We start from the raw sequence: 463,838 nt of genomic DNA, 5'->3' as shown, positions 1-463,838 counted from the left end.
AATGTTTTTAAGCGCATAAAATAAAATACATCAGATTACAAAGGAAACTACTTTGAAATGTATTTTCAGAATGTTTTGTTGTTTTTTAAACCTGAGTTCGTCAATCTCAGGTTAAGAACTGTCTGACCAAGGGAAATATTGTCCCATATTCTTTTACTCAGTTCAAAGGGGAGGAAGTGAGTTTGAGGATTCCATTCAGTGTGCAATGCCAAGTATTGCGCTAAGTTTAGAGATACAAAGACAACAGTAAAACTAGTCTTGTCCTCAAGCAGATCAAAGGATGTCAGGAGACATCCAATAAAATGCAAACTGAGCAGCAGCAAGAAAGTTTCAGCCATTTCCAGGCTTCTGGTGCAGAATGCAGTTTATTGCCTTCAGATTTCATCATTATTTACTGTTCTGGGAACCTGATTTTGAGGTCATTAAATTCCTAGAAGTTGTGATAAATTATTAAATTATCAGGGCTTCCAGAGTAAAAAACGATGTAAATGAAAAGGAACTGGGCGGTTTAGGCTTGTAAACTCTGTCATACTAAAGTAAGTATAACAAGTAGCTTTTTTTTTAGAGGGGGAAATATTTATCCTTTTTTTTTTAATTGGCATCCCTGTCTTGTTAATATCCAATCTATATTTCAGGTCTTCTGTATACACAGCTGCAACACAATGTGTTCGAAATCATTCTTATCCTCATCTGTAAAATACATACAAAATTCCTAATGTTCAATGTATATATCTTTAGGTCTCCAGTAACAAGTCATCATTGGCAGACCTTTATACAAACATCTGAAAGCTTTGGCCAAACCTCTGCTTTTACAAAATGGTACTTATTGCTGTTCATTGTGAATTTAGAAACATTGGTTTTTAACTTTTTTTCCCTCAGTTCTTTCAGTTTAAGGAAAGAGTTTTAACTCTTGAGACAAAAATACAAATCAGTGAGGAAAAGGGGACCAAGGCAATTCTTAACAGGCAATTTTCCAAATTGTGGGGCACAAAATCCCACAGGGATAAAATTTAGTGGCCAAGATTATTAGACATTTTTTAGTATAGCTCTCTCATATATAAGTCCACTTTTTTCAGTGAAAACAAATTTAAAATTTAAAATTGGCAAAAGGGATATTGGTACTGACAATAAATTCCAGTTCAAATAGATGTCTCTAAGCTTTTTTCCTGCTATTGATCTATGATCCTAGGAAAAACCATCTATACTCTTTTACCTTACTCCTAACATCTGGATTTCAACTCAACCACTTTTTCTCCCTGAATGGGCTGTGATTTTTGAACTATACAACCATGATGATGAACATCTTATTTAGAGTTAGCCAGGTTGAAAGGGATTCACTGTCACCTTACAGAAAAAGACAATGTCTTCCCTCAAGATAATGGCCACCATGTAACCAGGAGGGCACCCAAACTATTCTTTTGATGTAGAAGAATTTATCATTTTTAATGGATAAATGGAATGACTCTTTCTTAGTTTTCATCCTTCTTGATGTTTCAATGATTTGATACTATTTGCCGTATCTTCCTCCAAAATAATAATATCTTTCTGGGTTTTCTTGACATTTCTTCTTCCTCATTCTCCTCCTTCGTATGTGACAGTTCCTTGTTAGTCTCTTCTGCAAGGTTATCATTCATTTTCCATTCCTTAAGGATAGGTGTATACTAGGGCTGTGTCCTGAGACAACTGCCCTTCTCTCTCTACATTTTCTCTCTTGGTGATCTTAACAACTCCCATGAGTGTGATGATTATCTCTATACAGATGACTTCCAAATGTACATACATAGTCCTCTCCTAAGTTCCAATTCCATGTCACCAAATGCCTGTTGAACATCTCCACTTGGATGTTCCATAGGTATGTCAAATCTATAAAAACAAAAGGATAAGATGTCTGCTAACTATTTTGTCTGTGCCATACCCCAAGCTACATTCATACTTTTCAAAATACTAATGGGTTATTATAGAACTGGTCAAAAACAAACTGCTACCTAGATTCTTACCTCTGGTGGCACTAAACAAGATACAGCATTACTGTAGAAAGAAAGAAAATTGCAAGATAAAGCTATATAAACTATAACAGGAATAGCTGATCCCTCTCCATGTAATTACTAAGTTAATTCCTCCTCATTTTACCTCCCAATTTATTTTATTATGAATTCAAGCAATTTTACAGAAAAAATAATCTTATAAGCACTAAACTAAATTGTCAAAATTATTTTTTAATCTTTATAAATAGTTCTAATATTTCTCATTTAAATTGCAAATTGTTCCTAATATTTGTAAATGGATGTATATTTATGTAAAATATTTACTTAATTGTAATCAGCTTGTTCTAGACTTAGAGTCTAGGACAGGTGCAGTCTTTTGACTGAATCCAAACTTCATAGAACAAATCCCCTTAATAAAAGGATTTGTTGTGTAAAACTTGGAGTCAGTCAAAAGGCCACACCCAAGGACCTAGAAGGTCACTTGTAGCCTAGAGGCCATAGGTTCCCCCCCTTTCCTGTTTTTTCTACTTAACAGTGTCTTAAAGTAACATGGCCACATATCTATTATTGTTTGTTGTTATTTAGTTATTTCAGTCATATCTGACTCTTCATGACCCCATTTGGGAGTTTTCTTGACAAAGACACTGGAGCAGTTTGTCATTTCCTTCTCCACCTCACTTTGCAGATAAACTGAGACAAACAGGATTAAGTGACTTGCTCGGGGTCACACAGCTAGTAAGCTGTGATTTGAACTCATGAAGATGGGTTTTCTTGATTCCAAGCCCAATGTACCACCTAGCTGCCCCTATTAGAGTACTGTAAACTCCATGAGGTCAAGGACTGTATTTTATTTTGTATTCCCTAAAGCTGCTAGCATAATGCCTTACACTTAGTGCTTAATATTTGGTGAATAAATGAATATATTCCACATAATTGTAATTTTAATTGTGACATAGTATATTATTATTTATATAACTATTCACATATTATTAATTACTTAGGTTTTTTTTCTTCCAATTTTGATGCAGCAAATTGAGTACCGGGACTGGAGTCAGTAAGACCTGAGTTCAAATGAGACCTCAGACACTTACTAGCTGTGTGACTCTGGGCAAGTCACTTCAACTCTGTCTGTTTCCTCATCTGTAGAATGAGGATGATAATAATAGCCGCTATCTCCCAGGGTTGTGAGGATCAAATGAGATAATAATTATAAAACACTTAGCATAGTGCCTGGCACATAGCAAATATTAGCTATATGAATATTAGCTGTTATTATTATTAATATTGTCATATCATTCATAATTTCTTTTTGGTGAGGTTCATATAGAAACAGTCCTGGGACAGGCTGCTAATTGCTATCTTGTTATTTTATGTTTAACATTTTGTGGATTATTATACAGGTGGGTTTTTTTTAATTGAATGAAGATATAGGGATGTAATCACATCTTCTGTAGGCTTCCTGAAAGAATCTTCAGGACAATGCCAGTAAAAGGATGAGAGGAATGATGTGTGCTTCATATTATTTATACATGGTTTTGAATTTTTTTTCTGGCAGTCCCTATATTTTTAAAGAATTTCATTTTATGTAGCTTGGAGATTTTGATTATTTGGTATGGTGATAGCTACTTAAAATGTTGTTCTTAATTTTATATATATCAATATTGTGTCCAGGCATTTGCCTTCCCCAAATACAAAAATTGCTAGTTGTAACTGGCAGTTTCTACCTACTGGTCCTTATTCTGTCTTCTTCAGGTCAAACAGAACATGTTTAATTCCTCATCCATGTCAAAGTCTATCAAATAGTTAAATGCAGCTATCTTACCTCCTTCTGCTTTCCCTCTACCCCCCCCCTTTTTCCCTAGTTAAATATTCTCACTTCCATCAACTGATTCTCACACTGGTTAGTCTCTAGTCCCCTTAACATTCAAGTCACCTTTTCCCACATCTTAACACTCAGAAGTGTTGCATGCAATCCAAATGAAGCCCTGCCATGATGATAAAATAAAAATATTAAGTAGCCCCTTTCAAGAATAAAAAATAGTGCCCTCTGTATGGAAGATGTCATTCTATACTAATTTTTCCCTGTGTTAATTTAAATTGTTCTTTTACCTTTTCATTGTCTGGTGACTTAACAGATTAAAGAGAAGGCCCACTTTGAGAAATTTCTAATTCTTTGACAGTGAAATCCCAAGTCTCAAATCAAGGTCAGTATAGTAGTAGTATCTGAGACACGGTGGGAATGGAAGAAATGGTATTTCATGTTCAAACCTGTTAAATGACTGCTAGGGTCAGCCTAGTAATAATCAGTGCTTCTGTAGCTTAGAGACAGCAGTTCAATCTCTTTTGGTGCTATGGTGACAGAGTAGTCAATCCCCATGAAGAAGGCAATGCTTTGTGTGGATTGTAGATTAATCCTCTTTGCCCTGTCTTTCTGCTCACTGCTTTCCCAGCCTACCTAACTTTGGAACTGCATTCAGATTACCTTTCCTATGATCCTTCCTCTTCTACCTGAATCACAAGCAGATGTCAAAGCTAAATGTGGTGAAATTGAAATATGGTGAGAGAATATGGGGAGGGGTAATTTGCTAGGGGAGTGCTCACCACAATTTTATCCACTAGGGAGCAATGATGGGAACTGATTATATGTTAGTTTTCATTTTTAAGTGTGTACAGGTGAAGGGACTGAAGTTTCTATTCTGGTAGCATCAATTACTTGACCACAATGAATGTTTGTAGTGCAGTAGAACCTCATACTAAGAGGGCTTTATCGTTCGTGGATTTAGAAGTTCAGGAAATCTCAGTGTGAGCACGTTGTATGTAAAACATTCAAATTCTGTATTATAACTCTTTGTAAAAGTAACTACTTTCCCTGTTATGTTTTCATGCACAGAATTCAAAAACATAAGAGAAATCTGTAGCCAGTAGTTTAAAAAAGTAGAAACTTCCCCAAACAGATTTGAAATGAAAATATTTTCTCTACTTTAAAGCTCTATCAAATATCTCAGGTCTAAGTTTTGAATGAAACCTAACGATGTAATCTTCAAAATGAGGAAACTCTATCTTTAACACACACAGTTAATAAAGGGCTCATATTAGTAGAAAAGGGGAAACCACAAAACCACAGAAAGACAGCATTTCTAAACCAAGTAGTCACAGCAAAATGGAATATTGTAATTCCTCATTTAGTGTTCTACACATCTTCTGAAGGTTATCTGTAGCTAAATTGATAATATGTGAATGTATATGTAATATATAAAAGTAAATGTTTTCTCAAAGAATATTATTGTATAGGACTAACAGCTCTCTAGGTTCCTTTTTTTTTCCTTCACAGAATCAAATAAAGCTGAAATACTGGAGATTTATGTTATATTTATGTTTATCCCTCCCAGAAAAAAAATGATCAGGGAAGGAGGGGAAGTGTTTTAAGTCCATCTGAGTAGAAAAACGCATATGAAATACACTAAATCCTGGTAGAGACTAGTGCTGGAGTCTGGTTTGGAAGGAGCTAAAGGGACTCTTTTTCCTTCTACTTCCCCAACAGACAGCCCCCCTATTCTAGAGCAAAATTCTGGCTGGCTGTTGCCCCTGTGCCTGCCAGGGGTGTCTTCAGATAGACATTGAAGGCAGTCTTGATCCCAGGGGAAAGTGACAGTATGAGAACAGGTAACACTTGCCAGATTAGGGGGTTACTAAATTGGGGAGCTCAGTAGCCTATAAGAACATTTGTAGTTACCCCTTGTAACTACAAGAATTAGCTAGATGAAGCAAATCTTGGGAGATCTGTACTTATTAAAGAAGTGGGAAGTGGCCCAAGACTGGATATTGCTAGACCTGCAGTGAAAAAACAAAACAAAACAAAAGATAAACATTGGGTATGAAATTAGAGGACTTGGGTTCAAATTCTGCCTATGCTACTTCAGTCAATCAATCGATTAACATTTATTAAATGCCTAGTATGTACTAGACACTATGCTAAGTACTAGAGATACAAAAAGTGGCAAGAGACAATCCCTTCCCTCAAGGAGCTTACAGTCTAACAGAGGAGACAACAAGCAAAAAAAACCCCAACAGGCTATATACAAGATAAAAAGGAAATAAGAGACAGAAAACACTAGAATTAAGAAGAGTTGGGAAAGGCTTCTTGTAGAAGATAGTATTTTAGTTGGACTTAAAGCAAACCAGAGAAGTCAGTAGGCAGAGATGAGGAAGGAGAGTATTCCAGATATGGGGGACAAGCAGAGAAAATGCTTGGAGCTGAGAGATGAAGTGTCTTGTTCTGGAACCACTAGGAGGCCAGGGTCACTGAATCAGAATATGTGTCAGGAAGTAAGGTATAAGAAGACTGGAAAAAGTAGGAGGGGGCTAGGTTATGAAGGATTTTGCATACCAAGAAGATTTTACATATTATACTTTCATCCTAAAAGTGATAAAAACCACTGGAGTTTATTGAGTAAGAGAGTGACATGGTCAGACTTGTGCTGTAGGAAAATCATTTCAGTGGTTGAATGGGGGTGGATTGGAGTGGGGAGTGACTTGTGAGGCAGGCAGACTCACCAGCGACTTTTGCAGTTGTCCAGGTATAAGGTACACCAAGGTGGTGGCAGTATCAGAAGAAAGAAGGGGAAATATTCAAGAGTTGTTACAGAGATGGAATTGATAAGCCTTAGCAATAGATTGGATGTGGAGAGTTAGAGATGGTGAGGAGTCAAGGATGACTCCTAGCAACCTTAAAAGACTGGGAGGGTAGTGTTGCCCTCTGAAGTAATTAAGAGGATGGGGGGAGAATTTAGGGAGAAACATAATGAATTAGGTTTTGGACATGTTGAGTTTAAAATGTGTACTGGACATCCAGCTTAAGATGTCTGAAAGATAGTTGGAGATGCAACATTGGAGGTCAGGTATGGGAAGATTTGAGAATCATCAACAGAGATAGATTGTAATTAAAGTCATGGGAGCTGATGAGATCATCAAATGAAATAGTGTAGAGAGAGAAGAGAAGATAATCCATGAAAGAACCTTGAGGAATACCTATAGTTAGAGAGTGGGATATGGATGAGGATCCAGTAAAGGAGACAGAGAAGGAGCCATCAGATACTTAGGAAAGGAACCAGGAGGGAGTAGCATCCTGAAAACCTAGAGAGAAGAGAGTATCAAGGGAAAGGTGCTCAGCAATGTCAAAGGCTGCAGACAGATCAAAGAGCATAAAGACAGCAGTTTCAGTGGAATGATAAGATTGGAAGACATTGTAAGGGGCTAAGAAGAGAGTACGAGGAAAGAGGAGGTACCTGTTTTTGGTGGCCTTTTCAAGGAGTTTAACCACAAAAGAAGAAGAGACATAGGAAGATAGTGAAGATGGAAGGATCGAGTAAGGGTTTTTTGTCAGGATAGAAGAGACATGGGCATGTTTGTAGGCAGAAGAGAATGAGTCAGTAGAAAGGGAGAGATTAAAAATTGGTGAAAGAGTGTGGATGACAAAGGGGGCAATCTGTGGCAGGGGACAGGATAGGATGGGATCTTTTGAACAAGTAGAGGTGTTAGCCTAAGAAGTATGAAAGGCAAAGGCATCACATGAAACAAGGCTGAAGGAATAGATAGTAGCAGAAGGCACCTGAGTGATAGAAGATGAGGTAGAGGAGAAAAGAAGGAGTTCGTGGAGAATGGCCTCAATTATTTCTGTAAAATATGAGGCAAGGTTCTCACGTTAGAGGGTGGGATGAAGGGGAGCCATGGAAAGTTTGAAGAGGGATGAAAAGGTTTGGAAGAGCTGCTGTGGAGAATGGGATAGTGAGCTGATAAGAGAAATATCGTAAGATTACCTAGCAGCAGTGAAAGTCCAGTTGATGTTGTGTAACATAAATTTGTAGTGAACCTAATCAGAATAGTTGCATGATTTTCTCCACCTTTGTCCAGCAGCATATCTGTAAGAGGGAAGGCAGCAAATGGTGGGGATGGTCCAAGGCTAAGGCTTGGCTGGGTGTAATTGGTGAAATAATAAGGGGCCTATGGATTCAAGAAAGGAGGACAGTGTAGAGATGAATTGGTTTACCAAGGATTCAAGATGGAGAGAAAAGGAGAGAGTGGATAGGACATGGGAGATGATGTAAGAGAGAATTTAAGGGTCAAAGGACTAGAGGTCGCAATGTGGATGAAGAATAGGGTTTGGTAAAGTAAGGCAGAGGAAGAGGTGAAAAACCAATAGATTATGGTTAGATAAGGGGATTTCAGATTCTTGAATGTGGATGTGGTATTTTTGTGGGTGATGGCAAGATCCAAGGTATGACCATCTTTGGGTATAGCTAAGGTGGGATAAAAGAGTAGCTCATGGGAAGTGAGTAGGCTGAGGAACTGAGTGATTAGGGTTACTTGCTACCTGTGTGACTTTGGGCAAATCACTTAACTTCTCTGGGCTTCAGTTTCCTCATCCATTAAATGAACCGGTTGGACAAGATGATCTGTAAGGCGCTGCCCAGCTCCTAGTCCATGATCCAGATCAGATAAGAGAATTCATTAGAGCCCACTTCCACTTGGTGAAGTTACTAACTGGATGGATATAACTAGTGCAAAGAGGAGGCTTCTAATAAAAGCACAAATGAGAACTCTGGGGATATCTGGAGTTCCCTGAGAAAAATTCACCTTTGCACTTTTGAGCTAAGAATCAGATTTCAATTTGCTTCCAAGTTCTCTTCAGTTTCCTAATCAAAAAGATGAGAGATATATCATCCACAAGGAGAGATATATCAATTAGCCAGTAGCCCTAAAAAAGAAAGCAATGAACATTGACCTGGTACTGCTGTGCCTCTTTTTTTTTTTTTTATTAAAGGCACTTGGTAACCAAAAAATGCAAGTTACTGCCAAGCTTAGAATTAGAACCCATATATACCCACTGATAAATACGTGGTCTATAGAAGGAAATAGTGAAGGTGAAGATAAGCCATGATTCCCTCACACTACAGCAAAGGTACCCTGGAAAGTAACATAACATAATGGTTGACTATTTCCCCAATGTCATTTCCCCTAGCCTTAGCAGGCGTGTTTCCTGTAGGCTCAGTTCTGACCAATCCTGGACAGGCAGGATAAAATTAGAAGACTTAAAGCAATTCACTGGTTAAAGGTTGACTAAGAGGTTAAAGGTTAAAGATTAATCTTGCTCTATGGGTCCTTCTTCAACTTTGATGAACCTGGTCTGTGAGGTCCTGTCTTAGTGTCCCATTGACTGAGTTCTCTGTTTGGATTTTAAGCATCTAGGCAGCACTGGGATTGGAGTCAGGAAAGAATATCTGAGTTCAAATCCAGCCTCAGACACTTACTAGCTATGTGACCATGGGCAAGTCACTTCTCTTCTGTCTACCGCAGTTTCTTCAACTGTAAAATGTGGATAACAATGAAACCTACCTCCCAGGGTTGTTGTGGGGATCAAAGAAGATGATATTTGTAATGAACTTAGCACAACACCTGGCACCAAGTAAGCACTATATAAATGCTATCAATGATGATGATAATGATGACTTGCCAGTCTTCTGTTACCAGGAGTAGCAGCAGCCACCTCCGCTGAGGTATTAACAAGATGACAGCACTCTAAACTGCTGTTACACATGTCCAAATGTATCCTACATGTCCCAAAAGTCTTCCTATAGTTTTAAGCTTTAATACCTTAAAAACCATTTAAGCTTTTCTCAAATATGTAGAGAAGTGAGTCAAATTTATAAGAATACAAGTCATTCTCCAATTGATAAGTGGTCAAAGGATATGAACAAGTAGTTTTCAGATGAAATCAAAGCTATGTATGGCAATATGAAAAAATGCTCTAAATCACTATTAATCAGAGCAAAGCAAATTAAAACAACTCTGAGGTACCACTTCATACCTATCGGATTGACTAATATGACAGAAAAGAAAAATGACAAATGCTGGAGGGCTTGTGGAAAAATTGTGACACCAATAAACTCTTGATGGAGTTGTGAACTGATCCAACCATTCTAGAGAACAATTGGGAACTATTCCCAAAGGACTATAAAAACATGCATACCCTTTGACTCAGCAATGCCACTATTATGTCTGTATATCAAAGAGATTTTTTTTAAAAAAAGGAAAGGGATCTATATATATGAAAATATTTATAGCAGCTCTTTTTGTGGTGGCAAAGAATTGAGAATAGAGGGGATGCCCATCAATTGGGGAATGGCTGAACAAGTTGTATTATGTGATTGTGGTGGAATACTATTGTACTATAAGATATGATGAGGGGAATGGTTTCAGAAAAACTTGGGAAGACTTATGTGAACTGATGCAAAAAAAGTGAGCAGCACAAGGAGAACGCTGTACATAGTAATATCAATATTGTAATGATTATCAGCTATGAAAAACTTGGCTACTCTGATCAAGACAGTGACCCAAGACAATTCCAAAGGACCCATGATGAAAAATGCTATCCACCTCTAGAGAAAGAACTCATGGTGTCTGAATACAAATCAAAGCATGCTTTTTTTATTTTGGGGGGTTCTTATTTTTTTTGGGGGGGTCTGTGTTTTCTTTCACACAAGGCTAATATGGAAATATGTTTTGTATGACTTCACTTGTATAAACTATATCAAATTGCTTGCCTTCTCAAAAAGGGGGGAAAGGAGGGAAGGAAGGAAAGAATTTAGAATTCAAAATTTTTGAAGATGAATGTTAAAATTGTTTTTACATGTAATTGAAAAAAATGAAATGTAAAGATAAACTCAAAAATTAAGAAAAACCATTTAAGCTTTAATAACAAATCTGCACTTAGACTTTTGGGACATGCTGTATGATAAATGACATTTATAAGGCTTTTAAAGTTTGGATGGTATTTTACATACACTGTTATTTAATTTGGGCCTCGCAACAACCTCATGAAGCGTCATTAGGACTACGAGTTTTATTATCCCCATTTTACAGATGAGGAAGCTGACATTCAGAGAATGAGTTTTTTTTTAATTTTTAATTTTAAAATTTTATTTTCAATTCCAAATTCCCTTTATCCCTCTATCCCCTCCCCTACCCATTGAGAAGACAAGGAATATGATACTCATTATACATATGAAGTCATGCAAAACACAGAGAATGAGTTTCAAAAGTAGGATTTGAATCCAGGTCTTTCAGACTCCAAGTCCAGTAGTACTATAGTTAAGAGCCAGTGTCTCTGTTCACCTAGGATTCTTTCTAGAAATGGTCAACAGGATGAAATAAACAGGGGGAGAGGATAGTTTTTAATAGCTCAGAACAAAATTACTTTTGCAATTTCATACTTTTTTAAAATTTAATTTATTATTTTTTGTTTTCAACATTCACTTCCATAAGATTTTGAGTTTTAAATTTTCTCCCCCATGCATTTCTTCCTCACCCCCATCTGACAGCATACAATCTGATGTAGATTCTACATGTACATTCATGTTAAGCATATTTTCCCATTAGTCATGTTGTAAAGAACAATTCGAACTAATAGGAGGAACCACAAGAATGAAGCAATAAAACAAAACAACAAAGGAAAAGGAGAACAAATAGTGCGCTTCCATCTGCATTCAGACTGCATATTTCTTTCTCTGGGTGTGGATAGCAATGTCCATCATGAATCTTTTGGAGTTGTCTTAGATTCTTACACTGCTGTGAAGAGTCAGGTCTATCAAAGTCAGTCATCCCATAATGTAGCTGGTGCTGTGTACAATGTTCTCCTGGTTCTGCTCATTTCACTCTGAATCAGTTCATGTAAGTCTTTCCAAATTTTTTTGAAGTCTTCCTGCTCATCATTTCTTATAGCACAATAGTATTCCATTACATTCATATACCACAGCTTGTTCAGCCATTCCCCAATTGATGGGCATCCCCTCAATTTCCAATTCTTTGCCACCACAAAAAGAGCTGCTATAAATATTTTTGTACATGTGGGTCCTTTTCCCATTTACAGCCCTAGAAGTGGTATTGCTGGGTCAAAGAGCATGCACAACATTATAGCCCTTTGGGCATAGTTCCAAATTGCTCTCCAAAATGGTTGGATCATTTCACAACTCCACCAACAATGTATTAGTGTTCCAATTTTCACACATCTTCTCCAACATTTATCCTTGTCCTGTTTTGTCATGTTAGCCAATCTGATAGGTGTGACGTGGTACTTCAGAGTTGTTTTAATTTGCATTTCTCTAATCAATAGTGATTTAGAACATTTTTCATATGTCTGTAGGTAACTTTAGTTTCTTCCTCTGAGAACTACCTGTTCATATCCTTTGGCCATTTATCAATTGGGGAATGACTTGCATTCTTATAAATTTGAATTAATTCTCTCTATATTTTAGAAATGAGGCCATTATCAGAGACATTGGTTATAAAAATTCTTTCCCAGTTTTCTGCTTCCCTCCTAATCTTGGATGCATTGGTTTTATTTGTGCAAAAACTTTTTAATTTAATGCAATCAAAATTGTCTATTTTGCATTTCATGATGTTCTCTATCTCTTGTTTGGTCATAAATTCTTCCCTTCTCCATAAATCTGAAAGGGAAACTATTCCTTGATCTTCTAGTTTGCTTATAGTATCAGTCTTTCTATCTAAATCATACATCCATTTTGACTTTACCTTGGTATAGGGTGTAAGATGTTGGTCTATGCCCAGTTTCTGCCATACATTTTTCCAGTTTTCCCAGCAGTTTTTGCTAAATAGTGATTTCTTATTCCAGAATCTAGAATCTTTGGATTTATCAAATAGTAGATTAGTATAGTCATTGACTGTTGTGTCTTGCATACCCAACCTGATCCACCAGTCTATTTCTTAGCCAGTACCGAGTAGTTTTGATGATTGCTGCTTTACAATACATTTTAAGATCAGGTACAGCTAGGCCACCTTCGCTTGCATTTCTTTTCATTAGTTACTTTGATATTCTGGACTTTTTGTTCTTCCAGATGAATTTTGTTATTGTTTTTTTTTAGCTCTATAAAATAATTTTTGGTAGTTTGATTGGTATGATACTGACTAGAAAATTAATTTAGGTAGAATTGTCATTTTTATTATATTAGCTCATCCTACCCATGAACAACTGATATTTTTCCAAGTATTTAGATCTGACTTTATTTGTGTGAAAAGCATTTTGTAATTGTGTTCATATAGTTTCTGGTTTTGTTTTGGCAGGTAGACTCCCAAATATTTTATAGTGTCTCCAGTAATTTTAAATGGAATTTCTCTTTCTATCTCTTGTTGCTGGGCTTTGTTAGTAATATATAGAAATGACAATGATTTGTGTGGGTTTATCTTATATCCTGCAACTTTGCTAAATTTGTTTGTTATTTCAAGTAATTTTTTACTCAATTCTCTAGGATTCTCTAGATATACCATCATATCATCTGCAAAGAGTGATAGCTGTGTTTCTTCTTTGCCTGTCTAATTCCTTCAATTTCTTTTTTTTCTCTAATTGCTGTAGCTAGCATTTCTAGCACAATATTGAATAATAGTGGGGATAATGGATATTCTTGTTTCACCCTTGATCTTACTGGAAATGCTTCTAGTTTATCCCTATTGCACATAATGCTTGCTGATGGTTTTTGATAGATGCTATTATCATTTTAAGGAAGACTCCATTTATTCCTATGCTCTCTAGCGTTTTTAATAAGAGTGGGTGTTGTATTTTATCAAATGCTTTTTCTACATCTATTGAGATAATCATATGATTTCTGTTAGTTTTGTTGTTGACATGGTCAACTATGCTGATAGTTTTCCTAATATTGAAACAGCCCTGAATTCCTGATATAAATCTTACCTGGTCATAGTGTATTATCCTCGAGATAAGTGGTTGTAATCTCCTTGCTAATATTTTATTTAGAATTTTCGCATCTATATTCATTAGGGAAATTGGTCTATAATTTTCTTTCTTTGTTTTGGTTCTTCCTGGTTTCAGTATCAGCACCATATTTGTATCATAAAAAGAATTTGATAGGACTCTTTGTTCATCTATTTTCCCAAATAGTTTATATGGTATTGGAATTAGTTGTTCTTTAAATGTTTGGTAGAATTCACTTGTAAATCCATCGGGCCCTGGAGATTTTTTTCTCAGGGTGTTCATTGATGGTTTGTTCAATTTCTTTTTCGGAAATGGTGTTGTTTAAGTATTTTATTTCCTCTTCTATTAATCTGGGCAATTTATATTTTTGTAGATATTCATCCATTTCATTAAGATTGTCAAATTTGTTGACATACAGTTGGGCAAAATAGCTCCTAATTATTGTTTTGATTTCCTCTTCATTGGTGGTGAATTCACCCTTTTCATTTTTGATGCTGGTAATTTGGTTTTCTTCTTTCTCTTTTTAAAAATCAAATTAACCAAAGGTTTATCTATTTAATTGGCTATTTTCCACAAAACCGGCTCTTAGTTTGATTTATTAGCTCAATAGTTTTCTTAATTTCAATTCTATTAATCTCTCTTTTGCATTTCAGAATTTCTAATTTGGTGTTTAATTGGGGATTTTCAATTTGTTCTTTTTCTAGCTTTTTAGTTGTATGCCCAATTCATTGATCTCTTCTTTCTCTATTTTATTCATATGAGCATTTAGAAATATAAAACTACCCCTAAGGACCACTTTTGCTGCATCCCATAAGTTTTGGTATGTTGTCTCATTATCATTCTCTTCAATAAAGTTATTGATTGTTTCTATGCTTTGTTGTTCTACCCACTCATTCTTTGGGATTAGATTATTTAATTTCCAATTAATTTTTAGTCTATCTTTCCATGGCCCTTTGTTACATGTAATTTTTATTGCATCATGATCTGAAAAGGATGTGTTTAATATTTCTGCCTTTCTGCATTGAATTGTGAGGTTTTTATGCCCTAGTACATAGTCAGTTTTTGTGTAGGTGCCATGTACCACTAGGAAAAAGGTATATTCCTTTCTGTCCCCATTCAGTTTTCTCCAGAGGCCAACCATATTTAACTTTTCCAAGATTCTATTGATCTCCTTAACTTCTTTCTTGTTTATTTTGTGGTTAGATTTATCTAGTTCAGAGAGGGGGAGGTTGAGGTCCCCCACTAGTATAGTTTTGCTGTCTATTTCTTCCTGTAACTCACTTAGCTTTTCCTTTAAGAATTTGGCTGCTTTACCACTTGGTGTATATGTGGTTAGTAATGATATTACTTCATTATCTATGGTACCTTTTAGCAGGATGTAATTCCCTTCCTTATCTGTTTAATTAAATCTATTTTTGCTTTTGCTTCATCTATGATCAGGATTGCTATCCCTCCTTTTTTTTTACTTCAGCTGAAGCATAATATATTCTGCTCCAGCCTTTTACCTTTACTCTGGGTGTATCCCTCTGCATCAAATGTGTTTGCTATAGAAAACATATTGTAGGTTTATGGTTCTTAATCCACTCTGCTATCCATTTCTATTTTATGGGAGAGTTCATCCCATTCACATTCACAGTTATGATTACTGTGTCTATTCCCCTTCCCTCTCCTTTATGCTTTTTTCTTTCATTTTTCCCTTTCCCTCCTCAGTGGAGTTTTGCTTTCTACCACTGCCTCCCTCAGTCTGCCCTTCCTTCTATTAGTCCCTTCCCTTTTCTTTTCCCTTTACCCTTTCTACTTCCTATAGGGTAAGTTAGATTTCTATACCTGATTATGCTATTCCCTCTTTGAACCAAATATGTTGAAAATAAGGTTCAAACAATGCTCATCTCCTTCCCTTCTTTCACTCTACTGTATTTGTTTTTTGTGCCTTTTCATGTGATGTAATTTATCCTTGTCTGCCTCCTCCTTTCTTCACCATTTAATTAGTTTTTTTTTTTAGGCAATTGGGGTTAAGTGACTTGCGTAGGGTCACACAGCTAGTGAGTGTCAAGTGTTTGGTCTGAGGCCAGATGTGAACTCAGGTCCTCCTGACTTCAGGGCGAGTGCTCTATCCACTGTGCCACCTTGCTGCCCCTTTATTAGATTTTTTACCATCAAATCAAAGTCAACTTAAACCCACGACCTCTGTCTAAGTATACCCCCTTTTAAATGTCATAATAACATTACAATTCTTAAGAGTTACAAGTGTCAGGGTAGCTAGGTGGTGTGGGGTAGCTAGGTGGTACAGTGGATAGAGTACCAGCCCTGGAGTCAGCAACCTGAGTTCAAATCTGGCCTTAGCCACATAATACTAGCTACGTGTATGACTCTGGGCAAGTCACTTAACCCCAATTGACTCACCCAAAAAAAAAAAGTTACAAGTTTTATCTTGCCTTGTAGGTATGTAAACAGTTTGCCCTTATTAATAGTTTTTTTTTTCCTTTCCTGTTTACCTTTTTATGCTTCTCTTGAGTCTTGTATTTGAAGGTCAAAATTTCTGTTGAGCTCTGGTCTTTTCACCAGGAAGGTTTGGAAGTCCTCTATTTGTTGAATGTCCATCTCCTCCCCTGAAAGATTATGCTCAGTTTCACTGGGTAGTTGATCCTTGGTTGTCATCCAAGCTCCTTTGCCTTACAGAATATCATATTCTATACCCTCTGATCTTTTAATGCAGAACCTGCAAGGTCCTGCATAATTCTGACTGTGGTTCCATGATATTTAAATTGTTTCCTTCTGGCTCCTTGAAGCATTTTCTCTTTGATTTGGTGGTTTTGGAATTTAGCTACTACATTCCTGGGTGTTTTCAATTTGGTATCTGTTTCAGGAGGTGATTGGTGGATTCTTTCAAAGTGTAATTTACCTTCTGTTCCTAGGACCTTGGGCCAGTTTTCTTTGATGATTTGCTGAAGGATGTTGCCCAGGCTCTTTTTTTCATCATAATTTTCAGGTAGACCAATAATTTTTAAATTGTCTCTCCTGGATATATTTTCTAGGTCAGTTGTGTTACCAATAAGGTATTTTACATTTTCTTGTATTTTTTCATTCTTTTGTTTCTGTTTGACTGATTCTTGCTCTCTTGTAGAGTCATTAGCTTCTACTTGCCCCATTCTAATTTTTAAGGAGTTGTTTTCTTCTATTACATTTTATACCTCCTTTTCCATTTGGCTCACTTTACTTTTTAAGGAGTTCTTCCCTTCAGTGAGTTTTTGTGCCTCCTTTTCCATTTGGCCAATTCTACTTTTTAGGGATTTGTTTTCTACAGTTAATTTTTGTCCTTCCTTTTCCAAGCCATTGACTCTCTCTTGCATACCTCTCATTTCTTTTCCCAATTTTTCTTCTACTTCTCTTATTTGACTTTTTAACTCTTTGTTGAGCTCTTCCAAGGAGACATTTTGAACTTGAGACCAGTTCATATTCCCCTTTGAGATTTCATACATGGGTATAGTAACAATGTTGTCCTCTTCTAATTTGTGCCTTGATCTTCTCTTTCCCCAAAATAGGAATATACGTCATTTTCTGTTTCTGCTTTTTGTTTATGGTGTTTGCCTATTCTGACTTTTTACAAAAAACAAACAAACTGCTGAGTTCTCCTGCTGGAGCAAAGGGGGCACTTACCCAAGCTTCTTTTCCTGTTCACTAGGGCTTTGCACTTGAATGTTTGGCTCCTAGTCACCTGAGCCTTGCAGAGATGTTTTGCTACTGCTGGATTTCTGTTAGCCTGGAGCTTTCCTTCTACAGTCACCTCTGTTTTATGAGCTGGTGTCTACTAGTTCCCCTTCCTGTATTGAGGTTCTCGGGGGTTCTGGTGTTGGCACTTACCTGTTCCACCAACCTGGGTCTCAGGATCTACTTGTGGTATGCTGAGGTGGGGCTTGCTGCTGGCTTGCTGGGTCGCCTCCGATCCTGGACTAATTCCCCCTCCCCCAGAATGAGAGGGGCCTTTCTGGTTGATCCCCCCAAGCTTTCTGGGGTACAAGATTGCTGTGCCCTGTCTTTTTGCTAGCTCAGGGTTTTTCCTGGGTCGATATTTTCTAGGCTTTCAGAGGTCAATGAGGGAAGGTGAGAGGGACTTCTTACTCCATCATCTTGGCTCCCTTTGCAATTTCATCCTTAACCATACCCTTAAAGATACAAGACACCCAAGTATTTCTGACAGAAGATAGAAATAGAAGACGAATCAATACTCATCAAAAGCCCCCTTTTTAGATGGGCCTCCTATGCAGCCACCAGAGCCAAGCTGAAAGGAAAAGAAGCTAATGCTCAGAATGAAATTCCTCAAAAGACTTATGTTTAAATTCTGCCCTCTCCTAATTTAGTCAGTTCCTATGCTAATCTCTATGCTTGATCTTTAGCTCCTGTCCCCTAACATCTGATAACAACTCTGTACCTTCACCATTCTTCACCAACTCTGAGGGCCACTGTAGTTGTCTATTCAATAAACAAGTTATTTTTGAATCAAGAAGGTCCTGATAGAGCAACCAACAGAAAGCCATTTTCTCAATCCAATCACAGGCCTTGAGCTGAGGACCAGTCCTCTAAGATCCTTTGTTCTGGATGGAGCCAAAGTAGGAGAAAAGAGAGTTATTTTATCTGCTTCCCTCCCCACATTCCTATCCCCCAGAAGATAACCTGGTATTGTTTGTGTAATGGGCAGATACACTGACCATGGAGGATCTCAAGCCGTTCAGGGTATTTCTAGAACCCTGAGGATCAGATGTAGCTAGCCTGGCTTTGAGAAAGTGAGCCGGAGCATACTAGGTTGTATTTCTGTGAACATAAAATGCTTCATAATGTTAAAACTGAATATTTCTTGGAAAAACAGCACTTCATCTTCCATTTGAACAAATTCTATAGTCTGTTTTCCCTTTATTTTTCATTGATGTGTATGAGAAAGTAAAAAATAAATAATCCCTTTTGTTAATATAAATCTCATTAAGTATTGCAACAATGAAGAGTTATTCATCTTTAATTAATAAATTATTTTAAAATGCTATCTTCCCAACTTCTTTTTCTTCTCTTGGCTGTCCTCTCAATATGATATTTTGGTCCCTTAATTTTTGAACATTGCTTGCTCAAGTTTGGGATGGCCCCAGGATAATGGTAATAATGAGTAATTTCTGAAATGTGACCAGGAATATTTTTAGTTGGCAGGTGATTATAAAATGGAGCAATTAAAAAGACAAAGGATTAAACTACAGGAAATTATTATGAAATACCCCTGAAAACACATGAAATCTTTGGCATTCATATGTTTCTACCAGACATATGTATCCTGCCTTGTGTCCATTTGTTCTACAGAAAATGATGCCATATTTTACCGCATAATCGTTGGGGGGTAAGGGAAGTGTTTTCAGTCCAGAAATTGGTTTATAACCTTTCATAGAGTGAATGTCTCATGGTATAATTCTATTGGTCATGCTGCTTAAAAGGTAAACAGAGCAACAATGTGTTCACTAGTGGCATATGTATACACACATTTCAAGCCCTGAGCTTAGAAATCTCAGCTCATGAGCGTTGTCATTATTATTTCTGAAAGCTGACTTGCGTGGTTTGTTTTAGAGCACTGCAGTATTAACAGTACTAACCATATTGTCACTTAACCCAACAAAGAGCCATAGGTGCAAGGTGGCAGGCTTTCGCAGCTGTCATAAGTGAGTCACATGATATGGTAAGACTTGTGTCTTCCCAATTTTAATGTATATTCGAGAATATTCTGTGCATCCGAATCTTGCATCAAAGACAGTTTAGTAATAAATGATTTTTAAGTAATGCCAACACAATTAAAAAAAGCTTCACTTAATGGTTGCACCCCACTTTTTTTCCTTTTTTTAAAATTAATTAATTTTTAAAAAATAATTTATTTTGAATTATCAACAATCACTTCCATAAGCTTTTAGGTTTTAAATTTTTCTCCCCCTCTCTCCCTACCTCCCTCCCCAAGACGGCACACAGTCTGATATACGCTATACATATACATTCCTATTAAACATATTTTCACATTAGTGATGTTGTAAGTAAGAATTAGAACCAATAGGAGGAATCACCAGAAAGAAGAAACAAAACAGAACAGAAGAAAAAAAATAGCAAACAGTATGCTTCTGTCTGCATTCAAACTCCATAGTTCTTTCTTTTTCATGGATAGAATTTTCTATCACGAAGCCTTTGGAGATGTCTCAGATCCTCGTATTGCTGAGAAGGGTTAAGACTATTCATATTAGTCATCATACAATGTGGCTGTCACTGTACAACGTTTTCCTGGTTCTGCTTACTTCACTCAGCATCAGACCAGTCTTTCCAGGTTTTTCTGAAGTCAGTCTGTTCATCATTTCATATAGCACAATAGTATGCCATTACATTCATATACCACAACTTGTTCAGCCATTCCCCAATTGATGGGCATCCTCTCAATTTCCAATTCTTTGCCACCACAAAAAGAGCTGCTATAAATATTTTTCTACATGTGGGTCCTTTTCCCATTCATCTGATCTCTCTGGGATATAGCCCTAGAAATGCTATTGCTGGGTCAGAAGGTATGCACATTTTTATAGCCCTTTGGGCATAGTTCCAAATTGTTCCCCAAAACAGTTGGATCATTTCACAGCTCCACCAACAATGCATTAGTGTTCCAATTTCCCCATATCTTCTCCAACATTTATCATTTTCCTTTTTTGTCATGTTAGCCAATCTGATAGGTGTGATGCAGTACCTCAGAGTTGTTTTGATTTGCGTTTCTCTAATCAGTAGTGATTTAGAGCATTTTGTCATATGACTATAGATGGCTTTAATTTCTTCATCTGAGAACTTCCTGTTCATATCCTTTGACCATTTATCAGTTGGAGAATGACTTTTATTCTTATAAATTTGACTTAATTCTCTATATATTTTAGAAATAAGGCCCTTATCAGAAAGACTGGTTGTAAAAATTCTTTTCCAATTTTCTATTTTCCTTCTAATCTTGGTTGCATTGGCTTTGTTTCTGTGCACCTGACTTTTTTGCAAAAAAAAAATTGGCATAAAATCTGCGACAGTTACGTGGTGAAATACGATAACTAGGAAATAATTAACCTAGGAAAGGCACTGAGATTAAGAGGGATTGGGAAAGATACATCAACTTCAACACCTTCCAGATCTTTGCGCTCCAGTTATGCAGTGACAGATGAAAGAGTAGCAATGACTCTGATGCCTGGTGTTCTCCAGCCTCTTCCTTTGATTGTCTCCACCTCATTCCAGCCATTGCTGCTGGGAAAAAAACCAGTGAAACTACACCTTCTCCAGGACTTCACCAATGGCTCTTTTTCCAATCTTGTTTTCATAAAAAGCCTTCCAATGAAATGGAGCCTCGGCTTCAACCTAATTAAGTGGTTAGACTAGCAATTTGAGAAACAAGAGTTCTTATGATCCAAGTCTTTGCTCTATGACCCAACCCATGTGTGTTATGAGGTTGATGAGATAATGTCTCTAATGAGCTTGACATTGTAACATGAAAGGAGCTCTTAAGGATAAGAATGTTGTTATTATATTCATGAATCCAGAATGATATGACTGTAGAACTATGTAGTAGATTAGTAATTGTTAATAGTGAATGTGCCAAGATATCTGATTCATGCTGTTCTCTAGAAAAATCTCACTTAAAATTCAATTGCACGTAACATGCATCTTCTCTTTATTAATGAACCTTACGCCTGCTATGTAATGGCAGTGTCTGCTGCTTTTGCCTTAATTTTAATTCATGTCTGAAAACTTGTCCAACTAGTCTTTGCATTTGAAGAAAAGTTACATAAAAGTCTTGGCATTCTTTTCTGGATGACTCTACAGGTGACTAATTGAGTGACATGCAAATTCCTGTTGGATTCTCTCTCTCTCCAATATTCTGAAAACAACATTTAACTTTTTAGAGATTTTTTGTTTTTCTTCTTTATTTTCTATGCTTTGATTTCTTCAGGTGTGTGTGTGTGTGTGTGTGTGTGCACTCACATGTTTCTCCTCTTTTCCCTATCACTTAGGACTTTTCCATTTGGCAAACACCACCTTTCCAAGGGTGCTGAAATATGGCTTGATTAGTTTTCATTTACTGTTTCTGAGTTTATTTACCAACATAATTAATGATATCAAAAGTGTTCTTGGAACAGGGCTTGATCACTCAGTCTTTGTTCGTGAAGCGTGGATGATTAGCTTGGGAAAAACAAAACAGAATTAATTGTATGCCAGCGCCACACAATGACTGCTACAGTATTCCTCCAACCACCCTTACTTCTGCCTGCTTTTGTTTATATACATGGCTGTAAACAAGATGTCTCATAGTGAACCATTGTCTTTCTGACCAAGTAATGCTAGATGCTACTTTCCTCCTGGGATTCACTCTAAGAACCTCCTCTTTAGGGATCATGGGGATCACAAGTGACACAAGATCCTTCCTCTTTGTCTATCAATCAACAAGCATTCATGAGCATCCTACTATATTCCCGGAGCTGTACTAGGCACTGAGGATACCAAAGTGGGGAAAATAATGCCTGCCTTTAAGGAGTTTACATTCTAACAGAAGATATAACATGTATACATTTAAGCGTATTTTAAATATGTACAAAGTAAATGGAAGATGCTTTTGAGTGAGAAGGTACTAGCAAGTGTAGGCATCAGGAAAGACCTCACGAAGAATGTAATGCTTGATCTGAACTTTGAAAGAGGTTAGGGAAGCTAGGTGGCACAGTGGATAGAGTTTCAGGCCTGGAGTCAGGAAGACCTGAGTTCAAATCTGGTCTCAGATGCTTACTAGCTGTGTGACCCTGGAAAAATCACTTAATTCTGTTTGCCTCAGTTTCCTCATCTGTCAAATGAGCTGGAGAAGGAAATGTCAAACCACTCCAGTATCTTTGCCAAGAAAACCTCAAATGGAGTCACAAAGAGTCAGACATGACTGAAACAACTGGACAATAATAACAACAAAAAGAGATTCTACCACGGGGATGTGAAGGGGTCTGTGTCTTCTAGGCAGGAGGAAGAAGAAGTGCAAATAACAGAGACTGGAATGAATGTTGTTTGTGAGGATTGCAAATAGGTCTGTGGTTATACCACAGAGTACCTGAAGGTGAGTAGTGTAAAACGTCTGGAAAGGTAGGCTGGAGATATGTGGTGAAGCCTTCCGAAAACCAAAGAGAAGAGTTTGTATTTAATCCTAGAGTCAGCAGGGAGCCCCTGGAGCTCATTGAGCAGGGGGCCAACAAGATTAGACCACTTTGACACAGTGTGAAGTAAAGACTGGAGGAAAGGACACCAATTAGGAGACTATGAGAAACATTGAGAACCTGAATGTGTGTCTAAGGTAGGTGTGCATAGATCATTAGAAGGCTTTGTTGGCTGATACTCTGTTCATGCCTGTGGTGTCTAAATTCACATAAAGGAGGTCAAGGGAAAAAAAAATTAAGCTTGGCCCTAATTAACTTTAATTTCTCCATGATAGAAAGTTGGTATACTAACAAAAGTGAAACTTCTACAGAAATAAAATTCAAGCAAGAGTTTTGGGTCCATATTTCATTCTTTTTTCCCCCATTATCAGATGTCTTTCATATTCATCTCTTAAAAAGGAGAGCCTTTTGTCATTTCCCACAAGTTGTCTTGACTAAGTGAACTGCGTGATATTGAGCAAGCATGACATCAAAGGCTATGGAAATAGAGAGGAGCCTTAGAGATCATCTAGTCCAATCTTGTTATTTTATGGATTAAGAAGCTGATGTGTAGAGAAGTGAAGTCACTTGCTCAAAATCACACAACTAGTTATTGGGACTTGAGCTCAGAGCAACTCAATAATTGTCGAGTGCCCTTTCCATTATACTAGGCTGTCTCTACACATCTGTGATCTTCCTTCAGTTTCCTCAACAATAAAATAACTGGGTTGGGATTTTCAGTCATTTTTTCAGTCTTGTCCAACTCTTCCATGACCCCATTTGGGGTTTTCTTGGAAAAGATACTAGGGTAGTTTGCCATTGCTTCCCTCATTTGAAAGATGAGGAAATAGAAGCAAACGGAGTTCAGTGACTTTCCCACACAACTAGGAAGTATCTGAGGAGTGTCTGGGTTGGGATAGATTATCTCTAATTTTTGACAAACGCTTTTGTTTTATTTTCACTGCTTTAGGTCCCCCTGTGACTCTCTAGTTGATTAGAAAAGGAATAGGAAGGGGCAGCTAGATGGTGCAGTAGATGGAGCACTGGCCCTGAAGTCAGGAGGACCTGAGTTCAAATCTGACCTCAGACCAAAACAATTGACACTTATTACCTGTGTGACCCTGGGCAAGTCACTTAACCCCAATTGCCAAAAATTAAAAAAAAAAAAAAAGAAAAGGAATAGGAGAACAGAAGAAAGCTAGCTGCAAAGAGTGAGAAGTGAGAGCATAGAGTTGTTGAGGAAGTGATACAGCTGCTGAGTGGATGGAGATGCAATGGAAATGTAGCTGTCACCATCTCCTCAGCTACCTCTTCTTCCTAAGTGAACTATAAAGCTGACGGAAGCAGCCTAGCTTCTATAAATCACTAGAACACTGTCTTATCTCCAAGGCAGACTTCCCATGTGGAGAGTTGGACATTCTGCCTCCTGGCCAATGGGCTGATATTACTGTTCTGTTTCTTCCCATGAGAAAAGTTTTCCATACTTGATTCTGCCACCTTGCTGGTGAACTGACATCATGAAAAATTGCCCAGCCTACTTTGGTGGCAGAAGATCAACTCAATGTATCTTACTTTCCTACTTTATTGCAATCAAGGAGAATTCTGGAGGAGGAAGAGACTGAAGGAATAAACACCCTTGCTGCTATATACTTCTGAAAATTAATTTCCCTTTTGAAATTCATTCAGTAGGGAAAACAACATTATTAAAGTGTCATTTTCTGTTCCTGGCATAACAATTTAAACAGAGCTGTTTTCCCTGCATTATTTGGAAAGGCTTTCCAGTCTTGCATAATACACATGCCTGTCTTTGTGGGCAGCATGGAGCACACAGATATCTGGGTGTCTCTGCAGTGTTCTTTTATTTAAACAGTAGTTCAGGAAATTAGTGATGGATTTTGAACCTCTAGGATTCAGTTGTCTCACAAATAACTTTGGGCTTTACAGCTCCTGCTAACTTTAATAGCTGGGATACTATTGCTCAAGGAAGCTGGGCTTCAACCCTTCAGAACAGATGATAGGACTTACTCAATCCTTTGGAACTCATTTCACTTGGAAAGCATTGACTGTGTGGATGACACAAAGCTGGGAGAGATACCAAATGTGGTAGGTGACAGGATCAGGGTCCAAAAAAAGATCGTGGCAGACTAGAAGAGTGGGACAAACTGACAAGATGAAGTTTGACAGGGATAAATGTAAGAACCTGCATTTAGGTTCAAAAACCTGTTGTTTGAATAGAGGATGGGAGACTCTTGGCTTGTTTCCAGACTAAAAGTCCTTTCTCTGGTCATCTGTTTGCTGCATGTATTCTCTCCCCCTGTTAGAATATGAATTCCTTGAAGGCAAGGACTCTTTTATTTTTTTCTTTGCATTCCAAGCATAGTAGTAACTTAACATCCATTCATTTATTCATTCATTTAGCAGTTATTCAGCAATGAAAGTCCTAGAGCAGGGGTGGGGAAGCTGCGCCTCAAGGCTACACGTGTACCTCTAGGTCCTCGAGTGTGGCCCTTTGACAGAATCCAAACTTCACAGGACAAATCCTCTTAATAAAAGGATTTGTCCTGTAAAACTTGGACTCAGTCAAAAGGCCACACCCAAGGACGTAGAAAGCCACATGTGGCCTCGAAGCCATGGTTTCCTACCCCTATCCTAGAAGTTTTAAGTGATTGAAAACTCAAATTGAACTTAGTGGGATGATGTGACTACCTGAGAAGCTAATTGATTTGTGAACATAGAAGAAGGCAACAATGAAGATTTAGGGTCTGGAAATCATGTTATTTTGTCTAGAAAAAAAAGACGTGGTGGAGAAGCAGGAGAAAAGGAAACGTGATAACAGACTTAAAATACTTGAAGACTGTCATCTGGAAGAGGAATTACTTTAAAATGACCACCAGATTGATGCTTAACATAATGAGCTATTTGTAATTTGTTTTCAGAACTGAAGTAAAATATTGTGAAAATTCATCCTTAATGGTGACCACCCAAGTTCAAGCCCTCAGCACCTCCTGCCTAAATTATTGTGACAGCCTCCTAATTAGATGCTTGACTTTTATTCTTTCCGCTCTCCAGTCTACCACCAGTCAGGTGCCAAAATTATTTTTTTTTTTTTGAGGCAATTGAGGTTAAGTGACTTGCCCAGGGTAACACAGCTAATAAGTGTCTGAGGCTGGATTTTGAACTCAGGTCCTCCCAACTCCAGTGCTAGTGCTCTATCCGCTGTGCCACCTAGCTGCCCCCAAAATTATTTTTCTAAAACACAAATCTCACCTTGTTCCTCTCTTGCTCAAAAACCTTCAGGCTCTCTGCTCTCTCTAGGATAAAATATTGGCTCATCAACTCAATATTTAAAACTCATCATGACCTGGTGCACTCCTACTTTTCAAGGTTTATTGCATATCACCCACTGCATATACTCTAGGTTCCATAAAACTGGCCTACTTCTTGTTCCCAAAAGTCAGAATTCTATCTGCCGTGTATCTGCCTTTGGACATGGGCAGATACCCACGGCTCACTACGTATTCCCTTTTCACCGCTATCTCTTTGAATCCTGAGCTTTCTTCGGGCTCTGCTCAGGTATTTTTTCCTGGAAGCCTCTCCTGATATCCCTAGTTATTCCTGCATTGTCCTTTCTCAAGTGATCAAGCATTTGAGAGAAAACATTTTTCTTTTTGTGTTTGCGTGTCTCGCCCTAGCAAAATGACTTGCATTATAAATCCTGAGTAAATATGTGGTAGACTGATTTAAAAAAAAAAAGATGAAAAATTCTAATGACTTACATAGTTCCAGAGAATAGCACTAGAACTAAGAAAGGCAAGTTACAAGGAAGCATGTTTCAGCTCACTTTAAGGAAGCACTTTGTTACAATTACTGCTGTGAAGAAAAAAGAGAGATGACTTAATAGGTAGTGAATTCCCCATCACAGGAAGTGTTCAAGCAAAAGGAGGCTGACCACCTATAAATAATGCTATAGAAGTGATGGGGGCGAAGAAGAGGGGAGGCTGGACTGTATTATTTCTAAGCTCCCTTGTCCTCTAAGAGTCTGGTTTTAGACTAGAATTTCTTGGTTTTTTGAGCATAGTACAAACTACTTCCCTGAATGTTCAACTTTCGTTTCAGTTCTCTGTTGGTATTTTGGTTTTTATTATCTGAATCATTCAGCAGCTAGAGTGAGTCTTTGTAGTTTGTATAATCCTTGGACTGTACCTTATGTTGTAGTGGTTAATTTGGCGTAGTACCTGCAATTTGTAATAATTGGTGCTGAGGAAATCAACATACAAACACACAAAATAGTGTGGTGTGCTCATCAGAAGTCTTGGGCAGAGCCACATTGTAACCTTGGCTAGCACCATTTGGGAGTCTGCAGTCATTTGGTATTTCTCAAGAAACTCTATAGGCCAATGGCCATGGTTTACACCTTTGGATGACTTGTTTGGACTTTAAAATGATGGAAATGCCAAGTACTGAATGTTGGAAAGGGTAGTATATCCCATCTAAAGCAGCATAGTTTACAAATGACTTAGGGAAGTTTGGTCCATTGCCATGCTGGGAAAAGGAATTGCTCCCTTAATGGCATGAATAGCTCTGCTCAGGTCACAGAAAACCCCACCTGACATCATGATTTGAAATCCCTTTGGCTTTCCATCTAGGCAATTACACTGGTTTTATCACAACATTTCGAGTAATTCTTGTTATTTATACCTCAGTTTGTTAGTTTCATCTCAGGGCTTTACTGGGAATGATTTAAAGGGCATAAGGAACTGCATTTAAAAGTCTGACAGGTTCTTTTCATTTATATATGCATATTCCTAGTTTAATATGTTCCTGAATTGATGTTTGGTGAGATTTTTTTGTTGTTGTTTTACTGTAAATAGATGAGATGGATAGGTAGGTGGCACAGTGGATAGAGTGCTGGGCTTGGGGTCAGGAAGACTTATCTTCCTGAGTTCAAATCTGGCTCAAATACTTACTAGCTGTGAGACCTTGGACAAGTCACTTAACCTTGTTTGCCTCAGTTTCCACTTCTATAAAATGAACTGGAGAAGGAAACAGTATCTCAAGAAAACTCCAAATGGGGTCAGAGTTGGACACAACTGAAACAACTGAACAACAACAAATAACTTCTGTTAGAATGGAGCTAAAGGGAAGTATCACCAAAAGGAAGAGGCATTGATCATCATCAGGGCCCAACTGACAATCAGCTTATGGTATAAAGATATTAAGAGTACAAGGAAGATTTTTGGAGTAAAAATTAGGATACAACCTTTATAATTAGGTAAGACAATCACTGGTAGTAAGGTAAAAGAACTTTAGATATTTGCTTCCTGAAATATCCTTAAGTTAATAAATTTGAAGTGACATGTTTTAACCTTTATGGTAGCTATCACCAATGTCTCTTAACTGCATAAACAACTTTTCTTGTTAGAAAAGTAATTCGTAAGACCTAAAATGAACTTTACTTCTCAGTGTGCCTTTCATTCAAACGTCATAAGTCCCATAGGGTAGCTTCTATCAAGATTTAGAGAGAGGCCAAGGAACTAGTCAACCCTTTAGTGTACCTAACAGAGTTTTGATTCAATAGCCAACAAGGGAGCTCAATCAAGTGATGAATCATACATGAACAGAGCTCCCACATGGTCACGTAGGTAGGGGACATGCATATTCCAAGGACTGATGACTAAACATGTTTGGGGGAAGTGGCCCATTATATATTAACAACCATATGAAAGATTGCTCCAAATCACTCATAATAATAGAAATGAAAATCAAAACAACTCTAAGGCTCATCTCACACCCAGCAGATAGGTAAAGATGATGAAAGATGGAAATAGTCAATGTTGGGAAACTACAGAAAAACAGGTATACTAATATAGAGTTTGTGGGAGTATGAATTGACCCAACATTGTGGAAAGCAGCTGGGATAATGCTTTTTAAAAAAAGTAACGGGAGGGCAGCTAGGTGGTGCACCTAGCTAGATAGAGCACCAGCCCTGAGGTCAGGAGGACCTGAGTTCAAATCCAGCCTCAGACCAGACACTTGGTAGCTGTGTGACCCTAAGCAAGTCACTTAACCCCAATTGCCTTAAGAAAAAAAAAGGAACTAGAATGTCTATGCCATTTGACTCAAAGAACTCATTATTAGGAATATAGGGGATGGAAGGAAGGAAAAGAGACACAGAGAGACACAGAGAGAGAGACAGAGAGAGAGAGAGAGTTTTATTTATACCAAAATATTCAAAGTAGTACTTCTGAGGGGTATCAAAGAACTAGAAACAAAGCAGATGCTCAACAGTTAGGGAATGACTGAACAAATTATGGTACATGAATATAATGGAATATTATTACCCTGTAAAAAGCACTGACCATGAAGAATTCTTAGAAGTAAAGGGAGACCTATATGAAGTAATGCAGAGTGAAGTAAGCAGGACCACCAAAACAACATATAAGATGACTATGACAATGTAAGCAGGAAGAACAACAAAGCCAAAACTAACTACTACATAATTATGATGACCAAGAAGTTTGACCTTAGAAAAGAGTTGAGAAAATGTACCTCCTCCCCTTCTTTGAAAAAGTGAAGGACTATAGACATAGCTGAAGTATTGACTAATTTTGCTTAACTTTTTTCTTCTTTATTTTTTAATCTTTGTTACAAGGAATAGTTCTCCGGATTGGGGGTGGGATGCGGGGATACATTTGGAAATGGAGGCGATATAAAAACAAAATCATCAGTACAAAAAGATAATTTAAAAAAAAACATCCCTCATATGCATGTAGTAGAGGAACTCCTTGAGGGCAGGAACTAATTTTTGTTTTTATTTTTGTGTACATAGCTCACAGCAAAGTAACTTAATAAATGTTTGTTGAATTGAATGATTCAGAGTCAAATTTGAATTAGAACTTCTGAACCTTGGATCCCAGTATTGGGCTGCAGAAATCCATTTTTTAGCATGTAAAAAGCATTTTGAAGACTAACATGTTTATATTTGAATTAATATGAGATGATTTCACTGAAGCCAAACATGTTCAAGATGAAGCAGAGTAGGTATACGCCTTCAGTAACCATTTTAGGTATTTTACATTTTCATCAATTTTTTCATTTTTTTTGTTTCTGTTTGACTGATTCTTGCTCTCTCATAGAGACATTAGTTTCCATTTGTCCAATTCTAGTTTTTAACAGATTGTTTTCTTCTGTTAGTTTTTGTCTTCCTTCTTCAACTGGCCAATTGTGGTTTTTTTGGGACTTGTTTCCTTCAGCATACTCTTCTGTTAGATTTTGTACTTCCTTCTTCAACTGGCCAATTGTGTTTTTTAGGGATTTGTTTTCTTCAGTGTACTCTTCTGTTAGTTTTTGTCTTTCCTTCTTCAACTGGCCAATTGTGTTTTTTAGGGATTTGTTTTCTTCAGTGTACTCTTCTGTTAGTTTTTGTCTTTCCTTCTTCAATTGGCCAATTGTGTTTTTTAGGGACTTGTTTTCTTCAGTGTATTTTTTTTCCAACTGGCCAATTGTATTTTTGAAGGACTCTTTTACCTCTCTCATTTGACTATTAAAATCCTTCTTGAGCTCTTCTAAGAAGGCTTTTTGGGCTTCAGACCAGTTCATATTCCTTTTTGTTGTTGCAGATGTGGGTTTGTTGACAGTGTTGTCCTCTTCAGAATTTCTGTCTCGATCTTCACTCTTCTCGTAATATGAGTCTATGGTACGTTTCTTTTTACTCATGGTGTTTCCTTATTCCCTGGCCTTTAAAGAGATTGAGCTCTCCTGCTGGGGAACAGAGGGTACACACCCAAGCTTCTTGTGTTGGGAGCCTAGGTCTTGGTCACTGGCTTTGCGTTCTGGGGCCTCTTACACTGGGATTTGGAAACTGTAGGTTTCTGGCAGCTTACCTTGTGTTGGGCTGGAGTCAGCAAGGCTGGAACTTTCAGGCAATTCTAGGTTGCCTGCTTTTCCTTTCCTTTAGCTTTCTTCAGCTCCTTTTAGATGGCTGCTGCAGGATGCTTATCTGCCTGGGGCCCCCTGCAGTGTTGTCTCCCTCGGTTCTGCTAATGCACTGGGAGATTCCTTTGCAGTGGAGTGCCGAGGCTCCTGGTGGTTTTCTGAGCTGGTTGGTTCCCCCGCCCTCACTGAGGCACTTGGAGGTCCAGGTGTTGGTGTTTGCCTGCTCTACCACCTGGGCTTCAGGATTTCTTCACAATTGGAGGCTTCCTACAGCTCACCTGGTGTTGGGTTGGAATCAGCAAGACCCGGGCTTTAGGAAGCCTTTAGGTTGTTTTCTTCACCTCCTTTCAGATGAATGCTGCAGGGATGTATTTATCCGCCTGGGGCCCCTTGTTTTTGCTGAGGTACTGGGAGACCCGTTTGCTGGGCTACTGCACTGCTGCTCCTTGTCTTTCTTCTAGTTCAGGTGTTCCAGGGTTTTTTTTTTTCCTGGGCTGATATTTTCTGGGTTTTCAGAGGTTGATAGGGGAGAGTGAGGGCGACTACCTTTTCACTCCGCCATCTTGGCTCCCGGAACCAGTAACCATTTTAAAAGAGAAAATTGGTAATATCACATCGGTGTAGGTTAAAAGAGGGTTTTTGTTTTATATAACATATAGGCAGCTATTTTTTGGAAACTTGCCAGACACCAAATCTGTTTACAAAATGCTAAATACACATCACTAAGCATAGTCCTTAGAGAGCTGTTCTCCCAAACAAATAAGCAAGACTTTTACTTACTCATACATTTGAACTTTAACTTGGAGTACAAAGTACGCAAACTAGAATTTACAGAGGCAGATAGGATTTTTTAAAAAATTTGACAAATTGTGCTTTGTGTGTGGTTTTAGAAAATAATATGGCAGTACTGTACAATAACATCCGCCATCATGGTCTGTTGCAAGAGCATTAGATCTGAGTTTTGGGTCACCTGGATTTGAATCCTGGTTCCACCAATGACTATTTGCGTGATCTCAGTTTGCTCATCTGTAAAATGAGGGGGTTGGACTACATGACCTTTGAGGTCACATCTAGTTCTAAATTTTCTGACCTATATTAGCCAGTCAACTAGCACTTATAAAGTTCCTGCTATGTGCTAGTCACTATGTTGAATACTTAACTTCCCAGGATTGTTGTGAGGATGGAGTAAGGTAATATTTGTAAAGCACTTATGTAGTAGGCTCTTGTTTCTTGTTTTCTTTTGAGGGGGAGGCAGTTTGGGTTAGGTGACTCACTCAGGGTCAGACAGCTAGTAAGTGTCTGAGATCTGATTTGAACCCAAGTCCTTTTGATTCTAGGGCTAGCACTCTATCCACTGTACCACCTGGCTGCTCCATGGTAGGTGCATTAAAAAAAATGTTCATCCTCTTTCTACCCCCATTCTCTCCTGGGGATGGACAGGAAGTGAAAAGATAGTCGCTGCTCTCAAGGAGCTCATATTCTAATGGGAAAAAAGCACACAAACAATTATGTACAAACAAGCTACCGACAGGATAAATTGGAGGTGGTTGATAATGTTATTGTTGTTTGTCCTTCGTTCTTGAAGAGGACCAGTGACATCAGGAAGGTGATGCCGTGACTTGCAAATGAATTGGATTTAAGGGCTGTGCAAAGTCACCGGTCTCACTTTCTCCTCCAGAGTCATCTAGGTCCAGTGCCAAGACATAGATTAGGACAACTGGAGATGACCACAGCTTAAAATTGGAGGTAGTCTCAGAGAGAAGGCACTAATTCTAAAGTAGTGGAAAGAGTGCCGGATTTGGGGTCAGAGGACCTGGGTTTGATTCCTGACCACCACTATCTGTGTGGTTTTGGGCAAATCACTTCACCCCTCTTGGACTCAGTTTTCTCATTTGTTAAAAAAACAAGAGGGTTGAATCAAATCTCTAAATTTCCTTCCAACTCTAAATCTATCATCCTCTATTCTGTCTGAAATATTTTTAATAGGCTTAACAGTTAACATCTGCCTGGGGAAAAGCTTCAGCTGTTCTCCAGCTCTGATTGTGTTAGTAGCTTTGCTTGAGACAGGATAGCCTTTTCCTTCCCTTCTGGCCTTATTACCTGGAATCCAGGCAGACACTGCTGAGGAAAACAAAAAAGCAGCTGAGGAAGTTTCTTCTCTTCAGGGGAAGGAGGCCAAGTGTAGGGGAACTGAAACAACTTGAAATCCCAGAGCTTAAAAAAAAAATCTTTGCAAAAGTCCTAACTCAATGATGGGCATTTTCTTGACATCTGACTGCTTGTCTTTGTGGGATGGACCTGGCAGCTAGCCAGGTAGATAGAGAGAGGGTGTGTGTGTGTGTGTGTGTGTGTGTGTGTGTGTGTGTGTGTGGTGTGTGTGTGTGTGTGTGTGTTAAAAGTAGGTCTTGCTCTGTAAACATTGGGCTTTATTTATAAACACGGCTTTGTGTAAGGGAAAGTCTATACTCCCTTCAGTGAGGCATAGAAAACAGTGCTGCAGTCATGTGGTCAGATGATCTTAGGTAAGTTGCTGAGTGAGTTTGGAATCTACATTGTTGAGGAAGGAAAAAAGCCCACAAGTGAGATCACAGACCCACTGCAAGATCCACTGGAGTATCAAGGTGTGTTGTGGGTACTTATGTCCTGTCAAGTTTCCATTCTGTGGCCCTACTCCCATCCCATTCCTTATGTTTCCATTTAGAGGCTGTCCTTGCCTGTTCACCCTTTTCCCTCCCTTTTGTTGTTAGTTCAGTCCTGTCTGACTCTTCATGACTCTCCTTTGGGGTTTTCTTGGCAAAGAGACTGGAGTAATTTGCCTTTTCCTTCTCTGGCTCATTTTACAGATGAGGCAAACAGGGTTCAGTGACTTGCCCAGGGTCACACAGCTAGTAAGTGTCTGAGGTTGGATTTGAGCTTAAGTCTTCTTGAGTCCAGGCCCAGCACTCTATTCACGGTACCATCTAGCTGCTCCTTTGCCCTCCCTTTTCCATACCAAAGCAACCTTTACAGTGTGTTAATTCCCTCCCCCACAATCCAAGGGAATACCTGGGTCAATGAGCCACTGAACACCACAAACTGTGAAAGCAGCTAATTGTTCCCATTCACTGGTAGAGAAAATCAATCAGGTATTGTAAAATATTATAGTTATTAAGGACTTTAAAGAGCTACCTAGTCCAAGCCCCTCTCTTTACGAATTAGGAAACTGAGGCTGAGAGAGGTGGTGTTAGAATCAGATTTGGCTAGCACTTCTAGAACCCAGGCCTCGTGACTTTCAATCTGGCCTTTTTCTTATGACACTCTAAATAGAGAGATTCGATGTATGTTGTAGTGGCTGGGGCACTGGACTTGAGTCAGGAAGACCTGGTGTTCAGATCTTCTCTCAGACACATAACAGCTGCACGGGCCTAGGCAAGTCATTTGAACCTCCTGGTGCCTTGGTTTCTTCAACTGTGAAATGAAGGATCTGGACATGAGAGTCTCTAAGCTCCTTCCAGCTTTGAATCTATGACCCTTTGATTCAGTGCCTTGCTTCACTGGCTTGAGTGCCTGGCTCTTGGCCTATCCTTGGCCTACTTTAGTTGGTGTTCTTGTAAGGATCAGGTATGATGAGTTTAGGTTTTACATCGAAAGAAATGAGCTATCACAAAACTGGCAGAGGTCCAACAACTTCTTTTCATTTTGCTTTGTAATAATCATAAGTGTCAAAGGCCCTCCAAATTGGTACTGATCCTTAAGAATAATCATATTTCAACACCAGTGTTATCAATGTGGGTACTACTCCATTGGTGACTACCCTGGCCCCATTGACTGTAAGCACCCTGCCCCCAGGCTTCTCTAAGACCCTTAAGGGGGTTTGAGGGTCTCTGGTCTCTCTGTCATTAACTCCAATCCCCACTGATGATGTTTTCTCCAATTTTAAGGATCCCCTGATCTCCAGGTCCATTTCATTCCTTAATTGTCAATTAGCTCTTACAAAGGAATATTTGTTGAAAAGGCATAGCAAAAACAAACAAACAAATATCCTGCCAAAACCTATCTTAGACTCTGGGGAGGGGGAGGGGATTAATTTATAGCTTAGACTAAGGAATTTAACTTATAGGAATTTATATGGTTCCTACATAGCACAGTCCCACCAAGTTCCAAGTCCAAAGTCTCCCTTGGGCGTGAGTCCTGGGCACTGACTTCTCAGGACTTCCCTGATGAGCTGGCTGGCTATATGGTCAGCCTGGAATCTTGGCTTTAAGGTAGCCATGACTGGATCCTGGGTCTGCTGGGGATTCTACCACCTGCTTCTATTACAGAAAAGGACAAATGAGACAAATCAAACCAAAACCCCAAACTCAAGCCTATTTCTCAGGGCCTCAGGATAAAAGGGGGAAGGAGGAGAAAGCAGCTCTTCCTCCCTTACTAGTTCCAATGACAGTATGTGTGATGTGAAAGGAAGGAAGCACCTACTCTGTGCCAGGTACTGTGGCTAAATACATCACAAATATTACCTCATTTATTCTCATGCAACAAGCCTGAGAGGTGAGTATCATTATCTCCATTTTGTAATTGTGGAAGCTGAGGCAGACAGAAGTTAAGTGACTTGCCCAGTGTCACACAGCTAGTAAGTGTTTGAGACTAGTTTTGAATTCAGTTCTTCCTGATTCCAGGCCCAGCAATCTATCCACTGAGTCACCCAGCTTCCTCCTTTGGGTGAACAGGATCATTCCCCTTTCTGGATGCCATGGAAAAAGAGACCATGACTATTCTAATCTCATAGTTTTAAAGATGCAGTCTGTTCTGGCTATGCAGCCAACGTAAAGAGATTCTTGCCACCCATGTAGGAGGGGAACACGGGAAGTCTTCTTCCAGAAGCAGGGTGTCTGGACATGTACAGGAAAGCCCATCACAGGCATATTACGACCCATCCATGCTTCTCATTGTGCATGACTCTTGTCATGTCCTTCTTTCCATAGATCCTCCCCTTTCCTCCAGGTCTCTTGGTATTACATGGGAGCCAGTGAAGCTCATGAGCGGCCCTGCTGTTATTACTTGTTCTTGCTACACATCCATCTCATTTCCTTTTCCATTCATCCACCCCAATGATGATTTTTACCCAGGTTTTTGCATGTAGTTTGTCATGAGCAAAATGCTATAGCTAAGTATCGTCATCTGGGTGCAAATTATTATCCTCTGGTGTGCCTTTAAGTGTCAAACACCAAGGATTAGTAATTGGTAGACAGAAGAATCAATCACTCACCAAGCGTTTGAAATGCCTAAATCTTATGCTTTTCTTTTTAGATGAGATGAGAAGAAGATGAGAAATTTGGCAGCAAGGCAGTTTTGATCTATGATTTCATCTAGGTGTGTTCCCTCCCTTCAGTGACACAGATCATATTCTCCCCCCCGCCCTGTGTGGTTCTTGTTCATTTTCCCCCATAAATCCTCCAGAAAATCTATCCAAGCCATGGAATAGAAGCTGTTTCAGTACAATACCTAAAACTCTTTTCTTCCTTCGTTTTTACCTGACATTTTACTTCTTAGTATATAAAGGGGCTGTGGACTATAGGATCAACCCTATGCTAAGTTCCAAAGTCAGTAATTGTTTCTTGAGGGTTTTTTTTGTTTGTTTTTTTAGGCAATTGTGGTTAAGTGACTTGCCCAGGGTCACACAGCTAGTAAGTGTTAAGTGTTTGGTCTGAGGCTGGATTTGAATTCAGGTCCTCCTGACTTCAGGGCCAGCGCTCTATCCACCACACCACCCAGCTGCCCCCTTGGTTTTCTTTTCTTGTAGTGCCTCTTGCTTACTCCCATCTGTCCTTCCCTCCCCTGTAGTGTTTCCTTCTGCCCTCCTCAGCAAGTGCTGTAAGAGCTGACCCAATATCAATTGTTTACCCTTTACAGCTTGCTCATGTCTTGCTACCTCTTTTGTGGATATTTGCATTTTAAGTTACATCTTTAATTGTGGACTTCAAGCCTTGTTAATGGAATTTTAAGGCTCAGTGAATCTGGGGAATGTATTTTGGGAGGATATCATTCCACATAAGGGGCCCCTCATGGACTCATTACAAATTAATAAAAAAGATGCCTTGCAGCTGTCTGTCATCCAGGAGTGGGTGTGAGTGTATATAGAGGAAAAAAAGATGGTCAATCTATTGATGTTATATTAACGAGTATATTAAACATACTTGGTAAACAAATTGCTTAAGATGACCAGCTTCTTAGTTTCAGGAAACTGAATAGTTGCTTAGAGATAGTTTGGGTATGAAGAAAGACTATAAAATGATATTTCCAGAGGGCCTTTAAATAGCTAAAGGTCTTTAGATCACCTTATATATTTGACCTCCAAAAACCTTGACAAAGTAGCAGTACTATGGTTCTTCTACTCCAAATATGATTCCTTCTACCTAGCTCTCCAGGGTTCAAATTCCCATCTACCAGCAATGAAATGTATCTTCATTGGTCTGCCAGGTTTGTCCCAAATGACCAGTTACCAATCAAAAAGTAATTACTAAGGTGCCAACCATAATAATAACAGTGTCTTCAGAAATACTTTTAGAACAAACAAACATCACTTATCAGTACTAAAGGTTGACAACTGGTACCCATCCTTGAATAGTTGAATAAAACCGAAAGTGGCTTAATTCTGGATGGAACCTATAAAACCAAGAATAGAGTCAGAAGGCCTGTGAGTGACTTCTATGTGAACTCATACAACAATACGTGGACAGAGGGAAAGGGAAGAAAATAAGGTTTTATGGAATGCCTAATATGTGCCAGGTCCTATACAGAGTGTTCTATAAATATTATCTCATTTGATCCTCTCAACAACCTGAAAGGTAGGTGCTGTTATTATCTCCATTTTGCAGTTGAGGAAATTGAGACAGAGGTGAAACGAGGCACATAGGCTCACAAAGCTGGCTATGCAGCTAATGTAAAGAGATTCTTGCCACCCATGTAGTAGGGGAACACAGGAAGTCTTCTCCCAGAAGCAGGGTGTCTGGACATGTACAGGAAAGCCCATCACACGCATATTACGACCCATCCATGCTTCTCATTGTGCATGACTCTTGTCTGTGTCCTCCTTTCCATAGATCCTCCACTTTCCTCCAGGTTTCTGGGTATTTCATGAGGGCCAGTAAATAATAAGAGTAAATAATAGGAGTTAATTTGAAGTTGGCTCTTCCTGATTCCAGGTCCGGCACCCCCTGTGCTGTGGCCCCTTACATCATCCAGATATGTATATGGAAACAGTGGGATTTTTAATGGCAAATCAGGCCCAGCCTGTCACCACCAGAAAGTGCATAAGGGTTATTTCTAAGAAGCCCAGACTTAGTGATCATTGCAGATTTTGCAAGGAAATGGTTGAAAGTACAACATGTCAGTGCAGACTGCAAAAATTTATCACCTGCCCCATATCTAACAAGACATAATCTGGTAATTAGAGTTCTATATTAGAAGCTCACTGTCTTTCATTTATCAATCCTTATGCTACAAATATAGACCTCAAAAGATCCTTGAGAAGTCAACCAACAAAGTGTATGAGGTCCAGGTCATTATTGCAGATCAAATGGTTGGCCATGATCACCTGCACAGAACATTATAGGAACTGCAACTGGCAAAAATCTAGCAATTATGCGTCAGAACTTTGCTCTCTTTCATAAATTGACATGTGACAAATACCTGTTTTATAGATGAAAATCCTAAAATATCCTTGAGAACTTATCAAATAAATTGCATTGAAACTAGAACATTATCACAAACAAAACTGTTGCCCATAGTCTCTCAAATATTACACTGACATGTTCTATAACATTTTTAACAGATGTCACCACACTCAGTAAATTCCAAAATGAGCATTTAGTAACTTTCAAACTATATGGAATGAAAAACTTTCAAAATATAGAGACTGTCCTAAATGTGACTGTCTCTACACAAAGAACCACGAACTTCATTGTCCCCCTCATCTCCATCCCTTTGAATATATATTCCTTGAGGTCAGGAACTGTCTTTGCTTTTTATTTGCATCCCCAGCATTTAGCATGGTGTTGTTTGGGACTTTTTTTCAGTCGTGTTTGACTCTTTGTGACCCCATTTGGGGTTTTCTTGGAAAAGATACAGGCCTGGTTTGCCATTTCCTTCTCCAGTTCATTTTACAGATGAGGAAACTGAGGCAAATAGGGTAAGTGGCTTGCCCAGGGTCACCCAGGTAGGAAGTGTCTGAGGCCAGATTCGAACTCAGGAAGATGCTTCTTCCTGACTCCAGACCCAGCACTCAATCCACTGCACCACCTACCTGCCCATTTAGCATAGTCCTTGGCACTTAATGAGCACTAATAAATGTTTTTTTTATTTACTTATTCATTTACTCAATAAGAAACTCCAAAACTACATAAGGGCAGGATGAGATTCAAAGCAGACTGCTATTGAAATTATCCTTAGGAAGCTTTCAATGAGCCTACAGAAGATGAGTTTATAGCCTAACACTATAATTCAATCACATAATGCAATAATTTTTTCTAGCTATGTAAAATAGTTTGCAAACATTAAACAAAATAAAACAATAGTAGGATTACAACTTGTCCTAGGAACACTTCTGAAAGAATGCCATTAAGGATAAGATAAGGATAAATAATAATAATAATAGAAATGATCATTAACAACCAATGATATGGGGAGGCTCAGATTTTTTTCCTTTTTCTTTTACCCTCATTTCAACACCTCAGTCTCTGAAGGTTGAGTTAAACTTCTCTATCAGATCCCACCCAGGTGGGGAAGACATGCTCTATTCAGGTTTTGGGGGAGGGGGATAAATTCTTTGAATAGATTGCCCAAGGCTTAGGGTAACTTAGAACTAGATGACAGAATCAAAGTTCATTTGAATATGTTCAGCCCCTTCTTGTAATATTCATTCTCTCATTAATTGTTAACCAATCAGAGTTGATTGCTGTCTTCGGGCACACCCCTCTTCCAATGGGCATATAAGCTACGAGCCTACAGCTATGATTGTCTTTGGTCTAAGAGAGAGACAGCCAAATGACCATCTTTTTATTAATAAACATGCTGACATTATTAACGAAATTATTAAATTACCTAGAAATTATGTTTCTCAAACTTTTTAATCACCATATATCAAACCCACATTATGTGACAATGTGGTACAGCAGAAAGATCAGTTAACGTGGAGTCAGAGGAACCAAGGTTCAAATCCCATTCCAGCCACTTATTAGCTAAGTGATTTTGGATGAACCACTTACGCTCTCTGAGCCTCTGTTTTCTCGTATGTAAAATAAGGGGGTTGGACTCAGTGGTCCCTTAAATCCTTTCCAGCTCAAAATATTCTTTACTAATTCTTTACCTCTGGGCTAGTGGCTACAAAAGATAAAAAGAAGTTTAGACACAATTTCTAGCCTCAAGAGCTTCAAATTGGTTAGAGAAGAAAGATACACATGAAGTACAGAACAAGTGAAAAATGGAAAGGTACAGATGAGGTCTGAAAAGGAAGAAATCAGAGTGGGCTAAACAGTAGGGAAGCCTTCGGAGTAGGAGGCATCCCAGGTATGGTAAAGCCCATGAGCAGGACACAAACAAGAGCCCCTGCTACAGGGATCCCAACAAAATACCAAAGACGATAAAGTGTCTGCTTGATGCCTGGAACTTTTTAGTATATATAGGGGAAAAAAACCGCATTGTAAGGAAGCTGTTACTTTGGATATTGTCAGTATTTGTAGGGGCTTTAACCTTAAAGCTCACACCTTGCTGAGATGATATTTTAAAAAGAAATTTTAATTCACCCAAACTATAGGTTCCATCTATAGTATGTCTGTTTCACTGGATGTGTATTCAATCAGCCAATCAATCAATCAGTTGATCAACATTTATGAAGCACCTATTACGTGCAGGCAGCTAGGTGGCTCAGTGGATAGAGCACTGGGCCTGGAGTCAGGAAGACCTGAGTTCAAATCCAGTCTCAGACATTTACCAGTTGTATGACTCTGGGCAAGTTACTCAACTTCTGTTTGCCTTAATCTGCTAGAGAAAGAAATGGCAAACCTCTCCAGTATCTTTGCCAAGAAAACCTCATGGCCTGAATTGGCATTCTATGGTCCATGGACTCGTGAAGAGTCAGACATGATTGAACAACAACAATGTGATGGGCACTCTGCTAAGTGCTGGGGATGCAACAAGAGGCACAAGACAGTCGCTGCCCTCAAGGAGCTTGCAATCTTATTGTTCATCCTTTGTTTTCAAAGACAATGAATGACATCAAAATGCTGGGGTTAGGGTACTGTGTTTTCAGCTGTGACTGAGCAGGCTTACCATCTAATAGGGAGACAATACGCTAACAAATATGTGCAAAACATGCAATACAGAAGATAAACAGGAGATAATTAACCTAGAGAAGACCCCAGAATTAAGAGGGGTTGGGGAAGGCTTCCAATAGAAGATTTAATTAAAATCTTTCCAAAATCCCATTAGGAAGGAAGCTGAGCTCTTCTTTGCATCAGTAATTAAGAAGCAAAATTTTCAACGTATCTGACCTTTATATTATGCACTTCAAGATTTGCAAAGCTCTTTACATATATCTCCTCATTTGGTTCTCACAACAATCCTGGGAGGTAAGTGGTGTTATTAACCTCCATTTTATAAATGAGGAAACTGAGGGTCAGAGAGGGTTAGTGATTTGCCCAGGGTCACACAGTATCTGAGGTAAGAGTTGAACCCAGGTTTTCCTGAAACCAAGTCCCGGTTTTTGATGAACTACTCACTATATGCTGAAAGAACACTGGAAATACAACCAACCCCCCCCCAAAAAAAAATCAAACCTAGGTTTGAATCCACAGTTCTGTGACTTGTGATAGATCTCTGGGCCACTGTTTGCTCAAGTGTAAAATGAGGGGATTGGTCTCTGTGCCCTCTCGGCTAACTTCTAGCTCTAAATCCAAATAAATTAATGACTTATTTTAAAACAACTCACAACTATTTAGCAATACATGACACTGTTAACATAGCATTACAATATTTGCTGTTTGTACCTACATTTGTTGGTATCCTGCCAGCTAATTGAATTGAGGCATATTTTCCGTTGTAGTTCAATAGAACAATTGGCTTTTATTGGACATCTCACTGGGTCTGCTAAGGTAATTCTCGGGTTACTCATTTAAACATGGGGAAGACAATGAAGGCATTAAGGTTCCTGGTGAAAGATTCATTTGTCCACAGGATTGCACATGCTGCTTAAGACTCTAGTACTGGAAAATACTGTGACTGTGTGGTCGAGGGGAATGAATCTAATTCACAGAATTGGAAGTGACCTTAGGAGGTCATCTTATACAACCCACTACCTTTAGACAAAACCCACTTCAGTCGCTCCAGGCAGGATGTCTGGACTATTTGTGGAGGGTATGTATGTAGTATTTCAGACCCCTACTAGATCCCCCTTGTCAGTGAATTCTCCCCAGTGTCTATGGTGTTTATCCAAGCTCTACAGTTATAGCTTAATCCCTTTTCTTCCTTTTGGCTCTTTTTGTACATAGAAAACTACTAGAGTTCTTAGAATTCCTTAACTACTTGAAGATAGGGTAATTTCCCCCTGTTTTTTGCTTCATTGAAATGTAGGTGAATGTCTTACTGTTTATGTCTCTGCATTACCCTAGGTAAACAACGATGATCCAATAAATGAAAAATAAAATAAAAATTTAATCAAAATTTAAAAAATTGAACTGAAAACTCAACTATTTCACCAATGCCAAAGCTTATCCCCAAAGAAGACGTGAGGAAATGTACTTTTCTTTCTTTTGTGGGGAGGAGGAATGATGCCTGGACACTCTTTCCTCCCCTGGTTTCTGTGACACTGCTCTTTTCTAGATCTCCTCCTAACTCTCTATCAGTCCTTTTCACTCTCTTTGATTGATTCATCCTTCTCCTGCTCCCTAAGGATTGAGGCATATATTGTCAGATTTGGTCGATGTGTTGGTTACTTTTGTTGAACCAGAGTTTTGGTCTCTCTCTTTTTTATTCTTTGTTATAGGGCATGTCCCTACCCAGAATATAGAGGAATATGTTTGGAAATGATTAGTCATTCTACATTCATCCCTTTCCAGGATGCATTCTTGACTCTGCTGGACTTACTCTACAATGCCCCAGAATCCTCTTCACCTTGGTTAGTCTTAGATTTCATACAGTGGAAGTATTCTTTGGTCCTGAGGACTCTCCCTTTCATTGCCTGGTTCCTCCCAGAACCAGGAGGTTTTTTTTTAAGGAGGAGGCTTAGGCCAGCCGTGTCTTCATTTCTCTCCAGGCTGCACTCCTAATTCTCCTGAACGTTCTCTATGATGTCCTAGCTCTGGGTGCCTTCATCTCTTCTTAGAATGTAAGCTGCCTGAGGGCAGGAACTGTCTTTCTGCTTGTTATTTGTATCCGCAGCACATAGCACAGTGCCTGGCACATAGTGAGCATTTAATAAATGATTGTTGACTTGAAAACAAGATAGTGTACATCAATTAAATTAAAATAATTAGAATGTCATCAGTATCTTTTAACTTCTGGATCTAGGTTAATTCAAGAGGTAGTGTGGTATAATGGAAAGAGTATGGGGTGTGGAATCAGGTGAGATCTGGGTTTCAGTCCTGCCTCTGACACTATTTGTGGGACTATAAGCAAGATACAGTCAGCTCTGAGCTTCAGTTTCTCCATCTGTAAAATATGAATAATACTGATAATTCAAGTAGTTACCTTACAGGGTTGGCTCAAGTATCAAATGAGATGATGCATATGAAGTGTTTTATAAACCTTTAAGCTCCATAAATATGTCAGCTGTTGCAATTCTCATGTATCAAAACATTTTATCCTTCGGATATTTTACAACTACGTCTAATGTGAATTCATATTTCTCACCAGTCATTTATATTATGGCTTATACTATATAGTGTACTTAGAAGTAAGAAAATTAAATTCCAGCATTTAGTACAGAGCCTGTCATATAGAAGTGCTTAATAAATGCTAGTTGACTGACCGATCAACTGACTCTTTTTTCTGAATTAGTGATTTTATGTATATTAATGCATTGAAAAGCTGGGGATTCATACCAATTAGGAAGAATGGAGGAAACTATTTTTCTTTCTTTAAAAAATTATTCTGAAGTTAACAAGCACCCCACAAAATGAACATTTCCATATACATTGTAGAACAGAAGGGGAGGAGGATCGTTTCTATTATGTAGAGCTTACTTTTCTTTTTATGAATATAATACATTTGACATGCAACTTTCAAAGCTGCCCTTCTTCTCTATTACTCTGTGATACTTTCTGATTCTCTCTCTCTCTCTCTCTCTCTCTCTCTCTCTCTCTCTCTCTCTCTCTCTCTCTCTCTCTCTCTCTCTCTGTCCCCCACCTGCATCCCTCTCCCTCACTACCTCCCTCTCCCTTCCCTCTCTCAGCAATCCTTAGGGAATGAGAAGAGGCTGTATCAGTAAAGGAGGCTGCCAGAGTAGAAAGACTGGAGGAGTGTCACAAAAGCCAGGGGAGAAGACAATATCCAGAAGAAGGGGTAATCAATAGCGTGTTAAAAGCTAAAGAAAGTCAAGAATGAAGGCTGAGAAAGGACCCTTTGAGATGAAGGAGTCTTTGGTTTCCTTAGGTAGTTTCCAGAGAGAGGTGGGCTCAGAAGGCAGGCAGGTTATAAGGGGTTAAGAAATGAGTGTGTTGAAGGTGATGAGGATAGATTATTCTTCCTAGCGAAGGACAGAGTGATTTAGATCAATAGCCAAAGGGGATGGCAAGATCCACTGAAGGATTTTTGGTGACTGCAGAGTTCTGATTATCTAGGCAGAAAGGAATGTAGGGAGAGACTGAATATAAGGGAAGAGCAAGCTTTGGAAGGAAGCTAAAGCAGAGAGTACAAAGGACACAGGTAGAGGGATGAACTCTAGGAAGGTGAAGGGTCATTCCTTCCTTAAAGAATGGATCACCGGAAAGGACAGAGAAGAGGATTTTTGGGTGTGGAGGATGGGACTTGTTTGCATCACCTGTAAAATGGGAGGGTTGGATTCTGTTATCTCTAAGTTTCTTTTCATCTCTAAGCTCCTATATTCCCATAATCATTTCAGGGACATTCCATTCAAGGAAAAAGAAATGTGTAAGTCCCATAAAATTCATGGTAATAGGCGTTTACCTGCAACTACATTGTTGTAGTCGTGAACTCCCTCTAATCAAAGTATCAGTACACATTCCTAAGCACTTTCTATCATCAGTGGGGAGAAGCCTGCTGAATGTCTTTATGAAGAAACTAAGAAGCATTATGTCTACACTAATTTACTAACCTTTGACTGAATATTGCTAATTTCCAAACAGCCCTGACAACTTGAAGGCATTTCTGGGGCTTCAAGCTAAAAGAGATCTATTTGGGTATTTTGCTTGGGGGCCTATGTGTTTCCTGAGCAGATCACAGAACTGGCTAGACAAGATGGTCAGGTCCTGGAGGTTAGACAGATATATTGGGGCCAGGCAGATGACCTGGGGACAGTACAGCAGTGGGAGACAGGAACAATTCTGGAAGAGTGGGTGGAAATCAAGGGAGTAGGACAGCAGGCCGCAGGTGGAGAACTAGGTGTTTGGTGTCAAGGAGGTCCCATGATAGGCAGCAGGCCAGTAGACCATGATATAGACATGTCTGACAGTAAGAAAAACGATAGTCCTGAAGATGCTTTCCTTGAACCTGCAGAAGATGAACTTACAGAGAAATAATTGGATTCAATAACACAAACCAGTTCTTTCATTCACCTGTGAAATAGCCTGCAGAATATTAAATGTAAAAGACTAATAGTAAGACAGCAACTTTTCCCAGGACCATTTTCTATCTTCAATTAATTGAAAAAGATGAAAGAATGAGATCATAATAATGATAAACGTAGTAATAATTGTCAGGCACTCAGTGCCAGTAAGATCTGACAGCAGGTACTAGAATTTCAGCCCAAAAGCTCAGTTAGGCTTGTAGTGAAGTCCTAATGAGAGTAGGAGGAGCAAGGCAGAGAATGATTCCCTGAGAAATTGGGCACATCACAAAAGAATGAACTGGGGGATAAGACAGAGACTGGGACTAAGGCTGAGTGTGAAGGGATTGCATTTAGTGGACAAGGCAAGGGGCCTGTTACTAGAACAATGGCACAAGGTTAGAGTAGTATGGAGCACAATATGGATGTGATGCTCAATCATTTTTCTACTGCATCTTCTCTGCCTGGAGTTGAAATGGCAGTACTCTCCACAAAAAAAAAAAAGAAAGAAAGAAAAATGGAGGAGGGAAGGTAATGAGTTCCACTTTAGCACAGTTCTCACTATATAAATAGCATGTGACCAGTACATCTTTGTTGAATGAATAAATGAATGAATGAGCAAATTGCTCCATATCTTTTATGTTCCACTGAGGAGAAGTAGTTTCCCCACACAAAATACAAATTTTATCTCTTGTCAGTAGGGAGATATTGCTATTTTAAAAAAAAACATTAACTTTTATTTTATTTCAATTAACAAGCATTTATTTTTTTTCTCCTTCCCACCTCACCTCCCTAAAAAGAAAAAAAAGAAAGAAAAAATAAAACCCTAGTAATAAATATGGGTAGTCAAGCAAAACAAATTCCGAATTAACCATGTCCAAAAATGTATGTTTTATTCTTTTTGAGTCAATCAACTTTATCAGGAGGTAGGTAGCATTATTCATTGTCTGTTAGGGATATGTTTCTTCTTTTTAAAAAAATTAAAAATTGAGTACTTAAAATAAAAATATTTATTGGAATGTCTTATACAAAAAAATCTCCAGTCGTAAAGTATATGTCATTGAAAAAGATATTTTGTTTGCATATTCTTTAAAAGAAAATCACACTTATTAAATGGTACAGTTTCGATTATCAAATAGTTCTTGGTTTCTTTCCACATACATGGTTATAGAGATATTTCAATGTTTAAATGCAGTAGTGTAGAATTTTAATTTAAGAATCTTATGCTTGAACTCAAGCAGCTCTGATGATATTTATTCATTTTTAAATTAATTTAAAAGTGAATTAATAAGTAGTCTATAGTAAATAGGAAATCGTGTCAATCTTCCAAAATGTCAGAACTTCAGGAATTCTTAGATTAATATTTGAATCATGAATCTGCAAGAGTCACCTTTACTGATCTTAGTGTGTATGTATATGTGTGTATGTGTATGTATGTTATGTGTGTATGTATATATGCATGTATGTGGGTAGGGGATATATGGGTGTTCCAGGAGGACCAGCACCTCTGGTGAGAGGGCTGCTGATCCATTTTCAGGGCTGCTCATCCACCTTTGGTATCCACCTTCATTCAATTCTCACCTGTGGCTCCAAGAAACTGTAGCATGTGCAGTGGCCACACCCCAGTAAACCCTCTAGGCAGACAAGCTAGACCAGGTTGAGGGGAACTGACAGGTAATTCACCTATTAGTGAGTCAGGGGGGGTGTCCACCCCAAGCATGTGAAGACTTTCCCCAGCAGACCGGGCAGATGGGAACAGTTTGTTCCAACGGCTATGAAGGCAGCTGAAGCAGGAACCATGGAGCACTTAGAGCTTAGTCAGACATGGAAGACATCAGGGTCATCTACTGCAGCTCAGACCATCGCCAGTCATCCTGACTTTTGTCTTGCCACTGGACTCCAATGTCTCTGGAAGAGAGAGTGAGGCTAATAACTTTGTGCAATTCTGCCTCACTTAAATCCATTTCACAAGTAACTCAAGACATCACCCTGTGATGTCATTGGTCCTCATCAAAAATGAAGAATGAACAACGTTTATATATACAGACATACATTGTATGTATACATACACATACATACATGCATATGTGTATATACACTTATATGTGTATATACATACTTTCATAATAAATACATGTATACAAGGAAGCTCAATGTACTAATAGGTTGATTTTTTGAATTGGTGACTTAATTTTTATCAGATATCCAAATGGATTGCTTTCTTTTTTGAGAAGATTTGAAACAACAAAACTACTTATAGGATTATAGAATTTAGAGCTAGAAGGGGTCTTGGGGCTCATCTGGTTCCATGTCTTCATTTTGCAGAATAGGAACCTGGGCCCTGAAGCCACTGGCCACTGGCCAGTGGAAGGACCATGCCCTTGGTCATCTGAATCTCGGGGAAGAACCTTTTTGCTGGACCACACTGTTTTCTCTCATAGGTTGTTCTCATAGGTTCTCATAGCTTGTCTTTTCATAGTTTGTATAGTAGTACTTCTACTAAGCAAAGCTCTTAACATTAATTAATAGTAACTAGGAATTTATATAGCGCTTTAAGGTTTGCAAGTGCTTTACCAATTTTATCTTATTTGATCCTCATGATAAGCCCATGAAGTAGGTATTATTATTATTCCCATTTTATAGATGAGGAAACTGAGGCAGACAGAAGGTAAGGGTCTTGCCTAGAGTCATGTAGCTAGGAAGTATCTGAGGCCCCATTTGATTAAATTTTCCTAACTCTGTCCAGTATTCTATCTACTATGCCACTTAGATGCTTCTGAATTTAAAGGAACTCATGTATTACAAAGGACAAGAACAGGTTTAGAAAAAGCTGGACCTACTCCACTGGGAGTACATTGCTAACCCTTGGATTGATTCCATACAAATTTCACCTAAAATCTGGAACAGGATTCTGAAGCAAATGTATATGAGCAGTTTGAGACACTCCAGAAGGAACAAATAATGCTCCTTTGATTAGGCTACCATTGATTAAGTTATGTTTTATGAATGGAGCTATACATGTTATATGCATATTGACTATTTTATACTTTCTCCAAATCCATTTTGGCCGTAATTTGGCACTCCTCATGCTTCTTCTGAAATCTGTCATTACTGAGACAAATGAAAACTAGCATTTGGAGTCATAAATTATCCTAGTTTATGATCCCTAAGGATCAAGGCCAAAAGAGGCTATAGAAATGACCTAGTACAAGCCCTTTATTTTGGGGCAGTGAAGTGGCACAATGGATAGAGCACTGGGCCTGGAGTCAGGAAGACTTGAGTTCAAATTCAGTCTTAGACACTAACCTTGTGACCCTGGGCAAGTCACTTAACTCCTATTTGCCTCAGTTCCTCATCTGTCAAATGGAGATACACCAGAGAAGGGAATGGTAAACCATTCCAGTATCTTTTCCAAGAAAACTCCATGCATGATGTCCGTGGGGTCACATAGAGTCAGACAAGACTGAACAACAGCAAAACCTTTGTTTCACAGATGAACGAACTGGGGCCAAGAGAAGTTAAATGACTTGCTTGGGATCCCAGAGCCAGTAGTAAGAGAACTGGGCCTTCAACCTAGTTTTTCTGAGTCCACTGTTCTTTCTGCTAGACTCCTTCGCTTCCATTTGAAATTGAACTTCCACTAATCAAATATTTAACAGAGCTTACTTCTGGAAAACTCCATATATTTTATTACTGGAGGCTTAAGTCTCTGAAATTAATGTTAGAGTATTTGCTATTTCAATTATTCAAAATAATTTCAAGAAGCTCTGTCTTTCTGGGGAGTAGATGGATCCAGTAGGGAAGAAACTCTGCCACTTTATGAATTCCCAAGTGAAACTATAGGGAAAATATGAGGTGAGAATCTAGTTTAGTAAAACTTTAACAGAAGTATCAGGGATACCATTTAGCATGTTGATTATTGCTCACACTTCTCCCTTCCTTGGAACTGGGTCAGCTTAGGCTAAGTGGGGCTAGTTTTCTTTCTTTGGATTGATATTCCATCTTCTCAAAGATATCTCCCTTTGCTGCTCTGCCTTCATATTTGCTGATCTCAATTACTTGGACACCCTGCAAGCCAGTGATGACAGGATATGAAATAATGACTGCATCAGCAAGTCTAATGAATGAAAATTGTTAGTAGTCTATATCTTGTTTGTTCTGTGTTGCTTAAGTTTTTATTGTTTTAATTTGTTGTTTAAATGGGCTTGGGTTTTATTTATTGTTTTTAATCATTTAAAAAAGGGTTACTTGGCTATTTAATGGGTTGTTTATAAATATGTTAATAACATAATTTATGTTAAAATATGTTAATATAGCATGATGAAGGTTATTTAATAGGGTAACAACCTACTCTATTATCTAATTATTACTCCCCTCAAACTTGGTCATGGTAAGGCAGAATAGAATTGTGATCTACTTGGCTTCCCCAATCTTGTCCCTGGGCAGGCTCTAAAAAGTGATGTTGGGGATCTCTGGATGCTGAATCTAAAACCCCGACCTTTCAAGAAAATACTAGATCTTGAGCAGAATTTCTATGCATTTGACTTCATTTTCCTTTTAAATGTTGTTGTAACTGCTCATCATATATCCTTTTCATATATGAAAGATGATTAGGCCCCAAGAGGTATTGGTATTTTCTATCTATCACTCTAAACTTTTCTTTAGACCAAAGGTTCTTAAATTGGGGTCCACAGACCCAAAGGTCCTATAGAGAGTTTCATGAACTTGGATGGGAAAAAAATGACATCATTATTTTCACTAACTTTTGATTTCCTTGGTACTCTAATGTATTTTATTTTGTGCATTTAAAACTCTTATTCTGAGAAAGAGCCCATAGCTTTCACCAGACTATGAAAGGGGTCCAGGTTGAGAATTGCAGGTTTAGACATTAAAGCCCAAGGGGAAAATTTATATTATCCACTCCACCCCTCCTCCAAACCCCCAAGGATTAGAAATTTGTTTTGCTTTCTGCTCTTATTCTGTTTTCTCATTCCCTCCACACCCACTCCTGCCCACAAATCCAAGGAGAAAGGCCATAATCTTCCTTTTCTAAAACATATTTGTGCCTACAATGTACCTGCTGACTAATTTCTACTGTGTAGTTTTTTATTTATTGCCATATGCTTCCTACAGGTGTTACCTGTAGGCAGTCATCTTGACACACCTTTCTTTAGCAATTTATATGTTTTATGACAGTATTATAAGATGCATCATCCTTATTTTCATGTATCACTTGAGGCAGGTATGACTTCATCTTTTGTCATATCCTGAATATATTTATGATGTTTTCATATTCCCTGTTTAATAGCAATTGGCTTTACTTCTTTTATACTTTTAGATTATAGAAATTTAACTTTAGTATTATAAAGCAATACAACTATAAAGATAGAGGTGATTGAATCAATCAGTCATCTCACTTGGTCTTGATACTTTTATCAGGTGAGAACACATCTTACCAATCTATCTAACAGAGGTATGAACTAGGTGTGAAGAAGGCCTAGCCATCTCACTGAATCAATCATCAGTAAAAGACATTAGACTAGTGCTAAGTCTTTGATCAGTTTAGAAGTCTGTGAAAGGCAGTAGAAGAAATTGACTCAAGGAGCTTAGGAGATATATTCCAATTAGTTGAGGAGACTTGGTCATGACTGGTGGGGCTTGTATAAATCCAGCAAACTAGTTTGGAACTGAGGATTTCAGCATCTGATGGTTTAGCAGTAGAGAACTTCCAGCCATGCTTCTGAAAAGAAATCACTAGGGCAGGAGAAAGTATCTTAGCTTCCTCTTTCTACCACTCCCCTTGATGAGAGGAGGACCTTGTAGACTTCTGAGGGTGGGAAGGTTTTTGGACTTCTATTGACTCCCCAGTCCCAAAAGTGTTCCCAGAACAGATGATAGAGTATTAGCACTAGGAGTTAAGGATGAACTAAACGTAGTCAGGCAAGGCAGCTTCCAGATTCTACAAGGAGCCTTGCAGAAAAAACAATGTCATTCCTAAAGGAACTTCATGAGTGTCCTACAAAGGGGTGAAAAGGACTTCCAGCAATCAAGAGCTGTGAACTGTTCCTTTGCCTCATGCGCTGTCTAAGCTTGAGCCCACTTTCCCCTGGACTCTGTAGTACAGATGGACAGAGTATCATAGACTTTTGGAAGGTAATATTTTGTACCAATAAACTATTCTTACTGTGACATCTTAATAAATACATTTCCCTAAAAGCTAGTTAAGTCTGCTAACTGATATCAACTGAGAAGTATAGGGAGAAGCACCCTGTTGGGGGCTCATAAGCTATAGCGTTAGAAACTCACCCCTAGCCTCTCAGATGTATCCTCATAAGGGGAGAGGTAGTCAACTAGTTCTAGAGAACAGCCTGCCAGTGCTAGCGTGGGTCACGGGAAAGTTGCCTCATGGTGGTCATCTAGTCCAAATCTCATTTGAGATGAGGAACCTGAGGCCTAGAATGGAGAATTTACTTGTCCAAGGTTATACAGCTAAGCTAATAGTGGAGTGACTTTGAATTCTGGTCTCAACTCCCTATCCAATGTTCTTTCCACTGTACCACAATGCCTTTTACCATTCCAGAATCTTTCACATTTCTGTGGTCATTTTCTCATTTGTTATAATAATTTAGTGGTTCTAATGATGCAGACAAAATTCAAGTAATTATGTCTGGTAATGCATTAGGGAACTATGTTCTCCTTATAGATAATGGTGTGAATTTCCTCTGATTTGGAAACTTATTCTTCTAATATTAAGGAATTTAAATATATTGAACCTTTCTTATCTTCTTTTTTGTTGTTGCTAATAATAAAAGGTTATAATTGTCTAGTCTTTTACAACTTAACAACATGATTTTAATACCTGTCTCACTTGATTGTCACGTCTATTCTGAAGGAGGCATGGCAAGTATTTTTATCCCAGTTTTACTGATAAGACGATGAGAATCTAGGAGGGTAAGTGATTTTCCTAAGGTCCTACATCTAGTGTGACCAGGACTAGACCTCACATTTAAAAAAAAAAAATCTTAACCCAGTAAGGTGTTACTGAATGAATGTGACTTGACACAATTCAGATATTCCCTAATTGAATAAAGTCACTATGAATATAAACAGATAAATTTGCCAAAATACAGGCCTTTTTTCTTTTTATTACATCATTAAGATAATCATAATAGTGGCATTATTGAGTCAAATAATATGATTAGTTTGGAAACTTATTGAATATAATAACTAGCAATTACATAGCACTTTGAAGTTTACACACATTCTCTCCTTTGATCTTTATGAAAACCTTGTAAGTAGGTACTATTACTGTGCTCATTTTAAAGATAAGGAAATGACTCACCCAAGGTCACACAGCTTGTGTCTGAGAGAGAATTCAAGCTTCTCTTCTGACTCCAAGTCCACTGGGGCCCCTGGTACCTAAAGAGAATATTTACCAGATCCTGCTCCAGAAAGAGATCCTTAATTCACAATGCCCCTCAACAATGCTAACACTGAATTTTAATAATTGTCAAATCTGTCAATGGAATGGATTTAGCTGGTTCACCAAAATTATTTTAATTTGTATATCTCTGATTATAAGAAAATTTGAGCACTTTTTTGTGTGTTCAATCAGGGTTAAGTGATTTGCTCAGGATCATACAGCTAGTAAGTGTCAAGTGTCTGAGGCAGGATTTGAATTCAGGTCCTCCTGACTCTAAGGCAGGAGCTCTTTCCACTGGGCCACCTAGCTGCCCCAATTTGAGCAGATTTTAAATTTTTTTCTTTTTTTTTTTTTTGAGAGTGGTATATTTAAGTAATGGAAGGAATACCTGATTTAGAGTCAGTTGACCTAGTTTCACATTTACACCCTGATAATAGCTGTGTGAGTTTACCCCATTCTTGACCTCAGTTTCTTCACCTATAAAAAGTGGATAACAATAATAATACACTAACTAGCTCACACGAAGAAAGCACTTTGTAAATCTAAAGCACTATATAAATGTGAGCTATTATAAATTTGTGTCAATTACTTTTGGATGGTAGATTTTTTTAAAATCTGATCTACTTACTACAAAGATTTTTTTTTCTCACTGTGTTTCTTTTTATTTTGGATAAGTTGCTTTTTGTTGTACCAAAAACCTTTATTATTATTATTATTATTATTATTATTATTATTATCTCCTCTCCAATAAGTTTCTCCAGTGTTCTAATCCAATTCAATAAACATTTATTAAGCACCTACAACATGTCTGCCACTGTGCTAATTTCTGGGATATAATAGATAGAAAATTAATAGAAAATCATGATAGCAAATCAGAACATTAAAAAAATTCCTTCTCTGTATAGTTGAGATAGATGTTTGTCTTCAATGCTTTAATTAAACAATTTAAGTTGGTGAACCAATTATAATATTTTTTAGTATAAAGTATGATAAACTTTTTTTGCAGTATTGTCATCCAATTTTTCAAACTACTTTTATTTAATAATTCCCTTCCCTGATGTTTTATAATCTTGAATTTATGAAACAGTAATCTTTTTATTTCATTGATTATAATTCTAGTTTTTCTATTTTGTTCTATTGATTAATTTGTCTATTTTTAACTAGTACATGGTCATTTTTTGGATAATTACTATTTTATAATAAACTTTGAGATTTGTCAGTGTCAAGTCTCCTTTCCTTAATTTTCTTTCCTTTTCATAGCTCCCCTTGCTGTTCTTATCTGTTTTTTAAAAATGAATTTTATTATTGTTTATCTAATTGTATTGTATAGCCCATTGGGCAGGCTCAGTTTTAAACTCTCCAAAAGTTAATTAATTTATGTGTCCACCAATGTGTGCTATAGTGGAAAGATTCAAATCTTAGTTCTATTATTTACTACACATGTAATTTTAGTTAAATCTTTAGCTTCTTTGGATCTCAGTTATAAACTTGTGAGGGCAGAGATTATTTTGTTATAAAAACTTCTTTTTTTTGCTTTATATCTTTCGGAGCAGGGGTTTTTAACCTAGGATCCATAGATTTCAGGAGGTCTGTGAACTTTGGATGGGGGAAAGATGCATCTTTATTTTCACTAAACTTTGGCTTCCTATGTATTTTATTTTTATGCCTTTGTAAACATTATTCTGAGAAGGCTTCTATAAGCTTCAATTCCACCTTCAGAGCCTAGAAGGTGCTTGATAAATGCTAGGTTGATTGAATTGAATTGAACTGAAGGGGTTGAACTAAATAATTTATAAGATATCTCTCAATTCTAAATCCAATGAAGTGTGAACAATTATATACACATTGATTGAAATCAGCACTCTATAAGAAAGCTGAATAATGGACAGTGAAATTTGCAGGCAAGAATATTGGTAATCATTTGAATTATAGGAAGGAACTGTTCTGGCCTAAGGCAATATCATTATTTATTTATATTTTTTGGTGAGGGCAATTGGGGTTAAGTGACTTGCCCAGTCACACAGCTAGTGAGTGTTATGTGTCTGAGGCTGGATTTGAACTCAAGTCCTCTGACTCCAGGGCCTGTGCTCTATCCACTGCACCACCTAGCTGCCCCAGGACAATATCATTAAGTAGGGGAAATTTGTCTCTGGTCTTCTTCAGCCCCTTTCCTGCTCTCTTCTCCTAAGAACCTCATGTTCTCATTCTGCCTCATTCTCTCCCTTCTCTCAGATCTGGCCAAACAAATTCTCACAAATATATTTATGATTTTTAATGTATTATTCCTTACAGGGGTATTTGTTTTTCAAAAGAACATTGCCTAAAGAAATGGAGAATATGAAGAATACAGAGAAGCATGGGGAGATTTATATGAACTGATGCAAAGTAAACAAAGTAAGCATAACCAGGAAAACAAAATACATAATGACTATTACCATGTATATAGAAAGAACAATAGCAACAAAATCTAAACTGAATGCTGAGTAATCATGATGCTAATTCTTGCCCTGCCAAAAGAGATATTAAAAAAAGACATATTTCCCTACCTTCTTTGCAGAGGTAGGGGACTACGGATGTGGAACACTGCATATGCTGTCAGATATGATTGCAGTGTTGAATAGTTGTGCTGAGCTGCTTGTTTTCTTCTTTATTTTTTCTCTTTTGTTATAAGAGATGGCTCTGTGTAAGAGAGGGGGGAGGAATATATTGGGAAACTAGGGTGATTTAAAAAAAATTTTTTTAAGATAATAAATACAAACAAAAAAAGCAACTAGAATTTTTCTAATGACTCATCCTGAGGTGACCGGAGTTTTGAAGGCCATGCAGCCAGAGTCCAAGTTCCAGTAGGAACTTCTCTGCTGTACCAAATTAGAAAGCTTTTGTGAACCATAACTCATTTGATGGAAGACTAGCTTAGCTAAGTTAGGGGAGAAGATTGGCCATAGACACACACACACACACACACACACACACACACACACACACAAATATACATGCACATATGCACAGCACTATGTGTATTTGTATATATACATATGTAATGTATATGTTTGCTTGTTTTTTTAATTGTCTACATTAAGTTTTATAGAGGCATAATTATCTAACTGTTGAGGTAACAACTTGCATAGGTTTTTATGAAACAAATAATTTCAAATCCTAGCATTTAGCTAATATTCAAGTTGTATTTTGGCATGAATCTATCTTTGTTCAATGGTACATTCTCATTACAACAGAGTTGAGTTAAGTCTTACCACTGCTCCCAAATCTATTTCTGAATTTGAGTTTTTCAGTTGTTTCTCCCCATTTGTGATTAATTTTTGAGAAATGCTGCAGGCATATAACATCTTTTTTTTTTTCTCATATGACAACATCTTAACAGTGTAGTGGTAGCAGTGGGGAAAGTATCTTATCTTCCTCTTGTTCTTAAGGCTAGCACTCCCATTTTCCCTTTCCTTAAGAGGCAGCAGAATTAGAACAACTTTTGAAAGAAAAACATGGAGTATATTAATTTCAAGGCACAAGGGAAGCTGTCCTAACGAGATTAAATTGTTCATCCTTACTTGCTCACGATAAGAATTAACCCTCTAAGTACAAGGAAAGGTAAGCACAGACTTAACTAATTTAGGCCTCTTAAAACATACTGCTTTTAAAAAGGGAAACAGTTTAAGAGATATGGAACTTGGAACATATTTACAACATTCACAGCAACTTATAAGGATGACATACGAAAGTGAAGACAGATTGTAATTTACATTGATTGGAGGAGTATTCACATGAATGAAAGAAGGAGCATCTATTAAGCACCCTATGTACTAGATACTGCCAGGCATTGGGGGATATAAATACAGAAGTTAAATGGTCTCTGCAACAGCCCCCACCCTGGGCTTATATTCTAATAAGGAGAGACCACACGAATGAAGAGTGGTGGCCAGGAAAGGAATTTTGGTCTGGGGAGTTACAAGGATTGTAAACGGAAAGGTGGAGCCAACATGGCAGAGAAAAGTCAGGGACTCGCCTGAGCTCTCCCACAAGTCCTTCCAAACAACTTTAAAAAATGCCTCAAAAGAAATTCTGGAGGAGCAAAACCCAAAAAAAGGACAAGGTCAAACAATTTTCCAGCCCATTACAAGTTTGAAGGTTGACAGGGAAGGTCTGTTGCATGGGGGTGAGAGTGGAGTGCAGTCTGACACAGGTTGTGCCCCAGCAAACCAGCAGTAGGCCTTGGAGGTGACTGAATCAGTGGTGGCAATGGCAGTTTCTTGACCTCTCAGCCCACAGATGGTAAGGAGGTTAGACAACTAGTCAGAAGGCAATTACAAAGATCCCTTTGCCAGTAGCAGGGGCAAGACTGTTGCATTGCCCATAGTTGGATCTAAGTTGCAGTCCTGGGTCTCAGTCCCAGGGTGATGAGAAGGACTAGCACACCAGAGCTTGTGGCTTCAGGGGCTGGCATCCTGGCCATAGTTCCAGGTGGGAAAGAATGCTTTTGGTCACTCACAGACCAGAGCATAGGGCAGGAAAGTAGTAACAACACTTCTCCCTAGATCATACCACTTTGGAAGAACCAAAACCTTGCAGGTTCCCAGAATTATCTCTGAAAACAACTGCAAAAAACCCTAACAACTCTGAAGCCTAAGACAGTGGCCCCTCCATTTTGGAAGCAAAGCCCCACGTTAGCAGTTAAAAAGTCAAGAAACAGGCTGGGAAAATGAGCTAACAGCAGAAAAAGATCCTGAGTATAGAAAGTTGCTATGGTGACAAGGAAGATCAAAACACAAACACAGAAGAAGACAACAAAGTCAAAACTGCTACATCCAATACCTCAAAAAAATATGAATTTTTCTGAGCCATAGAAGTGCTCAGAAAGAATTTTAAAAATCAAGTAAGAGAGCTAGAGGAAAAATTGGGAAGAGAAATGAGAGAGATGCAAGAAAATTATGAAAAAAGAATCAACAGCTTGATAATGGAGGCACAAAAAACCTGAAGAAAACACCTTAAAAAATAGAATGACTCTTCAGTTGTCTGTAAGATGCTTGGTTCTTCTTCAGAAGTTAAGGCTGAGTTGGGGTGAACCCTCACTTCATCTGATGACTAGCACCACTACAAACAAGTGTCTCCTCATCCTTCTGCTAAAATGGCTGTCTCCAAGCTCACTTGCATCTACTCTGCCCTCATCCTTCACGATGAAGAGGTTACAGTTACGGAGGATAAAATCAATGCCCTCATTAAAGCAGCAAGTGTAAATGGTGAACCATTCTGGCCTGGATTATTTGCAAAGGCACTGTTCAATGTCAACATTGCAAGTCTTATCTGCAATGTAAGAGCCCCTGCTGGAGGGGCAGCTCCTGCTAGCACAGCTGCCCCAGCTGAGGAGAAGAAGAAAGAGGAAGCAAAAAAAAGAAGAATCTTAGGAGTCAAATGATGACATGAGCTTTAGTCTGTTTGACTAAATATTTTTTGTAACATTAAATAAAAAGCTTAACCCAACTTAAAAAAAATAGAATGGGTTAAATGTTAAAAGAGGCAAAAAAATCTAATGAAGAGAAAAAGAACACCTTGAAAAGCAAAATTGGCCAAATAGAAAAAGATATACAAAAATTCACTGAAGGAAAGAACTCCTTTAAAAGTAGAATTGGCCAAATGGAAAAGGAGGTACAAAAGCTCACTAAAGAAAATAATTCCTTAAAAATTAGTATTGGGCAAGCAGAAGCTAATGACTTCATGAGACATCAAGAAACAATAAAACAAAATTGAAAGAATGAAAAAAGAAGAAAATGTTAAATATCTCATTGGAAAAACATCTGACCTGGAAAATAGATCAAGGAGAGATAATTTAAAAATTATTGGACTACCTGAAAACCACAATTAAAAAAAAAGAGCCTAGACATCTTTCAAGAAATTATCGCTGCTTTTTTTTTTTTGGTCCCGGTGGCAGGAAGAAGATGACAAAGGGGATGTCTTCGTAGCAGCGGAATAAAATGCATACTTTGTGCCATCGTTGTGGTTCTAAGGCATACCATCTTCAGAAGTCAACATGTGGCAAATGTGGATATCTTGCTAAACTCAAGAGAAAGTATTATTGGAGTACAAAGGCTAAGCAACACAACACCATTGGTACTGGTCGAATGAGGCACCTAAAAATTGTCTGTCGCCAATTCAGGAATGGATTCTGTGAAGGAACAACACCTAAACCCAAGAGAACAGCTGTTGTAGCATCTAGTTCATCTTGAGGATTCAACTGTTTGCTAAAATAAATGTCCTGAATGAAAAAAAAAAAAGAAATTATCAAGGAAAACTGCCCTGATATTCTAGAACCAGAGGGTAAAATAGAAATTGAAAGAATCCACCAATCACCTCCTGAAAGAGACCCCAAAATGAAAACTCCCAGGAATATAATAGTCAAACCCCAGACTGCAAGGCCAAGGAGAAAATACTGCAAGCAGCCAAAAAGAAACAATTCAAGTACTGTGGAGCCACAGTAACTAAAACACAAGATTTAGCAGCTTCTGTATTAAAGTATTGGAAGGCTTGGAATGTCATATTCTGGAGGCAAAAGAGCTAGGATTACACCCAAGAGGGACCTACCAGCAAAACTGAATATAATTCTTCAGGGGAAAAAAAGGATATTCAAGAACTGTGAGTAGAATGTCTGGGCTGTTGATTGTCATGTTCTTGTCAGCAGGAATGGTTGGAAACATTGATTTGATTGTCAGCTCCATATTCCTGGTAGTTAAGTGAATGGAATGTATGAGATTGGCTAGCTGTAATGAATCATTATGTATTTTAAAATAAAAGCTTCATTAAAAAGTCAATGAATGTCAATACATTGTGCTTAGTACAACTAAATAACCAACCAAATGCTTTGTAACTACATCTAAATAATTAATTTTAATACAAGTAGACCATGACTTTTCAATTTTTCCAAGTCCCCACCAGAAATTTTTATCTGTTCATTCTCATTGACTTTTCCTTTTGTATTGTTGATCACAGTGCATACCCCTTTCTTCTGATTCTATCCAGAATTTTCCTACTATGTCCCAGGAGCCCCTTCATTTTCATTCCAGTTCTGAAATTCTTATATTGGAAGTCATCTCCACCTCCATATCCTCTCCCTCTGGATTTTTGTACTGCTCCCCCATTCCCTTTAGCTTCCTTTAGTGTATTATCTTCTCCCATTAGAATGGAAACTCCTTAAAGGCAGAGACCCTCTTTCTGCTTACATTTGCATTCCCAGTGCTTAGCACAGTGCCCAGTTCATAGTAAATACGTAGTAAATGCTTGTTAACTGATGACTGATGTTTGAATCTACAATGGTAGAATTTTGGATACTGTGGCACACTGATTGCTCACAGGTCATGGAGTTAACCAGATATATAGATGATTACCTATGCACCTAGTTCATCTTGGGAAGAAAATTAGCTGATAAGTTTTGTTTTTCAGCTTCAGAGATCATCTGGGGAGGAGAGTTTTGTAAGTAAACAAAGCTTTAAACACTGAAATACTGAATGGAAATCTTTTTTTTTTGTTTGTTTGTTTTTGCTAGGCAATGGGGTCAAGCGACTTGACCAAGGTCACACAGCTAGTAAGTGTTATGTGTCTGAGGCCGGATTTGAATTCAGGTCCTCCTGAATCCAGGGCCAGTGCTCTATCCACTGCGCCACCTAGCTGCCCCCTTGAATGGAAATCTTTATAAAACACATTGTGCACGTCCTTACCTTGTTAAACCCAGCATACCAAACTATTTTCTTAATGACCCAGGGTCATCATTATGATGCTTGAAGGTGCAGTTGTAGATGCAGATGCCCATTAGTTAAATTGTTACCTCATCTGTGGTCCTGAAACTTGCTTCCTTGAAAGTGTCTGATGTCTGCTTGGTTTTAAAAATTATTTACCATGTAGCTTGGCTGCAAATTTAATTATTGAAACAAAGGCCAAAGCAGCCTTCTACCAAATGCTTTTCTCACCCTCCAGAAAATTCCCATAATCTTCACTGCTTTTATTTAATGTCCTTTGACTTAAGAGCACCATTTTAAGCACTGTTTATCATTTCTATATCATTAATGTAATGGGTATTTGACACCTGCTTGCCAGCTTGCACCCACCTGCACTGTGAAGTCTATTAAACTAATATTTTCTGTCCAATTCAAATTATGGTAACTGGGCTATTCCAATCCTCAGGTCATTTTTCTTCCTTTCTCAAGGAGTTCAGCACCTGGCTCACCATCTTTCTTTTCTCCCTCAACTCTTGCCTTCATATTAGGGACTTTAATATCTCTCAAACCCCTTAACCTATCAATTCCTTAGTCTCCTTTAATCCCATGGCTGATTTTACTACACCTTAGCACACGAAGGGTTGGTTACGCACACAATTCACCATTACCCTTAATGTTCCACTTCCCTAATGGGAAACTCTGACATTCCCCAATATGACAGAACCTGCTATTATTCCACTCTCCCTATGCTTTACCTCTTCCAAACCTATTCATCAGGACTTCCAGAACAGCTAGGTGGTGTTGTGGATAGAGCATCGGCCCTGGGGTCAGGAGGACCTGAGTTCAAATCTGGCCTCAGATACTTAGTAGCTATGTGATTCTGGGCAAATCACTTAACCCTGATGGTTTCCTCCCATGTCTCTCCTCTCCTCCCCAAAAAGACTTCCAAGTAGTGTGGCATGGTGGATAGAGACCTAGTCTCAATGCCAGGAGGTTCAAGTCCTGTCTTTAACACATACTGGCTGTATGATCCTAGGTAAATCACTTAACCCTAGTTTTCTAGGCAACTTTCTAAGACTATGAGTTGCAGAGAAGGTACACATCTAGACTGGTAGGAGTTTCCTCACTTGGGAGTTCTCTATATAACCCTACTCCAAGGTGGCCTTGGGGATACCCTGAAAGACAGATGTCTTTGACCATGTCAGTGACCACATGGGAAGACATGGCCCCTGCCTGGTTGGCTAAGGGACTACTGGGACAGCGAGGCAGAGAGAAGAATGAGAAAAAGAGGAAAGGCACTGATTTTGAATGGCTAACAGAAGATATCCCAAGAGCCACAGGAGAAATCTGGCACCTCAACATGTCCCTGATTCCCAGAGCCTGAAATCTCAGAGATGGCTAAGAGTGAACCTACTAAATGAAATAGTTCCCCTTTCCAAATGAGCTGAAATTTAATCTTCTCTTGAGTCAAAGAGCCCCCTCACTCTTGTGTATTATGTCACCTAAACTAATCTGTATGCCTTTCCTGATGACTGCCTTGCTTGCTTTGATAAAGATATTTGCTCAATATCTTCTGTTGTCTTTTGTGTGATAAGCACTTGTCTGGAGGGAAGCTAAGCAATATGATATTGAATTAACTGTTATACTCCATGTTTGGGGAAGAATTATTCCCTGAGAGATGGGGGTTTTATCAGGCTTTTATCCTGAACTCCCAAAAGAATCAGACCCATAGACTTCAAATATCTTGTGATAAGTAGATATAATTCTAAGCCTAATATGCTTCTTTTTAAAAAAAAAAACCCAATATTTAATTTTTTCCCCAATTACATGTAAAAAACAACTTTAACATTCTTTTTACAAATTTTGAGTTCCAAATTCTCTCTCTCTCTCCCTGTCCCCCTCATTGAGAAGGCAAGCAATTTGATATAGGTTATACAGGTGTAGTTGTGCAAAACCCATTTCCATGTAAGTCATGCTGTGAAAGAAAACAGAATGAAAAACCTAATACTCTTCTTGAAGATAGGAAGTAAGGAAGTGATTACCTAGCCATAGTCATCTTCCTACTCCCCACAATGGTGGAAGGAACTCTGGTCTCCCTGAGACGTGGAGTGGGGCATTTCAGAGCTGTCTATAAGTCTCTGTTTCTTGTAGGCTGTCTAATATTAGTACTGTTATGCCTATGCCAATGAAATTTCATGTCTAGCACTTATTCCTAACTTGGTGAAACTGTCAGGGAGAGACTGCTCAAAAATGAGAGCTCTGAGAAAGCCAAAAATTTATTTTGTAACCTCTCAATTTGCTATTTTTCAGCATAGTGGCAGGGTGTGCTAAACTCTATGCATGCTGCAATTAATTCCATCATGTCTGGTTAGTGTCTACGAACCTTCGCATAATGTTTATAAAGATATGTTTGCACTTTAGGATTTAACTAACTGTGTCATTCCTTTTCTTTGTGAACATAAATAAATTGACATCATTTGCTAGAAAATGTATACATGCTTACACACCTTAATGCATAGCTGTCTTGTCCTTGTATTCATTTCTCTCCCTTGCATAAACCATTTCCTCCTCCAAAGTCTAGGTAGGCATTCAAATATAGAATCCCAAAGGATTGTTGTAAATCCCCTTCATCAAAGGTCTTTGTCTTCTCTCTCCTCTGATAAGAAGTCCAGAAGCCATTTTCTTGGAAATAGCCAAGCAATTCAGAGGTAAAGAGAATTCTTTTGGGATATTTGTGCCCACAATGATTGTTTATTGTACTTCATAGCCATGTGGATTCAATTGCTTCTTGGTATTTTTGCTTTATATTCCTAAACAAACTGGGAAGGTGTTTCTGTTTTCTCTAAAAACTACAGACTTCATAGATAAGGTCCACCTAGGACCAGATAAAAGAGTCTTACTGTCTCACAGGACTAGCAATCCTGAGTAACAGACTTTTGCGTCTCTTTGTCAATAGATCTTGAGTAACTGTCAGGAAAATAAGCACTTCAGTCCTGTGCTCCTTATACCATTTAATGAATTGCAATACTCAAAAATCACCCAAACTAGTAGTAAATAATTAAATGCTTTACAGTATTATTTGAAGCCTAGCAGTGCTTTTCTCTCTTCATTCCAACCTTTTTTTTTTTTTTGCTTTTTGATGAGGCAATCGGAGTTCTGTGACTTGCCCAGGGTCACACAGCTAGTAAGTGTCATGTGTCAAGAGACTGGATTTGAACTCATGTCCTCCTGACTTCAAGGCCAGAGCTCTATACACTGCACTACCTAGCTGCCCCCCATTCTGACTTTTAAAAAATGATTCTTTTGAGATTCTAGATCTTTTGTCCCTGTGAATATATTTGTTATCATTTTGTCTAGCACCGACAGATTGACTGGTATAGCACTAAATCTTTGAATGAAGTTAGATAGTATCAAGTTTATTATATTGACTCAACTCAACCACGAGCAATAAATATCTCTCTAATTATTTAAGTAATTCTCTTAAAGAGAGTTTTGTAGGGGCTGTGGAAAGAAAAAACCCTCAGTGAGGGAAGGTGAAACTGTGAATTTGTCCGACTATTTTAGAAAGTAATTTGGAATTATGCTAAGAAAATGAGTGAAATGTCCATATTCTTCTACCCAGAAATCCCATTGCTAACCATATATCTCAAGGAGGTCAAAGGCAAAAAGGCCTCATATACGGCATCTTTTCTTGATAGTTTGTTCTCTGCATAGAAAATTGAACTTATTTGGTTTTCATTCCAGTGCAATTTGGCAGACCAGCCCAAAACATAAGCTGACTTACTATGGTCAAACTGGTTCTATCATAGAGTTATAATTTCCTGCATTACCCCATCCCTCCTCTATATTTCCTTGGCAGAAGCTAGAGAGTTATTTCTGCAACTAAAGATATTTTTTTCTTTCTAATGAGGTTCTTACACATAAGACCATCACGTAAGTGACTGAAAATCTAACCATAGAGGGAAGAGACCTATTGGAGAAGCTCAGCACTTACCTTGAATTCTCTGTCTCCATGAAACGTGCTCATATGAAAGCAATCTTCTGTGGTTAGCATCATGGGAGGACTTTCCTTTCCAAGAAATAATAATAGTAATAATTTACTTATACATAGTGCTTTAAAATTTGAAACTACTTAACATACATGAATTGATTTGATATAAAGGAACCATAAGCCCCCAAGTTCATGGCTTTGCTTTGGAAACCTAATACTTGTGGTGGTTAGAACTCAGGAAACCACCAATATGAAAGTCATCTTGGCCACAGCAAGAAGTTTCAGTAGAAGAGGAAATTGTCTTCTCTGAGTTCCTAAGTATGTGGAAGAACCTGTTCTGCCACAAAATAGGCCTGAATATGGTGTCATCCAACAGAGAGGCTTTAGGAACTCCCATGGTCTACACAAACCACAAAGGAAAGAGCACCGGACTAACTGAGAAGTAAAAGGAGGTGATATAGTGGATGGAAGCCTGGGAAGACCTGTTTCTGAAAGCCATTAGTTCTGGTACCATGGACAAGTCACTTAGCTTCTCAATGCCTCAGACAACTGTCCAAGACTTTTGAGTTATTGATGTGTGCTGATCTGCCAGTAGTTCCTTTCATGGATTAAATCACAGGTCTGCACCAAAAAGTGAGGTAATGTGATCCACTGTATAGGGGCTCAACTTGATGTCAGGAAGATGTGTATTTAAATCTTACTTCTGGTGCTTACTCGCAGCCTATAGTCACTGTTTCTTCATCTGTAAAATGCAGGTGACAATAATACCCTTAGTATTGTCCTCAGATGATTGTTACAAGGTTCAAATGAGAAACCTTTGTGAACATTCAATGTAATATAAATTCAATTCAATATAAATATAATGTTATTATTATTACAAATCTAAGTTATTATTAACTATTTGCTCTAGAGTTAGGATTGGTTCATAATTTGACAATCTCCCAAACTGCATTAATGGAGGGAGTTTCCACACTAGGAGTTCCAATTCATTAAATCATATATCTGAAATAAAAATAAAAATGAAATACGAAAGAGATTTTCATTAAGAATAGGGTGTGAACTAAGTAAGTTCCATTTTCAACCACCAATGAGGAGGATCCAGTCTAGGATAATAATTAGTTTTGGGGTTCTGAACCCAGGTAATTAGATCTATCGCCTGTCTAGCCCATGTAACTGCCAATTAGCAAGTGTGATGGCTGCTTAATTTCACCACAAGGAGGCACCCAAACTTTGTTGTTGCTCCTGATTGCTTCAGTCCAAAGTGAATTCATTACCATTTTTAAGCAATGACTGAAGAGCTATGATCACTCATTAATAACGATGACAGCTCCCAATGATATACATTTAATAGCGTAGGTGAAGTTTTTTAAAAACTCACAGTATATCTCTGTTAGGTAGGAAGTACACATATTATTATCCTGATTTTATAGCTGAGGAAACAGGCTGAATTAACTTGGTCCAAGTGACACAGAATGTGGCATTTAGGACTTGAACCCAAGTCCTTTAATACCAGATCCAGGCCATATATTTGGGGTGTGAAGAGACCTCACTTCCAAGGTAGAGTAAAACCTCATAGATCCGGCAGTGGAAAGGAAGGCCATGGTGAATTGAAGAAAAGCAGGATTTGTAGAATATTTGTAATGAAATTCAGCTTTATTGATTTTGAGTCCTTTATAGTAACAGCAACTAATGATTACAAAATGTTGCCAAGCAGCAATGCTGATGAATGTGCTTTAATGAGTAGGTTTTTTTGTTGTTGAGTTATTTCAGTCATGTCCAACCTTTGTGACACCATTTGGGTTTTTGGGTTTTTTTTTTTTTGGCAAAGATATTGGAGTGGTTTGCCATTTTCTTCTCCATGACACATAGTAGATGTTTAATAAATGTTTGTTAATGTGACAATGACTATTTAGGGAGGCGGCATGCTACAGTGGAAAAAGCCCTGGCTCTAGAGTCAGAGCACCTTGACACAGAGTTCAAGACAAAATAAAATTGAAAGGAGAATAAATAGCTTAGAATAGAATGGGGAAAAACTTGTCCAAGTGTTGGACTCCCTGAAAAATAGAACAAGTAAGACTCAGTGACTCAATGAGAAAACAAGAAATAATAGAAGAAAGTCAAAGATTGAAAAATTGAAGAAAATGTAAGCTATCAACTATCAAAAATAACTGACTTGGAAAAGTTTCAGGAGAGATAATTTAAGAATCATCAGACTCCTTGAAAACTATGATCAATAAAGCAAAATAAAATCCTGGTCATTATATTTCTTTTTTAAAAAGGATTTTCTTTTCAAATGAAAAATCTTCTTTTCCCATTTCCTTGCTCCCCATTCTGCCTCCCAATTAAGAAATTTAAAAAATCCCTTGCTACAAGCAAATTTTCTCATTGGCTATGTCAAAAAAAAAAGTTTCCATTTCATCTGCACTCTGAGTCTATCACCTGTCTATAAATAGATAGGTAGCGTGTTTCATCATGAGTCATCTGGAATTGTGGCTGGTCATTGTGTTGATCAGAGAATTCTAATTTAAAAACCTAAATCTTTCAGAGTAGTTTGTCTCAATAATATAGTTGTTGTTGTATAAATTGTTCTCTTGGTTCTACTTACTTCATTCTGAATCGGTTCATTCAGGTCTTCCCAGGTTTGTCTTGGATGGGATGTCCCAGTGAGGACTTCTCAGTGTAATTAAGGTAGTGAGTTCAGGACGTATGATAGGGTTAAGAATAGATTACTGTAAGATCTTCTCTTTTTAGTGCCAAATATTAGCAGTTAAAATTTGTCTAGTTGTTAAGCCCTGGCCTGCCTTCTGATCTTATCTTGATGTGCCTTTTGTCCCAAGTCCCAGACAACCCCTAAATGTTCAAGTCCCCTTATCTCCCTTTGACAGGGTTTTATTCAGATATCTTTCTGTTCCCAACATTATCTATTCAATCCCTGAGACCTCCCAAAAACAATTGTAAATTATCTTCCTAACTGCACATTTCTTTTAATTGCTTCTTTGACATTATCTCAACAAACTAAGAAATATAGAGATGTCTATACTATGTCCTTTGTCCTAAATTAGAGCCTGGTGTGTGAGATTGTGAGCCCACAGTTGGGAGAGACGACCCAGATAGGGAGATTGACAAACAATGTGTGGAAATGTTGATGGAATTCGAACAAAGTGTCAGTTCTTCATAGGGTAAATATATTTTACAAATAACAGGGGGGATTGTATGAGATAGGTGAAGAACTCACAGTCCGCTATGTAACTGTTAGCTTGATTAGCTGAAGCCTGGAGGCCTCAGTCATGTGATGTTAGATAAGGACTGATGTATAAAAACTGCACATGCGCTCAGGGGAGCGGCCCTCCTGCTGTGAGCATTTCTGTTGTCCTTTTGGCTGGCAGTGGGACTGCCTGCTTCTTATGAGATTCTAATAAATTTTCTGCACCCTACTTGGAGTGACTCCTGAGTAGTCAATTTGGGTAGAGGTCTTCACCGTTCCCACACAGTCTGAAACTGCTCTGTCATCGTTTTTTATATCATAATAGTATTCTATCACATTCATTTACCATAATTTCTATAGCCATTCCTCAATTGATGAGTATTCCTTCAGTTTCTAATTCTTTCCTACCCAAAAAAGAGCCCTATAAACACACACACACACACACACACACACACACACACACACACACACATGTATTTGTATATATATATATTTTGTACATATGGGTCCTATTCCTCTTTGATATTTTTTGAGAAGTAGAATTGTCATTACATGTACATGTATACAATATACATGTTTTTAATCATAAAAGAAATCTGTCCAGAGCTATTAGAACCAGAGGGTAAAGTTAAAATAGAAAGAATCTGATCATCACCAAAAGAAACACCAAACTGAAACACTCTGAAATTTCATACCCAAAATCCAGAGCTTCCAAGTCAAAGAAAAAAATATATTACAAGCAGTAATAAAGAAGGAATTTAGGCAGCACACAAAACTTAGCAGCAATTACTAAAAAGAGAGAACATTGTGGAATACAATACTCTCAAAGGTAAAAAATAAAGTCTTACAGCCAAGAATAACTTACCATGCAAAATGGAATATAATCCTTTAGGAGAAAAAAAATGGATCTTTAATCGAATAGAAGACTTTTATGAGCAGGAACTGTGAAATACAAACATTGGAGTCAAGAGAAACAGAGAGAAATTTTGAGCACTTTGAGGGGCTAAACAAGGATGAAGTACTATTAGAATATAGCCAACTGAAGGAAAAGAAACAAGTATAATTTCAGAATCCTATTGTCCAAGTCACAGAATCAGTTAAATGAGCAAACACAGATCTGACAGTGCAATTTCCCTATTTAGTCAACTCTGGTGGCTTTCTTTACCTCTATAATAAAATATAAACTCCTCTGCTCAACTTTTTTTTAAAAAAAATCTATTTTTAATTCATTTATAACATTTAAAAAATTTTGAGTTGCAAATTCTCTCTCTTCTTCTCACCCCTGTCCCACTGAGAAGGCAAGCAATAAATCAATTATCCATGTGAAGTCATGCAAAACATATTTCCATATTAGCCATGGTGGGAAAAAACCCACCAAAACAATAAAAAGCAATAACGAAATTGAAAAAAGTATGCTTCAATATAAACTAAGAGTTCACCAGTTCTCTCCCTGGAGGTGAATAGCATATTTTATCATGGATCCTTTGGAATTGTCTTGGATCATTGTATTTGTTAGAATAGCTAAGTCTTTCGTTGTTGATCATCGTTACAATATTGCTGTTACTGTGTACAATGTTCTTATAATTCTGCTCATTTCACTTTGCATCAGTTTATATAAATCTTTCCAGGTTTTTCTGAAAGCATCCTGCTCATCATTTCCTTATAGCACAACAGTATTCCATCATAATCACATACCACAACTTGTTCAGCCATTCCCCAATTGATGGGCATTCCCTGAATTTCTAATTCTTTGCCACCACAAAAAGAGAAGCTATAAATATTTTTGTGCATGTGGGTCCTTTCCCCTTTTCTTTGATCTTTTTGAGATACACATCTAATAGTGGTATTGCTGGATCAAAGAGTATGCACAGTTTTGTAGCCCTTTGGGTATAGTTCCAAATTGTTCTCTAGAATGATTGGACCAGTTCACAGCTCCACCAACAGTCCATCAATGTTCATCAATATTTTTCCATATTCCCTCGAAGATTTGTCATTTTCCTTTTCTGTCATGTTAACTAATCTGGTGTGTATGAGGTGGTACCTCAGTGTTGTTTTATTTAGCATTTCTCTAATTATTAGTGATTAATTGTTGTTTGTTCTTCATTCTCGAAGAGGACCAATGACATCTGGGAGGTGACGTTTTGACTTGCAAATGAATTGGATTTAAGTGTCAGGTCTGGAAGCCAGGAAGATTCATCTTCCTGAGTTCAAATCCTGCCTCAGACACTTACTAGCTTTGTGATCCTGGGTAAGTCACTTAACCCTGTTTGTCTCAGTTTGCTCATCTATAAAATAAGCTGGAGAAGGAAATGGCAAATCATACTGTATTAATGATTAAGAGCATTTTATGTGACTATTAATAGTTTTGATTTCTTCTTCTGAAAACTGCCTGTTCATAGCCTTTGACCATTTATCAATAGGGGTCTGCTTACCTTTTAAGGCCTTTCGTGACCTGATCCCAACCTTTCTTACCAGCCTCATTGGACATTACTCTCCCTCCTACAATCCACAATCTAACCAAATTGATTTCTCTCTGGTCTTCACATATGGCCTTCATCAAACTGCTCCATATGAAAGGTGAACACCTTAAAGAGACTGTACCTTACATTAGACACTACAAAGATAAATAAAACTATAGTTCTTTCCCATAGTCCCTATTCACAAAATATTGTGGCCAATTGTGACATGCCAGAACACAAAGCTGAGGGTCTCTCTTATGTTCCGTGGTCACCAGCAAAGGCAAAAGGGGCTCTTCCTTCTTAAACTTGAGGCCTTGAGATCACATCCTTTCCCCCTGACTTCTCCCTGGTACATCTGCCCCATAGTCGGTCATCTACAAAGCCATTTAGAAAAATCAGTATCTTTTACCACAGTGTACACACATAGATGTCTGCCCATGGACCCTTAGAGGGACACAGATTATTCCCAGTTCAGCTAATTTTTAACACAAGGATCAGGGTTTTATAGTTGCCTGTGTCTCACCCCCAAGGGCGACAGCCTGCTTTTTAACCTGATCTAGATGTCCACAATCAAAACTAAAGTTCTCCCAGAGCCTGGGACAATACAGACACAAGATTCTTCCTGACTTGCTGCTCAGTCCCTCTGAATTTCCAGATCAGAAGTGTACTTCTAATCCTCTGCTCCCAGCAACAACTCTAGTACCGGGCAGATTGTTGTTGTTGTTGTTGTTTGCCCTTTGTTTTCAAAAAGGACCAGTGACATCCCAGGGTGATATCTTGACTCAGGGGTGAGTCGGATCTAGGTGGGGCAGAGTCACATGAAGTCATCAGTCTCACTCTCTCTTCCAGAGACATTGAAATCCAGTGGCAGGGCAAAAGTCAGGATGACTGTCGTTGTTTACGAGCTGCAGTGGATGCCCTTGGCGTCTCCGACGTCTGACCAAGCTATAAGTGCTCCACAGCATCTGCTTTAGCGGCTTTTGCAGTCCTTGAAACAAATTGTTCTTATCTGCCCATTCTGCCAGGGGAAGTCTTCATGTGCCCTTCATTTGCTGACAGGTTTGAGGCTTGTTGATTACCCTCGATCTGGTTTAGCCAATCTGCCAAGATTTTACTGGGCTGTGGCCACTGCATATGCTACAGTTTCTTGGAGCCATAGGTGAGAGTTGGGTGATAGGTGGATACCAAAGGTGGATGAGCAGCCTTGAAAAGGGCTTGGCCAGCCCTCACACCAAAGGTGCTGGACCTCCCTGAACACCCCCCACACCTGGCAGATTGTAATCAATAAATGCTTGTTGACTTGTTGGTACATAGCCCAGTGCGGTGCCTAGCAGAAGCTTCTCTGCTCTCATGGAGTCATAGATTGTAGGATCAGGGAGCAAAAAATTAGGTATAACAACCAAAAAGTCTTTGAAAATCATAGAAGATGTGAATATATAGCTGCCAAAGCAGATATGTGACCTAGACATAAAAGGCAGCATCACAAACAAGTGAGAGAAACATGGGGGAAAAAAACTACCTATCAGATCTATATATAGGGGAAAAGTTCACGATCAATTAAGGTATAGAATCATAGGAGACAAAATATAATTTTGATTACACAAAATTTAAATTTTTGCACAAATAAATCTAATAAAACTAAGATTGGAAGAGAAACAATTAACTAAGAAAAATCTTTGCACTCAATTTCTCTGATAAAGATCTAATTTCCAAGATATACAAGGAGCTGATTTAAATTTATAAGCAAAAGAGCCATTCTCCAATTGATAAGTGGTCTAAGGATTTGAACACACCATTCTCATTCAATTCAATTCAATAGTATTTATTAAGTGCTTGGTATCTGCCAGGTGTGAGGGATTTAAAGATTAATTGTCCTCCAGGAGATGACTGTGTACTTACTTGTTAGCAATTTGAAAAAGTAGCTAGGTGGATAGAATGCTAAGCCTGGAGTCAGAAAAACTCATCTTCCTGAGTTCAAATCTGGCCTCAGATACTTATTAGCTGTGTGACCCTGCGCAAGTCACTTAAACCTGTTTACCTGAGTTTCCTCATCTGTAAAGTGAGCTGGAGAAGGAAATGGCAAACTACTCCAGTATTATTGCCAAGAAAACCTCAAATGGAGTTACAAAGAGTGGGACATAATTTTTTAAAATGACTGAATGACAACAAAAAGGGAGAGTGAGGGAAGAATAAGAAGCAGATATAAAGAGCAAAAGAAATAAAGGGAGACCAAGTTTTTGTTGTAGAACCAGAGAATGTTACAGCTGTAAGGTGCTTTCAAACACAACTAGGCTAACACCTCATTTTACAGATGAGGAAACTGAGGCTGGAAGAAGGAAGGCAACTTGTCCAAGTTAAGTGCAAGCTAGTGAGTGGCAGAGGAGGGGCTTAAACCCAATTTTAGATCAGGGAAGAAAAACAGGGAGACCAAAAAAAGTCAACAGATAAGAAAATGAGAAAGAAAAAATATTCTACAGTAGGAAATGAAGTATTTTCAAGTTCCATACACTTAACTTTTTCTATCAAAGGGAAAAATTTTCAGTAAAAAAAAAATCTTTAAAATCAATACAGTATTAGATACTATGAAATCAAGTCTGTCTTTACAATGAAATCTTTGCCAGAATCTTTAGCTGAATTTAAAATTGTTTCAATGTTCATTTTTTAAAAATGATCTAACAATATTTAAAAATTTCTCTTTGAGCACATAGTTGAAGCTAAAGGCAACAATAGTGATCAGACTTCAACATATTTTGGGGGTGACATGGCAATTAGGGCATACAATGATGGATATATTAACATGGCAAAACTATTATTAATGGAAAATATTTCTAATTAACCATAATGCTCATATGGGGAAATTTTCGAGTCTGATTGGAGAAAGTACAAGAAGAGAGCTGGGTATCAAATTCATCCAGAAAGATGGAGATGGGTGGGTATTAAGGACAGTGCTGACTTAAGACTATGATTCATCAGCCTAGCTATGTTCCCAGAGAGCTGTGGAATAGTTAATATTTGTAAAGCATGTAGTTCAGTGCCTGGCACATAGTAGGTGATTAATAAATGCTTGTTCTGTCCCCCTAACACCTTTATAGCTCCACAGTGGCCAGTCTCACTTTATTCCACTTTAGTACCTCTTCCAAAGGTTCTGTTCATAAACTATTTCTGTGTATAGGGTTAAAATGTGTTGTTCCTCATTTTTTAAGTTGTGTACAACTCTTTATGACCCTATTTAGGGTTTTCTTGGCAGAGATACTGGAGTGGCTTGCCATTTCCTTCTCTAGCTCATTTGACAGATGAAGCAACTGAGGCAAACAGGGTGACGTGACTTGTCCAGGGTCACATAGTTAGTGTCTGAAGTCAGATTTGAACTTTGGAAAAGGAATCTTCCTGACTCTAGGCCCAGCATCCTATCTACTGCACCACTTAGCTGTCCCTTGGGGAAATTATATTCTTGTTCAAATCCAGCCTCAGATACTTACTAGCTTTGTGTAAGTCACTTAAACCTCTGTTTGCCTCAGTTTTCGCATTTGTAAAATAGGGGTAATAATAGCACCTACCTTGTAGGGTTGTTGTGAAGGTGAAATGAGATAATTGAAAAGAACTTAGAATAGTACCTGGCACATAGTAAGCACTATGAGAGGGAAGAATTAAATTAGGTATTATTAGATATAATTAATATAATCCAAAAGATAGTTAGCTATTATTATGGAAACCACAGACATCCTTTTTAGTTCGTATCTGTGATTTCATTGGTACAAGGAATTGCCTCTACTCGTACAAGAACAATTTTCCTGCAGTTTATAGCTCTCTAAGAAGTTAAATGAGTTGCCTAGGGTCACACACTCTAGGAATGAGAGATAGGATTTGAACTCAGTTCTTGATGACTCCAAAGCTGGCTATCTATCCATTTAGCCATGTTGCTTCTCGTGGAAATCCTTATGTACCTTAAATTGCATTCCCTCTCCCTGTAGAAATATGTAAGATTCTTATATCGTGTGTAGCTTAGTGGCATGCCTATCTTTTTTGTAGATGGAGAAACTGATATAGGGTGTCCAGATGATTTTTCTCCCTACTTTGTATTAATAATAGGTAATATTTACATAGTGGTTTAAAGTCTGCAAAAGCAGCTAAGCTCGACCTCCATTCTTCCTGACTCTGATTCAAACACCCTATCCATTGCATCAACTAGCTTGCTGCTATCATCTTTTAGCATGCTGTCAAACTCTAAAGGCAAATCACCAAGTCAACCTCACTGGTCCCAAGTCATTACAAATGTAATGGGGGGCACTGTTGCCATCTGCTGGAAGTTGCAAGAACTACAGGCTGAGCCTCACACTAAGAAACAGACCATGCAGGGCCTGCTGGGAACCCTACCTAATATGTGACTGTCTGCTCATTGGCGAGTGCCGTTTTCCTTTCCTTAACTTTAAATAAAACTTTCTTTAAATTTTGTGAACTGCAGGCTTGCAAGGGGAACTGGTGTCATAAGTGCTGTTGATGTAAGTTACATATGTATCAATATAATACTGTGGCATAGTGAATAAATGAATTTTTGAAAGGCATTTATCAATTATTAACTACATTCCCGGCGTTGTGCTAAGTGCTGGGGGTACAAATATAAGATTCAAGATAGTCCCTGCTCTCAAGGAGCCCACATTCTAATAAAGGGATGTTGGACAGGGAAGGAATATTTTGGTCTGGGAAGACAAGAAGATGATGCTAAGTGGTATCATAGGGCAATTTACTGATCATTACCAGGAATGGTAGTGTTAATTTGGTTACAATTCCCAGAGCAGAATTCAGTTGTCTTATCTGTAAAATGAGAGGTTTGGACTAGTTGACCTCTGAAAGTTTAGAGATTTTTTTTCTATCCCAGATACATCCCAAGTACCCATGCTGAAGGTGGGTCAGAGAGATTGAGAGGGAAGAATTAAAATTAGACATTATTAGATATAATTAATATAATCCAAAAGATAGTAACACAAACCTGTTCAGCTGCTGAATGTATTTCCTTATACTTAAAGTCTCCTACAGCAATTTAATCATCTCTCCAAAAGTGTCACCTTCTCATTTCTTTATGAGAAAAGCCCCATTGTCACTGTTAAGTAAACTTCAAAAACATATTTTGTTTTTTGTTTTTAAAGTTCCATTTTTATTTAATTTGAGAGCCAGCTTACAAATTATGAGTGCTAATGCACCCCAAATATACAAGTATACCCATTACATTAGGCTATTGAGGATTTGAATTTCTGTTTCTGAAAGAGCTCCTTCAGTTGCTGGTCAGTTGTGTATTCCTTCTGCTGCATTAGCTCAGCTGTTCCTTTGGTCACTCCCCAGGCATCAGGTTTGGACATGGAAGGACAGTATGGCCTACCAGAGGCCAGGGGTAGAGATTCCCAGTACTCTTTCCTTGCCCTGTGTGAGGCAAAGGAATTGTTGATGGAATGAGTGTTTTTGTATGCCTTTAAGAATCCATTTTATGGTCTAGGTTTTAGGTAGTGATACGCACACACATTATACATAAGTTTGCCTACATGTGTGCATTATATATATGTATATATACACACACCTACATACACACACATATACACACTTAAGCAAATTTGCTGGTCTTGGCAGATAAAAGTCTGCATTTGTTTTCTGAGCAAACTTTGGTTTGCAATTCTAACACCAATGCAGGGATCAAAAATCAGCCTCAATATTTTCCCCACATGAGTTATGATTAATTAGCTATTTCCTATTAACGTAATATTTTTGCCATATGAATATATCCATACATCCTAAGCCCCAGATAGCCATACCTCCAAAACATACTGAAGCCTAATCATTGTGGTTGCCTTTGGCTTAAAAAATTTAATCTCTGGAAGGTCTTTCTTATATTCTGGGTAGGACATTAGAATGCAAAATGAATAACTATTCTCTTGTTGACCTTTGCATGACAAGGGAAAGACCTCTGAAGTCAGAGAACTTTGGTTCAAATCCTGCTTGTGACCACTGGCACTTAAATCTTCCTGGGCCTCCATTTTCCTCATCTGCAAAATTGGTGGTGGGAAGTGGGTAGTGGAGTAGACTAGCTGGCTTCTGAGACTGTTTCCAGCTCTAAATTATGATCCCAATATAGCTCCAAGTATTCAAAAATTAATTGCTCAAATCTTTATAACCTAAAATACTCCCATTAATATTTGAATATCCACTGTTTGCATGGCAGTATTAGAGCATGCTATCATATCATTCAGTTATGATTTGTTGAGAAGCCTAATAGCCTTGAAGTCTTTGATAGTCATCATTCCCTAAAAGAGTTTTTATGAAAATGGTTCCATGAAATAACTTGGACCTGGTAAAGGGGAGAAAATATGGCAGCAACTTCTCATGATCATCTAATTAATGTAGAACCAACCTTAAGATATAAAAGGCACATTTATATGGGGCTTTAAAAATTCTCCAATGCTTTCCCAGAGAATCAGTTCTAGCATTCATTTAGGCCAAACCAGGTCACTAGAACTCTGTAACCAATTTAAAATGAGGAAGAGCGGATAGTAAAACGTACTTACCTTGCTCTAATCCAGGGCTTGGTGTGCATGCTCAAACCACTCCCCCAGCTGCCATGTTTCTCAGACGCATCAGGCAGGAATCCCCTTTCGGGAGCCAGCTCCTCAGCAATTGCTCTGATGTGATAAGGCTCAAATCCACAGCAGCCCCCAATGTACCTGACACCCAAGTTGTAGGCTTCCCTGGCATATTTTTGAATATCCCATCTAGTGGTGACTCTGGGTTCTAGACCTGTAATGGAAATGGTTTTATTTTAACTTCAAAAATATTCTTAATGAGGATAAATCTTGATGAAAAATTAATTATTTTTTTAAAAATCTGATTAAAAAACAAATCTAAACACTTTGCCCAAAAAGAATGTGTTACCAAAGCCAGAAACATAATTGAAGAATCATTTTTAATGAATTATACATTCATTAGTCAAATACATTTGACTAATAATTGAAAATAATTAAAAATTTCTTCCATGTTTCTCCCCCTCCTCCCTCCTAACAACCATTCCTTATGATAAAGACTAGAAAAAAAAAGAAGGAGAAGAGGGGAGAAAAGTCAGAAAAACCTATCAATACATTGAAAAAAGATGACATTATACTTCATATGCAATGTTCTACACCAAAGCAATGTTTTCTGTCCCTGTTCTCCTTCTTCTTGACCTTTGCAAATGAATTTGAGGAAGGCTTGAAACCAAATTCTTTACTTTTTTTATTTTTTTATTTTTGGAGGCAGTCAGGGTTAAATAACTTGCTCAGGGTCACGCAGCTAGTAAGTGTCTGATACTAGATTTCAACTCAATTTCTCCTGACTTCAAAGCTGGTGCCCTATCCATTGCACCACCTAGCTGCCATGAACTTACGAAGTATTCAATGACAAATTACTTTTTGTCCTTAGGATCATAGATTTAGAGTTGGAAAGAATTTCAGGCCATGTGGTACAATCCCCTCATTTTACAGATAAGGTGCTGAAGCCCTGGAAGGTTAAATAGTTTGTCCAGGGTCACCCAGGTAATAAATAACCAAGTTGGAGTTCAAGCCCAAATTCTTGGAATTCCAATCTAGTGCTTCTCCTATTGTACCACAAAGTTTGATAGAATTAAAATTATCCCAGCAATATTTTTTTTTTCTTCTAGACTTCTAGAGGATCTAAGAAAGTTATTTATTATCAGAAGAATGAATATTCTGGCAATCGTTCTGGACTTTATGTTACTTTTTACTTTATTTTAATTCATCACTCAAGTCTAATATATTTCTTTTTCTCTCTTTTTCCATTTATACCCAATGCCATGGCCTGGCTAAAGGGAAAAAAAATATAGATGGGGTGGGATGGAAGGAGAAATAGTATAGTGAACAGAATAGTGGACTCAGAGTTAGGAGATGTGGGTTTCAAATTCCGCCTCTGAAACCAACTAGCTGAGTGATCAAGGGAAAGTCACTTATTCTGAGTCTCACTTTGCTTGTTCAGAAAAATTGAGATAATTATAATATTGACTTTCTTCATAGCATTATCGCAAACTTAAAAAGAGATCACATATAGCTTTCCTGCATTGATTCTTGAGCTAGATTATTTGTTAGCAACCCATATCTTACCAAATGGAAATTCTGGGAGATCGATAAATCCTTGTTTGCCACAGTCTGGAGTATGGTAAGCCAAGGGCTGTGTCATCAAGTAGGCTTTTAATCTGGCAGCCTGTAAACCCTCTTTCATGAGTTTCACAGTTTTTAAACTAGTTGTGGGGTCAAAATGGCAGTTCACACCAACAATGGAAGCTCCTAAAAGTAGAAAGAAGAACATTCTTACTTTACCATTTTATTTCTGTGTTCGAGAGAAAGTCTAATCCCTCTTATCACCTTGCCATTCTTCAACAGTTCAAGAACATGTGAGATTTTTCTCAGGGTAAGTAATTAATTCCCACCCTGAGGCACTCCAGGTTTCACTATGCAGCTTCCTAAGGGGCAAAGGCCCTGAAATTCATTGCCCATTGGGCAGTCCTCTGTTAAGAAATAAGCTTGGAATGGAGCTAGGCTGGTCCTAGTGGCCATACTGTTGCCAAGTCCTTTCAGCACGGTCAGACCTACCCAGGTTAGTCATTCAGCAATCATTGATCAAGCCCTTACTGTGTTCCAAGCACTGTGCTAAGAGCTGACGATGTCAAGAAAGGCAAAAGCACAATACCTGTTCTTAAGGGGCTCCCATTTGAATGGGAAGGGGGAATGACAATGTTATAGCCTTTGCTATGGCAAGGCCATGGCAATACATCAGAGTCAGAGATTGGTGGGGGATCTTCTCCCATGTTCTGAAATCACCTTGAAATGATCTCCGAGGAGGTATCTAGGCCAAGGTTTTTATAGTATATATCAGGAAGTGATAGCCCTATGTAAGACCTCCCTACTTGCTATAATGTTACATAATGTATATAGAGATATGTTATCTATATATCTCTGTGTGTGTATACACACATGTGATTATATATATAATGTATGCATGCATGTGTGTGTGTACTATATATGTATATATATATATATATGTGAGTGGTGGCCCTACAGAAGACCTCCCTGATTGCTATAAAGTTTATATAGGTATAGATATATTATCTATATCTATATATTGTATGTATATATGTATGTGTATATATACACATATATGTGACTATTTATAGTATATATATATATGTGTGTATATATATATGTATATGGACATACATATATATGGAAGTGATAGCCCTATAGAAGACCTCTCTAATTGCTAAAGTGTGTGTGTGTGTGTGTGTGTGTTTAGGGAAGTGGTAGCCCTACAGAAGACCTCCCTAACTGCTAGAATACTTTTACACACACATGTGAGTATAGTATTTAGGAATATATATGTATATGCTATATTTATATGTGAGTATATACATATGTATATATAAACTGGCTCAAATATCTCCTTGGAGATATGTATATACATGTACACACATATGCATATGTATATATGTGCACACATAACATTCACCTGTACATATAATAGTGCATAATACATATATAGTATATATGAACATGTAGTGATATATAACTATAGGTAGATTACTATGTAAATATAGATGGATCACCGTCTATAGATAAATCTTTAAATATATGAATATAATATTCGTAAATAACTATGCATACATACATTTAGCATATGTGTGGTAGTTTACAGAATAGCATAGAAATTCAGAATCTTCTCCCATTTACCTCATATATATTCATGGTTAGAAAATCAATGGTTATAAATCTTTTCATATAGCTTCTAGTTAGTACCCATGTGTGTCCCAGTATATGAAAAATCCAGTAAATGAAAGTATAAAGATATATTAGGAAGATGATTATTTCCCAAAGGAGACTATTTTGTACTTAAAAGGTACATCTATTCCATAAAACAAGATATCCTCATGAATAAGGAAATCTAGCTTAGCCATTGGGATCCTGGCTTACAAGCCACTAAAGTCCGAAAACTCATTTGGCACAAATTACAGTGATTTTTGCTTACTGTCTTAAAAAAAACCCAACAAACTATGGGTTTAATTAGGGAGTGATTCATTAGGAGTGTTTCTATCACTGGCACTGGTTTCCACCTCCTAACTGCAACTAAGCTTGCCTTTTAATAGCATTGTGAGTTCCTGAAGAGAGAGGCCCTTCCGGTATGGTTTTCCTAGCAGCTAAAGCCATTACAGTGTTTGATTCACCTAAGTGCATTTTTTCATGACTTCAAAAGACCTGTCAAAGTGCTTGAGTGGGTGAGGCACATGCTGCTGCTGCTCACCTGCTTTAACCAGCCGCACCGCACATTCTCCGGGCGACACACCATGCAGGTCTCCTTCTGGGCCAATGCACATGGTAGCGGCCACTGGCTTTCCAGATTCTTTTAAGGCTTCAACTGCCCACACAGCTTCTTCAATGTGCTCAAAATACTGAAAGAAAATATGGTTCAAATTCAGTGTTCCCCTTATTGCCTAAGAGAAAAATTATAAAAGTCTGCTGCTTCCCAGCTTTTGGTTCTACAAGGTCAGGGCTTCTTAACTTGGGGTTCAGGAACTTTGGTAACTATATTCAACATAATTGGTTTCCTTTGTAATTTATATATTTTATTTTATGCATTTAAAAACATTCTGAGAAGGGGTCCATAGGTTTTCACTGGAATGCACAGGAGGTCCATGGCATCAAAAATGTTCAGAACCCCGGTACTAGATCTCTCTAATCAAGCTTCACAGAGGATTGCAAAAACAATAGGAATTATTGGCCCCGACACGATCATCTTTGAAACAGCCATAAGCATCAAGCAGAAAGCACAAGAGTCAGCCTAAGTGACCTTGTTATTTCCACTGGAAGTAAAAACCTCAACTTCTAGAATACCTGGAAGCAGAAGATCTTCTGGCCCCCCAAAGTCTTTTCCAGTCCTTCCAGTCAAGTGAGCTAGTGGGCTTTATCTGGGGACTGTATTTACCTCAGCAATCAGAAAGTCCACCTTCTTTTTTATAAAGACTTCTAACTGTTGACGGAAAATTCTTTTCACTTCAGTTTCACTCTTGCAACTCAGGTATGACGGTGTCTGACTAACTCCACCAGCAACCAAAGCATCTCCTTCTGCAGCCACCTCCAAGGCAATGTCACAAGCAGCTTCATTCACTTTCTGCCCCTAAAATGAGAAAGCATGCATTATCATTGAATTTCCATTGGGAATTTAAAATAAAACTGTAAGTTGAGTAAGCAAAAGATATTATTTTTTCATTTTACAGTTAAGAAAAATGAGGCAAATGGAGTTTGCTCAGGGTCACACAGCCAGGAATGGTCTCAGGTTGTATTAGAATTCATGTCTTCCTGACTTTAGCAGTGCTATCCATGGAGCCACCTAGCTGCCACCCTCCTACTTTAAAATAGTAATCTCTTAATAACCCCCCCCATAAAATAGTAATCTATTGAACAAATCAACATAAAATCTAGTATGTTAATGATGAGGAATAATGTTCATTTAAATTTATGCTCCTTTAATTATGGCAGACATTTCTTTCAGAGTTTAATGTAGGGCAAGAGTACCTTCAATAAAACAGGTACTGAGACAGATGCCATCAATTGGCATGCTTTCATTTAATCTTTAAACTACTTTTCTCATTTACTGACTCTTACTTTGAGGCACTCCTTAGTTAAAGAGCTATTTATTCACAGACACACATCATTTCTGTCATTCTCAAGAGTCCTGAAGAGCACCAATGTGTCATGAGAATTCCAGAGACTCCACATCATTTCAATAATTCCACAGAGGGATCTTACTTACAGATATTTTCTCTGCAACATAATTCCCTCTGTTCTCCAGCTTGTCTTCACTAGCATAGAAGGTGAAGGTTTGCATGACATTTGAGCCTGCTCGAAGGAATTCCCGATGAAGCTGTCGCACTGTAAATGGAAATGAAGTGTAATAATTTTCAACAACTGTTCACTAATCACTTAGTCATCTATGACTTGAGGCACAGAATTTATTAATGTACCAGCAACACCAGATAGAACCACTGACTGTTTTTTAGCATTTATAGTTTATAAAGTGATTTCCATATAGTTCATTTGATTTCCACAGCTTGTGAGGTTATTACTGTAGGTGACATTCTCCCTCTTTTACAAATGAGAAAACAGGGGGTAGAGTGCCAGTCCTGGAGTCAGGAAGATTTGTCTTCCTGAGTTCTAATCTAGCCTCAGACACTTACTGGCTGTGTGACCCTGGACAAGTCATTTAACTCTGCCTCAGTTTCTTCATCTGTCAAATGAGCTGGAGATGGAAATGGAAAACCACTCCAATGTCTTTGCCAAGAAAACCCCAAGTGGGGTCACAGAAAAATTAGACATGATTGGAAGAAATGACTGAACAACAACAACAATATAATAGGTAACAATTTCATAGAACCTACTTCACCTGATTCCAAGTTTCTACATTTACGAACTATACCTTGCTATTTCCATTGGAAGTAAAAACCTCAGCTTCAGGGGCTGCTAGGTGGCGCAATGGATAGAGCACCTGCCCTGAAGTCAGGAGGACCTGAGTTCAAATCCGACCTCAGACCAAACACTTGACACTTACTAGCTGTGTGACCCTGGGCAAGTCACTTAACCCCAATTGCCTAAAAGCAAAAAACAAACAAACAAAACCCCCTCAACTTCTAGAATACCTGGAAGCAGAAGGAAGTCTCCTGGCCTCTCAGAGAATCTTTTCCAGTCCTACCAGCCTATATTTCTTCATCACAGGACTCTGAAAGCATTTATTCTAAAATCCTGTGGGCCACTATTCTGCTGTACCATTAAAGTCAGAGGTTAACCTTCTTATTTTTAACTTCCCTTAAAGGATCAAAAAGTTCTCAGAGTTCTACAGCAATGGTAAAGTGCCAGGCAGATATTCCACAAAGTTGTTGGCACTGGTTTAAAAATGGTACATGATTAGTACAAAATATTTATGTGGATGCTAGCAGGATACATGGCCATGAACAGTAGCAGTGACAGTGGGGCAGCGGGGAAACCTATGGAAAATAGTCCGCCTGTTTTGCTGCTGCCCGACCCCCTGAAATAAGGAACATGCTCTGAATACTAAAAACACAAGGCTGCACCACCCTTCAAAAATACATTTTTACTATAGCCTTACATCTGAAGAGCTAATATCCTTCAGCTTTATGATTTGTATATGAAATGCCAGATGTAAGAGATTCCATATTATTTACCCTTTCCCATGGGGTAAGAACAAAAATGACAATTTGTGATTTTTAAAAATTCAAGAATGAATGTGAGGAAATGCAGATGTTTTATCTGGTACATAATTAGTCCAAGAGACTTATTATCATACCCAATAATAAGGTAAAAAAGCAACTTAGAAATCTCTGTCCCGTTTCTGAGGGTTTTATTACTCTAAATTTTTGTCACTATTCTAAAATAATAATTTAAATAATAAATACTTTTATTGATAATGAAATAATTTTATTTAAAATAAAATTTTTATTATTATTCTAAAATCCTACTGAAGCCATTGAGTTTACAAAGGAAAGCCCTGTATAAATTAAAAGAATCAGCAAATTTGTTTTAAGATGATGAAACATGCCTAACCATATCATCACATAACCACCACATCACCATTAAGAACAACGTGAACCACAAGGAGAATACCATACAGCAATGCACCCATAAGTCTTGCCCATATCCTAATGCATGTAGTCATCTATTGCTGGCAACAGAATGCAGAACTAAATGATGGTGTAGTGGAATTTGCACCATTTTATATTCCAGCAGAAGGTTGATTAAATCTATGGATGGTCAAAACCACTAGTTGCTATTAAGTCACAGAAAGGAGTATCTCAAATGAAGCCAAAGAGCAGATGTTGAAGAACTGAAATAATCTCCACGTAGATATATTCATAACTAAAATGGAGTTTACTTAACTTTAAGCCAAAGTGATTCCATCTTGGTTTTAAGTTTGCTAAGTAAGCAAGAGTATGCTAATCTGTGAGAAACTCTTGTTTTAACAGATATTTCTTAACCATAGTTCATTGCCTGTTCTCACTGTCTTTCCTCCCTTGGGCAATCCTACTCTTCATCCTCACCAGGACTTCTAATCCTTTGACCCCTCAATTCTCTCCCAAGTTATTTCCTCTGCAGTAGTCTCTTCTCTTCTCCCTATCTTGACCCCTTGGCGAAAACAATTCAACTCCACACTGTCCTCCTCTCTTGTATCCCTTGGCCCCCCCCCCCACTCCATCATATCACTGGTTAAGCCTAGATAAGCCTTAGCCTTGGATTACTTGCACCATTCATTGTCTTTCTGTCTGTATATGTGTTGCTGAACAAAGGTGAAGAAAAAAATCAGGCAACCTTCTGACTGGGTCCACTATAAATTTGTGTTAGACAGCCTTGGCCTGGGCACTCACTGCTATTATACCTTCCTTATCAACTCACTATCCTACTCTCCACAGCTGCTTTAGCAAACCTTTTCATTTTTCCTCAAAACTCCCATGGATTCTCCTCCCCCCTTCTCTCTCAGCTGAGAACCTTGTGTCATATTTTATAGGAAAAATTGAGGCCATTCACAGTGAACTCCTCTCTCCTTCCTTATCTTCTATCACTCAGATGACTTTTACCATATTTTCCCTTCTTTACTCCAGTTACCCCTGTTACCTCTTTACCAAGACTAACTTCTCTACTTACTCAAGAAATCCCATTCCATCCATCTCCTCCAACAAATTGTCATTCCCATTCCCTCACTTATTTTCCATCTCTCTTTCTCTCTCTACTGGCTCTTTCCCTACTGCCTACAAACATGCCCATATCTCACCTATTCTGTAAAAAAAAAAACCAAACCCTCACTTGATTCCATCACCACTATTATTTATTTCTCTTCTGCCCTCTGTAGCTAAACTCTTCAAAAAGGTCATCTACAAAAGGTGTCTCTCCACTTTCTCCCCTCTCACTCTCTTCTTAACCCCTTCCAACCTGGCTTCCAACCCTATCATTCCACTGAAACTATTCTCTCCAAAATAACTAATGATCTCTTAATTGATAAATCCAATGGCCTTTTCTCAATCCTCATTCTCCTTGACTTCTGCAGTTTTTGACACAGTTGCTCACTCCTCCTTGATATTCTCTTCTCTCTGGGTTTTCTGGAGATCACTCTTTTCTCTTCTTACCTATCTGACCACTCCTCGGTTTCCTTTGCTGGATCCTCATCTAGATCATGCCCTGTAACCAAAAGTGTCCCTCAGAGTCCTGTCCTGGGCCCTTTTCTCTTCTCCCTCTGTACTACTTCACTTGATGATCTCATCAGTTCCCATGGATTTAATTACCATCTTTATGCTGATGATTCTCAAATCTACCTTTCCTGCCCATATCTGTCAGCTGACCTCCAATCTGGCATCTCCAATTGCCTTTCAGATATCTCAGACTGGATATTGGGCAGACATCTTAAACTCCAGTATGTCAAAAAACCAGAACTCATTCTCTTTCCCCCTAAAACCTCCCTTCCTCCTATCTTTCTATTACTGTAGAAGACAACACCATCCTCCCAATCCCTCAGGTTCCCAACCTAGGAGTCATCCTGGATTCATCACTATCTCTCCATATCCAAGCTGTTGCCAAGGCCTTTTGATTTTGCCTTTGAAATATCTCTCAGATATTCCCACTTCTCTCCTCTGATACTGCCACCACTCTAGTACAGGCCTTCATCATCTCTTGACTGGATTATTGCAATAGCCTGCTGGTGTATCTGCCTGCCTCAAGTCTCTCTCTATTTCAGTCAATCCTCCAAGCAGCCACAAAAGTAATTTTCCTAAAGTGTAGATCCTATTATGTACCTCCCCTACACAATAAATTCCAGTGGCTCTCTATTGCCTCCAGGAACAAATACAAAATGCTTTGTGTGACATTCAGACTCCCTTGAATAGAGTTAGTTAAATAAGAGTGGGAATTGATGGGTGACTAAACAAGAGAGAAAGTTCTTTCATTAACTAAGAAGTGTTAATTAGTTTAAAAGTGGTGTTAATTAGTTTTAAAATATTAAGAAGTATTAATTAGTTTTAAAACCCCAGCTGAAGAGTTTTGTTTCATCATTGCTTTGGAATTTCTTCACTTTTCCTTGGCCACTCTCTCCCTCTTTTTTTCTAAGCCACTAAATTCCTTCTTATAACAATAATAATGGCTAACATTTGTATTGCAGTTTATGTTTTGCAAAACATTTTACAAATATTATCATTTGGTTCTCACAACAACTATGGGAGGTAGATGCTATTATTACCCCCATTTTACAGATAAGGAAACTGAGGCAAATAGAGCTTAAGTAATTTGCCCAAGGTTAAACAGCTGGTGTCTGGGTCTGGATTCTGAACTCAGGTCTTCTTCACTCCAAGTCCAGACCTGTCTAGATGAAACTGAGCAGAAAAGACCAGGGCACCTCTTGTCACATCCAATCTGGACATTTCTAGAGAAGCTAGGGAAGAGATGGGATCCATGGTATTTTATTTTTACAGTATCCAGTATCAGTATACGGGATGTGCATGGTAGACATCTCCCCTCCCTTTTAATGGACAGGGAAAAAAAAGACTTACTTAGCTATTAGTAAGGGATGGATGTTCTATACAGGATAGAATCTTAATGGTAAAGACATATAACACTATATAGCCCTTCCCATTAACTGACCTGCTTCTGGATATTCAACTGCAGCTTCTGGAGTCCAGGGCCCAGCTTTCACATATCCTCTTTTCTCAAGGGCAAAGACAAATCCCCCATCTCCAATTACAATCTCTCCAGAATCCAAACGTTGGAGAATTCCCTAAAAATAAAGCGGGAGTAAGATAACAAAGTGGAGTTTTATCAAATTTCCTGAAAGCAATTTCCACATGCACTTGCTTTTTATATATTGTTTTTGTAAAGTATGATCTAGATTGCTGGAAAAAAAAAGTAGTTACACATAGGTTTACGATTTTTAGGAGAGTATCTATAGCATATCAACCCCCTTTTCCTTCCCTTGCTTCCTATTGCTACTTGTGCCTCAGACACAGCCACAAGGTATCAGGTGGATGGAAGGAAGTCATGAGACTCCCTGAGCTGCGCTGCAAGCACCTTTAGCTTCCCCCTGAACACCATCGCCAACATCTCCCCTACCCAACATCCCAGCTCTCTGGCGAGCTCCGTAGCCAATCTGAACGAAAAGACAGGGAATTCCAACTTTTGAGCTTACAAGATCTCAAAAAGTACACTAAATATCAGCGCTGGTGGAGTCCCGGGGAACTTCTAGTCTTCCTCTTGGTTTTACAGGCAGAAAACGGAAGACCAGAGAAGGGAAGCCTTTTCTTTAAGGGACTACTGTCCGGGGAACTGCTCTTTCTTTCTTACTTTCTTTTTTCCCTCAACTGAGAGGTGGTCTCTTCAGCAGGCTGGACAGAATCAGTTTCTGAGCTTCAATCCTGACACTATCCACTTTAGCAGCTAGCTTGAGAAAGTTTCAGTAGGACTTTTCGCCTACCTTAGAGATGAACCTATTTAGATCATCTCCCCGTTCCTCTTTCCACATTCTCCTTCACGCTAGCCCCAGGCCTCTGGTTTCTCCCGGCATGAGCCACCAACACCTTACCTCCTGGGCTCTCCTCGAAACCACAACCAGAGACCTACCTTCTTTCCAGCTCTGCCTCCCGGAGAGAAGCCTGGAAACGGGCTAGAGCCGGGTACATCCTTCTGCTCTCAGGGAGTTACAATACAGCCTCTCCGCCCGCGCCCCTTCCCACCTCCTCCCCAGCCCTAGACTTCTGGAAAGATTTCGGAGCCTCAAGATCCGAGGAGATGGGAATGGGGAGATGTTGAGGGGTAGTAGCTGAGTATGGGGCCCAAAGCCAGAGAGACAGATGGGCTGGTGGGGACACTTCGTCGGAGCGAGAGAGAAGGCAAAATCACAGACAGAAGGATTAGACAGACGGAGAGATGGACTGAGACTGAGTTAGAGAGAGCGCGCTGGCGCCGCGGGACTCACCTTCTTCACCTTTTTGCCTCCGGCGGGTACCATGTCTCAAGTATCTGTACACTGGCTTTTCACTGGGTCCGAGTGGAGCAAGTCGCCGCGATCTTGGCTAGTGGAATAGCAAGAACTAACTGAGCCCCTCAAGTGGCCTGCGTCCTTATACCTTTCTTGTGGGTGGGGTGGGTCTCTTTCAAATGGGGTGGGACTTCCCCTGTCCAACACCAACGGTGGGTGGAGGAACACGCCCCTCAGTCTCCTCCTTAATCAGACTGAGGGTTAAGCTTATTTAGTGGACACAGGGCTCATAATATTTTGGAAAGAGAAAAATCCAAGCAGGCTGTAGGGCAGAACCCCTGGGCTGCAATAATCAACACCGCCCAAAGCAGGAAGGCATCACTCTACTAATTCACCCCTCCCCCCAAGACTAACAGCTGCCGATCACCTGAACTGGTTTTTGCGGTATCATTCTTTCGTCATAATCACTCACCTCCACATCATGCCCCTAAATTTCTATACAGGCTTTTATTATAAAATTTTTGTTATACATTGCTCCCCTTCTCACAGTCTTAAGGTCCGGAGAGTATAGCCCTCTTGCTGTTAAACACACGAAACTTCGTTTCCTCTCGTTGCTTTTGCGCTGCCCGTGGCAGTTCGTGGAGCGAATCCTGTTTCGTTCAAGGCCGAGTTTATGCATCTCCTTTTGCATGAAGTCTTTCTTGATACACGTGTCTCATCCAGCAGCTAATGCCTTCCCCCTAAAATTCTTTACATATAGCAGTGGGGAGTGAGGCGGTCAACAGAGTTGGTTACCAATATGGCACCTACCAACATGGTACATAGCTATCCCATATATTAACAGTAGCTATTGCAATGGAGACCAAGCAAGATCTTTGTAGAAGTGTCAACTGGCTGCAAAAACAATAAAGCCATATTTACACTCACAATTGACCTTGTACTATCATACTCAAACATGCCTTGCAATCTCAAATATTACATCTGGCAAGGAAAGTCAGTTACAGTGGCAACATGAAATTCAAGAGGTCAGTTCCATATTGACTCCCAAATAACTCTACACTAAGTTCTTGTTTCAAAACCAAGTAGGGGTGTCTTAGAGGAAATGAAAGAACATCTCTTAAGTAGAAATTGAAAGTTAGAGTAGACTATTTTGCATTTCCATGTATACAAGGAAGGAAGCTGCTCAATGACATAATGTAGCAATACTAATTTAGCACTATTAATATTCAAATACTACTTACTAACCCCAATTTAGTTTGATAGAATATTGGAAAAATAAGTGAAACCACTGGAAGTACAAATACAATAGGTAATAGGTGGTGCAGTGGATAGGGTCCTCAGCCTGGAGTCAGGAAAGACTCCTCTTCCTGAGTTCAAATTTGGCTTCAGACACTTACTAGCTGTGTGACCCTGGGCAAATCACTTAACACTTTCTGCCTCAGTTTCCTCATCTGTAAAATGACCTGGAGAAGGAAATGGCAAATCCCTCCAGCATCTTTGTCAAGGAAACTCCAAATAGAGTCACCAAGAGTTGGCCAAGACTGAACACACAAATATATCCAAATTCAGTTGTAGTACAGAGGATCTAGGTTCAAATCCTGCCGCTGATGCTTATTACTTTGGGCACCCTTGGGAAGTCACTTAACCCCTTTGGCCTCATCATCTTTAGCTGCAAAAATCAGGAAGTCTAGATCTAGGTCTATAGTGCTATGTCTGTTTTTGATACATGTGCTGTCTATTGGTTTCCAACTGTGGCCTCTGATCCAATCCCCAAGATGAGTAGTTGGGTAAGATGTGGCCTAAGAGGAGGGTCAAAGTGACTGTTTAATATAAGTCCTGGATGAGTTGGTGTATTAATATTTTATGGTATCTAGTTATCTTGTTTTTCCAATAAAGATATTCACCATCACCGCCATCACCTCACTTTCTCCCTTCCCCTCCCTTCCCCTCAGACACTTTTAGCAATGGCTGAAGAATTCTAGCAAAAAAGGGAGAATCTTGGCAATGGTCCTATTGACCCTTACTCTCAGTGCTGTGGGACAGATATATATGTACTCAGGCACATGATACCATAGGCAATGTATTTGCTTCTGGGTAAAAATTTTAAAATTTGTCAGACTTCACCCTATTCAGTTTGAGCCCTGTCTATTTTAGTGATCATCTTACTCTATGGGTCTTCACAATACAGTAGATGTAATCATCCAGGGCTTCCTCTGTACATTCGTTTCATTTGTGTCTGTATCTTCATGACTCCATTTGGGGTTTTCTTGGCAAAGATACTGAAATAGTTTGCCATTTCCTTCTCCAGCTAATTTTACAGATAAGGAAACTGAGGCAAAATGGGTTAAGTGATTTGACCAGGGTCACACAGCTAGTAAGTGTTTGAGCCCAGTTTTGAACTCTGGAAGAAGAGTCTTCCTGACTCTAAGCCTGGCACTCTGTCCACTGCATCACTTAGCTACCCTCCATGGTATCTTACTAGTTGGCTAATAAAGTTTGAATTTAAGTTATTGCCTGACCTTTCCCAAAGGTATTTATATCCTAAGCTTTACCTCTAATTGTAGAATGAAAAGCCCAACCATGAAGGAATTTCAGGCTTCAGCAAACAGGTTGGGGGAAGTACTTAAAGGAGGAAGAGAGAGCCATCAAAATTTGATTTGTCACTTTCACAGAAAGTGCTGGGCCATTGACAGCTGTCTTGTCTTACCACTAGACCATGATGACTCTGGAGGAGAGAGTGAGGCTAATGACTTTGCCCAGCTCTGCACTTAAACTCAATTCACTCTCAAGTCAAGAAATCACCCTAATGTAGAGTTGGGGATGCTGCCATTTTTTTCTCCTCCTCCTCCTCCTCCTCTTTCATCTGTAGATGTCTAACTTCTTCCAAATGATAATGGATTGGGGGTGGAGCCAAGATGGCAGAGTAAAAGTAGGGACTTGCCAAAGCTCTCCTCCAAACCCTTCCAAATACTCTTAAAAAATGACTCTAAACAAATTCTAGACAGCAGAACCCACAAAAAGACAGAGTGAAACAAATTTTCAGCCCAAGACAACCTGGATGGTTGATTGGAAAAGTCTATTGCGCTGGGCTGGGAGAGGAGCATAGTTCAGTGTGAGCTGTGCCAGCAAAAACAGGGCTTCAGTGAACCTGGAGCAGTCCCCAGGGGATTGAATCAAGGGGAGCTGTGGCAATTTCCAGACTTCTCAACCCCAAAATGCCAAAGACAACTTAGAAGGTCAGTAGGAAAGGTATGTGACTGTGGTGAGACAGAAGCTCCATCCCAGCCCTAGGCCTGGTGTAGCCCTAGGGCAGTGGCTGCTTCTTGAGCTGTCAGCCAACAGACAGAGGGGGGACTGAAAGGCTTATCAGAGGGGCATTGCAGGGAGCTCTTTGCTGGCTCTGAGGCAGGATTCTCTTGCTTTTCTCATGCCTGGATCTGGGTCACAGTTCTGGGTGGTGATCCTAGGGCAAGGGGGAGTGCTGGCACAGTGAAGCTTGTAGCAGCGATGAAAAAGGAATGCTTCCCACAGTTCCAAGGCAGAAAAGAGTGCTTGTGGTCACTCACAGACCAGCGCCCAGGCCAGGAAAGGAGCAAACACCTTGCCCTTGATCGTACTACCTTGGAAGAACTAAAAATTTACAGGTCCTTAGAAGTATTTCTGAAAACAGCTGCACAACCCCCCCCCCCCCCCCCCCCCCCCGAGCTTGGGACAGTACATTGTCCACACTGGAAGCAGACCCCTACCTTAACAAAGAGTTTGTAACTCAAGTAATTGGCTGGGATCATGAGCAAACTTCACAAAAAACTCAGACCATAGAATCTTTCTTTGGTGACAAAGATCAAAACATACAACCAGAAGAAGACAACAAAGTCAAAGCTCCTACATCCAAAGCCTCCAAGAAAAATATGAATCAGCCCCAGGCCACGGAAGAGCTCAAAAAGGATTTTGAGAAGCAAGTAAGAGAAGTAGAGGATGAACTGGGAAGAGAAATGAGAGTGATGCAAGAAAATCATGAAAAACAAGTCAACAGCTTCCTAAAAGCAACCCAATAAAATATTGAAGAAAATAACACCTTAAAAAAATAGCCTAGGGGAGCTAAGATTGCAGAGTGAAAAGGCAGTCGCTCTCACTCTCCCCTATCAACCTCTGAAAACCCAGAAAATATCACCCCAGAAAAAAAAACCTGGAACACCTGAACTAGAAGAAAGACAGGGAGCAGCAGTGCAGCAGCCTGGCAAACGGGTCTCCCAGTGCCTCAGCAAAAATAAGGGAGGCAGAATTACAAGGGGCCCCAGGTCGATAAGTACATCCCTCTAGCATTCATCTGAAAGGAGGTGAAGAAAACAACCTAAAGGCTTCCTAAAGCCCTGGCCTTGCTGATTCCAACCCAACACCAGGTGAGCTGTAGGAAGCCTCCAATTGTGAAGAAATCCTGAAGCCCAGGTGGTAGAGCAGGCAAACACCAACACCTGGACCTCCGAGTGCCTCAGTGAGGGTGGGGGAACCGGTGGAAACCAGCTCAGAAAACCACCAGGTGCCTCGCACTCTACCAAAGGAATCTCCTGCATTAGCAGAAACGAGGGAGACAACACTGCAGGGGCCCCAGGCAGATAAACACCCTGCAGCACCCATCTAAAAGGAGCTGAAGAAAGCTAAAGGAAAGGAAAAGCAGGCAACCTAGAATTGCCTGAAAGTTCCAGCCTTGCTGATTCCAGCCCAACACAGGTAAGCTGCCAGAAACCTACAGCCTCCAATTGCCATAAGAGGCCCCAGCACACAAAGCCAGTGACCAAGACCTAGGAACACAAGAAGCTTGGGTCAGTACCCTCTGTTCCCCAGCAGGAGAGCTCAATCTCTTTAAAGGCCAGGGAATAAAGAAACACCATGAGTAAAAAGAAACGTACCATAGATTCATATTATGAGAAGAGTGAAGATCAAGACAGAAATTCTGAAGAGGACAACATTGTCAACAAACCCACATCTGCAACAACAAAAGGGAATATGAACTGGTCTGAAGCCCAAAAAGCCTTCTTAGAAGAGCTCAAGAAGGATTTTAATAGTCAAATGAGAGAGGTAGAAGAGTCCTTCAAAAATACAATTGGCCAATTGGAAAAAAAATACACTGAAGAAAACAAGTCCCTAAAAAACACAATTGGCCAATTGAAGAAGGAAGTACAAAAACTAACAGAAGAAAACAATCTGTTAAAAACTAGAATTGGACAAATGGAAACTAATGTCTCTATGAGAGAGCAAGAATCAGTCAAACAGAAACAAAAAAATGAAAAAATAGATGAAAATGTAAAATACCTCATCAGTAAAACAACCGACCTGGAAAATCGACTCAGGAGAGACAATTTAAAAATTATTGGACTACCTGAAAATCATGATGAAAAAAAAGCCTGGACAGTATCTTTCAGGAAATCATAAAGGAAAACTGCCTGGGAAGTCCTAGAACCAGAAGGGAAAATAACCATAGAAAGAATTCACTGATCACCACCCGAAAGAGATCCCAAAAATTGACAACGCCAAGGAACATAATAGCAAAATTCCAAAATTACCAGATGAAAGAGAAGGTGCTGCAAGCAGCCAGAAAGAAACCATTTAAATATCATGGAACCACAGTCAGGATTACACAGGACCTTGCAGCTTCTACATTAAAAGACTGCAGGGCATGGAACATGATATTCTGTAAGGCAAAGGAGCTTGGAATGCAGCCAAGGATCAATTACCCAGCAAAAATGAGCATCATTTTTCAAGGGAGGAGATGGATATTCAATGAAATAGGAGACTTCCAAACTTTCCTGATAAAAAGACCAGAGCTCAACAAAAAATTTGATCTTCAAGTACAGGACTCAAGAAGGACTGAAAAAGGGAAACGGGACAGAAAGATACAATACGTTGTTAATAAGAGGGGGGGTGTTTAAACCCCTACAAGGGAATATGAGACTTGCAACCCTTGAGAACTCTATTGTTATTACACCTTGTTAAAGGAGTATACATAAAGAGGGTGGATATTAGTTGACTTTGATGTAATGATAAAAAAAAATCTAATCAAGTGGGTTAAATGGATCCAAATAAGTGGATCAATCTGATCTTAGAAAATGTACTGAGAAAGGAGGAGGCAGACAAGGGTAAATTACATTACAGGAAAAGACACAAAATCCTATTACAGCAGAGGGAAAGAAGGGGGGAGCATTGTTTGAACCTTACTCTCATCAGATTTGGCTCAAGAAGGGCATAATATAATCAGTTAGGTATAGAAATCTAACTTGCCCTATAGGCAGTAGGAGGGAAAAGGGGAAAGAAAAGGGAGGGGGAAAGAAGGGAGGGAAGAAGCAGTAAGACTAAAGGGGAAGAAAAGGGAAAGGGATAATAAAAGGGGGAGGGACTGAAGGAGGCTGGTCAAAAGCAAAACACTAGTGAAGGGGGAAAGGAAAAAGGAGAAAGAAAAGCATAAATGGGGGAAAAGGATGGAGAAAAAGACACAGATAGTAATCATAACTGTGAATGTGAATGGGATGAACTCTCCCATAAAACGGAAACGGACTGCAGAATGGAGTAAAAACCATAATCCTACAATATGTTGTTTACAGGAAACACATTTGAAAAAGAGTGACACATACAGGGTAAAGGTAAAAGGCTGGAGCAGAATATATTATGCTCAGCTGAAGTAAAAAAAGCAGGGGTAGCAATCCTGATCTCAGACAAAGCAAAAGCAAAAATAGATCTAATCAAAAGAGATAAGGAAGGAAACTACATCCTGCTAAAAGGCACCATAGACAATGAAGTAATATCATTACTAAACATATATGCACCAAATGGTATAGCATCCAAATTCTTACAGGAGAAGTTCAGGGAGTTACAGGAAGAAATAGACAGCAAAACTATACTAGTGGGGACCTGAACCTCCCCCTCTGCACTAGATAAGTCTAACCACAAAATAAACAAGAAAGAAGTTAAGGAGGTGAATAGAACATTAGAAAAGTTAGGTATGATAGACCTCTGGAGAAAACTGAATGGGGATAGAAAGGAATATACTTTTTCTCGCAGTACATGGCACATACACAAAAATTGACCATGTACTAGGGCATAAAAACCTCACAATCCAATGCAGAAAGGCAGAAATATTAAATGCATCCTTTTCAGATCATGATGCAATAAAAATTATATGTAATAAAGGGCCATGGAAAGATAGACTAAAAAATAATTGGAAACTAAATAATCTAATCCTAAAAAATGATTGGGTCAAACAACAAATCATAGAAACAATCAATAATTTCATTCAAGAGAATGACAATAATGAGACAACATACCAAAACTATGGGATGCAGGAAAGCAGTTCTTAGGGGAAGTTTTATATCTCTAAATGCTTACATAAATAAAATAGAAAAAGAGGAGATTAATGAATTGGGCATACAACTAAAAAAACTAGAAAAAGAACAAATTAAAAATCCTCAACTAAACACCAAATTAGAAATATTGAAAACCAAAGGAAAAATTAATAAAATTGAAATTAAGAAAACTATTGAACTAATAAATAAAACTAAGAGCTGGTTTTATGAAAAAACCAATAAAATAGATAAGCCTTTGGTTAATTTAATTAAAAAAAAAGAAGAAAACCAAATTAGTAGTATCAAGAATGCAAAAGGCGAAGCTACCACCAAGGAAGAGGAAATTAAAACAATAATTAGGAATTATTTTGCCCAACTATATGCCAACAAATTTGACAATCTTAGTGAAATGGATACATATTTACAAAAATATAAATTGCCCAGATTAACGAAGAGGAAGTAAAATACTTAAATAACCCCATCTCAGAAAAAGAAATTGAACAAGCCATTGATGAACTCCCTAGGAAAAAATCTCCAGGGCCAGATGGATTTACATGCGAATTCTATCAAACATTTAAAGAACAATTAATTCCAATACTATATAGACTATTTGGGAAAATAGGTGAAGAAGGAGTCTTACCAAATTCTTTTTATGATACAAATATGGTGTTGATACCTAAACCAGGAAGAGTCAAAATAGAGAAAGAAAATTATAGACCAATTTCTCTAATGAATATAGATGCAAAAATTTTAAACAAAATACTAGCAAATAGATTGCAGCAACTTATCACAAGAATAATACACTATGACCAGGTAGGATTTATACCAGGAATGCAGGGTTGGTTCAATATTAGGAAAACTATCAGCATCATTGAGCATATCAACACCAAAACCAACAGAAACCACATGATCATCTCAATAGATGCAGAAAAACCTTTTGTTAAATACAATACCCATTCCTATTAAAAACACTAGAAAGCATAGGTATAAATGGAGTCTTCCTTAAAATAATAAATAGCATTATCTAAAACCTTCAGCAAGCATTATATGTAATGGGGACAGGCTAGAAGCATTTCCAATAAGATCGGGGGTGAAACAAGGATGTCCATTATCACCACTGTTATTCAATATTGTACTGGAAACCTTAGCTTTAGCAATAAGAGAAGAAAAAGAAATTGAAGGCATTAGAATAGGCAAAGAAGAAACAAAGCTATCACTCTTTGCAGATGACATGATGATATACTTAGAGAATCCTAGAGAATCAAGTAAAAAACTACTTGAAATAATAAACTTTAGCAAAGTTGCAGGCTATAAAATAAACCCACATAAATCATCAGCATTTCTATATATTACCAACAAAGCCCAACAGCAAGAGATAGAAAGAGAAATCCCATTTAAACTTACTGTAGACATTATAAAATATTTAGGAGTCTACCTCCTGAAACAAACCCAGGAACTCTATGAACACAATTACAAAACACTTTTCACACAAATAAAATCTAAATAATTGGAAAAACATCAGTTGCTCATGGGTAGGCCAGCTAATATAATAGAAATGACAATCCTACCTGAGCTAATTTACTTATTCAGTGCCATACCAATCAAACTACCAAAAATTATTTTATAGAGTTAGAAAAAATAATAACAAGATTCATTTGGAAAAACAAAAGGTCCAGAATATCAAAGGAACTAATGAAAAGAAATGCAGGGGAAGGTGGCCTAGCAATTCCAGATCTTAAATTGTATTATAAAGCAGCAATCATCAAAACTGCTTGGTACTGGCTAAGAAATAGGGAGGTGGATCAGTGGAATAGGTTAAATATGCAAGACACAGTAGTCAATGACTATAGTAATCTATTATTTGATAAACCCAAAGACCCCAGCTTCTGGGATAAGAACCCACTCTTTGAAAAAAACTGCTGGGAAAACTGGAAAAGAGTATGGCAGAAACTAGGCATAGACCCAAATCTCACACCATATACCAAAATAAAGTCAAAATGGGTTCATGACTTAGATATAAAGGCTGATACCATAAGTAAACTGGGAGAACAAGGAATAGTTTACATATCAGATCTATGGAGAACAGAAGAATTCATGACCAAACAGGAGATAGAGAACATTATGAAAAGCAAAATGGATAATTTTGATTACATTAAATTGAAAAGTTTTTGCACAAACAAGCCAATGCAACTAAGATTAGAAGGAAGGTAGAAAATTGGGAAAGAATTTTTACAACCAGTCTCTCTGATAAAGGCCTCATTTCTACAATATATAGAGAATTAAGACAAATTTAAAGAACAGCCATTCCCAATTGATAAATGGTCAAAGGATATGAAACAGACAGTTCTCAGATGAAGAAATTAAAGCCATCTATAGTCAGATGAAAAAAGGCTCTAAATCGTTACTGATTAGAGAAATGCAAATCAAAACCTATCAGACTGGCCAACATGACAAAACAGGAAAATGATAAATGTTGGAGAAGATGTGGGAAAATTGGAACACTAATACATTGTTGGTGGAGTTGTGAAATGATCCAACCATTTTGGAGAACAATTTGGAACTATGCCCAAAGGGCTACAAAAATGTGCATACCCTTTGATCCAGCAATAGCACTTCTAGGGCTATATCCCAAAGAGATCAAACAAATGGGAAAAGGACCCACATGTACAAAAATATTCATAGCAGCTCTTTTTGTGGTGGCAAAGAATTGGAAATTGAGAGGATGTTCATCAATTGGGGAATGGCTGAGCAAGTTGTGGTATATGAATGTAATGGAATACTATTGTGCTATAAGAAATGATGAACAGGCCGACTTCAGAAAAGCCTGGAAAGACTTATATGGTCTGATGCTGAGTGAAGTGAGCAGAACCAAGAGGACTTTGTACACAATAACAGCCACGTTATGTGATAATATTGTTAAACTGAACCCTTCTCAGCATTACAAGGATCTAAGACATCTCCAGAGGCCTCGGATGGAAAATGCTGTCCACATCCAAAGAAAGAACTATGGAAGTCGAATCGCTATCACTTATTTTTACCTTCTGTTGAGTTTTGTTTCATCTTTCTGATGGTTCCTCCTATTGGTTTTAATTTTTACTTACAACTTCACTAATGTGAAAATATGTTTAATGGAATGTAAATGTAAAGCCTATATCAGATTGTGCGCCATCTTGGGGAGGTGGGGGAGGAAGGGGAGAAAAATTTTCAACTCAAAAGCATATGGAAGTGATTGTTGATAAATCAAAATAAATTAATAAATTTTAAAAAAGCCTAATCCAAATGGCAAAAGAGGTCCAAAAAGCCAATGAGGAGAAGAATGCTTAAAAAGCAGAATTGGCCAAATGGAAAAGGAAGTAAAAGCTCCTAAAGAAAATACTTCCTTAAAATTAGAATGGAGCAAAGGGAAGCCAATGACTTTATGAGAAATCAAGACATTGTAAAACAAAACCAAATCATGATGGATCTCATTGTGCAAGACTAGAAGGTATGAATTGTTTGCAGTCTGCCCTGGTAGAGAACGTGACTGCCCCGATGAGACATAGGTCCGTGCAAATTTTGAATTATTTTTTTCATCTAAATTCTCTTTTCTCACAGTGTCTGCATAGGCAACTTTAGCCTTGGTCTTCCTATTTTCACAAGTGAATTTCTCTATTGCTATTCTACACATAATCTTTTTGCTTTAAGTCTCCATTTCTTCACCTTGAAAGTCAGCCTTTCTCATTTCTTGATTCATTCTCCACTCTCACCTAATTAGCCCAATTATACAAGAGAACTAGGAAGTTGAAAGGGGAAGCTGTGGCCATATACGATAGGAGAAGGGTGGCCTGTTCAACCAACAGAAGCCAGTTGGAGCTTATAGCTTTACACAGAGGTAGCACTGCAGTGATTTACTTATAGGGGTCTGTCCTCAAACATGTTAGGACTAGAAGGCCTACAAATGTTCTCACAGATCTTACAGTAGGTTCTGAAGCTGGACTTTCAGATCCTTTGGACAAAGCATAGACAGAAAGGAAGAAAAGAATCTGACGGGACTCAAATCTATATCAGAGCCGTGCTCTAGGTTACTTGAGTAAATCTATTGTCTGTCTGGGCATACAAGGAATCTTGGAAAGGTGGCCAAGAGAATGAGGGGCATGCTGTTACCTTCAGAACATCTTGTGTCTGAAGTGCAGGAATAGCAGTCCACCAAGACTGTGTCTCCATAGCTGAACTTGCAAGGATGATGTGCGGACGAATTTCAGCTGCCAAACTGGCCATGGCTGAAACACAGAAGATCAAGGATGAGGTAAGACACAGCTTGAAGAAAAAAAAATAGTAAGTTTCGGTCTTTAAGACTATGGAATTTAAAAGTCAAGTAGCTGCTGATAAAACTACTTTATTAAGTTTCATCTTGGTGAAGAGGAGGAATTTATACATATGCAAGTGTTCCTCTGTGCTTGGTTCGCAATTTTTGAAAACTGTCCATTCATCATTTAAACACGGCATATTAATTTATTCACATAATTTGTTCAGCTATCCCCAATTGATGGGTACCCTTGGTTTTCAGTTTCTTTCTAGTATAAAAAATCTGTTATGAGAAAAAGAGTAATTCAAGATGACTCTGCATTTCTTAGTTCATTGGTGACTGCAAACTGAAATCCCACCTGAGACATTTGCTGTGGATCTAGGGACTCTGTCACAGATTGGTTCTTTAATAATTACCATCATCACAAGCAGTTTTCAGATGAAGTAATTAAGCTATCTATAGTCATATGAAAAAATGCTCTAAATCACTACTGATTAGAGAAATTCAAATTAAAAATTCTGAGGTACCACTTCACACCTATCAGATTGGCTAATATGACAGAAAAGGAAATCATAAATGTTGGAGATGTGGGAAATTGGGACTATTGCCTTGTTGATGGAGGTGTGAACTGATCCAACCATTCTGGAGAGCAATTTGGAACTATGGCCAAAGGGCAATTAAATCGTGCATACCTTTGATCCAGCAATACTATACTAGATCTGTATTCCAAAGAGATCAAAAAAAGGAGAAAAAGAACCTGTATGGTGAAAAATATTTATAGCAGCTCTTTTTGTGGTGTTCAAGAATTAGAAATCAATTGGGGAATGGCTGAACAAGTTGTATATGAATGTAATGCAATAGTATTGTGCTATAAGAAATGATGAGCAGGTGGATATCAGAAGAACCTGGAAAGACTTACACAATTGATGCTGAGTGAAGTGAGCAGAACCAGGAGAACATTGTACACAGTAACAGTGACACTGTGTGATGATCAGTTTGATTGACCTACTCTTCTCAGCAATACAAAGATCTAAGACAATCCCAAAGACTCAGGATGGAAATGCTATCCACATCCAGAGAAAGATATGGGGTCTGAATGCAGACTGAAGCATACTATTTTCACTTTTTTGTTTTTTGTTTTTTTGTGGCTTTCCCTTTTGTTTCTGTTTCTTCTTTCACAACGTGACTAATTTGGAAATATATTTCCATGATTGCACATGTATAACCTATATCAGATTGCTTGCTGTCTTGGGGAGGGGGAAAAGGAAGGAAGGAGAGTAAAAATTTGGAACTGAAATCTTATAAAAAATGAATGTTGAAAACTATCTTTACATGTAATTGGAAAAATACTATTTACAAAAATTATCATCATAAATAGGTATCATTTATTAAATACTTAAAGTTTATAAAGTGCTTTATAAATATTTCATTTTAATCTTACAAAATGCTAGGAAGTAGGTGTTACTACTATCCTATTTTAGAGATGAGGAAAATGAGGCACTAGCAGTTAAGTGATTTGCCAGAGCACACAGCTAGTAAGGGAAATCAGGTTTGAACTCAAGATATTCCTGACTCCAGCTCCAGCGTTCTAATGTGTCATTATTAAAATATTATGGTTAAAGAAGTCACAACAGTAATAGGGTAGGAGATTCAGGTGACACATACATATCTATTACTTAATAAAATATAATTATCACAGTTATATTGAACTTTAGGGTTGGAAAAGAAGTGTATACATACTATCTTTTTGATCTTTAGAACAACCCTGTGATGTAGATACTATTATTTACCCATTTTGCAGATGAGGAGCCTCAAGCTCAGAAAGGTTAAGTGACTTACCCGATGTTGCTGTTTGAGAGGTTTAGACCCTCAGGACCAGAGTACAGGACAGGTCGTCTGGAATGAATTCACAGACTCAAGCATTTTTGATTCAAGGTGGCAAAGATTTATTGTTAACTATACAGCAGGCAGAGGTCCTTAAGGAATTCTGCCATGGTAGGCAGAGCTCCTTAGGAACTTGCAACCTAAGGAATGATGCTAAAGCTTATATAGGAAAAGTAGTGGATTACGTGCCAAGTATACTTAATTAGGTGATAACATACAACTACATCATTTGCTACTAGAAACTCAGGAGGGGAGTTTCCTAAGGGGTGTGTTTTTGGTCTGTTGTATCTGAAACATAGCTTTGGGAGTCGAAGTCTATAGCTTCACCTCTGGATTGTATACAGTAACTGTGGTCATCAGTACTTGATAGTTGTGCTGGTAAAGATAGTCCTGTTCATACAAGGGAAATTCTATAGAGATCAGCTTGTTCTTGTAAAAGAAGAGATAGTTTGCCTCACTGGGCTCACTCGTGAGTTATCATCAGAGATTGGGTCCTTGGGCTAGGGGAAAAACTGCCAGAGGTAGTGTTTTGAGGCTAGGGAGAAATATGATCTTGGAAGTGGGGTCCGAGTACAAGCACCCAAGCACCCATCAGGCCAGATGCTTTGAAATGTCAGGTGATGGAGGTAGAAAAGGGAGAGGAAGGAAGAGAAAAAAGAAGTCTTCCACAAGAGAACTTGGGCCAATGGGGAGAAGCATGGGAGTTGGAGGCAACAAAAGGGGTTTTGAGAGTCACTAAGATGATTTTTACTCCTAATTTACTCTCAATTTCACCAAGGACCAGCCCCCTCCTGGGACCAATGGATAGAAAAGAAAAGAACTACCATCTCAATTATGACCTGCCTCTTTTGCTTCTATTCCCTGGCTAGCTCACAAAAGTTAAATATGGTGACATAAATGTTAGCCTTGTCAGTATCATTGTGTACTAGATACTTTCTTTTATTGTTTTTTAACCAGATATTTTCTTGAGGATTACACACACACACACACACACACACACACACACACACACACATCCAGTGATTTCAGATAAAATTGTACCTTCCAAAAACTTCTTAGGCATCTTCATTACTGATTGAACCAGGGATGTGTTTGGTTTAGAGAGCAGCTCCACAGTTCAGCAAAATGAATTGCCTAACTTGGCTTATGACTTAGGGCAACTACTATAAGGCAGGAACCTTCTTTGTCAGCTAACCTTCACCCTTATTTCAACTCATCTCTTCAGATCACTTCAGGTCATCTTTACATAAGCCACTGACAGGGCTCAGCGCCTGACATTATCAGCAAGGCAACTTCTATCAGAGGATTATGTGCTGGCTTCCATTAGTTATTTATTTTTTAAAACACAGTCAACATCTGCTGTGGAACTGGAATGAACCAGCTTCAGCTAGTTTTTTTTTCAGTTGTTCCCCTTGCAAATCTTGCATTTTATGAACAAAAAGGAAAAAAAAGAAGAAAGGAAGGAATTGCTCCACCTCCTGCTGGCAAAAAGCCTACACTTGACTTTATTCTGAAGTACGTCTAAATTCCTAGAATTGAGTCCAGTGTACATGGTTTTAAAATTATTTTCACATTATATTTCTTATTTAAGCAGGCATTCTAATGACATTTTAGCTTTTGAAATTTGTACAATCTGATTTTTTAAAACTCTAGTTTTATGTTTCCTTGGGCAAGTCTTCATTTCTCTTGGCCACATTTTTCTCAGCTGTAAAATATGGAGACTAGATTAGATTGGGGGCTCCAAAGTAGGGTAGATTCGTCCTAGGAGAAGAGTGAGAAACTCTGATGGGCTGGCCCATTATTCAAATGCAAAACATATGCTTGCCAAAAGACTATTGTATGGAGAACTCACACAGGGCAAAGTGTTCACACTGTGGTCAGAGGAAGCTATACAAGACTCTCAAGGTCTCTCTGAAGATTGGAATTGATTGTGTGACGTGGGAGACACTGGCAAGGAACCAACTGACGTGCCCTCATCAGAGAAGATGCGTGCTCTATGAGCAAAGCAGAATTAAAGTAGCTCAAAGCAGCTCAAAAGAAACTCGAGATGTACAGATTTAGAGAATCCCCCAAAATGTTCACATGGACTATTTGTGCCCGACCTGTGGTAGAACATTCTGAGCTCATATTGGTCTGATCAGCACAGTCAGACACACTGTACCTTGACTTTAACATAGTGATGTCATTTTGGTCCTCTTCAAGAAGGAAGGATGACCACCACCAACCACATTGGTAGCATAGAAATAAAATATTAGAACTCTTATTTATGTTTATTTTATAGGGAAATAGATGATCAATTAGCTCTGCTAATATTTACTATATGGTCAGATACTTGCACTCCCTCTTGGTTTATGTATCAGGCAGTCACACTTCACATACAGCACATAGGAGGTATGCAGAGGAGGAATGGGCTTTCTACAACTCAGAGCAGTAGACTCTAGCATTCTTCCTTGTTTGTTTTTGGCATATTAAATGTATTGTAGCTTCCATGTACTAGTTAAGCTGGATTTCTGAATGACATCTAATTTTAGTTGAACTAACCTCTAGGAAACAAGCAAGTAAAGATTCATCAAAAGAAACATGGAATTGAAGGTTTGTTCTTTCTTGTCTGACTAGCTTCAAAGAAATAATTAAGAGAGGTCTCAAGCCTTTGGATTCCCGACAGGGCATATATCTGTAAATAATACAAAGCTCTGCTATCATTTCTATCACAGTTTTCCTCCTCTTCTCTCCTTGTTTTTTTAGGGTGAAGGACATTGGAGTTATCTATGATCTTGTGAGATTTGAAAGATCAGGAGAGAAACCATCAGAAGTCCAGGAATTCATGCCAGAATTTCCTGGGAAAACAGAAAGTCAGGAGCAAAGTCCTGAGTGATATCTTGGTCCAGTCCAGCATTAGGAGAGATGTGAACCCATTGATCCATTAGCTGTGAAACAAACTTGCTGGGGTAAATGCTATATAGAAACACTTTTTAGGTCTGAGCCTAATGTACTCAGAGACCAAGATGTTATAGAGGAGAGCGTGTACCCCTAGGTATTGTAGGAGAAATTTGTACTCCTGTTCTTGGTAGTAAATTTCTCATTGTAGATGCTAATTGACGTTAATTGGTTAAATGGAACCATGGTGCTAAGTACTATTATTTACCAGTGGACTGAATTACTTTACCCTTCAGGTCTATCCTAGACCAAGTGAGGGCAGTAAATTCAAATAACTGTTTGTCTAGCTCAGTGTCCCCTTACTCTTTCTACCAATCATATCATATTTATTTATTTTTGTGTAATGAAGGCTATCCTTGAAGTATGATCAGAGTAGACCTTGCTAGTTCTGGTCAAACCATGTGGGGCTGGGCACACACAAGTCATTCTTTCTTTCTTTCTTTCTTTCTTTCTTTCTTTCTTTCTTTCTTTCTTTCTTTCTTTCTTTCTTTCTTTCTCTCTTTTTCTCTTTCTTTCTCTTCTCTCTCTCTCTTCTCTCTCTCTCTCTTCTCTTTCTTTCTTCCTCTCTCCTTCCTCTCTCCTCTCCTCCTCCTCTTCTTTCTTCTCCTTTCTCTCCTCCTCCTCTTTTTTTTGGGGGGAATCCTAGACATGAGTCTAAACCCCAGATTTAAATAGTTTATTGGGGAATTGGAGTGAGTGCTTAATGAGACACAGAGTTTGAGAAAAGTGAAAACCAGCAACTAGGTGGCACAGTGGATAGGCCTGGTGTCAGGAAGACTCATCTTCCTGAGTTCAAATCCAGCCTCAGACTTACTGGCTATGTGACTCTGGCCAAATCACTTAACCTGTTTTTTGGTTTTCTCATCTCTAAGATGAGCTGGAAAAGGAAACTGCAAACCAATTCAGTATCTCTGCCAAGAAAACCCCAAATGGGGTCATGAAGAGTCAGACATGACTGAAAATGACTCAACAACAATGAGTCTAGCCCTGTACTCGTTAGAGACAGACTCCCAGAACTGAATGAAGTCCAGACCATAGGCTGGGTCCAGACCAATAGATCCCTTAGGGAGTGAGCGCAGTACCAGTCCCTGTGGCCTGGCAATGGTTTCTCAAGGTTGGATGTATGTATACAAGCTGTCTTTGCTTTGCTCCCTTCTCAGAGGAGAATGTAAACTCCGTTCTAGCAGGGAATATTTTGTGGATTTTTTAAAAAAAATATGCACAGAGCCTTTATAGAAATGTTCATTTTTAAATTTGTTTGTTGAATTGTTGTTGCAGTTACCTGGCTGCCCTGTTTGTTGAATTACTTATTTAATAATGCAGAATGAATCCAGGATCTCATTATTATTCCTGTTCTTGATGTCATTCCAGTTTTTCACTTCTACTTCAAACACCTCCTCTCTCCCATGGCCCTTTTAGCTTCATAGTTCACCCCCTTCATTCCTGAATTTCCCTTGTGCATTCTGATCTCTTCCTCTGTAGGAACTTCTCAGTTACAGTCTCTAACCTCCTAAACCTGATCAGCATCAGCCCCTGATGACCCATATTCTATGAAATTCACTTGTGATGTAAGGGTGTGTCTCCGTCTGACCCTATGGGGTCAGATTTGCAGGGTATATGTATCGATGGGTTCACATATTCTCTATATTAGACAATCACATGTCACAACATATAAGAGCCAAAACATACTTTCAGATTTTGAGTTGCTCCATTTGAATATGAAAAGGCTAGGAAAGAGTCTGACTAGTTAATTGAAAGAATGACTTTATTCCCTAGGAATAGATAATCACTGTAATTTCTCTACCCAGTCATTTACATGAATAAATGAAGGAGACAATTTAAAAATTGGGGAGACCAGAAACCTAGAACTATTTGATACTTATAAGGCAAACAACCATTTTTGGTTTATGGCCTAGCCTGCAGAGAAGAAAATTTGAGAAGTCTTTGGATAGTCACCATAAACTAAGGTGAACTTTCTGAGAATCTAGGGGACCAAACCTTTGTTCCAGGAAAAGTCCTAGAAAGAAAAAGGTAGGTTTAAGGCTATTAGCTTCCTTGGGATGGCCTTATTCTTTGTTCTAAAGAGCTTGGCACCTGCTGAGGTTGACTCTCCTAAGGATATGGAAGACCTTAACATCAAGATTCTGAGGGTGCAAAATAGAAGAGGCTTCTGGTGGTCCTAGGTAAGGCTGCCAAAGAGAGGCTAAAAAGGCATAGCAGTACTCTAGGACTTCATCTCAGTCAGAAGCTGGAGGTGGTAGAGACCACTGCCAGATGACATCGATCAGGACCAGTGGGACAGTGTTTAGTGGAGACCGTGGGACTGAGATCACTGGAAGCAACCTGAATCAGCAGCTCCACAACCCTAAAGAATTTGAGACATTAGATGTTACACTTCACCTCTGCATGGGCCACATGTTCCCCACCTGTGCTCCTCTCTGCCTATACATTGGTTGCACATACGTGCATTTCAACTCATATCCTCTCTTTCTATCTACTCTCTCTGATGATTCTTGGTATACTTGTTGGAGAGTGTATACAAAGCTTGTGGGAAGATTTGGGACTATTTTTTTCCTATACCATAACATTGCATACTTTTACTTTGTGCTGTGTCCTTTGAATATTAATTATTAAATTGATAGTGGGGGGTGGGTTAGGGGCCATATCTCATGAGTTGGAGTTTTAGGGCTATGGACCCACAAAATGAATGTGAGTTATTCACTCTCTGGGGGACCCATTCTGTGAGTTGGGGGAACATTCATTCTGTGAGTTGGGGTGTTACACTGAAATTCCACAATGTATCTTGTATTTTTGAAAAGATAAACACAATACATTATATATACACATAGTACAGTAGAATTTATGGCATTAATATTATTTTTGTTCTGTGGAAAGTTTTAGATTGAATTTCTGTAAAAATAAGATTGGGAAGCAATATGTTGAAAACACTTTTGTGATCAAAATTCATTGCTGCATATTACAAATTTTTAAAAAAACATTCATCATCCTTTAAGTCTCTGAAAGTGTTTAATCATAAAGTGTTTGTTTTTTAAGAGCAGATTTTGCCACATATTAACTCTATGGCCATAGGTAAGTCACAGTCCTTTTAGACCTTAGTCCCTACCTTTAAAATGAAGATAATACTGCTTCCACTGCCTGACTCTTCCATATGGTTTTTGTGAGGATAATATGAGGTAATATGTGTGAAAGTAATTTGTAAGCAGTTGAATTCCTGAAGCCTGATTTAAAAAAAAAATCTTAAGTATGATAAAGAATGATGTGAGCTCTTCTTCCTGGGTGCGGGGCAGATAGTAACAATGGTGCTACGGGCAGTTTTAAGAGGAAGAGAAGACTCTGAGGAAGAGCAAATGAGAAAGTAAAAGGATTGACATGAAGCAGTTGAGGGTGTAAGCGAGATTACACAATATAAATTTGTAGTCAGTATAAAGTTGTGTACAGTACAGTTGTGTGATTTTTTTAAATTGATATTCAGCAACACCTGAGTAGTGATAGAGAAGACAGACAGAGAGTGTGACGCAGGCTTGTGACTGGAAAAGAGATGCTCATTGATTGAGGGATGGCTAAACAAATTGTGGTATGTGACTGTACTGGAATATTACAGTGCGATGAGAAATAATAAACATCATGAATCCAGAAAAGCATGGAAAGATTTAAATGAACTGATACAAAGTGAAGTAGATAGAGCCAAGAAAACAATATGCATGATGATTATAACAGTGTAAAAGGGAAAATGGAATATAATTGAATATGAATATTGCAAAATTACAGAGAATAAGGATGGCCCTAAAGAAGATATGTGAGAAGACATCTCCCCACACTCCTTTGTAGAGGTGAGAGGTAAATGGAAATAGAGCATTGCGCGTATTTTTGAGTTTTTTTGAATTTGGTTTGCTGATTTTTTTCTCTTCTTTCTCTTTTTAAGTATTCTTTGTTATATGGGATGGCTCCTGAAGTGGGGGAACAGGAAAGGAGAGGAATGCAGGAGAAATTTAGGTGATAAAATTTTTTTGTATGTTTAAATTTTGTTTGTTTAAATTTAAATTATTTGTTTAAATGACAAACATTTATTTATTTATAAAAACAATTAAATTTTATTTTTTTTTAAAGAAAAGGAATAAGCAGTTATAGAACCAGGGCAGGGGTGGAGGGTAGCAATGAACTCAAAGATAGAGGATATAGATATAGATAGAATATAAAGTTGAGCTTGTTAAATATAGGGTCAAGATTTTAAGGGGAAGAAAATGAGGTCAGAAGTGAAGAAATGTCTTGGGAAAGCAGGGAGATGTAGAGTGACAAGAGGTTTCATTGAGGATGTAGAATAAGTTTAGAAGGGATGAGAAGGAGAGATGGAAGGATAGGGAGTTATGGTGAGACAGGAATTTCAGAATTATCAGTTGTGGAGGTGGAACACTTGTAGGTAATAATAAGATCACAGGCATGACTCTGTCTCTTTCTCCTCTCCTCTCTCTCTCTCTCTCTCTCTCTCTCTCTCTCTCTCTCTCTCTCTCTCTCTCTCTCTCTCTCTCTCTCTCTCTCTCTCTGGCTGAAATGGAGAAAAGGTAAAGGTCTTAAGAGGCGAAGAAGTTAATCCTCTGGGAAGCAAGGGCATTTGAAGAGATATTCACACGTATATTAGGGTCTAGGATGGGGTTAGAGAAGAAGACTGTGAGGCTGGTGCTGAACTCTTTGAGAAAGGAGGGAGAGGACCTGGGAAGATCAGTAGATAATAGCCATCAGAACCTGAAGAGAGTGCTATATCGGTTTGGAGTCAACCCACAAAAGGAAAGGAAAGGTTTCTGAGCAATGCTGGCAGGAGGGGAGTCTAGAAATTGCAGTAAGTTGCAAGAATTTCTTCTCCTGGCCTCAGTGAGTCAGGGGACTGAGTGAAGGTATACTCAGCATGGGAGATAGTGGCTGGAGAATCAGTGTCTTCTTGGGGAGCCAGATTTCTGGGATTGTAGGAGCTGGGAGAAACTTAAAAGAAAGAAATCAGACACGAAGGGCAGTTTATTAATTATGCATCAGAGCCTAATAGGGCACAATGGAAGAGGAGGATAGAATGGGATAGGGACAAAGGAGGGATGGGACTGACATAGATGGGTAGGGAGAAGTGAGAATAGTAGCAAAGGAAGGGACTGTTTGCCTAAGTAACCTTTGGCTCTAAATTACAGGGATTCTAAAAGCAGTCATAAAATGGTAAATTATCATTTCTTAAGCAAGAGGTAGAGGGGATAGTGGTGGTAGAGGTGGTGGTATAAGGGTCTTACCAGGAGAGATGGCCTATCCCTGGTCTTATCTGATTGTTAAAAAGAAGTATTGGTGGGTGCATAACCTGGCCTAAGTCCTGAAGCCCGGTTTTGTCATGGAGGGGGTGAAGAGTGGTGGCATCGTTCACCTCCACCACTACTCATCAACCAGGCATTTCTGCCCAGTGTTGGCTCCAATGTTGAGTAGGTTTTCTCAATGGGGTGATCTAGAATTGAATAGGAAGAAGAGTTTGGTCTAGATTATTATTTTTTTTTGGGGGGGGTGAGGCAATCAGGATTAAATGACTTGCCCAGAGTCACACAGGCTTTGCCCCTGCTGTGCTTTTAAATGGGGTGGTCATCTTGGTTTGGTCCTAATTTGGATCCTGTGGATTCCTATATTGACTTCTGCCTCCTGGAGTCAGGTCCTCTACTCCGAATCTTTGAGGTTCAGAGTGTTAGGTCTCCAAGGCCCTCTAAATCACATCAAGTCAGGGTGCTAAAGACTTTGAAGCCCCTGGGAGTCTAAATTGTCCCTGTGTGATTGCTCCTACCTGATTCTGGTTGATGCTGTTCCCCAGGGCTGTGGGGCTTTCTCAGGGGGCCCTTCATTCTTGCTTCCCCTTATACAGAACCTTTGAAGATTGAAGTGTTTCTGGCATCTCGATTTGATGAGGGCTTATTCTCCTGGGCCACCCCTTTTCCTATTGCTGGGTGGACTTTTGACTAACAGTTCCCCAGTGGAAACATTTTCTTCCAGCATTTTTTCTTTGGATTTCTCAACAATTATTTGTTCTGTTGTGATTTTCAGGTTTTTGCTGCAGTCAGTTTGTGTGGGAAAGAAGTTTTCTGCTTAGTTCAGGCTGCCAACTTGGCCAGACACTCTGAACCTCCTCTCTACTCCCCCTGTTATCACTCCTAAAGGATAAATTCACAGCTTTTATTTTACTGGGAGTCCTTTCCTCCCTTTTTTGGAACCCTCACAAAGAGTGTCAGAGGTGTGGCTCTCTGTTTAGCCAACACAGCTGGTGCCTTGGCCCATCCTGCCTTTTTATGGCTGCTGCTCTCAGGTCTGGTGGGACTATGCTACTGACTCTCACCGATGGTGGGACCTCAGACAGTTTCTCAGATCTCTTAGATTCCCATGATTATAAGGCAGAAACTCTCTATTTCTCCTTCCCCTGAGTGGGTCCTTCTCAAGGACTTGGCTGGAGCACTCTTTTGTGTATATTATTCTTTCAGCCAATCACAAGTAATTTCCAGGGGCCACCTATCTTTATCCAATGACCAGGGTACTTTATTCCTGTAAAACTGATTAAAGACTTACTTATGATATCTGGTTTATACACATAAATACTTGTGATACCTGGTTTATAGACATACAGACTTTTGACACCTAGTTTATACACATGATTGATTGATTCAGTCCTTCCATTATCTTAATTGGGATGGTTAGGGGTGGAACCCCCTACCATTTCAAGTGACTGATAGTACCACTGTTAAAGATTTTATCATAGAAAATGTTCTGCATTAAAATGAGTGACTAATGCAGAAAGGTCTTCTTCTGAGGGCAATGTAAACTGGTTAACCTTTGTACAAAAACCAAGCCAACAAATAACAAATTTGTTAATTATCCAGGAGAGAAGACCGATGGTTCTGTCTCTTTTTCTTTTGCCAACTGGATAAAGTTTAACCCTAAACAAATCATAAAGCAAGCTGGTCTTCTCCACCTCTTTCCTCTCACTGTGGGGGAGAGCACAAGTTAAGAGGCCCAGAAAAGGAAAGACAGACTCCTCTCTCTTCACTTCCCGCCTCCTTTCCTGTAAAGCAGGAACATTCCAGTTTTGTCTCAATTTCCTTTTCCAGTGTGATTTCCAGAATACAAGAGGGCAAGCCATTCCTAAAAGTTGCTTTAATTTCCCTTACCTGCCTAAGGGTTATTTGGGCCTTTTCTTGCTTCCTCCTCATGCCACTGACTGGAAGGGTTTGGGGTGGGAGGAAGAGTAACTCATGTAGTTATACTCTTTCTTCTGACTGTATCAGCTGTTGAGTGCTAGGGGATGGGGTGGGTGAGAGGCTGGTTAAGACATGGGGAAATCTAGATAAGAAGAAAGGCAAGAGTGGGATAAAATAGTGCTTCCCATCATGTCACCACTGCAAGGGCATCCATTAAAAACCACCCAACACAAATGGTCCTTTTAGTTTCTCCTTTAAATCTTTTTGTTTTCCTTCCCTCAAAAATACCCACAGCAGAAGCTAAGTTTCTCTATTTCACTCAACAATGCCACTTTCCAAAGTCCCCAGTTGTATTGATCTCCCAGAACCAGTTGTGGCATTGGAGAAAGGGACACCATTCCTACCTACCTAACACCTCCTCCCCTTAGGAAAGGTGGAGTATATGTGGAAATCTTAGAACCAGCCCCACACCTTCCCTCCAAACCTAAGCCCTCCTAATCTCCTTCATAATATTTCACAACCCTGGAATCATCCTTGACTGGGCCATCTCCAATGGACTTGACTTTTGTCCTGCCACTGGACTCTGACAACTCTGGAGGAGAGAGGGAGGCTGCTGATTTTGCACAGCTCTGCCTCACTTAAATCTGATTCACAAGAAAGTCAAGACATCACCCTCATTATATCATTGGTCCTCTTGGAAAATGAAAGGCTAACAACAACTGCAAACTAACGCCTAAACAGAGATTTCTTCTATTTGAGCTCTATTACTTTCTGACAATTCCCAATTTTATAATTATGCAAATACTTACATAATCCCAAGCCTGTTCTGGGGAAAGGAGAGAACCTTCCTTTTTGAAGAGGAAACCTTAATCTTTCATGAAAATGGTTTCTGGCCGGGCTTCAGGGGTACCTCTGAGGCTTTTTACACCTCTGCCTACCTCCTTGGCATAAAGAAAATTTTAAAAGGGAATGAAAACATGTTTCACCATTGCTAAGTACTTTTTAATGCAGGTTTTTAAGCAAAATTTTCTGGATCCTTGGCTCAGGACAAATTTGTCAGGCTTTTTGAACAATTAGAGATAAGGGACCCTAAACTTTGTGGTCTTGACCACAAAGGCTAATTGCAATTCATGTGGACTGGATTAGACAGGGAAAGCTTCACGGAGGAGAGGGCACTTATGACCTCTTTTTGCTATTTCAACTCAGCTATTCCTTCGGCTTCCTCAGGCATCTGGCTTTGACAAAGAAGGAAAGTATGGCCTTCCTGAAGCTGGCAACAGATTCTTCCAGTACTCCTTCTGCGCTCTGTGGAAAGGAAAAGTCTCACTTAGAATTTTGAACTGAAGAAGAAAAGCTCAATTAAACAAACTGTCACCTAAGCAAATTTGCTCTGTATATTTAATAATTTTATACACTAACTTTTGTCCTAAAGGGCAACTGAAGCTAATGAATTTCTGTTAATATAGAATATCTATTAACACACAAATTAATGGAAGGGGTAGAGGTTATCCTTCAGAGAGAGTTTTGAAAGTTCCCTAGAGAGTGATAAGTCTAACCTTCATTTTCCTCATTTTAAAGATAAGGAAACTGAGTCTCGGGAAAGTGAAGTGACTTTCCCAAGGTCATACCAATTGTGTTTTTGTTTGTTTTCTGTTAAGATTTCCATAGTTTGTTGCTTTATTATTGACTATCAGCAAGAGAGAATTTACTTGAATTTTACGAAATTTGGTGGATTACACACACTATAGATCTTAACAGCATGATAGTACTCATCAGGACATAGACCTTATTTGATGCAACAAAACATTATCATTCACAATTTTCTTGCCAATAGAAGACCATTTCACTAATATTCTGTTCACAGAGAAAGAACACAGAGTAGGGATTCTTAACCTGGGGTCTGTGAACTTTTTAAAAAATTATTTCTGATAATTCAACTTCATTATTCTTGGTTTCCTTTGTAACTCCATGTATTTTATTTTACACACTTAAAAATACTATTCTGAGAAGGAATCTATAGGCCTCATCAGACTGTCAAGGTGGGGGGGCGGTCCATGACTCAAGAAAGGTTAAGAATCCCTGGTATGAAAGTTTATAGTCAGAGACCTTTGTGTTAAAAATATGTTTTATGTTTTTCTTTTATCTACAATAACAGATAAGCAATAAATATTTGTTGATCAAAAGCAGAGATACCTGGTTTACACAAGTATCAGTGTAATCATAAAAATCTGGGAATTGTCAGCAAGCAGGAGAGTTCAGGGGGCAGAAAAATCTCTGTTTGGCCAACAGTGCACAGTATTATGTTGCAACTTCAATAAATGAAGTTTAATGTCTTTGAAAATTTGTATTTTAAAAACCCGCAAAGGATATTGATTGAATTATGCATGTTCAATAAGTTTTATGATTAGTACCAAAGTTTGTTGGCTCTACCATTTAATTCCATTTAGGTATGGCATATCCATTGTGAAGGGCAGAGTAGGTAGTAGATATAAGACTGGCCTTGGAATCAAGAAGATCTGAGAATATTCTCTGTAATAGGTACTGACTATACAGAGTAGTAAGCTGCCCTCTAGGGATCCAAACTGCCAATTCAAGTTGGAGAATATTGCTTGCTCTTTCTTTCTTTCTTTCTTTCTTTCTTCTTTCTTTCTTCTTTCTTTCTTTCTTTCTTCTTTCTTCCTTCCTTCCTTCCTTCCTTCCTTTTCCTTCCTTCCTTCCTTCCTTCCTTCCTTCCTTCCTTCCTTCCTTCCTTCCTTCCTTCCTTCCTTCCTTCCTTCCCTCCCTCCCTCCCTCCCTCCCTCCCTCCCTCCCTCCCTCCTTCCTTCCTTCCTTCCTTCCTTCCTTTCTTTCTTTCTTCCTTTCTTTCTTTCTTCTTTCCTATCTTCCTTCTTCCTTCCTTCTCTCCTCTTCTTCATCTCCTTTTTCTCCCTGTCCTCCCTCCTTCTCTTTCTGCTGTTCTTTTTTTTCTTTTTCCAACTGTTGATTAGAAATGTGATTAAGATTAAGAAATGTAAGGAAAGTGTGGGTTTGTGCATCTAGTGGCGCAGTGGATACAGTGCCAGTACTGGAGTCAGGAAGTCCTGAATTTAAACCTAGCCTAAGATCCTTATTAGCTGGGTGAGCCTGGGCATGTCACTTAACCCTGTTTGCCTCAGTTTCCTTATCTGTAAAATGAGCTGGAGAAGGAAATGGCAAACCACTCCAGTATCTTGGCCAAGAAAACCCCAAACGGAGTTACGAAGAAGCAGACACAACTGAATGACTGAACAACAACAAAGGAAATCATGCCTACCTTGCTCTAATCCAGGGCTTGGTGTGCATGCTCAAACCACTCCCCCAGCTGCCATGTTTCTCAGAAGCATCAGGCAGGAAGCCCCTTTCGGGAGCCAGCTCCTCAGCAATTGCTCTGATGTGATAAGGCTCAAATCCACAGCAGCCCCCAATGTACCTGACACCCAAGTTGTAGGCTTCCCTGGCATATTTTTGAATATCCCATCTGGTAGCAAGTCTGGGTTCCAGACCTGTAATGGAAAGAATTCTTTTGCTTCAGTAATAACACAGTTTTATCGGATATTTACTAAAAATAAAGTCTTAGGTTTCAGTCTGGATGTACTTGTGCTTACACAGCTGTCCCTTTTCACTTTCAAGAGCTCTCTAGTGTTTTTGCACTAGTTGTGAGACAGCTAGGTGGCACTGTGGATAGAACACTAGGCTTGGAATGAGTTCAGATCTGGCCTCAGACACTTACTAGCTGTGTGACCCTGGGCAAGTCACTTAACCCTGTTTGCCTCAGTTTCCTCATCTGTCAAATGACCCGGAGAAGGAAATGTCAAACCACTCCAGTATCTTTGCAAAGAAAACCCCAAATAGGGTCACGAAAAGTTGGACATCACAGAAAAACAAAAACAAGGACATTATCTGTTTGCCTTTCTTTGTGCAGAGGGGCTGGCACAGGAGTGGGGAACCTGCAGCCTTGAGGCCACATGTAGCTTTCTGGGTCCTTGGGTGCAGCCTTTTCATTGAGTTCAAGTTTTACAAAACAAATCCCTTATTATTATTTATTTTTTGGGATTTTTTTGTTTGTTTGAATTCAGGGCTGCACTTGAGGACCTAGAGGCTGTACGTGGCCTTGAGGCCACAGGTTCTCCTCGCTGGAGACTGAGGTATTTGTCAGAAGCCTGTCCAGAGCAGAGGTTTTCAGCATCCAAACTAGCATGGTGGTTGTGGAAGTGGAAAGAAAGGGTGAGACACAAGCCATATTTCAAAGTCAGATATTTACAGATGTACAACAGATAGGATGAGGCTTTGTGCCAGTAAACTGCTCCAGGCTCATCATCTTCCACTTGGCAGACAGAGGTTGCTCTCCTAGAGCCAATTTCCTACCCAAGTTCAAGACTAAACAGTCTTTCCTTGGGTCTCACTGTAGTTTTTGTTAAGCTTTTTAACTCTCCTGGACCTCACAAGGTCAACAGGACAGAATGTAGCTGCTTCTTCCTTACAGTTTTTATTTCACAGGATATGTTCAGTCAAGTGTCTTCACTTACCAAAAGGGTACTGCGGGAGGTCCACAAAGCCTCCCTTACCACAGTCAGGTGTATGGAATCCTAGGGTCTGTACCATCAAGTAAGCTTTCAGGCCAGAGGCCTCTAGGCCCTCTTTCATTAGCTTCACAGTGGCCAAGCTGATCTCTGGTCCAAATCGGCAATTCACACCAACAATGGAAGCTCCTAAGAGATTAAGGAAAGAACATTAGCTTTCCCTTTTGCAATTCTTAAAGACTCAGGAAGTGGAGAATCTTCTACTGTCTATCTCACCATAAGACAAATCACTTGCTCAAGGTCAGATGTGAGATGATAAGAAATCCCAAGGGCCTCAGTTTCCACTTTTGTGAAAAGAAGGGGTTAGAATCTAGAGTTAGGGCTTACTGCCCCCTTTTCAAAAATAATTACTCAACGCCCCCCCTGGAAATCTACTTTTTTTAGCCCTTTAACGGTTTTCTTGAATTTTACATCATTTCAAAAAAAATGTAATCAAATGTAATCCAAAAAATGACACATCTTGAATTTAATATTTTATTGCAAATTGTGTGGTTTTTTCCTGCATTGAAATTTTAATGACACAATATTGCATCATGTAACCATATAGTATCTTGTTGTAAACAAGTCATCACATCCACATATTCCTGCTGATGCATGCTGGACTTCCTGACAATGTGTGACACTTATGACACTGCCAACACTTATTTGTTAATACCTGTAGGTGGACTTGACCACTGAATGGTTATAACTTACATTTTGTGTGTTTATTTGGAAAATAATATAATCACTGTGACTTTAACTCTGTTACACAAAAGATGAAATGTGTACCAACGTTTTTTCAAAATTTTCTTCTTTCCTCATGCTTCCACCACCTTCTTATTTTTATCCAATGCTCCCCAATTGCACCCAAGGCTAGTACCCCCTCCATCATTTCAGCGCCCCCCCAGGGGACAGTATTGTCCACTTCAGGAACCTATGTAAGACTAATGGCTTGTAAAGAACCTTGATGCTGTAGAGCTATGATCCTAGGTCTCCATTTATATCCCAGGAATCAGTCTGGGGCAATCCGAAATAGTACTGTGGTTTTAAGTGGAAGCCAGGAAAATGGGTAGTTTAAAACACTTCATGCTTTTATAAGAGCTGCTAAATATATGAGTGAAGGAGATTAGAGAGTGTGCTCTGTAATTGCTGAATGAGTTCACTCTTAGTTTTTAGCCTTATTTCCTATGGAGGCTTCAAGATTAGAGCCACGCTCAGGAAATGAACTGCTACATATCTTCTTAATGTCTGTGCATTTCCACACACAAAGAAACACTGAGATTGTCTCCCTTTTGTTCCTCCCCCTGCATAGGAAGAACTCCATCAGACTCCATATTTGTAGTGACAGAGCCAAGGTTTCTTCATGCAAATAGGGACTGAAGACAGATGTCCTAGAAATGTGTTCAGTCTTCCTGTGATTCTAGAGCTAGGGAGTAATTAGCATGGTGGCAACAGAAGCTGGAACGAGAATAAAGTTATGTTCAGATGTTTCCTAAGACTAAAACCCTAGCTGGGAGATGAATGAACCATTATTGTCTTATCATTTAGAGGCCATGAAGACCAGATCAAATCTCTTATGATCTCAGAGCTAAGATCCTGAGTCATGGGTCAACATGAGTTTAGAGAAAAGTAGAGATCTCATGAGGGCTTGAGGGGGAACTGTACTACCCAAGAGAGAAAAGAATGCTAAAAATAAGGTGTGGGAGGTAGTAAAGACAATCTTCTTAAGGGTCTACCATATTTGGACCTCTGCTGGCATTTGAAGGGATAAAAATTCTTTCTCTCACTCCCTTTTCCAATTTCAAGGCAAAGAGTAAAGTAGCTTTACTAACTTGAAAACCAAATGGCTTGTCTATTCATCATGCTAAGGACCCATATGAGAACCTTACCTGCTTTGACCAGTCGAACTGCACATTCTCCAGGTGTTAGATTATGCATGTCTCCCTCTGGACCAATACACATGGTAGCTGCCACTGGCTTTCCAGACTCTTTTAAGACTTCAACAGCCCACACAGCTTCTTCGCAATACTCAAAATACTGAAAGAAGTTTCACTTATTCTACTGGCCCCAATAGAAAGCAGTTACTGAATATATCAAATAAAAAGTAGATGGTACTCTCATTTACATGGCAATCAAATGTGGTACAACAATGAAATTATCTTAGGAAGCCACCTGTACTCAAGAGCATTTATCTAGAGGTCAGTTTCTCTGAGCAATTTAATAGCTGTTAGAATAGTGTGTTGAAATTTACACTCAGAAAATCTCCTTAGTAAGACCACAGGCAATAAATAAAAGCAGAAACAACAAACTTCCTATGATGTCTCCAATACTGTGGAGGGGATCTTAGTCTTGAAAAATTTGCAGTTTATCTAAAGAAACAAAAGCTAGAGAACAATGCTAGATTGTGTGGCAGGATAACCCCAACCCTCTGTTATAGGAATTAAGAAGAGGTATGGGGTGTGTAAGATTTGGATTGGCTGATAGGTGAAGAGAGGAGAGCATCATAGCTAAAAATGATCACAGCAAAATGGAAACCACCCTTACTCTAGAGTCAGGGAGACTGGAACCAAATTCCATGGACTTACTAAATGCTTAACCCTAATTGTCCTAATCTATAAAATGAATGGTTGTACTAGATGGCCTCTGAAACTCTTGCTCTAATTCTTTTAAGGCATTGGTTCACAAAGGGAATATTGACCCTTACAAATGAATTTACAATTATCCCTTCCACATTGAGGGGTTACACAATCTGTAAAATCCGTGTAAAATTTTTTGGGCTCTCCTTTCATCCCGGAGAAGAAGGCTGAATTAGTATGGTATTAAAAGATAAGGTATGTTGATATTATACAGTACTATACATATGTTTTATGCATTTCTGAGTTTCTAAATATTTTCTATGTCATCTCTAGCTTCTTCAAAACTCCCAAAAAATTCCCATTTAATTTCTCGTGGCAACCCTGGATACAGTGATGGCCATGAGGCTGACCTTTGACTCCATGCTGAGGAAAGTCATGATGCGGAAGGGATAATTGTAGTTTATCATCTCCTTATGAGCACCTTGCTTTCTGTGTTTAGGTCTTCGGCTTCCAGAGGCTAGCTGCCAGATACTATGAACAGCATGAGCAAAAGTTCAGAAGTAGGAATTACCCAAGCTCTGTGAAGGCAAGAACCCTTTGTCTTATCTTCTTATCTCTAGCTCCTACTAATAATATAACCATAGCTAATATTTATAAGGCACTTTAAGGTTTATGAAAGTTATTACAGATACTATCTCACTTGAGCCTTACAACAACCCTGTGAAGGAAGTGCTATTATTATCCCCATTTAACAGATGAGGGAACTGAGGCAAATAGAGGTTAAATGACTTTCTTAAGGTCACACGACTAGTAAGTAACTAAGGAAAGATTTGGATTCAGTTCTCCCTGATTCCAAGTCCAGCATTCTAACTAGCCTCTTTCTGTTACTATTAGGGAGTTACCTCTGCAATCAGGAAGTCTACATTCTTTCTGGTAAAAACCTCTAGTTGTTGTTGAAAAATTTCTTTAATTTCAAGTTTATTCTTCTGGCTTTGGTACAATGATGTTGACTGATTCCTCCTGCTACCAAAGCATCTCCCTTTTCAGCCACTTCCCTGGCAAGGTCACAGGCAGCTTCATTTACATCTTTCCACTGAAATTAAAGAACATGGATTTATATAGTAGAACTAATGTTTTCTGTAAAGTCAAAATCAGATAGAGAAGAGGATGGGAAAAGAGACAAAGTTAGAGGTGTACAAGAAATTTGTTCAAAGTATGGAAGAATTAAAATCTTATCAAAATCAGTCGAAAAAAATTAGGTGAAGGAACAAAATAAAGTTTGTAGGAGTGATCACAGGTTCAGAGCAGGGATGGACCTTGAAGGCCAACTAAGGCAACTCCTTCACTTTACAGATAGTGAACTGAGGTCCACAGAGGTTAAGTGACTTGTACAAGGCCATACTCACGACAAAAGGGGTTTTGAAATCAGGTCCTCTGACTTGAGAGCCAGTATTTTATCTTATTTTATTATTTTTATTATTTTGAATTTTGCAGACACCAAATAAAGTGAGCATTTCCATAAACATAGTAGAACAGAAAGACAATTGTACATGAAAATGAAAATCTCTATTATGTACAGCTCATTTTTCTTTCATAATAAAACTTATTCAACACGTAACTTTCAAGGATGCCAAACTTCGTCTGTGATTTTTTTTGGCCTTTTTTCTGTTCTCTTCTTTGCATTCAAAAAATTCTTCAATGAGCTTCTCTTCTTTCTTTTCCTTTTTTTTTTTTTTAAGTTAACCTATACCTATCCCTCTTTTTCTTCCCACCCACCCCAAGAAACAAAAGAACCCTTGTAACAAACATGCATGGTCAACAAATTCTTACACTGGCCACATCTATGTCTTATTTGGCATTGTGAATCCATCACCTCCCTGACAGGAAGTAGATACCATGCTTTATTCCTGGTCCTCAGGAAGGGGTAGAAACTGGGTTTTTTCCACTGCACGACACTACTTCAATGAATGGAGACAACTGAGATGAACAAGGCAACTCCAATCAAAGAAAAGAATAAGTTTCCCTGCTTTACTATAAACCCAAAAAAGAATTGCATAACACTAAATAACTTTTAATCCTTTTTCCTGATCTCCAACCTATAGAATTTCATTTATTAAAGAGGAAAAAGGAGGGGAAGGGGATGTATATAAAGGAGTATATAAAGTACAAAAAGGAAAATATAGATACAGAGGAGCTCTTGCACAGGCTTCCATTGAGAAGGTATTTTGATTTCAAGTTGAACCAGTTTCCTGCTTCCCAGTTTACCTTGCTTTCCAAATTGTCCTTGCCAGCAAAAAAGGTAAAGGTCTGCATGACATTGGATCCGGCTCTCAGATACTCCATATGAAGTTGACGAACTGAAAGAGTAAGGGGGTTTAAAATAACAACAAATAGAAAACCACCATGGGTGTCCTTAATCCATTTTAATTAGCCATTTACTGATATTTCACTTAGTCACACCTAGCTTATTTACGAGAGGTTTCAGATGAAGGTTAGTTATAAGAGTAGGCAGCCCCAATAGGAAGGGGTAGGGAGGCATAATTTGGATGGCCTACCCTATGCTATTCATGAGTGCCACTGACCACTCACTGGTTGACCATTTAGTCCTTAACTTCTAGAGAATATTAACTGCTAGGCCAGTGAGGTGAAGAATGGGGCAAATTCAGTTACCATCAGACTTGTATGACCTCCCTAAAGCACACTGAGGGATAAGGTACTTAATTACCTGGATATCAGATTACTTTGGATATTTTTGCCCCCTCAAAAAATTCCCCCAAATACCCATATTTTCTATGAAGCCTTCTTTGGATTTCTCATAGCATTTTGTACAGAGCTCTTCTATGGACTTCTTTGGTTAACATAATTGTTGTCTTATGCCCCATTAGACTGTTAGCTCTCTGGGATCAGGGAGAATCATGTTAGACTTAGACTAGAAAGAATCATAGAGTCATTTAGTCCAATCCTCTAATTTTACAGATGAGGAAACCGAGCTCTAGAGCCATTAAATGGCTTTTGAAAGGTCACATAGATGGTCAGTGGCTGATCTGGGCATTGAACTCTGGTCCTCTGACTTGAAGTTCAGGGCTCCAATTTCAGCTCTCTTTCTAGTTTTCCCCATGTTGCTCCCTTCTGATCTCTTCTTTGTATTCTCAGTATCCTTCATATAGGCATTTCATAAATGTTTCTTGATTAGAAGTGAATGGATTGGGGCAGCTAGATGATGCAGTGTATAGAACACTGGCCCTGGATTCAGGAAGATGACTTGAGTTCAATTCTGGCCTCAGACACTTGACACTTACTAGCTGTGTGACCCTGGCAAGTTACTTCACCCCATTGCCTTGAAAAAAAAAAGTGAATGGGATTAATACACATCATCTTCATTTTTATATTTTTATTTTATGTTTTATATATCAATATATTTTATCTATTTATATACCAGATGCTTATAATATATAAACATAATTATAACATAACAATTATTATATTTATATAACATGTATTTCTATACCATGACAGGTTCCATGGAATTAATTATTAAACATGAACCATCTTCATTGTTTAGAGCAGGGCCGAACAAAGTGTCACGAAGAAGAGAACATTTTAAAAATGTGACGGTGCTTTACTTTACCTGCTTCTGGGTACTCTACAGCTGCTTCTGGGTCCAGAGTCCAGCTTTCACATACCCCCTTTTCTCAAGGTAAAGACGAAACTTCCATCACCAATCACAACCTCTCCACTATTCAGACGTTCTAGAATGCCCTAGAAAGAAAGGTTCTGTTTTTTTTTTTAAAGACCTGAGGAACCCTTCTTTTTAGGGAACAGGACATGGATAATGGTTTTATGACACAGACTGAGGAGAGTAGCCAGATAGATAGAGGGAGAACTAGGAGAAAATACTGTCACAAAGCTTCAAGGAAGAATGAAGATTTAGGGCAAACTGGAGACCAGCAGTGGCAAATACTGCAGAGAATGAAGAAGATTGAGGACTGAGAATGAAACATTGGATTAGCAATTACAAGATGATTGGTAAACTTGGGGAGCGCGGTTTCAAGTGAGGGTGGAGGTTAGAAATTAGACTGCAAGGTGTAATAGGCCAGGTCTGGCTCAGACTAGTCCCTGGTAATTTAGGTTCCATATTGAGTGAAATAAAATATTTGTAGGAAATTCTGAAACAAAAGGAGGTTTACTTAGAGAGCACACAACAAGGATACAGTAGTTGGTTTGGGTAAATGTGGCCCCCCTCTTAATTTAGAAACATGTCTGTTCAGCAGGGCAGGCTATGAAACATTTTTTCACCTTACAGCCAACCCAGTAATGAATCTCTCCAAATTTAATAGCTGACATTTACATAGCACTTTAAGGTTTGCAAAATGATTTATAGTTAAATTTCATAATAACCCTTAAGGAGTAGGTGCTATACCCATTTTACAGATGAGGAAATGGGTTCAGGATAGTTGAGTAACTTCCAATGGCCACACAGAAAGCGTCAGGCAGTTTGGGACTCAGCTTTCTCATGCAAAGTCTAACTTATCCCACTGTATGGCTTGAGTTTTGATATAGCTGATGCCAAGTCACTTTTTCTGACAGGTTCAATAGCTTTTTAAGCATATGTCTAGCTTGAAATAATCGTGATATCATCACAGAGACTGTTACTTGTCTTCCTGCTTTAAATAGCTAGTGGACATATATCCAGTTCATGTAATAACTATAACTTTTTGGATTGGATCTATGATTTCACTGGGCTCAGGAACTCTCAAAGATCAATTGGTACCTCATTTGCGTGTAGAATCACAGAATTGCCTGGGCCACTGAGAGGTTAAGTGAATTATCCAGGTCCACACAGCCAACTTGTTTCAGAGATGGGACTTGAATCTAGGTCTTCCTAATTCTAAGACTGATTTCTTATCCACATGTTACTTTGCCACTCCAAAAACTCTAATAAAGTACAGGGGCGTGTGTCTTTTCTAACCTCATTTCTCTCTTTAGGATAGGAGTTAGGTCATGAGATGCTCACTCCCCTCACCTTTTCCTCCGTGTGTATATTCATCTTCCCAAACACTCCATTTGTGTAAAACAGTGAGTTCCTCCCCTTTCTTCTCCGTGTGTATCCTAGTATATTCCCTTTTGTCTCCATTTTCTTTACTTTCTTACAACCAACAAACAGAACAAACTCATATCCAGGTCCTGGATTTGCTTTATTTAATGCCCCCTTCCATTCTTAAAATAAATAAAAATTTGAAAGGAATACCTGCTTCTTATCTATTTGAATAAACTGCTTCATCATCATTTATCCTCTTTCAATTGCTCAAATATATTCACCTTTGTAAGTTTTCCGTAATTATTGTGTTTGCATTTCAAAGTTTTTACTCAACTCTGGTCTTTTCATTAGGAAAGATGAAAAGTCCTCTATATTCGACTAAATATCCATTTAGCCCTTCTAAGATTATACTCAGTTTTGCAGGGGGTTATTCTTGCTTGTAACTTTTTATTTATTGCCATTTGGAATATCATATTCCAATATTTTCTCAACTTTATAGTAAATGCTTCTAATTCTTGTGTTATCTTGACTATGGTGCTTTGGTACCTGAACTACTTCTTTATGACTGTTTGTAGTATTTTTTTTCTTTTTAGCTCTATAGTTTGGCTATAAAATTCCTTAGTGTTTTCAGCTTAGGATTTCTCTCAGTTGGTAATTAGTGGATTCTTTTTCATTTTTACTTCGTTCTCTGGTTCTAATAGCTTTGGTTGCACTAACTTCTGTAGCCTTGACAAGCCCCAGTGGGATGGTAATGCTCACACAAGTCTCGGACTTCCTATATAACTCTTGGTGCTGATGTTAAGGTGCTGGGTTGGTTTTGTTTTCCAGTGAGGTTCTTAAGTGCTTAGAAGAATGCGTAGCTGAGCTCTGTCTCCCTGTGCAATGAACTCCAGAGACTGGCCTTCTTTTCTGCTTCAGTTCTAACAACATAAAACCAGAATTTAGCTTCATGCACCCAAAGACTATAGCCCAGGAAGTTAGAGCTCATAGTTAGTGTACCAAGAAGTCTTTCATGTCAACACTGAACAAGATTACATACTGAAATTTTCGCTATATTTGCACACTGTTGATTCCAACTTGGGGAGAAGAAAAAACCCTCAAAGCACTTCAAAGCCTATTTCTGATCTTAAACATGAAATCAACTAGAGTCCCCCAAAGAATAAAAACACCTGCTTTGGTTGGGTCTCTATAACATGAAATTATCTGAAAGATCTACAATTTCATTAGGTTCGTAGGAAACTTCCAGTTTATGATTTAGTAGGTAAATCCTAGAGAGTTGTCTGTGGCATACAGAGGTTAAATGATCTGCCCAGAGGCACACAGCCAGTAGGTGCTGGATCCAGATCATTGTAATTCTAGTCATAAGGTCACAGATTTAGAGCTGAAAGGGCCCTTAGAGGCCATCTAATCCAATCTCTTCTTCTCCCCTATTTTGTAGATGAGGAACTGAAGCCAAAAGGTTTAGATTTCCCCAAGGTTACACAGCTTCCATTTATGTGATAGGACTTGAACCTGCTTCCTGTTGACTCTAAATCCAATACTCTATCAAATATGTGCTGTTTCAACCCCTGAATTCTAGTCACCACATGCTCTCTACCGTCTAGGATATTAAACATGTAGATGAACAATTATATATTGTCAAGATTTGGGATTTATTTTCTATGCTAAATTTGTGGCTGAATATCTAAATAACAGTCATACAACAGTAATTAAATAATCAATATTTTACTTCAGGGGGCCGTCCCCTCCCCTCTTCTGCCATATTTACTGTTCCTAGATCAGTTTTGAATGAATGCACATTAAGCTCTCTGAACTGTTAAATCCTTGAAAACCCTGAGACAGGAGGGAAGGTGTAGGAATCCCTGGGCTGATTAGGCTACCTCCAGCTTCTGTAGCCTGTTGTAAAAGACAGCCCCCCCCCTTCTTTTGCTTGTGCTTTTGAAGGCAATCGGGGTTAAGTGACTTGCCCAGGGTCACACAGCTGGTGTCTGAAGTCGCGTTTCAGCTCAGAGCTTCCTGACTCCATTGCGCCACCTAGCTGCCCCAGACAGCTCATTTTCTAAGTTCATCTTGTCTCTGCCATAAAATCCATTCCCGACCCCATCCTTCCCAAATTCCTGTACTGACCGAGAGAAGAGAGTTGAACCTTTACGGATACGAGCATCTCTTTGTATCACTTTCAACCAAGTTTTTGCAACTTAGTTGAAGCCCCCTCCAAACATTTGGAAAGGATGTTCCGGTGGGGGGTGGGGGGATGGGGCAGGGAGCTCAGGTGTGTGTTAGGGGGACATACGAAAATCTGTGGACGGTAAAACCAGAGAGACTGGAGAGGGGTGGGGGGGGAGATGTGAAGTGGGAGAAGGCAGGCGTGGGCCCATCAAGACAGCTTTGCAAATCTGGACTGAGCGAGGACGGTGGCTGCAGTGATGATGGGTGGTGATGGGCGGAGAGAAACACACAGAGAGAGAAATTCAGAAAGACAAGAGACAAAGAGACAGACAGGAAACCTCTCCCCTCTTCTCCCTCCCCGCCCCCCGCAAAACCCCAACAACAAGACGCACAGGGCAACAGAAAGACAAGGCAGAGATAGACAGACAGCTGGACTGACGGACAGACAAAAAGGACAATTAAATTGGCTCCTCACCTTCTTTACCCTTTCCCCCCCGACCCGTGCCATCTCTCCACTGTTGGGACAACGCTTGGCCCAGAGACTGAGAGGGCAAAGTGGCTGTCTTGCACCTGAGAAGTAGCTGGAAGCCGTGGGGTGAGCCTGGCCCTCCTCTTTCTCCCGCCCACATCGGGATAGGGGTGGGTCCTAGGCCACCCCCGGGAGTTGTTCAACACCAGTCCTGGGCCGAACTGCATGCTGCCCCTAGGGAGCCATTACTCGAGCCAGGGGGCCTGATTACTCAGAAACGTCCAGGATCATTGCTTGAGGAATCACCTGGGAATTGTTAAGGGGCTGCACGTCTCCTGAAGTCTGCCTGTCCTCCTATACCCAAGCTATGCTTCTGGGTGGCCTGAAGCAGCTGAGGTTTCAGCTGCGAACAGTAGAGTCCACCTTGACCCGGGGCAGCTGGCTGCGGTCAGTGTGCCGCAGCAGCAGCGGGCTCCCCTTCCAGGAAGGGTGAGTGCTAGAAATCGGAGTCCAGGGCCTGCTTGGGACTGGGCTGGAGCGGGAGAGAAGAGGTGAGGGTGGAAGTGTTGGAGAAAAAAGAGCTGGAAGTTCAGTCTGTGTTTCTAAGAGGCTGAACCTGAGAGGGAGAGGTGAAGCTGTCCAGCTCCTTTGCAATTTATCGTTTCTGAGTACCACTATAGGATTTAAGGCTGGTAGCAGAGCGTCTTTGCTTTTTAATATTGCCATTCTTACCGGTCAAGAGCCTTCACTTTAGGAAGTGCCACTTAGCTCATATTACGGTTTAATTTAATTTGATTTCCCTAATCTGAATAATAAATAGCGCAAACGCCTTCAGGGAAAGGATGGCATGTTTTTTTCTTCTTTATATTCCAGCGACCGGTGCTTGGCGTTCCCTCCCCGACCTGTATAGGCAGCTTCCAGTGAGCAGCACCAGCTGTTAACCCAGCGGGGCATCTTCTTTGCAACTTAGTCTTAGCAAATTGCCCAAGACACTGAGAGGTTACCTGGCTTGCCCAGAGTCAGACAGCCAGTAAGCTTCAGAGGCGGGAATCTTCCTGATTCCCAGGACGTTTCTCTCTCCCCCTTACCCTACAATGCTTCTCACCTGGTACTTGTATGCAGCCAATCAACAGTTGTTGAATTGTTGACTCTGTTCGCTACCAAGAGTGAAATAAAGTTTTGGCAGAGATGACTTGATCAGCGGTTAAAAGGATTATTTGCTGACAGTTAAATAAGAAAATTTATGCTCACAAATCCCATTTTGGTAACTGCTTTATTACATTAGCCAGATAATCATAAAGTCTCTGTTTTACTTTGTGCTGTGTAAACAAAGCTGCCTTTTCAGATGACAAATGATGTTTATTTGGGAGGGTTGTTAGATTAAAGTAACAAAAAAAGAGTCACCCAATGTAACATAGATGGAAGAAGAGAAATATGGTGTGGCTCCAGTGAGAGGAGTAGAGTTGGAGGAGAAGACAATTTCAGCCTCTTGTTTGTTGTACTTGTGCATAGAGTCACTTGGTTTCTGTGGGTCTTAGTTTCCCTATTTACAAAATAAGGGGATTGGACTAGTGTTTTCTTGGGTCTCTTATAGTTCTAAATCTGATGCTTTTGTAATAAACAAATAGATAACTTTTGATCCTGTTTGAATATAAAAGGCTATGCTTGTATTTCTACATTCATACTTCCCTTAACTGGCTATCAAAATATTTAAGTACTCTCTCTCTCTCTTTAACCAAAATTCTTATGAAATTCTAGAAAGGAAATAAATCATATTTTGGTGTAATGGGCAGACAACTTTACAAATCTCCAATGGAATGTTTTAACAAAGCACTAGACTGGGATTAAAAAAGGAAAAAAGCATTTGTTAAATACCTACAATGTGATAGGCACTGTGCTAAGTGCTTTACTTATTTGATATTTACTACAACTCCACAAAGTAGATGTTATTATTATCCCCGTTTTACAATTGGGGAACCTGAGGCAGAGGTGCAAGTGACTTGCCTGCGGTCACACAGTTAGTAAGTATATAAGACCACATTTGAACTCAGCTCTTCCTGACTCCAGGCTGAGTGCTCTATCCACTGTACCACGTATCTGTCAGGGTTAAGAGACCAAGGTTCTAGTCTAAGCTTTTTTACCTACTAGTCCAGGGACTTAGGTCAGTTGTTTGCTCTCTGTGTCTCACTTTTTTTATTTGTAAAATGAGGAAGTTGAACAAGATAATTTCTAAGATCAAATTTCAGTTCTGATATTTTATACTTCTGTATCCCCACTGAGAAATACACGTGTCTGGGATTTAAAATTTTATTTGCTATGGAAAATAGCCAATCCACAAAAACATGGAACATGTTGTTTTTGGTTCAAAGTACAAAAGGAGATGATAAAAAGTTATAGTTTAAAGAACAGTTAAAAGAATAAAGAAAAATGGATCTTTATATTGAGTACTGTGGTATAGAAGAGAGACAGTGTGATATTGTAGTTAGGTAGACTTCTCAGAGTAAGAAAGTCCCTTGGAGTTCTAGTCCTACCTTTGACACATGCTAGTTGTGTGACCTTGAAGAAATCTTTTTTTTTCATTTTATTTTTAATTTATGGAATAAAACAAGCATTTCCATAACATAGTAGAATAAAAAAGATGATTGTACTTGAAACTGCAAATATACTATGTCCAACTTGCTATTCCTTTTAAATATATAAAAATTATCAAGTAATTTTTAAATTTAATTCTTCTCTCCCTTCTTTCCCCCAGAGATGGCTGCTACTAGACACAATAGATCTACAAACACACACACATCAATTTATTCTATGCATCTCTTTTTCAGTTCTTTCTCTGGATGCAGATAACGTCTTCTTTCATATATCCTTTATAGTTAATTTGGGTATTTATAATAGACAAAATAACTTTTTCACTTGAACTCATTCTTAAAACAATATTGCTGTTACTGTATACAATGTTCTCTTGGTTCTTCTCATTTCACTCTTCATTATTTTGTGCCAGTCTTTCCATGTTTTTCTAAAATCATTGAGCTCATCATTTCTTACAGCATAGTAGTATTCCATCACAATCACATACCACAACTTGTTTACCCATTCCCCAACTGGTGGGCATCCCTACAATTTCCAGTTCTTTGTCACCACAAAGAGAGCTGCTATAAACATTCTAGGACATATAAATGCTTTTCCTTTTTTCTCTAATCATCTGCAAATAGACCAAGTAGCGGTATTGCTGGGTCAAAAGGTATAGGTGGTTTAATAACTCTTTGGGCATAATTCCAAATTGCTCTCCAAAATGGTTGGATCATTTCACAATTCCTCCAACAGTGAATTAGTATACCAATTTTTCCACATCCTTTTCAACATTTGTCACTTTTCCCTTCTGTCATTTTAACCAATCTGGTAGGTGTAAAATGATATCTCAAAATTGTTTTAATCTGCATTTCTCTAATCAATAATGATTTAGAACATTTTTATATGATTAAATTGTTTTGATTTCTTCATTGGAAAACTGGCTGATCATATCCTTTGACCATTTATCAACTGGGGAATGACTTGTATTCTTATAGATTTGACAAAGTTCTTTATATATTTTAGACATAAGACCTTTATTTGATAATTAAAAAAATTTCCCCCAATTTTCTGCTTTCCTTCTAATCTTGGCTACATTTGTTTTATTTGTACAACCCTTTTAAATTTAATGTAATAAAAATTATCCATTTTATACCTAATTATGTTCTTTATCTCTTATTTATTCATAAATTGTTTACCTATCCACAAGTCTGATAAGTAATATGCCTGTAAAGTCTCTCCTTATATCTAGGTCATGTATCCACTTTGACCTTATCTTGTTAAATGGTGTGAGATATTTGTCCATGTCCAATTTCTGCCATACTGTTTTCCAGTTTTCCCAACAAATTTTACCAAATAATGAATTCTTATCCCAAAATCTTAAGTCTTTACACTTGTCAAGTACAAGTTTATGTTTATTTGCTGCTGTAAATTGTATGTCTACTCTACTCCATTGATCTACCTTTCTGTTTCTTAGCCAGTACCAATTAGTTTTGATAATTACTGCCTTATAACACAGTTTAAGATCTGCTACTGCTAAGCCTTCTTCCTTTATACTTTTTTTCATAATTTCCTTTGATATTCTTGACTTTTTGTTTTTCCTAATGAATTTTGTCATTTTTTCTAATTTAGCAAATTAAGTTTTTGGTAATTTGATTGGGATGACATTGAATATATAAGTTAGTTTGGGTAAAATTGTCATTTTTATTATATTGGCCCTGTGTACCCATGGACAATTAATATCTTTCCAGTTATTTGAATCTGATTTTATTTGTGTAAAATTTTTTAAAAGTAATTTTGTTTATGTAGTTCCTGGATTTGTTTTGGTAGGTGTTTTTTGCTGTCTAGAGTTTCTAATTGGTTAACTAACTTTTTGTAATTTTCTTGAATTGCTTTTATTGTTTCCTGATTTTTCCTCATTCTCTTTTATTTGATTTTTAAATTCCTTTTTAAGTTCTTCCAAGATTTCTTGTTGGGCTTGTGACCATTTTACATTACTCTTTAAGGTAGGAGTGGCTTTTTTATTTTTACTTTTAACTTCTCAGTGCTTCAGTCAACTCTATAAATTGTAGCATATGTACTACTGACTGATCTTGGTAGATGGAGTTTCTACAGTGTGAGTTGTTTATACGAATTAAATCACAGGGAGCAGGAGGAGTAGAAAGAGGAGAAAGAGAAGGAAGGAGAAGAAGAAGAAGAAGAATCCCAAGTTTACCACTTCTTGCCTGTGTGACCTTTGACAAGTTATTTAATATATCTGGGCCTCAGTTTCCCCATCTATAAATATTGGGATGGGATTAAATTACCTAAAAAAATCTCTTCCAGTTCTAAGTTGATAATCTTTTTTAAAATTTAGGGACAGATTACATTTCCCTTTGCAACATGGCTAATATGGAAATTTTTGCATGACTGCACATACAGTCTATATCAAATCACTTGCCTTCTCGAGGTAAGGGGAGGGAGAAAATATGGAACTCAATATTTAAAAAAGTTTAAAATTGTTTGCATGTAATTGAGAAAAATAAAAATTAAATTAAAAATATTTAGAAACAGAACAGAATTTAACTATTAGGCTCTTCTCATTCAAAATAAGAGAGATAATTCAAATTACTTGAAATTTGGGGAAAGTAAATGTTTGATGATCTTTTCAAGTTCGTATTTGTTTTCAATATTGTGCAAAGCAGGAAACCTTATGACTCATGTTGTATATGATAGGGTCCTCTGGAGTAGAAGCTATTGCCAGGAAGAAGGGACTTGATGACTAAGATAGAACAAGATAGCAAGGAATCCATAATAGATGAACTAAACTGAAGGGAAAGGATCTAAGAGTGGAAGAGTATAAAAGATAAGCTTTGAGAGACTGTGAAAGCAAGAAGTCAAAGACAAATCAACCCTCATTAGCTGTTTGACATGGAGAACAGGTAATACCTAACAAAAAAAGAAGAAAGAACTTTTGAGAGTTAACTCATAGCACCTGAAGCTCAGGGCACAAAAAAAGTTTCAAAAACACTTATCTAGTAAATAAATAAATCCACCATAAGCCAAATAATTTGGGTTTCTGGCCTTATTTTTTCTTTTTTGTAAGAGCAGGGCATTTAGTAGAGAAAGTCTTGAGACCATAAATACAGTATTGGAAATAACTGAGTATGTGAGGTCAGCAAAATGTATATGAATAAGTAATAGTGATGGGTGGTCTCAGTGGTTTTTTGTTGTTACTGTTGAGTCATTTCAGTTGTGTCTGACTCTTCATGAGCCCATTTGGAATTTTCTTGGCATGGTTGCTATTTTCTTGGCATGGTTTGTCATTTCCTTCTTCAGTTCATTTTATAGATAAGGAACTGAGGCAAACAGGGTTAAGTGACTTGCCCAGAGTCACACAGCTAATAAGTGTCTGAGGCTGGATTTGAACTTATGAAGAGGACTCTTCCTGACTCCAGTCCCAGCACTGAATCCACTGCACCACAGAGTACTGGAACTGGAGTTAGGAAGACTTGAGTTCTATCTACTGTGCCACCTAGTTACCTCTGTTTTAAAAAGTACTCAATTCTTGATGGTTTTAATAAATAAACTATTGCTACTTACCCAATTCTCCAAGAGCTAGATGTACTGTAACTCCATATAGTGCCTGCCTGCTTGGATTTCAGAGAAGCATTTACACATGAGAAATGATTTGGATCTATATGAAGGAGTATGGAAGATAAGTGACTTTTAAATTGTTTTTCAGAGAAGGGAAGGCATCTTCCTTTTCAGAAACAAGATGGAAAGACACAGCAGAGACAGTAATCATTGGAGGTGGCTGTATTGGTGTGAGCCTAGCTTACCATCTGGCCAAAGCTGGAATGAAGGACGTGGTGCTTTTGGAAGCATCGGAACTCACTGCTGGATCTACATGGCATGCAGTAAGAAAACTGAGATTAACCTATTCATTCATTCAACAATCATTTAATGAGCCTCTCCTATATTCAGGGCATTGTGCTAGGGAACGGAGATAAGATGGAGATGTACATGTAATTAAGACATCATTCCTGCACTCCACTTTCTACCATAAACTCATTACCTATGATTTCTCCCCTTTTCCCTTGTTAGGGAACTCCCAGATTTAAAAAAAAAAAAACAATACCTCCCACTATCAATGTAGGTGGGTGCCTCCTCTGAAATTTACAATCTTAGTGAGATGTTTGGGGCCACTAAAATTTGGGTTTTGCCCAGGATCACATAGCCAATATGTGTGAGGCAAAATTTGAACCCACATCTTTCCTGAATCAAAGGCCAACTATACCACTCTATTTCCATACCAGGGGTTCTTGACCTTTTCCCTATCATGGGACAGTCTGATAAAACCTATGGACCCCTTTCAGAATGCTGTTTTTAAATTCATAAGATAAAATGCATGGGATTACAAAGGAAACCAATTTTATAAAATAAAATTATTACAATATTTTAAAAAAGGTCCACAAACCCCAGGTTAGGAAGCCCTACAGAGTCTATAGTAAATGCACAAGAATGATTGTATATAAACTGAAGGGAAGAGAATTTTTTCATTTTGGAATCAGATAACCTGGGTTTAAATCCCAGCTCTGTCACTTCTTACTGTGAGACTGTGGATAAATCATTAAATTTGACTAAGGGTAAGCAGGAGAATCTTTTGCTGTCTGTAGACTTTTTATTAAACGGAATAGGAGGATCCTCTAAACTCTTTGGCAGCCTTCAAGGCCATTGTTTACTTAGTTACTTCCCCAAAAGAAGAATAGTTCTAATGTTTATAGCATTTCCATCACAGCAATCCTTTGAGGTATGTAGGAAATGTTTAAATTCTGGTCCCCAGAAAAGGAATCTGAGATGAAGGGACTATATTCACACAGTAAGTTAAGTGGCAGAGCTGAAACTCTTACCCAGGTTGCGCTGACCAGTTCATTGCTTTTTCTATCAAACCCCTTACTTCCTTACCAACTCCTCTTCACTCCCCCTATAGAGCTCATCACTGGGAGTTCCCTATATCAGTGAAATCACAAGTCTGGTCCACTTCAATACAATCTCCACACCTACAATTACTGCAAATAATTGTATTTGGAAGAAGTATTCATTGTTGGATTCATAATGATTACTTTGTTCCTGGGATATCTCTTGCTGAAAATGTTCACTCTGGCCTCATAATTTGCTAGACTACTTTGTATCTTTTCTTTATCTCCACAACCCCCTACTTTGTATTATATTTATTTTTGATCGTGTTGGGGGCAGAGAACAATTCAATGGTGCCTTGCACATGGTGCTTTAATAAATGCTTTTTGATCTTATTTTTTTGTTTGCTCATTTGAATTGATGTCAAGGAAGCTCATAAATTTGTCACATCGTCGCAACATCCTATTCTGAAGGACTAAACCTGGTACTTTCATTCATTTATTCGCTGATAGATGTAGAGAATGTCCCAAAAGTCTTAGGTCATTTTTTATGCTATTAAAGCTTAAAACTGTTCTAAGACTTTTGGGACACTGTTTGCGAGGCACAGCCTGAAATTCAGTGATTAATCCCTTGCCCTCAAGGAGCTTCCAATCTAGTAGAAGAAATAATTTACATATTTACTTCAATAATTCATTTGACCTGGGGTCTCACTGACATGTGGAGATTCCATTGGGAGCAGCTCAAAACTCACCCACGACTCCTTAATTCTATTTAATTTTTGATGTCACTGCACAGATCTTCAGAGTATTTACCCAGAGAAACAAGGACCTTGAAGGATTTTTTTCTTTTATATTTTGTGGGTATCAGTGGAATGTTAGGGCTAGTCATGCTATACACATGATCACATATTTCTTCCATGTTGTTTCTTAACACCACTTCTAAAATCATTATATAGCTTTCTGAGCTTTGCAAAGTGCTTTATACATACAATCTCATTTTAATTTCACAACAACCCTGGGGTAGGTGTTTTTATTATCCCCATTTTACAGTTCAGGAAACTGAGGCAGATAGGGTCGCAAAGGTAATAAGTGTTTAAGCCTGTTTGAATTCAGATCTTTGTGACTCTAAGTTCAGTGCTCTAGCCACAACACAACCTAGTTGTCAAATAGAAATAATTCTAATAAAAAAGAGACTCACTAGTGCATGAGAAGTCCAAAAAGCTCTATAGAAGTTCAGAAAACAGAAAGATACATGTTGGACTGAGAGAATAGGGAAAGTTTTATGGTGGAAGTACCATTCAAGCTGAGCCCCTCATTCAATCCTGGGGACTGATAACTGTAGTATTAGCTGTTTAATTCTCAATGAGTAACTATAAAAATTCTTAAGGTGCTGTTTTATTTATTTATTTATTTTGCTTTGCCAAGGCAGGTTTAACGACTTATTTTCATCCTGGAATAAACTTGAAGAAAATACATTATTACAGCATTAAGCTTTATGAAAAACTGGAAGAAGAAACTGGGCAGGTAAATGGATTAAATGAAAGAATTCCTATTTAGATCAACATTGGCTTTGATGAGCAAGGTTCATAAAGAGATTTAAACTGATGAAAATGCTCTCCTTTTCAGTTTTATTGCTTCTTCTCATCTGTGTGTGTGAGAACATGCAATTACCTCAGTAGCACACAATTATGATATATTGTAGGACTCAGATTAGAGTGTGCTGTGGGAATCTCTGGGATTCATTTAAAAATCAATTCAACCTACAATATCTTAGAATTTAGTCTTTATATAATCAGTTTTTCTGCCTACTTTTAAAAAAAGGAAATAGGAAGCCACTCTCAAAACAAAACACCAGTATTATATGTAGAAATCTATAAGTTGAGGTCTTTCTGTATTTGGCCTCTGAGTTGTCTGAAAGTCACATATGCCAGATTTTCCGTATGTCTCAACAACTATAATGGCAACAACAACTGAGGTTTATTTCATGCTTTAAGCTTTACAAAGAATTTAATATATGTTATTTCATTTGAGCCTCACAATAACCTACTAGGTTAGTGAAGCTATTATTATTCCCAATAGATTATAAGCTCCTTGAGGGCAGGGACTGTCTTTTGCCTCTTTTTGTATCCTTAGTATTTAGCACAGTGCCTGGCACAGAGAAGGGGCTTAATAAATGCTGACTGATTGTTTTTATGGATTTATTTAAAAACCATTCATAGCCCAATGGATAATATCTAAAATAAGTGATCCCAGAATTCAAGGTGCCAAAGAGCTTTCCCTTCATCTACTGGCTTATTCCCTACAATCTACAAACAAACATGTTTATGTCTCCCCTAGCCTGAAAAAACCCTCACTTGATCCTTGCATTTCTGCTAACTCTCATCCTATAATCTCTTCTGCCCTTTGTAGCCAAACTCCTCAAAAACTCCATCTACAACAGTTGCTTCCACTTTCTCTCCTCTCACTCTCTACTTAACCCCTGGCAGTTCAGCTTCCAACCTTATCATTCCATTGAAACTGATCTCTCCAAAGTTACTAATGATCTCCTAGTTGTTAATCCTCTTCTCAGTCCTTATTATCTGTGACCTCTCAAGCAGTCTTTCACACTTTGATCCCAATCTCCTCCTTAATATTCTTTTCTCTCTAGGTTTTCAGGTCACCACTCTCTCTTGGTTCTGTTCCTACTATCTAACCACTCCTTCTTAGGCTCCTTTGCTGGATCCTCTTCCAGATCATGCCCTCTAACCATAGGTGTACCACATGGTTCTGTCCTGGGTCCTCTTCTCCCTCCTTCACTTAGTGATCTCAACAGCTCCCATAGATTGAATTACCATCTTTATGCTGATGATTCTTAAATCCCACTCAACTCTCTCAGCTGACCTGCAATCTGGCATCTCCAACTGCCTTTCAGTTGTCTTAAACTGGATGTCCAGTGGACATCTTAAACTCAATATGCCCCAAACAGAACTCTAAACCCTAAACCCTCCCCTCCTATCTTCCCTGTTACTGTACAGGGCAAAACCATTCTTCTAGTCCCTCAGGCTTGCAATCCAGGAGTTATCCTGGACTCCTCACTATCTCTCACCCTCCACATCCAAGGCTTGTCAACGCCATCATTGCAACATCTCTTGAATATACCCCTTTCTCTCTTCTGACACTGCTCCTGCTCTAGTGCAGGCCCTCATCAACTCTTGACTAGATTATTGGGCTAGTCTGCTGGTAGAACTGCCTGCCTCAACTGTCTCCCTACTCCAATCCATCCTCCATTCATTTGCCTAAGACATGTGCCATGTCACACCCCACCCCCAACTCAATAAATTCCAATGGCTCTATTTTGCCTCCAGGGTCAAATACAAGATGCTTTATTTGACATTCGAAGCCCTTTTTATAAAGGTTATCCTAGGCCCTTCCTACCTCTCATGTCACACCTTACTTCTTGCTATGTAATCTTCAATCTAGTGACATGTGTCCTGGCCTCCTGGCTATTTCATGAACAAGACACTCCATCACTAAGCTCCAGGCATTTGCTCTGTCTCCCATGCCTGTAACATCTACTCCATTCTGACTACTGACTTCCTTGGCTTCCTTTAAGTTCAACTGAAATCTCACATTTTACTGGAAACCATCCCTAAACCCTCTTAATCTTAGTGCTCTCTCATTGTTATTTCCTATATATCCTTAAATAGAGCTTGCTTTGTGTATATGTGTTTGCATGTTGTCTCTCCCTGCATTGAGGGCTGTCTTTCGCCTCTTTCTGTATCCCCCAAATTTAGCACAATGTCTGGCACTTAATTCATGTTTAATAAATGCTAGCTGATTGATCTCATCATTCTAGAGCAATTTTCTTTAAAGATCTTTCTAGTTACAACAAGACTATTAGGTGACTAAGTATAATAATACTTCGTTTTATGTTTTCCATTTTTGTGAAAGCTTATACTTGGCAGAAGCACAATTTCTTTGGGCTACGATTCTGCAAGTCCAAGGCACCTTTTTGTGGCTGTTTGATAGATGTAGTGTCCAGCCCAAAGTGGCACTGACATATCTCAGAGAGGTGGAAGTGTGGCCAGGACATAAAAGGTGGAGGTTTGGATCCAGACAAACTATCATTCTCTGATGCCGTATACTCCGCACTCACTAGCATTTTCTGACATTAACCCAAGTAGACTTTTCTTCATCCCCAGCTCTGTCCTTGATGTTTTAAATTCTATTTCATAACTTTCTGGTTATCCTTTTGCACTAGTTACCGCTGTGAATTCTTGGTTCTCAATCTTGGAGTAGTGATTTGTTTGCTCCTCTTTTCTTTTTTCTCCAATTAGTAACTTGTATTCATGTCTTTTAAAAGAATCATAAGCATCATAATAATCATTGCCTAATATACCCCCATCCAGCTTTAAATCAAACAAAATTATAAACAAAAAAAACCTGACAAGGAGATGGCATTTGACAGTATATTTATCATTCTATATCCATCTTGATACCAAAAGGGTATGTTTCCTTTTCTTTTCTTTGGGAACAATCTTGGTCATTTCAATTTATCTCAAGTTGACTGCATTTTGGTGCTGTTTTAATTTACGTTTTTGTAGCTATTATATGTTATCATCTTGTTTCTACTTACTTTAATCTGCATCAAGTTATATGTCTTCCCCTGTTTCTTAGAATTCTTCATATTTGTCATTTCTTACAATCTTATTATATTCCGTTACATTCATATACTCCAATCTGTTCAGCTTTTCCCCAAAGGGCACTCGTGGTTTTTTTTTCCCCCACTTTTTTTTTTGCTATTGCAAAGAGTCCTACTATGAAATACACGTGTGTGTGTGTGTGTGTGTGTGTGTGTGTGTGTGTGTGGTCTTTCTCTTTTCTCATTCTTGTTGACCTCCTTAACATATTCCTTTCCTCCTGTTAATTATGCCTAATTGTGAGCTTCACTTGCCCTCTCCATTATTTCTGTGGAGGATGGAGAGGACCTTTAAGACAAATAGGAAATGGTCAAAGATTTGTAAGAAATTAGAAAGAAACTATGAAGACTCCAGCCCTGGGTCTCAGGTCTTGCTTATCTTGGTCAAACTCTAGAGAATCCAGATCTTCCTCAAAATAGATCCAGACACCTTTCTTTGCATCTGGGCCCCAGACTATCACTTTTATTACTTCTGAATTCCACCTGATCCCTAATTCCTAGCTAACAGCATAGAGCCTTCTATGTCATTCCTGAATTGCACATTGTCTTTTCCCATTGGAAATAAACCCTATAAAATCCACTTTTGTGGTTTGTAGTATGGAGATAGGGATAATAATGGGAAAGGGGTAGTAATATCAAACTAGTAATTAAGCATCACATCCAATTGAATCAATCAATAAATATTTATTAAGTATCTACTATGTGCCAGGCAATGGCAGCTAGATGGCTCAGTGAATAGAGTGCTTGGCCTAGGGTCAGGAAGACTTCAGTTCAAGTCAGGTCACACTTACTACCTGCGTGACCCTGAGCAGGTCACTTAACCTCTGTTTGTCTTAATTCACTGGAGAAGGAAATGACAAACCACTCCGTATCTTTGCCAAGAAAACCCTATGGACAGCATTGGCTTGTTATGGTCACAAACAGTCTGACAAGACTGAAAACAACAACAACAACAACAATGGATTAGGTAGTGTGCTAAGCTCCGGGGATAATTAAAAAGAGACAAAAGACAGTCCTTGTCCTCATTGAGCTCACAACCTAATGGGAGAGACAAGCAAACGAATATATACAAGATAAATAGGTCATAATTAATAAAGAGAAGTCACTAAAGTTAAGAGAGATTGGAAAGGCTTCCTGTAGAAGGTAGAATTTTAGCTAGAATTTAGGTTGGATTTGGATTCAGGTTTTCCTGACTCCAGGCCTAGTACTCTACACTGAGACACCTAGCAATGTATTGGTGTATAATCTATACCAGAAGTTTCCAAACTTATTTGGCCTACTGCCCCCTTTTAAAAAAGGTTGCTCAGTGCCCCCTAGAAATCTACTTTCTTTAACCCCTTAATGGTTTTTTGAAATTTGTGTCATTCCAAAAATATATACAGCATATTTTTTTAAAAGATGACACATCTTAAATTTAATAATTTATTGTAAATTTGTGAGTTTTTCCTGTATTGAAATTTTGATGATGAAACGTTACATCATATAGCCATATAGTATCACGTTGTAAATAAGTCATTACACTACACACTCATATTCCTGCTGATGCATCCTGGACTTCCTGACAATACGCTCTAGGCTGTGCTGCCAACACTTGCTTGTTAAGACCTGTCAGTGGACTTGACCACTGATTGGTTATAACTTGCATTTTGTGTATTTATTTGGAAAATCACTATGACTCAACTCTGTTACACAACAGATGAAACGTGTATGAACTGTTTTTCAAAAATTTCTTATCCTTTCTTTTTTCCTTATGCTTACAATGCCCCCTCATTTTTATTCAATGCCTCCCAATTGTACCTGAGGCTACTACCTTCCTCCTGGATCATTCCAGCACCCTTCAGGGGGTGATACTGACCACTTTGGGAACCTCTGAATTATCAACCATTTGCCCAAGGTTCTGGGCTCTTACAAACTGAGTCCAATCATGGAGATTCATCCCAAAGGATCAGTTTTTCCTTTTGGCTCATTGCCAATACCTGGGGTTCCAAGAAAATCTGATGATATGTTCAGGGTACTTTTCATTTCTGTGTTTCCCCAAGTGTAGGTAAAAGGAATACCAAACTTCTTGCATTCAAGGTATAGTACAAATATTAGGTATGAGACCTAATTTCATTTCACCCCACAGAAAATGCATGAGACATAGATTCACTGGAGTCCATAAACAAATGCAGAAGTATGTCAAGCACTCAAAGAATCCATCAGCTCCACTCTCCTTTCCCTGCCCCGCATCCACCACCATCACCAAGAAGGGAACTGATCTTGGAGTTACTATCAGGGCAACCCTTTGTTATTTTCACTTTCCCTACAAAGTTCTAGGCAGTCCCATCAGGCCTCATTTTTCCACCCTATAGTTTGGACTTTGCTGGAAGGTAAACATACACTGGGGGCTGCTGCACAAGCAATCCCCTTCCCATTAGACAGATCTTCACTTCCTAAGGAACTTCCCAACCCTGCTCTTCAAATATGATATTGCTCAGGATTATACGTTTTGATACTTTTCCCTCTTTGGGGAGCTCATTGCATCAGGAAATTCCCTGCTCTCTCCAGAAAGTCCATTCTCTGGACTTTCAAATCAAGTACACTCAAACTTGGGGTTACCCATGAGGTAAGCCCCCAAAGCTATTGCAGCTTAAGAGATCTCTCTTCTTTGACTAGAAGGCTAGATTCTGTGATCATTCTGACTAGAGGACTCAATATTCCCCCTTCTCTATACAGGAAGCTAGAATTCAGGAATATTGTCAATTAAATATCCTCTTAGGGCACATGCAAATACATATCTACCTTCACCATATATTTCTGCTGTAAGTGGGACTGAAGGAGGGTGGGGAGTGGGGGCAGGGAACTATGCATGGGAACAGATTCTGCCCTCTCTCTCTCCAATTCGGTTCTGTTCTGTTGTCCTGTAGTTTGTTTTATGAAGGTGAAAAGGGAGAGAGAGCTTGTCTGTCACTTGCTTTAATAGAACACAGAGAGGGACAATTCCTTTGATAAAAGTTCGTACTTCCGAATTGCATCCAGCCAATTATCAGGAGTCCTCCATGTACTTTCTGTAAGGCACAAATGCACACACACACCTTCCATGGGGAGATGAAGAAAACGACCTAGTGGACTTCAAGGTCATGTGACAATCAAATTGACATATTAATAACTTTCCTCAAATCCCTTAAGCTCTCTAATCCTACAAAGAAAAAGTGCCAGATGTAGAGAAAACATCTGAATCTTTATAAAAAAGAATAAAATCTATATGATTCAACACTGGGCAATTTTAATTCTTAAAGCATTCACTGAGCAATCCTCCTGAATCAGCCTCCATCTTCCTGAAACATGAACTCAAGCTGTCTCATGGTTTTCTACCTGGGACCCAGCAAAACCTCTCCCCTTGCTGCAGAGACTCTGTCGTATTCACTTCTGTGCATCTACCTAGTAAGAAGAAGTAGACACTAACTTTGCCCATCTAAATAAGAAGAAAAGGGGGAACTAAAAACGTGCTGCCTTTTGCCTGGATCTGGCCCTAGGTTAAGGAATCTCAAGGTCATAGAGCTTCTGTGGTCTGAAAAACTCTACTTTCTTCACCCTAGAAAGAGCTACAGATACAGATTCAGCCCAGTTATGAGAAAGAAAGGAGGAGACTGAAAGGAAGAACTGAAACAGGGGCCAATACCTATGGCTCTGCCAAGCCTAAAGGAAAGGGGACTTAAATCCAACTGGGATCAGTCTTTCCCTGCCTCCACCCTACCCCTGGATTACTCCGACCAGAAAATCCCATATGTTCCAATGCTTGAGGAGCCTGAGACAGCCTTGCAGCTTACCCTTAGGGATGTACCCATCAAGAAAGACTTACAGAAGCCAGAACATGAGTGATGGGGGAATTTTTTTAAGGGTTGAAACACTAAAGATTTCTGGAGAAAACTTCTCATTTAAAGCCCAGAGCAAAACCAAACAAATCAACAGTGAGAAGTCAAAAGCCTGAAAAATGTATAATAAATTATCAAAGAGAATACAAAGCTATCTCTTGATGAATTACAAAGCAAAGGAAAATTGATGAATTACAGATGTTACTGTATGTTACAGATGTTACAGATTACTGATAAAATACAGAAGTTTGTAGGTTCCCAAGAGTACATGGAAAAACAAAAAGGAACTCTAGAATGATTCAAAGGAAGCGAAATCCATAGAAGAAGGAATTAGGAATGAATATAGGTCAGAATTTAGAGCTCTTGATACAGACTCTTAAAACTCAACAGATGAGAAAAATTGAATCCACAATGGATAATATCTCTAAAGAAGTGGAGAGAATAGGGGGCAGCTAGGTGGTGCAGTGGATAGTGCACCTGCCCTGGATTCAAGAGGACCTGAATTCAAATCCGGCCTCAGACACATAACACTTACTAGCTGTGTGATCCTGGGCAAGTCAATTAGCCCCATTGCCTAGCCAAAAAAAAAAAAAAAGAAGTGGAGAGAATAACAAATTTGAAATTCAAGAATATTGAAGTGGACAGAAATTATCTGGCATAAGAGAAGCAAAGGGCAACAATTTTAAAAGAACTTGCAAATTCTATACAAGCAAAAACCATTGACCTCAAAAACAAGAAGCACAGAGATGTATTAATGATTACAGGTCTCCCAGAAGAACATGATACATCCAAAAACCTGAATACCACAATGCAGGGACAAATTCAAGAAAACTGATCACAACTTTCGAATACAGACAACTAATTGAGGAAATCCACAGATTACCTCTAGGAAAGAAATAAATAATGACACTACAACATCTAGGATAGACAGTGGCCAAATTTAACAATTTAAATTAAAAAAACAACAAATTTTAACAGTGACAGGAAAAATACCTACAAATATAAACTAAAGGGAATTTAATGAGATTTTTCTACAGCTAGAAAAAAAAATCACTTTGTATTTCCTGAAAGAAAAGGAACTTAAGCTGTAACCCAAAATGATATACTGCAGATCTGAGTCTAATCATTAGTTAAAAAAAGATGGATGCTTAATAAAAGAGTCATTGGAGGTACCCCTATAAAAAAAACCCAAACAACAAACTAGACATGAGCAGAATATTTGACTTATGAAGAAACACAAAGTTAAATAAGTATAAGTAACCAAGAAAGAAAAAGTAATGAAATCAATTATCCTGTTTACAATTTTTGTTTGTATATATATATATATATATATATATATATATATATATATATATATATATATTTTTTTTTTTTTTTTTTAAAGAGAGAGAAAGAGAAAGACTGACCTACAGGACACAAAATAAAACAAATCATGAGGCGGTGACCTTTATATGTTTCCAAACAAAGGCAGATGATGAATTTTTGTAGATTCATTAGAGTATGTGATCTTCTTCTCTATACTTCTCCCCCTTTAATTTCATTAAGCTGATTGGGGAAATCATCACATTAATCACAAATTTCCTTGATCACTACCTTCTCCCATACACCAATAGTTATTATCATCACCACCACCACCATCATCATCATCATCACTGGAAGTTACCAAGAATCAGAATTTTCCAACATGACTTATACGTGTACATGTGAACTACAGCTTGTGAAGACAATATCAACTCCTACTGTGGGGACTGCTTCTCTCCCTATTTTGAGAGTATGGAAGTCCCTGTTTTCATTGTCAGAGCCATGTCAGGAGGAGGAAATCCTTACTCACCTTCAAAGCTACAGTAAGAAGGGATAGATTTCTGTTGCTTTGAATTGGAGTTCAGATCACTTTTTCCCATATTTCTAATGGTGGATAAAGTCCCAGGCAAGCTCACAATTAACAAATAATGTAGCTGAAATAATATCTAACTATTATTTGTGTGCAGTGGATAAAGTGCTGGGCCTGGAGTCAGGAAGACTCATCTTCCTGAGTTCAAATTCAGCCATAGACACTTACTAGCTATGTGGCCCTGGGCAAGTCACTTAACTCTGGTTGGCTCAATTTCCTCATCTGTAAAATAAACTGGAGAAGGAAATGGCAAACCACTCCAGCATCTTTGTCAAGAAAACCCTAAATGGGTCATGAAGAGTCAGACACAACTGAAATGAGTGAATGACAGTTATTAGTGCCATTATTTTTAATGGTAAAATGTGTTCTTGAGTGCCAAACAACTGGCTTTCAGATGAAAATTTGGAACCTTAAATGCTTGTAGATCTTGTGAAGATAATACTACTGACACCCTAAGTAGGCTTTGTAGGTGAGACACTTAGAATTATTTCAGAGTAGTAGTGTCAGGATTTTTGCGAGTCAGTCTACATCCTCTTGGCCCTCTTGCCCAGGCTCCTTCAACTCCTGAACACGGTAATCCAAGGTAATTAGGATTATGGGAGCAGTCTGTGGCTATAAAGCTGAAATGGTTTTTCAAGTCTTGGTGTGGAAACTCCTTCCACTGATGCAGACAGCCAACTAAATAATATCTTAAAGGTCTTTGAAAGTTGCCTGAGGCAGCAAAAAGAAAGTGAGTTACATATGGTCTCATAACTAATATGTGTCCAAGACAGACTTGCAGCCAGATCTTTCTGACCACAGCTTCCAGATTCTATCTGCTCACTCCTCAACCGCCTCTGGTGTTCTGTTTTTTTTTTTTAACCTGGACCTGTGAATTCATTGCTCTAGAGAGTTTCCTGTCAGGAAACTCCCTCAATCAAGGCAGATAGGCACTTTCTCCATGACTCAGAGTCTGATAAAGTTGCCTTGGGCCCTGAGAAGTCACGTAGCAAGTATGTGTTGGAGGTGGAACTTGATTTAGTTCTTTCTGACTCTCTCTATCATGCTGCATGTGTAACTGTTCTAAAATTAACTGGATTAGTGACCCCTTTTGCGGTTTTCTTGGCAAAGATACTTGAATGTTTGCCATTTCCTTAGTTCATTTTACAGATGATGAAATTGAGGCAAAAGGGGTTAAGTGACTTGAACAGAGTCACATAGTAAGTGTCAGAGGTCAGATTTGAACTCAGGTCTTCCTGACTTCGGACAGCTAGGTGGCACAATGAATACAGCACTAGGCTTGGAATCAGGAAGATTCATCCTGATGAGTACAAATCTGGCCTCAGACACTAGCTGTGTGACCCTGGGCAAGTCACTTAACCCTGTTTTCCTCAGTTTCCTCATCTGTAAAATGAACTGGAGAAGGAAATGGCAAACCACTCCAGTACCCTTGCCAAGAAAACCCCAAATGGGAGCGTAAAGAGTTGGTATGACTGAAAATGACTAAACAACAACTTCCTGACTTCCGGCACAGCATTCTATCCACTGTGCCACCTAGCTGTCCCTGTCTTTCAGACTTACACTAATAACACATCACGATCCCAGCTGCCACATACTTTCCTCAATTCCATGCTCTTTCACATGATTTTCTCCTAATCGCTTATGCATACTCATGTCTCTTATCAATTTATACAAATATGGTAGTGCATATGTTTTTATTCTGCCACTGTTGTTGTTCAGTCATTTCAGTTGTGTCCGACTCTTTGCCACCCCATTTGGGGCTTTCTTAGCAAAAATACTGGAATGGCTTGCCATTTTCTTCTCCATTATTCTGGCATATCTTTTTGTTAAAATATTAACCAATATTATGATACTTCATTTTTCAGCAAATCTTTCCTCACACACTCACATTTTTCAAAAAGCTAGAGGAGAAAACACATAGGTTTTTTTTTTCCTAGTGATGATTTGTAATACTCTTTTCCTGCGGTTATTCTAACAGGTGGTGGGCTTCCATCAGCCTGGAAGCATCAGAATTGCAACGACTCCTACAAGGGTGGATGAGTTTAAATATCAAATGACTCGAACCCGCTGGCATGCCACAGAACAGTATCTTATTGAGCCTGAAAAAGTACAAGAGATGTTTCCCTTACTGAACATGGAAAAGGTATTCTTTCTTAAGTCAGCCCTCAAATACTTACTGAATTGAATCACATTTGAAGTTTCTACATAGGTAGAAATACATCAATTTAGGGCACTGTGCTCATTTTAAAGATTAAAACTTAGTGAATAGATGTAAGTCTTTGAGAGATTGTTAAGCTGAGCATTATATCTGCTGAATGCAATAAAGAATTGGCTTTCTTTTCTATGCCATTTGAAGATACATTTTCAACACTTTTCTATAATTGCACTAAAGGGAGGAAAAGTAGGTCTAAGGTCCTTCACAGTTAAACTTTCTTTGAGAATTGTAGAAGGGAAAAAAAAAACCCTGACTAGTTAGCGTAAGGATCTTATTAGAGTGAATCTTATTCTCATCAGAATTGGCTTAAGGAGGAAATAACATACATACTCAATTGGGTATGGAAATCTATCTTAACCTACAGGAAAATGGGGGGGAAGAGGATAAGAGAATGGGGGATGATAGAAGGGAGTGCAGATTTGGGGAGGGGGTAATCAGAAGCAAACACTTCTGAGGAGTGACAGGGTTAAAAGAGAGAACAGAATAAATGGGGGGTGGGATAGGATGAAGGGAAATATAGTTAATTTTTCACAACATGACTACTGTGGAAGTGTTTTGTATGACTACACATGTATAACATGTATCGAGTTGCTTGCCTCCTCAATGAGGGTGGGTGGGGAGGAAGGGAGAAAATGTGGAACCCAAAGTTTTAAAAACAAATATTAAAAATTGTTTTCACATGCAACTGGAAAATAAGATATACAGGCAATGGGGAATAGAAATCTATTCTGCCCTACAGGAAAATAGAAGGGAAAGAGCATAAGAGAAATGGGGGTGATAGAAGGGAGGGCAGATTGGGGAAGAGGTATTCAGAATGCATGCCATCTTGGGGTTGGGGAGTGGTAGAATGGGGAGAAAGTTTGGAACTCAAAATTGTGTGGAAGTGAATGTTGAAAACTAAAAATAAATAAATTAATAAATGTTTAATAAAAAAATAGTAAAATTTTTTTTAAATTAAAAAAAAACCCCTAACTAGATAGTGTGAGGATCATGTATGTAGTATGCATTTACATAATATCAACATATAGTATCTATAGTAATTAATTTATAGTTTTATATATTGTATATAATGTTGATATATAGTATTTATAGTTTATCAAATAAAAGAGGAGCAGAATAAGAAACTTATTCTAATTACCCACAAATACTCAAATATGATTCAAACTATTTCTAAACTTCCTTGAGAGACCTTGTATCAAACTTGCAAAGAGATATATACTATAGTGTTTAGATAAAAAAAAATTACTGACAGAGGATTAGGTTGAACAAGAGATACTGTGCCTTTTCTGTATAATATATTCCCTACCCCCATGCTCCTCCTGCCCCTTAATGAAGAAATCCCTACAGTTCTGTCCTTGGACCATCTGTTTTTCTTTCTCTCTCTCTTCTCTTTGGCAATATCATTCATTCCCATACTTTCAACTATCACCACTGTGGAGATGGTTCTAAACCTGTAACTCAAACCCAGAACCCCTTCCCAAGCTCCAGACCTTCATTTTCAGCCCATTACCTATGGGCATCTCCACATAATTGTCTACCTGGTACCTTAAACTCAACATGTCAATGAATTAACCAATCAAAAAACATGTATCAAGCGCCTTCTTTGTGCTGGATGCTATGTCTATGCTCCAGTCTAGAGGCACAAAGCAAAGCAAAAACCAGTCTCGTCTCTGACATAGCTTACTTTTTTAGGAGGGAGACAACACGTAAATAATATATATAGAAAAGATACAGCAGAGATGGCAGGCAATCTTAGAAAGGAAGGCTCTTGCACCTGATGGAGGGTGAAATGGTACTGGGAAGGGGCCTCCTGCAGAAGGTACCATTTGAATTGAGTCTTGAGAAAAGCCAAGGATTCTAAGAGGCAGAGTTGTCAAATTGAATTTGTTACCTCCTTCTCTCCCACCCCCCGCCCCCTCTGCCCCAGCCCCTAGTCTATCCTGTGGACATGGCGAGCACTAAATAACATCAAAAAGATGGAAATAACTAAATGCTGATTTGGGACTTATTCTTTAATCAGCTATCTGTGTAAAGTCAGATTACCAACTTGATAGAGCGAAGATAAAAATTAATATAAAAATAAAAGAAAGAATGAAAGTGGGAAAAAGTGTAGTTTATCACTAAAACAATCTTATCCTGACCTATTTGTGAAATTGCTAAGCATGAAAGATCAGATATGGCTGGAAGAACAAAGTTTACAAAGAAAGTTAACCTGTATAAATCAATTGGCATAACACAGAGACCCAAAAATGCCTCAAAAATTCTTTAGTCAGTAAAAGCTTATTGACTTATTTGCCAAAAAGAGATATGTGGCAACCAAGGAAAACAATGCTTTAGAGTTTAGACTGTAAACTAATTTGTAAAATCTTTTGGAAAGGGATGATGGAAGGTTTGAGCAGCATTGCTTCATAATACAAAGAGAAGCAACGGAAGGCAAAATCAATGTAAAAAAAGCTTAGAAAGAGACCCAGGGAAGCAAATCTGTCCTTAGGACATTTAAGGATGAGAATCAAAGAAAAAACAAACAAAGAAAATAGAAAAAGTCTGCCAAAACAAAAAAAAATTATTTAGTATTTTATTTTCCCCCAGTTACATGTAAAAACAATTTTTAACATTCATTTATAAAACTTTGAGTTCCAGATTCTCTCCTTTCCTCTGCCCTCTCCCACTGAGAAGGCAAGCAATTTGATATAGGTTATATGTGTGTAGTCATGCAAAACAATTCCATAATAGTCATGTTGTGAAAGAAAACGTAGAGAAAAAAAAAACCCTTGAGAAAAATGAAGAAAGTAAAAAAAAAAGTATGCTTCAATCTGTATTCAGACACCATCAGTTCTTTGTCTGGAGATATGTAGTGTTTTTCATCATAAATCCTTTGGAGTTGTCTTGTATCATTGTATTGCTGAGAATAGCTAAATCAATAATAATAATAATAATAAAAATAATAATAGCTGTGAATACAGCTGATCATCCTACAATATTGCTGCTATTTTGTACACAATAAGGTTCACTTTGCATCAGCTCATATATGTCTTTCCAGGTTTCTCTGAGATCATCCTGCTCATCATTTCCTATAGTGTAATAGTATTCCATCACAATCACATATCCAGCCATTCCCCAATTGATGGGCATATTGGATTACATTGGATCATTGTAATTTTGGTCTTGGGATCAAGATTGAGGGAGACTCACCAGAGTCCTAGAGTCATTACTGTGGAAAGTGGAGGGGCAGGTATCTGCCTGCAGGACATTCAGATTCTGCTCTGAATTCCCTAGATGACTGTGGTTTTACTTTTGTCTCTGAGCTGAATCCCTTTGGTTTCTCTTAGCTTCCACTCTCTTCTATGCCTCTGGCTTCATGACCTCCATGTGAAGCAACCCCTGGTTACGCATAAATATCAGCAAAGCACAAAGCATGGAGGTATATAGGCTCACTTAAGGTATTTGCTACTGTTGTGGAAGAAATCCATCATGAAATTACATATGTAAGAGGAATTTCTTGTGGATTTTGAGGTCCTCAAGATGCAACCTATTTATGGATGACATTGTCTTGGTTTCATTAAGCCCTAGAATATTATAGACTCCTGGAAGAGAACCTAACTTTTCATTACTAAAGGAAAAACCCAATGGATTGAAGAATGTCTATATGAAATGAGATTAGATGGACAATCTACAGAGCTTGTCCTTATGTGTATGTATGCATGTATGTGTAGACAGATGTGGATATAGCATATATGTATATTTATTAAATCTCTGTTTTAAATATTAGTAAACTTTGTTCTTACACAAACATACACACACACACATATATATGTGTATATATGGAGAGAGAGAGAGAGAGAGAGAGAGAGAGAGAGAGAGAGAGAGAGAGAGAGAGAGAAAGAGAGAGAACACTATGTAGTGAATGTCCTGAGTTGATTATCCCATCTCTCACTGAGGAGTCAGGTTCCCATAGCATGAGAACTGCATCCTAGGGGTAGCTTTGAGGTATTGAGGGTTATTTTGCTTTAATGCTATAGCTCATAAGTCCCCACTTGTGTACTTCTTGCCATGATTATTGTTTGATATTAATTAGCTCTTAGAAAAGAGATATTTTCCAATGGAATATAGTAAGAACAATTGGTACAAAACATATACTCCAGATGTCTGTGGTATGCTCTCCCACAAGTACACACGGAGTCCACAGAGTGCTATACTGGTATCTTCTCCATGTTAGGAATAAGTAAGGAAGTAATCAACAAATTGAGTGGACCCTTTGAGGCAGCTAGGTGACACAACTAGGAAAACCTGAGTTCAAATTTAGCCTCAGCACTAGCTATATGACCTTCTGTTTGTCTCAGTTTCATCAACTGTAAAAGGGGCCTCATAATAGTGCCTGCCTTTCAGGGTTGTTGTGAAGATCACATAAAATAATATTTGTAAAGGGCTTAGCATAGTGCTTGGCACATAGTAGACATTATATAAATGCTTATTCCCTCCCTCCGGAGCCTCTCTTTGTGGGGAACTTATGATAGGACATGGACAAAAGTTGGAAGAAGATGGTCAAACATGGATGAGTTGCCATATATGTATATAGTAAGAAGGAACATTCTTAGCACAGCATGTGGTACATTGTAAACAATAAATGCTTATTGACTGACTGACTGCCTGGAAAGCAATCAATTGACTTCAAATTGATGAAACTCCAAGTTCATTTGATTATCTGAGTACTTTTGTTCAAACTCAGAGTGATTCCCTAGGAATTATATGTACGTATGGATAGATGGATGTATATTTGTATATTTGTATGTGTATACATGCATATTTATCATTAAGTTATTTAAATACACTATGTGTTCTATTCCTCAGTAGGTACTGTGAATACATATGCAGCATATTCAACAGTCAATGGGCAGAACACCAAATCAAATAGATAAGTAAACAATCCATTGCAAATGGAAGCCTTCTCAAATGTAAACAGGACATTTGGAAGTATTTAATAATATGAATCCCTATTTAAATCAAGAGTGCTTTGCATGTAGAAGACTCAATAAATATTTGTTGAATGAATTCAAAATATAATTTAGTTCTCAGTACTCCTTTAGCTTTGAAGTAATGTTTTGTCAAAGTGTACATTTTTCTGTACCTTACTAGCTTTCCAGTTTATGAAAATCATTAAACAGCTAGATAAAGATTATTATTTACTAAGAAAATAAAAACCATGAGAAAGCCTTTCGAAAGGCCTCTTTGCTGAAATTTTTATTTACATGTTGCATATGCCTCAATTACATAAGAGAAAAGCACCCTGGGAATAATCTATACCAGACTCATGATGAAAAATTCTATCCACCTTCAGAGAAAGAAGTGATGGAGTCTGAATGCAGACTGAAGCATGCTATTTGTCACTTTCTGTACTTTTTTTGTAGTTTTTTTCCCCCCTAGGTCTGTGTCTTCTTTCACAGTATGGCTAATATGATGATATGTTTTGCATAATTGAATATGTATAACCTATATCAAATTGCTTACTGCCTCAGGGAGGGGGGAAGGAGGGAGAGAGAAAATTTGGAACTCAAATTAAAAAAAAAATCAATGTTAAAAATTACCTTTACATGTGATTAGGGAAAAAATAAAATATTATTAAAAAAAAATTTAAAAGTCTAGACCAAACTAAATGATGCGTTGGGTTTCAAAAATCTGATTTTATTCATATGTGGAGATAAAATATCCCTAGTAGAAAAACTCTACATTTGGTTGAATTCATCTTGTAATCCATTTAGGTTTTAGCTGGACTTTATAATCCTGGAGATGGTCACATAGATCCTTATTCTCTCACTATGGCACTGGCTGCTGGGGCCTGGAAATATGGTGCTCTACTAAAATTTCCTGCTCCAGTAACTAATCTAAAACCCAGATCAGATGGAGCATGGGATGTTGAAACCTCACAGGGATCTATCCGTGCTAATCGAATTGTGAATGCCACAGGTAAGCATCATTCAATATTGGTATACATTTTGAAACCACTACTTTAAAGTACGTAGTTTTAAAACTGATTTAACATTGAATTCGGTTCAATTCATTTTGATAGGCAATTAATAAGCACTTAGTATGTGCAAGGCACTGTGCTGAGTTGTGAGACTGCAAAGACAAATATAGAATAGTTCCTCTCCTAAAGGAAGCTGTGCTTTGCTTATATTTGATCACATGTTGTGAAATGTGAAGAAACATTCCTAAAGGAACATTTTTCATTGCTCGTATGGGAAAACCACTGTATTTTTAATCATCCAAGCATAAGATGTTGGCATGTTCTTCCATTCTCTTTTCTCTTTGTTGCCTTGTTATTCTTCTTTCATTTAAAAAAGAAAGCAAACAGAATTTTTTGGGAAGCATTTGTTTTCTCTCCCCCTCCACCCAGCAACTGAACAAAAACACTCATACCAAACATGTATCATCCACCATAACCAATGCCCCCACTTTGCATTAAAGTCTTTCACTTTTCCTGCAGAAAGTGCACTTCGTCTTTGGTTCTCTAAAATAATGGCTTGTCGTTGCATTGATCAGGGTTCTTAAATCTTTCAAAGCTGTCTCTTTTTAAGGATGTCATTTTAGAAATTGTTCTCCTAGTTCTACTCACTTTACTCTTCAGTTTGCAGAGGTCTTCCCACCTTCCTCTGAAACTATGCATTTCATCATGTCTTCTTGTACATTAACATTTCATTACATTCATCTATCATTTTTTCCCCACCAACATTGAAGTTATTTTATTAAACTTTCAAAAAGGGAAGAGAGGTGCAGATTTGGGGGATGGCGTGTTGCTACCCCTGTTGGTAATAAAGCTCTAGGTTTATTACATCGTGGATCTCATAGTCCCCCAGAGCCACGTGGTCCTTGAAGATTGTGTACCATTTCTTTAAAATAATCATGTTCCAACCGGTGCCTGTCTCAGCTGCAATCAGTTTCTTTGGGTCTCCTATTGAGTCGTCAGTGTTGCGATTCACGTGGACCTTGTTGCCCAGCCTGTCCTTACATACAACCTCCATTATGGCTCCAGGACATCCCTAGCCCCTAACCTCCCTAGCTCCTGCCTCACTGTGCACAATCATCATATTTTTTTAGCCATTTTCCAACAGGTGGGCGCTCTCTTAGATTCCAGCTACTATCAATATAGTTGTATATATAAGTCCTTTTCTTCTTTCTTTTATCCCTTTGGAAGTATATGCCTAATAGTGGTATTCAAAGTGTAAGGCCACAATATTTTTTGCCCTTATCATTTCTCTTCTTCCATTCTGATGCCTGCTACTCCCTCTTTGTCCTTTGACTAAATCCTGTCACCTAACCCAATGATGTCAAACTCAGATAGGAATGAATCCCTGCCCAGAGGCATATTGACTTAGAAAATCACAAATTGGAATTATCTATGTTGTATTGTATCTTTATACTGTTAAATATTTTCAATTACATGTTAATTTAACTCCAGCTGTCTATGGGCCAAGAATGTGACACTTCTGATTCTAAATTTAATAGCTCTACTTTCTATTTTCTTTCTGTTTTTATTAGTACAGTTGATGATTCCTATTTTCTAGCCCTATCCTTTCCTACTAGTTCAAATTTCAGTTCAATGGTAGTCTTAATCTTTCCCTTTTAGAATGTGCTTAGACGTGCTCCATAATCTCTTCTCCAGACATTAGAACTGATCTGGTATTATGTGAGAGAATTCTCAACTTGGCAGTTGAGAAAATAATCGTCTTGACATAGCTATAATGGCTGTCTTGTGAGACAACAATGTCTCGTGAGAATACATATACAGGCTATTTTAGAATCACAGGATACAGAGGTGGAAGGGACCACAGAGATCATTAAGTTTAACCCTCTTCTTTTACAGATGAGGAAACTGGAGCCCAGAGGAATGTGGCCCAGGTCCCAGGAACTAAGTATCAGAAATGGGGTTTGAACCCAAGTCTTTAAAACCAAATCTAGAGCTCTTTCTAGTTTATCATATTGGCATAATTATTTTCCCAGACAAATAGCAAACTATGCATATAAATTACATTGTAACACAATAATGAAATATAACTAAGTAAAAATTAAAAGAAGCAAATAATAAAGCTTTTATAGCTTGCATTTGCTTTGCATATTTGGTATGTATACCTTATATATGTATGTGTTATCTTCACCATTAGAATGTAAGCTCCATTCTTGGCATGGTGGTACATGTCTGTAATTCTTATTACTGGGGAGGCTAGTAATTCACTTGAGCTCAAGGGCTGTTAATGGGGAGCTGGACTAAGTTGAACATTAATATGGTGAGCATTAATATGGGGAACATTAATATGGAGTGGAGTGGCTGAAGGGGGGCAGGATGCCTAAGTTAGAAATGGAACAGGTCAAAGCTTCCAAAGATCAGCAGTGGAGTCAATGTGATTTAATGAATAAATATTAGAAACTCTTCAAAAAGATTTTCCTTCAAATATTTTAGGTTCTAAATACCCTCTGGAGACCTTGGGATTTGTTTTAAATCCCCGCACTTAGGTCAAGGTTGGAAAAAACATTCCTATTTTTTTAAATAGCTAAGAGTGTCATTTGAATCCTTTTTTCCCTTATTGCATTGTGAAATCAATCTTTATGATAATATTTGATACATTCATGTTATATGCCATTGGGTAACAAAGTCCCATATGACCTAGGAACTTATATTAAATACTTACTGATTGATATAATATTAGAGTTGAGAAGGACTTAAGAGCTATAGTTCTCAAACCAATTTTGCTCATGTTACAGTATTCTGTTCTGTGAAGAATCACGGCACACTGAACATTGAAGTTGGCAACACTATGACAGGCTTGAGCATACCCAATTTCCCTTTAATAAAAGTTCAATTCTTAACAATTTTAAGGTCTGACACATTTAGATGTTGATATGTATATGTAACAGGTAAATTTTGTTTATTTCGTAGCTAACATATTTAACCTACTTTATATGCTGGGTGAGTAAAAATTTTATATTTTATATTTATAATCTCTCTATATAATTATATATATTTATACATCTATATATAATTTATATAGCATGATATCCCAAAGTTCTTGCCATATTTGCCAAAACTTACAGCATAATAGCGTACAGTGGCATACTCTTTCAGAACCATTATCTTGATGAAGCCTTTCAAATGAGAAAATATATACAATATATAGATACTATATGTGTAACAGGGTTACTGTGGCAGGGTAACTTCATATGTGGCAAAAGATATAATAAACAAAGGAAAGGCCAGGGAACATGGCAATGGATACATCTACTGCTCTTATTCTAGACTTCATTTTTTGTTCCCAATGTCTATCCCCATACTCATTTTTTAAACCTAGCTGTGGGATAAATCATAATAAGAAGGGGCATACTGAAAGTGAATGATAGAGTAGGAAGAGATCAGCAAAGTGGAGACAAAACTATCCCTGTTTGCTGATACCATGATGTTTTACTTAGAAATCCAAGGGAATTTGCAAAGATTTAGACAATTAATAGCTTTACTGAAATTGCAGGCTAAAAAATAAACCCACAGAATCAATAAAATTATATGTAATAATAACAAAATATAGAAGACAGTGATGGTAAGAGAAGTCCCATTCAAAATAACTACAAAAATCCAGAAAATATTTAGAAATTAATCTACAAAAGGACACTCAATATTTGTATAGATTTAATTACAAAAAATATCCTTAAGGAAATAAATAGCAACTTGAATGGCTGGAGACTATTCGGTGCTCATGGCTGGGCAATGCCAATATAATAAAAATGATAACACTATCAAAGTCAATTTACAGATCTAATGCTGTATAAATAAGACTACCAAAGGGATACTTACAGACCTAGATTAAATAATAGCAAAATTAATTGCCTAAAGATCTATGTTATTGAGGGAAATAATGAAAAAAAAAGGTAGAAAAAAAGGAGGGGAAGATATCTAGCCTTCAAATCTATTATAAAGCAGCAATCACAAAAACCATTTGGTACTGGTTAAAAATTAGAATAGTAGATCAATGAAACAGATTAGAGAAGAATGGTTCAGAAATAATTAAATTCAATAACCCAGTGTTCAAGAAACTCCCAAACATGAATTGCCTAAGAAATAACTCCATATGTGATAAGAACTGCTGGGAAAACTGGATAGCAATCTGGAAGAAATTTGGCTTAGATTAACATTTTAAACCATAGTCTACAATAAATTTAAAATGGATAGGTGATCTGAATATTAGAAATTACACTATAAAAAATTTGAAGAGAAGATAAATTATATACTTTTCACAGCTATAAGCAGATGGTAAATTCTTCCCTGAACAAGGAATAGAGGCAATTACAAGAGATGAAATAGACAATTTTGATTACCTAAAATTAAAAAGCTTTTGCAAAAACAAAATCAATGTATTCAAGATAAGAAGGGAAGTTAGCTAATTGAAGAAAAAAGTTTTTGGATAAAGTATCATTGATAAAAATTTGATATCCAAGATATCAAGCTAGATAATTAATAGAAATATAAAGGACCAAAAGCTATTCCCCATAATTAAAGGATATGAACAAAAAGTTCTCAAAAGAATTGAAAACTATTACTAACTATGTGAAAGAATGCTTTAAATCCTGAATAATGAGAGAAATTCAAATCAAAACAACCCTGAGGTTTCAGTTCATACCTAGCAAATTGGCAAAGATGGTAAAAGACAGGAAGAGAAAAAAAAAGCAAAACTAAATTCTGAGATGTCAATAGCTTTACCAAACTATTATAGTTTGAGATGTTACTTAATAACCATGTGACCCTGGGCAAATCACTTAACCTCTGTCTGTCTCCTCATCTGCAAAATGGGGATCACAACAACACCTACTTTACAGAGTTGTTGTGAGGGTCAAATGAGATCATATCTGTAGAGCACTCAGCACACATAGGATATGATTAATAAATGTCTGTGTTCTTTCCTTCCCTTACTCTCTTGCCATCATCACTCAACGACCTTCCCTTCTTTGAGGGTTACTACATTTGTCTATTTCACCTAGTTCGGTCCCTTATCACAGTCAACTATCAGATTTCTGGTCATTCTTTCTCCTTTTTCAAGGTACCTGAATAAAAATCCTCTCAACTTCAATACCTGGATACAATCTTAGAGACTGATATTCTGATTGTTGTCCCCTTGAACATCCCTGTTCATGAACCTCAACTTCTATTGCCTAAATCTTTATTCTACTTCAACCTCCATAGAGATGACTGCATCATAGATCTCACCATCTCCTCTAACTATGATCCTACATCCTGAGATTATTCTTTTTATTACCTTCTATACTTTCATCTTTTCCCTTCATTATTCCTCCTAAATTTATTCTTTATTCTCATGGTGACCTCTAGCCCCTATGCTACCCGTGGTTATTCTCCCAGACTGTCCCACAGACTTGGAATGCACCTCTGCTTCATTTACATCTTTTAGAATCCCTAGCTTTAAGACTTGACTTGGATACCATGTCCTATTGAAAGCCCTTCCTGATCCCCTTAGTTATTAGTTCTCTCTTCTTCCACAAATTGTTTTCTACTGCATCTGCTGAGCAAGATTTGGTAGAGAAAGATTATAGGGAGAGGGGTGAGACTGGTTTCATGCATGGTATGTAGAGTAAAGAATGTACAAACTACTGAGGAAATCAGGAAAGGCTTCCTGTTTAAGCTGAGTTTTGAAGGAAATTAGAGATTCTATGATACTGTGGCTAATACAGGGACAGGGCTTTGCAGATCTTAAAGTGCTATATTAACATCAGCTCAGTACTTCAGTGGATCTGGGATTGCAGGTAAATTCTACCCCAGATCATTCAGGCTGCAACTAGCCACATCACATCCGGTGCAGCCACTGAGCACAACCTCCTGTAAACCCTTTGCATAGAGTCCACCTTGTGGTAATGACAATAATAGCTTACAATTCTATGCCATCATACATCGGACAAAGCACTTTCCTCACAATGACCCTGTGAAGGCAGGCACCACTGTATTCTTATTATTATTATCCTCATTTGAGAGATGAGGAAACACAGATAGTAAGTGTCAGAACCAGGACCTGAACCTAGGTCTCCGGGGCTTTTCCTGTTTTATTCCATTCTGCCATGCTGTATGACAAGGCGGCCATCATAAATGGTGAATATTTTCCATACAATCCCTTCCAAATAGTCTTGCTTGTCTCCTTGTGAAACTTTCTTAGGTATTTTTAAAATTTATTTAGTCATAGGCGTGCTTGGCTTCTACACATGTGGAGCTCAGTGTTCAGCCAAAGGACCGCTCAACTTTAGCTGACTCTCAGGGTCAAAGGCATGACAGAGAATGGAGCCACTGTTGAGTTCATGACAAGCCCAGGGAGAGCAGGAAGCTCTTCAGCTAACCTTCACCCTTTGTTTTAACCTCATTTTTGCAGATCTCCACCAATAGCTTTGGTGCCAACAATTCTTAGGACTTTTGTTTATTGGAGTGTTCTCTCTCTCTCTCCCTCTCTCTCTCTCTCTCTCTCTCTCTCTCTCTCTCTCTCTCTCTCTCTCTCTCTCTCTTCCTGTTTCTCTCCTCTCTCCTTCTCTCTCTCTCTCTCTCTCTCTCTCTCTCTCTCTCTCTCTCTCTCTCTCTCTCTCTCTCTCTCTCTCTCTCTCCTGTCTTCTCTTTTCTCTCTTTCTCTGTCTCTGTCTCTTTTCTCTCCCTCCCCTCTTTCTCTCTCTTTCTAGAGCATAATCAACATCTTTCCATTCTACCTAGTATGCACTGGAATAAACAGTTCAAACCAGCTTCTTCTGACTGCCTGACTCATGCATGCCCCCTCTAACCCAAGGCAGTAACTGCCTCCAAATCCAGTCCTCTCTTCATTCTATCATTCCATTACTTACTATCCATGACAGTTGTGTAGACATTTTTCTTCCACTGACATATTATAAATTAATTCTTATATATACTGGCCTGTCACTTCCTCAGTTTCCTCAATTTCCATTATTGAGAGGCAGTTTAACATAGTAGAAAGGGTACTGGCCTTGAAGTCACAAGTGCCACCTCTGACACATACCAGCTGTGTGATCCCAGGCAAATCACAACCTCTCAGGACTCAGAGCACTACGTCTATAATTTGCAGAGAAGGTGCCAACCTTCATCAGTAGAGGGTTTCCTCAACTAGGTGGCACAATGGATAGAATGCCAGGCCTGGAGTCAAGAAGGCTCATCTTGCTGAGTTCGTATCCAGCCTCAGACATATACTAGCTGTGTGATCCTGGACAAGTCACTTAACCCTGTTTATCTCAGTTTCCTCATCTGTAAAATGAGCTGGAGAAGGAAATGACAAACCCCTCCAGTATCTTTGCCAAGAAAATCCCAAACGGGGACGCAAAAAGTCAAACATGACTTGAAAAAACAAAACCTCTTATTTCATCTCTTGCTATGCCTTACTTCTCTTAAACCTATTCATCATCCTCACCATAAGCTCTGGTCCCTCCACTGTTCTGTGCCTGCCAGGCCATCCTTCCAGCTCTAGTTGCATTCTCCTCTTTCTCAGTTTCTGCCCTTTAGCCAATCAGTGCAACTCTATCCTGTCCTCTGCTTTTGAATCTCTTGTGAAACCCCAGCCTTGGATTACTCCCACCACCTGCCCCTTTTGCTTCTGTTCACATGCTGCTAAAAAGAACTGGGAGAAGACAGACAATTGTATTGATGGGATCCATTATACTCATTTATTTTTGTGAGGCATTTGAGGTTAAGTGACTCGCCCAGAGTCACACAGCTAGTAAGTGTTATGTGTCTAAGGCTGGATTTGAACTCAGGTCCTCCTGACTCCAGGGCCAGTGCTCTATCCAGTGCTACACTTAGCTGCCCCAGATGGGATCCATTATAGATTTTAATAATCTAATTTCAACTGGGCCTTCACTGCAGCAAAGCAGGCCTTTTCATTCCTCTCTGATGGATTCTCTAACCCAGTTACTCCAAAATTTGTCTTCTCTCCTCAGGCATCCCTCCCTTCTCTCAGCTGGGGATCTTGACTCATACTTGACTAAGAAAATCAATGCCATTTGTTGTGAACTTCCTCTTCTCCACTCCTTTATCAGAACCTTTTCATCCTCCCGGGCACCACCCAGGTCTAGTCCATCATCACTTCCTCCATGAACTATTTCAGTAGGCTTCTCATTGACCTTCTTGACCAATAGTTCTGACCTAATCATAGTTCTGACAAGGTCATCTCTGTTTTCTCAATAAACTCCAGTAGCTCCCTATCACCTGTAGAAAAAAAAAATCATAAAACCCTCTCTTTGGCATTTAAAGCTCTTCGTCACCTGGCCCCTTCCTATCTTTCCAGGCTCTTCGCGTACTCTGTGGCCTATCCATACTGGCCTACTTTCTGCTTCTCCCTGCTCCATTTACTTTCTCTGTGTTTTTTTTTTTGTCCCTTCTATCTCCTGTTCCCAGAAAGCATTCCCTTCTCAAATCTGTTAGAATCTCTGGTTTCCTTCAAAATTTGCTCAAATGTCACTTTCTGTACGAGGTCTTTCCCTTTTCCCTCAGTTACTGGCATTTTCCATATCAACATTATCTTGTCTCTGATTTGTTTGTTTGGGGTGGTATGTGTTTATATTGGTGGTTCTGAGAGGAGCCAGCTAATAGGAGGGAAAGGCTGTAGGGGAGGAGGGTATTTCCAATGTGTGAAGTCCAGGGTAGAGCAAGTCTCCAGGGTAGAGGAGGCAGGCATGCAGCCTATAGAGGTGTGTAGCTAGACTCCAAACCATTAGAAGATCGTAAGATGATTCATGGGGATGGTGGTTGACCTAGGTAGGAATGGAGCCAGTTACGCCAACATGTTGGCTAAGCTCCATTCACCCACATTTGTTATGGCACTGCAAAAGAACTACTATTTTGTGACTATTGCAGAAACTAACCAAGGGTCACTAATATAACTCTGTCATTCAGAAATAAAGGAACAGAGAGCCACAGCCATGGTACTAGGATGCCCAAGCAAGACTAGACTGTGACATGTAATAGGCACACACTGAACCTACCATTTTCCTCTTAAACAGAGACACCACGTCTCATTTTGGGAGCCACAGAGACAATCCTAGGGCTCCTAGGATTGAGACCTGAAAGAGATCTTACAAAGATCAAGAGCACGGAATAACGGAAAGAGAGTTGACCTTGGGATTAGGAAAGAGCTCAGTTCAAATCCTGCCTCTGAAACTTACTAGTTATGTGTCCATGAGCAAATAATTTAACCCCTTTGAACCTCAGTTTCCTCATCTCTAAAATGGGGGCAATAATATTGGTGTAATCTATCTCACTGTATTGCTCTGGGGGGGTGCAAATCAATCAATCAGCCAACATTTATTAAGCACCTACTATGTGCCAAACATTGAGCTGAGTGCTGGGACACAAAAAAGAGGCAAATAACAATGAAAAAGATAAGTGAAAATAATGCATATAACATGTATTATATCAGTTTTAGCTAGTATTCATTGTCTGGTCCTGCTTACCTTTTTTTTTTTTTATAGATGAGGAAACTAAGGCCTTGTGAGACTAAGCAACTTGTCCAAGGTTACAGAATAATAACTAGCAGAGCCAGCGTTCAAAATCAAGGAATCTGAATCCAAAGCTAGAACTCTTTCCAGTGTATTCTACCCATCCCACAACCTGGATCAGAGTTAGAAGAGAATAGAAAAGGAAATGATCAAAGCGTTAAGAAATAGGACCTGGGAGGAGAAAACAAAATTCAGAGCAGTAAGTGGGATTCCTTAGTCATCTGATAAACTTTCATAAATTGTCATGAAGAAAAATCTCATACACAAGAAAAAAAGTTCATCTATTGAATAGCTATTTGACGATGGTGGTGTCAGATAATGACCATAACCAATTGACCCCAATCACAAATAGTCGTTCTCTCACAGGGATGTTGTGAGGCTCAAAGGATATAGCATATGGGAAGTATTTTACAAGCCTTAAAGAACCATATACATGCCAGCTAGTAATCTCCGCTGGTTGGAGATTCATCACTAGAATAGGACATAACCAGCCTTACTGCTGTTTTGGCATCCGAAACACCATCCTCCAAGTGCCTATCCTTTGCATTCTTAAAACAAAAGGCCTTAGTAACCAAGACTTAATCAATAACATGATCACATTTTAAATTTCTTTTTATTCTGGACTTAATGAACACCAAATGAAATGAGAGTTCCCATGGAGATAGCAGAACATTAAGGCTTTGGGGACACCTTGTATACACAGGAGGTAACATTTTGTTCTTCCTCCAAGAACACATAGCAGGATACAGACAGTAGGTACTAGATAAATGCTTGTTGAATGAAGAGTGCAGAGAGGGTTCATCCTGGCCAACATGTACATATTGCTTTCCATACACCATCTCACTTGGTTTTTTTTGTTTTGTTTTGTTTTTGGTTAGGCAATGGCGTTAAGTGACTTGCCCAGGGTCACACAGCTAGTAAGTGTTATGTGTCTGAGGCCGGATTTGAACTCAGGTTTTCCTGAATCCAGGGCCCATGTCCTATCCACTGTGCCACCTACCTGCCCCTATCATCCAATTTGATCTTTACCCTAACCTGGAGGGCAGATCACATTGGCATCACATCCCTGTTTTATACCATCATAGATTTAGTATTGGAAGGAAACTTAAAGACCCTGGAGTCTATCCTCTCATTTTATACATAAGGAGAATGAAGCTGAGTGATTTGCCCTGGGTCTCACAGCTATGAGGTAACAGAACTGGTATTTGAACCCAGCGCTTCCTGACTTTAATTCCACCATCCTATCCACTATGCCATGCTGCTTCTAGATAAAGTTGAGGATCAGAGAGGTTAAGTAATCTGCCCTGGATCACACAGCCAAATCTTATTGGGGAGGGGAGGATTACAGATTAGAACCATGGTCTGTCCTTACTTTAGGGTCCTCTTCCCATTATGAAAGAGAGGAAAGTGTTTTATACTCTGCCAGATGCATAAGCAATCTTGCCCAATAATTTTCTTTTTAGTTAAATCACTTTATAGGATGAGCACCATTTTGTTATGCTTGTGTTAAAATGCTCAATTATTATTCATTTAGGATTTTGGGCTCGTGAAGTTGGCAAAATGATTGGACTAGAACATCCTCTCATTCCAGTTCATCATCAGTATCTTGTCACAGCGACCATACCTGAAGTGAAAGCTTTAAAAAGAGAACTCGCAGTTCTTCGAGACCTGGAAGGATCGTACTACATACGACAGGAACGAGACGGGCTTTTACTTGGCCCATATGAAAATCAGGAGAAAATGAAGGTCCAAGATTCCTGGGTGACCAACGGAGTCCCACCAGGTCAAGCCATTAACTGACACATCCATCCATTCAAAGCAATTTTGAAGTTCCCTCTAAAGTCACAAAATTCCCCCAATACTGGGCAATCAGAAACCTGGGGGGCAAGGAGAGTTAGATGCTATCCTGAGGTCCAATGCCCGTTTTGAAAAGAATCCAAGGAGGATGTCAGAAAGAATGTGCACTTAGCCTCAAACGCAGATTCATTCCTCAGGATGAACATGCTCTGAGGGGCTCAAGGTGTATTCTCTCCTGTCTGATTCTGGACTCATCCTATCAACCCTTCCTTCCCTTTGCCTTACTTAGCCTTATCTTTCCTCATTGCCTCTCTTCCCATCCTCCCCAAGGTTGAAAGCCAATACCAACTCATTTTAAGAGATAATAATGGTAGAAGAGGCTGCTGGGGTTGCGGCATTCAGCCTAACATATGTATGTATGTATGTAGGTATGTATCTAAGCATATGAAACTTGAAAAGTGTATATAAATATATCTGAGCCAGTTGTTTTCATTCAGAGAAATGTAAACTCAGATTTTATTTTATTTAGAGCATGAAAAGTGAGGCAGTGGGTAGGAGGTAAACAAAAGGAGAATAAGAATTAGTTAGGTTTTTGAAATAACCTGCTTCTTTCTTGAGAGGTTCAGAGCTAAGATGAGGCAGGGTAGGATACTTTTTGCCATTCAGATTTTTTAAAATTTCTGATTCAGATGATTATTTTATTCATTTTTCCTATTCAGATTTTGCTATTTTCATTATTTCCCATTTTGATTTTGTTATTGAAATAAGAATTTAAATTTTATTTATTTTAAATTCTCATTTCAATAACAAAATTCCCAAGGGTCAGTGGAAAGAGAAGCAGTTAGGTAGAGTTCCTTTTCTGGCTGGAGGGAGGGGTCCCTCAGGGCATTTTAAATTTTCACTCCTAGAAAATATGTAGTCGTAAACAAAAGGTAACAATATTATAGAACAAACCTGGGTTCAAGTACTGCCTGCTAGAGACACTGGCTATGTGTCCCTAGGTAAGTCATGATGCTCTAGGCAACTGACTACAAGTTGTAGAGCAGGTATTTATCTACCTTGGTAGAGAGAGTGTTCTCTATTCCAATGAAATTGCAAATCTACCCCAAAACAAACAAATAAACAAACAACCCCAAATTTTATTATTAATTTAATTATAATTATTTTCTTACTTATATAAATTTTAATCATTTTATTAACTACAGTAGGAAAACAAATGAGAAACCTGTAAATGAACAACAATTAGTCCCAAAGATATTTGTAAAACCTCAGAATCACTTAGCTCAGAACATGAGGGCTTCCCTGGCAGAGTCCTAACCCATAGGTTGTCTTGGACAAATGATCCCAAGCAAAACAGAGTGAAAATGTAGGTGCCAATTTGGCTCTTTCTGTCTCCAAATTCCAGCTATTCCTTAAAGAGCTCCCTGCTCTCAAACAAAGCCACCTGGCCCATCTGTATCTTAATCAGGATGAAATTGAATCTCATCATTTGGTGCCATCTTCTCCATACAGAATGAAGGCAAAAGACCCCAGAGTTCCCCTGTCCTCTGATGCTACTGTTTTACTTTCCTATGCCATTCTCTCTCCTTTCTTTTTTAAAAAAAATCTTTTTAGACTTTCTCATTTATACTTTATTTTTATCACTTACACACCAGAGACACAGAGAGAAAGGAAAAATATCCCACCACTGACTGTATTTGTATGGTGTATATGCATAGGTGTCAACTAATATGAGAGGCAGTAGGGTCCAGTCCATAGAAAGCCCACCTTGGACACACACTGATTGTGTGCCCTTGGGCAAGACATTTAACCTCTGAATGTCCCTAGCTAGCTTTCTACCTCAGAGAATATAGTAATGAAATGACAGATTAAAAAAAAAAAAAAGAAAAATATTTGTGAGGGAGAAATAGGAAGAAGATGATTATTGTGATCACCCTAGGTCTTGGAGTGATTTTTCCCAGGTATTCTACTTTGACTCCCCTGCCCTTCTCCAGTTTTAGTGTATTTCCTGTTGGGCAGCTAGGTAGTGCAGTAGATAGAGCACTGGACCTGAAGTCAGAAAGACTCCTCTTCCTGAGTTCAAATCTGACCTTAGATACTTCCTAGCTCTATGACCTGGAACAAGTTCATGTCACCCTGTTTGCCTCAGTTTCCTCATCTGTAAAATGAGCTAGAGAAGGAAATGGCAAACCACTCCAGTATCTATGCCAAGAAAACCCCAAATGGGTCATGAAGAATCGGACATGACTGAAACAACTGAACAACAACATTATATTTCCTGTCACATTTATGCTCCTATCTTTTCAAAGGCTTAGTAATACTTTTTATTCTATACTCTAGTAATTTCCCTTTATGTCCCTCCCCCCTCAATCACTGAATCTTCCCCATAACCAAAACTGTTAGTAAAATCAAGCCACATAGCAACTGGCTTATTCTATAGCCACAGTCCCTCACTTCTTTACAGAGGGAAGGGAAATACTTTTCATTGTCTGTTGTCCTGGATGAAACCTAGTTATGAGCCAGACTCTGGCTATTTATTTAGCTTAGAACTTTTGTCAGTCCACTTACCTCATACACAGAAGGTAGAATAGGTTAAGAGCTAATTGGTGTCAAAGAAAACAATTGCTCATTTTAAAGTAAAATCATTTGGGAACATCAGGAAATAGACTAAGTGGGTAATAAATCATACACAGAAAAATTATGGAATTTTAAAAAGGTTTAATTTCACAACTAATCATTTTCTTATTCTCAGTGATAACTATCTATTAATATGAAAGCATTTTATTGACAGTTTGTCTTCTGCTACAAGTGGTCTCTTAAATTGAATATGCATTACTTAAAAATAGATTAGTGCCTGGGTAACAGTGAAATGTATTTTCAGGTTTTGGAAAGGAACTTTTTGAGTCTGATTTAGACAGAATCATGGAAAATGTGGAAGCTGCCATGGATATGGTCCCAGTCTTGAGAAAGGCTGACATCATCAATATTGTTTCTGGTCCTATCACCTATTCTCCAGACATTCTGCCCATGGTGGGACCACATCAGGGTGTTAGAAATTACTGGGTGGCCATCGGTTTTGGGTAAGTATCCCAGTAGAATTCAATAATTCTGGTACATTTATTTATCCTAATTGTTATTTTGAATGACACCTGTCACACGAGCTCAGACGAGAAGGCATGGAAAGGAGACAGAGAGATTTTTCTTCTCTTGATAAAGGAATATGTGTTCTCCGTGATGCCAAGAAAAGTTGAGAGTATGTCTTAGTGGAGAGTCAAGAAGACCCAAATTCAAATTCTACTTTAATCACTTACTTATATGTCTGAGTTTTAGCAAGTAACCATCTCTCTGAGCCTCAGTTTGCCCATTTGTAAAATAGTTATAGCTGCCTTACAGGTGTGAGGATCAAATGAAATAATGTATTAAAGTGTTTTTAAAAGTCTAAAAGAATGAAATATGTGAGCTCTTATTTTTATTATATTTTAAGAGAGTCTTGTTGAAGTAAGATGATAGTATCGTGATTGAATTTTAACAAAAGGGTAAATTGAGGTAAACTTGAGCAAGATAACATTTAATAGCAGCAACATGCTACCTGTCAATAAACGGGTCCATGGAGTGAGAAGACAGCTCTCCTTTTTTAGGTTTTGGGGAAGACTAAACAGGATAGATGACATCATGGGACTGAGGACATGAACGGTTATAGAGCTGAGGCGTAGGGAACAACATGATTTATTGGAAATTTGGTAATGGGGGCTAGCAGCAACCCCGATTCTTCTTTCATGAGACTAAGATGTACTTATTGTTCGAGTTCAGGTGTGAGATAATGGCTCAGACTTTTGGACAGCAAACCAGACAGCCTTGAAGGATAGCTTGGTGGCATAAAGATACCTTGCTTTCTCACACATTCTCCAAGGTCAGTTAAATTCCTTGAGGCAGGAGAGCTGGATTTTTAAACTTAACCCATTACAGGCCAGCTGAACCCTGAATTAATTTCAGAGACAAAGAACCATGACTTAAACAGTTACAGGACAAAATCAATTACTTGCAAATAGGATTGTTAAGAAAATGACACAGGATCAATTTTAATCTTCTCAGTAGCATGACATAATGGATAGAAGGCTGGCCTTGGAGTTAGGTAGATGCAGGTTCAAAACTTGCATCTCACACATATTAGCTGTGTGACTACAGATAGATTACTTAACCTTTCGATACTCTAGGCAACCGTTGAAAACAAGTTGCCTATCTGCAATAGTGGAGGAAATTTCTGCACCAGAAGTTCCCGATGCCAGTGAAATGACAGGTCTGAACAACAATGAGTGAACTGGTAGAGAAATGGAAATTATTCAGCTTGAGAATAGCGACTGTGACACTGTTTAATAATAATATATTATATATTGTAATATATTATGTCTATGTGTCATATAAATATAAATATATATATTTAAATATAAATATATTATGAAATAATATAACAACTAACTAATATTTATATAGTACTTGAAGGTTTGCAGAGTGCTTAACATACATTATCTCAATTTGATCTTCACAACAACTCTGGAAGGTGGGTGGTATTATCATCCTCATTTTACAGATGAGGAAATGGAGGAAAAGAAAAGTTGAATGACTTGCACAGGGTGACACAGCTAATAAGTACCTGAGGCTGGATTTGAACTCAAGTCTTTTTGACTCCCAGCCTAGCACTCTGTGCATTGCACCACCTAGCAGCCTAGCTAACTGCTTAATCATTTGTACATATTTAATGCTTAATGCACTCACCAGTGGGGCTAGACAGTTCAAGAACTTCATTTGCTCTAGTTACCTGCCATTTCCATTACATGGTTCTGTTGTCTCTCAGTATCCTTCTACAAGACAATTGGAATTAATTCTATGAGCATATTTTCGTGAAATGATATGACAGTTATGATTCTAACGACCTCCCATGTAGCCCATCCAAGGCTCTCTTTCCACCACCAATCTTACAATTCCCATTTGTCTAACATGATTTGTTTGGTTAAATTCCCCATGGTGGTTTCCTGCTTATGGGTCCATTATCCTCTCGATGTTTTGTTTTTAATATCTGCTCCATTAATTTTGTGAATATTGATGTCAGGCCTACCTTACTGCCAAATCACGGCTCATGAAAACGGATGCTCTTCCATTTCACTGTATCCAATTTTAATCCTTCTGCTAATGGAGCCTGTGTCCACATTTCTGGCTTTACAAATTCAGCACCTTACTTCCTTGTTATTCCTAGGACGTATGATTGGAAGCTGAGGAATTTCACCAGGCCTTTTGTAGCTGGGTCCTCTCCTTCTTTCCTTTGTTCTTTTTACTCTCCATCAGTCCATGTACCATCCCTCCCCCAAAAGAGACAACAACAATAAAAGAAGTCTTGAAGAGGAAAAGAAATCACACAAAGACTACCTGGGAGTGTAAGGAAGGGGATAGGGAGGGACAGTCCCACTGCCTTGGTGTGGCTGCAGGTGCAAGGGCCGGTAGGTGTATTTATAGGCTGACTAGGGGTCAGTTTCAGTGTTTTTCAAACACAACCTGGCAGAGCTACTTCCTCCACCTCCTCCACCTGCTTTTCTGCCCACATAGGACGCTCCCTAGTGATAAAACCAAGGAGGAAATAAAGGTTGTTCAGTTGTGTCTGACTCTTTATGACCCCACTTGAGGTTTCTTGGCAAAGACACCGGAGTGGTTTTCTCATTTGAACTCAGGAAGATGAGTCTTTCTGACTTTTGGCCTGGCTCTCCATCCATTGTACCACCCCGCTGCCCACTACTTGTACAGTAAAGGTGCCACCTCACCTTTCTAGAATTCCTTTCCTCAGAGTAAAGACAAAACAAAGGAGAAGTCATTATCACTCAGTTCCAGGAAATGAAGATGAAAGTGGCCTTACTTAGCTAGGTTTTACCTGGTCTTTAAGGATCAGATCAAGTCCCACCACTGACACAAACTGGCCATGTGCCCTTGGGCAAGTCGCTCAGTCTTTCAGTGCCCCCAGCCAACTCTCTCAACTGCAGAGCAGTTGCTGATCTGTACTGGAGGAAGGAATTTCCTCATCTGCAGTTTCCAATACCGAGGAAATTACAGGTCTGTTCCAAAAAAAGGACAATCTTTTCTCTCCAGATTGCTAATCCACCAGCATTTATTCAATGCCTAGTATGTGTGAGGCACTGCACTACGAACTGGGACTGCAAAGACAAAACAACGTACAAGGTCACCCTAACTGTATCCCAGAAGGCAAGTAAGTGGTGGAGTGCCTGGCCTGGAGTCAGAAAGCCCTGAGTTCAAACCCGGCCTCAGACACTAGCTGTGTGATCCTGGAAGAGTCACTTAACCCTGCTTGCTCCATTGTCCTCATCTGTAAAATGAGCTGGAGAAGGAAATGGCAAACCAGAATCTTTGCCAAGAAAACCCCAAATGAGTTATAGAGTCCAATGCGACTGTTAACAACTGCAGGACAATAGAAAAGGTATTCCCATCCCACTTTTCCCAGCTGCCTTCCCCATTCAACCACTGTGCTGGCACAGCCGCACACAGCCCACTGGGGCAGATTCACTCTGTGCCATCCCCATGTATCACCCATGTGTATCATCAGTGGAATCAGCAGCAATGGCAGCGTGTGCTGGCCTCGGGCATCCCAGGGTGTCTCCACCATCTCTAAATGAAGTTGCCTTGGGTGATGGAATTCCCAGCTACAACTGGAGGATTTGGGACGAGGATTAAGGACTCCCTTTTGTTTGGCTGTGACCAGGCTTTTAAAGGAGCTCATCTGCATATTAATTGTGAGCTTCTGGTACAGGCCGGACTTGCTTCCCAAAGTATTCTGAAGAACCTTACTCTGTGACCACCCAGAAATCCAGCATCACTTTCACAAGTTGCTCCAGGGCATAAGCTAGATGCCACGAGCTTTTGTGGTCTTAGTCCTTTCAACCTAAATGTCTCCCCACACCGGAGGCACTGTTTACTATATTTGAATTTTTCTTATTTTTGATACTGTTTTAAAGGGGGACAATAGAAATATCAATGCTGAGCTGAGTGACAGAGGCAGCTTGAGTCCATGCTTCAAGCAAAGGAAACTGTGTATATACCTTCCCTATTCTTCCAAGGTTCCCCTAGTACTTCTAAATAGACTTACCATTTAGCAGGTAGTGGAAAAGGTATAGGCTTTTGGACTCAGACGACTCATGTTCATATCTCACCTCTGCCATTCACTTCCTAGTTGACCTTGGGCAAGTCATTTACTCTGTGTAGGCCTCAATTTCCTCATCTGTAAAATAAGAGGAATGGACTCAATGATCTCTATAATCTCTTTCAGTTATAAATCTATGAGCAGAAGACTCTCTGGACCTAAAGTATGGCCCTCAGGGTCAGGGTGATCTCCCCACATTTGAAGTTAACTTGATACCATTGAATAACATGAATGGTAAATTGCATTAGAAAGTACAGTATCACATATATTCATAGAGAAGACTGATTCCACAAACCAGAGAGAAAATCATTCTCATTACTCTATAATCTCATCTCCTACTCCATTTAAACATGTGACATGTTAATGTCACATGTTTAATGTGTATATACATGTCTATACCGATGTATGTATATTTAATTACCATGGTCAGTCATTATCTTGATTTTACAGCAGTTTTGTACATAGATACAGAATTAGCCCACCCTCCTCTCTCAGCTTCCATTTCCTCATTTGTAAAATGGGGCTCATAACAGTAGCTCCCTCATAAGGCTATTGTGAGGATCAAATCAGATAACATGTACAAGGTGCCTTGTAAGCCTTAAAGCGTTATTATATTATGGTGACAACTATTACTAACATTATCTTTTATCATTCCTCACCAAGAGGTAAGCCGGTAGAAAAAAAATTGAAACCAATGTTCCTTTCTGCCCATGACACATAAATCATTCTTCACACAGAGTGCCATGTTCTTTGTTAGGTTGCCTTAAAGACATCCACAGGGGAGGGTGAACCAAACACCAGCCCGAGGAAAGATTCCTACCTTTTACTTGCTACAACACAAATCTTCAGCACTCCCTCCTCTGACTCATTATAATCAAGCTTGGCTCCGGAGGACCAGTGAGATCACAGTTATTGTCTGCTTGTTTAACTTTCGTTGTTTTCTGTTTCTTGCTTTGATCTTCACTTTTTTCCCCTCTAAAAGGAACATCCAGAACAGTCTGCTGTCTCTTGACAGTGGGGAGGCAAACAAGGTCTCTCTCAGACAGGTAGTTGAATCTGGATTCTTTAAAATTCTTTTTTTAGAGGAAAAGATTTATGACAATATGGAGACTTTTAAATAAAAAATGCGATGTTCTAAAGACCCCCTTACACACTGATGCAAATATTGGTAAACACATTAAATGTCTCTTATCATTTCTGACTTTACTGAAAAAAATCCTAATAGATGTTTTTGTATTAGGATGTTTTATCTCTTTTTTTTTTTTTAAGATATGGGATCATCCATGCTGGTGGGATAGGGAAATATCTCAGTGATTGGATCCTTGGTGGAGAACCTCCTTTTGACCTGATTGAACTGGATCCCAATCGTTATGGAAAATGGACAACAACTCAGTATACAGAGGCCAAAGCGAGAGAGTCTTATGGATTCAACAATATTGGTAAAGGGTCCCATAAGAGGGTTTGCAGTAGTCACCATCTGGTTGACTTTTATAGATCTCTAGAAAGCACATCTTTTCAAAAACATAACACAGACATTTTGAATAATGTTTTGTTTGCACACTTGATAAAACCAAATTAAAATTGTATTTATTTAAGATCCTAAGTGGATTCATGGCTTTTTGCAGGGATGAGGCTAAGTAGGGATTTCAGCATTTCTTCATTTAACCCTGCAATGCATAGTCATTGCTTCTGGATTTTTAAAAATAAGAAATGTATTTGGGGAACCTTGTAAATATATTTTACATTCCTGTCTAGATGATATTTAGTATGTGTTCACTTTTTTTTTCTTTCACCTTTCCAGTGGGTTACCCTAAAGAAGAAAGGTTTGCTGGGAGACCTACTAAAAGAATCAGTGGGCTTTACAATATCCTTAATTCTAAATGCTCCATGGGCTTTCATGCAGGATGGGAGCAGCCACATTGGTTTTACAAGCCTGGACATGAGCCTGGATATAAGTATGATTCAAACCACAGTGTTGTTGTTACCATAGTGCAAATTGTCTGCTTTGAAATGGAAGGAAATCAGGATTGAACCAGTATGCCAACCTTCTCCCTTTCTCTTCCCCTTCACTGGGTCACTTGGAGCAAATCCTGTTTTGTTTTAGGGCATTTATCAGCTCTACTGTTTGCTATGAGAACCTTTGGGGGATTAAGAGGGAGATTTAGAACCTTAGCTATGGTCTGGCCCCGAGGACCCTTTGGGCTTTCCCAGGCATTCTCAGACCTAAATAGCATTAGGCAGTACCCAAAAGACCAGAGAAATCCCCATTCCACAATAAGGGTGCTTCTCCAGGGTTTTCTCTGGTCTCATGCAAAATCCCAAGGAGGCACTGAGAACTGCCTCTGGAGCCGACTAGAGGTGCCGCACTGAAAGCACCCATGATATGTAGTGATGTGCATCCAGGGACTCATAAACATCACAAAAGCCTCCCATATTGGGTTCTGCATGGGAAAGCAGAAGGCAGATCCTTTCTGGAATGAGAGGAGAGATCATCAACCATGCCCTTTCTGTTAAGATAAAGTATACCTTTCAAACAATTATTTTATTCTTCTAAAATGCTATAAGGCATAGTCATCACACTTTATCAATCCCAATTATGTTTGTCAATGAAAGTTAGTAAGGCCTAATGGTCAGAGGGCTGGCCTGAGAGTCAAGAAGACCTGGGTTCAAGTCCTGCCTGTTGGGACACAGACTAATTTTGTGATGCTGGGCCAGTCACTTCTCCTCTCAGCTGTTATTCAGTTGCGTCTGACCCTGTGTGACCCCATTTGGGGTTTTGTTGGCAAAGGTGATAGAGTGGTTTGCTATTTCCTCTTCATCTCATTTTTACAGATGAGGAAACTGAGGCAAAAGGGTTGAGTGACTTGCCTAGGGTCACACAGCTGGTAAAAGTCTGAGGCCAGATTTGAACTCAGGCCTTTTTGACTCCAGGCCCAGGGCATTATCCCTAGTGCCACTGGCTGTCCGTATCCTCTCAGTGCCCCAGGCAAAAACCCAAGAAAGTTAACCAGCTGTATGATAGAGGGGTTTCCACATGGGAAGAACTTTATAACTGGGGAGGGGGAGGAGTTTACTAAATTCACATGTGCTTTTTCTGAGTTTATAGTCCAAAAGAAAATAGCAAATCAAGTAGCTCATTAGCTTTATCTGCAGCCTCATTTTAGTTGTTTTATGAAGCTTCCATTTCTACATGAAGTAGAGGTCTACTCAGCGCAGAGCAAAGTGGGCCATTATTCATTGATTTTAGTCTGTGTAGACTGCCAACACCGATCATCCTGAGGGTAAAACAGTTTCGTTTGTTTTATCTGGTTCCTGAGTGCTCTAGGTGAATGCCAGCCCCACTCCATTCCCACATTTTAGTTCTCAGAGTACCACTTGTTTCCCAGCTGCGGCACTTTGCTAGGAAGCTGAACCCCACTCCCCTCCATTTGGAGGCAGTCCAAGTGCACGACATAAGGGAAAGAATACCAGCTTGGGAGCCAGGCCACTAACTGACCATCCCTTTGGGCCTCAGCTGTCTTGTCTCTGAAACAAGGGCTAGACGACCTCCAAGCTCCCTTCCAGCTCCGGCAGTCCTTATGTTCTGTCTCTTTTTCTAGTCAAATGAATTAATATTTCACCCATTCATTGCTACGTGGATAAAAGTTACACAGGAGTAACTAAAAAGAGGCTAGAGTCCATCTCACATGAATGATTTGCAAGCTGTAATTTGATGATGCAGCAGCGTAAAATGGAAAAAAAAAAGTCCTTTGGCCCTGGGAGTCAGGGAACTTTGGTTCAACCCCCGCTTCTGATGATTCCTACATGTAGGAATCATGGGCAAGTCACTGGGTCTCAGTTCTCTTTTCTGTTGTTGTTTTTGAAGGCTGTAGAGGGTAAGTGACTTGCCCAGAGTGCCTTAGATAGTATCTGAGGCTGGATTTGAACTCAGGTCCTCCTGCCTCCAGGGCTGGTGCTCTATCCACTGTACCACCTAGCTTGCCCCTCTCAGGCTTCTTATCTGTTAAACTAGATCATTTCTGCATTCCATTCTAGATGTTAGATCCCAGAGAATGTTATTGTTGGGTTTTTTTTTCCTGGATGGAATTTAAACAACATAGAAAAAAGCAGGTTGTAAAAATCCTTTTGTTCTGTGATTCTATAAAATGGAGTAGCAGCTGTCTTATGATACTCAAAACTGTGTTTCAGGCCAAGCTTCCAACGTACAAACTGGTTCCAGCCAGTGGGCTTAGAGTATCAACAAGTTATGCAAAGAGTGGGGGTGATTGACCTATCCCCATTTGGCAAGTTTAAAGTCAGAGGCAAAGATTCTCTTAAACTGTTGGATCACCTCTTTGCAAATGTCGTTCCAAAGGTAAATAAGAATATGAGGATACAAGGTTCAGGGGTAGTGGCCTCTAGGATCCTTCAGCCTTTCACTATTTTTTCTGGAAAGACAAAGTTTTTGTTGCTGTTCAGTTGTTTCAGTCATGAATGACTCTTTGCATTCCCCTTTTTTGGGGATTTTCTTGGCAAAGATGTTGGAGTAGTTTGTCATTTCCTTCTCTAGCTCATTTTACAGATGAGGAAAGTGAGACAAAGGGGGTTAAGGGACTTGCTCAGCTTCATACAGCTAGTAAGTGAGGCCACCTTTAAACTCAGACCTTCCTGACTCTAGGCCCAGTGCTCTATGCTCTCTGCCACCTGACTGCCTCCAAAGACAAATTACAACAAAAATAAATTATTTTAGTACATATAATGATCTTGAGAAGGAAAACAGATAGCAATTCCCTTTAGCTTATACCATAAGTTTCATCTCTTTTATGTATTCAAATTTTTATATAACCAGTGAAATTTTCTTAAAGGAAGAGTATACTTGTGGTATTATCAAGGGACTTACTCAAAGGACCTACTCTGTTTAATCATTAATTTACTCATTCATTCATTCATTCACTCATTCATTCATTCATCAAATACTTACCATATGCAATATGCCATTCTAGATCACTTCTACTGTATGGAATATACTACACCTTGGGAAGATGCAAAAATGAATGCTATTGTTCTGTGTCCTCAAGGACTTTGCAATATATTAGAGGGGAAATGATGTCAAGAACTTGAGCACAGCATTGACTAGTAATAATCTGGATGTTTAGAACTGCAGACTAACTGGAGAGAGTGAACTATTTAAAAACAATCACCTAAGAGAACAATTTTGAAATTAATCTTTTCTGAGTCAGGTTTAACACATAAAAATTATGATCCAAAGTCATATTAGTTAGCATATGTGAATACATTAAAGGCCTTTTAATCAGTGACTAAACATTTTGCTTGTATTTTGTACCAGGAAAACATAGAAGGTTTTTTTTCCCCTTTTTACCCAGAGGTAATTATGCATTTCTTTGTTGTAGGTGGGTTTTACAAATATAAGTCACATGTTGACACCAAAGGGCAGAGTTTATGCTGAGTTGACCGTCTGCCAGCAATCTCCAGGGGAGTTCTTACTGATAACTGGTTCTGGGTCAGAGCTTCACGACCTGAGGCAAGTATTATTTTCATAAGATAATTATGGATTCAATGGGGGCAGCTAGATGTTTCAATGGATAGAGTGCTAGGCCTGGAGTTAAGAAGATTCATCTTCTCGAGTTCAAATCTGGCCTCAGATACTAGCTGTATGAGGCCCTGGGCAAATCACTTAACACTATTTTCCTCAGTTTCCTCATCTGTAAAATGAGCTGGAGAAGGAAATGGCAAAACCACTCTAGTATCTTTGCCAAGAAAAGCCCAGATGGATGCATGAAGAGTCGAACACAACTGTAACAACTACTCAAGCTTGCATGAATAGAATTCATTCTTTACCTACTATTTCTAAATTTCTTTGACTTTTATTTTATACTTTTAAATGTATTGATCTCTTTTGCCTTTTCATTACCTTTATTTCTTAATATGTCCCTCCTGGATTTATTTTAAAAAGAAACAAATTAATCAACAAGCATTTCTATCAACCTGTGGGGTTCCAGGCAGTGTGCTGGGCAATGGGGATGCAAGAATGAGTCTACCCTATATGAACAAAAAATGGAAGGGAACACAACAGTCAAAAAGAAATGACTGAGTCTTGGAATTCTTTTCCTCCTATAAGAAAATATACCAAGTTAAGTGTAAGAAGTGTATTGTAATGTCTAGAGCCAGGAAGTCAGGAAGAGCTGGGTTGGAATTCTACCTGGACAAGTCGCTTAAATCTTCTGAGACTAACAGTCTTTCCATCTAGCTGTTAGTCTAAGACTGGTTGTTAGTTACAGTTGAGTAACTAGTCTGTTAGTTTCAGATCAAATGTCTGTTTACTCATCTGTAAAATGAGCATAGCAGGCAGCTAGGTGTTGCAATAGATAGAGCTCAGCGCCTGGCGTCAGGAAGTCTCATCTTCCTGAGTTCAAAACTGGCCTCAGACACTTACTAGCTGTGTGACCCTGGACTAGTCACTTTACCCCATTTGCCTCAGTTTTCTCCTCTGTAAAATGAGCTGGAGAAAGAAATGGCAAATCATTCCAGTGTCTCTGCCAAGAAAACCCCAAATAAGGTCAGGAAGAGCCGGACATGAGTGAAAAACAACTGAACAAAAACAATATGAGGGTTATGATAGCACCTTCCTCAAAGGATTTGTTGTGAGGATCAAATAAGATAACACGTGTAAAGCACTATGTGAAGTTTAAAGCACTACATAAATATGAGATATTGTTATTATTCTTATTATTCTTATTATTCTAAACTACTGTGTTCCCTTTGTATGTCATTTTCTCTTCGTCCAGTGGTAAATTTAAATTGTTGGCCTTTTAGTGTAAAGGCCAGACCTTTATTCTGATAGATGAATTCTATTATCTTGCAGTAAGTGTCTCTTTTCATAGCATGGCCTTGTCCTCACCCAGCATGCTTTGCTGTTGTGAAACTGTAAGATCATGTGTTCTGACGAGACATATCTAAGATCAAGGGGACCGTCACAGGTTAGTTCTATGTAGAGAAGATCAACATCTCAGGACAGAAAATTCAAAAGCCCCACAGAGTACACACTAGCTATTAGTATCTATATGCAGAATACATAATGATCTTGAGAAGGAAAATAGATAGCAATTCCCTTTAGCTTTTGTTTCCTTTATATATTCGGATCAGCAGATCATTTCATAGCTACAAAGTAATCCCTACAGAGATATTCAACAAAACACTAGAAGCTCCTGGAAATGAGAAGTCTTTGAAGTTTTTATAGCGCTGTTACCAGGGCCAGAGCAATTATGCATTTGATTCCAAGAAGCATCAGTGACTTGAAGTAGTGGTGAAAACCTCATTTTGTTGAAGGGAGCTTTCTGGAAATTTGAGTTTAAAATGAAATTTTGAAAAAAAATCATGTTTAAGAAATCACTATTTAAGGTGATTCATTCTCAATTTTTGGTGGAATGATTAATACTATAAATAATTATCACGTACTCTATTTGTCTTGTAAGCATGAGTTTTTGTATATTGTTGTTTAATAGTTTGGTTGTGTCTGACTCTTTGTAACCGCATTTGGGGTTTTCTTGGCAAAGATACTGGAGGCTGGATTTGAACTCTGGTTTTCCTGACTCCAGGCCCGGTGTTCTACCCACTATGGCACATAGCTGCTGTGCCACCTTTTTGTATAGTAGATTTCCTTAAAGAGAAATTGTTGTTGTTGAGACATTTTCAATTACGTCCAACTCTTCATGACCTCTTTTTGGGGTTTTCTTGGCAAAGATACTACAGTGGTTTGCCATTTCCTTCTCTAGCTCACTTACAGATAAGGAAACTGAGGCAAACAGGGTCACACAGCTAGTGTCTAGGGCTGCATTTGAGCTCAGGTCTTTCTGACTACCTAACTCTACCTAGCACCCAAAAAAGAAACACACATATTTTTGTATAGCCTTTCAGTTCTCATTTTGCATGTGAGTAGTTTGACTTTTCCCCTTGCGTGGTACTTTTCTGCATTGGCACCTGTGCAATTCAAGGAGGCAGCTGTGGCATGATGGAAAGAACACAGAATTTAAAATCTAAATCCTGGGCTTAATTCCTGGTTCTAATATTTGTTTCCTGTGTATCTTGAGCAAATCACTTTACTTTTCTGAAACTCATCTGTAAAATGGGATACTGATACTTGCCAGTTACCACACATCATTGTGAGGAATAAATGTAGTAGGGTATGTAAAGTGCTTTATAAGAATAAACTATAAAGAGTTATATGTCAGCTATTCTTTGGCTATTATTTCTGATCATTTATCCAGGTTAATAATAATAACTGACACATTTAGCACTTTATAAAATGTTTTACGTGCATTGTCTCAATTTAATCTTCACAACAACTCTGTAATATGGGTATTACTGTTATTATTATCCCCATTTTACAGGTGAGGAAACTGAGGCTCAGAAAGCAGTAGATTACTCAAATTCACACAGTGGCAGAACCAAGTTCAGAACTCAGGCCTCTTATTTTCAGTCTAAAACCTGTTCCATTACAGTATAGTCATTTCCAAGTTTTTAAGTTCTTTGGAACTTGAGTTGAACAGCAGAGTAGACTATTGTTATTTGTCCTTTGCTCTCAAAGAGGCTCTCAATGACATCAGGGGGATGATGTCTTGACTTGCAAGTGAATTGGATTTAAGTGAGGCAGGGCTGTACAAGAGCCTCTAGTAGAGGTAGGACAGCTATCCTGAGGTGGCATGGGGCAGGACCTGTTCAATTTCCTCATCCTTGATTTTCGAGAGTGGGGTTTAGGGATAGGAACAGCATACATCATCTTTTGGGGAATCGATTATGTCTTTTAATTATTTTTAACTAGTAAGCATTTATTTTCTCTCTCACCAGCCTCTTCCCTGCCTGCCCACCTACCCCCCTATTAAATAAAAAAACCCTTATAAGAAATATGCATAGTCAACCAAAACAAATTCTCCCATTGGCTGTGTCTGAAAATGTATGTCTTATTCTGCATCTTGAGTCCATCATCTCTCTGTCAGGAAATATTCATTGTTGTTTGTTCATCAATTTCAATTGTGTCTGACTCTTTGTGACCCCAGTTAGGGTTTTCTTGGCAGAAATAATAGAGTAGTTTGCTGTTTCCTTCTCTAGCTCATTTTACACATGAGGAAACTGAGGCAAACAGTGTGAATCGACTTGCTAGGGGTCACACAGCTAGTGTCTGAGGCCAGATTTGAACTCAGGAACATGAGTCTTCCTGACTTCAGGCCAGGCAGTCTATCCACTGCGCCACCTAGCTGCGCCTAAATGTCTGTTCAGCTCTCTGGAATTGTGATTAGTCATTGCATTAATCAGAATTCTTACTGTTTTTAATATCTTTAGTCTCTAAATAAAGCCTCAAGAAAATAAATTGTGAAATCCTTTGCCCAGGAAAGATTTTTAACAAAATGTCTACTCTTCAAAATACAGATGGATTGAAGAAGAAATTTTGAAAGGTGGCTATGATGTTGAGATTGAAAATATTACAGATGACCTTGGAGTCCTTGGAGTAGCAGGGCCATCAGCAAGAAAGGTTCTTCAGAAACTGGCCTCTGCTGATCTTAGTAACGATGCATTCAAATTCCTCCAATCTAAGCCTTTAACAGTTTCTAATATTCCTGTTACTGCTATTAGGATATCCTATACAGGTGAGAGTTTGGGACCAACCTGGTCATATTAATTAAAATCTTATGGAATCTGATGGGATGATAGTATCTGTCATCTTTCTCCATAGACATATGTATGAATATGTATGCATTATAATATATGTACATGTATATATATATATATACATACATACACACACGCACATGTGCACACACATAAAATCTCTCTTAGATGGGCATCCAACACAGCTATTCCTCTCACCCAAATTTTATCGTAATTCTAGATGCTAACATTTTGTCTGCCATAAATGTTCTTTTGATTCCCCAGGCCAATATTTCATCACCAGTTCAAAAGATAAAGGAAGAATGGGAGAGGCAGATGGCTTTAGGACTGTGGTTATATAGGGGAGGGATGGTGTGCTCTACATGTGAGGGTGCCCCTTCATCTCAGAATGCTAGAGATGATCTCCTCCTGTGCTGTGGAACTGTTCTCTGGAGTTCTTAAACTGGGGTCCATGGACATTTCAGGGGGCTCATGAAAGTAAATAATAGAAAATGACATCTTTATTTCAATATAGTCAGTTTTCTTTGTAATTCTATTTAAAAATATTTTAAGAAGGAATTCATAGGCTTCACCAGAAAGGTGATCCATGCCAAAAGGATCCATACCACAAAAGGGTTAAGAACCTCTTGTTCTAAACCTTTCAAATATCTCCTAGAAGCAATGATGTATAATGGAAAGGAAAATGGATTTGGAGTCACAAAGCCTGGGCTTGAGTCCTAAGCCAGCTATGTAGTAGCTGTGGGACTTCGTGCAAGTCCCTTAGTGTTTCTAAGCAGCCTCAGTTTCCTCATCTGTAAAATGGGGATAATAATACTTGTACTGCAATTCATAGATCAGTTGTTGTGAGGATCAAATGAGGCAACATATGTGGGAAAAAAATCTATATAAGTGTGTATACAATATTATCCATGTGGAAAGATTTCTTGGTGCCTCTGCTATGACTGTCATCAAAAGCTACAATATTACCGATTCTTAATTATTCAGGGTGGTAAGAAACAGAAAATATGGATAATTTAAATGCACAGCTAGTCACCAAACCTGATTTTAGCCGTAAGAGGGATTTTCCACATACACATAGGGGCATATGCTTTATATTGACTCCAAAGGGAAAATGGGAATGTGACTGATAGCTATTTGGAGTGTTGTCTGCCTGGAACACTAGGAGGGGCTCTGAACTGGAGCTACTCCAGTTCATTTCTACCGTAAGCCACTAGATGGCCCTCCAAGCCTTGAGCTACCAGTTGAAATAACTTTGTAAGCATGCAAGGGATTTGCTTTGATTCCCAAATTTTTCTCTTTCAGTGCCAAACTAGAGTCCCTTTATAGTAGAGAAATTAAAAGTTTAAAACTCCGTTGGAGCTATAGTTTATCCTAATAAGATCTGAATGTTCAACCCTCCCCCCCTTCTCATCTATATTTAATTATCTACAGGTCATTCAAAACCTTTTTTTTGGGGTGGAGGGTAAACACACCCAATGTCTCCCCACTTACCCGCCACCACCACTGAAGTCACAGGGGAAGGATAAAATGTAAACTTCTTAAGGGTAGGGACTATTTTGCATTCATCTTTGTATCTCCAATACCTTCCACATAATGGTGGGTACTTAAAACTGCTTGTCAATTGATTGATTTGATTGAAGGAGAAATCAACTCATTACCTGTTTCTAGTAATTACTGTTCTCAGCTCCTAAACTCTGACTAGGTGAGGCTGTTATCCAAGATATCAGCCAGCTATCCCAGGGAAGGGAGTCAGCATCTTCCTTTGAAGGCACCCAAAATTTCATGACTTCTCTCTCTGGCTTTTGGGATCTTTGTCAACCAGACCACCAGGTCCACAGCAACTGCTTGAACTCTGCTAGCTCTGAACTCTGAATTTCCTGAGTTAGAGGGTAGCCTTAGATAGAAAGAAGTATGTAGTATTATCCCTTTTTAAAGTCCCTCCATCACTTGTCATCTGATATGACCTCTCTCACTTAGAGTACCCTAATCCCCTGAGGCGATTATCTCAAAATTCCCATTTCTTTGATTCCTTCAAGGTGTGGACAATTTGGGGGAAATAGATACTGGCTGCATAGCAGGAGGTTGACCCAGGAAATATTAAATAGATACATCACTTCAGCTTCCTAGTAGTCCTTACCCCTGCCCATCCACCCACAAATGATCAGGATGACAATCAAACAGGAAAATGTACTCTTCTGCTCATTTCCCTTCATTGGTAGAGACTGTTCATAAGCAGTGCAGAAAAGAAGTGCTCAGATAGCAGTGAAAATGAGGCAACGAAAGCATTCAGACAATCCACAACTCTGATAGAGAATTAATTTAAAGGAAGATCTTGATAATATTTGGCATTCGTGTTGTACATTACCTCATTTTAGCTTGATAACCAATCATAAAAGGTAAGTTACTATAGGAATTATTATCCCCAGTTTACAGATCAGGAAACTGAGGCTCAGAGAGACATCATAGGCAATATTTAAACTTGGGTCTTCCTGACTCAAAATTCAGCACTTTTCCTATTATACCAGTCTTTCAGGGAAAGCTAAAATTTGAAAATACTTAAACAACAACCTTGTTACTAATTATCCATTTGATACTCTCTGTGTTAGAAAGATTGTTATGATACAAAAAGCAGTTAAAGATCATTATAAACTAGTTTCAAGGCATTGGAATCGCACCTATATCTGTGTGATAGTTAGAGAAGGGCATCACTATATTTGTTGTTGTTGAGTTGTTTTCATTTGTGTCTGACTCTTCATGACCTCATTTGGGGTTTTCTTAGCAAAGAAACTGGAGTGGTTTGTCATTTCCTTCTCCAACTCATTTTACAGATGAGGAAACTGAGGCAAACATCAATATGCCCAAGGTCATACAGCTAGTAAGTGTCTGAGACCAGATTTGAACTCAGGAACATGAGTCTTCCTAACTCCAGACCCAGCACTTTGCTGGCCCGTTTCCAGTTGTCCTGATCTATATCTAGCCATTGGACCCAGATGGCTCTGAAGGGGAAAATGAGGCCGGTATCTTTCCACAGCTCTCCCTCACTTAAATCCAATTCACTTGCAAATCATGGCATCACCTCCCTAATGTCATGGTACTCTTTGAGAACAAAGGACAAACCACACACCCAGCACTCTATCCACTACTCTACCTAGCTGCCCCTACCATATACGTGCATACACACATACATACATACACACATACATGCATATGTACATACATACATACGTACATACATTTATGTATATATGTGTGTGTGTGTATGTGTGTGTGTGTGTATATATATATATATATATGGTAAGGGCAGCTAGGTGGAGTAGTAGATATATATGTGTATACACACACACACACACACACACACACACACACATATGAATTAGCATCTAGTCTAAGTGAATCAGTGTGCCAGGAATGCTTTGGAATCAGGTTTTGTAGTAGTTTGGCTGAAACGTGCTTTTTAGAAAGTCAACAGCATACCCTTATTGCATAAGTAGATTCTCTCCCCTTGTTTTATGGATTTCTAGCTAATGTATGTCAGAATCGATGACCTTTGTTATCCCATGATGACTGCATGATAACGTTGGGTTTATTTCAGGTGAACTGGGCTGGGAGCTCTACCACAGACAAGAAGACTCTGCCACACTCTATGGGGCCATCATGGAAGCAGGCCAAGAGGAAGGAATTGACAATTTTGGGACTTATGCAATGAATGCCTTAAGAATGGAAAAAGCTTTCAGGGCCTGGGGGTCAGAGGTCTGAAATTCTAATACTTTACATATATATATATAGCTATTAAATATTCATTTCTTGTTGTTTTATTTATGTTCTCACTAGAGCTAGCTTTACCTGATATTAAAGTTAGTTCTAGTTCTAACAGGAATGACATAATGTGATTTTATTATAGGAATTTAATAATTAGGAAAATAAGTCTTTTCTTCCAAAGGCAAGCAGAATTTTCTGCTAAAGTCTCACTTTAATGCTTCACTAGGCTATGGGGATGGCCATAGATTCTCAAAGGTTAAGTTAATGGAGCTCTGGAAGGTCCTACCAAGTCAGGAATGATTCAAGGATAGGTCTGATTATGGACAGCATGTCTTTTGTCCAAGAACCCACCTAATTAAGTCAAAGACGCTCTTTACCAGTTGGCTGTAGGATGTTAATTTTTGGCCATAATTCTCTAAAACTAATTACTAAGTCATGGGGAGTTTGGGGTCTGTATTAGAACCCACAATAAAGGAAATTGCTGGTCCTCGGAGTTATGAAATAAGTTAAAGTATAATGGAGCACTGATAAAGAGTCGATTATGATTTTGGATGGCTTAAGCAATACCGTCTGGTGATTGAATATTAATTGAACACAGAGAGAAGACAGAATCCAACTCATGTTGATTCTGATTCAAAGAAGGTCTTCACCCTGGAAAGCATAAAACAACTATGGTTAAGAGAATTGAAGCCCATGCTAGATAAAAGGATAGTGAAAGCTGCTTCAAATGACCCCAAGTCTCTAGGATTTGATGAATGACATTCTAGATTTCTGAAAGAACTTGAGGGTGTGAAAAATCATGTAAAGATGAGAGGTTCCAGAAGAATTAAAAAAAAAACTGGACCTGTGATTTCATTGGTACAAAGAATTCCCAGTGTGGAAATTCTCCACATGGAAATCGACTGGTATCTATAACTTGCAATCATAAAGAGTTGCCTGGAGCACTGAAAAGATAAGTGGGTGTCCACGCTTGCACAGCCAGTATTTGTCAGAGGCAAGACTATGAATCAGGGTCTTCCAGATTCCAAGGCCCATTATGCCATAATACCTTTTTCCAGGAGGATGGAAGTGAGCTGATGTAATCTGAATTTTCCAACAGCCTGATGAGCTTGACGTTGACGCCCAGCACAATTCTAGAGTAGACTATTGAGCATATAGAACATGTAGCTAAGAAAGTGCTGATCACAGCGAGTCAGCACTGGTTCACTAAGAATAGGTCATGCCTAACTGACCTCATTTTTAGGGAAATGTTTTATAAAATGTAAGTCTCTATTAATGTTTCGTAAGGCTATTTTAATGGTAGATCAGGGAATACCATAGACAATAGCGCATCTTGATTTCAGTAAGAGATCTAACAAAGTCTCTCATTATATCCTTGGGGTGAAGTTGGTGGAATGTGGGTTGGGTGTTAGGTGAGTTTGAACTGGTCGAGTAACCATGAGTGAAGAATGTTAAATAATTGAATAATGACACCCTGGAGAAGGCTTTCCCACCGAGGGCTGCAGGGCTTTGTTCTCGGCCCCATCCAGTCTGATAACTTTATCAATGGCTTAAATAAAGACATGCTTGTTAAGTCTGCAAATGACAAAAAGCTAAGAAGGATATTTGATATGTTGCATAACAGAATCAGGATTCAAAAAGACCTCAAGAGGTTGGAATGATGGGCCCAAACTATGTCAAATTTAATACGTGTAAATGTGAAGTCTTGCATTATTATTCCCCCAAAAATCAACTTTCTACTAATAAGAGCTTCCCAAAGGTATAGTAAACAGCCTTGTGAATTAGTAAGCTTCTCAGAACTCAGTTGTGAAAGCAGAAGCAGAGTGATGATCTGTCAGGAATATTCAGAAAGGATTCCTGTCCTGCCCTGGGTAGAAGTCTGGACAAACTTTAGGGACCTTCCTATCTCTAGGACGCTATGCTTTGAGTCTTCTCCTGTTGGTTTGTCAGAGTGTTGTTGTTTTCACCGGAGGCCCGGAAAGGGTGAGAACAGTTGCTCAACAAGCATTTATTAAGCACCTATTATGGACCAGGCACTGGGCTAGGTATTGAGGATACAAACAAAAATGAGATGGCCCCTGGCCTTAAAGAGAAGTGGAAGCTTAGGGGGTAGGAAATGACAAGCTTAGATGGGAGCTCTAATAGCAATCCTGGCTGGGTGTTGGGCAGCAAGAGGATGTTGGCATAGGGAGGGAAGATTCTGGGAGGTGGGGTTGTAATGATAACTTACATCAAGTACTTTAAAGTCTGCAGGATGTTCAATATTCCTTCTCTCATCTGAGTCTCATGATAACCCTGTGGTGTTGCTGCTACAGGCATTATCATCTCCATTTTATTGATGAGGAGACCAAAGTTAAAAGGCTTTAGGTGATTTGTCCAAGGTCACACAGATGGCAAGTGTCAGAAGTGAAATCTGAACTGTGGTGTTCGTAATGCTAAGTCCAACACTGCCCACTGAGCCACCTTGATTCTAGTACAATCTACTACTACATTCAACTTCTAGTTGATTGCTTCTAGTACAATCAACTAAGGGGCAATTGGGCAAGAAGGATCTTTGGAAGATGTTGGCACTGAAGATGGACCTTGACCACTTCACAATTTTGCCTAGGGCTAGCCCTGTGGGGCTCTAGAACCACTCCTCCGGTAGTCAGGATTTGTTGGTCAGTCAATAGTCAAGAAGCATTTTATCAACAATAATTTATTAAGTGCCTACTGTGTGCCAGGAACTGTGTTAAGTACTGGAGATGTAAAGAAAGACAAAAGATACTCCTTGCCTTCAAGGAGCTCACAACTTAATATCCAGCAGGTATTCCAATGGGCTTCCTAAGGAATCACTTCACATCTGCTCCTGAAACACTGACAAGTGGGGATGATGCAAGGGATGCCTATAGTCTCCACTGCCCACTTCTAGTTAGGTTTAGGAGTAATTTGTCCAATTCTATTTTGGGGTGTGTATGTGTATATATGTATATACATACATATTATATATAGTTGTTCAGTTATTTTCAGTCATGTCCAACTTTTCATGATCCCATTTGGAGTTGTTTTCTTGCCAAAGATACTGTAGTGTTTTCCAATGTGTGTGTGTGTGTAGAACTAATGGTCTTTATTTTGATGTTAAAAAGAGAGGACAATGTTCATTTAGACTCCAGGATTTCAAGCACATCAGGACAGCCTTGCTTATCACCTTTCAAAGACACATTCATCCATATTGATTTTACCTTTGAAGAACAAAAAGCCTCCACTCCTATCTTTCTTCGTTTTTAAAAAATGTTTTCTGTCTCAACATTTAACCTAGAGCAAAAGTGAGGGGGAGGGGATGAGAAGAAAACTCTCTCAGTTCAAACTCCGACCATCAAAGAGTAATTTTAAATTACAAAGCCTCCTTTTTTTGGTCCAAGATCTCATTGCAATCTAACCTATTACACCCCCACCCCCATTCTGCTCTCTCTTATCCACTTATACTATTCATCTCCCTTTCCTCCTCTTTAGCTCTCTTCCCAAGCTCAGTAACCTTCAAATTTCCCAGTAGTATTAGAGAGCCATCTAGTGTTACTACAGAAATCAATCTTTTATTTCTTCCCTGGACACTTTGAGTAGACAAATCTCTTCAGAGCATCTGCAGCTTGATCTGATTTGGCAGTGAATCCAGATTTTTGTATCATTGAGAGAACTGATAAATTTTTGGTATTTATCAATTTTATGGAGCTTGATATTTTTCTTCTCAAAAGCTTGATCGTGCCTTAGGATGGTCTGAAAGTCTCAGATCCCTGAATCATAGTAAAAGGACTTTCAGTTCAGGTCTAACCTATGGGTCTGAATTTAGGCTAAGATGGTATGATTCCATTATTCAAATATAACTTCTAAAATTCTGAGCATAGTCTATCATGATGTTCTTAGTAAAATGATGACAAAGAAGATGACAAAGATGTTGGGATGAGTGTTGATAAAAACAAAAACTTTATTTAAATGAAAAAATACCAAAAAATTCATAGCAATTTTCATTTGCAATTTTGTGGGAAATTTTCAGTGTTACACATGTATATTTTGAAATAATCTCATTTCAGTAGCGTGGCCTATATTTCGGGTCTAATACAGTATTGGCTTTAGACCCAGGTTCAAGTATAAGCATGAACTAAGGCCTCTTCCTTCTCTTTTCTCCTTTTCGATGCTCTATAGAGAAGCAATTTCCACTTGCTCCACCTTTAACTTCTCCTTATTCTAGACTTTTAATAACACAAGTCAATATCTTTTCATTAGTTATTTATATAACTGAAACAGTATGAAGGGAATTACATAAAGCTGTATAAATGGAATATATATTTTAGAGATCTGTATTTTAACCAAAGGTAATTCTATGTACTTCATTTAGCATATATTTTATATGTCAAATAAAATTCAACAAGAATGGCAATTTAAAAGTAAACCTTCCATCTTTTCAGTTATGTAATGACAGTCATATACTAAAAAGTTATTCTCTCTCTCTCTTTCAATTGAAAGGGTTATTAGAAATCCACTTTTTGAAATTTCTCTTTTTAAAACCAGAAGGCAAAATGGAAAATTATGGGTTTTTTGAAGTAAAAAAGTTGTAGAAAAACAGAGTTTTAAAAACTATTGTCCAACCTTTTAATTTTAAAATGTCTTTTTTCTTTATAGATGAATTGCGATACAAATCCTCTGGAGGCTGGGCTAGACCATTTTATAAAGTTAAATAAAGTAAGTCTGTATTCTGAAGTATTTGTTATGTATCAGGATTTTTGATGAAATCTTGAAATATGACAATATTATTATGCTTTTACATTAATTTAAGGGGAACATATTCGGGTCTCATATAGTATGCTTTAGATCCAGGTTCAAGTAAAAATATTACCTAAGGTCAACTTTTATACCAAAACCATCTTGCTCTTCTATTCTGCTTTTAGATGTAGTTGAAGAAATCAGTTGATTTTAATTGGTGACTTTAATTCCAGTTGTTATAGAAGTGATCCCACTGAATGCAGTTTGATTCAGCAAAGCTCATTTCTTAGATCCAGGCGCCCTGAGATTATTTGCTGTTCAATAAGTATCTAGTAAGCAATTGCTACCTGTCAAAAATGGAGCTATATACTGGGGATGCCAAGTCAAATATGCCTGCCCTCAGAGAGCTTAAATTCTATTAAAATGTTGAATGGTGTCATATTCATCTTAATTCAAATTAGATATCAACTCACTTTGTCACAAGCATACTTGTGATATAAAATCGATAATTCTAGTGCTTCTAGAGGTTTGTGTTGTCTTGTGAGTAAGGAACATTAAGGTTAAGTCTGCGGGCAGGATGATTATGTTGGGACCAGTTTCCATCATGCATCTGAGTAAGCACTATAGTCAATGGACTATATACCACACATTGTTGTTGTTCAGTTGTTGTGTGACCCCATTTGGGGTTTTCTTGGCAAAGATATTGGAGCAGTTTGCCATTTCCTTCTCCAACTCATTTTACAGGTGAGGAAACTGAGGTAAGCAGGGTTAAGTGACTTGCCCAGTCACACAACTATTAAGTGTCTGAGGTCACATTAACTTAGGTCTTCCTGACTCTAGTCCCAGTACTCTATCCACTATACCACCTAGCTGGCATCTTACTGCTACCCTTCCCCCCCGCCCCGCATATTTAGTTGTTGCCACAGACTTTCTACTGTAAGGAAATGGTCAGTTTAGAACCTTCCATTTATAGCAATACTCTCAAGTCTCAGCATAAAATGAGTACCAATTCTAGCCCAGTCCACATGAGCATGAGTACCCATTAGTAATATTAGTGTTTGCAAACTATGACAGCTGTTGAAGTGAACACACAGAGTGAAACTGGATTCAACAGATCTCTTCTACTCAATTCTGAAACTCTGGCCTGCCTGTTTTTCTCTGAATACAACATTCTACCTCCCATTTCTGTGTCTTTACATTGGCTGTTCTCCATGCTTCATCCTCCTCACCCTCTGCCTCTTAGCTTCCTTCGAGATTCAGCTCAACTCCTTCCTTAAGCAAGAGGTCTTTCCTGGTCCCTCTAGCTGTTAGTGCCTTCTGTTCCAAGATTATCTCCTATGGTGGAGCCAAAATGGTGGAGAAAAGGCAGGGACTCACCCAAGCTCTCCCCAAAACTCCTTCAAAAAACTTTGAATAAGGCCTCAAAACAAATTTTGGAGTGGCAGAACCCACAAAAAAACAAGGTAAGACAATTGTCCAGCCCAAGACAACATAAAAGGTTTGCCCAAAGGAGTGAGAGTGGAGCACAGTGCACTGTAGACTGCACTCGTACAGACCATCCCCCAGCAAACTGAGATAACTCCCATCTACCTTATATGTATCTGTTATGTACCTAGTTACTTACATATTGTCTCGTCTATCAAAATGTGAGCTTCTTGGGGGCAGGGACTTATTTTTGTCTTTCTTTGTATCCCCAGTGCTCAGCACCACTCCTGGCCCAAAGTAAATGCTTATTGATTGATTGGTTCATTGGTATAAAACAGCGAAATGCTAGTCCTGCTGCTTTCCAATCAAGTGTGTCTAATTCTGCCACAGGCCAGTGGACATTGCCTCAGAGGTGGGAAAGTAGTTTTAATAAATGAATGGAGCTAATGGGTAGGGGCTGGAGGAGCACGACCCAGAGCACCAGCAGCTCTTGCTCAAGGCTCTCATTAGTGTGCAAAGAATAAATTGTCCTGCCCTCAGAGCCTCTGCACTAAAAGCTGTGTTCAAATCCTGTGTAACTCTGTAAAGACGAGCATATGAATGGGGCCAAGCAACCTTTACTAGGCCCCAGCATCAATCACCAAATGCAGGGCTAGGACATTAACATAAAACATGTATATTTATGACATCAGGCGTTAGGAAAATGAACCTCCTGAAGAGTTTTAAAGGGAATATATTTCTGTGCATTTTTTCCATGGCTTTTATTTTTATGACGTACCATCTGCCCTAAGACCAGAAAAAGCAGGTGCAAGTGATTGGTTCAGGCCCTGGTGGCAGATTGCTCTTCCCTATAACAGAAGTCTTGGTTTAGTGGTCAAAATGAAGAACAAAAATGGCCTCCCACTTGAAAGCACTAAAGTTATCGTGGGGACCACCAAATGTAGATACATGACTCATGCTTTTTGCTTCACTACTTGGGTATTATTGTTTGGGGATTAAAGCAAGGTTAAATTTTCTCTTTCTTTGTATTATAACCGGGCATAAACTCCCTTTGTAATTATAAACAGGTGCAGATTGCATATTTATTAGTCCTTTTAAATTATTTCATCAACTAAAAAGAGCACAAAGCTCCATTAATTATTTAATAGATAATGGTTTTGGCTTACAGGTCACTTGCATGCTTTATATATTATTGGTCTCCTTTTTGTGCAGAATTGGATTTTACTAATAAAAATAATGGCTGGCATTTAGCATTCTGAGTTTGCAAACTCGTAGCTCACTTAATCCTAACAACATGTTGAAGTGGGTGCTCTAGGGGTGGGGAGGTAGAAGGAGAGGGGCAATAGGGAAGAGGCCTGTGATTTCATTCATGCAAGGAACTCCAGGTAAGGAGACTCCTTTCACCAAAGCAGACCTGTGGCTTACAGTTTTAGAGAATCGCCTTAGATACATGAACAGGCACCTGCCCAGGGTCGCTCTCTGTGTCAGCTGCGGGACTTACACTGAGGTCTTCCTCCCTGTGAGGCCAAAATGTCTCTCTGGGTGCCATCGTTATAGCTATTTTACAAATGAGGAAACTAAACTTCACAGAGGTTGTGTTTGCTTGTTGTCTAGCTCATTAGACAGTAAACTCCCTGAGAGAAGGAACTGGTTTTTTGCCTGGAAAATAGAAGATGATTAATAAATGCTGGGGCAGCTAGGTGGGGCAGTGGATAGAGTGCTAGGCCTGGGATCAGAAAGACTCCTCTTCCTGAGTTCAGATCCAGCCTCAGACACTTGCTAGCTGTGTGACCCTGGGCAAGTCATTTAACCCTATTTGCCTCAGTTTCTTCATTTATAAAGTGAGCTGGAGAAGGAAATGGCAAACCATTCCAGTATCTTTGCCAAGAAAAATCCAAATGAGGTCAGGAAGTGTTGGACATGACTGAAAAATGACTGAACAACGACAATAAATGTTAGTTGAATGACTGACTGATTTCCTTATTATCACATAGCTAGTAACTGTCAGAGGAAGGATTTGAATTCAGGTTTCTCCTATCTCTAAGTCTATTCCTCTTTCTCCTAAAATACTGCTGGAACATGACATACGTTTGAAATGACTGGACCTTTCTAAGCCAACCATGCCAGTTGTCTTAATGTCAGGGTACGTTGCCATTTCAGTGACTCAGGGTGACAGTAATCAAAAGCAGAATTTGGTGGCTACATGTAAACACCACCTCACTCCAACAGATTCATAATTTGGGCAGTGTGGCTCCTCCCTCACATGCAGATTGCAGCCCCTCCACACCTTAGTAGACAGTTTTCCTAATTTATTGTGGCCAAAAGAAAAAAATCATCACCTGGTGGCCAACCTTCCCTTGAAGAATCTTTCTGAACTTAGTTATCTTCTAGTTGTCAGAGAAGGGTCTACCACTGGACCTGGATTCAAATCCCTCAAGATCTCAAGTACAGATATGCCTCATGTCTAACTCATAGCATGAAACTATAAAACACTTCCAGGGCTTTCCCCTCTCTGACTATGATCTCCTGTCCTTCTTCCTTCTCTATTCCCTCACTCTGTGATTACTTGATCTTCATCCTGATTGTGACCCCTAGTCTCACCATTCTTCCCCCTTTTCCCATCTAAGTTCATTGGCTCCTTCCTCTCCTCCAATAAACATTCTCAGATCTCTCATAATAAAAACAATTATCTTATTTTGGCCTCATACATTTCCAACCTTCTTGAAAGTAATCTATTTGTACTACCTCTGTTGTCTATTCACTTTTCAATCCCTTGTAATCAGGGTTCTGTTCCCACCACTTTCTTTTTTTTTTTTCTTTTTTTAGGCCATTGGGGTTAAGTGACTTGCCCAGGGTCACACAGCTAGTAAGTGTCAAGTGTTTGGTCTGAGGCCAGATTTGAACTCAGGTCCTCCTGACTTCAGGGCCGATGCTGTATCTACTGTGCAAACTAGCTGCTCTCCACCCACTTTCTATAAACTTCTTTCTTGTAGTCATTTATGACCCCCTGTTTGGAGGGTCCAATGGAACTGTCATTCTGCCTTGACCTTCTTGCAGTATTTGAAACTGTTCACCACGACATCCTTGGAACTCTCTCCTGCCCTGTGTAGCTTTCACAAAATGGCACAACTCTGGATCTCTTCCTCCCTCTTATGCTTTCTCTGAGTCTTCCTCTTGTCACCTCCCAGGATTTAATAATGGCACAGGAATTCAGCTTTGTCTTCTCTATGTGCCCTCTCTCAGCAACAGCAAAGTCTCCCACAATTTCACTATAACTGTAGTGGAGATCAGTGTGGTAAATCATCATGTCCAGGCTCTACATCTCCTTTGAGTTCCAATCACATATTTGCGATAACCCACACTTCATACATTTTCACTTCTCTTGCTTTGCCTGCATCTCAAACTCACTATGCCTTAAATCAAATATCAACTTATTCCACAAGCCTCCTGATTTCCTAATTTGGAAATTTTCCTAGTTCCGTGGGTTCAAAATCTTGAAATTCTCTCATATTTCTCCCTCTCCTGTACTACTTACTTGCATCTGATCATTTGCCAAGTCTTGTAGACTCTCTGTCTTCAATATCTCTCACATCCATCATTCCCTTCCACTTTCACTGCCACCTCCTCTGGTATCTCTTGTCTGAACTATTGTAATAGTCTCCTAAGTGATTTCCCTGCCCTCTGTCTTTTCCCACTTTAATCCATCCTTCACACTGTTGACAGATAAGTCTTTCTAAATTGCATCCGTGATCATGTCAGTCCCCTGCTCAAAAAACTTCTCTCACCATGCAGCACAAAATCCATACTCCCCAGCCTGACACTGGAGGGCTTTTACATGGCTCTAATCTAGCATTCTATCTTGGCTTAGTGGATAGAGAGCCTTCCTAGGAAGTGCAAAGAACTGAGTTCAATCCTTGCTCTCAGTTTCTGTCTAAATAAGTTACTCTCGAGGTCTTCAACAACTCTCTAAGACCATACATAGCATAGAAGATGCTGACCTACGTTGGTAGAGGCAGTCTCCTCATCTGGGAGCTCTGTATACAAATGAAGTCATAGATCCACTCCCTATCTCTCCATGAATGTGACTTTTGCCAAATTGAATAGAAAAGAGAGACTACATTTAACTGGGACAGTGAGATAATGAATCAATAATGACCAAACCAAAAATGTATTCAATGCATGACTGACAGATGGCATTGTGTTGCTACCCACTTTTAACTTAGAGGAAATTATTTCACCAGAGAATGGAAAAATTCTGCCTTCTACATCCCTCACTCTACTGCATCATATCTCACAGATGGCTGGTTCACTTTCTGCTTAAGCTTCAGCTTAGTAGGCCTCAAATCCAAAGGCCTTTGAGGCACCATTCCAGTTGAGAATGACTGGAAGCATGTGACCCTGGGAACAACCTACCTCATCTTGTGGGCAGCCTCTAGAATCTACAGTAGAGTAAGCCTGCCCAGACTCAGGGGTCTTATAACAATCCGGTCCTTTACACTGTCTTCAAAAGCCACTGTAGTCTCCATGCTAGGCTACTAGAGTTCCCAGGATCTCTGGACTGAGTCAGACCCCTTTAGGTCTCTGGGACTGATGGGAAAGTATCAAAAAAGCTGTCAACCAACCCTCTACTCTTCTCCATGCCAGACTCTATATAGTGAGGCAATATGAAAGAGGAAGAACAATGCTTCTTAACCTCAGAGACATTACTAGATTGAATAAATCCAATAGATTATGAAGCAGGATGTAAAGTGTGGGGGTGTCTTAGCTGATAGTACTGGAACAGAATATGATTTTGAAGAACTGATGCTTTTGCTCCCCTTCCCCAACTATGCTAAAATTAATTCTGTGCTTCTGTTGAAACCAGAATTAGCTGCCATACTTTCAAAACAAATTGGGAAATAGGGAGAGAGAGAGAAGCTCACAAAAGTGAAGGCTGTTTTTCATCATCAATGACAGTGGAATGTAATTTGGACTTAACGCCTCGATATCTAATGTGCTATAAGAGGAAGTGAAAATGCCTCTTGGGGGGGCAGCTAGGTGGCACAGTGGATAGAGCACCAGCCCTGGATTCAGGAGGACCTGAGTTCAAATCCGGCCTCAGACACACAACACTTACTAGCTGTGTGACCATGGGCAAGTCACTTAACCCCATTGCCTAGCCAAAAAAAAAAAACCCAAAAAACAAAACCAAAACAAAACAAAAAGAAAATGCCTCTTATGAAAACAAAGACAGGAAGAACAGTGGATCAGACCAAATGCACATAGTAAAACTAGGTGCTTGAGGTGGCATACCTTAAAGGCATGGTAGGAAAAGAATAGAAAAAATTCATGGATAGTAGGATTTGTCTCAAAAAGATTACTGAGAGAGTTTTAAAAATGAATGTTTAAAATTGTTTTTACAGGTAACTGGGTAAAAATAAAATACTAAATAACAGCTTTAAAAAGTCTACTGAGAAAGTATTAGAAACTAATTAATAATTAATAGCTAATAACTACTTGATAACTGTGCTTACTTTCTCAGCTCTGTAAAATCTTTGTGGTAATGATTTATACCTGTATTAGGATCCTTGATGAAAATATGAGGGGGGAATAGACAAGCTTTTGCCAAGGATTTTCTATGGTGTATTTTGTCTTCATATCCCATTGACTAAAAGGTGGAGACAGAGACTACAAGATCTGTCTCTATCCATTAATTAAATTTTTCTAAAAAGAATCTGACTTAGTAGAACAAAATGCACTTAAAGGATCTTCTACACAAGATGCTTCCCATGAGCATAATAATATTATATGATTCCTCGACAAATGTGTTTCTGTCAGAGGTTGTCGTGTGATACTCACTTTGGAGGATTCTCACCTCTCTAGATCACTCTGCCCACCCAGAAAATCCAGAAAACTTATTACATGACAGCAACCAGTGTGTTTTTAGCAACTCCCTTTGTGAGCACACAGAACTTAAAGAAGATACATTTTATTTATAGGTTTTAAAAAACCCAGAATAGAACAGAGTTCATGGAAAATAATGCCATTCATCTTTGAGCAATCCACCCCAGAGACCCCTGCGTCATCTAGATCCCTTGCAGTCATGCATCAGGTAGGGCTCCCAACAGTAATGACCTATCATGGTTTCTTTGAGCATGACTCCTTCCTTAGTTTTCTCCAGCCCCAGCAGATGGCACCTGTGCCACTTCCCATTGCAGTTTCTCTGGTTGTCATTAGCCTTTTGCCAGAGAAATGTCCTTCTCTGTCACAGGCACTGTTCTGTTTAGAATTTTCTTATCTTGGCAAGAAATACAGTTCCCCTGGCCCTGGAAAGACTCATGGTGTATATAAGTAGGTTGTAGTAGGTTACCAATGATAAGCTATAATCAATCAGTATCATAAAAAATCAGGAAGGAAATACATGATTGAAAAGGGAGATTCAGAGAAAGAACTATGGAGTGTGAATACAGATCAAAGCATACTATTTCCACTCTTTTTGTTTTTTGTTTTTTTCTTTCTTGTGATTTTCCCCTTTGGTTCTAATTCTTCTTTCACAACATGACTAATGGGGAAATATGTTTACCATGCTGTACATGTATAACATATCAGATTGCTTGCTGTCTTGGGGAGTGGGGAGGGAAAGGAGGGAGGGAAAAAATTTGGAACTCAAAATCTTATAAAAGTGAAAGTTATATGTAATTGGAAAAAAATAAAATTCTGTTCAGTGGGGGGAAAAAGGGAGGTGGGCCAGTCATGTAGCAAGAACTAGGGATAAAAAATGTATAATCCAACTGCTACATAGATATTCAAAAAATGTTAGGAAGGCTAGAGGAAAGCCTTCAGCCCACTGGGTGTATTCTCTGTGGAGTATTTATGGGAGAACATGGAGGATGATTACATTGAGAAGGCATAGATGCTGTTGGAGAGCACCCACAGCAATGAGATCTTGAGCAGGGGCCCAGCAAAGTACCAAGGCAAGGGAAAAAATTTTTCATTTTCTTCAGGAAATTTAATATAGAAGAAAAATTGACTACTAAAGAATTTAAGAGTTTCTGGCACTTAGTACCTTCCTGTTACCCTGGGGTTTGCATTCATATAATAAGGATAATAACTGACATTTTGTATATAACTTTAAGGTCTACAAAGCACATTACATACATTATCTCATTTGATCATCACAACAGCCCTATGAGGTTGGTGCTATTATTTGCCCATTTTAGAAATGAGTAAATTGATATCCAGAGAGGTTAATTGACTTATCCAGGAGCAGCCGGCTATTAAGTGTCTCAAGTAAGATACAAAGCTGAGTCTTCTGAAACCCACTATGGTGCTCTGCAGTCATATTAAAAAAAATGTGTTCTCCATTGCTACCCTAGTGCTTGGAATGTGTAAGATAATTAGGGTCCTACAGGTTCTTCTGGTGGCCAGATAAAAACAAAAGAATATATGATAAAGATGTAAGCTTTTTATTAGCACATAACAGTGCCATCTTGTGGACAAGAGCCACAGACCCTAGAAGTTTCGGCATGCAATGTTTCTGCCAAGTTTTGTTATTTCAACATAATTCAGTAATTGACTAATTAAAAGGACATTTCATTACATGCAATCATCTCATCTAAAACTGAATTTAATTTTCCATTTTAAAACAGTACTTTGATTTATTCCAAAGGAAGTTTCTTTGGAATAAGTCAGAGCCCTATATCTCCTTACTTGAACATGGAAGAAATGCTTCAAAGAAGGAGCAAAAGGAAAATCAGCTGCCTTGAGGTTTCATCTTGGCTCACACAGAGATTTTCTGAAATTTCAGAAGGTCTGCCAACCCCACTAGAACCCCCAAGTGCACAGAAGAATTCAGGGTTAAAATCCTCCCTGATCACATAACAGTAAATCAGAAGACTTTTTTCATTTCTGAAATAGAAAAGTATATAAAAGCATCAATACATGATAGAGCAATGCCTTGAGCTTCTCACCAGTTTAAAACGGTATGAAATGTGTTATAACCATAGACAGGAAGTTAGAAAATAATACTAGCCTTGGAAAATTTCAACACCTTCTTTTAGGGAAAATGATTTGAGGCATGACTATTCAGCAGATAGAAAAACTGGTAAAGCAATTATGTGGAAGGTAGTAAAGGTCATGGACAACGAGTGAGAAAGGAGTCTGTGATAATGCTATGGTAGTCAGACAAAAAGCCAGGAGAGGTTGTGTGGCGTAGTAGACAGGGGATTGGCCTTGGTCTCAGGGTTCAAGTTGTCCCTTTGACACCTGCTGGTTCCATAACTGTGGGCCAGTCCCTTATCTCAGGGCCCCCAGAAAATGCTTCAAGTTGATAAATGACTCAAGCTGAGAGAATTTCCTCTAGGTGGCAAAGTGGCCCTGCATTGGCCCTGGAGTCAAGAAGACCTGTACAAATCCAGCCAGAGATCCTTATTAGCTGTCTAACACTGAGCATGTCACTAAGCCTCTGTCAACCTCAGTTTCTTCATCTGTAAAAAATGACTGATGACAAAGATTATTATTATTATATCACAGGGAGAGAGAAGAAAGAGAAAAAAATTGAAAGATTATGTGGAGCAAATAATAGGTTCAACCCTTCATAAAAGGAGAGGGGAATAGATATTAGCAGAATAATGTCAGTCCTTCCTTCACCTAACAATAGAAAAGAGGTATTGGATGGTAGAATGGCCTAGGAGAGAGTTCTATACCTTCACTAAGGGAAGCTAGATAAGGCAATGGATAGAGTGCTGGGCCTGTAATCAGGAAAATGAGTTCAAATTCAGCCTCAGATACTTACTAGCTGTGTGACTCTGGGTAAGTCACTTAACTTCCATCAATTTCCTTACTTGCAAAATGGGGCTAAATAATGGCACCTACCTTCCAATGTTGTTGTGAGAATCAAATGAAATCATATTTGTAAAGCATCTTGCAAACCTTAAAGTACTATATAAATGCCAGCTTTTTTTAAAGGGTTACTCCTAGAACCATAAGATGGAAACTTGCTCTCTAATATTTGAGATTCATCTGTGACAATAGGATAAGGGTCCTCAGAGCTTTTATGGTCAAAGATATAGAGACAGGAAATGGAATATCATGATAGAGGAACTACAAATAGGTACAGGTATACAGGTGTATACAGGTAAATACAGTACAAGTATAGATAGATCAGAGAGTATAGGAAGGAAAGGAAAGTATAAGAAGATTGGAAAGGTAGGAAGGGGCTAGGTTTTGAAGGCTTTAAATGTTAAATAGAGAGGTTTATATTAGACACAAGAGATAGTAAGGAGCTGCTGGAACTTGAGCCAGAGGGTGAGATGGTCAGATCTACCCTTTAGAGAAGGAGGCAGCTAGGTAGCTGGGCCTAGAGTCAGGAAGACCTCAGTTCAAATCTGACCTCAGATACTTACCAACTGTATGACCCTGGGTAAGTCACTTAACACTGTTTGCCTCAGTTTCATCATCTGTAAAATGAGCTGGAGAAGGCAATGGCAAACCACTCCAACTCCAGTATCTTTGCCTAAGAGGCAGCAAGGTAGCTCAGTGGTGAGCCCAGAGTCAGGAAGACCTGAGTTCAAATCCAGCCTCAGATGCTAATTGTGTGACCCTGGACAAGTTATTTAACCTCTGTTTGCTTTAACCCACTGGAGAAGGAAATGGCAAATCACTCCAGTATTTTTGCCTAGAAAAAACCATAGCCAGTATTGACATGCTTTGGTCCATGGGGTCACAAAGGGTCAGACACAACTGAACAAGTGTACCCTTTAGAAAAATTCCCTTGGCAGCTAAGTAGAAAATGGTCTAAGTGGGAGGTGATGAGGGCCTGATGCCTATGTGAGTAGAGAGAAAGGTACCTATGGGAGAAGTATTGTAAAGGTAGAAACAATCAAATGGGACAACAGATTGGAAATGTGAGGTGGGTGAGTGAAAGAGAGGTTAACACCAAGGTTGCAAGCCTGTGTGACCGGGAGGATGGCCATGCCTCTGCAGGAATATGAAAGTTAGGGGGAAGGGAGGGTAATGATTTCTGTTTTAGACACATTGCGTTTGAGATGTCTAAGGAATATCCAGGTAAGAAGTCAAACAGGCAGGTGGTGATGCAGGACTGCAGTCAGGACTAGGGCTGGATCTAGAGATCTAGGGGAAATGAGGTCTGCATAGAGATGATCACTGAACCCAGGGGAGCTGATAAGTTCACCAAGCGAGACATTATAGAGTTAAAAGAGAAGAAGGCCTTTCTTAGTCTGAAATTCTAACTTTCACTCATGCCACCATTTTTCTATGACTATTAAGTCACTGACTAAACGGAAGAATAAAAATGTTGCTTTCTGCTTAAAGAAACACTGTAGAAAAGTTGAAACTGTGCTATTTTAATTTTTACAAGTCTTCTAGTGCACTCAATACTGGGCAACCAATTACTGGTGATACTAAAGCAACGTGTTTTTCATACTTCTCTCCACTCCATTTCTATTCCTTCTTTGTGGCCCAAAGTTATTTGTGAGGCAGAAGTTCTTAAACTTCCCAACTGTTCCATGCCATGCCTTCTTCTTTGTTTTCCCCATTTAACACTAATTTTTTCCCCCAATTACATGTAAAGAGAGCTTTCAACATTCACTTTTATAAGATTTTGAGCTCTAAATATTTTTTCTCCCTCCCTTCTCTCCCTCCTCCCCAACACAGTGGGCAATCTGATATGTAATATGTACCATCATATTAAACACATTTCCACATTAGTCATGTTGTGTAAGAAGAATCAGGACAAAAGGGAAAAGCCACCAGAAATAAAAAACAAAAAAAAAAGAGATCAAATAGTATGCTTCAATCTGCATTCAGACTCCATAGTTCTTTCTCTGGATGTGGATAGCATTTTCTGTCATGAGTCTCTTGGTATTGTCTTGGATCATTATGTTGCTGAGGAGAGCTAAGTCTATCAAAGTTGGTCCTCCTACAATGTTACTGTTACTGTGTACAGTGTTCTCCTGGTTCTGCTCACTTCACTCAGCATCAGTCCATACAAGTCTATCCAGGTTTTTCTGAAATCTGCCTGCTCATCATTTCTTATAGAACAGTAGTATTCCCTTACATACATATACCACAACTTGTCTAGCTGTTCTTCAGTTGATGAGTATCAACTCAATTTCCAATTCTTTGCCACCACAAAAAGAGCTCATGCCATGCCTCTATACAGCTAGGTGGCACAGTAGATAGAGCCCTGACCTTGGAGTCAGGAAGACCTGAGTTCAAGTCCAACCTCAGATACTTACTAGTTGTATTTCTGCCACAGTTTCCTCAACTATAAAATGGAGATAATAGCACCTACCTCCCATGGGTTGTTGTAAGGATCAAATGGGATATTTGTAAAACACTTAATACAATGGTTGGCACATAGTAGGAGCTTAGTAAATTCTTACTCCCTTCCTTCCTATGCTTTTAGGAGGAAAGGAACATGGTACAATGGGAAAAGCACTGCCTCTAGAATCAGAGGCTCTGGGTTCAAATTATACCTCAGGTGGTTAGCATCTGTGTAAACTTTGGGCAAGTCAGCTAACCTCCTTTGGTCTCAATTTCCTTATCAGTAAAATGAAAGAGTTAGACTAAATGGCCTCTGAGGGACCTTCCAGCCTTAGACTTATGATCCTTCACTCAGCCTTGGTTAATCCTTTCCCACCTTTAGAATCCCCACCACTAGTCCTTTTCCTAATTCTCCCCAACAGTCCTCAACGCCCGTGCCAATCTTGTCTTCTCACCTGTTTCTTTAATGAGATTACTTAGAATTTTCTATTTCCCTCAATGATTAGAACCAAACTTATATTTAATTTTAATTAATCTATGTTATGATATGCTCCTTCGGGTAATGCATATGCTTTTAATAAAGTTAACTGGGTAAATAATTATAGGTCACTTAAAATACAACTAACAACCTTTATATAGTATGTTATCTATATATAGTAGACTGTTGGTTTAATGTTTCTTTTTTCATTAACTTCTCAAACTGATTAATTAAAACTATAAGCCAAGATTATTTTTTATCTTTAACCTCAGGGTGCTGGGGATTTATAAATTTTTCGAAGTTGTTAACTGTCATCTGCACAGTTAATTCAGCGGTGACCCATTAAAACCATGCCCATCTGTTCTTAGATCCCAAGCTCCAGCTATAATTGTTACATTAACCTTCAGGCCGCCTCCTCCTGCCTCTATCCACTTATAAATGATAACTAAATGTAGAGGGAAAACACTAATCTTGGGACAAAAACCCAGTGGAAATGAGAACTAAGATAAAGTTTCCATGTTAAAAAGCTCAAAGAAAGCCAGCCTGTAATAACAATAGTTAGCATTTATATACTGTTTTAAGGTTTGTAATCATTGTTGTTGTTCAGTTATTTGAGTCATTTTGGACTTTTCAAGACCCCATTTGGGGTTTTCTGGAGTGGTTTGCTGTTTCCTTCTCCAGTTCACTTTACAGCTGAAGAAACTGAGCAAATAGGGTTAAGTGACATACCCAGGGTTATGGGTCAAACAGATAAGTGTCTGAGGTCAGATTTGAACTCGGGTCTTCCTGACTCCAGGTCCAGTGCTCTATCTACTGTGCCACCTAACTGCCCTAAGGTTTGCAAAGCACTTTGCAAATATTACCTCAATATATTCTCACAACAACCTGGGAAATAGATACCATTATTATCTTCATTTTATAGAGGAGCAAACTAAGGCAGACAGAGATTGTGTTACTTGTCCAGGCTCAAGCAGCCAGTAAATATTTGCGGCAGAATTTTAACTCAGACCTTCCTGACTCCAGGTCCAGTGTTCTATCCACTGCATTACCTAGCTATTAAGCCAGGGAGATCTGGGATCATGTTGTGCTTCACACACACACACACACACACACACACACACACACACACACACACACACACGCTAACTGCCAGACTCTGGGCAAGTCTCTTAACTTGTCAGTGCTCTAGGCAAATCACTAAGAATTTAAATTTCAGAAAAGGTGCTGGCCTGCACTGGTAGAGGGAATTTCCTCACCTAGAAATTCCATATGCTAATGAACTTGCATATATTTTACATATATTTATTTATGTAGGTGTTTAATAAATGATTATTTATTGCTTGATTTTTTTATGGCCAGAGGAAAAAAGTTACCCCCAAATATATAGGTGTCATCTCTCATTTATTTATACTCGTGATACCTGAAAGTACAGTAATAATAATAACTAACATTTGTATAGTGCTTACTAGATGCCAGGCACCATGCTAAGCACTTTACAAGTATTATATCACTTTATCCTCACAACAGCTGAGGTAGGTGGCTATTATTATCCCCATTTTACAGATGGGGAAACTGAGGCAAACAGGGTTAAATGACTTGCCCAGGGTCAAACAGCTAGTAAGTGTCTGAGGCCAGATTTTAATTCAGGCTGGGCACTCTATCCACTGCACCACGTAGCTGCCTGTAAGAAATAATGAAGTGGATGGTTTCCGAGAAACCTGGGAAGACATATATAAAGTGATGCAAAGTGAAGTGAGCAGAACCAGGAGAACAATACAATAATGCTACTATAAGGACAATCAACTCTGAATGACTTATGAACTCTGTTCAGCACAATGACTAAAAAGAATTCCAAAGAACTCATGATAAAACATGCTGAACACCTCCACATAGAGAATTGATGGTGGACTTAGAGTGCAGATTAAAGTATATTTTCTTCCCTCCCTCCCTCTCTTCCTTCTTTCTTCCTCCCTCCCTCCCTTTCTCCTTCCCTCTTTTCCTTCTTTTCTTCTTTCCTTCCTTCTTTCCTCCTACCTCCCTTTCTCCCCTACCCCTTTGTTTTTTTTCTTTCAACAAGGCTAATGTGAGAATTCAGTTTTCATATTTGTAACAGGCTTTCTTTTTCTTGCCTTCTAAATGAGTGGGAGAAAATGAGGGAGAAAATTTGGAACTAAAAAAAATTGAATTAAAAAAAAAATCCTATGTTAAGCCCATGGAGGCAGAAAGGAGAGGTTGATACTAATTTGAGAGCACAGCAAACTGTTCATGGAGGTGACATTTGATTTGGGCTTTAAAAATGAACAGAGCAGTACGAAAAAAGAATATTCCCCTTTTGGCAGTAAAAAAAATCTTCCATGATTTTTTTTTGTATTTAAAGGGTACATTCGCCTGCTTGGGACCTCTTGTAAAATGGTCCTTCAATGCTTTCAAGACTGTGATCCCTCTAACTCTTATCTTGAGTACCTGGTGTGGTACTTTTCCTCATTTAGTCTTTATCAGTGATAACCAGTGGAGCACATTTGTGTTTAAAAGACAGATTTTTCATGCCTGGGAGTAGCTGAGAATCATTGAAAGCCCTGCACAATTTTCCAAATGAGGTCTAGCTCACTTCCTTCCTTCTAGTTAATTCTGAGTCCAACTCATGCATCAGCATTGCCTGCATCTGAGATATCTACTGATGTACTCTCTCCCTCCTCCAGTTATTTTGTATTTAACCTATCTGTTTTTTATACATATATACATATATATATGTATTTATACACACACACATACATATACATATATGTATATAGATGTATGTATATACATACACACACATATATATACATATACATACATATATATATGTGTGTATATATATATATGTATATATATCCTTCAGTGGAATGTAAGCATCCTGAGAGGAAGAACTTTGTATTCCAAGGATATGACGTGTGACATATAGTGGGTACTTAATAAAATTTCAAGGAATTGAGTTGACTTACATTCCAAGCTGGGAAACAGCATGATCAAAGGAATGAAGATGAGAGAATGCAGGATATATTTAAGGACCAGAGTATTTATGTTTGACTAGAGGACAGGTGATTTGCTGGAGAGTGGTATGAAATAAGCCTGGATAGGTAAAAGGGTACTAGACCATGGAGAGTACTGAAGGATAGTAAAGTTTGAAATTTATTCAATTAATTAATTAGGAGCCATTAAAGATTTTTGAGCAAGGGAGTGGTATAACCAGAGTAGTCTGGCAGCAACATGAAGAATATAGAATGTAAGGTCCTCGAGGGCAGAGATTACTTGTTTTTGTATCACCATAGACTTGTTTTTATATCATCATGGTACACACAATTGGCATTTAATAAATGTTTGTTGAGCTGAATTGAATTGGAACAATACAGAAAGAAAGATTAGGAAGCTATTGTAATAGTCAAAGAAGAGGTTATAAGGGCTTGGGGCAGCTAGGTGGTACAGTGGATAGAGTGCCAGGCTTGGAATCAGGAAGACTCATCTTTCTGAGTTCAAATTTGGCTATGTGACCCTAGGCAAGTCATTTCACTCTTTTTGCCTCTGTTTCCTTAACTGTAAAATGAGCTCCAGTATCTCTGCCAAGAAAACCTCAAATGGGGTCACAAAGAGTCAGACCTGACTAAAACAGCTGAACAACAACAATAAGGACTTGTCATATGATGGTGAAAGTGGGAATACAGTGGAAGAGAGAAATCCAAAACATACTATAGAAGGAGATACCAAGCTTTCAATCATGGGAGATAGATAGTTGTGTTTCCTCATGCAGACCTGCACAACTTGGCAGTAGGTAAGGGCCAAAATTAAAATAGGCTGAACTTCTTTGAGCCGCAGAGAGGTTAGACTAGAGACAGACTGATGATGGCTGGCTGCTGTGGGTCACATGACAATCAGGAGAGTATGCAGGGGCAACCTGACATTTTTCAAGGGCTGCCCAAAATCCTTTGATGGACTTAAAGTGGCCTGTGGGCCATATGTTGTGCGGGACTGCCTCACCTGTAAAATGAGCTGGAGAAGGAAATGGCAAACCACTCCAGTACCTTTGCCAAGAAAAACCCAAATGGAATCATAAGACATCAGATACGACTGAAAAATGACTGAACAATGACATCAGCGGGGACTCGTGTGATATTGTTCTGAGTGGATAAGGAGTCACAAAGCGCCTACTCATTGATAGTGAAGTCAAAAGAAGGACCAAGTTTAAGGGTAAATATGAGCTCAGTTTTAGACAGGTAAAGCTTGAAGCAGAGGAGATAGATCAGAGGGGATCCAACTGGGGGATATCCTGTGGGCAGCTAAGGAGAGGTGAGCATGCAGAGCTTTAAGCATAGGTCAAGGTCGATTTTTCCATGATGATTAGTTGACGCCTTATATTATCATTTAGGGCTATCTCTGGTAATATCATAAAGCAGGCAAATTTTAGTGGATATTATATGTACCAACTTCTCCAATTTCTTATTTAACCCTACCCCCAAACTACTTCTCCCTTTTTCCATCTTGCCCACATCCTGTTCCAGTGGGAGTTGTTCTCACATAGGTGCTAATTAATTCTTGATTAAATACAAATTGATAAGGATTTAAGGTATTATTCCTTAATATTGGGGCCCTTAGCCTTTTTTTGTGTTATAGGACCATTTGGTAGTCTGGTATCATCTTCCCATGTAGGAATGTAAACAGTTTAGTCTTATTGAATCCCTTACAATTTCTCTTTCCTAATTACCTTTTTATGCTTTTCAGGAGTCTTATATTTGAAAATCCAGTTTTCTGTTCAGGTCTGGTCTTTTCATCAGGACTGTTTGAAAGTCCTCTATTTCATTAAATATCCATTTTTTCCCCTGAAGGATTATACTCAGTTTTGCTGGGTAGGTGATTCTTGGTTGTAATCCTAGCTCCTTTGTCCTCCAGAATATCATATTCCAAGCTTTCTGATCCTTTAATGTAGAAGCTGCTAAATCCTGTGTTATCCTAACTGTGGCTCTATGGTATTTGAACTGTTTCTTTTTAGTTGCTTGTAGTGTTTTCTCCTTGACCTGGGAGCTCTGGAATTTGGCTTTAATATTCCTAGGAATTTTCATTTTGGGATCTCTTTCAAGAGGTGATTGGTGAATTCTTTCAAAGACTATTTTACCCTCTGGTTCTAAGACCTTAGGACAGTTTTCCTTAATAATTTCTTGAAATATCATGTCTAGGCTCTTATTTTGGTCATAGCTTTCAGGTAGTCCAATAATTCTTAAATTATCTCTCCTGGATCTGTTTTCCAAGTCAGTTGTTTTTCCAATGAGATATTTCATATTTTCTTCTATTTTTTCATTTGTTTGATTGTTTCTTGTTGCCTCATGGAGTCATTAGCTTCCACTTACTTAATTCTAATTTTTAATTAGAATGATGCTTTTAGATGCCCCAAATAAATTACACAAGATAGGAAAATAAATCAATTCTATTGAAATATATATATATGCATATATACATACATACACATATATAAACAGTAAAAAATTAAGAACCCCTGCCTTAGAAGATGGGATGTTGTATAAAAAGTGCTGTATATAGCATGTATCTTCAGACTTTTTTGATGTATTAACTTTCAAGGCCATGTAAGTCAAGTAAATCACAGAACTGAGATTTTAATCTAGTTCTTCTAATTCCAAAGCACTTTCTTCTTTGGAAATTAAGTTTTTACTGATATATTTTGATTTCCTTACATTATCATAATTTTTCCCAGTATCACTCCCTCTCCTCTCCCAGAAAGCCATATTATACAAAAATAATATTTTAAAGATAAGAAAGGAAAAATCACCATAACTGATCAAAAAAAGTCTGAAGATACAGGCTATGAACAACAGTTTGTGGGCTTGCCACCTCTGCAAAGCAATGAGATAGAAATATCTTCTTATAGCTCTTATTTTGAGCCATGCAAAACACTTTCTTTTATACTACATTGCCTCTTTTTGAGAGCTTTTCATACAAGAAAGCCCTCTCTAACTTCTTATTTCCCACTTTGGGCTCTGATTAAATCTTAAATATTACAGTGATGATTTATATATTAACACAATAGAAGAAATCATTAGGGACCATTGTTTAGAAGATTTTTTCAAAGTAGCTTATTTAAATCAATTTATTCTTGAATTCTTTTAAGAGAGTGAATTCTTAGTGATCTACTTAATACAGATGGAAAATGAGATGCAGCTTAAGCAAAAATGTCTAGCTCTGCATGCTGAAGTACTTAGGCATAAGGGTCACCATAGTACCTTACAAGCACAAGACAATGACTTATGTTTTCCTGTTTTCTGTAGTGCTGGCAAAATTGTCACTACAAATTACTAGACTTAAATCTAACAGCTCTTGAGAGGGAAAAGTAGCTGATAATGTCATTTTAAGACTGAGAAATATTTGCCCAGCCCTTTGATTTAATCTGTATTTTTATTTAATGTTTAATTGGCGAGAAAATCATAAAGACAAATTTAAATGCTTGCATCGATAACCTTGTCACAGTGCCCGAACAATCATTTATCATCATTATCTGGCATTCTTGCAGCCAGCAGACTTCATAGGAAAGCAAGCACTGAAACAGATGAAAGAAAAGGGGCTGAAACGGAGACTGGTCTACCTCACCTTGGAGACGGATCATGTGGATCCAGAGGGAAATGAAAGCATCTGGCATGATGGCAAGGTAAGTCCTGTACAAAGCATGTGACAAAGAGCCCAGAAACCAACTGTGTTTCAAGCGATTTTAATTTAAGGTTGTGCTGTTCTCCTTAATGGGAAATAGCACAACTGAGTAGCAGGCATATAATTTATGGACTGACATGCAAAGACACAGAAAAGAACTGAACTCAGATGAAAATGGAAAATAAAGATTGTAACAATTCTGGAAACTTTGGAATGCCACATGCCTTGATTAAAGGAAACAAAAGTGATGACTAAAATCTACAGGACAGAAAGGTCTGTTGGAAAGGCTGAATCGTTCCTACTGTCTACGCCTTCTCATATCTGAGCATATGAACTGTCAGAACAAATGCCCCATAGATCAGGAGCTGGATAGAACTTTGGAGGTCATCTAGATTGACCCTTCCTTTTACTGATGAGCAAACAGAGGTGGTCAAAAGTGAACAGGCTTGTTTAATGATACACAGGTAGGAAAAGGGATACCAGAGATTCAAAACCAGGCCCTCTGAATCCAAATCCCCAGAGGTTAGCACAGTATACTTGGCAAGTAGTAGACCCTTAATAAATGTTTATTGACTGATTGGCTGACAAACCTTGCACTTTGTTTGATGAGAAAATTTGAAGTGGAAAGTGAAATTTCTCAATGGAAAGAGGATGAAGTCCAATGAATTTGGTATTTTACTTTATGTTTTAAATGATCCATCAGAAGGAGACAATTCTCATCACAGGGATTAGATTAGGGATTTCATTGATATAGGAAGCACCTCGATGCGAGAACTTCCCCCTTCCCTTTTCTACCAATGCATCTCGGAACTTTTCTTTGCAATTTATAGTCAGAGAGTTGCCCAGAATACTGAGAGGTAAGTGACTTACCCCGTATGTGTCAGGGTGCTACGTGAACCCAGGTCTACTTAATTCCAAGACTGGTTCTTTATCCACTATTCCATACTGCCTCTTGTACTTCTTATTTTAGTGCATAAAAATAAAAATTTGGAATAAAACTTGTGAAAGTAATAGAACAGCTTGTTTCCATAGCAACTCATTCCTAGAGGGCTATAAGGTTTACAAAATGCTTGGCAATGTCTGTGGGGTAGGTGGCCTTAGGCAACAGGAAGCATTCTTAGAGGGAAGAGTGAAGTTGAAATAATTTCTTTCTGCAGAAGTAGTGGAATGACATTATTTTCACCTTGGATTATTTACATCTGGCATTTCCTTTTTTGCAGATTACAAGGCGGGCAGTGTGCAGACAGCTCTCTTTTTCAAGAACTTTTTTTTAAGTTAATGTTTGAAAATCTCAGTGATCTTAGTTTTTTTGAGGCATCCAGACCCAAAGCATGATTGACCAGAAGTTACTATCCTAGTATCTGTGAGTTTTTTGCTCCAGACTCCTAGACCCTATAGCTTACATCTATTTAGCTCCTCCCTGACTGGCATTCACTGAGACTATAGGATTGAAAGTTCTGAGAAACCTTAGAGATCATCTATTGTAACCTTTGTAGATGAGGAAGAGGAGGCACATCAGGATGAAGTGTCAAAATCATACAGGTTGATTGGATTGTCTCAAGGTCATACAGCTTAATAGCAGAATGAGACGTCCAACCCAGTCCTCCGGCTTCAAGCCAAGTACTTTATTTGCACTCACAGTCTCAGAAAGAACCTAAACAGCCTATTTATTCCTGACTGAGGATCCCTGTGACAATTTCCTCCACAAGTATTTTGCTTGAGGCTTTCCAGAGAGAGGGGAACTTCTCCCTCCAAAGGTAGCTCATTCTCTTTGTGGATAGCTTTAATTATGGGTGAGTTTGTCAATGCATTATGGCTCACTTTGCCACTTTGCAATTTTGACTCATTTCTCCTAATTCTGTCCTCTTGAACCAAATAGAAAAAGTCTAGGTCCTATTCCAAAGGATAGCCCTTCATATATATCAAGAAATAGCATATCTCACTCCCCCTATAAGTCTTTTCCTCTTCAAGCCAAAGGCCCCCATTTCCTTCAACTAATCTTTATACAGTACGATATTACTGCCCTTTACCAACCTTACTGACTCTCTCTAGCATTTTAACGTGCCTCCTAAAATATGGCACCCAGAACTGAACACAATGCTTTATTTGCTGTGACCAGAGTAGGGTCTAGCAGTACTATCATCTCTCTAGTACTGGACTTAATAGTCTCTTCTATATGAGTCAAACTAGTCTACCCACGCAAGGAATTGATTTTTGTATTTGGCATCCTTCTCCTGACTATAACAATCCTACTCATTTCCTTTTTTAAATCATCTACTGGATATTAGCCTATGCTGGGAGCTGAGGATACAAATATGAACAACAAATAAAGATAGTTTGAGCCCTTAAGAAACTTGTAGTCTAAGGACTCTGTGTGTACATGAAAAAGACAGACACACACAGAGAGAAAGAAAGAGGAGATGAGAGAGGCAGAGAGAGAGACAGAGAGACAGACAGAGATAGAGAGAGAGAAGAAGAGGAGGGAGAGAGAGAAAAGAGAGAGAGACAGAGAGAAGAGGGGGAGAGAGAGACAGAGAGAAGAGGGGGAGAGAGAGACAGAGAGAGAGACACAGAGAGAGAGAGAGAGAGAGAGAGAGAGAGAGAGAGAGAGAGAGGAGAGAGTGAGAGATAGAAAAGAGAGAGAGGATGGGAGAGAGAGAGGGAGGAGGGAGGGAAAGAGAGATAGGAAAGAGAGGAAGGGGAGAGATGAGACAGAGAGAGAGAAAGAGAGAAAGACACAGAGAGAGAGAGACACACACACACACACAGATAAACATGCCCCCAGGTAAGTTTAATACAAGGTAAAGTGCAGAGGGGACACAGTACTCTAGGAATATCTGAGGAAGGACAGCAAAACCCAGATGCAATTCTTCCTCTCTTATGAAGCACTCCTAGATCACACAAAACAAGACTGTGAAAGAATTTTGCGCCCAGGGACAGAATTTTGGAACATACAACATCATGTTAGGGGAGAGGGAATAGGGTGGAGGAGATGGGAAGGGGTACTACATTTCCTTATTTGTCATTGGCTGGTTGAGTTGTCTATCATAGCTTGTACAAGTCTACGTCTGTTATGGGAATTAACATAAAACTTACTACGTGCCAAACGCCATGCTAGGCATTGGGTTGTTGTTGTTCAGCTGTTTCAGTCATGTCCGACTCCATGACCCCATCTGGGGTTTTCTTGGCAAAGATACAGGAGCGGTTTGCTGTTTCCTTCTCCAGCTCATTTCTCAGATGAGGAAACTGAGGCAAATACAGTGAAATAGCTTGCCCAGGGTCACACAGCTGGCAAGTGTCTGAGGCCACATTTGAATTCAGCAAGGTCAGTCTTCCTGATTCTAGGTCTGGCACTCTCTCCATTGTGCCACCTAGTTAAATACTAAGTAATTTTCTTGTGGGGAGGCACTTAGCAACTGAGGGGGTCAGGAATTGCCTCACTTAGGAGATGGTGTTTGAGCTGAGATTTGAACTAAGAATTCTAAGAGGTGGGAGTGAAGAGGAAGTGCATTCCAGTTATAGGGGACACTTATTCAAAGACATTGATACAGGATATGAAGAAAAGCAAGAGCAGCTTGAATCAACAGAAGAGTGTGTGAATAAAGGCAGGGGAGAAGGGTTGGATGCAGGTTGTGAAGGATTTTAAATGTCGGATAGAGGAGTTTGCATTGGATATTGGAGGTAATTTAAAGGAAGCCACTGGATTTCACTGAGCAGGGCAGTGAGACAATCAGATCTGTGCTTTAGTAATATCACTTTGGCACTATGTGGAAGATAGATTGGAGAGGGCAGAGGCTTGAGGCAGGGAAACCAATTAGGGGAGTCTTACTGGCTGTCTGAGTGGAGAGAAGGGGAGAGATGCAGGGATGTTATGGCGGCAATATCAACAAAATTGGCAATGGATGTGGGATGAGGGACAGTGAGGGAAAGTTGAGGATGACTTGAGGTAGTATACCTGGATGACTAGAAGTATAGTTGGTGCTCTCAACAGAAATAGAAAAGTTTTTGAGGATCTGAGGGGTTAGGGGTGAGGTAGAGAAGATGAGCTCTTTTGGAAATGTGTTAAGTTTGAGATGCCTGCAGGACATCTCCATCAATATCTGTTAATTTAATTAATTAGAGAACCCAGTGAAGGGGCAAGATCTTTCCAAAAAGGGAAGTCTAGCCTGGTCATCTACTTCAGTTCAAATCAGTTTCTTCTGAGTAGTAGGTACTCAACAGATGATTATTGAATCGAAATTCCAGTTCACTACTTCCTAGCTGTGGTGTGACCTTAAACAAATCACTTTCCCTGCTTAGGATTTCAAGTGTCTCATTTGTAAAATCAAGGCTGTTGGAAAGATGACCTCTGAGGCTCCTTACTACTCTGCTTTTTTGTAAGATTTTATTCTTTTGTTCACGGATGGACTGGGTATCATATCATACTGAGATGTGGTATATACAATCACCAAAGGGAGTGTGATATATGAGTGCCCTTTGTAAAGTCACCTTTTACCTATTTGCCTCAGTCAACCATTTAGAATTTATCTGTTACTAAAGCGAGGGCAGCTAGGTGGCGCACTGGATAGAGTGCAGGGCTGGGAGTAAGGAAGACCTGAATTCAAATCCAGCTTCAGACACTCTGTGTAACCCTGGGCAGTCACTCCACCCAGTTTGCCTCAATTTCCTCATCTCTAAAATGAGCTGGAGAAGGAAATGGCAAACCACTGCAGTATCTTTGCCAAGAAAACTTCCAAAGGGGTCCTGAAGAGTCAGACACGACTTAAAAATGACTAAACAACTACTAATGTAAGCTTCTTCTGGGCAAAGAGGGATTCATTTCTGTCCTTGTATACCCATAACCTAGCACACTGCTTGGCATGCAGTGATAGGTTCTTAATGTAAGCTTGTTGATTGGTTGATTGACATTAGCTTGTATCAAGAGAATTTCCACACCAAGATCTCTAGGCGGACCAAAAATTATCCTTGGAGATATGCAAATACCTGTGTGATATGATTTAAATTAAACATCAGGATTACTAGGAAGTTTAAATCAGCTATTTTCAATTTGGTTTCCTTTTGTCAATATGTCATTGATTTTTTTTTTTTGGCTAGGCAATGGGGTTAAATGACTTGCTAGTAAGTGTCACACAGCTAGTAAGTGTCAAGTGTCTGAGGCTGAATTTGAACTCAGGTCCTCCTGACTCCAGGGCTGATGCTCTATCCACCCGATGTCATTGATTCTTAACTCACAACTCTGATTATATGCAAGAGTGCTCTAGGAGTTTTTCTCCCCCATTAATAACTAGTATGCGGACACCTTTCCATTGGGAAACTGGGTAAGACAGCGGGTCCACCTCAAGCCACACTAACAGTCCATGTGGCATAATGGACAGCAGACTTTTTTTTTTTTGAGGCTGTTGAGGTTAAGTGATTTGCCCAGCACACAGCTAGTAAGTAAGTATCTGAGGTCAGATCTGAACTCAGGTCCTCCTGACTCCAGGATCTTGGTCCCTAAGATATTTTCTTCCAACTCTAAATCTGTGAGTCTGTGAAATCAAATTACCTCCTTCAATTATCTTGACTAGGAGGCTACCATGTTCCTTCAAGTAAGAATCTCAACTTATAAAATCATAGAGTTTAGATCTGGGATCTCAAATAGCATCTAATCTAGCTTCCTTGTTTTACATGTGAAGAAACTGAGGCTCAGAAGGGTTAAAGTAATGGCTCTGGGTCATGTAGCTAACTGTTATATAACTAAGAATGTCAAAATGATTTTCCTAAAGTGTTGGTCCAACCATGTTACACACACACACACACACACACACACACACACACACACACACACACACACACACACACCCTTACTCAATAAACTCCTCTGGCTCCCTGTCTTCTCCAGGATCAAATACAAAATCCTCTGTTTAGTGTTTAAAGCCCTTCATAACCTAGTACTGGGCAGCTAGGTGGCTCTATAGTGCCAGGCCTGGAGTCAGGAAGACTCATCTTCCTGAGTTCAAATCTGGCCTCAGAGACTTACTAGCTGTGTGACCCTGGGCAAATCAACTATTTGCCTCAGTTTCCTCAGCTGCAAAATGAGTTGGAAAAGGAAATAGCAAACCACTCCAGTATCTTTGCTAAGAAAACTCCAAATGGGGTCATGAAGAGTCAGATATAACTAAAAAACAACTGAACACAAAACCTGATCCTCCTCTATCTTCCCAATTTTCTTACCCTTTACACCTCTGTTCATACTGTTTGATCCAGTGATGCTGGTCTCCTTTTCTCAAACAAGATAGTCTTATCTCTAGGTTCTGGGAATTTTCTAGGATCATCCTCCATGAGTGGAATGTTCTCTCTCCTTATCTCTACCTCTTGGTTTCTCTGACTTCCCTAAAGTCTCAGCTAAAATCCCACCTTCTAGTCTTTCCCAATCCTTCTTAATTCTAGTCTTTCCCTCCATGGATTATTTCCTATTCATCCTGTAAGTAGCTTATTTGTGCAGAATTGTTTGCATGTTTTCTTCCCTCATTATATTTTGAGCTTTTAAAGGGCAGGGGCTGTCCTTTACTTCCTTTATGTCCCTAGTGCTTAGCACAATGCCTGGCACATAGTAAGTGGTTAATTAATGCTTATTGACTGGCTGATTGGCTGGTGGCAAAGCTAAAACCTTACCCCCAGCCCGTGCCCTTTCTGCTCTTTCCACACAATTTTCCCAAACCAGTCATTTCAGTTCTATAACTCAAGGGAAATATGGAGAATTCTGAGAACATCCAAAGGAGAGTGACTAAGATGATTAAAGGTCTGGGAAATGGGGCCTTGGAGGAAAGGTTAATGAATTGAAATTATTCAGATTGGAGAGGAGAAGGCTGACAATCAGCTTGATGGCTATGTTAAAGTATATGAAGGGCAATCATAAAAGGAATGATGGGGATGGTCTCCAAATCCACTGAGGACAGAGAGGGAGTGGATTTAATTGAATCTGGAAGTGGTTAGGAAAGACCAAGTTAAGATTTGGGCTGAGAAATCTCTTTCCCTAAAGATTTTTTAAAAAAATTAAATTAACCAGACATGCAAATTAGTCTGGGACCACCAAAACCTGAAACAAATGAAACCTTGTTTAAAAGATATCAGCTTAGGGGCAGCTAGGTGGTACAGTGGATAGAGCACCGGCCCTGAAGTCAGGAGGACTGAGTTCAAATCCAGCCTCAGACCAAGCACTTGACACTTACTAGCTGTGTGACCCTGGGCAAGTCACTTAACCCCAATTGCCTTAAAAAAAAAAAGATACCAGCTTGCCAAAAGGCACAAAGTATTTCAAAGTAAAAAAAAAAAATAATGGCACAATAACCTAGCTTTACTAGGTCATTAATATACTAATGCCTACTGGGATAGATAAAGACATAGAGAACATTTATTGGGCACTTACTATGTGCCACAAACTGGAAATTTGAATACAAGCAAAAAAAAATATTCCCTACCCTTAATGAGCTTACATTCTAATTGAGGAAGACAGCATATAAAAGAAAGCTGAATCACAGTTAGGGTTGAGGTGTGGAATGGAGGAGGAGTGGTATTTACATGGGAACAAAGGTGAAAAAATCTGGAGAATCAGGAGAGAAGTGAGGATGGATGGCCAGGGCAATTCTTTTAGGCCAGGAACTTGTCACTGAGAGGGAAGGTTGAAGGGGCAGAGGCATCTCCAGGGTGGACAGGCTGCTGGGGCAGAGGAGGAAAAGTCCAAAAGACAGTTTAGATCAGAAGTATCAAACGTGCAGCTGAGACAACACCTGAGAATGGTCAGAACCTCTAAGTCAACATGCAGGCTGCAGGGATCGTTATGCATGGTTTAAAGGCCTCTGTTTCTTTTTAAGTTGGACCACTGGTTCAGATGAACCTGTCTAGAGGCAGAGAATGGATCCGGTTACCTGCTAAATTTTTTTTACTTTGGAACATCTTGATTTTCCTAAACTTCACTCTGATTTAGCTAGATGAGCAGTGTACGTGGCAGTGAGTGAAGCTCACTCCCATTGTGGCCCAGACACAGATCCCTCTAGTCCAGGTATAAAATGAAGCAAATGTTCCTGAGGGAGCCTGGGTCGAAAAGTTTGATTATGCTTCAGAAGGAACTTGCTGATGCACATGTCTTAGATCTCTCATTTATAATCTCTAGTAGTCTGGAAGACAATGTGTTTAAAAAGCGTGTATCATCTCAGCAACACTTATTCCTTTACAGAATCATCATGATGCCTCCTGACTATAGGTTTGAAACAGATAATTACTAAGCCAAGGTTTAAAAAACTAGGAGTCAATACATAGTGCTGAAAATGTGTTGGTATCTGAAAGGCTAGAATGAATGGCCACCACTAGGATTGTCTGCCGACAGATACAAGCTCTTCACTGAGGGATCTGAGTGGTTCTCCTTTGTTTAGAAGGTTGGGTCCACATGACAAAAACATTTCAAATAAAACTCTACATTCTATTTTCTTCTTGTTCTTTTTTTTTTTTGTCAATAGGAGGAAGGCAATCAGGGTTAAGTGACTTGCTCGGGGTCACACAGCTAATAAGTGTCTAGCTGGATTGGAACTCAAGTCCTCTTGACTTCAGGACTTGTGCTCTATCTACTGTGCCACCTAGCTGATCCCATTTATTATTTATCTTATGACCTCTCATATATGTCCATACATGCATATTTTCATGTCATCTTTTATGGTTTGCTTTCACAGACTGCCTCACTTTTTTCTCTTATTTTAGTTGTAGTTCTATTAATTTAATTATAGAAACCATGTGGTTATCACATAGGCTGATGTCTGAAGGGCCAGAAGCAGAGTCAGCAAGATCTAAGTTCGAATCTTGCCTTTAAGAGTTACTACCTTGACCTTAGGCAAAAGTGTGACCTTGGGCAAATCATTTAACCTCTATATGCCTCATGTAATTCTCTAGGAAATTATCTACTAATTGGTAGCATATTAGTATAGGGGGACCTCATGGTAAAACAAATCCATACATATTTTAATTGCATGTTCATGCTGTTACCAACCCTGGATTGCTCTTTCTTGTTCCCTCTGCAGATCCAAATCCTGCCCATCTTCCAGGTCTCACTCAAATCTCATCTCCTTTTTCTGACCATGACCTCCTATCATTCCATCTCTCCCTATACTTTATGCCTTCTAATCCTATTCTTCACTATCATTCTAAACTCCCATCTCAGTAATTTCTTAGGCTATTACTCCTGCTCTGATTTCTCTTTCCTCCCTTCTCAATCTCCACCTTATGGTTAACTAATCTCCTCTGAAATCCTTCACACCCTTGTGGTACCATTGCTCATCAACTGCCAGATACCACCCCTGGTTTACTATCACCATCTTTCCCCCTATTCTCCTACTTAGGTGTTCCTGAACAGAATTGTAGGAAGTCACATAACAATGATTCCTGGAGGTATGCTACTAATTTAGGTTATTTAACTTCAATTTGTCCCTAGCTGCAGCAAGGCAGTCCTTTTTATTCCTCCTTAATTGATTTCCTATCTCTCTCCTCCCCCATCTACTATTCCAAACCTCTTCTCTTCCTCAGACATCACACCTTACTCCTACCCTACCTGCTCCCTTGTACACTTCACCTCTTACTCTACTGAAAAATGAAGGCTGTCACTGAGCTCCCTCTTCTGCCCTCCTTTTCATATCAAAACCCTTTAACTTCATATCTTTCATTCTTTCAGTCTCCTATAATGGCATGGCCCTTCTCTTTGCCAAGAACAACCTCTTTCTATATGTACCCTTGATCCTTTCTTCTCCCATCTTCTTCAGAAGATTCCCTCTGAATTAAGCCCTCTTTTTCTCTAATTATCAACTGCTCCTCAGCTACTATTTCCTTCACTACTGCCTTTAGACTTGCCTAAGTATCTCTCATCATTTAAAAAAACCCCTTCAAATTATTACCCTCTCTTTCTCTTCTCTGAGCCAAGCTCTTAGAAAAAAAGTATATTATTTGCCTCTACTTCCCTTCCTCTCACTCGCTTCTCAACCTTTTGCTTCTGACCTCATCACTCAACTGAAATTGCTCTCTCCAAAGTTACCAAGGTTGCCTCCATTGCCAAGTCCTTTCTAAATCCTCATCTTTCTTGACTTCCCTGCTGCATTTGACATTACTGATCATCCTCTTCTCCTAGATCCTTGTTGTTGTTGTTTATCCTTTGTTCTTGAAGAGGACCATGACATCAGGAAGGTGATTCCATGACTTGCAAGTGAATTGGATTTAAGTGAGGGAGAGCTGTGCAGTCACTAGCCTCACTTTTTCCTCCAGAACTATCTGGTTTCAGTGGCCAGATATAGATAGGACGACTGGAGATAACCCCTCCTAGATCCTGGGTTTTCATGAAACTACCTTCCTGCTTTTCCTACCTAACTGCTACTTCTCAGTCTCCTTTGCTGGCTCACCATGCATATCATAGTTTTTAACAATGGGTGCTTCCAAAGGTTCTGTCATAGACCTTACGGGTAGCTAGGTGGTGCAACAGATGGAGTGCTGAACTTAGAACCAGGAAGACCCAAGTTCAAATTTGGTCTCAGACACTTCGTAGTTATGTGACTCTGTCTAAGTCACTTAACCAATGTCAGCCTCAATTTCCTCATCTGTAAAATGGCGATAATAATAGGACCTACCTCCCAGAGTTGTGAGGATAAAATGAGATAATATTTGAAAAGTGCTTTGCAAACCTTAAGGCATTATATAAATGCTATCAATATTATCACTATCATCATCTTTCTTTGTTCTCTATCTCTTGTGACTTCATCAGCTCCCATGGATTTAATTATCTTTTCTATGCTGCTTACTCCCAGATTCATATCTACTTTCTGTTAAGCTTCTTTCTCTCATCAATAATTGCCTATTGGACATTTTAAACCAGATGTCCAGGAGACATCTCAGACTCAACAAGATTCATTACCTTTCTCCCTAAATCCACGCTTTTCATACATATCCTTGTTTCTGTTAAAAAGCATCACCATTCTTCCAGTCTCCCAAGTTTACAACCTTGGCTTTATCCAGCTATGAGAGACAGTATGGAGACATATAAGTACAGGGATGTGCTGGAGGCAGCTCCTCCCTGATCTGGAAAAATTGATTGTTAAATTTTCAGTGTGAACATTTATATCTTGAAAATCACAAATGCTACAAATCAGAGCTTGATTTGCTATTTAGTTGATTGTCTAGCCTAATGAAAACAATGGAGAAAAATGCTAATGATATTGATTAAACTTAAAAGGCATTCCAGGCACTTTTTTTCCCCCAAGAGAGACAATTGTAAAACATTTACCAACCTACTAGTAAATAAGTATATATACTACATATACAAATTAAATACAAGATAAGTTTTTTTTTTTGGTAGTGTGGGGGGAGGCATTAACAGCATGCAGGATTAGAAAAGGCCTTCATGGAAGAGTAGCATGTAAGCTAAGCTTTGAAGGAAGATATAGATTCTAAGAGATGAAGATGAAGACAAAGCATATTCCAGGCATGTGAGTCAGACAGTACAAAGACCTGAAGACAAGAGGTAGAATATCATGTATGATGGAAAGGAAGTTGGTCAATGTGCTTGGAATTTTGAGTGTGTGAAAAAGATCAGTATATAAGAGAACTGGAAAGATAGGCTGGGATTAGGTAGTGAAGGACTAGAGGAGCTCACATTTGATTCTAAAATCAATAGGCAGCCACTGAAGTTTGTAGAGCAAGAAAGTGGTATGGTCAGATCTGTGCTTTTGGAATATCACTTTGATACCTATATATACGGACTATTGATTAGAGAGGAGAAAGACTTTAAGCATGGTGGCCAACTGGGAGGTTATTGTAATATTCCAGGTGACAGGTGATAAGGGTCTTAACTAGGATGATAGCTATTTGAGTAGAGAAAAGGAACAGAGTGTGAGAGGTATTGTGGAGGTAGAGCTGAAACTGACTGGATACATGGGGAAAGGGAAGAGCTGAGGATGACTTTGAGGTTGGGAATCTGGGTGAATGGAAGGATGGTGGCACCTTTGACTGAAATAGGTAAGTTAAGAAAAAGGATAGGTTTGGGAGGAAAGATAATGAGTTCTGTTTAGGACACAATGAGTTTGAGAAGTCTCCAGGGTATCCAGTTTGAATTGTTCAATAGTCTGATGAAGGCCTGGAGCTCAGGAAAGAAACGAGGGCCAGATATCAATATTTAGGAGTCATATATATGGAGATGACATTAAGCCCAAGGGAAATGAAAAGACTATAAAGTGTGCAGAATGAAAAGAGGGTCAAGGACAAAACCTTGGGTTACACCCACTGTTAGAGTATGGATTGAGGATAATAATCCAATAAAAGATAAGGAACGGCCAATTAGATTGGAACAGGACCAAGAGAGAGTGTTAGTCATGAAAACCCAGAGAAGAGGAAGAATCCAGGAAGAGAGTTAAATGCCTCAGAGAAGTCATTGGTCTTGAAAATTAAGAGACTGTTGGTAACTTCAAAGAGATCGGTTTCAATGGGAGAATAAGGTCAAGAAGCCAAAACAGTAAAGTGCTGAGAAGTGTGAGACAAGAGAAAATGGAGGCCATAAAAAGAGACAATTTTTTCCAAGTGTTTGGCTTTAAAATGAAGGCGAGATATAGGAAGAGAGTTTGAGGAAGTGTTTGGGTCAAGTGAGGAACTTTTTAAGGAAGGGGAGCTCTGGGTAAGATTGAAGGAAGCAAGAAGCTAGTAGATAGAGAGACATTGAAGATTAGAGAGAAATATGATAGGCAAAACAATTTGACAAGAGATTTTAAAGGATGTGGTCAAGGGTACATGTGGATGTGTTAACCTCAGTGAGAAGGGTTCCCTCTTCATCAGAGACTGGAGTAACAGAGATGAAAATGAAGACGATATTAAGAAGTTTTGAAATGTAGGGTAGGGGAGAAGAGGGAGTTCAATGTGAATGATCTTTATTTCCTCAATAAAGTGTGGAGTGAGGTCCCTCTGAGAGGATTGGGGGGGGCGAGATTTAAGAAAGGAAGTGAAATTTGGGAACACTTTCTTTGGTGAGAACAAGAGAAAGAGTCCAGTAGAGAAGAGTAAAACTATTGCCTTGTTGCAGAGAGCACCTAGTTGAGATTATATAACACAAATTTGTAGTAAGCCCAATCAGCAGGGTTGTGTCAGCTAATCAATAGAGGACTTACTAGGATCAAGGCATTACTAAGCATTAAGGATACAAAGAAAGACAAAAACATGATCTCTGCCTTTAAGGAGTTCACATTCTAATTCAGAAGATAACATATAAATAACTACGTACATACAAGATACATAAAGATTTATATGTATATATATGTATATATATATCTGTCTATACATATATGTGTGTGTGTGTGGGTGTGTAAATGGCAAGAAATCTCAGAGGGAAAGCCCTTGCATTGGAGCAGATGGGTGGGAACTGGGAAAATTCTCTTTTTTTCAGTTTTTTTTATTAATTTATTTTGATTTATCAACAATCACTTCCATCTGCTTTTGAGTTGAAAATTTTTCTCCCCCTTCCCCCCCAACCCTCCCCAAGACAGCGCACAATCTGATATAGGCTTTACATTTACATACCCATTAAACATATTTTCCCATTAGTGAAGTTGTAATAAAAATTAAAACCAATAGGAGGAACCATCAGAAAGATGAAACAAAACTCAACAAAAGGTAAAAATAAGTGTTGCAATTTGACTTCTATAGTTCTTTCTTTGGATGTGGACAGCATTTTCCATCCCGAGGCCTCTGGAGATGTCATAGATCCTCAATGCTGAGAAGGGTTCAGTTTAACAATCATAGTCATTGCATAACGTAGCTGTTATTGTGTACAAAATCCTCTTGGTTCTGCTCACTTCACTCAGCATCAGACCATATAAGTCTTTCCATGTTTTTCTGAAGTCAGCCTGTTCATCATTTCTTATAGCACAATAGTATTCCATTACATTCATATACCACAACTTGCTCAGCCATTCCCCAATTGATGGGCATCCTCTCAATTTCCAATTCTTTGCCACCACAAAAAGAGCTGCTATGAATATTTTTGTACATGTGGGTCCTTTTCCCATTTGTTTGATCTCTTTGGGATATAGCCCTAGAAGTGCTATTGCTGGATCAAAGGGTATGCACATTTTTGTAGCCCTTTGGGCATAGTTCCAAATTGTTCTCCAAAATGGTTGGATCATTTCACAACTCCACCAACAATGTATTAGTGTTCCAATTTTCCTACATCTTCTCCAACACTTATCATTTTCCTGTTTTGTCATGTTGGCCAATCTGATAGGTGTGATGTGGTACCTCAGAGTTGTTTTGATTTGCATTTCTCTAATCAATAACGATTTAGAGCATTTTTTCATATGACTATAGATGGCTTTAATTTCTTCATCTGAGAACTGTCTGTTCATATCCTTTGACTATTTATCAATTGGGGAATGTCTTGTGTTCTTATAAATTTGTCTTAATTCTCTATATATTTTAGAAATGAGGCCTTTATCAGAGATACTGGTTGTAAAAATTCTTTCCCAATTTTCTACCTTCCTTCTAATCTTAGTTGCATTGGCTTTGTTTGTGCAAAAACTTTTCAATTCAATGTAATCAAAATTATCCATTTTGGTTTTCATATTGTTCTCTATCTCCTGTTTGTTCATGAATTCTTCTGTTCTCCATAGATCTGATAGGTAAACTATTCCTTGTTCTCCCAGTTTACTTATGGTATCAGCCTTTATATCTAAGTCCTGAACCCATTTTGACTTTATTTTGGTATATGGTGTGAGATTTGGGTCTATGCCTAGTTTCTGCCATACTCTTTTGGGAAACTTCTCTTGAAGAGGGTAGGATTTGAGTTGAGTATTGAAAGAAGCCAGGATTTGGCAACAAGGTGTGACAATATTCCAAGCATGGGGGATAGCCAGTGAAAGAATTGGGAGATAGTGTGTCCAAGAGATATTCAGAAGGGAGGAGAACAATAGGTAAGAAGACTGGAGCAGTAGAGAGAGACCAGGTTTGTAGGGGCTTCAATAGCCAACCAGGATTTTATATGTGATTCTAGAAATAATAGGGAGCCATTGAAATTTATGAAGTTGGGAAGGGGTGACATGGTCAGACCTGAGCTTTAAGAAGATCACTTAGGCAGCTGAGTGGAGAGTGGACTGAAGTGGAGAGAGACCTGAGGCAGGAAGAATTACCAAAAGGCTACTGCAGTAGTTCAGGCATGAGACAATTAGGGCCTGCACAGGGTGGCAGCTACATGAGTAGAGAGAAGGAGACACACAAGAGAAATGTTGTCAAGGTAGAAATGACAGGACTTTGCAACAGGTTAAATATGTGAGTTGCTAGTGAGTGAAGAATCAAGGATGACACCTAGGTTGTGAGCCTGGGTGACTGGGACAGTCAGATGACTTCTTCCAGCACCCTTTAGCTACAGGTGAGTAGGAGCAGAGGAGTCAGATGGTAAGGACATTTCAGGACTGGGATCTGGCAAAGCAATGACAGGTCAAGGAAGCAAGGGATACAATGGAGAACAGAGCAACACTGAACTGTCAAGATTGGGAAGGAAGAAATGTGAAGCCAGAATAAGAATGATAGGGGAGGGAGGGGTGGTGAGCCTGAGGGGCTGAAGGATTGGAGGTCACAGTAAGGATAAAGAAAAGATTTAGAAGGCATGAAGTATCAAGAGAGGTGGAATGACAGGATATTATAGCTGGATATAGTAACTTGATCATCGATGTGGAACACTTGTGAGTGATGGTGAAGTCAAAGGTATGACTGACCTTCCCTGTGGGTGAATGAAGTACAGTGAAGAGGCAGGTAATAGAAGTTGAATAAAATGAGCAAGTAGAAGGCCGGGGTATCTGAGGGAACAGCAACATGTATGTTAAAGTTCCCAAGTAAAAGGGCAAGGGACAGGTTGAAGAAAAAGGCAGATACTGAACTCCTTGAGAAAACAGGGGATATGACCTGTAGGTTGGATAACTTCCAGGAGGAGCTGGATAGGGTGAAACATTTGGATTGAGTGTTCCTCAGAGATGGAGAGGTAGAGGAAGGATCTGGAAGCAACACTTAGGAGCCAGAAAGTATGTCTAATCCTCCTCCTAAACCACCAGGGCTGAGAAGGGTGCATGGGCTAAAGAGGGGAAAGACGTCTTCTGAAGACAATCATATTTCTATAAGTGTCAGAAGATGGAAGTAGCAATAAAGGAAGAGTAGAAAATGAATGAAGTTACTATTATTAAAAGTTATGAGGAAACTGAGCCCCATAGAAGTAAAATAGCATACTCAAGATCACACAGTTAGTAAGTGTCAGAGGCTTGAATTTTGCTTGACTATAAGAATGTCATAGTTATTCCTGTAGTCATAGTTATGAAGAGTTGGAGGATATCCAAGTCATTATCTAGTAAATCCTCTTCATTTTACAGTTGAGGAAACTGAGGCCCAGATCAAATGTAAAGTTCTTAATACAGTGCCCAGAGGATGTACTCACTTAATACTTGTTTTCTTCCCAGAAGAGTAGAGTCATTTGTCTACAGCCATAGAACACCATGATTTGAATGGAGTACTGTATCAGTGGAGCTGCATAATATAAATGTGTGAGTGGTTATCCACTGACTTTATTCTACTCGGGAGTGATTTCCTATTGTCGAGGACAAATGGAGCACACTCTTTAGTACATAAACGACCCTGCGCAAATGAGTGATACAGATGATGAGGATCATTTCCTTTGTCTTTCAGGTTGTTGGCAACACCACCTCTGGAAGCTACAGTTACAGCACTCAGAAGAGTCTGGCTTTTGCTTATGTCCCCATGGAGCTTAGTAAAGTGGGACAGAGAGTGGAGGTCGAACTGCTGGGCAAAAATTACCCAGCAACCATCATACAAGAGCCGCTGGTTTTGACTGAGCCAGCTAGAGCTCGGCTTCAGAAAAAGACTGGAGATAGCCAAGTCTGAATGAAAAGGAGGGAGAAAACTACCCTTAGTAGTTTTATGGCTGCTTTACAAATTGTGTGACTATGTGACTGCTCTCAGGACTATGAATCACTACAGTTCTCCTGGGAATGTTTTCTTTTCCAAATTCCACTAATGAATCAACCAAATCCAGATTTAGGTTCACTCTAATATCTGTTCCCCTTTTCTCCGCCTGCCCTCCTCCCAGCTGTTTTCTGTTTTTTTTAAAGGCAGGATTTCAAATAGGTGATTTATATGGTCCTTTCAAACCAAAAACTTACTGGACAATTTATTTCTTAAGTATTGTATCATGCAGTATTGGATCAGCAAAAAAGAAGCTGTTCTTTCCAACATGTAATCATTATAACTGTTAAAAGACAACAAGTAGTTTTATAAACTTGTATTTTTTATGCTTATAAATCAGCGAGAGAATGGTTCTGTTCATGTCTCATGTAAAAAACAAGCAAGAAAATTATTATTGTGAGGTGCCCTTTACTGGGCAACCTTAGATGAGCCAAATAAACAATTGATGAAAATGCTCACAATGGAAATAATCTTAAATACATCTTAACTTGTTTAGTACTTGACTAGTTTAATGGCAGATCTGTTCAAGTATAAGAAACGTTAAATGTTTTCACAATATATGCCTTGGAAACAACGCAGATATTGTTATAGAACAATCTCTATTGTCCTTTTGGAAGGTCGTTTTAGGAGAAAAATTGCAAAGAAAGAACTTAGTCTTCCCTAGGAATTGTTCCTTCCAAACGACTTCAGCAAAGAAACTGAAGCATAAATAGATTGTGCCAGTGAAAACACGGTTTGAATAATGAATACCTATCATTGAAGAAAGAATTAATGGAAGTTGACATCACACTGAGCTGTTCTGAATATCATTTTACAAAGCAGGTCAAAATAAAGTATAAAAGCTGACAGGGCTGCACTTAACATTACGCACGGCAAGAAATCCATTTGGAAATTATTCTTTCTTCGACTTTCAGAAATGATTTGGGTCTACTTGGCTGAACCAATTTGAAATATTCCTTTTCTTAAAGGTGACACTATTTATAACCAAGTAGTGTGTGGAATGTATGTTTTTTGCTCAAACACATTTGCTAGTTATTAAAGAAAACCTGATATGAAACATGAAAAAAACTATAGTTAGAATAAATAAACCATAACAACACTTCTTAATTTGTATGTGTCAGAAACATGACAAATTTACCAATATCAGACGTGTTATGAAACATAATATATTGGTTCAGACACTGGGAATCTCAAATCCACCCTTTTTCTTGGGCAGATCATTACATGAGGAAAGTGAAGATGCAGCCTCCATCTCGGCACGTTTCTTATTTAGCAGGCATCATATGGCTCTCTACCACTACATCTATGATCTCTACCACCAGCTGGAACTTCTACAGAGGGTGGGCTTTCCTGTGAATTAGCATGCCGGCTTTCTTAATGATTTTCAACCAAGGATGAGTAGTAGATGCCACTCTTTTTCTCAGTAAATAACCATTCACTGAGTACCTCCTTTGACCAAGACAAAAAGATAATTAAGTCAGTCCATGCTCTAATGGACTAGGCTCTCTCTGTGCTTCCATCATTGTCCTCTCAGAGTGCTGCAGATGTTATTTGGAACCCCTTTAAACAAACGGGATTGTATGATCTTGGGGAACAAATAAAGAGAGTATATGGAAGGATACTACTTAGTGCAATGGTAATGCATCCCAAGCATATGGAACAGCCTAAGGATGCAGAGACTATTGATGGAATGTTGTGTGTGAGGAGTCCAGGAAGAAGGCCTGGTAAAAGCATATGATTCAGTTATCTTGCAACAATAACAATGATGTCCTAAAACTTGTGATTGAGATTGGAGAAGGGTGAAGAAGGAAGTGGACATTAAAAGATATCTCACTTCTTCATTTGAAAGCAACTTTATGATTGTCCAAAGCATCCCAAGATAATACCTTTTCATATCTTATACTTTCACCAACTTGAGTTGGTGCTAGCTTGGTGGTGGTTGTTAAGGCAAAGTTATCCAGGATTCTTAGGATTTTCAGTTAGAAAAGACTTCAAAGATCAGAAAGGACATTGTCCAGTCCCACTGCTGTGTGCCACCTCCTCCCTCTAAGTCTAGGCCTTGCACTTGGTCAAATATCCTTCACCTTCTCCTCTACTCAGATGTACTTCAGCAAGGCTATTTTGAAGCAGATGGATGTCCCAACTCAGAGTGGGACCTTTGGGTTCTATCTTCTCTGCTCACGTACCTATACATCTCTATTCAGCTGCTGAAGCCACTATGGCTAGAAGAACATGAGCACCAAGTACTCCATGAGCAGTGGCTCCATTAGAGTGGTTGGTGATTCCTTAGTGCAACTGCCAGCAAAAGAAACTGGACATGCTGGACATAATGACTGCCAAATACAACTTGGAAAAGATTCACTGTGATCGGTTGTCCGGGGTCCAATTCCAGTAGAAGCCATTGAAGGCACTGGCAAAATATTTGAATCATGAAATGGAGAGCCGAACTTCTGGCATTATCCTCCAAGATGGTGTGGAAAGGTCAACTCCCCAGAGTCATCTTGAGTCAAACAGCCCAGAAAATGTCCAGGAAGGAGGATATCTTCTCCAAGCCCTTTGTCAGTCAGTCAGTCAGTCAACAAGCATTGATTAAATATTTACTATGTGCCAGACACTGTGCTAAGCACTAAGAACAGAAATAGAAACAGAAGACAGCCCCTATCTTAAAGGAGCTTACATTCTTTTAGGGGAGACATTACATAAAGGGGATCTGAAAATTCACCTAGCACAGAGGCATGGAATAGAAAGTCCTGTAGAGATGAGACATTGCAGCTGTGTAACCAGGAGAGGGCTGAAGACACCTCCTTCACCCCAAAGATTAAGAGCTAGAAAAGTACTGTGGAAAAAAAAGGATCAGAATGGAAAGCAGCAGTTCCTACCCAAACATCACACTTTATAGAATTTTCACACTGTGGTAGGCTTTTTACATTCTTTTTCATTTTATTCTTCACTGCAATGCATTGTAGACAGTTATCTCACAGATAACTATTCTTCCAAATGCCTGGGACTGGTAGCAAGAATACTCACAATAGTAAAGTTCTTAGAGGGAAAGTATAAGATAATTTTAAAAAATTGTATTCATGTGAAAGGCTGGTGTATGCAACTATACTCTCCATATATATAACTATATTCTCCATATATACTCTCCTTACTATCCAGTAAGGGATCTTAAGAAGACCTCCCTATGTTATCAGAATGGAATCAAAGCCACTCTTGAACAGTTTCTTTAAATGAGCAAGAAACATGCTACTGCAAACTTTAATTCAAGTATTTGTATTTTATTTAAAGATTCTGGGATGCTGAAGAATAGTATTCAGTTTGCAGGGGTCCTCTAATTTTTGATCCTTTTTCCTTCTTGAACTATTCATTGAAATAATGGGGCAATGAATAAGATCAACCACAACTTACCATAGTGCGTGATCTTCAATTTTTTCCTAATGAAGAAATAACGGTTTTCTCTTATTCTTATCTCTCCTTCTGAGAAATTTCTTTTCCTCTTTTTGAAGGACCAAACAAGCAGCAGATAGTGATCAAAGAAGTTAAAATTGCTTAGATCTTGTAAAACTATCTTTAAAAGAGCCCAGGAAGAGAAATAGAGAGAGGGAAAAGTTAGAACGAATTGGAATATCCCAAACTTTAAATTACTGCTATTTATAACACCAATCACAAAATTTTGATACCAGTTCAGAAAAGAGAAAAGTAGATCAGTGGAACAAAATAGATAAGCAAGAATCAGAAACCACCAAACTAATTAGCCCAGTGTTTGATAAATCCCTAAGTGTAAACTTCACGGGGAAGGATTTGCTATTTGTCAGTAACTACTGGAAAAACTGGAAAGCAGTTTGACAGAAAAAATTGGTTTAATTCTGTGTCTTACTCCTTAAGACCAGAATAAGTTCCAGTTCATTCAAGACTTAGTATAAAAGGTCTCATCATTTTTTCTAACTTGGAAGAAAATGGAAGTACCTTTCACAGCTATAAGTAGGGAGAGAATTCATGATCAAACTAGGAATAGAGTAAATCACATGAAATAAAAAAAAGATAATTTCAGTTTGTGAAGAGAATGATAATTTTCATAGTAATTGATATATGTATAATGAATATATTAATAATTTAGATTTTTCAGAATTGCTTCTCTTGTGAGTTAGAAGCTCACAATGTAGCTTGAAATGATCAATAAAACCTTGACAACTCTCACAATCACTGCCTGTACCTTAAGTGAAGTGAATCAAAGACCGTAAGAACCTATTCTCATCACAGAGTTCTGGTCCTGTGACCCACCAAGTCACAACCCCCAAAGACTAGACTCCAGAATTGTTGAATTGTCTTCCATTTGTGGGTTTGTCATGGGAAACTGCTCAAGCCCTAGAAATGATTGTTTGTAATCCACCTTCCCCCTTCTCTTCCCATTGTGATTTATGTATATAATCTCTGTCTTCACTACAGCAAGGTGAAATTCTGAAATTCCCAATTTGCAAATCTGTTCCTCATAATGAAACAAATTAATTAAACAGCTACCTGATTACTGGCACTTTGTCTCTGGCCTGCTGTTTTGTTATTCTCAGGTTGGAAACTGGCTCAGTAAAAACCTGTTAACAAGTTACATGAAATTGAAAAGCTTTTTCACGGACAAGATCAATGCAGTTAGGTTAAGAGAGTAAACTATCAAATAGGGAAAAAATGACTATATAAAATATCACTGAAAAAAGTCTGATATCTAAGATATATAGGGAATTAGCACAAATACCCAAGATTAAGAGTCAGTGATCAAAGAATATGAGCAGAGGTTTAAGAAAAGAAGAAATTATTAACAACAATATGAAAGATTGCTCAAAATAATGAAAGGTATACTCATTAAAACAATTCACAGAATTCATCTTACAATCACCAAATGGTAACAGAGAATTAAAAACAAATAGGACTAGTCCATGTTGGAAGGACTGCAAGACAGGGACCCTGATATAATGCTGGCGGAACTCGGAATTTGTTCAACCATTCTGGAGAAACAATTTGGAATTATGAGATAAAAGTCAGTAAGCTGTTCATACCTTTTGATCGATAGATCCCACTTCTGAATATATATGCTGAAGAGATCAAAGAGAAATTTAGACAATTAATTTAGTTGTTTAGAAATTTAGGCAACAATTTAGACACTGTTATTGACTCCTTTTCTGTGATTTGGTCTTACTTTTTCAAAGACCAGCTCCCGAAGACAACGTCATTATACTATAAGAAATGATGACTATAAAGAATTAAGAGAAACTAGGGAAAATTTCTCTGAATCAATGAAGAATCAGAATGTAATCAATACAGAATGGTAAGCAGAATCAGAAAATTATTTATGTGATGACTTTAGTATTGTAAATGAAAAGGTTAATAAAATAAAATTAGACTGGTATATAGTTTGAATGTCTACTCCTGCCTATGGAGAAGAGATGAAGAAGTACACTTTTTACCTTTTCCGGGAGAGGTGGGGGACTATAGGTGTGAGATATTGAGTACATTGCCAGACATCATTACTATGTTGGTTGGTTTCATTTAACTATTTCTCTTTGTCCTAAGGGAAGTCTCACAGGGGTAAGAGTGGGGATTGGGGAGCAACCTCTCATTGGGTTGCCATGCTATTAGAGATGTGTTTCTATTAAACAATGTTTTCAACTTGGATTACTTTTTCCTATGATAATTTAGTTCACAAAATCTACATAGCATATATCAAATATCTACGATTGTAACAATGAATATATTTTCTCCACCAATGCAGAGATCAACCCTCTATACCTTAGTAGAGAGAGTTTCTAAGAGTTGGTATGGCCAAAAGAAAAAAAAAGAATATATCATTCAGTGGTGAATCTGGTCATAGCCTCTCTGTGCTGGACTGGCCCTTGGATGAAAATCCTATGGTAAGTACCTTACTAGGCCCATACTTCTAAGACTTTTCAGCCTGGCAAGAGTTATTTGAGTTTGCAGTCCATTAGTACAGCCTTTGAGAGTCCAGGAAGAGGCGATAGACCAGAACTTTAGAAGTCTACAAACCTTAATTTTGTTGCTGTTTAGTTGTTCCGGTCATGTCTGACTCTTCATGACCCCATTTGGGGTTTTCTTGGCAGAGATACTGGAGTGGTTTGCCATTTCCTTCTCCAGCTCATTTTACAGATGAGGAACTGATTTAAACAGTGTTAAGTAAACTAATTGCCCAGGGTCATACAGCTAGTAAGTGAGGTCGGATTTGAACTCAGGTCTTCCTAACTCTAGGCCTGATGCTCTATCCACGGCTCTATTTGATGTTCAGTCTAGCCATCTAGCTGCACACACACCAGGATACTATTGAAATAGTACTATATAGTTTGCATAGTTGGCATAGTGGCTAGAATCCTGGACCTGGAGTCAGGGAGATCAGAATTCAAATCCTACCTCAGATGCTGACTAGCTGTGTGACCATAGTCAAGTAACGACTTCTTTCTGCCTCAGTTTCTGAAAATTGCCGACAGTTATCTGTAAAACAGAAATAGTAATAGCACCTACCTCACAGGGTTGTTAGACCACCAAATGAGTTAATATATATATAAGGAGCTTTATGAATTTTAAAATGTTATATAAATGCTAGTTATCATTTTTATTATTGAAAATGATAATTGTATTTCAATCACATTTTAGGTTAAATAGATTCTTGTGGGTTAGCTAGGGTGGGGAATAATGAGTTCCTTATATGGAAAGTGGAGGACCACTTATTAGCAAGGTTGTGGAAGGGATTCCTGTTCAGGTATGAGTCAGACTAAGTAAATTCTGAGGCCCTTCCCAAATCTGAGATTCTGTGAACTTAACCACCATTTTAGAAAAATACATTTTTATTGATATCTCTTGGTTATATATAATTTATATTTTCCAACATTTCTCTCATCTTTTTTAAAAAAATTATTTACTTATTTTTCATTTTCAGTATTCACTTCTTTAAGATCTTGAGTTCTAAATTTTCTCCTCCTCCCAGAGACAGCATGCAATCTGATATAGGCTACACATGTACAATCATATTAAACACATTTTCACATTAGTCACGTTCTAAAGAAGAATCAGAACCAAAGGGAAAAACCATGAGAAAGAAGAAACAAAAAAAAAAAGAGAGAGAGAAAATAGTGTGCTTCGATCTGCATTCAGACTCCATAGTTGTTTCTCTGGATGTGGATAGCATTTTCCCTTTTGAGTCTTTTGGAATTGTCTTAGATCCTTAGTCTGTCAAAGTTGATCATTGCACAATGTTTTTTTTTTAAATATTAATTAATTATTTTATTTTTAGTTTTCAACATTCACTTCCATAAGATTTTGGACTCCAAATTTTCTCACCCTCCCTTCCCTCTACCCACCCTCAAGACAGCATGTAATTTTATATAGGCTCTACATATACATTCACATTAAACATATTTTTTATATTAGTCATATTGTAAAGAAGAATCAGAACCAAGGGGAGGAACCACAAGAAAGAAGAAACAAAAACAAAACAAAAAAAAAAGAGCAAATAGTATGTTTCAATCTGCATTCAGATTCAATAATTCTTTTTCTGGATGTGGATATCATTTTCCATCATAAGTCTTTTGGAGTTGTCTTAGATCTTACATTGCTAAGAAGAGGTAAGTCTATCAAAGTTAGTCATTGCACAATATGGCTATTAACTGTGTACAACATTCTCCTGGTTCTGCTCACTTAACTCAGCATCAGTCCATAGAAGTCTTTCCAGGTTTTTCTAAAGTCAGCCTGCTCATCATTTCCTATGGAACAATAGTATTCCACTACATTCATATGCCACAACTTGTTCAGCCATTCCCCAATTGATGGGCATCCCCTCAATTTCCAATTATTGGCCACTACAAAAAGAGCTGCTATAAATATTTTGTACATTTGGATCCTTTCCCCTTTTTTATGATCTCTTTGGGAAACAGATATAGAATTGGTACTGCTGAGTCAATAGGTATGCACAGTTTTATAGCCCTTTGGTCATAGTTCCAAATTGTTTTCCAGAATGGTTGGATCAATTCACCACTCCACCAACAACACATTAATGTTCCAATTTTCCCACATCTTCTCCAATGTTTATCATTTCCTGTTTTGTCATGTTAGCCAATCTGATAGGTGTAATGTGGTACCTCAGGGTTATTTTAATTGGCATTTCTCTAATCAACAGTGATTTAGAGCATTTTTTCATATGACTATAGATAACATTAATTTCTTGATCTGAAAACTACCTGTTCATATGCTTTGACTATTTATCAATTGGGGAATGACTTGTATTCTTATAAATTTGACTCAGTTCTCTATTTTAGAAATGAGGCCTTTATCAGACACTGGCTATAAAAATTGTTTCCCTATTTTCTGCTTCCCTTCTAATCTTGGTTGCATTGGCTTTGCTTGTGCAAAAACTTTTCAATTCCATGTAATCAAAATTATCCATTTTGCATTTCATAATGTTTTCTATCTCTTGTTTGGTCATAAATTCTTCCATTTTCCATAAATCTGACAGGTAAATTACCCCTTGCTCTCCAAGTTTACTTATAGTATCAGACTTTATATCTAAATTGTGTACCCATTGTGACTTTATCTTGGTATACAGTATAAGATGTTGGTCTATGCCTAGTTTTTGCCATACTGTTCTCCAGTTTTCCCAGCAGTTTTTGTTAAATAGTGAGTTCTTATCCCAGAAGCTGGAATCTTTGGGTTTATCAAACAGTAGATGACTATAATCCTAGACTATCGTGTCTTGTGTACCTAACCTTCTTAGCCAGTACCAAGTAGTTTTGATGATTGCTACTTTATAATACAATTTAAGATCTGGTATGTTCTTCCAGGTGAATTTTATTATTATTTTTCTAGCTCTATAAAATAATTTTTGATAGTTTGATTGGTATGGCATTGAATAAGTAAATTAATTTAGGTAGAATCGTCATTTTTATTATATTAGCTTGGCCTACCCATGAGCAACTGATATTCTTCCAAGTATTTAAATCTGACTTTATTTGTGTGAAAAGAGTTTTGTAATTGTGTTCATATAGTTCCTCTGTTTGTTTTGGCAGGTAGACTCCCAAATATTTTATAATGTATACAGTAACTTTAAATGGAATTTCTCTTTCTATCTCTTGCTGTTGGGCTTTGTTTGTAATGTATAGAAATGCTGATGATTTTTGTGGGTTTATTTTATATCCTGCAACTTTGCTAAATTTTTTTGTTATTTCAAGTAGTTTTTTAGTTGATTCTCTAGGATTCTCTAAGTATACCATCATATCATCTGCAAAGAGTGATAGCTTTATTTCTTCTTTGCCTACTCTAATTCCTTCAATTTATTTTTCTTCTCTTATTGCTAAAGCTAACATTTCTAATACAGTAGTGAATAATAGTGGTGATAATGAACATCCTTGTTTCACCCCCAGTATTATTGGAAATGATTCCAGCTTATCCCCATTACATATAATACTTGCTGATGGTTTTAGATAGATGCTACTTATCATTTTAAGGAAGACTCCATTTATTCTTATGCTTTCTAATGTTTTTTAATAGGAATGGGTGTTGTATTTTGTCAGAAGCTTTTTTTGCATCTATTGATATGGTCAACTATGCTATTTCCTAATATTGAACCAGCCCAGGCATAAATCCTACCTGGTCATAGTGTATCATCCGTGAGATAAGTTGCCATAATCTTTTTGCTAATATTTTATTTAAAATTTTTGCATCTACATTCATTATGGAAATTGCTCTATAATTTTCTTTCTCTGTTTTGGCTCTTTCCAGTTTAGGTATCAGCACCATATTTGTATCATAAAAAGAATTTGGTAGGACTCCTTTGCCTATTTTCTCCAATAGTTTATATAGTATTGGAATTGGTTGTTCTTTAAATGTTTGATAAAATTCACTTGTAAATCCACCTGGCCCTGGAGAATTTTTCTTAGGCAGTTCATTGATGGCTTGTTTCAGTTTCTTTTTCTGAAATGGGGTTCTTTAACTATTTTATTTCTTCTTCTGTTAATCTGGGAAATTTACAGTTTTGTAAATATTCATCCATTTCACTAAGATTGTCAAATTTATTGGCATACAGTTTTGCAAAATAACTCCTAATTATTATTTTAATTTCCTCTGCACTGGTGGTAAATTCACCCTTTTCATTTTTAATACTGATAATTCGGTTTTCTTCTTTCTTTTTTTAATCAAATTAACCAAAGGTTTATCTATTTTATTGGGTTTTTTCCCCACAAAATCAGCTCTTAGTTTTATTTATTAATTCAATAGTTTTCTGAATTTCAATTTTATTAATCTCTCCTTTGGTTTTCAGAATTTCTAATTTGGTGTTTAATTGGGGATTTTTAATTTGTTCTTTTTCTAGCTTTTTTAATTGCTTGTCCAATTCATTGATATCCACTTTCTCTATTTTACTCATGTAAACATTGACAGATATAAAACTTCCCCTAAGAACTGCTTTTGCTGAATCCCATTTGGTATGTTGTCTCATTATTTTCATTCTCTTGGATGAAGTTATTGATAGTTTTTATGATTTGTTGTTTGGCCCACTCATCTTTAGGATTAGATTATTTAGTTTCCAATTAATTTTTAGTCTATCTTTCCATGGCTCTTTATTACATGCAATTTTTATTGCATCATGATCTGAAAAGGACGCATTTAATATTTTTGCCTTTCTACATTAGATTATGAGGTTTTTATGCCCTAATACATGGTCAATTTTTGTGTAGGTGCCATGTACTGCTGAGAAAAATGTGTATTACTTTCTATCACCATTCACTTTTCATATGAGTTCTACCATATCTAAATTTTCTATTCACCTTCTATTCTATTTTTCTACTCACCTCCTTAACTTCTTTCTTGTTTATTTTGTGATTAGATTTATCTAGTTCTGAGAGAGGCAGGTTGAGGTCTCCCACTAGTATAGTTTTGCTGTCTATTTCTTCCTAACTCACTTAACTTCTTCTCTAAGAATTTGGATGCTATGCCACTTGGTGCATATATGTTTAGTAATGATATTACTTCATTGTCTATAGTATCTTTTAGCAGGATGTAATTTCCTTCCTTATCTCTTTTCATTAGATCTATTTTTGCTTTTGCTTTGTCTGAGATCAGAATTGCTGCCCCTGCTTTTTTTTTTTTTACTTTAGTTGAAGCATAATATATTCTACTCCAGCCTTTTACCTTTACTTTGTGTGTATCCTTCTGCTTCAAATGTCTTTCCTGTAAACAACACATTGTAGGTTTATGGTTTTTAATCCACTCAGCTAACCACTTCCGTTTTATGGGAGAGTTTACCCCATTCACATTCACAGTTATGATTACTACCTGGTCTTTCTCTCCACCCTATCTTCCCCCCGTTTATGCTTTTCTCTCTCCTTTCTCCCTTTCCCTCCTCATGTAGGGATGTAAACAATTTGCCCTTATTGAATGACATTTTTTTTCTTTCCTGTTTAACTTTTTATGCCTCTCTTGAGTCTTGTGTTTGTAGATCAAATTTGCTGTTGAGCTCTGGTCTTTTCATCAAGAAGGTTTGGAAGTCCCCTATTTCATTGAATGTCTATCTCCTCTCCTGAAAGATTATACTCAATTTTGCTGGATAGTTGATCATTGATTGTAATCCAAGCTCCTTTGTCTTATGGAATATCATTCCAAGCCCTCTGATCTTTTAATATAGAAGCTGCAAGGTTCTGCATAATCCTGACTATGATTCCATGATATTTAAATTTTTTCTTTCTGGCTGCTTGCAGTATTTTCTCCTTGACCTGATGATTCTGGAATTTGGCTACAATATTCCTTGGCATTTTCAATTTGGGATCTCTTTCAGGAGATGATCAGTAGATTCTTTCAATGACTACTTTACCCTCTGGTTCTAGGACCTCAGGGCAGTTTTCATTGATGATTTCTTGAAAGATGCTGTCTAGGCTCTATTTTTTGATCATGGTTTAGTAATTCTTAAATTATCTTTCCTGGATCTATTTTCCAGGTCAGTTGTTTTTCCAATGAGGTATTTTATGTTTTCTTCTATTTTTTCATTCTTTTGATTTTTGTTTGAGTGATTCTTGATGTCTCATAGAGTCATTAGCTTCCATTTGCCCAATTCTAATTTTTAACAAATTGTTTTCTTCAATGAATTTGTGTGCCTCCTTTTCCATTTCACCAATTCTACTTTTTAAGGAGTTATTTTCTTCAGTGAATTCTTTTTCCATTTAGCCAATTGTATTTGTTTTAAAGAATTATTTTCTATAGTCAGTTTTTGTCCTTCCTTTTCCAAGCTATTGACTTTCTTTTGCATACTTCTCATTTCTTTTCCCAATTTTTCTTCTACCTCTCTTATTTGAGTTTTAATATCCTTCTTGAGCTCTTCCAAGAAGGCTTTTTGGTCTTGAGACCAATTTATATTCCCCTTTGAGTTTTCAGATATAGGTACATTGACATGTTGTCTTCTTCTGAGTTTGTGCTTTGATCTTCCCTGTCCCCATAAAAAGTGTCAATGGTTGTTGTTCATTTTTGCTTTTTACTCATCTTGTTTGCCTATTTCCTGGCTTTTAAGGTTGAGCTCTGCTTCTGGGGCACAGGGGGCACTGTTTCAAGCTTCTTGCACTGGGGTCCAGGAGCCTGGTCACTGGCTTTGTGTGCTGGGGCTTTAGGTGCTGGCAGCTGGGGGCTGTAGGGGTCTGTCTGTCAGCTTGCTTGGTGCTGAGTTGGGGTCCTAGTGGTGGCATCTGGCGTGTGCTGAGGCCAGGTGGGGTTTTTCCTGTGTTTTCCCGGGGTTACACTGAAGCATGTGGAGGTCTGGTTGCTGGAGAATGCCTGCCCACCCTGGGCTGTGCTGAAGCATGTGAAGATCTACTGCTGGAGGATGCCTCCCCACCTGGGGCTGCATCAGAGTGCAGGGAGGTCTGCTGCTGAAGGATGCCTGCCTGCCAGGGCTGCACCAGCCCACATGGTGGTTCTCTGAGCTGGAGTCTGCTGGTTCTCCTGGCTATGCTAAAGCACGTCGGGGGTCCTGGTGCTGGTGCCTGCCTGCTTCACCACCCTGGGGCTCAGGATCTTCCACTGGTTTGCTGAGGTGGGGGTCACCACCTGCTTGCTGGGACACCTCTCCCTGGAATGCACTCCCCCTTCACCCTAGCAGAAGCAGAACAGACCTTTCCTGGTGATCATCCAGGTCTCCCAGGCCAAGAGACTACTTCACCCCATCCTCTTGCTGGCTTTACTGCTCCAAGATTTTTCCTGGGGCACTATTTTTTGGTTTTTTTAGAGGCCAATGTGGGAGGGTGACAGTGACTTACTGCTTACCCTGCCATCTTAGCTCCTGGAAGTCTTTCTCTCTTCCATCTTAAAGAGTATTTCCTTATAACAAAGAATAAAACAAACAGGGAGAAAACAGTCCAGCAAAACTAATGAACATATCAAAAAAGTCAGAAGTCATATATGTAGTATTCTACACTCTTATTCCCCCTTACCTCTGCAAAGAGCCTGGGTAAGGTAGCTTCTTGTATCTCTTCTTTGGGGCCAACCTCAGTCATAATGATTTTTGCAATATTCAGTTTCAATTGCTTATGGTCACCATGCGTATGATTTTCCTGCTTCTTATTTCATTATGCCTCAGTTGATAGAAGTCTTTCCATGCTTTTCTCTATTCATCATATCCATTATTTCTTTTAACACAGTATATTCCATTATTCTTATGTATCACAACTTGTTTAGTCGAGGAGAAATCTACTTTTTAACCACAATTTAGAACATTATTTTTTTAGAAGGAAAATGTATTCTGAGACCTAAACAACCATGTTACAAGTGAACATCTGAGACAGAGCTCATTTATAAATCAAGTACTCAGCTGAAATCTTAAAATTTCAAACTAATTAAAACAGTCCAAAGACAGATGTCATTAAAGAGCAACCAATGTCACATACCCGCTAACTGGTTCTGAGAATTAGCCATACTGTCCCTCATTTTCTATTTTTCCTGCCTATAAAATCTGCTTTAATCCACTAGCTGTACTTCATTAAAGGCCAAGGTTTTAGGGTAAGATTTTGCCTCTTGTTTTATGTTTAATTGATCATTGTTCATATAAATATAAATATTTATTAACAATAAAGCTACAATTCACAAAATTTGCTGGAGGGATAAATTTACTACAACTTTTTTTTTTAAAAGATTAAGACATTATCCAATAAAAGTGGAAAGTGTGCTGGCTTTGTAGTAAGGGTTATCTGGGTTTCTAATCCCTTGCTAACCTTCGTGATCTTGGACAAGATATTTAACCTCTCTGGGCCTCAGTTTCCCCATTTGTAAAATAAGGAGGGTGGACGAGATAATCTCTGAGGTCCCTTCCAGCTCTAGATCTACGATCTCACTAATAATGTTTATTTTATAACTATTTTCATAGATGGTTTTGAAATGTCCATTTGTATAAGACATTTTTAGAGGCTCACTCTATCAACAAGTATTTATTAAGAGCCTACTATATGTCAGGCACAATATTAGATATTGGAGATATAAATACAAAGAATGAAACAATCCCTGCTCTTTTCTTCACTGGGAGGGAGTGGACAAAGCTCTCAATCTGGAGCCAGATTATCAGTGTTCAAATTCCAGCTCTGCTACCTGTTTCCTATGTGACCTTGGTGAAATCACTTCACCCCTTTCCCTGGCCTCAGTTCACTCATTGGTAAAGTGAGGGAGTTGAAATAGATGTCCAGCTTCAGAGTCTCTTCTAACTTTCAAGGCTATAATTTCATATTCTGTTTCCCCAGATTAGCTAAATCCATATCATCCTGCAAATACATTTTTCAAAGGTCATTTTTTTTAGGCAACTGGGGTTACATGACTTGCCCAGGGTTACACAGCTAGCAAATGTCAAGTGTTTGGTCTGAGTCTGGATTTGAACTCAGGTCCTCCTGACTGCGGCACCTAGCTGCCCCTTCAAAGGTCATTTCTTAAGCCAAATGTAACTTGCTAAAACAATTCATCAGAATTACTTAACTTGATTCAATTCAACAAGTTCATATTAAGTACCCAATGTGTTTAATGTTAAGTGACTTGCCCAGGGTCACATGGCTAGTATCTGAGGCCGTATCTGAACTCAGGAAGTTGAGTCTTTGAGACTCCAGGCCCAGCAATCTATCCATTGTACCACTAGCTGCCTAGAGAAGTAGTAGCAAAGTCCAAAAGTGATTTTGCTAAGAGGACGGCTAAGATTTCTTTTACTGTCTCTGAGTCAGTGGCAACAATTACCTTACATATAGTTATAGTAACAGATAGAGAGCTATCTCCGGAACCAGGAAGACCTGGGTTCAGATCCTGCCTCTGACACATACTGAGTGTGTGACTCTGCGTAAGCCACTGAATGTCTTGTTACTGTAGACAAGTCTCTAAGAATGTAAGTTGCAGAGCAGGTACTGAATTGCATTGGCAGATAGAGTTTTCTCATACCAGTGAAGGCACAGGCCTAGTTCCTGTTCCTCTACTGCTCATGAGGACAATCTGTTTGTCTCTTCCTTGCAGAGGATTCTCAAATGTACTAGTGTCTGTACAGTGGGTCAGAGGGCTGAGACAATGATTAACTGCACATTAAAATCCAGGATAATTCAATTCCGTTCAACAAACATGAGTCCTAATTAATGCATTGCGCTAGGCACAGAGGAAAGAAAGATGAAATAACATGGAGTGCTTGATTTCAAGAAACTGGTCATTTTTATAGAAGGGATAAGTCAAAAATGCAAGTAACCATAATGTTAACTAACGTGTGAAGTACATTGGAGAGACACAAGTGATATGAGAGATAGTAAGAAAGATCAGATAAGCATGATGTTAAAAGAGTAGTTAACTGCCACCAATGAATTCAAGTCACCAGGTCTGGAAAAACTATACTCCTGACCAGCCAGCCAAGATTTTTAGGAATTGTGGTGAATGGGAAAGGTGTAATTTTAGATTTTAGGTTGGTGAGCTTGATTTCAAGTCAGGAAAGATTCTAGAAATGACTATTAAATGGAAGGCATATGAACACTTAGGGCAGCTATATTGCACAGTGGATAGAATGGGGTCCTTAGAGTCAGGAGGACCTCAGTTCAAATCTGGTCTCAGACACTTACTAGCTGTGTGACCCTGGGCATGTCTCAGTTTCATCATCTGTAAAATGAGGTGGAGAAGAAAATGGCAAACAATTCCAGTATCTCTGCTAAGAAAGCCCTAAATGGGCTCACAATGAGTCGGACATGACTAATTGACCAAATAACAAAATGAGCCCTTAAGGAGGCGGTGATCACTAAGAGGCAGCATGGGTTCATTAACATGGTTCATTAGCATGGGTTCATTCTGCTAGATTTCATTTTTTTCCCCTGGGTTATTTGGTCAGAAGAATTTTGTGGGCACTGTATCTGCATTTCATCAAGATATTTGAGAAAGTTTATTGTAATATTCTGATGGACAAGAAAGGTATGGACTTACCCAAGATCAGAATGTTGGAAAAGAGCAGCTGCTTTAGTCAGGTAGTTTTAAAGCTTCAGACAGTTCCAGCTATGTATCCAATGGAAAGGGCCTAATTTCAATATGGTAGACCATCACAGAATGTCTATATATACATACCAGTTCTGTCTCCCAAAACAAGGTTCTAGTTCCACTCATGTAGATGACTTTATCTTGGGTGATCTGGGAACATGCCATAGGTAAGGTATTATATTGGTAAGGCATTTTTTTCATCCACTCTATTTTTCCGTTATAGATGACTAGGCTGAGCCCCTTTGAATGTCCATATATCTCACTGAGATAGCCCTCTAGTGTCCCAGGGCCTTGTGTAATAAGCATAATGCCATCTGCAAACAGTTGCATCTATAGAACCTTGACTGGATTCCCTCTTCTAGTTGGGTATTACACAGAGTATCCTCCATGACACTATTCTTCACATAATCTTACTCCAGCACCTTATCTTGGTGTGTGGTACCAATAGGACACAAACCCTGGCAGCTTCAGACCAGCTAGAAAGGCATCAAGAGTGGTCCTGATGACAGGATCTATCTGGTGTCCAAGGACCCCAGTTGCTCAATTCAGACATACTTATAACTAGAAGGCTGTGTAAGACATGCTTATAACAGTAGACAGTGGACACTTTCCCTGGTCTTGATCAAGGGATGAAAAATGTGGTGCAATGGAAAGAGGGCTAGATTTGGGGTCACACTATTTGGGTTTGAATCTTATCTTTGTGAGTTTGGGCAAATCACTTAACAACTGTGGAGCCTCAGTCCCCTCAGCTATAAAATGAAGGGACTAAACTACATAATTTCTAAGATACCCTTAAACCTACAATCTGTAAAATAGGGTTATCTACTCCTTTCTGTGTTGTTGGAAAGATGAAATATAATGTAAATTATTTTGTAACTGTAAATTGCCACATAAATATAAACAATGATTAGAATTAATTGCCTTTATTTATAGCAGCTCTTTTTATTACAGTAAAAGAACTGGAAACTACAGGGGTGCCTATCAATTGAGGAATGGTTGAACAAATTACATTATATGAATGAAATGGAATATGATTGTGTAGTAAGAAATGATGAAAAAGACATTTTCAGAGAAACCTGGACTCTGTGGATTGTGAAGTGAGTAGAACCAGAAAAACAAACTAAATGATAATTACAATATTATAAAAATTAAAACAAACAAACAAACCTTTTAAAGACTTAAGAACTCTGATTGATGCAATGGCCAACCTTGATTCCAGAGGACTGATGATGAAGCAGACTTCTTACAGAGTGGTGATACTCAAGACCCCATAACCAATGTAGGAATTTGTTTTAACTACACTGTATGTTTGGGAGTAGAAGAGGAGGGCTTGGGAGTAAGGTAGTCCCCCGAAAAAGCACACAAAGAAAGGAAACAAAAAGAGAAGAAGGTCATTGAAGCATTTTTTTTAATCACAGAAGAGAACAGAAGGCTAGAAAGAATCACATTCAAGCAGGACAGCTTTGAAAATTGCATGTTGAAATTACTATACATTTTAAAAGAAAAGCAATCTGTAATTAATATATCCAGTTTCTTGGGCAATTCTCGTTATGTTCTATTACATATATGGAAATGTTATTTGGTGTTTGTCTGGGATTAAAAAAAAATCACTCTCCATTACAAGTAACCTGCTTATGAAGAAATCATCGGTTCATGGAGCCTTTGAGCCAGAAGAGTCCAACCCCCTCTTTTGTCTTTGCATACCTCAGTACCTAGCACGTGGCCTCGCCCATAGTGGTTGCTTAATATTTATTGAAGTGAATATGAAAACCGAGCCTCAGACAGCCTGGGGTAGTGGGAAAAGTGGATTTGACCACTTGGACAATTCATTTCAGCTCTCTGGGCCACAGTGGCCTCATCTACAAAATGGGCAGATTAGATTAGCCAAGTGAAATTCCAGTTCTATGACCTCGGAGTCATGCAGGTACTAATTAGCTGAGCCAGATCCCCCAGAATGGTTAGATGGCTTGGGCTTGATCCTTAGAGAAGAACTTGGCATGGGGGTGGGGCCTCCCCCCGCCCCCGCCTCATCAAGGTGGGGGCCGCCCCCTCCCGCTCCTGGGGGGACGCGAGGAGGGCTCTCCTGGGGGCGGGGCGGGCCCGAGCTGCCCAGTTCCTGGTTTTAAGTCGGAGCGCGGCCCGGGCAGCAGCCACAGCCTGAAGAGGGCCTGGGCCGCGAGGGATGGAGCCCGGCAGCGCAGCCGGAGTGCCGAAGGGCGGCCAGAGGCCGCTGCTTTCCCTCCTCTTCCTCCGCCAGCTGCTGCTGCAGCTGCTGCAGCTGCCGGGCTCCTGCGCCCGGGCCACAGGGCAGCCCCATATTGTCTTCGTGCTCGCGGACGATCTGGGCTGGAACGACGTGGGCTACCACGGCTCCAGTATCTTTACCCCGCACCTGGACGCGCTGGCGGCCGGCGGGGTGCGTCTGGAAAACTACTACACGCAGCCCCTGTGCACGCCGTCCCGGAGCCAGCTGCTGACCGGCCGCTACCAGGTAAACAGCGCCCGCTGCGCTCTGCTCCCAGCCCCACTAGCCCGGCCCCTGCCTCCTCCTCCTCCTCCCTCCAGTGCAACTCCGCCTCCTCTTCAGGGGTTTTCCCTGCACTCCTGCCCGACCTCCAGCCCTTTCCGCTCCACCTCTGCTTCCAGGGACGGGAACTGGCCAGGAGGAAGGAATCGGGACCCGCAAAAGGAGTTACTCCTTTCCTAAATGGTTAAATGGGCCTGAGCGAGCGGCTCCAGCCTCTAAGGTCTCCAGCATTGTTACTTAACTTCCTCCTCGTCACCCAGACGGAGCATGCTCAACTTCATGGCCTTCAGCATCTGCCCGTTAGTTTTCTCTTTTCCTAGGTTTTAGGTGGTTAGGCATCATCTGGTATCTAAAACAGCAATAGAAGTCCACGGGAGGGAGAGTCTGGGTGAGGGGTACTTAGTGTAGACCCGGGCCCCAGAGAGGGAGAGGGGAATGAAGAAGTTTCAAAGTGTAGAGGTAGAGTTTACTCCTTGATTTGATTACTCCGAAAACAGAAAGAAGTGGGGGGGGGGAGTCAGAGGAACAAAGACAGGGCAGGATCCCCAGAGATGGGGCTTGGAAAGGGCAGAGGCAATAGGAGAAAGAAAGGAATATGATGGAGAACAAAAGAGAACAATGTGTGATGTTACCCTGCCGTGCAGACGAGCAGAAGAATTCCTCGCATTCACTCGGTGGTGTTTCTGAACAGCACCATGTTCTCCTTTCTTCAGGGTCCTGGACTTTGAAACCTTTCTGATCAGAAAAAAAGGAGTTTAGGCATACACGATGTTGATTAAAATAATTATCTCATCACCACTGAGAGAGGCAGAAGCAATATTGTAAGGTCTATTGTTTCCATTCTCAATGATAATGAAGAGCCTACTAGGTGCTACAGAGGGACAAAAACACTACAGTCAACCTCAAAGGTCTTACATTCTAGGAGAGGAGGCAACCTGCGTTATATGTGTAGCTGTTCAGCTGGGGTCACTCATCAGCTTATACTTTCTCTTGGATTCCCAGAGGGTAGTTGGTTCTCCCAAGTTTTAAGGGATACCTAATGTGGCAACCCTTATAAAACTAGAGCTCATGAGATCCTACTGGTGGGGGACCTCCCCTTAACAGTGTACCATTAGGCACTATTTGTGCTTGGCAAGACATTTAGTAAGACATAGTTTGGGGGAAAAAATAGCTACAAAATATTCCCAGCATAAACCATTATCTCACAAAAACATAGTCATTGGGAAAAGTGGGCACACCTACTAATACCTAACTAGTAAGGCACAAAGATTTGGGAATATGGGGCTAAGACAATAGACAATGTGGTACTGCTGGACCCCAATGTCCTTTCTTTCTTGTAGAGCCCTCATGCCTTTCAACTTTTGATTTCCATGGCTAGCTCTCTCTTCAGGCTCTCTTCTCTGTTACTGTCTCTCTATGCCTATCTAGAGTTCTATACTTTTAACTGTACCTTAGAGTCTCTCAAATTGACTCAAACTGGTTGGATAAGGTATTTCCTTCTAGGCAAAGATACTTGATACTAGATGACATAGTAATAGTAGGAGTGAAGGGAGAGAAAAAAATCCCCTCCCTTTTCCTTCTCTTCCCTTGTTGGTAGTTCCTGGTGCTCACTCTCCAAAACTGCCTAATTCTCCCATGACTTCCTGTTTAAAGCTCTTTGAAAATGGGTCCTCATCCATAGAGATTGTTCCCTTTAATTCTGTCAGAGAAAGGTGTCTCACTTCATTAAAGATCTTTGGGTGTTAACATCTTACTGACACATTAACACCTCATTACCCCTGTTATCTACTCTTTGCTCTCTGTGGGTAGTGGAAACCCAGTAACTTTTCTTTATATAAGAATTACATACAAAGTGGACAGTCTTGAATTCAAAAGCCTAGCAGCTGATGGTATCAGAAAAGGTCTTCAGGGAGAGTACTACCTAAACTGAGTCAGGAATCCATAAAGCTGAGGGCTCCGAGAGGTAGAGGGGAGGAGGAAAAGCATTCTTGTCATGGGGGACATCTAGTGCTGAGTGAGAAGTTCTGTGTGTAGAATAGCAAGTAACCTAACTACCTAGAACCAGCTAGTATAGCTGAACTGTACAGCTCGGTACAGCTGAGTGTGGGGACAGGGGCAATGCATATAGGAAGAGGCTAGGTTGTAAAGAACTTTAAGTACCAAAGAAAGGATTTTGTGTTTGATCGCAGAGACAATAGGGAGCTATTTTAATTTATTGAGGGAGATGGGGAAGTTTGACCCACTCAGACTTGTGCTTTAGGAAATGTTGGCAGCTGTTTGGAGTATGTATTGGAGAGAGAAGACCAATTAGGAAGCTATTACAGTTGTCCCAGTGACAGATGTTGAGGCCTTGAACTTAGATGGTAGAGTATAGAGAAGGCAATAGGTACAAGAAATACTGTGGAAGTAGCTCTTCTCACCAGCATTCTGCAGTGATCTCATTCACACTCACAATTTCAACTACCACCTCACCACCTGTTTGTCCTTCATTCTCAAAGAGGACCATGATATCAGCAAGATGATGCTGTGACTTGCAAGTGAATTATATTTAAGTGAGGGAGGGTTGTGCAAGGTCACCAGCCTCACTTTATCCTCTGGAGCCATCTGGGTCCAGTGGTAAGATATAGATCTAGACGACTGGAGATGGCCAAGGATGCAGTAGGAAACCTTGGCCTTTTTAAGCCAAGGTCTTACTGAGTTCTCGTTTTGACTGAGGTAATACCCATTCGGTGATTAAGGCTAGTTAGGAAATTAGCCAGGCAATGTTCCCTTTTACCCAATCAAAAAAGATCAATCTTATTTAACCACCTATGTAATTCCCAGATATCCATCTCAGGCCCTGATCTCTCTTCTGAGCTCTAGATCCACTCTCGTATGGTCTCTGGAACATCTCTACCTGTATGTCCCTCAGACACCCTAAACTCCATGTGTCCTAGTCTCTGATTATTATTAATTTTTCTCATATGACATTATATAATACAACATGATATAATATTGTTATACACCATTATATAATGTTAATTGTGTTAAATAATAAGCACAAACTGTTTTTTCCTGACTTTATCATTTCTACCTGTGGTACTATCTTCCCCATGTTCTAAACCTTGAAGTTATCTCTGTGAACTTTTAAAGGGTTATATCCAATTTGAGTTATTATTTTCCTTGACTCTTCCTTCTCTACCATTCCTGTCTAATCAGTTACCAAGTTATTGATTATCAAGTTATCAGTTATGGATTCTACCTCTGTAATATCTTTCCAACCACCTCTATAATCCAATGATTCCTTTTTTTCCAAGCCAACAAATATTTATTAAGCGCCAACTATTGTAAGAGCACTAGAGATACAAAGATAAAAAAAGGAACTCGACATACAAAGATGAACAATGAGGTATCCTTGTAATCAAGGACCTTATGTGGCAGAGCTTCCTAAATGGGCCTTTAAACACTACTTTCCCTACTAACTTAGTGGACCAGTCAGGGGCCATCTCCAGTCCTCCTGATCTGTATCTTGCCACTGGACCCAGATGGCTCTGGAGCAGAAAGTGAGGCCGGTGACTTCGCGTAGCCCTCCCTTACTTAAATCCAATTCACTTGCAAGTCACCTTCCAGTTGCCAAGGTCTTCTTAGGGAACAAAGACAAACAACAGTGGACCAGTCAATGTCTTTTGTCCTCTAATCCGGTTGTCACTAATTTATAGACAGTGTCATTTTATAGACACAATTGCCATAGGTTCCTCAGTTCTTAATCCAAAAATTCTTAATCTTAATCCAAAAATTCTTAAAAGAATACTATGTCATACATAGGGAAACTGAGGCACAAGAAAGTAGCAACAAAGGTAGCAACAAAGAAGGGCTCCTGTTCAATCAGGCCTTCAGACCTGGATTCGATATTCCTCCAACTCTCCTTTCCTGTTCCTTCCATCTGAACCTTCTTCTTACCTTATTTACTCAGGACTTGCAGAAAGGAAGAGCAACATGCAAACTGCATCTGAGAGCAAAAGCTGATGAATGGGAAAATCCCAGGGTATGGGAAGGTATTTTGAAGCATATGTTTCCCAAAACTTCCTGTTCCCTTTTTAAGAACCACTACCCTTATTCTGCCCATTCTTCTCTATTCCCACTGTAAGCATCCTAATAAGGGCCTCATTATCAGCTTTGAGGTCAGAGGTGGGCTATCTTTCTTTACAAGTACAGAACAGGAGTTTGCTGCCAACAGAAAATGGCTAGGGCCATTCCCTTGACTCTGGTTCCTAGGGTCACATGTTCTCCTTAACCCTTCCTCCTCTTCCTCCTCAGCCTTCAAACCCAGTTGATGTCTGATAACCTTGAGCAAGCTGTGTTTGGGGTTTAAAATCGGAGGAAGTGAACAAGTTGTGAAAAACAGGATCCTAACACCAGCTTCTGGTTACCCTCTCCCCCCCCCCATCCCTTCCACCTTGGCTTTTTTCACTTTGCTGTGACTAGTTCCAAGTCTTTTCCTATGGCAAGCTAAAGAAAGCAGAACTAAAATCATCTTTCTTTTTCTCTAAATACTAAACCCTCTCCACCTTAGCATTCTGCTTCACTGAGAAGATTGAGACCATGACATAAGATCGTAGGTATAGAGATGAAAGGCATTTCTAGTCAATCAATTCATTACAAAGCATTTATCAAATGTTTACTAAGTGCCAGGTACTTTGATGGGCCCTGGGGGTACAAAGAGAAAAGTGAAACAGTGTCTGACCTCAAGGAGTTCACATTCTAGACTTATCTACTACAGTCCACTCATTTTATAGTTGAGAAACTGAGGCTGAGAGAGTTTGAGTGACTTGCCCAAGACCACGTGAATAGTAAGTGGCAGAGCCAGGATTTGAATTCAAGTCCTGTAACTCCAAATCCAGCATACTTTCAACGCGTATGAACTCTCCCCCATCCTTTCCCCCATTCCTCAAAATGTTTTTGCATCATCATCATCCATTTTCTCCTCTTCCTCTCCGGCCAAAGAAGAATATCCTTTGTTGTCATTCAGTTGTATCCGACTCTTTGTGACTTCATTTTGTTGTTGTTGGGTTTTTTTGGCAAAAATACTGGAGTAGTTGGGCTGTTTCCTTCTCCAGCCCATTTTACAGATAAGGGAACTGAGGCAAACAAGGTTAAGTGACTTGTTCAGGGTCACACAGTTAGTAAGTGTCTGAGGCCAGATTTAAACTCAGGAAGATCAGCTTCCTGACTCCAGGCCTGGCACTCTATCCACTTCGACACCTACCTGCCCACCTCCTCAACCTAAACCCTTGATCCCATTTCTTCTGGGCTCCTCAAGGAGACTGCCTTAGTAGTTATCTCTTTTCTCTCATACACCTTCAATCTCTTCCCTTCTTATCTGCATGCACAGATGAAATATGGTCTCTCTAATCCTAAAAAGCCTTTCGTTAATCCTTCTGACTCACCCAACATCCTACCAAGCTTTTCACGCTTACTGATAAACTTCTGGGAAAAGTTATCTATACCCAATACCTAATCTTCCTTGCCAGCCTTTTGCAGTTTGCCTTCAGCCTCCGTCACTCTATTGAAACTGATTTCTCTGATATCATCTAATCACCAAATAATGCTGTGGCCTTTAAAAACCTCATCTCTTTTAACTTTCTGCAGCATTTTGATATTGTTGAACATGTATAGCTGTTAGGCACATTCTACTCAGTAGGCTTCAGACATACCATATTCTTCTAGTTCTCCTTCCTTTTTTAAACTACTTCTCTGTGATCTTCCCAGTTCCTTAACTTGAATGTTCTCTAATATTCTAACTCCGGTCCTTTTCTTACTACAGTTATCATAGTTGTCTCATTTACCCCCATAGCTTTAGCTACTGTTTTTTTTGGTTTGGTCTGGATCTGTGATTTCTTTTGTGTAAGGAACTCTTGGTAAGGAAACTCCCCTCTACCAAAGCAAATCGGCCTCTGCTCTGCAAATTATACTCAGAAAGTTGTCTGGGCAACAGAGAGGTTAAGTGAGTAGCCTATGGTTACACACCCAGAATGTGTCAAAGTGGGACTTGAACCTGGGTCTTCCTGACTCTGAGCTTGGTTCTCTATCCACTATTATACTGTCTCTCTTCAACAACCATCTCTATGTAAATCCCCCTCATCTCTATCTCTCCCAGCCAACTTTTCTTCAGAATTCCAGGCCAGTATCTCCAAATGCTTAGCAAAGGACTTGATCAGGATATCCCATCAAAATCTCTAACTCAACACGTCCCAAACTAACTTTACCATCTTTTCTTCTAGAAATGTTCCCCCTCTTGATGACACTGTATCAGTCTCTAGTATCATAATTCATTTCTTCCATGTTTAGATTATTGTAGCTACTCTTTGCTCTTCTCTCTCCCTTACCTCTCATAATCAAGCCGTCACCAATTCCTGTGGCTTTTGTCTTTGTGACATCTTTCTCATATTTTTCTTCTTTCTGCATTTGCTGGCACCACTTTCATATAGGCTGTCATTGCTATCTTTTTTTTAACTTTTATTTTATTTATTTTAGGTTGTATTTGTGGGATCATATAAAATATATTTCCATATTAGTCATGTTGTGAAGGAAGAAACAGAACAAAAGGGAAAAAAGATAAAAAAAAAACCCCAAAGTGAAAATAGTGTACTTCAAACTGCATTCATCAGTTCTTTCTCTGGACGTGGGTAGCATCTTTCATCCTGAGTCTTTTGGGATTGTCTTGAATCATCGTATTGCAGAGAATAGCTAAGTCAGTCATAGTTGATCATCACACAGTGTTGCTGTTACTGTGTACAATGTTCTCCTGTTCTTCTTGCTTCACTCCATTGTTATCTATCTTGATTATTGAAGTAGCCTCCTAAAGGGTCTTCCCAGTTCCAGTCTTGCCCTTGTAATTCATCCTCCATGTTGCTGCCAGAATATTCAGTCTCATGTTTAGATTTTGTTATGTCATTCTTATGCTTTAAAATCTTTAATGGCTCCCTTCTGGCTACTAAGTAAGGCCAAATTTTGGCTGGAACTCAAGATGCTCAACAGTTTGGTGACACCCTGGCCTTTCTGCCTTATACCTTCCTTCCACTCTATGTTCCAGCTAAACTGAGCAACTCTGCCCCCACAAACACTCTGTGCACCCCTGCTTGTATGCCTTTCCTGCAGGAGTTCATAACCTGGAGTCCATGAATATGTTTACAAAATATTTTCATCACTGTATTTCAGTAAAACTGGTTTCCTTTATGATCTTATTTATTTTATTTTGTGCATTGAAAATATGATTTTGTGAGGAAGTACATAGGCTCAAGCATATTGCCAGAGGGGTCCGTGACACAAAAAAGGTCCAGAAACCCTGCTGTATTGGAACATTTCCTCTCATCTCTTTGCCTACAGAATTCCTACTCATCCTGTACAATTCAACTTACAGGTTGTGGTTGTTGTGATTTGTCCTTCATTCTCAAAGAGGACCATGACATCGGGGGATGATGACATGACTTGCAATTTACTTTGATTTGAGTGAAAGAGGGCTGTGTAAAGTCACCAGCCTCACTTTTTTCCTCCACAGTCATATGGGTCCAGTGGCTGGATATTGATCAAGATGACTGGAGATGGCCAAGGATGCAATGAGAGACCTTGGCCCTTTTAAGCTAAGGTCTTTTCAGGTTCTCACTTTGAGTGAGGCAACACCCATTCAGTGAACAGGCCTTTTTAAGAAGTGAGTCAAGGGATGGCCCCTTTAATAAAAATAAATAAATGAATTAATTAATTAATAAAAAATCAAACTGGGAGGGGAAGACCCTCAGAATTGCTGGCCGAAAGAGAAATAGTTATTGTTTACATTCACTCTGAGCCAGGGGGGCCTAAAAAATAACCATTAAGTGGTGCTTGGGCAGAGACCCATTGTTGTCCAATCTGTGAGATCCAGAGTTAATTGGGTTTAAGGCTTGGTCTTTGAGAAAGAAATCTAGTCAGTAAACCCCAAGTTAACTAAGTAGCTTTTGGTCATCAAAATTTACTTTCCTTTGGGCAGAACACCCTCAGGTAAGGGGAAAGAAGAGGAGAGGAGAGACGCCTTCATGAAACTCTCATTGTTTCCCTTTTTTGACGATAATCTTCTCCCTAGGACTTTACATCACATTTTGTTCTGCATCTTCCTAACATACTTATGCCCTTTATGTGGTTGTACCTGTTTGTGTTATGGGCAACATGTCAAATCCATAAGTATTTTTTAAGCACTTACTGTGTGCCGGGGACCATACTGGTCACTGGGGATATAAATACAAAAAAATGCCTTAGCGAAGCTTTTTCTCTCTCCTAATTCACCAGATTTCTCGCATGGTAAATGGTTGTTGACTGTTGTGAAATGAATATTTGTGACCTAGACACATGTGCATTTTAATAGCCACTTACACCATCTGCTGGCAGGAAGTCAACCTAACATCTCGAAATTCAATAATACAGACCACATACTACATATGAGATTGATTAGCTAATATTCACCTGGCATTTACCATATGCTAGGAGCATATATCTGAATATAACAGTTTACATGGAGGCTCTTAATCCCTCAGACTCCTTGAATATGCCCATTTCCACATACCATGCACATTGCAACATGTATGCTATGTGGAAAGAGCATAGAACTGGGAATCAAAAGACCAGTTCTTGGCTCTGCCACTAATTAGCTCCTTATGGTTAGCATTCTTCGTGCATACACTTTGGCATTCCAACTGGAATCCATTTTAATTGTTTTTCTTTAAAGACTACCAAAAAATATGAAAACTTATTTTCAGTTGACATGGATGATATACTTGATTCAAATAGAAATCTATTTAAAACATACCAGTTTCCTGTACATATACCCTGGCATCCCAAATTCCTTTACTTCAACACTTTAGTTGTTCAAATATCTATACTCTTATTACAGTGAGCATTTCCTTCCCCTGAAGTAGGTGCCAATGATTTAGGATCAGCCAAGTAGCACGGTAGATTGAGTACTGGGCCTGGAGTCAGAAAGATCTGAGTTCAAATCCAACCTCAGGATCAGTGTGTGACCCTGAATAAGTCACTTAATCTCTGACTTAGTTTCCTCATCTGTCAAATAGGGACAATAATAGCAACCACCTCTCCAGGTTGTCATTCGAGGATCGAGGAAATAGTTGTGAACACTTCGCATAGTGTCTGGAATGTAGTAAGTGCTATTCAGCTACCGTTAACTACTATTATTTAACTATTGTTAAGTATTAAATTATTAGTTATTAAATATTAAACTATTTATATGGTAATTGTTATTATTATTAGACCATCTTGGAGAGTTTCTGTGGCTGAAAGCTTTACCCCTTTGAGATCAGTCTGGTGATAATTCTTTACCAGCTTAGCCAGGGTGATCCTGGAATGACACAGTCTGTTATTGGGCCTGTTTTTGAAGCCCTTTCAGCTGGGGAGGACCTGTCAGGTTTTATCCTGGTGTAGTTTTTGAGACCCCAGCCTCATTTCTGTGTCTCGAGAAGGCATCTGGGTGTTTTTTGTTTTAAATTCATTAATGTTTAGACAGCATTCAAATTGTGCTTAGGACTCTATAGCATGTGACCAAGTTGCTCGATGAGCTCACATTTTGACTGAAACTTACGACTGGTGACATCGGTTGACATTTCATCTCTTCTTTTTGATCTTCTTTATTCCTTTTGAGAAAGGAAGAGGATAAAATGAACGGTGGTGGATACGCTAGGCCTTACTGAAAATTCTTGCTCTTCTACTCCCCGGCAATGGTAAAGGGAAATAATTTTGGGTCTAGGCTATGGGGATTATGTTTTCTATCCCCATCAGAACTTGGTAGAGCCCATGGAGGAAGAAAAACAAGAATTAAAGATATCTCTGGGACTCCATTCCTAAGGGATACAAGCCTGCATTTCTTGTTGCATTGAAAAACTAATTTTATTGATAACTTGTGAGTTTTTTTTGTTTTTAAATCTATTTTGAACTAAATACAAAGTGAGAAAAAAAAACATTGTCATGTACACAGCAGAACATAAGAGAGGATTCAATACAAAGCAGTAAATTTCCTTTTCAAGAAAATCTATGTAATAAATACTACACATTGTTTTCAAAGCGATCTAGCTTTTCTTTGTTTCCTTGTAGGTTTTCTTTTGTTCTCCATTGTGCACGTTGTACTTTATTTTTCCCCCTGCCCCCATTCTCCAGCCAAGAAGGCTACAATTAAGCATAGAGATATGTTTATGTACATACACACAGACACATTAAACATATACATAGATATCCATAAACATACACATATAAACACATATACACTCATACACATATATGTAAGAGCACACTATGCTTAGTTCTATTTGTTATCTGTTTCTCTGCAGGTGGATAGTCCAAGTCTTTCCATGTTTTTCTAAATCAACCAGCTCGTCATTTCCTATACCACAGCAATATTCCAACCCAATCCCATTCTATCTGAGAGATTGTCTTTGAAAGTTTTTTCCCCAGTTTTCTCTATTCCTTCTATTCCTGTCTATATAGGTTTTGATAACTTGTGTTTTTGTATCAACTTCATTTCCAAACATGTCTCTCTCTCTCTCCTCCCTTCTCCCATGAGCCATTCCTTGTAACAGAGAGGGGGAAAAAACCAGGTCAGCCAAACTAACAAAGGCATCAACCAAGTCTAAGTCTGAGAGTGCATGCAGTGTTCTACACCGCCTACTTCTGTAAAGAAAGGAATAAAGTGCCTGCATGTTATCATGGGAGAAATAGCTCTCTCTGAGTTCATATGGTAGGTAACCACTGCCAAATATATATTTACCACGATGCAGAAATTATGGAGTTGAAAACCTAAGTTTTATTATTATGCTCAAACATAGGTTCAGGCCTCAGAGAAAACCTGAACAATCATGAGGAGTCTGACAAGGCTTCTTATAGGCAAAATTACGTCAGAGTGACAGAAAAATAATTCACAGTATAATTTTGTATATGCTTCTTAGGCCATAAAAGTTAAAGAGAAGATAGATCCATTATCCCATACTTCCTTCAATGTCATAACAGTTGAGCAAACTTGGTTAAACAGAGTCACAACCTTATATATCCCCTAAAGAAACAAACTTCCTCAAACAAACTCTGTAGGTAAATTAAGTCAGGTTACAGATTAAACTACATTTAGAGGGTTCACAAATAGGCTGACTGTTGCCAAGGAGTCAGGGACAGTTGAGACTCTTCCTCTGGCTTCTTATCTAGAATGTTTAAGACCCTTAAGTAAAATTTTACACCTCATGGGACACGTCTTGGTCAGGTAAGGTTAAAATTAATAAAAAAAAAAATTGGGGGAATGAAAGGAAATAAAAAATCCCCCTGACAGTATCTTCTAATGCTGGTAAATAGATAACAGATTGTCAGGAATTTGCAGACAACCCTGAAGCAGGTTCTTGGTGAGGAAATGCTTTCTAGGAGTATGCACCTATAAGAACTGCTTCCAAGCCCAAGACAAGAGTGGGAGCAGAAAGAGTTTTATCCCCATATCTCCCTTCCTTCACCTTAACGTCTCTCTTCCTACTTTCCATCTCTAGCCCTCATTCTGCCAAGTCTTACTCTCCATGTTGTGGACAAAGGGATCCTTAATTATTTGGGATTCAGTATCTCCTCATGCCTGAGGACTTGGAGTAGCATGAAAGGAATGATCTGGAAGGGGATGGTGGGTTACATAAAGAACATCAACAGTGGGCAGAAAGTGCAATGGGGAGCCAGGGACAGGAGGAAGGAGAGAGAGAGTAGGTACCTCCAATAGATTGCTATCTTCCTTTAAAGAAAAAAAAAAGCACCTGCAGAGTCGGTGATATGTACAAATCTTTGGTCCCCATGTAGTTCCTCATCTTAAGCCCCAAAGAACACAACACATAAATCTTGATATAGAAATTTTCAGTTGAGATACTTCCCTATCTTTGAGATAACACTGGTCTTAGTATTGCCCATTCTGAATTATCTTCTCGTTGCCTGTAATTCAAGTATCCTTGATAAATATATCTGGGGAAAAGAGTCATTTCCTCAGATGGCAGAGGTGATGAGGGTATTCTGTATTGTGAAGACCTTCTCTGTGGCTATTGGAGATGTGGAAAAGGGAATAAGCACTTATCATTCTATACCTGGCACTGCAAATTTGATCCCCTCACTACAACCCTGTGAGATAGGTTCTGTTATTATCCCCATTTTACAGTTGAGGAAACTGAGGCAGACAGGGGTTAAGTGATTTGCCTAGGGTTAAATAGTTAGTATGTGTCTGAGGCCGGATTTGAAATCAGGACTTCTTAGTTCCAGGCCCAGTGCTCTATCTGCTGCACCACCTAGCTGCTTCTAGAAGTATTTTCTGAGGAAATAGTTATTAAAAATATATGTGATCTGAACCAGAGAAACAGACAGTATGGAATAGTTGAAAGAATTCTGGCTTTGGAATCAGAAGACCTGAATGAAATCCCTAATCTGCTTCTTATTAGCTATAAGATTGTGTGGTCAGGGCATTTAATGCCTCTGGGCCTCAGTTTCCTCATCTATAAAATGAGGAGTTTGAACTAGATCATCTCTCAGGTTCCTTTGAACTATAAAATCCTGTAACCCTTTTTGTTATGCAGTCATGTCTGACTCTTTGTGATTCCATTTGCAGTTATCTTGGCAAAGATGGAGTGGTTTGCCATTTCCTTCTCCAGCTGATTTTATAGAGGAAGAAACTGAGGCAAGCAGGGTTAAGTGACATGCCCAGGGTCACACAGCTAGTAAGTATCGGAGGCTAGCTTTGAACTCAGGAAGATGAGTCTTTTACCTGACTCCAGCACAGCATTCTATCTACTGCACCACCTAGCTGCCCCCTGATTCTAATGACATATAAGTTTATCAATGGCTTCTTGAAAGCTCAGTTTGTATTTCTGACAGAATTATTCTTAAGCATGAGATGTTCCATTCTGAACTAGATGACTTAACATTTGTTATGTTTGGTTTTATTTCTCCCATCAAATTTTCTTTTTTTTATTCTTTCTTCTCAACACACACACACACACACACACACACACACACACACACACACACACACACACTTCCAATGGCTAGAATTTCCTTTCCTCTCTCCCTTGGGTTCAACTTAAGATTTCTACTTTTAAGAAAGTATCTGAACTGAAAGAATTTCTGGCTTGCTTATTCTTTTCTCCAAAGATGTCCCTTCCATCAGCTTAGTTGGCTACCTGCCCTCTTTACTAATCAAAACCAAAAATAAATAGCTCCTTCCAGCAGCCAGTGATTCGAGCCAGCACTGATGCATGAGCACTGAAGGGCCATGCCAGATGGCAGACCTGGCCTGCAAATGACCATAAAGCAAGTTCTGTAGCTCTTGGCATCAGGGCTATGGGCAGCTGACCACTTTGTGGAATGCTGAAGAGGAGCCCAGATCTCATCCATTGATTTGTTTGTCTCTTGGGCATCTCTGGAAATAAACCTTAAGAGGGAGGTAGGCTGGGACAGGGAGTGATACTTGATTACAGTTCTGTCTTCCAGCTCATGGACCATGGAGCAGATTGGTTCTTAGCTCCTTCCTTGACTTGCTTTGTGATCATGAAACCTTCTGCCTAGCTTTTCTCATGTGCGAGATGACTGTGGTAGAGTTGCCCACTTTCCAAATCTTCTGTGTTACTGTGGCGGGAGGAACTGCCGCCTGCATGGGCTTTATTGGAAGGTATGACTTCAGCTCTCCTGATGTCTGACTGGCTGGATGTACCCTTTCTGCTCAAATGGAGTTTCTTAGATTAAGAGAAGGGTTGCATTTATTGTGATATATTTCACAGTGTCTTTCTTACTCTCACAGGATATTTTAGTATGTTTCTGGTATGCTGAAATACTCAGAGAACCCAAAGGGATAAAATGTGCCTGGGCTATCTATAGCTGCCTCTGGCATGCACCTGAATGAGGGGGAGACTACCAGAAGTGTGCGGTTAAGGCCTGAGAGTCTTTCTTTCCAGCTTTCCTCCCAAGTGCCCCCTTGCTCCACAATTATTATAGGCAAATAAACATCAAGGGAGAGATCCCTTCTCAGTCCAAATAAGGCTAGCCAGAGGAAAACCAGTTTATGTTCTGGAAAAGATTCTTTTTAAATTTAAAAAATTTTTTGGTTTTCATTTTTTGCATTTTATTTTTTTTGCAGATGTGTTAAAACCACTCCAATCTGTTAAGTCTGAGTTATCAGTCTGCATCCACAATATCTAGTGAGATCTTTGGTCAGTGATATGATGACTGAGTAGGTCATACCTTTCCATATAAAAATGATAGCTAACATTTGTATAGCGCTTACTATGTGCCTGACACTGTGCAGTGGGTAGAGTGTTGTACTTTGAGGTTAGAAAGACCTGTGTTTAAATCCTTTTTCAAACATTTGCTAGCTGTGTGTTCCTGGGCAAGTCGCTTAACCTCAGTTTCACTATTTGTAAAATGGGGATGATAGTAATAGCATCTACCTCGAAGTTGTGAGGATCAAATGAGATAATACATTATGTAAAGTACTTTGCAAATCTGAAGGTGTTATATAAATTCTAGCCATTATTATTATTATTATTATTAAACACTGTAATAATTTCAGCTATGTCTATCATATTCTGTACAGGCTTTTATTACCCTGGGGAAGTCCTATATGTGTCTTTATGTCCCCAGGGTCTACCTCAGGGTCTTGCACACATTAAGGCCTTAATAAATGTTTGTCAAGTGAATAAAGTGGTCAAGGAAAGTCTGCTTAGAAGAAGTGGATCATGCATAGATAGTGCAAGAGAAGCAACATTTTTCCCTTTCACATTCACATTAAGGACTTTGAAAATGCATACTCTACATGAAACTGCTTTTAGCTACCTTAGTTGAAATGACCCCGCAGGGCCAAAAACAGGCTTCTAGCATTGGCCAGGCATTGATGTCAGCTTTTCTTGTAATATCACAAAAATACCTGTCAAATACATTTTCAAGAAATGAAAGAAACAGGTTCCATATTATTGTAGATAATGAAGAGAGATGCAGCCTCACCACCTGGCTGTCCACCCAATACTAAAGAGAAGCCAAATCACAAGGTTCTGCTTTCTAGTGATTAGAATGAATTTTCTGTCTGTGATTAGTACATTTTCTTTTTTTTTTTTAAATCTGTGTTATTTATAGATGATGGATCTTCCAGGCTTGACAAAATTCTGTCTGTGATTAGTACATTTTCTTTTTTTTTTTTAAATCTGTGTTATTTATAGATGATGGATCTTCCAGGCTTGACAAAATCCCCCATCCATTCTGTGTCAGAACCAGAGATTTCCAGCCCTGGTTTTGTGACATTCTAATATGCCTTCAGTTATTTCAAGAAGTTTCAGGAAATTCTCAAAATAATTTAATTTTACTTTACCTTTTTTTTTTTTTTAAAAAGTATGTATCACATAGCCCTTTTAGGAAGGATGGGAGAGTGTTGTGCGATCAAATCATTGGTGGTATCATTTCACAAAGGTTGGGTCTGGAAAGACACCAAAAGGAATAAAAATTCAGGAGTTTGCCGGAGTTTGTGTCAAAATTGTTTCGTGGAAGCCTCTAATAAAACAGAAACAGGTTTATGTTTTGGAAAAATTTCTTTTTAAATTTAAAAGAATTTTGGTTTTTATTTTTTGCACTGGTATTGCGATTGTGTTAAAACTGCTCCAACCTGTAAATCTGTCAAGTTCAAGCCATCAGTGTTTGAATCCATGATATCTAGTGAGGTCTTTGGTCAGCAATGTGATGACCGAGTAGGTCATACCTCTCCGTATAAAGATAATGGCTAACATGTATATAGTGCGTACTACATGCCAGACGCTGTGCTAAATACTATACAGTTAGTACCTCATTGGATCCTCAACAGGGGCTCTTTGAGATAGGTGCCATTATCTCCATTTTACACATAAGGAAACTGAGGCAACGAGAAGTTAAGTAACTCACACATGGTCACACTGCTAGTATCTGGTGTGGGATTTGAACTCAGGTCTTTCTAACTTCAGGCCTGGAGCTCTATTGTACCACCTAGCTACGTTAAGAATCCCTGATGTCAGACTAATTTTTTGTTATGAAAAGTTATATACATCTTAATATGAATCAGTCCACCTTCATTCTTTCCTGTTGTAAGATGGGGTTTTTTGGGGGGCAGGGGAAGACTTAAAACATTATTGAGATATTTGCTCAGTATCATTCATCCTCATTTTCTAGACATGTTTGATATGGAGAAGAGAAGACTTAGGAGCACATGAGGGACATCTTTTAAGTATTTGAAGAACTGTCATGTGGAGGAGGACAGGATTGGGGGATAGTTGCCCAGAAATAAATTGCTGCTTAACATCAGGAAAATCTTTCTATCAATTAGAGTTATTTAAAAGTAATTTGGGCTGCCTGAGGAGGTGATAAGTTCCTCCTTCTCAGAGGTCTCTAAATGGGGTCTGGATGGCTACTTGGGGAGGGGGAGTGATATTATAGACAGATTCCAGTTCAGGCCTGTAAGATCCCTTCTAATTCAAATATTCTGTAATTGTGAGCGCTGTGTCAGAAGTTTTTTGGGATCTTCTAATTTCTCTAGAAGCAGCTGGGTGGCTCAGTGGTTAGAGTACTGGGCCTAGAGTTACGAAGTCAGACGCTTACTAGTTGTATGACCCTGGACAAGACACTTCACTTCTGTTTGCCTTAATCCACTTGAGAAGAAATGGCAAACCACTCCAAGGTCTTTGCCAAGAAACCCCCCTGGACGATATTAGTGTGCTATGGTCCATGGGGTCACAAAGACTTGGACACTACTGAACAACAGCAATAATTTCTCTGACCGATTGTTTCCATTCAGATAATCTGGGGACTTCAGTATCTGATACCCATCACTGACTCCTTGTATAAACACATAGCCTCACTAGGCAGAAAACATAACTGATTTTCTTTACAGCCCATGGAAAATAACACTAGCCGGTGGGAAAACTTTTCCGCGGAGACAAATATAACTTCAGTCACTTACAGACCGTGACAGTCTAGCTCCTTTCACAGGAGTCCCATGGAGCTTCCTCTTGAGGCTGTCTCTGATGGCTGTGTCACATCTTCCCTGACACTTGTCTACGGTTCTCCCCAGCTCACAGAAGGTGGCCTCTGACATCCTCATCTGCATGCTCAGTGTGGGCAAGGTCTGTCTTAGGTTCTCCTTGGGGAACTCCAGAGCCGGGAGCTAGCATCAGGTTGCTGGGGCTATCACCCCACGTGGCAACGTGGAATACCAAGGGGTACAGTTTCCTTCCCCTTGTGGAGAACTCGTCACCTGATGAGACTTGCTACCGTGCTGAGACCAGGGCTGCCACACTGTAGAGTTCTGTGGCCTTTCTCTCTTTTCCCAGAGTCCCCTTCCCCTTGTGGGCCTGCATCACAAGAATGCCCAGGATCTGTGTGGGGAGAAGCATCATTGAAGTGTCTGGGGACTGGTGGGGGGGGTGTTTTGGAGGTACTTCTTCCCCTCTCTTGTAGTAAACTTTTTTTCAGGGTTTCCTTTACTTAAATTAAAAAACCATTTACTGATACTATAATTACATATCCATTGAGAATTATGACAGACACAAACTATACCTCATATGATGAAGAGACTGATGGATTTGCAATTATAGGACCTAGGTAAAGCTAACTCTGCTACTTACTGTGTGACCTGAAGTAAGTCTTTGAATCTCTCTTGGCCTCAGTTTCCCCATCTATGAAATGAAGGGGTTGGATTAGATAAACTGTAAGTGTCTTCCAATTTTTTTCATCTTTTTAATGGTAATTTGATTTAATTTTTAAGTTACCAAGCATTTATTTTTTTTATTGCATTTCTATAATTTTAATGGCTTGAAACATTTTTTTCATATGGCTATAGATAGCTTGGATTTCTTCCCCTGAGAGTTGTCTGTTCATATCCTTTGACAATTAATCAATTTGGATTTTATAAATTTTTTTTGCATAAACAAAACCAGTGCAGCTAAAATTAAAGGGAAATGGTTAAACTGGGAAAAATCTTTGCAGCAGATTTCTCCTATAAAGGTTCTATCTTGGGTCCTCTTTTCTTCTCTGTCTGTTACTTCACCTAGCAATCTCATCAGCTCCCATGAATTTCATTACCATTTGTATGCTGATGATTCTTAAATCTTCTGTCCTGCCCTAATCTCTCTACTGACCTCTAGTCTTGAATCTCCAAATTACTTTTCAGATGTCTTAAATTCACTATGACCAAAATTGAACTCATCATCTTTCTCCTTAAACTCTCCCCAGCTCCTACCTTCCCTATTACTGTAAAGGGCAACATCATTCTCCCAGTCTTTCAGGCTCGCAACCTAGGAGTCTTCCTGGATTCCTCACTGCCCCCATCCCCCATATCCAAGCTGTTGCCAAGGCCTATGCATTTCACCTCTTGAATACACCCCCTTCTCTCCTGTGGCACTGCCAACCCTTCAGTGCAGGTCCTCCTCACCTCACACCTGGACTATTACGCACCTGTCTTAGACAAGTCTCTCCCTATTCCAATCCATCCTCCATTCAGCCGCCAGTAATTTTCCTAAAGTGCTATTCTGACCATGTTACCCCCCTGCTCAATAAACTCCAATGCTGTCTGTTGCCCTAAGGATCAAATACAAAATCCTCTGTTTGGTGTTCAAAGCCCTCCACAACCTGATCCCCTCCTACCTTTCTGGCCTTCTTACACCTTACTCCCCATCCAGTGACATTGGCCTCCTGGCTGTTCCACAAACAAGAATTTCCATCTCTCAGCTCTAGGCATTCTCTCTGGCTGTCCAGTGCTGTCCTTCTTTATCTCTGACTACTAGCTTCCTTTAGGTCCCAACTTCAGTGCCATTTTCTAAAGGAAACCCTACCCAACCCCTCTTAATTTTAGTGCCTTCCCTCTCTTGATTATTTCCTCTTTATCTTGCATATGGCTTGTTTGTACGTATTTGTTTACTTCTCGTCTCTCCTGTTGGATTGTGAGCTCCTTGAGGGCAAGGAATGTCATTTGCCTCTTTTTGTATCCCCAGCATTTAACACTATGCCTGGCACATAGTAGGTGCTTAATGTTTTTTGACTTGCTGATAATACCCAATGAATTGATTCAAATTTTATAACAATAAGAACCATTCCCATAATAAATTTACTAATTTGTGAAATGAGGTAATAATTAGAACTTGCATGTTTACCTCAGAGTTTGGTTGGAAGGAAGGACTTTGCAAACTGTAAAGAGCTATCTGAATGTGTTGTAACTTCAGCTGGTACCCAAAGCCCCACTGCAGAGAAAGGCACAAGTAGAAATATAGTAACCCCACGCGGGGTTACTATAAAAAGGCTGCTCCATTTCAAAAGTGACAGTAAATGTCCTTGAAGTTCTGAGATGGACCTTAGGGATCATGTAGTCTCTGCCATTCATTTGAGTGAGGGGAAAACTAAAACCCAGAGTGGTGAATTGACTTTCCAATTACCACACGGCTAATTAGGACATCAGACTTAGACTTAAGGCACCTGGGTTCTGGTTTTGGATTAGTAACTCTTAGTGATACTAACCCCAAAATGGTGTCCTTATAAGGCAGTTATCTAAGGTGCCCACGTCTTTTGTCTTTGTTTTTTTTTTTTTTCTTTTTTGAGGTAGCTAGATGGTGTAGTAGGTATCCTACTGGATTTGGAGTCAGGAAGACCAGGAAGACCCTGCCTCAGACATTAGCTATGTGACCCTAGGCAAGTCATTTAATCTCTGAGTCTCAGCTTCCTCATCTGCAAAATAGAGATTATAATACCTCACAGAGTTGTTATGAGGATCAAATGAGATAATATATGTAAAATGCTCCGCATACTTTAAAACATGATGCAAATTATTAATTATTATTATTATTCCCATCCACTCTCCTGTTGAAATGTAAACAGGTACTGGGCCTTTTGCAAAGTAGATGCTCAATAAATATTTGTTTGATGAATGAAAATGGATCAAATGTTATGCAGATACTTATTTCTTACAATGTTTGTAAAGTACCTAAAATAAAGACTCTCATCTCACTATTGCCGGGGAAAGAAATTGAAGTTGATGAGAGGAGTAACTAGAATCTAGCCACCCGTTGTGACACAATAGAACTCGTGACTCTTTTCTGTGTCTCTTGTGCAAATCGTCAGAAAAGGCTGTCATTAAGAGGGGGCGCGTTCTCCTTCAGGTTTCGGGTTGATCAGAATCTCCTTTGATGTAACTCTGTGTATCTTTTTTTTCATTATTTCAACATGCTCAAAATTGTGTTCATCACTAGAGCACTGGGACGTGGAAACAGAAAATTACATCTGTGTCAAAGAATAATAGGAAATGATGGCAGGCTTATTAGAAGGGATATTTACCTCATTATTCCAAGGATCTCTGATTTCGTTGATGAGGATGCTCCCTCCACTGACTCTGATCACACCCTCTATTTCACTATGAGAATTAATAAAGCCAGAAATTTCATCACCCTGCTTTCTACCTAGTGATGAGTCCTTCTGGACTTCTTCAGGCTAGCCCTCGGACGGTAGATGGACAGTCCATCACTGGGCTGGGCACTTGTGTTGTTGGGTACTAGTGGATAAAAATGGAATAGGCTTGGTCCTCAATAAGCTTAGATTGTGACAGTGGAGATATAGATATAGATATAGACACACACAGATATAGATATATAATATCTAGATATATGCTGTATATATGTTATATCTATATATATTGTATATATGTATATTTTTTGGGGAGGCAAGAAATAAGACACTATCACAGATAGCTAGGTGCTGCAGTGGATAGAGTGCTGTACTTGGTGTCAGGAAGACCCGAGTTCAAATCCTGTCTCAGATACTTACTTGCTGTGTGACCTTGGGCAAATCACTTAACCACTCTGAGCTTTAGTTTCCACCTCTGTAAAATGGAGATAATGGCATCTGCCTCACAGGGTTGTGAAGATCAAATGAAATAACATATATAAAGTATGTATAAAATGCTTTGTAAATCTTAAAGGGCTATGTAAATGCTAGCTATGTTATTATTATTATTACTTGCCCAGGGCCATATATCTTACTAAGGTCTGAGGTCAAATTAGCACTCAGGTCTTTCTGACCCCAGGTCCAATGTTCTATCTCCTGGGCCACTTTGTTGTTGCTGTAATTATATATATATATATATATATGTGTGTGTGTGTGTGTGTGTGTGTATATGTGTGTGTGTGTGTGTGTGTATATATGTGTGTGTGTGTATATATGTATATATATACATATATACATATATATACACACACACATATATGTATGTATATATGTATTATATCATATATTTTATATGTTATAGTATTATAATATAATGTCATATAATGAAGTCAATTATTAATTCAACAATAATAAATTAATAATAAAATAGTAATCATTTAAATAACAACAATATTCATAATAGTTGTTGTTACTACGTGGGCAGATAAGGAAAAGCTGCTCTATCTCCTGTGCCATCTGGCTGCTGCTACAATTATAGAATAAAAATAATAAGTTAATTATTATCGTTGTGGTTACCAGCTGGGCAGACCAGGAAAGGTTTCACTTGGAAGATGACATGAGTTGTTTTCAAGAATCAAGGGATCCTGAAAGGTGGAGGTGAAGAGGAAATGTATCCCACACAGAGGGGACGGCCAGGGCAAAGGCCCAGAGATGGGAGGCAGAGCAGGGTGTGTAAGAAATAGCAAGACTACTTGTTCGGGTGTGTACAAAGTAAGAAAGTGAAGGCTGCAGACCCAGTTGGGCTTGATTGTGAAGGGATCCAAGAGACCACAGTGAGTCACTGGAGCTTTTAGAGGAGGGGAGTGAGATGGTCAGACCTGGGCCTTGCGAAAATTCCTTTGGCAATTTAGTGACAGATCAGTTGGAGAGGGGAGAGCCTTTAGGCAGACACACTAAGTAGGAGGCTATTGCAGTAGTCCAGGAAAGAGCTAATGAGGGCCTGAGCTAGAGTGGTGGCCATGTGAATAGAGAAGGGCCTGGTTTCAAGAGAAACTCGGAAGGAGAATTAACAACATTTGACAACTTCTGGCTGTCTGGGGTGAGGGAACTTGAAAAGTTGAGAACGTACCAAGGTTGTGAAGAAGGTTGTGGTGCCTCAGTAGAGACAGGAAAGTGTAAAAGAGGGGTGTGTTTGAGGGAAATGAAAATGAGTGTTATTTTGGACATATTAATGATAACTGCCTGCATTTATATAGCACTTACTGTGTGTCAGGCACTGTGCTAAATACTTTATAAATATTCATCTCTTTTGATTCTTACAGCAACCTTGGGAGGTAGGTGCTATGGTTATGCCCATTTTGTAATTAAGAAAATTGAGACACGGCTGAGTTTCATCTTATTATTTCCATTTTGAAATGTCTAAAAGACAGTTGGTGAAGCAGGAGAGAAATCATCAGTATAAAGATGATAATTAAACCCAGGAGAGCTGATGAAGCAGAGAGAAAAAAAGAAGAGCCAGGACAGAGCCAACCCCAGTGCTTCACTGTGTTGTGTAGATGACCTTAGATTCTTTTCTATATTTTTAGCCCTAGGGCTCTTGAAGCTTTGCTAGGCCCTGTGAGGGCCCACAAAACTAGAAATTCTTCAGGTACCAGTCAGCTGACCACTTACCATGTACCAATCCCAGGGATGCTTAGAAGGTTAAAAATCCAGAATCTCATCCCATATAGGACCTCTAGAATTGAGTCTATCCTTTTGCCTCAAAACAGGGCTTACTTTAAACTGCCCACCTTAAGAAAGATATCTGTCTTTCAGCTTTAAAGCTCTCCTGGAAAAGAGACTTAATGGTCTTCTTTAGGCATCTATCCTCATTCCTATACCATCATCTACAATTAATTCAAAGCTGTATGTGGTACCATTAAGAATGGTGAAAAATGAGTTTATTTGGTTTCTGCATTAGCAAAGGGAAGTGTGGGCTCAGGAGAGAAGGGAAGTACAAGATTGAAGGGAGAAGGGAAGGGTTCATGTGAGGAAAGAGGGGGAGTGTAGAATTGACTGAAAAATCTTTCTGAATGATGGTAAAGTTTATTCCATCCAGTCTAGGTCTGTGTTGCTACCATCAATAGATCTCCAGATTACTCTCCCTTGTCTCCTAAGCTGTTCAGTACATGATTTAAAGTCTTCTCTCCCCTTGCCCTTGCCCCTTTCATAGGCCCTGGCCTCCTCTTTCCTCAACATCTTCAGATCTCAGGATCTCTTTCTCTAATCTATTTGGATCAGTCATTCATTGATACCTTAGCCTTTCCTCTTCCTTTTCTCCCCTTCCTACTTTACTGAATTTATCCTAGATGCCAGAATTCCTATTTATGGCTTTGGAGAACTCTGCTCTTCCCCCTCCACACTGTATCCCTGTCAGTGTTGGAGATTTGGGGATTCTCCCAGTCCTTACATGCAGTCCACAAGGACTCTCCACTTGGCTTCTCTCACAGTTAAGTGATATTTTCTTCACTGTGGAAGAGATAAGTCCAGCCTTAAGGAATCCTATCCTCTCACACCAGCTTTCATTCCAGTTTGCTCTTGGGCCCAGAATCTCTTACTGATAACTGGATGGCTCCTTCTTCCTACTGTTCCTCCAGCCTCACAGCCATTTCTAATTTTCTTCCCACATCAGAAATCATACCTAGTTTTCTTTGTCTTCAATATGTAGAGAAAGGGAGACTGGATGGGGAAAGCTGAGTCAGTCTTCCTACCCTGCCTGCTCCCCCTTCCCATTCCACGACCCTACTACCTACATGTTAGTTCCTAGGGGACTATAAACATGAAGGATATATGTCCCTTGCCTTTGTTTAATAGGAACAGCAAGACACGGATATATACAAATAAGGCATAATAAATGAAATACAAAAATGAAATGTTCAATGAAATACTAAGTGTTGGTTCAGCAGAAGGACAAATTTGATTAGGTCCAGGGGACCAGGAAAAGATTAATTTTTTAAAATTTATTTTTAATTTATAGAATAAAACAAGCATTTCCATAATGTAGCAGGATAAAAAAGATGATTACACATGAAACTGCAGATCTATTATATACAACTTGTTATTCCTTTTAAATATGTAATAAAGTTACCATGTACATTTTTTCCTTTTTTCATCCCTTCCCCCATCCTAGAGATGGCTACCATTAGACACAAATATGTATGTGTGTGTGTGTGTGTGTGTGTGTGTTGTGTGTGTAGGTAAAATAATTCTATACATATTTCTATTTATCAGTTCTTTCTCTGGATTCAGATAATGTCTTCTTTCATATGTCCTTTGTAATTAATTTGGATATTTGTAACAGTCAAAATGATTTGGCCAAATAGTCCAACCTATATTTTTAAAAATATTTTTAAATTATTTATTTAACATCTTATTTTTCCATAATTATATGTAAAAACAATTTTTAACATTTGTTTTCAAAATTTTGAGTTCCAAATTCTCTCCCTCCCTCCCCAAACCACTCACTGAGCAGGCAAGCAATTTGATATAGGTTATACATGTATAGTCATGCAAAACATATTTCCATATTAGTCATCCAAACTATATTTAAAAAGAACTCACTGCTACAAAATGCCCACCAAGTGGTCATTCAGCCTCTGCTTGCAGACCTCCAGTGGGGAGAAATCCAGAGCCTTCTGAACCAGCCCCTTCCACTTATGGGCAACTCAATTATGAGGATGCACTTAACTGAAATCAAGATTAAACCACTTAACCTCCTCCTTTGCCACTTCCACCCAGTGTTCCTGATACTACCTACTAAGGTCAAACAGAATTAATCTCAATTCTCTTACATTGACTGCTCATCAAACACCTAAAGACAGCTATTATGTTCTTTCCCGAGTCTTCTCCACTTCTGGCTAAATACCTTCCGTTCCTTCAACCAATCCCCATACAGGATGGACTCAAGATCCACAATATAAGGTTTCAGTTTCTACTTCTGAATGGCAAGAGTAACCTGAGATGTGAATCTAGTCCGGGAAGCACTAGGAATATCTCTTAAACTGAAAGTTATAGTTCTTGCTATCATTTCTACAGTCTTTGAATCATAGTAATATTATAATAGTAGTAACAGTCAGAAAGGGTTTTGGAGCATATTGAAGCCAATGCTTCATGCTGTATATTCCATCTGAAGCCAACTCAACTGCCAGTCTCAAGAATCACTTCCTGCTATACCCTTTGACCCAGAAATACCACTACTAGGTCTATTTCTGAAAGTGATTAGGGAAAAAGGAAAAGAACCTATGTGTTCTAAAATATTTATAGCAGCTCTCTTTATGGTGGCAAAGAACTAGAAATTGAGGGGATGTCCATCAATTGGAGAATGGCTGAACAAGTTGTATATGATTGTGGTAGAATACCTCTGTGCTACAAGAAATGATGAGCTTGATGGTCTTAAAAAAACATGGGTAGACTTGCATGAAATAACAGTTATATTGTTTTAAGAACAACTTTGAGTGACCAAGTCATTTTGACTGTTACAAATGCCCAAATTAATTACAAAGGACATATGAAAGAAGACATTATCTGAATCCAGAGAAAGAACTGATAGATAGAAATATGTATAGAATTATTTTACTCACGCGCACACGCACACACATATACATATTTGTGTCTAATGGTAGCCATCTCGAGGATGGGGGAGGGGAAGACAAAAGGAAAAAAAATGCACATGGTAACTTTATTATATATTTAAAAGGAATAAAAGGATTCTGCTCACTTCACTCTGCATCAGTTCATACAAGTCTTTCAAGGCTTCTCTGAAAACCATCGCCTTCATCATTTCTTACAGCACAATAGGACTTCATTACATTCCTATACCATGATTTGTTCAGAACTGGGAACAGTTCTTTCTCCTGTATATTTTTTTAAAATTCCATTAATGCTTTTATTGTTCTTTTCTTCTGTATCTCTATCATTCCTTGCCCTATAACACCTCCCCCCTCCACAGACACCACCACCATCACAAAATAAGACATCCTTTATAACAAGTATAGGCAAAGGTTGTTTTGTTTTTCTTTTACAAAGCATTTGCACGTGCAGTTTCTTTGTTGTTTTTCTTTATATTTAGTTTTCAACATTACTTTTATAAGAATTTGAGTTGTCAATTTTTCCTCATTCCTCCCCTCCCCTCTGTCCAAGACGGCATGCAATCTGATATAGGCTATACATGTACAATCATATTAAACATATTTCCGCATTAGTCATGTTGGTGAAAGAAGAATCAGAATAAAAGAGAAAAACTATGAGAAAGAAAAAACAAAAAAAGAGAGAGAAAATAGGACCTGCATTAAGACTCCGTAGTTCTTTCTGTGAACCACATGCATTTTCTTGTCTGATCAGGCCAATGAGCTCCATTTCAGGAGTATATTGCTTAAGTCACTCTAGGACAAGAATAGGAATACAAGTCTAGTGTTGTATTCATGGTTCTGGGCAGCCACTCTATATTCTCATATGCCAAGTTACAGCTTCATTAATACCTGATCTTATGTTTGTTCTTTTAAGATTCATACCGGTTTGCAGCATCAAATAATCTGGCCCTGTCAACCAAGCTGCATACCCCTTGATGAAAAGCTGCTGCCTGAACTTCTCCAGGAGGCTGGATATGTCACCCATATGGTTGGAAAGTGGCACCTGGGCATGTTCCGAAAAGAATGTCTTCCAACACGCAGAGGATTCAATACATTCTTTGGTAATGGAAATCTGCATGGCTCTTTACAGTTTGGTCCAACTATAGCCCTGTAAATAACACACTCGACTCAAATCAGATGAAATAACTGGAAATGTCAGTGCTGAGTGAATCAGTCTTTATTATGCTATCCATAAACAAATTCCTGCATTGGCCGCGTCCAAAAAATGTATATCTCGTTCTATACCCTGAATCCCACATCTCTCTGTTAGGAGGTGGGTGGCATGTTTCATCATGGGTCTTCTGGAATCATGGCTGGTCATCATGTGAGTCAGTGATCTAAAATCTTTTCCCCCTGGTGGACTTCTCCCCATCTGGGTAATCTTTTGCTTTCAAAGTAAATAGAATTTCTTTCCCTGGGTAAGGTAGAGGAGAAATACTCAAAAGTTTCCTATGAATGGCAGGGATGTTTACAAAGACAGTCCTTTTTGGAAGTGTTAGAAATAGGCTTGACACCAAAAATTTAGTATCAAGAAAATTTATTATAAAGAAAGTCCGGAGGATTTAGACGTTTCTGGCCAGAAGCAGGCTCCACCCCTCTTCAGGAGGGGTGGGCCCTGAGTGCAAGGGCAAGTGTGCTTTTATGCAGTTGAATTCGGGTGCGAAACCTCCCATGCCTGGATTGGTCCATCCCTTCCCAGGTTACGCCTTTCCTTCCATGTTTCCCCTTGATATGCTCAAGTATGTTCCCCCTCCCTTGGTCACACGTCCCATGACTCGTTAATGAGGCTCTAATTTTATGCAGGGTGTGTCAGATAATAGTAATGAAGCTCATTAAGCAGGTGCACTAACATTTTTCAGGTGTCCTCAGGTTGACCCTAACTGGTCTGAGCTGGCTTGATCCTTATCTTGATTTTGGGGTCTTTATGGAACCATCAACTTACTTTTTATTGGCTAAGCCCGAGCCCACCTACAGTGTACTACTTCCTGGAGCTGTTGTTCTTTAAATCTCTGCATTATTCTACCTGTGGAAACATAAGCCCTTCTAACTCTAACAGAGGGTAGTGTAAGCAAATGGGAAGAACATTGGATTTGGAGACAGAAGACCTGGGTTTGAATCCTGGCTTTGCTACTTACTGCCTCAGTAATCTTGGGCAAGTGAGTTTCTTCCCCTTTGGGCATCAGTTTCCTCATCTGAGAAATGAAGGGGTTGGTCTAGATCAGGAGCCCTTAACCTAGGATCCATTAAATTTAAAAAATTTGTCTCCTTTGTTAATTGCATATCAGTATAATTGATTTCCTTTATAATCTTATGCATTTTCTTTTATGCTTTTAAAAACATTCTTAGGAATCCATAGGCTTCACTGGACTGCCATAGGGGTCCACAACATAAAAAAAAGGTTAAGAACTGGTATGGACCACTTTTAGAGTCCCTTCTAATTCTGAATCCATGATTGTATGAAATGACCTAAATAGAAATGGCCTAATAGTCCTGTAATAGTAAATTTATATTAAAATCTTAATTGTGTTTAAATTTTTAAAAATCTTTTTTTCAGTACCTTATTGTTAGGGAGAACTAATCAGGTTTACATTTCCTCCTCTGCAATGTTTCCATAATACTCTAAATATTCCTGCCATATGGCTAGCATTATTATTATGTGTTGACTGTTATGGTTTTTTTTTTTAAAGTCAGGGATTGAATTGTTCAAAAACATTTTTTATGTTTCCAAAAAAGGCACAGGTAACAACATACTTTTAGGGGCTGATGGCTTTCAGAATATAAATTCGTGTTTGTAAATCACTGTAAAGATAAAAAGCTCTGTATGCTCATAATAATAATTATTATTTTATTACTTGAAATCAGTTTGGCGGTTAAGCTATTTGTAAATTAATGGAGCGGCACAAAGAAATGTGTGAACAAATAGCTGTCATTTCTCTGGTCCTCTTATTTATTGGATCTTTTCAATATTAATATTTGGCACATATATAACATCTTTGTACCAGACCTCTCATCTGGATAGATTCCCCCAGATGATAATCCCATTGTCTGAAGTTTACAGGTGGACAAGCTGAAGTGAGTTCCACAAGGTCACATAATAAATCATTGGTACAGCACAGAAATAGAATACTCCTCCCTATCCTCCCATCCCTCCCCCACCCCCTGCAAGTCTTCTAACACCTGATCCACCCCCAACAAATACAATATGATTTTTATAAGAACTTTGCTTCCTTCAATGCAAATCAAGTCATTTAAAGCAAATGCTTCAGGTTTCTAGTGCTTTGACATATGAAGGAATGATTGGGGGGTGTATGTATTTTTTTTAAGCACAATATTTTGAGAACTTTGCGCAGTTCCTTTTTTTCCCTTTATTTTAGCTTTAAATTTTTTTTTTTTACTTTGCCTCATTATGCCTCTCTGATATTGTTCAACACAAAAACCATTTAGCCAGAGAACAAAGCATTTGTTAACATGAGGGGCCTCTGATTTGATGAATCATGGAGGATGGGGAACTGTTTGAAAAGAATCACAGGAAGAGTTGTTGAGCTGGAAAGCCCCTAAGAGGACATCTAAACCATCCCCTTTGCTTTACAGATAAGAGAACTAAGGTGCAGAGATATGTTGAGAGACTTGCTTAGTATCCTTTTGTTTTTATGATCATGTGGGAGGTTCTTACTGTAGAAAGTGGGAATTTGGAACTGGGGAGAAGGCTCTTTCTATTACCCTTATCTTCAGGGGGCTTTGCCATGATCTGCCTGTAGATGGCGCCTGTAATAAAGAACAAGGTTGTCCATTTTACTGTTGTAAGAGGAGGTTGTAAATGTTCATTTACAGAATTATTGAAAGAGGGTACCCATTTCTCTTCCCATTTCTTAGCCCCGCACATGGGGCAGTCAGGCAGGCAGGCAGTTGATATCTGACTCCCTGGATGAATTTAAATATATGAAAAGTCTAATTTAGATACAGCTTTGGAGTTAGTTTTATGAGTATTCTACATAATGGCCAGGGGGCCTTATTAGGAAAGATTTGTGTCTTTCACCACCTGGTGTCAGCATCCGACTAGGGATGACTCGGCTGCTCCTGGGAAGCCAGTACCACAGACAGTCTGAGGATATCAGGAACAAAACCATTTCATGTGCCTCTTCCAAATAAAGCCAGATGTCTAGATCATGCCAACCCTAGCTGTTCACTGAGCTTCCTTCTAACTTTAGAAGTCTAAGCCATCATTCCCTTTACTTCATGTGATCTCTGAGCTGTTTTTATGTATTTTACTGATATCACTTGCCTTATAAAACAGCTAAGCTACTGTTTTCCAGATCTTGCTGAGGTCATAGGTTAGACTGGGACCACAAATGAAATTTTTATGCTTTATAGTATCAAATATAGAGATGTTAAAGAATCTTGCTCTCATTAGCCTTGTCATCTGATTAGCCTTGTCATGGGTAATCAGTTGCATTAGGTGATTAGATGCTGAAACATTCGTTTGTATAATGAGTCTTATGCTGTGCTGACTGCTTTCATCTTCCATTCTTATTGCAGGGTATCTCCTAGGTAGTGAAGATTACTACTCCCATAAACGCTGTGTATACATTGATGCCCTGAATGTCACCCGGTGTGCTCTTGATTTTAGGGATGGAGAAGATGTTGCAGAAGGATACAAAAATATATATTCAACAAATATATTTACGCAAAGAGCTATAGATCTTATTGCTAACCATCCGGCTCAGAAGGTATGTTCTTTCTTCTTTTTCTTTCTTTCTTTCTTCCTTCCTTTCTTTCGTTATTCTTTTCTCTCTTTCTTTCCTTTCTACCCTTACTTCTCTCCTTTTCTTCCTGCCTCCCTTCCTCTCTCACTCTTTCCCTTTTTCCCTGCCTCCTTTCCTCTCTCCTTACCTCCCATTGTCCCTTCCTTCCTTCCTTTCTTCCCCCTTCCTCTTTTCCTCTCTTCCTTCCCTCTTCACTCCCTTCCTTCCTAGAAAACTGTTTATTGCATGTGTTACAAGGTAACTAGATGTGGATTAGAAGATTCTACTTTGAATGGCAACAGCCAAAGTATTTGAATCAGGAGCAGGTCAGCCCTAGTTGGTCTAGATGAGTGTCTTCATCATGGTCACATGATATCATACATCTTCTTTAAGACCTGCTTGATCTGATGCTTCTTGGCCTTGACATCCATAATACCTACCATGGTGCCGTTGTCCTTAGTCCTCTTCATAAGTGGCAGATTGGTCACAGGGAACTTGATGGCATAATGATCAAGCTTGCTCCTCCTAGGGACACTCTCCTGAGAGTATGTGAAGTTGAGCTGCCTATTAAATTAAAGTGCATTGAGTCACTAAAAGGTAGAGGACATTTGGATCATGTTCTTTTGGGTCACCCTTCAACAATGCTTTATTTTGTTTAGAGGAAGATAATTTTCTTTTTTAACCTTTGATGTTATCTTGTAGGAAAGGGCTCATTGTTTCTTTACAAATAATGAGAAACCAAGCTAGGTGGTACAGTGGATAGGGCGGTGGGCCTGAAGTCTGGAAGATCTGAGTTCAAATCTGACCACACACACTTATTATCTATGTGACCTCGTGTAAGTCACTTAACCTCTGTCTGCCTTGACTGTAAAAAAAAAAAGTAGAGTAATAGCACCTATCTCCCAGAGTTGTTGTGAGGATTGAATGAGATAATAAATTGTTAAGTGCTTGGCAGAATACCTGGCACACAGTAGGAGCTATGTAAATACTAGCTATTATTATTACTATTATCATTCTAGATCATAGAATCACAGATTTAGAGCTGGAAGAGACTTTAGAGGTCATCTGATTCAACCTCCTTCATTTTAGACTTTCAGAAGCAAAGGCAAAGAGAGGTCAGGTGATTTGTCTCAAGTGATTGGTCTCAAATTGCTCTGCACTTCAGACTATCTTACACATTGCTGTCAAGATAATTTTCCTTAAACACAGATATGACCATGTTATTCCCCTACTCAGCCAACTCCAGTGGCTTCTTTTCACCTAAAAGATAAAATATAAATTCTTGTATTTAGCTTTTTAAGTCCTGCACAATCTGGCCCTAAACTAGATTTCCAGTTTCACGGGATATTACTCTCCCTCCACCACCATTTGATTCAGCCAAAATGACCTCTGTTCTTCACACAGAGCACTCCATCTGTTAACTTTGTGCTTTTTCTTCGGCCTCCCATGTGCCTGGAAGGTACTCCCTCCTTTCTTCTATCTCACAGAGTCCATCTCTTCCTTTGTTGTAGTTGTTTTTTATCCTTCGTTTTCAAAGAAGACCGATGACATCACAAGGTGATGTTTTGGCTTGTGTGTGAATTGGATTTAAATGAGACACATTGTGCAAAGTCATTGAACTCGAGTACTATCTTCTATAACAAGCCTTTTCTCATTCTCCCAACTCTTAGTTCCCTCTCTCCAAAGCTACCTTGTATTTAACTACTTTGTATAGACTTGCATTTCTTCACCTTATATTTATGCTGCATTATTTTTACATGTATTTGTTTCCCCCATTATAAGGTAAGTTCCTTTTGAGTAGGAATTGTTTCTTTTTATTTTTTGTTTTTTGGCAAGGCAATGGGGTTAAATGACTTGCCCAGAGTCACACAGCTAGTAAGTGAATTGTGTCTGAGACCACATTTGAACTCAGGTCCTCCTGAATCCAGGGCCAGTGCTCTATCCACTGTACCACCTAGCTGCCCTAGAAATTGTTTCTTTCCTTGTACTTTATTTCCAGCACCTAGGGCAGTGTTTGGAGCACAGGAGGCGCTTAATAAATATTTGTCAGTGGATTGATTGGCTGCCCAAGGATACACATGCAGTAAGGTACAAGCTTTGCTCATTCAGAACAACTTTAGGGGAAGGCCAGTATAAACATATGAACATTATGGACCATGGAATGTTTAAGAAGAAACCTAGTTTTATTACTTTCATGTATATGTATGTGTGCATGTCTCTCTATACTTGTATAGATACATACATATACACACATAAGCGTCTATATCTTTGTGTAAAAGCATGATTAGAAAATTAATGCAAATAGTTGAAAATAATTTATTCTCTTAAATAGGCTTAGAATTTCTCCTATAATCTTTTTTAACATTATGAATTTGTTATGTTAGGCCTTTTTTTTCAAAGATGGTACAAAAGTAAATTTACTTTCATGAGAGAAATGCCTCAGTCTAACCTAGAGCTCAAATTTTCATAGATTCTGAATTCACCAAAATAAAAATGAATGAGGCTAGACTGTGTGTAAGTTAACTTTTCTGACATATAATTTATTTAAAATGTTGGCTTTATATTATAGACAATGCCCAAATCAGTCTTGTAACTGTTTTTATTTTGTTCCAAGCTCCTCAGAAAACACATTGTTGTAATTTTTCATTAGATGTGTGGATAATGTGGTAATAGAAATATATGGGGAAAAAAAAGAAATATATGACATACGAATAAAGAACTGGAGGTAGAAGGGACAGTAGAGGCCATCTAGGCCAAGCTTCTCATTTTATGGATGAGGAAAATGTGCTCCAAGACTTGCCCAAAGTCATATATTCTGTTGATCTCACATCTTCAGCTGTGTGTGAGTCATCTTGAACTGAATGCCCTCTAGACATCTTAAACTCACCATCTCCAAAGCACAACTCCTTATCTTTCCCCCTAACTCCCCTCCTTGCACTTTCCCTTTTACTATAGAGGGCAGCACCATCCTCTCAGTCCCTCAGACTCACAATCTAGGGGTCACCTGGACATCTTGCCCTATATCCAAGTTGTTTCCAAGGCCTGTCAATTTCACCTTTGCATCATCTCTCATCCCCTTCTCTCCTCTGACACTCCGCACCACTCTCGTACAGGCCTTCATCACCTATACCTGGATTACTGCAATATAACCCCATATCTGCAGTGTCTGGCACCATTATGGTGTTCCCCCAAATCAGAGAGGGGGGAAACAGCTGTATAAGGAGATATAAACTGGCTTAGGTCAGAAATAGAGCAGGTCAAAGTTTCTATGCCCATCAACTGTGGGATCAGGCCTGTGAATGGCAGCTGTACTTCCAGCCTAGGAGAGAGAGGGAGACTGAGTCTTAAAAAAAATGAACCCAAGTCCTCTGACTTCAAATCTGGAGATTTTCCTATTACATTGTATAATCCATTCATTAGCTATATGGCCTGAGACAAGTCATGTAACTTCTCTGAACTTGTTTATTTTTCTGTCTATAATATCTATGATAACTATCTTCCTTGTTTATTGTGAGGCTGAGATGAGATCATGCCTATAAAATGTTTTGTAAACTTTAAAGGGCAATGTAAATATTATTCATTATTTAAGATTTACAAAACACTTTTTCACAACAATTCTGTGAGATATGTAATGTAACCACTTTTATTATTCCATCTTACTTATAAGGGAGTTGGTCTTTCTCAGATCTGAGCACAGAAAAATATTAAACCAACTGCAAAAATGAGGCCACACTGGGTGATCTCTTTATGAGGCATAAATTAGTCCCTCTGTGAATCAGAAGGGAAGCAACATGATAGGAAAAAGGACAGGTTGTGCTTCTAGACAAACTTTAATAGTCACTTAGTCCAGGAGACAGACTTGAAGAGGGACCTAGATCCTGATGTGAGAGGGAGAAGATACAGGGAACTAGAGAAGGGGGAGCTCTGAGAAGCCACCTGGATCTGGAAGAGTGTAGACAGAGGTAATCACAACAAAGAAAGGGCTCCAGGGCTCTGGGAGTGGGGCTACTTGGGGGCCCTTTAAACACAAGGCATGTCAGAACATAAGCTATGTTGGTAAAATTCCCCAGACTACAGACCCTCAAGGAAGTAGTCCTGTGTCTCCTCTCCCCCTTAAACTCCTTCATGGTCAGTCAACTAGTCAGTCAGCCAGTAAGCATTTATTAAGCACCTGCTGTGTGCCAGGTACTGTGCTAAGTGCTAGGGATACAAAGAAAGAAAGAAAAATTCAAAAGATAATTCCTGCCCTCAGGGAGCTCACAATCTCATGGGAGAGACAAGAAACAAATAAATATGTACCAACAAGCTATATATAGGATAAATAGGAAATAACAGGGAAGATGCTAGAATTAAGAGGGATTGAGAAAACCCTCCTGTAAAAAGGTAGGACAGGACGTGTCTTGCCTGTAAACTGTGTTATTCTGGAGAAATTACTTAATTTTTCAATGCATCAAACAACCCTCTAAGACTAGAAATTGCTGAGGTGGAAGGATTTCCTCTCTCTGTTCCCTAGATGAAATGAGAGATCAGTGGAGAGAGAAGACGAAAGAATGGCAGGGAGGAGTTTATACGTGTATCAGCTAGTGTTAGGGACAAGCCCGACAATGGCATCTGTTAGTTCTGATTCAATGTTGGGACAAAAGGAGGCACCTGTAAGTCATGGAATAGTTAACAAAAGGAATTTTACTTTTCCTTAATGTAGCAAGAACAGGCAACAAGGATGCAGTGGCACGTCTATCGATTGTATTGCCCATGTCTCCTTACTGAGAAGTATCTGTTCAGAAGGCCAGGGTGTGATGATTCATGGGGTCTTCAGGCAGCCACCAGGTCATAGGGACCCCAGTGCCATGTGGGTTGGGCTTCATATCCCCCTATGTAAACCAGGAATCCACTCAACACAGCCAGAGGCCACCAAAGCCATGTCAGGGGAGGCCCAGCTTGAGCCATGTTTTCCCCTCCCCTTCCCCCAAGAATGTCTTTGTTTCCTTTACCTAAACCCACGTTAGGAAGTAGGAGCCCTGGTAGATATTGATTCTAATACAGCTAGTATTGGGGGGGGGAGCTTTATTTGTTTAGATATGAATAATTTATATGAATTTATATAAATTCAGAGGGAGAAATATAGGGTAGTGGTAATAATCCAGTGGACAGCTAAGTGGCTAGGTGGATAGAGCGCCAGGCCTGGAGTCAGGAAGACTCATCTTCCTGAGTTCAAATCCGGCTTAGACACTTAATAGCTGTGTGACTCTGGGCATGTCACCTAACCCTGTTTGCCTCAGTTTCCTCATCTGTCATATGAACTGGAGAAGAAAATGGCAAACTACTCAAGTCTCTTTGCCAAGAAAATCCCAAATGGGTTCACTTAGTTGAACACCACTGAAAAAATGACTGAACAACCAAATCCAGTGAATTAGACTAGTAAGTCACCTTATAAGTTTCTGACACTAATTTTCTATGTAGCTTAAGTGCCTGATTTCTTCAGTGGAAGAATGAGGTTCATACTTTGAAATCTTTCAGATTTTGAAGTCTTTGCCTGAAAGAGTTTTATTAGCCCAGTAGGCAAAAGGTTCTACTGGAGCACAATGAATATGGTGACAGGTAAGAGTTACATTAGAAGGTGAGGAGAAAGGAAGATGAAGGCACAGCTGATTTAGAACACTACTAAGATTAGTGTGAAATGGAAAGAAAGAGTCAATTTATTAATTTATTTCTCAGCTCTCAGGAATCAAATTGGTAGAACATTTGATGCAAACTATTGAAATTCATATATTCATTTTCTCATATGATAGGGTAGTAGAGAAAGCCAAACTCCTGCTTCCAAAGTAGACAGCTAATTCTGATGCTTACAGCAATATGGGAAAACAGTCTGATTGGGAGTTAGGGTTGGGATTGGGGAGAGGAGAAGGTGGAGAGATGGCAATTATTACTCTAATTAGTTGATAAATGCAGGTCTGCTTACTCGGTGACATTTCCCACTTGGCTGCTCTCTTAACAGATTGGTATAATTCTTTTCCAGCCTCTGTTTCTGTACCTCGCCCTACAGTCTGTCCATGAGCCCCTTCAGGTCCCTGAGGAATATCTGCAGCTATATGACTTTATCCAAGATGAGAAGAGGCGTCTTTATGCAGGAATGGTGACCCTTATGGATGAAGCTGTGGGAAATGTCACGAGAGCCCTGAACAAGTATGGGATGTGGAATAACACAGTGTTCATCTTTTCCACAGGTAAGTCTGTCTGATATAAAATCATCTTCATCCAGAAGCCAGGACGTAGCGTTCAATAAAGTGAATGAAGACAAAGTGGAACATTTAGTGGTTCCTTATTAAAATAGATTTCAACTGCAATGGTAGAGGCATGATAGCAAAAGATAGAAAGATGTTCCTGAAGAAGGAAACAGAATTATTTTTTTCCTCTTTCAGATGTCAGGATGTTTTGACATGTTCTTGAAAGAAAAGGAAGATAATTCTACCTGGCTATACATAAATTAATGATGTTTATATAATTATATATGCACATGCATATGTGTATGTTTTTTTACTTTTTAAAAGTTTGCAAAGTACTTTATGTACACTATCTTGTTACAACCCTGTGAGTTAGGTTTTGCCGCTATTGTTATCCCTATTTTACAGGTAAGGAAACTGTGACTCATTGTGCTTGAGTGATTTTCTCTTGGTCACACAGCTAATAAGAATCAGAGGAAAAATTTGAACCCAGGTGTTGTCTATCCACTATGTGATACTACTACCTTAGTGTGACTAGGCACTGTTTGGATTTAGCTGTGTAATTAATTAGTGCATGGTGAGGCATATTCTCATTTCTTTTTATAGCCTTTGTGTTTTCTGTGGTCTTCAGTTGACCAAAAGGAAACATGGTACAAAAAGAAGGATGTATAAAATTGCAGAGAAAGGGGAGGAAATAGGTCCTTTTATCCTGACTCAGTCTACTTCTATTACTTATTAGATGGAGCCAGTGTATATACACTTTGGGCTGTGATATGAAAAATCATCAGGAACACATATTTGTTGACATTTTAATGAGGGTCTTTGTTTCTGCCTGGCTGAGACCTAGATATAATCTCAAATGAGCTAGAGGCTGAAATCTTTGTGGTTTGCTGATGTTAGGAAGCCATACAATTCTAATAAAAGAAGGGCCAAAGTCAAGTTCTATACTCTAATGGATTCTTGACTTGTTCGGTGTGGGGAATCCCATCATCAATGCAGACTAACGATCTCTATGTACAGAAAGGGAGTGTCAAGATAACAGCTATTATTAAGTGTCTGCTGTGTGCAATGCCTTGTGTTAAGCACTAGAGATGCAAAGAAAGGAAAAAGAAAAAACAAAAAACTGGCCTCTGCTAGGAGCTCACAATCTATTGAGGGAGATAGCATGCAAACAGCTATGTACAAACAAGATAGAGTGGTGTAACTTGGAGGTAATCAACAAAGGGAAGCCACTAGTAACAAGGGGGGCCAGGAAAGGCTTTGTGCAGAAGGTGGGATTTTAGCTGAAACTTGACAGAGTCTAGGGAAGCTGGGAGGCTGAGAGGAGGAGGGAGAGAATTCCAGGCATGGGGGACAGCCAGCCAGTGAATGGAGCTGGGAGAATAGGGTGTTTTGTTCAAGGAAAAATAAGGAAGCCAGTGATGCTGGATTGTACAGTACATGAAAGGGAGTAAGCTGTAAGCCTGGAGAAGCAGAGGAGGGCCAGGTTATGCAGGGCTTTAAAAGCCAGATAGAGAATTCTATATTTGACCCAACAGGTAATAGGGAACCAGTGGAGTTATTGCATGGAAGATGACATGGTCAGAGCTGCATGTTAGGAAAATCGCTTTAACAGATGAGTGGAGGATGTACTAGGCTGGGGAGAGACTTGAGGCAGGGCCACCAAGCAGAAAACTATCAGTCCACATGTGTAGTGATGACAGCCTGTCAGAGTGGTAGGAGATGGTAGTGTGAGAGGTGATCGGGGGAACACATGAGATATGTGCAAACATAGAAAGACAGGACTTAGCAACTGATTGGATATGGAGGATGAGAGAGAGTGAAGAATAAATGAGGACATCTGGATAATGAGCCTGGATGACTGGCAGGATAGTGGTCCCTTCCATAGTCATAGGGAAGTTAGGAAGAGGGGAGGTGATGAGGAGAAATATCATCTGCATAGAGATGGTAATTGAATCAATGGGAGCTGATGAGATCACCAAATGAAATAGTATAGAGGGAAAAGAAGGTCCAAGATAGGGCCTTGAGGAATGCACAGAAGTGGTTAGTGGTCACAGATGAGATTAAGAATCACACATTTTAGACCATATGCAAGCATTGGTTCAATTGCTGGTATTCAAAAGTCGGGGCAGGTAAGTGGTACATTGGATGGAGGCCTATAATCGAGAAGACTCATCACCTTTGTGAGTTCAAATCTGGCCTCAGACACTTACTAACTATGTGACCCAGGGTAAGTCACTTCATCCTGTTTGCTTGTTTCTTCATCTGTCAAATGAGCTGGAGAAGGAAATGGCACACCACTCCAGTGTCTTTGCCAAGAAAACCCCAAATGAAAGTCCGACATGACTGAAAACGACTGAATACACAATGCACTCTCGAAAGTTATGATATTTATCCCTAAACCAATGAGACAGATTCTGACCCTCTGTATACCAAAGAGGGCTAACAGCTCAATCCGTAAGTGACTAGTGCTTATGTCCAGAGTTATCACTGGAAGGCCTGAGCCAAGAATGTTGAGGAGAAGGCAGTAAAATGGGGTGTTTGAAAAATTTATGGAATGTTACAGGATAATGATCCTGGTCATCTTTATAAAGTGAGCATGTATTTTTAATAGCAATTTTCCAAAATAATCAGTTTCACTTGCACTTAGATAAGGCTGTCAGGAGAAGCTAAGGTTGCAGTTCTTTCCAGGATGATTTTTACTATGTTAATTGACAATTTAAGCCACCTGAGGTGGAATTAATACTGTGATTGAAATCCAGAGTGATTAGCCCTGCTCGATTTGGCGAATTGTAGGAAAAGAGATTCATTTTTTCCAGCCTTCTTAGTCTGTTTCAGGCAGATTTTCTTTACAGGCATAGAAACACTGTTTATGTTGGAGGCCCAGTTTCCAAACAAACAAATGTTGAAACCATTATGTACAGAAAACCGTGGAATATATTCTGCTTCTTCGTGTCGTGCTCACATTTTGTGGAAGGAAGAGGCAAAAGGGGTGGAGGAGAGGAGTGTTTGCAGGGGAATATTTTGGGAGACTGTGTGATGTCCCATTGGATTATTTTTTTCCCATGGATACCCTGGGCCCTCCTCTGACTTCTTCCACCCTCTAGCCTCTGGGGGCCTGAGGTGGCCAGTGCTGAAAGTATGAGAAAGGGATACTTAATGAGGATTTGGGCATCCAGAAGTAAATTTGATTTAAAGCCCAATCTCTTGCCTGCAAATGGGGAATTCCTAAACTTCCCATTTCAGTTGGGGGAGGTCTCTCTGCGCATCCTTTTGTGTGTGGGTGGGGGAATTGGAGGGGGGGTAGGGGCAGAGTGAGACTGAACCTATGGATTTCATGGATGGAATGAATTTCCAAGAAGAAAACTCCCTCTACCAACAATGCCTAGGGCACTGAAAAATTCAGATGACTTCTTCAAGATCACACGGCCAAAAGTATTGTGTCAAAGTTAGGACTTGAACTCAGCCCTTCCTAGGTCTGAGGTTGGATCTCTGCACTCTATGACATGCTGCTTGATGATGTGCTCATTTCAGGCAATAGGCAAAAAGAAGCCCAGGAAACTTGGCTGTCTTGCTTCCGCCTCTCCATTACAAACCGACAAGCCTGAGAAATATCACTCTGACAGACAAATGACAATGAACAGATTCAGTCACTATTGCTTGTTGTTAGAGGCCTGTCAGTACAAATATAATATACCGTCTTTAGCAGAGACGACACTCAGGACTTGCCTCCGATAGGACATGATTTGGGTTCCGAGCCATCTCTGCTGATAACTAGCTGGTTGTGTGACCTTGGGCATATCATTCTTTTTCCTCTTCTCCTCCCACCCCCAAATCAGTTACTCTTCTATAAAATGGGGGGCAAGGAGATCTTTTTTTTAAAAAAAGTTTTATTGATGCCTTTTCTTTTTACGTAGAATTTGGTTCTAAATATGTACCTACCCATCCCATCCCTGCATTGTAGCAAAGAATAAAATTTTTTTTAAAAAACCCCACCACTAATACATTGGCTATATCCGGTGATTGGCTATATTCTGTCCCTGTAGTCCCTTTCAGAAGAGGCAGATATATTTCATTGTCTGTTGTTGTTTCCAGGAACAAGATTGGGTATTGCAGTTCCTCATAGTATGATTTTCTTTTAGTATTCTTTTTACTATTGTCATCACTGTATACATAGTGTTCTTCTTATTGTGTTATTTCATTCTGTATTATTTTATATAAATCTTCCTGTTTCTTTAAATTCCTTACACCTGTCACGTCTTATTTAATGGACTATTATAATCGTATACTGTGCATTTATTTCCTATACGTGTATGTGTGTAATGTAAATGTATGTGTGTATTTGTTGTCTCCTCTGATAGAATGTAAGCTCCTTGGGGGTAGAGATTTTCATATTTGTCTTTGCATTTCCTGCATCTGGCACAGTGAAGTGCTTAGCTCAAAGCAGGAGCTTAATGAATACTTGTGGAGTGATTGGTTCCTCAGTCAGTGGATGCTTGCTTTGTTTCTAGATCTTTGCCTGGAGAAGTGCTTTTATGCTTGTACATAATTGTTTGCATGTTGCTCTCCTATTGGACTGGGAGTTCCTTGAGAGAAGGGACCATTTTGGCTTTCTTCATATCCCTAGCACTTACCACGAGGGCTGGCATATAGCAGAGGCTTAGTAAATGCCTGTTGACTTCACTTGACTATGAATTTTCAGTCAGTCAGTAAACTTACTTAAATTTATTATTAAATTTATTATGTGGCTCCTATAGTGCCAGGCACTCTGCTAAGTGAAAGGCAAAAAACAGTCCCCATCCTCAAAAAGCTCATAATCTAATGGGACAGACAACATGCAAACAGTTATGACCAAGCTATATATAAGATGAATATAGTGATTTGTTTATGCTGCTCCATTGACATTATCTTCTCAGCTCCTTTGTGACCACTATTTTTATTTTTCTCAATTACATGTAAACAAAAATTCTCTCCATCCTTCCACTGTTTCCTCCTTTAGAAGTCAAGCAATTTGGTATAGATCATGTGCAGTCATGCAAAACATTTCCATATTAGCCATGTTGCAAAAGAAAATGCAAACCCAAAAAACCACAAGAACAATAAAGTAAGTTTAAAAAGTACGCCTCAATCTACATTCAGACTCCATCAGTTCTTCTGGAGTTGGATAGCTTTTTCATCATGAGTTCTTCAAAATTTTCTTGGATCTTTGTATTGCCGGGAATGGCTAGGTCATTCATAGTTGATCATTGTACAACATTGCTGTTACTGTGTACAGTGTTCTCCTTGTTCTGCTCACTTGACTTTACATTAGTTCATATAAGTCTTCCCAGGTTTTTCTGAAATTATTCTGCTTGTTATTTCTTATAGCACAATAAAATTCCATCACAGTCATATACCACCACAACATATTCATCTATTCCCCAGCTGATGGGCATCCCCTCAATTTCCAGTTTTTTACCACCACAAAAAGAGCTGCTATAAAATTTTTGTACACATATCATTTTCCTTTCCTTTGACCTGTTTGGGATACAGACCTAGTAGTGGCTTTGCTGGGTGAAAGGATATGCACAGTTTTATAGCCCTTTGGGTATAGTTCCAAATTGTGCTCCAGAATGATTGAATCAGTTCACAACTCCACCAACAGTGCATTAATGTGTGCTCACCATTTTTAAGGTGGCTGGCCAAGGTTACAGTTATAGTCCTGGCCACAGCAGTGTATGTAAGACCATACCAGTGGCTTTGTCTTAACCAACCTGTTATATTAATAGTTATAGACCTTTTCATATTTGTTAATTGAGCTCTCATAAAAGTGTACCTAATCTCAAATGGTGCCATAAATGATAAATTATATGGACATTTAGAGGCAGCCTGGTGAAGCCTCAGGCAGGAGGATCTGGGTTCAGATGCCACCCCTGATATATATACTGGCTGTATGAACCTAGTCAAACTAGTTATTTTTTCAGGGACGCAGGTAAGTCTCTAAGGGAGAAAGTTGCAGAGTCCTTGCATCCTTATGTCTGGGCAAAAAAAAATTATAAATCCTTCTCTGTGCCCCTGTCTCCCCGTCCCTTTCTCGCCACCTCCAATCCCTCCTTAGAGTTTCTTCAAAACCTGGCTGTTAGCACATAGAACTCCTAAGTTTTAAAAGGTACTTAATGTAATTTGCAGATGGAGTTCAAGACCCTTTTAAAACATTTTTGAGACTCTATGCCAAGAATGAAGCAATCTGACCCTTAGAAAAATCAGTGCTTTTCCTATCTGTTCTGGCTTTTTGTGTGGATAAATGAGTTTCTTTTTTGTATCAGTAAATGAAGCCTCTTAAATCAGTCTTAGAGTGTGTCCCATTTGTTGTTTATTATTTTTTAGTCATTTTCAGTCGTGTCTGACTCTTCAGGACCCCATTGGGGTTTTCTTGGCAAAGATACTGAGGTGGTTTGCCATTTCCTTCTCCAGTTCATTTGACAAATGAGGAAACTGAGGTAAACAGGGTTAAGTGATTTGCCCAGGGTCACACAGCTCTGTGTGGGATCAGATTTGAACTCAGGTCTTCTTGCCACCTACTTGTTCCTTGAACCTATAGTTTTTCTGTTTGCAAACGTAACAGCTTGTTATAAATATAAAGGTCGGCTTATGGTTGTAACACAGTTTATGGCAGCCAGGTGGCTCAGTGAACAGAGTTCTGGGCCTGGCATCAGAAGGACCCAGGTTCAGATGTTGCCTACCTGCTCGACCCTGGTCTAGTCTCTTGATCTCTGACTGCCTTAGTTTTCTCATCTGTAAAATGGGAATGATAATAACACCTACCTCCCAGGGTTGTTCTGGGGATACAACGAGATAATATTTGTAACGTGTTTTGTAAACCTTAAAGTGCTACATAAATACTAGTTGTTATTGTTATTTTAAAAAACCCACCCATCTCATTTTATTCCATGCTGTTCTTCTCTGAGAACATAGTAACTATCACATAGATTCAGAAATCCTTGGAACCCACAATCCCAGACCCTATGGCAAAAGTGCCTTCCTTGAGACCAAGAGGTAATTGCTATAACCTGAAGTATGCTACTATAAGGACAGCTAGGTGGTGCCATAATATAGTCAGGAAGTCTAATCTTCCTGAGTTCAAATGCAGCCTCAGACACTTATTAGCTGTGTGACCTTGGGCAAGTCACTTCACCCTGTTGATCTCAGTTTTCTCATCTGTAAAATGAACTGGAGAAGGAAATGGCACACCGCTCCAGTATCTCTGCCAAGACAATCCAAAGAGGGATCATGAAGAGCCCTGACATGACTGAAAACGACTGAACAGCAGCAATTGGTTTGCAAAGATTAGTTAAACTCCTCATCAGTCAGACATTTTTAATTGTCTTTCAAACTATGATTCTCCTTCTCCTCTTTTTCCTTCTCCTCCTTCTTTCCCCCTTACAGATCTTCTGGTCCAGCCCACTTATTATCTAGATGAGGGACCTAAAGCTCTAAGGGAACACTATAAGGATCTTATGAAGATGGTGGTTACAATGTCTGTGGGTGGAGGGAGTGTTCTGAAGTCTGAAGTTGTGGCTGGACCTTTTGAAGTGCACAAGCAATGTGTTAAATAGGCGTTTATGGGCTGGCCTGTAATCCTCAATGTATTATAACTGTTTCTATGGGGAAAGTGCATTTTGAATTCCAAACAACCAATTTAGAACCTTTTGGAATACAACCAGCTTGTAGGTCAAGTGCTGCCTGTGAGTGCCAACATTGCCCCAAATGCTATCTTTTCTAAAGCAAATTCAAAATGCATTTTAATCATATATTTTAAAAATCACATCCAAACTCCTCTTGAGGGGATACATGAAATTGCTAGGCAGAGTTCAACCCAAACTGTTTTAGAGGATTAATGAGGAAGGTTTGCCACAGAGCCCAACTTACCCTCCCACCCTCTGCCTGCTTTGAGAATTTTTCTATTTCTAGCATACTAACAGCAAATTAAAATATTTTTTACTTATACATCCACATTAGGAAAAACAACCAAAACAATAATATTAATATGAGGAACAGTGTATTTATATAGCACTTTAAAGTTTACAGAACAGTTTACCAATACTCTCTCATTTTATCCTCATTGCACCCCGGGAAGGTAGGTCTTAGTACTATTCACCATTTTTCAGCTGAGGCAATTGAGGCAGAGGTTCAGTGCCTTGTCCAGGGTCACACACAAGTGTCTAAGACTGAATTCGAACTCAGATATTCTTGATTTCAAATCCAGGGCTCTATCAATTGCACCATTCAGTGGCTTGTAATACTGGGTTGACTTAGGAATGTTAGGAAGACCTTGGTCCAAGCCCCATCTCTGCCATTGGCTCCTTGACCCTGAGCAAATCATTTAACCTCTCAATCGCGTGCCGCGCGCCCCCCCCCCCCCCGGACTGCATTGGGAGAGAGTTTCCTCACCATGGACATGAAAGGGTCCTGACCACCTATATACTTTACCTTATCATGCCTTACTTCATAGCAACCCCTAGAGGCAGGTAGAAAGACTACAAATAAGAGTATCCTCATTTTACAGAGGAAGAAACTGAGGCTCAGATATGTTAAGTGATTTGCCAGAGTTCACATAGCAAGCGTGTTGCAGAACTGGGTTTTGAATCCAGATCCTTAACTCCTCATGCAGTGTTCTTTTCTACCAAATGATGAGGTAGAACCCAAGGTTCTGATTGTTGTTCAGTCATTCTCAGTCATGTCCAACATTTCATGACCCCATTTGGGGTTTTGTTGGCAAGGATACTGGAGTGCTTTGCCCTTTCCTTCTTCAGCTTAGTGTACAGAGGAAGAAACTGAGGCAAACAGAGTTAAGTGACTTGCCCAGGATCACACAGCTACTCAGAGTCTGAAGCTAAATTTGAAGTCAAGTCTTCCTGACCCTAGGCCCTACACTCTATTCATTGTTCCGCCTAGCTGCTCTAGGGTTCTGGTAATTATTAGCATTTCACAATGTAAGTGAACATAGTTCCAGGTTGGCCTTCTGATTGAAAGCCTCCAAGAAAGAATTTAAGTTGGACTTCAGTGACTTAGTCATGATGCAGTCACAGTCAGGTTTCAGGGTTCATCATCCAACTAGAGCAGATTTTTTTTGTCCTGTGTTATACCCTTTTGTATCCCCCAGGGCTTGTCTTACTTTTTTTTTTAATTTTTCCAGATTTTTTGTTTTGATTTTCAGAACACTGCTAGCTGAGGGTTTTCTTTTTCATTCTCTCACTTCGCTTAATGGATGACCTAACAAGACTTTCTGCCTTGCTGTGACATTGCAGAAGCAGAGGTTCAGTCTGTGTTTTACTTCTGATTTGACCTGGACTTCTGTAGTTCCCCCAAATGCTCCAGAGAAGCTAAATGTTGAGAGCCCCTCAAATTCCACTGAAAATTATTGGCCCTAGAACAGACCTTTAGGGTCAGTTAGTCTAGGGGTTCTTAACCTGGGGTCCTTGGACCCCTTGGGTGGGTTTTAAGGTATCAGTGAACTTGGATGGGGGAAAATATATATACATATATATTCTATGTCTTTTTACTTTCATTAACCTGTAACTGAAACTTAGCATTTGCTTCAGTTATGGATGTAGGTAACAAACACGATTCTGAAAAGGAACATATAGGCTTCATTAGACTACCAGAGGGGTCTGTGACACAAGAAAGGTGAAGAACCCCTAATCTGGTGGAGCCACTTCATTTTGCAGACGAGAAAACTGAAGACCAGAGGGGTGATTATTACTTGCTCAAGAACACACACGAAGTAAATGATAACAATAGTAATTATAGTTGATCATAATATAGCAATTTGCATTTATCATCTCAGCTAATTCTTACAATACCTCTGGCAAGAAGGTGGTATTATTTTCCCCAATTTACAGATGAGCAGTTAGTTGTCTTGGCCAGAGTCACATAGCTAATAATATCAGAAGAGACACCTGAATCCAGGTTGACTCCTACTCTAGGATTTGTTCCACTGTACTGTATTTATTGTTGCTGGAATTATAACTGAGGATGTCCTCTAAATCAAGAGTTCTTCTCACAACACCATTCCAGTGCTTCTTTTGCTAGGTCTTCATCTCATTAAGTAATTAAGTTAAGTAAATATTTATTAAATGCAGACTATGTTCATGGCACTGGGGGAAAAATATTTCACCTTTTTTTTGTGAATGGAAGCCCATATACTTCCCAAAAGGATGAGATATTTGTAATGTTATAATCATCTGGCTTTCTTTGCTTTCTTTCTTTCCCCCCCCCAAATTTATATTGACAAATACATTAAAATGATCACAGGGTTCCCATAGAATGTTTCTGGGTGGGGGTGTTTGTTAGTTCCTTCCCACCCACGCAGCATACTGGATAAATCTCAACACAGTCATCAAGCAAGCTTTCTTAAACCAGGTAATCATGTATGTCACAGTTTACTTCTTGGAGAAAAGTGACTGTCTGTAGATATGGTATTTTTTGAATGATAAGGATAATTGTTTAAAAAAATAATGTTTTGTGAGTGACAGAGTACAGACATGAATAGCTTTGAGTAAACATATGTTACTAAAAGGATTATAATTCAGTGCCAGTGAAACTCAAGGAACGGATGATGGCTTTCCTTTCCTTGGAAATTTATAGATGTCAGTTCTTCTGCCACAAAAAGTCCATATTCTCTTTTTCCTCTTTCCTCCTTTCCCTTCATTGACCTTTTTTTAAAGTTTCAGGTACCTCATCTTAAAATGGGAAGGGCTGGGGGGAGGGTTATACTAGATTATCTCCCAGTTTTCTTCCACCAATATGGCATGATACTATGATTATTTACTGAATACTTACTGTGTGATTCATTGGACTGGTGGGTGGCAAATCATGTCTCCCAATTGATTCCTAGTTCTTCAGAGAGACCTTGAGAGTGTCCTTGTATCACTTCTTCTGACCTCCATGCTTATGAGCCCTTGCCTTGTGTGAGCTCTCCATAAAATAGCTTTTGAGGCAATATATGTTTGATATTTGAACAACCTGGCCAGTCTATTGGAGTTGTGCTCTCTGCAGTAGATACAATTTGAATGCTTGGCAGGTCAGCTTCAGAAAGGACGTCATTGTCTGGTACCTTATCTTTCGAGGTGATCTTCAGAATCTTCTTAAGACAATTCAGATGGAAGTGGTTCAGTTTCCTGGCATGGTGCTGGTAGACTGTCCAGGTTTCACAAGCATACAATACATAAATACATACATACATGTAATAGTGGAAAATGGAATAAAGAGTTCAGGAAGAGCAAAAAGTCACAAACATGAATGAATTCTTTCAGGGGGAGAATGTGGCAAATAAAGATGAGAGGGCCAATGACTGAGCTTTGGAGAAGACTCACAATTAGTAGAGAAAAAAAAGAAGAGCTGGCAAAAGATACAAGCAGTTGGAATGCGTGGTTGGAAGAGAGCCAGGATAATACAGTATAAAATATTGTATTCAAAGTTCAGCTCACAGACTATCTTGTTCCTGAACTCTGCAGCTTAAAAGTGCCTTCATGACCTGAAATTTTGTGCTGATATGTGTGTGTATTGTATTTTCTAATAGAATGTAAGCCCCTTGAGAGAAAGGAAGGCCTGTTTCATTTTTGTATTTGTATTTCAAGCACCTAGCACCTGGTAGTGCTGTTGTTCTTATCAAGTCATTTCAGTTGTGTCTGGCTCTTTGTGACCCTATGTGGGTTTTCTTGGCAAAGATATTGGAGTGATCCAGCACTTCCTTCTCCAGCTCTTTTTACAGATGAGGAATTGAGGCAAACAGGATTAAGCGACTTGGCCAGGGTCCCACAATTAATAAGCATCTGAGGCCATATTTGATCTCTGAAAGATGAATCTTCCTGACTCCAGGCCTGGTACTCTATCCACTTTGCCACCTAGCTGATAGATTGGTTGTCAAATTTTGTTGGTTAAAAAATGAGATCACTTAGTCTAGTATCTGAGTTTAGTTCATCCCAGCCAATTCACTTTCCAGGATAAAAACCCTCTTCCAACATGGTACCCAGTAATCCCAGGCAAAGGTGAGATGATTAAATAAAGTGAGGGGTAGCAGATGATTAGTGTAAACTCTACCACCTTTTAGGAGACAATTTAAAGCATGTGAATCAATTGTGAGTAGTATTCTCTTCATATGAGAAATATGGTACCCCTCTCACAAACAAGTTTCTAAAAAATGAGGCCTACTGTATCAGTTGATTGGCATTGGACTACTTTGCAAGGTGGATCAGAGATTCTCTAAGGTTTGGTAGTAAATGGTTTTTGTTCCAGGCAGATGGAACACCACTGGACTCACCCAGTTGAGGATTGTTCTCTTTCATTTTTTAAATCACAAATATATGTGATAAATATTTAGGTAATATCTGTATGCAGGTACAGTACAGAAAGTGCTTTCTTCGTGACTCTTGGTGCATAGCTTCCACGTTGGGAGAATGCAGCAACTTGATTTCCAACCAAATGCAATGCTTCTGTTTGATTCCCAGGGAAGCTGTTTTATGACACAGGCATCATTGGGGCATAGCCAATCAGCTTTCATTTATTCCTGAGAATGGGGTCAGGGAAGGCACAGGCCAGCAACCTCCATAGATAATGCAAAACTCATTTTGTCTTGAGAGGCTCAAACTCCTATGTAAGCTTTTATTTTAGCTGCCAGGAGGCAGTAAAATGGACTGATGATAATTTTATCTCTTTCTTTTCTCTGGCTGAGCTTCTGATAGAAGTGTTAATGAGCAGTGAAAGGGCCAGGGATAGGAAGTGAGAGAGGGAGGAGAGAGGAAGGGGGAAAATATAGGGAAGGGAAAGAGAGAGAGAGAAAGTGAGGGATGGAGGGGCGAGTGCAAAAGCAGCTCATTTCTACTGAACAGACAGTGGATTGCATTGCAGGCAGTATAAATTTTGTCCCTGAGTTTCTGCTAATGCCTTTCATTGTTAATAATGGGCAGAGGATGTGCAGTGTGGACTCCAGTTTCAAATAGGGCACCTGTCCTATTAGTTGAAAAGAAAGGCATGTTATATTGTTCAGACCCAAATCACCAGGATTACAAAATTGAAATGCTCATTGATTTTTCTTTATGAAATTTTTGAGACAGAGAGAGAGGTGGGGGGGGAGGGTGAGCCAGCCTCTAGCCACTAAAGAATCCAAGAGACTGTGTCTCCATTGAAATCATTGGTAACTTTGCCATTTTTTTTTTGTGGAATATATTTGCCACAAGAGAGTTGAGCCAAAAAGAAGAGAATTTCCAAGGCTTCTTTTCACCAAAATTCAGTCCTTTATTCCCATCCATGGTGGTTTTTATAAAGCAGTGACTGTGGTCCTTCTTAATTTGATTCTGAGTGCTAGCTTCATCTCTCAGTCAATTAAGGAAGGACACTGGACAACTTCTCCCAGGAACATTTTTCTCTATCAGCTCACTCTTCTTGCTTGTACCGCCTGAGAAAGGCATGTTTAAGCTAAGTGCTTGCAACCCGCTCTTTCTGGGCTGTTAGTGCTTTGCTTTCATAAGCATGAAATTCCCTTACCAGACTTAAAAAATAATAAAAATGTAAAAAAAAAAGTCACTATTTGTTTCCCCTGCTGACTTTGGAAGTTTCTTCTAGAGGGCCTTCCAAACTTTGTGTACAGAAATTCTGCCTTCTAGGCTTGTTCCTTTCCTGTAGAACAATCTTGACCTCATGTTTTTTAATAAGTAAATATTTCTGAGACTATTGGCACCACAGGTTTATTCCTTCTAGATTTTGTTTTGTGCTCAACCACTAGAATCTCCATGATCTCTTTCTAAAAAAACATCCTTTTTCTCAGTATAGGCCACATCTAGTCAACCTCTCTCCTTGTAGAAATATTCAGAATCCACCTTCTTTCTATTAACCCCCTCCCCAAACACTTTTATCGTTTGTAGGGTCTTCTTTTGGGAAATATTTAACTCTCATACCAACAGCTGGACAAGTCAGTTTCATGAATCTTTACATTAGAAACTAACAGGGGAAAGCATTTTATATCAGGTACTTGAATTCTTATTCATGTCAAAGTCCTACATAGGAGACTTAATCATTGGGCAAATTATTTTGCTCCAGCACTTATTGGTTTACACAGCACCTTACTAGGTACTTACTGGTAAGAATTAAACTCTGTCTTCATGGAGCTTATGACTCTGAACATTGAAAGCCATCTTTGTTGATCCATCAGTCAATCAACACTTTTGTTAAGCAATTGCTGTGTGCCAGACCCTATGCTAAGGGCTGGGAATATGAACACTAAGCACAAAGGGTAAATCTCTGCCCTCAAAGAGCTTATGTTTTAATGGGAGAATACAACACACAAAAGGAAGTTGAAAAGCGATGGGGAACATGAAGGGCAGCCAGGTAAAAAAACCTCCTTAAATAGAGGTTCTTGGAGGAGCCATCCAGTCAGGGGAAGGGGCCCAGGGGTATCAGGTACTTCCAGGGTATGGATTCAGGGCTAGAGTGATTGATCTTCCAGGATGAAGAGGTTTCTGGAACGTGGTGGAAAAGTCCAGATAGCAACCTGGTGAGAAATGATCAAATGCTACTTTATTCCTAGTACCTTCCAATTTAAACCCATAAATCTTTGTCATGACATCATGATGAAGTGACTAAAGAGATGGCCTTGAATCAAGGAAGACTTGGCAGCTGAATGGCTCAGTAGATGGAGTGCTGGAGCCAGGAGTTAGGAAGACTTGAGTTCAAATCTGGCCTCAGACACATTAACTGTGTGATCCTGGGCAAGTCACTTAACCGCTGTTTGCCTCAATTTCTTCATCTGTAAAATGGGGATAATAATGGTATCTACCCACCAGGGTTGTTGTGAGAATTAAATAAGATAATAATTATAAAGTGTTTACCTTAGTACCGTAGCCCATAGGAAGCAGTATATAAATGTTAGCTATTATTATTCAAGTTCCCATCTCTGTCACAAACTGGCTATGTGACCTTGAGCAAGTAACTTAATCTCTCACTGGCCCCGGCAATTGTCCAGGAGTATAAATGAGAGATGAGTCTAGGCCCTGCATTATCAGAGGGCCTTAACTCCCCCCCCCAAATTTTTTTTTAGATAGTTGATTTGCATAGAGTTATTAGAGGCAGCTAGGTAGAGTAGTGGGCGGAGTACCTGGCCTGGAGTCAGGAAGACTCATTTTTCTGAGTTCAAATCCAGCCTCAAACAGTTACTAGTTGTGTTTGCCTCCATTCTTCACCTGCGAAATAATCTGGAGAAGGAAATGGCAAACCACCCCAGTATCTTTTCTAAGAAAACCTTCAAAAGGGGTCACGAGGAGTCGGACATGACTGAAACAGCAACATGACAATTATAAATTAATGGGTCTTATTTTTATGTAGCTTATGAAAGTATTCTGTAGATATTTTTAAACAAAGGAGTTCCATAAATGTCTTGAACAATGATAGCATTATTGGAATTAGCATATAGCCTCTGAAGGGATTACTCTGAAGGGCTCTATTCATTTGAATGGCAAAGTTATTATGTTTATTAAAAATAATTATTATTTATGCTCATTCTTTGTATGAACTTTAAAGAGCTGCAATTTCATCAGTGTTGTAGGATACACTATCCTACTCTCTTGTAGCCTATTCTCTCTACTAATGAAGAATTCAACTTTTGTATAAATTTAGTACGTGGTCTTAAGAGTTGCTCTGGCTGAAAAATTCATCCTTCTGCCACCAATCTGGTGATGAGCCTCTCCAAACTTAGCTAGACTCTGCATCAGACAACAAGTGTGACTCATCTTTTCTTGAAGCCTATCTTATATGGAACTTTGTAAAGCTCTGGCTCTGCTAACATAGTCTTTTAGTATGCCGTGAAGTTACTAGCTATGTAACCCTGGGCAAATCACTTAACCCCATTGCCTAGCCCCAAAAAGAAAAAAATCGAAAGAATGCCATGATGAGGCATCAGAGTGGGACTTTGAAGATGCCTAACTTAATACCACACACAAATAAATGCATCAACAAAGATACTGAGGGCCTGGGCTTATTTTAAGTAAGGAAAAGAGCCCTGGATTTGGAATCAGAGAAACTGGGTATGGTTACCTGTGTGACCTTGGCCTTCAGTTTTATTGTTTACAAGGTGGAGGTACCGAAAGAGAGAAATTAGATTCTGGATCTGATTCTAACAGGGAAGAAGTGATTGCTACGGTAGAAATGATGAGAACCTTTGGGGAAGTGATCCCCATGGCAGAGACATGATAGCTGTGTTGAAGATTTTTGGAAGGCCTGTCTCGTGGAGGAGGTATCAGACTTCTTGTCTTTGGCCATCCATGGCAGAACCTAGAGCATTGGATGCAAGTTATACAAGAAAATTAGGCTTTGTATTGGAAAGATCCTAACAGTGTTCTATCCAGAGTGGAAAGGGCTGCCTCAGGTGGGAGTGGGACACCTTTCCTCAATGGTCAGGGACTGGATATGGTCACTTGTTGGCCATGGTGAAGCAAACATTCTTTCTGAGAGTTTAGATCAGTGGGTGGGCAAACTCCACTGAGCTAAGAATGGCTTTTGCATTTTTAAATAAAGTTTTATTGTATTTAAAATATAAAAAAGCCCAAACCATTCTTAGCCAACCATAGAAAACAGGCCACAGCAGAGAGGGCTGGACCTAAAATTTACTGATCCCTGCTCTAGATGGCTGCCAAAGTCCCTTCCAACTCTGAAAAGACATGATTTTATGTTCTGTAAAATAGACTGTAAGCTCTGTGCAGTCCTTTTGAGCTCTAAATCCTGTCTTCATCTGTCTTGTATTGATGTAGTTTTGCCAGGGTGTGATGGATTCAGATTGTGGTTGCAGAATGAAAAGCTCCTTCTCCAGACTTCTAAGGAAGTACGTTTGGTCAGGACTCCCTTATCTTGTTTTAATGCCCTCAAACATGTTCCTTATCGTCCACTATCATGAAGCCCACACAGCTTCCTGTTGCCTCATTCACTGATCGTTGTAACAAGTCATGGGTAAGGTTGCAGAATCCACTATGAACTTCATTCTTTCCTCTCCACACAGTGAACCACATCAGCTCTGGCATGTAAAACATCACCAGAGTTGATGTAATAACAGTAACTACTTACATTTGTATCCTACTTTAAGTTTTGCTACTTTCCTCATAATAATCCTGGCAAGTGGTAGTGTGAATACCGTTATATTGTTAGGTACCGCAGTAGAGAGAGCCCTGGACATGGAATCAGCAAGACCTGAGTTCAAATGCAGACTTGGATTTGTATGACCCTGAGCAAGTCTCTTAACTTAAACCTCTGCCTCAGTTTTCTCATCTGTAAAATGGGGATATTAACAGCACCCACCTCATAGGGTTGTTGTAAGAATCAAATGTCTGAGAGGATAAAGGTCATGTCCAGTGCCACACAGCTAGTAAGTACCCAAGATGAGATTCAAACTCAGGTCTCCTGCATCTAAGCCCAGTGCTTTGACTAGGGTACAGTAATGCCTCTCTTAGGGTCAATGCGTGGCTTAACTCTTTATGGTATATGTATTGATTTTGTTCTTATCATAGTAAATTTGGCAAGATAATGAAAATGCCCCTAAAGCTAATGAATTGGATTTTACAAAATTTCATAAAATTTTCAGGAACAGTAAAAAAAAAAGTAAAAGTCTTTTCTTTACTCAAGTAAAGACTATAATTAAGGATACAATTAGTGGTACCACCATTAGGTCAAAACCACTGTTAGTAGATACTGGAAAAATGAAAATTATCTGTTCTGTTCTGAAAGCATGTCATATTATGTTTACTATTGCTTTTTAAAAATAATATTTTGGGTTTTTCTCCAATTGCATGTTTAAACCATTTTTAACATTTAAGAAAAAAATTTTGAGTTCCAAATTCTGTCCCTCCCTCCCTCTTTTCCCCCCTCCCAAAGACAGTAAACAATCCAATATAGCTTATACATGTGCAGTCATGTAAAACATTTCCATATTAGTCCTTTTGTACAAGAAGACTCAATAAAAGAAAGAAAGAAGGAAAGAAGGAAGGAAGGATAGTATGCTTTAGTCTGTATTCAGACAATATCAGTTCTTTCTCTGGAGATGTGTAGCATGTTTCGTCATGAGTCCTTTAGGATTGTCTTGGATGACTGTATTGCTGAGAATAGCTAAGTCATTCACAGTTCTTCATTGTTACTCTTGCTTTTTAAAGATAAGTTAGAAAACTTTGCTAAATAGTGAAGGCTGAGTTCTCAGACTCTGTTACCTAATGTTGTACAGTGTGGGATCTAAACCACTTTTACTTACCTCTCACCTCTGATAGTAACTGTATCATGTTAGGAAAATCACTGGATCTCCCTGGCCTCAGTTTCCTTCTCTGTCCAATGAGAGGAGTGGATTACATGGTCCCTGAGGTGCCTTCCTGCTTTAGATCTGTAATCTCCTTTGAGTCTTACCACAGCCCTGTGAAGGAAGTAGGTTAGGTATTACTATTTCCATTTTTCAGATGGGGAAAATGAGATGTAGGCATATTATGGAGTACTGGAAAGATCACTGAATTTAGAGTCCCTGAGTTGTAATCCTGCTCCTGATAACTGTGTGAAAATCACTTTTATCTCCCTGGGCCTCAGTTTATTATTCTCTAAAATGCAAAAATTGTACCAGGTGATCCTTAACATCCCTTCTAGGTGGTGTAATAGATAGAATATTGGACCTGGAGTCAGGAAGATCTGAATTCAAATCTAGCCTCAGACACTTACTAGCTGTGGGGCCTGGGGCAAGTCAACTAGCCTCTGTTTACCTCAGTTGCCTTAGCTGTAAAATGGGGATAATAATAGCATCTATCTCCCAGGGTTGTTGTAAAGATCAAATGAGATAATAATTGTAGAGTGCTTAGCTCAGTGCCTAGCACATAATGAGTTATATAAATGTTAGCTATTATTATTATTATTATCACTCTAAATCTGTGATCTAATGAGTTATCTAATAGCTAGTTAGTGACAGAGTAGGGCCTTGAACCAATGTCTCCTGATTCCCAGGCCAGGACTTTTTTCTTTTTAAAATTTGTTAATGCCATGTATTTTTCTACAGTTATTTCCCAATATATTTTCCCTTATTAAAGCAGCTAGGTGGCATCATGGATAGAGCATTAGACCTGGATTCAGGAAGACCTGAGTTCAAATGTGATCTCAGACGTTTACTAGCTGTGTGACCCTGGGCAAGTCACTTAACCTCTGCCTGCCTCAGTTTCCTCAACTGTAGAATGGGGATAATAATAGCATTTACTCCCCAGGGTCATTGTGAGAATCAGATGAGGTAATATTTGTAAAGTGCTTAGCCCAGTGCCTGGCAGATAGTAGGAGATATATGAACGCTTATTCCCATCTCTCCCAATTAAATCCTTTTTTTTTTTGTAGGAAAGGAAATTGTTTGAACAAAACCAACCAATAAAGAACCCTATCTGGCAGTATGTGAAACATCCCACACTCATAGTCCCTCCTTTTTATGTTGAGAGAATGAATCATAATGGATCATTACAAGTAACCTGGGTTGGGCAGCATTTAAAAAAAATCTTACTTTTATTGATGCCTTTTGTTTTTATATTATGTTTGTTGCCAAAATCTGTTCCCTCCACTCTCATTGGAGTGTATGCCTAGCAGAGGGATCTCTGGGTAAAAGAGTATAGACGTTTTAGTCATTATTTAAAGAATAATTCCAAATTGCTTTCCAGAATGGTTAGGCCAATTCAAAGGTCTACCAACAGTGTGTATAGTATGGTTTAGAACAGCATTTTAGCATTGTTTTCATTTATATTATTGCAGTCATTGTGTGTATTGTTCTGGTGCTTCTGTCTTGTTGCATCATTTCATATAAATGTTTCGTTCCCATGCTTCTCTGAATTTCTCCTATTTGTCATGTGATTTTTTTCCCCCTAGACCTAGTATATGGAACGTCTGGTATGGAAACTGCTTCCACTGGTGAAGAGTAACCCTTTTCCTGTAATCTACAGTCTTAAGAGAATTGTCTGGCATTCTGTGAGGTTAATATAAACCCAGATGGTATATGTCAGAGACAGGTTTCAAACCCAGGACTTGTTTCCTCACTCTAAGGCTGGTCTTCTCTCCACTATGTCACGTTACTACTGAAGTCCTAGTTTCTTCAGGTGAATAATAAATACGTTACATTCTCATACTGCAGTTTGTCTAGCCATTCCTCTGTACATAGACAATCATTTTGTTTCCAGTTTTTTGCTGCCATAAAAAGTATGTTTTTGTGTACATGAGACCTTTCTCTCTCATCTCCTTGAAGCATATTTCCAATAGTGAGATTGCTGGGTTGAAAGCTGTGAACGGTTTAGTAACAGAGGTTGGATCCACACCTAACTCTACTTGTGTATTCCTGTGCTTGTCTTCTCCCAGCCTTTCCAGTATTGACCGTTACTGTTTATCATCTTCACCGACATGTGAGGTAAAACCTCAATTATTTTAATTTGCATTTCTCTCATTATTTGTGATTTGAAGGCTTTTTTTAAAAAATGTGACTGTTTCAGTGTTTTCCCTCCTCTATGATGCTGCTTCCTTTAATACTCGTACTTATAGTGTGATGTCATGGATATGTATGAGTACTAGATGCCCTTTTGTTGTTCATGGGGGACATCAGCTATGAAAACAATGTTTCTTTCTCTTTTTCCTAGGGGTATCATCACGCTACTAAATTCTACTCTGTAGCACTCTGATTAATATATTTGTTTACAAAATGTTTAGAAAGCCATTTTTATAATAGATGGGTGCACGGTACCCTAGCGAAGAATTGGGTTATTGATCTGGGTCCTTTTTTCTTTTCCCAAATAATAATAAAAAAGATCGAGATGCCCATATTAGCCATTTATGGATGGAATTGCTGGGAAGCTGTGAAAGTTTCATTATTACATTCTTGGCACTTTATATGTCAGCTCTTATGCTAGAGAAATTGAAATAGTTTTACTGCTATGTATGACTGAAATACCAATGACATTTGTTTTCCCCACAGAAACTTATTTTACCTTTCCTTTGGTGATAGTCTCTTTGCTGAATCTGTTTCCCCAGGACTTGCAGCACTAATTGATTTCAGAGTTTTAAGCAAGGCGGGTTACTAGGTTGAATGTTGGAACAGTGATCCCCTGCCTTAGTGTACAGCCTGGGTCCATAAACTGGGGATCTTACTGAATATTGGAAATGAGAAAGAATTGTGGACTGTGATGATCATGTGCCAGAAACATGAGGATTCAGAAAGGAGGAGACATAAATAAGCAGCTGTTGTCCTTGGAGACGTCTAGCCAGGCAGCCAGGACGCCAGGACATGTTTCCTGAAGCATTTGAGGCTTTTGATAAGTATATAGAACATTAATTGGACCAAATCAAGAATGTCAAGAAAACACCAGTTAAAAGAAACAGCCCTAGAAAAGTTACACCCCTCCCCTTCCTTCTACCACCATGTATTTTCATCATTTGAAGACTGAGCAGCACATCTATGTCATGTGACTCTCACCTCAACCTTTCAGGTTTTATAATTACTTCCATTGTAAACTTGGTTATTTGGAGATTTATAATTATCTATAAAATTTTGCTCAGGGATGAAACTTGGCATTCAGAAATTGCTGTTCATAAGTCCAATTTTTCCTATTCTGAAAGAGAGAGGGGGGAGGGAGGGAGGAAAGGGACAGAGAGAGAGAGAGAGAGAGAGAGAGAGAGAGAGAGAGAGAGAGAAAGAGAGAGAAACCATTGTAGGCTTTTGTGGTTGGTAATTCCCTTCCTTTTTAGAATTCAGGGGCTGTACATTCTTCTCTCATGATCTCCAACCCAATTAGTTTTCTTCGTTCAAGCACCATGATAACAATAGCCAACCAGCATTTCGTACAGCCCTTTGTGGTTTTTGTTTGTAAGCACTTTACAAATATTACTTCATTTGCTCCTTACCACACCCTGAGAGGCAGGTGCTATTATTAACCTCTATTTTATAGATGAGGAACCTGAGGCAAACAGGTTAAGTGACTTGCCCAGGGTCACACAGCCAGTAAAGGGTCTGAGTTAGTATTTGAACTCAGGTCTTCCGAACTCCAGTGTCAGCACTCTATCCACTGAGCCACCTAGCTATGGCATAGTGGGTCCATTTCCCCTGCTATCTGTCTCTTGCCACCCTCTCAGTTTGTCTTCAGTTCTTTGGCCCCGAGACAGAAGCCTAGAGATCTTTAAGAAAGTCTAGACCAGGAGTACTGATTGTTTCATGGACCCCTTTGGCAGTCCGGGGAAAACTACAGGCTTCTTCTCAGGGTTATATTTGTTGCCTATGTTAATAATCAAAGGAAATGCCATATTTCAGTTAGAGGCTAACGAAAATAAAAATGAAATTTTTTCCCATCCAAATTCAATAACCATCAGGATTCTATCCATAGAGCCCTTGGAGGTCCATGGAGCCCAGGGCAGAACCTGGATCTAGTCAAAGCCCCTCATTATTCAGATAGAGACATTGAGGTTCAGAGAGAATAAGTGATTAAATGATATACTGAAGTCAAACAGTTAATGAAAGAACTGACTCTGGACTCTAGGTCTGATTCCCTGCCTATTCTACCATTCATCTTAACAATGAGCCTCCATTATTAAAAAGAAATCCCAAATAACAAATAAGAGATTTTTATAACGTTTCAGCTTCAACAGGCGCCCAAAATCCAGTGCCTCATAAAGTGTAACAGCAGCATAAAATACCAGAAAGGAATTAAGGTTCAATCAACACCACATTTACTGAGAAGCCTTCTTTCCTCAAAGCCTAACTTACAAACCACAATCCCTGTGAATTACCTGTCTAATCACATATAACTATTTAAAAGGCTCTAATATGGTTTTGAGCCTTATTCCCAAAGGATGTCGTGTATTTGCTGTGGTGCGTGTATTTAATAGTGGCCCTTAAAGAGAGGTTGAAATGGACTGATGATAAACAGCTTGTGTTGTGAGGCAGATAAAATATCTGCATTATATAAAGGGCCTCTTTCCCAGCCCTCAGCCATATGTTATTGTTCAGTTGTTTTTTTTTTTTTTTAGTTTCCTTGACAAAGATGCTGGAATGGTTTGCATCCCCTTTTCCAGTTCATTTTACAGATGAGGAAACTGAGGCAAATGGGGTTAAATGACTTGCCCAGATTCACCCACTTAGTAAATGTCTGAAGCCAGATTTGAACTCAGGAAGATGAGTCTTCCTGACTCCAGGCCTGGTGCAGTATCCACTGGGCCATTAAATCACAAGAAAATATGGTCTCAAAAGTTGTAACAAGAATTTCTAATGTTTATAGTTCCCATTCCTTGTATTATGACAATTATACATTGTCATACATAGCAGGATTGTTATGTTATTCACTACTTGTGAGTAGGGAGTGTTTCATCTGCTGTATATGCATCCCCAGCTCCTAAACAATGTCTGCTATATTGAAGGTTCTTAGTAGATGCCTGTTAACTGACTGATTGCTATATTTACTTATGTACTTTATACCTTTAAATCTTTTCCTCTTCTGCTTCCCTGTGCTGTATGTGTATATTGACATATTTTTACATACGTGACATATATACACATATATTTTCACACATATACACATATACATATACACACATATATGTATATACATATGCACATACATATACAAATACATATACATATAGCCTCTACAGATTATAACCCCACTTTGCTGTTTTGTTTGTCCTGAATAGCAGTAGCTACTCTGAAGATTTGGTAAGAACACTAGTATTAAGAGTGAAATCTAGACTGTGTAATCATTGTTCACAAATCTTTAGCTGCTTTTACTAAGGCTTCAGAATCTCTCTAAGGAAGGACGTTGGCATTCAGAAATCTGTTTATGAGTCTGATTTTTCCTATTCTGAAAAAAATATACCACCAGCTATTATTTCCCCCTCCGTTTTATATATGCTTAAAAAGAAATAATTTTAATAAATATGATATATTGTTATAACTTTAGCTTCTGTTTTGGAAATTATGTAACACTCGCAGTTAACAAACATTGTCATTTCCACCTAGGTAAATGGCAACAGCATAAGAGGGAAGCTCATGAGGGGAAGAGGGACCAAGTGTGGCTTTTGGAATCCAGAGAACACAGGGGTTTTCTTTCACGTGGAGAACACCTGCTGTCCTGTTTAAATAGGGAAGGCCATGTAGCCATTTGCCATTGTTCTCTGAAATGGAATCCTTTGGGTAGTTAGGCAGAGACTGCTTCCTTTCTATCCTTGTCTCCCCGTGTGCGTAGCAGAGTGCCTGTTAATAAATGTTGATTGTGCAAAGGAAGGGTATTAAAGGCCGGGCTCAGGTGGGCAACAAAGGTCCGTGGCTGAGTCGGTCTTGAATGACCACCCCATACATTTCCCTTGGGTCTCTGTCTGTGTAGTCGTTGGACTACCTGACCTCTCAGGGAGGGAGGTCGGAAGAAAATGGCCCATGCGTTCCCATCACGTACTTTTGGTTGAGCTGATGACGCGTCGTTCCAGATGGTGCGCCTCTAAGTTCAGTGCTGGCTACATGCCTATTCATTCCCATCTGGGATGACTTCTCCCAACAGGGAATGCCCCCTAAGGGATAAGTATGTGACAGTGAGGGTAGAGAAGGCAAATAACATTGTTAGAAGTACAGCTACTCTTAGTTCAGTATTAGAACACAGACCCTCATTTCTTAAACCTGATCTTTGGTTACTAGATCCCCTCTGACCGAAATTCTGTAATAATCTTATGTTGTTGTTCCCATTGATAAGCATGTTCATGAGGTGTTTTTGCTTTCTTCACAGACCAGATAGAATTGTGTCTATTAGCACACTGTTCATTCATTTATTCAGCAGATTTATTGGATAGCCAGCGTGCAAGTCCTTGTGCGAAGGGCTGCAGGGCCATGACAGTGAAAAAGACACAATTTCTTTCCTTAAGGAGCTTACAATTGTAAGGCACATAATTAATTAGATAGGTGAGTGCACAAATAACTATACTAACAGGTGGCATAAGACAGGAACCAGCTGTGCAATCATATTCCAGAAAAGGGCCTTCATTCTTGAATGTGGAAATCTGGAAGTCTTCAGGAGGGAGGTGATACTGGAATTGGGCTTTGGAAAATGAATATAATTTTAGTAGGAGGAAGTGGAGGAGGGGAGAGGGGCATTTCAAGTGAAAGAATGGTATGAAGAAAGACATGGAAATAGGTTATTAAGGGGCAGTGAGTAACCCAAGTTAGATCAGAGCATAGTGGGAGCTAAGTCAGGAAAGATCCCTTGAGAGCAGAGCATAGAAAGCTTTCTAAGGAATTTGGTAGGCAGTAGGAAGCCATCGAAGGTTTTTGAGCAAGGGAGTCACTTCATCAGAATTGAGCATTAAGATTAAACTGGGACAAAAGGCAGGGTAACGGAGAGGGGAGCAGGATAGGTGGGAGAATGGTTAAAGGCTTATTCCTATAAATAGAAATGGTGGGAACCTGGGATGAAAGTGACCACATCATCTTGATAAAAATAGACAAGTCAGTGGATTAAGAAGGGAGCAATAGACACAGTCTGAAATGTGCTGTAGGACTTAGGAAAATGGGTTCCAAAGAGTTCAGAGAAAAAGGTAGATCGGATTCTCTGGCCTAAATCTAAAAAAAAATAGACTGGCTCAAAAGTGATGAGGCCTTTGAGAACAAAAACTCTGAAGACAATTAAAATTTATTCTTGCTCCCAATTTTGTTGTATATTTCAAAGGAATAGAAAGTTGTGCGTAGTAGATTTGTAGTTTCATGTGCAATCATCTTTTTTATTGGACTATGTTATGAAAAAGCTTGTTTTATTGCATAAATTAAAAATAAAATAAATTTTGAAAAATTCATTCTTACAGGTAAGAAGAGGGTATTGAAAGAGATTGATGTTGCTATATAAGGGCTGTAGAGGAGATCAGATTTTAAAAGATATACAAAAATGGAAACAAAGGCATATTTTTCTTCAGTCATTTCAGTAATGCCCAACCCTTTGTGACCTCATTTGGGATTTTCTTGGCAAAGATATTGAAGTGGTTTGCTGTTTTCTTCTCCAGCTCATTTTATAAATGAAGGAACTGAGGCAAACAGGGTGGTGGGTTAAGTGACTTGCCCAGGGTCACATAGCTAGTAAGTGTCTGAGGCCTGATTTGAATTCATGGAGATGAGTCTTCTTGACTTGAGGCCTGGTACTCTACCCACTGTGCCACCTAGCAAAGACATGTAACAGGATTAATTACCCCCCAAAAAACATTATAATTCTGTTCATTAAAAAAAAAACCTTTAGAGACGACAGAAAAGGGCTTTTAAAACTATATTGAAGGAAGGCATGGAAGAGATTGGCAAAGACAAAATAAAGTTGATGAACAACTGGAACTCAAGATAAATGAGAAGTTAGAGTACACCAGACCCAGATGAATTATGTTGCTGGATATTGAAAGGACTCATGGGTGTAATTGTTGAACCACTGTTAGTAATCTTTGAGGAATCACGAGAACAAAAGTGATTTGTAGGACTAAGGCTGGGTAAGTATTTTTGTTTTCAAAAAAATCGCTCGCAAACTTTTGGGCCAACAAACTTGAAACTTTTTTCTCAGTAAGTCGGGTTATTATATGAAGGCTTATGAGTCTTTAGAAAAGAAAGTGGTGATCACTAAACATTGGTATGATTTCACTAAGAACAGATCCTGCCAAAGTAACTTCACCTTCTCTTCAGAAAGTTTCTAGATCAGCAAAGTGCCATGTGTATATCTTAATTTCAGCAAAGCATTTGACAACATTTCTTATGATAGCCTTGTGAACAGAGTAGAAAGACATGGGCTGGATGATAGCATAGTGACTATAGTCACAAAGCAACCATATCAAAAGAATCTTGATTAATCGAACAATGACAAGTTGGAGGGGAGTTTCCCATTAGAATATTCCAGACATCTTTCTGTGTCCCTATGCTTGGATGAAGGTACTACTGGCATGCTTACTGAATTTTCAGATGACAGCAAACTGGGGACCAGGGAGGGAGAGGACATGGTGAGAGGGAATAGCTAATACCCTATATGACAGAGTTAGTAGCCCAAAAGATTTTGACAGGGTAGACTGATGGGCCAGGGCTAATAAAATGAATTTTAATAAGGAAAAGTATAAATGCCTACACTTGGGTACAAAAAAACCCAACTTAATTAGTATAGCTTGAAGGAGGAATGGCTAGATGAGAGTTCCTTAAAAAAAAAATCTGAGGGTTTTATGCGCTATAAGCTGAATGGCTGAATAGTGCAGCGAAAAAGTCAAAGCACTCGTAGACTGAATAATTAAGTAAATTAAAAGATGGTCAGAACCAGGGATGTGATAGTTCTACTGTATTTGGTCCTGATTAGACCATGCCTGGAGTTTTGTTTTAAGTTCTGGGTGTCATGTTTTGGGAGGAACAAGATGGTACCTGTCTCGAGGAGGGTAGCAGGAGGGCTGGAGAGCATGCTCCAGAAAGATCAGCTGAACAAACTGGGGGTGGTTAGCCTGGAAAAGAGAAAACTTGGGGGCAGAGGAGAAGCATGATAGCTGTCTTCAGCATTCAAAGCAACATTATGCAGAAGGAAGTCTGAACTAACTCTGCTCAACCTCCAAAATGCAGAACTAGGAGTGATTCAAGTTGAAGAGAGACAAATTTTGGTTTTAATATAAACAAAAACTGTATAACAATTGGACTTTTCCAAAAGTAGAATAGATGTCCTTGGGAAGTAGTAAATTTTTCCTTATTGATTTTCAAGTAGATTCTATATGAACATTTCCCAGAGTTGTAGAGGGAGTTCTTGTTCAGGAAAGACCAGCTGGCTCTTCTGAAATCCTTTCCAGCCCTAAATTTCTGTTGTTCTGTGCCTCCATTCTTTGCCCTGTTCTGTTCAACATTTCTTCCAGTGACTGGAATGAAGATTTAATTGACGAGTGTTCTAGGCCAGGCCTGACACAGATGAGTCTGGTGGGTTCAGGCTCAAGATGGAATGAAATGAAACACTTGCAGACCATATGACATTTAACAAAAGAACTTTGCTTAACAATAGCACAGAAAGGATATTCAGTAAGGATGTTATATTGGTTCACTTAGGCACATCTCTTCTCACCTACGCATTTGCAATGAGAGTATACCTAGTTAGAAGGGTGTATTGACTTGCATGGCAATGGAATGTTGTTAACTAACAAAGTTCTTATTACTTGTGCTCTGGGTTTACAGGCCTTAGGTGACCAAGAAGTTATGTTAGCAATTTGAGTCTTTATTCCCTGGACCAATTAAGTCATGAGAATGATTTTTTTACTTTTTTCAAAAAGAACTAGCTCAGAGGTGGGGAATCTGTGGCCTCGAGGCCACATGTGGCCCTCTAGGTCCTCAAGTGTAGCCCTTTGACTGAATCCAAACTTCACAGAAGGATCTAGAGGGCCACATGTAGCATGAAGGCTGTAGGTTCCCCACCCCTGAACTAGCCTATGTGGCTGATACCTCCCAATCTTAATGCTACTGGTGCTAACCATATTAGTTACATTGTTCTTATCAATGTGCTTATCAAACCTGTGGTTACTGTGAAAGCTGGGAAGGATGACAGATATACTTAATTACAGAATTGAGATCCAAAAATACCTTGATTGGATAGATATCTAATAAGATGGATTGAGTCTACGAATGTGAAATTTATAAAAAATAGATATAAATCAAGCTTAAAAAACCATCTGCAGAAATCAAAGCTATCTATAGTCATATAAAAATGCTCTAAATCATTATTGATTAGAGAAATACAAATTAAAAAAGCTTTGAGATATCATCTCACACCTATCAGATTGGCTAAAATGATAGAAGGGGAAAATGACAAATGTTGGAGTTATGTGGAAGAATTGGGACATTAATACACTGTTGGTAGAATTATAGAATCATTTAGCCATTTTGGAGAGCAATCTGAATTATGCACAAAGAGTTATAAAATATGTATACCCTCTGACCTAGCAATAGGATCTGTTTCTGAAGGTGATCAGGGAAAAAGGAAAAGAAATTATGTGTCCTAAAATATTTATAGCATCTCTCTTTGTGGTGGCAAAGAATTGGAAACTGAGGGGATGCTTATCAATTGGGGAATGGCTAAACAAGTTGTGATATATGATTGTGATGGACTGCTACTGTGCTGTAAGGAATGATGAGCAGGTTGATTTTAGAAAAACATGGAAAGACTTGCACAAAATAATGAAAAGTGAAATGAACAGAATTAAGAAAATGTTGGATACAGCAACAATATTGTTCAAAGAATAATGGATGACTAAGCTATTCTGAGTATGATAAATATTCAGATCCACTACAAAGTACATATGGAGGAAGATGCTATCCACCTCCAGAGGAAGAACTGATAAATAGCAGTAAGCGTAGTATGTTTTTACACACACAGACGCATATATGTCAAATGGTGCCTTTAGTGTAGGGAGTGGGTGGGAGGGAGGGAGAGAGCTTAAAACTTAAAATCGAACAAAAAAAATTAAATTTTTAAAAAGTACAGGGAGAGGTGATGTGAGTAAATAGCAGTATGTGAAAAAGAACTGGAAGGGTTAGTAGGTAGTAAACTCAATATAAGTGTGTAGGACAGTCAAAAAAAGTACAAATTCCACATTAGGTCATATTAACAGAAGTATAATGCCTCAAAAGAGGTAGGGGAGGGTCTTGTTGTATCTTGCCCTGGCCAGACTACATTTACAAGGTTGTGCTTTGTTGTGGCTACTGCGTTTTTAGAAGGATGATGGTAAGCTGGCGCATATCCAGAGGAGCTGTGTCATGAGACTTGAAACCATGGTTTCCACTCCCACCACTCAAATAAAACTGTCTTAATTGCCAATTCAGTGACCATTTTCAGCCCTCATCCTTCTGGACTTTTGTGAAGCTTTTAACACCCCCTTCTACTGGATGCTCTCTCTTGCTTTGGCTTCAGAGGTGATATGTGTGTGTGTGTGTGTATATGTATATACACACACACACATATATATGTATGTATACACACACACACATATACATACATAAATACATATATATGCACATATATATACACATATATATACTGTTCTGACTCATATATGTATATATACATATATATGCTGTTCTGACTCCAGCCTTCTTACTTGCCCTCCTCTATGTCTGTTGCTGACCCCCATCCTCTTCCTCATTCCTTAATAATTAACAGGGAACATAATAGAATCATAGAGCTTTTAAGTGAGAAATAACTTTAGAGTTAATATACCTGGCTGATTTTCATAGGTGAGGAAATTGAGACTCAGAAGGGGGAAAAGATGTGTCTAAGCCCATACAGCTGTGTTACTGGAGAGGCATTACTAGTTTTTCTTTGCTTTTCCAGCTATCTTTAGTCATGTAATGGCTCTCAGGCTGTTTTTGCTTCCTGGAGGTTCTGATGTGTTTCTTTGTCACTGACCCAAAGAAATGTACCTGCTAAGATCCTTCCACAGTCTGCTGACTCCTCAGCCAGCTATTTGGATGAAGGTAGAAGCTGGGAGTGGAGACTAATGATGCTTACTTTTGGTGCATGGAGGTGTGCGAGATGCGCAAATTTAGGAAATCTACTCTAAATGTTCCCATGGACTATTTGTGCCTGACCTGCCTGACCTGCGGTAGAGCATTCTGAGCTCCCGTTGGTCTCACCAGCCACAGTCGGACGTGTCGTAACTTGACTCTAACGTAGCGATGTCATTTTGGTCGTCTTCGAGAGCAAAGGAAAACAGCCAAGCAACCAGTCAGGAAGCAAGTGGATAGGACTCAGTGTGTGGCAAAGGAGGTGTCCTGGGAAGGGCATAGAGGAACCCCTGGCCAGGAGGGGAGCACCTAAGCGAGGCATTCTAGTCCACTCCAGAGCCATTCCATTAGGCCACAGACGTTCCTTCCTTCGGGAAGGACCTCCTCAGAGCCCTGCCATGAAACCACTTCTGAAAGTAACAGTCCAACACTAACAATCTACTAGTTTGGGAACAGATAGTGTAGGGAATGTTCGTTTACGGAGCAATCGTTTTTGGAAGGGAATGAAAGCCTGTGTTTTGTTTGGCATTTTAAAAATCTGTAGAGAATACTTCTATATGAAGTCCAGATATTTTGTTTACAAGGATCAAACTAAGAGGAATAATGGGTTGTATTCTATTTCTCTTCAAATTGAATTCTATACAAATTTGCCTGAATGTAAACTCACAGACTTAATCAGTTGATCGCTTTAGTGAGTGTATGTATGTTTATGCAGCTATATGCCAAGACTTCCTTTGTGCGTGTTTATGAACGTGTAGCTTGATTGTATAAGTTTCATAAATGAAGAAAATGGCTCATTCTCAAGCATGAAGACATATTGGGATCTTAGAAGAGCCTGAAATTAAAAGTTCTCTTGAGTAGCATGGGTACAAGAATAAGCTGTAATTGAAAGTGGGGGAGGGGGAAGGAGTAGCATGTGTTCAGGGATGTGCGAGATAGGGGAATTGCTTCAACATTGAAGTGTAGAAGCATGTTACCAAATCTGGTAATCATTTCTTAAAAGTAATTATAATAGTAATAACTAACATTTATATAGCTCCTGTTATATGCCAGGTGCTATGCTAAAGTGCTTTACAGCTCATACAACCTTGAGAGGTAGGTGCTGTTATTATCCCCATTTTACAGATGAGGAAAGTAAGGCAAACATTGTTAAGTGACTTGCCTAGAATAAGGCAGCTAGTAGGCGCAGGCCCAGAGCACAATGCATGCAGTGGTGACACCAGTGGTGGGCCTTGGAGCTAGCTGTAACAGCACAGCAGCAGCAGCTTTGGGAGCTCTCAGCTCAGAGATCGTAATAGAGTCCAGCAGCTGGTCAGATAGGGATTACAGGGGACTATTTGCTGGCACTAATTGGGCACTCTATTGCTGATAAACAGTTCTGGGTTGCAGTTTGCGGGGGGAGAGGAGCTTGTAGCCTGTCACCAGGGAGCAGGGGCCCTGATCATAATGCTAGACCCAAGAGAAGTCCTAGCACTCGTGGCTACAGGGGAGCAAGGGCCCTTCCTATGTAAAAACCAGAGTACAGCCTAGGAGAGCAGTGACCACACCTCTCTCTGCAACCACCACATTGGAAACACAAGAACGTGCAGACCCCAGAGCTAGCTCTGAAAACAGCAGCACAAAAAAGTCTGATACCTGGGACAGTGCTTCCCCATGCAGAGCCCAATTTTAACATAAAGTTCAAAGTCAAGAAATAGACTAGAAAAATGAGCAAACAACAACAACCAAAAAAAAGAACTTGACAATAAAAAATTATTATAGTGGTAGGGAAGACCAAGAAATAAACTCAGTGGAAGACAACAATGTGGCAACAGCTACAACCAAAGCCTCAAAGAAAAATGCCAATTGGACCCAAGCCTAACAAGAATTCCTAGAAGAGTTAAAGAAAGATTAGTATGGTAGAGGAAAAATTGGAAAAATAAATGAGAGTGATGCAAGAAAATTATGAAAAGAGAATTAACAGCTTGATAAAAGAGGCACAAAAAATACTGAAGAAAATAGCATCTTAAAAATAGAATTGGCCTAATGGTAAGAGAGGCACAAAAATTCATTGAAGAAAAGGACTTCTTAAAAAGCAGAATTGGTCAAATGGAAAAAGAGGTACAAAAATTCATTGAAGACAATAATTCCTTAAAAAGTGGAACCTAATGACTCCAGGAGACATAAAATAAATGAAACAAACGTAATAGAATGAAAAAAATGGAAAAAATGTAAAACATTTCATCAGAAAAACTACTGACCAGGATAATAGATAATTTAAGAGAGTTATTAACAATATGTAATGTGTATTTTGTAATATATTTTATATGTTTATTACATTTTATAATATATAATTATAATGATTTAATAATTTAAGACATAATTTAAAAATTACTGGACTACCTGAAAGCCATGATGAAAAAAAGAGCCTAGATACCATTTTTCAAGAAATTATAGAGGAAAACTGCCCTGATATCTTAGACCCAGAGAATAAAATAGAAATTGAAAGAATCCACTGATCAACTCCTGAAAGACATCCTAAAATGAAAACTCCCAGAATACTTTAGCTAAATTCCAGACCTCCCAGGTCAAGAAGAAATTGTTACAAGCATCCACAAAGAAACGGTAAGATTTAGCAGCTTCTGCATTAAAGGAGCAGAGGGCTTGGAATATGATATTCCGGAAGGCAAAGGAATACCAAGAATAACCTACCCAGCTAAACTGAATATAATCCTTCAGGGGGAAAAATGGATATATAATGAAACAGAGGACTTTTAAGCATTCTCAATGAAAAAAAAAACCACTGAGCTGAATAGGAAATTTGACATTCAAGAGAAGCATAAAAAGGTAAATATGAAAGAGTAGTCATAAGGGATTCAATGAAGTTAAACTATTTGCATTCCTATTTGGGAAGGTGATATATGTAACTCCAAGGAACTTTATCATTATTAGGGCAGTTAGAAGAAGTCCACATAGAGAGCAAGAATGTGAATTGATTATGTTGGGATGATTTTTAAAACAAGAAGGGGTGAAAAAGAGAGGCACTGGGGAAAGTAGAATGGGGAAAAATTTTTTGGCACATAGCTTTTATAGTGGAGGAAAATGGGGGAAGGTAGTGGCAATGCTTGAACCTCACTCTCCTTGGCATTGGTTTAAAGAGATGGGTATCTGTCTTACCCAATAGGAAAATAGAAGGGGAAGGGGATAAGACATATTGGAATGGTGAATGATAAAAGCAAAGGTGAATTAAGGGAGGCAGTGGTACAAAGCAAAATAGACTTTTGTGGAGGGACAGGGTAAAAAGAGAGAAAGAAGGATAAACAGAAGAAGATAAGATGGAAAAAAATACATAGCGATCATAACTATGAATGTGAATGGAATGAGCTCATCCACAAAATGGAAGCATATAGAAGAATGGATTAGAAACCAGAATCCAACAATATATTGTTTACAAAAGATACATTTGAAGCAGAAAGACTCAAATCGAGTTAAAATAAAAGGCCGAGGCAGAATCTGTTATACTTCATTGAAGTAAATAGGGAGGGGTAGCTCTTATGATCTCAGACAAAGCAAAAGTAAGAAGAGACCTAATTAAGAGATAACCAGGGAAACTACATTTTGCTAAAAGGCGGTACAGACAACTAAGTAGTACCAACTGTTTTTATAATAAGTTTCTCTGTTGAAGGGATGCCCATCAGTTGGGGAATGGCTGAGCAAGTTGTGGTAGATGAATGTAATGGAATACTATTGTGCTATAAGAAATAATGAGCAGGCAGACTTCAGAAAAACCTGGAAAGACTTGATGCTAAGTGAAGTGAGTAGAACAAGGAGAATGTTGTACATAGGAACAGCCACGGTGTGCGATGACTAACTTTGATAGACTTAGCCCTTTTCAGCAATATAAGGATCTAAGACATCTCCAAAGGCCTCATGATAGAAAATGTTATCCACATCCAAAGAAAGAACTATGGAGTTTGAATGCAGATCGAAGCATACTATTTGCTATTTTTTTTCTTCTGTTCAGTTTTGTTTCCTCTTTCTTGTGGTTCCCTCTATTGGTTCTAAGTCTTCCTTACAACATGATTAATGTGAAAATATATTTAATAGGAATGCATATGCATAGCCTGTGTCAGATTGCGTGCCATTTTGGGGAGGGAGGAGGACAAAAATTTAAAACTCAAAAGCTTATGGAAGTGATTGTTGATAAATCAAAATAAATTAATAAAAAAAGAAAGGAAAAAAAACAAGTTTTTTTGATAAAGGCTTAATTTCTCAAATATATAAAGAACTGAGTCAAATTTGGAAAAATAAGAGCTATTCTCCAATTGATAAATGATCAAAGGATATGAATAGGCGGTTTTCAGAAGAAGAAATAAAAGCTATCTATAGTCATATAAAATGCTCCAAGTCACTATTGATTAGAGAAATGCAAATGAAAACATCTCCAAGATGCCACCTCACCTATCAGAAATGACAAATGCTGAAGGAGATGAGGGAAAATAGGTACACTAATTAACTGTTGGTGGAGTTCTGAACTAGTCCAAACATTCTGGAGAACAATTTGGAACTATACCCAATGGGCTATAAAACTGCATACCCTTTGATCCAGTAATATCATTACTGATGTGTACCCACAAAGAGATCAAAGAAAAAAGGAAAAGGACCTATATGTACAAAAATATTTATAGCAGCTCTTTCTGTGGCATGGGAAATGATGGGGGGGAGTGGTTTCAGGGAAAAAAAAGACATGGCAAGACCAAATGAATTGATGCAAAGTGAAGTGAGAAGAACAAGGAGATCATTATGTATGGTAACAGTGATGTTGTAATGATGATCAACTGTGAAAGACTTGGCTACCCTGATAAATATAGTGATCCAAGACAATTCCAAAGAACTCGTGATAGAAAAATGCTGTCCACCTCCCAAGAAAGAACTGATAAACTCTGAAATATAATTTTCTCACTTTTTTTGCTTTTTAAATTTTTTTTTTGCAACATGGCTAATGTAGAAATATGTTTTGAGTGATTTCGTCTGTGTAATTGATATCATTTGCTTGCCTTTTTAGAATTCAAAATTGAAAAAGAAAAGAATGGTTAAAAAACAATAAATAATAAATTTTTTTTAAAGAATATACAGCTACTTTTAAATTTAAAAAATAAAAATACTATTTGGCTCTCTGGAAGAGGTTGGGGAAGGATTACTTGGGATAACTGTGGTGATATAAGAAACACAAAATATCAATGAAAACTTAATTTTTTTAAAGAAAAAAAGATTTTAATTTAGGCCTTCTTGACTCTAGGCCCAGGGTTCCATCTACTGTGCTACGTAGCTGTCCCTAATTCTTACTCATGTGTCGTATGTAAAGATTAGACATAGCTGAGTGCCCCAGAGCTATACTCTTAAATAAGAGCTGACTTAGACTAGTCCAGATCCAAATAGCAGCAGCAGCAGCCAGAGCTGTTGCCTTTCTTTATGAAGTCAGCTCCAGTCAGCTCCCTAGTTCTCTTCTGCTAACTAAATCTGTACCTACCTACTGGCTTATTTATCTATCTATCTATCTATCTACCTATCTATCTATCTATCTATCTATCTATCTATCTATCTATCTATCTATCTTTCTATGTGTGTATATGTATATGTGTGTGTGTGTGTGTGTGTGTGTGTGTGTGTGTGTGTGTGTTGGTATTATTAGTGGTATTTTCCAGGAAATATGGATCTCTGATGTCATCTATGTGGTTCTTGCCTCCAACAGTAGAGATTTCAACCCATCTGTACTCTTTCACCCTCTGTGACTAATGTCCATAATCTTCTGTGTGCTACAGAAAGTACATCCCGCATGCTGGGCTTCTTTCTCTCAATTACTTGATGTTGTATATGTAACAGCAAACAGCCACTGCTGGGCCAGTGGAGCTAGGGCACTCCTCCTTTCCTGCTAAGGGGTCTCTGTCAGCTCTAAACCCACGCAGAAGGACTTGGTTCAGTTCCAGAGGAGTCTGATCTCTAAAGAGACAGGTTTGTTTTTGTACTGTCTGACTCTTTATACACACACTATTAGAGCCCCAGGAAGAATTACTTAAAGTTTAGCTTAGCTTATGTCTAGGGTCTTCTCTCAAGGAAGTAGAAAGGTACTCCGTGTATAATATATATCAGGTATAGGACAGCTATTTGTTTCCTCTACACAAAATAAAACCTAAAAGACTTAAAAGAACGGATTAACAAAAGCTTAAGCAATTAGCAGCAAGAATTTATGACTACTATTATGATTTCCTAAGAGGCTGCAACTTAAAACAACAGAACATGGAGGATTTTGTGGGATTGCTGAGTCCACATTTTGCCTTTATATTGATTCTGTGCTGTCCAAAAATTTCTCTAGGTCATATCTTGGACTCATCTTCTTGTTGGAGGTCATCTTCTCCAAAAAGCCCTATAGTAGCTGCAGAGGGACCTTCCAGAAATACAACTGGCACCGATTAAGGAACCTAGGTGTTCCAGGCCTCCTGAACTTCCCAATTTTGCCTTCAGGGCTGAAAATAATTAATTTGTTTATTTTTAGTTTTCAGCATTGATTTTGAGTTTTAAATTTTCTCCTCCTTCCTCTCCTTCCCCCTCCTCAAGACAGTGATATAGACTCTACTTTTACATTTATGTTAAGCATATTTCCCATTAGTCATGATATAAAAGAAGAATTAGAACTGATGGGAGGAACCATGAGAATGAAGCAATAAAACAAAACAGCAAAGGAAAAGGAGAGCAAATAGTATGCTTCCATATGCATTCAGACTTCATAGTTTTTTTCTATGGATGTGGATAGCATCATGAGTCTTTTGGAATTGTCTTAATTGCTGAGAAGAGCCAAGTCTATCAAAGTCAGTCATCACACACTGTGGCTGTTACTGTGTACAATGTCCCCCTGGTTCTGCCCATTTCATGGCTGAAAGCATTCTTCTCAAGTATCTTTGAAAGAAGGTGCTTAGAAAGAAACAAAAATCAGAAGACACAGTTAAGGATCTGGGATCCAAGCCTGAGCTCACCTAAACCAGCATATGTGTTAGTTGGTAGGAACATGTGAGCAACTTTTGATTTCTTCCGGAAGGGGAAAGGTGCCCTCTCTCATACTTCCAAGGAGAAGCATTAGAGAAGAGAAAGTGTCAGGGCACCTCCTGTCTGAGTGGGCCGTTCTTCCTGACTCACTGGCCAGTTATCTCTGATGCCCTCTCCAGTACACACAGCCTTGGGTGGCAGGGTGACATGGGATCACCCAGAATTTGCTGGGTCTTTCAATGTTGATCCTTTAAGCTGGCCAGTCATGGTATCTGAGTAGAGGGTGGAAGCTGTTCTGGAACTTCCATTATAGATAAGTAGCAATGGGTCCCATTGGATCATGTGGATTTTCCATTTTTTATCTCTTAGTCCTGATATATAACCATCCTGCTGATGTTGGAGGATAAGAATAGTACCTATTTTATCAGGCTGTTGTGAGGATCAAATAATATAAATATAAGCTATTATTATCATTATTATATTCTTTATGAAGTTTATCCAAATGAATCATTGATAATATGCTGTAGCCCACTTATGCCCACCATGTGCCTCTCCTTTGTCCTTTGACTGAATAACAATTAAGTTTTTCAGGGACTGTGGTATTCCATGACTTGAAATCTTATGGCATCACTGGAATACTATTGATATTAAAAAAAGATGTGCTTTTGTTTCAGAGAGAAACTTGACGTCATTAAAAGCATCATCCAGTTTCCTTCAGGCAGTCTAGTCTGCCTTCTTCTTTGTGTTTCCATTCAATTCTGAGCCCTCAGTCACTGTCCCTCTCTAGTATTTGTCTAAAGTACATGCACTGATGGACCAGCTCTACTGGTTGACCATCCAAACGTATATCACAGTCAATCAGTAGCAAACTTTATTCAGCACTCACAACGTACCAGGTGCTGTGCTAAATTCTGAGGATACAAAGAAAGGCAAAAACGTGGTCCCTGCCTTCAAGGACCTCCCATTCTCACGAGAAGAGGCAACATGCAAAAACTATGCATGTACAAGATATATATCATGCAAAGGAGGGTGATTTCAGAGGGAAGGGAGGGGAAAGGAGTCAGGAAAGGCATCCTGCAGAAGGTGGGATTTGAACTGAGACTTGAAGGAGGCCAGGAGGTAGAGAGGAAAGGGGAGAGCATTGTAGGCATAGAGGGCAGCTAGTGCAAAAAGGCACGTGGAGATGGAGTGTTGTGCAGAAGGAACAGCAAATAGTCAGTCCGGTGTAACTGCATCACAGAGTGTAAAGAAGTAAATTACAGGGTCAGACAGGTGAGAAAATGTCAGGTTGTGAAGTGCTTTAAATGCCAAACAGAGGACTTTCCATTGATCCTGAAGGTAATAGGGAGCCACTGGAGTTTACTGAATAAGAGGACTGACAGGGTCAAACCTCAATTTTAGGAAAGTTGCTTTGGCAGCTGAATGGAGGATTGATTAGAGCTGGAAGAGATTTGAGGCAGGGAGAAAAAGTAAAAGGTGTTGCAGTGGCTCAGGCTAGAGTGATGGAAGCCTGTTTTACAGTGGTGGATGTGTGAGGGGAAAGAAGGGGATATGTGTAAGATCTGTGGAGGTAAAAATGGCAAGACTTGACAACAAATTGGATAGTAATAGCTAACATTTATATAGTGCTTACTACGTACCGGGTGTCAGACCAAGTGATTTATAATTATTATCTCATTTGATTATCAGAACAACCCTTAGAGGTGGGTGCTTTTTTTGTTTAGTCATTCAGTCGTGTTTGACTCTTTATGATCCCATATGGGGTTTTCTTGGCAAAGATACTGCAGTGGTTTGCCATTTCCTTCTCCAGTGTGCCCCCATTTTACAGATGAAGAACTGAGGCAAATAGGAGTTAAATGACTTGCCCAGGGTCACATAGCTAGTAAATGTCTGAGGCCAGATTTTTACTCAGATTTGACTCTAAGCCTGGTGCTCTATCTACTGTACCATCTAGTTGCCCCCCCATTTTACAGATTATCCCTGTTTTACAGATGAGGACCCTGAAGCAAACAAAGGTTAAGTGACTTGCCCGTGATCACATAGCTCATAAGTGTCTGAGACTGAGTTTGAATTTAGGTCTTGCTGATCCCAGGCCACTGTGCTACCTAGCTACCTGGATATGTAGGATGAGTATGAGAGAGGCCTCAAATACAACAGCAAGTTATGAGCCTGGGTGCTCTGAGCAGTAGCAACAAAGCTGAGAAGAGGGGATGTTTTGATGAAAAGAAAATGAGTTCCATTACCTTGATATTAGCAACATGTAGTTGAGTTTAAGATGTCTACAGGACATCCAGCTCAGGATGTCCAAAAGTGCCTTCTGCCCCTGCCCCATCTCTCTCTCTCTCTCTCTCTCTCTCTCTCTCTCTCTCTCTCTCTCTCTCTCTCTCTCTCTCTCTCTCTCTCTCTCTCTCCCTCCCTTGTCTCTGTCTCTGTCTATCTCTGAAAGACTTTAAAAGCTATACAGAGGAGTCTTTATTTTTTTTTTTTCTTAAAGGCAATAAGGAGCAGGAGAGTGATACAGTCAGATCTGTGCTTGAGGAAAATAGCTTTGATAACAGCGTGATAATGCTAAGACAGGGAAGACACGCTTCCCTGCATGCTAAATCCTTGAAGTACCTACCTGCCTAGTCTTTTTATTTATTTATTTATGTTAAATTTTTTAAAATTAATTTTTAGTTTTCATCATTCACTTCCATAAGATTTTGAGTTCTAAATTTTCTTCCCCTCCATGTCTCCCTCCTCAAGACAGCGTGCAGTCTAATATAGGCTCTACATATACACTCATATTAAACATATTTTCACATTAGTCATGTCTACCTACATAATCTTACAGTAGGCCCTTCCTCTGACCAGGAATTAGAGAATGGGACTCCTTATTCTCCTTATTTTTCATCTTTGAAATTAGGCCTGCTACAATACCAGGGGGGAAATCAGCTTTTTTTCCCTACAAGAATACCAGAAAATTGATTTTACTCCTTTTTTTTTTCTATTGAATTGGCTGGTCTTTTTTGACTAAATATAGTGTCACGCAGACATAGCCTTAGGTATGGAAGTTTAGAGCAGCAGTAGGACAAAGAATTAAGAATGACCAGACACTGTAATCTTATAAAAGTTCTACAGTAGTGGATGGGAAGCTAATTAACACATTTTATGGTTTTAATTTGCAATTACATATGAAATTGAGAGGCTTTTCCAAATTAGATAACTACTTTGTAGTGACCTTTCAGGGAAAAAAATGTTTTGACTCTCTAAATATTTCTTGTGAATTGCTTAATTTAACAAATTATTTTGAAACCTGTTATTCTCATATATTTTTTAGAAAACATATTAAGAAAAAAATCTCAAAATATTTTAATTGTCATACAAAAGCACATATTAAGTTCCATGACAGCTTTCTTTTTTCTTTTCTTTTTTTTTTTTGGCTAGGCAATGGGGTTAAGTGACTTGCCCAGGGTCACACAGCTAGTAAGTGTTATGTGTCTGAGGCCAGATTTGAACTCAGGTCCTTCTGAATTCAGGGGTGGTGCTCTATCCACTGCACCACCTAGCTGTCCCCCATGACAGCTTTCTAAGAATCCTTCTCAAGTCATGTCTTTATAGATACATGGATTTGGTCCAGACTTGTGCTTTCATTGATGTAGGGAACTCCCTGTCTGAAAACTCCCTTCACCAATGTGGATCAGTTACTAGTCAGTCACTTGTAGTCTTAGCAGGTTGCCTGGGCATCCTGAGATATCAGGGGGCTTGGTCAAAGTCACACAGCTAGGATGTATCAAAGCTAGGATTTGGACCTAGGTTCTTCTGACTCCAAGATGGGCTGTCTACACACTATCCCACACTACCTTTTAGAGAAATGGTTAGTAGAATGTAAACTTCCCCAGGCCAAGGGTAGCATCTCCATTTTATTTTTGTATTCCCAGCACTGAGCACATTTAACAAATGCTTATTGACTGGTTGACTACACTGAACTAGACTTTCAGGATTTTTGCAAGCCACTCATTTTTGTTGCATTTTGAGGTTAAAAGAACACATTTCTTGCAGCAATCTGTGAGGTAGAGGGTACAAATATAATAATATTTATAATCCAATAATATACCCATTTTATAGATGAGGAAGCTGAGTCTTAGGGAGTCTGAATGACTTGTCCCAGGTCACACAGCTAGCAAGTATCAGGGAGCCAGGTCTCAAACCGAGATCTTCTAAGTCTGAGATCAGCACATTGACGACTACTCAGTACAGCCCTTCTCTAAGGGGGAGGACTTTACAATCCTCCACAGCTATAGTCCTCATCAAGTAAAGTTGCTTCACTACTGAAAGGGACAAGTGGGTAAAAAGCTGGTCTGCGAGTCAGGAGTACCCCAGGCACCTCTCTAGGACTCTAAGTTACAAAGAAAGGGCTGCTTTGGTAGAGGAAGTTTTTCAACAGGAACTCTCTATTCCAATGAAAACATATGTCCAGGAAAAAAAAAGACCTTCCTATAAAGACAAATAGTATAAAATGGGCTTTTTTTTCACTTATGTTAAAAAAAATTGCAGTTGTATTCCCATTGCTAAAGTCTTCTGAATGTCAGTAGTGGAGGTAGAGGCAGCTAGTGTTAGGTATAATGGATAAGGTGCTGGGCAAGGAGTTAGGAAAACCTAACTCAAATCTGGCCTTGGATGCTTATAAATTATATGACCTCCATTTGCCCCCATTTCTTCATTTATAATATGGGGATAGAAGGTAGGTGCTACAATAGAGCTGCATTCCTATTCCTGGCCCATTTGGTTTGTTTCTATAAATGAAACCTGATGTAAAGGCATACTCTCTTTACCCAGAAGAGCAAGTGGCAGGACATTAGTGATGACAGAAAGCCCAGAAGAGCTGGGCTGGGGTTTGCATGCTCTCATTAGCTGAATAATCTTGTACTTTTGATGTGGGTGGTGTTATTGAGGCATCAATTCTTCACTTTCCTTTGAATGACAAACTTGGCCTTATGAACTCTAGGGTTGTGCTCTTTTTGGCTCAGCAGCAAGAGGGAAACAAGTTATGGGCCTCCCTGGAAGTCAGTATTAGGAACTCAGTGCCTTAATTTTCTTCTTAATTGATAGAGTAATAATCAAGGCCAACTATGCTCCTATGTAGGAGAGGAGGTGTAGCGCTAGCCACAAATCTCATCTTGAAATCCTAGGAGAAAAGGTGTGATAGGGGAGGGGAAGGGGGGAATGTAAGCAAGCATTTATTAAGTACCTGCTATGTACTTAATATCAGGCTTGGGGGACAGCCAGGGAAAGGGCATGTATTTGGGAAAAGGAGTGTGAAGAACAGCATGAAGGTCAATGTTGTTGGATCATGGAGTATGCAGAGAGGAGAATACGGTAAGAAGTAGAAAGGGGTCATGTTATGAAGGACTTTCAGATCTGAGCAGAGGACTTTATATTTGATCCTGAAAGTAGTAGGGAGCCTTTGGAGTACATTAGGTAGTGGTCGGAGCTACACTTTAGGAGGATCACTTTGGCAGCTGAATGGAGTGGAGAGAAATGTGAAGAAGAGGGACAAACCAGAAGGTTGTTGCAGTAGTCTAGGCATGAGTGGCTAAGCTCCTCAACCAGGGTGGTGGCTGTATAAATAGGGAGAAGATACTGTAAATGTAGAAATAACAGGATTTGGAGATAGCTTGGATATGTGGAGAATATAAAAGAGGAGTCAAGGATGACATTTTGGCTGTGAGCCTGGGTGACTAGGATAATGGTGGGGCCCTGGACAGTAATAGGAAAGTTTGGAAGCAGGGAGTATTTCAGGGGTAATAAAATGAGTTTTATTTTGGATTTGTTCAGTGTGAGGTGCTCAAACTGGATACCCAGTTTGAGATGTACAAGAGGCAGTTGGAAAACTGAAACTGGTGTTCAGGAGATAGGTTAAGGCTGGATAGATAGATAGATAAGCAGATAGATATAGATATAGATATGTAAATAGATAGATATAGATATATAAAAATAGATATAGATATGCAAATATGTAGATAGGTATAGATAAAGATAGATGGATGGATGGATAGATAGATAGATAGATAGATAGATAGATAGATAGATAGATAGATGGTTAGATAGATCTGAGAATCATTTGCATAGAGATGAAAATTGAATCCATATTACCTGATAAGATCACCAAATAAGATAGTATAGAGGGAGAAGAGATGGAGGCCTTGGGGAACCCTCACGGCTAGTGAGTATGACCTGGATGAAGAACTAGCAAATGATAAATGAGGAGTGGTCAAGAGGAGTACTAGGAAAGAGGAAGTGTCACAAAACCTAGAGAGGAGGGAGCATCCCGGAGAGGAGGGGGATTAGATTAGCAGTGTCAAAGGCTGAAGAGAAGTCAAGAAGAGTTAGGACTGAGAAAAGACCTTAAGATTTGGCCTTTAAAGTTCAGTGGTGACTTTGGAAAGACCAGCTTCAGTTGAATGATGAGGTTGGAAGCCAGACTGCAGATGGTTTAGAAAAGTGAGATGAGGGGAAGTGGAGGGACTGATCACATATAATCTTTTTAAGGAATTTAGCTGAGAAAGGGAGGAGAAATGTAGGATACTCCTACCAGAGAGAGCAGGATTAAGCAAGCATTTTTTTAAGGATGGAGAAGACATGGGCATGTTTGTAGGAAGCAAGGAAGGAGCCAGTAGATATTGAAGATTAGAGTTATTAAATGTTGTTATTTTGGACTAGACCATGATTTCTGCAGGCGACTTGGTGGTTATAGCCCTGTACTTGGAATCAGGAATACCTCAGATGCTTACTAGCTGTGTGACCCACAGTTTCCTCATCTGTAAAATGGGAGTAATAATAGACTCTACCTCACAGGATTGTGATGAGTATTAAATGAGATAAGAAATATAAAGTGCTTTGTAAACGTTAAAGTGCTGAGATAGAAATTTATAGAAAGACATAAATTTCAAAACCTGCCTTAATGTTTTCTCATTTTCTGTCCATTCTCTGTGTAAAGTTAGCATAGCACTGATACTTTGAAGCTGTGTTTCATTAATCATGACCCTCAGTATGTAGGCTTTAGGAATATTAGTAGAAGTCAAAGTTTAAAATACAGTACACTGAATTTGGATTTGGGGAAACTGGTTTGAGCCCTGGCTTTGTTACATACTAGCTGTGTGCTCCTGGGCCAGTCACATCAATTCTCCGAGCCTCAATGTTCTCGCTTGTTATATGAGGATGATAATATGCTATCTATTTAATCGAACTAATCAATTGGGATAAGTTATGTAAAGCATATTATAAACTGTAAGGTGTCACTGTACATGCAGATTTTATTTTACTCCTCTTTGTTGATGTAATCCTAGGCCAGTCCTGTTAATTTTAGGGGCCTCAGGAGCCTCATCTACAAAATGAGATGATGGAAATAGATCATCTCTAAGATCCTACCAGTTCTAAATCTTATGTTCCTATGAATTGTAATCTATTATCATAATCGTTGAGCGTATTCTTTAGCTGAATTCATCCTACAGAACAAGTTACTGCTGTATCATCACGGCTCTAAAACCACAATTGATGGGTAGGCTCTAGAGACCCAGAAAGGTTGTCAAGATATATTTTTGTTAGTTTTAATTGGGCGGATGATTCATTTCTGCTGAAGCAGAGATAGTAGCTGGTCAAATAATTACCAGATAGCTTGAGGAGATGTCTAAGAAAATAAGAAACAAAACCCAAATAGATTGAAATGTGAAAGCTAGGTATTGATAAAACAAAAGAGAAAGTATTTGCCAGAATTGAGCTAGACCTTTTCCAATCTGCATACACATGCTCTCAACAAATGGAATAGGAGGGGAGCTTGAGCATGAATGTATTGGTACAGGTGTCATCTTAATCTCTTAAGACATAGGTTTACAACTATTTGGCATCATTAGTTTTGTCTTCATAATTTATTTCTCATGTTATGTTTGTATTGCACATTCATGTTTTCGGAGGTACCATGGCATAGGGTGAGACTACTGAGCTTAAAGTAAGAAAGAGCTTCAGTTCAAAGCCTACGTCAGACACACAATAGCTGTGTGAGAAGCGTATGGGATCCTGGGCATGTTGCGTTATGACTGTGGGCCTCAGGCAGTTCCTTAAGACTTCTTTACTAAGTCGTGGATGGGCTGTGATCTGCTCTGCTGGAGCAAGTTCTCACACCCAGGAAAGATTCTTCTATACTGGTGAAATTGGAGATTCTTCAAGTATTTATGTGTTTGCATCTCTGTATTTAAGTGTTTTAAACTTTAATAGCTAAAAACTGCACGAAGACTCTGTGTGTGTATATACATGAAGGAGAAGGGAGAGGAAGGGAGAAAGGAGACAGGGAGAGCAAAAGAAAGAGAGAGAGAGAGAGAGGTATAGTGCGACCGAATGGATAGAGAGCTGGTCTCAGAGCCAGGAAGACCTGAGTTCGAGTCTTGCCACAGACATATTGGTTAGGTGGCCTTGGGCAAGTTCCTTAACTTCTTGGTACCCCCAGGAAATTATAAATTGCTAATAAATTAGGATTTTTGTTGGTAGAGGGAGTTTCCTCTTTTTTATCAGGAGTTCTCAATCGAATAGTCTTCAGCACTAAGAGAAAATATATTTGCTCTGTGTGTGTGTGTAACCCTTAGTCAGTAGTTCAGACTTGAGTCCAATAGGGTAGATTTTAAAATGGGCCTAATTTGTAGTGATTGTGCTCGTGGAAATGTAGTTATGGAATAGCTTGTGCTTATGCCAAAAGGCAGAAAGCAAAAACAAAACAAAACACACACACACACACACACACACACACACACCCCCCATTCCAACTCCCCCCAAAACAAACAAACAAACAAATGAACAAACAAAGCTGTCTTACAGTAGGCTAGATGTGTCTGTGAGATCCCAGCCCTGCCTAGGAGAGATCACTCTCCTCTGGATGGCTCTAAGAGCTGTCCCATGTCTACCATCATATACCACTCCATCTATCCATTTTAAGAGAGACGTCTCATGGTCTCTGTAGGCATGGATTTGCGTAAGGACACTGCATATATCACTGTCCCACTGCTACTCTGTGTGTATGTATGTGTGTGTGTGTGTGTGTGTGTGTGTGTTGGGGGGAGAGTCCTGGACACTTCTGTCTTTTTTTCTTTCCTTTAGAGAGCCTCAAAACAGCCCTTCTGGGAAAAACCTTGCCCTCCAATCCTGGTCTTGTGTTAGCTTTCTTTCTTCCCAAGCTAGAAAAAATTGCAATTCCCAGGGTTTTTGTGAGGGTTGTTATATACATACGTATATTAGACTAAACATTGACTAGACCAAATGGAAGCAGTAATTGGATTGATGAGAATAGTTAAAAGCTTGATAAAGGATTTGGGGAAATTAACCAAAAAAGTTGAGAAATAAAGAAACTCACAGTGCTAAGAATGGTGAGGCAACTTGTGAGATTGGACAAAAGTGACCATGATATGGTATTGCTCATAGAATCATAGAGTTGGTAGGAACTCCAGACGTCATTTAGTCCTACATTTTGTGGGCAGCTCAATTATGATAATAAGGATTAACAAAGAGATTTTAAGGGTTTGTTGCATGTTTTGGTTAGCCCTGAAACTTTGTTTCTCTATCTAAAAAAAGGTACTTGCCATATTTATTTTTTCAGACTACAACCATTTGTTTCAGAAAAACAAGATCCTTATTTTAGCATTAATTGTCTCTTGTGAAAGGCTAGACTTTCAACACAGTCCAACAGTCACGTAGAAATCTAATGGCTTTTATACTCATATTTACCATAGATGCAATTGTTAACAATTGTTTGAATACCTTACTTTGACATTTTGCTGCGTATTCACTCTTAGATGTATTTAGAGAGGAGATGATTGTTCTACGGGTTGTCATTTTGGACATTACTTTTTTTAGCTTCGTAGATCAGATTCTTTGTGTAAATTTGAATATCAAGTTCAAGAGGCTCTAATTCAATAATGTAAAATAAATTAATATTTTCAGCTATTTTATATTTGAGTACAATATCAAAATCGCTACATATGTGAAATATTTAACAATTATTGACTTTATTGTACCATAGGATAGGAATACCAAGAAAACTAGAGACGCTTGTTCAACAGTCCTAATGTGAAGTGGGCCATGAAGTATTCTAAGATCATAGATTTAATGCTAGAAGGGACCTTAGAGGTCATACAGTCTAACTTGTTCTTTGTGTAGGTGAAGAAAATGAGGCCCGGAAAGGTTAAGTGACTTGCCCAGGCTCAGAAAATTAGCAAGTGTCTGGTTTGGGTATTAAGCCAAGGTCTTTCTTACTCCAAGTCTGTCACTTTGGCCATGCATAACACCATGCTGCCTCATTTCTCTGGCCATGTCTACATGGACAAATAATAGTGTTTAGTTGACCAAAATGATAAATTCACTTTCCTTTGAAAATATTATTCTTAGAGAAGAAGTGGCCAAAAAAATCATTATTTTGATGAGTAGTTTGCCTTTAATGAGAAACAGAACTGCACAACAGCAACTTAAGTGGTTTTCAAGAAAAATATTACATTCCCTGTAGTATAGCTACTTTTAGCCAGGTAATTGGGGAAATTCCTGTCTGCCCCCTTCCCTTCACATTGTTCTCCAAAGACCTCTTTTTTGGCTACATGATAGTACTGGCCAGATGACAGATGTCACTGGTGTTGTACTTACCAGGACTGGCAGCATAGCTGATGGAGTAGAGTTACCTGACTCATTTCTTATGCTGTTAACTACTGAAGTTATAATGGCAGCTATGTGTGTTTGTTTTCCCAGAAAATATTTCTCTTTTTACTTTGTATAGGCTTGGTTCATTCGTTAGTAACGTGAATAGAAAAAAAAATAGTGATTAGACAGTAGGCATAATAATACACCATAATTCAAATTCACTTTCAGTAACATGGAGGTAGTAAACTACATCCCAGAAGCTAAGAAACGTACTGTACCTCATTGAATTACTCAGTGAGTTCATCTACATTTACTAAACCTTTCTCAAGTCTGCCCTCTTAAGGGACAATGGATTGTACTTCTAGTTAATTTCCACAAAGACAAGCCATTCCTGTGACCAATTCTTATCTCATTGATCAGGTTAACTGCCTCATAATGACTGAACTCAAAGAGTGGTCATTAATAGCAAGATCAACAGTTCTTTGGATTGAGGTCTATAGGAGAACACCCCAGGGACCTGTCGTTAGTCCTGAATTAGTCAGCATTTTTCCCCCCAATGAAGGCATAGATAGCATGCTTATAAAATGTGTAGATAGTACCAAGTTGGTAAGAGGTAACTAACATATTAGATATTAGACATGATCCACAGAACATATCAACAGGCATGTGGTACAATCAAAAGTGTTGAGTCCTAGGACTTGGGCCTGAACTTTATTTGACTACTTATTATCTGAATGACTTTGGACAACTTATGTAACTGCTCTGCACCTCATTTTCTTCATCTGCAAAATATGGAAATTGAACTAGATGATCCTAAGATCTCTTCCAACTCTAAAGCAGTGCATTAATAAAAGTAATGGATGAATTCAAATAAAATGAAATTATACATGGGTAAATGTAAAGTTCTATGCTTGGATTGGAACAAAGTCAAGTAAACAAGTACAGGATGAGGAAAGTATGGCTAGCAATAACTTTGATGGAAAAAATATGGAGGGCTTTGTGAACTACAAACTCAATATAAGTCTGCAGTGGAACACAGCAGTCAGAAAAGCTGTCACCATCTCAAGGTGCATTCAATTGATTTCAGTAACCATTTACTAAACACCTGAGAAGTAGTGGTGAGACAGCTATGAGGTTGTAGAAAAGTGACCATGTTATGGTGTTGCTCATAATATAATAGTGAAAAGTGATGAATTTGAGTCACAGGACCTGATTGCAAATCAAGGTTCTATTCTCTGTGTGACCTTGTAATCCAATCTCTCAGGACCTGTTTCCTCATCTATGATGTGTTTACAGGAACATGATAGGAAAGTATATAGTGAAGGAAAACCCATATGCTTAGGGCAACTCGAACCCTGGACTGCAGGTTTGGACATTCTCCATCCACTCAGGAGCATCAGCACTACATGTCTTGCTCACTGCTTGACTGTTAGTTACTCTTCAGCTGGGTAAGCCTCATCTATCCTTTGCACATTACATCATCCAGTCAGAACAGATTTCACAGCCACACAGCTCAGGTCGATTTTTGTTTGTTTGTTTTGGGGTTTTTTTTGGGGGGGGCAGTTGGGGTTAAGTGACTTGCCCAAAGTCACACAGCTAGTTAAGTATCAAGTGATTAAGTGTTGAGACTGGATTTGAACTCAGGTCCTTCTGACTCCAGAGCCAGTGCCCTATCCACTGCACTGCCTAGCTGCCCCACAGGTCAATTCTTTAAGCCAGGCAAACACACCCAGCCAGCCTCACTAAGGCACACAAACTGCAGAGCTTCCTCTGATTTTCCTGTTCAAGTTAGAGATCCATAGGCCCTTAGGAAAAGCTTCACCTCTCTCCAGCTTTTGGTGGTGTTGAAGGCCAATAAGTCATAACTGAAGCTCTTGGTCAATGAAGTCAGTTTCCTTTGAGACCAGTCAGGTCGCGGTTACTCAGCAGAAGCCTTCAGGCTGCTGACCGCTTCTAACATCCACAGCTCCAAGAGAGCAACTTGCAGCCCTCCTGCAGTGTGTTCAGTTCTTCCTCCCAGGTTCCCATGTCAGATTGTTCTGTCAGTTTTCTATGCTCAATAACCATCTACTTAAATGACTTAAATGAGAGTTCAGTGACCTGCTTTTTATTTAAGAAGTTACTACTTCCCAAATTTTCACTTTGCAATAGTTCTTTTAAAATCACGATTCAGACTCCAAATATCCTTTTTAGTCATAAAAATAATTATTCAAATACTCTAGGGTACCATAATGCCTTGAAAGTCTAACTTCATCATGGTCCAATATGTTTTTTGGTGTCCTTGAAATTGTTTATACCCATATTTCTTTAATTTGCAACAGATAAATATTCTTTCTCCACCTCTTTCAAAAAACATAAAATTGTTCATACACCAGTGAAGCATCATTCTATCTCATTTACAAAGTGACCTGAGTTTTTATATTTATACCACCGTGTCTAAAATTGCTCAAATAACATCTGAAATATGTTTTTCATATATATATATATATATGTATATATATATATGTTGGCAGTTTTTATTAAAACCATTTTCTAATCCTTTTAGATATCAAAATGTGCATCTATTACAGTAGCAGTATCTTACTTTCTTTGAGAGTAAATATATTTTCCTTTACATGAAAAAAATTTTTTTGCGCTTTTCATCACTGAGTTATGCCAGATGAAAAGGATCTTAAAGGGACTTCTTACATTGGAGGAATGTAAGAGACCCATTTGGCTGTACTGTAACATACATGAAGGAGATCATTGTACAATAAGCCTGGAAGAGCAGGTTGGAAGTCAAACTGTGAAGGGCTTTAGGTGTCAAACAGAAAAGTTTATATTTTGTCCTGAAAGTAGGAGGAAACTCTTGGAGCTTTTTTATCAGGAGAGTGACAAGGTCCCCCATGTGATTTAGGAATGTCCCCTTAGCAGCTGTGGAGAGAGGATGGATTGGAGAAGGAAGAAACTGGAGATAGTGAAACCAATTAGAAGGGTATCAGAACACTCTAAATGGAAGAGGGTGAGCCTCTGAAATAGAGGGGTGGCCCTCTGAGTTAAAATAAGGGGATGAATGTGAGAGACGTTGTAGGCACACAGTAAGATTTGGCACCTGCAAGGGCTCGAGGAAGAGTGAGAGGCTGAGAAAGACTCTAGGTTCATGAATCAAGATTACTAACAAGAAGGAGGGTGGTGTCCTTGACAAAAGTAGGGAAGTTAGAAAGAGGGATATGTTGTGGGGAAAAGATGAGTTCTGTTTCAGTCATATTGATTTGAAGATGCCTCTGGGACCTTTGGTTTTAAATGTGCAGTGCGTAATTGGTGATATAGGTATGGAGCTCAGGACATGGTAGAGGGCTGGATCTGGACATCTGGGTGGGAGTCACTTGCATGATTCATCTCTTCTCACTGTCTGAACAAGAGAGGGCACAGAGATATGAATTTACTACACCAGCCTCTTCAGGTAAAGAGCAATTTTACCTTTAAGGAAGCAAGTACCACTGTTAATCCAAGTCACTTGGAAGTGAGTTAATCCCCTCTCTCTAGACTGAGATTTTATCAGTTTTGCATTCTCTGCTTTCTAAAGAATGAATAACTCACTTGGTTAAATAAATAAAATTTTTAAAAAAATAACCACTGAGTAGATCTAGTTCACTTGGACAAGAAGAGAGGATCTCTAGAGAAGTCCAATGCCTAACACATTGTCTCTTCCTACACAGTTTTCTTTGGTGCCAATTTTTTTTTTTGAGGCAGCCATCCAAAACTGCATAGACTAATCTAGAAATAGAGATGATGCTATGGCTTTGAAAGGGAAGGAAACTGTCCCTTCCAACTTTTTTCCCCTTTGAAAATATGAGATCATAGGATAATAGCTTTAGAGCTGGAAGGGGCCTGAGAGTTTATCTAGTCCAGAGGTTCTCAAAGTCTGGTCCAAGATCCTTTCTGGGTAACTATGAATTCGAGACTGTTTTCATAATAATACTAAAGTGTTTTAATTTTGAATTCAACAAATATTAATAGATATAACTCACATAAATAAAAGACTCTGGGGTCTTCAACAATTTTTATGAGTTTAAAAGAGCTTAAAAAAACCAACAAGTTTGAGAACTGCTGATCTATTCAGTCTCCACTTTTTTATAGATGATGAAATTGAACCTCGACGAGGTTAAGGGCTTTGTCCAAAGGCACACAGGTGACACACCACCATTTAAACCTAGGACCTCTGACTCCAGGTTCAGTACTCTATCCCTTGCACTGGAATGTATATAAAGCACTTTACAAGCTTCAAAGTATTGTGAATATCAAGTATTGTTGTTTTATAACATTGACTTCTTAAGTAAACTCTTTTTTGCTTTCAGAAGGCTGGCCTGATCTCTGTTTAGTGTGCTGGTAATTTTAACAATTAAATGTTTTGTAGAAATCACCCAATCCAAAGTTTATTGTGCATACGAGGTAGCTAGGTGGCACAATGGTTACAGCACTGGGTCTGGAGTCCAGAAGACCTGAGTTCAAATCTAGCTTCAGACACTTACTAGCTGTGTGACCCTGGATAAGTCGTTAAACCTCTGTTTGCCTCAGTTTCCTTACTGGAAAATGGAGATAATAATACCATCTACCAAGATCTGAGTTCAAATCCAATTTCAGACACTTACTAGCTTTGTGACCCTGGGCAAGTCACTTAACTTCTGTTTCACTTAATTTCTTCAACTATAAAATGGGCATAATAATAGCACCTGTCTCAAAGGATTGTTGTGAAATGAAATATTTGTAAAATAAGATGATATTTGTAAAGCACATAGCATAGTGCCTGACATATAGTAGGTACTATATAAATGCCTGTTCCTTTCCCCTTTTATCTATGGCACACTTCTCGCATGAGAAAAGTTGGTACTTCCGTACAATGCAAGAAATTAAATGAAAAGTAGTAGGTCGTAGAGGTGGAAAGGATCTCGGGAATTCAGTCTATCCAACCTGCCTGGGAAACCTAAGAGATTTGGGATGCCCTACTTGCCTGAGGTCATAGAGCTAATTAAGATGGGGCTAGAACCTGGTATGATGCCTGATCCTTCCACCACCCTGCTACTAGGACAGGGGTTCTTAACCTTTTTTATGTCATGGACCTTTTCTCAGAATAATGTTTTTAAATGTATAAAGTACATAGTATTACAAAGGAAATAAATTGTACCAAAATGCAGTTATCAAACTATTAAAAGAAAATAAAAACAAGTCTGTATGCCCCAAGTTAAAATCTCCAGCTCTAGGTCTCAACATTGATTTAGTTCAGATGGGTTAGTTTGGGGTTCTCGAGTGTCTTTATAAAGGGTCTGCCTTCTTTGATGGGGTGAGTGCTCTCCTTCAGCTCCCTGAAACCTTCACATGTGGCACTTTTACCTCCAGAGCCACACCAGGAAATTCAGGGTCTGGCCAAATTCCACAAAGCCTTACAAACCTAAGCACTCTCTTTGCAGAATAGGAGAAAATGATGTCAAAAACAGATGTTCTTTCGCCTCTGTGCTTTTGCCTGAATCACAAGTGAGTAGAGAGCCAGCATGTATGCATTCTCATTTTAAAAACAGGGGGAGGGGAACAGAAAAGTCCCAGTTCAGGTTATGTAGAAATCAGAGTGCTGTTTCCCATTCACCCCTCCTCCTGCATGGTTATTGGACTGGAGCACAGCTGTAGCCTCCTAGGATACTGATGACCATGACACTCCAGTCATTAACTCAGAACTCATTCTAATCCCTTGTTTTCATTGTTGCTGTCCCAGGCTGGGTTGGGAGCTCAGACTCTGGCCAATTTTCATTGGCTGCGGGGATTGTTATTGGAGTGGCTGACAGCTGTCTGCCAGGCTGTCTGAAACGGCCTTCCTGTGCTCTCTGCCTGTTAGGCCTTCACAGTGCTATTGTTCACATTGAGCCTTTTTCTTAAAATCTTTCCCAGCTGTATCCTGATATGGTAAACCATTTAAATTAGCTCCAGATTGTTCTGTTTATTTTGTGTTAGATAAGCGATAGAATTCAGTCACAGCAGCAATCCACCTCTAGCAAAGCAAGGGGGGGAAGGGCCAGAGGGGGAAGGGGTCCTGGGTTGAGAGACACAAGGATTTTTACAGCAGAAAACTGTTCCCAGACTAAACCATGAAAAGCACCCATGTGCACTGATTAGATCACTCATCCCTGCCATGTGCATGTGACCCCCGATGGTTTGGCAAAGCTGCATCCTTGGAAGTGAACACCCTTTAGTCCAAAAGAAGGGGAAAAAACTCTACTAAAAGCAAAAAAGAAAAGAAAAGAAACCCACCTAACACCCTACAACAATTGAGTGCAGTAGAAATCTGAGCTTTGGAATCAGAAGACCTGGGGTCAAAACCCACTGCTTATGCTGACTGCTTGTGTGACTTTGAACAATCCACTTAAACTCTGAGACTCAGTTTCTTTACTTGTAAAATGAAGGGGTTGGGCTGGATGGCTTCTGAGGTTTCTTCCAGCTTTGGTGCTGTGATCTTGGGAACACCATACCAAAGCAATGCTTCTTTAATAGGAAGTAAACAACATGCCTGTTATGTTGGCCTCTTGATCCCTGGATCTTCTTGAGGCAATACAGTATAGTAGAATAATAGTTTGTTGTTATTCAGTTGTTTTGGTTGTGTCCGACTTCATGACCCCATTTGGGGTTTTCCTGGCAAAGATACTGGAGCGGTTTGCCATTTTCTTCTCCAGCTCATTTTACAGATGAGGAAACTGAGGCAAACAGAGTTAAGTGACTTGCCCAGAGTCACACAACTAGTAAGTGTTTGAGGTCAAATTTGAACTCAAAATGAGTCTTCCTAACTCCAGGCCCCGGTATTCAATTCACTGTGGTGCCACCCAGGTGCCCAGCATAATAGTAACAGCTAGCATTTATAAAGTAAGGTATTTTATATTTACAACAGTCCTGGGAGGCAAATGCTTTTATTGCCACTGTTTTACAAAGGAGGAAACTGAGGCAAAAAAGAGGTTCTCAGTCTAGTCTTACCACTAGTAAGCGTCTAAGATCACATTTGAACTCATATCCTCCTGACTCTAGGTCTCATGCTCTATCCACTGTTCCACCTAGCTGCCTCAATGAAAAAAAAAAAATACTGACCTTGGAATCAGGTACATGTGTGGGTGAGTCAGCAAGTCATATAGGTTCTGTGAACCTCAGTTTCTTTATCTGTTAAATGGAGCTCAAAATTTTCACCTCTTTTACAGAATTTTGGGGAAGACCAAATGAGATTGCATATGTGAAGGTGTTTTAAACAGTATGTTCTGAACACAGACTGTAAATTTCTTGAGAGAGAGGCCTGAATTTTATGTATAGTGCTTTGCACACAGTAAGTGATCAATAAATATTTATTGAATGAATAACCAAAAGGATAAAAATTGTATATCCTAATGCAAACATGAGGTATTATTCTTGTATGCTCTCACAGTTATAATAGAAGTTATAGAATCATAGATTTAGAACTGGAAAATGTTTTTGAGGTCGTTGTTAGTTATCTGTTTTCCATATTTAAAAATTAGAGTGATCTACTTTTTTTTTTCTTAAGTAGATTATTCTGTAGCTTCAAAGAGAAGTAGGAACTGGTGAGGTTGCCTAATCACGTTGTCATCTACTATATGCAAGTCTATTTTTGACCCTGGAAGCTATTAGTGCCCTGCCCCCACACTATGACTTTATATCTGCTCTGTATATATTTTATATTTATTTTTATGTATACATGTTATATTTCCAATAGAATGTAAGCTCCTTGAGGGCAGGAAGTGTTTCATTTTTATCTTTGTTTCCCCTGTCCCTAGAACTGTGCTTGGTGCATAGTATGGCTCATCTCAAATGTTTATTTGGTTGATTGATCGAGCTCAGCCCCCTCATTTTACAGATAAAGAAACTGAGGCCCAGAAAGGTTAAATGACCTGAATCCTTTCATTATGCCTCAACTTTGGAATTTACAGTAGCAGATGAACCCCAAATCAGGCAGAAGTTGTTTGCAGTTTCTGTATGTGTTAAAGCATTTAAAAAAACATTTTAAAAAAATTTACTGTGATTTAAAAGTTGATATCCAGGCAGCTTGAGTCACCAGTACAGGTATTTTCCATGCAGCTGGAAGCATAAATTCAGAATAGACTTGGAACCTTTGATGCTTATGCATACCATCTGTGAAACTGTTAGCATCGAGGCTTCCTTTGTTATCTTCCAATAATGACGGTAAAACCTAAGTTCATTGTAGGCCCCAGTTAAATTTCAAAGATCATAGGAACTATTGGAGAACAATGATTCTGCTTTTGTGAGCATAGGAATAATCCCAAGTATGATATTAAAAATAAACTTCCGAATGCCTTTGCTTAATGCAAACATACAAGCCAAGCCAGCAGGCAGCTGAGTTACAACAATTATTAAGATTTGAGGCTGTTGAAATTCAAATCTCCCCAGGGTAGATCCGGTGACTCCCTCTGCTCTAACTGTGCCCTCTAGTCCTCTCTTGAAGACGACTTATTGCAAGCTATTTGTCTTACAATGAAATATTTAGCTGGGGCTGGGAGTTGGGCAGCATCAGCTTGACGAGTTAAGGGTTTATAGAGGTCAAATGCTCTTAGGAAATGGCATTTTTCTTTAAATGAAAAGCTCAGCTCTTAATGAAAATATGTAAAACCAACTCCAAGATATTGTAAATATAAAAACAAATCTGTTTATGTTGTTTCTCCATCTGGCTTGGAATGCCATCCTCCCTATCTAAACCTTACCCATCCTTCAAGGCCCAGCTAAGGGTCCATTTCTTGCTTGAAGGATTCTTTGACTGCTTTAATTTTCATTGATTTCTCATGCTTCTTATGGGTGGCACCATATGCATAGAGCACCCAGCCTAAAGTCAGGAAGATTCATCTTTTTTAGTTCAAATCTAGCCTCAGACGCTTGCTAGCTGTGTGACCCTGGGCAAGCCACTTAACTCTGTTTGCCTCAGTTTCCTCACCTGTAAAATGAGCTGGAGAAGGAAATGGCAAACCACTCCAGTATCTTTGCCAAGAAAACCCCAAATGGGGTCACGAAGAGTCAGACAGGACTGAAATGACTCAACAACAACAATTTCTCACCGTGCTGGGTATATAGGACATACTTAATAAATGTTTGCTCATTCCTTGTCCTCATTGATTGCTCGGACTTTATGTCCCTCCACAAAGTGAGGGTACTTTTTTATTCCACACCAGGATTAACTCAGATGTGTAAAAAAAAAAATCAGTGCCAGAAACTTGAGCCTCTGATGTCTGCTGCTTGTAAAAATCACACATGCATGTCTCATATTGGATTAGATGCATCTGATAGAGTTAACAACTGCCAGAGGTGTGGAAAAGATTCATGTTTTCACTTAGCTAGTTTGAAGTCATTTTCTACTTGATTCCCCATTTAAGCTTCCCTCCAAAAATTGAATAAGAGACAATAGAATTATTATTTTTGTTAAGTTTAAAAGAAGTTTAAAAAATTCTCCTAACAAGTTTGTGCTTGTTTCAGGTGCCAGACAGATGTGTATTAGACCAGTTTATCACAAGGATCCCAGATGAAAAATTGAGTATGGAAATAGATAGGAGAACAGGACACATCTTGACCTGAAGAAAAGCTACTCACTCTTTTTAATGAAACCTAGTGATTTTCTTTGAAAAGGGGGAAGAGGAGAACAATGGGTATAGTTTGTCCTAGAAACTCTGAATTTTTACAAAAGAGAAAACAGGATAACATATTCAGAATGCTTTGTCTAGAGAAATCACATCTGTTGTACTTAGATTCACCCCCTTAATGCTTTGAAATGTAGATTAAACTGGTAAGATTCTATAACCTTCATGGAGTAGATGGTGCAAGTTCTTATAATGCCAGGCTGAGGTCCCCAGGGCTTCACACCCTTCTTTCTTGCTCACCTCATCCAGAACCACCATCTCCTACCCCCCACTGTAGAGTTTAGCCCACAAATAACTGGGCAAATGCCTGATTTCCTTCTGGGCTAGCCTACCATTTCAATTCAATTCTCTAAGACCTAAAGATCTTGCAGAGCACAATCATACAATGCCTTCTGACTTGAGCTACCCTGCCAGTGTAGTTATATTAAACCCATACTTTTCACATGCATTATGCAAAGTCATTTTTAATGCCAGGAGAAAATATGGAGCTAGTTGTTTTAACAAGTCATCCTTTTAGTCCAGTTTATCTATAAAGATGATAAATGTATAGGATGGTGTTGGGGAGCAGTATGGAGGGGGAAAGAAGTGAGTATTAGTTTTGGTATGGCAGTGAAGACAGGGCCAGTGGTTATAAAACATTTTAGTAGGTCTTACTGATGTTAACTATACAATAACTCCCCACTTATTTGGATGTTATTTAACTAGTAACCTCAGAGATCTAGAACCCTGCCAAGAACTAGGTACTTTGAGTACCAAAACGGCTGTTACAAAATCTGCTCATAATCACTAAAATGTACATACTTTACGACTCAAATCCTGCCTCAGATACTTAGCCCTGTGACCCTGGGCAAGTCACTAAAGCTCTCTCGAGCTCATTTTCCTCATCTATAAGATGGAAATGATAATTGTACCTACTTCTCAGGGTTGTTGTGAGGATTAAATGACATAACATGTAAAATGTTTTGCAAACTCTAAAGCAGTATATAAATGCTAGCTATTGTTCATTGAAAAGGCATAACAATTATATATAAATACATATAGGTACAGAAATCTGGGATCATTTATTGTAGGACAAAATAACTTTACATAGTCTAAGGTTAGCTCTGTATTAGAGGAGAGTTAGGGCCATAACCATACTCAGGCATTTAGGGGCATTGCCGCGTTTGGGGAGACCAAGGTCCCAGCTGAAAGTCTCTCCTTTGCCCCAAGTCATAAGAAGTAGACCCTAAGCAGTAATCTAATCAGAATACTTACTATTATCCTGTGTCCACTTTACATCTGGGGATGTGCTGGATCTAGCTTCAACTAGAGGGAGAGCTGGTTGTTAAATTTTCAGTGTGAGCCTTAACAACCTAAAAATCAGGAAATAGTACAAATCAGAGCTTGATTTATTGTTTTGTTGATTAGTTAGGCTTAAGAAGGTGATGGAGAAAATGCTAATAATTGAGATTAAATTTAAAAGTATGTCATGTACCCATTCCCGTTAAATTTGGTAATTTACTAGCACACCCCACACCCCCGCTTACACCTCACATATAATCTTACCACGACTTCACACTCACACGCATACCTACTCTGACCCCTATTCACAAAGGATGCTCTTGACTATATCAGACATGAATGGCTACAACCGATAGATAATACCGGGAACCATAGGAATTGTAGCACGGGTAGGTGTTCTCAGTTTGATGGCGGAAGGAAGGGGAAAAAGAGAATTCTTCACATATCGTTGGCCATTGGACAAATGTAATCTGCAAAACTGAACTAAACATTTCTCTTAAACCATTTGAAAGTATTCATTCAGTATTTGGATTAAATGATAATTTCTTTTAACAGACAACATGATACTTGGATAAATGAGACAAGTTGTTTAATTATTAGAGTTACTGCCATTAGCTATCTATGTTTTCCACTGTTCTTCAAAGAGATTTGTGCCAATAAAAATTTGTGACTTTTGTATGTTTGTCCCACCATTAAACATAGACACTGCCCTAGTGAGAACATTTAGCATCTGGCAAAGCTTCAGAGGGAAACTCTGAGGAAATTGAATTGCCTGTGCTGTTTTGTTTATTGATTCCTCCATGTAACCCTACAAAATCTCCCTGCCTCCTTCCCAAGCAATAAAATATTTCTAGTGCAAGTAAAATATTTCTACTAAGGATAAATCTAAAACATTTAACATGCATTCTCAATGAATGAATGAAAAAAGCATTTATTAAACACTAGTTGCTATGTACCAAGCAGTATATTAAAGTGCTGGGGATACGAATAGAAAAGGAAAACAGTCACTGCTTTCAAGGAGCTTTCTCTCTAAGTGGGAGAAACAGAATATGTAGGAAAGTTGGGGCGGTCCTAAGAATGCCACAGTAGGGCAGATGGCAAGGCGCAAGAGTCTTCAGGGTGCATCAGAGTGTCTGCCATACAGGGATCCTAGAGAAGACCAGCCCACCATCACTGAGAAGCACTTAGCATAGTGCTTGGCACATAGCAGGCTCTTAATAAATGTTGGTTGATTGATTGATGGATGGATTGAAAAGGAGGGGATCATTGGGCCTAAGGGATATGGAATGAGAATTCTGGATTTCCTCTGGCAGGGGTGAGGGTAAGTGTTCACAGTCTGGCCAAGAGGTGAGAAGGGAAAGGGAGAATTGGCAGGAAGGTTAAGAGTTTGGGGAGGGCTTCACATTTCATGACAGCTATGGCTATTGCTCACCAGGAGCTCTTGTGGTGGGTAAAAAATGAAATGACTGAGGGATTAGGATAGTGAATGGTTAATTTTGGGAAGAACCACACTGACTTTAACTTGTGACTCAGTTCTGGAGCTAGTTCAGTTCCCTTTCTATTCAATTATGGGTTTAGTCTAGTCCAACTTTTATCTTCTGAGAAAACTTTGTTCAATTGTGGGAATTGGGAGAAAACCTTATTGCATTGTTTGAACCTAGCCCTGCATGGCTAGGTTCCCTACCTACTGCTTAGAGACCCTTAACTAAGGACCTGGGTTATGCTGACCAGAAACCTAGTCAGAGCCTAAGATAAGCGCCTCAAGGAGTTTTCTCACGATTATACATCTAAAGCACATATGTCTTATCTGAAAACTGACCCCCATACTGATCAGTTATTGTTTCAGTGTTCTTTGATTGTTTACAGACACTTGAGGGGAATGGGACACCTCTATTTCTGATTTCGGGGAATCATACCTGTTCACTCTTTCCCTCCCAACTTGGAAAGTTCCTAATCTATCCTCCAATTAGAAATCAGATTACCTAATGTTGTTATTACAGGGTAGCTAGGTGGCGCAGTGGAAAGAGCACTGGGGTTGTTTCAAGCAGACTCTTCTTTCTGAGTTCAAATCGACCTTCAGACACTTATTAGCTGTGTGACCCTGGGCAAATCACTTCATCATGTTTATCTCAGTTTCCTCATCTGTAAAATGAACTGGAGAAGGAAATGGCAGACCACTCCAGTATCTTTGCCAAGAAAACCCCAAGTGGGGTCAGAGAGTTGGACATGACTGAAACTCAACAACCATCATGTTGTATTGTTTCCTTTTAATTAATTGGTTTTACTTGATTAATTGTTTTTAATATATAAAAGTCTTTCACTCCCTGTATTTGAGGTACAGGCCTAAGCTGAGGGGATCTGGGCCATTTCTTGGGCAGTTACTTAATGAATTATTATATTTAATAAATTATTTAATTTACTTACAATTACTTACTAAATTATTAAATAATTACATTGTTTAATGAATTGATATGCTCAGATGATCAAAACTTTGATAATCTTTAACCTGCCACACCTTATAGACTCTGCTGGGATTCAGTGAATAGCCATTATTGTAGGATATCTTACTTCAGTAGGGAATATGAGCTTTCCTTGAAAGGGACCCCTATTTTAAAATGGTGCACCAAAATCCTTATCTTGGATTCTGTGTAAACATTTTTCTTTTCCATTTCCCTCAGTGCTTTTATCATACAAGTGTTACTTTTGAATAATATTTCCACTCCTCTGCTGGTGTTATTTTCAACTACCTTTTGAACTTCCTTATCTGGTCATTCTTTCCCTTTGCCTAGAGAGGATAGAGCACAGGGCTCGAGTCAAGAAGAACTGAGTTGAAATCCTGCCTCAGACACTTATTAGCTGTTTGATTTCAGACTATGTAACTTGCCTTAGTTTCCCTTTTGTAAAATGGGGATAATAATAACATTGGACTCTTAGGGTTTATGCAAAGATCTAATGAGATAATGTACATAAAGCACTTTGCAGATCTTAAGGTGATGTATAAATGTTAGCTGTGATTGTGCTCTGTATTGGCAGTGTTGAAGGATAGACACAGCTGGATAAAATAAAAAGCTTTCTGGGTCTCTGAGGGGATTTCAATTGGAAGAAAAGGAAAATCTTGGGTAGACAAATGGGAAGACTTTCCTCTGTGGAAAGTATTTGTAGTTTGTTAGAAAAGCAGCTTCATCAGCAAAAACAGCAAACTCCTTGCCTCAGCCAGATTTATGAGGAGAATAGTGGACAGATTTTGCTTAAGAATATGGGTGAAACAAAAACAGGCTATTTGGGGTGCTAAGTCTTTAGGCCAGGGGATGGTAGCTTATGGAAAACCAAAACAACAGCATCACATCGTCAGAGGCTCTTTCATGATAGCAGCTTCTGTCCAGTCAGCCGACATTTAGTAAGTGCCTACTGTGTGCTAGGCACCATGCTAGACATTGAAAAGACCCAGACAAAAATATAACAGTCTCCAGCCTCTTCATGTTGCTGTCACAGCTGCCATCCAACAGTCTCTAAACATGCCATCCTCTGTAGCCTGAACCCTTGTTCACAAGCATAGTGACACAGAGGCTAGCATGATCACTGTTGTCTCCCAGATTCCTGCTCTGTGCTGAATTTGTGAAGCCAAATGTTTTCAGTCTGTCAAGGAAAATGGTCTTTCAAGCCTTTTTCATCCCTAATAAATGTTCAAGTAGATATGAAATGAATCCCATTGGCATCTGACCATTATACGCAGTAAAGTTGGCCTTGTTAAAGTTGGAGAATCTTTTGCTGTAACTATTTACAATCCTTTCTTATCTTCTTGTCGTCTTAGTTTTGCTCTTTTCCTTGTATCCATCTTTCTTTATCTCAGACTCTGGTGGTAACATCAGTTACGTGGGATCTGGCTGCCAGTTTCATTACATCAGCCCTCCCGCTTTCTCCCATCTCAGCAGGAACTCTTTGCTGCTGCCTTCAATCAGTTTGTGAAGTTGGATTAGTGTCCCACTGTGGACCAGAGGGTCAAAGCATTGATCTGACCTGCTTGTTATGACTTATTCTGGCATGGCCAGGCAGGAATTTGCATGCTGCTGAAATAGAGGGCTGCAGAAACATCTTCCTGGGTCATCCTTGAATAAATATTCTTTTTTTGTGATGTTTAACTTGGATCAGAGGTCAAGGCTCTTGCACCTCTTCCATTGTTAACTGATGTACTTTACTTAAAGTCATGGAAACTTAGTGGAACCATTCAAAATAATAATAATGAGGGAAACTCACAATTATGTGTGTATATATGATTAAAAAGTATACATAAATTATCTGGCTGGGAGGAGAAGAGGGCACCCATAGGTTCTCATTATTAGGGTTATTTTTTTTCCTAAAGCAAGTAGCTCTTTTAAAAAAAAATATGGACTAAAACAAGCATTTCCATAATGTAGTACAATAAAAAAGATGATTATATATGAAACTGCAAATCTACTATGCATAACCTACTATTCCTTTAAAAAAATACAACAAAATTGTCATATAAATTTTTTTTCTTCCCTCCCCACATAGCAAACAGCTGTGCTAGGCTATGTCTACGCTAGTTAATCTAATTTCAAGTTTCACGAGTAACTGGGTTAGAGCATTTCTGCTTTGCATTTGTATTTTGTTTTTGAGCCTATGAATTTTGTTTTATGTCAAGTGGTCTTTTGGGGTCAATGGAACATAGCTGAGTGAGTGCTCCGAGAATAGCCACCTTCCACACCGGGACCAAATTCTGTCCTTAGGTGCCTATAGGCAATTCTCTTATACATCACAGGGACTTCCATGGGAGCTACGGTTCTGGTGCTTGTGACTTTGGCTTGCCTTACTCCTTGTCAGGGTCCCAGGGCCCACCCTCACATTATCCCAGAGACCATAGAGTATTTGAACACAGAATATAGTCCTTAAAGGCAAGACCAAAGAATATCATTGACAGTACCAAGCACAAATATGAAGCAAGAGAAATCTGTTTCCAGTACATTATTCCACCCCTCCACCTATCCATTCATGCATTCGATAATCAAACTATCAGTCAATCAGTAAGCATTTATGAAGTGCCTACCACATTCCACACACTGTGATACATACTGGGAATACCAGTATGTATATTCTAATGGAGGAATATAATAAGTATATGTACTAATAGAGACATAATAAACACAAAGAAATACTAAGTAGATAATACAAGATAGTTCAAGAAGGAAGGCACTAGTATTTTAAGGAAGGGATTGGTAAAAGCTTCAAAGGACAGAAGTTCTTTTGTTACAAAAAAATTAATCTGTCCTTCCACTCCACTCCCCCACCAACCTACTGAGCACATTTAACAAACCTGAAAACAAATCTTTTAATAACTGTCTACATAGTCTAGTGAAAGAAATTCCCATATTAGCCATATCTGAAAATGTATATCTTTTTGTGCACTTTAGCTCATTACCTCCCTCTCAGGAGGTGGGTGGCATGTTTCGTATTTATTCTTTTGGACTCGTGTCTTATCACTGCATTAATTAGAATTCTAAAATATTTCATGTTGTTTTTCTCTATAATGTTGTCATTGTATAAATTCTTCTGGTACTCATTTTGTTCCAGTTCATAAATGTCTGCCCAGTTTCCTCTAAAGTTGTCTATTTTATAATTTCTTATGGCGCAATAATATTACTTTAAGTATATGTGTATGTCACCATTTGCTTGGCCATTCCCTAATACGAGGACACATTTTTAGTTTCTGATTTTTGGCTACCATGAAAAGAGTTACTAAAAATATTTTTGAATAAGCATATGGATCTTTTTCTTCTTTCTTTGATATCATTGGGGTATAGGCCTAGTAATAGTATGACAGGGTCATAGTTGTCCATGTCCATGTCCAGGTCCACAGCCTTAGTATATCACCTCTCCATCAGGATTTGGGTAGTATACTTAACCATCAACTCTCTGGAATTATGGTTAAGAGTTGTGTAGATCAGAGTACTTATGTCTTGCAAAGCTGTTTGTCTTCTCAATGTTATTGTTATTGTAGGAACAACTTCCGCAGTGATTAGGAAAGTCAATTCAGGAATCTTGTGTTTCTTTTCTTGATGCCATATGCCATCCAGTAGGAGGGCTCTCTGCATGAGTCTTGGGTGGAGGATGGCAGAAGGTTTGATCTGAAGACTCAGGATAGTTCCACTTCCCAGCTAGATTCCTTTGTGGGTGAACCCAGTTATCGTCATCTCATCTTGGTTTTTGCTGGTTGGGAACAAGAAAAGTAATAACTGACATGTCTTTTTAACTTCATGAGATCATTGATCAATTGGTGTTTGAGACATGGAATTTTGGAGAGGAAATTTTAATTAATAATAAATAATAACCTCCATTCAGGTGTTCTTCTGATGCTTTACTCTAGCATGGAAGTGACCGTGGATTCTTATTTTTTCTCCTTTAAAAAAATATTTTGTTTTCGCATCACTCTCATTTCCTTTTATTCTTTGTTCATTGCAATTACCAAGAATTTATTTTCTCTCCTTACCTCCTCTTACCCTACTAGAAAAGACAAAAGAAAACCCATGTAACAAAAATGCATAGTCGAACAAAACAAATTCCAACATTGGCCATGTCCAAAATTGTAGGTCTCATTTTGAAATATCTTCACCAGATTAAGATCAAAAGGCCAAGAAACAATGTAGGTCTCATTCTACACCTTGAGGTCATTGCTCCCTGCCAGGAGGTGGAAAGTTGGCTTCATTATAGGCCCACTGGAATTGTGTTTGGTCATCACATTGATCAGAGTTAAGTCTTCCAAAGTAGTTTGTCATTATAATGTCTAAGTTGTTCTAGTTCTGCCCACTTTACTCTGCAGCATTTCATACAAGTTTTCTCAAGTTTTTCTGAAAATACCCCTTCCATCCTGTCTTACAATAAAATAATATTCTATTACATTTATATACTATAGTTGGTTAAGCTATCCCCTAATTGTTGTGCACTGTCAGTCCTTTATTGTCATCTTCATTTCCAAATATGTCCTTCCGTCCTCTTCCAAACTCTTTAACAAGTGACCTTGGGTTCTGAAAGGCAATGCCATTAGACTACAGCTCTCACAGATAGAAGTTATTCTTGTTGTTGTGGGAAAGCCTTTGTGTGTTATGTCTGTAACCTAAGACTAAGTTCAGAGAGGCTTATCACTAGAGTATTGGCCATAGGTTGATGAATTCTTTTGGCTGCAGCAACTCATTAATCTGTGTACTAAGGAGGGCCTCGGTAGAAGGAGTACTTAAATGAAATCATGGATCCTTGAAGTATTGATGTAATGAATAATGAATTATGTACATTTTGCATTCTCTAACCATTCCTTTGTTTTGACATTACATATAGAAATGCCAAACTTTTTATAACTAGGTTTTTCTTTGGTCAAAACATTGTTAAAAGGCTCCATTCTCTGGATTTCCTTTGCCAGGAAAGTCATCTCATTTTGACTTGCAGCTTTCCCTTAACAATTTCATTTGGAAATGAAACAGGGAAAAATACCTCTTAAAAATGAAACTTTGACCACCAAAGCAAAAATAACTTCTGTTAAGTAGGAAATTAGAAAAAGGGAAAAGGGGGAGAGAAAGCATTGTTTGAAATGGGATTAATTTTCTATATCAGTGTAACCAGTTTTTGCCCTAGGTTGATTAAAGTAGTCAAGTGAGAAATTCCACTTTCCTCCTTGGGATTTAGAGCTGAAAGGACTTTAGGGATCACTAGTCAAACTCCCTCATCTTATAGATGAGAAAACTGAGGCTCAGGGGAATTGAGTAACTTCATAGGATCATAAGATCATAGATTTAGGGCTGTAAGAAATCTCAGAGGCCACCTAGCCCAACTCATTCTCATGAGGAGACTAAGACCCAGAAAAAAAAAATTGAGTGACTTGGTCAGGTTCCCACAATTAGTAAGTTGAAGAACTAGGATTCAAGCCCAGGTCTTCTGACTTAAAATCCAAAACTCTTTCTCTCGTACTACACTATTCTGACGTCTGAGTGGAATACCATAATAGAAGCAACTGATTGGCAAGTGTTTCTTCTGGGTTCCATTCATGTAGCAACCACTGTGTATAATGATTCAGTGTTATTTTCATTGTTATTTGAGAGAAGATAGTTAAGATGAGTTGTAGATGAGCTATTTAATCTCTTTCCTTTCAATCAACCAATCGACAAGCACTTATTGAACCTACTGTGTTACAGGAAAGGTGCTAGGGACTGGGGTTGATAAGAGAGACAAAAGTGAAATTGTCCCTGCCCTCAAGGAGCTTACATTCTACTAGAAGGATGCAATATTCACATAAGTGAACACAGAACATATATATACAAACGAAAGACAGAGTGATTGAGGGGGACACAAAAAGTTGGAGGAATGAGGAAAACGAGCTGAACCTCGAAAGAACCTAAGTATTGTAGAAGGCTGAAGAGAGGAGAGAGAGTATTCTGGGTATGGCAGGCAACCTGTACAAAGGCATGGAGATGAGAGAGGGAAGGTCATATAGAGTGAGCAACAAATAGACTACATTGACTGGAGCATAGAATGTGTGAGGGGAAATAATGTAAAATTCAGCTGGAGCCATATTGTGATGAGCTTTTAAATGCCGGCGGGGTTTGTACTCTGCCCAAGAGTCAACAGGGAACTTCTTGAGGAAGGGAGTGACATGAATAGTGCTATATTTTAAGAGTATCAGTGTAGTAGCTGTGTGGAGGAAGGATTGGAGGAGGGAGAGACTAATAAGAATTAATTAGTAAATTAATTAATTGGCTATTTAAGTCATCCAGGTAAGAATTTATGAAGGGTGGCTTTGTGAGGAGAGAAAAGGAGATGGATGTGAGAGATGTCAAGGAGGTGGAACTGACCGATCTTGGCAGCTCATGAGCTTCAATGACCCTTCAACCGATCTTCCTTTTGCAAAAAACCCACCCACTTAAACGAAATCCACTGAAACTTTTGAGCTCTCTGCCAAAGAAAACAAGATTCAGGGATTGAGAGAAGGAAAGGAAATGGGGTAATGTGTGCCTGACACCTCGTTTTTTTCTCCTCTGAATTAAAAGCATTTTTACTTGACATGTGCTTTCTAGCAATGTATTCAATTTACCTAATTTCCATTATTACAAAATGTTCTGGAAGTCCCAGTGGAGTTCATTGTAAGGGAATGTTACCTATATTTTGCACCATATGTAGCCAAAGTTAGTTTTCTATGTTTATATATTTTCAGTGTTTCTGTACATTCATATTACTTTTGTCTTTTCTGGATTGTAAATTCAAATAAGGAGAAGAAATTGTGTCTTTTACTCCATTCCATCTAACACAGGGGTTTGCCCTGAATGTCCTAAAGATAGCTTAATTGTCAGAGTTGGTTTTTAAACAGTTTTCTCTGAGAATCTGGGAAAATTTTTAATTTCCTTGGGAAAGTAGAGGCACATAGTCTGTTGGCACAGAACTTACTCTATGTCTGTGAGGCTTACTTTGACCATTTCATGGGCTCATAAGTGGTGGTCTGTTTAACCAATCAATGAATCACCCAATCCCACTTAAAATTATGAAGTAGAAGTGAACAAGGCCTAGACATCCTTACTTTCATCAATCATCAAACAAGAGCATTAGACTTGGTTTGAGAAGCCCTTGAAAACTGTTAGATGAAATGGAGTGATGCTGCAAAAGGGGTTTATTGTTATTGGCTAATAAGACCTGTTCTTGCCATGTAGGTCTTCTATAAAATACCAGACCAGGTTTTTTTTTTTTGGGGGGGGGTTATTTAATATTTTATTTTCCCCCAATTACAAGCAAAAACGATTTTCAATATTCATTTTAAAAATTGAGTTCCAAATTCTCTCCCTCCCTCTCCAACCCCTCCCACATTGAGAAGGCAAGCTATTTGATATAGGTTATGCATGTGTAGTCATGTAAAATCTATTTCCATATTAGTCACGTTACAAAAAAAACCCCAAGAAAATAAAGTTTAAAAAGTATGCTTTGATCTGTATCCAGACGACATCAGTTCTTTCTCTAGGCATGCATAACATTTTTCATCATGAGTCTTTCGGAACTGTCTTGATTCATTGTATTGCTGAGAAGAGCTAAGTCATTCACAATTGATGATCTTACACTATTGCTGTTACTGTGTGCAATGTTCTGATTCTGCTCATTTCTCTTTGCATCAGTTCATGTAAGTATCTCCAGGTTTTTCTGAGAGCATCTAGCTCATCATTTCTTATGTCACAATAGTATTCCATTCACTCTGACTGGTTGGGTCCCAAGAGGGAAGCAGCTAAATTTCCCTGTGAGTTCTAAGGCTGGCTCTAAGGAATTGGAGGTGCTAGGTTTTTTTCCCCTAATACTATAATTTACAAGCCCAACTGGTGGGCTTCCTCCTATGATAATCAGTTGGTATCAATTAGTCAATCAGACTTAATTTAGTTTTATATTGGGTTATTTAGTCATGTGGTATAGTAAGAACAGTTGGTACAAAATAATCCCCTCAAAAGTCTGTGATTTGCTCTCTCACCAGCACATACAGGCTCTAGAAGAAAATGGACTCAAGCTTAGAGAGCACACAGGACAAAGGGGTAACTCTTAGCTCCCAGCTGCTGAAAGTCCTTTTTCCTTTCATGGAGTACTCATGAAATTTCCCTTGGGCATGGTATAGATTGGGCTCTTTGTAGAACAAGAGTTCTTTTGTGTCATGGACCCCTTTGGCAGTTGGGTTAAGCCTATGGACCCCATCTCAGAATATTTCAAATGCACAAAATAAAATATGTTTACATTACAAAAAAAAAGATTACAAAGAACATTTAGGAAAATAAATAGCACGAATCCCCAACACTATCCAAGACAAGCCCAGCTTGTCAATCTGCCTTGAGCATGGTATTTTTTTTTTCCTGTTTAATGTCTGTTGTTGTTCACTCATTGCAGTCATGTCTAACTCTTCATGACCCTATTTTGGGTTTTCTTGGCAAAGATACAGAAATGGTTTGCCATTTTCTTCTCCACTTCATTTTACAGAGAAGGAAACTGAGGCAAACAGGGTGAAGTGACTGGCTTAGGGTCTCCCAACAAGTAATTGTCTGAGGCTGGATTTGAACTTGAGTCTTCCTGACTCCAGGCCTGGCACTCTATCCACTTCATCACCTAGCTGCCTATAGATTAATATAGCCCATTGAAGAAATCCTTAGTTTACACACTTAATCATCTCAGATTACTGTGAGAGTTCTGGAACATCCATTTAGTTTTGAATTTTGCAGTAAATCAGCAAAAACCAGACAGCCTGATTTAATTGATATGTTGGTTAATTTTGCTGAATTACTTTTTTCCCCTCTTTTTTTTTATTCTTTGTTAAAAGGGATAGCTTCCTGGTTAGGACGTACAGAGGCATCTATTCAGAAATACAGATGATATAAAAACAAATACATCAACAGAAATTAGGAAGACAACAAATATAGCCAAGAGTAAACCAGACAATCTTCTCAGCTCTCTTATTGGGAGCCATAGTTCCCTAAACAGTGACTTGGACTTAGTCTTTTCATCTATACATCACCCTTCAACATCCATAGCCTACGGGTTTTAGGCTATACAAAAGTCTATTAATAATTCTGACACAAAATCCACTACTTTGAGACATCGATTCATCTTGAGGATTTGCTATTACTGAATTACCTTCTTACAATGGCCTCAAATCACTGGAGAATTGAAGATGTCATCACCTCTGTGTATGCTAACGTGGCCTTTATATACATATCTAATTTTGTTCCAGACAATGGCGGACAGACTTTGGCCGGGGGCAACAACTGGCCACTCAGAGGAAGAAAATGGTCACTGTGGGAAGGCGGAATTCGAGGAGTGGGCTTCGTAGCCAGCCCCTTACTGAGACAGAAGGGAGTGCAAAACTGGGAACTCATGCACATTTCTGACTGGCTGCCTACTCTAGTCAACCTCGCTGGCGGACATGCAAACAGCACGAAACCACTAGATGGCTTTGATGTGTGGAAGACTATCAGGTAACATTAAATTACACAAGTATTCCCTATGTAATAGTCAGTTCTCTAAGAACAGTTTAGCTCAAGTAAGATGAGACTCACATACATAAATAATAACAGCTGACATTTTAGATAGCACTTTGAGGTTTGCGGAGTGGAGGACATACATGATCTCCTGGCCAGACTCACTTTCTTTCCTGTTCTGACTGGGTTACTATACTGGTCATCAGGGATCCCTTATAGAGCACTCCAAAGTGCCATCTGAACCAGATGAAAATGCAATTGGGAAATATTTAGCAAGATAAATAAAATGATAAAGCTTAGATAGTATCACATTTTAAAACTATAGCCATACCTAGGGCTGGGGGAGGGAGAAGAAAAAAAAAGAAAATAATTTACATGATAACTTTGTTGTGTATTTGGAGGGAATAGCAAGTTGTACATCACAGATTTGTAGTTTTATGTGCAATAATCTTTTTTATTGTACTGTGTTATGGAAATACTTCTTTTGTTCCATAAATTAAAAATAATTTTTTTAAATTAAAAATTTAGTTTCAGCTGAAAAAAATGTGTGCTCCCCAGGGATCTTTACTTATGGATTAGTGGCCCCCATTTCTATTTGAGTGTGTTACCACTGATGTAGATAATAACAGTTTTCCTGGATATTAGCAAAATGTTGGACAAAAATAATCATACCCTTTTTGTGGAAAAGGAGAAACGTGGGTAAGATGATGGCTCAGTTAGATGGGTCTGGAGCTAATTGGCTAATTGGAGCTAATTGATACCCAAAGTAGTCATTAATATTTCAGTGTCAAGTTGGAAGCAAGCATCACTCTGATGTGAAGATCAGGGATATGCATTGCAATTAGTCCTCCCCTACCTTTCCACCAAATCCAACTTTCCAAGTCTTGTTTAGGGATTCTTAATCTGCCATAAGAATTGATTGCCTGGTGGGTTCCACTTAGATTCCTCATGTTTCAGGGTGGGAGCTGCCTAGACTGAAGCTCCCTTTCCTAAACACCACTTCCTGCTCCCTCATGCCTGTGCTTGTCAGCCCCATCCCTCCTGTTCCCCTATCCAGCCCTATTCTAGCCTGCCTTAATGCCTGGTCAGATCCCTGTTCTGTGGTTAACAAACTAGCCTTCATATTAGACATGTACCCTATCCCTGGAAATTACTTTGTACATATTTTTCCTTTAATTTTCTTTGCATATGTTGTTTTCCCCAAATTGAATGTAAACTTCTTCAGGACAGGAACTGTTTTGTACCACCCCCTTCCACCCCTGCCCACTGCCTAGCATAGTGCCTTGCATGTAGTAGGTGGTTAATAAATATTTATTGACTTGAATTTTTGTGGGTAAAATTGTGACTGATTATCAATAAGCATTTATTAAGTGCCTGGATAATAGTATTTTTACTACTTGATTCACAATGCATCACCTAGCTGCCCAGGTTGGCTATAGGGGATGATATCTAGCTTCAGCCACTGATGAAGACTTGTTACTAAATTAAAGAGGAGTTACAATTCTTATCAGTAGAAAGGGCATCTGTACCTATGAAACCACAGGTCCATGAAATAAGAACAATTCATATTTGTATAATGCTTTAGATTTTACAGAGCATTTTACTTTTATTATTTTGGTTGATCTTGTCTTAACACACTTAGAAAGGTTTGAAATACAAAGTCCCATATGGGGAGAGGCAGCGATCTCCTTTATCTGCCATTTATTTTGCCCGGTGAAAAATGCTGTTCAGTAGAGGACTCTAGTCACGGCCCCGGTGTTAGGAAGAAGGAGGGTACCCTGCCATGAGGACACATGGTTTCTGATTCAGCCCTCACTTTCTACATTCCCTAAGTCAAAAGCTTGGGCTGTAAGTGTGGCTGCAGCTGCTGAATATTTAGTCATTTCTCTGGACGACTGCTCATGCTTCGAAGGGAAGAACTGACATAACTGACAGGCCGAGCACACCTGGAAAAATGCCAAACAAGATGGGAGCAGTTAGAGAGAAAGTAAAGCAAGCAATCTTGTTGAAGCTGTGTGTCGATACATTCACACAGTGGAGGGGTGGTCAGGGTAGATGGATACGGGCAGTTTGATGGGGTCCCGGATGGAGTTTAGCATCCAACAAGGATGAAGCAGAGTGGACTTACATAGGTTTTGTATCTAAATCAAACTGAACCAGAAATTGGGGTCAGGGAGCTTGGACCTAGCATGTAGATCAAGGTTCAGGAAGAGGCTATGATATTCCTTGCATATCCTCACAACAACCCTATGAGATAGATAGTACAAATATTATTATTTCCATTTTATACATGAGGGAAACAGATGATGTTCATCAAGATTAATGCCTTGTCTAAATTTACAGAGCCAGAAGCCAGGACATGGAAACCTATATCACTCATACCAACCCACACCAGCATAGACCCGATAGGATTTTATTTTCTTCATCAAGTCTGTTTTGGAATCTATAGTGGAAAATGATCTATTAATGTCTATTTAAACTCTTTGAATTTTTTCAAATAACTTTTTTTTTGATTATCAAGCATTTTTTTCTGTCTCTTACTATATAATCACAGAAATTTTTTGAAAAATATTTTCCCCAAAAAAAATATAGCCAGTGACATTTCTGTGAAACTAAATGTAATGTCCCCTCCCATGGTGTGTCATCACTGGACAAATGGCCAGGCATAAGTGACACAAGAAGGATGGAACTTAATGAACATTTATTTATTTATGGAAAGTGTTTCCCTGCCCCACCCCTCAACTATTTGGAAAATGAAAGTCAAAAAATTGGAAAAAAAAAAATTTTAAACTGATAGGGCTGTGATCTCAGTGTCTAAAACTGTAGACTTTTAGAAAATATTTTTAGCACATCAGAATCAAATGCAAGTCACTGATCAGTGACTCCTGGATTTTTTCCCCTCTTGAATCTATAAACTGTGAAGTTTGGAGCAAATTAAGACTAGACTAAGAAATATTATCCTGGAGAAAAAAAAACCCTTTCCTTCATAGGCAGTATGATATGGTAGAAAGAATACTGGCTTTGAAGTCAGGAGACGTAGTTCATGTCTTGTTTCTACTACTTACTCTTGGTGTGACCTTAGACAAGTCACTTAACCTCTCCTGTCTACATTTCCTTATTTGTATAATGAGAGGATTGGACTAGATGGCCTTTACGGTACCCTTTCACTCTAAATCTGTGGTCTTATTTTTCCAGGCTAGGTCTGGGTAGATAGGTTTGCCTTTAGGAGGTCCTGAATGGAAAACCACGATTAGGCCTTTTGTTAACAGCCGTTTGTGGCAGAATGTCTTTGTCTGTGGCTTGCATTGAATACAGACTTGTGGGGTAGTGGTTTAGTACTTTGTTTTCTTTTTTTGTCTTGGCTTACAATTGGCTTTCTTTTTAAAGTATTAGCAATGGAGGGGGGAGAACATTGTAAGAAAACACTGTTATCTATGAATATTTAATTATCTCTCTGGATACCCATCAGTAAAGGAATGATGGGGCAGCTAGGTGGCACAGTGGATAGAGCTCTGGCCTTGCAGTCAGGAGGACCTGAGTTCAAATCCAGTCTCAGAAACTTGATACTTACTAGCTTTGTGACCCTGGGCAAGTCACTTAACCCTGATTGCCTCACCAAAAAAAAGAGGAATGGCTAAATAAGTTGTAATATCAGAGTGTGATGGAATACTATCATGCTGTTAGGAAGTGAGGAAGGAGGAGGTGGAGGCAAGATGGTGGAGTACAGGCAGTGACCTAGCTGGACTCTCCCAACATTCCCCTCTAAACAACTTTACAATTAACTTCTCAAATCAGCTTTTATAGGGGCAGAGCCAATAAAAGGTCAGAGACAGTTTTCCAGTCCAAGACAACTTAGGAGGTCAACAGAAGAGGTGTGTGACACTGGGATGGGTGCCTGCCCAGAGCACATGCTGTGCAGCACCAGCCGCGGGCCTTTGCGTCTGCTGCGGTGGTGGCAGCGTTGGCAGCAGCTTATGGAGCTCTCAGCCCAGAGGCAGTAAGAGGGTTAGACAAGAAGACTGGTCAGAAGGAGATTACAAGGGACCCTTTGCTAGCACCAGGGGCAGCTGATGCTGATTAGCAACTCCCTTGCTCATAAGCAGTTCTGGGTCACAGTTTCAAGACAAAAAGGAGCACTGGTGCTTGTGGATACAAGAGATCAGGGGACCCAGTCACAGTTCCAGGGCCAAGAGGAGTGATAGTACTGACAAGGGAGCATGGGTCCTTCATGGGTAAAGACAAAAGCACAGACCAGTAGAGCAGTTACAACATCTCTCCCTGCATTATACCATCAGAGAAGCACCAAAAATTTGCAGACCCCCAGCTGTGAAAAAAGGAGCACAAAAAAGCCTAAAAGATGTGGCAGTGCCTCTCCATCCCGAGGGAAGCAGAGATCAGCTGTAAGATAAAAGTTCAGAGTTAAGAAATAGGCTAGAAAAAAAATGAGCAAACAACAAGAAGAGAATTTGACCATAAAAAGTTACAATGATGGCAGGGAAGATCAAAATATAAACTCAGAAGAAGACAACAGTGTGAAAACAGCTACAAACAAAGCCTCACAGAAAAATGCTAATTGTACCCAAGCCAAACAAGAATTCCTGGAAGAGTTAAAGAAGGAGATAAAAATGGGAGAGGAAAAAATGGGAAAAGAAATGTGAGTGATGCAAGAAAATTATGAAAAAAGAGTTAACAGCTTGGTAAAAGAGACATCTTAAAAAAAACAATTGGCCCAATTTCTGAAAAGAAACACAAAAATTCGTTGAAGAAAAGAACTCCTTAAAAGGCAGAATTGACCAAATGGAAAAGGAGGTACAAAAGCTCACTGAGGAAAATAATTCCGTAAAAATTAGAATTGGGTAAGTGGAAGCTAATGACTCCATGAGACATCAAAAAAATTTAAAAAGTCAAAAGAATGAAAAATAGAAGAAAATGTAAAAATTGACATTCAAACACAAGATTTTTAAGTATAAAAAAGAAACATGACAGGGAAGTCATAAGGATTCAATAAGAATAAACTGTTTACATTCCTATATGAGAAAATAATACATGTAACTCCTAAAAAGGTTATTATTATTAGGGAAGCTAGAAAGAGTCTGTATAGGCAGAGGGTATGGGTGTAAGTCATATGGATATGGGTGATGATCTAAAAAAAATAAATGATGGGGTAAGAAAGAGGGATGCATTGTGAATGGTAGTGGGACAAGCTCACCCATAAAATGGAAACAGATAGCAGAATGCATTAGAAGCCAGAATCCAACAATATGTTGAAAAAGAAAGACACACAAATATTTAAAATACAGGGCTGAAGCAGAATCTATTATGCTTTGGCTAAAGTAAAAAAGGAAGGGGTAGCATTCATGATCTCAGACAAAGCGAAAATGAAAACTGAACTAATTAAGAGATAATCAGGGAAGCCATATTTTGCTAAAAGGTACTATAGACAATGAAGTAATATCAAAAATTTTTGCAGCAAGTTTCTCAGATAAAGGCTTCATTTCTCAAATATAAAGGAAACTGAGTCAAATTTGGAAAAATAAGAGCCAGCGGCAGCCAGGTGGTGCAGTGGGTAGAGCTCTGGCCTTGGAGTCGGGAGGACCTAAGTTCAAATCCGACCTCAGACACTTGACACTTACTAGCTGTGTGACCCTGGGCAAGTCACTTAACCCCAGTTGCCTCACCAAAAAGGAAGGAAGGAAGGAAGGAAGGAAGGGAGGGAGGGAGGGAGGGAGGGAGGGAGGGAGGGAGAGAGAGAGAGAGAGAGAGAGAGAGAGAGAGAGAAAGAAAGAAAGAAAGAAAGAAAGAAAGAAAGAAAGAAAGAAAGAAAGAAAGAAAGAAAGAAAGAAAGAAAGAAAGAAAAAGAAAAGAGCCATTCCTCGATTTATTAATGGTCATGGGATATGAACAGGCAGTTTCCAGAAGCAATCAAAGCTTTCTGTAGTCATAGGAAAGAATGCTCTAAATTACTGTCAATTAGAGAAGGGCAAATTTGAGCAACTCTGAGGTACCACCTCATACCTGTCAGAAATGATAGATGCTTGAAGGGATGAGGGAAAATAGGTACACTAATGAATTGTTGGTGGAGTTGTGAACTGATCGAATCATTCTGGAGAATAATTTGGAACTATGCCCCAAAGGCTAAGAAGCATTGCATACCCTTTGATCCAGCAATAGCATTATTAGATCTGTGCCCCAAAGTGATCAAAGAAAAAAGACCTGTAAGTATAGGAGTATTTATAGCAGCTTTTTTTTTTGTGGTGGCGAAGAATTGGGAATTGAGGGAATGCTTATCAATTGGGGAATCATTGAACAAGTTGTGGCATGTGATTGTGATTGAGAACTGTTGTTCTATGGGAAATATCAAGGGGGGGGGGTTTCAGGGGAAAAAAAACATGGCAAGACCTATGTGAACTGACACAAAGTGAAGCATGAAGAACCTTGATATCATTGTGCTGCAGTGACAGCCATGTTGTAATGATGATCAATGGTGAAAGACTTGGCTTCTCTAATCAATACAATGATCCAAGACAGTTCTGAAGGACTCATGATGAAAAAATGCTGTCCATCTCCAGAGAGGGAATTGATGAACTCTGAATGAAAATTGAAGTATAATTTGCTTGCCTTTTTTTTTTTTTTGCCTTTTACATGCCATGTGGCTAATATGGAAATATGTTTTGCATGATTTCACATGTATAATTGGTATAATTTTACTTGCCTTCTCAGTGGGTGGAGGAGGGATATGTACATATTTTTTAGAGTGAGGAAAGAGATAATTTCATCTTGGATGAATTGATACAGAGTGAAGTGAGCAGAACCAGAAAAAATAATTTATTTTTAATATCAGTATTACAAAAAATTAATAATTTTGATGACTTTTATAAACTGTTGCAGGATAAAGTGAGTGGAATCAGTAGAACAATTTATATGACCACAACATTGCAAAAACAGCTTTGAAAATTTTAAGAACTAAAATCAATATGATCATTTATAATTCTAGAGGAGCAGTAATGAAACATGCTATATATGACAGACAGGTGATGGATGGACTTAGAGTATGGAATGAGGTATATGTCTGTCACTCTCATTAGATCTCTCTATGTGTGTATTTATGTGTGTGTATGTGTGTGTGTGTGTGTGTGTGTGTGTGTGTGTGTGTGTGTGTGTGTGTGTGTAGTATGTAGCCATTGAGGAATTTGTATTGCTTGACTATGCATATTTGTTACAAGAAATTATTTTCTTTTTTTTCCCCCAATGGGATCCAGGTTGCAAGGGAAAGAAAATAGATGTCCATTAATTAAAAATAGAGAGATGGGGAGAGTTATAGATCTTGAAATGTTGTTTGAACTTTCAGACAAGGTCACTGTATTGCTTATTTTACTGAACTGTTGTACCTTTTTTACTAGAGACCTCTCGTGAAGGTGGAGTAATCTGTTTATGTCTGCAATGCAAAACAAAATACATCAATAAAAGTAAAGTGTAAAAATGGGGGAAAAAACCCTCCATCTTTCTGAATGTAAGTTTAAAAAGAATTATACATGGACTTTGTGGAAGAGGAAAAGATTTTCTTTTCTATCATATCACAAATGAAGACAGTTTCTGGTTAAACTTAGCTCTGCCAAGTATGCAGGATGGTGTAATGGAAAACACACTGCTGCTGGGACTAGGTTCAAATTTCAGTTCTATCACTTACTACATATATGATCATTGATAGGTCATTTCACTTCCCCGAGCCTCAGTTTCATCATTGGTAAATGACAAGGTTGACCTAGTTGACCTCTAAGGTACCTTCCAACTCTGAAATTCTATGATCGTAAGTTAGATTAACTAGATATACTGAATGTGTAGACTTTCACTGGGTTGTTTAAAAAAAAGGGGTGTGGGAATGGAATGATGTCAGGAAAATAGGATAATTAAATAGAATTTTATTGACCACTTGGGGGTACTTTCCAAATCAATTAAATTTGATTTTCTTAGAATTACTTTATAAATTATTTTATTACTTTAGTAAGAGCCAGCATGGGGTAGCAGATAGAGTACTAGACAGGGAACTCTAAGGACCTGGGTTGAAATTTTTGAGGTGAGAAGGGAGACCTGCCAGCGAGGTATATGAGTCCTGATTCAACCTTTACTTTCTCCATTCTCTAAGTCACAAACTTGGGATACAGGTGTACTGCTGAATCCCCTTTAAAATAGGGAAAATAATATTTGTGTTACCTACCTCATAGGGATATTATGAGTATATGTAAAAACAAGTTTCAAAGTTTAAAAGTGTAAGCTAATGTTATTATGCGAAAAAAATACAAGTGTCTGAAAAGAATATCCTTACGATTGGAATTTGCTTTAAAGTGGCCATTCCTTGGACACAACAGCATCTGCTGAAGCCTTTGACCTACTTAGCCGGACCACTGGAGCAAAGCAGTCAAGGGGAGATAGTTATCTCCCGGCTTTTTACTAGGATAGACTCGGCCTTGTAGTTGGCCTAATAAAGAATCAAGTCAGCATCTGAGGCCTTGTCTCAATGTCTGACTCAGTTCAGTTCAATTCAGCCTGCCTCTGTGTAGAGCTCAGTACTGGGGGAGATTAAAAAGAAGTCCCAGGGAGCTTAGGGTCTGGTGGGAAGATAAGAAATTTAGATAGCTTTAAGGCCTTTGAAAGGTCCTAAACAAAGGGTTGTGTGAGGTCTGAAAGGAGCCTAGTGATTAGAGAAGTTTTCTTGGTGGAGGTCTTATTTGAGTAAAGGTTTAAAGAATGAAGTAGGAATTCTTTGGCAAAGAGAAGAGCGGGAAGCTGTTTCAGGCATAGGCTACAGTGTGAGAAAAGTCACGAAGACAAGAAAACAGAGGACACTTGTGGACTGTTTAATTTGACTGGAGACTACAGAGTGTGGGGGGGAGATAAGGTAGGAAAAGCAGGGTGGCACCAAGTTGTGAAGGGTCTTGAATGCCAGGCAAAGGAGTTTGAACCTTATTTGGTGAGCAGTAAGGAAACCCTGAAGATTATTGAATAGAGGTGTGATAATGCAACCAGATCCATGCATAAGAAAGATTAGTCTGGCCATTATATGAAGATGGACTGGAGTAGGGAAATAGAGGTGGGAAGATCTGATGAGAGGCTGTTTTATTTCTCTCAATGAGCAAGAAGGAGGACCTATTCTAAGTTGGCGACTGTGGGAATAGAGAGGAGGGGGCAGATGGTGCAGATATTGTGGAGTTAGAATCAACAAGACTTGGAAGGTAAATTTGAAATTTGAGACACAGCATGAGATAGGTGATAGAGACTTGGATTTTTTTCCGCTTTTAATTTATGAAATAAAACAAGCATTTTCATAATAGTACAATAAAAAAAAGATGATTACCTATGAAACTGCAAATATACTATGCACAACTTGCTATTCCTTTCAAATATACAACAAAATTATCATGTACATTTTTTTTTCTCCCTTGCCCTCTCACCCTGGAGATGGCTACCATTAGACATACATATATTCTCTCTCTCTCTGTGTCTGTATGTGTGTGTGTGTGTATATATATATATATATATATATATATATGGAGAGAGAGAGAGAGAGAGAGAGAGAGAAATATACAACAAAATTATCATGTAAATTTGTTTTTTTTCTCTCCACCCCTAGAGATGGCTACCACACCATTAGACACACATGCATTCTCTCTCTCTCTCTCTTTATCTATCTATCTATATAGATAGATAGAGAGAGAGAATGTGTATGTGTACAAAATTATTTTAATTGTAAGTTGTAATAAAATTGTAAATATATACATATTATAAAAATATGTAAAACTATTATGTCTTGCCAGTTATTTGATCTTGGGCAAGTCATTTCACCTCTGAGTCTCAGTTTCTCCATCTATACAACGAGTATAATGGTGTTTTGCACTGCCTACCTCCATGGCTGTTGTAAAAGAAATAAGCTTTGTAAACTTTAAAGCACTATAGAGTTGTGAGTTTTTATCATTACTGGTAACCAGTTGAGTGGGGAAGGTGAGAGAGAAGAGTTCAAGGGTAGCACCAAAGCTTCACTTCCTAAAGGATGGTACCATGGACAGAAATAGCAAAGTCAGAAGGAATAAAAAATTTAGGTGGGAATAGATTATGAATTTTGGTTTGTATATATTGGGTTTGAAGTAATGGCATAATAGCCTTATACTCTATGTCATATGAACCATTGGAAATGCTGATCTAGAAGAGAAGTCAGGTCAGAAGTCGTTAAGATTTTAGGAGTCATGTACCTGAAGAGGTCAGTTGAAGCTGTGGAAGTAAATGAGCTTGGCAGGGGGAGTGAGCAAGGGAAGAAAGACAAACAGAGAAAGAAGGGAGAAGGCAAGGGGAGAGAGACAGACAGGCATACACATACACAGAGCCATCTAGGATGAAACTTTGTGGTCAGCAATCTAAAGGGGATAGAAAGTGAGTGAGGAGCCCATGAAAGAAATAGAAAAAGGAGACTTCAGATAGACCAGGATAAGTTCTGGACCTGTAATACCATTGGTGTAGGGAACTTCAGATAAGGAAATTCCCTCTACTGATTCAGGTCAGCCCTTTCTCTTAAGTCTAGTCTTTGGGAATCACACACCCAGTATGTGTCAAGGGGCAGGGCAGGGACCCAGGTTTTCCTGACATTTGAGAGTAGTTCGTGAAAGCTGTGTCAGGAAGAAAGGTTTGGCATTTCTCAGGTGCTGCAGAGAGGTCAAGGACCATGAAAACTAGGAAAAAAGGCAGTTTTATTTTGGGATTAGAAGGCAATTTGCGATCTTTGAATGAGCTGTTCAAAGACTATTTTAAATACTTCTGAAAAGCTAATATATCTGACTGACATAGAAGGCTTTGAGATAAGGTTTGAAGGTATAGTGAGAGCAGTAGCCTAAGGCTCCACCCACACAGTTTAAGCTAGGTTTCTTTTTTTTTTTCTTAAAGAGAATTGGAACTATACTCTAGATTTATTTTTCAGACTTTTAAAAATAAGCATTTATCTGTGTCTCCCATGTCCCCCTTTCCCCACCAAAAAGAAAACGAATAACAAAACCCTTGTAACAAATATTCATAGTCAAAACAAATCACTACATTGGCCATTCCCCAAAATGTCTCATTCTGCATCTTTAGTGTACAGAAATGGGTAATAACATGGTTCTCATCAGTCCTCTGGAATCATAGGCATTGTGTTGATCAGAGTTCTTAAACCTTTCAAAGTTGTTTGTTTTTACAGTATTGTTATTGTGTGAATTGTCCTTATGGTTTTGCTCATTTCACTTTGCCTCAGTTCATATAAGTCTATCCAGGTTTCTCTGAAATCATTCCTTTAGTCATTTCTTACTACACAATAGTATTATATTCATAAATTATACTTTGTTCAGCCTTTCCCCAATTGATAGGCGCTTCCTTGATTTCCAGTTCTTTGCCACCCCAAAAAGAATTGCTATAAATGTGTTTATACAAATCTATGAGTTTTTTTTCTTTCTTTGATCTCTTTGAGGTATAGACCTAGTAGTAATATGGCTGAGTCAAAGGGTATGCATAATTTAGTAATTTTTTGGTATAGTTCCAAATTCCTTTCCAGAATGATTAGACCAATTCGCAGTTCCACCAATAGCACATTAATGTGCTTATTTTCCCATAGTTCCTTCAGTGTTCCCAGGTTTGCAAATCTGTTGAGTATGAGGTACAACCTCAGAGTTGCTTTAATTTGCATTTCTCTAATTATTAGGATTTTGGTTATTTTTCCTATAGTTGTTGATAGCTTAGTCCCTTGAAATCTATTTGTTCATATCATTTGACCTCTTATTAACTGGGGAGATGGTTCTTATTTTTATAAATTTGAAAATCTTGGAAAAGAGAACTTTATCAGAGAAAATTGCTATAAAGATTTTTTTTCCTTAGTTACCTGATTTCCTTCTAATTTTAGCTGTATTGGTTTTGTTAGTGTAAAGACTTTTCAGTTTTATGTAACAAAAATTGTCAGTTTTATCTTCTGTGATCCTTTCTATCCCTTGTTTGGTCATGAACTGTAATTGGTTTTTCACATCATCTTTTATGTCTAAGTCATGTATCCATTCAGTGTGTATCTTGCTTTATGGAGTGAGATGTTGGTCTATACTTAGTTTCTGCCAAGCTGATTTCCAATTTTCCTATCAGATTTTGTTGAATGGTGAGTTCTTACCCAAGTAACCGGGGCTTGGGGATTTTTCAAACACTTTACTACTGTGTTTATTTGCTTTGACTGTTATATATCTAATTTATTCCATTGATGGACGTCTTTATTTCTTAATCAATACCAAAGTGCTTTGATGATTACTTCTTTGTAGTGTTGTTTGCAATCTGGTATTGTGAGGCCCTCCTCCTTCCCACTTTTTTCATTATTTCTCTTGAGGTTCTTCATGTTTTCTACCTCCAGATGAAATTCATAATTATATTTTGTAGTTCTATAAAGTAATTCTTTGGTAGTTGAATTGGTGTGGCACTGAATAAGTTAATTAATTTAGGTAGTATTGTCATTTTTATTATATTGGCTCAGCATACTTATGAGCAATTAATATCTCTCTAATTATTTAGGTCTATCTTTATTTCCATAGTGTTTTAAAAGTGCATTCCTATGTGTGTCTCAGCAGGTATATTCCCAAGTATTATATACATTCTGTGGTTATGTTGTTTTATTTTTTAAAATATCTTTTAAAAATTTTAAATAATTTTGAATAGTATTTTATTCCTCCCTGCAATTACATGTCAAGTCAGTTAGCATTCATTTTTATAAGACTTTGAGTTCTAAATTTTCCTCCTTCTTTCCGTCCCCTCTTCCTAAAATGGTGGGCAATTTGATATAGGTTATACATGTGCTATCACATAAAACATGATTTCCATATTAGTCACAGGTGTGAAAGAAAAAAAAAGATCAAAAGGAAAAAAACACAAAAAAGAATAAAGTAAGGGGAAAAAATATGCTTTGATATGCATTCGGAGTCCATCAGCTTTTTATCTGAATGTAGATAATAGCATTTTCTTTCGTGAGTCCTTAGTACTTGTCTTGGATCTTTGCATTTTTGAGAAGAGCTGAGTCATTCATAATTGACCATTACACAGTGTTGTCGATACTGTGTACAATGTTTTCCTTTTCCTGCTCATTTCTCTTTGCATCAGGTTGTATAAATCTTTCCAAGTTTTTCTGCAATCTTCCTGCTGTTCATCATTTCTTATTGCACAATAGATTCCATTACATTCATATACCACGGCTTTGCCACCATGAAAAGGGCTGCTATAAATGTTTTTGCACATGTAGGCCCTTTCTCCTTTTTTGTGATCTCTTTGGGATACAGACATAGTAGTGATATTACTGGACCAAAGGGTATGTACAGTTTGGTTGCCCAAATTACTCTGCAGAATGGTTGGATCAGTTCACAACTCCACCAGCAGAGCATTAGTGTCCCAATTTTCCCACATCCTCTGTAACATTTATCATTTTCCTTTTTTGTCACATTATCTAATCTAATAGGTATAAGGTGGTACCTCAGAGTTGTTTTAATTTGCATTTCTTTAATCAAAAGCGTGTGTTTATATGCCTATAGGTAACTTTGATTTCTTCACCTGAAAACTGCCTGTTCAATATCCTTTGACCATTTATCAATTGGGGAATGGCTTGTATTCTTATAAATTTGACTCAGTTCTCTGTATATTTGAGATTTGAGGCCTTTATTAGACACACTTGCTATAAAAATTGTTTCCCAGCTTTCTGCTTTCCTTCTAATCCTGGTTGCATTGGTTTTGTTTGTATAAAACCTTTTCAATTTAATACAATCAAAATTATTTCTTTTACATTTTGTAATGCTCTCTATTTCTTGTTTGGTCATGAGCCAGTAACTCACTTAACTTCTCCTTTAAGAATTTGGATGCTATACCACTTGGGGCATATATGTTTAATATTGATATTACCTCATTGTCTATGGTACCTTTTAGCAAGATGTGGTTTCCTTCCTGATCTCTTTTAATTAGATCTGCTTTTGCTTTTGCTTTGTCTGAGATCAAGATTGCTACCCCTACCCTTTTTTTTTTAACTTCAGCTGAAGCATAATAGATTCTGCTCCAGCCTCTTATCTTTACTCTGTGTGTGTCTCTCTGCTTCAAGTGTGTTTCTTGTAAACAACATATTATAGGATTCTGGTTTTTGATCCATTTTGCTATCTGCTTCTGTTTTATGGGAGAGTTCGTCCCATTCACTTTCACAGTTTTGATTACTAACTGTGTATCTCCCTCCATCCTATTCTTTCTCCTGTTCTCCTTTCACCCTTTCTCTCTTCAACAGCGTTTTGCTTCTGTGTTCTGCCTCCCCTGGTCTGCCCTCTTTTGTGTCAGCCCCATTCCCCCTTACTTAACCTCCTCCCCTCCTGCTTTCCTGTTGGGTAAGATAGATTTCTATATTCAACAGATTGTGTATATTATTCCCTCTTCGAGCCAATACTGCTCAGAGTAAGATTAAAGTGATGCTCATTACCCACCCTTTCATCTTCCCCTCCACTGTAATAGGTTTGTCGCACCTGTTCATGCGAAATGATTTACCCCATTCTACCTCTTCCTTCCTTCTGCACACATTGTATTCCTCTTTCTCACCTTTAATTAATTTTTATGTCAATCCCTCAAAATCACCTTATACCTATACCTTCTGTCAATGTATATTCTTTCTAACTGTACTATTAGTGGTACAGTTTTTAAGAATTACAAGTATCATCTTCCCATGTAGGTATGTAAAGAAAATAAACCAACCAAAAAAACCCAGTTCCTACTCTCAAGGGGCTGTCATAAATACATGATTTTGTTATTAATATGGTCATTATATTGATGATTTTCCTAATATCAAACTCACCTTCTAGTCCTGGCATTAATTCAACCTGGTCATAGTGTGTAACCTTTCTGATAGTTTCTGTAGCATCTTTGTTATTATTTTATTTTAACATTTTGCATCAATATTGATTCAGAGCATTAGTTGATCATTTTATTTCCCTGTTTTGATTCTCCTTGGCTTAGGTATCAAGACCATATTTGTATCATAGAAAGAATTTGGCAAGGCCCCTTCTTTTCCTTTATTTCCCCCCAGCAGTTTACATAATATTAGAACTAATTGTTCTTTGAATGTTTCATAAAATTCATTAGCAAATACACCTGGAATGTTTTTCCTCTGGAGTTCATTTGTGGCTTGTTTAACTTTTTCTGAAATTGGATTATTAAAAATCTGTTTCTGTGTCTGTTGATCTGGGAATATTTTGCTTTTGTAAATATTTATCCACTTCAGTTGTCGATTTTATTGGCCAACAATTGGGCACCCTTGATTCACTTCTTAAAGAGGCCTATTCAGAGAATGGGTCCTGCTGTACTCAAAGTGAGAACCTGGAAAGACCTTAAATTAAAAGGGCCAAGGCCCACTGCATCCTGGGCCATCTCTACTAATCCTGATTGATATCTGGCCACTGGAGCCAGATGGCTCTGGAGGAGAAAGTGAAGCTGATGACTTAATATATCCCTCCCTTACTCAAATCAAAGTCAATTGCAGGTCATGTCATCATCTCCCTGATGTCATGGTCCTCTTCAAGAATGAAGGACAAACCACAACTACAACCTGCAAGTCACCAATAATTTCCTTTATTTCTTATTTATTTGTTCTGAATTCTTCTTTTCTCATTTTTGATACTAATAGTTTGGTTTTATTCTTTTACATTAAATTAGTTGATTTATATTACTGTCTTCCAAAAAACCCAACTCAGTTTTATTTATTAATTCAATTGATCTTTTTTGCTTTCAATTTTATTAATCTCATCTTTGAATTTCAGAATTATTTTAGTGTTTAATTGGGGTTGTTTGATTAATTAGTTTCCCAATTTTTTAGTTACATGCCCAGTTCATTCATCTATTCTTTTTTACTTTTATTGACAAAAGTGTTTAGAGTTACAAATTTTCCCCAGAGGACTGCTTTGGCAGCATCCCTAAAATTCATTATGGTTATCATCTTTGGTGAAATTATCTATCATTTCTATGATTTATTTTTTGGCCCAACAGTTCTTTAGGATTAAGTATTTTTTTTCAATTTTAAAAAATCTTTTCTTCAATAGTCCTTTAGTGAATATAATTTTATTGCATTGTGTTCAGTAAATGATGTGTTTATATATATATTTCCCCCCCCCCAAGGCAGTTGGAGGGGGGTTGTGACTTGTCCAGGGTCACACAGCATTTAATATATTTTATGCATTTGTTTGTGAAGATTTTATGCCCCAGTATATGGTCAATTTTTGTAGAAGTACTGTGCACAGCTGAGAAATATGTATACTCCTATTTAGTCCTACTCAGTAATCAATAGATCTATCATATCTTACTTTTCTAAAATTCTATTCAGGTCCTTAACTTATTTCTCTTTATGGGTGGTTAGATTTGTTTAAATCTGAAGCCCTCTCTGCACTCTTCCCCTCCCCACCTCCCCCCGTCCCAACTACTTTAATTTTACTGTCCGATTTGAACTCATGTCTTCTTGACTCCAGGCCAAGCACTCTATCTACGGTACCACTTACCTATCTGCTAGAGTGATTTATACTTACAAAAAATTTTCACTGTGTTATCATCTGACTGTCACCGTAGCTCTATGAAGTAGATAGGGCAGGACTTATTATAACCTAACTTATTATAACTCAACAGATAACTGTTATATCTAATATATGCATATATATTATATATAATTATATGTATATATAAAACTGTTATATATAATAACTGTTATAATTCTAACAGATTAGGAAATTGAACCTCAAAGTAGGTAAATGACTTGCACAAGCTAATAAGTGACAAAATAGGCTTTTCTGATTCCACATTTGATGCTTTTTCCATTACATCACACTCTCCTACCCCCCCCGCCCCCTATTCCTCACCTCCCCTGAAATGAAATAGAACCATATAGCTCATCTTGGCTCTCCATACCTCCCAAGATGACAATTAATTATCTGTTTCTTGATTCTAATCTGTGCTAATGTTTTTAATCTATGCGGATGTGGTAATAAAAAGTAACTAAAAAATCCCTCTCCCCTTCTCTCTCCTCTTCTCCAAAGTTGTGACCATAGTAGTAGGGGATTTCAGGCCAGGGAGGAAGGACAAGTCACGTCATAGTGGGTTCCTGTCAGGGGAGTTATCTGGAGAGAAACTTGCCTTATGGTGACTCTCAAACTGCATCTCTGTTCTTCACCAGTGGGTAGAGTCACCCCTCTTCTAGCTATGGAAGAAAGTTGGGGCCAATTTTTACAGTCCATAAGGATGGAGACCCTAGTAGTATGCAAAAATCTAAAGGCTGGGGTACATTCTAAAGTTGACTAGTGGGTACAAACAGGGGACATGTGCATAAATTATGTTTTCATGCCTTTAAGTCAGCATGGCTCTTCAGTGTATCTGGCTCTGTCTCCATGTTCTTCTTTCAAATGTCATGTTGTCTGTTGGTATTCAAGAAAGATGTCACTCTGTGGACTACTGTTTAAAATCCTATCCTTGGATATTTCTAAAATTCAAGTAAGCCTTCCTCACTTACCAAAGGAGGAAGAAACATGGCCAATTCTGTCCAGGGACTTGTTGAAGAATTTTAAGCAAATCAGAAAAATACAGTTGTGTAAAAGAACCTTGGGTAAAAATCCAAGTTTTTTGATGTAAATTTATTTTTCTTGCTCTCTTAATGACCTGGAATTACTAAGGATATTTTGTTTTATGGGGCTTTTTTTCATCTCTTGCCACATATTCGGTTTTTCAGGATCATATTTCTGACCACTTCCTTATCAAAATAGCCTTCAGTTTTGCACATTTGAAAAAGCAACCTCATGACATGCTTGACTTAAGACATCATTTTCTTCAGCCCCAGCATGGATCACAATTTGATTGCCTGTGAGAAATTCGTCCAGACAAAAAGCTAGTCGCCGGGCTCATCTGTAACCTTTGATATTTAGAAATGTCATTTCCTATCCGTCAGTTTGCTTATTTCAAAGTTTGTGTTTCCTCTGATTTACAGAAAAGTATAGTGAATGCATAATATGCGTGCCTGATCTTTTCAAATTTATTGCTAAATAACTTTCATTTAACAGCTCTCTATTCAAATTAGCAATGGCATGCGTATGTCTTATGTTATGTGTATGCTTATATTATAGTGAACAGTACCACTAATGAAAGAGCTGAAATGTGCAGATATCGATCAGGTTATCTCACAGAGTCATTAGCATCTATTTGGTCCATTCTAATTTTCAGGGAATTTGTTTAAGCAAGGTTTTGTACATCTTGTGCCATGCTGTTAATTTCATTTCCAGTTCTTTCTTCTATAGCTCTCATTTCTTTTTCTTTTTTTCTTCAAGCACTCTAATTTCATTGACAAAAATATTTTTAACTCTTTTTAAAGACATTTGCGTCATCTCCTCCAACACTAATGGTTGAATTTGTGCCCAAGCTTTGAGGGTTTGCTTATAGATGTTTTGGAGTCGTTCTCTTCTTCTGGATCTGTGTCTTTAGCATCTGTGCCGCCATAGTAGCTTTTTTGTGATATTCTTTTTTATTTATTTGTCTGCTGATTCCTCTAGCCTACTTCTCCTTAATGATAGGGTCAAGCTGTATGCCCTTCTGGGGAGAAGGTCTGGGCTGGTCCTGTCACTGCTTTCTTGGAATATTGAGTGTTGTGTTGTTCCAGAACTTCTGGGCAGCTCAGGATGGAGACTGACAAACTTTCAGCACTCCCAAAGTGATCTGATCCAGGGAAGTCTAACTGTTGCCCCCTTGGTCTGAGATCTGTGGGTTCCTGACCTGGGTCTGAGTCTCAGTTACTGTTAGCCATATGCCAGAAAGCTCTGCTGTATCTATCTATCTATCTATGCATATATATATACATATATACATATATATACACACACACACGCGCGCACACACACACACACACACACACACACACACACGCACTAATCCTTCGTTGTTTCTTCCAACTCCAGAAAAATGAAGAAGAAATTAAGCAAGCACCCCTATTGGTCAAGGATCCTTTTAGCCCTTCTTCCTCCTAGCTTTTCCTTAAGTCAGTGTTAAATAAATATTCTAAGGCTGTGGCAACAGGATCACTGGAAAAGTGAGAATCGTACTTTGTCCTTTCTTTCTACATGTTTTCACATCCTCACTGATTACTCTAGTTATACTGTTGCCAAGGATCTTCTATCAAAGCCTTTGTTTTGCACTGTATTGTAAATAGAGTTAAAGTAGAAAGTGTTTTATGACACCTAGACAGGGTGTAAAAGGACCAGAGTTATATAATTTGCTACTGTAACTATAAGGTTGAGTCTACATTGGCAAAATTATCTGGTTACTTGACTTTCTAATGAATGAAAAAGCATTTGTCAAACTCAAGAGATGTTGAACATTGCGCTAAGTTCTGGGGATACAAATGGGGAAAAAAAGGAACCAGTTTCTGCTCTCAAGGAGCTTCCGTTCTAATTCTAATAGCACATATAGACAGCACATATAGGAGGACTCATTGGCAGTCTGGATGGAAAGGTTCTAAGGGTTCTGGTTCAGGGAAGGTGTCAAGACCAAGGTGTCTTTAGGGTTCCAACAGCAGGTCAGAAGGCAATGACTTGAGATCTTACCAGAAGAATTGTAGTTAGTGACTCCTTTGCATACTTGTGTGTGTGTGTGTGTGTGTGTGTGTGTGTGAGAGAGAGAGACAGACAGACAGACAGACAGACAGACAGACAGACAGACAGAGAGACAGAGAGACTGAGTGAGAGAGAGATGGGGGAGGGGGGAAGTGGCTGGAAAGGTTTGGCCCATCACCATTGGGAAAGGGGGAATGGTCCTAACAGAGAGGGGACTCTGATTTGTGATTATGTTGGTATGAGGAACCTTGATGAGTAAAGTCCCTCTCCTGATAGAGACTGGCACCTGTTCTGCATGCTGTGGTCTTGGAGGGTCACTTGGGGCACTGAAAGTTTCAATGACTTGTTCCGAGTTACACTGCCAGTGTGTGTCAAATGCAGGACTGGAATGCAGGTCCTTCTGTGCTCCCAAAGTGGTAGAGATGGATAATCAGAGTCCAACCAAGAAGGGGAAAGGAGAAGGGAAATTGACTGTGAGGTTGAAGTAAAGAGCTCTCTGTAATGTCCACTTCTGCTGGGCCTTTAGCTCTTAGATGGGACCTGAATTACAGATGAGGGCTGTAGTGTGTAAAGGGAATTGTACGTTTTAGTTCTTGCTCCTGCTGAGCTTACCAGTACTCACATTCTTTTAGTGGTATCCTTACTTGTTGAAAGAGCACTAATCTGAGAATTAGGAGACTTGGGTTATATTCCCAAAGGAGTCACTTATTAGCCATGCAACATTGAGCAAGTCATGTAAGTTCTATTGGCTTCATTTTTCTCATTGATAAGGAAAGGGGTTGCATTAGGTATGATAGGTTTAGAGCAAGGAGGGACTTTAGAAAGCATTCTCATTTTACAGATGAGAAAAATGAGTCCCAGGGAGGTCAGGCAATTTATTCAAAGTCTCATAAGAAGTGGCAAAGCTGGGATTTGAATCCAAGTCCTCATAGAACAAAACCTTTGTTCTTCACCTTGTAATATTCTGCCTCTAAATGCCCATATAGTCAAATAATCAGTTAATCAACAGGCATTTGTTAAGTGCCTACTATGTGTCAGGCACCATGCTAGATACTGTTCTGGTACCAGTAGTAATAGTCTGTGATTTCATTTGCACATGCATATTTTTTCCTATAAAATTATTTAGATATTTACATAAATACTTTTGGGTAAAATTAGTTATTTCAAGTGAATATGCACTGGAATAAGGGTTCTTAACCTGGGATCTGTGAACTTAAAACTTTTTTTTGATAACTATATTTCAGGATAATTAATTTCCATCCAGCGCTGGGCCTGGAGTCAAGAAGACCTGAGTTCAAATATAACCTCGGACACTTACAATCCTTGTGATCCTGGGCAAGTCACTTAATCTCTGTTTGCCTTAGTTTCTGCATCTGTAAAATGAGGATAATAATAACACCTGCCTCCCAGCATTGTTATGAGGATCAAATGAGCTAAGGATTGTAAAGCACTAGGTGCATTAAGTGATATATAAGTGTTAGTTATTATTATCTTATGCATTTAAAAACATTATTCTGAGAACGGATCCCTAAGCCCCACCAGACTGCCAAAGGTGTCTCATGACACACAAAAAAAGATTAAAAACCCCTGCACTTAAACCAAAAATATCCATATTCCTTTAGACCAAATTCCATTAGGCACATTTGGGTACCAATCTGAATGGGCAGTCTCAGCAGGTAGTGGATTCTCATTCACTTTCTTTAAGGTTTTCAGTAGAAGCTGGTTGACACCTTGTTAGATATGTTACAAAGGGGACTCCTATTCAGGTAGCTGTTAGACCAGGTGACCTCTAAGATCCCATCAAACTCTGAGATCCAGTCATTCTAAGTATTCATATTTTGAGACCTAGTGTCAATCTATTTGAAAGGCCATTTGTGGCTTTAATGTAAATGGCACTAGATCCTATTACTACATTTCCTACCGAGTATTCTGTAGCTGAAAAGTGACTTGGTCACTTATTTTCCTGATGATGTATAGGTTTAGCTCCTTGTCCTTATGCCAATAAACAATGAGCTGGGCCCAGAACTGAAAAGGAGAAAGGAGGCAGGCTGGATTGCATTTGGGAAATTGTTCTAAAAATTCCAGTGATCCTAAGCTGCTCCCTTCTGCCAAACACCATCTGTTTTACACCAGTATGACTCCTGAGAGGCAATGTGACATAGGGGACAGCAAGCTGCCTTCTGAGTCAGAAGGACCTGTGCTCCAGTCCTGCATTTGACACCTACTGGCAGTATAACTCAGAGCAACTCATAGGACTTTTCAGTGCCCCAAGTGACCCTCTAGGACCACAGCATGCAGAACAGGTGTCAGTCTCTATTAGTGGACGGAGTTTACTCATCAGGGTTCGCCATACCAACACAATCACAAATCTAACCCAGAATTCTCCTGGTCGTGCTATATGGGTGCAGATCGTGGAACACTATGATCTCAGAAGAATCAACATTACAGATACCCCAAAGGTCTGTGGAAGGACATATAATAGGCGTAAATAGGCTATAGAATATTAATAAGGAAAGAAGACTTGTATGTGAGAAGTAGCAGAAGTGCTATCTCTACGTAGCTGCATATGACCAGAAAAGGATGTTAGACGGTCATGTAGCGATAATAGCTATCATTCATATAGCACGTTACGCATTTCATTTCATTTGTTCTTCACAACAACTCTGTGAAGTATGTGCCGGAGTTATCCTTATTTTACATCTGAGGAAACTGAGGCACAGAGAAGTTAAGGAACTTGTCCAGAGCCACACAACTAGCAAATGTCAGAGGAAAAAATGTTTGAACTGAGTTCTTTCTGGCTTCACATCCAGTTATTTATCCACTGCATCACTTAGTTTCCTTAGTAAGTTTGTAAGATAAAGGATTGGCTACATGAATTTATCCTTGATGTATTAAAGATGCAGAGGTCCTCAGTCATTGTCAGTAAACATTTATTAAGTGCCTACTATTAGCCAAGCACAGTGCTAAGCACTGGGAATACAAATACAAAGCAAATAAATAAATAAAGACAGTTCCTACCCTCAAAGAGTTTATAATCTAACTGGGGAAGACAAAATACAAAAGGAAGCAGGGAGGCAGAAGGAGGGTGGGGAGGAGAGTGAGGAAGGTAGTTGTCACAGGTGTGACGGAGAAGTCCAGAGGAGTGCAACTGAGTAGGGAATGAAGAGATAGATGGCTGACGAGCTCTCTCTTAAATGGAGGGCATTGTGTATATCCGCCATGGAGATTTTATGGAAGGGTGTGATCAATAGAAAATGAGAAAGGATGATACTCAGTTTGCGGTCTGGATTGATGTTGGTAGTGTCCACATTAGTAAAATCGCAGGTGTTCCTGAAGTATATTCAGATTTCTATAGAGTCAGTATTATTTACTAGAGAAAGCTATAAGGTAGCATTGTTTTTCCTCATCATGTATTCTATACTGTAAGTGTGGTATAAATGTTTATAAAGAGTTAGTGGCCAGGTAAAATCAGGCTTCCTAAAGAAATCAGAAGCTTTCAAATTTGGGGTTCAAGTTCAAGTCACAGACTGGCAGGTTTGTTATTTCCTATGACGGCCACAAATGGAAGTATTCAAAGAGAGTGTGCCTCTTCTGTAAAGGATATTAATGCTTCCCAATGAATTCTTTTCTAGTGAAGGAAGCCCTTCCCCCCGGACGGAGCTGCTGCATAACATTGACCCAGGCTATGTAGACATATCGCCATGTGAGTACACGCTAATTAATTAATGAATCATTAGGAGGCTGGTTTGGCTGCTTCCCATTTTGCAAGGCTGAAGTCCATCTCCCTTTTCCCCTGAATGGAAATCATTTTAGGGGTCACTAAAGATTATTGCCAAGGACTAATACAGTTGGCACACCCTACTTCCTAGTCCTCCAAAGCACCCAAATGGAAAGAGTCGGGTCCAGGAAACCATGGAGCTATTGTGAGTTAACCACATGCCTCAGGTTCCAAGGTGGTGAGACTTAGCACTACTTCCATTCCAAATGTGCAGTTCCTACCTGGCATTTATTCAGCAAATGTCATGGGCTTGGTATTGTGCTGAAGCTCTGGGAATACAAAGAGAGGCAAAAAAAAGCCCCTGCCTTCAAGGAGCTGCGTTCTAATGGCAGAGACAATGTGCAAATAACTATGGACAAAATATATGCCGTGTAAATGGAAGGCTGTTGTTGTTTGTTGTCGGGCAGCTAGATGGCACAGCGGATAGAGTCAGGAAGACCTGAGTTCAAATCCAGCCTCAGATGCTTATGAGCTCTGTGACCCTGGACAAGTCACTTCACCCCGTTTGCCTCAGTTTCCTCATCTGGAAAATGAATTGGAGAAGCAAATGGCAAATCACTGCAATATCTCTGCCAAGAAAACCCCAAATGAAGTCACAAAGAGTCAGACATGTCTGAAATGACTGAACAACAACAAAAGATCCCTTCCGGGTCTAAACGGAAGGTAATCTCATGGGGAAGGCACTGGTAGTGGGCAGGAGTGGGGTGGGAGGGAAGTGAAGGAGAGAGATCAGGAGAAGCCTTCTGCAGAAGAGATTTGAGCTGAGTGTTAAAGGAAGCCAGGGAACCTCAGAGGCAGAGATGAGGAAAGAGAGCATTCCAGCATTCCAGCCATTATAATATATGCATAGAATCGGTAGACTGCATATTGTGTGCAAGGAACAAGTGTGCCAGTATAGCTTGTAGAATGCATGGAGGGGAGTACAGTATAAGAAAACTGCATAGGTAAGTGGGATCCAGGTTGTGAAGGACTTTAAATACCAAGCAGAGGATTTTATATTTAATCCTGAATGTAATAGGGAGCAACTGGAGTTGATGGAATGGTAAAGAGAGAAGAGTGACATGGTCAGACTTGTGCTTTAGAAAAATCATGTGGACAGCAGAGCAAAGGCTAGATGGAACCAGGAGAGACTGGAGATGAGGAAACCCGCCAACAGCCTATTGCAGTGGTAGAAGTGAAGGTGATGAAGGCAGGAACTACACGAGCTGAGAAAAGGAGACACCTCACGAGAGATGTTTTGAAAGTAAATCTTTTTACGTTGTCAAAAAATCAGTTATATGGGATGAAAGCTAGTGGGGAGTCCGGGAGGATGTCAAGGTTGTGAATTGAGGTGACTGGAAGGATGGTGATGCCCTGCACAGTAACAGGAAAGTTGCAAAGAAGGAAAGGGTTGATGGGGAAAGATGAGTTATCTTTGGGGCAGAGTTTAAGGATTGAGTTTAAGGTGCCTATGGAACATCTTAATTTGAGATGTCTGAGAGGCTGTTAGGAGATGTGGGACTAGAACTGAGGAGAAAGATTAGGGCTATTTATATAGATATGGGAATCATCTGCAGAGAGATGATTGTTGACCACATGGGAATGATGAGATCACCAAGCAAGATATTCAGTTGTAGTTTTCTATTTTAGAAATACACAATACTGTAGTGATCTACAGGGATTAATGTCCTTTATTAACTGCCTGTCATGGAATCCTTTAGGCCCTGGGGAACCCAGGTTCCATTTATAACACCCGCAACTGAAATTTCCTTTTGAAAATATTGCCAGTAAACATAGCATACATTTAATGGAATATATACCCTTGAATATTGCCTTAGAATTTAGTGGTAGCTTTTGATTTAAAAATTTTTATACACGTTTTTCAGTCATGTCTGATTCTTTGTGACCCTGTGGACCATAGCATGTCCAATTTTGTCTATGGGATTTTCTTGGCAAAGACACTAGATTGGTTTGCCATTTCTTTCTACGCTGGATTAAGGCAAAGGTTAAGTGACTTGCCCAGGCTCACACAGCTAGTAAGTGAGCTCAAGTCTTCCTGACTTTAGGCCCTGTGCTCTGTCCACTGAGCCACACACGCACGTATGTGTGTACATGTATATACACATATACATATATGTACACATATGTATTGTGTATATCACACAAATTTTTTTTTCCTATAGAAACACAATCACAAAAATTGTATGTGTGTATGTATATACACACACACACATACAAGGTTGTTTTTTTTTTTTAATCAAAAGCTGCGACTAAATTTTGTATGATGTATATATCCTATTACCTATGCATGGTTTCCATCTTATACCACAAACAAAACCCTGGAGTTTGAGCTTCTCAATTCTGATTAGTTCTAAGGAATCCTTAGAAAATCTAAGGATTTTCATATGTATGTTTAGAAGGATGGACACCATGTGAAAGACTTTTTTGGCCATATAACCTCCAGCCTATGGGTAGAAGAATCATAGTCTGTGTTAGTAGAGGAATGGAGATCACATGTAAACAGCAGGCTGGTAGCACAGTGGATAGTGTGCTGGGCCTGGAGTCAGGAACACCAGAGTTCAAGTCTGGCCTCAGACACTTATTAGATTTGTGACCTTGGGCAAGTCACTTAACCTCTGTTTGCCTCGGTTTCCTCATCTGTAAAATGAAGATAATAATATCACCTCCCCTTCCAGGGTTGGAAAATAATAATTGTAAAGCACTTAGCCTAGTACCTGGCACATAGAAAGTGCTATATAAATGTTAGCTGTTATTGATGATGATGATGATGATGATGATGATATAAACTCAGAGATCCTTGAAGTATTGAAATGATTATAATATTTAGTCAAACATGCCTTGCTTCATGCCTTGACTTTTGTGTCACTAATCTTACCCATTGTCTTGCCATGGACTAAGAACTTTTCTAAATTGGAATAACCTTAAGGATGTTTACATTCAAATGAGCGAATTACCTTCATTTTTAAAATTCTAATGTTTTTAGAAATGGAAACCACCATTTAACCACGTGAAGCTGAAATACCCAATATACCAAGTTGGTAGGCTGTCTATGTCCTCTACTCATTCCTGTAGTCTTCCTTTGTTCATTTTGCTTGTAATTAATTGATGCCTTCATCAGAGGTAGTAAAATTTGAAGATTAACTAGCAATTCTAGCATCTGGGGGACATGAAACATGGGAAGACTTTGGGACACATTCTCTTGGAGATGCATTGAGAGAAGCATACTTTCCAGGAAAAAAGAGCTAATAGTGTCTGTGTAAAACATCTGGAATATTACACAGTTCCATCTTGAAGTACCATTGGAACAGTCAGATGCAAAGTCCCCCTAATTCTGGTTCTGATTACAAGGCAGAAAGATGAGTTGAAATTCTGATGACTCCATTTGGGTAACTTATGAACAGTTTTGATAAAAGGTTGGGTTGAGTAGGAAGGGTTTAAATAATAACATTAGCTACATTAAGGTTGTGTGATTATCTGTAGATTTCAGCTATCTATGTTCTCACTCTATATTGCATTAATGTGTTTTTTCCCCATAGTCCCTCTAATAATTGTCATTTTCTTTTTTTTTTTTGTCAATTTTGCCAATCTAATAGGTGTAAGGTGGAACTACAGAGTTGCTTTAATTTACATTGCTTTAATAGTTAGTGATTTAGATTATTTTTTCATATGGCTGTTGATTGGATTTCTGCCCCTGAGAACTCCTGTTTGTATCCATTGACCATTTGTTTATTGGAGAATGGCACTTACTCTTACAAATGTGAACCAGTTTCCTATACGTTGTGGAAATGAGACCTTTATCAGGCAAATTTGCTACCCAGATTTTTTCCCAGTTATCCATTTCCCTTCTTTTCTTTGTTGAATTGATTTTATTTGTTTAAAACCTTTTTAGTTTTACATAATTGAAATTGTCCATTTTTGTTGTGTATGTGTTATACTATTCCATCATGATAAAGGGAGTGCTGACCCCCCTCTCTTTTCATACAATAACCATTCACTTTCTTTACACCTTTGTAAAGAAAGAGACATCATGGCACAGTGGAAGGAGGGCTAGATTTGCAGTCAAAGGGACTTAGATTGAATTTCAGCCCTGTCTTTTGCTACCTTTGTGATGATGGGCAAGATACAATCTCTTTGGGCTTTAGTCCCTCCTCCGTCTAATGAAGGTCCCTTCCAGCGCTAACACTGTGATCTTAGATATATTTGTACTTTACTTTGTGCTTGGAAGATAATTTTGACTAGACCTCAGCTTTGTTCTCTGGTGAATCTGAAAGGTCTTTACGATTCCTGGTTCACACAATACCTTTCTACCCCTTCCTTTTAAGTATAGAATCAAAGATTTCTGTCCCATGTGACTGTAAGAGTTCTCCTTATAACAAGCTAACTTATCAGTGTCTTTTTCAAGAAGTGGGCTCTAGACTGGACCCTACCTTGTTAAATTTCATTTTTATTTTGAGGGAGAAATACTGTGTGTGAAACTGAGGGATAAATTTTACATGATAACTTACTTCTCTTTATGTGTCATATCCTTCCAGATGACTTTCCTGATCCCCCCTGAAAGTGTTTTGTTGTTCAGTCTTGTTTGACTCTTTGTGACTTCATTTGTGCTTTTCTTTGTGAAGACATTGGAGTAGTTTGCCATTTCCTTCTCCATTTAATTTTACAGATTAGAAAACTGAGGCAAACAGGGCTAAGTGACTTGCCCAGGGTCACACAACTAGTAAGTGTCTGAGGCCAGGTTTGAACTCAGGGAGATGAGTTTTTCTTATTCCAGGCCTGAAACTCTATCCATCTTACTACCTAGTTGCTCCCTCTCCCCGAAATTACATTATTTTTATATTTCATATTTGTTTATCTGTGTACATATATGTTGTACCCTTCCCCTCCCCTTTACCTCCAAGTAGAATGTCAGCTCCCTGAGAGCTGGATTATTTCATTTTAATCTCTGTATCCTTAGTGTTGTCTGTATACTTTGTATTACTTAACACAAGGTCTAACACATTAGGAGTTAATAAGTGCCAGTTAAATTAAACTGGAGCAGAAAGGCTTCCTGAGCAATTCTAAACAATAGAAAGGTGCCGTGGTCCAGAAGCACACATCTTTTTCTAAAATGGGAAGAGGAATATGAAGACTAGGTCAACTTGGTCTTGACAGATAAGGCCTGGCCTCAGGTGTGGGGCAGCTATCGCTCTCAGCTCCCCTCCTCTCCACAATCTTAGTCAGCAGCGCTGGTACTTTGAAAAGTGTATTCAAAAACATCATTTTGATTGAGAGCAGTGGCTGCTCCCAGTTGTATGGAACTTACACTTGAAATCACATGTACATGTGTGAGCCCCCTTATTGTATAGAGCTTATACTTGTGACTAAATGTACATATGAAGGTCTCCCCCAAAATTGTATGGAACTTACCCTTGTAATCATGAAACCCTCCAGTAGTGTTGCCATTTTAAACATCATATGCTCCAAGATTCCTCACCCTCAAAGAATAATACTGTTCCATGAGCAAAAAACGTTTGAGAACCACTGATTTTAGAGCAAACACTTACATGTACCTTGTAGGCTCTAAAACTCTCCTGTAGATCATAGATCCACCCTATGTCTGAAGCCAAAACTAACGATGGAAGGCCAGGCCCAGCATTCCATGAATCATTAGAATTCTTATCTACTTATACAGGCAACGGTTTAATTAATATACCCTTTTACACATGCATAACACTCAGAGCCCATTAGTAGTAGCCTGATTATAGGATGAAGGACATTGACAGATGTTAACATTTTACTTATATAGGCCAATGACTGGGGCTTCAAAGCCTTTATTGGCTATACAGCTTAGTTGCTATTTCATTTAAAAAGCCTTTTCTTTTTAAGGGTTGTAAGAGGAGTTATTTTTACCCTTTGATTATAGGGAGGAAGCACGAGGTCCCCTCCCTTTCCTTCGTCTACATGTGCATTATTTTCTGTGGTGAAGTGGCTTCATCTATAGTTCAAATCAGAATCCATCATGTTGGGGAATACTGAGAAACTGTTCCCTTACGTTTTTTTCCTTTCCCAGCCTTTTTTTGGACCCATTTTCATGAAAGATATTGATATTTCTGAGATCAGAAATTAGTCTGAGTTAGAGTATTAATACGATGATAAGATACAGTATTTTATCCCTCAGCTGCCGCTAGGAATCTCTAGATTCTCTTTGGTCTCCAAAGTGGATGCCATTGGCCATCTGCATGATCAATCAATAAGAAGATGGGAAGATGAAACAAGAATGGGGCTTGTCTCCAACACAACCATACCTACTCTTACTCCTCAGTACTCTCACTGTGCACCCACCATCTGCATGAAAGCTGCCATTCTTTTGTTTCAGCTAGGTGGCACAGTGGACAGAGCACCCAGTCTGGTTTCAGGAAGACCTGAGCTCATATGTGACCTTAGACACTTACTAGCTGTATTACCCTGATCAAGTCACTTAATCCATGTTTGCCTCAGTTTCCTTATCTGTAGAACGGACATGGTGATAGCACCTACCTCCCAGAGCTGTTGTGAGGATCAAGTAATAAGTATAAAATACCTAGCATAGTGCCTGGTACGTAATGAGCACGATATAAACGTTGTTGTTATTATTCACCTGGTATCAGATGCTCAGGGCAGTTATAACCTGATTAGGACCTAGGCACACACACCCCACAGCAGTTATGAATATGTTATTGGGAAAATCTCTTTCTGATGGAGAGGTGGGGGTGGGGTTCAGTCAAACAATTTTGGAAACAATGTCTCTAGACTGTAACTTATAGACCTATTATCAGTATGCAGTGGTGGAGGGAGTTTCCATATTTGCAGTTTCCCATGCTAATGAAATCATAAGTCTAGGATCTCCCTCCCAACCCCAAAAAACTTACCCTTCCCTCAGTTGATTAAAAGAATAGTAGCAACAACTGAGAGTATAGAGGCTTGGAAAGAACTTTACATACATTCTCCCATTTGAACCTCACATCACCATGGGAGACTAGGTGCCATTATTATCCTCTCCAGAGGTTAAGTGACTATATGATCAGGGTCACATAGCTTGTAAATATCTATCCATCTGGGAGAACGATTACGACTAGTCTCCAAAGTCCAGTCATCAGTGGAAAAGGTGAGTCCAGAGAGCTCATCATACCCTATCAGCAAACCACTTTGTCTTTCACCTGTGAATAAGATCAGCCCTGATACTAGGGTTAGTGCTCTGTTAGGTCAGAAGCATGGCAAATTCTTTCTGCTGTTATTGCTTGCACACTTCTCCCTCACCCGCACCTCCTTGTATTTAGGACAGCCAGGACTCTTGTTTTATCATCTTGTTTAAAGCGGTACTTGGTGTTGGCAATTAGTCCCTATGGTATAACTATCCATGCTAGTTCTGTATACAATCCATCTTTGTATCAGGATGGAAGCTGCTATTTGCAAGACAGTCATTCTGAGGCCCTTCCGCAACCTCACAGTAATTTTTTTTTTTAACCCCCAACAAAGCCTGGCCATCTGTGCTAAAGAAGCTAGCCTGTTGAATCCAAAGTTATATCACTGCTTTTGTTTTCACCCTATTAGCATTGAAACTCTCACTTTCTTGGTTAAGTTTTCTTTTTCTAGCCTACCAGTGCTTCATTTGACAGCCCATCGTGAAGGTAACATCAAATTAATGTCAGCTTCCATATTTTCACTGCCATACCTTTGAGTGTATACAGAGCTTCCTTGGTGCCAGTTGTCACATGACCTCAGTAACAAAATCTGCAGTCAGATTTTTCATTTTCATTTTCAAAGGCTTTTCTTCTTCTCTGTATACTATAGGGAATACTAAATGTTATTTTGAAATGAAGTCCTTTTGATTTGAAGATGGTCCCACATGCCTCATATACCAACGACTCCACTTTATACACTGTACAGTCTTTATACACTGCCTCAAGTAAGACATAATGAACCTTTAATATTAACACCCCATAGTAGTATATCAGCTTTCATCCTGGGTAAATATACAAACTAAACCATATCCACAGTACTTTTTAAAACCCTAATTAATTCTTACCAGAAGCGTAGGAGACACAGAGTTGGCAAATCCCACTGCCCTCATTTTCTCTTTGGAGAAATATAGCTAACTGATTTTTCTCTAGGCTTCACAGGGTTCAGAAAACAGAATCTGTGATCCTTTTTGACTTACAGCAATGCTGGAGCTCCTGGGATTAATCTTAAACCAATCTCTAGGGGTCAAGAAATAAATAGGGTGTTTGGCAGTGGGCCACTTGCCTTTTTGAACTCCCATGGTATTCTTTATGGTTACATTTAACATCCCCTTCACAAAGTTCCTTTATTTTTCGTGGGACCACTTTTTCTTTTTCAATTTAATTTTTCAATTAGATTTTTGTTATTATCTTTTGCTTTTTACACCATCTGGATTCCTTTTTGTATCCCTCCCCTCCTCTCTCAGAGAACCATATCATATAAGAAAGAATTTTTTCTAAAGTGAGAAAGGAGAAAAATTAAGTAAAAAGAATAAAAATATTACAGTGCTTTATAAAGGGGCAGCTAGGTGTTGTAGTGGATAGAGCACCAGCCCTGGAGTCAGGAGGACCTGAGTTCAACTCTGGCCTCAGACACTTGACACTTACTAGCTGTGTGACCCTGGGCAAGTCACTTAACCCCATTCCTAGCAAAAAAACCCAAAACAATACAATGCTTTACAAAGGTGGACTCCTCCCCATTTACCACCACTGTAGAGAAGTGGGGATGAGGTATCTTCTTATATCTCTTCTTCAAGATCAAGCTTGTTCTTTATAATTATGTAACATTCAGTTTTGATTATTTTGTAGTCACTGTTCTTTACATTTACATTGTTGAAGGTATTTTATATTCTTTTTTCTGGTTCTGCTTACTTTGCTTTGCATCAGTTCATGTAAGAAAAAAAATTAAGTACTTATTTGAACTAATGAAAAAATTAATTTTTAAATCCACAATTTAATAAGCACCAAATAAATTAGCAATTCTACATATAAAGTAAAACTGATAAAGAAAGTTATGAATGAAACTATTTACATACAACTTGCTTTTCCTTTTAATTATATAATAGATTCAACTTTCAAAGCTATCCTTCTTGACTGTATTTCCTCCTGGCCTTCCTTCTTTTCCCTTTTGTGCATTTGAAAAGATGCTTCAGTGACCTTTTTTTCTCTTTTTTGGCAGCATTTTAGTAGTCCCCTTTCTCTCCCAACTCCTCTCCCCTGGTTAAAAAATAGACAAACCCTTGTAACAAAAATATATTGTCAAGCCAAACAAATTCCCACATTGGTTGGCTGTGTGTGTTTTGTGTGTGTGTGTGTGTGTGTGTGTGTGTGTGTGTGTATCTTCATGCTGAGTCCATCACTTCTGTGTGAGGAAGAGGGTATCATGCTTCTTTTTTTTTAACATTTTATTTTTTTCCCCAATTAGATGTTAAAACAATTTTTTAACATCTGGGGTGTTTTTAAGTTTTGAGTACCAAATTCTATCCCTCCCTCTCCTCCCCTCCCCTTCCCTGAGACAGGTAGGCCATCTTATATAGGTTATACTGAATATCATGCTTCTTCATGGAATCTTTGTTGATCACTGGGTTCACCAGAGTTCTTATATTGTTCAGCGTCAGTTGTCTTCCCAATGTTGTGGTCCTTGTCATTTTCCTGAGGCTGCTCACTTCACTTTGCATCAGTTCATATAAATGTCTTCTCCAGGATTACTCTCATATGAATGCTCCAAGAAGACACAACTGACCATGGGCTTATTTTTCTTTGAATTCCATAGAGTTCGCGTGCTTTAACCATAGATTCAGAGCAGGCTACTGCTTTCAAAACTTCAGTATTCCGATGAATATATGATGTGATGGATGTATGTATTTACAACAATGGTGCAGATCACAGTCCATCCATGCCTGCCCACCCTATTCAATGCTTGTCTACGCCTTCCCAAAAGCTTGACACAAGGCATCCACTCAAAGTGATGGGGAGCTTCCTTGAATTCTCTTGGCGTCATGAGGCTATTAGTAGATCAGGCGGCCTCTCCACTGATTACCCTTCCTAACAAAGGCCCATCTCTGTTTTATATCATACTTTTCTTGGGTGATCTCTTTTGTACTGCCTGTCTTGTGTTTCTCCTGGTGTGTAGCATGCTTCAGCCTCCTCACACCCATCATGCACCTCTCTGTTGAGTGAACCTCACTTCAGTGCTTTGGAAACTAATATCATGGCATGCACAGTCATACACATACACCATCACTGAACAAGCATTAGTGTCAATGGGCCTTTCATTCATAAAAAAGTTTGGGGTTGTTTTCTTTGAAATTGGCATTTTCCCAAAGGCAATTTAGCCACTCTGTGCTTCCTATTCAGTCTGGGGGCCTGGCTCACTGTCCACTTGCAGTGTCCCTCTAATATGGATATAGACACTGAGGAAAGAGCTCTATAGCTTGTGTATCCAACTCTCTCATTACCTGGGTCATAGACATTCTTCATTCACTTGGTTTTTCTTATGTGGGTACTTACGTCAAATTTTCTGGAATAATTATAGATCTCATTTAGAAAGGTCTACAGAGGGCTTGATGTAATTAGCACAATGTCATCTTCATATAAGAATATCTGGAGCACCTCACCATCTAGATCAGGGGTTCTTAACCTAAGGTTAAGAATAAAATAAAAATAAACAAGAATTAAGAATAATTTTTTAAAAGTTACAACTATTTCAATACGATTGGTTTCTAGTAACTCTATGTATTTTATTTTATTCATTTTTTTAAAAAAATTTATTGTGAGAAGGGGTCCATAGGCTTTATCAGACAGACAGAGGCATCTTTGATGGTCTGGAGGGATCCCTCTACAATGTGAACTGTGTGCTGAACCTCCTCCCAAACAGTAGTGAACACCTTGGTGAACATTTATCTCTTTGTTTGATGGCTTGCCTTATATTAATAACCAAAAGGCAGTAAAGCAGGGCTAGGCTATGTCCATTGTTATCTTTCAAGGAATCTTTCATAACTTTGACATATGAGTGAAAGATTTTTTGTTGAGAGATTTTGAAGTGACATTTTGAACTAACAAATACAGTGTTTTTATATATTCAACCACATGGACTGACGTATATTAGTAGAAGAGGTTTCACCACTTGTGAGTTCCCTATACCAGTGAAATCAGAGTTCCAGTCCCTATCCTTATACTTCTCCATAGCCACGTGTACTCTTTGCTATAGAGAAACTGGACAGTTCTCTGTCTTTGAATACATACTATGCTCTCATATCTTCTCTTTCCCCTTCTCTTTCCTCCTTCACCTGTTGAACTCATCCATCCTTCAGTAAAACCCACCTCAATGCATATATGTTACAAAGGTCCCCATCCCGCTTCCTTTCCCTCCTCTCTCCGTATCCTCTTTGCACCTATCAGATTCTTGATTTTCCTCAAAAGAGTATATCTTCCATTGCACAATGCTATTTCTTCCCTTTAAGCTATTCTGTTCTTTTAAAATAATGTGTGTATTTCTAGAGCCATATTCTAATCATGAGAAACATCCTAACATATCTTGATGACATCTTGGAGGTATAAGGACACAAGATTTGTAGGGGAGCACACTATACTGCCAGCTACACCAATTGTGGTTTGGTTTTGTTTTGTTTTCAATGTAAATAGTATTTTGTTTTTTCCGCTTACATGTAAAGATAGTTTTCAACATTCACTTTTATAAGATTTTGAGTTCCAAATTTTTCTCCCTCCCCTTCCCCAAGATGGCAAGCAATTTGATATAGGCTGTACACGTACAATCATGTTAAACATATTTCCACATTGGTCATGTTGTGAAAGAAGAATCAGAACAAAAGGGAAAAACCATGAGAAGGAAAAAACAAAAATCAAAGTGAGAATAGTGTGCTTCGATCTTCATTCATACTACATCAGTTCTTTCTCTGGACATGGATGGCATTTTCCATCATTAGTATTTTGGAATTGTCTTGAATCATTGTATTGTTGAGAAGAGCTAAGTTGATCCTCATAGAACGGGGCTGTTTCTATGTACAATGTACTCCTGGTTCTGCTCACTTCACTCAGCATCAGTTCATGTAAGTCTTTTCAGGTTTTTCTGAAATCTGCCTACTCATCATTTCTTATAGAAGAATAGTATTCCATTACATTCATATACCACAACTTGTTTAGCCATTCCCCAGTTGAGGGACATGTCCTCAATTTCAGTTACACCAATTGTAAGGAGCCCGGTCTATTTTGTCCTGACGTATCAATTGTAGGGACACAGACACTCTGGGAGAATACTGAGATACTGAAGAAAGAGGAGCCCATGCCAGCTTGGTGGTAAATAGGTTTTATTAGGGCTAATTGGGAGAGTTTACTCACAAGACTTAGTCCTGTGGTGGCAGGAGGACAGAATGGTAGATTGCCTTCCCACCCTCAGGCCAGGCCAGGTATTATATAGAAACAGAACAAAAAAGGCACAGTGCCAGGGGTTGCCCAGGTTCACCCATGGGATAGTTGGAGCTTCGTGCTGTTTACATTTATTCAAGGTAGTTTACATGAACTGTGATACTTGAGGTCATGTTTCCAGACTCTGGGTACCACCATACATGAGGTCAAATTTCCCCCCTTTACCTCTATTTATTCTGTTCTTTGTGCATTTGCACAGAGACATGGAAGACCATAGGTTTTGTTATTGACTCTTTTTTTAGCCATTATCTCCCGGGAATTACTGGTCCTGCTCTTTGCTAACCTTAGTATATTACACCAGCTACTCTTTGTATCTGGGTGATCATATCTGTGTGGATAATTTTCTTTGTCCATTTCCTTTTTTTTTTTATTGGGAGAATTTCTTTCCCCTGAGGCAGTCAGGGTTAAGTGACTTGCCCAGGGTCACACAGATAATAAGAATCTGAGGCTGGACTCAAGTCCTTCTGACTCCAGGGCCAGTGCTTTTACCCATTGTGCCCCTTACCTGCCCTGAGAACTCTTGATATTCAAACGACTTCAAGTAAATGTATTTGAATTAGCCTTTATTAGGTACACGCCATCCCTTGCCAAAATTGCACCATTTCTACATGGTATTTTAGGATTTGGTCCAAAATTCTAAATCTGTTCCCAGATACCACCTTCTTAGCCCATGTTCACTTCCCATGTCTGTCTTTCTCTTCTGAATCCTCTACCTTCAGTCAACTATAGTGATGAAGATGATACTTGTGCTCCTAAGATCTTTAGGTTTTTCCTTAGAATTTTATAAACATTAGCCAGGCTTTCTAGGTTCCTTTGGTGATATCTTTTGTTTTCCTGCTCACTCACCAATGATTTACCACTATTCAATAGAGGCCATAAGATATAATAGTTCTCAGGAAACTTTTGGTGGTTATGATCTGGATTCATGCCCCAAAGGAGAGTAAGACCTCACTGTTGTATATGTTGGGTTCACAAATAATTGCTTCAGAATCCTTCAGCAAGGAGTCATCAATCCCAGCTGTTCTCTTCTTCTTCCTCTGACCATGACTGGATAATTTCTTACCTTATGGCACCTGTAGGTCCACATTATTATTTCTTAGATCACAGGTAGCTGCTTCCCCTCACACACACTCCCCAAATAGCAAGAACCTCATACCAGCAGTGTTATGTGGTGGTGGTTGTGTTCAGTCATTCTGTCATGTCTGACTCTTCATGACCCCATGGACCATAGCATGCCAGATCCATTTATCCTCTATTATCTCCTGAAATCTGTCCAAGCTTATATTCATTGCTTCCATGACACTATTTCATCCTCTGCCAACCCCTTTTCCTTTTGCCCTCAATCTTTTCCAACATCAAGGTCTTTTCCAGTGAATCCTGTCTATTCATTATGTGGCCAAAGTATTCCATATCTGTCCTTCCAGTGAATAGAGTTAATTTCTTTAAGTAGTGATTGATTTGATTTCCTTGCTGTCCAAGGAACTCTTAAAACCCTTCTCTAACACCATAGTTTGAAAGCATGATTCTGTGGCATTCAGCTTTCCTGATAGTCCAACTCTCACAGCCATACATGACTATTGGAAAAATCATAGCTTTGACTATATGGAACTTTGTTGTCAAAGTGATGTTTCTGCTTTTTAGTATGCTGTCCAGATTTGCCATAGCTTCCTTTCCAAAGGCAAGCATCTTTTAATTTCATAGCTGCAGTCACCATCTGCCATGATCTTTGAGCCCAAGAATATAAAATCTGACACTGCTTCCATTTCTGTTTCTTTTGTTTGCTAGGAAGTAATAGGACCAGGTGGCATGATCTCCATTTATTTTTAATATTAAGCTTCAAGCCAGCTTTTACACTCTCCTCTTTTACTTTCATCAAGAGGCTTAATTTTTCTTCACTGTCTGCTATGAGAGTGGTATCATCTGCATATCTGAGATTGTTGATACATCTCCCAGCAGTCTTAATTCTGGCTTTTGATTTGTCCAGCCTGGCATTTCATACAGTGTATTCTACATATAAATTAAATAAATAAAGTGACAGTGCAGTGCACAGCCTTGTCATACTTTCCCAACCTGGAACAATTGTTCCATATTCAGTTCTAACTGTTGCTTTTTGACCAACATACAGGTGCCTCAAGAGAGAAGTAAGATGATCTGGTAGTCCCATGTTTTTGAGGACTTTCACAATTTGTTGTGATCCACACAGTCAAAGGCTTTAGTCTAGTAAGTGAAGCAAAAGTAAAAGAAGAAAAGTTTTCTGGAACTCCCTTGCGTTCTCTTTCTCCATAGTTTCAGTTACCAAATGTTGGTAATTTGGTTTCTGGGGTTCCTCTGCCTCTTGAAAACCAGCCTGCTCTTTTGGTAATTCTCAGTTCACATAATGCTGAAACCTAGCTTGCAGAGTCTTAGATATAACCTTGCTGTCTTGTGAAATGAATGTAATTGTTTAATATTTTGAACATTCTTTGGCATTGACCTTCTTTAGGATTAGGACATAAACTGACACCTTTTCTGATCCAGTGGCCACTGTTGAGTTTTCCAAAGTTACTGGCACGTTGATTGCAGCATTTTAACAACAATGTCATCTTTTAGGATTTTAAATAGTTCAGCTAGAATTCCATCATCTCCATTAGCCTTATCATTAGTAGTGCTCCCTTCAAGTGGATCTTAACCCACTTGACTTCACTCTCAGGATATATGGTCCTAGGTTAGTAACCACACCTTCATGGTGATATTAAAATCTTTCTTGAATAGTTCTATATATTTTTGCCACCTCTTCTTAATCTCTTCTACTTCTGCTAAGTTCCCATAATTTTTGTCTTTTATCATGCCTGTTTTTGCATGAAGCATTCCCTTTATTATTCCAGTTTTCCTGAAGAGGTCTCTTTCCCATTCTGTTGTTTTCTTGTATTTCTTTGCATTGCTCATTTATTTTATTTTATTTTTTAAAATTAATTTATTTTTGGTTTTCAACATTCACTTCCGTAAGTTTTTGATTCTTAAAATTTCTCCCCCTCCCCAAGATGTTGTGCGATATAATATAGGCTGTATTTATACATTCATATTACACATATTTTCACGTTAGTCATAATGTAAAAAAGAATTAGAACAAATGGGAGGAACCACAAGAAAGAAGAAACAAAACGACAAAAGAAAAAGAGAACAAATAATATGTTTCCATCTGCATTCAGACTCCAAAGTTGTTTCTCTGGATGTGGATAGCATTTTCCATCGTGAGTCTTTTGGAATTGTCTTAGATCCTTACATTGCTGAGAAGAGTTAAGTCTATCAAAGTTAGGCATTACACAATGTGGCTGTTACTGTATACAATGTTCTCCTGCTTCTGCTCACTTCGCTCAGCATCAGTTCATATAAGTCTTTCCAGGTTTTTCTGAAGTCTGCCTGCTCATCATTTCTTACAGCACAATAGTATTCCATTATGTTCATATACCACAACTTGTTCAGTCATTCCCCAGCTGACGGACATCTCCTCAATTTCCAGTTCTTTGCCACCACAAAAAGAGATGCTATAAATATTTTTTGTACACGTGAATCCTTTTCCCGTTTTTATGATCTCCTTGGGATACAGATCTAGAAATAGTATTGCTGGGTCAAAGGGTTACATTGCTCATTTAAAAACAAAAACCTTCTTATCTCTCCTTACTATTCTCTGGAATTCTGCATTCAGTTGGGTATATCTTTCCCTTTCTCCTTTACCTTTTGCTTCCCTCCTTTCCTTAGTTCTTTGTCTTCATCAGACAGCCAGTTTGCTTTCTTGTTCTTCTTTTTCTTTGGGATGTTTTTTGTTGCTGCCTCTTGTACAACATTGTGAACCTCTGTCCATAGTTCTTCAGGTACTCTGTGTTCTAGATATAATCCCTTAAATCTATTCATCACTTCCACTTTGTATTCATAAGGGATATTATTTAGTTCATAATTATATGGCCTGATGGTTTTCCCTACTTTCTTCAATTTAAGTACAAATTTTGCAATGAGAAGCTCATGATCTGAGTCACAGTCAGCTCCAGGTCTTGTTCTGACTACATAGAGCTTCTCCACTTTTGGCTGCAAAGTATTTAACCAATCTGATTTCTGTATTGACCATCTGGTGATGTCCACGTGTAAAGTCACTTTTGGGATTGTTTAAAAAGAGTGTTTGCTACGAATGACCACTGAGTTGTCTTCACAAAACTCTATTAATCTCTGCCCTGCTTCATTTTGTACTTCAAGGCCAAACTTGCCTGTTATTCCAATTATCTTTTCATTTCCTGCTTTAGCTTCCAGTTACCTGTGATGAATGTGACATCTTTTTTTTTTTTTTGGTGTTATTTCTAGATGATGTTGTAGCTGATCAACTTCGACCTCTTCAACATCAGTGGTTGGAGCATAGACTTGTATTACTGTGATGGTGAAGGTTTGCCATGGATTTGAACAGATATCATTCTTTTGTTTTTGAGATTATACCCCAGTACTGCTTTTCTCCTCCTTTTATTGACTACAAGGATTACCCTATTTTTAATAATGGATTTTTGCCTACAGCACTATATATAATGATCTCTTGATTTACATTCACCCATTCCCATCCATTTAAGATGCGGATGTTTAATCTTCCCATCTCTTCTTTGACCACATCCAGCTTACCTTGCTTCATAGATCTTACATTCCAGGTTCCTATGATTTTTATAGCATCAGCTTTCCAGTAGTCACCAGACACATCGACAGCTGAGCATCCATTCAGTTTTGGTCCTGCCAGTTCATTAGTACCAGTGCTATTTGCAGTTGTCCTCTACCCTTTCTAGTAGTGTATGGGACACCTTCTGACCCGAGGGACTCATCTTCCCATGTCATATCTTTTAGCATTTTAATACTGTCCATGGGGTTTTCTTGGTAAAGATGCTGGAGTAGTTTACCATTTCCTTCTCCACTGGATTATTACCTTTTGTCAGAACTTTCCACTATGACCTGTCCATCTTGGATAACTCTGAGTGGCATAGTTCATAGTTTCATTGAGCTGCCCAAGTCTCTTCACCATGACAAGGGAGTATTGCATAGCTAGCTGTAAATATTCCCTGGACCTCACAGAAGCATGTTTTGCAAGGAAGACTATTCTTCCTGATAGCTGAGAAAAGACAAGCATTCCTCCAGCCCTTTCATCTTCCTCCCCAGGATGTAACTTGTACTTTGTTCAAAGATAGGTATTACATGGTACTAGCAGGAACACAAACAAAGCGCATCCTCTGCAGACCACTGAAAAATTCTCTTAGATCTACATGCTTGAAGCAAGAGATTCAATGTTACATTCTTTTTGGTATTATTTTTTATGGAATAACCTTTTGGTTAACTCCTGCAGCAAACTGCTTATTTGTGAGACAGGATCCTAATGAAATCCACTCACTTATTTCACCTTGCCTTTGATCTCCCTACTTTCCTAGATGCTAGGTTGTCTTTCCTTATTTTGGTATACAAACAGTCATTCAACAAACATTTAAGTACCTACTATGTGCCAGGCACTGTGCTATGCACTAAGGATAGAAAGAAAGGCAAAGGGACAGTTGGGTGGCACAGTGGATAGAGCACCAGCCCTGAATTCAGGAGGACCTGAGTTCAAATCCTGCCTCAGACACACATCACTTACTAGCTGGGCAAGTCACTTAACTCCATTGCCTACAGCAAAAAAAAGAAAGAAAAGAAAGAAAGGCAAAAAGACAGTCCCTGCCCTCAAGTAGCTTATAATCTAATGGAGGAAGACAACACACAAAAGGAGGCTGAAAAGTTTGGAGGATGATGAAGAGGTTCAAAAGGGTGCAGCAAGGTAGAAAGTAAACATCTGGCTGACTGAGTCACTCCCCTATTCAGTGAGCTCCAGTGGTTTCCTCTTACCCCTAGGAACAAATATAAAATCCTTTGTTTTGCGTCTGAAGCCCTTCACAACCTGCTCCCACACCTTTACAATCTTCTTACACCCTACTCCCCCCCACACACTCTATGCTGCAGGGACGCTGGCCTTCTTGCCCCTCCTCATACAAGACCCTCCATCTCCCTGCTCTGAGCATTGTCACTGGCTGTCCGTCATGCCTGGAATGTCCTCCGTCCTCATCCCCACTTCCTGGTTTCCCTGGCTTCCTTCAAGTCTCAGCTAAAGTCTCACCTTCTGAAAGAAGCCTTCCCATCCTCCTACTCTTAGAGACTTCCTTTGTGTCTACACCCCCGTTTATCAGAAATATATCGTGTTTGTACATAGCTGTTTACATGTTCTCTTGTCTATTAGACTGAGCTCCTTGAGAACAAAGATTGTTTTTTGTATCCCCAGTCTTAGCACAGTGCCTGGCACATAGTTGACTTGACTTAACTTGACATGTTTCCCATAAAGAGATTTGAAGTTGTCAAAAATCTAATTTAGAAGAAAGGAGAGAGGAAGAGACAGAGATACAGAGACACAGAGAAAGAAGCAGAGACAGAAACAGAGAGATACGCGGAGAAAATAAGTAAAACCTTGACCTCCGTTTTTTCTTATCCAAAGCCTAAGCATGTTTTGTAGTTAACACACACACACACACACACACACACACACACACACACACACACACACAAAATTTAGAAGAATTTCACAGTTGATAAATATTTGTTTCTCCTGAGCAGGTATAGCTTTGATAATGTTAAAAGCAAGACATGGTTTGTTGTTGTTTTTAAATTTAGTATCTAAAAGCCAGAGATGAGAACACATCTAGCCTTTTCACTTCTTCTCCTTCTTCTTTTTTTCTTTTTAGGCAATTGGGGTTAAGTGATTTACCCAGGGTCACACAGCTCTAGTAAGTGTCATGTGTTTAGTCTGAGGCCACATTTGAACTCAGGTCTTCCTGACTTCAGGGCCGATGCTCTATCCACTACTAGCTATCCCTTCACTTCTTTTTTTTTTAATTAAACAGCAACATTTTCAAATTATCATGAGTTTTTTAATCATTCAACCAAATTTCAAATAGCACTAGTAGCCCTGCATCGAGGTAAAGTGAACAGCATTCCTTATAAATGAATATGTTAAAGGCAGGAAATGTAAAGGAACATGCATCAAATTATTAGACATTTAGATAATTTGGAAGAGTTTTGATAAATGTAAGAATTAGACATTTTTCATAATTTTACATTTTCCCTTAAAAAAAAAACATTTCAAGTCGTTGATGGTTTGGCAGCTGTGAGGGTGACGTCAGCTCTTCCATCGTGCATGATCTGCTTTCTTTTAGACAGCCTAGTGGCGTGTCATCAAGTTCTGGTGATTCAGCTGAATTAAAAACCAACTGGATTTGAGCTTAAATTTCCCAACTGCTAAACCAACTATATTCCCAACCACACAGCCATCACTTAGATGGTCTGCTTTTGTGGACTCCTGAAATCCTATATCCCTACATAGACAGCTTCACTTTCAGTATCAGAAGTGAATGAGTAAGAAAAAATGCTTGCTTTAATTCTGAATTGTTCATCAAGAACGTCTAAATGATCTGTGGTATCTTTTACTCAAGGCTGCTAATTGATTAATGAAGTGCCTACCCTTGGAAAGCTCCCAGTCTTCATTGGACTTTGATTAATCTGTTAATCTTTCTCGTTTTTTTCAAGAACAAATCATTGAGTTGATCATATGAATTAAAAGGATGATGTAGGAATCTCAAGTAAACAAGCTGTGATAGGTGGAACTTCTAGGTCAGTATTATTCAAATATTTTGCCAGTTTTTTCACATTTCCCACACACTGTCTATAGGAAGAAATGAAATGAAAAAAGCAGGATTTCTGTGTTGCTGAAAAAAAAAAGTAACAGTTTTCTTTTTGTTTTTTTTTCCATTCCAGAAATGCTGAGATTCTCAGCTAAAAGTTGTGTGTAACAGGTATATTATGTGTAACATGGCCACCTACCGTGTAACTTCTCATACCTCTCACATGGACATGTAGCCACATACACCCTTCTCTGAGCTGACTAGATTATTCCAACCTGCTCTCACAACTGGCAGGTCTAGATTTCCAGAGAAGGACCACCACATAATTATACTTAATTCTGTCAGGGTTCTTGGGATTGTGAGGGAATGTACCTCTCCCTGTTGTGAAGGAATATACTACTTACCTACTTACCACTCAATCTCTTGAACCCCCATTCATGTACTTCTGCTTAACACAAGTTACTCACAATAATGGCATTCATATCTTAAACATAACTATTTGCTTAACACCAAGGCAAATGAAAATTATGTCACAAATACTCATTATTAAAGCAAATAAATACTTAACAATGCACACCTAAATCTAAGTCACACGCTTTTGCCAGTACATTTAATATCTATGAAGGAGAGTGGACAAACTCCAAACTACCAAAGACTAATGTGGGGATTTGTTTTGCTTGACTTTACATATTTGTAGCAGGGTGTTTTTTGTTTGTTTGTTTTTCTTGCTTTCTTAATGGGTGGGGGAGAGGAAAATGGAATGGAGAGAACTTGGAACTTCAAATAAAATAAAATTGAATTAAAACGAACATCTGCCAAAGAGGAAAATAAGTGAGGAAAATCCACTTGTTTTGGGTAACTCACAACTGTGGAACTATAAACTTTAGTATCCCTTCCATCTCAGGAACTATCCCTTAAAAGTTCCTTGATGGATATAGCTTATGTAGTGATTAGATGCTGCTGCTGCTGCTGCTTCTAAATTTAGTTGATCAGCAGTGTTTGCTTGACCAACACCTCAGTGGGCACTACTATTTATCCAGAGTAGTTGATCTGCCCAATAACTTCTTTCAATCTCTACTTTGAATCTGTCCTTCTGCTCAACTGGGCTCATCAAAAACCATAATAGCTATTATTCCCATCTTCAGACATAACTGAAATCTTATTTACTTCTGGAATCTTTTCACTTCTCTCTCTCCTTTTATCTTTCTGAATTCAGATCTATATTTGTTCCTTAATTATATTTGTTCCTTAATCATACAGTAATTCTGGTGTACATCTCTCCAATACATACCAGCTTCTCACATTTAATAATAACAATAACAATAATCATAGTTATCATTTATATAGTGCCTATTATAGGCCAAGCACTGTGCTAAGCCCTTTACAAATATTATCTCTATTGATTCTCACAAAAATCCTGGGAGGTAGGCACTGTTATAATCCCCATTATTATCAACTGTTTGTCTAAGAGCTCAGTCAGATTCTGTCTCTCAGAGTAAGTTTCCTCAGAGCAAAGTGGACTTAACTCAGCAACAATTCTTAAAGGGACAGTATCTTATATCTAGTTTTCCCTCTCAAAGGTCAAGAGCTGGTTTAGTGGGTGAGAGGCAATGATGATAAGAGAATAGGTGGATGACAAGTATTCATGGAAAAGAGGAGCCAATTAGGAAAAGAGGATAGAAGTCAATGTTAATAATAGTTAATAATCAATAATAAAGTTTTGAGGAACCATAACTCCATCCATACCTCTTCGGTGCTCACCAGTAACCACCAACCAGTATGAAGGAACTGTGAGATCTGACCCTTTACAATTCTACTCCAAAGATCATTGTATATCATAACAGCAATATTGTAATAATGATCAAATGTGAAAGACTTAGCTGATGAACCCTTAGTGCAAATTGAAATATAATTTTTGCTTTTATTTTCCTTGCTTTTTTTGAGACATGGCTAATATGGAAATATGTTTTTGCATAATTTAATGTGTATATTGATATTATACTGCTTGCCTTCTCAGGGGATGGAGGAGTAGCTGGAGGGAAAGAATTTGGAATTCAAAATTTAAAAAAAAGTTTTAAATAAATAATGAATTTGGAGAAAAAATAAAACACAAAAAGTACTACTCCAAAGCACTTAATCCTCCAAGTTTAAAGTGAAGATTTATCACAAATGTTTAAAAACAGACAACTTTTTAAAAACACTGTAAACATTATAGTGAAAAGTTTAGAGAGAGGGAAGCTAGGTTCTCCACAATCTAGCAGGTGTCATTCAATTAAGCCCTTAACAAGTATTTTTTGAATTGGGTTGAAATTGCGTCCCAGCCCTGCTGTTTCTTCACCTGGTGCCTGTGGAAGTCAGGCAGCATTCCATAATGGGTAGTGAACTGACCTCAAAACCAGGAAGATTTGGTTTCAAGACCCACCTGTCACACATATTGCCTGTGACTCTGGATAAGTCACTGGATAGCCTTCTTTGGTAAAGGAAGTTTCTTTACCTGGGAGTTCCCTGTGCCAATGAAAGCATGGTTCTGGTTCCCTATCCCTAAACAGTTAACTCCTTTATGTCTGTCTCCTTTGTAAGATGTAGATAATGATATGTGTTTACAAGATCACCGATTTAAAGCTGGTAGGGACCTTAGAGGCTGTCTGACCCAGCCCCCCATTGTAGAGCAGACAAAAGCAATGCCCAGGGAGGGCAGAGTCGAGAGATAACAGAGTAGGGATTTGAACCCAGTGTCTCTGAACTCAAATACAGCATTTTCCACTGCACCACACTGCTTCCCTTGCCTCCTCCTCCATTATCAGCTACCCTATTGTGTTTTGAGTAAAGAGCTTTGTAAACAGTCGATAATGTACTTAATCTTCCTAACTAAACAACAGAAGTCTCACCATCCCTGGTAGCCACATTTTTTAAGGCTTAGCCTTTCTAGAGGCTAAAGATAGAAGGATGCAGAGTGGGGATGGAATTGAAAATGTACCCATGGTGTGCAGGTGAGAAAGAAAACTCTTCCTTTTTGATAATGTGTTGGTGAGTGGTAGTATTGTATCAGTAACAGGATTATAGATGAAGGGGGCAGGAGGCTTTCTGAAAGAGATCCATCCCTTTCCTCAGGACATATTATTATTGTTCTTGCAATAAAAGAAGATTCTAGAACACAGAGAGCTAACTCCCACATATTTTATTCTTTATCTAGTTATTTCAATATTTGGAAAGAAAATGCAGCCTTCTAAAAATGTCATGCTCAATATTCCTGGAGTTTGCACTGGTATCCCTCATAAACTGTGGACTATGACCTTTTTTGGTCTCTCTCCTCTTTTATCCTCCCCTCCCTTCCCTCTCACAATCACCTCCCCTTCCTCCTCTTTCTTTCACTTCTCTTTGAATTCACATTGAGTAAAGGGTATGTATGGCCCCAGGAAGGAAAATCACTGTCTACAAAGAGAGCTATGTCACTCTGGTGCCTAGGGGATCAAAATTATCCACTGTGTGAGCCTCTGAGGGATTAACTTCACTTGCTTTAGGACATCTTGACCTCTGACTGATGAGAAAGCATGAGGCCAACATTGAATTAACCACTTACTATACTGTCAAGGTCATAGACCCATCTCATCCAACTTGACCACACACCATATCAAATCCAGGTGACTGTATTCATCATTCCTACTCATTATTCATATACTTAATTTGAACAACAAAAAAATAATAAAACATACCTAAAGTTTCAGTGGTCAGCAAATTTAATTTGTTTAAAATCCAGAGTAAGTTATAATTAATATTGCAAAGGAGAAACCTATTCTTTCCCTCCCTCTTACACACCCCTTCCCTTCCCCCCCCAAAAAAAAATTGTGTCTGTCATTATTTCTAATGCTGTAAGTATACTCAGGTACATTTTTCAAGGATTCCTCGTATAGTGGGGAAAAATCATCGGATTTGGAGTCAGAGTCAGAGATTTGAACTGAGTTCAAATCTCAACTCTGCAGTTTCCTCTCTATTTACTACTTAGGACAAATCAGTTCATCTCCATGGATCTATTCCCTCACCTATAAAATGAAGGGACTGGGCTAGACAATCCCAAGGCCTTTTTCATCTCAATATCTAGAAGTCTATGGTGATCCTCTAATCCTCTCAGAGTATAAGTAGGTATGAAACATCCACGTGTAACCAGACTAAAAATATCCCTAATTCAGTTGAGTCCAGACATTTAATAACACCTTACTCCCTGAAACCTATAAAAATGAATAAGGCATAGACCTTAACCTCAAGGAGCTTGCGGCCTAGCAGAGGAGATGAAACATGTAGACAAATAACTGTAGTACAAAATTGAATAGGAGAAGAATGATGAAAAGAAAGAAATCACTTCTGACTAGGGCACAATTAAGGAAGGCTTCAATAAGGAGCGGGCAACTAAAGAACTGGAACTTGAAGAATAGGTAGAATTTTAGCAGGGAGAGAATGACCCGATATGAGGAAGTTTTCTTAGGAAGCATAGCATTTTCCACCCCACAAAAAAATAGTCCAGGGAATCTGAATCTGTAGTTAATTGTATGTTTTTATGTTGTTTAGGATTGCTTACTATCTCAGTGACAGTAATAAATTACAAAGTCTGGCTAAAGACCAGCCTCATCAATATTTCCAGAATTTCTATTTGATTAATTTACTAAAAGTCCAGGTCAAAGATATTCCACAAACCTTTTTATTTTAATAAAATAACCCAAAGTCTCCAAGTTTGTCAGAAAATTCATTATCACCATAAAGCAGCAAAAGGTCACAAAATATCTCTTTCCATATTCAAGGAACAAAAATTCTTATTTCTTCAATAATTCATTACCATAGCAGAACAAGAGAAGCCCCTGACATTTCACATCCTTTTTCTTCAGGGAAAGTAAATGGTCCATATATCATGGTAGAAAATGACAAACAAATTAATAGAAAACAAATACACATTCACCGTCTTCCCCTGTGCCAGGCCAAGCACATCCAGAATCTACTTTTGCTCTTAGGTCTTCCCAACTCTACAAAGAGACAGTTACTGTAATGGCATCAGTACTTGGTATACAACAAATTGAAGAAACATGAGATGAGAAAAGAGAAAAATTCCATCATTCCATACACATTTAACTACAGTGGGAAAATCATTGCTGGCAAAGTCATTGCTGGAAAGCCTGGAATAATAAGTGGAAATATTCTGGAACTAATCTTTACTAATTTTAGAGACAAAGCCTTAACTGTAAGGAACTTGACAGTGTTCTAAGAGATATCACAGTGCACCAAAACCCTTTTATGATATTATTGTTGTAAGATCACGCTCGCCTCATAAGGTAATTTCAATATCAAGCTCTGTGTCTGCTGTGCAGGGTGACCCAAAAGGCTTAATGCAGTTTTAAGTTTTTAATGCTTTTTTTTAGGCAATTCAATTTAACAAATATAACTATCTAGTGGGTACAAAGCTCTAGATTAAACAAAAGTAAAAATAGGCCCTTCCCTCAGGGAGCTTATATTCTACTTCACTTAGACCTAACATATGATACACAATTGCATGTTGATTGATTGATAATATGTTAATTAACTGGAACAAAGTAAGAAGGAAACATGGGTCAGGAATGATTTTAAAACAAACATAGATGTTTATATGGTAAGTTGTAAAGACCCAGATAAAAGGATGAAAAGAAAGATTTGGAACTCAGGGGGTTAATGTTGAGAACATTAATTTAAAAGAGAGAGAGAGAGAGAGAGAGAGAGAGAGAGAGGAGAGAGAGAGAGAGAGAGAGAAGCTTGGGGGGAAAGGGTGGAAGGAAAGAAGGAGGGAGAGAGACAGAGACATAGAGTCAGACAGAGAGGGAGAGAGAGAGAATGGGTCTGGGAAGAGTGTTGAGCATGATCAGCTAGAGTAGAAAAGTGCAGATAAATGGAAAGCTTCTGCTTCTTGGGTCAGTGGGGAATCCGTTTTGTAAGCTCTAAATGACTGGCTGTTGCTGTCTCACCACTTAGACTGGGAACAGCAAAGATAAGTGAAGGCTTCAGTCTGTACCAATTTTGTTTTTTGCTTAAGGGTAGCTTTCCAAGCCCTAGTTGGGGGCAGTGGAAATGATGCTGAAATACTAGGCCTCAGCATGGCTGCAATAATGGGTTTCTACTGTATGTTTTGGCACAGCATAATAATAACCATGGCAGTTAGGTGGCACAGTAGATAAAGTTCTGGCCTTGAAATCAGGAAGACTCATTTTCCTGAGTTCAAATCTAGGCTCAGACACTTCCTAACCCTGTGACCCTGGGCAAGTCACTTAACTCTGTTTGCCTCAATTTTTCCATCTGTAAAATGAGCTAGAAAAGGAAATGGCAAACCACTCCAGTGTCTGCCAAGAAAACCTCAAAATGGGGTCACAAAGAATCAGGCACAATTGAGAAACAAATGAAGAAGAGATAGCCATAGAATCATCAGACCTCAGGACATCTTTTGACTCAAATTTCTGCCTCTGGTTAAATCAACTCATTAACCCTCTATGATTGTTGTTTACCCATTTCTGAAGATGTCCAGGCACGGGAATTCCACAACTGATATCTTGTTTCATTATTTTATAATCATTATTGACAAGAGTTCTTCATTATGTCTAAATAATCTGTCCAATGATGTTGACCCATTTCCTCTTATTCATTACTCTGTGGAAATATAGAACAAGACAAAGATATCCCCCTTAGAATAACACTTTATGTGCAGTCACCTCTCTGTTTTCTAAGTTAATTAAGAGGAGTATTAGCATAAATACTATGCCTGCCACTTCCTCTGTAGACCAACAGCATCTGGGTCCCGGAGAGACAAATGATGATAAACAGTAAGTTGAAAAATCAGTCTTCAGGAAGAAGCAATGTGGTGAAGATCAGGGGTCTCCTAAGTGGGAGCCTGTGTTGTGACCTCCTGGGATGTGTGGTTACCCATTTGAGGAGTAGGAAGCTGAATACTATCCCACCCTCCATGAAATAGCTAAATATGAGGTTTGTCTCCAAAACTGGCCTTACTCTCCCACCTTGCCCTCTCCATCTGCTGTCCAAGCACTCAAACTCCCAGTTATTCTGAGCAAGACCTCAGTGCCTCGGGGCAATAATTACTTAATCATTACCTGGACATCCATAGCATCACAGGTACCACTGGGAAAAGTATTTCACACACATAATGTACCCTATCACCTGGTGTCTGTGACAGGCACCTCTCCTTGGGTGGACCTTATGCTCCAATGCAGTGATCTATGGATAAGAGCCTCCCCACTCCTCCTTTGTTTTGGCTGCCACAGAGGGAGTCTCAGAGGATGAGAGAGGCATGGATAGATTGTAATTTGAATTGCTGATCTTATTACATTCTTCCATCCCTCCAGTAATCTTCTCTACTTCTACAAGGGTACCACCACCCTTTCAGTCACCCAGATAACCCTCACTCTTCCTCACCCACCACATCAAACCAGTTGCTAAATCTTGTCATTTCTACATCCACAACATCTCACATATACATTCCCTTCTCTCCACTTACACAGCCACCACCTCGCTCAGGTCTTCATCCCCTCTTGCCTAGACTATTGTAATAGCCTCCTAATTGGTGTCTTTACTTCAAATGTCTCTCTTCTGCCATCTGTCATTCACACAACTGCCAACATGATTTTCCTAAAGTGCCACCCTAGTCTGATCATATCATTCTTCTACTATATAAACTCCATTGGTTCTCCATTGGGTCTAGGATCAAATATAATTACATCATTATCTAATTCATTTTAATTTCTTTTTTGTGTGAGTTTTACAATGCACATTATCAGTATGATAATCCATGTATATGATTTATAAATAAGTGAATATCCATGCATTGGGAGTTAATGCTTATTTATTTTAACTGATGGCAGTGCACAGCCCTTGATATAGAGGTGTGGGAGGCTGGAGGCTTGGGTTCGGGTTTCATTTCTACCATTTATTAACCACGTGACCTTGGATAAGTTAGTTCCTCTTTCTGGGTGTGTTTCTATATCTATAAAATGAGAGAGGTCAGACAAGATGAGCTCCAAGATCTCTTCCAAGTCTAATATAATATGATTCTATGAGTCTGAGAGCAAGTTTGATGGAATCAGGCCCATTTCTTGATACCCTTAGAGGTCTTCTCTGTCCATGAAACTAGGAAGTGAAACTATCTTCTTAATAAGCAAACCTTACTTAGTGGATATATACTTTAATATAGTGTTAGCTTTTTATTATTTTTATAACATATGATATTTTATTTTCTCCCCAATGACATGTTAAAACAAAATGGAGGCTCTAGGAGGAACTTACTAATGGGAGAATTTAAGAAGGATTTTTAAAATGTGTACTATGTACAAGGCACTGTGCTGGATTTACATAGATACGTTACATGAAGAGGGGGCATCTCTTTCAATTCTAAAGTTCTAGGAAATGGTTCTTTCCAATGAGAGACTGTTGCAATTTAATGTTGTCCTAAAAGTGATGACTGTGTGAGTGTATGGGGTGTTTGAGGTGAATTAGCACCTCTGGCGTGAGGGCTTGCTGAGTCCTTTTTAGAGCTGTTTGTTCATCTACCTGATGTCTACCTGAAACTCAACTCTCACCTGTGGCTTCAAGGAGTTGTAGCATGTGCACCAGCCACACTCTGGTAAACCATCTTGGCAGACAGGCTAAATGAGACTGAGGGTAAGCAACAGGCCTCATATATGTCGGTGAATTAGGGGAGTGTCTACCCCAAGCATATGAAGACTTTCCCAGAGGAATGGCCAGACGAGAACAATGTGTTCCAGTGGCCATGAAGGTGGCTGAAGCAGGTGCTACAGAGCACTTAGAGCTTGGACAGACATGGAAGACACCAAGGTCATCCGCTGCAAATTAGGCCATTGCCAGTCATTTTGACTTTTGTCTTGCCATTGGACTTCCATAACTCTGGAAGAGAGAATGAAGCTGACAACTTCAAGCAACTCCACCTCACCTAAATCCAGTTCACGCACAAGTTGAGACATCATCTCGTGATGTTGTTGGTCCTCTCCAAAACAAGGGACAAACATCAACAACAATAAAAGGGGCTAGTATTATCCTAGCTTGATTACCTCATGTTACCGGTCTGAAAAATGTAGCCCAGAAGGTAAATGACTTTCCTTAAGTCAAGAACAGAACCAGGACTTGACCCTAGGCCTTCCAACTCTCAGTCGAGGGCTTTCCTCTGTGATGGAGAGGATAAGTTCTACATCCCTCAGTTGATCATTCCTCTGAAACCAGAGAACAGTTCTTTTTTTTTTTTAAATTAGGCTGATTTTTAGGACCTTTCATAATGAATTATACATGTGAACATAAAAATAGATCGTTCATAGCTGAGATGCATACACTGAGTTGTTTAATTTCAGCTTGAATTGTTTAAGTGAATATATTGTTTAAAAAGCATACAGTCTCCAACTGGCATCTGATTACTGAATTCATGTGCTGAAGCCTTTCATTAACAATGAACAATTCTTTTTCTTCCTTGTATATATTTTCCTTCAAAGATGGTGAGTTTGCTAGCATGTCTGATTGTATTACACATCAGCAAAATAGTAAAAGACCCACAAGGTAAATGAAAATATTATATCGAGCAAAATGTACCTTTCATTCTGTACGGAATCACTTGGAGTCAGTAGATTGGGGTTCCAATTCTAACTCTTAACACATGCCCTGTGACCCTAGGACAAATCACTTAACTTCTCTCTAATTCTTATTATGAAATTGGGTATAATACTATTCAGATGCTCTACCTTACAGGACTATTAGGAGGAAAGCACTGTGTAATTCTTAAAAATTTGGAAGAAATGTCATCATTCATGCCAAAAACTAAAAGAGAATGCTTCTGAATGCAAAGATTGGATTTCTTTAGATAATGCATCAGTTGATCCAATTCTTTTTAAATGGGCTGTATTCCAGGAATGTTTTTCATGGAGGTAATGTTGTGCTAGTTCTGATCAGTCACCATGATGCTGTTATTTAATTTGCTGAAAACAATTTCAAAAAAGACTTCATATGTTGTTTAAATCAGAAGAAAATTAGGAAAACCTCCTCCCGTTCCCTTCTCTGTTCTCTGTCTTCTTCCTCTGTTTTTCTGTCTCCTCCATTCCGCCCATCTTAAATGCTTGAAAATCTAAGAAGAGGCACACTGAGGATGTGCAAGGTACTTTTTTTTATTGTTTAGAGGTAGTTTTTGGTAAGAAGGAGGAGGAGGAGGAGGAGGAGGAGGAGGAGGAGGAGAAGCATGTCATAATGGATAGTGGGCCTACCTTCAGTGAATCAACAAGCATCTAGAAAGCATCTCCTGTATATGAGGAACTGTGAGGTGCTAGAGTCAGGACGACCTGAGTTCAAGCGTAGCTTCTGACACTAACTGTATAACCCTGGGCAAGTCACTTAACATCTCAGTGTCCCCAGACAACCTTCTAAGACGGTAAGTTACTGATGAACTGTGGATCTGCACTGGTAGAAGAAACTAGAATTTCTTATACTGAAGAAATCATAGATCTGCACCTCCCTTCCCCACACTCAAACAAAAATAATGATAATAAATACCTCACCTTCAGTTAGAGATTTTGTAAAGTTCATATTATGATCTTTCTATGTGAGGACAAAAAGAGTTCATTAAAAATGAACTACTGATAGGTATGCTAAGGATTTTCTAAGTCCTTGCCTATATTTTTAGGGTGTTGCTGAAACTTAAAACTATATGTTTGAAAGAATTGAATAATACACTGATTTTTTTAAAAAAGTGACCATAGCATGTTCAAGTTGGAAGGGAGCTTAGAGAGTTCACCTAGTCCAACTGTATCACTTTGGAGAGGAGAAAAAGGTCCAGCCTGGCAACGTAATTAGTAAACGACAAAGCTAGGATTGGATCTCAAGTCTTTTGACTCCAAACCTGGGGCTTTTCCCATTATGCAATGGGAAAAGGTCTAAACTACATCAGAACGTCTCTGTGGTTGTGCCTCCATAATCAAACCAACCCTGGAATTGTTTTAGCCCTATTAACAAACAGGTCATTTATACCCAGTGGGTCTCATCAACTGTGTCTCTGTCTGGCTGCACCTGTAAGACATTCCAGACCCAGAATCCACAGGGTCAGCAGACTTGTGCCTTCCAGCAGAGTCAGAGAACTGGTGAGATTGTTAGTGTTTGGGTTTTGTTTTCTGTTAAGAGCCTGTGATTGCCATCAGGATCATCTCCTTGTGAGCCATCTTCGTGGATTCCTCTGTAGAATTGTGTATCAAAGGTAGCTTAGAATTAGCAAGCTCTCACAGCCCCTAGGTGCCCAAGGAGGGGCTCTTTCTCCTGAGTATTCCTGACAACAAAGGACTGAGAAACAGAAAGGGGCTGTCCAGTGTCTGAGCCATCACAATAATAGTAATAATGACGATGATGATGATGATTCATATTTGTGGAGTTTGTAAACACTTTTCTCAAGTCACACTATGGGGCAGGTGATACCAGTACCATTTTACAGATGAGAACACTGAGACCTAAGAGGTTAATGTGCCAGGTACATAGTGGGGATTATATTTCTTAAGCAGTGGGCAGCGAGGTAGAACAGTGGGTAAAGTGGTGGGTCTGGAGTCAGGAAGACCTGAGTTCAAATCCCACCTCAGACATTTCCTGGCAAGTCACTTCATCTCTGTTAGCCTCAGTTTCCTTGACTGTAAAATGGGGATAATAATAGCCCCTACCTCACAGGGTTGAGATAATATTTGTAAAGTGCCTGGCACATAGTAGGCTATGTATGAAGGCTTATTCCACTGTACTTTCCCTAATATGAATAGGAGAGGCAGCATAGTATAGTGGATAGGAGTTAAGACCTGGTTTGAAGTCCCGCCTCTGTCATAAACTAACTGTATGACCCTCAGTTAACTTCTCAGTGCTTCAGGCAACCCCTCTCTATTGGTAGAGAAACCTCCCTGGGAATTTACCTATATAAATGAAAGCACAGTTCTGGGCCTCGAAAAAGTGTGACCACAATTGAGCTTTCCAGCACTGGGCTGTGTTCTCCAAGTTCTGGGAGACATTTTTTTGGTACAGTGTTTGTGATTTCTATTTACCTTTTAGAAAGTAATTTTATTGATATTTTTTGTTTTTACATCATCTACATTTCACTATGTACCTTTCCTCCTACCTGTTCCAGAGAGCCATCCCTTATGACAAAAAATTAAAAAAGGAAAAATGTTTAACACTAAACAACATATTTTTTAAAGTCTGACATTATACGCAGTGTTCCATGTCCATAGCACCACACCTCTGAAAAGAAGGAAGGGAGTTGTCTTCTCCTATCTCTTCTTTGAGACAAAACGTGTTTGTTGTAATTTCACTGCATTTGGTTCCAACTCTTTCGTAGCTGCAGAATTTTTACCTTGTCATATTTTCATACTGTTTTTTTGGTTCAGATTACTTCACTTTGCATTATTAATTAGTTCATGTAAGTCTTCCAGTGGATCTCTGTACTGTATTTCTGATAGCATAGAAATATTACATTATGTTCCTATAGCACAACTTCTTTAAATTGTCCCCAGCTATTGGGCTTCTGTTTATTTGCAGTTATTTTCTACTTTTAAAAGTTTTGCTGTAAATTTTTTGATGTATATGGGACCTCACTTTTTGTCATTGACCTCCTTGGGGTATATGCCTAGGAGTAAACCGTCTGAGTCTGTTAATTCCAGATTGCTTTCCAGAATAGTTGGACCAATTCACAGCTCTCTTCAATAGTGTATTGCTATATCTAACACTGACGATACCAGTCTTTAGTCATCTGCCAATTTGCAAGGTGTAAGGTAAAACCTCAGAGTTGTTTTGATTTGATTTCTTTTATTAGTAGTAATTTGCAATAATATTTCATGTGGCTGTTAATACTTTGCAATTTTTCTTTTAAGAAACTGGAGGCAGACACATTGCGCAATGACTAACATTGACAGACTTAGCCCTTTTCAGCAGTGCAAGCGTCTAAGACATCTTCAAAGGGCTCATGATGGAAAATGCTGTCCACATCCAAAGAAAGAGCTATGGAATTTGAATGCAGATCGAAGCATACTGTTTGCTATTTTTCTCTTCTGTTTTGTCTTGTTTTCTCTTTCTTGTGGTTCCTGCTATTTGTTCTGATTCTTCCTTACAATATCACTAATGTGAAAATATGTATAATAGGAAGGTATATGTATAGCCTACATCAGATTGTGCACCATCTTGGGGAGGAAGGGAAGGAGAGAGGGAAGAGGAGAAAGATTTAAAACTCAAAAGCTTATGGAAGTGATTGTTGATAAATTAAAATAAATAAAAAAGGAAGAAAAAGAACAAAGAAACTGGAGGCAGAGAGACTAATGAGGAAACTTTTGAAATAGAATTAGATTTATTATGGAGGAAGAATTAATAAGACTTGGCAACAGATTAATGTGTGAGAAGTAAGGGAGGAAGGAAGAGTCAAGGATGATACCTAAGTTACTAGCCTGGATGACCAGAAGGGTAATGATGACCTTAGCAAAACAAGGAAGTTACAAAGAGGTGTGAGTTTGGAGGGAAGGTTCTGGTTTTGACACATTTTTTGAGATACCTGTGGGAACATCTAGTTGCCAGTGTCCAAGAGGCAGTGAATAATACAGTACTAGAACACAGGGGAGAGATTAGGACTGGATATGGAGATCTGAGATTTGTTTACAAAGAGTGGCCATTGTATCCATGGGAGCGAATGAGATCATCAAATCAAAGATTTTTATTGGCAACCAGTTACCATGATTTAAAAAAAAAATGCCAAGAGAACGAAGCAAATGCTGATACTCTATTCCCAGCACAAACCCTCCACTCAGATATGCCATGTTCCTTCCTGCCTATATGTGGTTGTTGTTAGGAAAAGTGCTTTATAAGCTAATTAAGTGTTATATGAATATGAATTATCATTTGATATTATTGCCAGTAGTGACAATCCTGAGGAAAAGATACTAACACTGTGGGAAGCACAGTTGCCTGTTGTGATCCATTGTCTCCAAAAACATTTGTTTACTTCAGCCTATGTTCAGCTAGGGTGTTAGGAACAGTGTTACAGGCAATGATAGTGAACAAAATAGCCCTTCAAGCATTCTGCAAAGTGAGAGGGAAGAGGGGAAAATGGTATGTAGGACACTAATTCAAGAGAGGTCACAGAGGTGCACTGATTTGCTTTCTCCAGTAAGCTAATCATTTCTCTGTCACGGACTGACCCCCACTCACATTCTGCTTGCACCAGCTTCTGTCCCTCCTCCAAGCATGGTCTCTAATCCAATACTATCAGGAGTCACAATTGCACTGTGAACATGATCCTGCTGTCTGTCCCCTTTGCTCTCAGAAATTCAATCATTCTGAGAATCTGCACCTGAAGAGACCCACTGTGGTGGGAGCAACTCCTTCTTCATGAGAGGTTTCTTTTTTTTTAATATAAATTTATTTATTTTTAGTTTTCAACATTCACTTCCACAAGTTTCTGAGCCCCAAATTTTCACCCCATCTCCCCCCTCCCCCCTCCTCAAGATGGCATGCATTCTGAATATCCCTTCCCCTAGTCTGTCCTCTCTTCTATCTCTTCCCCCCCACTTCTCTTATCCCCTTCCCCTTCTATTTTCCTGTAGGGCAGGATAGACTTCTGTACACCATTTCCTGTATTTCTTATTTCCCAGTAGCATGTGAAAACATTTTTTTTAAACATATGTTTCTAAAACTTTAGGTTTCAGATTTTCTCTCTTCCTCCCTCCCCACCCACCCTCATTGAAAAGGCAAGCAACTCCATATAGGTTATACATGTGCAGTTATGCAAAACACTTCCATAGTAGATATGTTGTGAAAAACTAACTCTATTTCCCTTAATCCTATCCTGCCCTCCCATTTATTCTATTCTTTCTTTTGACCCTGTCCCTCCTCAGAAGTACTTACTTCTGATTACCCCCTTTCCCAATCTGCCCTCCTCTCTATCATCCCCCTGCTCTCTTGTCCTCTTCTCCCCCTATTTTCCTGTAGGATAAGACAGATTTCCATACTCAATTGAATGTGTATGTTATTCCCTCCTTAAGCCAAATCCTATGAGAATAAGTTTCCCCTCCACTGTAAGAGCTTTTTCTTTTCTGTATTTTTTTTGTGAGATAATTCACCCCATTCTACCTCTCCCTTTCTTCTTCTCCAAGTATAATCCTCCCTCATCCCTTAATTTTATTCTCCAGATAAGACCCCTTAATCTTCAACTCACCCTGTGCCCTCTATCTATCTACATGAGAGGTTTCTTGTAACAAGGTACAACAGTTAAGTTAAACTAATAATACTGTGACCTCTTCTGAAAGCGCATACAACATTCTACTTCTGAATCACCTCTATTGTTTTTTTTTAAAATGAACAGAAATCTCTTTTCTTTCTTACTCTCCAGCCTGGGGGGGGGGGGGAAATGAAACTTCTTGTAACAAGTTAAGTCAAACAAACAAATTCCCCCAAACTGTATACACAAAAACATCTGTCTCATTCTGCATTCTACATCCATAACCTCTCTATCATGGCTAACATGTTTCATCATCGTCCTCTGGACTCTTGAATGGTCACTGTATTGATTCCAGTTCTCATAGCTTTGAAAGTTGTTTGCTTTTACAGTGTTGTCTCTGTAGAAATTGTTCTCCCTGTTCTGCTCACTTTATTCTGCGTCTGTTCATAAAAACCCTGAAAATGTTTTATTTTTATAATTTTAGTGTCACAGTATAAATTGTTCTCCTGATTCTGCTTATTTCATTCTGCATCAATTTATACAAGTTCTTTCCATGACTTTTTACTAAACTGCCGCTGTGGATTCCTAAAAACCAACTCATCATTTCTTGATCCGTTCCCTTTTCAGAGGTCTCTAATCACCTAACATTCCAAGGTCTCTGATTTCCTACCCCAACCTTCAAGGCTGGCAGTCTGCTAAAAAAAATTTGTCCCTACATCTGAAAATCTTTTCTTGAACACACCAAATGACTCTCCTTCCTGATGACTCTGGACTCAAGCTCTACTTGTTATGAAGCTATCTCAGGAGTTTGTGGCCAGAGCCGTACAAGTCCTGTGGTATAGGAGCAGAGGGGCAAGGAAGAAAAAGCATTGCCTAGGAATTCCTTTAAGATGGGAGGTAGAGCTCTCTCTGCCAGTGGACTAAATGTCAAAGGTACCACCCTTGCACATTGAAATCATGCCTGGATAGTCCCAAACAGCTACATCCTAGGGATAGGAGACCTCAACCCAGCCTTCCCCTTCTGGCATCTCCACATCTTCAGTTTCTATCTTTAGCCCAACCCCCAAAGCATCAGAGGGCTGAATGACCCTGGACACCATACTGTTAACATTTGTGCCCTCTAGTACCTGAACTGGGGTGCCCATCTATGCTACATGGTCTTCAGCTGCTTGGGCTCTGGACAAAGCTACTTTCCACATTCTCTGCTGTTGACTTCTTCTTCCTTATCACTAACAGGGAATCACATTCATACGTTTGCTGCTTCACAAGTTCCCACGGTAAATAGTGGAGTTGCCACAAGTCAGGGAACAGAGTCTCCATTGTAGATGTTGGTAATGTTGACCCACTCCCACCCTAACTCTGGCCTCTCTCCTTCCCTTTCCCATGCAAGGATGACTGAAGGCTCATTAGTAGGTCATTCAGAAACCACATCATCTGATACCGTATGGATCAGTGCATCCTGCTGGTGCAGCAGCCTTCCACGGACAGCCAGGATGTTACTTATCTGTTAAATCTGATCAGAAGTAATTCAGGACTTATAGCTTGTGGGGAATCTTATATAAACTGAAGACTTGGGAGTTAAATGATTTGTCTAAGGTCACATTGGTAGGAAAATATCTAGGTTAGGATTTGAATTGAGATCCTCTGTCCAAAGTCATTGTTCTTTAATGGGCTCATTCTGCTGCCTGGTACTGGCTGCCTCTCCTGGGTGTATTGTCCATAGCGCTTATTCATTCGTGTCCAACTCTTTGTGACCCCATTTGGGGTTTTCTTGGCAGAGATACTGGAGTGGTTTGCCATTTCCTTCTCCAGATCATTTTACAGAGGAGGAAACTGAGGCAAACAGGATTAGGTGACTTGACCAGGGTCACACAGCTAGTAAGTGTCTGAAGCCAGATTTGAACTCAGGTCTTCCCAACTCTGGGCCCAACATTCTGTGCACTGTGGTGCCAGCTGGCTGTGCATAGCACCCACCTGCTTTCAGTCAGTAAATACTTGACTGGTTATTAATTGACTGAAACCTTGGCTGTCTTAACTTATGAGTACTTTTGTGGTTCCAAGGCAGTTTGGTCCTAAATCAACCAGGACAACAGAATAACAAAAAGACCAAAATGTCTTTGAGTGACACATTTATTAGAGCAGTTATAAACTCTTACATGGTTTGACATAATATGAGAAAGGTTGGTTCACTTGAACTGTTTGGACAGGTAAATATGAATCTGGATTTTTCAGGCAGCATCTGACCAAAAACAATGGCTTTTTAATTTCCACTAAAGGTATAGATATAATAATAATAGCTAGCATTTCTATAGTGCTTTAAGGGCAGGTAGGTAGTGCAGTGGATAGAGCACCAGGCCTGAAATCAGGAAGACTCGTCTTCCTGAATACAAATCTGGCTTCAGACACTTCCTAGTGTGTGACCCTGGGCAAGTCACTTCACCCTGTTTGCTTCAGTTCCTCATCTATAAAATGAGCTAGAGAAGGAAATGGCAAACACTCCAGTTGCTTTGCCAAGAAAATCCCAAAAGGGGTCATGGAGAGTCAGGCACAGCTAAACAACAACAACATGTAATGCTTTATGGATCACAAAGCATTTTCTATATTATTTCACCTGATCTTCACAACTACCCCGAGAGACAGTTGCTATCATTGTCCCCATTTTATAGATTAGGGAACTGAGGTTGAGGGAGTCTGAATGACTTGCCCAACATCATAGAACTAATAAGTGTCTGAGCCAAGATTTGAACTCACATCTTGCTGAGTCCAGTTCTGGCACTCTTTCTACCTGTCTCTATTGAAATATGCATGCTTTTCCAACTGAAAAAATTCACCTGCAAAAAAAATTCACTGTTAAAGTTTGTCCTCTGCAGCAGTAATTACTTCAGTGTTTCCATTTACTATCTCGAGGTTTTAGCTACACTGGCTAGTTAAACTTTTAGATGCATGTTAGAATCACATCAAAACGATAGGTGCTGGAATATCCATATTTTCTGGAAGTCTGGGTGTGCTCATAACCAAGTTTAATCTTCCCTCTCTCACATCTGTTTTGCTTTATCCAGCAGAAATTTCTCATGCCAGAATGGCTTTCAATGGATGCAGGCAATCTGCTTTGTGATGGGCCTCTGGAGTCCACAAATGCAACTGCTTTAGACTGTAATGAGGGAACATTGTTATTTCTTCATCTGAAATATCCTCAGTGACCACACATGTCCCTTGTTTTTTTTTTCCTTTATAGACTCATTGTGTTTGGAGAAAATGGTGTAGCATCTTCTCTCTGTGACTGGAAGAGACTAAATGAACCTTTCTACTTTATCCTATGAGAGATCAGTGTGCATTCATATGTTGCTCACTCATTTTTCAGCTCTGTCCAGCTCTTCATGACCCCATTTGGGATTTTCTTAGTAGATACTGGAGGGGTTTGCCATTTCCTTCTCCAGCTTATTTTACAGCTGAGGAAATTGAGGCAAACAGGGTTAAGTGACTTGCCCAGGGTCACACAGCTAGGAAGTATCTGAGGCCAGATTTGACCTCAGATCTTCCTGACTCCAGGCCCAGTGCTCTATGTACTGCGTCACCTGTGGTGTAATTAGCATCACATATTAGAGTATAACATAATAAATATATATTATAACATAATCTTATATATAATATAATAAATATATAACAATAGTATAACTAATAAATATAATTAATAGGATATAAGATTTTCAGATTTTTGAAGTTTGTGTTTTAGCAGACTCGTTTGGGAAAACAGTGCTCTGTATGCATAAGGTACTTGACAAACGTGTTGAATTAGAAGAGCAGAGAGGAAAGTATCTTGTTTCTCAAAACATCAGACCCTGATCCAAAAGAATGAATTGAAATCAATTTTCATAAACTATAAGCTGAATCATTCAAATCTTTCTTAAGTGCTTACTGCACTACTTATTTCAGCCGGCCCTCACTCTGCCGAGGGTAATGTCGGCAGCATTCATGCAATAGAAACTCCAGGCTTCTGGGTGACAGAGTGGGCAAGGTCTGTGTTCTTCTGACTCCCTGAGGCCTTTCCTGACCCAAGCCCCTCCCCAGGTTGCTAGTACCCTCCTCCAAAACACTTACAATGTATTTATTTCTTCTATACTTATTCACGTACATGATGTCTTTCCCAAGAGAATGTAAGCTTCCTGAGGGCAGGGACTATGCTGTTTTTATCTTTGTATTCCCCGTGCCTGGTACATGGTAAACAATTCATAAATACTGGTTGATTGACTAATCCTCCAGGGCCTAGCTTGGTCCGTCTGGACTGTGTTCATCTCTGAGTGGGAGCCAGAAAAGGGCACCTCATGTGGGATGGGTAAGAGTCTTTCATGGTGCCAACTGAAGTCAGAGGCTCCTCCTCCTTTTCCTCCTCCTCTTATTCCTCTTCTTCCTCTGCCATTTCCTCTTCCTCCTCACCATTTAGTGCTTTAAGGTTACTAAGCTCTTTATAAATAGTTGCTGTTAGTAAGCACTAATCCTAAATTTACAAATATTCTCTTATTTTTTCCTCAGGACAATCCTGGAAGGTAGATACTATTATTATCCCCATTTTACAGAGAAGAAAAGTAAAGCAGACAGGTTAAGTTACTTGCCCAAGGTCACATAGCTAATAAGTGTCTGGGCAGTATTTGGACTCAGGTGTGACTGCCTCCGTGTCTAGCACTTTCTCCCCTGGGCCACCTAGCTGCCTCTAGGATTTAGACATGGATAGGAGCTTGGAGATCAAATAATCCACCTCCCTCATTTTATAGATGATGAAACTGAGGCCCAGATACCTAAAACGACTTGCCCGCAGGGAGTCATTAAAACTGGGAGTTCAACCCTGGAGTTGGCCCTGAGTCCAATTCCAACATTTTCCACCATTATTTCTCAGGCCTTAATAGTATAGGTTGAGGACCAGCCAGCAGATACAGGTAGGGGCTGGGGCTTGTCTGAAGGAAAATGGTGGGGTCTGGACAAAGAGATCAGCCATAGGATAATCAAAATAGAGTCCAAATGAGCCAGAGGCAAATGCCCACATCTGTATAACACAGCAAAGCAAAAACATTGGGACAACAAGGCAGCAATAGGCCCCAGGGGCTTCAGAGCCCTGGGCTGAAGCAATCAATCATTGAACCTGGGAAGAGGGCCAGTCAAGAGTGTGGATCTGAGAGGTTCCAAGTGCTTGTAGCAATTTGCTGAGCTCAGTAAGCTCAGTGCCTACAGACTTTTAAGCTAGGGGTATGGGGGATTCCACATGATGACCCTGAAAGACTGCAGATAGTACTTGATGGTATAGCCCCTCTAACAGCAGATGTGGCCAGTTCTGTTGCATCATGGAACCCAAGACTACCTTCTTTCTTCTGGTGCTGTCTTTCTCCTTACACATTACTGCCCTCAGTGCTGTAGACTAACATACTGCTAGGTGGCATAGTGGATAGACCGGAGTTCAAATCTGGTCTCAGATACTAACTAGCTGTGTGACCTTAGTCAAGTCACTTAACCCTGTTTGCCTCAGTTTCGTCAATATGTAAAATGAGCTGGAGAAAAAAATGGCACACCACCCCAGCATCTTTGCCGAGAAAACCCCAAAATGGGATCGTGAAGAGTAACAACTAACAACAGTCATCCCAGCCTACTTCTTGTCCCTCATACTCCATTTCCCATTTTCTGTTTCTTTGTACTGGCTATCCTCTGTACAGAAAATGCCCTCCTTCTTCCCTTTTGCCTTTTGTAGTTTCTGGTTTCCTTCAGCACTCAGCCTGAGTTTTACCTTCTACTTGAAGCATTTCCTGACCTCCCTGGCTGCTAGCCCTCTCCCTCCCTATATAATCTCTAGGGGCCCTTCTCCAACTGCCACTCACACTTATGAATCTAGTTTCCCAGAGGGCTGGTCACATCTCCTCCTCCCACCTCAGTGTCCTAGGGTCACCCCTGAAGAACTGGATATCTTTCTGATGCTATCAACTGGAACCCCTATTCTGATGTGTTCTTCCCAATATCCAAGTCCAGTTAGATTTAATATCTCCCTTATAATAGTAATTAACCCAGTGATTAGGGCCCTAATATCATTTAAATAATTAACATTAGTCATCTTTTAGGAAAGGGACATTTACTGAAAAGTATAATAAGGACCAGAGTACAAATATCCCCCCTGAACCGGAGACAGTTTCCCTTGTAACACAGTTCCTAGGAAGAGTAGGCTTAAATGTAAAATTGCCGATACAAAGCATTCACTCCACCAAGTTAACTTTCGAATTCCTCCTTTCTAATGGATGATTCACTCCCCTTTGTCTGCCATCAGTCCACTGCTGTGCAGGACCAAACAGGTCACTCCTTATCGGGCTCACTTGCTGGCAAATTCTGTTATGGACTCCAGTTCCTGACCCCTGATGCTCTTCCTACTTTTCAGAATGCACAGGCCTAGAATCCGTGTCTACCTCCTTCACCCAAGGCAGGAAGGGAAAGACTCAACAAAACAGAAGCTATAGCAGGGCCACGTGCTCATGGCTTCATGTCGGACTGGGTGGGAAAGAGTAGGCCACTGGAACTCTCCCCACCCTAAGGTTTACTGGAGTAATTGTGCCCTTACTCCAGTACAACAAGGTGGGAAAGAGAGAGTTGTCCCAATGGGAATCTTTGGTGTGCACCTCCATGATGATTTAGCAGCCATTTAGTCTTAAGGTAAACAGTAAACAGTAACAACACAGTAAACAGGACAGTTGCTTCAGGAGACACAACTTCAGTGTATTTGACATAATCCATAGTACGGCCCATTCTTTTAAGAGAGTTGATCTTGAGTTTTAGCAAAGGCTATTAGTGGATACTTCCCAGATGAAAATCCGAAGGTAATTCGATGCTGTCATATTTTTCAGTTAAAAGAATAGCTTGGGAAATATCAGGAGAGCAACTGGGTGCTTTGGGTCCAACAGATAATAAGCTCAAGTGGAAAAATGGCAAAACCCACCAAAGTGACCGGTAGCAAGACCCTGCTTTTTGAGCTGGAATGTTAGATTTTAAAACTCCCTAGACATTCTTTCCCAGACTTGAAAGGCTAATCAATAAATACTTCACAGAATACTTGAATGTACTTTTCATTCAAAATAAGAAACATTTTTCATAATACAATTTCTCCCTCTCTTTTAAAGATAACTACCCTGTAGTATTTCCTTCCTTTTTCAACCTTTATGTGTGTGTACATGTATAAAGAGAGGCAGCTAGGTGGAACAGTGGATAGAGCAACACACCTGGAGTCAGGAAAAGCTAAGTTTAAATCTGACCTCAGACACTTAATCAGCTTTGTGAATGTGGGCAAGTCACATAATATTACCCTCTGCAAATGGGGATGATAATAGCACCTACCTCCCAGGGTGGTTACAAGGATAAAACAAGAAAATATGTGTACAGTACTTTGCAAATTTTGCAGTGATGTTTAAATGCTAGCTGTTGTTATTTAGGCAGAATAACAGTTATCATATGTGAAGTAATTGGAGGGGTCCTGAAACGATGTTTCCCACTAGCCTGCTGTGGTACCTGAAATTCCCAGGATTAGTGTCATCTCTTGGTTTTAAGGAATTGTATCTCCTCTTAAAACACAAATACCTGGTGCAGTAGATAGAGCTCTGGCCTTGGAGCCAGGAGGACCTGAGTTCAAATCCAGCCTCAGCCATTTGACACTTACTAGCTGTGGGCAAGTCATTTAACCCCAATTGCCTCACCAAAAAAAAAGAATAAATAAATAAAAGTAAAACACACATGTCTCTTACTTAGAAGAATTCGATTCAATCAAATTTTACCAAGTGACTACTATGCTGCCAGTCATTGTGCTAGATGCCAGGGATGCAAAGACAAAAATGAAACGTTTCCTACCCTCAAGGAGCTTATCTTCTACAGGGAAAATATCATGTGTGTGCAGATTTGTAAATAGAAGACAATCTGAGAAGGGAGGGGGCATTGGCAACTGGGGAAATCAGAGAAAGCTTCATGGAAGAGGTGGGCATCTGAACTGAACCTTGAAGGAAGGTGGGGATTCTGAGAAGGCAGAGTTGGAGAAGGAGGGCGTTCCAGGCATGGGAATCGGCTTGTACAAATTCATAGAGATGGAGGTAAGAGATGGAAGGTCAGATGCAGGGTATAGCTTAGCTGAAATGTAAAGATCATGAAGGGGGAATAATGTGAGATAAATTAGATTAGAATCAAATTTGGAAGGTTTTAAAGGCCACGCTGAGGAGTTTCTATTTTGTCCTACATGTGATAGGAAGCCAGATCTCAAGGTTGGAAGCCAGTAAAATTCACTAACATCTACATAGACTGACTTAGAAATCAGAGAACATCACGTTGAGGGATAGAACACAAGACTGAGGAGGAGGGGGCAGAGGTGATTGTAGGAAAGGAGGGAACAAATATTTTTTAAATGCCTACTATATGTCAGGCACAGTACTATGCTATTTATAAATATTATCTAATTTGATCATCACAGTAACCTAGGGAGATACCTAGGTATCCTCATTTTATAGTTGAGGAAACAGACACTAGATTAAATGACTTGCCTAGGATCTCACAGCTGTTAAGTGACTGAGGCTGGATCTGAACTCGGGTCTTTCTGACTCCAGTTAACCACTGTGCTTTCTGACTGCCTCTAGGAAGGGCAAGATTAATTCCTGAATACCAGGAGCCATAAGGTGGGGATTCTGGGAGAACAGGGAACAGCATTAGGCCATTAAGGAGTGAGAGGTTCAGGGAAGGGGGGAGAGATATATTCAAAGGGGTGAGTAATGGGTCACTAAAGAAAACTTCACATATCTAGCACATTTGTTAGTAACTAACTTACCAACAAAATGGAAAGAATAACTTACTTGTGCCCTAGAGATGGGAACAAAACATGTCCCCTGGAGAAAGGTAGATGAGTAAGAAACTGCAGGTCCCCTGCAGTGGCATCAGGGCCTGTTAAGAAAGGAGTGTGGGTATATGTCTGTGTGTGTGTGTGTGTGTGTGTGTGTGTGTGTGTGTCTATGTGTATATGTGTGTATGTGTGTGTCTGTGTGTCTGTGTATGTGTGTCTCTGTGTGTGTGTGTGTGTGTGTGTCTGTGTGTGTCTGTGTGTGTCTGTACACCCTGGAGCTCAGATGGGGAGTTGTAAGCAAGGCTGGGAGTTAAATCGTTACCATGCAACATTCAAGAAACATTTGGCTTGGTGGGGCTGCCTGTGGCTCAGTCATTCCAGGCAATATGTGTTCTTGGCCTTGCTCCTCTCTGTTGTGAGGTGTGAATGGAATAAGAAATGGATCACACTCCACCCAAGACAGGATGTACTCTGAGCTCATGCTGGGCTGCCCTGGGCTGCCTGCCCATGAGAGACAGTTTACTTCCAAGCCTCCGAGAAGCAAAGCAGACCTCATTACATAAGCCCAGGGACCTCAAGAGTCACTGAGGTGTGTGGGAACAAATTAGAAGGTTATTGTGCTCTTTTATTTCCCCTCTCTCAGATAGATTTATTATTTGTTTCTTTTCTTCCTCAAATTGCATTCTCTGAGGGCCTTAGAGTCAGGAGTAAAGGGCTAGAACACTGACACCTCCTCAAAACTGGGCCCTCCAGAGGTCCCCAGAGGCTTTCAAAGGACTTGGAAAACTAGAAAGACATAAAACACAGCTTTTAAAAATAGAAATACATGAATATGAGAGGATTTCATGGGACTACATAGACCTTTACCCTTACCTGGAAACAGCCTCTATAGCTAGTCTCTGAGCTTATAGTTTCTTCTAGGTAGTAAGGACTTACCTTTCTCTAACAAATGATAACCATTACTTCACTTGGCATAACATCGGGAGAAAGAAAGGAAAGCCCTCATTTCTGTAGCTGCATCCTAGAGCTATAAAAGAAAGACACTTAAATGGGGCCAAATATGTTTAGAAACCCAAATGACCAAGATTTATTATCTGAAAGAGGCTGGAGACTCAGCGGCTCTAATTGAGAGTATAACAATGAGAGTGGAGGGCCATCTCAGTGCTGAATTATTTAATCTTTCAAACGTTATTACGTTATCTCTCCCCATAGACTGGAAGATCTGAAGCCCATTAGCTTGGGCTTTTTCTACAGTGGGGTTGAATCAGCTTCTTTTTCCCCAACCCGTGTTTCCAGACACATATGTTCATGCACATGGCTTACATACACACACACACACACACACACACACACACACACACAACACACACTCCTCAATGTACCTTTCCTCGTATTCTTTGTAGTATTGTCTAAAGAAGTAAACAAACCAGCTGCATAAGTTGGGTACAAATATATAGATATACATTTATATTTTCACAAATATATAAAATTTATAAATATAATGCAAATAATATATTCAACTATAATTTCTAATATATAATATATTAAACAATAATTTATAGTATAATATAAATATATAAAGCTAAATTTTATAAATATATATTTTATGATGACCTTTGAAATAAACACCAATATTTCAATATATAAAGAACCCAGAAAAGGACAGTATGTGATACTGTGAATTTCTGTTACATACAGTTGGATTTTGAGTACATATTAAATTTAACAAAGTATTAACAAAAGTGCCTTGTTTATTTCTGTTCCCTTCCAGATTTCTTTGATTTTCCTCCAATTATTTTTAAGTTTTATTGATACCTTCTGCATCTCTAGTGCATGCCCTCTCTGCAAAGTGGTAAAAGGCACACTTCCTCATCAGGCTTTGAGCAAAAGATCTGCAGACATTAAAAGTTGTTTTCCTTTACATTATTGTAGCCATCATGTAAATGAGTCTCCTGATTCTGCTCATTCACTCTGCTTCCTTCAGTTCATATAAGTCTTCTCTAGTTTATCTGAATCCATCCTATTTGTCATTTCTTATGGCACATTCCACTCATATATGAACGAATGAATGAATGTTATTTGTTGAACACTTAGTATGTGCCAGAGACTGTGCTAGACCCTGGGCATACAGAGACAAAAGTGACCTAGTCCTCATCTTTAAGGACCTTATTTTCTAATGACTGATAGCACATATAAGTGGATGGTGACCAGGGGGAAGGGACTGGGGAAGTCACAGAAATGGTGAATGGAGCCATAGGGCAGTTGACTGACAAACTCTTTCTCAAGATACCTATTATAGATGTGAAGCATAGTCCAAGGCCATTGGTAGATAGATAGATAGATAGATAGATAGATAGATAGATAGATAGATAGATAGATAGATAGATAGATAGATAGATAGATAGATAGATAGACAGACAGACATGACAGATACCTGGATGGATGGATGGATAGATATGACAGGTATGACAGATAGCTACATAGAGGGATGGGTAGACAGGCAGACATCAGACAGATGGGGGGAGAGGAAAGATACTTAGATATACTATAATCTATTCAGTCATTCCTCATTGGTTGGGTACCCACTTTGTTTCAAGTTCTTTGTTATAAAAATAAAAGGACAACCATAAATAAATCTTACATATAGGTCTTTTCCCTCTGTTTTTTACTTCCTGGGGGATATGCCTAGTAGCCCTTTCACTTGGTTAAAGGAGATGTACAGTTTAGTAACTTTGGGGCTATGGTAGATGGAATAAGCATCCCTGACCCTACGATAGGTGTCGGAGATCATTAGGAGCCCTGAGAGATTAAATAACTTACCCACGGTCATCCAACTAGTGCATGTCAGATGCTGGGCTTGAGGCTTCTTTCCACTGTGCCCCAGTGCCTACCTCCCCCCCGCCAACTCTGTCATAATTTTTTGGAGGGAGAGCTATAGGGAACTCCCACTGTGGACACTTCCTCTCCCACTGCAAATCTGCACCTGTTCTTCAACTTGTGGTCTTAGTTGCTAGGGCCTTAAAAGGTAAAGTGATTTTCACAGAGTCACGCAGCCTGAATGTGTTGTACTTTCACCCAGGTCTTCCTACCTCTGAGGCAAGCTCTCTGGTCACTAGACCACACTGCCTTTCTGGTCTTACCAGTTAACAATTACCTCTGAATTCCTATAGCACTTATTGTCTCTCTTATTCATTTGATAGTTATCATATACATTATTTGTTCATCCTTTTATAATTAATCAATCAATAAACATTTATTAAATGGCTACTGTGTACTAAGCGCTGGCTATCTTTTTCAGGTCTTCCAGTTAAATTGTAAGCTACTCGAGGGCAGGGATCATGGCTATCATCTTTGTATCCCCTACATTATCTATGTATTGAAGATATTCTGAGCTTTATAAGAATTGGAATGATGTCTTCTTTGTGATTCTCTCACCACACTCTCAAGCATTTATCTGGTAGCAGGCTTTCCATACATGTTCAGGGGATGTTATCCAAAAGCATCAGTTGTCTAATCAACAGACATGAATCAAATTTCTACTGTGTTAGGCCTGGGGGGGAATACATGAAGTAGAAGTCCTGTCCTCAAGGAGCTTACATTCTACTAGAACAGCTTTGCTGTATGCTAACTGAAAATCAGAGTCCATGCTACCATTTTCCCCATGGTGGCATATTGTGGCCATATCTGTATCTTCGTATATTCTCACTGTCTTTTCGTTTGGGTTGTATTAGTCAGGATCAGAAAGAAACAGAGTAATCCAGTGTTCTGGTGGATAGAAAACAAACATTTAGTAGAATAAAGTATGAACAGTACAAAAAGGCTTAACTGGCCTTCCCAATAATCTCATTCTATTCTAATTTTAATCTTATTAAATCTTAGTCATGTACCTTGGCTGTAAAATCCCTGATTTTAGCCCAGCACTAAACTATGTGAAATGGATAGGTCCTGATGATGTAACGTTAGCTGACTTTGCAGTGCGCCAACTTAATATGGCTCTGATATGTCAGTGATATGTCAGATGCCCACCACAGATAGGCTGTGAATGCAGAAAGTAACTCAGGCAGACCTGATGCGATTATAGGATTAAGTCTGATGGTGGGTTGTTATGTGATTCAGCAGTTATTAGCAAAAGACTTTGTTGTTTTTAACAATGCCTTTGAAATGCCATTTGGAGTTTGGACTCATTTTTTTTTGTTTTTGCCAGTTTGCGTTCTTCTAACAAACCTACAGCATTCCTTCGGTTTCTCAATAATGGTGTCTATCAGCTGATTCCCTGACGATGCTGTGAGAACCAATCCAGGCCCTGTGGTTACTGGCCTCATCTTCTCCTTGGCCAAGTGCAGAGTGAAGAGATTTCTTCTCATCTCTCGGAGCTTTGGTTCTTTTTTATGGATCAGCTTGTACTGTTTTATTTTTAACCTATGAATTATCCATCAGAACTGCCATAGATCCCTCCATTTCTTGTGAACCTGTTACAAATATGCATTGGACTCTGTGCTAGGAACTGTAGGGGGATGCCAAAATGATGTAGGCTAGGTGACAGAGACAATAAGAGTTCAGAGGCAGGTGAGATTTTTATGAGCTGGGGTCATGAAAGATGCTACGGAACCTCTATGGAAAGAATCCAAGGCAGATAATCATCTCAGCCTGTGTATTCCCCTTTTCCCCACATCATAACCGCCGATGCTCTGACCTATCCCAGGCACAGGTGCACCATCATTGGTGCCTTTCTGAGAAAGAACCATGCATTTTTGTTTTTCTCCAGTGGGGTCTCCAAACTCTTTCTTTGAAAGCATGTGGCTAATGATAGCTTCCATTTCTGCCTATGGTTGTGCCTTTCACTGTATGAGCTGCAGTGTCAAGAGACTTCTTTTGATCTCCGTGAGCTCTTAGCCCTTTCTTATTAGTAGTCTGTGCTATTTTTAACCTGTGCAAAACCAGTCCAGACCATTCTGTCATTTCCATTTCTTCTGCATTCCATGGAAATTGGATCACTTTTTAAAATGCTTTTCAAAGAAGAATTTCACATTGATACATTTTTTTCTAGATAGGAAAAATAGAAATGTAGGAGTTGCTGTGGTTCCCTCAATTTTATACTGAGCCCAGATGAGAGGTTGAGTGGGAGGAATTATTTTGCTTCTGTATGGCAGAGCTGAAGGCCACAGATGCAGGCCCACCCTGAGTGCTTCTCTCCCCACAATCCTTCAGGAGAGCTCCTTGAGCCTTTTTCTCTAGGTGGACAGACAAGGAAGGAGTTGGGCCGTGCCCTCAGCTTTCCTCCTGTACCCATTCCCAATCTCACTGGCTGCATGTGTGCAATGGATGACCTCCTGGGTGCTGGCTTCTCTGGACTCAGCTGGGGTTCCCTGCTGCTCTCTTCACCTCTCTTTTTCTGGTTTTTATGAGCAACTCAAGTGATTCAGATGCTAAGATCTCTAAGTTCTCTGTGGTGGAGTGGGGTGGGGTGGGATGGGATGAGCAGTGGGTGGTAGGAAAAGGAAGGAGGAATGAACCAGCAGGAATAAAGAATTCACCCTGAGTCAGAGTGAAACACACCCAGACTCTCTCAGTTCACTCTAGACTCAAGTTATATCTGGAAGTAGAAATTCCTAATACTCCAAAACAGTTCATTCCCTCCTATTTCCCTATCTTTGGGCATCCTGCAGAACCTCACTTGCTGAGCTTCTTAGGGGCGAGAAGAGACTTCTTTTCAATCCTGTAACATGACATACATGAATTGATTAATTAAACAATAAATTAATTAAGAGGTGCTTACTATGCACTGGGGATATAAATAGAAATGTAGGATAGTTTCTTCTCACAAAGGGCTCACATTTTAATGGAGGAGACAGCAAACATAAGTTTCAGCTGCAAACCAGATGAAAAGGTCCGATGGTTCTTAGGGTACAGAGGCAAAACAGATAGATGGTAACACATCTTTTTTAATTGGTTTTTATTTTATTTAATTTCAGTTAACAAATTTTTATTTTCTCTCACTTTACTTCTCATTTAAAAAAAAAACACTCTTGTAACAAATATGCATAATCAAACAAAACAAATCCCCTCATTGCCAGCTCATTCTGTGTCTTGAGTCCATCATCTCTCTGTCAGGAGGTGGTAGCAAGCTTCATTACCAGTCTTCTGATTGTTCATTGCCTTGAAATGCCTCCTCTCTAAGGTCATTTCCACTGATAAATCTTATCAGTTTCTTTTGCTGATCCATTTGGTAGTGCCAAGGACTTTGGTGTTTAGAACTTTCTTTTGGGGCAGAGCATTTGGAGTATTAGTTCATTAATTCAGCAAGCATTAATAAAGAACCTGCTTTATGTAAAATACTGTGCTAAGCACTTGGGATAGACCGAATGATAATTGTCTATAGGAATAATCATTCTGTATAGCATGAATATACTTTTGGCCTATTAGTGGTATCTTGGGCATTGCTTATTCTTTTTTTTTCCTTTTTTTACTTATTTTGATTTATCAACAATCACTTCCATAAGCTTTTGAGTTTTAAATTTTTCTCCCTCTGCTCTTTGCCTCCCTCTTCAAGATGGCTTGCAATCTGATATATGCTGATATTGCTGATTCTTGCTGATGGTCCTCCTGTGTTAATTGTCTGTCTCTAATTCTATTTAATTACTCTATCAGTATAAGAGAGAGACAGCCAACTCTGGAGTCAGAAAGACCTGGGTTCAAGTACTATCTCTGATGTGTACTAGATATGTGACCAGAGGTTGACCCTTTGACTTCTCACTATTTAAGATGAGGAGTTACAGACAAGTTGCCAAAAGAGTTCCCATATTAAGTGTCTCCCTCCCCTAAACCCCTCATGAAATCACCTATCTGGTTCCAAAAAAACAGAAAACTAGTACAAGAAAAGGACCTGGTAAATGGCAGGAGTAATAGCATTTAGAATCAGAGGGCCCTTTGAGAACATTTAGTACAACCCTTTCTTTTTTTACAGAGAAGGTGATTTTAAGTGACTTACCCAAGGTCACACAGGTAACCAGTAGCAGAGGCAGAATTTGAACCCAATTCCTCTGATTCCAGATGGAATCTTCCTTACACAAAAACCACTGACTGTCCTTGGATAAGGATGGCCATTTTCATACAAGTATGACTCCTTGAGCCTGTGAGAAGAGGAGTTTCAGACTGAGATTAAAATACTGTCACAATCCCAAACAGAGATGAAGACAGCTGTTTTCAGCCCTCTTGGGTCTTTTTTGGGAGCAGCCAGGAATGAGGCCCAAGACTACTTCTTTGGGAACTTGGACCTTGCTTCTTACGTTCAGCCAGGAGGTTGGGCTGTTGGTGGAAATACAAGGGGATGTTGCTGCTCCTTTTAGAGTTCTTGCATCAGGGGCTGCCTTGGTCACTCTCTGAGTGGGTCCGCCCATCCCAGTTTCAGCAGTTGCTCATGTGGCTTTAACAGCCTAGTAATTATCTGCTGATCAAGGAAGGCTGGGATGTGGATGGAAAGCACTTCTAAGCTGCAAATGTTTCTTTTGGAAAAGCGTTGATGAACTGCCTTGGGTATTACCTTAGGTAATCAAAATTCTCTCTATGACATTAAAAGGAAATCACAGAACTGACAAGCTCATTTAACTCCATTATTTAAAAAATGTTATTCGAGTGGAGGGAAGCATTTGATGGTGAATCACTGTGATGCTTTGGGTACCAGCCTGTTGAATTGGAAGCCCTAGTGAGTGAAAACTCTATGAAAGCAAACAGTTCAGTTAGGAAAAAAGAAAAAGCTTCCTTCCCAGTACCCAGCTGCCAGGTACCATTTAATGCCTTAAAGAAGGCCCTTTATTTCCTCTAGATTAATGCTTCACATTCAGCAAAAGAGGGCTTTCACAATTTAAAGAAAGGCCTAGATATTCTTTCTCCCATGCTGGCAAATAATTCATTGAGCAGGCTCATTGTCATTTAATACACACACACACACACACACACACAGACACACACACTCTTCCATATTCAAAGGATTCCATGTTTGAGATTCTGACCTCACTTCCTTTAAATCCTGCAGTGAGGGATACAGGAGTTTACTGAGGATTTTCTCAATCAGTTTCTACTTATCCTTCTCTCCACACTAACCTATCACTACTCCCCCACCCCCATTTTGTTAGATTCCAAGGTTTCCCTCTATGACTTACTTCAGTACCTCAAGGATCTAAGGTTTCATCATTGTGGGTACTCCCTCCAATAATGCAAATTGCAACCCCTCTACAACTTTATAGGTGGTCTTTCAGAGCTGCTGTGGTAGGGGAAAAAAATTCATTATCCTCCAGCCAACCTAGTGCTGAGCCTTTGTGAACTAAGCTGGCCTGGTCCTTAGACAAAGGCGTACAGTCCATCACTGAGCTCATATTTGAAACTTGGTAAATTCCACCAGGTATTATACTCTGATGGCCTAGCATTAGAGAACCAAGGGTCACCTCAAAACCACAATGAAACATCAGAATAGGATTTATGTGGAGTTCTTATCAGCAAATCAGCATCAAAAAGATAGAGTTAGATATGAAACATCTCTTTGCACCTTTTAGTAACCCACTGTGAAGCTATCATGTGACTTACCAATTCATTTATATTTTCATTTCTGTTGATCTACTAAATATTATGTAAGGTCAAATGCCTGTTATTTGACCTAAAATAATCTTCCTCAACTTTCAATGGTGACCCTTAGTTTTAGCATTTTAGGATTAGATGGACAAGGTCATGTTTACCATATAGATACCCTTCATACTTTCACAGATTTTTATCACATTTCCTTTTACCATTCATCTCTTCAGACTGTTTTTGTAGCTAAATAGTGGAGATGCAAAAAAGAAGACAAAAACTGTCCTTGTCTTCAAATATAATGGGGAAGACAAAATGTAAACAACTATGTATAAACAAGAGATGCACAGAATAAATTGGAGGTAATCCTAGAAGAAAGACACTAGGAGAAGGGGATCTATGAAAGGCTTCTTGCAGAAGGTAGAATTTCAGTTGAGACATGAGGGAAGCCTAGGAAGCTAGGGGGCAGAGAGGCAAAGGGAGAGAATTTCAGCCATTGGGGGACAGCCAGTGAACGCGTGTTTGAAGTACAGCAAGAAAGCCAATGTCACTGCATCATAGACTGTATGGAAGAGAGTAAGATGTAAGAAGACTAGAAAGGTGTAAAGAGGCCAGCTTATGTAGGACTTTAAAAGCCAAACAGAGGATAGTTAATGGGGAGCCAATGGAGTTTATTGAATAGAGGAGTAACATGGACAGACCTGTGGTTCTTCACATTGATAGCTGAGTGAAGGATGGATTGAAGTGAGGAGAGACAAGGCAGAGGGTACAATCAGAAGGCTGTTAAAATAATTCAGGCACAAGATGATGAGGGCCTACACCAGGCAGTATAGCAGTGTCAAAGGAGAGAAGATGTTGTTCTAAAGGTAGAATCAACAGGACTTGGCAATAGATTGGACATGAGAAGTGATAGAGAATAAGGAGTCAAGGATGACACCTGGGTTGCAGGCTAGGGAAGATGGTGGTACCCTAAAGAGTGACAAGGAAGTTGAGAAAAGGGAAAGTTTGGGGATAATGTATTGAATTCAGCTTTAGCTATGTTGAGATTAATATATCTGAGGAACATCCAGTTCAAGATGTCAAATAGGCAGCTGGAGATATAAGACAGGAGGTTGGAGGAGGGGGTGGGGCTAAGCAAATGAATCTGAGAACCATCCATCTAAAGATGATCAAGGAATTCATGGGCGCTGATGAGATAACCAAGAAAATAGCATAGAGAGTAAAGAGAAGAGAACCTTGGGGGACATCCCTGGCTATCAGCTATGACCCGGATGAAGAGCGAGCAAAGGAGACTAAGAGCAGTCAGACAGGTAGGAAGAGAATTGGGAGAGAGCAGTCTTGTGAAAAACTGGAGAATAGAAAGTATCATGGAGAAACAAATACAAGATAGGTGACAGAAAAACAACCCCTGCTAGAAGAGAAAGGTAAATAATCCCCAGTAATTTGAAGAGAAACAAATATGTCCACTGCTCCAAGAAGAACAGGTACTAACATAGCCTCGACCTCCCCACCCTGGAGAAAATGGAATATGGAAATGATGCTGGCCAGTTAACCCACATGATGTGCTCCCTGGCTAGCCTAAGGACAACAGCTGCCCTCTACATGGTCACAGATCTCCCATGCCTCTCATCCATGCCTTTATTTAGAGCATGCCCACATCATGGGGAGCTTTGTCCCCTGGCTCTGTCAGTCATTTTTCTGTTTCTCACAGCTCATCTACCCCTCCATTTTCTGTGTCCTGGACATGTCTGCCGTCATTGTGGGGGGTGCATTTTGACACACTCAAACACACTCAAAGCATCAGCAAACAAGAGCAATCCTGGGAGTTGCCTTGAGTGGAGTTGTGCCCACCATGACTTCACTTGCAAAAAATGCTTTGTCAAGGCCACAACAGTGAGCCAAATAGGGTAGGTTCTTCCTCTTGGCTGGCCATTTTGATATATAGTTCCAATCACATCAGATTTTCCATGTCCTGGTGGTGGTGGTGGCAGCCTTTGTCCACTTCTATGGTATCTCCAGTTGCAGCCTTGAAAGCAGCTACACCAGTGACTACTTTCTCTGAGTCTACTCACCAAAGGGGTGGAGAAGGAGCATCCCAAGTACTTTTTAAACATTATTTCTTTGCCAAAGCAAAAGAAGACTGAGTTGTCTGTTTCTGGAAGAAGCCTGAGAGTAAATCCCATATGAACTGAGCAGTTCACTCACATCCAACTGTCTATCAACTCTGAATTTCCATAGCTAGAACTGGAGGGGATAGCCTGTCTTGTCATGCCCCTCCTCAAAAAAACAAATGCAATCTCCTCACATGGATAGCATTTCAAAACTCATGGTGAAATTCCCTTCTGCCCTCCTTTCTCAAGACATTTTGGAAATAACTAAAGAACTAGGTCTCTTCAGAAATTCTATTTCTGGAAGAAAATGGCCCATCCTTCCTGTTTTGTAACTCTGCTTGGAACGGCCCTACCTTTTTTGTAGCAAACTTTTGAAAACAACTATAACTTGATCCCAACGTTCTAGAGCCTGGATCTGTCTATACAGAAGTAGGAAGAAAGCCACCAACTTTTACTAAGCCTGGTTAATCATGGAAGATGTCCAGGCTTCATATGGCTTATTTTGATCCACCTCCTTCCACCCCCCGCAGGGTAATGTAAGACTAACGGGAGAGAAGACAATTAATACTAAACTTTAAAAGAAAGCCCTGCTATTGTTGCTTTGTAGCTCAGTGCAAAGACTGTGAAGGTATTTTAGAGAGATTTTAGGGCCATTAAAATGTTGATGTCTAGGATTGTCTAATAAAGAGGTCATTCTAGAAAGGGAGGAGGGAGAGAGAGAAGATAATACAGAAAGGGAGCAGAAAGAGGGGGAGGTGAGGAAGAAAAGGAGAGGGAAGAAAGGAAAGAGACAGACAGAAACAGACAGAGATCTTTGATAACTTTGGAGAGGGCTGTTTGAATTGAATGAAGAGGTTGGAAGCCAGACTGTAGTGAGTTAAGAAGAGAGTGAGAGGAAAGGAAGTGGAGATTTGGATTGTAGATGGCCTGCACATGGAGGTTAGCCACTAAAGGGGGGAGAGATATAGGAGAGTAGCTATCAGGAATGAGTGGATAAAGGAAGGCTTCTTCAAGCTTAGGGGAGATGTGAGTTTGTCAGCAGCAGAGAAGCAGCTCATAAGAGATTCAAGATTAGTGAGAGAGTGGGGAACATAAAGGAGGAAATTCACTGAAGAAGGTAAGATGGAATGAGATCACTCATGCATGCAGAGGCATATGCCTTGGCAAGGAGAAGGGGAACCTCTTCATCTGAGACAGGAGTGAATGAGGAGACAGAGGCAGGAGACATCTGGGTGATATAAGATGATGAGAAAGAGAGAAGGAGGAACTCTCAGCTGAGAAGCTGGGGAAAGGGGGATCCATGGGAGCTATAATGAGAGATGAAAAGATCTGGAAGGAGTGAGACAGCAGATTGATTAGGAGGATAAACATTGTAGAACTCATTGTCTTCCCTCCAAAATCAGCTGCACCTCCAGCTTCTCCATTTCTGTCTCATTCTTAGTCATGCAGGCTCCAAACCTCAATCACCTTTATCTGCTCTCTCTGACTTGCCCTGATATCTTACCAATCACTAAATCCCGACACTTCTTGCTTGTTGTATATCCTTTCCTTCCTACCCCCACTGCCATGATAATACAGGCTCCTGTTGGCTTACCTATATCATTATTATTATTACTATTAATCATTATTATTATTTTGAGAGGCAAATGGGGTTAATGACTTGCCCAGAGTCACACAGCTAGTATGTGTCTGAGACAGGATTTGAACTCAGGTCTTCCTGCCTCCAGGACTGGTGCTCTATCCACTGTGCCACCTAGCTGCCCTGGCTCACCTATATTATTGCAATTGTTGTCTCATTGATTTCATTGCCTCCAGATTCTTGCCTCCTCCCAACTTGTATACACATAACTGCCAGAGTAATCTTTCTAAAACACCCCTTATATTTTGTAATTCCTCTGGTCCAAAATATAGTATATTTGTATATTTGGCATAATGGAAAGAGTACTGGATTTGAAGTCAGAGCAGTTAGGTTCAAACTCCAGCTTTGCTACTTACTACCTATATGATTTTAGGCAAGTTACTTCTCCATTCTGTGAAATTTAAGAGGTTGGATTAGATGAACTCTAATACTTCCAGCAGTTCTTAATCCTATTATCCTTTAGTGCCTTTCCTTTGCCTATAAATAAATTTCAGACTTCTTAGTCTGGCATTCACAGCCCTTTGCCATCTTTCCCCAGTCTACAATTCTATCCCTAACATTCTATTCCAGTCTGACTGGTCTAACCATTCCCCAAACATTGCTTGAAAGTTCCTACCCTTTAGCCTTTGCTCACAATGCTCTCCCTCACCCCACCTGCCATTCCACAAACCTAGAATATCTTCCTTGTTCCCTTCCATCTATCCAAATTACATCAGTCCTTCCAAATGCAGGTCAGGTTCCACCTGTTCTGTAATACCTTCTCCAACCAACTAGACCAGAGCCAATCTTCCCTTTTGCTCATGTGGCACTTAACTAATATTGGCTTTCACTGTTACTTATCTTTTAGTGTGTGTATACCTTCTGTCCCTCAACTTAATTCAAAGCTTACTGATGGCAAGGACAGTTCTTTATAATGCTTTGTTTTCCCCTACAGACTGCCACACAAAGACACACAATAACTTTTTAACTAAGTTGTACAGAAGATAATACTTTCTCTTTGGCTTCTGATGCTTTCTTCCTGATGATGTCCAGCACTCTAGTGTCCCTTAAGGCCAGATATGCGATGTGCTCAAGGAATCATCTATACTCTTTAAAAAATTCCCTTTGGGGTGTAATTCTTGTCTCTTGAACATTTTTTTAAGATTTTAGCCTGAGAACCTACTTTATATCCTTCGAGTTGGTCTAAGAGGTGGAAATATCCATTTGGATAACTCTAAGAGGAATTAAGGTTAGCCATACTGATGTGTTATAAAGATGGTGGGGGTTGGGGGGTGGGGCACCACAGCATGGTAAAATCAGGAGTCCCACTAATTATAAAAACTCGAACAAGGCATCTAACCACTCTGGGCCTCAGTTTCCTTATCTGCAAAAATGAAATATTGGATTAGATTATCCCTAGAGTGCCTTCTAACTCTAATATTCTGTGAATATGTAGGAAGCAATGAGCTGTTTTAAAGTATTAGTGTGTTTTAGTTTCACCTGTCCCAAGATATCAGGTCACCCAACCAGAACATCAGAACTCACCACGTGAAGTCTTATTTTCCCTAGCGCCTACACTTTGTCTCTAACCATTAAAATGCATCTCAAAATCCATTTTTCTCATTATAAGCATTATCCACCAGGTCAGATGGAAAACTTAGCTTTGTCTTTTTTTTCTCATCATAAGTGTTTTACCATATGTGTGACTTCAAGAGCAGGTTGTGCCTTGCAAATCGCACCCTTTGTGAATGGGGCAGAGTTGCTGGCAGTAGGAGGGAGAAGAAGAAAGGGTAATAGCAACAATGACAATAACTGTCCAAGTTTGGGCCTCCTCCCCACTACCCAACATAATATTTGTAAAGCACTTAGCACTTAATAAATACTTGTTCCCTTCTTCTTCCTCCCTTCCTTCCTTCTTTCCCAATCCCCTAGCTGGCTTCTTGCTACAGAATGATGGGGCAAAAAGTTATCCGTTAGGAAAAGGGCTTCTTTCCAGGCTTATGTTGAAAGCCATAGTTCTTCCCATCATGTGTTCTTTCTGGAAGCCATGGCACAAATATGGGTGTGGTGCTAACCGTTAGTGTTTTAAATTGAAAATGTAAGAAAAAAAAATCCACATGCATGGTTATCAGTGAGGAATTTGACTTAATACAGGATGGCCAGCACTAGGAATGAAATTCCCAGAATCATCTCCATTCATTTTGATTTCCAGAGAGTCCTGAGGGTCATCAGCTAGCATCCTATAAGCTTCTAAGTAGGCTGCTGAGGGGTCTCCCCCCAGCCCCACCACCTCATACTTAATAAATGCTCTTTTCCAGCTGATCTGAAATAGAACAGCACCTGTTTAATATTTCATTCTGATTAAATAGGCTGTCGAGCAAAGTAATGATTTTTGCCAACACTTGCGCAGATGGGTTTCCAGTTTTTGTTGGAAAGACAGATTTAGTTCTGAAGCCCATTTCATCCTGGATTCTGGTGGCTTTTCAAAGTATAAAACTTCACTTCTTTAGTTTCTACTGGGTCTTTGCCAATAATTGGGTTAGAGTAGAAAAGGTTCTCAAATCTTTTCTTTTTTCCTTTCAATAACTGGCATACAATGGCCACCTTTCCAGTAATTACAGGATCCCATCTTTTATTAAAGTCAGAGTATATCAACATTGTGAAGGACAACCCTTGGAAGAACATTGATTGGCTTCAGTACTCCCATGTCCTCACCACCATGGCGCAGCATCTTATAGAGCAGTAACACAGTTGTCTTCAGGAACTGGTCCCATCTGACAACCATCATGGATTCATTTCTTGGGCAGGGTTCCCTTTCCCAATTAAGAATTGAATTAGCACTATTTCATCCTTGTCCAAAAATGCTCTCAAGGCCTAGAAATGTCCTTTCAGAACACTGGAACAAGAGACCTCACAGCACAGGAATATAGCAAGCCTACAGGAAGGCATTTAGACCAGAGAGCAAAGCTTTGTGGTTGGGATTCCACTAAATGCCATGTTGGAAGAGAAAAAAAAAAACCTATTTTTTCTTTGATCTTCAGCCAGCCAAAAGACTGCTCAGTGCAACTCATTCTCTTCATCTTAATCACAGGCCGAGGATGAATATTTTAGGTTAAGTTTTCTTTTTCTCCTATACACATGGTGTTTATTTATAACTCAGGCCTGATGGACTCAACCAGTTACTTAAAGAACTTGTATTTAGGGCAAGACCAACTTAAAAAAAAGTTCATTAGATACTGTAGTTCTGTGTTGTATTAGTCTGCTGTGAAATTAAATTTAAGCGTAAAAGTCTCTTGGCATATTAATCAGCATTGTGGGCATTGGAAAAGTGCTAACCAATGAATTACTTGCTGTAATTAGAAATTGATAAAATTCCGAGTTGTTATATTGTTTACTTTTGTGAACTAGAAAAAAATGTTTGAAGTCATGGCCATTTGTTGCTATACTAGTTTACCAAATTAGTCATGACACAGTAAATTAACATAGGTCAGCTAATATTACAGGATGTTTGCCAAAAAAAAAACCCCACTAATACAGAATCTCTCTAGGTCTTGTCCCTTTTTATTATGTAGACTCTAAGGTCTCAACCAGCTCATGGATCATAAATCTATGACCTTATGGTATTATAACAGTCTGCATTTATATTCATTGGCTCTATATTATCATCAATGTGAACACTCACTGTAGCAATGTACATCGCAGACCATCCTGTGCTGCTCTCGTCTGGGTTCTGTCATTAATCCACAGGGCTCCACCTAGTCTGTTGGGTGCCTTCCACTAGGTCTTTTGACAACATATTGGTACCATGGAACCCACAAGCTGTTCATGGGGCACACAGGCTATCCATCCAATAACCTTTGCTTGCATGGGTGAAATGCCAGTGTCAGTGATTGTTGATCTTTAAAAAAGAAAGAAAGGAAAGAGAGAGGTTAATGTCCATTGTGAGTTTTAGGGAACTGGCTAATGTTTATGATTCGATGTAAACCAAAGTAGAAGTCCATACTGCCTCAAGCCTCTTCAGGTATAAACAGCTTAATTTACCAAGTCATGACATCAATGGCCTTTACTCCTCAGGTAGATTTCTGTCAGTGTTTTTAGTTTATATTGAATATTTTACTACCCTCAGGTTTATGTGAGATTTTAACTCATAGCCAAACATGAAGTGTAATAAGGTCTCCAAGTGCCTAGTACATGATTAGTAATTATGAACATTTGAACTTTGTCCAGGCTGGGCCAGCCACATTGAAGCTCTTTTTCATTTGGATTTTGAAAATATTAAGCGTGAACTGAGTGAATAGGTACTTGAGAGTCTGGCTCTTTAAACAGAAAATCATTAAGTTAAATTCATTTTAAATCTGTCATGCAGAGTGCACATATGAAAATTATAAGAGTTTTGATTTTCCCCATGTAGGTAATAAATAACATCTGTAATATTCCTCCCCTTTTTCTGATTAACTTTGTGTCTGCTATATTTTCCCTGGCACTTCTGTTTCATGTTGCAAGGGTTTTGACAAGAGCAGGAGGGATTCTTAGAAGTAGGATGGGTCTTAGAGAAAGACTATCAAAATCAGGGCTAAACCCCAGAATGAGAGACAGGATTGAGGGAAGGTTGATGGAGGAGTTTAACACAATGACCAGGCCTTCCTTGCTTATACTTCCCATTATATGGGCTCAGACAGAATGGCCTAGAAAAAGGGACACCAGGTAGGGCTGGCACCTAGACAGTCTTTCTTGCAGCTGGGGAAGACAACGGTGACCCCGACTCACTGGAATAATTGCAGATGCCGCCCCCACCTTTCTTGCTTCTCCCCCCATCCCCTAGCTTCTTCATGTTGCCATCACTATTCTAATGATTCTATTGCCTCCTAAGACCTTGCAGCTCTTTGCTATAATACCCTTGGCTCTGAGATTTTTCCTCATATGTTCTTTGTATCTCAAGGTAGCTTTCCTAATGTGGAATATATATGTATAGTTGTATACACACATATATGTGTGTATATGTATATATACACACATATATCTGTATCACATATTTTGAGGAACGGCAGTAGTGTAATGGAAAAAATTCTGGCTGTGATTTGGGAATAAGAAGGTTTAGGTTTGAAGCTAATCTCTGCCACTGTGAGGCTATGAGCAACTAAGTGAGCCGTAATGGGGATAATGTGTAACTTCTTGGTGGGGAATCAAATAAACTAGAGTGGAAAGCATTATAGAGGTAAAGTGTGATTGTTATCATCTTTATTGCTGTTGTCATTATAGCAACAGGTACAGGAAGAACATCAATGATAATAAAAGTAATAACTACTCATTTTTCTATACTGCTATGAGTTTTAACAATCAGCAAATATTTATTAAGCACCTACTGTGTGCTAAGCACTGGCTATACAAAAAGAGGCAAAAGAGAGTCCCTGCCTTCAAGGAGCTTGCAATCTAAAGGAAAGTTCCTAGGTGGTCCCAAAATAGAAGTCCTTTGTGTAATTCTCAAAACTTCATTTTAACCAATGCTTTAAACCCCTTTCATGACCCAACCTATATCAGTTACTACTAAGGAAGGAATGAGGTTAATCGTTGCTTTGAATCTCTCTCTCTGTCTGTCTCTCTCTTTCTCTCTCACACACACACACACACACACACACACACACACACATATCTTTGCCCAACCTTTAAAAATATGCTCACAAGCAGAGAAATGACCAGATGCTGAGAATCAGGAGTGAAAGGAAAAACAAAGCCATATAATCTGCCCCCTGAATAATCAAAAATTTCCCTCCTCTCTTCCCCTCTCCCTTTCCTCTACTTCCCTTTCTCCCCACTCATCACTTCCCTTACCCTTCCTGCTTTCTCTGCTCCCCTCTATTCATCTCTCTTTCCTCTATCTTCATGTTTTTCTCTGTTCCTTTTTCCAACGTGGGTTCAGGAAAGGATGCAGAATCTGCCACCTCTCAGTAAGAACGGAAAGAGATGGCTTATATATCCTTTTCCTTTGCTGCATGAATCAGATATCTAGTCAAGCAGACCTGTATGTACACATTTTCTTTCATTTCACATATGGAGAGCTGGAGACCTTTAAGTTCAATCTGCTGCTCCTCCTCCCCTTCCAGAAATGGTATGCAAATTTGAATTTTACTTTGGAGCCAAGAGTCAGCATTTTTTAAAAAAGGACTCAGTGCTGGTAACAGGAGGCAAGTCCATGAAATTAATGGCAAGTAAATTTAGAAGACTTTAAAGCATGTCATGTTTATCCAATATATAGTCAGCCTGAGAAAATGAGCCCCCACTGTATATGACTGAGTCTAGTACTGTGTGGTTAGACATTTCCAAAATCCCAAAGAACCCATTATGCTAAAGCTGGAATAGTAGCAGGAACCAAATGTGGTGCTTGAGAATTTGTGACACCAAGACTCATTGATGAGGCCACAGGGCTAACAGCAAGAGGTCAAGCTCAGGGGTTCAAGTGTCCAAGAAGACCCTTGCCACACCAACCAAAAACTACCCATTTTTCTTCTCCCTCACTTCTGTCTCCTTTATCTCCTATCCAAGGTAGGATACAGGATCCAGCCAGTTAGAAAGATCTTTCAATTCAATTCAATTGAATTAGCATTTATTAAGCTCCTGTTATGTGCCAGGTACTGTGATGGACACAGGAGACATAAAGACAAAAGTGAAACAACCCATGCCCTTGAGGAGTTTATATTCTAAATATACACAGGTAAATAAATACATAATATGCATCAAGGAAATCAGAGTCATTTTGAGATAGAGAGAAAGTGCCCTAAAAACTAAAGGAAATCATCAAAGGCCTCTTATAGAGGCCTCACTTGAGCTGAATCTTGAAGGTAGTTAGGGATTCTGAGAAGCAGAAGGAAGGAGGGAAAGCATTCTGGACATGGGAAACAGTCTTTTTAAACTTTTATTTATTTTATTTTTAATTTATGGGATGAAACAAGCTTTTCCGTAACATAATAAAAAATGATTGCACATGAACCATGTGTACAACTTGCTATTCCTTTTAAATATATAATAAAGTTATTATGTACATTTCTTTTTTTCCCCCTTGTTTCTTCCCTCCCCCCAGAGATGGCTACCATGTAGACACAACTGTGTATGTGTGTGTGTGTGTGTGTGTGTGTATGCATGCATGTATATTTATATGTAAAATCATTCCATACATACTTCTATTTATCAGTTCTTTCTTTGGATGCAGATAATGTTTTCCTTCATATGTCCTTTGTAGTTAATTTGGGCATTTGTAATAGTCAAAATGACTTATTCACTCAAAATCATTCCTAAAACAATACTGCCATTACTGTATACAGTGTTCTCTTGGTTCTACTCATTTCACTTCCTTGTTTTGTTCCAGTCTTTCCATGTTTTTCTAAGATAATTGAGCTCATTATTTCTTATAGCGCAGTAGTATTTCATCACAAACATATACCACAACTTGTTCAGCCATTCCCCAATTGATGGGCATCCCTGTAATTTCCAGTTCTTTGCCACCATAAAGAGAGCTGCTGTAAACATTTTAGAACATATAGGGGTTTTTTTTTCCTTTTTCCCTAATCATCTTTGGAAATAGACCAAGTAGTGGTATTTCTAAGTCAAAGTGTATAGATGGTTTAATAACTCTTTGGGCATAATTCCAGATTGCTCTCCAAAATGGCTGGATCTGTTCACAATTTCAGTCATGTCCAACTATTTATGACCCCATTTGGGGTTTTCTTGGCAAAGACATATATATATGTATATATATATATGCATATATATACATATATATACATATATATACACATATATATGTATATATGTATATATATATGCATATATATATGTATATATATATATATAATTTTACAGGAGAGGAAACAGAGGCAAACAGGGTTAAGTGACTTGCCCAGGGTCATACACCTAATAAGTATCACTTGAGGCCGAATTTGAACTCAGTTAGATGAGTCTTCTTCGTTCCAAGCCTAGTGCTCTCTCCGTGCACCACCTAGGGGCTTCTTCTGCCTTGGCTCTTCATTTATTATGTGGGGACAAGACGACCATCCTAAAATATCTGAAGGACTGCCGTGTGGGCAGAGGATTAAACATAGTCTCTATAGCTTCAAGGGGAAAACTAGGACTAATGGATGAAAATTTCAGGGAACTAAATTTTGGCTCAATAATAACAAAGAACTTTCTAATGATTAGAATTATATGAAAATGTCATGAGCTGCTCCATCATTGAAATTGTTCAAGCGGAGTGTGGATAACAACTCATTGGGAATATTACAGAAGGAATTCCTGAACAAGGAAGGTTTCACTAGATAATCTCTAAGATCCCCTCTGTCCCTTAATAGTCATGATTCTACGACTAAATGATTCTAGCTCTAAAGTGCTGCTCTAGGAGTTAGCCAATTGGGCTACCAACTGGAATCATGCTGATGTATATATTTACGTTTTATCACTTGAGATTCACTTTTCAGCAAGTCTTTAAAAACTATCCAATCCTGGTTCCAATAGCCTGTGCCAAGGGGAGGGCCCAAGAAGGAAGGCAAAGCGTATTGGATGTGGTCGTGAATGCAGCTATGGCAACAAGTGAAGTATACCAAGTTCCCAAGACTGAAGCCAGAGACATGGTCAGAGGTACAAACAAGGATCAGATTCAGATAAACAGAGAATCAGGGAGGGCTGAGGATAGAGGCAGAGTTGGAGATGAAAAACAGTTGCTCACAGAGCCAGCGGAGCAAAGAATCACAACAGGCCTCTGCTAGAAAGAGGCAGACATTTTAAGACGTGGCCGCTGTATTGATTTGTTTTACTTAATTATATTTACTTATTACAAGGGAGGGCTTCTGTGATGGAGGGTCTGGGTGAGGGTGGGGAGAGTTGTTGGGTAGTAAGAGAAATGTAGGGAAAAAAAGGATAGTAGTGAGATATCTGAAAAACAACAAGAGAGCAAAAGAACTTCAGAAAGGGGCACAGATGAGCAAAAACAGCTAGATGACAGAATAGGTAGGGTTCTAGATTTGGAGCACAGAAGACCCAAGTTCAAATCTGGCCTCAGACACTTACTAGCTATAAGACCCTAGGCAAGTCACTTAACCTTTGTCTGCCTCAGTTTCCTCATCTGTAAAGTGAGAATAATAATAATAATAGCACCTACCTCACAAAGTTATGGTGAAGATCATTTGAAATAATATATATAAAGCACCTGAAAACCTTAAAATGCTATAGAAATGTTAGTTATTACTATTACTGCCATGTTAAATTTAATTTTTTTTAAAAGGCAAAGCCCACTTAACAGAAGTTCGCAACTTTCTATTCAATCCTCTTTTCTCTTCTAATTTGCCTCTTGAAATGCTCATGTTCTTTAGGTTCATAATGAAAAAAGAAAATATTTATCATAAAAGAAAAGACTAGAGGCATGGGAAGGAAAAGCCAAGGAGGCCAACCGTTTGCCAGGCCCAGGGATATGGGCGCCTATGATGCCATTGTTCACTGTGTGGCAATAGTGCAGCTCAGAAGGCATTGTGTCGTGGTGTTAGAATTGCTATGGATGTGATGAGCTGCTCCGTTCTCCATTTTCTCCCTCCCATGGAGAGTGCCAGTAAGGAAGTTCATGCTGAATGTGGGGGTTCCGGATCAGTGCTTTGTGGGGAGCTACTTTTAGAGTAAAAAGTTTTATTTTTAGAACCACAGTGATTTTTTAAAATACCCCCAAAAATCAAGATAAAAATTAATGCCTTCACATCTGGACAGGCAAGAAGCTACACATGCTCTTTACCACCCACTGAGAGGAGAATGTTATCCATTGCCTTTGCCCACATTTATGTAAAAATGGGAATGGACCATGATTTGATCCACATGTGCATTGTGGGAACGTGTGAATATAACCTGAGTGCTCTGTCATGGAAGATGGTCATAAAGTTTCCACAGTCCCTTACCGTTGCTAATGCACTCCAGCTAAACCAGTGAAACCTCATTAAATGGAACTCGACTAATTAAAATGTTTCTATAATTTGACAGGCAATTTGGCTGGCGGGGCTCTTTACGCCATCTACAAAGAAATAACTGGCTAAGCAAATTAGTATCACAAATAGGATTGCACTGTCATACTTTCAACCCACCGAAGAAATAAAATTGTTTAAGGATTTCTAACTTCAGCATATGATTTGAGAAAGGATACTACTAATGAGTCTTATCTATTTCTTAGGGTAGAATTTATGGGACCTCTGCTTGGAAACACTTGACTAACACTTCATTCAAGTTTCAGTATCTTGTTAAATAATAAAACAAAATTTATAATTTATTTTTTAAAAACACTGTCATTTAAACTTTAAAGATTCATGATTTAGCAAGTATTGATACATTTTCCTCATTAGCCCGCCACCCCTATCCCATCCCTTAATAAATGGTCATCTAGAAGCACTGTGCCCAAAAAATTAATTATTCTGTCACCAACTGGATGATGAACCCATCTTAAGTTTAGCCAGGCTTGGCCTTTGACAACAGACGTAGTTTCTGATTCAAAACTTTCATTCATTCTACCATTAATTCACCAATAATTGAATTAATTTAAATTGAATCACCAATAATTTGCATTGGTAAGATTCTAACTGTATTTCAATATGGATATCACATTAAGTACAAAGCAAATATCTCCCTGTCAGGAAATGCTGAGTGGTTCCTTAGTATTAGAATTTAGAATGACCTTGGTAAGCTGGAGAAGTATTCGTAAACAAAAATAAACTTCATAGAATTAAATTTGATCCTGACAGTGTACAGGGAGAATGAGACTGAACGAATCTCTAAAACCTCCTTCTGGTCCCTACATTTGCCCCTAGGATTATGAGCAGGGTGGCAGGAACAGTCCCAGATGACTGGGACCTGGAAATGAAGCTTCCTGGTGCGACCCCAGATTCCATTCCTGAATCAGTAGGTCTGGTTTTCCTGGAAGAGCAGCCAACCTAAGCCCTTTCCTCTGTCCCTTTGCTGCAGTCTCATGGGTTGGTGGCCAGTTGCCCACTACTGGTAAAACCAATTAAAGTGCCTAATGGTATCGGTAAGTCATTTTTGCATATGAAAAATGGTAACATTAATAAATTATATTCATATATAACTAGTTTTACTTATCTCAAGAGGCTCAAATAATGTACGTGAAGGGCTTTGCAAACTTTCAAATGTTATATAAATGTTATTATTGTTATATTTTTTATCTTGGTTTCATTTTTTGATGGAGTTCAGATAGAAATAGCTCAAGAAATGTCTTACTCTCCTGCTATTGTTTTTTTTTTACATATAACTGTTGTACAGGTCAATAAAGTGACTGCTTTTTGTATTTAATAAAAGTATTGAGATGTAAACCCATCTTCTTTAGTCTCACTAAAGCATCTTAAGGACAACTCCAGTAGCAAAAAGGTTGATGGGAACAAATTGATAAGTACTTCAATCTGTTCCCACATTGTTTTAATTTCTTGTGTGAGGTCTCTGTATTTTGAAGGATTGTTTTTATTGTTGTTGTTGCCATTGTTATTATCTCTAGCATTTTTCCTGTATATTTTTGTTAGCCACTTTGATGAAATCACAGATACAGATAGAAATATATGAGAAGGGAAGTAGAGTAACCCATACTCTGGAGCCCATGTTTACTGATACTGCTATTCTGGGGGCCCTAAAGTTCCATTGTTACAGCTCTCCTCAGAGTCTAGGGGTCGCCAAGAGAGTTAGAGTTGTCCTAATGCTATAGTTCATAAGCCCCCACTGGTGTGCTTCCCCATGGCATTACCAGTTAGTATCAGTTAGTCAAACTTAATTAGCTTTTAATTAGAAGATTTACTAAAGTTGTAACAAGAACATTTGGCACAAGCATCCCCCAAAAAGTCTGTGACATACCCTCCCACCAATACTTACAGAGTCCTGGGAAACGTATGCTCAAGTTTAGAAAGTACATACGGCAAAGGGATAAGTAACCCCCAGCTCCTGGAAGCCCTTTTGCACATGATTTGAACATCAAGATGTTCCCTACCTAGGAGGGGTCTAGCTTTTCTGCTGGGCTCTTTAGAGAGTCTTGAATCTGCTCTTCCTCATCACATTCTGTCCATCCTTGGCTTTTAATGCAAATACTGCCATGAATCACTGCTCTCTCAGGGTCACTGCTAGGGTGAAAAAGTCCAAATCCTCTGACCTGCTGAGGTTCACAAGGTCTCTCTCTCATAAAGAGAGTGGAAGAATCTGAGGTCCAGGCCAAGCCTCACTCTGCTATCCCCCTTCCCCAAATGATTCCTTCTCAGGGGCTTGGCCTGGGGTTTCTACCACTAAGCTGCTAGATAGATGATTTCCCCAATTATGAACCAGTTTGCTATTTTATAGATGGTCCATAGGGAATGACCAAATTTCCTTGGTAAATTCAAGCAACATCACTGTGAAACATCACTACAATTATCCAGTGGACTTTCAAAGGCATCTAAGTTGATCAAGAACAACTTCCCCCCAATTTAGTGTAAAATCTAGGATTAATTGATTGATTGAACTAAATGTTGTCTTGGCCTTTTTTGTTCCTTATCAAACAATCAAGATGTCTTTGCACCTGGTTAAGATATCGTGTGTGTGTGTGTGTGTGTGTGTGTGTGTGTTGTGTGTGTGTGTGTGTGTGTAACATCTTATCACTTTAAGTAGATAATTCTTAAATTCTCCACAACACTTAACAGTAGTTAAGTCCTACCCTTTTGTCCCGCCTTTCCCATGGAAATTGAGGAGACATTCATTGATTGACTGGCTGTTATTGGTAAGTTTCTAGACAATGAAGATTACCATTATATGGTAAGACCATGTTTATGCTCACTTTATAACCCCCAACAACACTTAATACAGTATTTTGTACATAATGTACATAAACATTGACTAGATGCATAACTGACTTATCCTCCACACTATAAATCAGAAAAGGCTTGCTAAGATACCAACTTCATTTCACTCCTAGATCAACATTATCCGGCAACTCCCTGATGCCCAAAATATCAATTCCAAAATTCTCAGCTTAGCATTCAAGGTCCTTCTTAATCTGCCCTCACCCTTATCTGTTGAACCTTCAACTTTATGCCCCCAACTTCCACTCTAAGCAGGCAAATAACCTTACTGCCCCTCAAAACAAATGTTTTTCCATCTCCAAATTTTGGCTCATGCCACTTCCCTGCACTTAGAAAGCTCTTCTTCTTTTTCACCTATCCAAATCTTACCTTTCTTTAGCATCCAATCTAAATTCCATCTCCTTATGAAACCTTGCCAACCACTTCAGCCTCTTCTAGCTTCCTGAGCCATCCAGTAGTGGAATGGACAGTTTGAGGAGGTACTGGGCTGCACCCCACTCTAGGTCTCTCCAGAAAAGGCTGAATGAGTATCTGTTGGGGATATTGGAGGTCATGCTTGTTCAGGAACAAAATGAACAGGATGGAAATCCTTTCCAGTGCTAAAGTTTTGTGATTCTGTATTATATATTGTCTACATTATACCAGTCATTTGGACCCTTAATTATATACTATCTTGTTTTATAGGGTGGGGATGGGATCTTTTGGATCTCACTCAGTGATCATCTAAAAGAATGCTGGCACATAGGGGGTGCTCAGTAAATATTTATTGAATTAAATAAGAATGGGGGGAGGTTATCAACAATTATATGAAAGAATGCTCCAAATCACTAACAGTAAGAGAAATGTGCATTACCAACCCTCACACCCATCATACTGACAAAGGTGACAGAAGATGAAAATGGTAAATGTTGGAGGGATTGTGGGAAGAGAGGTTAGTGGAGCTATGATGTGGTTCCATGCTGGGAAAAAAAATAATACAAGAAAAAAACCACTAAGATAGACTAAGTGATACAGCTAATGAGGATGACCTACTCCAAGGAGGTCAAAGACAGAGCTCACAAATACAAAAACAATTTTAGTAGCACTTTTTGTCGTAGCAAGAAACTGGAACTAGGGAACTAGGGAAAAGCTAAACCAACTATGATATGTAGCTATAATGGAATATTGCACTGTACAAAATGATGAATATGAAAGACTCTAAGAAACCTGGGAAAGATTTGTATGAACTACTGTAAAGCCGTGTAAGCAAAACCAAAGAGGACTGGTAGAACTGGGGCTCTCTCACCTTACCCCAACTCTCCTGCAGGGCATCTCCACCAATAAGGAGAGAATCCCATACCAGTGGACTTTGGGACAGAAGTTACAATCTCTATGGAGGGGGAGGAAATATAGGAAGTTAGTCATGTTTTTTTAAAGCATCAATAGAGAAAAGGACCCACATGTACAAAAATATTCATAGCAGCTCTTTTTGTGGTAGCAAAGAATTGGAAATTGAGGGGATGCCCATCAATTGGGGAGTGGCTGAGCAAGTTGTGGTATTTGATCGTGATGGAATACTATTGTTATATAAGAAATGACAAACAGCATGATTTCAGAAAAACCTGGGAAGACTTATATGAACTGATGCAAAGTGAAGTGAGCAGAACCAGAGCATTGTACACAGTAACAGTGATATTGTAACAATGATCAACTGTGAAAAACCTAGCTACTCTGATCAATATAATGATCCAAGACAATTCCAAAGGACCTGTGGTGAAAAAAATGTTATCCACCTCCAGAGAGAGAACTGATGCAGTCTGAGTGCAGATTGAAGTATATTTTTTCACTTTATTTTTTGGGTTTTTTTTTTGCAATATGGCTAATATGGAAATATGTTTTACATGATTTTTTATGTATAATCGATATTATATTGCTTACCTTCTCAGTGGTCTGGAGGGAGGGAAAGAATTCGAAACTCAAAAAAAAATTTTTAAAGGAAATGTTAAAAATAAAAATGCATCTTTTAAAAAATTACAATTTTTTTAAGGCATCAATGGAACATTCATTTTTAAAAGGTTCAGGACAAACCCACTTACCAGTAGTTTTCATGAATTCGTTTTCTTTTATTAAAATAAATTTTTTCAGGGAACAAAAGTTTATTTTCTCTTCCTCCCACCTTCCTACTCCCATAGTGGAAAACAAAAACAAAACCAGAAAAACAAATCTCTTGTAACAAATATGCATCATGAAGGAAAAAAAATTTCTCCATTGGCCATATTCAAAAAAATATAATACATTAGTTTTCTTTGGTAGAAATATCATTCAAATCTTTTCAGTTTTGTGATCTCATTAGTGGTACCTTGAGATTAAAGGCCACCTTAATGAACAGGTTTCAGTTGAATAATGGCTGGTTCCATTCATCTGGTTTTAGGGTTTTGCTCTCTGCCATCTGCTCTTCTTAAAAAGCTCTTGACTTGGACCAGCCATTCGAACAATGCAGATCTTAGCAGAAAGGTGTTTGGCATGGAGGATGTGGGCAGTGGGGGTGGGTAGGCGGATTTACATGACTTTGTGCTATGTGTATAGAGCCCGAAGTCAGATCCACTGAGTCAGGGTGGAATGCAGCATTCGTCAAGCTGCGATTTTTGTTCTTCAGAAAGTATTCATGAAGCCAAAATTTGCAGCACAGAGCACATGAGGATTCAAAAGCAGCTGACGTCTTTCATCACTTAGTCTTAGACTTACTATTTAGATATTTTATGTTCCTGTTTTGTATATGTTTGGGCAGAACATGAATAGATGTGACATGACTACATTTCCCCTTTTCTGTTTATAATTTCACAAATCAGATATCCATTTTATGTAACAAACATCCTTCCATATCAAAATATGACCTTTATACAAACTTAGTTGATGTAAATAATGAAGTTGTCCATTTTTGCTGTAGCATGTGCATTAACAACACACTTCCCGTGATCGATAGCCTCACACATCTCAGCCACCAGGATTATCTGTTTACTTTGGAACCAAAACGTACCCAAACAAACGGGGAGCAATGAGTATGAAACAGTCCTTCCTCTGGTACCAAAGGCTTGTTGGTGTGAGATTGTTGAGACTTAGAGGTCTGAAACCACAGATGTTTATTTGCTCAGTCTCCAGTGTATCTCTATAATGGCCTTGTTTTAAATGGTGACTAAGCATTGTGACTATGCTGTCCTTTCAACACCATGAAATATAGTTGTGCAATATATTCCCAACCCTCCGGTGATCTGCATTGGATTAGGGGAGGAGCACATTGGGCGGAAGACATTTTATAAGAATAAAGGTAGCTAGCAGTGTAAATGGAAAGAAAAAAAATTAAGCTGAACATTATATAATCTTAATGACCACATGGCCCTGGAGAAGAGATAATAAAATCCATTTTCTTCACCTCTTAGGGGTGTGAAATCTTGCCTGCACTTAAACTGCTGATTTTTCTGAGCTACTTTTTGTTTTTTTCTCTTAAAAAAATACTTATAAGGGATAGTTCTTTGGGAATGAAGAGGGATGTACTTAGAAATAAAGATGATGTAAAGACCGAAAAATATCCAAGCTTGACCATGAAGAAAAGAGGAGAAAATGTGCCCTTGTCCCTTATTTGCAGAGATGAAGGGCTATGGGTTTGGGACATCGCAGATCCCGTGAGATCTACTTGATACATTGGGTTAGTTTTGATGAACTACTTTTTTCCTTGTTCTTTTTTATTCTTTGTTGTAAGTTATGGAATTTGGGGTGAACGTGTTGGAGAATGAAGGTAAAGTAAAAAAAGATATCAATAATTTTAAAGGTATCAATGAAAATAAGATTCTCTTAAAAAAAATAAAAAAGAGTAGTCATTGTGTAGATGAAATCTCATTAAAACTCTGCTTTTATGCCTACGGATAGGAGCTGGACCTGGGACTTCATTAGTATAGGGAGCTACCAATGCAGGTTCTTACTTTACCTTCTTTGAAACTTGTAGTCAAATATGGAAATATGTGTTACATGATTGCACATATGTAACCTATATCAAATTGCTTATCATCTTAGGAGGAGGAAGGAGGGAGAAAATTTGGAACTCAAAATTTTATTTTAAAAAAATGAATGTTAAAAATTGTCTTTACTTGTAATCAGAGAAAAATAAAACATGATCTGAAAATGAAAGGAGAAAGAAAGAAAGAGAAACTTGTAGTCTTGGAGAATTACCTAGAGCACTCTAGGGCAAGTGACTTGTTAGGTATCACCTACCCAACGAGTGTCAGAGGTGAGACTTGAACCCAGGTCTTCCTGGCTCAGGGCCAGCCCTCTGCTTCTTCCTCATTTGTAGATAAAGAACACAAAGTACAACTGATATTTGTTGAATTCAGTAGCTTAGGTACCATTTTTTAAAAAATCAGTCGACATTTATTAAGTGCCTGCTATGAGCCAGACACTGTACTGAGTGCTGGTGCAACCCATCCAGACCAGGACCCAGTATCCCATGCTGAGAAATAGAAAAGGGCACAAGAGGTGGATTTTGCCTTGTAGGACCTTACAGACTAAAGGAACTTTTCATTCAGTTCTTTCCTCACAGCATGAAGGCCCCAGGAATTAGGCACCATTTTAAAGAGCAGTTATGGACAAGGTCGTGTAAAGTATACATATTTGGTACCAGCCAACCAACTGTAGACCAGAAACATGACTACGTGCCAGCTCTGTGCCCAAACTTGTACTTTGCCCTCCTAGCCAAGAGCAATGTGGCACAGACGCCAAAGGGTGAGACGGGAAGATCCGGCCCTCGGATGATCAGCGGGTGACTAATTCACTCAGTGCTCTAGGAATGTCTTTAAGCTGTGGACATTTTGTCAGTTTGCATCAGCAAAGTAAAGTGTCCTTCCAAAAGTTCCCCTCAAAGATGGAATGACTGGTCTGGACAAGTCCAAGTTTCCTGTGGCCATGAACAAAAGACATGTACCAATTTTAAAGGTACAACTAAGGGCTCAGGTTTGGGACATTTGGCCTATAATTCCATATTCAATTGGAAAGGAAAATTATTTAATGAAAAAACTATTTTAAAATGCTTTCTTTGTGCCAAGACTTGGAGATACAAGTACTAAAACAGAGAGTCCCTGCCCTCAATTAACTTACTTTCTAAGGGGTGAGGGTGGCAGAGAGACAATGCATATAGTGATGGCCAGAGAGGAATGTATCTGGAAAGCTATAGGGGTGGTAAGTGGAGCCAAAGGGCAGTAGATTGACATACCCTTTCCAGCAGCAGTGACAGTATTGATTTGATTATGACTGATAAACTAGCAGTACAACTAGGTAGTGCAGTGTAGAGAGTGCTGGCCCTGGAGTCAGGAAGACCTGAGTTCAAATTCAGCCTCTGATACTTGAGCAAGTCACTTATTCTCTGTTTGCCTCAGTTTCCCCATTTGTAAAATGGGGATAATAATAGCACCTATCTCCCAGACTTGTTGTCAGGATCAAATGAGATAATATTTGTAAAGTTTTATTATGTAGGAGTAAGGAAAGCCATAGAGGATTTCAGAGAGGCTGTGAGGGTGCTGGTGAGATGGCGCCAGTAACGTGAAGCACAGCCAGAGCTGGTGACCGGTCAGGACAGTGAGGCCCCGTGTCAAGAGTTCTCTAAGGCGGAAGGGTAGAGTCCTTCACGGCTCCATTATCTGCAGTTTATCAGCACATCCTCTATTGCGGGAGTGTTTAATCCCCACATCCTCTTAACAACAGGAACCAGAGCTGGCCTCAGGACCAGGAAGACCTGGGTTCAAGTAAAACTTCTGCCACATCCTGACTGTGAGCCCCTGGGCGATTCACTTTACTTCCTGGTGTGCTGAACTATGCTCTAAGACTATAGCTTGCAGACGGTGTGCCATTCTTTTTTTTTTAATTTTATTTTCAATTTATGGAATAAAACAAGTGTTTCTGTAACATAGCACAATAAAAAAAGATTATTGCATGTGAAACTGCAAATCTACTCTGCACAACTTGTTATTTCTTTCAAATATGTAACAAAATTATCATGCAAATTTCTTTTTTTTTTTCTCCCCCACCCCTGGTCTGCCCCCCCGATGATGTGCCATTCTGCACTGGTAGAGGGAGTTCCCTCAGCAAGAAGTTCCATATATCAGTGAAATCACAGAACTAGTCCCTCCCATCTTTAAACACTCCTCTCCCCAAAAAATACTACAATAGAACACTGTATAACCCTATAAAAGCAGGGCACAGATATTTTAAAGTTAGATCAGAGTTCTAACGTCTTCAGAATGCTTCTTTTCAGTTGTTTGTGACAGACATTTAAAGTTACCATAGCTATTTATAAAATATAATAATAAAACTATTTAATGAAGAATTCATTTCTAGGGCAGGCAACCTGTTTACACTCCAGTATTAAATCCAGACTGTTTAGTGTTGTGTGAAAGAAATATAAGGTGGGTCTGTGTAACTGTATGCTACTGAAATTTCAATCTCATTCTTCCATATTGTTTCCTTTCAGGTCCAGGAAACACTAGGCCTCCCTCCAAGGGTGATTCCTTTCCTACAACACATTCCACCTTCAATGTTTCTATCCATGCAGCAATTCGATATGGAAACTGGAAACTACTGACTGGCTACCCAGGTAGTAAAATTATTATAAATTTGCAGCTATAATATGCAAAAGGAGGACAGAGAGACTATCACCTTACGTTCATTCAATAGTGGGGCTTTACTCCCCTACTTTCAATTCCTTATCTTACCCCCTTCTCTTTCCCACTTCCCTTTGCTTTTTTCCTCTCTATCCCCAAACTCTACCTCTTTCCTGCCCTTACCCAGACACCTGGAAGACTAAAAATGGTCTTTAAAATTTTTTATGATCTTTCATGCTGTGTGGAAGAAGTAAAGTACTATTTCTTCAAGGTTTTCCCATCCTTTTTTTGCTAGGTAACCTGTTCCCAATTACAGTGCATTCACTATTACTATTTCCCAAGTTTTTCTGAAGGTTTATGTTCAAGATAATCAAGCAAACATCTGCAAATTAAACCAATGACCCTTATAAGGCATGTTCTTTGAGCTGCTAAGTGAGAAAAGTGGGTCTAATCTGCTACTTTTTACTAAAACCGTTGGAAATTGACTCAAAAAAAGGGAAAAGGAAGAACTTTCTCCCTAAATTTTTTTGGAAGGCAGATATTTTAAATGCTTGCAACCATTCAACAACATTTAACAAGCATTTATTAAGTGAGTGCTGTGGGCAGGGGCAGGATGCAGCTCAAATGGCAGCAGACAGAAGATTGTTAAATTTTCTGTCGGAGTATTTACACCTCAGAAATTGGCAATTGCTACAAATCAGGTCTTGATTGATTGTTTTTATGGTTGTCTGCTCTTAAAACAGTGTTAATAATGCAGACTAAACTTAAAAGTGTATTATGGGTACATTTTTCCCTGGGAGATGGTTCTTAAACATTTACCAACACACTCCTGACTATGTCAAGCACTATGATAGTTTCCAAGGATGCAAAGGGGGAAAAAAGTAACAGTCCTTGTCCTGAAAGGAATTTCCATTCCATTATAGATGATGAAAGACAAACACAAATTTTATACATTATATGTAATTTCCAAGGGGGAAGGTTCTAGCCCCTGGGAAGGCTTAGGTTTCCTTTAGGAGGTGGCCCAGGATCTGAGTTTGGAAGGAAGCCAGAGATTCTCCAAGGCAGAGATGAGAAGGGAGGGCCTTTGAAACATGAAGGACAGTTATACAAAGACATGGAGATGAGAAGTGGAATGTCATATGTGAAGACTGACAAGAAGGCTAGTATGGCAGAAGTATAGAGTGAGTGAGTGAGCCTGGAAAGGTCAGCTGGAGCCAGATGCTGGAGAGTTTTAACAAAAAAAGGAACTTGTGTTTTATACTCTAGCCTGGATCTCCAAAGTGGAAGACCATGTCCTGTCCTCAAGAGATATGTGATCAGCTAGTCAGAAAGTGGGAAGTTGGCTCACACCTCTTCCCTCCTTGGGACAGCTAATTATGAGGCTTTTCTCTAACATGATTACATCTACCTTTATTTCCCAACATTGTCTTATTCTGTTTCCCTGCCTCCCCGATTTCCACCTTAATCTGATATCACTACCAGGTACCACTGAAAAATTCCCACCTCTCTGCACACCTTCTTCTGTCTCTCAAATCACCTGTGACCATAGCAGGAGTACCTCAGATGGTGGGTTCTGTGCTCTGTGGAATCTCAGCTAGGTGGCATTGGTTCTGAAATCAGGAACAGCTGAGCTCAAATGCAGCTTCAGACACTTACTAGCCGTGTGACTCTGGGCAAGTCACTTAACCTCTGTCTGCCTCAGTTTCCTCATCTGTAAAATAGGTATTATAATAATAGCACCTACCTCCCAGGGTTATTGCAAGGATCAAATGAAATAATATTTATAACATGCTGAGCACAGTGCTTTGCACATAGTAGGCACTTAATAAATGCTTATTGCTTTCCTTCCTTCCTTCTTCTGGAGCAGTGACCAGAGGTAAGGGTCCCTACCTTCCCCCTTTTCATTTTGAGTGGGACAGGATGAGCAGGTATGGATGGGTTGTGAGTTGTCTCGTACATCTTAGTACGTTTTCCTCCCCCGCCCCCCAAAAAACCCCACTTACTTCCATCTGTCTTCCAAACTTCCCCATTTCTGTTGAGGGCGCTACCATTTTTCTAGGTATCCAGGTTCACAACCTAGGGATCATCTTCAATTCCTCAGTCTCCTTCACTCCACATATCCAATCTGTTGCCAGATCTTGTTTCTACCTCTATAACATTTATTTCATCTCCCTTTTTCTCTGTCTTGGTTCAGAACCTGATCACTTCTGTCCTGGACTATTGCAACAGCCTCCTCCTAGCTCGCCTCCCTGCTTCAAGCCTCTTGCTCATCTCCCCATCCCATCCTCCACACGGCTCCCAAAGGCATTTTCCCAAAGCTTAGATTTCTCAATGTCATCCCCACCCCTTCCCTTTGACTGTAGGATCAAATATATTTCATCTTTATCTCATCCTTTTTTAATTCCTATGTTAAGTTTTATAGTGTGTATTATCTCTCACTAGTATGTGTATATACTTTATAAGTAAATAAATACACATTCAAAAATTGATTGCCAGTGGAGATATGAGATCAGAATTTTGGAAGTGGTTGTCCTAGAGACACGGAGCCACAGAAGTTTCAAGATAGAATGAAGATTAAAAGAGGAGGCTGACCAAGGAAGCAAGGGTATTTGAGGGGGCATCAACATGTCAAGTGATATCCTCCAGTTTAAAGGTGGGGTTTGGGATGGAGAGAATGTCTTTGAGGACTCCTTAAGAAAGAAGGAGGCATAACCCAAGAGCTGACATAGCAGCCATCAGTTCCAGAAGAGAGATTAGACTTGATCAGAGTGAACCTCAGACGAGAGGCAGGGGCATAGTGGAAGCAGCACTGAATAGCAGGAAGCAGACCTACTTCTACTCCCGGCCAGGTATGTCTGGGGCATGAGTTCAGGTACATCCAAGAGTGGAGTGTGGCCAGGGATGCAGGGCCTCTTGGGAAGAGCCAAGTATGCTTTTTTTCAAGCTCTATCTAGCTTTATACTGGGCCTCCTCTTTTTTGGGGGGGAAGGAAATCAGGAGTCAATGACTTGCCCAGGGTCACACAGCTAATAAGTATCTGAGGTCAGATTTGAACTCAGGTACTTTGCACTCTAGGGCTGGTACTCTATCCACTGGGCCACCTAGCTGCCCCAGGGCCTCCTTTTACTGTTTTGTATTTCTCTAACAGGCTGTGGTCACTGGTTTCCACCACCATCTTCATACAGAATCAGAAAGCAACCATCACATGACCCACCAACTAAAAACCTCTGGCTTTTTGATATCCAACGAGACCCTGAAGAAAGATATGACCTATCCGGCAAACATCCCAGTATCGTTAAGAAGCTTCTGGCCCGGCTCCAATATTACCATAAGACCTCTGTACCGGTGTTCTATCCCGACCAGGATCCCCACTGTGATCCCAAAGCAACTGGAGTTTGGGGACCGTGGATGTAGGATGTTAATTGGCCCTCAGACTAGATGACTGCCCCTCAGGTAGAGGTTGTACCTCAGGCATCCAGTCATATGACTTTCACTCCATTTGCTCTGCCCCGATCCAGAGAGCTTCATTGGCCCTTCTCAGTCCTAAACCATAGCAGGCCCCCCGCTTTCAACCTAAATACACCTAAGAAGCAGGTAACATTTCAGGAGCATAAACACTTGCTCTTCTTTGACTGGGGGAGGTTTTAAAAGCAGAGGTACCTTGGTTCATCCCCTCTTTCTTGAGAAACTTTATTTCAGATAAGGAGCTCTAATTGAGTCCCTCAGTCAGGGAGCAGCCTGCTGAGTTCACCTAGCACGTCAGATGCTAGATTTCACTTTTGCCAAAAGCCAGGTTTTATTGGAGAGTGACTCACATTTCATGCAATAAATGAAGGGAGCAGGCAACACTGATGTTGACGAAAATTTTCCGTCTCTCTCTGTTTCTCTCTTTCCCTTTCCCTCCCCCCCATTTTTCTTTCTTGCCGTTTCCCCTCCTCTACCCTAATTCTCCACACTCTCTTCCTCTTTTTCCCTTTCTTCCCCTCCCTCTTCTTTTCCTCTTTCCCTTCTACTCTTATTGTGTCCAGCAGTTTCCACCAAAATACTTCTCTTTATCCTCCTCTCACCCCCATCCCACACACACAGCTTAAGAGTTCTCTATGACTATTAGTTGTGATAATCCAATGCAAAATTTCAACATGAGCTAGTAGTAGATCATGGCCCACTTTTTTTGTTCTTTTTGGTCAGATCATTTTCCCCAGCCTTGCTCATTCTTCTAGGATTTCTTGCTACTCCATATGGGTCCTTCTTCCTACCTATAGTTTCCTCATCTGTAAGATGAGAGGGTTGGACCAGATGGTATCTAAAGCTTTGAATCGATAATCGTATGCATCCGCCCATTAACAGTGTGGTGGGAGTTCTCCTTTTGAACAGACTGTCACTCTGTAGCCCTAAGCAGCAGAGAGATTCTTGGATAGTGCCAATCACTGCATCCCTTTTCCCTGGATAAACCACAGTTCCATGGCATGAACCACAGTATTATTGAATTTTGCTGAAGCTACCACCTGTGCTCCCAGACAGTGGCCAAACTTGGCTCTGGATTGTTTACCAAGCTCCTTTTTCTTGTCAGAGACAAAAGGGGTTTGTTTCTTGTTTGTTTTAAACGATGATGACAACTCCAACTATGTCATTGACTTGATAAGCTTTTCCGAGTTGAGTCCACATGGATACAAACTAGATTATAGCACCCATTATGCTTGGGCTTCACAGTCAAGTGAGGGTGGCCATGCTACCCCTCAGGATTTGGGAGCAGTGCCAGGGACACCTGGGACCTGGGATTGTGGAGATGGCCAATCTGAGAAAGCACTGGTCAATGTTGATGGCTCAAGGCTTGGATAAAGCAAAGGAAGGGTGAATCTGCACACTTCTTTCTACTCTCATCCTTGTAACCAGAGTCTAAGAGAGAGGAAAGGAAGCATAGCATATATGATAGTCCTTAACCATTTAGCTACTTTTCTGCTGCCCTGGGTCAATGTGGCTGAGCTTTCAGGGCCCTGAAACATCTGTGGAAAACATTTTTAACTTTTTCTAGGCATGGCTTAACCAGAGATGATGCCAGGTTAACAGCCTAAACTCAGAATCAGAAACTTGATGAAAATGACCCACATGCCCAGAGGATACTTTTCCGGAGTTGAAATTGTGACTTAACTACCTATAAGTATCTCATCACTCTGTAGGAAGGTTATCATGCCCCTTCTAAAAGTTAAAAAGTGTGGGGGAGAAATATGGGGAAGACCTCAATGTCTTCGTGCTTGCCAGATGCGTATTACTACCCCCTTTTCCTGTGTTACTACTAACAGGGAGGTAAGAGATTTATACTGTGGGACGAGAAGGCAAGAGCTACTACTAGGTTCCCTGAGGAGGGCACCAGCCTCTCTCTCACTCTGAGGCTGCCTCCAGCCTGGGCTTCTGAACTGGTGTCAGGCTGGCCTGTGATCTTGTGACGGCTGAGCTGTGTGTTTTATGAGGAGAATTGATGAGATCTCTTTGTGGTAGTGTAGCTGTGGGGATTCTGGGTATCTGAATGTTTGTGTGTCCAGGGAGAATGTCTGATGTGTCGGGCTGTGCTGTAAGTGCCTTTAGGTCTCAGGCACAGAGTACACCAGAAGGCTGGGCAACAGTAATGCTGTGTTTTGAGGTCAGTAACAGAGGCCTTCTTGACAACATTTTCTGAGTTCTGCCCACTTCTCTCAGGTGTACCTATGTCAGAGGCCTTGCAATCCTGACACCTTCGTCCACCAAGATAAAAAAAAGCCAGCTATCAGATTTTCCCTACTTTGTCTATTTCTGCAGAAGAGAATAAAAACTGAAAGCATAAAAGTAATTTCATGTAGATCACTAGATAGCTACCTGTATGTTCAAGGCACTGTTTTCTGGTTCTGCCAATGCTTATTTTGTCAAAATTCCCCGGAAGGAAAGCATGATAGTGCTTCCATCCTTCACCCCAGGTTGTGGGTTTCTCCAATCCTAGTTTCTTTCTTTTTTTTGCTTTTTGGTGAGGCAGTTGGGGTTAAGTGACTTGCTCAGGGTCACACAGCAAGTAAGTGTCAAGTATCTGAGGTCAGATTTGAACTCAGGTTCTCTTGACTCCAAGGCTGAAACTCTATCTACTGTACCCCCTAGCTGCCCCTCCTAGTTTCTTTATTGCCATTTAGAGTTCCAACATATTATACACACAGTGTGGTTGTAATAGACATTTAGGAGGAAATGTAGTTTATCTGGCGGAAGGTAAGTTCATGGGAATAAACTGGCCTATAGTATTTAGGTTGAGGCCAAGAAAGCCTGTTGGTGTTACCGAATGGCCTTTAGTCTCTCTAGGTGGAAGTTTACAAATTTCCTTGATAAAGCTTAGTAGAGATATCTCCCCAGGGGAGCTTATATAAAAAAATCCTCATTTCTAATCCCATGGGACTCTATCATTTATTAATCATATGACCACTTAAATCTAAATAAGTTTATTTAAGTTTAAGTAAATCATTTAAACTCTCAGTTTTTTTCATCTGTAATCTAGAATAATGACCCAACTTGCCTACCTCAAAGGATTGTTGTAAAAATCCAATCAAACAGCCAATGTATTTATTAAGCACCTACTGTGTGCCAAGAACTGTTCTAGGCGCTGGGAATAAAAATAAAAAAGAATGAAACTGTTTCTGTCCTCCAGGAGCATACATTCCATTGGGGTAACCACATATATATATATATATATATATGTGTGTGTGTGTGTGTGTGTGTGTGTGTGTGTACACGCGTACATATATGTAACATGCATGTAAATACAAAATAAATGAGATGACACGTGTGAATGTGCTTTATACGCTGTGTAAAGTATTCTACAAATGCAAAGCATCATGAGTTGGGCCTTATATCTTTAGCCGTGATGAATATCTACATAATCTTAAGATGCACAAGAATTGTGAATGAATATGAAATTATTGAGTACAAATACTAATGTTGTTTTCATGTAAAATTGTTCGCTTTTGAGGAATATGGTTTGTTGGAGTGTTTTACTTGACAACTATATGGATTTACCTGGTTTGAGAGCAAAATAAAGTGAATCATCTTTTTAAATATAAAATTCTGTGTGAGGCTATTTATCTCTGTCTATCTATGTCTAGATACAGATATAGATGTGGCTCATGGATAGATAGCATGGATGTGTCAGATTTTAGGGCTAGGGAAAGTAGGAAGAAGATTGTTTCTGAACCACTATCATGATAGTTAGCAATAAGTAAACTAGAATTAAATCTGTCTGCTATCCTGGAATATTTCTAAGGGTGTTTAAGTCTAAGGGTACAATATTAGGGGTCCAGAACAAAAAACAATTCCTTGATCACTCTCAATGTGAAGAGAGGGTTGCACTTAACTTACTCTTACCAACTTAGTCTTTTCTCATCAAATGCTAGTTACACAGAAGACCACAAATAGATAAAAACCATTTATAATTGGATAAATTGGAAGAAGTTCTACAGAAATTGGAGAAGTTCTACAGATTGGGTTATACCAAAGAATACACAAGAGTAAATGAGCTCTTAGCTAGTTGTTAGATAAATCTGAGCTCAAACCAGAAGAGAGTGAGAGTGATCTCCCCCATGGGAAACTCTCTCTCAACAGTCTGTAGAATTGCAAGCTGTAGAGAGAAAGGAATGTGATGCAACCGGCTCCTCCTACGCATGTCCATATCTCCGAGGGCTCAGGCCTGCCATTCAAAATCTCTTTTCTAACTCTCTGGAGCTTTTCTTTGCACACATATCTGCTATGTCTCTGGAAGTGTCTACAGCAAAATAAAGTACATTCCTTACATGGATGGATAACATTATACTAGGTGTTGTCAGCCAATCAATAGTTCTGTCTTCATCCACATATGTATCATGAAGCACTGAGCTGTCTCTTCACAAAATTACCTCAGGCTTGGGCAGAAACAGCATTACGTAAAATTTTATGACGCTGACCTGACCTGGAAATATGATCTGTAAAACTGAGATTGTAAATACTGGGGCGGGGGGAGAGGGGAGGGGAAGAAAAGAAAAATTAAAGGGAAAAGTTGAGATTGAAAGCAAATAACAATGTGGCTTACCTCTTTAAGGAATGTGCTTTATTTTGTTGCAGAGGCTTCAAGAGGCATAGGAGAAATATATATATATATATATATATATATATATATATATATATATATATATATCTTTGGTGTAAAGAAATATTTATTAACAATTAGAGGTATCTGTAACTGAAATAAGCTGACTCAGGAGTCCTATTCATTGAAAGTCTTTCAGAAAAACTAAATAATCACATTTTGGGAATTTTATAGTGTTACATAATAGATGGAGCACTGGGCTAAGAGTCAGGAGACCTGAGTTCAAATTCCTTTTCAGATACTTACTGAGTGACCACGGGCAATTTAATTTCAGGCAACCTCAGTGTCCAATAAAATGGGAATAATGACACATACACTAGTTATATTACAGAATTATAAGGAAAGCTCTTTGCCCAACTTAAAGCATGATTGGGTATCTGTTTGGCTAGAGGGCCTTTACAGGGGTAGGGAACCTGCAGCCTTTTGACTGAGTCTAAGTTTTACAGAACAAATCCTTTTATTAAGGGGATTTGTTCTGTGAAGTTTGGATTCAGTCAAAGGGCCACACTTGAGGACCTAGAGGGCCACATGTGGCCTCAAGGCTGCAGGTTCCCCATCCTTGGCCTATGAGGTCCCTTGCAACTTTCAGATTCTGTGATTCTGAATGTTGAAATTTATTGAGCTGGCATGTCAGAAAGAATGCCGGAATACACATCAGGATACCAGTTCTCAGTCTGAGCTCTGTCATTAACTATCTGTATGACCTTGGGTAAATCACCTAACCACTTGGAGTCTTGGTTTTCTCATGTCTAAAATGAAAAAGCTCACCAGATCATAGATGTGGCATTAGAATGGACCTCTGAAGCCATTCAGTCCTAACTCTTCATTTTATAGGTGAGGTAACTGAGGGCAAATGACTTGCCAAAGGTCACACAGCTAACAAACAGCAGTCATGGCTTGAATCCAGGTCCCCTGACTCCAAAAGCAATATTCTTTCCACTGTACTCACTGCCTCTCAAATAGATGATCTCTAAGGACCCTTTGACTATCTGCAAGTGGAGGCTTACCTCATTTTATGTCATTTTTGTTATAAAATGTTGCTCATAGATTTATTTTTTGGTTTTGGTTGGAGCTAGTTTGAAAAGCTCCAGGGAACTTTACTATTTGATGTAGCGCTGGGATGAATACCTTTGTAATGCAAGTAATTATTCCCTAATTTATTGTGTAAGTTCAGATTTTTAGATATTGGGGTTTCCTTAGTTGGGGCGGGGTGCCTACAGACTAGATATCCATTGGAGTACGAGCAGGGAGTGTGGACAGAAACAGAAAGGCAAGAAACAAATCAAAAAGGAAAGTATGGTCCCTGCGCTCAGGAATGTTGCAGGTTTTACTTTTAAGTAAAGAACTGGCTTCTTGTTTTAGAAAGCTTCCATGGCATTCTAATTTGTTGATATAAGTTCTGTTGTTTCTCGCCTTTATTCCTTTCACTTGAAGACTCATTTTTCTTTCCAAACAGTTGTACCTTTCTTTGGATTGGGACATAAATCCCTTTTAGAAAGCCCGCTATTTCCCCAGCAACCTCTATGGGAATGGGCTGACCTGAGGTGAAGTCAAAGACAGGCTGGACCCTGGGCTTACTTATTGAACATCTGTTGCCATGGACACAGAGGCAGAAGGGGCAGGCTCCAAAGAATAGCTTTGAGAATTCCTTTCAGGGGAGTTGTAAAAATGGAATTAGAATTGACACCTTTCAGTGAACATCTTAAAACCCTAAGTCGCCAATAGGGTCCAAGAGAATTTTTATTTCCTAGAGTCACTTAGGCAACGAAGTATTCCACACGATTTTTTTTTCATTTTTTTTTAATGTTGAATTTAACAAGCACCAAATAAAGCAAATATTTGTGTATACGTTGAAGAGAAGATTGTACATGAAACTGTATTACGTAGACCTTGCTTTTCTTTCTAAGTGTATGATTCAACATGTAACTTTGAAAGCTGTCCTGCTTGTCTGTGATTTTTACTTGCCTTCCTTCTGTTTTGTTCTTTTTTGGGAAGGGACTGGGAAAGGAGGGAGACACCCTATAAATATCCCCCCTCTTCTACCAACCTCCCGTCTCCCACACACACCACCCCCTTCCCCATCCCCTGGCACAATGGTGGTGAGGGGAGACTGTAAGGGGGAGGGGAGAGAAAGAGAACCTTGTAACAAATATGTAGAGTCAAGCAAAACAAATTCTCAAATTGACTGTGTTGAAAAAATGCAGGTCCTTAATCAATTGTGATTTGGAGTACTGTTGCTTAGAGAAATGCAAATTAAAACAACTCGGAGGTACAACTTCACAATTCTCAGATTGGCTAATATGACAGAAAAGCAAAACGACAAATGTTGGAAGGGATGTGGAAAAAGCAGAACACTAATGCATTGTTGGTGGAGTTGTGAAGTGATCCAACCATTCTGGAGAGCAATTTGGAACTGTGATCAAAGGGCTATAAAACTGCATATCCTTTGACCTAGCAATACCACTTCTAGGTCTGTATTCCAAAGAGATCAAAGAAAAAGGAAAAGGGTCCTATAATACAAAAACATTTATAGCAGCTATTCTTATGGCGGCAAAGAATTGGAAACTGAAGGATGCCCATCCGTTGGGGAATGACTGAACAAATTGTGGTATGTAATTGTGATGGAATACCTGCTTGTCAAGCAGGATGGTTTCAGAAAAAGCTGGGAAGACTTATATGAACTGAAGCAAACTAAAGTGAGAAGAACCAAGAGAACATTGCAGGTAGTAACAGAAATATTGTACAATGATCATCACACTGCTATTTCTTAGCAATACAATGATACAAAATAAAAATTATTTAAAATGAATGTTTAAAAAAAGCATACTTTTTAAACTTCGTTTTTCTCAATTTTTTCCTTTCTTTTTTTGTGTTCTCTTTTGCAACATGGATAAT

The 463,838-nt window shown here is 39.1% G+C and overlaps 4 protein-coding genes and 2 pseudogenes across 5 annotated transcripts; 3 read left to right on the top strand and 3 right to left on the bottom strand.

The window, feature by feature from the left end:
• Positions 1 to 59,025: 59,025 nt before the first annotated feature.
• LOC110216615 (large ribosomal subunit protein eL37-like) lies at positions 59,026 to 59,313 on the top strand (annotated as a pseudogene).
• A 16,253-nt stretch (positions 59,314 to 75,566) lies between these two features.
• LOC110216636 (betaine--homocysteine S-methyltransferase 1) lies at positions 75,567 to 88,540 on the bottom strand. The gene is made up of 8 exons (XM_020998496.2): positions 88,493 to 88,540; positions 87,166 to 87,298; positions 82,283 to 82,401; positions 81,455 to 81,646; positions 80,774 to 80,921; positions 78,583 to 78,765; positions 77,002 to 77,230; positions 75,567 to 75,865 (listed from the first exon to the last, which is right to left on the bottom strand). The coding sequence occupies exons 1-8, from the start codon at positions 88,523 to 88,525 to the stop codon at positions 75,676 to 75,678; spliced, it is 1,227 nt and encodes a 408-aa protein (XP_020854155.1). The 5' UTR covers positions 88,526 to 88,540; the 3' UTR covers positions 75,567 to 75,675.
• Positions 88,541 to 113,138: 24,598 nt separating this feature from the next.
• On the bottom strand, positions 113,139 to 127,105 carry BHMT2 (betaine--homocysteine S-methyltransferase 2). Its single transcript, XM_020998453.2, is given in 11 exon segments — positions 113,139 to 113,463; positions 115,451 to 115,679; positions 116,703 to 116,885; positions 118,625 to 118,772; positions 120,214 to 120,323; positions 120,326 to 120,404; positions 121,577 to 121,668; positions 122,940 to 122,972; positions 122,975 to 123,007; positions 123,010 to 123,070; positions 126,994 to 127,105. Coding segments are annotated over 11 exon segments (1,083 nt in total). The 5' UTR covers positions 127,027 to 127,105; the 3' UTR covers positions 113,139 to 113,381.
• A 93-nt stretch (positions 127,106 to 127,198) lies between these two features.
• DMGDH (dimethylglycine dehydrogenase) lies at positions 127,199 to 231,172 on the top strand. Its single transcript, XM_020998451.2, has 16 exons — positions 127,199 to 127,476; positions 133,280 to 133,454; positions 135,879 to 135,977; positions 146,855 to 147,019; positions 152,848 to 153,052; positions 164,151 to 164,399; positions 167,295 to 167,493; positions 172,881 to 173,050; positions 173,413 to 173,566; positions 175,800 to 175,965; positions 177,002 to 177,132; positions 181,035 to 181,252; positions 184,867 to 185,024; positions 189,690 to 189,749; positions 209,492 to 209,626; positions 226,345 to 231,172. The coding sequence occupies exons 1-16, from the start codon at positions 127,355 to 127,357 to the stop codon at positions 226,558 to 226,560; spliced, it is 2,622 nt and encodes an 873-aa protein (XP_020854110.1). The 5' UTR covers positions 127,199 to 127,354; the 3' UTR covers positions 226,561 to 231,172.
• Positions 153,883 to 154,107, bottom strand: LOC110216558 (ubiquitin-like protein 5 pseudogene; annotated as a pseudogene).
• Positions 231,173 to 245,242: 14,070 nt separating the features above from the next.
• Positions 245,243 to 462,883, top strand: ARSB (arylsulfatase B). Of its 2 annotated transcripts, XM_020998420.2 has the most exons (8): positions 245,248 to 245,635; positions 272,168 to 272,354; positions 275,830 to 276,020; positions 282,052 to 282,259; positions 353,145 to 353,388; positions 376,664 to 376,734; positions 452,683 to 452,805; positions 455,961 to 462,883. In XM_020998420.2, the coding sequence occupies exons 1-8, from the start codon at positions 245,327 to 245,329 to the stop codon at positions 456,224 to 456,226; spliced, it is 1,599 nt and encodes a 532-aa protein (XP_020854079.1). In that variant the 5' UTR covers positions 245,248 to 245,326; the 3' UTR covers positions 456,227 to 462,883. The 2 variants fall into 2 exon arrangements, with proteins under 2 accessions (XP_020854080.1, XP_020854079.1); XM_020998421.2 differs by lacking the exons at positions 452,683 to 452,805; positions 455,961 to 462,883 and adding an exon at positions 393,603 to 396,210 and having other exon boundaries at positions 245,243 to 245,635.
• The last annotated feature ends 955 nt before the right edge of the window (positions 462,884 to 463,838 follow it).

This window comes from Phascolarctos cinereus, unplaced genomic scaffold, assembly GCF_003287225.1.
Source record: "Phascolarctos cinereus isolate Bilbo 61053 unplaced genomic scaffold, phaCin_HiC Scaffold_4;HRSCAF=312, whole genome shotgun sequence".
In the NCBI taxonomy this organism is placed as follows: Eukaryota; Metazoa; Chordata; class Mammalia; order Diprotodontia; family Phascolarctidae; genus Phascolarctos; species Phascolarctos cinereus.
This window is presented reverse-complemented; position numbering and strand designations above follow the sequence as displayed.

Excerpts from the sequence above, each read along its gene's own strand:
- LOC110216636 (XM_020998496.2), bottom strand. The coding sequence starts at position 88,525 with ATGGTACCCGCCGGAGGCAAAAAGGTGAAGAAG. Across the intron at positions 81,647-82,282 it reads ATGTTGCAGAGAAAATATCT|GGGCAGAAAGTGAATGAAGC; the intron begins GTAAGTAAGATC and ends TTCTCATTTTAG. Across the intron at positions 80,922-81,454 it reads TGGACTTTCTGATTGCTGAG|TATTTTGAGCACATTGAAGA; the intron begins GTAAATACAGTC and ends ATTTTCTTTCAG.
- DMGDH (XM_020998451.2), top strand. The coding sequence starts at position 127,355 with ATGCTTCTGGGTGGCCTGAAGCAGCTGAGGTTTCAGCTGCGAACAGTA. Across the intron at positions 133,455-135,878 it reads CTGGATCTACATGGCATGCA|GCAGGTTTAACGACTTATTT; the intron begins GTAAGAAAACTG and ends TGCTTTGCCAAG. Across the intron at positions 185,025-189,689 it reads TCAGGGCCTGGGGGTCAGAG|ATGAATTGCGATACAAATCC; the intron begins GTCTGAAATTCT and ends TTTTCTTTATAG.
- ARSB (XM_020998420.2), top strand. The coding sequence starts at position 245,327 with ATGGAGCCCGGCAGCGCAGCCGGAGTGCCGAAGGGCGGCCAGAGGCCG. Across the intron at positions 282,260-353,144 it reads AGTGTTCATCTTTTCCACAG|ACAATGGCGGACAGACTTTG; the intron begins GTAAGTCTGTCT and ends ATTTTGTTCCAG. Across the intron at positions 376,735-452,682 it reads CTATGTAGACATATCGCCAT|GTCCAGGAAACACTAGGCCT; the intron begins GTGAGTACACGC and ends GTTTCCTTTCAG.